Genomic DNA, 576716 nt, shown 5'->3' on the forward strand with positions numbered 1-576716 from the left:
TGCTGGCGGTACACCTGAACTCTCTAAAATCACTGCAGCTCTGCAGAAAATCAATCCATAGTGTCCACTGACCCTAACTCCTGAACATTGGGTTCTCTGACGAGGTGTGCTGCCCTCAGACCTCCGCTGTGCACTGCTGACACTGCTGTACAATGAGGCAATGCCACATTTAACCTTCACTCTTCACAAATTGAATGAGTATTTCTGGTTATCATCATTTCATTTAAGTAGACAGCCCAAGTTCTCTGAATTCTAGCATTCAGGGAAGGTGCCTTTCTACGATGAATGCCGAACAGTAAGTTAACTCGTCCCTATTCCAAGCCTAATGCATTATAATGGGCCTCTTTATAATGTTTGAATGTTACGGTTGGGGTTGGCTTTTGGACCCCTTATATACTCAGTAGCACTGCATCATATATTTGTAAATTTAGAGTTGCCCTGAAGATATTGAGTGGGAAAACTGATTAAAAAGTTTCACAGTCCAGCTCCCCAAATGACTTAAACTGATTGGCCATATGACTTGTTTCTATGCAAATATCTGAATTTGCTTTCCTCAGTTTGAGAAATTAAAGTAAGATGAATCCTTCGTTCAAAATATGAGCCTTTGTTTGGTAATGAAATTGTTATACACTGGATTAGAACATGTTAAAATGAGCAATGCTTTTGCCATGGTAACACCTAAGCCTCTTGAACTGCCTAACTCTACATAAAAGGCCTCAGACTGAAATGATTTGTTTTATGTACATCTTCTTCCATTTTATCTTGGTAAGTATAACAGATTTGAGCTATCAATCATATCTATTTTGTTACGTGGAAAGTGAGAAGTTCTCGATTTAAAAAAAAAAAAATGCTCAAACATTGCAATCTCTAAAGTTAATTTTAAGTACCGGTAGAGTAATTGGAAAGGTTGTTCTGTTGCAATAGTTTATGTGTGTCTGTGTAGTAAAATAATCAGTTTAAAGATAGAAAGATCTCTCAAAAATTAGCCGTCAAATTTAGAAATTTTAGGAACTGTTTTACTGTGACCTTTAAAAAAACAATAATTTGATGGCTTTGAGCGATACCTTGACTTCACATCTCCATGCTTACAATGTCAGGGAATTAGAAGATTAAAAAAGTTGAAAGCTTGTAGTTTTGAAAAATTATATATGACATTGTCAAAGATGTTGAGTGTGTGTGAGCAAACGCTCTAACACACAATGCACCGCAGTCACATACATGTTTGGTTATGTGCTCAGAAGTCAGGCACATATATTTGTACATAGAAACAAACTCAAATTGAGTAAACTTTGTAAGGTAAACATAGTCACTTGCATTTGGGAATGCACAAACTCCCTTCTAATATACACACTGTCCCTCCACAACCAAATCCGCTCTGGCTTGTTTGGACAACCCACTGCTTTCCAGTAAGTCCTAAATAAGCTAATCCCAGAACATCGACAAATGCAATTTTCAGCTTAGTATAAAACACATGCAAACGGAAGACAACTTATCTGTTTCCTCAATGTGAGACTGTGGGAGCAACTGAAAATGTGCTTTATGGTGCTGCAGGTATACAACAAGCTCTGATGCTGTTTTTAAATGTGGATAAAAAAATTCAATGGGTTACTTTCACTAATAATTTAAACCCTGCATAAAATTGAGAGTAAATAATGCTTATTTTCAATCAGATGCCTGGCTGCAACATGCCTCAAAGTAGTAGAGACAAGAATAACAAAAGATGGGGTAAGTTGTGTGCTGTTAAAAGAATTATGAAGAAAAAAAAAACAACGTCTCACAATTCATAAAGTTATTGAGCAAAAGATCAAAACATAGACTCAGAATCAAGTTTCTTGCTTTAAAAGTGTTTATTCATAAAAACACTATAGTAAGTGTCATGAATGTGACTAACTGGAGCTTGGCAGTCAATAATCTCATAGCGTGTGGAGGCAGCAGGGAGGTATTTATGGAAGTAGTTACTGAATTGCAGCTGACATCAGATGCACACGTAGCAGGGATTGTTTCTGCAATTGAAACACTTGAAAAGGAGAGGGAAGCAGGGATAGAAAATTGCCTAGGATGAGGCAGGAACCATAACAGAAAGACTGATACATTTTGCAGCTGTTAAAGAAAGATGTTTCTCAAATTTTCCAAAAATGTTGGCATCGACATGTATTTCATGAAACCATAAAAGAAATTGTGAGGGTTCAGAGAATACGCGGTACACAGGGACAGGAGCGAAAACCAATATTAAATGAATGTGTTCCTCAGGTCCTGAAGCAACAAAAAAACTGAAAACAAATTGTTTGGAATATCATTTTGTTGGTTCAGCAACACTTTTGAAAGCCTTTGTAAGTGAGATAAAACTCAATTATGGAAAAAAACAAAAACATAAACAATATTCTGTCTCCGGACTGGAGTTTATTCAGGTTGTTTTTAGATTTTTTTTTTTTTTTTAGAAATCTTAGAGACTGTGTGCTTCAGACTACAGGGGAGAGTGACCAACCAGCTCGTTATCAGCACAGAATTCAAAAGCCAGTATATGTGATGGTAATGAGTGCAAATCAGTGAATAGGACATGAATACAAATGTGTGAACGCACAAGTTAATGTTGTTGGCTATGGAGAAACATATGCTGCCCTCAGGTGATATCTTTTTGAGGTAAGGCTCTGTGTGTGTAAATTTGACCTATTGTACTCATTTCATGATGAATCACCTGATGCATAAAGAAAGAAAAAAATACAAATATAGCTGCAAGCAGCGATGTGGGGGTCCTAGAAGAATGGCACAATAGGCAAGGCTTGGGCTGCTCAGGAAGGGGTCGTGAGTCCATGCACTAAGTTTGGCATTGATACATCAATGCATCGCAGAGATACGGCCAAATGTCCTGTTCGCGCGTCGGCGTAGAGTTTGATTGGCTGCCGCGGTTAAACGGAAGTGAAATAAAAGAATCCACATGATATCTCATGTGCGGTCTGAAGATTCTATGTGCCAAGTCCCGTGGAGATTGGACAATCTCAGTGGCCTTAAATGCTTTTTTAAGGTTTTCGATTAAATTCAAAATGGCGCAGATGACGTCATGAGGTGCGTTGACCTCGTCTTCATCCAGAGATTCCAACGGTACGTCATTTGTGACATTTGGACCAAGGGGTCCAAAGATATGATCAAAAATGCATTTTTGCTACTTATAGCGCCACCTATAGGCCAAACGTCACCAAACTTCTTGGGCCTCTTACCGTAGTGGTCATGAGTCTGTGTTAGAAGACTGACGTCATAAGATGATAAGGTTGCCAAGATATGGCCTCACTTCCGGTTTGGCGGCGTCAACCTCGAGTTTGATTGGCGTTTACAGAAAATCGGAAGCCTAATTAAAAATTGCACACGATAACTTTTGTGCGGCTTGGTCTTACGAGTCTATGTGCCAAGTTTCGTGAAAATTGGACAATCTCTGTGACCTGAAATGCTTTTTTAAGCTTTTTAATAAAATTCAAAATGGCGGAAAATCTAGGCATACGCAAATTGACGTCATTGGACTCGTCATGATCCAAGGATTCTAACGATGCCTCATTTGTGAAATTTGGACCATGTAGTCCAAAGTTATTAGGCTGAATGCACTTTGAACTTTGGCGTGTTGGTGGCGCTAGAGAGTAGACTCTTGGGCCATGAAAATTCTTGAGTTTGTGATTGGCACTTGGCTAATTACGTGTGCCAAATTTCACAACTTTTTACCATAGATGGGGCTGCCATAGACTTCAATTGCAGCGGATACGGATCAATAATAATAAGAAAAGCTACTATTTCAATGGGTTCCTGCAGCTTCGCTGCTAGGACCCCCAATAAAGGAGGTCCAAAGTGTTGACCAGCTGAGATCTTTATCAAGCAAAATTGTAAAAACTTTTTTTTCTTTTAAAACTACACCAAATGGTCTTGTCAATTCCCAAAACACAAACTGTGTTCAAAAAGTGGAAATAGCCCACAAGCCTGAGTTTAAACGTGTTCAACCTGCTTTCACAAATTCAAATTACAACTAAGATCACGGCAAGTTTGGTAGAGAGGGGCTGCGACGTGAATATAAAAGAAATAAACCAGTTTTAAGCAGACAGTGTCCCAAAATGACAGTAACAGAGAGCTAAATGATGCTATCAAATCATTTCTGTTCACTAAAGCCAATTTTACACATGGGCGTTGGAGACTTTTAGGAGAAAGCATGGACAATTTGGTCTGGATTGTTTTTGCATTTGCTTCCTCCCAGCCAGGAGGCTTTCTGCTGGACACAGCACAGGATTCTTCATATATGTACTAAGGAGTGAGAGAAAAGGCAGATGTAGGTGAGCATAAAGGAGAATAAAGAAGCAGCTCTCTCCAGCACACACTCACAGGCAGTTTGTGCTTCTAAAAATGTAAAACTTCTTGTTGTGACGATACTAACCACCACACCACCATCCCGCCCCTCAAAATAAACAGCTATGATCAATGTGTTAATTGGATCACCACCTTATCAAACTTCTTGACACAGTGTGGTGTCTCTCCAAAATCTGGTGCAATTTTTTTTTTCATTTTCATTCCTATAGAAATGAATGGACTTAATAGATGTGTTTGTAAAAATGAGCTGTTAATCCAATCATTTTATGGATTTTTGTTTGACTAATGTATTAATTATGACAAGTAAATAAATACATTTATTTTTAAATACATTTGTTTTCAAGTTGCTATGGAATCAAGAGCCTTTCCCAAGATACAGTCTTTGTAGGGCAGCTCTGGCCGGATGTCATCATTGGTTAATTACCTAAATTGCTCTCAAATGGGTGGCATCGGTCTTGTCTTTGTCACATTTCTTCTTGTGAAGAAAATCAAGGTGAATGCAGGAGTAGAATGTAAAATCTGAACATAAATCAAGCTGAGTATGCTGGTCGTACTGATATCAGACAACACAGGGAGGATAAATGAACTCCAGCAGTTAATGTTCAAGTTCAAAGATAATTTAGAATGTAGCAAAAGACAATTTCTTCTCTACTGTCTTCTAGGCTACAGCACATTGGAGGATTTAATTTTGCATTGCTTCCATCCTGCAATCGGCATTTCATTCCCAAACAAAAACTGAAGAAAATCACATTTCATTTGGACTCCCTGTTTACTACACTCTGTGGCTGAAAAAAAAAAAGAAATTCACCCAGGAGAACAAGTACATACCAAGGTATGAGCTTCAATATCTGCCCAGATTATATCTATGTGTGTCTGAAAACCTGTGCGCCTGTGCTCCAGTTCTGGTAAACATTAATCATTAGCTTCACTGTATGGTGTCCTCACTGATCAAATTCCCCCGACAGGTGGGACTGCAAATTCCACAAATAAAATACATGTGTCCATGTGAGGGCAAAAACACTCACACACATTCAAACACGCACACACACACACACACACACACACACACACACACACAGTGGAACTCACAGAATCCTAAAGTCTTACAAGAAATTCAATCTGTAACACAGCTTTCCCTCGCTGCCACCTTTGGTCCGAGTTTGTCTGCAGATGTGTTTTTCTTACTGTCAATAATTTGCAACAAGAAAAGAACAAAAACTAGAGTTGATGTTTCTTTTCCTGAGAAAATGGCTTTGTGCTTTTTGCATATATTGGGTAAGAAAACTGTGTACACTGGGAAAACAAATGTCAGTGGAAAATATAAAGTTGATTAATTGAGTGTAGGGGGTCATATACAGACTCCTCAGAAAGTATTCACATCCCATTGACTATATTTCATCTGCTTTTCTCTTTTTCCCAGTCGATATGGAGAGCAAGGATGTGGTTTATACTTATGATACACTTAAACCTGTTTATTGAAAAGTGTAGGTTAAAGTTTGTCTCCAACAGTAGATCTTTGTGTGTGAAGCTCAATTCAATTCAGTTTTATCTGTATGTCACAAGTGTAATCTCAAGGATCCTTGACCCTTAATTGAATTATGTAACTGTCTTATGGCGTGCAGCCTTCAACCTGCGGGATCCGAGATGAAGATGATGGAGGATCATACATATCACGTAAGACAAGAATAGGCAACAGTTCATGAATTGATTCCATCAAAAATAAGATATAGAAAAATATTAGGATGCAAAGAAGCTAATTTTGGATGGCAAAGTCTTGAAAAACAGGAAAGAACACTTGTGTGGTTTTTCACCTATGGAAATCTTCAGATTGATGCCAGAGCTGCTTCTTTTCTCTTTGACTGATAATTTAGCTGTATACATGTAATTTGTGGCTAAATTGTGGGTGGATGGCATTTGAGATGATGTGCTATCTCCAAATTGACAGGTAGATGTTGCAACTGTTGCACACTGTTCTTTTAAAGCAACACTAGAGGAGGTTGTAACTTTAAAACTTTATGAATAAATGATTGATTATGGCAAACGTTTTGGTTTTGTGTAGTTCCTGTTGTGAAAAGGAGGACGTCAATTAATTACAGAAGATCAGTAACCTCAAATATCATTAAAAAAATCTTATCCAACGAACAACATAATTAAACGAAAATTGTAGTCCTTCCTACTTTACCTACACACCCACTTCAGAATTTCTGTCTGTACAGTTTTAGTCCAAAGTTCACAAAAAGAATGAAAAATTCTGATTAATCTGAACACAGAACTATTTCCCACTTTAACACAGTCTACTTTATATGACTTTTTTTTCCTGTCTTGTGTTTCCCCCTGCTTACATTTTGTGATAAGCTCGTATTAAAAATAACAAAAAAGATATTCAATTCAAGTCATGAAATATTAGATTTTTTGTTTTTGAAACTGTATTGTCATGTAGAGAGATGCATGAAATTACTCCTCCACATTGAACCCATTCAGGTCGGCGCCTGTTGAACACCCACACACACAGGGTCACACACTCATAGGGCCATATTCACTGGAGTGGTGGGGAGCCATTCACAGGGGAGCAGATGTTGGGGGGGTACGGTGCCTTGCTCAAGGGCACCTCGGTTGTGGCAAGGAGGTGGTCTGACACCCCTCCAGCTGTCCGTTCACCAATCAATCGAACCGCTAACCTTCAAGTTATTGGACGACCCACTCTCACCACTCTCACCACGGCCTGCCATAGCATTTCAGCATCGGATTTGTTCTTTTGTATTGTGAATAAAAACAATTCAAATCATTGCATTCTGTTTTTGTATTTACAATTTACACAGCATTCCCAACTTGTTTAGAACTGTGGTTGCATAATGATACATGCATTTGCAAAAGCATAAGAAAAATAAGAGAATACTTCAATACTTCAAAACATCTCTTCCACTTTCACACTCACCACCCACATCTTTAGAGGTGGAGAACATGCTGCACTAGTTTCCTATTGCCTTGTCACAAGTCAAAGCTACTCTGTGTGCAAAAGACACAGTATAACTGTGCATTATTGAAGATATGCCCAAAACAATGTACATTTTCCTAATGAATCTAATGTTAAAAGACTTAGACTACCAAGCTTGAAGACCAGCCAATACCAAATAATAAGAAAAAAAACGATGTGGCAGATCTCTACCAAGAAAAATCATATCAACCACAAGTGTGTTGTAAATGTATTTTAATATGTAAATCTACTTATCAATTATGGATGGTGCTGATTGATCAAGTGAGTCATGGCAAAAAGATACTGTAGCATATACAATTTAGGTAACCCCAAACTAAATTAACTTAATGGAGGGAAGCAGTTTTATTGTTTTAGGTTGCAGCTGTGCTTTTCATGATGTGTGGTCTGTTGAGCGATAAATGTAAGTGAGCTGTTTTTATGTAAGAGTTTAGTCATTAATGAGATCAGATTTTCCATTTGTTGTAATCATAGAAAGTATAGAAAGCATGGCTGTAAACACGATGATGTCACCCACTGCTATGTGGACTTCTGTTATGAAATCTCAAATTGAGTTCTTTGTCATTGCCATCTCAGTCCAGCACAATATTCCGCCAGGGTTCAGGAATTGTTTTGCGTTTTCATACAGGAGGTATTTGTTTGAGACAGATGTATTCTGTGTCCAACTCCTTCAAATATATAGTCTATCAAGGCTTCACCCACAGGCCTTGTATATCTCAGACACTGTGTCATCTTTTCTTTCCAATTTCATTTTATTTTATTTGTTATCCATAACAATTACTGTAGCTATACACTTTCCATTCTTGGATTAATGATGTAGAATTGAAATAAGCTGAATTGAATCCCAGATCAGAACTCATCACATTCTGAGAGGCTCTATTACAAACCAACTATTTTTGAGGGAAATGTTCGAGCAAGAGTTATCAAAAGACTGTGTATGTGCAGCAGCCATTTTTCATTGGACTCTTTCTTACAATTCCGTAATTTGGACAACCTGCAGCTGTGTGGGTAAGGTGTTTCCAGCCCAACACCGGTCCTCTACTCTCGGTGCGTTGAACAATGTGTACTGCTCTTAGTGTGTTAACATTACATTATTGGCATGTTCCTGACAAAGATGTAGGCCTCCAAGTACAAATATATAATAACATTGATATATACAAAATGGTTAAAGACAGTAATTTAAAGTTTTCATGTATTACTATTAGTTACTCTAGGTACTTCGGCTTGGTAAATTACTGTTGATAAGAAAGCATTGTTAACTACCATCAGTTGCTAATTTACAGCTACACTGCTAAACAGTTTTCCTCTAAGATGGAGTAACTATCTATATATAGAGAGAGCTAGAGGGATTTTAGTTTGACTGGAGGAATAGGTTTCACTATGTTTGCGTATACTTTATGAAACTGCACACCTGCAAACAATACTAGGAAGAGCAAAGATGCCATGAAAGCCAAACATAAAAAAAAATTAAGTCTTTTTCTTTTTCTCAACATTTTTTTTACTCAACATGTAAGCAGTTTGATTCTGTTTTCATTGTGCAACAAAGAATAAATATCTGTGTGTTTGTGTGAGCACACAGAACATGCAGAGTCTGTGAGTCACTCCAGGGGTGGAATTACATATGTATTTGTGAGGTTCTGTAAGTGTTAAACCACAAAAAACACATTGAGCTAAGGTGCATCTGAAATTAGTTGTATGTGTGTGTGTGTACAAGCATGTATTTGCATGGGTGTGATTCATCATGCATCTTGGAAATGCTCAAGTGCATTTGTGGCCTGGCCTTTACCCAGAATTAGTTAAACAGAAATAGCTACAAGAGCAATAACATCCCCAGCTAAGCGGCAAGGGATTCAATCCCCAAGTCATTTTACAAAAGCGTGGTGTGATTGAGTCAGTCTGCCCATTGAATTCAGTATTTAATTTCCTCAAGGTCTCAAGAGCCGTGTCTCCGTTTCCAATTTATCTTCCTCATGAGATCAGGATGGGAAACTAAATGAAGGGTTTTTGCTTTCTTTTCTTTCCTTTTTTACTCCATGGTTTTCTTTTATTGTAAAACGCTGAATGCTCGGTGTTGGATAGGAGAGGACAGGTTAATGAGTGTTCTTACTGTAGCAACACTCCCCATTATCACAATTTCTCTCTCCCCTTTTCCTTTACTGCATTTATCAACTTAAATATTTGTTTTATTCTCTTCTGGTATTTCAGCTTCAGCTCATGACGTTTCTTTCATTTTTTTTAAGTTTGCACGCAATAAAAAATAAGTGGGTAAAATCAAATGTCAGATGAGTAATGCTTCTCTTGTCAGCTGTTAATGATAGCAAAAATGGTAAAGAATAGCAATATCTTGGAAATGCATCAAAATAGCATGGCGCTCACTGCCCATTTTGCATGTAATTTCTATTCATTTAAAGCTTTTTGTGTGCCATTTTACTGCATTAAATGACATTTGAAGTAAATAGGGTTTAACAGAAGTCATTCTGAATCTGGACAAACTAAAGACTATAAAGTAAGTGCATCCAACTTGTTAAAGTCATGGCACATTATGGCTTTCTAATTTTGAAGTTTGGCATGAAAAAACTATATTTTATAAATAGGTGTTGGACTCAGTCATATTATTTAATTTTTAAAGTTTTTCTTGAATAGCCCGAGTATATTTCCACAGTTGTGTCATAAAAAAAAGCAAATTAAAAAGACAATAGATGAATCATGCTCTGTCTAAAATTGTTAAAAAAATATCTGATTCAGGAGTGCCACAAAAATCATATCTCCATCATCAGTAGCCTCCAGTTCTTCACAGCTTCAGTTGCATACCTGTTATCATTGAAACCACCAATATCAAAGACTAACCCGGTTGCAGCTGTTGTCTTAGAGTGGCACATTTTAATAACATTACACCATCAGGTACATTTATATTCCACAGGGTTGTCTTTATCGTGGTTCGCTAGCAACCCGATCTACTTTTAAAAAAAATAAAAAAACATTAAAGAAATAAATATATTTCAAATAATTTTCCTACTTTCTTTAACATATTCTTCCCAAGATGCAAGACAAGGACGAATAACGTCATGAGTATTAAGGGAGCCCAAAGAAAAGATTGTTGACAAAGTTGTCAAAGCAGAGGTCCGTTTCACGTAGCAGGTTTAGTGAAAACTCTGAGTTGGTTAACCCTGAAATGAGGGAAACCCTGAGTTTTCCGTTTCACAAAGGGAGGTAACTCAACCCCGAGAAAGAGGGGTAACTCTAGCCTGTTTCACAAAGAGAGGTAACTTAACCTCTCGGTCAGTTACCGGAGTAACAGACTCTCTGAACCTAACCTGGTCGGGACCAGGTTTTATTCAAGAAACCTTGAGTTTCTCTCTGTCTCCGCCCTCTTTCAGCCACACACGCCATTTGATTTCCTCATTCATTCAGTCAGCAGAGCGAGTTCTTCTACTTCTATAAGTCAATTAGGCACAGTAGGAGGCGACTTTTTTCACGAACATGGCATGTCCTTTTGACAACGATCCCGTGGATGAAGGTGCAGCATTATTGCGCAGAGAAATAAATCACGCATAGATTTTTGCATTTACAGACAATTATCTTTTTGAGCGGCACCATCAGAATGTGTTGGGACAAAAGAAAAAAAGACATAAAAGACAAATAAATATTTGTATGAATAGGCTTAAAAAAGACATATTATATAGGCCTATCATATTTTATAAAGGCACTCGTGTCTTGGGGGTGGATTCCCTCAGCCACTGGCCTCCCGTTAGAGGTGGCGGTGCTGGGCACCACCCGTTTTACGGGCATCTGCCTTCTTTCTGTTGGCTCAATAGAAGTCTGTGTTAGTTTAAATAGGCTTAATTATTTAACAGAACATGATATAGATGATGACTCTAAATTGTCCTTCGGAGTGACTGTGAGTGTGTATGGTTGTTTGTCTCGTTTGTCTCTATGTGGCCCTGTGATGGACTGGCGACCTGTCCTGGGTGTACCCCGCCTCTTGCCCATTGACCGCTGGGATAGGCTCCAGCCCCCCCGCGACCCGACTGACGGATTCAGCGGTATAGATAATGGATGGATGGATAATATAGATGAGAAGACATAGTTTCTGTGTGTGAAAACAACATTATGTTGGGAATAAAATAACTGCACAGTCAAATAGCCACTTAATATTTACATTACAGTGTAAAACATGATCAAAATGAGCCTCCATGACGATGTCTCACCTGTTTGAACAATGTTTTTATATTTCATCTTAAACTGCCAAGTGCGCTTCTCCCCCGCGAGATTGCACCTAAATGAAATAAATGAATGGGCTACCATTCAAGCAGTTTCCCTGTAATATTATTGGGATTGCAAAGGACTACATTTAAACTTACACTTTTGCTGCTACAGCGGTGTTGCACTTATTTCTAAAAACGTATTGAAACTCGCCGTATGAGCGCATTAATATTTCCAATTCGAGGTTGGTGAAAAACGTAGCCCCTCCTCTTCCCCGTTGCCAAGGTGACTCGTCGAATCGGGGCTCCATTGATGCTGGCTTTTTAAAGTTGTGGTGCACGCGTAAAACTCAAGGTGAACCTACTCAGAGTTGATTAACCTCACTCAAATCAGCGTTTCTGGAACCGAAAACTCAGAGTTTTCTATCTCAGAGTAGATCAACTCAGAGATCAGGAATAGACTCAGAGTTGGTTGAACCTGCTTTGTGAAACGGACCCCAGGTCGACTAGACATATGGATTTGGAAGAGAGGCATTTTTTATCTGTGATGTTTTATCATCACAGTTGACCAAACCACTAAAGCTGAAGCTGAGATATCCAAAAATAACACAGTCAGTACATTTACATGACACTAGAAAGTGCCTGGGCACTCTGTGGATGCTCCAAAGTTCCATCTTTTAAAAACAGTAAAATACAAGTGTATGTTAATACAGCTGAGGCCCCAGTAAAGCTGCTTTCTTTCAAATATTTGTCTGTATTTGCCAGACAATTCATCTAAAATTGCGACTGACAGGCAGCTCATTAAGTCTAACGTGTCAACTTGTCGTGACTCAAAGCATTCCCAAACTGTTGCTCTTCTCTTCTAAAATCCTGACCTTTTAGATGAAACAAAATATATATTTTCTAGCAAAATCACCATTCAAGTATCCTAGGAAAATTTAGAGCTCCTTATGCCAAACAGCCACAATTATGAACAACATGGGTGTCAGACACCTTTTGCTGACTAATCATTAATGCGTTAAGAAATGTAACAAAAATGCAGTGCAGAAATTGGCAATTGAATAGGAAATATTAAATAATACTTTTAAATAAACATTGACTGTTCAATAGATGGCCACAGGCAGGAATGACTTCCTGTGGCGCTCTGTGGTGCAGCGTGGTGTAATCAGTCTCTGGCTGAAGGTGCTTCTGTGGCTGACCAACACATTGTGAAGAGGATGTGCAGGATTATCCAGCATGGATTTTATCCTGGACAGCATCCTTCTGTCTGAGGCTATGTACACACGTAGCCGGGTATTTTTAAAACTGAATGTTTCCCCCCCTCCGTTTATAAAATAATCTGTATCCACATTACCTCGTTTTCGAAAAAACACCTTCCACACATAACCGAACATCTGCGTTTTCACCTGTCTTGACAACCCAAATGCATTTGCTGTTTAGCGCAATCTGTCCTGCAACTTTTTTGAGCACACTGACAGGTGATCGCATGACAGTGGACTGCCCCTCGATATGAGGACGTAATAATTCCGACAGCGAGAGGACTGAGGACCGGGACATGCGAAATTGTCACGCCATTCCTCTGGGAGTACGACTTGGGCGTGTAAAATCAAGGCAGTAAACAGCGCCTGCACAATAATAACCACTACAATTCTCAAGGCATCCATGCTTCTTCAGTAAACAAAGGTCGCACTTTAGACTTTAAAGCAGATTTGTTGTCACTGGGGCCTTACTCCTTCTCAAATCCACCACCAGTTCCTTGGTCTTTGCCACATTGAGCTGCAGATGGTTCTGCTCACACCAAGTGACAAAGTTGTCCACCACACCCCTGTACTCCGTCTCATCACCATTACTGATGCATCCAACTACTGCAGAGTCGTCAGAAAACTTCTGAAGGTGGCAGGTCTCTGTGCAGTAGCTGAAGTCTGTGGTGTACAGGGTGAAGAGGAAGGGAGAGAGGACGGTCCCCTGCGGGGCCCCGGTGCTGCAGATCACCTTGTCTGACCCGCAGTGCTGCAGGCGCACGTACTGTGGTCTGCCAGTCAGGTAATCCACAATCCAGGACACAATGGGGGCATCCACCTGCATCGCCGTCAGTTTCTCACCCAGCAGAGCCGGCCTGATGGTGTTGAATGCACTGGAGAAATCTACGAACGTGACTCTCACAGTGCTCGCCGGCTTGTCCAGGTGAGCGTAGACACGGTTGAGCAGGTAGATGATGGCGTCCTCTACTCCTAGTCGGGGCTGGTATGCGAACTGGAGGGGGTCCAGAAGTGGTCTGACCATGGGCCGGAGCTGTTCCAGGATGAGTCTCTCCAGGGTCTTCATGATGTGTGACGTCAGTGCCACGGGTCTGTAGTCCTTATGGCCGCTGGGGCGCGGCACCTTCGGCACAGGAACGACGTTTTCCACATCACGGGGACCCTGTGAAGACTCAGGCTGCGGCTACACGAAAACGTTTTTCACTGTAAACGATACTTTTTCTTATAGTTTCGCTGTCGCGGCCACACGGAGCCGGCGTTCCCACTACCCCAAAACGATAGTTTTTGAAAACGGGTTCCAGAGTGGGAAAGTTTGAAAACGGCCTCGTTTCGTTTCCATTGTTACAGCTAAAACGTTTTTGCGTCAGTCACACGTTGACGCTGTGAGCCAATTTTAACACTTCTCTATTGTCTCACAGCGTGGTGTGACACAGTGGCGTGTGTACTGCATCGTTTCATCGTTTTCATCCGTTTTCGTCTGGACAGCAGCGCGTTTCCGTGTGGTCGCAAGAATTTTCGTACCCGTTTTCAAAAAAAACCTCGTTTCGTTTCCGTGTAGCCGTAGCCTCAGGCTCAGGCTAAAGATGTTGTGGAGGACTCCACATAGCTGGGGGGCACAGACTTTGAGCACCCGGGGGCTCACACCATCCGGGCCTGCAGACTTGCCTGAGTGGAGTCTGCTCAGCTGTCTCCTGACATGTTCAGGGGTGAAAGTCAGTGTAGAGGTGACAGGAGGGGGAGGGGTGGAGGTGTTATGCCGGAGAGTGCAGTCAGCCTGGGAGCCGGGGGAGGAGGTGTGAGGGGGGCCATCACAGGAAGATGAAGGGCTGCTGGACGGGGGAGGGAGAGAGTGAGGGGTGGGTGCTGGCTGCAGGTGACCAAGGTTCACAGAGTCGAATCTGTTGAAAAACAGATTCATCTCATTTGCCATGTCCACACTGCCATCAACTCCTCTGTTGCTGGATGGTCTGAAACCAGTGATGGTCTTCATTCCACTCCAGACCTCTCTCATGTTGTTCTGCTGGAGTTTATACTCCAGCTTCCTCCTGTACTTATCCTTGGCCTCTCTAATCTTCACTCTCAGCTCCCTCTGGATCGTTCGCACCTCCTCTCTGTTGCCAGCTCTGAAAGCCCTCTTCTTCTTATTGAGAATGTACTTTATGTCCTTTGTCACCCACGGCTTGTTATTTGGATAACAAAGGACAGTCTTTGGTGGGACGATGGTGTCAACGCAGAAGTTAATGTAATCAGAGACACACTCTGTGAGCCCATCAACATCCTCCCCATGCGGCTCACAGAGCGTCTGCCAGTTTGTGGCTTCAAAGCAGCCCTGCAGGGTCTCATTGGCCTCCTCAGACCATCTCCTGACAGTCTTGGTGGTTGCAGGCTGGCTCTTAACCACAGGCACATAGCAGGGGTCGAGGTGAATCAGGTTGTGATCTGACCTTCCAAGTGGGGGGAGAGGAGAGGAGCTGTATGCATCCTTAACATTAGCATACAGCAGGTCGATGGTTCTCTCCTCTCTGGTGGGACAGTTCACATACTGTGTGAATGTGGGGAGTGTTGTGTCCATGGTGATGTGGTTGAAATCACCAGAGATAGCAATGAATGCACTCGGGTGTTGAGTCTGTAGCCGGGCTATGGCTGAGTGGATGGAGTCACTTGCCGACGTCGGGTTTGCAGAGGGGGGGACATAAACAGCCACCATGATGACCTGTGTGAACTCCCTGGGCAGATAATATGGTTGTAGTCTAACAGCACAAAGTTCAATATTCGGGTCACAGAGACGCTCCTTGATGGTGATGTGAGCGGGGTTGCACCATCGCTTGTTCACGAGAACGGCGAGCCCCCCACCTTTGCTCTTTCTGCTCCTGGTGCGATCTCTGTCAGCCCGAACGGTGTTAAAGCCCTCTATGGAAACGTTGTCATCGGGAATATCCTGGTGCAGCCATGTCTCCGTGAAACACATTAAACTGCATTCCTGGTACTCCCTCTGACTCCGGGCCAGCGCTGTCAGCTCGTCCATCTTATTCTCCAGGGACCGCACATTTCCCATAATAAGCGAGGGGACACGGCTTAAATCGCTTTTCTGTGATTCTCCGTAGTCTCAACCCGTCCCTTTTCCTGCGTTTCTTCTTTCCTCCTCTGCACCCCCGATGTGTTCTCCTCCGTAGCTCCGCTGGGATATCAGCTGGTCTTTCCGCTAGGTCAGCCGGCCTCAGGTCGATCAGCTGTTCTCCGGAGTAAACAATGCGACTCGATTCGCTGTGATACCGGAGTGAAGAAGTATCACAGCGAACAGAACAGCAAAAACTTGCACTATCCTCATGTTCAGAGTTTGAGGTTTAAGTTAAATAAATAGTGTAAAATAAAAGTTTAAAAAGACACGAAAAGTAGCAAAAGTGGTAAAATACGCGAAAGTAAACGGGAGCGACTGCAACAGGCTGCACACGAGTTGACGCATGCGCACTAATATATATTGAGTAACAATATATATTACTTATGGAAATATTGGCGTGTGTTTATTTATTTTTTCAAAGGGACACAATTTCTTAGTGTTAAAGGCCTTTACCATTTAAAGCATGTTTTACAGGACAAAGGGCAGCACACAGATAAACAAACATTTTTGTCTTTATTGAGGATGGTGTTCTGTGTGCCCCTGGTCGATGGTATTGACCAATTGCCTGATGACTGCTAATGAACTAAAGATGAAAACAAATCACTATTCAGTCACCAGAGGGTGTACTTACGATGAATCACAAACACTTTTACATAGCCAGCAAAATTGATTCGAACTCCTTGGGATACACCTTAAAGTCATTACCAATCCATACACAAGCACAGATAATTGGTATTCAGTTGTAATTGGTAGCGACTTTGTTACAAGCGCCACAGAGCCAATTATAACTATATTAAAACCTATGCACAGAGGTACAAACAAACCTTGCTTGGTGAGTAAGTGAATAAGATGAAGCTTTTTAATAACACTTTCATTGTTCTGCTGCTTTGGCACCTGAGAGAAAAGAATACAATGTCACAAAAAAGCGAACACCCTTTGGGCTGTTTGGATCAGAGGCAATCCCAATTTTTTCTTTCTTATGATCATCAAGATAGACAAATCATTCATATGGAGATAAGAAAGTTGGCACAATTTATACTGCAACCACTGGGGTGAGTCATTGGGCAAGCCCAATACTTTTGTATTTTGAAAGACAAAAGTACTAGTCCAGTGACAAAATGGATGGATAATTAGCTTTTCTACACCTACATGGATTTTCGTTGTAGAGGTCTGTGGTTTCAACAAGCTACATTAGAATATTGCAACAATCAAGGAAAATGAAAAAGAAGACCCAAGGTGCTTCCCATGAGCAGTGCTGCATCATTTCTTTTCCACCAGCTGGGAAACAGCAAGTGCTCGCTGGTGCTGTATGCAAATAAGAGAAAAAAATGTGAACATAATAAAATAAAGTTGGTTTTACTCGGCACAGTTATGAATATGTATACTAAAGTTTGTAATTTATGTGGCTGAGGGTACAAAACTTTAACACGACTGTGAAAATGGCCAGTGCTTTTTTTGATGATTGTGTGACTGTAATTTAGATTCTTTAGTGGAAAGATGTCTTAATTGTTTAACACAGTCTGGATAAAGCAGAGAATGTTGAAGAATTTATGAAAGGAATTAATGACAGAGGTTCATGTGGCTTTTGAATGATGAGCTCGGGCTTAAAAATACTAAAAAAGTCTTTGGAATGGGAAGGTGTGTGGTGTGGGGCATATGGCAACGTATCCAGCTGTTGATCAGGTGTGACTTTGAAATTTTGCCAGTTGATAATCTAAAATGCCAACTAGAAGACAGAAAAAATGGCTGAAAAGCCTTCAAAAACACAAACATTTACCACCTTTTAAATCTTTTCAAAAGCACTGCCAAGCAGTTAGCCGTCCAAGTCTTACACAAGTCCTGACTCAAAGAAGATATGTGTAAAATTCAATAGTTTTAACTTGAACAGCTACAAGGTTGTTAAGGTTTGAGTTGCTTTTAGATAACAAAAAGATGTATTTTCTGTGCTCTGTTCCGGGGAGCTTTTAGTATAGCTTCCTGAGCAGAATTCCTCCCTCATTTTCCAAATTGAGAGCACACTGACTGAAAAGAGAAAAAAAAAGTCTTTTCACAGGCACTAAAATGTTAACATAAAACAGGGATTGATGTTTCAGTTAGTGCTTTGTCAGTGTGTGGCTCCTTTAAATGCCCATGTGTTATGTTTATTTGAGAACATGATTATCGTTTTACACAGTCCATGAGATCATGCAGTTACTTTCTATTTTACACCAGCTCAAAGACAGAAATGAGGAATTTGGAATTTGAAACGCTTAATAAAACTGCTACCAATACAGGAACGCTTATGCTGAAACTTAGCAACCTTCTCTTTGTTACATAACTCCAGCCAAGGTGAGTGTGGGACAGGCTCATCCTGTGCAGGAGCTGAAGGGAACCACATTGAGGCTTTGATAACACTCCAAGGATTTGTGTGCATGCATCAAAAAACTAAACTGAAATAAAGATAAAAGAACAGCAAAAAAAAAATAATCAGCCATGTATGAAATGTATAATTGGCTAATGTGTCTGCACAAAGCAGAGAGAAGGTAAGTGGGTAATATGACTTTGAAAACAGTAGGAACATCATAAGTGCTACCCAGGGCAGCTTGTTTGTAATTGCTTCCTTTGACTTTAAAGACATGGGCAAGGAGCAGAAACTAATCAGCTTAAGGTGTTTAGATATGGTTGTAACCTGGTCAATTTGATTTCAGAGCAGAGATTGGAAAGGTTTTTAATTGGCTAATTGGCCTGTCCTAGTCCATGTGAAGTGCAGTATGACCATATTTTAAGACACAAGTGCTCAAACTGTCAAAGTGTGAGATGAAATTTTAAGCAGATTATTTAAAAAAAAAAACACTAAGAGCAACTGTATTATTGCTAAAAAAAAACTTCCCTCGCACAGAAAAATATTCTAAGCATATCTTAGCACAGTTTGGGTTGAACCTTCCATTTATACAGTCAATGGTCTATTATCACAAAAGTTAACATGCTGTTATGATGTCAAACTAATTAAATCTAAATTGTAATAATTAATATTTCCTTTGCAGTGACATATTGTTCAGTCTGTTCATCTTTACAGTGTTGAAATATACTGATTTGCTTGAGTATGACATAGACTACAAACAAATAGATTGACAACATACAGGCAGATGGTTTCTCTGTGCAGTTAAAATAGATTCATTTTGCAGAGTGGTTATATTCTAGGAGACATTTTTGCACTAATAACATAATAGGATCCATTTCATGAGGGAAAAATTGAGGAACTGATGAGGTATAGCATAATCAAACACATAGTCACTCCTGAATAGGCCTAGCTTCTCCCAAATTCTCCAGCACTGCCATAATTTTGAATTATTTTTGAATTGAATTGAATTGAATAGAGCTACCCATGAGGTGTCGCATCTTAAAAAATTATAACACAGAGGAACATTTTGTTCCACCATGCGGTACCTAAAGTGCCTAGAGAGTGTGTGTTTGCAACAAAACACACCAAACCAGAGTACCTCTACATTCATTAAACACAGTTTGAAAAACCTCCTGCAAAGAACCATGAAACGTTTGAGTTAGTAGCATCTTGGCTCTTAAATTCTACACTGTACTCCACTACAGGGAGTGCTAAAGCCTTATGGGCATGATATCCCGTAGGCTATGTATCAGCCTGATATCTGTGTTTATGTTTTGAAGTGTTTCTATTTTATTACTTCAGATAAGTTAATATGGGGATTTATTTTGTTTGATCGAAGCAAGGGGAAGGGAAGCACCGGCTTGTAAGGGGTAAGCCTCCTTCAAAGGAAAGTGCTCTGAGCAAACGTTTAACGCTCATTTTCAAGAGCTGTGTTTGTACATACAGTATATGATCAAATTTTCCAGTTTCAGTTCATCAAACAGATGTTAATGGTTGTCATAGTGCACCCACAGAGGTGCTTTCTCTTCTTCTTACGATTTATCTCTCAGGACTGTTTGGGTGTTCTTAACTGAGATCTCTCTAATATTACTGTCAGTTCTTTTCAACGTGTTGTCCAACATCATTTACTCTGGAGACATATTGTCAACACGTTTGAAAATGGCACAAGGGAAAATTTTTCAGAGAAATACATTACAGCACTTTTTCAAATTAATTGTAACACTTTGAAAAAGGGTCATTCGCATATTGATAAAATATACTTTCAAATGCATGTGTAGAGAAAACACATTTACATTGTCCAGAATGAATAATAATAAAATGATGATCGTTCAACTCTGACTGAACTTTTCACATGACTGACTCATTTCCATTGAACTATGTTGCTCTAACAAAAAAAAAAGTATGCAAAGTAGAAAGAAACAAGGCAGTTTTACTTTATCAGCCGCTAACGTTATTAGGAAAACTGTGTCAGTGTTGATTTCTAAGGATGCACCAAATGTGAAAATCAGGGCCAATATCTATATTAAAAACAATTATTAAAACAATAGCCAATACCAATTGTTTTTGTCATTTATTTTCCCTTTGATGCTAGGGAAACAATTCAACTATTTCAGCCCTTCATCCCACTTTATCTTTGAACGAGTACAGATTCATCCATACAAAATGTGTCAAAAATCATAACTTTTGAAATGATTTAATCAGTAGGCTACATAAAATATTTGTATTTTGATGTATTTTCTGACCAAATGATGCTTCACTTTGTTTCAGGGATGGTTGTGGGATTTTTTAAATACCTTGTTCCTGTCTCAAACCACTCGATACATTTTACTTCCGGTCACTCCTGGTAGGTTGCAGCTCTTGAACATGGTTTTACTTTTATTAGTCTTTTTCCTTCCGTGTGTAACCCCATGAGTGCAGAGGTTGTTACTCTCTATACTTTTGTGGGCAATTCAGAGCATGTGAACGGAGCGGAGCGCAGAGCAATTCCCGCTCCCCGCTCAGGAGGATGTTCGCTCATTCGCTCCCCCGCTCAAAGTTGCGCCAGGACGCTCCGCTCAAAACTCGCTCCGCGCTCACCTTAATTTTCCTGCTGCTCAGGCGAAATCGCTCCACACTCGCTCAAATTTTCAGGAGAAGGCATTTTCTGACATTTTTACTTCATGTAATTATGACAGGGCCCTGGGACACACGGCGTTTGATTTAATGATGTGACCGGTGTATTGTCTTATTTAACTGGCTGTTAAATTATCGCCACTCTGACGTACAAAAAATAAGGTTTAGAAAATGTTGGGCGCCAGGTAGAAAACTACCACGTCAGGATGAAGCCCACCAGATTACTCAGCTTAAATATGCATCACACGACACAGCAAAGAGAGAGCCCAGGCTGGGCTAGGCAGGAGGAGGGAGAGGCGTGCGTGCGTGTGTGTGTGTGTGGCCGCGAGAGCATCAGCAGAAACGGAAGCAAAGCAGAGGAAACGAGGGTCACGGTTAGAACTAGCACCTGAGCCGTCAGCTTAATTCAGACAATCAGAAAGGGGAATATGTCTTCACGGTACCTGACCTGTTCCGAGCGTTCCCGTGTCCCAAAACTCCAGACGAAATACACAATCCACGCTTGATAGCGTTTGTAGGCCCTACAGTTCGGGCGTTTCCCTGTTTATTATCCGCACTCTCTCTGCAACTAATGCTAGCTCCGCCACACATAGAACACACCGTTGCGCCCTCGACTTGAATTGCTCACTTCCTCATTTACTACGGGTGACAAGGCCCGCGTGGCTGCTTGTCCCCAGCTGTGAACGTAACATCTCGCTCCATTCATGTTGCCCCGCGTTTCCTATTTAATTATTAATTTATTACACTAGACTACATTAAATCAAAAATGTTATTTTACAAATTTTATAATCCAACATCGGAGCGAACTGGAGCGGAGCGAAATCCTCGCTCCGGCTTTTGAACTGAAAACCGCTCTCCGCTCTCAGGCTAGGCGTCCACTATTCCGGCACGTCAACGTAACTCGCCGGATTGGATGCCTAGTGTCGCCGTGTTGCTGCTGCAGTGGGCGTGTACAGAGGGGCTTGTACACGAAGTTGTAGATAGAACATACGGGCTCCGGGGGAAAGTAAATAACTTGTGATTTTAACCAACCGAAGTTTCTCCCTCTAAAAAATTTGAGTTTTGGAGGGAAATTAATGTGTATAAATCGTCAGCAATGGAAAATTATTTCGTATTTCACCATGGCTGTGGATCTGCGAGCGAGGAGAGCTGCTGCTGCTGCTGAGCCGACACAGGAGATCACATGATCTACAGTCATTGGATAACGCACTACGGCTGCCGTGGCAAATTTGCATAAACTTCAAGCGAGCCCAACTTTTTGACGTGCCGCAAGTCCCCCGCTCGCCGTGCCGGAATCCCAGCATGCTTTGCGAGCACGGCGACAACGATCGGCCGGATTTCATTGAAAATGAATTGAATGCGTTGGATACGGCTTGACGTGCCGGAATAGTGGACGCCTAGCGTCACCATATTTCACCGCTCCGCTCCGTTCACAAGCTCTGGTGGGTATATACTAAATTGAAACCTTAGTGTTTTGTGTCTTTTATTTGAGATCAGCATGAAGTAAAGTTCATATGTTCACATAGCAGATGCTTACACCACTAATGTATTGACTTTTATAATCTTTTTCCATCGGTCCATATTCACTATACCCACTTTATTCAATTCAGGGTTGTTGGGGGTGGGAGCCTTTCTCAACTGCCACTGGGCGAGAGGCGGGTCACACTCTAGCCGAGTCGCCAGTCTATCACAGGGCCACACAGAGACAAACAAGACAAACAACCAAATAAGCAATAATTCATCCATCCATCCATTTTCTATACCCACTTAATCCAGTTCAGGGTTGTGCGGAGCTGGAGCCTATCCCAGGTGCCATTAGGTGAGAGGCGGGGTACACCCCGGACAAGTCCCCAGTCCATCACAGGGCCGCACAAAGACAAACGAGACAAACAATTATGTGCGCTATAATTTTGCTCCATATTTCTCGAAACTTCAAAGAAGCAAACCCAGTTCATGAATGTAGATGTGTGCATGTGTATGTATTTGTGTGTCCATGAAAGCAAAGGAGAGAAAGAAATTGTTTAATCCTTTTCACTTTGCTACAGAGTGTCATTGACTATCATTGACAACAGAGCAAACACCCCGAGGCCAGCACACTCTTCCCCTAGTGGCTGGTGTACACAATGACAGTGACAACAATAGCAACAACATCAAGCTGCTCTGACTCTGAGAGCTTAACAAGAACAGTTTCCGGGGGGCATTTCTGCTGCCAAAGTCACCCCTGCTGTCTACGTGTATGTGGGTGTGTGTGTGACTGTGTGGAGAGATAGAAAGACATGAATTAACACAAAAGCAGAAAACCAACACATTCTACATTACTAGATGCATCAATCAGTTTCTTTATTTGTATCATTACATATTATTTTATGACTTTCTCAAGTAATTCTCTTATTTTCATTTTCATTCAGCCATTAAGTCAGCAGTGTATTACTTGACTAATGTACTAAATAGTAAGAAAATGATTGAATTATGCAGCTTTCATCTAATAGCAGTATGTGGCATCCTGTCAGGTGTCTCTGAGTTGGTTTGCGATGGCTTGGGTTACAGATAAATGGACATATATAGTTGGATATGTAGTTCGTGTAAATTTAAGTTAACAAATGCAACACAAAGCAGTCGAGTGAGGATTGCATGCAAGAGTTTCTACCTCATTCTAAATGGACATCAGTACATCATCAAATGGTCCACAGTACATTTATGCTAGCCTGATAAACCAGCCTAAATGGATTGGATGTCTAATTTAGTCTGGCACCGATCAATGGATACAACGGAACATTGTTGATGAGCACAACCCGTTGTCTTTCAAACCGCGTCTGTGCCTATAGGCCAACGCTCTGACCAATCAGCGCAACTGACTGTGACGTAGTAAGCGCGACAGAAAGCTTTGGTGGGAGGGGACTCTTCCAAAACTGATGCCAAGCACAGATTCTATAATAGGACAGATACGCCACTCACGGTGCATTTCCGGTTTCCAACGAGGCGATTTTGGTTGCAGTTCCACCCTCTTTCCACGTGGGGCGCCCAATTTTGGAGACCAGAATGAATGGAGTCCTATGGAGCTATACGCCCTTTCGTGCCCTTATCTCAAGATATAATTTTTTCTCTAGTAATTCGAATGTTGTTTTCGAAAGAGGGTGTTTAGAAAATACCCATGGCTGAGTTTTAGATTTTTAGAGCCACTCATTTGCTTAAAAAAAGGATTTGAAGTGTATATGACGTCATACATAGCTGGTCGACCAGCTGTCATTAGCACAATGCTAGCGCGTTGTGGACAACAAGAAGCCAACCAGTAAGAAATCAAAGGGATATATGTACTCGTTCAGTTGATTTTTTACTTGAAACCCATGTTGAGCTCTCAGAAACTACATTCAAATCTGAGCGCTCTTGAGGAGACTTAGGTGAAACTGACCATTTGTAGCATCTAGCTCCATTGGGCCCCATTCATTCTGGTCTCCACCGACGCTCCCAGTGGAATTCTGGTGGAACTGCAGCCAAAAAGCCGGTACAATGGGGCTTAATAGAGAGTGGCAAGGCTGTTCGTTATAATGGCTGTGTGCCAAGGCTGAATCAAACGAGCACTGTTCCATTGCCGCCGCCATCTTTCTTGTTGTGCTTTCGCTTGTCTATGTTCGCTTCCACTGCCCAACGTCGCACTGCTCTGTCGTCACTCCCTCAGAACCCTCTGGCCCGCCCGCGTTGATTCAAAACACATCTCTGCGTTGTGATTGGTTTAGTTGCCATCTGCCAGATTCAGGGCAGTATTTTCAAAATGACAAGTGGATCGAGGCCAGACCCAACCGCAGGCAAAACATTTTGCCGTCCAGCAGTTGGCGCTGGTTTTCCAGGCTACATTTATGCACGTGATTGTGCACATAAGCATGACGGAATAGGCTCACCTTTACAAAACCTTTTCAAAGCAAAATAAACTTGGCCTTCATCAGCAGGTCAAGCTGTGAGATAAAAGGTGGTTTTATTTGGAAGAATGCTTATACCCCTGAGTGCTTTTTAAACTACTGTTATGAAAAACAGAAAATAAATATTTGAAATATCAAAGTCAGTAACTCGTGAATGTTTCACATGTAAAAATAGATTCCAGTCATCTGAGTGAAATCAGTTAAATCAGTGTGACAAAGTGGGTGAGACCATTTGTCTCATTTATTAATAGGATCTTTAGTTCACCATACTTGTTTGCTTTCAATCATTTTACTATCAGTAATCAGCACTTTACAGACACAGACTATCCCGGGTTTGTTTGTGTTTTGTATTATGTTTGGTTATATTTCATAGTTCAACATCTTTGGTTTAAATAAACACTCACAAGTATTGTTAAATTCAATTATAATTTATTGATTTATGTTTCCTTAGAATCAGTTAAATATACATTTAAGTGTGCTACTCACCATACCCACCATGTGCTCCGAGACAAAGGGAGGAAGTGCTGCAATATTTCTGCTTTTATATTCTGTGAAACATGATTGGGGGAGGTCATTGGACTAGTCCAAATCAGAAAGGTGAGACACATTAGGTTAAGATATTATTTAGGTTTATTTGGTATTTACTTTGGTATGGTTAACATGTAGATGAAGAAGTAAAACAGGTATGAGTGTTTTTACTGTAATGTGTATGAATTGTGACGTGGAAAACTGAAATGGTGAAGTTAAAAGCCAGTGGATTCACCTCCTCTGTTGGTACAACCAAGGAGGCAGTGCCCAGTGAGGTGAGGCTATTTAAGCAATGGCTTTTAGTCTGTCGAGGAGGAGAGGGAGTGCAACTATTGTGCTGATCAGGTGTAGCAATGTACATTTGATTTAATTTCTTTTTTTTTTTTGTTTTGTTTAGTTCTAAGTTGAGTTTTATTTAGTTCAACTAAGATAACTGTTCAGTTATATTTCTTGTTGTAAATATTTTTGCTACACGTGAAGCAGGCACCTGTAAATAAACACCTTGGGGTGATTTTTGGACAAACTGCCGTGATTCTGCCTCCTACTTATGCCGCTCTGGTCAGCTTCCCAACAATCAGATTATCTCTATCCACATTGACAGTTAAATGGCTCTTTAGTTGCCCATCCTCTGTCTTTCCATCAGTTCTGCCTGGTAGGTTTTTTAGAAATGTGGTTGACTGAAAAAGAGACAAACAAAGATTCTTGGTGATATATGCCCTACTGGAAAATATGTGGAGCACGAACAAGAATAAAATAACATTTGCAAAGAGTAATTGTGACTGGTGGTGAGGCTGATCACTGCAACAGCTCATATTGGTCTTCTTGTAACTCTTCTTCCAGACACAAGGGTCAAAGAGGTTTCCTGTCTGTCTCTGTCAAAATGCTAAGAGGAGACTATGACTCATAACATCCATAGTATTTCAAAGACGATCAAGTTTTATGTTATTTTGCAAAGGATTGTTAAATGTGCTCATGATCTCATATGTTTGGATGTGTCCTGCATGTAGGATTTAGTCACAATCCAAACCATGAAAGGGCATTCCTCTCCCTTAACACAACTCTATGTGTGTATTTCTGTTCACGTGTCTGTGAACTGACAGTTTAAATGTTAATCTGAGCTGCTGCCACTACAATAACTTCATGCTAAGACAGAGTACTCATCATACTCATCTTGTATGTGGAGTTAATGCAGAAAATGACACATTTTGCTTTGTTCATATCAAAGTCTTATGTCCTTACCGATGTGCTCTCACTGCAAAACATGACATGACACAAATTTACATTTAGTAATTCAGCAGATGTTTTTATAAAGAGTGACTTACAGGTGAGTAAAAATGACAGTGAATTATATAAAAAAAAAGAAAAACATGCCTCTACAAAGTCTCATAGTTACCTTTAATGCATTTTATACAGAGACAACAGAAAGAAAACAGACTTAATAACACATCAAACAAACCTTTGATGTTATCAGCTTGTGGGAAAAAGTTGAAAAAAATACATGACACAAAAACCTGTAACAGACAGTTGTCAAAGTACAACAGTTGTGAACCGCTAAGTTTGTGCTTTTGAGGAAGCGGTTTCTTAGAAACCTTCTCAAAAAATGTGTTCAATAAGATAAAAAGTTGTGAAGAGGGCACCCTGCCTCTCCCCTAACAGACCCAACCTCAACAGTTTATTTGGCTTTAGCTGAGATATATCTCTGACATTGGTGTAATGTAACTTTTTGCAACTTTTCTTCCACTCATCTCAGTTTGGATCATTTCTGGACATTGACAGGGCCTCTCTCAAGCCAATTGTACACCTAAAAAAAACGTCTCTCTTGCCATTCAGCCCATTGTCTGACATGTTTAGCCACCTGACAAAAGAAACAATAATAAATTATATATAATAATATATACGAATGAGAGCTTTTTACCGGATATTCACCTGTATGAATGCACTGTACACTTTAGAACATGTGTGCAGTAAGTGGGCCCATTTCAGTCTAGTTGAACGTAGTCAAGCCAATGAATATAAAAAGTCATTTTCAATGCTGACTGGCTGCATTTGGACTGATTTCCCTCTGACTTCACGCTCCCTTTTGGGAGGTTGAGCAAGAGAGTACACTGTGTCGCTTAAATGATCTGTGACTCTGGTGTCTGCGCATGCACCTTCCTGGACAGAGTCATAGATGGAAGCTAAAGCTTGAAGATGGGAATAATTCACATAAGTACTATCTTGGTCAATATCAGTGTTGGCTGCAGAGAAGTGGACTGTTAGGTCAGGTACAGTTTGGCTATGCGTGTGCTGGTCTTCAAGTCTGTTATCCTCATGTTCAGGACCCTTGAAATAGTAAACAATGAGAAAAAAGATACGCTGTGTAAAGTACATAATACAGTCATGTCCATAAAAAACATTTAAAAGTAAAGTGTGAACAGTGTCTCTTTGATGAAGCTGAAACCAAGATTTCTGCCATGAAACTTAACTATGTTTGAAATGTCATGAAGACATCTGTGTGGTTCAGCAGTCTCGCTGCAGATCAATTACTCAAAGCAGCTGTGTAAAAGAAAAAAAGGCCAAGCATGAAAGTAAAAAACAAACTTACAACATGTGCACTGTCATGTGAAGAAACAGCTGGACAACTGGACGCCATTTCTGAAAACATATAGAAGGACAAGATTTGTTAATTCTGTACGTCTGCAGGCACTTCTCAGATGCAGCAACCTACTGTAAGTGTAGATAGATAAATACTTTATTCATCCCAATTTGGGAAATTGTTTTGTTGCAGCAGCATACAGTAAAAGATATGAAAACAATTAAAGTAAAAATAAGCAAATAGAATAGAATAAAATAAATATAAAATAAATAGTTTAAGGTATTTTTTCTACAGCTAAACATGGTAGTGGGTCACTTTTGACCCGCAAGACAACAGGAGGGTTAACCCATCCAGGTTGGCACCTGTTGACACACACATGCACAGGGTCACACACTCAGAGACAGATGCCAACCTTGAGCAGTTATGGTGAAGAAAGACTTACTTGGGCGTCTCTTCAAAGTCCTCATGAACATCAAGATGACTATCAGTGAGGTTATGACAATGGAACCCACAACCAGATATGGCACGTATCCTGTCCGAATGAAAGAGAAAGGAAAAGAAGTGTAAAAGTGAAGCACTATGCATCATATTTACTGTTGCAGATCCTCTAATGAACTACAAGTAGTTCTACTAGAGAAAATAAAGACACAAATCAAGTTTTGATTTAAACACAAAGGGACTGGAAATGCATGTGTGTCTAAAAGAAATAAACGATCCGAGGCTATGTAGGCTACTATTCCATCTCATCTTTTTTCTTTTGCTGTACTATAAGTCTGAAGGGATTCTGTTTTATTCGGTATAATTATTAAAATGTATCTTTCAGCCATAACATTTACTAACATAATCACTATAAAGATAATGAGCAAATGTGTGCACATCTTACCAGCTCCTTGCTGTGTCGGTGCAGCAGGCGTCGTATAAAGGGTGTTGTACCACACGTACAATTCAGTTGTGATATCCAGCCTTGAAGACGTGGTGCTTGTAACTGGAACACCATATGTCACTGTAGATCCAACTGGGACTGTTGCAACAATTGTCTTGGGGCCTCCTGATTACAGATCAATATAAAGTACATTATTTACTCACTGGGATATTATTATTCCTTAACAAAGGAATGACAGTCTGTTGAAATGAAAATGAAGAGCAAGAACTTACCATCAATAACTTTAAGATCCACCTCTTCAAATGAATCCCAAAAATATCTTTCAACCCCACAATAATATTTTTTGGAGTCTGACAGTTTCAGATCAGCGAAAGTCACTAATAAAATATCACCATGGTTAGTTATCTGTATTCTGTCCTTACGTTCAGTCCTTTGAAACGCTGCTTTGACGATAATGTGTTTAACATTATTGCATGGTGTGTTACAAAGATACTTAACGTTTGTTGTTACACTCATCGAAGCATCAAAGTTTGAACACTCAACCTTTACAGTTTCACCAACACGGCCCCTTATTATTTGGGTCTTCGCCTCCACCATGCTCAGAGCTACAAGCAAAATTAAAAGAAACATTTTTGATTCAATTAGATTCCTTCCAGAATTTATTTACTTGATTAATTACACTGGAAAATCTTTATTCAAAAGGTAAACCAGGTGATCAAAGAATCACAGAGCAAAACAAAGAAAGAAAGTTGCACAGTACATAAAAGCTACATAGTTTAAAATGGGTGTAAATACGGTAAATTAAGAGAATAATGACTCACCGAGGAAAAGATTAGTCCACACATATATTTTGATCATGTTCAAATGAGAAGGAAATGTCACAAATTAAAAGAGCAGCAGCTGTTAGTTGGTTTTGGCGAGTCTTTGACTTCCTCTTCCTTTCTCTCTCGAACATTTATAAATAGACACTCCTCGTTTTCGCAGAAACACGAGCTGAAAACATAAACCACACAAGTAAACCAAGATAAAAAAGGTATTATTATTTCAACTGATTGCAAGGTGAAGTGGTGCTGATAGTTGTGCATCAGTATGAGAAGCCTATCCCAGCTGTAAAATGCTAACTAAATATCCAATCTGTAATTTCTCTGTAACACTATGTGGTTTGTTTTATAATAAAGATTCTGATATTACAGGATGTGACTGTGATGGACCAGGTTTCGATCCTCCACTGACAGAGTGATTGGTAGACAAAGGACCCACAGTCTGCAGGAAAATGCTGTCATGTTTTTTATATGTGCTGTCATGTTTTTTATATGTTAAAGCAAGAAAATAATGACATTAAAGAAGCAGGTCATGGTTACAGAGGCAAACAATGAAAAACAGTAATGGTGAAAGAGAAAGAAAAACTGAGTAGGACAAGACTTTTATGGGCAAATTGTCACAGGAAACGTTGTGGTTTGTATGTGCTTAGCATGTGTGATGGAAGTTTTTCTTAACTTCCTATTACATCTGCTGAGAAATTAAATAGAGACCTTTCTATTTTTCTGTCGGACGGCCACGTGTTTATTTTATTCTGCAAAAGAGGTCAGTCAACACCACTCAACGGTTATTAAGACTAAGATCAGATTTATTGGTCATGCATACATGTATACACACAAAATTTGTCCTCCGTTTTTAACCCTTGTGTCGTCTAAACATTCAGTTTACTCCCCTTGTCCTACGGGTCAAAAATGACCCGCCCTATCATTCCCCAAAATAAAGCAACTTAATTGAATTTTAAATCCAAAATCTATTTTGTATGATGAAACCACCTGTTATTTAGCTATTCAACTCAATTCAATACATTTTTTATCATGTATTTTTTGTTACACAATACAAAAAGACAATCACCAGTTTTCAGGATTACACTTTTTTTTTTTTTTAACCACAAACCAACCATCAGTTGGACCAACAGTTTTCTTTTACATAATAAAGGTTTATTATTGCTATTATATAAATGTGAAGTAATTACTTCTGAATGAATTATATTGAAAGGGAAAAAAAAACAGTGAACCTTTTGCTGGTGTTTAAATGTTTTTATAATTCACGGGTCAAAAATGACCCACAAGACAATCTTTGTACCCTAGTGGTGTACAGCCCACATGGAAAGATAAACAAAAATAAAGTATGACTTTTTCTAATGATGGGGTCCCTTTAGGAAAAGTCATAAAATTTCAAGTTGGAAAAAGATAGTTTAAGGTATTTTTTCTACAGCTAAACAACATGGTAGTGGGTCACTTTTGACCCGCAAGACAACAGGAGGGCTAACCCATCCAGGTTGGCACCTGTTGACACACACATGCACAGGGTCACACACTCAGAGACAGATGCCAACCTTGAGCAGTTATGGTGAAGAAAGACTCAGGACAAAGGGAAACAAAACACTTTATACCTGAGAAAGGGGCGGGTTGGGGGCTTGGGGTGTGTCTCACTTCTCTGAAACACAATTAGTGTGTCTCGGCACATGGTACACGAGGCAAATGGTGATGTGGATTAGAAAGCCTGCTGTGGGGGTTTCTAAAGCATTTCTAAGAGTCAGAATTTACCATAACACATGCTTCACAGTTCGGTTGTGAAAACCACTCAATTTATTGACTTTATGACCATTACAAATGCGACAAGTAAGTTTATTAGATATTAAGTTTATATATTTTTTTGGTTTCATCTAATTTAATAATCTTTTATTCTTTATTTTTGAATGTTCTAAACAAAGAATCCCTAACACCTCACATTGCTTCCCTCTGAGTAAAATCCTCAGTTCCTTCTGTTTCTTTCAATACAATATTCTCAAAGTGCCACATGTGAAACAGGACTTTAAATATAACTTAGGCCAATATTTTGAATTTATTTTGATTATGTAAAGACAAATATGCCCACATTCCACAATATAAACTGTATATAATGGTTTTCTGAACATCTTCAAAGAGCACTATTTGAGCTAGTTCCCATAAAGAAAGAATTCCATATGTTGCCACATCTATGTAATGACAATAAGGACTAGAAAGCTGCAAGCAGCTGTATGCGGGACCGAGATGTGCGCACGTTGGGGCATGCGCTGGACGTCGTAGTCGCGCAGCTCTGCCCACACGCACGATACCCTCTGCGTACGTACGAGCACATAATAACCCCAATACGGAGGGGTTTTTGAAAATGTCTAGTGGGCGCCACTGAGCCATTTTGCTCCACCTACACATGATACCCTTTACATACGTACGAGGTTGTCAGGGTGGACGTGTGTGCCAAGTTTCATGACTTTGCGATGACGATAAGGCTTTCAAATCACAAACGCCATCACATGATTTTCACCGCCTGGCCACGCCCACACCGTTCAGAGTTTGGAAAGGTTTCTCGATGATTTTTTCCCCCCCATGTCTTAAGAGTAATCTAGCCAAGTTTGAAGTTTGTAGCATTAAATCTGTAGGACGAGTTCGATCATATGCAAGGCGTGGAATCGGTCAAAAATGGCACGAAAACTCACTTTATATTATTAAACTCACTTTAATAATATATGAATGAGATCCGTTTTACCAGAAATTCACCTGTATGAATGCACTGTACACTTTAGAACATGTGTGCAGTAAGTGGGCCCATTTCAGTCTAGTTGAACGTAGTCAAGCCAATGAATATAAAAAGTTATTTTAAATGCTGACTGGCTGCATTTGGACTGATTTCCCTCTGACTTCACGCTCCTTTTTGGGAGGTTGAGCAAGAGAGCACACTGTGTTGCTTAAATGATCTGTGACTCTGGTGTCTGCGCATGCACCTTCCTGGACAAAGTCATAGATGGAAGCTAAAGCTGGAAGATGGGAATAATTCACATAAGTACTATCTTGGTCAATATCAGTGTTGGCTGCAGAGAAGTGGACCGCTAGGTCAGGTACAGTTTGGCTATGCGTGTGCTGGTCTTCAAAATCGTTATCCTCATGTTCAGGACCCTTGAAATAGTAAACAATGAGAAAAAAGATACGCTGTGTAAAGTACATAATACAGTCATGTCCATAAAAAACATTTAAAAGTAAAGTGTGAACAGTGTCTCTTTGATGAAGCTGAAACCAAGATTTCTGCCATGAAACTTAACTATGTTTGAAATGTCATGAAGACATCTGTGTGGTTCAGCAGTCTCGCTGCAGATCAATTACTCAGAAACACGAGCTGAAAACATAAACCACACAAGTAAACCAAGATAAAAAATGTATTATTATTTCAACTGATTGCAAGGTGAAGTGGTGCTGATAGTTGTGCATCAGTATGAGAAGCCTATCCCAGCTGTAAAATGCCAACTAAATATCCAATCTGTAATTTCTCTGTAACACTATGTGGTTTGTTTTATAATAAAGATTCTGATATTACAGGATGTGACTGTGATGGACCAGGTTTCGATCCTCCACTGACAGAGTGATTGGGAGACAAAGGACCCACAGTCTGCAGGAAAATGCTGTCATGTTTTTTATATGTTAAAGCAAGAAAATAATGACATTAAAGAAGCAGGTCATGGTTACAGAGGCAAACAATGAAAAACAGTAATGGTGAAAGAGAAAGAAAAACTGAGTAGGACAGGACTATTATGGGCAAACTGTCACAGGAAACGTTGTTGTTTGTATGTACTTAGCATGCTTCACAGTTCAGTTGTGAGAACCACTCAATTTATTGACTTTATGACCATTAGAGATGTGACAAGTAAGTCTATTAGATATTAAGTTTATATTTTTTGTGTTTCATCTAATTTATTCATATGTTATTATTTTTTTTTGAATATTCTAAACAAAGAATCCCTAACACCTCACAAAGCTTCCTTCAGAGTAAATCCTCAGTTCCTTCTGTTTCTTTCAATACAATATTCTCAAAGTGCCACATGTGAAACAGGTCTTTAAATATAATTTAAGGCCAATATTTTGAATTTATTTTTTAATATGTTAAGACAAATATGTCCACAGTCCACAATTTAAACTGTATATCAGGGATTTCCGAACATCATCAAAGAGCACTATTTGAGCTATGTTCCCATAAAGAAAGGATTCCACATGTTCCCACATCTATGTAATGACAATAAGAATTAATATCTCACATCCCAACACACTCAAGGCTTTACTTAATGCAGTCAGTGTTACTTTCTGCTTGTGGTAATGGTAGAGTCATAATACTTACACTGATATAGTCTTTGCAAAAATGAATTGGTAAACATAATATAAAGACTGAACAATAAAAACAATGACATGTGCAGTCTTATTGAGATCAATCGATGGATGCAGCTTAGTATTGACTTCAGTTACTAATTCAATTTTCCAACTCAAGTGTATAAAAAAAACACTCCAAGAGGTTTTAGATTCTAACCTTTTGTTTCTATCAGAGAGAAAATTCATGGAATCCTTTCCACTATTGTCACTGATGTGCCATCAAGTACAGCAGCTTTAGAACCTGGTTTGAAATTAGACTCGTTTTTGTCCAGCCCATCTCTCTGAGCTAACAACAATAACTTTATCTAAACCATCAACATGTATTTTAGACCCAATCCTAACCTGACTGTTTAAGGAAATTTTCCCCTCGGGTCAACAAATTTTAAATTGGCTTTGTATGTATCAATTGGATGAATATCAGAGTCACATGATCACTTTCTGGGCTGGACAGATCATCGGGAAGACTCAGCTGACATACCCTTTGGATAAACACCACTCGTGTTAATTATTTTCTGTCTATATGTGCCATGAAACAAATAAATCTAACCATTGTATTCTTTTCAAGTAACACTGAACTTGCTCTGTGACATTTTGAGGCTAGTTTGGACTCAGTGCCATCAGTAAACATGTCAAAATGGATAAAACCACACGTAAGGGGAACCCTGAAATTTCATCCATGAAAAAGACAGGCCTTTCAGTAAGATGATGCAAAAATTACTGAACTTTGCTGCAGGGTTCGCACCAGCTAAGAGTGGACAAAAATAAATGCATGTATTATAAACTAAAAAAGAAAGCTCATACTACCTGTGTGAACATGGGATTTATTATCTCAGAAAAATGATCTAAAACAAAACTGTGATCGACATAAATCTTAGCAAACCTAACCTTAAGCTGGTCTTAGTATAAAGCTCTGAATGGTCTAGGACCAAAACACATCAGTGACCTCCTGACCCAGTATGAACCTTCCAGACCCCTCAGGTCATCTGGATCCGGTCGTTTATCAGTTCCCAGAGTCAAAACCAGACATGGAGAAGCTGCATTCAGCTTCTATGCTCCACATGTCTGGAGCAAACTCCCAGAAAGCCTCAGATCAGCTGAAACACTCAGTGTGTTTAAGTCCAGATTGAAGACACACCTATTTTCAGCTGCATTTGAATAAAGCTCCAAATCTGAAGCTTGAGTTTCAAAACTTAATCACATTTTAACTACGGATTTTATCTGATTCAACTCCCGGCTGTGGCCTTTCTGTGTGGAGTTTACATGTTCTCCCCGTTTATGCGTGGGTTCTCTCCGGGTACTCCGGCTTCCTCTCACTGTCCAAAAAACCATGCATGTTAGGTTAACTGGTGTCTCTAAAATTGTCCTTAGGAGTGAGTGTATGGTTGTTTGTCTGGTTTGTCTCTGTGTGGTCCTGTGATGGACTGGCTTCCTGTCCAGAGTGTACTCCGCCTCTCGCCCGATGACCGCTGGGATAGGCTCTAGCCCCTCCCGCGACCCGACCGACGGATTCAGCAGGTATAGAAAATGGATGGATGTTTTAATGTATCTCTAAAGCACTTTGAATCATCTTGCTGTTGAATTGTGCTATACAAATAAACTTGCCTTGCCTGAGTATGCAAATACATAAAGTCTCAAGTGTTGTATTTTCCCCTCTAACCTTTGAGCCACTGAAGCTCCTATTGATGTGTTACAAAATTAATAATTTCTTTTGTTACGTGACAACAATATGCCTCTAAATAGAGTCAAAGCGTTTTTACATTTCCATTGAAAATATATTTGGTAAATTATTTTAACAACATCTCATTGAAAGGTCTAGAGGGCATGTTTGGTATGTAAAGCTCCACTGAGCTTGTTGGTATTAGACCGCTGAAAACAGTTTAACACTGTCAACAGATGAAAGAAAACTGCACTGCGATACTTGTGTGTGCTTCAAGTGCAGCTTTTTCTTGAATTATATCAGTGGAGCAACCGCTTCTGCAAATTTTCCACAAATAATTTATGAAGTCGGTAACAAACAAATGAAACACCTCCCAAAAAAGCACAGGGTGACTTGGCCTCAAAACCTACCTGATCCCAATTAGGGCTGGGTATCACCAGGTACCTCACGATACGATATTGTCACGATATTTTGCCCACGATAACGATAATATCACGATACAGCGATTCTGCGATAATCGATATGTTGTAAGTAATTTCATCCATGATACATCACGATAGGACAGGACAGAATGGCACTTTCATTAAAAACATGAATTTAATGTACATTTTGATTACACATTATATCCAATTTACATTTTGCAACCTATCAAATATTGAACTTGCCTATGCCTTAATGCAAGAACGGAGCAGCATAGATATTATATTAAACATATATATTTAAATATAATATTAAACAAGGCTCGAGAGTGTGACCAATTTTGTCGCACATGCGACCTATTTTCTCTATGGTGCAACTAAAAATAATCGCACTGGTGCGACCAGTGCAAAAAGTTAGTCTAGAGCCCTGTTAAAATCATGAGCCTATTTCAAACTATCATTCATTCACAATCACAACATTATTAAAATGTAATCTAATCTATATGATGTAAAAAACAAAACAGATACACGCATAGATTTGAATACAAAAATGTTATCAGCAACAATACAACGTTAGATTAGAACAAATAACCTGCCTCAGGTACGGAGGCACAGATCGCAGGCTGCTGCTCCAGAAACCTGTCTTGCATCTCTGTGGCAGTTCAAGCATTCTTTGGTTTCTCTTCAGTGCATCAGCGGCTGTGGTGCTTCTTTGGAAGAACGTGGAAATCCTCCGGACCCTCGCAATGAGTCGAGCAACAGCTGTCACTTTCAGGGCATGCTGTGAAGCGAGGTTAAGTACATGTGCAAAACACCGAATGTGTTTGTATCCAGTCAGCCCAACAGCAACACTCATATTAGATGGGTTGTCAGTGACCACTACTGGATCTTTCCCTGTAAGCTTCCACTCCACCGTAGCCTTCTGTATGACTTCTGCTATGTTAGCACCAGTGTGAGACTCTGACATCACTCGAGTTTGGAGAACGTAGGACTGCAGTTCCCATTCATGAATAAAATGAGCAGTGATTGTCACAAAAGACTCTGTGGCCCTGGAAGTCCACGCGTCGCACGTAAGTGCCACTCTCTCAGCAGAGTGAAGTGCATTTTCCACTTTTGCTTTCGTCTCTGCAAAAACGCAGGAATTAGCTTTTTCAGTGAAGTATTTTCCACAGGGTATGTCATATCTTGGTTCCAGTGTATGTAGCAATCGTATGAAGCCTTCATTTTCGATTACACTATATGGTCGAAGATCTTTACAAATAAAGCAAGCAATGGACTTAGTAATACTCGCAGCCCTGGGGGCTACAGAATGAAGCTTTGCTTTCAATACAGTATCGATTGTGGGCTGGCTTACAGAAGCGTTAGCATTAGCGTCGTTAGCCGTCCAAGGACCAGGTGGCTATGCATGTTCATTGTGTTGCCCGTGTACTTGACCTTCGCGATACAATTCTTGCAGATTGCGAAGTCTTAATCAAGTGTTGTTCCATTCTCAGTATTGTAAAAGCCGAAGTGGGCCCAGACTTTAGATTTAAAATTTGACGGTGCATCTCACATGTTTTTCTCTGTTTGCTAACACTCCTTGCGCCACTCTGTAATTTTCTTTTTCCATTTTCTCCTTCTTCTTTTCTACCTCAGTCAACTTCACCCACTCTCATTCATGCTAAGCGCCATCATGTGGAGGCTTGAAGTAGTGATAATGTAAATCAAAATTGTGGCAGGGTTTTGTGAGAGAATCTATTTAGAGCGGCAGTATGTTTTTTGTTTAAATATCGATATTTGGCGCCAGTATATCGATAACGTCCCGCAAGACGAAATATTGCGATATATCTTAGTATCGATATTTTGGCACACCCCTAATCCCAATATGAGCAAGCATCAGATGATGACACCAGCAGCTCGCTGCCCCAAGTCCATACCCTAATGAGTCAGAGTTGTTTTAGCAGAACACAGGACAGCAACATATTATAAATTGTCAGTTTTAATCTTGTGACTGATCAGATTACGACTGCGTAATGGATGATTGATTGAATCCACTGTCAACACGAACAGAAATTGATAAAAGTTTAATGTTTTAGACTGTGGAATTTCATATTTGCTAAAAAACAAACAAAATAAAATAGATATATGCGAATCAGCAAAATATAAAAAATTAAATGAAATTTGGCATTATCAGTGACATCCGTGAAGTAAATTTACCAGTGGATATTTGTATTTCTATTGGAGGTTAAAGAAACATAAAAACTGTAAAATGATAAATAATTAGCACAAAGGTTGCAGAGGTTATCTTTAAAAACAATATTGTTTTATTTCATCTTGTATTTTATTGGTATTGTTATATACATGGCATATTTTGTGCTTTTTTATTATCAAGAATAAACCAGAAGGGAACACATCAGAAAATTAAACTTTAAACCAGGATTGTTTTTTTTTCTTCAAGTGGATATACTGAAAGACCAATAAAACAAGGAAAAGGAGAAGGGTTGTTGGGAGGGGGGACAGAAAATTAAATACATTTGTAGGTAGGTAAATTGATCATAGATAATTCAGAGACACTTGCAGATGGTCCACTGAGGGTAGTGTGAATCTTCAGACTATTATGTGCTTTTACCAACAGTAGCAAAGGCACCTGTGTTTCGCTTTATTTGAATAAAATAAAAATAAAAGAAAGAACGCCTAGTGTCTTATATTAGTAGAGTCCATACACATTCAACCAAAATCCATCCACAGTTTCTTCCAAGGGGATTTGTGCCCAACAAAAATGCTGATTTCCTATTATTTTCAGCAACTGCAGATGTTGGGTGCAAGGATAGCCATTCACACGGAATCCCGTGATTAGAATAATGTTTTGGAGCTTCTTACTTTACATGTTGGGCTTCAGGGTATTTGGAAAGGTTTGGTGTAAGAATGCTGGACAGATAGCCTGACATTTAAGTATAGGATGGTAAGACAAGAATAAAGAATGAGGATATAACAAAAAGGATATGGAAACATCAAGATATGGCATTTGGTTAGTGATGGGTATAAGATGAAAGATGAGATAAGACAACAAGATCATACTTAACTGTTGGAAATAGTGAGGGAAGAAAACCAAAGAGAGTTAAGATGTAAATTTACAGTTGGCATTAACAGTATCATATGTAATTAGAGACACGTAAAGAAATACCAAAAATGAGAGACCCCAAAGAGCAAAGACTGTTTGAAATAGGAGAGCAAAAGTTTAGCAAAAAGAGACAAAGGTCTTTCAAATATATGAAAATGGTAAGTCTTCAAGAAACTGAAGGAAACTTAGGATTACGATTTATAAAGTCTTTTATCTCGACTGAATTAGGTCTGATGTCTGGCTGCCGCTCGATGGGAAAAACAGACAAATAGCACAAATTTATGTGTCTACTTTCGCAGCCTCCTGAACCTGAATTTAATACAGGTTTTATAGCTCACATTCCTCTTTATTTTCTTTTCCATCCATCCATCCATTATCTTCCGCTGGTCCGGGGATCGGGTCGCGGGGGCAGCAGCTTGAGCAAAGAGACCCAGACGTCCCTGTCCCCGGCCACTTCCTCCAGCTCTTCTGGGGGGACCCCGAGGCGTTCCCAGGCCAGCCGAGAGACATAGTCTCTCCAACGTGTCCTGGGTCTTCCCCGGGGCCTCCTCCCAGTGGGACGGGCCCGGAACACCTCACCGGGGAGGCGTCCAGGAGGCATTCTCACCAGATGCCCGAGCCACCTCATCTGACTCCTCTCGATGCGGAGGAGCAGCGGTTCTACTCCGAGCCCCTCCCGGATGACCGAGCTTCTCACCCTATCTCTAAGGGAGAGCCCAGACACCCTGCGGAGGAAACTCATTTCGGCCGCTTGTATTCGCGATCTCGTTCTTTCGGTCACTACCCACAGCTCGTGACCATAGGTGAGGGTAGGAACATAGATTGACCGGTAAATCGAGAGCTTCGCCTTCTGGCTCAGCTCCTTCTTCACCACGACGGGCCGGTGCAGAGCCCGCATCACTGCAGACGCCGCACCAATCCGTCTGTCAATCTCCTGTTCCATTCGTCCCTCACTCGTGAACAAGACCCCGAGATACTTGAACTCCTCCACTTGGGGAAGGATCTCATTCCCGACCCGAAGAGAGCATTCCACCCTTTTCCGGCTGAAGACCATGGTCTCAGATTTGGAGGTGCTGATTCTCATCCCAGCCGCTTCACACTCGGCTGCGAACCGCTCCAGTGAGAGCTGAAGGTCACGGCCTGACGACGCCAACAGAACCAAATCGTCCGCAAAAAGCAGAGACCCGATTCTGAGGTCGCCAAACCGGACCCCCTCAACGCCCTGGCTGCGCCTAGAAATTCTGTCCATAAAAATTATGAACAGAATCGGTGACAAAGGGCAGCCCTGACGGAGTCCAACCCTCACAGGAAACATGTCCGACTTACTGCCGGCAATGCGGACCAAACTCTGACACCGGTCATACAGAGACCGAACAGCCCATATCAAGGAGTCCGGCACTCCATACTCCCGGAGCACCCCCCACAAGAGTCCCCGAGGGACACGGTCGAACGCCTTCTCCAAGTCCACAAAACACATGTAGACCGGTTGGGCGAACTCCCATGCACCCTCCAGGATCCTGCGGAGGGTATAGAGCTGGTCCACTGTTCCACGGCCAGGACGAAAACCACACTGCACCTCCTGAATCCGAGATTCGACTATCCGGCGGATCCTCCTCTCCAGTACCCCCGAAAAGACCTTACCAGGGAGGCTGAGGAGTGTGATCCCCCTATAGTTGGAACACACCCTCCGGTCCCCCTTTTTAAAGAGGGGGACCACCACCCCGATCTGCCAGTCCAGAGGCACTGCCCCCGATGTCCACGCGATGCTGCAGAGGCGTGTCAACCAAGACAGCCCCACAACATCCAGAGCCTTGAGGAACTCAGGACGGACCTCATCCACCCCCGGGGCCCTGCCACCGAGGAGTTTTTTGACCACCTCGGCAACCTCAGCCCCAGAAATGGGAGGTCCCACGTCCGAGCTCCCCAACTCTGCTTCCTCATCGGAAGGCGTGTCGGTAGGATTGAGGAGGCCCTCGAAGTACTCCCCCCACCGACTCACGACGTCCCTAGTTGAAGTCAGCAGAGCCCCGCCCTCACCATACATGGTGTTGACGATGCACCGCTTCCCCCCCCTGAGCCGCCGGATGGTGGACCAGAATCTCCTCGAGGCCGTCCGGAAATCGTTCTCCATGGCCTCCCCGAACTCCTCCCAAGCCCGAGTTTTTGCCTCAGCAACCGCCGAGGCTGCGTTCCGCTTGGCCTGTCGGTACCCATCAGCTGCTTCCAGAGTCCCACTGGCCAAAAAGGCCCGATAGGACTCCTTCTTCAGCTTGACGGCCTCCCTCACCACTGGGGTCCACCAGCGGGTTCGGGGATTGCCGCCACGACAGGCACCGACCACCTTGTGGCCACAGCTCCGGTCGGCCGCCTCAACAATGGAGGCACGGAACATGGCCCATTCGGGCTCAATGTCCCCCACCTCCCCCGGGACATGGTTGAAGCTCTGCCGGAGGTGGGAGTTGAAACTCCTCCTTACAGGGGATTCCGCCAGCCGTTCCCAGCAGACCCTCACAATACGTTTGGGCCTGCCAGGTCTGACCGGCTTCCTCCCCCACCAGCGGAGCCAACTCACCACCAGGTGGTGATCAGTTGACAGCTCCGCCCCTCTCTTCACCCGAGTGTCCAGGACATACGGCCGCAAGTCCGATGATACGACTACAAAGTCGATCATCGAGCTGCGGCCTAGGGTGTCCTGGTGCCAAGTGCACATATGGACACCCTTATGCCTGAACATGGTGTTCGTTATGGACAATCCGTGACGAGCACAGAAGTCCAACAACAAAACACCACTCTGATTCAGATCGGGGGGGCCGTTCCTCCCAATCACGCCCCTCCAGGTCTCACTGTCATTGCCCACGTGAGCATTGAAATCCCCCAGCAGGACGAGGGAGTCTCCCGGAGGAGCACTCTCTAGTGCCTCCTCCAGGGACTCCAAAAAGTGTGGGTACTCTGAACTGCCGTTCGGTGCATAAGCACAAACAACAGTTAGGACCCGTCCCCCCACCCTAAGGCGGAGGGAGGCTACCCTCTCGTCTACCGGGGTAAACCCCAATGTACAGGCGCACAGCTGGGGGGCGATAAGTATGCCCACACCTGCTTTACGCCTCTCACCGCGGGCAACTCCAGAGTGGAAGAGAGTCCAACCCCTCTCGAGGAGGCTGGTTCCGGAGCCCAAGCCATGCGTCGAGGTGAGTCCGACTATATCTAGCCGGAACCGCTCAGCCTCGCGCACCAGCTCAGGCTCCTTCCCCAGCAGAGAGGTGACGTTCCACGTCCCAAGAGCCAGCTTCAGTAGCCGAGGATCAGACCGCCAAGGTCCCTGCCTTCGGCTGCCGCCCAGCTCACATTGCACCCGACCCCCATGGCCCCTCCCACGGGTGGTGAGCCCGTAGGAAGTTATTTTTTTTTATTTTTTTTTTTTTATTTTCTTTTATTTGATCTAATTTATTAGCAAAGAAAAGCATCATATTCCCTGATAATGATGCTTGAAATTTTTGGAAATTGCAAACAGAGAGTGAGAACGGAGAACACTGTGCAGCAAGATAACTGTTTTCTGTATAGTTTTCTTTTTCAAACTTCATTAGTGAAAAAAATGTATAGGAATAGTGACCTTTTCAGTCCAGTGAAAACAGGTGCATAGACAGAAGAAAATGACTGGAGCAGGGAGGAAAGATATAAAATATGAAAATACAATTGAGTATATAACCTCTGAAGAAATAAGAACAGAAAAAATGTAAGTGAAAGGTGTGAGATGAAGGAAAGAAATGGAAAAAGAAGAGCTGTGAAAAATTTGAAAACATACATGATGGGAAAAAGCTGGTGAATACAAGGATGAAGCCCATTTATTTGCATTTTTTATCTTATGAAAGTGGGGTTGAAGGACATTGTAACTATCAGGTGCAGACAAATGCAGAAGGGTTGCATGACAGTGTATAGGTTGAAAGGCTGGAGGGCAAGAGGGAGAGGAAGGCCTTTCTGGTATAAATTGGTCCGTTAGGTAGCCTTAGCTTCCCACAAGACAAAACAATTGTCTGATTTACTTATTAGCTACCCATCGGGCTAAGCCAATGTCCTCCCCGATGTCTGTTATCCAACTCATAGGTTCACTAGGAGTTAAGTCCATGCTCCTGGTGGACGTTACAGTCTATGATAATATCTGTTTGTCCTAACAAAATACAAGAGCATGTTTTCCAGGAAAACTTGGTCATACTGTGAACACACAAAGCAACCCCCAAGAGCAATCCTTGTGGCTTTCAGACACCATTGTGACAGCAAATAAAAAGGGGAAAAACAACCAACTTAGGGCCTCAGACTTCGACTCCACATTTATGTCTATGAGGGGTCTCGTTATCAAACCGCCTTTTGCGTCTCGTCAAGTCATCTATCTTCCACTGGCATTGGCCACTGACCAATCCTTATTCATTTGGTTGGTGAGCTGGCAATAGCCTCACAGGCTCCAGTCCATGTTGATTCAGTCCTTTAGTTGGCATTAGTTTCATACCAAGCCACTGTCCATGTTAGTTTGGTCTGTTGGCAACTATTAGCTTCCTGCCAAGCTGTTATCCATGTTATTTGATTACTGAATGTACATAGACTTCCTGCCATGCTTCAGTCCATGTTGATTGGGCCTGTTAGCTTGCATCAGCTTTCATCCAAGCCATAATCCATGTCGATTCGGTCCACTGGCTAGCATTAGCTTTAAACTCGATAGTCCATATGTCCTGTGTGTTAGTCTGCCTCCCATCTTCAGCTCCAGAGACAAAAATTACTGGTGGTTTGGCAAGTAGAGCCTTTCTCAGCTGGGGACAGGTAGAGCTTGCCGTTAGCGCAGGCACACAGCTCATACACAGTCTGTTTGGTGTAGGTAGTCCCTGCAGGTGCCCCTTCCAGTGGGTCTACAGCACTACCGAGGGGAATGTTGCCAAGCTTGATAGTGTTGGCATCTAGAAAAATCTGTGAACACAAAATACAGATGATTAAAATATTTCACTCAACATCCATATCATATGGCTATTAATACATAAAAGCTCATGTTACAGCTGTAGGGATTGAGCTCACATGGATTGTCCTGGCGCTTAAAATAACGCACAAACAAACAGACGAGGGTAAAGCTATGTTTAAAGAAAGTGGAAATGAGAAAAAAACTGGTTCTTGATACAGGGGGAGTATCAAGTATATTGCTGTGGGGAATGACAGTTGTCCCTGGTGGACTTGGGTTGTCATCAAGAAAGATCTATGGAGTCAGAAAGGGAATTTTTATTTAGAACGAGTCTGTTTTGATGAAGAGGGGGAGTGGGAGTGAAGGAGGCAGAGGGCAAACTAAGTGAAGAGGAAAAGAGGGGAATCAGTGGGACTAAAGGGAGGATGCAAAGGGAACTATAAAAGACACAAGAGAAAACATGCAGCATGAAAAATTACAAAGGTGACAACAACAAATTGTACACATTTTAATTGACTTTGTTCTTGTTTTGAGATTAATATATTTATTTTAGAAATACAGTCAATTGGATGAGATCGTTTTACATGTCTACATAAAATTCAATTTATTTATTAGATAATCGCGCCACTAATAAGTATTACAAGTACCATTGATGATAAATTTTATAACGATTCAGCTTGGGTTATTAAAGCTGATGTCAAACCTAAAACTTAGAAAATGGTTTAACAGATGATCATATTAACTTTGAGCAAGGCCAGTGAATTTGACAGATCATGCACCCAGACAGCTTTCTAACAAAGTGTGAAGTCAGACAATGTCACAGATTACTCACACAGGAGGCTAAGCCCACAGTAACATCTCAAGATGGACAGTTTGGATATATTTCAGCAGTAATTGTCCACAAAAACAGTATGAGTGGGATTTAAATTCTTATTTAATCTTAAATTGATGGTCAATGATGAGGTAAACCGGTGATATTACAAAGTAGTTTATTCACATTCATGGACAATCTTTGGCTAAATAAAAAGATCAGTGAGCTCAATAACTGAAGAACCAAGAAAAAAAAAATCGAATTTGGATATAAGGGGAAATTACTTGTTTTGGGTGCAGCTCATGTCAAGCTACTTATTAGCAATGTTATCCACTCAATTATACACTTCCAAATAATTCTGCTCATGTTTTCTTATGTTTCTTTCTTTTGCTCTGTTTCTCACCCACCCAAAGGTTTGAAGGAAATCTCAGCAGACATCTGCATGCCCATTATTCATGTTCTTCGATTTAGAAATGAGGAGAGCGGAAGTGAAAATGTGAGAGGAAAGTAGCTTTGAGAGCAAAAAGGCAGGAAGGAGAGAGGGAGAGGAAGATCAGAGGGAAGGATGAGAGCGCAGATGATAGAGAGGAAATGTCATATCAAGTGCTTGACAGAAAACGGTCAGCATACAGAGAGGGAGATAAGATGAATCTAAGTAAAAGGGAGGGAGAGGAATGAGTGGTTCAGATAATCCAACAGTTAGGAATCAATTAGTGTAGCTAATGATTTCGCATTGGCTGACAGGACAAATCTCCTTCAGTATAAAGACCACACACAAACGCACATTTACGTTCATGTTGCCTTTTTTTTTTTTTTTTTAAATATTTTTTGGGGCTTTTTATGCCTTTAATGGATAGACAGTTGGAGAGAGAGACAGGAAGCAGGGGGCAGAGAGATGGGGAAGACATGCAGCAAAGGGCCGTCCGGTGCGGGACCCGAACCGGGGCCAGCTGCAGCGAGGACCGCAGCCTCCGCACATGGGGCGGCCGCTCAACCCACCACGCCACCGACCACCCCACGTTCATGTTGCCTTTAAATAGGTTTTAGCTAAAAGCAGTAGTTCTGTTGGACAATACCACAAAGAATAATAGAGAAGTAACCAGACCCCTTTAAAACAGATTGATGTAACAGTAAAGATGGTGATTCCTCCAATTCTACCTCTGCCACTATTAGAACTGCTGCAACTTTGTCTATCTATCTATCTATCTATCTATCTATCTATCTATCTATCTATCTATCTATCTATCTATCTATCTATCTATCTATCTATCTATCTATCTATCTATCTATCGATCTATCTAAAACTAAGATGTTTTTTGTCAATATGATGCTCTAACTCCTCTCTATGTGGAGTTTGCATGTTCTCTCTGTTCATACTTGGGTTCATTCCAGTACTCCAGTTTATTCCCACAATCGAAAAACATACAACATGACCCTCGGAGTGATTGTGAATTTTTATGGTTGTTTGTCTCTGTGTTGGCCCTGTGATGGACTGGCGTACCCCACATTTTGCCTAATGGCAGCTGGGATAGGCTCCCACACCCACCAAAACCCTGATTTGAATTTAGTGGGTTTAGAAAATTGATGTATGGAAGGACGAGGCATTTAGACAGCTAATTAACATGTGGGCCAGCCCCTAGTAAAATAAGCTTTAACTGATAATAAAAATCTTAATCTGCCAAGTTTTTATGGGAGGGTGATGGTACTTTGCCTTGCATTTTTTGCATATGATTCATATTTTATCTTATTGTTATGGTATTAGAAGGATTGAATGCCTTCATTTTCCTCTACCCCTCACACATTCCCTCATTCATTAATTTGTTTAAAATAAAAAAAATAAAAAATTCTAAGTCAGTAAATCTAGCTGACAGTGAGAGTGTGATCCAATGATCATTCCTCCATGAATGATCACATATTAATCCAATGTGTGCGTGTGTGAGAGAGAGAAGGCTGAAGGATGAATTGAAGCATCACATGAAGCTAACATTTGTGTGGTGAATATCTGTTGTGAGATTTTTCCTGTGGTACTTAGGCCCTGCTCAGACCCAACATTACTAGAGTCCTGGGTGATTTGATAATACATGGACGGTGCTCATTCTGCTGAACGCATATGTGTTGTGGACCACATAGAGGGACTGCCTACTTATTTGATGTGACTCCACTCAAGCATCTGAGTTTCCACTTGTTTTCTCACTCTTCAAGTTACAGGAAAAAAAAAAGAGGGCAGCATCCAAAGTAAAATTTCCAGAAAAGAAATCTCTTGTGTATATTTCTGCAGCAACTGTGAACAAAGCAGCTATGAGAACAGGGTCAAACCAACTTCTGTACTCCACCTCACAACCCATGTTTGAAAGACTGTGACTGTAATCAGACACAAAGCCTTAGACCATTAAACTTTTAGGCTTCAGTTTCCTGTTACAAAATCTGTATTGGTCCTTTTATCTTACAGTAAAAGTCATATCACCAAATTACGGTCCATTCCAGGCCTAGCGGGAACTTTGTTTCATGATTAAATGACAAATGGAAGCAAATTATTCTCTTCTAATACTGCAGAGCAGAGTCACGGGAACGTTTTGTATGTGAAAAATAAAGCAATGATATTTACATTAATTTTACAGATGAGACAGGCAACTGTAATCATGGTAACTGTATATTAAACTGACATTAAACCAACTGAAAATACATGAAAATGCCATGTTGAAATCAACACTGGCAAACAGAAATACCGGAATGATTTTGGAATCTTTCTTGATAAATGTGTACAGTGTTTGTATTCAACTGCATGAAGTGTTTGTTTCACTGCCTACATGTCTCAGAAAATCTTCAACAGATGATGTAATAGAAAGGTATCAATATAACAGTCCTGTTTCAGCACAAGATTCAGAAAAAAAGGTAAAGACAAATGGGCAAAGCAGTTTCTTTGTCTACATTTGTGTCATTAGGCTGCCATGCCACTGACTTTAAAGACATGTCATGACAACAACAACAAGAAGGCACTTTAAGAGCTGGGGAAAAGCGCAGGTTTGTACATTTCCCTAAGTACAGAGCAAAGAAAAATACCACAGTACATCTCAAAATGTGAGGGTATGTCTTTAACAGGTCCCTGGTGCTCATCTGTCATCTTCTCTTTCGCTTTCCTAAAAGCTGCATATCTTCATTCGTCTTACAAGGGAAAAACTCACTCATAGTTGGCTACATAACCCAAATCTGATTCGAAGAGCCTGCTGCAATAGGAACAGATACCTAAAATTCACTTGAGCATGACAATGGGATTGATAAAATGACAAGATGAATTTTTGTTTTTCCTTTTTTTGGAGAAAAACAAAAAGGCAGGACGAGGGCACTGATTATGGGAAGAGAGGGTGAAACTGAGTTTAGAAGCAGGATGTAGCAATCAATATAAAGGAGATAAGAGGAGAGTGGATGGAAGTGGAAATAGGAATGTGTGGTTTTTATAACAATAATGACAATACAGGTTGGAGGCGGTTGGACAGACAGATGAGTGGATGGAAAGAGGGAGAAAGAGAGGTGAAAGTAATTTCTTGAAGCTTAAGATCGGATTAGCACATTAGACATTCATCTCAAATGTCTGTAAGCACTAGGTTGGCTTGTTGTTTGCTGTGTACATGGGATTCTGAGCTTGTGACTGTGTTTTTGAAATCAAGGCTCTGTTCTGAAAGAACAAAACTTTATTTTTGATATAATCAAAAGGCTTGCACTGTAACTGCATGGGTGAGTGTTGTTTATATATGAGCCATATTCTATCATTATACGGTTTATTGTGTTTTTCTACATCTTTCATCTCTACTTTATGAGCCAAGGAAAAAGAAGAAAAGACTTCTGTTGTTTTGGTTTTCTAAAGGATCTACTTTTTTGGTGATGCAGGGAGCAGTAATATACCAGTGAACTGTGCACTGAGGCTTCTGCCTCCACTGCACAACAGTCTATTAACTATAACTATTACTATTATTATATTTATATTATATTATATTATATCGTATTATCATAATAGGATCAACCATCACTTTTTTGTGAGGGTCCTGACAAGAATGTACAAGAAAGGTGCCGCTATGCAAGTTCAGCAGCTTGCACCAATAAGTGACAAGAAAAACAAATGTTTTTTTAAAAAAGAAGGAAATTGTATTTAGCCTATGTGTTACAAGATAAATCAGAATCAAAACCAGCCATCAACACTATGGCTGTGCACATCCTTGATGAAGTTAGATAGACTGTATGTTCTGTGTAGACCTTTAAAGGAACCAATCCTGACTTCTTCAGTGGGGCTGTGAAAAAACTTTTTTTTTCTTGCAAGTTATAGGAGAAGTTAGCACAAAATAGGTGTGGAACCAGGTTTAAGTATTTTCCCCAGGTTGCTAAGATGATAGACCTGACATGTTCCATTTATGACTGGGATGGCATGAAACTGCACTATGTAAGCTTTCTTGTTTTGTCCGGAGATTTTAAACTAATGCAGAAGTGGACTCATTTTACTTGGAAATGCTGCTGTGTCCCATCAAAAAAACTAGAAAGGACAAAGGCCTGGAGTGCTCATTTTTCAGAAAAGCTGCTTCATAAATTTGACCTATAAATGTATGAAAAGTGCTTTATAAATAAAGTTTGATTGATTGATTGATAAAAAGCATGGCTTTGCCATTAAAAAATATATATACAATGCTGTTCTAACCAGTTATCTGAGAGACACTACAAGAATGAGTAAGCATTTCCCATTAATGCATTTCTTTTGACGTGTTTTATTTTTAAGACCCTGGCACATAGAGCCGTCCACCAAAAAGAACTGCTCCACTCATAATGTAATAACCAATAAAATAATGATCATGGCTCTCACTCACTGGGTGCAAGAATCACAGGTTTTTTTATATAAGAGGCAGCAACCGCCTGTTCAATTTCTGCAACATGTTATTGTATAGTAGTATATTCTTTTGGGGTTTTTTTTTGGGGGGGGGCTCTCCATCAGGGCAGATACCCCTCTCTCCTTGATCTCACATTTGACCCACAAAAATAGCTGTATTTTCAACAAACGTTATCATGAAAATTGAGACACCACAAGCTTGAGAGGGAATGTCTCTCCATCCCTGCTGCAGCTGCAGCAGCTGGCTACGCCCGCAACTTCCCCAAGAAAGAGCACCCTATGTCTCTCAAGCCCTGAGTTCTGAACAGATACTGTCTCTTCCATTGGTAGACAGTTGACCCTCGTAGCCCTGCAGTGTATCACTGAAAATTGTCAGAGGCTTTAGCCTCTTTAACATATTGGTTGTGTCTAACAAGCAAAAGAAAAGATGTCCTTAACCCTCTGCTTTTCCCCATCGTAATTCACACCTCAAACAGAGGGGTCTCAGCCTCGCATCATTGTGTCCTTTCACACATCAAGCCTTGTTGCTAAATAAACTGAGTCATTGTTGGTTAGGGTGAAGAGTTCTGCAATGTCAGCTTGATGTGGTTAAGCACACACGAGGCAGGCTTTTTGCATCAGTTACTACCTCCTTTGCTAGTGATCAACTTTGACCCCCCGTTCTGCCACTGGACTTTCACACCTGATATGATGCTTCACAAAGATCACATCAATCCCAGCTTGAAAGACATATGTGAAAGAGACTTTTGAGGAAGTATTTAGAGGTTAGGATGTGAAAGACCCCACATTAGAATATCCCCATTCACTGAATAAGGAAGAAGTTAAAGTGTCACAAAAAGTGTCACAAACTTTAAAGTAAACAGCTTTATAGAACACAGTTATGTTTTCAGGGGGGTTAAAAACTGCTAGAGCGTGATTTTAATTAATTTTAATTGAAAAAATATAGACTCAAGTCCAGTCAACCTCATGTATGATAATGTTATCTTCTGATCCATACCCTTGCATTACACATCAAATACAATACTGCTCCCTGTGTACACTCCAGATGAACTGGGCACAACGCATTTGACAGAAATCTCTGTAGCGCCTCTGGGTTCAATGAAAAAAAACACAACCTTTGGTGTGTTTAAAACCTTTATTCTTCCATGAATAAGGCACATTAGAAAAGTGGATTAACAGAACGAGCAATTATAATTAGTTTTCTTAAAATTGTCTTTTTAAAAAATCATTAGAAGCAGTCCACCGGTACTATAATAAATTGGTATAAAATTATTAGAGGTACGCCAACCTTATTTCTAAAGCATCAATCAAAACTGTAACAATATAGAATAAATTTATGACTGAATAAAATTTAAGCACTTAATCAAATTCAATTCAGTTTTATTCATATTGTGCCAAATCATAACAAATGTCATCTCAAGGCACTTCAAAGACACCGCCCAAGTCAAGCCAATAACAATCCAATTCATCGTGATACCGTCTTAATTAAATCCTTTCAAATTCATCAAAGTCCAAATGAGTCAAATTCATATAAAGCCAATTCAAAGTTGCCTAGCTAAGGAAACCAACAAATTCCACCAAAACATCACTCCTGTCCCAAGCATGCGATGGTGAAAAGAGAAAACTCCCTTTTAACAGGAAGTAACCTCTGGCAGAACTAGAGTCAGGAAAGGCGGACAGCTGCCTTCACTGATATCTGCTGAGAAAAAGGAATACAAGTTAATGACAACAGTAATGTCACATGTAGATTGGAAGTAAAAGAGAGCAGAATGAGGAATCCTCACAGAATGAGGAATCCTGTGAGCTAGTAGTCCAAGCCTAAAGCTAACTATGAGATGTATCAGGTCCACCTGAGCCAACTGTTTTATTTTCAGATTATCAATCAGACTTTATGAAGCCATAGGGTAAGAAAAAAAATTGATGTATCAAAGAAATGACAGATTCTATTAAAAATCCTGAAAGTAAACTTTTGTTTTAATGTGTGTCAACCTTCAGTTTACAGCAATAATCTAATTCAGTTGCTGCTTTTGGAAAAATGACATTTACAAATATATGCTGTAGGCAGGCAAAATTGTAGAGACTATTACTATTATTATATTTATATTATATTATATTATATTATATTATATTATATTATATCGTATTATCATAATAGGATCAACCATCACTTTTTTGTGAGGGTCCTGACAAACAGTGCATATACATATGCAATTCAAAAGCAAAACAAAAATCAACAACTGAATTTTGTTTCCTGATAACGATCAGCTAGTTTAATCTTGCGATTCATTCCTAAACAGTTAATTGGAGGAAAACTACAATGGATAGTTCATAATAGGAAATTATTTTGCTTTTGTTTTTCTTATAAGAATGTGTCCCATTGCATTTGCATAAATGCACAAGGCTGTGTGTTTGTGCCTGAAAATATGCATAAAGAACAGGTTTTTATGTCTGAACCAATCTCTCTCCAACAGCAGTTTGGCAACCACACGCCTCTGGCACCAAGGAGAGGGGAAACATGTGGGGAGTGGCAATTATGGAGGGTCAAAACATTTTTCATGGATGATTTCCTTTGGCACGGTCAAGAAACGCAAAAGAGGGAAATGGGTGAATTGTGAGAAAGGATGTGAGGACAGTGGTGAAAGGCTAAAATTTTCTTCGATTGAAAGGTGGAATGAGGTGGAAGGAGGAAGACCAAAAAAAAACATATGAACAATTTTTAAAGCGTGTGGTAGGTGAGGAGAAAGAACAACACTGAGTGTGCTGATGATTTGTTTCAAAGGAAAGTATGAAAGTGTCCTAGAGCAGTGGTTCTCAAATGGGGGTACGCGTACCCCTTGGGGTACTTGGGGGCACTCCAGGAGGTACTTGAGATTTTGAAAAATATATTTAAAAAATAGCATCAATTCAAAAGTCATTATAAATATCAATTAATATAAGTTCATGTATGTTCAGGTATGTTTACAAACACAGCTGGCAGCGGGGCAGGTACCCAAATGGCGGCGTTCTACTGGCTACTAGAGCGCGCTACGTAACAGTGACGCGACTGATAACCATGAATCACGGCATTTGCCTTTTACATGATTGACGAAATAAATCACTGTCGCCTTGACAACACAAACAATGGAGTCCTGGTTAAAGTGCTGCTGAGAACACAGAGGGACAGGTGACAAAGAAGGTAAAGGAACACAGGCTCCCCCAAAACTTTTTATATATTTTCATTTGCAAACAGTTGAGGAGAATGCAGTTTATTTGCAGTTGCAAAGTTTAATAAAAAGACAGTGTTGACACAGTGTTCTACGTCTTTTTTTTTCAACAAAAAATGCTTTGCGCTGGTTAGGGGGTACTTGGCTGAAAAAATATTTTACAAGTGGTACATCACTGAAAAAAGGTTGAGAATCCCTGTCCTAGAGGACACAAGGAAGAGAAAAAAAGAAAGTTAAGAGGACAAGAGCGGATTACAATCAAGTATGAGAGTGTAAGAGGGTGCAGAAATCCACTCTTAAACAAAATATATAGTTTTTCAAAAATGCTTTTTCAAATAATTTTAGTCATGTCTCATTGACAAAATTTAACCTTAAGCGCTTTTTACAAATGGTAAATGCCAGAGGTGTGAACTTAAATCACATGGTCACAAGTCAGACTTTGTCACAACGTTGATGACTTAATTAAAGAAGATTAAAGATTAAAGAAGACTCAACAAGGAGTTTAAGATTTGGACTGACTTGTTACTTCACTTGGACTTGAGTTTCATAACTGAAAAATATTTGATACCCTTTGCTAGAGATCCTGGGCCACCATCCTGAGGATATAAATAAATCAATCAGTTAAATATCTGATGCAGATGAGGGAGTAGAAATTAATGGATCAGGGACCCATCTGTGAATGTCTTTGGCAAATTAGGGAGAGGATCAACTTCTTGAAATTGATAGGGGACTGAAACATTTGTTTGAAACATCTCTGCTAGCATACTGGATCAAACCCTACCCTAAAAATTAGGGTCTCCCTGACAGAAAAATAACTTCCAATTTAAGCAACATACCTGCTTATTTGGGAATTTCTGCAATGAATAAAACTAAACTGCCTAATCGAATGGCTATACCCAACATGTGACAAGTGTCAATGTCTTCCATGATGGGGCAGTCCAGTTGGAGGGAAACATGCTAAGTGCTTCACCTTTATATAGTGAACTGCAATGTTTCCATTCAGGAAGGAAAATATTGGCTGTTTGTATGAAAACAACTTAAAGGGACACTGTGTAATATATTAAGTCATTTATTAGCTCAAATCAACATATTCATTCATAAATTAGTCCTCATTGGTGTAAAATTATCTCTGTCAAAAATCTCACTTATCCTCCTGAGTGAAGAATAACTTGTCTGTATCTACATAGAGCGGGCAAGCTCTATGGAGGCTGCCATGTCCTTCCGGTCTATGAAAAACGACGAAGTGCCGAGAGGGACATAAAGCACTTCGAATCGCGTTTTCCCCAACGCCAGGCCTGCGAGCGGAAATTACGTCATTTTGACGTCACGTTTGCACGCAGGTATAAGCAGAGCCAGTCTACGCCATTAGACATTCTCTGGTATAAACCAGCCTGAACGGCCTGCACTTTTGTTCGCAATGGAAGACCATAGTTATGCCACGCCACAGGAGAAGGGATCCTCGTAGCCAAAAAAGCGAAAAAGAGAATCTTCACACATACCGCCTGTCGTAGTTCAACAAGTTGCAACGCACATTTGAAAACGCGAGGCGCTAGAGAGCAAATTCATTCGACTTTGCAAAATAAAATTGCACCACTAGATGGGGGAAGAAATTACACAGTGTCCCTTTAAATGTTAAGGTGATATATCACTTCAAACTGTTTATTCAGATATATAGTTGTGTTAGTTACCTTTTATTAATTGTCATATGGAGCTGCTTTAAGCTTTTTGCTCAGGTCTTAATAGGTTAAAGGTAGGGTAGGAGATCCTGGATTTTGAGTCCAGCGAAGCTGCATTTTGAAAATAAACAGGTAAAAAGTCCCAACCCTTTTCTTCACTTTCCCCCCGAAGGCACGCCTCTAGAGTACATGAACGCGCTCGAGCACGAAGGTGCACGAGCGCTGTTCTGACAGCAAGCATCGGTCGTTGCCGTATTTAGTATTTAGTATATGATAACTATAGGTTTAATAATGCTAGGTGCTAGCCAAGCTAGCTCTAGTTTAGCTTCCTGCCAAGCTTCTGGACGAGTAATTCGTTCACGGAGCAGGGTATGCGCACAGGGGGAAGGAGGGGGAGGGAGGAGCAGATTGCATTTTGATAGATGGCATCAGTATCCAATCATTGTGAACGGTCCGTTCACAATGATTGGATAGTGTTTTTCCTAGATTGTACGTTCTAGAGGCCACTAAAACTTTTCATATTTGTGTCAAAACTTTTAATTAATTAGTTGCAATGGGGGTGTGAAGAGTATTTCAAGCAATATGTAAAAAAATGTTCCAGAAAAAGAACCCCTACCCCGCCTTCAAGAGAGAAACAATGAAAACAGAAAGTTTCTTACAGATTTGAGAGGACACAGTTGTAGACACTGTCCTCGTATGAGATTATTTAAATACAAGACTGAACTATATATTGAATAAGACCAAATTCAGTCTTTTGTTACTGCCGAGTTCTTTATAGCTAGGAATGTGCAAAATCAGCACTATTTTTTCTAATCACATTTTTCACATTGATTTAATAGAGTTGTTGAAATAAATTAGAACAAAAAAAATCAATGATGATAATATGCTATTTATATATTAAAACTGTGTTTAAATTACATTCAATTTGTTGAAAACCTCATTATGACTTTTCAAGGACGTGAAACTTAAACTTTCTTACCTTGTGTTTGCAGTTTATCACTGTAGAATAATGTAGAAATAATACTTAAGATTGCACCAATACGGCGCATACAGAAATGCTAAGAGTAAAATTATCTTTGTGAAAAATATCTGAAGTTTCACAGTGAAATATAAGTCTCTTAAATAAAAAATCGCAGAGAAGTTTGTTAGATGTTTGTAAGTTGACAGATGTGAGTGTTTCTGATCTCCACAGCCACCGCTCACCAGAGAAAGCGAACAAACATATTTCCCAATGTCAAAACCCCAAGTCTTTAAGTGAGAGGTTGGAGGAGTGAAGGGAGAGAGGTATGATGGAGGTTGAAAGGACAGTAATTTTCAGTGCACACAAGCACATGGTATTTTGTCCACACAAATACACACAGTTCAACCTTTTTGCCTATCTAGCCTTAGCTAACCTCGTCTCCCATTCTTCGTTTCTTGTCCTCTCTTACTGCCCCCATACTCACACATGGAACACACACGTACACACTTCAGGAACACGAAAAGGTGGGTGGTTGCGAAGCTATCTGAGTGTATTACACACATCATTAGGTTTGTTGAATGGACAGACACTAGAATGGGAGCCGACAATGGACTAAATGACAGAGGCTGAAGAGAGACTGAGAATGTAACATCCGGCGTGTAGTGTACGCATACGGTGTGGACACATGTAGGCACAGACAAACACACTCATAAAAACATGCAGGAAGGCTAGAAAAGAGATTAACAGTTATACAAATACAGTAGAACAATAATTAGGGGGAGGGGGATGGGTTCAGGGTCGAGCACAGAAAAGGAAAAAAAAAGACCAACCAGATCAACAATTATGGTGTTAATGCCATGTTTAAAAGTCCAAATCCAGTGTAGTGTTTAGTCTTCTTTATTTAAGAGAGAACAATAAAAAAAAAAAAAAAAAACAACGTACAAAACTAAGCTTCACTAAGGACAAAAAGTCAAAGTGGATGAACGTGAGCTCTGTGTTTCTCTCATTTTCCTGCTGGTTATGTTTTAAATCAGCAGTTGCATCTGCTGCACAATATGCCTTATTGAGTGACATTCACAATCACAGTTTGCAGCTGAATTTTTAAAGTGTTTGCATCTATTTTGATTAACATTGCTGGGTTTTTCTATTAAAGATAACTGACAAATATAGATCTCACCCAAAACAGAGTACAAATCCCATTTATACTGTCCTTCCTAAAAATTGGTTGGCATTTGGAATAACTTGTTGGTGCTGAAAGGAGTTTGCACAAACACTAATGGTTGTTTAAAACAGCATTACAAAATGATTCCAGTTTTATCAATACATTCATATACTGGGGCAAACAAGACAAACTCTCTCCCTGCTATGTTGCCCTCTACACAAAAACAACACGGCTACGTCATGGCTCTGGAACATCAAACCAGTGCGGTAGAACCGGCATAGAACTGACTCTAGCACCAGCCCTGAACCAGCACAGGAACCTTTTGACTTTGGTCAAAAAGGGGTAATAGAAAGTGACAGTGCAGTGACAGAATAACAAAGATGAGATAAAATCTACAAATCTCACACACATCTGGAGACTGATGCAGAGTTACATCACAAACACATACATCTCGCACTATTGCCTGAAGTGAAGGCTAATACATTTTCTGACATAATTCACTGCTTTTGGAAAGTATCCACATCTACAAGCCATTGGAGAGCGTTTGCTAATCTGTTATCTCTTGTTTATGAGCACATGCATCGAGATAAAGTCTTAAAAAGTGGAGCTGGGGGATGAAAAAAAGTTTTGGAGGTAAACAAAACGGCCCTGGAGACTATGAGAGAAGGGCGGCTGCTGATGTGTGGTCTGAGTTAACACTAAAGAAGTGTGTGTGTGTGTGTGTGTGTGTGTGTGTGTGTGTGTGTGTGTGTGTGTGTGTGTGTGCATGCCTGATAAATATATTGGTGCTTTTGTGTGTCTGTGTTTTTAGATAGTTAAGCTTGGTTTGTATGCAGGTTAGTTCATGCGTCCGGAGGCATATGGTGCTGGATACAGTGTTTGTGTGGGTGATTTTGATTACTTACATTTTGCAGTGAGTTCCTAATACTAAATGTGAATTTATATATCAGCATCAGCAAGTAGGACAGGGAGTTACCCCCTGCCAGCATTCTAATTTACTTATGATTTTGCCTTACCCACAGGTAAAACAGCAAGCAGTGAGGAAAAAAAACACGGTCCCAGTATACCAGCCTATAACACCTCCAGGCTATGAACTCTTAATAAACCCTGGCATTGTGTCAACAAACAACAAAACTCCATTGTAACCCAACTTTGTGAAAAGTTTATGTACTTAACCTGATTTCTCTTCACTGAAGTCAGTAGCATTGTGAGGTAAGCACGTATTAGATTATTTAAACGTGCCATAGCTTCAAAAGGGATATTCAGGCCTTAAGTGTGTCCTTTCTACGTATGGGAACCATTTAATTTGGCAGTAACACCTTGTCAAACACTAAGGATGAAAAAACTGGATAAATAAAAAATATATATATATATATATATAATATAAGACATATAATACATATATTATATACATATAATAAGACTCTTTCTTCCTTCTCCCTGTGTGCTACTGTCTCCCGACAGGGATGATTTAGAAAAAAATATATATTTTTTTCTTTTTTACAAAGGACAAAACCTATTCAATTGCTTTATCTCTTGGTTAGCTGGACTGAGTGAACTGTAAAGAGGCTATCAACCTAGAGAAACATGAATGGTAGAGATATGCTTGTATTTTTGTTCTTACGAACAAGTTAAAAAAATAGGGACCTAAACTAGAAGAATGGAAACCACCCAGAGAGTGAATGAATGTAGAGTAGAGATAAAGGCTGATGTAGAGAAAGAAAATAGGAATAGATGATAATAAAAAAAAGAGTTAGGAGTACAGCGGGAATCTTGAGAGGACCTGTCAACTCTTGTTGGCTTTGATTTTAATGGAAGCCAGTGCTACCCTACCTCTAACCCATTTGGCCCTAATTTCACCGCTGCTTTCCAAACTTTTTAAACTTTAATGGCCCCTTCTTAAGTGCCAGCTGCTGACAACATTGATTTGGCTTTAAGCCTTGCTGTCCTGCGTGCCTTTATTTTCTCCTGCAAAATCGACAGAAACATCTATTTTCTGCCATCCTTCTCCACCTCCCTCTCATCCGATCCTCCTTCTATCCTGCCCTCATCTGCTTGTCTCTGTTCAATTGATGGCGTCAGCGGTCAAGGACAGCGCCTATGAAAATTGACGAAAAGGAATGTTATTTGGATAAAGTGTTTTTTGGCCAGAAGAATGTATATTGCATATTTTGCTCTCCCTTAAAACAGACTGGGTTGGCACTCAGACAAGTGAACCATGGCAATGTTTTTTGCATGGATTAATGCAATGGTATCTGGTGCTGAATGTGCAAGACAGAGGGAAAATAAGGTATCGTGGCTTGGAATAATACTGTGTCTTGACCTCTCAGGTCTCTTATGCTAAATGTTCAAATTGTTGAACTTGTAAAGATCACAAGATTCTAAAGATACTAAATGAAACAGCATCCCATCATGACTTTTTTTCTTTGAATATCCAGCTAAAGATCATTCAGAGATTCTGGGAAGCAGGGAAAGGACATAGAATTATGAATAAAGTGATTGTTAAATGCCATGGATCATTAAAAAGAAAAAAATCATATACGTGGGATGGATTGATGTAGATGTGAGTGTGTCACTGGATTTTATGGGATTCTATTTGAACACATTTTCTCTGTTTTAAAATGGACCATTTATGATATGGACACCATGCTAAACATTACATCATTGACCATTACCATGGTAAAATTACTTAGACATATGGTATGATTTTTACATTGCCTCGCTTCAGTTTCTTTACCCGAGCCAAGAGAGACCAGGATGCACCTTGGCAGAATAAGTGTTAATATTCACAACATTGTCATAGTGTCAAAAGTATGCAACATCAAAAGAACCTGCTTGTGATTATTTGAAATGCATGTCACATACTAAATTTACCACAACATGCTTTTAACAAAATAGAATCAGTAGCAAACTGTGTTGTCTTAAAGAAGAAAGTAACAAACCATCTTTTACCAGTTGTGAACATCTTAAGAGGCTACGTATATAGAATTAACAATTTACCTCCTGGCTACAGTACTTTTGTAGACTTCTCTTTTGTTCTTTTGTACTCTTAGGGTATGTCTTTATATGCTTGGCACATCTAGTGACTGGAGTTGTTGCCCATTCTCCAGGATGAAACTCCTCCAGCACCTTCAAATTGGATGGGTTGAGCTGGAGAAGGGCATCATTTAATTAATAGATTCTCTACAGACTCTCCTTTGGTTTAAGGTATTTTCTTTGTCAAGCCGTACAGAGGCATACACATGTCCCCTCTTAGTCTCACTCCAGCAGCAATTAATCCTCTGAATACTTGTCCGTGTCCCTTAAAATTGCCCATTTTGATGTTTCTGCCATGTAAAGAGCTCTCGTTGCCTTAAAATGGCTGAGGAAATGACCATATCTTTTTTATCATAAAATGAGTGAATGGGGATCTGTGAATATGTTAATGTGGCCCTGCCCATTTGTCCGCCCACCAGCAGATGACATCAAAAAAAGAAAAAGATTCTCCTTATTTCTATGACAAAATAATCAGTCTGGTGTGCAGTCATGTTCTGCCCTCAACCCCCTTACTGAAATAAGATTATATAATAATGTCAGTAATCTTTTCAATGTTGGTCTTGTTCATTTCTGTATTTGGTTCATTTGGGTTTTTCTGAATACATTTGCTCATGCTGATAAGACTTTTCTGGCATTTATGAAGCTGTACCTCAGTGAACAGAGGATTTTCTTTCTGTGCTGGGCTGATGAGTGCTGCAGTAAAGGGTGCAGAGGTTGAGAGGCAGTGCACCATAAATCCTTAATTTTCTCATGCCTTTCATGGTATCAAGCCTTGCTAAAGGCCCACACCACAACCCTTGTTACACTGTGCTTCATGCTAATGTTCTTTATCAAATGGGAGACGTCTATTTATGCAGAGATGACAGAGAGAGGAAGACAGAAACACAGAGAGATAATGGATGAACAAAGACCAAGGAGACAAAAGCGCATGAAAACAGAGGGAGAGAAAGGAGGAGATGATAGAAAGAGGTAAAAATTATAATTCCCCTCCCCTCCTTGTGAAGTGACATCCACATTGATGTATAACCCTGGCAGTGGAAAGTTAATTAGATTAGCTGGGTTACATAGAGATGAAGGACTGAGAGGCTGAGAAGGCAAGAAGGCAGAAGGAGGACAAGAAGAAGATGTAGAAGAAGAAAGCTGCACAAAACAGTTAAAGAGAGTAGGAGCAGGAATGAGATAAAGGGAATTGGAGTTAATTTGTATAGATTTAGTTGACTAGACTATCAGCCACATTCACATTACACTTTTTTTCTCTTGTTTTACACAAACTTATACACCGATGAACACATAAGGAGCAATGTAGGCTTTCACATCTTGCCCAATGATGCCTCAATTCATGGACCAAGGAAGCTGGGGATCAAAATACTGTCCTTTCAAATGACAAACACCCTCCCAGTGTCCATCTGTCGCAGCCAGGAACAGACGGACTTCAAGCCCACATTTCTGAAAGTCAGACCAAATATCTGTTACTTTGAAACACATCTGATCAGACGACATGATGGTAGGGACGCTGCCCTACCTACCAGCTGCTCTTCTACACATTACCCAACAGAAAACTAAATGAAAAGAAAAAGCAAACAAACAACAAAAACAACAAGACATCATCGGGTGGGTCGTCGGACCATGGAAACATTGCTCTGAAGTATTAAATAAATGACATGATAATATTCAATTACTTTAGAACAGCTGCATTATACTTAAGTTGCTTTAACTCAATTAATGACTGTTTATTATATAGCAGTGAGTGTATTTATTCAAGGTCTCTAAATGGTTGACACTTGGTCATGCCCCTGTACAAAATATTACTTTTTAAAAATATTGTTATTAAATACTGTTATCAGGGCAGCATGTGGTGTGGTGCTTAGCACTGCCGCCTCACAGCAAGTCTCGGCTTGGGCCTTTCTGTGTGGAGTTTGCAGGTTCTCCCTGTGTGTGCATGGCTTCTCTCTGGGAACGCCGGCTTCCTCTCACCACCCAGGGAAAAAAAATGACTGTGTGAGCGTGGATGGTTGTTTGTTTCGTTTGTCACCCCCTCCCGTGACCCTGAGTTAGATTAAGCAGGTATAGAAAACGGATGTATGGATGGAAATATTGTTATCAACTGTAGTAGAACTTAAAGACTCGACTCTGTCTTTCAGCCAAAAGGTCCACACTAACGTCATCTACACGCACGAAAACTTACTATCCATCTATCCAGCTGAAAAAAATTTAAATAGATAAATGAATACATAAATAGAAACATTTTATGTGTTTAGCATCTGTTACCAAGTCCCAGTTACATGAAGAGTGATTCTGAATGTTTGATAGAAAAATGTGATGTTACCTTTTTAAAAAAAACGAAGAGCAAGTATTTATTTCAAATGTTTAGAAAACAGATATCAAGTTATGTAGGTGTATTTTACTAATTTTACCAGGAAAGTTAGAGGGGTTTTGTGATTCCCAGCTAAAAGAAATTTATTGACCGAATGAAAGTTTATCAGGATTTTAAATATGGCATACACCGGAATACATTTGGGCATAACTGTAGTTCCCTACTGCAACACTGTGTATGGAAATGTGAGAGTGTATTTGTGACTATGTGCGTGTGTGACTGACAATGACAGTGAGTGCAGCTTGAAGAGGGGGGGGGGGGGGGGGGGGGGGGGGGGTCATTCTTCTGTTAATTACTAAGTTAATGACACACCATGCTCCAGTGGACAAGCAATATGGCAGGTTGACATACACATACATGCACACACTTACAAACACCCAAAGAGATAATGGCAAAGTCTGGTTTGGTGCTCACAAAATGTGGCAGGCTGCTATGCAAAGAGCTTGACAGTGAGATAATGGGCTAACAATGACACACACATACCAACAAACGCACCAACAACTGACAAGGAACCTCATCAAACCAGCTTTAATGAAGTCACTTCTCTCAAATAGAAAAGAGGAAAAAAATAGTGATGAGAGGAGGAGGGGAGAAAAGGGGGACAAGGTCGCCTGGATTGATGACGCTCATTAGCCTAATAAGGTACTTTAATGAAGCTGGCCCAACACTATAGAGTGCCACAGAGTCTAAAGCCCTCACGCACAGTGACACAAACACCCCACTGTATTTTCATATCAACACTACTGTTTTCCCCCCAGTGTAATTCTCTCCCCTATACCCACTTAAAACCCAGCACACAAAAAAAGATAGCAATCATCAAGTCCACTCTGGAAATTTCCCACAAACAGCACAAGTAGAAACACATACAGTAAATAAACACACACTGACCTCTCCGTCTGAGGACTGCAGGAGGAGATCTTCCCTACAAGACGCTGTGAAGTCTCCCACTCCAGCATTGACTTCCACCCCTCTGGGAGCCTCCAGAGTCAGGGTCCGAGTTGGGGACTCCAACCTGAGAACCATCAAAAAAACATCGTAGTCACGCTAAAAGCAGCGCTGGAACACACCTGCACAAACAGGTATCATGAACAGTAGTTTTAGGTCTAAATCATTTTCTGTCTCAATACCTGCAGCTGCTACTGTGATCAAAACTCATAGATTCAACTTCAAAAGCTCTGAACACCATAACCTTTTGTGCCAAAAACTTTGTGAAACATCTGGCACAAGAAGTAAAATTCAAAATGCTAGATTCAAGACTCTATTTTTTTTTGTTATCATTATCCACTGAAATTCAAGATGCAAATCCATGTCCCGCTGATGTAGAAAGGGGAGTGTGTTTTTGTCTTATTTTTTCTACAGTCAGCAATTATTTCTTTGGCTTTGTGGACGTGGAGTCACTGGCTTGGTGACATGTTCAGAGCGCTCTTGAGAGCTTGTTGGTGTAGAATTTTGTGCTATGGTGACCACTGTATCAGACTTTTTATGAAGACAGTTCAAAATGCATGCAATGCAATTCATGCTAAACTTAAGTTGAAACCAGTCTTTAAACAGAAGCAAGTCATTGTTGGTTCCATTTGTAATGCTTTGTCTTACACCGAATCTAGAGATAAGTATTATATGTTAGTCTACTAATGCTGTATTACTTCATGTGACCACTCTTGTCCCAGTAATAGCAGATTTCAATTAACCCTGTTGACAAAAGCAGTTAACTGTGGTTAGAGAAAACTGTTCCAAAGTGTGCCTTGCTGAATTTTGAGTAAACAGATGTTAGTAAATCATCAATTGTTAGTAAATCAATCATTTTAATTTCACTTTGAAACCCATGACACAGCTATGAAGCGCTCAGGCCATGGTTGGTGTCTCTGTCCCTGGAGCACAAAGGGTCACTGGCTTAGTCCGTGACTCAGAGTTGAAAACAAAATGGGATGATTAAACAGCTTGGTGGTGTTAGATAAGCACAGTGCTTCGCTCAAGGGCGTGCTGCGAAATGAAATGAAATAAAGCCCCAATTCAGCAAAGCAGACAGAATTACAATTTTTGAAGTGGTTATAACACTCAAAACAATGATCAAATAATATAATGCATACGTTGAGGGCACTTTTCCAAACACACTTTGCCCAGAGAAGAAGAGGGGAGAAAAAAATTCAAGCTAGAGGGTATATCAACTAAAGTCCTGACATGAGTTTAGTCTGTGGCCAAAGAAACATAGAGAGATATGGACGAGCACCAAAGGCAATTTGGCTCAGAGTGACAGCACACAGCTTCCTCTTTTAATGTCCCTCACTAGACTAGAGTCCACCCATACTAAGGGAAGCATTCTACATTTTAGGATTTATTCATTAAGAGCTAGATAGCAAACAAAAAAAAAAAAAAAAATCAGGATGTGCTGCTCAAGGACAAAAATTCTTCATTGGGAGAAGTACTTTATGTTAGTTCTAGAAATTCTTTTTATAGATAATTGAGACAATTCTACTACTGCTAAATGCAAACTCACTGGACTTTAGACACTTCTCTTATCATGTGACAGAGCAATGAAGTAACTGGCATTGACACAATGTCCCTTCATTGAAAAAAACTCTTAAAGCAGACTGGTTTGCATGAGAATTAAGTCATTTCCCCTCCGTTAGCCATTGTTGTTTTAGTGACAATGGTGGAGTCTTTTTAATTCTTTTTAATTTAAATGGATCGTTTCTCTGTGTGTTTTAATGTTATCAAGCTGTTACTTGTAATTTGGGCTCTCAGAGTGGGATTTAATTAATTCGGTTATCCATTTGGTTGTACCTTTTATTAATGTAACCCATTTAAAAGTGACTTTAATCTATCAGCAGCCTGCAATAGTCGTCTCCCAGATTTAACTGTGTTTATTCTGGGTTTAAAGTAGAGGTGCTGGAGGTGTAAAGGAGTTCTGAGGCGGATTAAAGGTGATGGAAGGTTTGCTGCTGTGCAGTGCTGAGCATCCAAGTGATATAATAAGTGTTCCAAGCAGACACTTCACTTCGCCTCTGACTTATTGATCTGTAAAAACAGTTCATGTTGCTGCAGTTAGAGGTTAAGAACGTAAGAAACAAAAATGGGGACAAGCAGTCAAGCAAATAGACCTTCAGACATGTAGATGGTGATATATGATGCATTTCTGCATATGCATAAGGAGACAGAGAGTGAGCGGGAGACAGAAAGAAGAGAGAGAGCGTACTGTCCTCGTCAACAGCAGAGATGTGAGGATCTCTGGTTTGACAGCTGAGGCAATTTAAGTGGAGCTGCTGCACACTTAAACCAGTTCTGATGGACAAGCACACACATACTTCTGAACTATCTATCAATCTATGTCTATTGCTCCCTCTCTCTCTGTCAGCATCACACTTCATGTTTGCTTTCACCAATTGAACTCACTTCTCTTGTTTGTTTTTCCTGAAAAAAAAAAAGCCATATACTTTCTTTCAGTTGTTCCAAATTTGAAATGACCTATATAGAAACATGGAATCACTGCAAACTATCAGGTGGAAGACACACATCTCCTGCAACAGAACTTTTTTGTCTTCAAACAGGGCTGTAACAATATGTATGTTCGTCCTGAATTTGATGTTTTTGATTAAATTGTATGCAGCTGTAGGCCGAATGCGCAGTTAAAAAACTGTCTACTGTGATGTGGGATCAAACCTAACGAATCTGTGTGTGGTGAAAGGGAAACGTGGCTCATATATAACTCAGTAGAAGACTTATCCAAACTTGTTCACACACAGGCACATCAAGTTTCTGGTCAGGCCTCTGCAAGGTTGTGTTTTTTCATGGTGTAGATAGCAGGAGTCTGCAGCTGAGCTGTTATCTTTTCAATTCAATATTATTAGGGAAAATGTCTCCTCTCCCCCTGTGTCTCTGATTCTTACATCATCCTTTCATCCTTCCCCACTCTTCGCTCTCGCATGCCAACAATCCATAGCACTCCCTCTCGCTCATAGATCCGTTTTGACCTTCAGTTGCAACAAGGCCACTTCATACAACATCCATATTTGTCCACACTGACAAGATAAGCAAGATGGCAATACATCAACATGAAATGGTTTTTATCTTAATATATGTCTGCCTAAAACACAGAGGGAGAGGGTGCATTGGTAAGGGTGGTGGTGGGTAAGAAGGATATTTAGAAATATATTTTCATGTTAACAATTTATGATGTTTTCTGTTCCATTCAGCTGAGAAACTCTCAGGGTTAATTTGAATTTTTTTTTAATTGAAAAGCTCTCTAGATTTTATAACTATGTTTGTGCAAATGGTGCACAGAAGGCCTCAAGCATGGACACGATCTTGCTCAACTTCAAAAAATATATATATCCATTTTTGGACATAAATATTGACAAGATTAAATTTCTATAGAGATCAGTGATTCCTTTTTTTTAAGTTTAGTCTTTGCTCTCTGCTAAAAAAACTAGATGTGAAAAAAATAAATAATTTTTTTTAAAGTTCAGCTGAAAGTTGAGAGGAAAATGTTCAAGTTTGGGTTTTTTAGTATGATTTATATTTCCTAGATGACTTGGCTGACATTCATCCTGCCCTTTTCCTTTTCGGCAGTGTTGAAGGCCCCACCACCTTATCGCCTTCCTGCCATTTAGGACGCTAACTTTTAACCTTTTCCCACTAAATGCTCCATCATCTGCCTCAGTGCTCCAGTTTCCATCAGGCAATGCCGTCCAATAAACCCTTAAAAAAGTTTTAAATATTAAAAGGTGGTGCTACGTGATGCATTGAGTCAAGTCTCAAGACAGGACAAGTCGCAATCTTTGACTTCTGGAGAGGTGAATCGAGACAAAATGTAGAAAGGCGGCATTTCTAAAACCTTTTGACTTCTGCAGCGTGACTGTGTCTGGATGAGTGAGGGTGATGCAGCCTGTTTAAATCTTCCCATGAATCCAATAGGTATGGGGAAAAAAGAGGAAAAAAAGCCTTGGGCTGTTTTAAAAAGTTATATATATAAAAGAAAAACTCTCTGAGTTACTGAGGGGGGACCAGAGAAAGTTAAGGTACATTAGAAATTTATCTTTGTAGAAAAAATGTGTCAGAGTCTGTCTTTGTGTGAGAAAAAATGTAAATTAATACGGAACAGAAAGTTCTGTGGAAAAATATCATGTTTTGTGAATGTGAATATGTGTCAATGAACACAAATATATTATAAATCATAATATTTTTAGCTTTAGCTGTTACTGTTTCAGCTGTCACATATTGTCTTCATAAGGAGACACTTCTTTCAATTGTCCTTAAAAAAAGGAATGAATAATAAGACAATAAAAAAGGGAAACACAAAATACAGGGATTCAGAATGCGTGTTTCCTACATTTAATAATTGACCGGCTCTCTGAAATATTAGACTAACAATATAGACTACTGATCAAAATGTAAATAAAATGAAGCATAAAATCAAATCTGTGATTAATTATTCTACAGCTTATATTTGCTCCTGTGCTCGATTAATTGACCTATACTCCCAGATTTTCTGTTATTTGCACATTCATGTTAAAGATCACCGACAGTGTGTCTGAAAAAGCATAGCATCACATTCTGTTGGACTCTCTGTTAGCTCCATAGTTATGCTAGGTTATATCATGCATTTAAACAAGATATACTACAATAATAAATGTCCAGATGCTTGGTCAGGAACCCACTATGTCAGTTTGGAATGTAGAGGGTATCCCCATCCCCCATCCTGTAGTAGGCAACAGGAGTAGAATGAATGTAATGAAGATAAAGACTAAGTAAAGTAAAAATACTCCTTGCATAACTGATACTAAAGGGGTGTCCTGTGTGTTAAAACTAACATTTCCCTAATCTGTAGCTCAACTATGGACTGCTGGTTGGCTACCAATCTCTGTTTTAGGCACAAACATTTCAGCAGTCACATGTTGAACAGCCCAAGATGTTAAAGACCTGTAACCACAGAAGGTAAGGGCCGTGTCCGGTTAATAACACAACTGAGAACTTGGGTCACAATTCTTCCATCAGATATCGGCTGCACAAATTCTGGACTTCTCTTTCAGTCCATTTCTTTGTGTTTTGTTTAGGTTTTTACTGGCTAACATGAACATTAACTACTGTTCATATAGCCAGTATTTCACCATTGTGTGTTTTCGAAAGAGCATGGTACTAATGGTACATTAATTAATTAATGATTATTTTTAATGGGTTTTTAATTTTTAATTTCTTTTTAATGATTTTATTGCCTTCTTGTGATTTTATGTAGCTGTAAAGCACTTTGAATTACCTTGTGTACGAATTGTGCTCTATAAATAAAATTGCCTTGCCTTACATTCAGTGACAAATGGGATATCAGAAAATCTAACTTCTGACGAGTATAGAGATTTAAGACCCTTCATTAGATTAAAGAGCTTTATACCAATAAAGATAAGTAGCCAGGTGAGGTAGAAATAAGGAACTATGGCTCTAACACAAGACTTTCAGTCAGGAGCTGGTAGTTCGAGTCCTGTTTGAAAGTCTTTCTGTTGTCATTCTTTCTTTATTATTATTATGATCTCATGTACACACCAGCAAAGAAAAGAAAAGGTTCATAGTCAGGGCTAAAAGACACTTTTACACCATTAACCACCTTATCACAGTCTTTTTGTAAGGAAACTCTTCTGGTAAAAGGGATCAGCTTCTGTATTTGTTTCCCAAAACATAACCACAGCTCACCGTTTAGTGACTTATTAGAATACGCTCAAGACCATGGTACTGCTTCATCAACTTGTTCCCAGAGGTTTGAGTGTTTGCACGCTTGGCTTTTCATGACATTCAACATCCGATGCCTCCATCCATCTTTACACAACACATTGGCAGACGAATCCAGAGGTAAGTCATGAAAATGATTTTCTGAAACTCTGGCTTTCCTCCTTGCTGTGAAATGTAGCCGAGGAAATGGCTAATGGCAAAGTGCACAAGGAGAAAAAATGTCAAGTAATTTCATGCCTTTGTGCCTTCGATGGAGTTCCAAGCTGATAATTTAGTCAGTAGCGAAAGACTAGCTTCACTCTTCCAAACTTCAGCCATTCCATTGTTCACTGACTTGTTTTTGTGAGGAAATAATTTCAGAAAAAAGAAATTTACATAAAAAGATAAAAGATATAAAGGACATTGCGGGGTTGGTAGAATCGCCAGGTGAGAGGAAAGAAAAGAAAAGATGAATGTAATGTGAATTCAGCAACATCATGTCTGGTCCAGTGATTCATTTTACTGCATCTTTGGTCACAAAATTACACTTTTATACTTCTGTTCATATTCTTGATATATATCTTGAAATCCCAGCATTTCTAACTCAAAATTGTCTCCTTGTTTTTTTCTCTCTTAACAGTCTTTTGAAACACATTGGGCCTCATGCAAGAAATTTTTCGTATTTTTATACGAAATATAATAGCTTAAAAAAAAAAAAACGTCTTGCCATGGGCAGGCGCTCGATGACTGCAACTAAAGCCGTGCAATCAGTTCTTGCCTCATCATGATGGCACTTTGATGGGGTGGTCCATGAGGGGGGTCTTTTGGCACCACACCTTCTGGTGTGCCTGGGCTGGTTCAGGTTGTAGGAGACCCTCATTCATGGCAATATTGTGCAAATCTGGCGTGCCTTCTCTGGGCTATAGAGCAGTTTGTTTTACTTGTTGGACAGTGGTGTATGGGAATTTGATGTACCATGGGTGATAAACTGATGAGAGCTTTGATGACCAAGGGGAGCGCACGACTCACAGAGGACTGGGACACACCCGATCAGTCCCCAATCTCCCTCTGAAAGGTTCCAGTGGCCAAAAATCCAAGGGTGGTGAGGACCTGGACGTGTGGTGGAATTGGGTTTGATCGGCGTGTTTCTCTGGAGTTGTGGCTCTAGCAAGCTGCATATTTACAGCAGCACAGTCCTTGGCAGTCTTAAGCCGGAGTTACAGTGGACGTGTCGCTCACGGCGGTGGCGGACCGTGACGTCAAAATGACGTTTCAGGCATGGCGCTTGCCTTGAAAAGACGGTGCATCGCATTTTCGCGCACCAGTCGATTTTTGTAACTTGACTGCGCCGAGAACGACGAACCGGATGGACAAATTTAAGACAGGCTCAGTCAGGAGGTGCGTTTGTACAGCACCTGTACGAAACTGCAGTGAAACAGCACAGGGACCACGTAAACTCCCAAAACTGGTGGACAGAGATTGGCAGAACTTTGGGGAAAGAGGGAGAGTTCTGTAAGAATGTGTGGAAGAAGCTACAGGACAGATACGTGAAGGCAAAGAAGAGGGCAGAGACTCGAAGACCTTCATATATTACCGGCACGAAATCGTGACGTCATCAACACCGCTCGCGCTAGCAGACGCGGCAACCATGCTAGAGCCTTTAATCGCGATGTCAGCCATTCGTCTGTCTCCGCAAGGATATCTACACGGTCTCTTCAAGAGCCTGACGCGCTAAGGCATCCAAAAGTAGCATGTTAGCCGCTGGTTACGCTTCCCATCAGGCATGGACTGGCTATAGGGCTTACCGGGCAATGCCCGGTGGGCCGACGCATATTTTTGGGCCGGGGCCATCCTAATTTTATTTTGAAAAATATATTATTATTATTTTATCGACCGTGACAGTAATTGCAACACAAAATGCGGCCATTGCAGTGTTTCCCGCAGGAAATTGCTTAGTCAAGGTGGTGAGTCGTTGGCCCGGGGGGGGTTACTTGGAACGGGGGGGGGGGGCTGTTAGAGCAATAACGAAGCTGTTTATGAGCTGTAACACTTTTTTATTTTTTATTTACATTATTAACTATTTACATTAACAACCAGTAGGTGTCGCAATTCAATGTTATCAATGCTGTCTTTTAATGTCTGAGCCTGGGAAAGCATTATTACTTCGGTTTAAAAAAAAAAAAAAAATATATATATATATATATTTTTTTTTTTTTTTCGAACGTTGGCAAGGCGGCAGTGCGAGTGTGCTAACGGTAGGCGTCCACTATTCCGGCACGTCAAGCCGTATCCAACGCATTCAATTCATTTTCAATGAAATCTGGCCGATCGTTGTCGCCGTGCTCGCAAAGCATGCTGGGATTCCGGCACGCGAGCGGCGGACCTGCGGCACGTCAAAAAGTTGGGCTCGGCCGAACTTTATGCAAATTTGCCACGACAGACTGAGTGCGTTATCCAATGAAAGTAGATCATGTGATCTCCTGTGTCGCAGCAGCAGCAGCAGCACAGCAGCTCTCCTCGCTCGCAGATCCACAGCCATGGTGAAATACGAAATAATGTTCCATTGCTGACGATTTATACACATTCATTTCCCTCCAAAACTCAAATTTTTAGAGGGAGAAACTTCGGTTGGTTAAAATCACAAGTTATTTACTTTCCCCCGGAGCCCGTATGTTCTATCTACAACTTCGTATACAAGCCCCTCTGTACACGCCCACTGCAGTAGCAACACGGCGAGACTAGGCATCCAATCCGGCGAGTTAAGTTGATGTGCCGGAATACTGGACGGCTACCGTAAAGCCTGGTTTATAGTCGGTAACGCAAGACGCAAAGCAAGACGCAAGAAGAAACGCAAGCCCTTGCGCGGTTGCAAGCCCCCCATTGCGAGCTTGCGTGTGTCACCTCAATTTTCTAAACTTCACGCAAGAAAAGACGCAAGCCTACTACTTGAAAACGACATACTCATCGATCAGACAGCATGCAGAGCGTTTACACACAGTGCACTTCACTCCTGCCCGAGCCGAAATCAGCCAGCCTGAAAAGCTGATTTCCCTTAAGCTATAAACTCTGTAAATATATAACTTTAGCAACATTTGAAACATTTTCAGGCGAGAAAGTAGTCGTTTAGACCCCCAAGGTGTTGAAAATCTGACAAAATACCGGCTATTTACAAGAAGAAGAAGCATGAATCACTCGAAGAGGTCCTGGCGGTGAATTTCCTTTCATCATAGTAGGCTTGTCATTGAAAAAACCCGCTACTCCACCTACTCTCCTGGCAGTGAATCGCCATGCAGCACACGCAAGCGCCGGCAAAGCTAAATGAAGTATAAACGTCTCGAGCCATTAACATACGCGCAAGAAGAAAGCGCAAGGGCAGTTAAAAGAAGTATAACTCAGCCTTAAGGCGGCCGCCTTGACTATGATGCGCTGCGGGAAACACTGCATTGGTAGAATTTCTCGAAGGACAATCGGCTAGTCCAATTAAATCTCTCAGCACCTCTTTGGCCCGCCCCTCCCCTCACCGTTGACCCAGGTCATCAATCCTACCATTTGAGCTGAACGGACTAGGAGAGAACAGTCAAAAACCGAAATGGATAAACAACAGAAACGAAAGGGTGGTGCACAGAAGCTGCGAGATTAAAGGCTAACAAGCCTACAAGCAGCCAAATGTGCGAAGCTTACTGACACGTTTGCAAGTGCTTCCACCACGACCACAGCACCGGGTGCAGGGCCATCAAGTGCAGGGCCAGGGCCGTCAACATCATCAGCAGTAGAACAGTGTAGGCCAAACACAGACGAAGAAGCTATCGAGGTGGATTCAGAGGTGGAGGAGGAGGAGGAGGAGGAGACAGACGTGACCCAGGGACAGATTGAGGAGGTCAGAATAGCCAGCCCGGTAAGAAGTAGGCTAATGTTAGGCGAAATGTTAGCAGAATGACGACATGTTTTTTTAATGGGACTGAGGGCTCTCCGTGTGCGTGGAGACTTAAATTAGGTATTTATATATAAACGACTGGTAGGCTACATCTTCACTACATCAGTATGGGGGGAATTGATCATGCTGAAATTATTACTTATTTTATCCAGTCAGGCTGCAACACGAATAAAAAGCCTAGCCTGTTTTTTGCACAACCTTGTTGGTTAGGAGGTGGTCACCGACTGTGGTGTGTGTGTGTGTGTGTGTGTGTGTGTGTGTGTGTCTGCGCGTGCACGTTTCTGTCACAGAGATCATTCAGTCTTTATTTTCAATTTCAACTAATGCTATGAGTAGATTTACTTTATTTGAAGGTGTAAAAGTGACATGCGCCTGTCATTAGCATTACAGTACTTAAACCATCATTAATGTAGGCAAGGCTATAACGTATCTAGTGCCATTCGATTTTGTAGGCTTATGTAAAGTTGACTGGTGTGCAGATATTGCAAATACCCAATGACATCAGTCATAGATATTAAGTGTGTCATTAATGTTTATGACACTCTCATGTAGACACCAAAGTGTTCAGTGTTATTTTAGCTTGTTATAACTATATTGTTTGCAGGTGTTACAGGTTACAGTTGCCCATGTAATATTAGTGAAATGGATTGATAGGTAACCGGAGAAATACGAAATTAATATTCCTGCCTCGGTCATTTTCAACCCTCAGCTACATCAAACACAGACTGAGGAGTTGCCTTTCTGCCAGCAAACTGGAAGCTTTTAGGTTGATGGCCACCGAGAAAGATGTTCTTGTGTCCTTTGATACTGACACAGTGATTGACAGAGTGGCAGAGAAGAGGGATTTAATGAAAAAACTGCTTTTGTAAGGTGAGGAGATTTATTTAAATGAATACATTTGTGTTAGGATTTAATTGCATTTTTATTACTTGTGTGATCGCCTGGGCCATTTTTTGGTCCCAGTCCAGCCCTGCTTCCCATTGACCTTGTTATATACAGATTCAAATTAACCTTCAATTTAAGTCAAACTGAATAATGTCAGCATCATTATGGGGTATAATGTATATATTTATTTATGTTTGCTTCAAAGTAATTAAATATACAATCCATTAGTCAAGCAAACTTGATTGGAATAACAGCGAACTATTTTACGAAACTCCTACGACAGGTCTGGATCACTCGTAAATTCTAGTCGTACCTGAAAGAAAACGTAAAATACGAAAAGATTGGTGAATGCGCAAATTTTCTTAAATCACTCGTACGGACGATTTAAGAACAAATCTGTGCGTACGAACGGTTCTTGCATGAGGCCCAATATTCATTGATTTTTAAATCCGAAGATATTCAACTTCTAAAGGGTCAACAGAAAATACTGCAAATGCTTTTTAAAAAGACAATCAGAAAGTAAGTTTACTCTGAGAAACTCTTTCACAGAAAGAAGTGATAAGAAAAAAGTTGCTGAATTGTCGAACTTGTCTGACAGCTCATTGCAGAGTTTCCAGAGAGCAGCCACTCGTATGCTTCAAAAAACAAGAAGAAGAGACTGAAGTGGGCCAATGACTATTTATGGTCAACAACAAACAAACAAGAAGGCAAACAGACAACCACAGAAACGTATATCAACAAGATGTATGTGTATTTGTTTGTATTTGCTAGGCTTCTAATTTCACACATAAAATCAAAACCACAACAGGATAGTATTTGCTTTATCAGCAATGTGTCTGCATTCCACACAACAGGGCCTGACAGGAAACAGATCCAACTAGAGGAACAGTCGTGACTCTCAAAGAAAAAGAAAAGATTATGGTGCATTCAGTCCCATCTGTGGTTCATTCAATCTGCCCGGTCTTCTGAGGGCGGTTCGGCAGTGGATAGAAAACTGAAAGATAAATCAACTGTTTCCCAAGTGCAACATGTCATTGACATTTGAATGAAAGAAAAATAAGCTTGGCATACAATTGGATGATAGTAACCAGATTTAAAAAAATAAAAAAATAAAAATACGCTGTCATCTTCTAAGCTGTTGCTTCTCATCACAAACACCCATTGCATTTCATCACCACCAACGATTGCATCAATTTATTTTAGTAGTAGTAGTTTAGCTTAGTTCACAGTCTAAGGATAATAGTATATATAGTTTCATACAGAGCACAACGTGTGACCCAACATTTTTTAATAGTGGTGGCTGTGAAACAGTTATCAAACTGTTACAATTGCTTCTGTAACAATCAACCATGTTGGAAGACTCAAGGCTTGGAGAGACAGAGTAATACAACGCCCTCTTAAAGAACCCATCATGCCCAATTAATTGTTTAAGTATGTTTATATCATCTGTCTCCCATAATAAGACACCTTAACACCAAAAGCTGGCACACACATTTAAAAAAAAGTAGTTTTGAAGTTATTATTCATTATTTTGCAGTTCATATTTACCTAAGAAAATTATAAAGATTGTGAATGACTTGTCCTGAACTACAGGACGCGTACTAATTTTGGGCCTTCTAGAATATTGAATTTCAGTATAACTGATATGTAAGTAAGTAAGTAAATTCTATTTAAAATGGCCCTTTACAAGAACATACATAAAAGTGCTTCACATAAATAAAATATCAAAGAAAAAAAAAAAGCATACCACACAATATAAAAAACAGCTTAATGAAAGCCAATTTAAATAGATGTGTTTTATTAAGTTTTTTAAAAATATCCACATTGCTCACACATCCTAAGTCCAATTGAAGAGTTTGAATGTTTAGGAGCAGCAACCTCAAAAGCACAGCCTCCTTTAGTTCTAGGCCTGCATCGAGGAACAACCAACAAACCCTGATCAGAAGACCTCAGAGTCCTCTTGTTTTAATATAGCAGCAGTAGATCTTTAACATATGAAGGGGTTTGATTATGCAAGGCTCTGAATGTGAGAACAAGAACTTTGAACTGGATTCTGAACCAGACTGGGAGCCGATGTAAAGAAATCAGAACTAGCGTAATATGAGACTTTTTGGATATTTTGTGAGCAGCCAGGCAGCTGGTTCAGAGAAGGACTGCTCAAACAGAACAGAATGAGATAAAACATGGAAAATTATTTCCATCTCCACTGGAAATACGACAGACCTGATTTTGGCAATATTTCTAAGCTGATAAAAACATAATTGAACTACACTACATTTATTTAATTTTGATCAAGGCTCAAATACTGACTCATAAAAACAGCAAGATTGCGTAAAGTAGGTTTGACTAAAGAAGACAGAAAATCCAGACTCTCTCTCACCTTTGGGCTAAAACCAGATGGAGCAGAAATAATCACCAGTATTATCTGTAAAAATCTAGAAATATAACGAGGCTTAAAAGAAACATATAATTGAATCTCATCTGCGTAATGATGGTAGGATACACCTTTAAATGTACTTAATATATGACACAAATGAAGCAAGTATAGGGCAAATAGCACCGGGTCCAAAGTTTCAGACGTGAAATTACTAACATTTATTGAGAAAGACCAGTCAGAAAGATATAAAGAGAGACACTTAAGAGTAGTTCTTCATATATATACACCTGCTGCCTGAGCCTATCAACCAACAGAATATGATCTATAGAATCAAATGCAGAACTGTGGTGAAGAAGCACCGGTACAAAGCAATCTCTGCCTGCATCAAAAGGTCATTAGTAACTCTGAGAAGAGCTGTTTCAGTTGAATGCAGATTAAGGAAACATATTATACTCTGCTGTTTATAAGTTTATATAAGCTGTTTAGTAACCACTCTTTTCTAAAATATTTGCCATAAAAGGTTATTTGGTGATGGGCCTGTCCTTCAATGACAAGGGGGGATCTGGATTGGGTTTCTTGAGATGGGTTGAACAGCAGCATGCTGAAAAAAGCAGGGACACAACCAGATGTCAAATGGTTCATTTTATTGAAAGAACATGAGGACCAATAGTGTCAAAGAATCGTGTCTTCTTCCTTTTAGTGTCTTCCTTTAAATAATGATGTCAAGAGAACTTGGATTCAGAGCTTTTAGCTTTTTATACTTGGAAATTTAAAATCTGAAGTAGCAGCCAGCACTTAGTCTTCTACAGCTAAAGTGACCACAGCCACCCTCTGCATTAATGACATAACTGAGTTGCAGTCTTTCTCTTCAATGTGCCTTGCAACTGTTATCTTTTTTCTTTCTTTCTTTCTTTTTTTTTTTTCAAAAGATTGGATGGAACTTTAATCATCTTAGCTGGGAAGCTGCAGCACAGAGTAAGATATAGATAAGTACAGAAAAAAATACACAGTAATGAGAATGATTTGATAAGTAATTGCCACAGCATAAGACACTGGGATCAAAACAACTGATATAAAACTAGTAGATAGATGTTTTCACCGATAGATTTACAGGTTAAAAGTGTATCAGCAAGTAAGTGCCCGGAGCTATTCACATTACTGGTTATATAGATGGAAGAACATATGTTGGGAAATTAGACTATGAATGTTACTCTGCTCGCAAAAAAACTGATGAAATGCTGCTGGGAATAGCACCTTGACCCCACTGTTCCACTGTAATCTTCTGCAATCACTGTTTTGACCATACACAGCGCTTATAAAGGAACAAAGCATTGCAGCAATAAGAGTGCACTAAAGTCTGCATTGTGCATAGGGTGATAATGTAAATCATGAATGAAATAAATCATCAATGGGAAAAATAAAGTAATGAATAACATATCAAATCATCAAATCAAATTTATTTGCATAGCACATTTCATGTACAAAACAATTCAAAGTGCTTCACATAAAATAAAAGCATTGCAGCAGGAAGTGTAAGAAGCATTAAAAATACATAAAAGAATATAAAGAGAAACAAATAAAATAATATAAATGAATTTAAAAACAAGCAACAGTCCAGATAAATTAAAAGATATTGTGCAGATTTCATGCATAGACACATGAGAAAAGAAATGTTTTTAACCTGGATTTAAAAATGTCTACATTTGGTGAAAGTTTAATCTCCACTGGCAGTTTGTTCCACTTGTTTGCAGCATAACAGCTAAATGCTGCTTCTCCATGTTTAGTCTGGACTCTGGACTGGACCAGCTGACCTGAGTCCTTGGATCTAAGAGCTCTGCTGGGTTTATATTCTCTGAACATATCACAGATGTATTTTGGGCCTAAACCATTCTGGGATTTGTAAACCATCAGCAGGCTTTTAAAATCTATTCTGTGACTGACTGGAAGCCAGTGTAAAGATTTTAAAACTGGTGTGATGTGTTCAGATCTCTTAGTCCGGGTTAAAACTCTAGCAGCAGCGTTCTGGGTGAGCTGCAGATGTTTGATGCTCTTTTTGGGAAGTCCAGTTAAAAGAGCATTACAGTAATCGGGTCTACTGGAAATGAATGCATGGATGAGTCTTTTTGGGAGAGGAAACCTTTAATTCTGTTGATGTTTCTGAGGTGGTAAAAAGCTGCCTTGGTGACAGCTTTGATGTGGCTGCTGAAAGTCAGATCTGAGTCTATCAACACTCCGAGGTCACGAACTTGGTCAGTGATTGTAAGGTCCCGAGTCTCAAGATATTTACCAACGCTGACCCTCTTCTCTTTGCTACCAAACAGAATGATCTCAGTTTTATTTTCATTTAATTGCAGAAAATTCTCTCTCATCCAGGTGTTTACTTCTTCCAGACACTGACACAGTAGTCTGCTGGGCTGCAGTCGTCCGGTGACAGAGACACATAAAGTTGTGTATCGTCTGCATAACTGTGATAATTGATGTTAAAGTTCTGCAATATCTGACCCAAAGGGAGCATATACAAGTTAAACAGAAGAGGTCCAAGAATTGACCCCTGGGGGACTCCACAAGTCATGGCCACTCGCTCAGATTCATAGCTGCCAATTGTAACAAAATAACTCCGGCCTTCTAAGTAGGACCTGAACCAGTTAAGGACCGCTCCAGAAAGTCCAACATAGAGGATATAATGAGTGGGGTCCAGGTCCAGGACTTTGATGAGAAAAGTTTTCTCCCTTAATATTTTTTTACAACTGATATTATAAGTAAAAAACAATTTGAGGACAGTTTGATAGCTTCTCCTTGCTTTTTGGCATTTGTTGCACCTCATATTCTGTGACTGTAAAAATAATAACCTCCATTTGGGCTTAAATCAAGTTTTATTTTGTTTAAGGGCAGCTGGGTAAAGGCAAATGTTTGAAAAGTAAAGACAAACATTTGTCAAACAGCCTACATCTGTAAAAAAAAAAAAAAAGAAGAAAAACAAAACAAGTTCTAGGGAGTTCTGACTGACTAATGGTTCATTCAGAGCTTAAACTATAACAGATGTTAATAGAGAGGTGGCAATGCCTTTAGACTGAATACAGATATAAAAGATAGAAAGATACAATGTTAAGTGAAGGACTGAATGGTGGAAAAAACAACAATGGGCTGAGAGAAAAATCCATGATTTCTGAATCATCTTAAGATAATTAAGGAGAGAAAGTAAACAAAAAAAAATCAATTTAGACATAAAAGTTCATCTTGCGTACAAAAAGTGGAGACATGAAAGAAAAAAATACTTGATGAGTGAGACCATAGGGAAAGAGAAAGTGCTTTAAAAGGTGAGAAACAAAAGCCTGAATAGAGACAACGATCATAAGATTAACAACTGTGCTTCTTTTCATTTCTCTGCCTCATTGCCTGCCCTCCTACAGTCATCCTATCAGTGGTTCTCTCATCCCACCTCCCTGCGTCTTACCTCCTGGGTGGATTCTTGCTGTGCCCACTTCTCTCTCCCAGCTGACAAAATGCAAACAGAGACGTCCTGGTGTTGAAAATACAACACCTTCCCGTCCCTGCTGTTTCTTTCAAATGTGGCTGTGTTTACCATGTTCACAAGAAGAGTCCCTATGAACACTATGGTCTTGCAGTATCAACAGCCTCGTACGTTTTGAAAGCAGGGGCTCAGACGTCACGTACAGAGAAGAGCAACAGTTCTATTTCAAGGAAGCATTTATATGCCTTTCTTCCTCTTTTACATTTCTTTTTCAAACTTTCTTCACTAACTGCAACATTTCATTTAATTTCTCTTAAAAGAGACATATTATGAAGAAAAAAGCTTGACACCATGCATTTTTATGTCTGCAGTGACTATCAATTCAAAAACTCTGGAAAAACTCACTTTGTTTGGGCCCGCCCAGTGGGCCAGTAGGATTTGCAGGGTAATGTTACATCACAGTACCAGCTCAGAATGATCAGAGTAAAAATGTCCAGCTTCCTCACATCATGCTGCATTTACTGTACTGTGGAAGTAGAAAGTCAGAACTGTTTGCTATTGATTATTTTTAAATAATAAACACCAAATCCTCATCAGCAGTAATAGTTAATAATGTACTGTACATGTACTTTCTCCAGTGTTTCATTTCAACATACTTATAAGCAAAACAAATTTATGAGCAGAAACTAAATAAATAAACAAAACAAAATTGAAAACCTGTTAGAGATGGAATAATACTGCCATAGGAATGAATTGAATGGTGAATGAATGAATGGTTGATACTCATTTAAAAACATATGTAGAAATGGTGCACAAATCATACTTATAACGATGAGAATCTGAATTAAAGGTCAGGTTCTAATGAGCAATAAAACCCTAAGCAATAAAACTAAATAAAAACTTCCCCATTTGTTTGAGTAGATATCATCATTTGTCTCCGTTGAGTTTTCTCCCTCTGTAGCCTCATCAAAATAAAAATGTCCTTTAACATAAAAACTCAAAAAATACTTTTTGAGGATTTTCTCTACTCATCAGTCACTGAATATCTTCAACTTAAAAGCCTGAAAATGGAAGAAAAAATGTGCAGCATTCTAAACTGAATCGATAAAACGTGATTGCAGTAATACTGTTTGGACAAAAAAGTCTTGCCCCAGCTGTTTAAGGCCCATTGGTACTCAGTAACTACAGTTCATTCCCATAAAACTGCAATTAAAAAGCAGCAGTTTCTCCAAGGAACAATAGGATGACTTAATTATTACCCAAAGTTCTAGTACAACTTTTTTTTCTCCTTTTTTTTTTTTTTTTTTTTTATTTACTGATAACAGTCTCTGGAACTTAATAAAAACTTTAGTAGCTAACCTTACTCCCATATCAGGATGATTAACTTTACACAGTCCCTGAGGCAGATCATTGTCATTTATTTTTAATGCATTCTACGGTGTTTTTTACAAGAGCTTCAATTCCTTGAATTCCCACCACAAATCATTTTTTAAATATTGCTATACAGCTACTCAACCTTTTGTTTTCATCAGAGCATGTGAGTGTATGCACTTGACTTTGTGTGGTTATACGTGAGTGAGTTTGATGTTTTATTTATCTACTGTGATTCCACTTCCAAGCCAAAAACAGCCTCTGGCAGGGCCGGGGTGGGCCATTTTCTCAGTCCGGGAATTTAATTCAAATTCAGGCCACTCTGATATGGAGTGCATTCTCCTTCAGACTGCACCTGATCCTCTGAGGCTACAGAAAATGTTCATTAAGAGTTGTCTATGTTGCTGGAAAACATGACACACTTTATTTATTCTTTCATTCACTGATTCATTTATTTATTTAATTGTGGTTGTGTTAAATGATTTGTATGATTTAGTCTACCACCCTACCACCTTATGGTTTTCTTCTCTATGCCAATATTTTACATCACAAATGTCTATCTTGACTAACTACAGTATCTTCCTCTACCTGGCCCTTTAGTAGTCGTGCCCTCCTTGGGATCATCAGTAGCACTGGAAGTGGTCTGCTGATCTGATGCTAGAAAACAATCGATAACAATAAAAAAAAATATATATTTTATAGTGAGTTAATAACCACAGTGTGCGCGCCTCTATGGAAATGCACGATATGACGGCGAGACGAAATAAGCGTGACAGCACATTTGAAACTGTTTGTCAAAATATGGAAAACTGGAATGTAAAGCAAGTGTTCGGTTCGTTTACACACAGCAAGCACAGGACGTAAACATGTCTGCATCTGCATCCGTGTTCAGTCCGAAATGGATAGAAATCAACAAGAAAACAGATTCTTCCTTTCACATCAAAGCGTCGTGCCCGCGCGGTGTCCGGATAAGTGCTCATTGTAACTTGAAACTAGAACAGTCTATTCCCTGCACGGGCGTGAGCGGGCTCAGCTCACATTATAATAAATAGGAGGGGAAGGCTTGAACATGAAACATGATGCTGATTCCCGCGGATAGAACGCGCGTGCAGACTCTCCAGTAATTAAAAAAAGGCAACTAAACACCCCAACGTGCTCGCGCTGCCCCTGCCCCTGCGCACGCGAACCATGTACAATATTTGCATACAGCTCTTCTAAATAATTATATTTATTTTAATTGCATGTTTGAGATGCATTTAATAACAAATATTAAACAACAAATGTGATCGCCCCTATTTAATATTGCGTTAGTAACCACATGTGCGCGCCTGTGGGAATGCAGGCTGATGAGGAGATAAAGCGTGATAAAGCGTTAAGCAATTGTTCATCAGAACTGGAATGTAAAGAAAGTGTTCAGTTCTTCTTTGAATATAGGAATACACTTCTAAATCATATAAATTGTGAGATTTTACATATTTAACAACATGGTAGAACCTATTTAATCTGCTGTGATGCAGCAGGCGGCTGCGTTCCAATGGTGAATTTATGCAGACTACAGTTGAATTGATATTAATGCAAGAATAAGATAAGTGACAAAAATTAGTTACAACTATTTTCCCCATGGGCCAAGCAGCCCAGGTCGATGGTTTGGGCCGGGATAGGTCCCGGAGAATACCATTGCCAAACCGGCATTGGCCTCTGGCCATTATAATAGTCTTTTTCTACAGAGGTAAATTTGGCTCTGTTGGAAAGCCTGATATTAACAGTCTTCTATCTTTGCAGTCAACTCACACAAACACACACTCATACACTTCCACACATACGCAACTTCCCAAAAATAACAGATGTGTGGCAATATGGCAGGACTGTTTAATATTTAATTGTTCTTGTTGCTTACACATATTACGCCTGGAGATGACTACATCATGAACCAATGATAAACAGCAGGTAATGAATTAAAATAAACAGTAATCAGCAAAGAGAAACATTGACTGAACAGCAACGTATGCAGCTTACTGAGGCAAAGAAAGGGGAGTCTATAAATTAATATTGCAGATCACCCAATATTAACAGTAAAGACAAACAAGACAAACAACCACACACACGCTCACACTCACTCCTAAGGACAATTTTTTGAGTTTTTTTGGACAGTGGGAGGAAGCCGGAGTACCCGGAGAGAACCCACGCATACACGGGGAGAACATGCAAACTCCAAACAGAAAGGCCCCAGCCGGGTAACAGTATATTTAAAAAACATAATAGAACATTGATTACAGCTAATGTAAAGCCAATTTGGTAGAGTGTATGCCAGGTTATTTTCTGTGGTTGGAATTCGTGGAAGTTCTCTTACTTCATATGAAAACTATGGACAAAAAATAAGATTTACTTGCCATACTAAAATGCCTCTCACAGTGAGTTAGTAAGTGCAGGCAGACAAAGATTTAAAGAACTGTGTGTAACTGCTAATAGACATTAAAATAATAAGGAGAGCTTTAAAGGCAGAATCAATCCTGACCATGGCAGTAGGTAATTAATAAAAGGGCAATTCATTTCTTATTTGTTGATTTTAACCATGGCCCAAAAGAAGAGGAAAAACTATCTAATGCATGGATGACAATTAGACATTAAAGACATACTTATCATGTTCTGATTGAAGTGAATGCATGGTACTATAAGATGGAACTCCAAAAACACAAGCTACTTTATTTTTAACATATTTTAATTTCATCTTTATTAAGCAAACTAGCTAATATGTGATGTGTTCAGTGGTCAGGACTTTGGTCCTTTTGATGTGATGGGCATATTCCCTGAATGAGAAAGACAGCAATGTTGGCAGCGATGACCATTTATTTCAATTCTGGGCTTCAAAGTGGCTCCAGTGCCAACAAATGAATAGTGGGCACCTTTCTATGTCCATTTTGATAAACTTTCTCTTGCGGAAATGAACAAGGAATAAGAAATTTGACCATTACACCAGGAAATTCATTATCGCATCAGATTGTCTCACTGACATTTGTAACACTTATTTCCAGAGTCATTATCAGGACAAGAAGTACTGCTTCCGTTTATACAACCAGACTATGTAACACACAAAAAAACACACTGAAGTTCTTATACATTATGGATTGTTCCCATAACCAAGCTTGCTTGTTATTTGGCATGCTTTTCCTTACTCTCTTTGTTCTCAATGATTTCCCTCTGTGTCTAATCAATAAGAGACGAAACAGAGCAGGGCAGGGTTGAATGTCCTTGTTGTACCAGAGAAAAGGAAAGCGTATCCAAAATCCAATCACAGGACAGCAAATTCTGAGTTCATGTGCTTTTTTTAGGGGCTTAAAGGTTTTGATTCACCTTATGGGTGACAAAGTTTAGCGTTTGATAGTTGTCTATATATTGACTTAAAACTGGTCTACATTATCCAACAATGGGGCTCACAACAGGTCAGCACTTCTGCAATAGAATAGACTTCAAAGGAATTTGATCAAGATAAAGACAACTCCCTGTAGTCACCAAGGTCAAAGACATGAAAAGAATGAACAGAGAAAAGAGACAAAACATGAAAACAAAGTTTTTCTTTCTGCCACACTTTAAACTGATCCTTGCACAGTGTGAAGACGACCCCCTTAAGCATTGAAACAAAAGTCAGCATCTGAGACTGTGGCTGAATCAGAATTTCAATGATTATCCAATTATTTTCACCCAAAACTTTTTCATCTAAAAAAAAGAAAAAAGAATCAAAACAAAGCAAACAAACAATAAAAAATATGCCAGAGGCAGACGATTACTTTAGTTTTTTTTGGAGCTAATTAGGTCATGTACTTTGCCATCTCACATCATGTATCTCCTTCTGCATTTCTCACAGAAAAACCTTGAGAAACGTATAATCTGGTCTGCGCCACCATTAAAAAAATTGCATGATAAGTGGGCCTAATTCAGATCACGCTGCTGTTTCTACCAGAGGACTGTAACCTCAATTATAAGAGAGACGCAGAGTGAATATCTCTAATGTGAAAGTTCAAGACAGCGTGGATTATTTCTTCAACCTCTGACTTTGAGCTATTGAGCCAAGTTATCACAATAATGTGTGGGTTATGTGGTGGGAATTGACTGTTTATTGCTCTTCTTTTCACAATGTACAAATTTTTTGCTTATTCAAATGTGATTTCTATATCCATATTTGCCACAAAAATGAGAAAACTAAGTAATTTAATTTATTTCCTGACCTCAACGTAATCTTGAGTTGTAAGGAAACTAATTTGTGGGCGAGTTAACTGTTGGGAGCATGTTTGAGTGAGGGGAGCAAAATAAAGACCATGGGGTGAATTATTTCCATATTCCCTACTCGAGGGACGTATAAAAATTTACAGACTATAATTGGGTTAACCTGGAAAAACACCAAGAACCCGGGGCCCTTATAGTCTTGTTAGAACTTTCCTGTGGATAAATATGTATCAGAACTTTTGGTGGAAAAAGGAATGACGATATTAAATCTGTACATTTAGTAGATACAGCAATAATATAATATACACTTTTGCTTCCTGCTTCTGAAGAGTGCAGACGTGTCTCTGCTTCCTCCTGCTGCTTATCGCTTTATTTGCTTTTAAATCATTTTACTTCTTTCCACAAGTCTTGGATATCATTTTATTATCTTCTTTTAAGTGAACCAAGACTTTTTTAATAATTTTTATTCTTTTTTACAACTTATCTGACGAGTCAGCGACTACAATCCTTTCAACATGACCCGTGAAAGCTGTCGGATATATCAACAAGAAATTTGTATTTGAAATTTGGACTTCATGAAACGCTCCCAATGGAATCCAGTGGTAAGAACTCTACATTTACTTCCAAAGGAAAGGGTGGAGAAAAAACTGCTACTTACAACTAAAAGCTAAATGATACTGTGTCTTTTCCAAGACTCTGTAAAGACACTTATAATGGACTTGGTACTAAGCCAAAGAAACTTCAAACTGTTGGTATCAACGGAGGATATGTAACATCACCTGGAATAAAGTTAACAAAAAGATTTTTACCACTGTCAGAGCCAAATGTGACTGAGTGTAACAGATAGAGAGACGGTACAGATGGACAGAAAAACAGTGCCATGTGTCAAGGTCAAAGATACTCGTGCTTGGAGACGGAGCCATATCTAATACTTGCAGCTATCCAAGTGCCACTGCCTCTGACGTCACAAAACTACTACCTGAGCTACTGGCAAAACATCAAGGGGTGAAACAGCTGATGGTGCAGCAGACATCAGAGAGAATCAGTCTGAAATCTTAAAAAAAAAAAAACGGCTGCTTCAGTTGAACACATGGCTGTCCAAAGTGTGTGAGTCCAGAGGACTGCATTTCATTGAGAACTTTAATCTTCACTGGCAAAGAGATGATCTGTTTCAAGTAAAAGGCCCACACCTGAACAGAGGTGGAGTGAGACGACTGACAGATAATCTCCTCCACGCTCTGAGGCATCAGAATGCCAGGGCCAGGATAAGGGCCAGGACCGGGTCCTGTGCTGCCGCCGAGAGAGAAGAGGAGCGAGAGAAGAGCTCCTGCCTCGCCAATCAAGGACCCAGCAAAGGATTCAACCACTGCAGCCACAGCAGCACCTCCAGCATCCCGAACACAGGATTCAGCAGCTCCTCCATCGCCCTCACCACAGGCGTGGGACCCACCAGCTGCATCTACACCCTCCAGAGATGTTTCACTGTCGTTCTCTTCTCCACCGTCACCCATGAGATTTTCTGATCACCTTGAAAGCTTGGTGAAATCAGGGATTAAAATGGTTCCTCTCACGCCAAACATGGCAAGATTAAGAATTATATCCTCAAAGAAGCATCGAGCCCCTCTCCCTCCTCAGCCTACTCTACCGACCAAAGCCCCCCCCAGCTCGGCCCCCACCATCGGTGCCCACAGCTGTTATTTTCAACAGCGTCAATGCTGTTGTCTAGGACACTAAGGGTGTCTGTGTTGGTAAACACCATCTCAACCAGAGGTCCAAGGATGGAGTGAAGCAGCCGACAACACGGGAACAACATGGGAAGCCAGACAGCCTCTCCCCGCGGAGACAACACGGGAAGCCGGACAGCCTCTCCCATTCTCTGGCGAAATTGCTACATCTTCAATGTTAAATTGACGATAAAACAGTTATTCACAAAACACAAGATATGCCCAATACTGCATTTACTTTCATAACTACAACATGTTGTCCTGTAGCTTAATGAAGTGATTTGTTCTGAAATCGCCGCCGTTCACTGAGGAAATCATGTTATGAAGCCGCCACTAACAGCCAGGCTTCCGAGCCGAGGGCTGCCCGGCTTCGAGGAGGGGGCGGGAGAGTCAAGTTTTTTTCTACAATTCTAGGTCATCATTGGCTAAATCGACAAAAACTCATCACTTCTGAGGCTGCTCGGCGTCTCTGGGGGTAGATTAGACGTGGGCGTGTCAATATGAGGGGCTGTGTCGTGATGATTGGAGTAAGTGTTTGTCCATCATGAGAGATTCTGTGGCAGCCGAATTTTTAAGCGGGGAGAAGCACGCTGGAACTTCAGTCCCAAAGCGGATACGAAAGAGACTTGTTTGTCTGTGAAAGTGCTGTCGGAGTTTCACTCATTTCCCATCGTTTCCATTTCCATCCTCACACACATACACTTTTGTAAATATCACACTGTAAATAAGAAACACATCCTTGTTGTTTAGAAGTTTTGTCAATCATATTCCTGTTGTGCATTTGTTTGTCGTGTTAGCTAGTAGTTTTGTCACAATGGCGGCTATGCTCGCAACTAAGCAGTTAGCAACACCAAATGTAGTTGACATGCTTTTAGCCAAGCGTAATATGGGCTTCCCCTGTTTTAAAAGTCTTCACTGGAGTGAAGAAAGGGACAATCAGACTGTCCAATCAGAGAAATCTTATTCATATCCCTTGCAAGAACACAGCGTCCAGTTCAACTGTAGCTAATCTCAAACTTATCTTTAAGTAACAAATCATTCTTAATTAATAGTTTATTTCCTCTCACAATCTTTATTTTATGTTTTTAACTGTGACATGGTTCGACAAAAACATAGCTAATGCAGTCCTGATTGAGTCTAGTCCACCTCACTTCAATTTTGTGTCTGAAACACGAGAAAACCAGAGGGGTGGGGGTGTTTGTGCCATGTTCAGGGACAATGTCATTCAAAATGGAGATAAAACAATCTCCCATACTTTATATCACCATTTACAAACCACCACAGAATTGTTTTATTGATGATTTTACCAAATTACTTTCAATTGTGTGCACTGCTTTTGACTGTTTAGTCATAACAGGGGACTTGAATGTGCACTTGGATGTCGCCCATAACAAGCAAGCTAAAGAACTCACTGCTGTCCTTGAGATGTTTGGTCTAACTCAGAATGTGACTGAGCCCACCCACAGCAGAGGGCACACTCTAGATGTGCTAATTTCAAAGGATGTTGTTATTTCATGTGGATGTCGTTGATGTTGCTTTATCTGATCATTTTTGTGTCTGTTACACCCAAACCAGCAGCTGGGTCTGCAGTTGTTCGGGGAAGACTCATAAATGACAGAACATTGACACAGTTTATGCAAATGATTAGGTTTGAGAACACCCCGTGTTCTAATGTTGATGATCTGTTGAACTCTTGCACATAAAGTCTCTTAAATGTTTTGAATACCATTGGTCCTGTCCAGGGGCCTCATGTACAAAGGGTGCGTAAGCACAAAATGGTGGCGTACGCACATTTTCACGTCAACGATCAGATGTATCAAGAGTGAAATGACCGTGGAAATGTGCGGTGCCTCATGCCAACTTCAGGGCTGGCGTACGCACTTTTCTACAGCTGTTGATTCTTAGGCGACACCTAAGGTGATGTTGGGAAACTGTTATAATAAATAAATGTGAAAACAATTAGTCCTCAGACAGTGATGTGCACATTTGAGATACATGAACAATTAATACTGATAAACAATTAACACACCCATGTGTCTGCAATTACACGAGTGGATATAAAAGCATGCGCAAAGTGGTGCAATGCATACTATTAAAAATAATGGGTGCTTTAGCAGTATTAGAAGACTTTGCAAATGGTGCAATTCGAAGAGAGCGTGTGTTCACTAGACAGAGAGGATTTGCTGGCACATGATGGCGACTCATTAGCCGTTTTGAGGGAAATCCTCCAAGAACTGTGCGCAGGGCTGCGGCCGGCGTTGGAGCGCAACACAGCGAGGAGCCATGCGCTGCCTGTGCTCACAGGTGATGTGCACACTGGGGTTCCTATAGCAACCGGGGATTTTCAGAGGGAGCTGGCCAACCGATTGGGACTGTGCCAGTCTACCCTGACCCGAGCCATGTGTGGGACAGAATTATCCACATCTCAGCCACGTATATCAAATTCCCACAATGGAGTTGAGCAGGCCAACATTAAAGCTCAATTTGAAGCGAGAGCCGGTTTTGTAATCGGAGCTATCGACTGCAGACGCATTGCTATAAAAGCGCAATCACATGATGAATTTGTATGTTAACAGGAAACATTTTCATTCAATCAATGCACAGATCATATGTGATGCGTAAATGCAATTAACCATAATTGTGGCGAGGTGGCCTGGTTCAACGCACAATTCATACATTCTGAGTAACAGCATCGTTGGGAACAGACTACAGGCTGGCACTGTGCGTGATGGCTGGCTTCTTGGTGAGTAACTTTATTGTGTAATTGTCCTAATATTATTCCCTGTGACGTGCATTGAGTATGTGCGCCCCCAATTTCTATCCCGTCTTCACAGCATCACAGTCGGTGGTTAAAGTTAGTTTCTTGCCGTTTTTTGCTGGTTAAACTTCAGCTTAAGATCTTTCTAACAAGCCCCTGATCGTCTCTGTGGGCCCCCAGAAAGAGCAGTGTCACCCAAAGTTGCCCCGACTGTTTTGGCCACACTGCGGCGGTGGGCAGCCAGTTTTTGCTTCGCATCCACCTTAATGTCGGACCACTTCTTCTTCACCTTTGCTTGTGTGCACTTCTCAGACCCCACAGCATTGACAGCCTTGCACAGGCTCTCCCACCCACTCCTCTTGCGTTTGCTGCTTATACTGGAGGACAGGTGACAAAGAACACATTTTTGCAGGCCTCCACTTCAGAAAGTAGCACCGACATCTCGCTTTCTGTGAAGTTCTTCTTTTTTCCCATCTTATTCATTCTTTTTTCTTTATTTTTTAATCTTACACAGAGGGGAATCGCAGGTTCAGGGCTCATTTAAATATGATTTGCAAATTTAAGTAGGGGCGTGGACAGGGAGGAGTCGGGTGCTCCGACATGTGCGCTCAATTCCACGTTGATTGGGATGTACAAACGAAATGTGCTTGGATTGATGCGTGCGCACAGATTCATACATCCGAGGTTGGAGGGCATTTGGGTTTGAGCGTACGACCATGTTTCAGTAGGAAATCCACGCAAGTCTTTGTACATGAGGCCCCAGGTTAGGATGATTAAAAGTAGGCAAAGGGCGCCATGGAGAAAAGAAGAGTCGGTCAGGGCACAGAAAAGGGAGTGCCGAGTCAATGCTCCAGGTCCATTATTTGATTTTTACAAAGAAAAGCTATGTGTGTTACACCAGACTTTGCATACAACAAGGGAGAGTTATTTTTCTGAAATCATCAAAAACTGCAGTAACAACTCTCGTGTCCTGTTTGCTACAGTAAACAGATTAACAAACCCTCCAGTTTCACTACCTTTAGAACTCACTTCTACATCTAAGTGTGATGAGTTTGCAATATTCTTTCATGACAAAGTTCAAGGCATTAAAAATGCAATAATTTCCACAACACAAATAACTACTCTGCAGCCAGCTAGACACCTAGAGCTGACACATTTCACACCTGTTACTGACAAAACAGTCGAAGAGACCATCTGCAGTCTGAGTTCATCGACATGCTGCCTTGATGAGATACCCACTAGATTCCTAAAGTCTGTGCTGAGCAGTTTGTTACCACAACTCTCTCATCTAATTAACATCTCACTCCAGACTGGAACATTTCCAAAGGCCTTAAAAACTGCTGTCATTAAGCCCCTTCTAAAGAAGAGCATTCTTTATGCCACAGTACTGAACAACTACCGGCCCATATCAAACCTGCCATTCTTCGGCAAAGTCCTAGAAAAAGTTGTATACCAACAGCTTAGTGACTTTCTCCTGTCTAACAATGCTTTTGATACTTTCCAATCAGGCTTTAGGCCCCACTACAGCACTGGCCAGCTAATACGCAGCTATAATATGTCCTACCACAACTATGCAGATGACATCTACTTGTCACTGATGGCAGGAGAACATGGGCCTGTAGATACATTGTTTCACTGCATCGAACAGATCAATGTGTGGATGCAAAACAATTTAGAAATAATAAAGTTAGAAATCTAGGGATAATATTGGACTCAGACCTGAACTTTAACACATTATTATCACATTAAATCAATAACATCAGCAGCTTTTTACCATCTAAAAAACATTGCCAGAATCAAAGGAATGGTGTCTAAACCAGACTTAGAGAGACTGATCCATGCGTTTGTCTCCAGTAGGTTAGACTACTGTAACGGCCTGCTCACTGGGCTCTCTAAACGGGCTATAAGACAGCTGCAGTACATCCAGAATGCTGCTGCTCGACTCGAGCTAGAACCAGGAAATACGACCATATTAGTCCAGTGCTCAGATCTCTGCACTGGCTTCCTGTTGCTCAGAGAATAGACTTTAAAACAGCTCTGCTTGTGTACAAGTCTCTTCATGGTCTAGCGCCAAAGTACATCTCTGACATGTTAGAGCCATATGAACCAACTCGGGCTCTGAGAATCTCAGGGAGGGGTCTCCTGCTGGTGCCCAGAGTCAGGACGAAACAAGGTGAGGCTGCGTTTCAATTTTAGGTTCCTAAAAAATCTGGAACAGTCTTCCAGAAAATATGAGACAGGCCTCAACTGTGACAATTTTAAATCCAGGCTGAAAATAGTTCTATTTAGCTGAGCATATGACTCTTCGCTTTTAATTTAATTAATGAATGATTATTTTTTGGTTTTTGGAATGATTTTATTTTCCTTCTTGTGATTTTATGTAGCTGTAAAGCACTTTGAATTCCCTTGTGTACAAATTGTGCTCTACAAATAAACTTGCCTTGCCTTGCCTTACATAGATATAAAGACTGAAAAGAACACAGATCCGTCTAAATGCTCAAATCTATAATAGGTTGCTCTTGATTTTGTTTCTTCTCTATGTGTGTGTTTGGGACCAAGAACCAACATAAATATTCTTATGTTGTTGAAATTTAATCAGAAGATATTTTACAAGTAGAATGTGAAATATTTAACTACAACAAAACACATAAAAAATACAATACATTACAACCCCCCCCAAAAAAATAAAAAAAAGTAAAAGTAAAACTAAACCTATAAAACACTAAAATACTTTCCCTAAGACTTTTATTTTTTCATTTATTTTTTTGCCCAGTCTAATGTCAGTCTATTCTTATTAGACCTTGCTTATGGGGATTTATTAACTTATAATTTGTTGTGTGGAAACCAGTGTGTCTGTTTCCTTTGTTTTTACCTTTACCCAGTACGGTATCTGAGGAACTTGCTGTCCAAGCCCTGTTTTACAATTGCTTGCACCCTATCCTACATAACCTCTGTAAGCCATTCAAATAAAATCCTTTCCCATGCTCTGAGTCCCAAAGGGCTGTGGGCTTCTCTGCAGTCCACTTTAACTTTCTTAGAGGGAGGGATAGGTAGATATATCAGACTAGAGTGACAGATTGGGAGAAAGGGCACAGAGCCCAAATCCCCTCTCTTATGCCCTTGTCTGGCTGAGGACTAACCCTCTCCAAGGACACTTGACTCCTTGGGCTTGGCTGGAGGCAAAAAAGGGCACATGGGGAGGGATAAGAGGATGAAAGGGTGGATAAAAACAAGGCAATATTGACTGAAGAAGGTTCTTCCTCTCTGTTGTGTAGCCAATCAGATGATGCTGAAGACATGTGAAGTATCTCAGTGTTATACCATCAGAATGCTGATTTTGCTATGTTTTTTGATGAGTTAAAGGTTGGTTGATTTTTTCCCCTCAGTAAAAGTAATGCTCTGATATGCAAATAGTTGTGCAATGTGTGCAGGACTTGGTACAAATATCTTAGGTGTTTGTGTTATAGATTACTTTTGGCATCACTAGCTTAATTAAAAAAAACAAACAAAAAAAACTCAAACTCAAACATCAGAAAATCCAAGGAGAAATATGTCTTTTCTTTTTAACGGACAACTGTTGTGGACAATATTTCATTTGGAAATAAAGTGACAAAATACCTGTGTGACTGTAGGGTAAAAACTGTAAGAAACGAAGAGAGTAATTCCAAAGTATGAGGTGAGAGAAGCTAGAAATTAAAATTTACTCAACATTGCTTCTTTTTCATGTCTTATTGAAAGGAGTTGAAGTCCAGTAGAGAGCTGTCATTTTAGGTTTCTTTTCACAGTGGTCATACAAACACAAACACACACACACACACAGAGTTGGCAAAACTCTTTCTAATCAGTAGCTTTTTAATATTTAAAAGACAGACAAAACATGTTAATTGTCTGTTTATGGCTCGATTTGTCTTTGATTTGGTTAACATGCATCATTTTTTGATGGGGGTTTTGATCAGGACATATTCAGGACAACAATAGTAACTCAAAAACAAAAAGGGTCCTCATTCACAGCTGGCTCCGTGTGTAGAGTTTTAACAATCCTGTCTGAAATAAGTAGAGACCACTTTGCAGTGTTCTGCAATCATGTCTCATAATAACAAATCAAGACTCACCATTCAGCAAAGTTGCATATAAAAAAGCAATTTTTTCCAAAAAAGGATAACCGAGAGATCAGCTGCTACGTTTTTAATGGTTATTTTATTTAAAACTTTCTCAATTGAAACCCAATGAGTGGGTTTCTGAAGAGTGACATTTCTATAAAGACAAATAAATCGGTGATAAAATAAATTCTGATACTGTTCTCCAAATTTGTTCAATAAAAACTTTCATATTATGCTTAAGTCCTCTAGATATTTGATGAAATTATAAATATAGATATTCAACAACTAGCATATTGATAGGGTAATCAACTAGAGTGCCTCATTTACTCATTTTACCTACTTATATTGGCAGTGGTCAAATTGGCAGTAGAAAATTTAATCAAGATTGAAAATGACTGCAAAATTATTTTCATATGTCTGATGCAGTATATTGTTGCGGCCTTTGTTGTTGAAATGCTGGCGGAGCTACGCATTGTACTGATAATGAAAAGCAGTTTTGTTATCGCAATACCTCTCTGCTTGCATTGAAAAAAAAAAAAAACTTAATATTTAGAAATTCCCACATTATAATGTGCTACTATCAGTATCTATAGCATATATCCATCATTTTCCATCTGTTTGTTGTCAGCGTAATTGTCAACTGGCGCTTCTATTTTCCATGCTATGTTTCATAAATTATTTTATAAGATATTGAGGCAAGCTTTTTAAAGAGATGCCAGGCACAGCACTTTTCCAAAAGTAAATGGACTGTACTTGTATAGCACTTTTCTAGTCTAGCTGACCACTCAAAGCACTTCTAACACTACATGTCACATTCACACTCATACAGTACATCTTAAGTCTGTACATAACTACGTGCTTTCTAACCATTCATACGCACATTCATACACCGATGGATGCATCGGTAGGCAACGTGGGGTTCAGTGTCTTGCCCAAGGATGCTTCGACATGTAGCCCGGGGAAGCCAGAGTCGAACCACCGACCTTCCGATTGGTGGGCGACTGCTCTTCCTGACTGCATGTGCGTTGCAGCTGCTTCCAACATGCTTGAAGTCATTTTGAAGAAGGTAGTAGAGTGTGAACATGGATTAGATCGATGATAACACTTGAGGCTTTGAAAATGCACCGCATAGATTTTGTAGAATGGCAGGCAGGCTGCTGAGCATTTTGTTTCTTTACAAAATGTATCTTAACTTCATTCTATCTATGTGATTGTAATTCCTCGAACTTAAGTCCACTAACAGCTATTTATTAGTTTAAAAGATATAACTATGGGGTTGAACTTAAACATTCAACAAATTTGTCCGTCATCTTTTCTGAATAAACTGAAAACATCTTTTCTGAAATGTCACTTAGGGATAATGAGATGCATTCAAAAGTAACAATTTGTAGAAGTTGTATACCCAATAAGTTTAGGTAGAGTATCTTTATTGACAACAATTTCTTGACCTGTACTTTATGCGTATCACTTATCTTCATACGTTTTCTCTTTTTGCTCCCTCCCATTCCACTGTTAAACTTTAGGATAGATCATTAGCTTTAAATGGATTTCAGTCCGCTCATTACATGTCCCATTTACCTTCATTGCAAAATGCTCATCTTTTCGTAATTAGACTGATAAAGAGGGGGGAGAAGGGGATGGAAAGAAGGATTGTACACGTGGGGAGACCTAAACAGAAGGATCATGAAAGACAGGAAAGTAAATGTAAAATAATAAGAAAGGTTGTCAACAGAGATACATAAATAAATAATGCAAATAAGAACCCCACAGCTCCGAAAAAAAAGATAGTCAAAAAGTACAGAGCCTCCACTTTCTTTTTGTCAAGAAACCACGTCAACAAGTGTAATGTAAAATATCTTTTTGAACGAATAAACCTCAATTAAAAACTTAATTATAATAGATATATCATTCAGTTCATCTATTCATTCAGCTAATTGCAAAATAGAGTGTTTGAAGCATGTAATCACCTTTTCTATCGACATATGTTTTTCTAGTTTTTATTAACACACCACTGAATGTAATGAATACAGGGTAACTGAGGGTAATGTCTGTGTGTACTGGTTGCACTTTATGCAAGAGGGAAAAACTGTTTTTTGTGACGGGAGGTTCTGGTCCGAATGGACCGAAGCCTCCTGCCCGAGGGGAGCGGTGCAAATAGTCCATGCGCAGTGTGAGAAGGGTCAGCTGTGATCCGACCTGCTCGCCCCATAATCCTGGAGAGGTGCACGTGATCACCGGAGCGAGACACAGACTGCAGCGAGCACGCAGCGAGCTCATAGCTCACTGCAGTCTGGGTCTGTCCCTGTCGGAACTGACCATGAGCTGCTCGGAACGGAGCTTTGTGAAACTGTAGTCCGTGAAATGCGCAGCGCAAAGGAAAAGTTGGCGGTTGGGGATGCTGTTAAAAATAAATAAAAGCCATTGATCGCGATCATTGCTTTCTGGGGGAAGAATATGTAACGATCGTAGTCCGCTTTCACAGCCTTGGAAGGCTCACCTGTTCCTGTTTCTCGCCGAAGGGGCGTGTCTGAAACGGAGTGGCTGTGGACTTGGGGGGGGGGGGGGGGGGGGGGGGGGGGGGCGATTTCTGATAAAGTGACGTCACTTTTTCACAAAAACGGATAGGGGGATATATATTAAAAAGGGGAGTACTTGAAACAGAGGTTCTGACACTTGCTGGCACTTCGTGTGTACTCCCCATAGCGTGGAGACTCACTAAACTAACACCAAAAACGGGAATAAGAGGATTTTGATTCTCTATCTCCTTTAATTCAATCCCATCAGATGTCCAATCCAATTAATTCAATTAAATTCAAATGGAATAACCCATAGTGAGTCTACTTAATATATTATAGCAAAAAGGAAGCAAAACAAATAATACAGTCAAAGTTCTACCACACAAGTTTCTAATAATGGAAACCTGTTTCCATGTTGTGTTGCTTCTGCTACTTCTGTGTTTATAGCACAAGTAGCTAGTTATCCTCTTTCTTCCCCATAGGCATTCACCACAGGGTTTATATCCTTGCTTATCTGCTCTGACCCGTTCATTAACCCAGTGTTCCTACTCCAATATCTTTCCACCCCCATCTAGGCACACAGCTACTTTCATCACTTCTTGGTCTCCATCAAATAAATCCAGCTTGTTTTCCTTTGATCCCTGATCATAAAGGTTGTTCCAATTCTTCTATAACAAATTTTGATTTGCTTTTAGTTATTCTCACATTTTTCTTGGTACCTCTACCTCATACCTCTAAGTTCAGTAAATTCAATATTACCCCATTTCTGAGTTTTTGTCTGAAAGATTTCTCTTGTATAAATGGATAAAAAAAATGAAAAATCATTTTAAAAAATCATTTGTAGAAATAGAAATATAGAAATATAAAACTTAGGATTTGTCAATAACAATATATGGGCATAGGATCGCCGAGCCCAGGAGGAACAATTAAGTCTTTCAGAATTATATTGAACCTGATTACTTACAAATGCAAGAATTGAGGTGGTGTAAAAAAAAAAGAAAAAAAGAAACAATTTAAAATGCTCTGGTTCACGCAATACTAACCTTGATAAATAACCACTTGTGGATGCTGAAATTCAAATTTAAGAGTGCAATAAACTAAAAAGAATAGTTGCTTCAAGTGGAACTCTTTTGAGACACCAGTGAATGTTTTAGTGCTTTCTGATTAAATGTATGATTGCTTAGGAATTACTAATACTAAGCAAACACACATTTGAAAATTCACTATGAATAGGGCATGTCACATGGTTCCATCGGCCTTCTAAAAAATGATCTGTGAAAATTCACAGCAACTGTTCAAGGGCCGTTCATGAAAAGCACAACAATCATGCAACTTCTTTCTTTTTTATAGCTTGTCTCATATTTTGATCCAATACTTAAAAAGTCTTTAGACTCATCTCAAAAGAAAATAGCTGTGGTTAGTTTGTTCAGCCAGAATGATTTTGTATTTTGCTGCATCTCACTATGCATTAATACCGCTGCAACATAGACTTTCTGCAGTAACAGGCTTCATTTAATCAGGTCTGCCATACACTAGCTTCCTTTCTCTGGAAGTGTTTCAGTTTCTGTTCTTTCTCTTTAGACAGTCCTCATCATCACACTCTACCTCAGCCCTTCTTGTTTAGTATCAAATCTCAGTGTCAATCCTTTCTGAATGCTCTATCCAGTCTATGTCCTCAGGCTATTCTATCTATAACATCTCTTCAGCCATCTCTAGCACTTGGGTTTCCTCCACCCCTCAACACTGCTTCAGCTTCTGTACTTTCTCTCTGGACCCATCTCCTTCTCTTCTCTTAATCTGTTCATTCTCCATTTGAAGCAAGGTCAACTTTCTTTCATGCAGGGTCCAAACGAGACTGAATTAAACCAGATCCAGCTGCATTGTGTTTCAGCAGCATGCCCTTTGCTCTGTTAAATACTTGCACCCAAATATGCGTACATTTTTGTCAGAACCACAGATGAGTTCATGAGCAGAAGAATTAGACAGAGAAATTTGTCGATTTTCAAGTGTTAAAACATCTTTCACAATCTCATGATTGGATACTTTATCATTAAACCATCTCACTGTAATCACTGGCATCATAGAACTTTAAAAACTCTAAAACAAACTCTAACTCTAAAAGAGGTTTCCTTGTAGAGGAGCTGGAATATCACGAGATTTGTGGAAGCAAAATCCTAAAAATTAATCATATGGACTCCAAGCTAGGGCTGCACAGTGGTGTGGTGGTTAGCACCGTCGCCTCACAGCAACAGAGTTCCAGGTTCAACTCCCAGCTAGAGCCTTTCTGTGTGGAATTTGCATGTTCTCCCCGTGTATGCGTGGGTTCTCTCCAGGTACTCTGGCTTTCTCCCACCATCCAAAAACATGCATGTTAGGTTAATTGGTGTCTCTGAAATTGTCTTTAGGAGTGAGTGTGTGGTTGTTTGTCTCTGTGTGGCCCTGTGATGGACTGGCGACCTGACCAGGGTGTACCCCGCCTCCCTCATTGACCGCTGGGATAGGCCCCAGCCACCCCGTGACCCGACCGACGGATTCAGTGGGTATAGAAAATGGATGGATGGATGGACTCCAAGCTATACCCATATGGTGAAAACACAAAGGTTTGACCAATTTGTGTCCCGCTACAGGTGGGCTTTATTTCATGATTAATTATTGACTGACTTCGTTTGTACCATTTTATTATTCTGAAATTTGCTTGTGACAATAATAGACAGATGCTTCATCTAATAACTGAATAATTTCTCGAAAGTGCCTGCCCTTTTCCAAATGGTTTTCAAGGAGGACTTCCCAGATGGTTCTATGCAACAAACCATCTGTTATATCAGCTGATATGAGAGGATCAGCAGTTAAAAGAGAGATGTAATACCACAAAAGTGATCCAGATAGGCAATAAACAGAGAGGAGGTTTGTGTGTAGAAGATGGGTGACTTGAACATTTAGTTAGTTTAAATACATTAGGTTGCCCAACTAATTGTGATTTGTGAATTTTTGTAGACAAAATCCTTTTTAAGGAAACACTCCTAGCGCTAAATATGGGTAGATTGTTTGACTTTATGTGGTTCTGAGAGACAATGCTATATACAGGACAAACTGAAATGCTATCACTAATGAGACTTTTTAGGGTAAGAACTTTGTCAAGAACAAACTTTGTATGGCTCCTAAACAACCCAAAAACACAACACGTGAGTGGATGAACACAATGATGAAGAAAATCAGTGTACATCTCTTAAAGGGACACTCCACCCATTTGCATTAGGCTTTGCATTGTTAGAAACCCAGTCATACTTTTCAATGGTCATGCAACACTCTCTCACATCCCCCTGAGACGGGAGAAATCCGTATTCACCTCTTTACACGTCCTCCTACAATGACGCAAAAATCGTCATTTTGCGTCATTGTAGGAGGAAGTGGAAGAGGGGTGGATTTCTGTAGAAACTACAAGCGCTAGTTCCCACCCTTCAACACCGCCCATAGGGGGGTTGGACCTAATGCGCTAACAGACCTATCACAGATCAGTGCCAGTGCTTTTGAGAGCTGCAGCTAACATGGTTGAAGGTACCGAATACTCAGACAGATGCAATACGGAGGACTGGGATTTAGAAGAAGATATGGCTCGAGCTGGGGCGAATTGGTGGTGCCTGTGCTCTAACTGTGCGCCAATGGACACAGAACAAGAGTCTGTCTGCTGCCGAGAATTCCAGCGGTGCCAATTTTTTCTTCTGGACGAAATCGGAGGATGACACGGACGTGTGTGTTGTTGATCACCCGAGTTTCGCACCCCATATGGAGACTTACTTTAGAATACCTAAAGTCAACTGGAAACGACAGCCAAAGCCTACAGGGCCAAATGGACGTCTTCCTGTAAAGTAATTTTTTTTTTTTTGTTACTATGTCAAGGAATACTCTTGCCAACACGCTAACGTGGCATGTTCATTGCACAAATATAGCTACTGTTACCTCAGATGACAAAACGACAGAATTGTGATCATAGCCTACCTATAATTACTATAAATTATGAAGCATTACAAGTATACATTGCATTATAAGTTTGTTGCAAATCAGTTACCTCCTTCCAAGTTTATGATGCTATTCTAAACTTTGTTGAAGGGAGACAGGAGAGAAGGAGTGACATTTTGTTTTTTAATTCACAAAATAAGAATTGTCATGAACATAAAGACACAAACAACAGTATCCACACGATTAAAAAAAGGTATTGACCCTATGATTGAGTATACAGTAAGGTGCTCGATGGAAGTGCAAACAGGTAAGGCAGTGCAAGGATAAGGTCAAAAGACCATATAAGACAAAGACATTTAGGACATATAAGACATGGTAATATTACAAAATGTATCACGAGGAATGGGTTAAGGTACAGCTGACGTCTGGCGCTGTCTGGGATTCAATGTTTTCTGATGATGAGGACAACTCTGCAGCAGACGTCGACGGCGTTTTAGTCTGAAATGTCATACGTTCAATAACGTTAAAAACATTTGAATAACGTCAGACTAACACAGTAAAACATGGTGGATTTACATCGCTAATAACGAACTTATTTAGATCTACATAGCAAAGTGTCTAACGTTACATTGCTAACTTTGCTGACGAGTGGAGTTAGCGAGGCAGACACACTAGAACAGCAAGCGACCAAAACATACAAGATATTTACTTTGTAAACAGCCAAATCATATGAGATGTGCTGCTTTACAGCAGACGACTATATCAGTGTGTGTTCTCAGTAGCCGCTAGAGTCGAGCTAGAAAAAAAGCCTTACCTCCAGGCAAATGCGTTTAGCATTGCTAGCAGTTCCAAAAGTTCCTGGCTTTTTGCACAAGTCCAACTCTTTGGGTAATCTATGAAAACTTACTCCGTGTATTTTCCTTGTGCTGGCTGAACATCCCGGTACCATGCAAGTGCACACCATTTCGATACACAAACGAGGAGTAATTCACTAATGATTTCGCAAACTCTTCACTAGAAATTGTGTGACATGATTTCCAGGTAGCGTAGTCGGTGCTACTCTCGGGGGAGTGGCCTGAGGATCTCGAGCATTGCAATGCACTATGGGGATTGTTGTCTTTAATCCAAAAGCACAAAAAAGTCATTTTCTGCCTTTTCTCGATCAAGAAGGCACCAAATTAGAAATTTATGCTACTATTCTACTACATATATGGCCCACTTTCAATACATATTCATGTCTCCACTGGTGGAATGTTCCTTTAATAGAAGCCAATAACTCAATTAAGTTTGAAAACCTAACATTCTATCAAACATTTAATTTAAATAATTTCTCACACAATAATAACTGACTGACTGAAAAAAAAAATTAAGACAAACTATACAATGCATGGGCTGCACGGTGGTGTGGTGGTTAGCACCGTCGCCTCACAGCAAGAAGGTTCCAGGTTCAACACCCAGCTGGGGCCTTTCTGTGTGGAGTTTGCATGTTCTCCCCGTGTATGCGTGGGTTCTCTCCGGGTACTCCGGCTTCCTCCCACTGTCCAAAAAATCATGCATGTTAGGTTGATTGGCATCTCTAAATTGTCCTTCGGAGTGACTGTGAGTGTGTATGGTTGTTTGTCTCGTTTGTCTCTATGTGGCCCTGCGATGGACTGGCGGCCTGTCCAGGGTGTACCCCGCCTCTCGCCCATTGACTGCTGGGATAGGCTCCAGCCCGCCCGCGACCCGATCGACGGATTCAGCGGTATAGATAATGGATGGATGGATGGATATACAATGCATTTTTGTAAAGAGAACTGCCTCCACAGCTGTTTGTGAACTATTGCGCTATCATAAAAATGGTTGATGTTTTCTCTTTCCACATAGCATGTTACACAAAGTTATGATTGGGTTGTTGGGAGGCAATGGGATGAGGGAAATTATGCAAAATTATCATAATAATAATGATGATAATTACAATGACATCAAATCAATTATTTTTCTAAATGTAATCATGTTTTTATTTAAACTTTAATGCTTCTAGTTTTGCTTTGTTTCAACTCCAAATCCAAATCGGATCTATCAGGTCAAAAATGTGAACAATAGATAACATGCCCATATTTATACCCACTGGAAACTGTCTTCTGCCCAAATACATCCCAATAGAGCGCTTGTTTATGTCAGCCAAAGCACCCTATAAGAGCTTATAGATGCTCATTAAACATGCACTCTCTAATAGCCATGAAAGCAACTATTTGTGAATTGTAAAAGTGGCATCCATGAAAATGACAGTAGCATTGTAATAAGAATGTATTTTCTCTATAACCATGATCTTTTCTTACCATAACCAACTAATGTTCTTGCCTTATCATCTCTATTTCCCTCTTGCTTCTTGTGGGCTCGATACTTTATGGGCTATATTTAAGGATATGAACCAACTACCTATATGATTATATCAATTAGATAACAATACATACACGGAATATATACACTATCCAGTATACATACATAATAATGTGTAACATATGTAATTCTGTACATTACAAAATTATGTAATGTTCTCACCAAATTCTTATTTGTGGTGTCATTGTGGAATTATTTACAACAATAATTCCACAGTTAATCAATAGAAACTGAAAAAATACCAAGAAGAGGAATCTTTCAGTGGAATACGCCTAATGTGCCAGATTCCCATCTACATCCACGCTAGGAAAATTATTTGGTGTACTTACTTTAGGTCCTGGAAAGGTTCTGCCCTTACATGTGACGTCTCTACAGAATGGCTGAACACCACTCCTTCATTTCCTGTGGAGAAGGAAAAAGCTAATTAAAGGAAGAAAAGAGAGCATTAAAAACTAGCGTGAAACGCATCACATTCTTATAAGACACTTAAAAGGGCTTGAAACAGACCTTCAGAGTGTCATATAAAGTGTTCACGTTTTGTATTTACAGTGAAAACATGGAAGCCATGTAGTGTTGATGTTAGTATGAACACATGGAATATAGGGGAGGCAAATAGGCCTTTTTCACCTTTGGTTTTCTTTTTTGTTGCGTTTGTAGTATACGTAAGTTTTGACTTGGTATTCTAAATATTCAATCAAGGTCACAAACAGTATTCAGAGTGGTTAAACATATTTATTATTCATGTTGCTAATGTATCTTCATAAAAGCTGTCTCCTGGACTGCATTATCTTTCTCACCAAAATAAATGTCCCTACTAATCTTAAAAAACTGGCTCCGATATGATGTGTTTGACTACCCACAACCAGCAGCCGCCTCTGAAGCTGTAAACAGATGCTTGGCTCTGTCTCGTGCTGTGACTTTAGAGGATATGTTGAAAGCTCAACACCACAAAACATTTATTACTGTATGAGGGAGTGTAACTCATCGTCAAGCCCACAGATAACAAGACTACTGTCTGAATTGTTGTTTAAAACTAAAGCATCAACTGACAAGTTTGAGTCCAATAGATTTAAGCAGGTCCTTGAAAGCTCCCAGTTTTGTAAAAAAAAAAAAAGGATGAATATGTTAGTCAAGCAGCTGGGGCCTTTCTGTGTGGAGTTTGCATGTTCTCCCCGTGTATGCGTGGGTTCTCTCCGGGTACCCCGGCTTCCTCCCACTGTCCAAAAAAAAGAAAAATCATGCATGTTAGGTTGATTGGCATCTCTAAATTGTCCTTAGGAGTGAGTGTGAGCGTGTATGGTTGTTTGTCTCGTTTGTCTCTATGTGGCCCTGCGATGGACTGGCGGCCTGTCCAGGGTGTACCCTGCCTCTCGCCCATTGACTGCTGGGATAGGCTCCAGCCCACCCGCGACCCGATCGACGGATTCAGCGGTATAGATAATGGATGGATGGATGGATGTTAGTCAAGGCTCGGCCTTGTTGCATGTTGCATTGCTTATTTGCAGCCCTGCACAATGCTGCTTGTCTCTCTAACAACTATATGGCATCCTTTTCCAGCTTACTTTTGGGTTTCGTCGCCACTCTGTTTACAACTGTTGTTTGCATGAAATCTTTATGAGCTTGTCATCCTCTGTTTGTTGACATCTGTCCTAGTACACAATGCCCCTGGAGTTTTCAAAGCAGAGCCAACGCACTGAATTTTTTTGCTTTCCGTCAAAAATTCTGTGGTCATGCCATTCATTTTAAATCTTAAAAGTATCATTCTGCAGATGTGTAATATAAACAGTAGCACAGCAAGAAAACAGCAGACATCAGTGCATGACTGTGCTCAAATTTTCATTTGTTTTTACTGCCCACACTCTCTTCTTTCATCTCCAGCACACGCTAAATGATAGAAACAATCACCTCTAGACCTACACCTCTTTGCCCTCATTTATTCAGAGTGCCTCTGATGGACAAATCTCCGAAATTGCCTTGAGCTCTTTGTGAGTACATCTGTGTGCATTTTGTAAAAGTTCACCTTGAATGTTGAATTTGTTTGGTTCGTATGAATACATATTTCTTTTAAAGTTGTGAACCATAACAGAACTCAAGACTTGTTTGAACAAAATAAGTTAAAAGTTAAGGCCATCTAAGCCTCCACTTAATTCTCTCACTTTCACTCAGTGACTTAGAGAATTAATATATCAGATCAGAAAATCATTCTATTCTTTTCATATACTTACTTTTTGTTTATTTTTCTTATTAAGATTTCTTTTTCTTATTAATATTTTCTATTTATTTTACCTGTTCCTCACATAACCTTGAAACTCAAAAGAGATTGTAGAAGCCTTTCAGACTAGTAAGAGATATTCATGTTTTGTTGTATTTGTCTAAATTGATTTTTTTTTTCTTCCTTATCAATCTACAAACAAAATTCAGCAGTGAGAAAGCAATGGTTTTGGATTTTGTTTTACAAATGAAAGACTAAAATACCACAACGAGGTACTCAAAGTATTCTAAACTTTTGTGATGCCAATTATGTTCTGGTGCATCCTACATCCCACAGTGGTCCTTGAGATGGCTCTACAACTTAATTTGAGTCCATCTGTCCCTAAATAAATTTGTATGGCATGACCAGGCAGACTCATGTGTATTAGAGTGAAAGCAAAGCTTTGAGGCTGAGAAAGTTGTTCACTGAACAGTGTGACAGGATTGTGTTAACGCACAGATTTGCGGAAGGATAGAAGAAAACTCTCAGCAATGCAAGTCCCCAAGAGCAGTCTTCATCATTCTGAGATGGAAGAATTTTTTTACGACTAACAGTTTTCTTAGATCTGCCTGTGCAGACATCCTGAGCAATTGTGAATAAAGGTCCTCGGTCAGACAAGGTATCTAAGAACCCAACAGCCTCTATGTGATTGAATTCCAGCATTCCTTTGTGGATATGAGAGAAATATAACAATTGGTGAACTACTGCATCAATCAGGCCTTTATGCCAGTGTTCAAATAAAAGCAATATCTCACTAAGTGCCACACAAGAAACATCCTTCCTCAGAGTGATGCAGAAAAACTAGTGCATGCATTTGTTACTTCAAGGTTGGACTCCTGTTTTTCTTTATTATTACGCTATCCCAATAATTATCTTAAAAGCTCCCCAAAATCTGCAGACAGAGTCCAGATGAGAAGCAGCAGGAGAGATCATATTTCATCAGTTTTGGCTTCTCTTCATTGGCTCTCCGTTAAATCAACAATAGAATTTACTCCCACTTCTCCTCATATAAACAGCTCCATTGTACCTTAAAGACCTCATAGTTTGGTATTTTCCAAATGGAGTTCTTTGCTCTCATACTGCAGGCCTATTTGTGGCTCCTAGAGTTTTTGAAAGTAGAATGGGAAGTAGAGCCCTCAGTTATCAGGCCCCTCTCTTGTGAAACCAACTGCCAATGTGGGTTCTGCTCATAATATATATTACAATGATATTTGATATACATATATATATAAAATATTTTCAATAATATGAAATGCTGCAATCTATTTCCTTAGCTCATCAAGGAAACAGATTATTATAACATTATATTATATGTATGTGAGCTGTAATAGAGTCCTAAGTGAAGAGAAATAACATGTAAATAAATGGAATCTCCTTTGGTTTTGATTGTTAATAAATCAATTAAAATCTCAAAACAAACTATTCTTACTATGTATTGTAAAGTATTGCTATCATGTAAAGATGATTCTTAAACATGAATTGAGGTTCAAAATATTTTTTAGATGCATTGTAAATGAACTTGTAGAGTATGTGAAATAAATAACGTGCATTTATGGCTTTACCACAACACATATGCTTAGATGTGTTGTTAATTTATCTATTTATATTTTTTATCAAAACAAAATGATTACATAGCAAAGGTTAGAAAATCATTTTTGGTGTCTATTACAAAAAAATGCTATAATAGCTATTATAAAGTAGTTATTGTCATAAAGCTAAAAATGTTATCACTGCTTGACATTTAAAGAGAAAAAAAGGTACCTGTGACTTTAAGTTTCTCAGTACCGATGCTGATCTCTTCTTCATCTGCAGAGAATAGAACTGTCTCACCATCAGCACTCCTCACTTCAAACCTCTGACACTGAGCCTCCACCATTTCTGAACCTGAAACAATAGAGAGAAAGAGAGGGGTTCACAGAGTTATAATTCATTGGTAACATCATTCACAGCACATAAAAGTTACCATCTACATGTCCTTTTATCCAAAGCCTTTCACAGACTCATTGATGATTGAATATTTAGCTTTAAACACCACAGAGGGATTTGAACTCTGAACCAGGGCATCTACGTTTTGTCATGCTGTGACACCAGAGCCATAACAGTGCAGATATTAGGAGCTGTGTATAAGAATATAGTCCAAAAACTAACCCAATCCAAGCTGCTATGACAAATAGTAATTGTAATCAAATTACAACTCAATTTGTGAAAATCATACGATTTACTCATAATTTACATTATATGTGCTGACGGAAAATTGTGTCCAAGTGTTGTGCACGTACCCAGATTGATGGTGTTTAAACCTAAGAGGTGAAATGTCATTAACTGAGTTAAATTCCTTGTGCTCGGCTAATTTTTGTCTTGCAACTATACCATATCTCCTTTAATTTAATTGCTTTTCTTTCAGGGACAAAAATGTTTTTTTTTAAATATGTAGGATGTGAGGACACAACTTTGGAAGGTGCTTAAAACAATAGTATAGACCAACTAAAATATATTATATTCAACGAAAAAGAAGAAAAACAAAGTCATGCATCTGCAAAACAAACAACAGAATGTTTTAGTTTAGTTTCTTGACTGAAAGCATTTTGACCTTGGAAATACAGCGCAGCTCAAGATATTTGTTTTCTTATCAGTGACTGAAGAAGGTCTTGTATCTGCCTTCTTAAACTCAACACAAACCAACCATGAAGCTTTGTGTTCCATGTTGCCCTCAGTTTGATCCAAAACACTTCAGGTAGCTCTTTGCACCATTGTAAATAGTTCTCTCTCTTGGGAGCCACTGATTTAGAGCAAAATTCCTTCAGCATTAGCTGTCAAATGTTAGTAAGTGCTGAAACAGACAAAACACTGACATTGTTAAGAGAGTTGGAAAGTCTTTTTATATTGTTTTGCTGTTCATTTTTTAAAAGAAAAAAGTTACCAGCACTCCGTGAAAAGTTGACAAAGTTAGCTGCACTGATAAATGAACCACCACAGTGGTCAAAACTGCAGTTCGAGCTGTTTCTCTCATTTTGTAATTTGAACAGTGATGTGCTGCTATTTCATCCCTGTTGAACTTAAAAAGAAAAGTCTTTCTTTTGGTCTCCCTATTTCCTTCCCTCACTGTTTGGGTTCTCAAGCGATAACAAGTGTCATTTAACAAGCCAAAGAGCCTTGTCAGTCACTGCAAACTTTATTAGCAGAGATCAGTGTTAGAATAAACTCCTTTTTTCTCATGTCTCTCATTCTGTCTCATTCTGCCCAACTCTATATCCTTTCGCCCCTCATTCCTACTCACTGTGAAAAAAAGTGGAGATTTGTGATGTTAAAAGCTGTTACTAATATATGTGAAGACAAATAAATTGCAGTTTGACAGTTAGAGGTGTGAGAAATGTTTATAAAAATAAGGGAAAATAGAGGGTTTAAGTTTTAGAAGGAAATCAGGAGACATAGTGAAGCTGGATTAAATTTGAGTAAATTCCTGTATCCGATTTTTGGCTAATGCTGTTTACTTCTTCACCTCTTGTCCTATAATACGCTTGTTTTGCGGATTTGCAACATGTGTGAAGGTCGGCATATATATGAAGATGTGTATTTTATTCATGTACATTTCTCAACATATCTGCTCAATCACTAAGGTGTTCTGAAAGTGCAGAAGATAGGCAACTAAACTAATAGGAAAAACACAGTGAAACCTTGTTCTGCTTTTAGTTTAAAAAAAAGTATTGACCAAAGTGTTAAGAATGTCGAGTGAAGGTGAAAGTTCACATTACATTACGCTCACATAACAGATAATTTTATCCAAAGAGATAACAATGTAGCAGTCACAGTGCCGTGTGGATTAAGAGTTTTTCAAACTTTGACAAAACCAACATTCCTGTGGTGGATGTTTACGTATGTGGATATAAACCAGATCTTCATTTTCTTTCCACAAAGGAAAAAGAGACAGAAACTGCCTAATTTACGTTCACTTCCTGCCCTCTTAAAAGCTTTTGGGGAGTCGAACTCGCAACAGACGCTGCAATAAAATTTGGGATAGACTCTAACGAACAAAGAACTCACTCTTTGAAAAGTGGGACACTTACTATCTTATCTAGACCATAACTCGAAAGTTGACACTTTAACACCCCTTTTCACCAGCAAACCGACCAGATGGCTACATACGAACTGAGAAGACTTCACTAAGGCTCACTTTTAGTCGAATCTTAAAACTATATTAAATGTGTTTGATAACCGTGTACAATTTCTTTCAGGTTTCCAGCTTGATCACAAGACGCATATAGAGACAATTTGTACGATTCTGGCTTAAATATTGACAAATAACTGATTTTGGTGGAAAATGCCCAACCTGCCTGATGGAACCACATTGCCCCCTAGTGGTCTGCAGTGTTGATTAGTTGAACATTTAAATCCCAGAGGACTCAGTAAAATGGACAATGTATATGCAACTAGTAACTTTTAACGATGTCCCTTCGGTATCTATTTGTTATTTGTTTGGTATCCCCATTGTTAACACAGATATTGAACATTGTGTGACTCACTATTCATATGTCACGATTTCATAGATATTCATCTGAATTTTGAAAGTCATAATTGTCTTTATCATGTGTGTTATTTTGATGTCTTTATATTACAAGTCTATGTTATATCTTTAATCTGCATATCTTAACAAGATGTGGTGTTTTCAGAATCACTGAGACAAATGTTCTATGAGATGGGAGTAATGGAGAAATAAGAGTTTTCTTTGTCTAAATCCAGAAATCCCCATATAGCACAGATCACCTTACACAGACATGCACACAGTTCAAGCATGTCATTGGCTGAAAAAGTAGTGTAAGCCCCGCCTCCGAGAGTCAAAACCCGGAACCCGCGGAAAACACGCTCTCTAGTGCTCTCTGGCGCTCTTGTGCTCTCTCTAGTTCTCTCGTTTGCTGGCTCGCTTGAGGCGTCTGCTCTCTTGCTTCTTGCCTCTTGTTCCAGAAGGGTTCCAACCCAGAGTTTCAGAAGGAGATTTGAGCAGAGAACAGCTGCTCAGAGACTTTTAGAGATGGTTTAAGCAGAAGAGAAGAGCTCGCCGGAGTTTGGGAGTTTTCCCATAATCTCAGGAGAGAACGGAAGGACGTGTGGATAACGATGCAGCGGACGACCGGAGGAGACCCTCCAGAACCCAGTGAGACCCCGGAGACGAGAAAGAAAGACCCGAACAAAGAAACAGATTGAAATACTCTGAAGATGCACGTTTTACGTGTTTTTGTTCGTCCCTCGCCATCCACGTCCTTCTACGTCGCACGTCCTAACCTCCGCTGTTTCACGCCATCATCACCTTTTCCTACCAAGAAAGCCAACTCCAAGCAACCTTTTATTAATTTTCTGTGAACTTAAGTTCACTTCATCAGAGAAGCAACGGACCCACTGACACTAAGAAGATTCGACCATCTAACCCCAGCCCTCGGCACCATCGTTTCGGTTTCCCGGTGAAAGAAGCAACTGAGAAGTCCGCTAAAGTCAGCCACCACAGCCAGGAAGGCCCAGAGAGCGGAAGAGAAATCCCCTCGGACCCGCGTGGCCGCTACCATGGTCCGAACCGACTGAACAGAACTTCAGGACAGTAAGACCGACCCGTTTTCACCTTAAAGTGGGTTTGATGGATGTCTCGAGGCTTTCACAGAATGATAAATTAATCCGAAATGTCAGTATTTAGATTCAAATAGTCAGCCAACCCAAACTATTTGAATAAATCCAGTAACTCTCCATTCCCATATTTTATTTTATATTCACTAAGTGTTTTATATAATCACCCATATTCAATGCATCTCCTGTTTGTTTAAAGGTTCATGTCTAAGATCATATCATTGTAATAAACAGCTCATATATCTATATATATGTTATAATCACAGATTGTGTCGTATGCTTTCTTTACGTAATGTCTGTCCAACCAAACGAGAACTTCACGAAAGTAGCGAGATATGAGACTGAATATTAATTGAATATTAATTGAATGATTAATTTAACACCAGGATCGTAAGATTTCGAACAGTTTTCCTACCTGACTGTGACTTAAATTAAGTCAAAACCTAGGTAGGTGGTGCCCTGAATTCGAGGTAAGGTTTATTTGAGACTGTAAGAACATCTCATAAATCCTTATATTTAATAGGTATATAAATACCCGGTAACGCCACATATTTTTGGTGCCCCGTGCGAGGCGTTTTACGGTAGACTGACTTACGTGAAGGAAAGCATAAACATGATATTGGCTGGTTCATTATCTGTGTGTGAGCAATGCAAGCAGTGGCTGTGTCTGTCTTTATAAACTTAGAATGACTAAAAGCACTTTATCAGAGTAATCGTGGACGCATGATAACTCTCCAAATCCGTGGGTGCGCAATATTAATTGCACACCGCAGAAGAGCAGCCAGCTGTCCCGCTGTCTCCTCCCAGAATAAAGATTGCATGCACAGCGCAAGAAGGCTGAATTTAAAGGCCTGGCCGTAGTTGCGAGTTTCCAACACGGTTGATTTGATTTTTATGAGTATCACAAATTCAGCCGCGAGTCCCGGTGAATTTAGTCAACTCAGAGCCTCCTCAAACACAGGAGTTTTGATCCGCTGTAATCTTGCAGCCGGACATAAAAAAAAAAAGCATCAAGGTGCTATATAGAAACCCCATGAAGTGGGGGAGCGAGTTTAAACGTTGTTTAACGGAGCGTTGTGACGCCTAAAATAAAGTAATACAGATTACTTATTGAAAGTTAAAGCTGCTGAGCTTAACTCAATGAATCAGAGCCGTCGCTCCTGATAAAATAAATGAATAAAATAAATAAATAAAATACACACGGTCACAAAACGTGATCGCATGAATGACTTAAACAGTCAATTGTTTTTGTATTATTAAATAAACGACCGGAACGCCGTGTCTGTTGAACCCAGTTGAAAGAAAAAACTGAGGGTGTGTTTATTTTTAAAATGCTTACAAGCCCTAACTAAAATAATATACGGCAGTAGTGGACAGACCAATTTTGCTGCAGAAAAATTGAGTTGGTGACTCTATTCGTTGTTATTATCAAAGTTGGTGACTTTTAGAAGCATTCTGAACTGAGACCGCCGTGTCTCAAGCATTGTGAATGTTGCAAAGCTGTGTTTAAAAGTTTGTGAGCAAACTGCAACATCGCTTGTGCACTGTCTGTGAGAGAAGTTAACCCTCTCGTTCCCCAGGGGAAATGAGGCGAATTCACTGAATCCTTGAAGGACTATTGGTGGGCGGTGCTAGAAATCGTCACCAGTGACGTCACTCCTTCCTCCCTTCTCTCAAACCCGCCCACTTGAAGCTTTTTGACATGTGAGCCGCTCAGGATCACATTAAATAGGATCACATTAAATAGGATCACAAAGGAAGCTGATCATTTTGCTTGGTACTAACGAATACCAGCTATATTTGAATATTCTTTAATGCATTTGAATCAATTGTTTGACATAAACAATACCAACTTTGTTATTTGGAAACATTAATTGAAGCTAATTTATCTCAAATGTGTCTTTCACCAAATCAGATTACCTTAACAGGAACTGATTATAAGACACTAAGGCTTAAAGAAAACAACAGCCAAGAGCTTGTATGTTCCCTTTTGTGTTAGCATTAATGTTTTCCCTCTTTTTACCATAACGGTTAATGATAAGCTTCTAAATTAAATGCATTTCTTCCAGTTTTGAGTAAAATAACACAGTCGTGTTTATTTTAACATCCTTCCTTATTTGTTTCTCAAGTAAACAAATTCAAAAGGAAGAAATTAATTTCAGGAGAACAATCCTTATTCCCAACTACCTTCACATTAACCCAACTATTTTCCCTTGTTCCAAACTCAAACTTATTTTCAGAAAGAACCCTTTCTGAGACAAGTGAAAACAAGATGATGGACTTAACAAAAAAGTTGATACTGGGTTATGCCTTAAAGAAAAGATGCATTAAAACACCTGAAACAGAGCCAATCAGTTTAAAGCCATCGGCTGAGACAAAAGCTAAAAAGCCCAAAGAAGAATCTCTGACCAAAATGTTAAGTAGTCTAGCTGTGGTGTTCGTTAAACATGCACACCAAGTGATGGAACAAGCCGCTGACAAACTTAAAACTCGGTCACAGAAAAAGCCACAGTTACAGGAGGAAACCAAATTCCTCCAACACCAACTTAAAGCCACTGAGAGGGCATCCAGCCAAGCTAATGCCCAAGTAACAGAGTTAACAACACAGGTTGAAAACTCAAACCAACGAATTATTCAACTCAATGAAAACAACAAAAAGCTTGAACAGCTACTTCAAAACTGCCAACAAGAGTTGATTTCAACCCAAGTCCAACTGAAGAAGGTGGACCAAGCACAAAAACAGTCCCAGCAATCTCTACATGTGGTTCTGCAGAAAATGCAGGATTTAACAGTCAAAGTGCCAACTGATGACAAGCATCTTAATGTTGAGCAGGAACAAATGCAGCTGTTGACAGAACAGCTAAGCAAAGCTAAGGATGAGCAAACCGCCGCTCATCCACAGCAGGAACACCTATCAGATAAACCAGAAGGTGTTGAGATAGACCTACGTCAGTCTTTGGAGACTGGACATGAACAGGAAACACATGGTTTCCCCCAGGAAGACAGAGGGAACCCTTTTCCTGAAGTGAAAACAGCCTACAAGAGCTCAATTATTTCACCCCCGTCTTCAACGACAACAAATTCTTTCAGATCTGAAAAGATCGTTTATGATCCAGGTAAACCGGATCAATCATTTCCCACTCTAAAACCTCAAGTTCCACAAGCTCCTTCTGACGAAGAGCTTGACAAAATTGCTCGCCATGTGCCCAGATTCGAACCGACTCTTGGGACGCCACATGACACCCGAGCATATTTGGACGACATTGATTTCTTCCTGCGAAGGTTTCCAAACGCATCAGTTAACAACAAATTCTACTTGATTAAGGTTACATCTAGCCGCGAAGTCAGTAGATTCATTGAACGTCAACCCGATTACATCCGGAACGACTATACACTCCTCTGCCAAACACTCGAACGCGAGTTTTCAGATGAGCTGACCCCATCTGGCTTAACCGCTGCCATGATGGTTAAACAGGGACAGAATGAGCTGCCTCAGCAGTATTATTACCGCCTCCTCAAAGCTTATTTTGGTTTCAGCAACAAGGTAGGAATGGAAGAAGACATGAGTTTCAAAACTCTTTTCCTTCAAAACCTCCATCCAACTACCAGCTATCACTTAGGAGTTATAGCTAACCCTCACACTGCTACCATTCAGCAGCTACGTGAATGGGCCAGTCTAGGTTTCCAAAAACATAGACAAGCTAAACAGCCAGAACCCATCACCACACAGACCCAGAACCCTGGTTCTTGGTCCCCAGAGTTAGAAGTGGGACAAAGTGGCAGACCTCCAGCAGCGGTCCCCCACTGGCCACATTCTCAACGGCCTAAGAAAGGCTCCAAACACAACTATTCCAAATCCTCATGGCCCAGCCATGAACCAACTCATTGCCACAGTGAAAACCACAGTGTTCATTCGAACCCGCAAAAAGACATGTCTTTTCAAAATCGACATGACCAGCAGTCTGCTCAAAACCGCAACTGCAATTATAGACTTCGGTCTCGCTATAAACCATCACACACTGCATGGTCACAACCATCACCAGATCAGAAAACAACTGAGATGAGCAGAGTCATCGACAAGGACCACATCAAATCTCAGCAATGGTCTAGTGAAATAAGTGCCATCAGTCAAGATGATATTGATAGCCTGAAAAGTCTGCTACTAAAAGAAAAGAAAAGGTTCAGAACCCAACCGTGCTAACAGAGACTTAGAAATGCTAGCCTGTTCCTGGAGGTAGGACCATACACTCCAACAAACATTCTAGTAACCCCGAATACCAAACCTTTAACCATAGCTAACTCTTAAAGGAAGCAAAGAAGCTTACCCTCAAAATATCACTTACCTAATCACGATAAAACTACTCCGTAGTATCATGATGCCTCAAGATTGAATCCAGGACACCTCAGTGTTCAAAACTTCAATTTTCAAGTCTATCATCATCTGGTGACACACTCAACTTACCTTATTTCACCCATGTGACATCTACAAATGGGGGAAACTGGTCTATAACTGAATTAAAAGCCAAATTAGCAGTGAAACACTGACAACAGCTTTCACCATGGATCCTTTTAGTTAGAATATCACTCGTTGCTACTGTACAGTGAAGCCCTGTCCAGGACCGCCGCCGCGACAAATATGTTACACATTACTGTTCGTATAAAGTCCTGCGAATATGCTCACACTCAGGTAGTAAACGTGCTCATTTCCTAACTATTAAGAAATACCACATCCTAGATCATGACTCTAACATGAGCAAAATTCTCCCCTAACATTGATTTTTTTTTCCAAAAGAAATCTGCATGCTTTTACTAGGATTTTCCATTTGAAATTATATAGGCTTAGAAACCTTTACTTATGAACATTATCTTTAGCTATTAGACATTTACTACGTAGGTTAAGTAAGCTTAACAAGATTACGTTTATAGCCATTGTACGTTTATAGCCATTGTTGTGTCAGAATTGTATTAGGCTGTCTCGAGACACCCACCATAACCCTCTTGAGAGTCCTAGCAACCACCAGACTCGGACACACTGGACTTCTTCACCTGCGATTCGGATCAGCCACGAGTTCAGATCCGATTCGAATGGGGGAATGTAGCAGTCACAGTGCCGTGTGGATTAAGAGTTTTTCAAACTTTGACAAAACCAACATTCCTGTGGTGGATGTTTACGTATGTGGATATAAACCAGATCTTCATTTTCTTTCCACAAAGGAAAAAGAGACAGAAACTGCTTAATTTACGTTCACTTCCTGCCCTCTTAAAAGCTTTTGGGGAGTCGAACTCGCAACAGACGCTGCAATAAAATTTGGGATAGACTCTAACGAACAAAGAACTCACTCTTTGAAAAGTGGGACACTTACTATCTTATCTAGACCATAACTCGAAAGTTGACACTTTAACACCCCTTTTCACCAGCAAACCGACCAGATGGCTACATACGAACTGAGAAGACTTCACTAAGGCTCACTTTTAGTCGAATCTTAAAACTATATTAAATGTGTTTGATAACCGTGTACAATTTCTTTCAGGTTTCCAGCTTGATCACAAGACGCATATAGAGACAATTTGTACGATTCTGGCTTAAATATTGACAAATAACTGATTTTGGTGGAAAATGCCCAACCTGCCTGATGGAACCACATTGCCCCCTAGTGGTCTGCAGTGTTGATTAGTTGAACATTTAAATCCCAGAGGACTCAGTAAAATGGACAATGTATATGCAACTAGTAACTTTTAACGATGTCCCTTCGGTATCTATTTGTTATTTGTTTGGTATCCCCATTGTTAACACAGAAATTGAACATTGTGTGACTCACTATTCATATGTCACGATTTCATAGATATTCATCTGAATTTTGAAAGTCATAATTGTCTTTATCATGTGTGTTATTTTGATGTCTTTATATTACAAGTCTATGTTATATCTTTAATCTGCATATCTTAACAAGATGTGGTGTTTTCAGAATCACTGAGACAAATGTTCTATGAGATGGGAGTAATGGAGAAATAAGAGTTTTCTTTGTCTAAATCCAGAAATCCCCATATAGCACAGATCACCTTACACAGACATGCACACAGTTCAAGCATGTCATTGGCTGAAAAAGTAGTGTAAGCCCCGCCTCCGAGAGTCAAAACCCGGAACCCGCGGAAAACACGCTCTCTAGTGCTCTCTGGCGCTCTTGTGCTCTCTCTAGTTCTCTCGTTTGCTGGCTCGCTTGAGGCGTCTGCTCTCTTGCTTCTTGCCTCTTGTTCCAGAAGGGTTCCAACCCAGAGTTTCAGAAGGAGATTTGAGCAGAGAACAGCTGCTCAGAGACTTTTAGAGATGGTTTAAGCAGAAGAGAAGAGCTCGCCGGAGTTTGGGAGTTTTCCCATAATCTCAGGAGAGAACGGAAGGACGTGTGGATAACGATGCAGCGGACGACCGGAGGAGACCCTCCAGAACCCAGTGAGACCCCGGAGACGAGAAAGAAAGACCCGAACAAAGAAACAGATTGAAATACTCTGAAGATGCACGTTTTACGTGTTTTTGTTCGTCCCTCGCCATCCACGTCCTTCTACGTCGCACGTCCTAACCTCCGCTGTTTCACGCCATCATCACCTTTTCCTACCAAGAAAGCCAACTCCAAGCAACCTTTTATTAATTTTCTGTGAACTTAAGTTCACTTCATCAGAGAAGCAACGGACCCACTGACACTAAGAAGATTCGACCATCTAACCCCAGCCCTCGGCACCATCGTTTCGGTTTCCCGGTGAAAGAAGCAACTGAGAAGTCCGCTAAAGTCAGCCACCACAGCCAGGAAGGCCCAGAGAGCGGAAGAGAAATCCCCTTGGACCCGCGTGGCCGCTACCATGGTCCGAACCGACTGAACAGAACTTCAGCACAGTAAGACCGACCCGTTTTCACCTTAAAGTGGGTTTGATGGATGTCTCGAGGCTTTCACAGAATGATAAATTAATCCGAAATGTCAGTATTTAGATTCAAATAGTCAGCCAACCCAAACTATTTGAATAAATCCAGTAACTCTCCATTCCCATATTTTATTTTATATTCACTAAGTGTTTTATATAATCACCCATATTCAATGCATCTCCTGTTTGTTTAAAGGTTCATGTCTAAGATCATATCATTGTAATAAACAGCTCATATATCTATATATATGTTATAATCACAGATTGTGTCGTATGCTTTCTTTACGTAATGTCTGTCCAACCAAACGAGAACTTCACGAAAGTAGCGAGATATGAGACTGAATATTAATTGAATATTAATTGAATGATTAATTTAACACCAGGATCGTAAGATTTCGAACAGTTTTCCTACCTGACTGTGACTTAAATTAAGTCAAAACCTAGGTAGGTGGTGCCCTGAATTCGAGGTAAGGTTTATTTGAGACTGTAAGAACATCTCATAAATCCTTATATTTAATAGGTATATAAATACCCGGTAACGCTACAACAAGTAAGGACCACAAATGGGAGGTAATTTGGGTTCAGCATTTTGCTCAAGGATATTTCAGCATGTTGAGTGGTAAGTTGAGGATTAAACAAGCAACCACTCTGCATCCTGAGCTACAGCCATCCTTATTATTATTGTTATACCTTTCAATAGGAGAGGGGCATCCAAAAGTCCTGGCTTGATGTTGCCAGAGTCTAGAATTGACACCAAAAGACTTAAATACAGCTGAGCATCAACACTTCCTGACCAATCTGGCTGAGCTTCAACAGCTTCCCCATTAAGAAAGTAGAAAAAAAAGAAAGTTGTTCCACACCTGTAGGATCATCCCCAAGAAGACTTGAGGTTTCCTGTGCTACCAATGCTACCAAGCGAAGGGTCAGAATACTTGTTTAAATTTACCTGTGTGCATTTCAGCAGGCTAACAAATTCTGGCAAGCAGTTTTTTACTTTATCATTGTGAAGTATTTTGTATCGACTCATTAAAAATATATATATTTTCAGATAGGTCTGAAACAACAAAATGTGGCAAACTTTAAACTAATTTAAGGTGCATCTAGAGAAACAGAACAAATGCTTTTAACAAATGGGCAATATCAGACATTTCTTTAAGTATTAATATCAGATGGAGGCGAATGCCGCAAAGCTTAGATTAGATTTCCAGCATGGAGTGGATTGGAGAAAAAGTTAAAGAAATAGCGAGAAGTAATCATATTAGGGGAGTAATCACATGACCTGGAAGAACATCGCCAGGGGAGTCTAGACAGTTGCGATGATGTTGGTGATAGGCTGAAAAGCTGTCTGAAAAAGTGATGGATGAGATGTGATGCAAGACTTATGACTGGACCAAAGTGACATGCACTGAAATGACAGCTGACAGCCGCTAAGAAGGGAACATTTTTTTGACAGCTACATGCTTCTGGCTACCACAGGAAACTGATTGAGCTTGAATCTGCAAAAGGAAGACAGGAAGAGACAGACTACATATATAAAAAAAGGGAATAAGCATGCTGTTAATCATGAGTGAAAGACATGTATAAAAACATTTGGTCTTTAAGTAAACCCAGGGATAAAAAGAGGTAAATATATAAATTTAAAACTCTTTGGGATCATGCCAGCAGCAACAACATTAGGAAAAGGAAGGCAGAAGAGAACTGCAGAGTGATCGCTGGTGGAAAAAGCTGAGCACTTTTCCTGACAGCAGTACAGAGTAGCATTGGAAAATGAAGCAGTGGGTGTGCTAAATTTAAACTTTTTTGGTTTTAGTTTAGTTTTAATTGATGTGTCAGAAATCATCTAAACTGTGAAATGCAAGAGAGCCGTTTGAAAGCTGTGCTTTTAATACAATGTTTAATATGTCAGTTGTTATTTATCAAAATTGACAGCTGTACAGACAATGAAGTTTAAAAGGCGTGAAATGACCCTCTGGGGACTCCCATTCTGTAATCATTTTCAAAGTGATCCAATTTCTTTCAAGATAGCGACAGGGATATTTAAATATGTATTGCATGCTGCTGTAGTGCAATATATAAATAGTTATAAATAGAAGTGCTTTTGGACAATTAATTGGCTCCTGGAATTGTCTCTTCCACTGATCACACTTAAGTAATTCTGCTGCCACCAATAACAGCAGGAGTCCTCGTTAAGTAGACATAATAACTGATAGACTGATTTAAATAATCACTTCCTGAAAGGATTTCCTCTGCATTCACAAGTGCCTCCCTCCGCAGGATCCTCCAGCAATAATGATGCTTCAGGAATACCTCACTGATGAGGTGAGGTGCTGGAGGATGGAATGACGTGAAAACAATATCACAGAAGCCTACAGCTCAGTGCATATGAGTGAGGGTCCGAATCATATCTGAATATTTGACATGAGCCTCAGTCTGCTGATGTAGTTCCTTGCTACATTTCAGTGCAACAGGGGCAAACTTGGTTATATCATGACTAAATGCCACAGTATGAATCAAGCTCCACAAGTCTATATGACTAGATGTGAAATTAAAATAAAATATGTGTCTGTTATATCGGATTTTATCTCAGTGCACAACACAAATATCTGCAAAGGCATGTTTCCCTTGAAGCAGTTTCAAAATCAAATATGTCCGTGAATGTGAATGAATGTGAAATCTCAAAGGACTGGAGGGCACCCAGACAGCCCACACGATGCAGACAGCATTTTGAACAAACTTTCAGTTAGTCACCATTTACTTATTGAATTAGTTGATAAATGCATTGAAACCTGATGCACTCTCTACCAATGGGCACAGACATGCTCATATATGTTGCATCAGGTCTTACTGGGCTAGGCTGTGTAATTTGAAGGGTGTTTATTTAAAGCTGCAGAGATCAAGAGTTTTCTACTAATGGTGGGCTAGAAGAACACATGTGAAACAGTTTGCTGCAACGATAAACCTGCTAAATGTCTTCATCTGACTGCAGTTGTCTGCAGTGCTTCAGGGCTTTACAGTTGGATTTGAGGAACACAACATCAATGGTCTCACCATCTTACTGTATCTCATCAATGTCAGTTCAAAGGAAGGCTATTTTTTCTTAGCACAGAGTGGCAGACAAAGTGAGCAACTAGATGGTATATACAGGATGAATATGTGAAATTTATACCTCTTCACAAGAGATCTAAAAAGAGCTGCTTCAAGGATAGAGACTATTGAATTTAAGTAGCTAGAAACATATCTTAGAATAAAATTTTATGGTGTGCGCTGGCTTTAAAGTAAATGTGTTATTCTTTATCATGTTTTACAAGTTCATACTCAGAAGTGCAAGAAATGATGGTGGTGTTATATAAAGAATGTATGTTACCCCTTACCTGATCTTTTTTAAACTTAAGCACATACTTTAAGCTGCTTTTATTACCTAAACGCAACTAGGAAATGGAAAAAGTCTCACTTAGTAAAGTGTGGTATTATTAGTACTATTTATAACCTGGAAGTTTAAAAGGAGCTGTTGGAACTTGCTTTGGTGTACTATAACTTATATCAGGCCTGTCTGAAGGAGAACTAAACAAAACTTACAATTCCGTTAGAATTCTAAGTTAAACAGGATTTCCAATTTATATTCTGCAATTAACGAATTGCCTATTAAAGAGGTGCCAGTGTAACTTTTACGACTGCATATTAAAGCATAATAAAAGTGATATGGGTATGCTCTCGTGGAGTTTAATTCAAGGCTTTAAATTAAGGCTTCTAGCAATGAGGGGACATGATGGAAGAAGACACTGTAAAAGGATTGAGGGGTAAGTACAATGAAGAGTGTGGCTAAACCAAGTAAACACTTCATGCATGGTTGATTTTTCCCAAACAGTGCAAGATGAATTTTTAATTAAAATCAGCTTCAGTGCATTTTGTCATTATGCCTCCCTACACCTTCAGTTCTCTTGCCCTCACTATCTTTCACTTACGTTCCTGGAGATTAGAGATCATGGGAGTTGCTTAAACAGTATGGGACATTCGTGTAAACATTTCTCCTCCAGATGTGTCTTTGGTCGCATCTACAGCCATGCATATTTGCATATGTGAATACTAATGCACTCTTGAGCTATGAAACACATCTAAATTTAGGTTGGTCTTGTCCTTTGGCTATGTAGAGAAAGTCAACCATTTTCTGTCTCATTTAACCCTCTACACCCCATAGCGGCCGTTGCCGGCCGTTCTTTATTCTCCCATAGCGGCCGCCGCCGGCCGGCATGAAAATACACGTCTTACTACGGGAAAATGATGTTGCTGAACTGTAACTACACACTTCACTAGTTCACAACAGCTTAATGAACAGATTGTTGTATTAAAATATATATGTTTGTATTCAATTATTTCGAGATATTGTCATGTTTTTGAGGGATTTCTCTTGGCCGCAGTTGAGACTGATATGAGAGCGGAGGTTCTGCGTTTGGGCGCAGCTTCACTAGCCGGCTAATTGTGCTATCTACTGTAGTTATGTTTGATATTGGTTCGCAGTGTGCCAAGTATTACTTTGTAGCTACCAGCTTTGTTCATTATTACTCGATTACCTCAGCCACTCAATTCAAGAAAATCAAGATCAAGAAAATGACAGCTCCGAAAAGACCGCGGATGTTTACCTGGCAATTTGCACCGGTTCGCAATTGTCCAACTCGGATTTCAGTGACACTAACGTAAGTTGTAAATGTGATTTAGATAGATATACAACCTAAATTTGAGACGTAGTGGCCAACCTTGTCACCTACAGCCGTTTTGATTAGCCATGCTAACTCCAGCTGATTTATCGTTAGTTATTTGCGAGCTTGCCGGTCAGTGTCCTTCAACAGAGCATACACCAGACTACACCTGCACCAGACTACACCTAAACTAAGAGATAATAAAGCAAAGATGATGATGATCATTACCTTATCTGTTGGTTACCATTGAAGATCCCAAAATAGTAGTAATAGTTGAAGTAATTTCCAAATCCAAGTCCTTCCTTATTTAGCGATGTAATCCAGTGACAGTGCTAGCAAGAGCGCTGAAACGCTGAACTCCGGAGAGGAAATGTCAAACGAAGCTGTAGATTTTTTTAAAAAAAGTCTAACTCCTTGTTTGCTACTGGTAATCTAACTACCTGCCTGGTATAAGTAGCCTACACATGTTTCCCGGTTTATGTAAGGCGCCTATCAACAAACATTTCAAGTGATGTCGTGCCTGATTATAATGCGAGAATTTCAAACCGAACCTGCTGTCACCATCATTCGTCCACCAAGTGATAGCCCCAGCATTTAGGTTGCCAGAGTTAGACTATGATCAACTCGATCTTATAAATGTAATTGTGCAAACGTATTTGAAATACTTAATACATTTTGTGGAAAATTGTATGTGGTAGTCTTGTCATGGTACTGTAGTGAAGTTCTGAAGTGGGCCCAAACTTTTTTTCTCTGAGGAAGGTTACCAAACAGCTGCCCCTATTTCTCTGCATTATAGCCTATCGTCTATAATAATAATAACAATAATAACAATAATAACTTAGTTTTATATAACGCTTTTCAAGATACCCAAGGTCGCTTTACATTACATGTAGGCATGTGTGTAAATGTGTGTGTGTGTGTGTGTGTATGGCAGGGGGTGAGGGGGGGAAATTACACTGAATATCAATAAAAACAAATTTCATTACATTCACTTTACTCTCATTTTATTATTACTGAGGTCGTTCAGAATCACCTGAGATGTTGATATGTTATGCAAAATAATACTTAAATATGCCTACAGTACTATAACTATCCATTTCAAGTTAAAAAGAGGAGTGAATATTTGTTCAGTCTCAAAATATCCTTTTTGATACAGTTCAATGGTCGTCTATGAATACATGAATGAATAATTCCTAATGGATCACATATCATTTGAAAGAGCCATTTCCAATCTTTAAATAGAAAGAAACTTACAATGAACACTTGTCATTAGTTTTCAAGTTATTCTTGGTTATTTGAAATGTTTCTCAAATTGCCCATTTCTTTCGGAATTCTCAGGAATCTGGGGCATTGTTGTAAAATTCTGTTGGGGTCTAGAGGGTTTTAAGTCACTCTGCAGTTTTCCTTAGGTTAAAATTCTGGCAATATGCTAAATGCAGCATTAAGGCTTTTAACTAAAAAATGAGGTCATGTAAGTCAAACTTTAGTGCCCATGTGCTGTTTAAATACAGATTTTATGAATACCTTTTTTTCTGAAAGCATCTCATTCTTGGCTGGGTTTTGCTGTTTTCTAAATTACTTTTCATTTATTATGTATTGGAGTACAACATGGTGTCTCCGGCCTTGGTCCATTCCAGATTAAATGTTTCAGTCAGAGCGTGGATAAAAGTTACTTTCTACAGCTGGGGTCACATCAGCTGACCCAAAAGGATTTCTCTAAAATATGAGGTTCACAGAAAACACATGATTATTTTTAATATGCTCGCTGTGGTTTTCACAGTAAAAAATCTAACTTTTTCCTACTTGGATCTTGTGTTTTTTGTATGATTTTTAGGTCCAATGTGTGAATACAGTATGTCAAAATGAAAAAAATAATAATACTGTAAAGTCACACATGTGAAGTGACAAAATAACACCAAACAAGGCAAGGAAAACAGCTTTTAAGGCTAAATATAAAGGTGAAATCAAAAGTAGCCAAAAACAGCCAATTATACCCTTGACCCCAGAGAGTTCAAATGTGTGCTGACAGTCTTTGTCAGGTATTTATATTAATAGCTGTCACACATGGCTATTAAAGTCATTACAACAGGGAGCAGCTGATTAACATTGGAAAAGCAGAAATAATTCGACAACTGAAGCCAGAAATCCCACTGGAATTGAAAAGGAGGCGTCGTGGATGCAGAGCAGGAGCAAAGAGGAGAGAAAGAAAGAAGAAGTTCAAACCATCTCTGCCATCCGTCATCATGGGCAATGTAAGATCGTTAGCTAACAAGTTGGATGAACTTCTAGCCTTGACAAGGACTCAGCAAGAATATCGGGAATGTAGCATAATGTGTTTTACTGAGACATGGCTGCAGGATCATATCCCCGACTCCAGCGTCTCTCTGCCGGGCTTCCTGACTACGAGCAGATCGAGATTTAAAGAGTAGCAGGAAAAGGAAAGGGGGTGGATTGGCAGTGCTTGTCAACAACAGATGGTGTCACCCAGGACATGTTACTGTGAAGAGTCGTCTCTGCAGTCCTGACATTGAACTATTGGCAGTAAGTTTTCGTCCATATTATTTGCCAAGAGAGTTCACCAGTGTTGTTTTGGTGGCTGTTTACATTCCACCCTCAGCTGTTGCCGACACTGCATGTGATGTAATCAGTTCCGTTGTTGCTAAGATACAGACACAACACCCCAATTCTTTTGTGGCAATATCTGGTGATTTTAATCATGCCTCACTCTCTGCTACACTGCCAACTTTTCAACAGTTTGTCAGCTGCTCTACCAGAGAAAACAAGACATTGGATTTGTTTTACACAAATGTCAAGGATTCATACATTTCCAAATTAAGACCTCCCCTGGGTAAATCAGATCACAACCTTGTTTTTCTCTGTTCAGCATATAAACCCCTTGTCCAGAGACTACCTGTCACAAAAAGGACTGTTAGAAAGTGGTCACAGGAAGCTGAAGAAGCCTTACAGGGTTGTTTTGATGCAACCGATTGGATTTCTCTTTGTAAGCCACATGGAGAGGATATTAATGCCATGACTGAGTGTGTGACTGACTATATAAACTTCTGTGTGGACAACACCATCCCCACCAGAACAGTGAGATGCTTCCCTAATAACAAACCCTGGATCACCAGTGAGCTAAAGGAACTATTGAACAAGAAAAAAAGAGCCTTTAGGGAGCGAGACAGGGAGTTACTGAGGAGTATACAGAAGCAGCTCAAAGTCAAGATCAGAGAGAGCAAGGAGGTGTATAGAAAGAAGCTTGAGAGTAAACTGCAGAGGAACAATATCAGAGATGTGTGGTCAGGAATGAAGAAGATCACAGGCCTCAAACAGAGGGAGGAGCGGATGGATGGAAGTCTGGACAGAGCAAATGAGCTGAACACATTCTTCAACAGGTTCAGTTCAGGAACAAGCTCACCATCCTCCCCTCCTGTTCCCAGCCAAAGAGACATCCCACCCTCCTCTGACCCACAGCTTTCCTGTAACATCTCCACCTCCACCTCAGTCATGGATTCTTTTGCTTCCACTAGTTTGTCTTCAACCCAATCAGGAGATGCTGCTGTCCCCTTTGCCTCCCCCTCCCACTTTTCTGTTTCTTGAAGTCAGGTGAAGAGGCAGTTGGAGAGACTGAACCGGAACAAGGCTGCAGGTCCAGATGGTGTCAGCCCCCGAGTCCTGAAGGCCTGTGCAGAGCAGCTCTGTAGGATTCTGCAACACCTTTTCAACCTTAGCTTGACCCAAGAGAAGGTACCACTGTTATGGAAGACATCCTGTCTGGTTCCGGTACCAAAGAAAACTCACCCTTCAGACATCAATGACTACAGACCTGTTGCCCTGACATCCCACATCATGAAGGTCCTGGAGAGACTCCTGTTGACCCACCTGTGTAAGCAAACCAGCACATATCAGGACCCCCTGCAGTTTGCTTATCGACATGGAGTTGGAGTTGAAGACGCTATCATACACCTGCTTCAACAAACCCACTGTCATCTGGACAAAGCAGGCAGCACTGTGAGGATCATGTTCTTTGATTTTTCCAGTGCATTTAACACAATTCAGCCTGATCTGCTTCATCTGAAACTCCAGAAGACTCAGGTGGAGGCCTCAACAATCACCTGGATTAATGACTACCTGACAAACAGACCACAGTTTGTCAGACTGAAGAATTGTGTGTCTAACCAGGTGATCAGCAGCACAGGAGCACCACAGGTGGACTGTACTCTCACCATTCCTTTTCACTCTGTACACTTCAGACTTCCAGTACAAGTCAGACTCCTGTCATCTACAGAAATATTCAGATGACTCTGCAGTTGTCGGGTGTATCAGAGATGGACAAGAAGCTGAGTACAGAGAGCTGGTGGACTGCTTTGTGGCATGGTGTGGGAACAATCATCTCATCTTGAATGTTAACAAAACAATGGAGATGATTGTAGATTTCAGGAGAAACAGGGTCAGATCAAACCCTGTTTCCATCATGGGAGAAGAAGTGGAGGTGGTTGAGGAATATAAATACCTTGGTGTTCATGTGGACAACAGACTGGACTGGAGACACAACAGTGAAGCCATCTACAAGAAAGGACGAGCAGACTGTACTTCTTGAGGAAGCTAAGGTCCTTCAAGGTTTGCAACAAGATGTTGCAGATCTTCTACAAGTCTGTTGTTGAGAGCGTCATTTCCTCTTGCATCATCTGTTGGGGCAGCAGCATCAGAACCAGGGACCTAAAAAGACTCAACAACCTGACAAGGAAGGCTGGTTCTGTTCTGGGGACGACTGTGGAACCTCTGGAGACAATAATGCAAAGAAGGATTTTGCATAAAATCAAGAGAATTATGGACAACCCTGAACATCCTCTCCATGAGACTGTTATTGGAAAACAGAGTCTCTTCAGTCAAAGGCTTCTTCAGTTTGGATGCAAAACGGACCGCTACAGGAAATCTTTCCTGCCCACAGCCATCAGCATCTATAATAACTCCTTGATTTAATTGAGTTACATCAACATTTAATTTCCCTCTGGGATAAATAAAGTGTTTTTGAATTTGAATTGAATGTATAAAATATAGTGTTTAAAAAAATCAAATTCTATTATTATCGAGAAAAACGACGTCTCCCCACAGTGGGTAACAGGGTGGTGCACTCACAATCACAGTGGGGGCTCTCACAACAGCTCTTCAAACCTATTTAACACAAAGTCTTTTTAAAAACTAAATTGTTTCCTGACATAGAATCCATTATGTAAGTTTAAAGAGTACACATTTTTGCTATTTGCTTAAGTTTCACCTTGGCAATGTTCCTGTGCTCATCCAACTTATACGTGTTCATACAAATAAACTATCCTTCTTGTTGACCACAAGAATAGTAGTTGGAAACCACTGTATGTGTGTATATCTATGTGTTGTATTTGATAGAATAATGAATAAGCTATTATAAACGCAGTCTAAGAGATAGATAGAGATCCTTGAATTGTATAGTTATATAGTCATGGGGAAAAAAAAGGAAAAGAAAATGAGCTCTACCTCATCTTGGCTCACTTTCCTCACCATGACCAGAGGTTAATAATGCTGCTGAGTTACTCAGCTCTTAATTGAGTTCATGTCTGCATAGCATGTCTTCCATCCACCATACTTGTTTGATCTAACCTGCCTCATCCATGGCTGACTGATACCCTCTGAAAGGTGGTCACCAGCCGCTGAGAGGGGCAGTTCAATCCTACTAAAACTGAAGAACAAAAAAAAACTCTTCCTCTTTTTTTCCCCCTAATCAAACAAGTTGAATACTACATAATCCAAGTAGTGGATGTGCACCAAGTAAACAGTATGTGACACCTGTTGAAGAAGCATTTTATGTACATGCTGGTGTTTGTCATGCATCTCTCTGGGACCCATTTTATACACCAGCTAATAGCTGACTAGCTATACTGCAGTCCTGTCTTTTGTAACTTTGGTCCCATCTGATTGAATGTTACTGCTCTTCAGCTTACTATTGGATCACATTTTCACTTTAGGACACTTGGAAAATGCCAGAATATATCTGCTTTTTGCTCCATTAAAATGGAAAGGAATTTCACCTAATCTTTATCTAATTGTACATTCTCTCTTTAAAACATTTGCTGAAATTTATTTGTTTTCCTTCTGTCTTTTCTTAAATTCTCTGGACTTACTAGAGTTATTAATATTTAAGCTAAAGTTTAAACTAAATGCATGTTATGCCTTGGTTCTGCATTAACTGGATGGTGTTCCAAGTCAACCAGTGTAACACTTTTCAAGAAGAAGAGAAGGGAGCAAAGAAAAAACACCTTTTTTTTTTTTTTTTACCCTTTAGAGTAAAGAGCAGACAGCATGTCCATGATGCAATCATGGGAAACAACAGGGTCACAACATCAGTTGAAGTGTTTCTACCAGTCAAAGAGACAGGAGGGCCCCATCTTGGCAACATATCTTTTGCCCCCGAAAGCATTTTAATCCTAAAATAAACAGATGAGGATAAATAAGGAACAACATGTAAAAGAAAAAGCACGGGGGGAATACAGGGGGAAGTGGGAGAAACATTTTAATTCAACTTTTGAGGTTGCCACAGGTGGCATTTTGAGATTAGTGCACTTAGGGACAGAAATGATTTTATTTAGCGTTGATTACAGTCATTAATATAATAAGGGAGGAGAGAAAGAGACAGAGTGAGAGATAAATGAGTGCCATTTGTTATCCACATTAATCAACACCATCTCTGGTGTCAGTGTTGTGGGATGTAAGAAAGATGAAATGCTGGAATGGCTGATGAAGACACACAAATGTGGTGCTATATATATATATATATATATATATATATATATATATTCTTTATGGTTATATTTTTTTATTTTCTAATTTTACCATCACAGTGAATACTGTCATGTGCTTGCATACTACTTTTGATTTATCATGTGTATGTAAAAACCAGATATGGTCTGGGAACTACTTTAACACACATACAAGAAGAGAGAGCATTGATTTTTTTTCCTTTGCAGGGTTTGGCAAAAACAACAGCTTGCATCAGACGAATAACTTTGATATTTGCTGTGGCTGATGAAGACACACAAATCAGGGATTACAGCTCAGTTTCCAGAATAAAATGTTACCTTTCTGAAAACCATGGACAGGTGTCCACTAAGTGTTTCTGAACAAAGGGAGACCGGTTTCACTGCACTTATGAAATACTGACAGTTAAACAATGACGTACAAGGCCATAAAAGGCTGAAACTGGAATAAACAAAGATGTTTTTACCTATTCATATTATTGAGGATTTTTTTGTTACAAAGTGCTTTTGTTTAAACTTGCATTTTAATTTGTTTGTTTGGCTTATTGTTATTTTTTTACTTCCATGTTTTAGACAAATTTTTTCATGTTAACCCTTTAGGCGCCAGGTTTTTTTTTTAAAAAGACTAGATTTTGACATCTAAATTTCAAAAGGCTGTGGCTTCTAAATGGTTAGAGATAGAGACAAAGTGTAAATGAGAAACATATTGGGAATGACCTGAATTTCATGTAGGTTGTAAATTTTCCTATCTAATTTGCATATTATGACGTCATATGGTGGCGGCCATTTTGGAATTCGATAATTCTCAGGAAATAAATGATATTGTTGGTAGTGTTGAACTTTTTTCATCATATCCACCCCTCCATCCATCTGTTATGTTATCCACATATCAAATGGACAAGCAAACAGTGAATTGTAAGCCAAATGTTGCAAATTATAACCATTATTATACCACAAAACTCATATAAACAGTAGGCATTTTTCAGAAGCAGAGGCCTTATCTGTGCCCATCTATCCAGATTACAGTTTGTAGTTCTTTAGAGTGTGGAACCTCTCATGGCAAGGCACAGCACACAGACAGTTGGCACAATATTGAGAATCACCCTAAGTGTATGTGGGGAATAATTTACTAATCTTATTTGCATACTTTGACACCAGATAGTGGCGGCCAACTTTCAAGATTGATATTTTGAATGGATGTTGAAATTGTTTAGACAGATTATTCCCTGTCCCTTTGTTATGCTAACCACACAACAAATGGACAGGAAAACAGTATAATAAAACTAAGAATTGCACATTTTGACTACTGCTGTGCCGTATAGTAGCAAACACATGTAAACACCAAGTTGGTAGTGAACACAAAGCAGGTTATTTGACTACAGAGGCCTAATGTGCGCTTATCTATCCAGATGACACTGCTTGTAGTTTTTCAGAGTGTGGAACCTCTCATTGCATGGCACAGCACACAGACCAACCCCACACTGATTGCACCTGTGTTTTGTCTTATGGCGGCCTTTAGGGCGGGTACGATCAGAGCAAACTACACAGTCTGGGCGATCGTCAGTTTCACGGAGAAAGTGTCGTTCTGTAAGCCTCAATGGCATTTCTCCCCCCTCTGCTGAAGGCCTTCCCCTTGTTTTAGTTTCTTTCTTGGAGAAGCCCTCCAGTAGAGCAGTGATAATGCCCTGCACAAAGACCTTCAGTGGCTTGTGTGGGCCAGCAGTAGAGCTGCAGTAGATAATTTGGGCATTTACCATGGTTATGCTCAGAATGGCGTTGAAAATGCGATTGTACCATTTCTTAGCATGATGTGGAAAGAGGTACGTTTTCATCCGCCGATCGGCAGTGTCTACTCCCCCCATGAACGCATTATACTTATCCACACACACAGGTCTGTTGATGTCTCTGAACCCACTGGCAGTATGTTTGGACCTGATCCGTTTCCACACACAGGAGTTCACATGAAGGGTTGACAACATGGTGAGATGCTTCGTGTCATGCCATGCACAAGCCAACATTTTGCCATGCCTCATAAACACCGGGTCATCTCCTTTGTGCAAGGGCAGTGCTGCTTTTGTCAAGGCCTTTGGCATACCTCGTCTTGTGCTACTGACTGTCCCACACAAACCAGTATCATTTTGTGCTAACTCATTGGCTACAGCTGGTGACGTATAGTAGCTGTCCATATACACCTCATGCCCTTTCCCGGTGTATTTGGCCATCAGCTCACGAACTAGGACATGGGTGGCACCTAGGGCAGCAACCTCATCATCACCACTGTGCCCAGTGTACATTGACCACTCCAGAACATAGCCAGATTTGGCATCGCTCAGAACAAATGCCTTGTAACCATATTTGTCCGGCTTGTTTGGATTGTAAAGCTTCAGGGTGGACTTTCCCTTGAAAGCTATGGTCATTTCATCCAATGACAGTTCTTTGCGTGGACCAAACACAGCTGAGAAAAGTGTGATAATGAGGTCAATTATTGGACGCACTTTGAACAGCCTATCATAGCCTGGCTGGCCCCTCTCAACATACTCCTCGTTGTTAGAGAAATGGAGGAAAGACAGGATAATTTCGAATCGGTTCCTCGACATTACTTTCCCAAACCCAGGTGTATAGCACGGCCAAAATTCTGCCCAATAGTCCTCTATTTCTGACTTTTCCACCAGCCCCATGCACAAATGCAGTGACAGGAAGGCTTTCATTTCAGACACAGTAACATCATACCAATCATGAAACCGTGAGCTTGGCTTTAGCTGTTGAGCCCAGATACTGATGTGCATACCTATTTGTCTCCATTGTGATCCAGTGTGACTCCAGAAATTGTCCGTAAGAAAGAGGGACAGAAAATCGAGAGGTTGTGATTCAGTCTGAATTTCTCTATCACCACGATAGCCAATTGCCTCATCAAAGGGTTTTATCCATTCCTGTAAAACTTCCTCATCTCTCAAAAAGACCCAGTCACCATTACCGTCACCATCTCCAGCCCTGTTTAGCCTCCCCCTGCTGCCTCTACCACGTACACCTCTCCCACGGGCACTCCGGCCACGTTCATTCCTCTCACCCCCTCTCCCATTTAGCAACGCTTCATCTTCGCTACTTTCCGCCCTATTCAGACCACCCCTGCGGCCAATCCGACACCCACCAGCCCTTCTACGGACACTACGCCCCCGTTTACCCCTGCTTGTGTTGGGCAAAGATTTGGAAAATGTAGTGTTTTGTGCTTTGGAGATACTGGTGCGTTGCACAGCCGCAGCATTGCCGCGCAGTAAAGCACCACCATGGCTAGCACGGTAGAAAGAATTGACACTCACGCTGGTCCCAGCGCTACTCTCACCTTCACTATTTCCACCATTCCCACCAGCCCCCCTACGAATACCAACACTCCTAGTAGCCTTTCCACTAACTTTGTTAGGCAAAGGGTCGTGTGCTAGTACATTTTCCTCGCTTTGCCCAGCATCGCCATTGCCATGCAAAGACGCACCATGCTTAGCGAGCTCACTAGTTGACCGACCGTCATCTCCAAAAGAAAGATCACATCACTATAAGTAAACTTTTTCCCAGTCATCTTTTATTTATTTTGTCTCTAACTCTTGTAATCCAGCAATACCGCTTCAGCAATCAAGATCCGTGGCACACTTTCTCCGGTTTTTTTTCCTACAACGTGGAAGGGACTTCCTCGAACATTTTACATTACAGTGTGACGTATTCCGAGCCAAAGTATAAGTTCGGGATGTCTGCCAACTAGTGGACGGGAGTATACGGCAAATTTGACACTCTGCTTGGCTCTATCGTCTGTTAAAGTCAACACCGCTTCTTGTCGCAATATTGCGACTTTGGCGCTTAAAGGGTTAAAAAAAGTCAAATTTTTTTAGGTGTAGGGCATGGATACCTGGTGAAACTGGTAAAAGCATTATACAATGAAACAGTAGTCAAAGGTATAGACTAGCTGGTGAACACACCAAAGCATTTGGAATTTTAAGAGTGAGCTATCGTTTCAGAAGATGGTAGAGACCAGAATCAGCCTTAAAGGAAAGAGTTAAATTCATCAGGTGGTCAGAAAAATGACCCCAGATTAATAGTAATGGTGCTCTGTTGCTGCTGTGCAACCGCTTGCAAAGATCTTTGCCTGTCAACTTTTGTTGATACAGTATGTTAATACTTTCTAAACAACTTTTCAAAATGGACCAACATGCCATTGTTGTTGTGAGCCTCTCTGACTCTCTGACTCTTAAAACCAAGTACTTTTCTTGTTTTACTTGTATATTCCATGCTATAATAACAACATAAAAATGCAGAAATAAAAGACAGCCTCAAAAAGTTTCATTATCACATACAGTACATACAATAATATAGAAAATATTTCCTTGTTGAAAAGTTGAGACTCAGTTATCAGATCTTTATGGCTATTTTAGTGACTTGCATGCCTCTGTGAACATAATTACATTAATATCCTGAGTCACTTCAAAGTGAAGCAGCACAAGACAATAATCTTGCATTCAAATATGACTTAGTGAGCCTTAACTGAGACATTTTATTAACTGACCTTTTTACATCAGCAGTAAATATCTGGTTGCCATCTTAGTGTACTTGCTTACAGGCAGCGTAATGGTCACATAACAGGTTATTTCTATGTTTAGTTTTTGTTTCTTAAACACAACACAAATGTCTCATAAAACTTAGGACAGAACGTGAATGTTTATGGCACCTTTCCCTGAGTGTGAAACTTGCAAGTGAAAAGATTTGTAAATGTTAACGTATTCTGCTGTTTGGACTTCTTGAAAATCCAAAAGAAAACAGAGCCAGCATGTCAGTAAACATTACATGGCAATCGTGCCTTAAGGAGTGTCGTGGTGATTTAAAAATTTGAATGCCAATGTAAAGGGGAGCTTGAACATTCCACCCTGGTATCTAAAATGCAAATGGGTATAAATATTGAGTTTAGAAATAAGCTCAGAGGAATATTGCATCATCTGTCTGACTTTGTGGCAGATTATGTGTAATTTTAGACACATGGGCAACTCTGCTCTATTTTGGTCACCCAGCTGCATATTTCTGAAGTTTATATCTGATATTTACAGCTTTATTCAATATTTAATTAAAAAACCTTCATTATAATTTTATCGTTGGATTGTATATCTCCTATTCAAGATATGCTTTATCAGGGAAACATATTACAGATGAGATGTAGCGACAAAGCATGAACTATGTGAGCCTTATGTTATAAAGCCATCCAACAATGCACCACCACAAACTCTAACATACAGATTACTAGAACTCTGACTTAGAGCCACTTAGACAATGTCTGGAGAAAGAAAAAAGCTTGAAGATTTCCAGTTATGTCATATTTGTGTCCAAGGGCTTAACCTTCTATTGTCATTGCATTAGAACAGATTGAGACAACGGAAAGAGATATAATCAAGAGTCCGAGAGATATCATTAGATCAACACTAGTGACGGACACTTGTTTAACAGTTGAAAGTGATTTTATCATTAAACACCTTTATCAAATTGCAAAAAATGCTCTTCCTTAATGTAATCACAAGTTCTCAACCTTTGAAAGACATACTTTGTTAACGATGCCTGTGGGGGAACTGTCTGGGCGGAGGAGAGTGATATCATACTAATACTACCATACATCTGTCATTTTATTAGTGTCCAACCACAAGCAAACAACATGATGCCGGTAGCTCATTGGTGCAGAAGAATGACTTTGCAGGGTCCATTTAATCTCCTCCTTAGAGCAACGTATGCCTACACATATGAGCAAGTGATAAAAACAGCATTTGCCATAATATGGGGCAAACCATATGTAGACAATTAGCTATATGCAATTAAAGTGCCATGATAAGGATCAATGACAACAATCCCAGCAAATCCATGCCTTTATTGAGTCCTCGATGGCCCCCTAAGAGCATTCAAGTCTGTTAATGCACAGCTCCATGTATTTTTAAGTGCCTCATAACCATTGATTTGATGTTCAAGCTGCAACATAAAATGTGGAAGATATGTCTGAACTTTGCCAGTTGGATGAGGGAGAGACATGTAGAATCATACAACGTAGTATCGCTGTGTTTCTCTTTAAGCTAAACCAGATCTAATATCATCTTAAAATATGATCACAGTTAAATATGACAGTTATGTACATCATTTGTTTCTCAGAGGGGGATTTGAAGAAATGTAGATTTATAATTACACTGTGTGTAATGGAAAAAATTTAATTTGGCTTCGCAAGTTCTCACACGAACACTAATCAGAAAGCAATTTTAGCTGACATTCAGCTGTTTAACTGCAACGGCAACGCCATGTTTGTGTGAGTGAAGGAAAACAAATTATGTATAAATCTCCCATATTTTCACATTTCTACATCCATAAACCCAGGAATGAAGAATCTTAAGTACAGCAGATGAACAAATTTGACTTTATATTGGAAAATCTGTCCCACTTAAAAGCAGCCACTGTTAACAATAGCTATTCTTTGTGGACTTTGCGTTTCAGTCCCTTAATCTCGTTTCTGTGATAAAACACTTTTTCTTTTTTTTTTTTTCTTAAGCTAAATCAGCCAAATGCCAGAGGGATGAGATGGGTGATTCTACCTAGATAAAGGACAACATAATTACTGGAAGGAGGTAAAGATAATGAAGTGATAAATGTTGGCCTGAGTTTAGGAGAAGGTAAGAAAATCAGCAGACAATGTAATTGTTTAACATAAAATGAGGTCACAGGAAAGTGAGTAAAAGATTGCAACAGTATACAACCTCAAATCGGAGTAAGTTGAGATGGTACGAAAAAAAGTTCCATTTTCTTTGACTTTCACTTCATTGCAGACAATTGGAACCCAGCATATTTTTTATTTTGTCTCTTTATATTTATTTAATATTTTAATATATATCCAACTTTGAATTTCAGGCTTGCAACACAAAAATGAGCTTAATAATAAGCTGCTATGACTGTGTAACATTGCAGTTCCTTTTAACACACTTAAAGGCATTCTGGCATTGACAATGCAAGAGATGGAAGTTGCACTATCCAGATGATCTTTTATCATCTGTGTGCTCACACACTAACGATAGACGATAGAATATCTTCAACAATAACACAAGATGACAACTTGAATAAAACACTTCCCAAAATTGAATCAATTGTTGAAAGCATACAGAAAATAGTAGCATCTTCTTATTTGTAGCTGAGTGTTTGCTGGTTAAAAGTGTCATGACCCATCAGCTGTTGCAGATTATTGTCGCAGCTTCACTGAAGCTTTAGCTTGCCGTTTCATGCTCCCTTCAGGTCACTGTTGCTCTGCCTATAACTGGCAGTTAGTGGCAGAACATATAGCTCTGTATCAAAGAGTGGAAAGCAATATACAGGCAAGTATTTAAGATCTGTTAAGCTTGAATCCTGTTAAATTCAAGCTCCTAAATTCATGATTCAGAAAGGCGTAAGATTTAATCAATCTTGAGATGACTTAAAGATTTTTTTAAAAAGACATTTAAGCAAGAGAGTTCCATGAGAAATAAGGTTTGTGATTAAAATCCAAACATTTGTGGGGGCAATACCAATACCAGTGTCTTTTCATCCTCTTTGGGCTAATTTGTTTCTGTGCAACAAATCTATACAAATAATCTACATTAGCACAATTGTGTTCTTTTCTTGATTCTTTGTTTTCTTGGTTCTTTTACGGATTAAATACAAAGTAAATCACATCTCCACTCCTTTTACACAGCATACTGTTTTCAGGCGGAGAAAACCATTTAGATACCAATTCACCGCCTTTAATGCTGAAACATCATCACCTAGGCGGGTGAAAGGGTATGGCTTAAAAACTCCAACTTCACTCATCATCTTTATGGTCGGCCATTCAGAAGACAAAGATGACAGGTTCTCACTCATTTTAACGAGCTGACAGCAACACAGAGGAAGAGAGGGGACGAGGGCATGAAAGAAGGAGGGCAATAAAACTGAGATGAGAGGCCCAAGGCCAACGCATGCACTCAGAACTTTTCTCTCAAAGATGAGCCCTCAGTAGGACACGAGGTGACGGTGAAGAAGTTGTGAGTGTTTTCTGCAGCGTCTGTTATATACTTAAAATTCAGCCGATGGCAGAGTGTGAGCTGTACCAATATGTGGAATTTTCATCATGACTGTATAGAACGAAAGGATGCAAATCAGACCCATGATCTGTTTACAGCTGATATTTTAGTGGTGTTTTCATAGCAAGTGATGCTAAATGCTAATTAGATTTGTCTCTTTTCTGATCTTTAAGATGTTATCCAGACAGTGGTCTGTTCTTCTCCTGTGGCTTTAACACAGCTCTGAGTCAGACTTTACTTTCTGTTCTCCCCTGCAGCTCGAAACAGAATTTATCTTAATATCCGATGTTAAAAGGTGTCAGCGCTCCAGTGTCCTGCTGTTCTGTGTCAATGCACTAATTCACACGTTTGTGGACTTTTCACCTTTCCGTATCACTTATCATGATGATCCTGTGTCTCTTGTTCAAGCTGAAGAAAGTTGTTACTCTGTTGAGTTTCATTAATGAATACTAATGAGGGGCTTACTGAGGTGGAACTTTTCTGCCTCCGACATGGCAAGTGTCTGGTGAGGAGAAACAACTGCCTTTTTCAAAGAGTTTTTCTGTGAGAATAGTGAAGGTTAGAGAGAACATCTGATTTTATTTGACATGTTTGCATTCATTCTGAGTCAGCACAGATGGAAGAGGGAGAGATAAAAGGAACATGAGAGTTCTAATGTCTTACAGATGAATCTCCTCTAAATGTCATGATCCGTGTGGTTTTGATGTTTTTCGATGTTTGTCTTTCCATTCGTTTGGGTTCTGTCACTTCCTCACTCGTTTCCTCAGCCTCTCTTCAGTACAGTCATCAGCTCCACTCCCTTCACCTGTGCTCACTTATCCTCAGCTGTACTCATGTACCAATCACCCTCTTCTGTATTTAAACTCTCTTTAGATCCTCAGCGTTACTCTCTCTCGTGCTGCGCCCGGTTCCTTGTTTCTGTTTTGGTCAGTCTTCTAGTTATTCAGAGTTTTGATTTTGTTTTCCATGTTTTAGTTTTATGTATTTCCAGCCTTTGTTTAAAATAAATAGTTTAGTTTCATTTTTGCCTCCTGGCTTACGGTCAGTGTCTGCACCTGGGTCCTCCTTCCATGCCACCACCCACACGTGACACGAAAGGAGACATCCCGTCCCATTTCATTTAGTTTCATTCATTCCTGTGTGATAACAGTCACTGAGGTTTTCAGCGTGTTTATTTTGTTACTGGTTGCACCTAACGGAGCTCTCACTTCCGTGCTTCATTCTCTCAGGAACCTTAACTCATAGCTGTGGTAGCTATGCTGGTCTGTGACAACGTAAGCGTGTAACAGAAAACAAGAATTTGTGAGTAGTTTCTTTTTCTGGGCGAGTACAAGTTCAAATGTTTGTCGCCAGTGTTTGGCTCAGTTAAATGCAAGTATATATCTGACCAAACATGTCAGGTCACACACTCTTTATGTCATGCTGTTGCAGTATAACAAGCTTTGGTAGCTGTAAGCGGTCTGGCCATCAACTTTCAGAACGGAATGATACTGCTGAATGCAAGATAGGCATGCAGGCACACAATCATTCAGACACACACAAGAATTGAAGTACTTTTCTTGGTGAGGGAAGCAGCTTCGGGGAGTTTTAACAGCAGGAGGTGAGCTGTCAGGGATTTCAAAAGTTCAGTGTCAGAGAGTGAGTGTGTGAGTAAAGACTCTAGATGTGCCTGGCTAGCCTATAGGAAATGAATTCTGCATTCAAAGACCTTTGATAGAGCCCTCGACCAGAAAATACAATTTATGTCACCTGTAGTACAAAGTCTATGCAAGAAGGCTTTTTCTGTTGGCAAAAACAAAACCACAAATGGGTTGCTCATTTTGTGATTCTGGTCAAAAGATTTCAATTAATGTGTATTTTTCAATCAATTTCTCCATTCTTTCTGCATCCTAAACATGCAAGTGTTTTTCCGACTACATCATTAGAGGCTTAAAAATACAAAAAAACCTGCAAACATTCCTGATCTTGTTTTGTTTGTTTTTTGATGTTTTATATCAGTGTGGCCGTTTCTGGCAGGATTTTGTCCCAAAAAATATAGGCCATTCACAAAACCAAAGGCTTTCATTGTCCCAGAAAAGCAAGAAAGATATTCCTTTTATGTCAGAAAACTGTTCTGTCTACCTGGGATCTGTGCTCGATCATTTTTGCACGCTGGAGTCTTGTCAGAGCTCATAACACACAATAAGAAATTAATAATGAAATATAAGTAATAATTGATTAAATTTATTTTGAAGTAAATGCAGATATAACTGAGTTGAAGCAACTCATTTTTGGGGAAAAACATGTACATTTTTAAACTTGATAGCCCAGTTCTTCCTTCCCTCCCTCCTTCTGAAACCAAAACCTTCAGATTAAGGGATACGTATCAACATGGCAGTAGAACAGGCGATCTATCTAATCAAAAGAAAATCGTTCCAGCCTTATATGTTTTGAGGAATCACTTTTTCAAAATCAGAGCAAAATTTACATTAGAATAACAAATGCCATCGGATGAACAACATGCAAATGCACTAAGAACCTGAAACACAATAGTGTAAAAAAGTAAAGTGAAGAAAAGATTCATTTCAGAGGACTCTTATTTTAAAGCTGCTCAAATGAAAAGGTTAATGTCACAGAGCATGACGTTTCAAATAAAGCTTCAATCAAAAATAAGTCTGCTGTTGACAGACTTCAGGTTCTATATCTTTGGAGCTTTAAACCACTTCCAAAAGACTATATAGATTAATACTGTAATCAAGCAGGAACGACACAGAAAATGCATTTTCCTTTTTCTATATGTCAACTCACTGGCTTCAGCTGTCTCCATGTCATGATGTCCCTGTTGGGAACTTGTCAGACCTACTGCAAGTGGGAGCCACCAACACAGAAAATTTCATATGGATGATCCTGATCACAACAGTGTGACTGATCAGTCCACCCACTGGAACCACAGGGAGAGGTACTCTCGCTAATCTGATGAACCACATGATTTAGCATAAAACCATGTGCTAAGTCCTCCACAGAAATATTCAATGACGCATTAAATAGAAAGCTGGTGTGTAAAAGGAAACAGCCATCGTTGACTCATACCTAAAATCTGTTCACAGTACAGGACTTTGATCGGTCTTAACTTTTTTGTTTTGGTCACAAATGTAAAGCTTGGAGCCCAGCATGATGGATTCATGGATTTGATCTCACAAATCTTGCTGGAATCCTACTGCATCACAGGGTAAAGTATCTCATACATGCTCTGGAGGTCTAGTGGTGTTTTGAGAATCCTCTGAATTCACCTTCTATACATAAAAGCATTCATTGGGCTGTCCTGTGCACACATCCAAATCGCTTTGCTTTCTTCCCAGACAGCAGATCATGACGAGATTGAATTACTGACTCAACCTTCAACCCGGACTCATTATTCACCAACATTATCTGTGCTGCCATCTGATCACTCTTTTGGCTTGTTCTTAATAACAACTTCAGCAGCAAACTTCCCTCCAGCATAACCTTTTTCACTTGGTAACAGCTCAGCATTAACATTTGTTGACTCATTCTTGTCAGACGAGCGTTCTATTTCTTCACTTCTGAAAACATTCATACTGTCCTCCAGTATGTGCTTTGCTTCATCGCCTTGTTGTTGAAAGGTGCTGAACAAATTAAATTTCCCCCGTACCTCTATTTCCAAAGATGTCAAAGATTCAAAGGAACACGTTGGACTTTAACTTACACAGATTATTTGCTACAATATGTGTACTTTTTGTATCATAATACTATATTACTATAATTATTGCCATTTGAGTTTATTTCAGTGAATATGTCTGGACATATTTTGAACCTTTAATTGTGATCACGTGATCTTTTAAAAAAAAGAAATGAAACCTCTTATTTTATCAGCTGAACAATGATAACACAGTAATAACTTGGAAATCCTGAATACTGATACTTTGTATGGAATTTTTTACAATGCATTCACTTATTTTACACGACTAATTCCAATGTGCAAATTTGAATACATATGATAAAAACAACATTCCATTCATAATTCTAAAAGGTTTATTTAGCCCTCTAAAATAACTCATCCAAAAAAACATCACATGTCTTTTCAGTGACGTCTTCTGTCGGACACTGAGCTCTCAGTAATCCAATAAGAGCTTGGAAAACATGATTTAGTGAAGAAAACAACAGGGCTGTCAGCCTCACTGAGATACACTAATGAAAATAGATTGCATTTAGCTTGGTAATCATAAAGAGGGGAAATGCATTTAAGAATTTAAGTACAAAGAAAGCCATATATCTAAATGTCTCAGAAATGATTTGGTTTGGAGGTTGTTTCAAAAGTATACTATATAAGTGCTATTGCTTCCATAGTATGTGAGGGCATTTCCTTGTATGGTGCACGTGCCTTACCGACAATTAGCTGACCAGTCAGCTGACCCTGATCATTCCGAGCATTGACAGTCACGTTTCTGTCTGACTGGAGAATCAGTGGACTGTCCTATGAAGAGAGAGAAAAAAGGGAGGAAAGGGAGAAATGTTAATACAAAATGACAAATTGTTTACTTTTACTGTTACAAACAAACAATGGACTGTAAAATTGCCTTGTACTTTCTATCAACGCATGCATTTATGTGCTCCAGGCTCCATAAAGGGACAACAAAGCAACTGTAAGATTACATAGTTTCCCAAAAGCATAGATGCCATTATGACAATTTCCTTAATGTTTATATTTTATTGTTTCAAAATAACAAAAAAGTGAAAGGGCACCAGGCGCAAACCCTGCATGGTCAGTACTCCCTTTGGCAAGGATCATAACTTGTAAATGTTATTAATAGCCAGCTAGAAGTCTTTTAATTCTTGCTAAGATTGTTTAAGATTCTCATGGTTTTGCATGAACTGAACTCGAGCAGATTTTTGTTGTATGGATTTTCCTGATGACTCTTTTGGTTGGGTCATATCAGAGCAGATGCAGCTGTGGTCTTTGGCAATCATAGTGTAGTTTCATCTGTCTCTGAAGTAGTCCTATAACCATACATATCTTACAATTTGCTATCGCAAAATTCCTTGCACGGTTCTTGCATTTTCTTCACTCTAAAATTATACAAACCAAAAATATCCACCGAACTTGTTTAAAATATCTACATGTTTTATCTCAAACTTTAGGCATTTTAGAGATAAGGTTCTGCACAAATATTTAACCAGAGGCAAACTTTTTCATACAACTGTGCAGTTAGTTCTCTGCTGTCTTCTCTTTTAACTGCATACTATCGTCAATTCAGTCAATACTCCATTAACTCGAAAACCAAGACTTTCTTAACAGTCACTGTCACAGTTCATGCTTTTATTCTGTGAACCCAACATACTTTGCGGCCAATTTGCATAATCTATTCAAAACAGGATTCTGCCTGAGAGTGTGTTTTCTTGTGTGAAATTGTGTGTTTGTGTGTATCTGTATCACAGAAAGGCAATCATTCTCAACCTAAATGAGCTAAATGCAACTGTGACCCTGACCTCCGCTCTCCTCTTTAAAGTCTGATTGAGCCTCACACTGCCGACATTAGTTTACATTCATTGGATATGTGTTGCAATGAATGCAAACTCGGTCTCTGTCATTTTTATTAGGGACCAAAGTCAATTTAACAAGCCACTCCGTCTGTCCCTCTCACAGCCACCTTCCCTGTAGTCTGTCTCTTTGTTTTGACTGTATATGTCACTCTAGTTATCACTTCTCCTCTTCTTTTTCATCATCGCTTTGAGCTTATATAATTTTCTCTTTATGCTTCTCGTCTTCTTCTCCCTTCTTCCTCTTAAATTACTTATTTGTTTTGTCTGCATGAAATGAACGGCTCACAGGTGACCCAATTTCTCTGTTGATTTCCCCAAATTAATATCTTGCCGCATTCCCGTCTGAATTCTAAATTAGAATTGTGTTAAAATTGGAAAGTCGTTGATCCGTTGAAATGGAGAAATCCTTTTCCACCCCTTCTCCATCCACTTCACTTGCCCTCTCTCCTCCTCTGTGAAGCTATTTGTTATGGATGGATATTTTCCAGTCTGCTTATGCAAGTGGAGACAAAATTTCAAATATGTCACACCTGTCTGTGCTCTATTTAGGAGCATCCGGTAGACTCCTGGGACAGTGGCCACAAACAAGCACATTCCAAGCGTGATGGACAAGTACACACACATACAAATACAAACAAAATAGATATTCACACACACACACACATATGGGAAGAAAAACAAACACAGACGCAAGACAAACAGGGCGTTAACATTTCTAGATGCATAAAACTCCCTCTAAAGTCTTAAATAGCGCTCAGGTTCAGGTTCACATGCAATCTCGCCGCTGTGTTCCAACACACAGACACACACCATTCACTCACTGAGAGCCAGGTGTAAAAATGATCAAACATCAAATGAGTGTGCCACACAGTTTATTGTGCAAACCTTCTCCCTTCTGTTTCCTAATGCATGTTTGCAGGATTAATCATTTTCAACGGGGCGTGTGATAGGCTTTTCTGTATTGTTTTTCCATTTTGTTTAAAGCAACGGGTGCTTTGTAAAGTATGACAGATGTAATGTGCTTCGAATCCTTCCAGCTCAATGGCCAGTGTGCATGAGCAAGCATGATCCCATTCACTTAATGCAGGACTCGCATCTATTAGCACGACTATAGATGCAAAGTCATATTTGATTAAGCAATAATATGCAAATGCATTGAAATAAGAGTTCTAAATAATTGTTGCAAATTAAACACTTGGTATATAATTGTTAATTGAAGCCAAACAGTGCTATCGGAAACAATAATGGCTTGTCCATCTTGATGAGAAAGTTGTCCAGTTTATTTTAAGCCTATAAACAGTAATCATAGATTCCAAATAAATAGCTCCTGGTTGCCACTTTAAATTAAAATAACTTGTTGTGTTCAGTCATGCTGGAACACAATACTTAAAAGAAATCCATCCTGCACATGGATCATTTTAACTGTGCAGTCATCACCATAACTGTGGAAAACAAAGTGATAGATTTGATGATGCACACTACTCCTATAGCGTGTATTTAGTCCAGGACTTGTTCACACAACCTAGAAAATGTGCAATAGACACTACTGTTATTATTAAAATCCCACTATTGCTATTCATAAATACCTTTGTTAAGTTTTTACTTCTATTAAAAAAAATTAATTGACGCTTAAAGAAAACACCACCATACAAGGATCAAAAGCTCATAGTCACAGTGTAGAAAAATTCAACAGCGTAGTGATACACTGATAAGCGTTTGACTTGAAACCATGAACGCCCTGAGTTTGTGTGGGATTCATGTTCCCAGATGCTCTGGTTTCCTCCCACAGCCTGTAGACCTGTGAAAAGAAACTGGTCTGGGTTCAGTTTCTGTAAGGTCAGCTGGATCTTTTGAGCCATCAGTAAGACACCTGGCATTGATCAGTTTTGATATCCCTAAATTATGGATGTCATGAGTACACAACACAAATCTACGTCACAAAAAAAGCCTCAACAAAAACGAGTTTTGTTTTAACAGGAAATCTATCGTGAAGAAACAGGGCAGAGGTTGAAAAGGACATATCCTAAATATACATTTTAGACTAACAAATATACTTTTCTCATACGTTTGTCCTTGCAGAAAATGTATGTTACGCATGCCTCTGTGTCATGGTGTGTTTAATGTACTTTTTGGTTCTTTTAGGTTAGTTTTCGAATTAAAGGTCATGGGAGCAGCCCAGATCCGATGGCCCACTGGTTTTCAGACTGCTCTCACTTTCGTTTGTTTTGGCTGGGGATGCCCTCTCCCTTATGGGTTTTGGTTTGTCAAGTATTTATTTGTATTGAACTTCTTTTGAATGGTTTTATGGTGGTCTTACATGTTAAGGTTCCTCTGAGCCTTTGTTTATTTTCGGGACCATAGCAATGTGTTTGTTGGCAAATTTCATTTTATTCCACACGAGCAACATTAGAATGTCTCTAAAATTAAATGGAACTTTTCTCTCCACAAAAGTACTTTCCCTAGCTTTTGTGATGATGATTTTGGTAATTAATACAATCATTGCAAAGAAACAGTTTGGTATGTTCTGTGAGAACATTTTATTCATAAATCTTTTTTTTTCTTTGTTTAAGGTGGTAACCTGATCCAGATTTCTCTTTGTTTGGAAAATGTCCTTTTTAATCAAAATTCTAAAGTAAAGTTTAATCGCTTGAAAAACTAATTTGACAATTTTAGAATATTGGTGCAACTCCGTGAGACGTAGATTTGGTAATGAGAGCATTCTTGCTATGCCTGTGTGCCATGCATATCACTAAATCAGGCACTGGCCTTGCCCCTGTGTAGGATTTAGTAGTGTAAACCACAAAATTATTTGTGCACCATGTGCTTGGCAGTACAATATAATTATGAAAATTTAAGAACATGTGCACATAGTCCATATACGATTAGTCTTTTCCATCCATCATTTTCCCTGTGGCTCTTATGTTTGCTTTCTTTCATAAATATACCATCATCATGCAAAATGCACTGACAAATAATAAAAATCGCACACACGCATCATGGTCCCTCAAGTGAGCTGACACAACATACACTACTGCACCATTAATTTAGTTAATAGTTTAATTTCGCTTTGATAATAAATACTGGCACAGGGCTTCCAGCCTGAGGTAGCCAATGTAATTAGTCAGGTAATAATACGCTGCAGACTGGTAGCTCATCATTCCAGCCTCAAGTCAGCAGTACAGATGGGTCCTAAAAACAGCTCTCAGCTCTCCTGTTTCATTGGGTGTGTCACAGTTTGACCAGAAGTCTGACAATTTTGGCCAAGAGTCAACGGTCACATGTGATGCAATTGATTTTTTTTTCCTTTTTAAAAATCGTTAATCACTGTAATAACAACTTTCTGCTTTCTGCTGCTGTCTGTCTCACTCAGACAGCTGCATACATTTTCCTAATTCATCATTGCCATCAGCATAATAACAGCTTTTAACTCTACTGACTGTATCTGAGTGATTGGCTTTTTTCATCAGCTGACTGTCTAAATGGCTGTGGACATGTGCCGAAAAAGAGATACTTAAAGCTGTCAGTTTGATAAAAAAATCTTTCAGTTCCTCATTTCTATGAAAAATTTAGCAGTTGAAGACAAGCATAAAACAAAGAAAGACAGAAAATAATCACTACTAGAGGATGTTTGAGAAAGGATTAAAATCAAATTTAGGAAAGCATACATCGGTGCAATACAGTGCTTCTGTCTGTGAAAATTTCTAAGGAAATACCACGGAGAAAAGTGTTGAATGAGTTAGCAAGTAAAGGATTTGAAAAAGGCAGAAAAAGTTGTTTCAGTTTATTGGTATTGTCAACTACATTGTATACTGTGCAGGCTAAAACAGAATACCAATCAAACAGTGTGTGATGTGCCTTTGGGGCTCCTCCATTTCACTTTCAACTTTAATTTAGCTAATTAGCAAGGACTGTTAAATAAGTGATGTGTTTGTTGGTGTATGCTGCTAATTTGTTGTTTTCAATCCCCACAGCCATATAACAACTGAAAATAAACCATGTTGCCCGAGAGAGTACTCTCTGGGTAGTTGGATTTAATATGTTTAAGAGTCTTTATGTGCAGTCAAGGGCCTAATCATATATTTAACACGTGATAAGTGTCCTTTACAAGCCCTGAGACAACAGATTTTGAGATGAACTAATTTAATTAAAATCTCAAGGTGACAGCTAGAATGAGACTGAAGCAGCGAAGTCGTGTCAGATGAGTGTGTGCCTATTTCTGTGTATAGCATTGCTCATTTTGAAAGAGGTCAGGTCGCTTCCTGAAATGCTGCAATTAAACTGTCAGGTTTGGTGAGGATGGTGAAAGGTAGGACACGGACTTCAAAAAGGAAAACTTGGTTTATTTAACAAAAAACAAAGTACAAACAAAAGGCGCGGCTAAGCCGGATTCAGAAAACGTGACTGTGGAAAACAAACAAAAACACTTGGCATGGCATAGACTAAATAGGTACTTAACTTGGGAAACGCAGGTAGCACAGGTAAGTAGACATATAGGGAAGACAAGCAAAGATCCGACCAAGTGACATGGGAGACTGGAAACTAAATAGAGGGCTGGGAGTGATTGGAGAGTGAATGCAGCTGAGGGGAAAAACACAGGTGGAGTGAGTGAAACTAATGAACTGAATGAAGGGAAACTAAAACATGGCAAAACTAAAAACTAAACATGGACTACAAAACCAAGACATGACCAACACCAAAACCAAAAACATGGGGAGAAACCCCATGGGCGTGACATAAACCTGTGTCAGAAATATAATTTAATGACAGCACTGCCTCATCTTATAGCGGAGCAAGTGCATATGTCACATGGATTTTCCTCTTTTTTTTTTGGACATTTTAGGAAGGGCAACAAATTGAAACTCTCTGAAATATTGCATATCAATAAAGGTGACACTCTCACACAAATTAGAATTGAGTTTGGCATGGAAATTTTAAGCTTCTCCGAATAATTTTAAATGAACAATTCAACTGAAACAAAAACAACATCATGGATTTCAAATGACTGCCATTTTTATCCAAGATATATATATCTTAAACTCTCTCCATATTTCATCACAGTATCTGCAGGTAATATCCTGATCCTGCCCGCTCAATGCCAAGGTTTTAAAAGGATCAACTATAACGTTTTTATTCAATCATACCTAGCGTTTTTGTATTCATCTGTTGCTTTGTGATGCAGGTATTTAGCAAGACACTGAAAAATATTTAAATAGCTGTTCTAATAGTGTTTTGGAGGATTGAAGAACCCACTTTGTTAGTGCTAATGCCAGAACAACATAATAAGATAAATTTGTACTAGAGTGTTTTAAAGGCGTATCACAGGTATACATATAAAGAAAAAGAGAGCTGGAAGGGTTGAGTCTGTGTGTTTGGAGTCAAAAGAAGCGACAAGGAAAAGTGTGTTACACAAAGGGCGACAGAAAGCGGTAGAGGTAGGAAGGGAACTCAAAGCCTAAGGGTTGCTGAGTGATGAATCAGTCAACCATCAATCATAAGAGGAGAAAGGGGGAAAAAAGAAGAGGAGAGATAGAGATTAAGGCCAGGTAAACCACAGAGTTTTGTTTAAGAGACAGATCCATAAACTGAAGCTGCCACGTCAGCCATCCACTTCATGCTTCTTCATCATAATGTACAGAGAAGTGCATCAGGGACCAGTAAACTTTGTCACACCGAGCAAGAAAAAATACCAGTACTCGTAAGCCATTTTCACACCAGAGATGTTCAGGAGTGTGTGAGAAATTTGATCCAGTCTTTTTCCACAGTTGCTGTTCAGACAAGCACTTCACAGCAGGAGGCTCTCTGCAGGAGATGGGCTCTCCTGGGGACAAAGTGGACGGGTGTCCAGAGCACACAGAAGCAGAACGTGATGTAGATATTACGTTGTGTAAATCGCTGTGTTTTCTTTACAGCACATTGAAAATATAGCACAGGAGGCTCCTTTTTTTGTGTTGATATGAGTGCTGCATGTTTCTATCCACAATAGCTGGGATGGAATGGGAAGCAGCATACACACATGCTCACTTTTTCAGCCACCTAAAAATGCTCCATATTTGCTGACACGTTCACACATCGTCTCTTCCACTGATGTCTCATAGATATTAAAAAGGAGACTGCTGGAAAATCTCCACAACAGTTCCAGAGCACATGTTGCAGACATTTGCATTGTCACGTGCCACTGCACCGGAGCATCTCTAAAATATGTCCGGCTCATACTCCAGCACATGCGTGGAAGTGGCTCCTGAGATTTAAGTTAAATGAGCAACTTGTACATGTAAATTAATAATTGCTATAAATGCTTTTACACAACCATATAGGAATAAATATAGAAATGTATACAGAACATATGCACTTTGTTTTATGTTTAACGAGTACTTGTCCTGAGTCAGTGATGTCATAGCTGCCTGATACATGAGGTGGCCACATCCAGATTATTTGATTTGTCTTGTTCTGCCCTGAATCTGAATGATTTCTGAAACATAATACATTGATGTATGACATTAGATTTTTGATTCAGTCTTGTGATAAATCGCTTGGAGTTTCTTCCTAATTATTTTCAGTTTTTCAAACAAAGCCTAGGACCTAAGACTTGACACTAAATTCATCAGATTTTTCACATAACATTTTAGCTTTGGAATCCATCGCCATATAATGATCTTAAAAATGAGCACACAGTTATTTGTCCAGTGCTAAGGACAAAAAGCTTCTTCAAATACTGTGAATGTGGGCTGAGTGATCTGATCTTAATCTGTCCTCAAGCATCCTAAATGGGTTTAGATCTTTATTTTGATCAGATAACCCTGGAAACATGTTAATGTGAGGTGTAAACAGAGTCCATGTGTTGTATTTGGAATGAGTATGTGCTGTATCTAAAGAGAGCTTTGGAATGAAATGGTTAAATGCTTATAAAACCCAGACTGTGCTCTTTATCATGGACAACTTGTCTTTTTTATTCCTTTGAAGACAATATGTAGTACACATTGTTCTGCAGAGCACATGTGCTCACAGTCAAGGTCATAACACTTCAACATCACTGCATGTGCAAATAGGTCATTCGGTAAGAAGTGTGAAAAAACAGAATTGTAATCCTCATTTTAACACAGTGATGTCAGCATGGACAAATACATCCCAGCCATATTTTTCTATAAAAACAAAATTTCCCTCAAGTCCTGTGTGCTGTGGCATATTTGAGATGAGCAAAAGAGACAAGATAAGTAGAGAAGACCAAGGTGGAGAGCCAAGCATAACAGATAAAGCTGCAATGCTCCATTTGGTGTAAAATACTCCCCCGTGGTTCAAATACTTGAGAAGAAGAATAAGTTAACTCTGGAGAAGTTTGTGTGTGAGTGTATAAGATCTGGAAGGACACTGGCCTTTGTCTTGGACAATATGCGTATGTCATTTATGCACATCTTGTGTGATTTGACCTTGTTCACTTGGACATCTCTAAATGTATATGTACTTGTGCATGTTATTTGTTTAAGTGTATTTATGACTGCCCACATGAACAGGTCTTGCAACTAATAGATTATTGATCGTGGTTAGCCTCTGTGACCTGTTGTAGCACACACACAATTTACTGACTTTCACTCTCCTGGAACTTTTCATCCAAAAACAACTCAAGACAACTACTATCCAAGCAGATTCTTGTCTTGTGTTTAGTGCGTTTTTACTTATTTACTCATCACTCTTAACATGACTGAAGCTTTAACAGTTATTATCGGCTGGGCTGCAAGGGCTACAGAAAAGTGGATTTCAAATAGCAATCTTTGGAATGATACTGTAATTCAAAATCTATTTACCACTTGATGCAGTTTGTTATACCTACCATGCTGTGGCACCCCCCTCTCTTCTTGTACTCTCCTTGCTGTTCCAACCAATTCTATAGGGGTTTATAAGAGATCCTTTTTCATTGCTGAGGAACCCATGGGTATGAGTGTGTGTGTTAGTGTGTGTGTATCAAGCTTTTTTCTTTCTTAACAGCTATACAGACTTTTCTGATTAACCTTGTCACTTCTACAAAGTCAGGACAATCCATCCCATCAAAGCAACACAGATCAGATACTGTAGCTATTACAGATACCAGAAATAAATAACACTTACATTACTAGCTGCTCCTGGCTAAAGGCTGCAGGTTCCACTGCTAATCTAGATCAGTTATTATTGCAGGAAAGTATATGACACAAAAATGTAGCTGTTCATCCATTGCCTTGAAGTTTAAAGCTACATCAAAGAAACAGTACAATTGCAGATATTTGGTTATTACACTGGTGACAAAGATATGGCTTTGAACCCATGTCATTTTTTTTCTACCAGTTGCTGATGCACAACGGAAACAGTGTTTGGAATTTTGAGTGGCTTAATATACCGACATGAATCAAGTCTAATTATTCTTCCCCTCCCCCCTCACTTGTATCTTACTTGCATGTTTTATTCCCTGGTCAAAATAGCATAATAAATTATGCCGGGCCTTTTTTTTCACTTCCTCCCCAAAGTAGTAAATTTGGAAAAGATGGCAGCTTCAAAATGGATGCTCTGATTCCCTTTAGGCTTAACAATTGTAGATATGGTCATATTCTTATTTCCAATAAAGACCTAATCCAGTTAAACAGAACAAGGGAAATACAGTTTGATGTCCTGTGTGCTCAGAAACACTTTGCGTGAAAGTTAGCTACTTTCCTCCAAACTCACGAAACGCCAAGCATTTTTAACCATGCACATTCCAGACTAATTGTATCACTCTTTACATAACAACAAACAATAGGGGAAACAATTTATTTCATACTTAATTTTGAACATCATTTAGAGGGACAACCTTTGTGCCTGCATTTGGTTTCCCAATGGAGGCTTTAATCAAGGCTACTCTGGGCTCATTTGGCTCATTTTCTCACAGTTTTGTATGTCTTTCGGTTTGTTAGTGTCTCTTTGCTGGGACAAGGATTTCCTGATGTTGGCCTCTCCGCAGAGCTTTCAACCATGTGATGAAATCCCCAGTTGAGTAGCTACCTTCATAATTACTGTGAACGGTTTACAAGGATGGAACATGAGAGACATGAAGTTAATTCCCTTGATTGCAAAACACCGCTTAAAATGGGACATGGGGATGGTTTACAATGATGAGAGGAGATTCTGAGAGCAACAAGGGGGGACTGGTGCGAGGGATGAGAGATGATGGAGATTAAAAAAAAAGGACAGGATCTGATTTCAAGACATGGAGCCAAATAAAACCGCCTGGGTCATTCATTATCTTGAATGTGAAGTATATATTTTATCATTATGTAGCAGAAAAAGGTAGACCCCAATGAATTTCTGTCATCAAACAACAGCAACCAAGAGACCAGTGAGATACAGACTCAGACATCATTCACCCATGATGAGGGTTTTGAGTGTGAAGATTTGAAAGAGATTAAAATTATACACAGGTCCTTTGGCTGCATTTGTATATAGTGAAGCAAACAAACAAATATATGGAATAAAAGCAAAAACAGTGGTATCTAAGACAGTGACAGAAGACATGGGATGGATCTCAAGAGACTTATGGGACACGAGAGGGATGAGAATTGGCTAGAAAGTTATGTGTCTTGGATATGATTTCAAGTTAAAAGAAAGAAAAAAAATATGGTATTTGACTGAGAGGCGCTTCATTAGAAATTTGACTGAATAAATATAGACTTACACTACTGTTTTCACAAAAAAAAATGCTAAAGATAAAAGTTGGAGCAAGTGTGGAGCACCTTGGCCCATTTGAGTCTAGCTGAGCGTATAGATGCAGGACTTATTCAACACCAGACCTCATTATCTGGGTGTGTTTGTTTAGCTGTGAAAAATTTGATTTTGTATGAGTTCAGGCTATAGCTAATATGTTAACATACATTTTAAAAGTCTTGTTTTGGTCTGACTAACACAAAAATCTCTTTTGCTTTTCTTTTGTCACGTAAACATGCTGAGAAACAGGAAATGTTGAATGTTGTCCAGATGTAAATAATCTCTGTTGCCTCAGTTGAGCCTAAGACGTTAGACCTTCCTAATCATGGAGGGATATGATATTCCACTTCATTCAGCAATCCATACATGTTCTCCAGATATTAACGTAGAGATGGATACTGAAATGATGGATTTAGTGGAACACATTAGTGTGTGTGTGTGTGTGTGTATTAGTATTTGTCTCTTTCTCTGATACAAAGTGACACTTCTTTCATCTTTTCATTTTTCTGTCATCGCATTTTCCTTTGTTGCCTTTCATTGATTTCTACTTTAGGTGCCCTTTCTTCAAATGAATTTGAAATTTCATCCACCCAGGCAACTGAGGAGCTTATTTACATTCTTCTTTTATCTTGCTTTGATCTCCTTTACCTTAATCTTACTTTCTTCTGATATGTTACTCACTTTTTAGCCTTTACTGTCTATGCATCTATAATACCTCTTTGGGAACGGTGCTGTGTTTTTCATTGTATGATAATTGGCAACTCACAAGGCATCTCTGTACAATATTGATTACATATACATAAATATGTATCAGATGACTCAACGATTCTTTGTAAATGCTGACTGTTGGACTGTCAACAGTCAGGTTTCTCTTACTCTGGTAAGTCTTTTCTCTCTTCTTATAAGAAGTGCCAGTTATGCCAGTTATTTTTGGTTCATGGTTTCAGTCTATATTCTGGTGGTTTAATTGTGGTATTTAAGTGTTTTGGTTGCCTTGTGTCATTCTTAACTGATATGTTTGCATCTTGCACTGTTCATGACAAAATGCAACCTTTATTCTCAACAACTCTCCTTTAAGAAATATGATTTTGAGCTATTCTTTTTTACATATCAATTCAATCCTCTTTTCAAGCCTCTTTTGTATAGATATAACTCTGTTTTCAAGGTCTTATATCTCTTGCATACTGAAAAGCCTTATGGGACAGATTTAGAATTGGACGCTGCATGCAGACTCAATTTCTCTTGCATTCACACATATGCACATTGAAGAACCATTAGGGCATTGATAATTAAATGTGATGTCTAAACCAACCACAAGGGAATGTGGTGGGGTTCAATCACATATTAACATGTGCCTTGTCGGCTTTGAAGGGTTGCATTTTAATATCAAGAGCCTCTCTAGCCTCAGATGTCAGAGCAAAAGTTAGAAAATCTGTGTGTTGGTGCATATGGAAGGATTGCTAACATAAGCTACCAGTTTTCAGTTTAATCTTCCATAGGATATTGTCAGTCGGGATGCTGAATTTCCTGAATATCAGCTTAAGAGCCTGATGCTCATAAAAGCTTCCTGTTGCTTTGGTATGATAATTCAGTTTTCTTTTCTCGAGCTGTGCCAAGCTCCAACATCTCAGGGAGAGAAGATCTTCAGTCATTTGTATCTGTCTGGCATTTGAGTACAGCACTGGATTCCCTTAAAGGCAAATCTATTGCCATGTTTACCTGTGGATGCACAGTTATGTCAGCGGGGTGTCCTCAAACTAACATTTTGTCACAGATTTTTTTAAGCACTTCTTCTCTGTTAGGACGAAGTGTGTCTTTAAGCAATCATGTTGCTTAAAACATTCTCTAGTTCCTATTTTTGATTAAGGTTTTGCTGATTGTATTTAAATGAAATAAATAAATGTCCTAACTATGATCTTTATATGCTCACACACGTAATGATTTAAGTTAAGAAGTTAAATGTGTCAAAGGTGCAAAGCGGACTATCCTGTACGTGTAGTGGAGAAGACGATGGGTCACGGTTTAATTGTGTTGTAAAAGCTACAAACGTTAACAGAGTCAGGCTGCAATTTCAAAACTAAAGGGGTGTACTGAAAATTCAGGTGTTTTGCTGAATATTGCCTTTTGGGATTTCACAAGTTTCAGTCTATTAGGCCTGAGCAGTGACAGCTTATCATTTGATCTTTTTTTTCTTGCATTAATCTGAATAAAATACAACTGATCCACTTGTATTAACTTTTTTATCATCGCTCTCTCTCTCTCTCTCTCTCTCACACACACACATACGCACAAATGCGGAGGAGCTGTGCAATATGTAATTAAGGATGATCCACATTGTACCAATGATCTGCACACTGGTTATTTAATCTGTGTGTGTGTCTCGGTGCAAGCACATGCGCCCTTAAATTCATGTGTGTGAGTGTTGAATGTCATAAGGCCAGAGCAGTGTAATGTCACACTCCTGTCCAGTTAATTAATTCAAATGTCCACCTATAATTAATTTCACACAGAAGATAGTGACCGTTCCCGTGGTAACAGACCCTGAATGCATAATACCTTCAGAGTATGTGCTGGGATATTTAAATGCTCAGTGTATTTCGAAAGAAATATAGAATTCAAGGTTGTATAAAGGCAGATATTTATCCGCTAAAGGAGAAGTATTGTAGTATAGCAGTAAAAGTAGAGCTTTTAAATGTGTTAGTTTACTTACAGTTGAGTGATCTGTTAGCTTATTAATATTTTTGGTAGCCAAAAAAAGGTATATGGGGCAATCCTAAACTCTCCGCTAAATTTCAAAAGCCATGTTAAAGACATAAAGTTTGCATTAAAATTTTTAAATGGACTTGCTTCTCCACCTCTATGTGAAACTAAAAATAAAATACAGAATTGCAGTCGATCTACTGGGCCAACCTCATGTGGCAAGTTCTTTTTTGTGAAACATATTTTGCTCAAACTGTTTATGTGACATTTCTACATACTTAAATTTGTTTAAGCGTGATTTTGCATTGTGTTTTATTTCATTTAACATATTTTGATATCCTGTAATGACAGTACATTCTATGTTTGTGTTAAAAAAAACTATAGGTAAATTCCACCTCCTTATACTGTATCTATCTATAGAACTAGGAGGTTAGAAAGAAAGAGATTTGAATGTGTATAGACAAGAGTTTTCATCATAGCAGATTAACTTCCTCTTACTAAACTGTCATCATGCTGTGATTAATGCCATGTGCAGGCCTCCTTCTCATGTCAGAGGAAATATTGTGGATATTTTATTCAACAAGGTGATTACACTGAACAATTCTTTATGGCAGTTCAGTCATTTATCCATCCACCAATGGATCCGCCCCTTTCTTGATTGTCCATTTACCTTGTATTAGCCCATATTTCCCCACTAATGATACCATTCAAATTAAATGTTGGCTAAAAGATGAATTTGTCTGTGTAAAGCTATCTGCTGCCCTGATCACCCACATGTGAGTGGTATTCAAAGTTCAATATACAGCTCTTCATTTTTTAAATGAAGGCCTTACAATGCGTCTTTATGCAAAGATCACAGCTGCCATGTGATAACAGAGACCATGAATGTTTCAGAAGGAGATAACAAGCATACAGCTAACTTTAGCTTTTGGTAATAAAGTCTAAAATACAACAGCACTCAAGAAGAAACTCAGCCAACTTTGACTGACCCTGAGAGCCTATAGTCCACTAAATCAAATGTTAACTAGAGTGCTGGCACACAGCTTATGGCCTCTTTCTCAGTGGTTACTACAGTTCTATGCCAGCATAGCAGCATTTATGGATGTGAAAAGATATGCTGTCTTGAGCCAAGAGTAGTTACGAGGATGGGAGAGAACAGGTGTTGCTCTTTCAAAATTAGTTTATTAAAGTCAGCATATATTGTCATGGACATCAGTGTGGGGTGCTGTACTAAATGAAAGTGAAATAATAAAAATTCCATCCTTTTTTCTGTAAGTCTGGCTTAAAGCAATACGCTGAAAAACATAAAGTGAAGGAAACTTAATAAGTAAGTGAAGAACTGAGTAATACAACATGCATGTTTGTGTGTGTGTGTGTGTGTGTGTTTCTGTGATTGTGAAAAAAACTACCTGCTAAAGTAAAACCTATCACCTCCACTTACAAATAGACCCGATTTGATATATGACACATCAATTTAAACATTAACTGATGTTCAAGGACAGCCTTGAATAACATATCAACAAGGATTTTATTAATTTGGGGGAATGAGGTCCCTGTGCAAAAGTAGCAAAAAAGAAAAGTGATTGCAAACCTGGACTGCCTTCAATCATCTCAGGTGTATATACACTATACTTTTAGATACACATGGTTTAGAACATCTAATAATAATACATATCATTGTTATTATCATTATTGCTTCATGATGGTTGGGTACCGGGTACATGGTTTTTGGACATCACCAAGCTTTGCTTTAAGCAGCATACTTTCCATAGAGTGAGTTGCTAAACTAACACTGTGGAAAAACAACCCTTAGCTAGCGATCAACTTTAACCTTGAGGTGGCTTTAACAACATTTTATTATATATTATTTATTTGAAATTCATTTCATTTTTTATTGAGGTCCTAATTGCCGATAAAACTAATTCCCAACACTGAAGGTATCTCATTTTTTAGAACTCAGAAAACAAAACAAAAAAACTGTTTTACATCTATCATACACTGTATCATTAGTAAAATACAAAAAAATATTTATTGAATCTTCAAGATTGCATATTGTAAAGTGATATCTTTTTCCACCGTGCATGATTTTGCATTCCTCTTTGGATGGTATAGCTGCACATTTTTGTGGAAGGGGTTTAGTTTTGTGCCTACATGTTGCACAGGCAGAGGCACTACTTGGCCTAATAAGGAAGGCGGAAGAGTATTGTGATGGAGTTCAGGTCAAGCTATATCCCTTTTAATGACAGCGTTATTTTTACATTTTTGAATTTAATATGATGCGACATTATGTGCCCTTTTTCCCCAGTCAAGTTTTGTGATGAGAGGATTTGTTGTGGCTTTTAGATGATGTGACCTCTGAGACAGCAGCTTGAGGGAGAGATGGGATGATCTTTAAGAACAAGGGATTAATATTCCTATTCATTTTGTCTCGTTTCCTATCTCCTCTCAAGGGCCAATGTGACTTTCATTCTTCTGACATTCTGAAAAATGCTGTTAAATGTTAATGGAGACTATTTTTACATGGGTCGTGACCACACCTGGCACACACTTACATGCCAGACACCCACCAACCAGACACGCAGGAATTTAGACATCTAGCCATAAAATAAGGACCGACAAATATGAAGAAAAACTTACACACACATAGCCATCCTTTCCAGGCCACAGCACAAAACTAACCTTTCACCTTTGACTGGTAATTTACAAAGATGATGTAATCCCAAGGTCTACCTTTAAAGAAAAAGGACTTAATATAAAAACAATATCATTATTTTTAATAATATATTCTAGTCTGAAGGGCTGGCAAAGGTACCAGAGAATGAAGGCTGTTATGAATTCACAGCTCAAGGGAGAGAGAAAAAAGAAAAGATTGACAGCAAGAAAAGTTAACTGGATGCAGTCTGTGTGAGGCTGCTGCATTTGGAAAAGAGAAATCTTTCTCATCCAACCTCCTTTGAACAAGGGGCACAACCAAGCACAAGTTAACCTGATCAGGAGCACTTGACAGCACAGAGGTGAGAAAAGCCCTCCAAAAATGTAGAAAAATGCATATCAAATGATTCACACTTTGACTTGACCCTACTAAGCTTTGCAAACCTTACTTAGTGAAATCTTTAGTTCTTCCCTCTTAGTCTAAGTTTAATTTTACCTCCAGTTGCCGCATTGACTTCATATTTGATCTAACAAGCGCTCTGCATGTGTCTGCACGCAGCTGTTATCATCTGAGCGTTTTCACAGCCTGTTGGCTGGAGAAATTCTCATGTAGAGCACATCACTTGCTGCAGAGAGCCTGCTGTTTAAATCAAATGCACTTTACATTTGTTGTACAAGGAGATGTCACAAAGAGAGTGTGTTCTTTAATAGCAGACTGGTGCAGCTGCCTTTTTTGAGCAATAGGAGATAGATATAATTCATTTTTGTAAAGAAAATGCAGTTCAGATTGTTCTCATGAACGTTGAGAAAATAAGCTGGATGTGAACATGTATTAACCATTACAATTCACTGTGACTTTAGGATACAACCAGTTAGATCAGTTATGAATTAAACACCTTAACTTTTGATAGATGATGTTGTAAGGTCTTTCAAAAAATAAATTCCCCGATGCAAGTATGATGATTCACCACACATCTAATAATCCTTACCGTAGCTGCACCTGAATCACTCTTATTTACATGGCATATCACATCGATTGAGGGTGACATCTAAATTGAATAAAACGCGCCTCACAGTTGGATGTCCTCTTGACATTATGTTCAAATTATAGGATTTTTTTTTCTTGTTCATGAAAGGCATCACCTTGACAAGGCAGGATTATATAAAGACAGAGTGCCCTGAACATAAAAACATGCCACTCTTTATCCTTGATGCAACAACAAATAAAACAAAATAAAAATGTATTATTCTACAAAGAAACCACTATTAAGAGCCTTTGGTGACATGCAATTAAAATCACATAAGCTTAACATTTTCACTCAGGAATACGTTATTACAAACTAGACAGACAGAGTTGAAAGCCAAATAAAGAAATAAATAATCTTATTCTGTCCAGAAAGTTAGAAGCATGAGTCTTCCTTAAAAATATGCTATGAAAGTTTGATTGGTATTTCAAATTTTGTGAACCCTTCAGTTTATATTGATGCGAGTTTTATTAGTAGATTAAGTAAGATCAATCAAACAAACAAGGGAAAGTATAATAATTTATCATTACAGTGAGCGGCATATAGGCAGTGCAAATATAGGAGTGTCTGCTGATAAGATTTGGAAGTGGGTATGCTCTGTGATGGCTGAAACATATGTGGGTATGCTCCATAAACCAGCATACATACTACACTACACCACTGCTTATTGGGTAGCCATTACATGGGATTTGTGGGCTTCAGAGACTTGCATACAGTATTTACTGCATCGAAGGGGGTCAGACTCTTGTATTGAAAAGATGCAGCTTTTTATTTGAAATAGAACTATTTCAAATAAAAAGCTCTCCATGAAAGGGAATTCAAACTGATTTGACTGCTCTGTACTTATTAATGAAAAAGCTGATGTGTGTATTTATATCATAGAATCCAATCCAGTTCATTAAGAGGCATCACAATGCATCTTTAGAGGCCCGTCAAGATTCACAGCTCTACAAACTATGACACTTCTTCCACGGTTCAGCCAAATATAATGCCCCGAATCTATACTAAGTTGTGTTTGGGTCTCATCTCTCCACAAAGCATTTATCTTACAACAGATTTTTCCCTCACACCTCAGCCATGCATGATATTGTTGTTCAGTGTTCTCCTGATGGTGGTAATAAGTAACTCTGGTTTCTTTTCTGAACCCTTTTTTTATGGTTAGCTTCATGGGGAAGATACAGATTCATCCATCTGTATTCATTTCTGTAACTGTGGATTAATTGAAACTCTTTTTGAACTTCTCCAGAATTGGTTCTTTATCTACTTTTAGTGTAAAAATCTGTCACTATTTTAGGTAATGCTTATTGCAGGAATATTGAAAAGTGTGTCACAAATTTTAAGGCACCACTGTACACTTACCAGAGTGCAACTGTTTCCCAGCAGTCCAGGAATTAGGACCAGTATAGGTGTGCATCTGTTTAGTTACATTAAAGTCAGACTGTTTACAGTCCTGCAAAGTCAAAATGAATAGGGTCTGCCAAGACAGGAAGAGCCTAATGTTCCATTAGAACTCTCTGCTATTAAATTACAGCTCCAGAGCTGGAGAAGTTTCAGCGAGCTCAGGTCCCCAGAGGAGAAGCACCGAGAAATGAGAGACAGAGGGAGTAATAAATCTAAAACTGACAAACAGCAAATATAAAGTTATGGCATCCGCCTTCTTTCACTCACCCCCATATTTTTCAGTCTTCTTTGAAAATGAAAAGCAAGATATTGATGGGACAAATTCTGTAACTGTTGTTTCTTTTCTTTTCTTTTTTTGTTTGTTTTTTAGTTTCATAGGTCAACACTGTTAATCAATCACCTACATCCTTTACAATTTTTCATCCGCTGACTCCACCCACTATTCCTTTCAAAGGTGCCATATGATGGAACAATAATCTTTTTTTCTGTTCTTGGGAGTCACCAGAAAGTGTAAGACTCCCTTAAAACATAAGCCTGTTTTTTTTTTTGTTCCCTTTTGTTTGAAAGTTTCAGATTTAAAGAGCCAAATCGGATTTTCATTCCAAAAGTAAGTCACCACTTAAGTTCCCTCGACCTCCCCTGCTAAGCCTCAACCTCTGAGTCTCACCCGCTCACATCCTCCTTGCTACACTGATGAAGCCAGCTTCTGGTGGAAATGTTTTGTTGTCAGCTGTACTGAGGAGCAGGCATCTTACAGCCACCACCAGCCTCAGAGGATATAAGAGCACAGAGAAGAAACTCTATTTAAGGGTTCTATTCTAGCAAGAGCTAGCTAAAGACTGTGTGTATGCAGCAACCACTTTTTACTTTTTGACTGTTTTAGCAACTTGATTCAGTCCAACGCTGGATTGAAGAAAATGTGCTCCAAAGATGGATTAGTTCCAGCTCTCAGTGTGTGAACTTAATACAAGGGAAATTACAAGTATCTGATAAATAATTCGTCAAGGTTTCATCAATTCGACAATTTCTTTTATTCACCAGTAGCGAATGATAACGGCTTAGATAATGAGGTTATCATAAACCAACTTTCAAGAAGGTTTTGCTGAAACTTTCTAAAAGAATAACATTATTGTTTTGACATTACTTTATCATTTTTATGCTTTTCTAGCTAAAAAAAACATCTCAATAAGAACTCAGAAGATAGTGTGAGATTGTTGAAAAGGGCATAATATGACACTTTTAAATTTCAAATTCCTTATCTTTTAACACACTGTGACATACTATAAACAAGTACCATATCTCTTGTGTGCGTAAGGTATCACTTTTATTTTTTGTCTCTTCAGGAAGTGAAGCTTATATCTAAGCTCTCTGCAACACATAACTTTGCTTGTCTTCAGGGAGTTAGTATCCCTACAGGACAAATAGAGCACGATAGACCAAATGCAACATAGAGAGAAGGCTAGGGTGAGAGAGGAAGAAATGTCATAGACAGGGGGTATAGGGAGAAAAGACCTGATAAAAGACAAAAGAGTTACATAAAAAGAAAATTCAAATCAAAAGATAGGCAGACAGCAAGGGAGCGGAATAATTGAAGTTGTCTTTGTGCCTCCTGTGGTGGTGATAGGTCGTCACAGGGTCCCTGCGGGGACAATTACAGGGCCTAGTAGCAATAGTCAGTGTTTGTGTGTGTGTAGGCGGACGCCTGCCGTCTTGCATGTGTCACCAAGGAAAGGCCTTTTGTGGGAGAGGAAGGCACAAGATGGGATACAGGAGGAGCAGAAATGAAAATCTACCAGTCCACCATGAAATACTTCACAAAACCGTATGCTCCTAAAACAAATCTGCTTCTGACTTGCTAGTCATCCAGCTTCCAAAAAAAAGCATACATATGCAGTCTATACACTGTGAATATCCCTTCCTAATACAGGCTCCATAATAAAAACCAAAACATAATAAAAAGTCAAGCTGAAAAATGCCACAGGCAGCTTTTGAAGGTCATATCATACCTGCCCACCAGGTGTCACTGAATTACCCTCCTCTTTAAATTACCCAACATTATCTGGAAGCACCTCTCTTCACAGTTCACTTGCAAATCTGCCTGATAAAGATGTTGGAACCCCCAAAATAACATGTTTATGTTGAAATTACAACAATACATTTATGTTGAAATGACTGTGGGAGGAAGTATGGTAACATGTCATCGTGAATTTATAAGTCCATAATGCCACCAATTATTTAAATTGTTGCCTTACCTTGACCCCAAACCATACACCTATTATCTACTGACATATTCAAGATGGCATTATGAGTGAAGCAGGTGGAGGCCCACTTTGTTCCAGAAGCTGACAAGTAAGCTGATAAATGTTCCATGCCTTATTTCAACATGTGGTTGATTTGAAAACACATGAAAACAACCTTTGCAGGATATCTCAGAATCAAGGCCGGCGTATTAAATATGTGAAAAACATTCATAATTCTGAAAAACAAAAATGCTCAAATTGTTGTACATATTGGGATGAAAAGCCTACATTTGACTAGTTTGACTACGTCTCTCTCATTGCTTTTGTTAATCATTTTTCCCATGCATGTATATACACTTTTTCATTTATCTGTTTATTTTTTTCACCTGTTTGTGTTCTACCCTCTTTCTCTTCATAATTACCATCCTCTTGCCTACACACTAACTTATCCAACCCGCATTACCATTCCAATTTCTCAGTGCCACCGTTGTTGTTTGTTGGTGGTTTATATGCAGTGTTTTGTATTTAGTTCTCACTGGGAGTCACACTGTTCCATTTACCTTACTCATAACGCACTGCTTGGGAATGGCTCCAATTATGCTAAATGTGCATGTTTGTGAGTATGTGATGTTTCTGAGTAAGGCATAATACAACTGTGCGGGAAGGGATGTCATTTTCGTACTCTTACTATATACTAATATTTGTTTTCTCAAAACTCAAGAGCTCCTTTTGAGGGGATTATCAAAATGCACCTTCAGTCCTGCCACCAGGGACACCAACTTCCATCATGCCAAAGATAATAATGTCATACAGCATAGTGTGATCATTTCCATCATACATGTGACACACATGCACATTTGTTTGGCAGTTAGGTATGATGATTAAAATAACAGTAATGATAATATAATAATCATTCTCAAATTGATTATTACATACAGATTTCCTACTGTGCATAATATCACAGACAGCTTAATATCTATATGCAAGTTGCTGGGGTTGAATGCGCCCGTCTTTACTTGCACTTTAATTCTCGTATATTTCTGTATTTCTTTACTGGCCAGTAAAATTGTGTAAGGGCTGTTTAGTTTTAGCTGATGATATATAGCTCAGATATAAAGCCCAGCATTGACTCTAATACGCTCTTTTTACACAACACTCACCATAGATCCATTCTGAAACAAGGGTGCACCCGTTAATACAAGGGGATTGAATAGTTCCCCACTGCGAGAAGCAGTGTGTTTACCTTCATGCAGGCTATGCATGAAGTTTTATTTTGTTTGGATTTTTTTTTTCTACAAGAATGCAGTAATCAACCTTCCACAGGTGGACTGAGAGTGAGCTGACAGCTGCCACGCAGGAATGGGAAATCTGTGAAACACCTCTCTTTGTCTGCAAGTTGGTGCTGTTAGATTCAGAGACACCATGTGAGTCCATCCACCAAAGGATAAAGCTATCAATTATTCAATAATAAGTTTAATTACCAATGCTTCAAGCCTTTTGGGGGGACTCAATTTCAACATGCATTTATTGTCAAGTTTGGGATGCTACATTTAACTTTTTCATCCACTGCAGTTTTTTTTCCTCCAGTCTCACTTAATTTCTCAATACGTATATATATTCATTTCTTAAGAGTTGGGATAGTAAAGTTTTTATCGTGCAAATAAATGTTAAGTGATGAGATACGTCAGTAACCACATTGAAATTTCTCTAGAACAGAGATACTCATAGCGCGGCTCGCGAGCCACATGCTGCTCCTCAAACTTTAATTGGTGGCTCGCACTCGCATAGTAGCTTAAAACAATACGGTAACAATAACAATAATTTTTTTCAAATAACATACAGCGAATACTGCACAGTATTAAGTATTTTTATTAAGTATTAATTAAGGCTAAATGGTGTTTCCTAAAGGGGGCACTGTTAAACCTGGCAACGCAGCCCGCTTAAACCACCGTCACACTTGACCGCAGTGCACGCTAGCTCCTTTAGCCAGCGAGATGCAGGCACAATGGATCGATTTTTAATTAAAAAAGGCCAAAAACCATGCCCATCTTGAATGTCTCACTATGATTACAACAACAAACTACAAATACAACAATGAAGAAAGTCAAGGACATGCATGCCAGCTTCCGCTCATCCCAGTATTAAGGTAATTGTGGTCTTAATTGAAAATGTATTGGCTGTGTTGTTTCTTTTTTTGTGGGATGTTTTATATGTAGAAATGCATATTTGCAAAAGGGGACATAGTATGTTGTCGTAAAAGCGTCTCTTCCCTTGATTTTGCTCTGCCAATGTGGCTCTTAAAATAGTGAGTATCGCTGCTCTAGAAGAAAAAAAGTATTGTACTGGTGTTGCAATTAAAACATTTCAGCACTACACAACATATCACTTCCATCACTCATTTATTGTCAAACCACTTAATGTGAGAACCAGTAATAAAAACTTTTGCTAGAAATGGTGCACTACATTATGAGATATGAATTCACGTGATGCATATTTCATGAGACAACTCAGAAAAGTTGCTGATATATAACTGAAATTTGTAAACACAACTTCCATGTGCATGAGGGCTGGACAGTGCCTTTGTTTTTCGTGAAGTCTCTTTAATGCTACAGAGAAGAGACACTTGATGTGTCAGCTGTACCAGGAGGACAGATGTTTCAAAAGGTTTCAGTTTTCCTAGATAGGAGACGGATATTGACCTCTCAAAGGTACTGGGCTGAGTTGACAATATCTATACTTCAACACTCAGCCTTCAGTGTCCTGAAACAAAGGTCTCACTTGTTTCCCATGTGTAAGCCAGCACCTGCCTTCCAAATCACCTCTGACTGACAAATGGCAGAAATGAGTTTCCCGCTGCTTCACTTGGCTCACATCTCCAGATTGCACTAAAAAAAAAAAAATTTTTTTTTTTAAAAATCACAAAGGGACAAGCTGACAAGTGCTGTTAACATCACTTTGCTTTCACTAACATCTGTGTCCCACTTCACTTCTGTTGCCTCAGAGACATTCTGAGTGACAAATAACGGCAAGGGTCCAAAGCCTCCTCACACTTGTGTTTTTCTGCTTGCTTCACTGCCGTTGCCCCGCTCATTCTTGTTGAAGAAAATCAAATAAATCTCCAGTGTTACGTCCAAACGGTAGATGAGGGAAATAGGGATGTTGGAGAATTTTTAATGTTTGAGTAGTGTTGTTAGAAGGTGAGAATCCTGCATTAAAGACCATGATATTCATAGCTGTAATAAACTATAGAAATCGCTTAATGGAAACAAAACTCCAAGAAAAAAAATTCAAACAAAACCTGATTCCAGGGACACACACATCTTTGGGAATTCCTTTCAGCTTGGCACTTTTGGTAATTATTTCATGTACTTTAATATTTGCCATATTTGTTGTCTAAAAAGCAAGTATGAAATGCATCATTCATGTGATCACTTTTTACAGTTTATTTAAGCTTAATTTAATTAATCTTATTTTTATTTCATGATTTCCATCAACCTTTTCTAATGCACAGTTCAGGATGTACAGAAAAGTAAATGATGATAAACATAATGGAAAGACACAAAGTGAGACTATGTCATGGGATTGTTCATGCTGCTCCTGTAGTTATTAATATGAATCAACGTCATATTTTCGAAATTCAAACGCATTTGAATCAGTTAGATTTTTTTCTTTTTTTTCCCTTTGTGCAACCTGATTTTTTTTCCTGTTCTGCCTTTCTTGCCTACCGTTTTTATTCATTTCTTCATGGTTTTATGCATCTCTTCTAAAATAAAAAAAACAGTGTAGAAGTGGGTCTGTCAATTTGTGAAACTTCATTTCTGACACTATCATGAATTCATTATTTCATTTTGCTTTATTTTGTTTGGTGGCGTGATATAAGGGATACTTTAGATGTAATGTAATCTATTTTGCAACAAATTGCTTTGACCTTAATGAGAATGAATTATAACCTTTGTGACAACGTCAACAAAAACTGTGAATAAAATTCAGTTTTTAGTTCTGAGGGCCAAAAATCCCATTTGTAATAAAGTAAGTCCCACTGACTTATTAGATGTTTTCCAAGGAAGATCAATACACAAAGAGAGAGTTAGCTTACATACCATGATGAAAACAATCAAACCTGAAAAATCCAACAGCCCATTGCAGGATCAGTTTCTAACCACTGACACATAACCATATTCACATTGCGAACTTAAGTACATATTGGCACGTGTTCTTACCCTCCGTGACTGGATCTCTTTGACATATAAAGGCAATAAGAATTCTGACACGCCCTCCAGTCTTACTCCTTCCTTGGTCACCCGCAGAGTCCCCATACCATCCTAAAAAAAAAAAATAGATAAATAAAAAAAAAAAAGTAAAAGACAGAGAGAGATAAATAGAGTGATTATTCATAGAATAATGTCAAGTTGAGTGAAAATGATCTTCATCTGTTTTTCAAATGAAGGCTTTTCGGATATCCACAGGATAGGATAATTAATTGTAATTTTCTTTGTAATTTATTGCACCCAGAAACATTCAAGACAACAATGACAGAATGAAACTGCCAAGGTACACAACATTCACAGGGCCAGTTTTTTTCCTACATTGTTTTAAAATGGATTAAAAGAAGAAATAGATTTTAGTCCCACATCTCCTTTTTTTCCCGCTTTTGTCACAGTATCGATTTAAAATTCTGGGTGTAATAAATTAACATATTGATACGTATATATTTCTCTAATCTATTTGGATATTGGACACCTGGATAAAATGACCAAATGTAAAAAACTTAAATGAGGATTTATACCATGGGTCATTTATTGACTCAAAATGTATTGATTCGGATAAATAAACAAATGAATAAATAGATAAATAGATTCTATCTAACACCTTCTATCCAAATTGTAGGAAGAAAATAAACAAAAAGGTGATTGAATGGATTTACTGAGGGCAGAGTTACGTAAGTTCTGTGTTTGTAAACAAAGATCTTACAAAATAAGATCCTGACAATACAGAACAAAAACCCATGAAATGCTTTTAAGGTAGGCAAAAGGTTTCAAGTGTTTTGGTTTCTTAGCTGGACTGAAACTGAATGACATCAGATGAATAAAGATTCAAAGATTCAAAGATTGAAACCAATTGAATTAAGCGTATATATCTACATATACAATTCAGAACAATTATGCTTGTTTACAGTTGTTCAGGAAATTGACCATGTTTAGTGCATTTGAATGATACAATGAGCATGTAAGTCAGTACTTTAGAGACTCACACATTTTATGTTCTCAAGTTTGACAATCTAAGATATGTTCAGACCGTTTAAAGATCCCAAGACACCAAGTGCTTATTAAACATTGATGGGTATTGTAATATTGATGTAAGATGGGAATATCATGTATTCATACAGGACCACGTCATCCACTGTCAGATCCTATTTCATAGAATAGATTTTTTTTAAATGATTTACCAGAAATACATTTTTAATGTCAGCATCAGGTTATTATCATCATACAAGAACTGAACAACAGAAAAAGGACAACTGCAAGGTGAATGAAAAGTGATGTTTGAGATATAAATTCGACTAATTTGCTAATCAGCAACTAAATATCCCAAATCATAGCTCACCTGCCAATGCTTCAGCTTTATAATGTTTACAAAAGAGTTATCTTTGTCAAAACAGCAATATCCTGAAACCTTAGAGAACCATTTAGCTTAAAATGCAGACAGAAACCCGAGTAAGACATTCAGGCTTGACAAAACGACAGATAAAAGAAAATTCTGTTGAGGCAATCCATTGAGTTACACAGGCAAGTTAACATAGGTTAGTTTAGGGCGACTGTGACCAGTTGAAAGATTTGTGGTTTGATTCTGGGCTTTACCTGGACCATATGTCAGTGTCCTTGGTGTCCTTGGGCTTGTCGAAACTGCCACATGGCTTTCAATGTCACATCAATATGTGTAAAGGTGCTTTGGATGCTAAACCACACTTTGACTAGTCAACTAGATTAGAAAAGCACCAAAGAAGTACAGTCCATTTACCATCTGTTGGAAAGATATGTGGTTAGCTGTATCGCCTCTTTTAACACAGGTCATTTCATGGCAATTCAAATTGAGAGTAATCCAATCCATTATCATTATCAAGTCTGGTACAGAAGTCACTCATGGATTAAAACCATGTCATAGATCTACATATGGATCCAGATTCCATCTTCTGATGTTGTAATGCTAGTTGCAGCCTTAAGCAGATTTGGGTATTGGAATCAGAATAAAGCCCAAGAAACATGGATGGTACATCTCCAATTAAAATCTGACTTAAATCTGGTGAATTTGAAAGATTTCATTGGTTCACATTTGTGTAGATTTTGATCATTTACCAAGGATGCATAAAAATGTTTTTTTGATACAGAATCATGTCAAGGACCTAAAATTGAAAGGGTCAAATGGTGCAGACTCAAACTGAATAATTCAATGGCCTTATGCCAGTTATAGGGTAAATCAGCTATAACATGAAAATGATTATGAGACTTCTGCAGCGATGCAAAGTTAAGCTCCATTGCGTCGACTGAGCATAAATTAAAGCGTAGGTGTTATTGTTTTCAAAATGTGAGTCTGAGTACATTTGTGTAACCATGGCAAAACGTGGTCCTAAAGATGGCAACAGTCGCAGGAATAAGTCTTTGCATTACACTGGCTTGGTTGCCCTTTAGTGCAAATTTTAAGGTGTAGGATTGTACAATGAATCTCACTAGAAGTTAATCAACATTTCAATCAGATGCCATGGAATCTTTGCCAGATTTCCAGTAGCAGGTGTTGTCACCATGGCAACCCTGAGAGCGAAGGAGAAGCTTTAGAATTCAACACAGGGTATTTTGATGGGTGTGTAAGGAATGATGCTGCAAAGGCATTTATTTTTGGTCAGCCAGCTACAGATAAAAAAAGAGGGATTTTTTTGATGTTGGTAGCCTGTGCATATGTGTGATTATGACAAAATGTAACAGTGCAGCAATAACTAATGAGTATGAGTTGGAACATGGCCCCAATGAAATACGGACTCAAGTTAACCTTTATTGTCTGTAAATCATGTTGTAGTCAGCATCTGGTCCAGTCTTATAAAAGCATAGAGAAAAATATGTACCTAACCACAATAAAAGAATACTATTAATAAAATCTGCAATAACTTTAAGCATTGTAAAGTTATAAATGCATACATGTACTGTAGGTTGTGTCCTTCATATCACATGAACATTTGCAGTATACTGGTTTGATCTGTGTGATAAAAATGGCTTTGTGCCGCTTTGTGATCACTTCTGAAGCATTTTACAGATTCCACATGAGTGGATGCTCAAAAGATTGTTGGATCAGACTAACATGGTAAGATTAAATTCCTTTCAAACAGCCTTGTAGGGCATTTTGATAGTGGAGGCTCTTACAGAGCAAAGAGGCAGCTACTGTACCATGTCAAATCGGTGCTTAGGAGAGTGACAGAGGAGAGAGCGTAGAGGTGTAGCAGCTGCTCTGATCATGGGCTTTGTCAGAGTTCTGTTAGACTTCTGGAGACTCTAGTAGGCTTCATGGAAAAAAACAAAAAAAAACATTAAACTCAGGTGGACACAGATTTTAGATATACAGCTGACAAAACATAAGACTAAATCATAAAAAAGAATGAGTTGGACAGTTACCATTAAGAAAAACACAACATAAATAAAGAAATAAAATATTTTTTTATGGCACAATCACAAGAAAAATGTGGGACGTGTAAAAATATGTAATTATAACAAATGTAGTATTTAGTATCAGTGCTATCTTTTTTTGTTTATTTTAGATTGTTGAAAAAATACAACTGAAAACAAAGATGCCATGGTGGTTCGAATAATTTTCCCTCCGGTAAACCTTTTCAGGTTCAAAAAGTTGACACAGGTTTTGCATAGTGCTTTTTCATCACTGAAACCAAAAACTGTTTGTATTAAATCTAAATGCTTTCAGCTGGAATATGTGTTGCTCAATGAAAGCCAATTAGTCATGCTTCCCTAGTTTCCAGCTTTGTTTTCATGATCACAAATATTGATGAAACTGTCCATGAGGACGGTAATTCTGTGCGGAGTGCTGCAGCTAATTATCATTAATTGTTCAATGCAACAAACCAACAGAGCCTTTCAAAGTGAAATAGTGAAAGAGACAATGAGACAGTGGGGGAGGAGAAAATGGGAGAATAGTACATTGTGAAACCCAGAAGTGGCGATGGGAAATAGTTGCTCACCCACACTGATAACACCAGGGAGGTGGCTGAGGGTGTTCGTGACAAAAAAACTCCAATGGCAAAGACAAAGCCATAAGGAACTAATCTGTCTTCAACAAGGTAAACAAGAACGAGAGACCCTTGATTCTCAACATGGCAGTCTGGATCACATCAAGAGGCAACTAAAGAATAGCAGAAATCCGCAAAAAAATCCCATGCTCTCCAAGGAGTGTGAAACCACCTGCCTCACAGATTAGTTGCATGTGTTCTTATTTATATTCTCAAAATGATTTTATTTCAATCTAAGATCTGGTGATATAGTACAACTTAAAGCTTCAATTGATTGTTGAAGATAAATATTACTTATTTTCTTATATCAATGCAGGTCTTTGTATTTTTTACTCCTGGCTCGACACATACAGATCTTAGTCAGGCTCCCTTGGCTACACTATGTAATAGTCAGGTTAGCCTTGGAGTGTCATTTTTTAACATGAAGAAGAGTCTAATTGACCTTAAACAATTGCTTGAAACAGATGACATGGGACTATAGCCAAATGCTACCACATAATGAAGGGAGACCTTGTTTCATAAGGGAGAAGTTTTGCCCTCTAACATATGGTTACCATTATGAAAGTGTGTCATTCAACACAAACCACAGCTTTCCTAAACTGGAGCCTGCAGTTAAGCCTAAGTAAATGGCAAATGAAAAAAAAAAAAAAGTAAAACTGGATGTTACTTCTGAGTGATTGACTCAGTTCCCCTGGTGAGAAGCACTGTGTTTCATTTCTCTACCCCCAAACTCCTTCCAAAACTTCCAAACTGTTTCTGGTTTCTCAACAAGCAAGATACGGAGGCAGGTCAGTGTCCTGTATACTGAAAAATGATGCTAAAGTACATCAAAAGGACACTAATGTCTGCAGTCGAGGCAACATTAACAAGTATTACAAATTGGAATTAGGGTTAGGATGAGTGAGTGACAATTTCTCCAATCTATGTTGTCTATTTCAGGATATTGGTAACCAAAGGGGGAGCAGAGACACTCAAGGCCTCACTGATTTGAACAACTTCCTCTAACGTTTTTGTAAGGGATCTAAGCTGCTCCCAGGTCAACTGGGAGTATTTATCCCTGAGGCCTCTGCTATACTGACTATATACTGTAAGCTTTTCTGGAGGCTCCTTTATCACGTACCAGAAACTCCTTAACTGGCTGGAGCAAAGGGGTCTACGCTAAAGTCAGATTTTTAAACTTCTTAACTGATGTCGATGAGTAAACTCATTTCAGCAGCTTGCATTCATTATTCATTTGGTCATTACCTAAAGTTTATGGCCTTTGAAGAGGGTAAGGATGCAGGACAAGACAATTAAGAGCTTTGGCTTATGGTGTATTTTCCTTTGCCCACAGTGTTACAGTACAGTGACAGCATTACTAGTGGATCACACTCAACAGTCTGTATCATGGTCCACTTTAGTTGTGAATAAACCCGACTTCCCCTTGTCCTCCTGAGATGGATTCTTCCCTGTTACCTGAGGGCCTCACAATTGGAGGGGCTGATCTGCATTCCAGCTGCCTCACACTCAGTCAGTAACTGCTGAAGTGAACACGGAGGCCTACAATGGTGCCAGGAGAAAAAATATCGTCTCCAAGAAGGATGGACGTGTCCTGTTCCAATGCAAAAAATGCTTTTCAGCTATACCTTGAATTATTTTTACTGTGAGCTAAATTTGCTTATATAAAATTGGTGCCACAATGGTGACTGATTAGGATCCACTATATCAAAAATCTTTGATTTGACCTTTATCAGATCTCACAGTAATGACAATTTCTTAGTAAAATGTTTAAGGAAAAAAATCCTAAACTTCTGAAGTGGTATCTATTGCGTGTGTCCACTAGCACGCCGTACCTGCAACCGGGGCGATTTTCCATATCACCTCAGCTCTGGTTCCAAGCGGGCCAAAGCGTTACTAAAACGTGACGTCAGCCGACTGCCTTCCACTGATTGGGCGATGAGTGTCGTCACTGGAAGCGTCATAACGCGGATAATAAAAGCTAGCGTTAGCAACCGTTAGCTTACCTCCAAACGTCGTCTTTTTGAAGCTCGTAACAAAACTCTCCGGTACTTTTCAATACTGTTTTGTCTGGCGGCCAGGAGTCTTCTCTGGCTCTCTTCTCTTGCCTTCTGTGCGACAAAAAGCCACAGGGTGAGCAGCAACACGCGCAGCCGTGTTACGACGACCCCGTCCACGTCGAGGAGGCACGAAGTATACTCTTTATAATGGAAACACAACCAAACCGAGCCGTGGTGAGCCAGTGGAAAAGCACCATATGTGTTACATGCATACACTTACACTTTGGGAGCATGGCACAGCAAAAAAGTGTGCCGGATCATACAAGGTTTTCGTTGCATGTATATTCATTACACTGGCTATAGAGTTTAGTATGGAGCTTACTCAGTAAGCAAGAAAGAGATGGGTATACATATAACAGTTATTTTGAACAAAATCACACTCACTACAAAGCCTGCAATGCCTCCCAAGCCCTTTCCTTTCTCCTTCACTTACTTTCTTTGTCTCTCAATTCTGAAAACATGAAGGCGATGATGTTAAAATTAATCAGGTGGTTTTATTCCATCTCACTGCTCCACGGTCCAAGCCTCATTTTGATTGAACACGACAGCACGCACTTCCTCCTTCTCCGTATCTCACACACTGCTCATCTTTTTGTCTCACTTTTAATCTACTGTGCGTCACTGGAATGAATGGTACATTAACAATGTTCCTAAAGCCCAGAAAACAATTGGAATCTTTCAACAACCACAAAAAGAAAGTCTCTCCATTCATTCACTTATCTGTGTCTTTTTTTGTTTTGTTTAGCCCACTCTGTCCTTTAATATGTTTGTCAGGGCTTTTATTTCAGTCTGTCTATTTCATTAAATTATTTTTGGAAAAAAAAGGTCAGATGATGAAATCCCACTAATAATGTGTGTTCTTCTGGAGTTCAGAAAGAAGTGTTTATGAGCTTTTTGATTGTTCATAGTTAATGTTGTAAAATGACCAAAGTCCAGTACAGCCACCTTGACCTACATTTTTTTAAGATCATTTCAAAGAGGCCCAGATATATGTTCTAAAAAAAAGTCTATTCATTTGGTGCTCCCAGCCATATTATTATAATTATTTTTGCCTTAGTATTCGGATATGTATTTTACTTGCTCAAATTCTTCTTTGAAAGCTTTGCTCTCTACTTTAAGCATTAAAATCACTCATAATGACCCTCCATTACCCATCAGGCAGCCTAAGTAAAAAAGAGTATGAACATGTTCACTGCAGTGAAGGCAAAAAGAGTGATTTCAGAAACTCGGAAACTGTCCAACAATCCCAAGCCTCACTTATTATTTCATTTGAACTGATATAGCCTTAACTGACATGATTATGAGTGAAAATCCATTAATCTTACCATAGGTTCTGTTTTTATACCACCATCACTCAGAGATGCTAACCGTACACTTTAGAATGATCATACTGTATTTATTTTTATATTTGCCAAAATAAAATCTTGAATCCTCTGTGGAAAAATATGAAAAAAAAATCTAACTGCAAGGGCACGTGGAGCATCCTGTAGTCTCATAATCTTTACACAAAGGTTACTTATCTCAAGAAAGAGAGAGAATCAAAATATACCTTTGAAGGACAAAGCATCTTGTTTACATTTTAGTAGAAATTGCTTGGGGAAAGATGACCTGGCAGAACATAATGTTACAAGTCTCTCTTGATATGCTGTGTCACTTCTCCACCAAGTACCAACATTGAAATACACAAAATACAGCAAAATACACCTGATGCTTTCTGGGTATCTTTTAAGATGACCATGGTCTACAAATATTGAAAGCAACACTAACACATTAACACAGACAGTATCATGATCATTCAGGTACAGCTACAGTCTTACAACCAAAATTATAGATGGCTGTGTGTAATGAACTCCTAACTGCTTACATTGCAGACTATGTGACTGTGCTCACACTAAAACTACTGACTTAAGTGCAATAGTGAGACCTGTGAGGGCAAGTATACATAATTAGAGTTACTCCCACATATGCAAACTGTTAATTAAATACCATTTTTGCACCAATTGTTTAAATGCATTTCCATCCATTAAAACAAGCCTATTAAATCCTTTCCCATAGCCATTAGTAGCGTGTTTAACCTTGGGGCTACAAGTTAACAGTCCAGCATACCTCTGCTTCCCAGGGAGCGCTAACATTAGGGATGACATTAAACTGTATCCAACAGACTAGGTTTCTAATAATCACAGATCTCTGAGATAATTAGGCTTCTATTATATTTGACTGAACCATAGATGACAGCCCCACAGAGTGTGACAGAGAATAAGCTGCAAGCTGTCTTGGTGATAAGTAAAAATGATCTATTTGTTCACAAGTTGCCACTGTCTGTTTAAGAGGCACCATGTAAGATGTCATGGTTGGTTGATGTGTTTTGTAAAGTAAATGTGAGCCATGCTCATGCTTCTAGCATCAACCACAGCCCCCTTAGTGACAATTAAAATATGCACCTGGGTGTTGTGTTCATATCAGTGCCGTGCCAAACTGGAACCGATAAAAACTTGTGTCTACTCTACAGCCATTGGATGTGGGACTGAATGCTGATTAAACATTTTCCTATTGTACTCAAGAGAGCCAGCTGTTAGCGGGTGTAAATGTAAAAGTGTATAAAGGGTGATAGCCAACATTTACCAGCACAAATTTTCTTGACGTTGCATTTGCTGTGTTTTGGAATAATGGATATGGTTTTACTTTTAAGTAAGTAAGTAAGTAAGTAAGTAAACTTTATTTATATAGGACCTTTCACAGATAAAGATCACAAAGTGCTTTACAATCAAATACATAAAAACAATTAGAAGAAAACGCCACCAATAAAACAAATTAATAATTATAAAGTCATAAAAGACGAAAGAGACCATACCAAGATAAAAAAAATAATATATATATATATATATATATATATAAGTGGAGACATAGGTAAGTTACTGTCTAACTAAAAGCTTGCTGATCTAAAAAAGTTTTCAGCTGCTTCTTAAAAGAGTCCACAGATTCAGAGCACCTTAGTGAAAGCGGCAAGGCATTCCAGAGTTTGGGGGCCACTGCCTGAAAGGAACGGTCGCCTCGAGTGTGGAAGTGTGTGTGAGGAACAACCCACAGCCTCTGACCTGCTGATCTCAGTGTACGGGCAGATGTATGGTGATAAATCAGATCAGAGATATATGCAGGGGCTTAACCATGTAGGGCTCTAAAAGTAAGGACCAGTATTTTAAAATGGATTCTAAAATGGACTGGCAGCCAATGCAGGGATGCTAAAACTGGGCTGATGTGAGCTCTTTTCTTAGTACGAGTTAAAAGCCGTGCAGCTGCATTCTGTACAGACTGGAGACGATCCAGGTTTTTCTTATTAAAACAGATAAAAAGGCTGTTACAGTAGTCTAATCGAGAGGCGATAAAAGCATGGATAATCATCTCAAGTTCAGCCTTCGAGACCAGTGACCTTAATTTGGCAATGTTCCTTAGGTGAAAGAAGCAGTTTCTGGTCAGTTCTTCAGAGTGCTGCTCGAGAGACAATGCCGAGTCTAAATGAACACCCAGATTCCTAAGACTAGGCTTAACAGACCAGCCTAGATCCATATAAATGAACTGCTTGATCTCAGGGATTTTGTGATCTGGTGCAATGATTAATTTTTTGGTCTTATTGGAGTTGAGTTTTAAATAATTGTTGTTCAACCATTGGTTGATGTTTGTCAAGCAGTCCATCAAAGAAGTCAGTTTGTGCAGCTCAGTAATTTTAAACGTACAGTACAGATGGATATCATCTGCATATAGATGGTAGAACACGTTTCTGTGTTGCTTAATTATGTTACCTATACAGAAGGAAGAGCACAGGCCCCAATACCAAGCCCTGGGGCACCCCACATGACAGTTCAGCAGAATCAGACATAATCTGATTGACACAAACACTGAATGTTCTGGCTGACAGGTAAGATGAGAACCACTGTAAAACTGAACCAGAAATTCCAACCATGTCGTGAAGTCTGTCGATTAAAATATTATGATCGACAGTATCAAAAGTAGATGATAGATCTAATAAAACCAAGACAGTGTATTCCCCTCAATCAGCTGCCAGCATAATATCATTGGCAACTCTTAAAAGTGCAGTTTCAGTAGAATGACTTTTGCGAAAGTCTGATTGAAATTTGTGAAAGATCTCATAGTCTTCTAGGTAGTGTGTGATTTGTTCTGCTACCACTTTTTCTGAGATCTTTGAAGATTTTTTTAGTTACAGAAAAGTCAAAAATGCCATGTAAACCATACCCACTACAAATTTACCATAGCTTAATCACCTCAAGGCAGCATCCAGATGAGACGTCCTGTCACACCAATTCTAAAAAAAGTAGGCTTGTGTGTCTGTGAGTTCAGTGTGTGCAAGGTCAAAAGAATGTGCGTGTTTGTGGATGCCCTCTTCAATATAGTAGTTGTAGAGATAATGATGGATTCTCTCATCATGGTGAGGTTAACTGCCAAACCATCACATCAGGTGAAAGCATGCCGTATGCAAGGTTATGCACACAGAACAGCCACACCAATCAAAATATAAAGCACGGATATGTTTATCACTATGACTTTTAGGTGTTCACACATGCATACTCATGCACACAGACACACAGCAGGCCTGTGTGTCCCAGTGGTGATGGATAGTATTTTGCAGGCACTCTAATATTCAGGACTGTTGTAATTTTTCACATAACCTTTTATGTCAGCCAGCAAGCCAAGAGAGAAAGAGTGAGAAATAGAGAAAAATAGAAAGTGTGAGTGGTGTCATATTTGTCAAAGTAAATAAATATATAAATAATAATCCATAGGGGGAAATGGCTAAAGAGGTGCACAGTTTAGGAAACTCTAAAAGTGCGTTCATGGTCTTTCACCTTTTTGACAAGTCTAAGACAGCAAAGGTGGGTCTTTTTATAGAATAGACTCAGGCCTGGGGGTGAGGCTCTGCGGGGAGTGCCGGGTGATCGAACCTTTTCTCAAGGGGCCTAGCCAAGCTACAAGGGACCACCTTTCTGTGGACCCACCAACTGCAGGAGATGCTGTAAGGGTCAAGTGTGTAGTATATTGGGCTACAGTTAAAGGCAAGGGCCTTTGCAGTCAGATCCCTGGTTGCAGAAACTAGGGTCATGGAATACACAGTCTACCGCTAAATAGAAAAAAAGACAAGCTAGCATAGAACCAAGCCCAGTTAGCTTTAGCATACCAAAGCAGTAGAAGATTTAGCAACTTGTCAGCCTCTGTATGATGGTTACTAGCCTCTCCATGCTAATGCCCAGCTGTGTTACCGTTCTATTCAGTGGGTCACCACCTTAGAAATGGTTATGGTTAGCTAATGCACTCAGGGACAGTAGGGGATCTAATAAGCAGATGCTTTAGATGCATGAATTACCACCCAGGCTGAATGAGTTATCATCCCCTCATTTCCAAACATGGGCCACTTAGTAGGCTAAGCAGTGTCTGTTATCATTGGTAGGATCAGTTGCCTCCTATGGCAGGAATATAGCTTCCTGCTACGGGTATATCGCCTTTACGTTTCTTAAATTTGTCTATTTTACTGCACCATAACACTAAAGGGTTTGAAAGATTCAGATAAAACAGAGATTATCTGTTGTTTGGACAACTCTAAAAATTCTTGGAAAAAAAAACATGCAGCAAATTTAATTTAAAGTAAAAGCTGTATACCATACATTTCTCAAAGTCTCCAAGCAGTGTGATAATAGAAGAGCATACCAGGTAGAAACTACCTTGGGAGGACACCAGAGTCACTGTGCCTACTGTGCATTAGATACTAGCTATGGTTGTTGAACTGATAAAGAAACAGGTTTACCTCCATGTACAGTTCCTTTATTTGCTGATCATCCATATAATGATATTCAGGACTGGCACTTATTATAAGAATTTTATTTAAGACACAGAAACTGGAAACTAAACACTGAGGGAGTGATTGGTGAGTGAGTGCAGCTGTGGGGAAAAACACAGGCGACGTGAGTGAAGGTGATGGCAGGGCAAAAGAAACATGGCAAAAACAGGAACTTGTACTTAACAAAACTAAGTCTACGTGCCCACGACAACGCTCTGAAGCATAAACGCAGATGTCCGTTTTTTTCCTCCACAATTTATCTGCGTTCTCACGAGCGTCTTGGGGTGGATATCTGTCTACCCATGGGAACAGGGAAAACGTATAAAACTCGCAGTTTGCCGATGTAGTATGCACGCCCCGGACGTAGGTGGCAGTAGCAACAATACCTTTGGTATTGTTATATGAGTTATATATTAATAAATATGAGAAATGCCTGTTTTGTGGCTACTTCCTCCGCGTCAGTTGGAAGAAAATGGCGAAGCGCGGCGGCAACAACAGTACGCCTTCAAACTTTGTTTGGACACATGATGAGGTCCAGTTGCTCCTGAACACGACACTGAACTACAAAGCCAGGAAGACAGTGGATAATGTGGATTGGGAGAGTGTCCAAAATAAATATAGTGAGATATGTGAGTCGTTAATGGAGAACTACCCACTTAACGTGTGCAAAAAACGCACTTCTGCGTTTTGAACTGTTCCTACGGCGACGAGAGGTTGGATCGTTTTCAAGATCTCCACTCTGGAGGGCGTTTGCGTTTTCTCCGTTTTGAACTCCTAAAAACGCCGTCGCCGTGTGCAAGATAGGCACATCTGTCGAAATGTTCTACGTTTATCTGTCGTTACCGTTGTCGTGGGCACGTAGCCTAAGACATGACAGAAACTTAAAACATGACCCGACTGTAAAACATGGCAAAACTAAAAACTAAATAGGACCTAAAAACAGAACCAAACTAACAGACATGACACCTGTTATGGCCAGATATTGGGAATATTTTCCCCATGTCAAAACCTTTGCAAGGCTCCTTGTCAGCATGGAGATAGGGTGTCAAAGAGAAGTCTGATCTGTAACAAGGTGTATGTAATTTGCACCCACTCACTTATACCCTTGAAGCCCCTCATATCTTTCTAAAGTCTAACAAAGGTGTCGAATTAAAATGTCACATTTTTTAATAACTTTATAAACTGAAATGTTTGTTTATTTGTGGCTAAATTGAGAGAAGAGATTCATGATGTTTCAGTTGTCCTAGGAGACAGATATGAACATATCAAAAGTACTGGGCTGTGTTGACCACATCTACACATGTACACACAGCCCTCAATGTTCTAAAACAGAGACCTCACCTGTCTTGAACGTTTAAGCCAGCACCTGCCACCCAAATCACCTCTGACTGACAAATGACAACAATGAGTTTCCTGCTGCTTCACTTGCCCAACACAAACCACTCACCCACTCAAATTGCACACAAAATCACAAAGGGACAGGTTGACAAGTGCTGTTAACATCACCTTGCTTTTACGTACAGCTGTGTCCTACTTCACTTCTGGAGCCTTTGAGACATTCTGAGTGACAAAGAACAGCAAAGGTCCAAAGCCTCCTCACACTTGTGTTTATCTGCTTGCTTCACTGCTGTCACCCCGCACATTCTAGTACTAGAAAATAAAATTAGACTGCAATGTTAGGTCCATGGGAACAGAAGAGAAATAGTCCTGAAAGGCCCAGTGGGTAGATGAAGGCTCCTCAGCCTCACCTGGAAAAGTAGTTAAAACAATCATCTAAGATGATGGATGTATGTTCAAGCACCTAAACTCAATTCATGCAAAGGCCACATATGGACTTGTTTCAAGGTCAGTGTCTACGGTTGCAAGAAAAAAAGTCTGAGTAATTGCATTGAGTAATAATTTGTAGTTTATGTTGGAAAAAAATGTTTGCTGCAGAACCATTTGGAATTGAGTGTTGCATTGAAGGAAATCAGATAAGGTTGCCTCCCATACAAGATGAAGTATGGTTACTGTCTGGATATTCTTTTCTCGTGGATGTTTTTTTCTGTCACAATAACTTTTACAGTTAAATCATTATAGAGATGCACAAAGTTCGGCAAAGATCAGAGCAAGAGTACAACATGCATTCTCGAAAGCATGAAAAAAACCCCAAAAAAAACAAAGGAACCTATATCCTGCTTCAAAAGGTCGGCCATGTGTTCACAGCTAAGAAAAAAGAAAATGTGTTAAACAAAACCACTGTATTCCAAATAAACATTGAAGCAGTGGGGCATGTCTCAAGTTTGTAAAAGACTATGCGCATGTTCCATTGAAGGGACTGTTACCCATGGACGGATGAGATAAATGTTTTACTTTCTGCGGAAAAAAAGCACAACACAGTTTAAATGAAAAACAAAAGAAGAAAGAAATAAAATGTGAAACATGGTGGCGGGAGCACAGTAGTTTCACTATTGTTCAAGGAAAGATTTGAGTTAAAAGAGCATTAAGTTCTGCAGTACTTGTGGAGTTTTATTGGCTCCAGCCTGGCACAACATTGATAGGAATATAACACCTGTGTGCATACTCTAATCTTTACCGAGGATACTGTGCATGGGACTACAAGAGTTGGCACAGATCACATGTTTTATACAGACGCACATGCTTGTGATCAGAACATTGTGCATGGAAGCTTTGAAACGGACAGCAATGACTCTTTGAAAAACAAGAGGACATTGAACGATGTTACCTTCTGTTAGATAGCTGGCAGGTCACCATCAGTTCCACTGTGTGGGGCTGACATCTGCAGTCCAATGAAAAAAAATGATAAACTAGCCTAATTATTTTAGATAGTTGTGATTATCAGAAACTGTGGTCCAACACAACCTGTATGATACCGTGTCATGCCATCCCTCTGTAGTTACAGGCTTGTCACCTGGGAGGTAGTGCTAAAGGCTACTGGACCAGTAAGTTGTAACCCTCACAGCACTGGGGATAAACACACGACTAAAAGCAAAAGGAAAAGATTTATTCATTCAGTTTTGTCAGTTGTATCCACGTAAAAAAAAAAAAAAGTTTAAAACATGCTTATTTTGGTGTAAAGAAAAGAGAGATAACTGCTGTTATGATGTCAAAATATATTTTCAATCAATAAATCCCAGAAGTATTGACCTGAAACTATTTGGAAGGAATGGTCCAAATTGAAAACTCACTGTTTACAAGAAACATACAAGAAAAATTAACGGTTGTCGTTACATGACGTTGACTAACTTTGTCTGTTTATTATCATATCATTGAATATTTGTCTTTATATGAGTCGATCTCGATGTCTATCGCAAGTCGCTCATTTAATTTTTGAAAGAATAGAAGCTACATTGTGCTAGCTTGGCGTGAATGTGAGGCTGGCATGACCCATTTCAGGAAATAGTGAATGACATATATGTATTTTTATTTCAGTATCAATGTCTGTTCAATTTCACTGCCTCATCATCAACCCTTTGCTCAGAAATAAACAGTCAGAAACAATTGGAACAATTTTGAAACATGACTATAAAACAAGTTTGATACATTGTGGATCAAATTTCTTAAATACTTTATTGCAACAACCCACTTTGTATGGATGAAAAAAAAATCACGAGAAGACATCAGTACTGTTGGTAATTTGATTAATGTTTTCACAGCTGGGGTCATAGAGTGTGGTAAAAAATTAAAAGATACAAAGTTTATTGTTTTGTATTGATATAGATTTGTATTGACAGTAGTCATGTAATATTTCTACATGTGTCACATGAAGCAAAGTACAGTAACGTAATGGCTGAATTCATAGTGCCTCAAGATCCAAAGGTGTTTATTATGAGAATAAAACAAAAAATCCCAACAGTTATTCAGCCCACAAATTCTTGTGGCTGAATGGCTGCCGTCATTTAGAAAAAAAATGGTAAAGCATTTCCAACGGTTTGAGGGCACCCCATGTCTGAATGGGTTAGCTGGTAAATTGACTGTAAGTGTGGGTGTGAATGATCGTTTGTCTCATTTGTGTCTGAGCAAGATGAATGATTTGAATTTTTTTAATTATTTTCATCTTTATTTTAGAACTTTTTTATTATAAAACTTTTTTATTAAACAGTTTCGTCCTTAAACAGTCATAGTTTCAAGTACTGCTTAGCACTAGATAAGTGTTACAAGAAGCCTTTTCAAACTAAGACAAGTGGGCACCTTTTTTTTTTTTGGTTGCTTTCTGTCTTTTGATGTCTTCACCAAACAAAAAAACAAACAAACTTGGCACTGATTTTTGCTTAGTCTCAACATGTATCTGGAGCATGCTCAGCTTTAGTCAAGAGTGAAAACATCAAGGAGGATTGGTAAGCAGAGGCAGTATCTACTTTTGAATCTGTTGGCATAACATCACTCCATCTCCTCTAACAGCCGTGGAGACTAATAACATTTTCAGCAGAGTTTGCCCAGGAGATGATGCCTCGGGGTCAAAATACTGTAGGCAATGCTAATCGAAAAGTGAAAAACATGACCACAGACCAGCAGAGCTTGTGGTTAGTCAACTTACCGTAGTAAGCTTTTTTGCAACTGAGTGGAACCTTATGGAAGGCAAAGTATGTTAAATGTCTCCAAAAAACTAACTTGCATGGATGAGACAACCCACAGCACATCTGACAACCAAACTCTTATCTCTTATACTCTATGTGGTCATCCTATTATGTATGCAGACACCACCTGTGTACACACACAAAAAAAAAATCCTATCAGAAAATGTCAAAATTTATAAAGAATGCTATTGTTTAAAGTTGCAATAATTTTTCAAAGAGGACCATCGAGTCATTTCAGCACCAACAATCCAGAAGACTCTCCTGACTTCATGGGAATTGTTAAAAATGAAAAAAAAAAAAAGATTTCTGCATTACTTTTAAAGTAACATTATAACATCAACTAGCCTCTAAGTTTAGAGTCACTGTTAGCTCTTCACCTCATGTTGACTTCACATTCCTCTTGCGAACGTGGTTCACATTATGAAATATGTAATTTCATCCATCCATTGCCAGGAGGTGCAAAGATATCTTCTGCTTACAGTCAGACTCTGAGTCAAATCCATTCAGGTCTGTCACTCACTCGCAATGGCAAAGACAGAGTATGGAGATAAAACGTGTTTGTAATTTAACTTTCTGGTCTGGAGTCATGCCTCACATAGTGAGAGGTATTACTAGCTCACAGCCACTGTACTATGCAGGTAAAATGGGGACAGAATATTGTCCTTTTTTGGTCTTTCTTTTAAAATATTGTGTAGTCTTTGCCACAGAAATAAAAAGAGTTTAATGGGCGTTAGAGTGGAAAGACACACATCAAAGTTTCCTTTCTTCAGTTCTGCAATGTAGAAGACAATCTGTTGGTTTTAGTGTTGGGAATGTGATATGATACTGAATTTTTTTTCATTAGCATAGTATCACATGGAAACAAAAGCTGGATTTTGATTATCATTTGCTTCCACATATCCACTTCTTGTTTGCTATGGTTCTGTACAATAGTTTAGAATGGACAAACCAAATACTGGTTCTGTTTGTAATTACCTTTTTTATCAGCCTTTGTCGTTCCTCCTTGACACTTTCAAGGTGAGAGGGAGGCTGGAGAGCCTTTGGTTGTGTCAATAAAATCACAACCAACTGAAATGAAAGTGGAGAAGTGGGAAGTTGAAACTATTTTGTGCTTGCGTTTTACTTTGCTATTAACATCAAATTCTCATCAGCTGGAATATATTTTACTGAACTTAAGAAGGAAATGAGCTTACGATACTCTGCCGGAACTGTGTGTAATGTTTCATAGCCCGACAAGGAAATATGACTTCTGGAGGATGTTCTTTATTTTTTTTTCCATGTCAGAAGTTGAAGAATCTTAAGAATCTGCGGTACAACAGTGTTCTGCCATTTCAAAAACAAACATCAGTTCAAGTTTGCTCATATGATAAGACAATCCTCTAAAAACTTAAACGAAACGCAGAGGATTGAACTGATGGCAAACTACAGATGTGCTGATTGCTCATTTTGCTTTCAGCTCTCACTCATGCTCTAAAACCAAAGGCCTCCAAGGCTTTTTTCAGTCACTGCTTTTGTTGCAAAAGTAGTCCCACCATCGGTAATTTCATTGATTGAAAAGTTAATCTTTTTTCTCTTGCCTTTACTTTATTGTGATGCTGTCCTTTTGTCAAGTTTACTATTATATCTCTTAGCAGACTTTTATTTCATACAGACTGATTTATGGCAGCTTTTATGCAGCTTTATGTTATTTTGATCACCTTTGATATGTTTCGGTTATTTTCTTCATTGATTTTATAAGCCGCTCTCTTGTTTTTTGCTTCATTGTGGTCTGATTTTCATGTTGTGCTTTGATAATTAACACTATTCATTTTTCACAATCTTTTTCATTGCAGTAAATAAACAGTCCTTTTCAACATTGTACTTGCTGTAGAATATGCTGATGATATTTACATTTGTCAATAAATGTTCAGTATTAATGGAATTTATTCTATGGAGTAGGTACCCAATACATACAGCGTGAATGCATAAAACTACAAGTATCTTATGTGCCTTTCATGACTCACAAGTGACTGTTGAGATTTCTTAAACTCCATGCCAACTACTTGGTCACTTGTCTGGTTGGAACAGATATGACCTGAATATCAAGCAGAGTGGAAAATATGACAGACTGCTGACAGATAAATTCTACTACGAGTGTGCGTGTCTGGCCATGTTAAGATCAGGGTGCAATATTTGTGGATCGTGTACTGTTCGTCTTTAGTTAAGGACAGATAAGAGGCTTCTTAAACTGACAAAATTCTGTCCATCCCAGACCAGGCCAAAATACAAAAAATGTTTGTGTCCAGCGTGTTTGACAAATGCACAACCGAACAAACTGAAAGAGTCAAAGACTGACTGGCTCTCTCTGCCCCCCAACCTATGATCCAGAAATAAATGTTTCAGTGTGTCATCGTGACGTATGTCTCTAATACCGAATATGCATCTGGAGGAGAGAGACAGAGTTTGCTAGAGGAGCTAAGTGTGCAAATTCCAAGGTGTGTGCCTTGCAGAAGTAAAAATATGGATAGTTCACACAACATAGGGATGGAGCAAACCTATAAAAGCTTGCACTGCAGCCTTCTAAACCATTTCTCTTGGTGCTCTGTGTGCTCTCTTTCAGTTTTCTGTCAATGAGGTGTTGCCTCCTGTCTTTGACCATGAAAGTGACACAGAGGAGAATATGTCTGAGAGGTAGAGGATGGTGTTGAGGAGGACAATGACCATGAGACATCCTCCTCTGATAGAATGAGACCCTCAGTGTTGACCTCTTGCTGACTCTCAACCACCAGCACACACAGTACCTTACAAAAGTGGAAAGTTATTATGGTCCATCTCCACACTTGAACGACAGGGTAGTGTACTGTTATGTATTGTCATCAAAATGGTTCCAGGCCCCAACAGGTATGCTGTCAGCCGTGTCCAAGACATAAAATCAGCATTTGAGCTCTTCATAACACCATCAATCAAAAAGGATATACTTGAGATGATAAATTTTGAGGGGAGGTGCATGTATGGGGACAGTTGGAAAGGCTTGGAATTGAGCTTACATCGGGTTGCTAATTGTACAAAGTGTACAAATCAAAAGCAACAGCAAGCCTTTGGGTTGCTGACACTGGAAAGGCACTATTTCCAGCCACCATGTCTGTAAACACATTCCATGTTTTCTCCCTTGTCATATGCTTTGATGACTGAGAAACAAGGCAGAGCTGGTAAGAGCGTGACAAACTAACAGCAATATGGGATGTAAGTGAGTTCAGCAATTACCCTTTCTTTACTGCCCAGGGCCCCATGTGATTGGATGAATGTCTGTTGGCATTTTGGTGGCGCTGTCCCTGTCAGAAAATATATGCCGAGCAAACCGGCCAAACAGGGTATCAAAATGTGGGCAGCATGTGATGTACAGTCCAGCTATCCATGGAATATACAGGAACACTGGGAAATCCAGCTGCTTGTAATGAAGAACAGGAAGGTAAAACCTTCAAACTCTCGTCTGCTATTGTCCCAAGAAAGGGACAAAGGTCCTGCTGATGAGCTCCATGCACAGATATGCTGTGCATGGAGAATGGTTTTGGACCACAACGAAACAAAGTGAGGGGTTGATAGCCTGGACAAGGTCACAGCCACATCCAGCTGCCGATGCATGACTGCCCGTTGGCCCCTTGTAATTTTCTTCAACATCAATGATGTGAGCGCCTACAATGCCTTAAACTAATATGGAGTGAAATAAATAAGGACTGGAATGGCAGAAAACTGAGTCAAAGGAGGATTTTCCTGGAGCAGCTGGGTTACACGTTGGTGAAACCGCATATCGAGAGAAGACAGTCCCTTCACAAATGACTCCAAGACCAGCAACACCTGTCGGAAATGCAAGAAATATATCTGCAGGCACGCATTCTCTGCACATCATGTGTATAGAAGTCCAGATGAAAGGCTGGAATGTACCTTCTGGTGGCTTGAAGGAAAAATAATAGAAATAATAATTTTAATAATTATGTAACTTTGTTTTTTACTATCTCACACAAACATATTCGCATAGTTGTTTTAAAGGGCTACTTAGGTAGTCAACAAACAAACATTAAGTCCCTGAGGCAGAAACTTGGGCAACTATTTTAATCAAAATCATTTTCTGGAGGTTTAGATTGCTGGACTGGAAGGAAAAAATGTGTTTTGATTTGAAGGTAACAGGAAGGTTAAGCGATGAAACAAAACATTAAGAGGCTATATATTTTTAAATGAAAATGCAACTTCTTGACATGCATAGTAAAATAACGTGTGATCAGAAAAGCATTGACGGTTCAACATTTATTGATATCAGGTGGTAAATACAACTATCAGCTAAAGTGTTTGTAACAGCATACTGAGCTCTGACAGATGGAGTGCATATGTACGCGTGTGTGTGTGTGTGTGTGTTTGTGTACTTTTCAACAGAAGTGTTTATTGCATGTGAATTATGTATAAGCCTGTATTAGTTAGTGTTTTTTTTTTTTTTTGTGAGTGCATGTGGGTTGTGTGCGTGTGTATGCCTCAAGCCAATCCATCAGCACAGTGTGTGCATGACAGCGTTTAGGCAGATAGGGAAAAGTGCGTTTGAGTTATAGATCACAGTGTTTTTGCTGTTGCCAGGGCAGTGACTTGCTGTGTGCGAAATTTTACATCCAGATTTAAATGTGTGTGTGTGAGTGCATATGCATATCTAAAAAATGGCTTGAATAATCATCTTGCTAAGTGAGACTGTGTGAGTTTGTGTTTGCCTCAGTATCACTTCCCGCAACTCTTGTTTGTATGCTGTCACTCACCGCAGACAGCCATTGGCAAAACAAAACAAGTGGGAGCAATTGAGGGTGCAGAAAAAAAGTGAAAGGAAGGAAGATGAGATGAAAGGAAACAGGGAGATATACACATGGGAGTAAAGAGGAAGAAAAACAGAGAACGGAAGAGGGAGACAGGGAGCTGCAGGGAGACAGAGAGAAGGGCACTAATGGCAGGGTGTACCAGAGCAAAAAACAGGAATAAAGGGAGACGAGGAGTACAGGAAAAGGGGTTTCTCAAGGGTGCACGCTGTACAATATGAAGGATGACTCATGAGTGTTAAAAAGAAACACACGCGCTCACACACAGTCACACAAATGTAGAGTCACCTTGGTGCTGTAAGCTTCTTTCCCCAAGGTCTACATGTCACTTTACAAGTGGTAAGCTTTAGTGTAAAGCTGTCCCAAAAGCTGTTTCAAGTCAGCAGCAACTTAGAAAATAGTGCAACAAACTCAGATTTTAAACAATATGAAGAAAAACTACAGAAAACTACAAGAACAGTTGAAGAGAGCAGTGTCACACTCACAGTTTTATAGACATCTGGATCCACATCAGTGTTTAAGTGCTTCTACAAATTTATTTTTTCACAGTTTTTCTTGATAAGGGGATTTTGACTTCCACTGAATATTAAAACAAGACGACTGAGAAAAAGCAATCACTGTGCTTCATTGCATCTCACAGTGATGCTAGCATTTTTTTTATTGTGACATAAATCTAGGACACCTCTGGAATATACTGCAGGTATTGCTTTCATCCCACCATAAAAGCCTAAATCTGACTGAAATTATCAAAAGGGAGCATCCAATAAACAACAAAAGTTGAAAGGAACAATTCAACTGCTTGGTAACATTATGTTCATGTGCTCTAACTTGGTCACGCACCAACTACTTAAAAATTCATGGACACAAAGTATGTGTGGTCGCAGCCTCCCCAAAGAGGACACCGTATCCCACATTACCAGAAAAAATAAAAACTGAAGAAATGGGTCAAAGAACATGACTAAGGAACTGAGGTCTCCAACATCTCATTCTCACTGAGGATCCATTGGATGTGTTACAACAAGTCTAATCCATTGAGTCCCCACCATGCAATCTACAGGGAACAAAGAATATGACGGCAATGTCCCAGTGCCAGATATTACAAGACAAGAGGTTCTATGTCCATCCCATAATGGATCAGAGGTTTAGGTGAACCTAAACCATGTTAATCAAGTTCAGTACAGTATTGGTAAAGTTGTAGCTATAAATGATTTATATAGCAAAATATGTGTGGACTCATCTCCTCTTGACAAAGGAGGAATATTCCAGCATGATCACAAAACACAACATGGTAGCGAAATAGTTTCTAAAGAAAAACTAAACTATGACCTGGTCAGGTATGTCACCTAAGTAGAAGCCAATACAATATTTCTGGGGTGTTTTCTGTAAAAAGGTACAGTGACACAACCTTTTAGTAGAAAACAGCTGAAAAAAAAAAAATCAATGAGATAAGCAAGGATACATTTCTCAAAATAATTCTGGTATTCTCCACACTGAGAAGTTAATACCTACATAAATAAATAAATATGAAATAAATTTATACATATGCATATATTCGAACACCGGTAATGAAAAACTGTATCATTACCACAACAGTGGCCAAATAAAAGTCAAATTCATAGACCTTTATAGTTCAAATTGCCTCTTATTTTGTTATGCTTCTCTCTGCATGGTAAAGCAAGATGGATTAATATTATCACTTAGCATTTGCCTCATGACAAGTTGGCTGGCTTGATTAAACAAGGCCTCCAACGCTGTTAAAGTGGTCAAATGTTTTTGTGCCATTCAACTTGAAATGCAGCTTAATTTCACAAAAAATCCTTCAACACTGACGGTATCATCACAAGATAAAAGTATTACGGTGACTGTCACTTCTCTTAAATGCAGTAAAGCTAAATCATAGCCAGAATCATCCCTCACTTTCAAATGAACAGAATTGAACTATATCTCATATCATTTTGAAAGTGTCTTTACTTGCTTAAAACAAGCATCAGTTTCCTTATTTATGACAGACGAAACAAAACTGATCTTTTCTGCTCCCCAGGTACTATAGAATGATTAAATCTATTGGAATACATGATTGTGTGAACATAGGAGATTTCTCTCACACAAAACAGTGGCAGAGTGTAATTTCGTTGTTGGAGGCAGTGTGTGGTGTGATCCTGCCCGGTGTCAGTTTTCAGTGACAATGAAACGACACGACAATTACAGCCACCTTTGGAGCAGTAATAAGGAGGGTATTCATAAAGGAGGCAAGAGACATGAGTTTCTCTCTCATGGCTCTCACTGCCTCTCCTTTACACACACAACCTGGCACATAAATGCTGATTGACTGATGGTTGTTATCAGCTTACTATAGGCAGTTGGAAGTTCCATCTGACCCTAAGAGTACTCCGGCTCCATTAATGGAACTGCTTGAATTCTGATGTTCTATATTGTATTGTGAGTGAGGGGATCATCTTAGCATAGTGTCTGTTTTTTATGAAAAACCCGATTCAGGGGAAAGAAAGTACACAGGAATCGATTCTAGCAGAACCTAAATTAAAGGAAATATTCCAAAATTCATAAACAAAAATAGTTTGTGTGAAAAATAAAAAATCTAAAATGTGATTCTGTTATAAAGGATAGATTTTATCACCACCAAAATTCCTAAATACTGTATCGTGCAGTTTTAACAAAAGTGAGTGAGTTTTTTTCACTGTTCATGCAACAACACCTCACCATGTTTCATGAAATTCAATTTGGCAGCTTTTCCTAATCTTGCTAACACAAACAAAGGGCGACTGTCATATTCTTCCACCTTGGTTCTCACCTTGGGTGAAAAACTAAGAAAGCTTTGGCAGAGGTAATCGAACAAAACATCTCTCTGAAAGGCTGTGCAGACAACAGCCAAGTCGGAGAATTACAAAGACAAGTAACTTTTATTATTCACTGGTGGGTTGATGTAGACTCAAGGCTTTTGCAGACCAAGGTTTTTTTTTTTTCATCCAATTTTGTTGCATGCTAAATATGATGTCAAATTACATCAGTCATATTTACATATTGACTCCAAAGCATTTGTCCATCATTAAAGTTTTCATAATATGTTTGATTTTCTGGGCATCAGCCCAAAGCTCAGAGTCACCACATATGCAAACACAACTATCCAAAATGGCATTTGAGAAACTTATTCACTTTGTTTCTTGGGACAAGGCACAACAATCTGACGAAGGATTGTGGCAGATTATTCAAAAAAAGTTGGAACTGGAAAGGACTGGTAGCTACTGATCACATAAAAAAGGATGCACACAGTTTAGACAGTAGTATTAGCTAACTAATAGCTATTTAATTCCCTTGTTTTGTATTATATAATACTTTTGTCAAATGGTGGATTAAAAAATATGATATATGAACACTTATGTTCATTGTTCATATACATATATATGAACAATACAGGCTTGTATTGTATGGGAACTTGAGTTATGGACCACGCTGTAATGATTATTTATTCAGTTCCTTGGTGTCATTTACTCACTCTTTTGGTTTCAATCTGTGTTTTACCTGCAGTTTGGTTTAGATGACCTGAATAGCTTCAGCAATATATCACAGTCAAGTTTTGATCAGCCATACATGTTTCAAAGAGGAGCAATTTCTCATTCAGATACATTGAAAAGCATTCATTTTCATGGAATGTACTTACTATTTTACGTTACTACCTAATAAGTTAACCATTGATCACGTCTAACTTGAAGATTAAAGTGTTGGTTTTGGTTTCTGTGAATGTTACAGTAAATGCACCTAAATTAACTGTTGATGTATACTGTATTTTTCTAACAAATGGGAAACTTGTAAATGATTAAATTACTGTAAACACTGTAAGTGAACAGAAACAAAATAATTCAGTAAATTCTAAAAGAAAATGGTTGCTGCGAGAAAATATGCAGGTTTGCAGGCTAAAGAGAATGTGCTCTCAGACCGAACAGGAAAGGTTTTTTTTTCCCACTTCTGCTGCTGTGACTCCTCTCAGAGGCACATAATACAGATTGATGACGCCACAGTTTATAAAGCTGTTCAGGACTACTGCAGCATAACATTGCTCTTTTTTTCCCCAATTTTATCTGTCACTCCTCACTAGCTACTGATGAATAATTGTGAAAGAAAGTGATACATAGAAGATTCATATTTTAACCTCTCATGAAGCTGCAGAGCATGGAGCCAGTGAAGAGATGCATTTCTTCTTCTTGGTGGGATTTTCTTTGAGGATTAGTGGTTGTTGCGTCTAAAGTAGTTTGTCTAAACAGTATTCTATAATAATTGTCTTCAAATACAAACAACAGGTGTTTGACATATGAATATCAAATATAAGATGTCGGTGAAGCAGATGTTCAGAATACAGAGCCTATACCAGGGGATGCATAATATGACTGATGATTCCTTTGTGATCTTTAGACGAGATATAAGATTTAGAGTGTATGAAACTAAGGGATTATCCATGCTATCTACCAAGTACTTTGTAAGAAACATAAAGCCCGCATTAAGTCATGTGCCATATGCAGTTCACTTGAGTTAATTAAGTTTATTACGTTAGGAACTATCCTGACTTATGTGTACGTTCAAAGGCCTCCAGCTGGGTCTGCCGAAAATCCACTGGAAGTTTGTGTTAATCCCTGTTTGTTTTTCCACAGCCTCGATCAATTCCTCTCGCTGTCACTATACCCCTCTATCTGACAAAAAAGCAAAAAGGACAATAAAGATCATGTCAGGAGAGACTCTCCATTGCTTTTCTCCTTCTTTGTTAGAAATGATAGGAAATAGACAATTGCATGCAAAATTGCTGCCTTTTCTGTCACAGGGCTTTTTTTTTCAAAATAATCTGTAACTGTCGACTCAAAAGGGCTGGTTCCAAAGGTCCTTTCAAGGTGGGGAACATTTGGTATGTCCTCTAATGTATTACTCTTCACCAAAGTTAGGTTGCCGCAGACTATCTTAGGGCCAGATCATTAGGGGCTAACTCAGAGATTTCGCACAGTGAAAATGCTCCGCTGCTTCTGGTTCTTAGCCGTGCTTTTGAAACATATGAAAGTCCTCTGCCGGAGGATATTAACGTGCGTACAGGCTGATCAGAGGCAATAAAATGTCAGATAGATAACCAGGTGAGAGGCCATGAAGGGCCTTAAAAGTAAAAAGTGATATCTTAAAATCAGTTCTAAAAAACACTGTGAGCTTGTACAAGGAGGCTAAAAATGGTTGTCGTGTGCTCATGTCTTTTTATAAGAAGTCTGGCAGCTATTCACTCATTTGCCCCTCAGGGCTTCCATATTATGTGATTAAGGTTCAGTTGCTTAATAAACCACCAAAAATGTATTCAACTTGTATTCAAACAAATGTGATTTCAAGGTAACCACCTAAAGCCGATGAGAAATCCAGTGGAGGGCATTCTATGCATTGTTTTAAATGCTTTGGGTTCTCTTCACTTGTTAACTGGGCTTTGGAGTGTGATCACTGATTGCCTGGATTTACACAGTGGCCCATGTAAGACTACTTTTAGAAATTAGTTTCACACACATGGGGAAACTTAATAATGGTAATAATAAGCTATAAATCAGAGGTAATGCATCTGGGTGGAGCTGTGTGTGTATTGTATGGGTCTGGTTTTATGAACAATACAAAGAAAGAAAAGAGGAAAATGAATACTGAGAGAGTTCAAATCAAATGCTTTGAAATCTCTTCTCTGGATTTGTTCCACTGATACAATACGTGCAATGAGATCAGTTTTATAACTTGCCCACTTATCGTTTCACCTTGTATTGTACAGGCATCTTCATCTTCTCTCTTTCAACTCACCCACCAATTACCATTTCCTCTATTCATTGAAATCATTCTCCGTGTTTTGATTGTCTTTTCTTTGAGTTAACTCTCTTCTTTCTTTCTCAACTTTCCTTCAATCATGAATTCAACACCTTTTTTATAGTCTGGTCTTTTCTCCTTGCCTTTATTGTCCTCTCAAACAGCACCCCATTACCTGTGGCCACCATGAAGAGGACATCTTACAGGGAAACACTCCCATCACCTCCTCCTTCTTATACACATATACACACACACACACACACACACACACACACACACACACACACACACACACACACACACACACACAAAAGACAAGAATGTAGATGGGGATGAACAGCACAGAGAAGAAGATGAAAGACAACAAAAGATTAAGTGTGGAAAAAAAGGGGGTGCATGAGGGTGCTGGAGGGGAAGAGGGAAGATGAGAAAAAAAGGGGAGAGAGGAAGATGAGTGAAATTGGGAAAGGAAATAACAAAGATATGAAGCGAAAGATAAGAGGGTGGAATGCTCCTGGAAGCAAGTGGAGGGATGAAAAATATACATTTAAGAAACAGCAGATAGCAAAGGGCATTTCAACAAATCGAGCATTGAAAAAAGAAGAAATAAATCATAACCACCGCAGATACTTTTGTTTTACACACGGAAAGGGTAAAAGAAAAAAAAAAAAAATCGATGATTCTGTCTTTGCATATGTACAAATTCATGAAACAGCAGTTATTATCCTATGTACTCTAACAGCGCCTTTATTTCTAGTGTATTATGCCACCATGTCATGGAAACCATCGCTGTGCAGAGTGAGCTTAACCACCGTTTTTTTAATCAATCAGTAGCATTCATCTTTACAGCCAAGTTGCCCACTTAACTGTGCCTCTAATTGTGTTTTGTCAGCCAGGGCCACTTGAGAACAAAAAGGCTTTATGAGAGGGGAAATGACCTTTTCAGCGATGTGGACTTCTTCATTACAGTTTTTTTTTTCCTCACTGAGTGCTTCTCCTTCAAAGTGTCGAACCACCACTAAAATAATGAAATATATGATAATGACTTTTACTTTTTGTCAGCTTGAAGGTTCTGCTTGAAGAATGACTGTTTTTGTGTTTTGTGATAATTGTTAACTTGGGGTCGAGTTTCCATTTGTTTGAATTACTGAAATTTCTTTGCCTCGTATGGTGCAGCTGTTGTGACTGTTTGCTCTATACCATAAATTATTGGGGCGCTTGAGGGCATTGTTAATTCAATTTGCACCACTAGTGATCTGAGAATCATTCCAACTGTATGTGATCAGAGAGATCTATTAGTCCTTGAACCTGCAGCTAAATTCATCTTATATTTGGTTGACACTCAAAAATAGATTTAAGGTCTCATCACAAAAGGGTTTTTAAACATAATTTATGGGAAAGCTCCTGCAAACTGGTCCTCATAAATGATGTTCCCTCTAAATTCACAATGCAGTGTTAGTGATGGTGAAGAGACCATTACAAATTGAACCGGTGGGACTGCAAATATAAGTTTATGTCAATCTCAGAGCCATACCATAGAAAACTTTTTCAAATGAATTTCTGTGGCAACCACAGTATTCTATGTACTATCGTCAGACAGAAAATTAAAAACTTTTGGCTTACAAAACATTTGGTTTTCAAATGTTAAAATCAAAATGACACACTTACTGGATTATCAAAAGTCTATCTGAAGATAAAAGCGCATCAAACACTGTTGTAATTTGCAGAAGTACAGTAGGTTTGATATCCTGTGGACAAGTTAAAATGTACATTTAATGGAATTAAGAAAAAGAAACTTACAAGTTAGAAACACATTTTGCAGCACTATGGGGTTCAGTACAGTCACTAAAGATAATTTAACATGTGAACTCAGAAAGTTGGGCATTAAACCTGCAACGTCCATCCATCCATTTTCTATACTCGCTTAATCCGATTTAGTGTAACGAAGGGGCTGGAGCCTATTTCAGCTGCTGGATGGGTTACCAGTCCATCGCAGAGACAACACAGAGACAAACAACCATGCATGCTAACACTCACTCTTATGGCCCTGTCACACTGTTGCGTATGAGAGAAGCGTATGAGTTGCGTATGAAAATTAATAATATAATTTTCATACGCACGAAAAGTCCTTGAAAATAATGAATAACTAGCGTATGAGTAGCATATGAACTGTGCATGCCCAGCGTACGTTTCAACGCGCCTATATCAGCAGCCTTTCCACATTGCTCCATTATTGCAGTAGACGACGCGCTATCAACATCTCTCGAGACATTCATCTCGATCATGCCTCCCAAGAAGCAATCGTCGTTTGTCCGGGCCCTGGGCCGAGGAAAAGGCAAAAAACACAAGAATAATTCTCACCCAAACCTGCTGAAATGCCTGATGCACCTGCGGCTGATGAGTTACATGCTTCTGAGGGATCAAGATCCCCAACTCCTCCTCCTGACCGCTCCCGTGAATCGTCGGTTGCCTCAGATATGTCAGTCGGGCTATAAATACGCTAGCTGTACGGTACACCTTCATGGCAACATATGGCAATTTATGTCCAGCGTTCTCGACCTATCAGTAACGTACCTATATCGTACCTCTAGCGTATGCCTAGTGTATGCTTAGCGTATTAACCATACGCACAAAAGTTTTGAGCATGTTCAAAAATTTATTTCTGCCTCAGCGTATGCCAACGTATGCCAGCATGCTTGAAACGTATACAACCTATGCCCAACGTTCCCCTGGCGTATGTCAGCGTATACCAGCGTATGAGTGATCATTTTCATACGCAACTCATATGTTTCTCTCATACGCAACAGTGTGACAGGGCCTTTTAGGCCCAACTAAGATCCTTTCTTTGGACAGTGGGAGGAAGTCAGAGCATCAGGAGCAATGCGACGCATACATGGGGAGAACTTTCAAATTCCACGCAGAAATCCCCAGCCGAGATTAGAGGACAGAACCTTCTTGCTGTCAGGCGACAGTACTAACCACAACAACATACAACCCTTGAACCTGCACCATTTACAATAAATCTCAGTCCACATGAGAACTCATACAGTGTGCATCCAACTTTTTTGACAGGACTGACAGGTAATCACATAACCTGACCTTCAGGTAATCTCCACACTTAACCTTTGGTGCAGGGGCGCTGCAATGCTATTGAACAAAATTCTCTTGTTGTTCTTCAGCAAAAATGTTCATGTTCTCAGAGTTGTCTCGTCATCTCAAGGTCAGACTGGGTCTGGTTCATAACTAATGATGTTGGCTTAAGGGTTTGTGTCGATGGAGGGTTGTTTACTCCATAACATTTTCTGTGCCTGCGTTTCTCAATTAGCTTGTAATTATACATTTATTATCAAACATGTAAAAGTCCTATTATCAGGGTGCAGCGCTAGCTTGGCTAAGTCTGTCATTGCCATGTAAATAAAGGGGAGAGGGCCACATATTTTTACGTTGCACTAAAGACACAGTCACACAGTCTGACGTTTCAAGCTTCAAACCCCAGTTTTCTTGTCTTAGTAAGTGAAAATCTTCACTCTGAAAGCCTTTTTCTAAATTGTCTGTTTCAGTACCCAAAATATGGGTTTACATGAGAACAATAGACACAGACCCAAAGAAAAATAATCTTATTTGTGTATACAAATTGTGATGTTTTGCAATTTTGGAAAAGCACCCTAAAATGAGTGTGTCACAACTTTTACAACTATCAATTAAATCTCTCCCACAATGTAATCCTAACTACAGCCTCTCTGCTCAGCAGTTTATGTTTTAAAAAATGAATGTGTGAATACTCAGTGGTGAGTGGTGGAGAAAGGGTGATGAATAATCGATAAGGAAATAAGAGTCTTGACTTTCCTCGTGCTCATTTGCTGTAGGAACAAAATGTGCTTTCTTGAAAGCTAGCATGATATGTACTAACTCATGTGATCAAAGTTCTCACTCTACAAATTTGATGATTAAATTCAAATTTCTCATTCCTTAACATCCTTCCATCCAGCTCAGCCTTACTAAATGAAAAAGTAGGGCTGTGTATAGATTACATTACCCCTGAAAGCAAATGTACATGGAAAGCTTTCATGGTTTCTAATACATTTACATACTTGTACATACTGTAGGCAATGAAAGATGTACTTTGACAAACACCACAACTAAGGCTATTTGCCAACTTGACTACGCACATTTTCAATCGATACCCTCAGCCTATCTAAACATCAAAGTGTCTTTCTGTAAAAAGAAAAAAAATTAAAGTAAGTGAAAAAGGATGACAAAATCATAAACTTGCCAGAGAGTCGGACCTTTTTTCAGTGATCATACTAAGTCTCCTTATCGCACTGGAACAAAGGGAGAAATCAAAGGACATCATGTATAAAAAGTCATGCAGAGTGAGACATGAAAGAAATATAAAACTACTGAATCTGCCAGTGCCTAAAGTTGGTCATTCATTTTAAGAATCCCAACATCCAACTTAACTTTCTACCACCACTAACACCGCAGAAATTCAAATGCAGAAATGACTGCCATCAAGCTGAAGTAAGTTAAATCAAAACTTGAACTTTAATGTTTTTCAGCATTTCAGCAGGTGACAGCTGAATATCAGCAGCAAGCCTTTCACATTAGAAATAAACACCTATACCGATTAGAAACAAAAGAAAGGAGGAGAATTCAACATGAAATAATGAAAGACAAATTATTGAATGTTGAAATACATAATAAGTCAATTTTGCACAACATGTTTTTCACAATATTTTCCTTTGCTTGCACTGAGCCTTTGAAACTTTGTGATTCACACCAAGCTATGTTCAACCCAGTCAGTAGAATTATTTAGACGTGTGATGTGTGTATTGCTAGAGAATCTTTAATAAATATATAGACATAGATATTTTCATAATCTTGGAGGTTTGCCCTGGGTAAAACCATGCAAATGATGTGGTGTTTATAACGAAATAGACAGAACAACATTTTGTTATCGTGTTTTTTTGTTAGCCAATTATAGTTGCAGCCCTACACCTGATTTCATACTGCATTTATTTTCATATACATTTTATAGTTTGCCTGCAACTTCGTATTATATTACAAATCATTGCTTAGTATGTTGAGGTCTTGTATTTCTCTTATTTGTTAAGTTTCATATCCCATAATTGGCTAATTCCTGATTATAACCTAGTATATTCTTATTTTCTGCTGCAACTATCTGGTTTCCCACAAGACATTGTAGTCGTCTTGTGTTCTCTTTGTGTGTGTCTCCTTGTTTTTCTATGTTCATAAGGATCCAAAAACAAGGAGCCTATGTTGTCTGGATAAATCTTAAGTCATTTATAAGTCATTGTAATAGTAATGGTAATTGCGTTTACAGTAATTCTTCTATTTAAATACCACAAATTTTCCAGAAGACCTACAATTAATCATTTTTACAATGAGACACTGTGTGCTATGCATTATGGGTGAATTCTGAGATATGTAGGACAGTGACTTAATTATGTGAATAATGGGCCACCATGACAACGGTTTCTTTGCTAGTTGGTGATGTCTTGTCATTGTGACTATGTTAGGAGAAACACATCTAAATGCTAATAAACTTACCTTACTGATGTTGACTAGTATAAAGAGGGCTGGAAGTGTTAATTAAAATACAATCTTCACACCTGGCTTCATCGTTCAGACATTCTTGCCAAATTATTTCAGGTTTCTGGATAAAAACATGTTTTGCAATAACAACAAATAATTGTAAACTTGATGTGCCACTGTCCTTTTCATCTGCTATGATTATTTGTAAAAATGTTGACGGATATATAAATATGCAGCCAAGCTGGGAACAAGCCACAGAGCTGGACGTTTTTTTTCAAGCATTAGCTCTAACCTGACCAATTAAATTTATATGCACGAGTACTAACTATGTAAAAATAATATTAATTGTTGATTATTTCAGAGGATACATAATAATATATGGTTAGACAATTAATAGAATATAGTAGTAATTAAATTATACAAATTTTTGCAACTAATGAATAATGATTATTCCTGTGTTTTTTATGCTAATATGAATACAATATTATTGTTCTCATTATTATTATTGTTTTGTTTTGGTTGTGCTTATACAACTTAATTTGGCAAAATGGTGATGAAGGACATATTTAAGATATCTTGTGTTCAGGCAGGCACGTTATCATGGTAAATGAATAGTTTTCCTTTGTCTTACAATATCAGTTTTTTCAATCCATCAGTTTCAGTATTTCTGTGATATGCTTCTTTTGACAGTTTATAGCTTGCAATCAAATGATGAATATGTGTGCTATTTATTACGTGCTGTGAATTCCTTAATGCTTGATTTTCTTTAGAAATAGTTTAATAATAAGTACTTGTGTTGTTGTGCTCAGACCAGTTACTCAGTACTGTTTTAATTCATCAAAATCCAGATTTGGGGGTTACTGGGAAACACTGTAGTGGTATTGCAGAACAGTTGTTCTGCTTTAAGTCCTAATTAGTATTAAGTATTAATACTATAAAACACATTTACAGTCTTTTTCTACAAGACACAAGTACAGTATTGCACTGCAACACATATTTACAACTGTGCAAACAGTATGCACTGTAAAGTTTGCTTACAGTAGCATTGTGTTACCGTGGTTTATTGTAATAATGAAACTACAGGCAGCAATTTTCCATGAAATTTACTGTAAAAAGGTAACAACTGCAACATAGAAAAAAAATATATATATATATAAAAGTATAGGTCACTCTCACAGGTAACTGATATAAATCTTTAAGGCTCGCATTGTACCTGTGCCCTGGACTTTTAACAGGTTACTCGGATACCAATAGGATAGGTGTTTTCTCCTATCTGAAAAAACACACTTTACCCATATCATTGTTTCGATATTTGATAGAATACCAGCCATGATTAACGAGCCTAAATCTGCTGGCTCATGCCAACAATAAATGTAACATCTCCATCGGAGTGTGGAGACTTTGGGCTTATGGAGCTGTACAGACAGGCAGCAGGTTTGTTGTTTGTGAGTTTTTGTGTGCACGGCCCTTATTTATCATTGTTTGACATATTGCCAGTGGAAATAATAGGAGTAAAGTGCTGACTGATTCAGATTTAGGTGTCACATATACACCCAGTCTCTTCTTCATTGTCTTACACACAAAAAAGACCCCTGGGTCCATGCATAAAAAAACACATCAAAGTGATTTAATGTTAAAGATCTGGCCTCTTACAGAGTTTAAACTGAAAATGTTGCTGACCCTCTAAACGACATCTTTGTTCTGTGAAGTGAGATTTAAAGTGGCAATCAAGGCAAGTCACTTTCCTTTTTTTCAGCATATCTGGTGCTGTGCTTTCATTCCTGTAATGGTTTGGGGCCTGTTTTTTCTGGCCAAGAGTGTAAGTGTATTGCTGTTACTTGTAGTTAAAATTTGAGTTTGAGGGCTAGGCTTCTACAATATATTTGTTCAGGCAATGTGACAATCAGTGGCCCTATAATCTTGTTGATTTCAATTTAATTTTCATTGCTCAGAGGAGATTTAAACTTACAGGTGACCTTGATGCTACCTTCAGTCAGTTTAGGGGTCTGCATATTTTTGTCTGTTATATTAAGACTTAATGTAGCATGTAAGTACCTGTACTCATGTTTACAGGCTGCCACAGCTTTTAATGACTTGAGATCACATAACTTAAAGGTTAAATAGATTTCTAGTTGATTAAAGATGTTAAATATTTTGATTCAAATTGTTTTGGAATCTGCTTTGTTAGCATTTGTTCATTACCCTCTATACAGCCTGTTACCACTGTATGCATTCACCAAATATGTAATTTGTCACCCACATGTTTCCAGAAGACACTGCAGAACTCTTTATCCCTGTGCATTTTTGGATTGATTGCCTGTCTGTATTTTGTCTCACTTTTGTAAAGTGTGGAGTGGATGTATCTTCTCCCCACCAAAGTTTTTGATCCATAATATTTTTTTCATTGTGTTTGCGCAATGCATTGTAATGGGATGGTAAGAGGGCAGCCCGGTCTCAAACTATTGCAGGGAGGATAATAATAACAGCCACATAGAGTCAAAGTTATTCTAAAAAGTTACAGATGAGCTTAGTTATTAAAACTGTCAAACAAAATCCATTATATAAACCAGGTTAATCAAGTGGCAATGGAAAATTCCCTTTTCCCAATGCTTAAGCTGTAGGAAAAAAATAAAATAAATCATTGACAGCTCTCAATATGACATCTAATGATTTGTTATCTGAACAAGAAAAGTTATTTTCAAAACTCACATGGCAACTTTGTATAAATTCAAAGCTATTGCCTGATTTAGTCAAATCTGTTTTCACCTCCAAACTTAAGCCACATCCAGTATAATGAAATAGTGGACATTCATTTGTGATGGTTAGGGTAGGGGTAAGGGGCTAGGGGATGCATTGTGTCAAGGAGAATCTCCAGGGGGATATAAAAACAATAGAATGTGTGTGTGTGTATGTGCTCTTGTGCTGGTTACCCAGCAAAGTTAAGGACTTTGAATTGCCTTGTGTACGAATTGTGCTCTACAAGTAAATGTGCCTTGCCTTACCCTATAAAGAACTTTTCTTATATTTATAAGCACTGATCTTGTCAAAACTGGTCATCCTTATGGGGGCCAAAGGCAAGGTAGAACATCATTTTTGTGTTTAGTTTAGGCTGTACACATTCAATGGAAGTCTTTAAAATGGTAACATGGATAACTATATGAGGTTTGCACTTTTGTGTGTGTGTGTGTCTGTGTTTGCGAAACAGGAGATACAGAGTATTTCATGCTGGACTTCCCCATTACCTGAGGTCAGCACAGTTAGTGACAAAGTAAGAAAAATTGTGTGTAGGCACGTGTGTCTGTATGAGCGATAAACCACACAGTGCAGGTGTGAAAAGCCATAATGATGTGGCTGGTCTACACAAAGAGCTGAGTGCAGCAAGTTTGGGAGCTCAAAGCGGCACATTTTTTACTTCATGCCCATATAAATACACACTGTGGTACAGCAATAAACAAAAACACAGACTGAGAAAACAGCAACCATGAAAACTGTTATGTTCTTTTACCGCAGAGAATGACTTATGGTGGAATTTACAATGCAGTTAAAAATCCTTTATTGATAGTTATAATACACTTGGGAGCATTTACATTTTGGGGGCTAGGGTGGGATGAGGGTGTGGCATTGCCCATTAACCTCTAATTAGTCACAGATCTCATATGGAGCACACGGTAATGTATGCCTAGAATACAATTAAACTTTAATTATACAATTAATAACTCTACATGTTACAACTTATCAATGTGGAATGATGCATTTAATGAAAGGTTTAAAGACTGCTAACAAATAGATTTCAAGACTCCTTTTAATAATGTTTTTTTTTCCTAGTTTCTTCTTTTTGGATGTGCTTAGGACATTTTGGGTAGCATTCTTTGGGCACTGCATGTGTAGCCACCAGCCAGAGTGTCAGAACAATTGGACAATCAAAACTTGCCAATCATGTCAAATCCGTTCTCTTCTCCCTCCACTTTACCATAAATTTGTCACTGACCTGGCAAGGCTGAGTCACGCAACAAATAAGCTCACAAGAACTTTCGTGTTAAATGACTCTATCCAACACCTTCCTCAAAGGTGCTCTACAGGATGTGGGCATGTTTATTTTATAAACTGTAAAGAAGAAGTGGACGTAGCCTTCTTGAAATCTCCCATTGTATTTTAAGCTGCCATTCTAAAGACTTGACTCTGGTATTTGCCCATGGCTATACTGATCTTCTTAGAGGCAGAACTGACCATTTGTAGAAAAGGGGGTGTAACTGGAGAGTGGTAATGTAACCTGATTGGGAAATGATATGTGTCTTTAGTTTTCTTAGGAACTAATTCATGCAGTCAACTCGTGCTGTAAAACAAACGGTCAATGAGTTCAACTTTGTGCCACAGAGGGAGACACAACTCTTGCTTAGGTGATACAGTGACCTAAAAGCCTGCAACAGCTACTCTGGTACGCAAACCTAAACCTACATGAGCCTTTTCCAAGTCCACAAAACACCTATAGAGTGAATGGTCAAACTCCCATGACCCCCTCAGTAATTTCACAAGGGAGGAGATCTGGTCCTCTGTTTCACGACCTGGGCAAAAGCTACACCACTCCCAAGTCCAAGGTTTTGAGGATCTGTCTAGATTTTATCTTCTCCATGCAAATTCCAGCAAGACAAGAGTGCAAACAAATGCTTCTGTATTGGGACATGTATATCATCCATCTCAATCAAGTAGTTAGAGCAAGTGCAGCAATGAAGCCTAATGTAATAACATTATAAGAATTTAGTTATAGTAATGCATAAACAGTACACAGTAATGTGCACAGTAATTCATCCCATTTGACAATTAGACACACAACTTAACTACAACTGATAATGAGCTCCAAATGTTTGTTACCTGCGTCCTAGAAACAAACAATAAGTATTGGTACTGGCCCTAGAAAAAAAAAAAGGCATATTGGTCAATGCAATCCCTAATGAAGACTGTTACACTCAAAAAGCCACACTTCAAACTACACACTATGTCTATCTCTGGCAGCCCATCATCCACTCATTTCCAGTCCACGAGGCAGTGAAACAGACACCTCTCTAACTCCCTAAGGACCCCATAGGCAGAGGACAGAAGGGAGTAGCTGAGAGTGGATGATGGAACACTATTTAATCCACACACACACTTGCTGCTTTCTTTCACTCTCCCTCCCTCCTTTTTTCCTATCTGTCCTTTTCCATGCATCACTCAACTATCTCTCCTGCTCACCTTTCTCACTCTAATCTCAGTTTCCTCACTTCTCTCATCCCAACCGATGATCTCTCAGTATAGTTTATGTGTAAAGAAATGTAAAGCTACACCAGGCAAGGTTTCAGCAAAAAGGATAGTGCATTATTAGTAGAAGGAGCTTGAGGCAATGGGTGAAAAACGTCCTTAAAAAAATACCTTTAAAGGTAATGGAAGCACTTATTTCAGTTTGCTTTCCCTACTGACTAACAAAGTGTGCTTACAGCCATAACCATGTCTTTCAAAACTTTGTACCACAGCAAAAGTCATACGCATAAATGTACTGTTCTAAATCCTATCAGAAATCACGGTGCTCATAAAAGTTCAGTCCATATTCAACATTCAAAAAGAGTCATTATTCAGTTAGCATTTTTCTATTCACATTCTTAAGGATTCTCAGAAATCCCTTTTGGAGACAATGACCTGTGGTCATGACAATTACCTTTGTCTCTACATCCCCTTTTATGAGCTCCTCATCATCTGGATTCGTTTTTTCCTTTTATATTCCCCATCTCTTTTGTCTCAATCGTTTTATGCTGCAACAGTCTCATTGGTAATTGATGTCGGTTATTTTTATAGATCCCTCAGTTGTTGTTTAATCACCTTTTAAAGCACCCTGTAACTCAGATTTAAAAAGTATAACAAAAGTAAAGTTTTATTTTATGCCCTCACTTATTAGCAGCGGATAAGTACCTTGAAATTTGAAAAAAAAAAACACATAAGTTTTTAGAAGCCAGTGAAATTTTACCAGCATCACTTGTGTGTGACAATCCGGATGCACACAACACCACTGACAGTTTTATTGCTATTTATCTATTATGTACCATTACTTTATTGCTGTTACAGATTAAGACTGCACAAAGCGACAGCACAAAGTTAGACACAGGAATCTCTATACCCTGGAGTTTAGATTGCTCTATAAACACAAATGCTGCTATTTCAACACAGCCAGTGAGCGAAGTTTGACACCTATTTGGTAATAGAGCTGGAATGCAATTCAGAGTGGCGATAATTTGCTTTTGCTTTATGATTTCAGTGCGCAACAAATGCCTTTTAAAAATTGTCATTATGGCACCGTGCGATGATTTACACTGCAAATCATGTTTGGAACAGACAAAACATTGTAAACTGAGCAGGTGTTGAGATGAAAAACACACATTGCACACTCGAACCCACTCACACACAGACACGGTAGTCAAGTCCAGACCAGGAATTAGGCAGACTGAGTGGTGAGTGACAACTGAAATTGAATTTCTCTGCAGAGAGGGCCCAAAGGACTCGGGTGAAGACACACACACAAAAGCACAAATGTGGGTTTGGGTGCACACAAGTGTGAAAAAGGCATGCACAGTGAAACATACAGAAAGATCAGTATAAACAGTTGCTGAATAATTGCTGGTGTGCGCACAACCACCTACACAAAGACAATCTCAGCTTTTCTTCCTTCTTGTTCTAACTCTCTCGCAATCACACACACAATCACTTCTATCCTTCATTGCCCACAAGTCTCTGCTCTCCAATTTACTGCCAAAGCTGTCTCTTCAAAAGCAATAGCAATGAGAATCTCATCTAGCAACTCCAAACTAAACAAAAAAGTTTGAGAAAGCCTTTCATTATACTGCAGAAAGTTAGATGTGATTTGAATGGTGTTGATGGAAATGACAGTCGTGGAACTGGATTTGAAGTGATTAAAAGGGGAAGTTCTGCATTTGTGTTTATGTGTTTGAATGCAGTGGCCGACGTTTTAAAGAAGAAAAAACAGTTTTATGTAGGATCACCACACCTTAAAGATGTAATAACTAGTAATAATAGATGTAATAACATAAACTGCAAGTTCACAGAAACTACAAAATGTCCAATGGATGTTCCACAAAAAAACCTCTAGATACTTTGCCCATTGCAATCTTATCGCGTTACACATAGGTTTATCTCATAATATGTAATGTAACTCCATTACCAAAGTTTATAATTTTAGAATTAAAGAAAAAATTATAAATGAAGATAATGAGAAATGTATCCACACAAATCCAGCGACACTATGACAGCTGTGGCCGCAGGGGAATTGTGGCATTGAATTAACTCCTGTCTTTCATAAAGGTCCAGACCTTAAAAGAAGCATCGGTACTACACTTCATAGCATTTGAAGAATTTGAATGGCTAAATGGAGCTTTTAATGGCTGCCAGTAAGATACTTACAGGTCATTTCTTTCAGGTAAAAAGGTTACAAAACCAAAATGGACAAATTGGCCCTCGGATGCTAAAATTAGATAAATGAGATCAGCTGTCTCTCCTTGTGTTATTGCTTGTGTGTGTGAAGTTGGTATGATCTGCAGCTTTTGATAGGACATCATCCACACCGGAGTTTTATCAAGCTGATAAACTTGCAGTTCATCTACTGTGGTTTCTCCTCTACTAATTGCCAGATTATTGTTAATGCCACTGTGGTAACGCAGCAACAGCCAACTCTTTGAGCTCTGCCTTACCTGACTGACCTTGTTCTCCCTGTCTGCTGAAAAACCTGCCTCTGCTTATCTTTCAACACTGCCTGTCTTCACTCTGTATTCCCAGTAAATCTATCATTCCACCTGCAACCTTTTTGCTCAATCTATCAAAGTTACCCGGAGTAACTTGAGTAACTTTTGCACATCTGCAACAGGTCCTTTTAAATCTTCCAGCTGAATCTGAGTTCTGTTTTGAGCCCTCTTTTCCAGTTCTCAACATTTCCTTCCATTCATTAACTATTTCTGTTGGATCCAGACTGTAACATTACACTGTATCTATTTTGCATTTGTTTACCTCTTCAGATCACAATCATACACTCTGTATATAAGCCTAAAGTGACTGGGAAAGAGGATCTTGGATAGCTTTCAGTTTTGTGAACAAGACTCAGAACTAGCTACTGGCAGCAAATTGTTACAAAACCAATTTAACTCATTCAGATTTAGGGGACAAGTACATGACCCATGCTTTCAATCCATTATATTCTGCGTTATCCTTATCCTGCGTTTTACCCTCTGTCTGGCAATGAATTTTGCAGATATTCGACTAGAGATCCTACACTTTTTCATTGTACCATACTGTGCTATACGAAGACAGTAAGAGCATGATATATTAACCTTAACCTTTAACTTTATCCAGCTTTTATTGCTAGCAATACACTGCTCTCGGGGCTGTCACACCATCACTGTATCTCAAGGTGAATCACAAACTCACCATATGACCTGAGCTATAAAGAACAGCATCCAGTAATGCATATAAAGTCCATATCGGGTTCAAAATAGATATTTTTTTCTGGGTGCACATACTGGTCATTCAAATCTACTGTAAATATTTTTAATTCAAACGTCCATTCATGTGCTTTTTGTTCATGTATCATATGTTACTGTTTCCGTTTTTGATTTTTTTTTAAGTTACTCAAAACTATTGAAGGGGATTTTCTTATTGTAAATACTGTATGTGTTGTGAAAATACTTGTATTCTTGGACTGCTGTAATACTATTGTTAAATCTGGGTGGGAAGTGTGATCTTTACGTTAGGAAATTTACCAATTTATAACAATTATTTATACCAAAAACAGGCCCACAATGCTTTTGCTTAAATAACAGTATTCTCTATCTGGGCTATGAATGAAAGGTAAGTGCGTGTGAATGAATATTTTCAGTAATTCTCATGTTTATGCATCAGACTCCAGACTATATATGTCAGCTCAATATCCACTGACTTTGCCTCCACGGAGCAGTGAAATAGAAAGCTTACTGAGCCTCTAGAGACCCAAAGAGCAGAGGACAGGAGGGAGAAGTTGAGTGTGAATGTTCAAACACAACATCTACACCAGATATAGACAGAAAACCGCTCAACCATTTCAAACTCTTATTTTCCACTTTAATCACTCTCTTTCTCCACTCTGTTCCTCTTTCCCACAGGCTTCTGTCTTGTCTTTCCCAATCTTTCTCTTAGTGTTTTTAATTCAGAATACTATGTTGAGAATACTGATAAATTTTTTGCTCTGCCAAGGGTAGTGTACGAGCCAAACGTTTGGGCATGCCCACCCTTTTTGAACGACTAGGTTTAAAGATAATGGTTAAAGGGATAGTTCGCCTCTTTTGACATGAAGCTGTATGACATCCCATATTAGCAATATCATTCATGAACATTTTCTTACCCCCCGCTGCATCCTGTGAGCAGAGTTCCAGCCTCGTTTTGGCGTTGACGAAGGTAGTCCGGCTAGTTGGCTGGGGCTTAAAAAATAAAGCACCTTGCTTCTCAAAACAATATGCGTTCAAAAGAGTAATACATTTGCATCACAAAATCCTCCCTCCAGAAAAATTCAGACCTCACATCGCTTGGCGCTATTTCTCTCTACCTTTGTATCACTACGGGCTGTGTAAACTGTGCAGACCGAAGAGCAGACCGAGCACTCCCCTGCTTCCGAGCAGCAAACACCGTAACAGGTGCAGCTATCGCTAGGTGGCTGAACTTAATGATATTAAGGGAGGCAAAAATAGCGCCAAGCGATGTGAGGTCTGACTTTTTCTAGATGAACGATTTTGTGATGCAAATGTATTACTCTTTTGAACGCATATTGTTTTGAGAAGCAAGACGCTTTATTTTTTAAGCCCCAGCCAACTAGTCGGACTACCTTCGTCAACGCCAAAACTCAGCTGGAACTCGGCTAACAGGACACAGCAGGGGGTGAGTCAATGTTCATAAATGATATTGCTAATATGGGATGTCATACAGCCTCATGTCAAAAGAGGCAAACTATCCCTTTAAGTGTGTGAAAACTTTCAAACACTGAGCTGAATTTTAGGCTGTATGGCTGAGGATATCCATCAAATTTAGGAGTGGATCAGTACTAGGGATGGGAATCGAGAACCTGCTCCCCAGTATTCCGTGGAATTGTTAATCCGCCTGCCTAACGATCCCGTTTATAGGTTCTGCTAACGTCACTCTGTCACTCTTGCCTGCATTCAAAACTTGAGAGCCCATTAACGTAAAACTTCCAGGTCCTGTTGATTGTAATAATGTTAGCGACATACTGTATGAATAAATTCCATCTGATATTAACATTTAATTGACGAAGACAGCAAGAGTGAGGCAGGCTTAGAGGCAGGCTCAAGCATATCTGTAGCTACCCCTTTCATCAAGGCAGGGAAAAGTAAAATGACAGAGGTGAAAACAGATAGAATGTTGGTGAATACTTGAAATTAAAGTGTTACTGCAACCAAAGCCATTTGTACAACATATAACTGGATGAGAATCGATAAGAGAACCGATAAGGAACCAAATTGATCAGCGATATCGATAATGGAACCGGAAATGCTAAATTCCTAACAATTCCCATCCCTAATCAGTACCATTTTGGTTAAAAAGTTCACACAAGAACACAATCCTTGCCATGGTCAAGGTAGTATTCTCTTCTTGTTTGGTTATATATAAAAGCCAAAAACTTTACTCAACTGGTCTTAAGCTAGATTAAAAATGTGGCTTGCTTGGCCAAGAGGACGGTTTTAGATGTGGTTTTCATTGTATTGTTGAACTTTTTCCAAGAACTGGGCTGCATTTAAAATTAAGCGTTGTATAGCTGAAGTAGCAAAAGCATATTCTAGAGAAAATTCGAGTCTTTGTTTTCCAGTGTAATCCATTCACTCACCTTTCAACTTTGAGCATTTCTGAGAAATTCATGGAATGTTCTTTTATTGGCAGATTTTTTTTCCTGTTATTGTTTCATATATTACACTCATTCAACTGCAATAGATTGAATAAAAACCTACGGTGCAGTTAAACATTTAATCTTTATTTCCCTCTCAACTTTTCTGCCCTTTAGCCTCTCCTGGTCTCTCATATGTCTGTTTTTCACACAGTACTACATGACATGAAATATCTTCCTCTCTTATGCATAGAAATGGCTCGCTTTCCTCAGGCGTATACCTTAACCATCCAACCCCCACCCTTCACTTCCATTATCTCCATATTACATAGTGAAGTTGAATATAGATATTATGTCAAGATGCTTTACCAGAGGTTTACAGGGTTCAAAATCTTCCTCATTTGCATTCATACTATTACGGTATATTCTCTTTAACTCCAGGCCAGTGCAACAAGTTGTGGTGGATGTATGGATGATATGATGTAATAAACAAAAGCATACAGCAATGGGCTTTGCTAACATTAATATAAGTGTAAAAATTCAAAATCCAGTGTAAGAAACAGTTTTTTGAATGACTTTTTTGTTTGACTGATTAACCTGTTACATGGCTACCCTTAATCATCTGTCTTAAAATGATTATCATTATTGATTAAACACTAGTAATGTGGGGTGTGCTCGCTCTATTTTCCTATTGCTACTTTATTTCGCTACACTCTGGACACTTTGGGCTGCAACTTTATGGCACTATGCAGGGTGTGAGGGCAACAAAACGCCAACTAATGTTAAAAAATAGAAGCAGCACAGAAGTGCAAAAAAGCTAATGAAAAATACTTCATGTATCCCAAAGGGCAACTGTTTTGTTGCATCAACTTTTTAAATTTGAAACAATCATCATAAGCTTTCATTATGAATTGTTATTGCTGATGCCTGGAAGGACGTCCTGTGTCTCTCCATGTTACAGCAGAACTGATGAAGCCTAGCACACATCACATTCTGTTGTTTTCACTCAGCGTTATGAAGAGGAGGAGCAGTGTTAAACTTCATGTTAATTAACTTATGCAGTACTCTTCATTTTACTGTCAGGTATAGGGGCTCCAGCACAGTCCCCAGCACACAGCCTGTCTTCTTTATTAGTTTGTTAAGTTTCCTTAAATCACTGGCTCTGATGCTGCTGCATCAACAGATGGCTGCAAAGATTGCAATCTCAACCACACAAATGTAGAAAACATGCAACATTTTGGAGCAGACACCAAATGACCTTAGCTTCCTCAAGAAGCAAATAAAAAAATTAAGCTAAGTTCCTTGAAAAGACATCTGAGGTTAGCTCCAATAATGAGTCAATCCCTGCAGAACACTTGATTTAATAAATATTTGACTTCACTGGAGAAATCAACAAGCCTGTAACCTCATTCAATTATGGTTTTGATCTAGTCCCTTTATGATCATGATAGAGAGTGAATCTTAAATTACATGACTTACAATTGGCTTGTTTTAGCGGGTACCAATGTTAAAAAAGAATATTTAAAATACAAAGCCATTGGTATGAAATCTGTATGACACCTGACAGACAAGGCAGAACAAGTTTATCTGTAACTGCAATGTGCAATCAAAACTTAATATTTATCAAGAAACCAGAAGACATTAATGATTTGACTTTAAACTAATCAACTTGACATTTCTTATCACATGCATTCTTGTTACACACGCACTAATTTTAACAGCACTCACATGTTTCAATCACAGACAACTTTTTAAACCATTTCTACCAGCTTTTTCCCCACAAACCCAAGTAACACACACACGGACGACTCTTACCGGAGTGAAGTTCATGACTTTGAGGATCCAGATGGTCAGCGCCAGATTGACAATCATAGTGACAAGAAGCAGGAGGATGAAGAAGTATAAACATCTCTTCCTCCACCCATAGATGCCCACTGCTGGGTAAACCTGTGCACCACACACCGATGCCGCTCGCTGGTGGAGGGGATTGGGCTGGGCTGCAAGGATATACTGTTCCTGTGTCATCTGAAAGGAACAGAAAAATAAAAACAATTTGAATGACTAATTTACATGAATTTACATTCACATGATATTTTCCATAATTCTGAAATATATCCTGTATGCTATTGATCTATTTCTAATATTGAGGCTTAAATCACAACTTATTTTAATATGTAAATATGAAATACGAGTCATAGCCTGTGTTATTTGGCAAAACGGTCATCATGCACGTTCACCTTAAAACAACTTAATAACTGTTTTCCAAATAAAACACGCCTCAGGTTTAATATACTGATGTTCCAAACTAATCTCAGTTATCAGTGAATAATGTTATTACTTGGATGTGATTATAGGTTACTGTTGCTTGGCTTGCGTACACTCTCATACTGTATAGACTTAGATGGAATCACGAAGACGACTTTTTGCTGTTGGACAGTTATATAAAAGTTATATAAAGTTCTATATTTACATAAAAGGACAGTAGTGTTTGTTTTTTTTCACTGCTTTTTTTCCCCCCATGACGAAGGAACACAGGTCAGAAGACCAAGGTCTGGGAGTCAGATTTTACTCCTGCTATCAACTGATTAAAAATGGCAAATAAAGAGGCCTATCATGCAATTCAACAACTGCAACTGTTGTAAAATATTATACTGAAAACAAGGACTTCTACACGGACGCATCAAAATATCCTTAAACTGTACCGCATGCACGCAGACAAAGATATAACAGAAAGAGCAGAGGGTGAACTTTAGAGTTTTTGGTCATGGTGGAGAGATGGATGAAAAAGGTGAGAAGCGAAAACAATGTAGAAAATGAGAGTGTGACTCAGAGCAATTGAGAGTTTTGGGAGTGAGATAGCAGGGGAGAGAAACAGAAAGACCAAAGCGTGATAAAAATGAGATTAAGGTGGAGCCGTTAAGTGGAAAGATAGCACAACTTTGAGTACAGAGAGATAGGAAAGAAGGATGGAGAAAGGGAGAAAGGGCAGATAAGGCAGTTGAGGAGGACAGAGTCCATTAGTTGTAGTGCAGCTGGTGGAGTCATTCGTGGCAAGAGATATGGAGACTGGCTGCAAGGCACTGCTATCTCTGTCCATCTGAATCTAACTCTTTCACTCTCTTTACCTTGCTCTGTGTACCTCAAAGTTTCCCTCCTGCCTCCCAGTATTCTTCCTAATTCACTTCCTATCTTACTTTGGCACTTCTCTCTCTTTATCGGTCTCTGTCTTTCTCTCTATTTCTCTCTCTAACATGCACACACACACACACACACACACACACACACACACACACACACACACACACATTATGTCTTTATTTGCTGAGATTGCATGACCTAAGCACCTCACCTACTGTTGATTCTTCTTTCCTCCTGCAATGTTTTTCTCCATATTGTGTCACATGATGATACCAGCAAACATTGATGGGAAACAAAAATGCTGAGTCTCACAGTGCCTGCAGGAATGAAAAAAGGAAATGCATACTTGGCCTGTTTTTTTTCTAGCTTTTTTTAAGGGAGAGTCTGAATCATATATCAAGCTATTATCTCAGTTTCAGTCTCCAGGGGTTTCTAGCTTCCTGTTTCTTATACACAAAGTGCAAAGGCTTAGTCTAATACACACATAAACGTTCTAAAAGTCTCAGTTGTATAACCGCAAGTTCATCAAGAACCAGGATCAGACTCCTGTAGGTCGAAACGTGATCTTACATCCACAAATGTTGCTACTAGTCATCCAGTGTGAGGGAATTTGCATTATTCATTTGGCAGTTTTCAGATTGGCTGGAGGTGTGGCCCCCACTTCACCCCAAACCATTAAAAATAGGTGTTCATGAATAATGCAAGTATTATTTAAATAGCTTTCAAAACAGTCTGGTGGGGCACAGACAAGAATTTGTAATGTAGGGAAAGAGATAGGAAGCTCTTATAACCTTTACTGGATTAAATGACACAGATCAACTAGATTTAGTATTTGTAAGGAAAAAGTTTGCAAAAAAATATCTCCAGTACTAGATCTCTAACTTTTGAGTTTTGAGAGTTTTGAGATTGTAGTTCAAGGATAAACTCGATTCATCCATATTCCCATCCTTTTTTTTTTTTTTTTAACCAAGTTCAACCTGTCCAGGGAGGAGAGTAAGCTGGTGCCTATCTCAACCATCTCTGGACAAAAGACGGGATATACTAGACAAAAATGTAGCAATGAAAGCCAAAAATCCATATGTTAAAATTCTCTCAGCCTTTCATTTAACTCTAACTATACCAGTCTGAAGGACTTTACAAACTTGTTGTGTTTCAAGAGTGAAACTTTTCTTCCCTTATACACCAGGAGCCAATTCTCACCTGAATTAACTAAGATACCGGGTGACTGAGCTACGATAAGACGAAGGTAAACACATCAAATCAAGGCGGAAATGCACACTAGATTCATTGAAGGCCTAATCAACCGGAAATTATGCAGAGGAGCGTGGGATATATGTTTGGCTGCATTAACAATGAAGCATGAATCCAATCAGTATATCCCATGTGCAGTAATTATTAAAACTTAAAAAGAGCAGCGCAGCTGTTAAAATGGACATAAATATCAGATTGAATCAAGAAAATGAGTAGATGCGGTATGCACTGCAACCTGTTTCTGGGCAAAGGATAGATAAAGCTACTTTAAATGTGCATGTAAAACGAGACTTTTGATTTTTTGATCCAAATGTAATCCAACTAATTCATATGTGAGCACAATCTGGATCTGGGACACATACTAATCCCAGGTGGAAAGAGGGCCTAATGCTTGTCAAGTAGGCTAATGGAATAATGGAGTTTTGCCTATTCACAGTTAACGTACACTTCGACAGTAATCTCAAATCGGTTTATTTGTTTTAATGTCTTAGGGGTATCTGATCACTCTGTGCAGATACAAAGCAAATTAATCAATAGCAGAGCTGTTAAATATAGGGCACTTGAATGGGCTGCTGATCATTTTGTCTTTGTATTCAGAGCCCACACTCAATCAATAGCAGAGTTTGTGTCGCTATGCTTATATGTTTGCAGTGTTTGTACTGGAGTTTACTGTGGTGACCCAGAATGCTCATCATTTTCCTGCATGCATCAACAGAGGACATCAATAGGTGCACACACATATGTTTGTGGGTGTGTGTATATCATTTTTTTGCATTGGTGTTTTTAAAGGGCAACTATGTGAACTGGTCAAAAAACCAATGATACCAAAGCTGCAGGTTTGCAGAGGTTTTTCTATTTGCAGTTTTCTCTCTGTACCTGTGTGGGTTTCCTCCAGGTGCCTCAGATTTCACAGTTCAGTTCATATGTATGTTGTGGGTGTGCAGCGCTGTCTGACAGGTGACCTGTCTGTAATGTGCCCTGCATCTTGCCCCAGCTGAGACCCTCCACTGACTGAAATGGCTAGCATGAATAATAAAGATGCTGGATGGATGGAAAAACTTCACATGTATACTTTGAATTAATTGTTAATACGTGTTATGTCACCATCAATTTAATTTAGAATGAACAATTATGGAGTTCCAAAGGTTCCCACATTCTTTCACACAATTTTTTTCTCCTGCTTTCTTGACTCTTACTTCATTTGTCTTCTTTTCTTCCCTTTGTTTTTAACCAATCCATTTTCCTCCCTCCTTTCATCTGTCCTACACCCATCCTTCCCTACCTCTCTTCCAGTGCATTTCTTGGATTGAACTGACAACAGAGTCATCAATCAATCCCATGGTGCACCACAGCCTGGAGGCCCTGCGCAGCATGACCTAACTGTATTAACATCATAATGCCTTGACAGCCATAAAAACAAGGCCTACTAGAACCACATTGCTATGGATACCAGCATATAAGCTTTATAGCTCTAGTCATTTCTATAATTTCAAGGAGTCTACTGAAAGAAAAGTACTGAACTAAAAATAAGGGTGGATAATTAAAAAGAGGTCTGAACAGATGGACTTTAGTCTCTACATTATTTTTCTATTGTGTTAGTGTTGGCTTTACTGAGATCAATGATTTAATTTTTCCATTCCTAACTCTATTTCCAACTTTCTTTTTACATTCGTGAGTCAGTTTTTCTGTGGTACACCCAAAGTTAGTATTTATTTATCTATTTATTCATTTTAGATTTTTTTTCTCTCTCTGAATTTCCCTTTCAGCAGATCTAAGTCATCAAACAACACAGGTGATTTAATAGTCCAACGATTTTCATTAGATTTAATATCTTAGACTAGAATTTTGGCTTAAAGCCTACCGTCAAAGAGATCAATCGAACTCATCCAAGCAATTGCATAGTGGGTGTATCTTTGTTTCAGAATAACAGTTGTGTCTTGATTAAAGACATTTCTTACATTTTCTGTCTTTATTTTCTCTGCTTTATTTTCTTTGTGAAAAACGTTTTTTAATCATATTTCAGGAAATCCCATATCTATATATACCTTGATTCAGTCGTATTTATGGAGACAGTCTGGCCAAGTATATGTTTAGCTACAAATAAAATCCCAAATAAAAAAGCAGCAACGCTGAAAGATGGCAGATTTGCTTACGCATGTTTGGCAACTAACTGAGGGTTTACAAGCCAAATACTTACACATATAATAAACTCTTGGTGTTTTCGTGCATGTATATTTGTTTTTCTTATGTTGGTGTGAGTGAGTTTGAGCCAGAGTGATAAAACACTAAGCCATCTGAATTGGAAGTGCCCTCTGTTGGCTGTAGGTTGTTGGTTTAGACAGCCTGCCATTCCTCTATGTCACTGTGGGCATTCAGGTGTTCAGCTAGTGGATGGATCACACAAATGCTTGCACACACACACACAAACATGCTCACAAAAACATTACAATGAACTCAGGCACACATGCATGACAAACAAACAAGAAAAAAAGGCCACACAAATATGTGCATGGACAGACAATCACAACTCACAGTGTGCTTCATGCCCCAGCAAACACACAGGGACTCATAAATACTGAGTTTGCACTTAAACATTTGCAGAAACACACACAAACAGGGCTCCTGTGCAGGGAGATGTTCACTTTTTGAGTATATTTAAATGATTCTGCTGCAGGTCTGTTCTCTAAATAGAGAAGACAACTCTTGCTCTCTCTCTCACACCCCCACATACACAAACTAATAGAAAACAAAAGACGGGACAAAGTCATCTCAGGGAGGGGGTTGCTTTGAAATGTAGGGATTGTAAAAAGCGCCACATGTTGTGTTTTGGCTGAATAGTTTAGTATGGTGGCCTGAGATCCATTCAATATAACACATTTCTCCATTTTAGAATCCTATAAAAAAAACGTTCAGCATAACCAAAATAAGATAAGATAAATGTGCACGTAATGTGAAACAATGAGATAAATGTGCACATAAATGGGTAAATAATAGTATGACACTTCTAATAGGCAACAACAACTCAGATAAAGTTGAAGCTCATTCACTTTTGAAGGTGAGTAAGCTCAGACCCATGATCCAAAAATAATATCTTTATAGGCTATTTAAACAAGTAGACTCTTGTTTTTAGTATAGTCTCTTTCATCAATCTGTTTTCCTGATTATTTGATGTTTGTGTTTGTTAAAAGTATCCACTGGTGCAAAAGGGACTGCCTTACTATCATATCTATTTATAGATGCTCCAGAAAAGTTGTTCTCATTTGTCTCTGTCTAGATTCATCTCCAACCACTGATGTCTTCCGTTTGTTCTGGACCCACGAGACTAATTAGTGGATGATGGAAATGGAGAGAGAAAATTATGGAAGCAAGCAAGAGTGAGATGCAGTGGAAAAGTGGGGGGAATAGCAGGTTAGGAAAATGAAAAACAGAAATCCTCTCCTGGTGTTTCTCTATCTGGTCAATAGGGAAGTTTCTTCAATTTGGAGCAGGTGTCACCTAATGCTATTATCCAATCACATGCAGCTTCAAAGGATATTTGGCTTAGTGGGTAGATGAGGGATGAGCAGGCTTGGTGGCTTGAAATAGTTTTAAAATTGATGGCCTTTTTTGCCACTCTCCCCACAGAGATCACAGAGAAAAGACAAGCAAGTAAAACATTAGGTACACATTAAAGACATGTTCTATCGTCAATTTTACTTTTATACGAAACAGGAATAAGAAAAGCATATAAATTCAAGCCAATATAACTGAGTTTTAATTTTGTTCTGAACTAAAGTTTATTTTAGTTATGTCAGATGTTTACATGTTTCAGCAGATCTTTATGGACCTAGTGTAATAAAATCAGACCCACTAACCTATCATTTTATTAATTAAGATCACCTCCATTTGGATTTTTTTTTCAAACAACATATGGTAACTTCATCTGCCTGACTGTGAAATCAATAAAATCCCAACACATAATGCTTTGGAGTTTGGCTTATCCTATCAATGCCCCAGAATCTGCTATCACCAATCTACAGATCATAAGGAATTATTTTTTTCTAAAATGAGAAGAAATTAAAGGAAACTGATATCTGCATGAGGCAACAGTGCCTTGACAAGCGGTAGCAATGAATTCTATGGTCAACAAATTCTCTCTTGTGAATTGGTGGCTGGGAAAGACATTCAAGACCTATTCATCATGAGACCTTATTTAACCTATTGTTGAACAATCATAAGAACATTGATCATTTATAATCTCTTTTAATGTCTTTAATCATTTTAGATTATACTGTCAGTGTAAATCATTTAACTTATTTTGATAGATCTATCAAGTAATAGCCTTGTTTAACAGCCATAAGAATAAAATCTGTATGTCTTGGTGTAGCGTGTTACTTCAGCACCATGGACAGCTCCATAATTTTACACAGTGGTGGGCAGCAAACAGCTTAGAGAAATGTTGAAAAATTATCTATTGCTTGAGACTGAATGTGAGAGATATGCCCAATGTAATTTCTAACTGTGTAATAATTTAGAAGTTGAATCCCCTATCGTCTTCTTTAGTTAAGTATGTTAGTTTATGTGTTATGTATGGGCCTTTTTTAGTAAGTATGGTGCGCAGTGCACCCCTTTCTTTTGGATTCTCTTTCAGCACCATACTCTTTCAGAATTGCTTATGTCTTCACTTTCCCTCCCTTTCTGTCTCTCTGGCAAGCAGACTCCCACTGAGTCTGCGTCTGTCAATCAAAATACAGACACTGTTAAACATCGCCAACACCAATAACAGAGCTGAGCTTGTTTTTGCTCCTCATGAAGACATAGACTGAAAGAATCATGGAAAGAGTTTGCTGGCGATGCAGTCTTCTTTTTCACTTCTTCCAAAATCACAACAAAAGCTGATACAAGATTGTTTTGTTTTCTGGTGAGTCGACTGGTCCCAGATCAAATCACACAGCAAGAGAAGACTCTTCCATGCTGCAAAATCCAGGGTAACTTTCCTGAAATGCATATTTTAGTTTCATGCAATTTTTAGTTGAATAAAAAGTTAGCATACTATTTGCTTCATTAAAAATCAGAAGTGAACATCTTCTCATATGTGTATATGATCAGTCATTATGAGAAGCAATTTAATTAGGCCTAATAGCCTAATAGTACTCCGAATAGTAATCCTGAATAGAAATTAAATTGTTGCGATAGTGTTTAACAAAAGGAAAAAAAAGAAAAAGAAAAATAAATAAAGGCAAGGTAAATCATTAATTTCTTCTTAAAAGAGTCTCAGAGAGTCCTTGTAAAATGATATTGCAATGGTGTGGCATGACCTTCTGTGCTGGTTGTTATTGTAGAAGAGGAGAAGAACTGTCCATCTGAAAATACTGTTATTTCATCAGTATATTTGGCATTGGGTCTATAGTCTTCTCTATTATGTTTAGCAGCTTGCATTACATTCTTCTCTCTTGAATCAGCTTTGATGACTCCAGAACAGCCCCCAGCACAGAGCCTGCCTTTTTTAATCAGTTTGTGCAGTTTCTTTGAGTCACTGGTTCTGATGCAGATTGCACTCCTCATCACAGACCATATGCATACATCTCGCTGCAAAAACTGAGGGACCTTAGCCTCATTATCACTGCAACTGTGACTGATTTACTTCAGTGACACTCCTGAATATGACAGGTTACACAAGAATCTGAAATTTTAAAGAAAGATGGGGTTCAAGGTCTTTCCCAACATTTCAAAATGAGGACAGCGGAAGCTGAGGAGCTAGGAACCATTGACCCTGAACAACACAGCCCTCATTGTGTTCAAATTAGTGTGATGGAGGGCAAAAAAAGCACTGCATAATGATACAGTATGAATGTGCTATATGTGTTTGTGAATAAAGGCTATTGTGTAAAATGCTTTACGGTCAAGGAAAAAACAAGAAAAACACAATATAAATATTCACCACTTAACATGCTTGAATGTTAGTGCAGTCCACCTCTTCTCTTTTTATTTGTCAGACATGTAACCCTCTTTGAAGTTTCTTGATCATCCCCCAAACACAAGCCTTTTCATCTCAGCTATACAACCAGTTCACAGCCACAAAAACATGTCAACTCACATCTTTTGCTGTCAAGAGCAGTCTCCTCTCGTAGGTTTATTCTTAAACATTAGGTGCTCAAAAGAAGTCTTCAATGTGCTCTATCATTGTAGAAAGAAAGCATCTGAATTGCTGAGAGTGTTTTTAAAAGGGACACCGTACCTCCGAACAGATCTGGAACACAATGTCAAACAGAGAGGACTAAAATGAGTGTGAGGACAGAAGTTTAAACTAAACTGAGCAGGTTTTTTTTTATGAGTGTGTGTGTGTAAGCGGGGGTTACAGAACAGATACATGTTGTGACTTTGAGAAAGGGACAATAAAATATCTGGTTCTCCTTCCCGCTGTGTTATTTCTCAGAAAGGGTATAACAACATTGTAGCCCACACTCTGTGTGTGTGTGTATGTGTGTATGTGTGTGTGTTGATATGTATTTCTGAGTACATATGAGATAGTGACACCCAGGAGAGGCTAATACAGGGAGGAATCACATGAAGGCGAGAAAGACAATTTCCAAGGGCAGTCACACTGTGAAGGATGTGATGGACGCCTGCTGTAAGTGCATAACATGCCTGCATATGTGTGTGTGTGTATGACAGAGAGATAGAGAGAGGGTAAATCTTTCCTTATGACAGAATGAGCACAGAGACTTTATGACCCTGCTTAGTGAGCTGGCCTCCTCTATCATCTCCGGCCTGACCCCACCTTCAGTACAAATTAATGCACGCAACACTTTTGCCTAATTTATTTTTGTCTCTCTGCTGGCTCTTTGGGTATGTGTCAGTTCCTCTCTATCTTTTGTTCCGGCACAACATTTACTTTCAAAATATTCTCTCTATGAAAAAGCATTCGCTGCACCTTAAAATTGGGAAGTTGAAACTCTTGCTTTTACTTTTATATTAACAGCCATCTTTTTTTCAGTATTTTTTAGTTTACTTCAGTTAGAACTGAGCTAATTATGCACCATCAGTACTTTGTTTAATGTTTTTTTTAATTTTTTTCTCCTCGTCGGAAGGGAAGAAATCTTGAAATGAATTTCTCCATCTGTTGCCAAATGCACCATCTGTGAAAAAAACAGCATCCTGTAATTACAAAACCAAACACCAGTTCAAAGGAAGTATAAGGAACGGGAATAGTTCTAAACACTGAGATTTGTCATGACTGCACCTTCCACCATTTAAAACACAAACATTAGTTCAAAGTAGCACTTCCAACATCTAAACATATTTTTTGTTGTGGTTTTAGCCAAGGCTTTATGGATAAGAATATCTAATAGAGGAATTACAAGGTGATTTTTAAAAATTGATTATAAACCTGCACGCCCCTTTCAACCCACTTATATGTGGTGCTGTGTTTTAACATCCTTGGCCAGTTCAACACAGGACTTGTGACAAGTTTGCGCCTAAAAGAGTAATTGCAACTGTTTCTGGACAAACTGCAAAACAAGGAAATTATTATTTGAGAATAAAGGTTGGCAATCAAGTATTTCTTTATAATATTCTTTTTGATGTGTGGAGGTGGAAGCTTGGTTTGCTATGCATGCTAGTATTTGCTCTCAGGCAAGGAGCTGTATACTCTTTCATATGGTAATGATGGGCCTCGACAGTTACTGAGTGCAATTTGTGTCCAATTTACATTGGTGTGGTAGCTCAGGTTGGAGTGGGCTAAAGTTGTTCATTCCACATCCTAAAAGAGTTGCCATGAAAAGAGCTGTATTAAAAGCACAGGTTGCAATGTCTTCCTGTTGTATTTTGACGAAAGCCTATTACAGGCATTTCATTAAAGGAAAAGTTTTTTTTTTTTAAACCTTAAAACTGTTATTGTGAGTAGATGAACGTATTTTATGCCAGAAATAAGGTCCAGGTTTAAAAAAAAAAAAAAAAAAACTTCCCCTTTAAGACCTCAGGATATTGTCAATTTATGTCTCAAGCTCAAATTCATAAAACTGTATAAGACTGAACACAGGACGTGTTATGTGCTAAAAAGGAAGAAAGACACTTTCTCTGACCCAGCTTTTACATTCTCTACATTTTCTACTATTACTGAATTACACTCTCTCCGCATTTCTTTTTGCTCATTTCTGTTGCCATTATTCACTGTACTTTCATTTCCCTCTGACCTCTATCCTAATTGAGTTGTGTGTTGTCAGCCCAGCAGCCATACTCGTAACCCCCTTTCGTGGTTCTGACCAAAGAGTATGCGTGAATGATATATGTGATGTATGTCCAGCAGTCTCTCATGCCCAAGTTGCTCAATGGAGCACTCATATATCAACCTCTGAGCCTTGCACCGTATAATGGAATGAGGAGTGACTGGCTGACAAAGTGGGTATGAAGGAGAGTAAGAGAAAAGTGTCAGGAGATAAGGAAATTACTGACGGAAAGACAGGCAACTGACTGTGTGCCTCATATCACGACTTTGTCTCTTTCATTTCTTTATCATTCTTTCTGCCATTGTAACCACACAGATTCAGTCCTAAAAGCATTTCTGAAAGGCCTCTGCTACTCTTACCACTTGTTATCCTTGCTATATCTTCAGCAACTCCCTGAGATGTTGTTCTTCTTTTATTTTTAAAGGCTAAATGCTATCGGTATTTTTTTTTTAATCATTGTCTCTAATTCATATTCACTATTTTCAGATTTTGTTTACCATTCAAATCTGTAGAAATACCAGCATCATCTGTGAAGTACAATTGATTACAGAATAAATACATACACGCACATATATATATATTCATATATAATTATATATATAATCAACACAGTTGCAACATATGCATTGCAGTCGCCAGCATTCCAATCAAAATGAGAAGTCAGTCAATCTTTAAACTAAAATGACATTTTGATAAGTGCATTCATATTCATCCAAACACAAAGTGCACCATAGACATGTATTATATAATACAATCTCGGACCACGACTCTTTTTTTTTTCTTTTAAATTTTTTTTTTTTTCTGTATTGATAGATGTACAGCTTTCATGCGTTGCAATTTTGTGAGTCAGCATGGTAGTAAGAGCTGAGTCGTGGGTTTAAAAGCTGATGTGGAACTATTGCCAGATGGATGGAAAAAAAATTAGCAAAAACAGAGCTCAGGAGAAGCAAAGTCTGTATAGAATCCAATGCACCGACAAGTGTACCAACCACCCATCCATCCATCCATTCTCCATACTCACTTTATCCTGATCAGTATTATGGGTGAGGAGCTGGGGCCTACTGCAGCCATCATTGAGTGATAAGCTTGGACAGGTTGCCACTTCATCCCAAGGCTAACATAGAAGCAGAAAGTCATGAATGCTTACACTCATACCTACACAGAGAATCACCAGTTAACCTACGGGACTATGAGAGGACTTGAGGGCACAGGTAAAACTCATGCAGGCAAAGAGAGAATGTAAAAACGACACTTTCATTATAAAATATTGTCATAGTCATAAATTACATAGAAATAAGTTCTATCATTAAATTAAGCAAGAAAATGTTCAAATAAATGCTCCAATTACAATTGACCCTCTGGAGTACTTTTCTTACACTGTTTATGCCAAACTGGCATGGCTTATTCGAGAGCAATTGGCTCAAGACATTACTGCATGAGTTGAACTTCCAACTGGGATATAAATCAAAACTCTAGAAAAACTAAAAGGCTATATATAAAACTGGATTTAACTGAGCCAGACTGAAAGTTTGTAAGATGCACATCAACTTTACAGCTAGCAGTTTATTATCAACAATATCATACTGCCAAGCTTTTTTTACTTTTCAAAATTTTTACATATATTTTTTTAAGGAAGTCTAACATATATATTACTTTTGCATATCTTGATATACGGTACATCTTCAAAATCTGGGCATTGAGTAAAAAAAAAATTATAGTTGCAGTTGTTTTTATCTAATACAGGTATTTCTGAATTATACTTCTGCTCGCTTGAAGTTCTGTAAAAAATCTGATAGTTTTTGACAAAAACTGTCCCTGAACTCATAAGCCTTGCTTCCTGAGGCTGGGAGACACAACTTTAATTAACATGAGCCATTAAGACAATCAAAGAAACTTTATCAATTCAAATATATATCAACTCAGCTGGGGAAGTGGAGATAATTAGATTTCTAAAAGTGGGCAACAGTGCAGCAGTAGATTCAAAAAGCACACCATACTTGCAGGCAAACTGAATGGGTAGAAAATATCTATATGAACTTCTTTTGGTGAGAGATAAGTAATCAGCATACATCCCTAGATTGTGCATGGAAACTAGATTATATGAATGAGAAGAAAATTTACTTCATCATATAACTTCCTGCCATAACTATTGGCCAGGCTGAATTGTATTGATAGAATATGGTATTATTTGAAATTACAATTTACTTAGATTGAAGTGTGATGACTTCATATTTTTTTATGTGAACACCGTTTATGTTTTCAACAATGACATTACTGTGTGTTATATGGAGCATGCAGTAATGATAGTAGGCTATACCATCCACTTATTCCAAAGCGCATTGTGTAAAAACCAGTAAGCAAACAGCACAAAAAGAACACTAATATCATACTTTAGCATAGGGTTGTAAGTTTGGTCTTAGCTTTGGTAGGGACACTCCCCTCCCCACATACAGGGAAAAGATAAATAAATAGTCACTGAATTATGCTGAACAAGAAAATACTCGATCAATTGAAGCCCTGACAGTCCAGCTGCTGCTTCCACAACCTGCACAACATCTGCACTGGATCTCTGAGTTTCCTGAATGGAATTTCAAAATAACGCATCAATGAATAAAATGTAGACCTTATATGATCACTATATGAATTACACTTTTCAAACTTATTAGAAAAAACGTTTGAATATTACAGGAATAGCCAAGATTTAGGCTTTATGGAACCAACTGTGTTTATAATCATTACACCTTTATAACACTTTTCAATAGAAGAATGCGTGTTTACGTTTGCCTAGAAGGCTAGCATAGTGTGGGTAGTTAGCTACTACTCTCTGGGTGGTGAAATAACTTTTGATGTCTCCTGAACGAAACAAAATATTAATGTGAGGATTTACTTTCATGATTTTGTGGCCAATCTGTTATTTTACCGTCAATCCAACGCTTAACAGCAACTCTGACTGCCACACAGCGCATCTCTCCGTCGGAAGCGGTGACGAGAGGGGCTTTATACCTTCACGTGCTGACCCTTCAGCCAATCAAATGGCAGCATATCTAACCTCGTTGCAATGCAGGTTACACTGAACATTGCGAGAAGAGGGCACGTCGGAAAAATAGTTCTCTACAAAAGCTTAATACTACGAATGAGTTTGTGAAAAATATTATATTTAATGCATTATGTAAAAAAAAAAAAATTATATTAGAATATTATCAAAAATATTGGTATGGTCCCTATGCAAACTTAGGCCCTTGCTTTAGCACTATATTTGGAGATAAAACTTAAAGATTTATAAGAATTTCCCAAGTACAGATACTGAGTAGCTAAATCTACTATAGCACCTACTTACACACATGTATTCACACACATACACAAGGAAATGTATTATTTACTAAACATAACAAACATATGCCTCTTCCCTAGCATGCAGCACTGACCTGTGCCAGATGTTACCATGGTGATGTGGTTTATTAATTAGTCTGCCTTTTGATTGGCCTATTAAAGGACAAATCTAATGAGGTACTGTAGATGAGAGAGAGAGAGAAGGATGTGATTTTTCACTGATGCCAATCACCCTTCCCTCAGACAAACATAGATGAGATAAGTTGTGCCTGTGGAGATGAAGAAAAACACACACACACACACACACATGAAGGCACACAGGCAATACCATGAAACCGTTCACGCTGATCATGGCTGATTTGTTTTGTCTGAATGTAAGATCACAGCAGGTGCCCCAGGTTTGTATCTATTACAACAAGATCTGTCTCCATAAGGCCCATAGCTTTTCATTAATTAAGCAATCATGCCTGACTGAGAAAAATAATGATCTTCAGCACTGTGTAACATTTCTGAATAAAGGTGGGTTTTTTGGACTGGGTGAAGTTTTTGGTGGTGCACTGGTGCTGTCTGCACCACTCATGAGTCTGTTATATATTTTCTAGTCTCTAATTTGGCAGAATATGACAATTAAGACAATTAAGCTTCTTTATGTTGAAAAATGAACTGTGGTACCCTCAATGCAAGTTTGGCTGAGGACAGTGTTTTGATTGGTTTAATAATGTGCCACCCTCTGCATGATTCTTACAAATCACTTGTGTCATTGTTCCACATTCAGTTGGGGGAATGTAAATGTTAGCTGAGGTGATTGACAGAGGTTATGAAGTGAGTTGATTTTAAGTAAAAGTTCAGTTTGTTATACAGCTGTATACCAAGCCATACAGCTTGATGGGCCAAATTAATGGGAGTAAAAAGGGAAGCGTCAGCTATGCAAGATGAAAGAGAAGAACTTAGTGTAATTCTACTTCAGCACTGTCAGGGTATAAATTGTGCGAGTGTGGTTGTGTGTGTTTGTGTGACCATGTCAGCCATGTGATCTAAGGTTTTCTGTGTCACTACTCTGCCTCAGCTCTGATAGCAACCCATTCATCATCTCAGCATCTGGTGCCCTTGCAACAACAAACACACATATGCACTCACACACCAATACACACAAACAAACTTAAACCTCATCCACATATAGCTATTTTTTCCTCATTACTATCCTGGAACCATTTATTTTTCCAAACCATCTTTGTTAATCAAGCATTGTTTTTTCTTATTTTTTTTTCTTCAGTTTTCTTGTATCTCTACATTTTCTTTTTTGTACTGTTTTGTTGATTCCACATGTTTATCTTTTCTCCACTCCAATGAATCCCAAATTCCCCTTCTAGCCATCCTTCCCATCTTTCTTGCCAGCTTCTCTCCATCTTATCATCAATAATTTTATGATAGAGCACAACATGTCATACCACACAAATAAATTCACACATGCTGAGATACATGAATATACAAACTCCTAGAAGGAAGACATCCATGCACAAATGGGAAAAAAAAAACAATATTTAAGAGGACAATAAATGCAATTACAATAATAATTAAGTTTTTTATTCATTCATTAATTCGTCATCTTGAGCAAATTGACAGCAGTAACAGAGTATTATCAAATACAGCAGTGTGTGTGGGATCATTTATTTCATCTTGGTGAAATTTCAGTAACTGGGACACGCACTTGTCTTACTTCAAGAACCCTGCTGTGTTTCATTTGTGTTTAAGACAGGAACCCGCAATTCCCAAATTTTTCCTTCTTGCATGCTTGATGCATCTTTTAAAACAAAAAAAAAGTGTGACCTCTTAAAACTGATTTTGCAACCACCGTAGATGTTTGTCAGTTGTGCCTTTCATTTTGCTTTGAAGAACAAAATGTTTATGAGATAAAAAAGCCCCAAAAATGCCTGTGTGCTTAAACATGATGAAACCTAGAGTTGTAAAGGCTGATTGTGATTAAACTGTACCAGTGTGAGATGAGGCTGCACATATGCAGTATTTTTATTTTTATGATAATTAATTTTGGCTCTTACCTAACTTTTAATAAGGTTAACTTGACTTTTTTGGCCCATGGTTACCTACACAGTCACACAGAGGCATCCACAAAGTGAGGAAATGTTTCACATATGAAACTAAAAAATCCAGTGGATATCTTCAACACCATTTCATTTTATGAGGTGGAGGCGCAAGATTATTTGTAAGATGATCGTTTATTTTGAAGTTTTCATTTCCCCTCCCCCCACCCTCTCCCACCTGGCTATAGTGTGTATATTTGTATCTGTAATGACAAACTTGAATGGGAAGATATGTAACTTGCAGCAGTAAAAGGGCTGTGAGTCCTTTTGTTCTGAAAATAAACTAGATAATTGCATCCAGACGGTCACACAATGCTGTTTCAAAACAGTACAAACTGCTATCAGCACTATTATATCAAGTAGAAGAGCTTTCTCAATGTGCAAATTTATAGGTTATCAATGCCTGCAGTCACTGCAGTGAGTCTAAAGATGACTCATATATTCAAGATTAAGTGTACAGTCAGTATTTTCCTTTCATAAGAAATAAAAAAGCAACTTTTTAGCTATATGTCCCATCTGTCATTCACTAGTATAAGAGTTTGAAAAGTATGCCAACGTTCTAAAACACATACAAGTAAAGACGCACACACATACACACTCATTTTATTGAATGTTGAGAAAACATCAGAGAGATCTTTATATTTGACAAACACAAGATGCACACATACAAATGTCACATGATGTGTGTTGCAGTGCAAGTTGGGTTGTCAGGGGTCCACACATTGTTAATTGTAAGAAATTTATTTTATATCGATCCGAAGTTTAACGAAAAAAAAAACCTTCACAAGCACATAGCGCAACACAGGAGAGCCAGCTCTCCTGTGTTGCGGAGAACACTTTCTTGAGAACAGCAATGCACACATTTTGGACAGAGAAGACAGATGGTTAAAGAGAGGAGTCAAAGACGCTGTCTTTGTTCAACTGGACTTAACTTATGTTAAACTTTGAACAGAGGCGCTGGTCTCAGGTATCACCTTGCCAGCACCTACAATCCAGCCTTGACTCTCCTCTCCATGTAGTTTCACAACCTTCTGACCAAAACATGCCTGTTCAGGCAGGTAAAAGACTCACTGGTGAGAATGACGACAACATCACACACAATGGTCAGGTGAGTCTGTGACACACATGTGACCTTAACGACCCACAAAGTTATAAGCCTTTTATTTAATAAAAAACTAAAAAGTGTTGCAAAATTGTATTCTTATCTATACAAAATAAAACATGTTTACTGATGTATTAAAAATGTGCCTTTATACTACAAGTTTTCCAAGAGGTCAAATCACCACATCTGTTTGATAGGTGCTTGAAACAGCAGAGGCATAGAGATAAATTATAGAAAGACTTCCTTGTCCACTGCTGTGTTAAATAGAGATGGATCAGACACTGGAATGTTCAACTGAATTCATTTCAGTTTTATTTATATAGCATCAAATCACATCTAATGTCATCTGAAGGCACTACAAAGACACTGCAAAGACACAATTGTTAGAAGCACTATTGAAAACACCCAATCATTTTACATTTATCTGGCATATTTTGACACTTGCATGGACTTTAAGCCCTTCGCTGCTACAGACAATCCCATCGCTGGCTTAAATTACATTTAGGTCAAGACAAGGGATGTCTCAATGAGATGTCGGATCAGGGTTCCAATTAGTGTGTTTCGATTGATCATTGTTAGGGTCAGTGAGTACATCTCAACTCTTGATCTCTATTGTTTAACATCAGCCAAGACAGCTGTGTTCAATGCCAGATAATTAGCACAAGGCCCATTAGCATATAATTGCTAACAAACTACTGAAGCTATTTCTTAACCACTGTAGGTATATTTATATGACATTTGATAATATACAAACGGCACACATTTCCCTCAACACCTTCTCTGAAGGGACACACTCAAAGAAAAAATTTTGTCTTGTCAAGTTTTACTTTTTGACTTAAAATATGTGTATTTACGCTGATCTCAATTACATTTCTTCTGATTAGATAAAGGTGACAGTAAAGTAAGCAATAATAAAGTAAGTAGCATGCTGTCAAATGGCCAATAATCACCAATTTATTGTCTTACAGGAATTTGCACTGGTGAGATGCTTGTAATTTATTTATTTTTTTATTATCAGTCCCTAAGATTACTGAAGTACTGAATTAATTCTGGAGAGGATCTGTACATGCAAATTCTAAACATTGCAATCATTGTATGAATCCTTATCATCAGTAACCGTCAATGAAACATTTGTAACTGAGGATAAAAATAATTTATGTTTTTTTGCACTGGAAGAGAGAATTTGATAATAATCAACATTAATAAATGCTTCAGTGTGATACACAAAGCATAATTTGATTAAAATGAGTGGTCATTTTTACTCTTCAAATAGTATAAAGAAAACTGGGTTGTGTTGTTACAAAATGCCTCCTTTACAGTGAAAAGCAAAGACAATATCCAGTCCCACTGCCCCACAGCCCTGCTCCACATGAACATTGTTAATAATGAGCCCTGACACTGACCCATTGTCTTGGTGTTAAAAAGAGCTCAAAGCATCCTCTTTCTATCTAAACATGATCTTTTATTACCTATAAACATCTCTTTTGCCAATACAACAATATGCTGGAGGCCAGTGCAAGGCTTTTCAGACTAGATTCAGCATTGTCAGATAACAGTATGGCAGAGAGATGGTCCTACTGCAAGATGGTAGTATTTCTAGCAGTGTAGCAGTAGCAGTCTTACGGTTTAAGCCTGATTTATGGTCATCTACGGAGAGCGACGGAGACCCTCCCGGAGACGCTCTCCGTCGCTTGCGTGCGTCTGCCAAAATTCCTATCTATCCGCCGAGGCGACGGAGACTCGCGGAGACCGCGAGGGTTGTGATTGGTCGGCTAACAATAATTTCCGGAATCACTTTTCCGGTTTAGCTCCTTCCTCTCAGAACAACAACACAGCCATTTTTGAAAGAGTTTACTGTGTGCCGCCGGTCAACATTTGGTCAAAACTATTTTCATTTCAATATCAATAAGCTCCAAATCCAACAAAAGTCTTTCTCTCTCGGTCGCCATCGTTCATGTGAGGAGTGAAACGGAGCCGGAAAGTAAACAATCAGTCACTGACTTTCACGATAGATGTCGCGAGATTAGATCGGCTAGCGTAGCGACGCCTACTGATCGGGAGGTGAATTGCCTTCCGTATCCGGCATCCCGACGGAGAACTTTGAAAGGTTTAGTGACCACGGAGTCGGATTGACGGATAGCGACGGAGAAGCATACCGAGGCCTTTACTTTTTGCTCTTTGATTAATTTGTTTCTTGTTTTATGTTGTAGAGTTTACTACTTTGTGTTTTCAGTCATCTGTACTTTCTGTGCACACCTGGTCTTCAATTCTGATTGCCACACCTGAACATCATTTCTTATCACCTCCCATCTCAGTGCTTGTCAGATCCTCACTGTTACTTTCCTAATGGTTATTCCCTGTTGCGCTTGACATTGTGTGTCAGTTTTCCCCAATTGGTTCATTTTGTATTTAGTTTTGTTTTCATGGGTTAGTTCATGGATTTCCTGCAAGTTAAGTCAACTTCTGCTTCTAGTCTGCTGTCCCACATTTGGGTCCTTATCTCTCCACCCTCCAATCGTAACAGTATAAATGACAACTATTGCTCTGAAAGATGTAAGAATATATAATGTTGGCAGGGAGCGCAATATCAAGGCAGCAATATAGAATGGAGTTCACTTACACATGTAGATACACACAATCATACACTCAAACACAGTAGTCCAGTGTTCCAGCTCATTTCAGCATAACTCCATCTGTCTCACACAGGCTTCACAGCAATAAGAGAAAAAATAAAAAGAGCAATTTCTTGCAACTGTCCCCTGAAACAAACTTTTTTTCTGTATGTGGGAGAGAAAGAGGACATCAGGCCATAATTACAGTAATGACCTCATACCACGTTAGAGGAGGCTTGCAAGGTCCATCAGCTCTTAAAGGGCTCTTAAAGGGCTTTCAAAGTTTTTGTGTGTGTGCACAATTTGGTAGATATTTCTGAGTGCTTTCACCCAAAAAGATTTCAATGAGCCTATTTTCATGTAAGATGAAACAGCAACCTGGTCTTTAAAACAACAGTATTTTGTGTGCAGGGTGTGTCCTCTTTGTTGTTGTGTACATTTGTAAAACCTCACTGCAACTTCCTTCTGACTTATTACTCAACTTCCTTATTTCCTGATGCTTTGTTAAACCTTCATTACCTTCACCCTTTTATTCTGAATACCAAGAGTATCCACAACTCTTTTTCCTCTCCTCTATGCCTCAATATATACTTAATATTTGTCTTTCTTTCCATAATGAGAATCATAACGTGTTATTGATCAAATATGGCTTAGCATCTTTCATATTCATGTGTTTATTTACCCCTTAAATCATTTAAAGGGGCACAGCAATGTTTTATTCAGTTTTAATAGCATAATAGATTAAGAACATGGCAATGTTATCAGTGTCCAGGCAGAATTGTTCTAATCCTCGTACATCCTACTTGGAAAAATAAATTTGGGGGGTAGTTAAAGCTACTTACAGCTAATAAGAATTTGGCATCGCATTAATGAAGGCACAGATAAAATCCACACATTGTTAATTGTAAGAAATTTATTTTATATGGATCTGACCTGAGAGCCAGCTCTTCAGGTCAAGAACACTTTCTTGGGAACAGCAATGCACACATTTTGGACAGAGAAGACAGATGGTTAAAGAGAGGAGTCAAAGACGCTGTCTTTGTTCAACTGGACTTAACTTATGTTAAACTTTGAACAGAGGCGCTGGTCTCAGGTATCACCTTGCCAGCACCTACAATCCAGCCTTGACTCTCCTCTCCATGTAGTTTCACGACCTTCTGACCAAATCATGCCTGTTCAGGCAGGTAAAAGACTCACTGGTGAGAATGACGACAACATCACACACAATGGTCAGTTGAGTGTGTGACACACATGTGACCTTAACGACCCACAAAGTTATAAGCCTTTTATTTAATAAAAAACTAAACAGTGTTGCAAAATTGTATATTGTAAAAAAATTCAAAAAAATTTTGGGGGGTAGTTAAAGCTACTTACAGCTAGAATTTGGCATCGCATTAATAAAGGCACAGATAAAATCCTTAATGGGAGGAGCATAAATAAAGCTTTGTATAACGTGTCCTTCTTCCAGATATGTCCCCATGGGGCATTTAGTCCCAAAAAAAAAAGCGCTGCACATTACCATACTATTCAACCTGGACAGTGCTTTACAGTATGCCAATGTGGGTTATATTTAAGGGTATGAGCACACTACCTATATGATGTTTCAGTTGGCGGACTTTTTAAGGCTCCCCTGCAGTGAAAATTAAGATGGAACGTAACAGCTGTACAATGTACTGTGGTACAGTCTTAATAATGAATCAAAGTTCTGGAACAGTAGGATGTCAAGATAGACCAAGATCAAGATTAAAGATCGTACTTTTTTGTGTGTATTCTTGGTAATATTGCCTTGTGGCTGCAACATATTTGGCAGTTTGATTCCCACCAATGGGAAATGTGTTGGAATAGCATCTGCAGCAACTACAAAACTTGAAACTAAAATGTTCATTCAAAGATTCCTTTTCCCAACTGATTTGTCCTTCCAGTGAGAGCACTGAGCTTTTCACACTCTGTTTTCACTATCTTATTGCAAAAAAAAAACAAAAAGTCTCAAAGTTTCTCTTTAGAAGAGACATTGAGACAGAACAGAAAATAGTAGATGGACAGATGGAGGGCAAAATGAAATAGTGGCTAAAGGGAGAGAGAGGGATAATGATGATGAGACTTCAGCTGGGCAGAATAGAGCTACTGGCTGGATAGAAGTGAAACTGATTGGGCTGAGAGAGTTATGGAGGGTGGAAAGAGGGAGAGAGAAAGAGAAATTGATGGAAGGGATAGGCAACAGATGGGCACTCCCCTGTTACCCTCAGCTGACCACTCATTTTTTATCAAACAGGGATTCTTAGGCACAAAGAGGGACAGAGATGGACAAAGTGAAGGGATGGGAAGCGAGACTCTCCATCCATCTGTCTACACCTCTTTTCCTCCCTATTCTTTTATGTTTATGTGCATTACGGACTCATTAAAACTGTCACCTGCATGTTGAACAGTGTAGTGGCGCTTTTGAGAAATTTTTAAGATGATTGCCTCTGTCTTTGTCAAGGTGTAAGAAAAACATTACTCGTTAATAGACATTTACTCAATTAGTTGAGCTGCTTGAGGCAGCTCACAACACCCTAAGAAAGCATTCACACATTCACAGTGTGTCACTTTGGTTATCTCTGTTGGTACACTTACATGTAGTAGACTGTCCACATCATGAATTTTGTAAAATAGCTAACATTTGAATGTTCGTGTTTCATATAATTCAACGTGGCAATTGCCAAAACTTGCACTTGCCAAAAATGGCAGTCACAACTGTTGACCATACTTTTCATACACAAGTTATCTAGAACAAGTTCAATGATTTAATAAACATCAATAACAGATGAAATGTCACTGCCTGATGAAATGTGGAGAAAGCAAGAAAGTTTGCATGCTTTCATATTGACTTCATGACTGTTGACTACTATGAATAGCCCATCTAGATACTACTGCACTGATTGTCAATGTCAATGCATTTATGCACGCAAAATATCATGTTTTAAGTATAGAGCGTGTGCTTTTAGATACAGCAAATTTCACCTGAGACCTGAAAGTTGGAGAGTCACCGTTTCTTTTCACATCGCATGTACATTTGGAAAGACAAAAAAAGTAGTTCAAATATCCAAAGATTGATTAATTGCCACCTCAGCAATAGATAAATGAAAAATAAATGAATAAATACAGAGATGATTTGATCAAATGTTAGGTTGGAAAATTACAGCTGGACTCAATTACTCAGTTGCGTTGTGATTTCTTTTATCCAGTTTCAACCAGAAAGCAACAGAGACCCTGTACAAACAAACATGTGTATTTTGATAGTTTTGGGCACCGGAACTAAACTTTTTGGAAAACACCTTCCAAAGTGAAGATTTTCACTTGCTCTGACAGCTAAATTTATGTGTGGAGCACAACGCTTCTATAGACCTGGTTGGACATTAAGTAGGTGGGACAGATTTGAGAATGAGATGGTTTTGGCTGTAGAACGATGAGAGAATTTTTCAGTGTCCAGCTTCTTCTGAGCATTGCAGTGCAGGGAACTGTTATGAGATCACTCAACAGTCTTTCAAAAAATGTTATATGCAGTGTACTAGTTAGCTTGTGGATGGAGATCTTTTGGTGCAGGGAGCAGAAGATTTTTGTGTAGAGTATAAGACCCACTTCCCACTGGAAATCTGATGTGTGCATTTGTACCTGTTGCATCTTGGCTGCATGTATGTATTCACACCAATGACCTTTCCATTGTTGAGCTGCTGCAGCACAGCTACTACCTGCTCTGTATGTTTTTTTCTAACAAAACAATTCCTCTGATTATGGCCACAAACAGTCAAAATTTTGTGTAATCCACTGATGTCTTGACTCTAAATAGGGCTGAGCAATTTTATCGATAGTGCGATATATATATCAATATTTTGTTTCCCGATAAAGTATCGATTTTTCAGCCGCGAGTATCGATTTATTTATTTTAATTATTTTTCTATTTTTTTATTTATTCATTTTTATTTATTATTTATTTTTTTAATTTTATTGAAAAGTCAGATGTTACAATTAGTGAAAACACAGAACATGAAGGTAATATAATACAATGCCAGAGGGTCACATTATACAAAACTGTGATAAATTAGTTTATAAAAATGTTGTATAAAGTGCATAGCTCTCACGTTTGTGACATGTTCGTTTGTTTCTGTTTGTTTGGCTGAGTTGTCCTTCCGGTTCAAAGGTTGGACCACCAGTCCAATCAGCGACGATTCATGTCAAATCACACTGTCCCTTTTTTCCCCCAGAAAATTATGTAAGTGTATCGAATCGTATCGAATCATATTGAATCATATCAAATCGTATCGTATCGAATCGTATCGTATCGTATCGTATCGTATTGTTGGCTGAATATCGTGTATCGTATCGTGAGATTAGTGTATCGCTACAGCCCTAACTCTAAAAGTAAAGACATGAAAGCTGCTCAGCTGTTACTTGAAAAAAGTCACTTGCGATTACCAAAATTAACTGAAAATCATTCATTATCATCATCATTTCTCATCATAATATTTCAGCTGTATTTCAAATGTCTTTCAAAAAGGTACATCATATGAAAAATGTGCCACTGTGGATGCTATAATTCTTTAACATGGAAGCTAAAATGAAAATCATGCTGTTCAGCACCAACCCCACGCATGCCAAGATCTCTGTGTGGAGCTGCACTTAGAGTTGTCTGATTGGCGGACGCTCCATATTTGACACCGCTGATGGTGTTTTACCGATCTGACTAGATCTCATAGGATCTCAAGTATCTATGAAATTCAGCCACCTTTCCAAAGTTAAAACTTTAAGAAAACAGGCAAAAAGAGATTAGAAATATTAACATTTTGCCCTTTTGTCTGGAAAAAAAATAAAACGTTGGATGTTTGAAGTCCAATTTCAATGTACTTCAATGTACTATTTTTCGATCCATCAAAAAATACTCAATGTGTTGCAAAGACAGTTTACGTTTCCTGTTTTATACTTGAAACAATTGGTTGTGTCTATTTTGAGATACACTAAGGAATCAAACTTTCTCTGTAGAATATTTCTCAGGTACAGTCACTTCCAGCTGTTCACACAAACACACACTCACCCTCCCCTTTCAGATGTGTGTATTTGGCAGTGGTCCTGGGCGTCTGTCTTTCTGTGGTGAAAATGTGCCAGACTTGACGAGCTCAACCCATCCCAGGGTCAGCAGCATACACCTGTACAATATATCACAAACCCATCTCTATCTCCTTTTCTGTGCTTTATCAGCGCTTGTGCTCCCTTCATCTATCTTGTCCCACCGCTGTCTCCACCTTCCTCCTCTCTGTATCTCTGACTATCTGCTCTACGCCTCTTTCCCTGTCTGCCCCTCTCTCTCTCTGACTCACTCCTCTCATGCTCGTCCCATCTCTGCTCTTTATTCTTGTTGTTTTGTGTAATCATTCCCTTTGGTTTCCTACGTGTTTCTCGCTTCGTGTTGTTTTTCTCACTTCACCTGGAGTGGCTTCCATCCTACCTCTCTTGCTTTACTCCATCTCTCCCTCTCCTTCTCCTTCTGCTCTTCCCTCTTGCCAGCAGAGCCCCAGGGTTAAAACACGCTGGCATCCACTGGTCTCGCAGGTGTGTGTGTGTGTTTGTATATAGTGAAAGGGGTTACTTCATTACACAGTTGACATCTGTAGTTTATGTGTGTGTGTTATTTCTGTGTCTGATTCATTCAAATGTCATTGACCATGTGAGAGATGCCAACAGGCCAGCTGTAAGTTCTCTGCATGCCAGACATGTTGTGTTTGTGTGTGTGTATGTGTGTGCATAAATGAGTGCAGCTATGTCGTCATGCTTTCAAGAGTCAGTCCCCATTTTGTTTTTTATCTCGAACAAGAGTACGCATGAAGATGCTCATTCATGCGCCTGCACCAAAGATTGACTGATTTACAGTCGTGCCGATGGCCGGTTATTTCACTGATCAGCTGTTAGAGTATTAAATCATTGAGAGTTACAATGCACCAGTAAAGGTAAATAAGAATACTGTCATTACTTAGACAGTATCAAAATAATGCAGATTACACATTTTTCATAAAAATACGCACTACCATATGTTCTATGTCCAGGAGGGAAATTTATTTCCAAGCATATGCTCATGCATGTTTTTAAGGGTTTAATGACTTTAAAAATATTTGAATTAAGTTTTCTATACAAAGTCTAACAAGTTTCTGATTTCTTCTTCTTTTCTTTTTTCTTTTGAAGCTTGACATTTTTTTATTTTCAGGATGCATTACTAATAGAACCTATTACTCTCTCGATTTTCAGTGGTCATTTTTTTTCACGTCACATAATTTGAGTGCTTGACACATTGGTTTTTCTAATTACTGTATTTGAAGTTCATCTGGTTAATGTCCCTCCTCCCCACTTCTCCACTGCAAAATTATCACGTACACGAGGATTAAAAAACTATTCAAGCATCATGTGTGACGCACGTGTGTTCTCACTTCCAAAAAGTCGCAAACCAAAACCACCCTGGCATCACAAATCAAAGCAGGAAGTAAATACAGTAAACAGTAAAACGAAGTCTATATAGAAAGGAACGTGTTATATGACACATTTTAATCTCTTCTTCATCAAGTTATTGTGGGGGGAAAAAACCTAAGCAAGCAGTTTATGGCCTAAACCTAACTGAAAAATAGTGGTCTCATGATCCAAAGTCCTGTGAACTTGTTGATTTTTAATAAGCAAATATTTCAGTAGGAACATTTACTGTGGGCGTGCATATTGCTGCAGCTGGCGAATCGCAGCATTAACACCTAAAAACACCCTGTGTGTACATCAGTGATGCCTCAGGCTTTGTTTAAATGGCGGCATTTGATGCCCTAGGTTGAGAACAGGTTGAACAAGCAGTCAGAGTACAGGAAATGTAAACTTGACATGGTAAATCAAGATAGTTTTCTTCTGCTGTGTTTATTGGTGTACCAGTTAAAGCCTCACTGTGTAAGCAATAGTGTGTATTTAATTGTGTACTTTTATTTTTATTGGCCATCACTGGTCGATATGTGCAACATTAACTTAAATAATATTGCACTCTAGCATGCATCTGATATAGAACTGTTTGTTTATCTAATTTTAGGGGTTTTTAATGGTCACTGCTGTCATTCCAGGCGTGACAGTCATAACAAAGCAGACACACTCAATGTCACAGTGGAAATAACAATCCTGAAGCATTCAAAAACACATTAAAGTGCTTAATGAGAACGATGTCTAAACAATATAATACAGCTCTTACACTGTCAGTCAAGCCAGTTCAGACTGACACACACACATATGTACTAAAATGCTCTGGTACACACACACTTTCACACATGCACATCGTGATTAAAGACCAAGGCCATCTGGCGCAGTAAAGGGAGAGAAGGGAAGCACCCTTGTGGATGCTGATGCAAGCCTCAAGACATGTCCTTTATGTCCTCCTCTTCCTTCCTCGGCTCTTTGTTTCCTGTTTGCTCCCTCTCTCTGTGCCTTTCTGCCTTTGTTTGCCCTTCCCTGATTAAACACCACATTAACACCAAATTATCCAGATTTCCTCAAGCTTCGGAGTAAATGTGAGAGATAACCTGTGTACCCAGCAGGTACTGATCTTTCATCCAGCAGCACCAAGCAGATGCTCAGGGAGACTGTTGGTAACAGCTCATGCTGTTGCATTGAGACTGGTTGAAAATATGTGTGAAGCACTCTTTGTGTGAAACAGCCTTTTTACTGAAGTAGTATCCATAGCTGACATGAAACTCTGTTTTTATTCATATTTGACATGAAAATAAGGTGAAATTATTGAAATGAGAGAGTCTGGACAAAATATGCTGAAAAAGTAAAGCTTTTAGATTTCTGACCAGTTACCCCAAGGGTAATGGGTTTATAATCATCATTATTATCATTGGTATTGATTCACACATTTATTACTACAATCTCTGTCAACATTTATTTAATTTGGATTGTTATTATTATTAATCATTTGAAAATCTCTTCCTAATAGCTGTTTGAGTTCCACTGTAAATAGAAAAAAAAATAAAAAATCCCAGTTCAACTAAGGATGTTTTGTGTTGGCTCAGAAAAATCAATGACTGAATGAGCCAAAATATCTTTCCCTCGATTTACTAAAAGCCAGATACTGACATACGTTTTTTGCCAACGATGAAGAAAGGCCAGAAGTTTGTGCCCAGTGTGAGTCCCCAAAGCTAAAACTCAAGGTAAAAACTTTTGGATTCAGTGCTTGTGGGATTTTACAAAAGGTTTTCACAGCTGAATGAGAAAGCGGAACAACCTTGCTGCCTTCTTTAAATGTAGCCAGTTCAGAAAAGCTTATTCCAAAAGTGAATTCATCCTTTATGCTCCACATCACATGTATTCATCCCATGTACCACTACTCACTTGTGATCAAATATAGTTTAGCTTATGTACAACACCGTCATTAAAACAGAGAATGAGTGTAACGCAAGAGTTCAATAAGGAAGAATAGGGTTTATACAACAGCTGTACATATCAGTGTTTTCAAACATGACACCTCGTCATTTAAGTTTCAAGGCACTGAGAAGGTGATTCAACTTAAGCAAGCCACACGCAAAAGATAAGACATTGGTTTGATCGTTCATTCAAAAACTTTATCCCCAAAAGATTTATGCTCCGAGGACCATTATGTGTCTCTTTCAGTTATGATTCATGTAAGAGTAACCATTCACATCATTTTAAATGATTTATGAATTCTACAAGCCAATGTTTTCATCCATTGAATATGTAATCTTTTTAAATGATATTGTACATAGATTGTGATTCATGATGTGTTAAAGCTTTTCATTGTGGTGTCCTGTTTTAAGTGGGTCTGAAGTTGTCAATTCCAATTATCAGAAATCAAACTAACGGGATAGTAATTGTCTCACAACTGTGCACACAGACAGTGGATGAGCTTTGTCTTTTTAAGATGACTGTTGAGCGATGGCCCTTTACTCAACACTCTGATGAAGGCTTGTGAGAGCTGAACATGTTAGTTTTAGGCTACTTATGACTGATAAATGTTGATGCTAAGGAAAACCAGTGAGGGGGTCTTTTTTCCTTGGTTTGTAAACTATATATTTTTTGGGACGGAGAGTGCATTGCTTTAATACAATTAAGAATACTTACAAAACTGTCTTTCTCTTTTGCATTGACATATACTATCAAAAATATCTAAAAATCAAATTTAATTTCATGGAGAGGTTACTGCACAGATATCACATCTATAAGTCTGTCACAATGCGTGTTACATCTTGAATTGTGTGATTAAAAAAAGCCATTACAGGGAACAACCAAAATTGGAGCAGCTCTAAAATGCTTACACTGACTTGAAATTGTGTTTCTTTTCCTACAATCAGTACACAGTATGCTGTATAAAATAAGGATTGTAATGTATATGGATAGATGCATCATTTTCTATTTCCATTTACATAATTGAAGTCCAATGCCTCAATTCATTGTCAAAATATTCTAAAATTTTCTGGAAAAAAAACCAAAAAACATGAATGACAATTATTGATCAATATTTTTTTCATAATATATATTGTATACATAAAATATATATATATGAACCGGTGTTGAAGGCCAGCAGCAAGGCTGGCGGCAGCAAGGATGAGAGGCAGAGAGCTTTTCAGCTTAAATAGACCACCCAGATTGGAGGGGTGTGTTTGAGAAGTGACATGCAGAGTGTGAGACAGATCACGTGGAAGGCAACAGAGCAGCTGGAGTTGCCTCCGTGAACTAGCTCACAGGAGTTGCTCCATAACTAATAGGAATGATTCCCTTTCTTCAGCTGAGACTATATGAAGCTTAATCAGATGAGGTGCATTATATTACGCAGGCCAGGGCATGCATCAGTAAATACATTAGAAAAACAGAAACAAAAGAAGTCTCTTATGTGTTCAGTTTTGTATTTCTATTCATTTAGAAGCAATAGGAAGGAGGAAAAAACTTTATTTTCGATGATTAAAGACCTTTTAGCTAATCTTGTAAATCTATGAATACTGAGAATGGCTGTCAAACCTATGCTTGGAGGCAGTGACATCTTATCATCCTGCCTTATGTTATATTCCTTATATTGAGTGATTTGATGACAGAGACATTTTAGATCAACACATATTCTTTAAGATGGTACTTTTTTTTTATACTCCTTGTTTCAACTTTAATAAAATAACTAAATTTTTTACTGTCACTAAACTTATTTTGTCATTTGTGTTGAGGGAGAACGCAATAGACAAACAAGAAAAATGCCTGCTATGTAGACTGTAAAGATAATTATTTCTCCCACTCATTTAAACCTTCTCTAATAGTATCACTGGGCATTCTCCCCAAACGAAGAAAATAGACCATATAGGAGTTATACCACACTACTGTATGTATGACCAATCTTGGGTACAGTGCTTTTTGATATGCCAACGCCATGCTACTCACTAGGAATGGGATGCTGAACACCTACTTAAATGCAAACCTAGGAACCCTCCATCTGTCCCTGGGGTGAGAGAGGAGGATGTAATTTACATGATTAATTACCAAGCAGTGGCTTGTTGGGGGCTCCCAGAGTTCCTCCCTACAGAATGATGATGTATGTGTGTGAGTTAAGGTTTGCAGGCCCATTTCAGACTTCACACTCAAGTCAGTAATGATCTATTATTAATGATGGTGTTGAATTTTGTGTTCTATGATTTAGAGGACCATTTTCTTTAATCTACACCCACAGTATTCTACCCCCAACACCTCATATAATATTTTCCTTAATTAGCATTCAAGGAAAATATGAAATGTTTCTGCTTTATGATTTAATTTTTGGTTATTAGCCTTTAACACTTGAGATCACTTTTTACCCAGATTTAAATCTGGAAAGGTTTACAAGCTAGATTTTGAGACGGAACGGATACATCCAAGGAAATATGAGTACATTTAATAATATGGATATCATACTTTGTGTGGGTAGATTATGTGATTGATATATTTTAATCTAACCATTATGAAACTGAATATTGACACAGAAGCTTCAAACTTGCCCCTACAGCTGGAAAGCATGGTCTAAAGACATACGAGTGTATATGGCCACATGGTGGCGCTGTAATTACCCCTTCCACACCATAAGTGTGTCGAAATTTGATGCTCATAGTCTAGGGAAAAAGTATCAAGTAAAATTTGAAAAAACAATAATGTTTTGTGCATGCAGTCTATCCGTCATCTTACATCGTTGGGTGCATTGGCTTACTGGATTTTGATTATATCGACAACAATTTCACACGATGCATTGAAGACATATGCTCCACAGGTCAAATACTTGTGATGGTGGGAAAGACAAGAGTACAAAGACCACAAAAAGATGTTTTTTAAGCTATCTGAGCTGCAGGCAATAACTGTGCCATTTCCATTGAGATAAAGGACTTTACAGGCAGAAAAGAACTTGGTCTACAATGAATGAAGAGGTGTAAAGTGCAAAAAAAGAAAAGGGTTAAAGTAACAAGGAAGTCTATTGTGTGTATTTTCAAATATAACTAAATAAAAAATAAAAAAGTTACTTCAAAGGGCATTCATCAACACTGTTGCTGACAAATAATCTTTTGAAGCTCAGGACATTCCTTCACTCAATTTTGAAAAACTTTAGAAATCTGAAAACAGCTTTAAAGCAATAAAAAATATATATTTTAAAAAAAGATCACTATCAGGAAACAGCCCTGCATATTAGCAGCTTAAACAAGGCATAGCCAATGGCACACATTTGTGTGAATAAAATGAGTGTAAATGAGGGGTTCCATGCACGCATAAGACTACTTTAGGTCTCCATATGTGTCTGCCTCCACTCATAAACATGTGTGCATGTTTGTAATGGACTTCACCACAATGTCAGTATTGTGATTAGGCAGCAATCAGAGGTTGACAAGCTTTGGATAACACACATCAACAGATAAGTTCCCTTGAGGGCACACTGCTATATGTATTCATTGAGATGGAATAACATGTTTGCACTGATTCAAATTCAACATAAGTCATGTCTATTCATTAACACTCATGCACATTGGCAGACACTCATAAGCACATTCTGGGAATAAGCCGTCCAGTCTTGTTCTGTCTAGTCCAGTCAGTGCATGTGAAGAGAATGACAGGAAATAGAAGGAAAACATGAACAAATATTTCACAGGAAATCAATTCTAACTGATTCATCCTTTGCGGTCTATTGGGAAAATACCAAGGCAAACCACAGAGATCCATACACAGCTTGAAGCTTTATTGCAGCTGGAATAGTGATAATTTGAGGAAATTAAAAAAAAGTAAAATGAAAGAAAATTTGAAAAAAAAGGGTTGAGAACTGTATAAATTAAGTGACTCGAGCGAATGAAACTTCAAATCACGAATATATTTCTACAGAAATTAGCATCTGATATGGTTTCCAGTGTTCTGATGGAATCGGGAAATCACGTTGCAACGTGGTAAGTGATATGCAGGTTGTCATTGAATTCCCCTTATACTACAACTTTACAAACATTGTGGTTTGAGCTGGAAACATCTCATAATGGCGAAATGTTTCGCTCACTATAGTGCTTTAAAAAGAAAGAAATTCTTTAAGTCGGCCTTACAGTATTATGCATAGAGTGATAACTGATTCAGTTATAAATGGAGTTCATTCCAGCATGTATGGAGCTACAGGCTGTTTAACATAAAACACTTCTCATTACTGAAAGGTCACTCAGCAAATATTCATTCATACCACCTCAGCTATTGTCCATAACTTATGAGAAAAATTAGAAAACAAACCCCCTCCCCCCAAAAAGTAAGATACAGCAGCGTACAACGTGCTGTTGCCCTCCACCTTTAGAGCCTACACCATACCTATTTCCTTTATGAATTACAGTCAGCTGATACTGATATCTAGTCAGCTCTCATTGTCTCACTAGAGTAAAAAGGCACAGAGAGAGAAAGACAATAAACACAGGTCTCAAGTTGCTGTGTGGGAGTGTGTAAGAAAAGATTGAGACCATGCATCATAGAAAATGCAGGTAAGACTGACTTAATGCAGTCCCACAACTACAAAGAGATTTATAGGCAGTCTCTTTCATTTCAGTCTTCATAACAAAATATACAAGCAGGAACACCAAACATAAATGTGCAAAAATGTGGAATCCTAAATCCTGAACAATATAAAAAAAGTGTTATTTAAAGACTGAGTATGAATACAGCAAATATCTAACCTGTTATAATGATACAAATGCATGTTGCAAGTTTTATAAAAAAAATCTGAAATTAAATCCTGGAGACACGAAGTGGAAAAACAGGTGAGCTATAGTGAATCAATGGGTGCATGCAAAACTGTGTGTACGGGTGTGTAATAAAAGCATGTTGAGGGTTTGGTATGGATTCCTCAAGCCCTGCCAAGCATTAGACCTTGTATTTCTGCCAGTGCCTGCTGTCAGCTCCACCTGTGCCGTGAAAAGAAACGTGGAGGGCACACGCAGCTTTGCAGCTGTCTCACCTCAGTACCAATGTTGAGGGAAAGCTAATGCGTGAAGGCTTGAAATCTATTTAAGGCTGAGTTTAGTATTATGTGCAGATGGAGAAAAACAGAAGTCTTAAATCAGAATGTAGTTCAATGGATGTTTGAATGGTAACTTTTGGGAGTTTTGAAGAGAAATGCCCAGTGATGTTTCTCTTAGTGCCTTTCTTTGTCCTCATCTGCCTTAGTTTATTTATCTTTCCCTGTAAGGAACTCAGATATGCAGATAAGTCTGGGTATATGTGAAACTAAAGCAAAATAATGCACAGGTCTGAACATTCCTCAGCGCTATCTCTCCTTATACTGTCTATCTGTCTCATTCCCTGCCTCTCCATTTCCCTTGCATCCACAATAACACTTTACTATTCTCTTCTAAACAGTCCACCCCACTATATCATGTGTGAGAGTGAGCTGCCGCTGCATAAAAACATCAAGAAAAACAATTACTTCAGCCTGGCACTGAATCTTAAAGGGAGTGAAACTTTTTCTCAAGAATCTCTTTTAAAGATTTGAATCCACCAATGAATATATCATAGTCATGTTTTTGTTGTTGTGTTTCTATTACACATGAAACACTGTCTCACGTACTTGCATTTCCTTTTGAAACTAGATGACACATTTAAATAGACAGGGCTTTTGGTATCACTCCGGTATGACACTACCTCCTCAGTCTGACAGGTAATCAATATCCATCTCCTTGGCAAATGCAATTACACACTTACTTTTTGTTTATCCTCATTAGTGTTTCCCCCATAAACTGATTCATTGTGAAAGATAACTTGTAAAAATCCATTAAGCTAAATCCATTTAGCTTCTGAGCTAAATTGAGTATTGTCTTGTTAAACCATGTATACATGAGGCTCTGTTTCAAGTCCAAATACACTGACATCTACAGGTATAGAGTTGTTTTCTACAAAACATATACCTTAGATCCTGTGTAAACCTCCATTAATGCAGTCATGGTATAATCTGATTTAAAATACCTTATTGATGTGCTTTATGAATGAAGTTGGATTGGATTGGATTAATTCACCGTGGGATTTAACTGTGACTGAAGATCCACGTTCACCCATGACAGAAACGTAACATAATGTTCATTTGTGTGGAATCTAATGGAAATGTGTTTCAGTTATCTTAGAAAGAGTATTTTATGTGTACTGGTTCAAAAGACAGCAATGTTTCATTGTGATGATTCCACTTTGGCTTTGTAAGCCAAACCATTGGCTTAAGAGGCAGACATTTGTTTACAGTCACACTTATTGTGTACGGATTTGGGAAACCACTGTAAACTATGAAGTTCATACACAAAAGTGCCCATTGAAAACATTTTAATCAGTTGTTGAAATGTAATTGTGTTCAGTTTTACACAGAGAGAGGGAGACAGACAGAAAGAAGTAATGCACATTTGTTTTTGTGACTGGTTGGATATGTTTGTATGTATGTTAGTTGGAAAGAATCTGGAGCATGCTTGTTGAATAACAGTGCACTTTCCCCAGAGGTGTTGAAGCAAGATGGCTGACTACAGCTGACCTGTTTTGGAGTTCACTAAAGTTTAACATGCCAGCAGAAAGATAAAATCCCATAGGAAGTTAAATGTATAAATATGATCTAGTGTTCATGTTTGGCTACTATGGTTAGGAAAACAAACAAAAAAAACGTATCGGTTCACGTGACCATTTCTGTTCTACTTCTATTTGGCCGGCACTATCAGTACACAGGGATTTACAGCATGAATTAATTCAACCTTTCTGTAAGTGTAGTGCCAAACAAAACACAGGTGAAAAAGGGGACATAGATAGAGAAAAAACTTATGTCAGTGGACAAGAGGAGAGGAAACAGGATGAGTGATGAAAACAAAGATGACAAAAACAGGAATCAAGAGCCAAATACATTTGAATGCAATTTCTGATTTGGTCATTACTTCTGTCTATAGTACATATCCTGTCTCATACAATTAATTATCATACATGACAGATTTGATACATTATACAATAACACTGCAGTAGCAAGTGCAAGTGTGTTAGTTCCAATATTTTCAATTTGTATCTTCAATAAAGATATGCAGTAGCTCCAAAAATTTGATCATGACAGGTTTACATCCGTTAACTATACCAAGGAAAAATAATCCAAATAAATAGATAATTGTAATTGTATTGCTGATAAAGCTAATCAAGCTAACTAATCAGCTTGAAAAAAATGTTTTTGCCATGACAACAGAAATGGAAAAAACTGAAGAATACTGTGCACGGTATTAGTTTAAAGGAATGTTTCCGCACAGCATGGTGGAACTAAATGTGAACTCAGAAACATCTTGGAGATTGATGAGCTTTAGAGTTTTCCTCAAATCATTTCACAGTATGGTGAGCAACCCAGCCAGGAACTTCTGCTGGCTGGGTGCTTGCATCATCAATGCAGTCGAACTGAGCAACTTACTCAAAAGCAACTTTCCAATTTATACTCCAGGCTTGGTAGCCCAACTCCAAACCATTATCAGCATGGTTTTAGGTTATTCTCTCCCAGGAAATGGACACACTTTTGGCCATCTAAAAAATGTATTTAAATGTAAAGAGTGGACACAAAAATAACACCTATAAAGATAGCAGCTTATATTTTGACGCATGCTTCTCTGTGCAGTATGATCCTCACTTTAGACACCATCATTACTGGGTGGGAATCAAAACCAGACCCCCATCACCATGGCAATAGCAAGCTGCTGTGCTAGCATCTAAAGTTGGCCAATATCATCAATGTTCACATTTTACAATGTAGTGTTCGTTTACATTTGATTTCACACAAAATGCTACACATAGTGCTTCTGGGGCATTTTTTTCTCTGAAACATTCATATTTAACTCAAGAGTAAAGGGTATTTCTGTTATATCATTTTCTATAAAAAATACTTGCACTTTTATAATAAGTGCATTCTGCTTTTCTCACTGGAGTAAGTGTATTCCTGTCTCTTAGAATATATGGGATGGTATAAGTAAGGAAATTGCTCCCCAACTTTATATGTTGCGGACATAATTTTGGAACCTTTACCTTTGTGGACTTTAGTCCTCAACTGTGTCTTTGCCACAATGCAGCGTCCAGGCTGTCAAAGGACAACCATTCAAGGCAATGTGTTTCTCAAAAGCTTCCAGTTTTCAAGTGACATTTTTAAATCTGTTAAAAGTTGTAAGTTCTGCTGTTGTTTTTCAGAAATGTATTAAAAGCACAGGATTAAAATTGATCGATCAATTAAAAAACAAATGCATCTGCACAGAGAAAAAAGACTTTTTCCTGTGCTTCTCTCATCAATTAAAACCCATATAATTAAATTGTCCAACTAATTGGAAGCCTTCAACCCCTCTCTTTTATTTATGGTTGTCTCCTCTAATAATAATTCTCTCCTTATCAAAGTGGCCACTGCAGTTAGGCAGTTCACAGGCAGTTCAACTTATCAAAAAAAAGAAAAAAGAAGGCCCTTTTATACACATTTGTAAAACTCTGAAAAGACTGAAACCATCAACAGGCAAGACACATACACACACTCACGTGTTGATGAAGTCAGATGTAATAACTGAGTTCAATTAAGACACATATAAAAGGTAACACATAAAGCACAGCTGTGGGCTTTGCTTCTTTTCACCACACTTAATTGTTTAATAACCGAAATTGCTCTTTAACCAGATTAAGTCTCAACAGTTCATCTGATCAGAGAGAAAAGAAGACGACAGAGAGAGAAAGATCAAGAGAGGATTAATGACAGCTCCACATTGCTAAGTTGCTCTTCATCTCCATTGTTGCTTTCAGGGCAGCATGAAATGCACACGTAACACATAATGGACGTATGCAGGAGCAGACATCCACTCACATACATCTGTCAAAAGACACCATTGAGGATGGTAAGTGAGTCAGCTGCTGCCAAAATGGCTGCCTTTTGTTTACAAATCTCATTATCCTCTTCAGTTCATGGTGGGTGTGATGAGTAATTTCTCCACCAGTGTACAAGTCACACGGCTGGTGTAAAATTCACACTCTAGTAGGATGGATAATAGCTCCTTGTAAATACACACCACTTGTTTATGATGAGGCTATCACTCACAATGGAAAGCAGTATGGGTGCAAGAATCCAACCTGTGAATGCAAAAGCATATGTAGATAGTAGTCATTGAATATGAGCGCCAGCATTTATGTAGTTTTGTGTTAACATCTTGCTGTTATACAAAGTTCTTGCTGAGTCCGAGAAAAAGATACAGAACATATAGCCTACTATTCGAGTATATTCAGTTTCTGAATTCAGTTGCTCCGGAGAGATTAACTAAATCGGCTGTTGTAAGAATGATGTTGTTAGAATACAGCCGCTTGGGTATTTAAAGTATGGATTGTTGATACTCATTTCCCGACATTTCTAGAGGTAGACTGAGGATTTAAACTGGTGGCTTTGTCCTGATTCCATCCATCCATTTATTAGACATTTGTATGCAGATAAAGCACATATTTCAGTGCAGGTGGCACTCTGTGGAGATTGACCTTCTAACACTGACAGTGCTAAAACCTTGCTCTGAGCTATAATTGTTCAGGGAATACAAAATGGGATAAATTCACACTTGTTAATCAGGAATTTGCAAAGTAAACTCATAATTCTACTCACTGGGTGTGGAGTTCTCAGCACACCGATCGAGTGGTAACAAAATTCTTCCATCACCCCGACCCTTTAGATTTGTAGCGTCAGTTTACAGCATGACTATGTATGGGTGGTCCATGACAATGTTCTGTCTAGCACTCTTTGCAGTGAATTTATTCACAAAAACAAATTATTTCGGCAAATCAGAGATGTGTCAAAAACAATAAATGAAGTCTTGTGTCAGTGTGGGTAAAAGTGTAGGTAAAAGAATGACTTCTCTAATGAGTGAAGACGGGGTGTCACAGATTGTGTGGTGTGTCTGGAAACGCAGCCTGTGTAAAGAACAAAGTCAACGTGACAGCTTGTTTATTGGTTCCATCAGCATAAGTTTGAACAATGTCTCCAGTGCAATCAGCTTATCTGTATACTCCATTGATGTTTCACAGTATAATGTGCCACTTTAGGCACAGTAAGTGGTGAAAAAAAAAACTTTTTTTTTTATGAATATGTTCTGATGATGGAATTTCTGTGCGAGTAACAGGTGAGAAAATATCATTGAGGCTTAAAGGACATGTCTTTCTGATAATACCTAAAGGGATTACTAACTGCGAATCCCACTCTGTTGTGAATAGAAAATTGAAGGAACTTCAGAGATGCTAAGACACAAATTATGCATAAGCTTGATCTGTAGGTGGTGTGAGAAATTTAAACAGGTACCTGATTTGATCCTTTCACTTAAATATTAAATTGTATATTTTTATTTTAACTCAGATAGGCAATGACCAGTTCTAATCTCAAGCCTTCCAGCATGCATTTTTAACTTGAACAGGGAGGTTTTACTAAGATGAGAAGTTCTTGAAAAATCTGACTTGGACCTAAACAGTTTGGTCTTTAGAGTATATGATTTTATGTGATCTAAGATATCACTAAAGCGCACAATTTTACCCAAGCTAGCAATGTAGCTCCAGGCATGTCTTTGTCTCTCTGTCAGTCAGCTGGTTCAATCTGTCAGGTGGACTGCCATGAAATCCTGTGATAATATTCATGTTGCCCAGAGGGTGAAAACATCATGACTATGGCGACCATCAGCATACCATCACTGGCAGGTAGCAATATTGTTTCCCTTTGATACTTGGGTTTATCACCACATGACCTGCAAAATTATTGACATTCCTGTCAGCTGCACCTGTTGGCTCCACAATATTGGAAAAAGCAAACGAACGAAAAAATTGTAATGGTAGATTACAAAAAAAAAGAAATGTTTTCTTTTTTTCCAGTAATTATACTTATACAGAACAATTTGAGTAGACTGCACCACTGCAGACCAAGTACCAGTGCTGTCTGCAGATGAAATATATCCATTCAAGTGATATCTTGTTTCTATTGACAAGCAAAAAACTTCCTTTTGTATTGTATTTTGGTGCTGTGCTTGCAGAGTATTTGTTATTCACCACAACCAGTTCACCACTTCTCTAATAGATTAGTCATATATGAATGAAATATTTTTGTATTCTATTCTATTCTATTCTATATAACTTGAGGGGAATTTAAGCTTTAAGATCAAGAGGCAAAAATGTTGTAAAATGTGTCGTAGTTATTTTGCTTAATTTAACATTTAATTTTGTTACTACTGCATGCATACACATTATAATTTTGATGATGAAACACTATAGTGTAAAATGTTAGTGGCAGGCTAATCAAATCAAATTTACTACACTACCACGAGTTGCTGCTTTGACTCACTTAGCAGGCGTCCTCTTATAGGAAGGTTGGTGGTTCAATCCCTGGCTTTCCCAGAAAACACTGAGTTCTACATCGTTCCGAATGCTTTCATCAGTGTGAGATAGTCCTGTACAGACTAACAAAAGGGTCTAGACTAAAAAGCCCTTTAATGTGTGAAATCTTGAATGTGGAATGGCCATCATTTTGGAGATGGCGTCGTAGTCTTTCCACAGGATGGGACACCGAATCTCACGCTGCCATCTCTTGTAAGTCGCTTTGGAAAAATGCATCTGCTTAATAACTGTATTATATTGTCATGAACGTGGCTTTTACGATAAAGAGCTTTAAAAGGACAAAAAAAAGTGCTAGATAAATGCACTGTTTATACTTAAAGTTATATAAGACTCCTATGTCTAGATATTTAAATGAGTAAGTTTTTTTTGTGTGCGTGTGATTTCAGCTCCTTCAATTGAAGTGTTCTACTTGCATCCTCTTGAAGCTGTCCTGGCTAACATTTCGTGCATGACAAAGAGAAAAAAAGGGACACTTTTGTTTTTTTAACACTTTAACACTGCATCACAGTAACGGAACATTACTACTACCATTCAAAAAAGGCACCCGTGAGCAGAGTCAATGTGAGTGACAGCTAATACAACTGATAAAATGTACACGTCTGGCTGTTAAACTGCCAGGGGAAGTAATTAAATGAAGTTGCTGCCATCTAGGCAGTGATGCTGGGATGGAGACATGGGAGGTAAGAGAGGAGGATGAAAGGAAAGTGAGAAACAATATGGAATAGAAAGTAACAACCCTATAGGGCATTAGGATGTATATATGATTTTCAAACACCAATGCACCTCCCAGACTAAAAGCATTTGTGTGTCTTTAAATCTCATTATATATTTTCTTTATACTGCGTGTGTATGAATTAATTTCTTCGTGTGCGTTTGTGTCTGTTGTGTGCGTGTGTTTCCCATTGGTGCCTTCACCATCTCCCGACACTGGGTTGCATTATTGTATTGATTAATTGTCATTGATAACTGATGGCTGCAATGACTTGCTCTCTTGTTCTGTGTAGCGAGTGGAGATCTACTAGAAAATGAAATATGTCTTCGGTAATTGGTTTTAAATGGAAACGCTGACTTGGGTGGTTTGAGAAGTTTACTGCATTAGTGTGGAGGTTATTTTGTGTGTAAGAGTGATTAGTGTGTGGGTGTTTGTGCTTGTTTGTGTTTGCGTGTTTGTGTGTGTGTGTGTGTGTGTGTGTGTGTGTGTGTGTGTGTGCCCTGTATGTCTCATCTTAGGTGGAGTTGAGGCACTCATTAATTGCCTGAGGACTCCATTAGCCAGGCTGATTACCCCTGCATCAAACTGACAGGGTTGAGACTTGCACACACACACACACACGCACACACACATGGTAGCTGTGACAATTTCATGGATGAAATGATATCACACAAAGTTGGTGTTCTGACTGAGAGACAAGTTAAATGTGCTGGAATTCAACCAAAACTCTTCAGAATCAGTCATTGTTAAAAAGAATGATGTAATGGAGACCCGACATTCTCAGAAGCTGCATATTATTCCTCAACTACTTTTTCAATCGTTACTTCTCTCTTACATTTCTGTTCATTTCCTTCCTCCTCCTTACACGTTATTCTCTTTCAGCTGGAACTTCAGAGTGCAATTCCAGTCTGCTGCTGCACCTTCCTCACTTTAAAGTTGTTAAGTTTCTGTTCACCGAAAGAAACTAAAGCAATTGGGGGGGGTCAAAAGGCTGGAAAGATTGTGGCAAATCCTTTGTTAAAGAAACACACACAAGCAGAAGAGGATCGGTGGCAGACAAGTTAGGAAAAGGATGATAGAGAAGGAAGTCATAAATACAAACATTTAATATCAAGAGTACTACCAAAAAGTAATTTTTTTATATCTTATATATAAGAAACTGTTAGCATTTCTTTGAAAAAAACTGAAATCCAAGAAAAAGGAGTAACTGCTCAACTTTCCCGGGTGTCAAATACTACGTATCTGTTTAAGGTACAAGGAACACATGGTATCTCAGAGACACCTGACAGGAGCAGAGTCCAATTCAAGAAAAACAGCTGAAACTTGTCCACCCTTTCTGTCAACATAAAAGGTTGACGAAAAAGTAGCAACAGTGACATCATCACATTTCTGAAAACATCCAAATCAGTCGGACCAAAGTTTTCACACTCTGAAAAAAGACTGGTTCCAGGTATTACTTATTACAAGTTACAAGCCTTTTTCTCTCTCTCTCTATCTCTTCCGATCACATCCAACTGCTAAGCTGTCCATCAGGAAAGCTCCTGCAGCTCTGGAGTTGCTAATCCAGAACTGTGGCATCGTGAGGTCAGGTTGGAATAGGGATATTTTATACTTCTTTTTTTGATCAACTGAATGTCGCTTTCGTGTAATTTTGAAAAGCTACCAGTAATAAAAGTGAATCTTCTTACTTAAAGTGGTGCATGTTTCAGTGATAAGACAAATAAAGCAGTAACAAAGCAGTTACTGATTAACATCATGCCTCCATGGGCTTTTGAATAATTTCTGCAACAGTGACAAATTGAAGAAAATTAAGCACCAGTTACTCCTCCCACTATGCTGTGACAACGCAGCCAATGGAAAACAAATATCCTCAAGAAAATCATTTCACACATGGCAAGCATACAAACAACATGGGAGGCAGGTGCACCATCTTTACAAACGGTTCTCGCTATTTTTATCATCTACCTTTGTCTACCTCTCTGTTTCTGAAAGGAAGACAGAATCGTAGTCCTTGGTAGCTTGACCCCCCTCCCAATGCCCTTTCGTATAAACTCTCACTGAATCTTCTATGGTTGGGAAAAGATGGCCACATACCCTCTTAACTTGTGAGGAACAGACACGAAAAATAAAAAAAATCTGGCACGCAGGAAAATAAATAGATAAACACTATAAAGACCCAATGTCTAGCTCTCACTAAAAGGAAGCTAGTGAGAGCGAGACATCATTAACTGCATACTAATTAGCCATTAGATACAGGCTAAAAAAATGACATCCAATCAGCCTGAAACCGACTGACACCAGCTGTGAGCATGTATGTGACTGTTAACTTCCTCGTATAAGAGTCCTGCAGAGGCAGATAATGAACAAATGCATGAGTGAATGTGGTGGTCTGTATGAGTGTGGGTGGGAGGATAAGAGCGTGTGTAGACTATATATCCATCTACAGCTATCAGTTATGGACAGCCCATCAGGAATCAACATCAGTCAGTTCTGATACAAACCTTCTCTGGCATTGTATTTATTTTCTGTCAAGTTTATCTTTCTATGCCTATCCGTTCCTTTTCTCTCACCACAGGAATGCATCACCTGATAATGACCATTTTATGCTTGGTGGCACTGACCCATAAGACTAAGCTCACCTTTAGAGTTGTTAAGCACAAGCTTAGCCCTGGTTCAGACTAAATAGATTTGGACAGCTATTGCATACATGTGATTTTTTTCTTTTCCTTTTTTGGGCTATACTCTTTGGGTTTCCAGCAGATTCAATATTTAAAAGAAGAAGGTACTTCATTAAAGTGCAAATCTCGGTTTCTATTGAGTAGATCTGAGTCAATATTGTAAGAGCTATTAGCTCTGTAGCCTCTCTGTAGCCTTTTTAACACATAGTGCCCGATTTGAAGTGGTTCAGAATTAACTGGAGAGTTGACTGTTGTTTTTTTTTTTACAGCATTTGAGTGTTTCATAAGTAAGTAATCGCAGTTACTTTAGAGTTAATCAAGAGTTGCCATTTAGAGTGAACTGGAGTTGTCATTCAAAAATAAAGAGATGGCAATGCAAGTGAGAGAGATGAGGAGATGGACAAAACAGAAGCATCTATGAAAACACAAAATGTGGCTTGTTTGTAAAAGCAAACACTAGTTATTTTTAAAGCACCATACATTAACATGAATACCAAATGCTAGACATGAGGTTTTGTTTCTTTGATCAAAAGAAAATTGCGTGATCATAATCCCACATAATTCACCACAAGATTCAACCATGTGGTACCACTCAAGAAAAGCTAATAAAGTTCTCCAGAAAAAAAGGTTTATTTTATAAAACATAATATGTGTTTGAACCTGGTTGTACAGTAATGTAGGAGGTAACATTTTTAAAGAAGAGAGAAGAGGATTTCTCCTTAGGGAAGTTCTCATTGCATAAGGAATGAAGTGAAAATTGAGAAGCACAATTTTACACATATATAAAAGAAAGCTGAGGTAGATGCAGCAAAGAAGGATGTCTACAGCCATTCATAGATTTGTGCTTTGATACATATGCATGAATTACAGTCTAAATCAGACAAGAAGCAAAGCAAATGACTGAACCAACAACATTTAAAACATTACTAACTAAACTGATGGCAGTGAATTTTTTGTTTGCCCTTTAAATCCCTAACTCAGTTCATTTTCCATTGAAATGTATCCACTTCAAGTCCACAGCAACGGATCACAAAGGCTTTCTTCAACTTTCTCTTTGGATATAATTACTCATTACACCACCGTCTTGATTTATTGAGCCTGACCTGACTCAATTTGACATTCCATTGGTAAGAAATCAAATCCACTGCCATAATAACACCTCACTCCGCTCTCACTTACTGAATCCACAAATTAAAACTTGCTCCAACTTCAAATGCAAGTAAAGCAGATAAATATTTCACTGAGGTCTTTTAAGCTATCATACAATGAGCTTGGACTGAGGATTTGTCTCTGTAAGACAAGTCCCTTTCAGTTGTACTGTAACCGGGCGTCAACCACTGCCTGCTGCCACGCTGACAGAACAAGAATGGGGTGAAAAAAAGATGGCTTTCTTATTCAGGGTTCTACTATAGGGAACAAGATTTGATTTCTTTTTGGAACAAGATTGATATGATGAGCAACTCTATCTTGCAAAGTGGCACTTTGTTGAAACTACATTTCTTCCCAACAGATGAGAGCAGAATGAGGCACGGATTTTCTAAACCTTGTAAAGCAAGAGAGACAGAAGTAGAGGTTGGATAGAGTAATTGATGGATGTATACAAGGAAGTGATGGAAAGAGTAAAAAGTCAAGGAAAGGCAGTAAGGAGTGAGGATAAAATAGAACAGATTTAGAGAGAAAGAAAATGCAAATTGAGGTGTTGCCTCAAGGCAAGCCTGCAATTAGTAGGTTAAGCTCCTCAATTCTTCCGTTGCAAGACCTGTCTCTAAACACCACGCGCACACACACACACACCACGTACACACACCTTTCTGTCTGTAATAGCGATACAAACCAAAAGACAGGAACATCAACATGGGCTTGACTCCCTTAGTCTCTCCAGTCATATGCTGTGACTGCTGATGTTGCCAGGTAGGGAGAGTGAAAGAAAAATGGATTAACGTTTTATTAATCCTTAATTGAGTGTGTGTGTGTCTACTTGTTTTTCTATATGCATAAGGTCCAAAGACGCTTATTATGCTAAAACATTAATCCCCTTATAATATGCATACATACTTGTATTGGTGTGATTGTTGAAGCTTGCCATTTTTAATGTGAATATTTTAATGGTCAGGCTTTGATTTTGGAAGTATTGTGCTTACATTAAGACTGTGTGTCAAGTGAAGGGGTTGTGTGAACGTCTGATACACTGTAAGTGTGTCTAGTTCAGCAATATCATATCATGCATTTTCCCAGCATCTGTGAAGCATTTCTGTGAGATTTTTGATTCAGTATTAATGTTTTAGATTATCTTTAATAATTCAAAAGAAAGAACATGAGGCGCTGCTCTCATTAGCGAGATCTAGTGGGGTCCATCGTCCTTGTCCACAGTTGTTCAATAAGCAAGCAGTCTTTTTGGTTGATTTTGCTGTATTTCTTTTTCTCTTTTCTCGTTTGCATGAGAGAGAAGCTCTGTTGATACATTTCTGCATGTGACTTTGAAGTGGGACATTTTAAAACTATTTTGGTTGGATTTATACTTAACACAGAGAATCACTTTTTTGTCACACTGGGTAAAAGTTAAATGACCACACATCAAATGAACTATATATATATATATTAGTATGCATTTTTGAGTGTTACATAGTTAATATTTTTAACTAAAGGACTGATGTAAGCCCACCATGCATGCACGAGGAACACCAGTGCTGTTCAATGTGTGGCAGTGTATGCCCGAATAATCTGAGAAGACGAAAAATCATGAAAAGAGAGTGGTTCCTCCTCGAAGCCCCCCTCTTCAATTCTCTACCCATGCCAAATTCCCTAAATGCTTGTTCCCAAATGTGCCCTCGCTCCTGCTACGTCTCTCCTTCTCTCTATCGGTGCCGTTTCAGGCAGAGGAGAAAATGTTTTGAAATAATTTCACGCTAATTTTCAACAGCTGGTGTCACTCGATTCACAATCAATAAATGGAGAACAAGAAGTCTCCTCTTGATTTTGGCTACTGCTGCCAAGTGTATCACTGAAGAATCGGAATGACAAAGCAGTGAGCCAAAGGGTCAGATGGGGAAGTTTAACTGTGTGGATCCATACTGATGAGGGCCTGTCCTAAGGTGATTTGTTCCAGTTTAACAAGGACAAAGCTGTTTGCCCTTCTGGTTGCAGGAGAGGCAACAGTGAAAGAAACAATCTCGCATCCACAACAACTTGTATTGAGCGGGTGTTTGCATTGGTTATAGACTGGACAGTGCGGGCATGGGTTTAAAATGGCAATAAGCCCTACCATCCCTACGGTGATTTGTAGTTTTGTAGTTATGCTTAACCTCAAAGAAACTGCAATGATCTTTTGTTTTTGGAGATCTTATTTCTATTCCCATTCTATTTTTTCTTCCAAATGGCTTCGGACCAGTTTAGTAACTGGTGCTGGCGTAACTTTCCCTAAGGGACTGTTGCTCATCTTGCATTCTCACAGTTATGAATAGAATGATTTAAATAAGCCCCAAGTCACGACAAGCAAGCAAGCAGTGTTTGCCGGAGAAATAGTCACTTAACCTATTTATTTCACTGGAACCACAAAATTAAGCACAGGTCTTTCACAGGCGACCTTTGGTTTTGCCCAGCCACAAAGGCAAACTTCTAAGATGGGCATTTTTTCAAAATATATTCATTTAGTTTTTTAATATGCATGAGTTAAATAAATGACTGAGTAAAACTGAAATCAGACAGACAGAGAGACATGTAGGTAAATTCCCAGAGATCGTAAGACTAACCAGTGTAGACAGCTGCTAATGGAAACAAGCATACCTTAGAGAGTTTAAAGAGCCCACAGTGTACACTTGAGAAGTGTTAGTAATACTTTATGCCTAGGGACTATTTGTACCTATTTTCAGCATTAACCTGTGGCATTCAGTGTGACCCGTCTTTGGAAGTGGGTATCGTTTTAGAAGGACGCAGTAGTTACATTGTCTATTTATAGAACGTGCATCTATCCAAGCATAAGTATGTCAATGGGAGAATAATACGGCGCAGGACTATCTGCAGAGCATTTTGTGTCTGTAAATGATTATGTGAAGGATACTGAGATAAACAGTTGAAAAGATATACTTTTTAAGAATTTATTTGTGACAAAGAAAACGTTTTGATACGTGTTCTCTTTTAACTACAAAGAAATGCATGTCAGAACAATTTGAATGCATAGTTAAACCTCTACAATTTACCTCTATTGACACAACTGAACAGTGGGTTATGCACAAAAGTATTAAGAATCAGCAGCTGTAAAGTAGATTTCATTATGGATCTACTCTCAAATAAGTTAAAAAAGATTTGATTTTGAATTGCATTCATTTTACTTAGTTTTGCCACTATTGAGGATTTCACTTTGAAAGTTTACAGCACAGAAACACAGTTATGTGCACACATTTCCTCTTATCTTCAGAAGAATTTAACTCTTGGTTAAAAAAAAAGTGTTGGAATGAGGGTTAAACAGTGAATCCTGCGGTTGAAATTCTCTCTTAATTCTGTTGCAACCAAATGGACGTCTCTAGGCAATATACAACTGACAGCGCAATCTAGAAAGCAAAAAAAACATCTCAATTAATTACTCATCCATCTATGTGTCCATCTCCTTTCCTTTCCTTTCTTGTGAGTACCTCAACAAATGTAAAATGGACAACGACTTAAGGGGAAAAGGAGCACCGCCCTGCTTGCCCTCACTGCATTGTTAAACTGATGATAGTGATGCTTTTAGAGGTGTGTAAAAATCTGTGCACATTGATCTGTATGTGTGCTTCAAGTTCTCTTTAGTAGCCATTATGGGAAGACACACACACACACACACACACACACACACACAAACGCAGAGGCAGTAAATGAACACTTTGTGTTAACGGTCACAGTTGAATCATAATGCTAGTTGTTCTGTGGGCTAAAACATAATGGGGTCTATGGGTCAGCTGGCTCAACTGTCCCTCTATCCAGGATACCTGTTTGAATGTGATTTATCCAACTTCTCAACAAAAGTGAGGGAAAGAAAGACAGACAAAAAAGTAGAAGTATAAAGAGTTTTAGTTTACTGTCAGGCTATGTTTTGGTTTAACATTTCAAAAATGGCTTGAATGTGAGACCACACCATCCATAGAAGATCGTAAAAATAAATGTCTCACCTTAGCTAAGTCCAGTTTGAAATATGATTATCCTTTTATCTTATTCAAGAAAGTATAAAACTTCTCCTGGTCTTTATAAGGGATATTCTATATTTTACTCACCTATCTTGTCCATTAGCTAGTTTAGCATTTTATTTTTTTATTTGTATTCATCAGATGTGAATGAGAAAAAAAAGAATGGAAATTGTAAACACTGAATAAACTTTCACTAATGTATGAAAACGTGTATATAGTTGATTAAGGTGACTTTTGTCAGTTTTGAAGGAGATTTAATGCATGGAAAAAACTTTTATACGTTGTTTCTAACCTGACAAAGATTTAAATGACATTTCCCAACAGCTGTTTCCTGTCTCAATCAGCGATAAGCAAGCTTGTGCGACTTCCTAGATATGATGGCCCAGATATTCTAAGATATTCCATGTGATGAAAGTTATTTGTGAGGAGGAGCCCCCTCCTCTCGCCTGGTCTATGTCCATTGCAGTTGTTGTTGCCTTTTCCACCTTGCGATTTGTTTCTGGTTTGATCAGTTTCTTGTTCCTCTGAAATAGAGCTAGTAGCCTACTAGCAACACAGTCAGTATCACCACCCTGTGATTATGCTACACAGCCAAGTTTATTTGCTTTAGACAAACAAACAGAAGCGTAATCTGAGTATGATTTCTTTATGGTTTGCAAAAAAATATGCCAAAAAAATGACATTTCAGATAAAACATGGGAACGGAGTAGGCTCGGACAATGCCATTTATTTATGTTTTATAATTTAAAACATTATATTTGATCACTTTTACCACTTTAATATGCACACGGCTTTCCCTGTCATGATGAACTAATAACTAACAGTGTATTTTCTTGGTGAGAGCTCCTACTTTCTGGGACACAGTCTAAGATTCTCTCCAAAATGCTGGTGCATCTTTGTAAAATTCAATTCACTTTTGAACTTACTTTGAAGAGCTTGTATTCACAATGCTTTTGGTATGTAACTGCATGCCTTGTGATCTTTCCTTCCAAATTATATGTACAATTATGTGAGTGCTAAATATCAATTATATAAATGAGCTATTGAAACTTAATTGATTACAGCTATGCAGCTGTTGCAACGATTGACTTCAATACTTATGTAGTGTAACCAAATCAAATCCCTTGTTATAGAAAATTATATTTTTCTGCTTTGTGTAACAGCCTGTTGTTGTTTTGTCCACCAACTGTAAATGAAACATACCATACAGTCAATAGGTACCATCCATGCTGCATCTGCTGAGACCAACTGCTGCATCTGTCTTTGGTTTTGATTATTTTTTACCCAGACAGACACAGTTCACTGATAGACAGTCACACCGCATTACATCATGTCAACACTTTGATAACAAAGTCATCTTTGTTTTGACAAAACTGTCCTACTGTGTGGCTGTGCCTGCTCAGGAGGGAGAAATGATGATGAGCATGAGTGGTGTGTTTTCCTCTAATAAGCATGGCAGCTTGACAAACAACTCAAAAGGAATCTAGCTTGATTTGCAGCGGTAGCTGTATCCTGTATAACACATTCAATTTTTCTTGATGTTGCCATACCGTCTATCATACGGTTCCACCAAAATTCAGATTTACTTCTCCATGTGTTCTGCTATTTATTGAGAATCAGGAGAAAAATGTGTACAAAATGGCACACCAAACTGCATTTCCCCAGATAAAAAAAGAGAATTCCTTTAAAAGCCCGGCCTTTTATGATGTAGGCACAACTGACACTAAACAAATAAAGGCCAGGCGACTTACCTTACCTGTCATTACAATTTCAGTGCCAAAGACAAAGATGTTCAAGCATTTTTGACATGTTGTTGTACTCGGTTAAGCATTTGTCGGCTTCATATTGTAATTCGAATGGCATTGTCTGATCCATTCTTTATGAACCACTCTGGGTTAGTCTGCTATCGTATGCACGCATATCTTTTACAATCAAAGCCCTGCTAAGAACACTCGGGTTTCTGTCCAGTTAAATTGAAAGGGGATTTGATACAGTGCAGGAAGTATTAAGTGTGAGATAAAAGCTTGTGAGGCTTGTAGTTTGTTTGACTGTTCACATCTTTGTTTTTCCTAATTCAGTGCATATGCATACATACATACACACACACATATATATATATATATATATATACACATGTATGTATATATATATATATATGTACACATATATATATATATATATATATATATATATATATATATATATATACATGTATGTATGTATGTATGTGTGTGTATCTATGTATGTATGTTTGTATATAAATATGTTTTTTGCAGACCCTGTCAGTAATAATGAGGGTTTTAATTGGAGTGAATTAACTTCTGATTTGCATATGAATACACAGGTATACAGAAACAAGGCATAAGTGCTTATGAGCACCATTACAGTCTTAGTTTTTAGGCATAAAGAGAAGGCATTGTAAAATCTAAAAAGACATTATAATAATAAGCAAGATTTATGACAAGTCTTAGTAACTATAATGAGCTTTAGAAATATGGGCCTACCCCGAATACAACCCCGGTACTCTGAGCAGGTGAAGTTAAAAAAAGACCTAAGCTTTTTATTAAGGAAGCGTAGTAGTTACCATCTGCTTGGATACAAGATTGGATGCATGAATAATTGAGGATGGTTTGCAGCATTTGTATGAATTAAGAGGACAAACTAAATTAATTTCCTTCGTCATCATCTGCTAATCACAAACATTTCTAGGAATGGATTTCCTGTCTCGTAATTTTTGGTCTGAATAAGCAGGACAAGAATAATTTATCAACCCTTAGTCACTCTGACAGCGTCACATATTGCTGTTTTCCCAAAACCCTTTTTATGTCAACTGTGAAGGTGCTGGGTAAACATAATGAAACAGTCTGTGTCCACATCTTCATGTGTTGTACCAGAATGACAACATGAAGCTGTGTATTCTACGTTAAAACACAAGTCTTTCCTAACCTGAGGAAAATTTCCACAGCCTTGGTTTGAATAATTCATTCACACCAAAGTCTGATGTATTAAACAGTGCAATGTCTTTTTGTGGAGTTTAACACTTGCATTATACAAAATCTCACTATATTTCCAACTTCTCTTATGTTTAATACTCATTCAGTATTCACTTTGTGCCTCTAGCAAGTTAATAATATATGCTGTCTTTGGTAGCTACTGCTTTAGATTTCATATTTGGATTGATTGATTTTGTAGAAGGCGTGGTTAGGATCATTACGATGGATTTCAGCCGCCGGATTTATCAACAGCGGTCTTACGATGGGATTGGTTTGATACGCATGTTCTGTAAATCTCACTTGAGCCTCTGCGTACGACGAGTTCTCCGCTCATATCTACGATGCTTTCTACGACGGCTTGATAAATGAGGGCCAATGTCTACCATAAAGTGCAATTAAAAATACTAAAATGCCCAAAACAAAACAGTCACAGTTTTATGGATGAAACATCGTGCCCAGTAGTATATTTAGTCCTTTGTCCACCAAAAATGGCTTTATAATGATTGGTCTGCTTTTGTAGTTTAGTTTATGATTCATTTTAGTATGTTAGCATGTCACTGAGAGATTCCACAGCATAGATCTGTGGTTTTACAGATCCGTCTGCACAACTGTCTGTCCTGTTCAAACAGGCAACGCATCCAGATGAACAGATCAATAATTTATCACACCACTGTCATGTCAGGAGTGTGCTATTTTATGAGATTCTAAAGGGACCAGGATGCATAGAAAAGTCACCAGCTGCACTTACTTGTCACTCTTGAAAAATTGATTTTGACATTTCATCATTTTGTTGTCATCTGCATAGTTGAGGGATGTACATTAATGTTTTATCATAGATATTTTTTGACACTCCCCAGACAGTACTTGCTTGTTTCCTTGAGAGTTAGTGATCTGTGCAATGTTTGACACTGTTTACAATATCTTTCATGAGGTATTTATGTTATATTTATATTTCAAATGCACACATTTCTTAATTTATGCAGGTAAACTCTGAGGACAAGAGAGTTAAAAATGGGATTTGCAATGTGTACAAAATCTACCAAAGTTGTAGTTGTAACAGAGCATGCCCTAACTCACCTCCACCATTTATCTTTTGCACCAAAAAAGGAAACAACTAGATTTTGTTCTTATCTTTGTATCTGAAAGGCTGATACACGGGATGTTTAGCAAGGATGGTAATGGTGTGATGCATATCATAATTGAGTGCAGGAAATGACTGAGCAAGAGTCAGCACAATTAACTTTGCCATGCTACATTGCCAGGAGTTTGTTGTTGCCATGTCTCACTACTTCTGATTGGTGTGATTGAAACTACAACATTTTCAATCATATGCACTTCAAATTCAATTCAGTTAATTACAATTAAAAATGAATTAATTAAACACTAAAGGGAAATTATATGAATGCAGCTGAAATCATTGTTAAAATAGTACAATTGTTATGGGCATATAACAGAATAAATATAATAAAACAGCTGCTAAACATTTAGAAAAAGTTAAAGTGTGATAGAGAGAGGTGTGGCAGAAATCTATAGATATCGCCATGGATGGATTTCGGTTTTGTTTTTGAGGCTAGGCCACAACTTAGTTGATCATTTTCAACTCAGAGACGGTAGGTTACACAGATGAACTCCCTCATTAGACAGTGTGGAAAGGAACTTACAGCTCAACAACTGGGGTGCATGACGCTCCTCCTCAGCAACACATTCTGGACCACACCATCTGCTGTAAACAAACACCATAGCCTATATATTCCACTGAATACCAAGGGAAATAATTGTTTAAACTTCCAGGTTTTTCTCCATTTTGTTCCTGCTTTGCATTCTAAATATCACCTCTTTGACTTATCTTGATTTGGGGTATTATAGGCATTACTCAGGCTTTGGCAAGCTCAATTTGCTGCTCTCACACGCAAACAACTTTCCTGTTGCCATGGTTATACATTATAAAAAATTTTAAAAATTTCCAAAAATAAAATAGAGTCCAATAGAGTCAAATATACTGAGTAAAAAATAATTACTAGCAGAAATAATTCCATCTGCACATTAATCTCAAGAAGAATTTATTTATTTATTTATTTATTTATTGAATTCATTCATTTCATTAAAACAATTAAAACAAATAATTTGCACACAACCATTCATATTTGTATGCCCACATAATATGTAAACCCATACATGCGCAACACCCATTTATACGTTGTATGCACACTTAATTTTTGCAATTTAAAAAAAAAAAAACACAAAATATTTGCATGTATATAGTAAAACAAAATGAAAGGAAGCAGAAATAAGATTTAAATCTTATATTATCTGCCCCTTTTTTCAATGTTAGCTCACAACAGAAAGAGAAGTAAATAAAAAAAGTAAAAGGAAAAAACAAAAAAAACAACAAAAAACAAAGACACCGACCATTTCCTCTTGTTGAAACAGAACAATTTTCTCAGTTTTTATCTTGTAGACAAGAGTTGTTCGTCTGCCATAAACATAAATCCACACAGCATTTACACTACCTTTATACTGAGTCATATTTTGTCATTAGTCCAGTCTTTAACAATTTCTTGAACTTATAGAGGGTTTTAACATTTTTAAGATCAGTTTGTAGTTCATTCCAGAGTTTAACTCCTTGTATTGAAACACATTTTTCTTTCAGACTAGTTCTAAATTTGGGTTTCTTGAAAATCTGTGTTCCCTTCAAATTATAACCACTTTCTCTCTTTGAAAATAATTTCTGGATATTTATGGGTAACATGTTGCGATGTGCCTTAAATATTACTAACAGAATCTTATAAACGACTAAATCATTGAACTTCAATGTCTTTAGTTTAGAGAAAAGTGGATAGGATGGGTAACAGCCATGTTTGTTGGTAATAACTCTAATAGCCCTTTTTTGAAGAGTGAAGACAAATTTTGTGGCAGTGCTACTTGACTTTCCCCATACCTCTACACAGTACACCAAATGTGGGACTATCAATGCGTTATACAATAAATATAACGCGTGATCGTTCAAGAAATCCCTGACTTTATAGAGCAATGCAATAGCTTTTGCTATTTTTGAGCGTAAATAATTCAAGTGAGGTTTCCAGGTTAATTTGTCATCTATAGTAACTCCCAAAAAATTTACTTCACTGACTCTGCTGATCTCCACATCATCTATTCTAAATAAAGTATTAGCCAATTTGTGTCTCTTTGTAAATATCATATAATTAGTTTTATCTAAATTTAATGATGATTTATTAAGCTTAAAACAATTTTGTATAAGCACAAATTCTGTTTGCATTTTCTCTAACATTCGTTTTATATCTACATCTTGACAAAAAAAAAGTAGTATCATCAGCAAACAAAACACATTTAAAAAAATCTGACACCTTTGCTAAATCATTGATATATAAGATGAACAACTTCGGCCCAAGTACTGAACCCTGTGGAACCCCACATGTAATTTCACGGGTTGTTGAGCTAACATCATATATTTGTACATACTGTTTTCTTCTTTCTAAGTAACTTGAAACCCACTGTAGTGCTAGCCTTCTTATCCCGTATTTTGCAAGTTTTTTAAGCAAAATACTATGGTCGATCGTATCAAATGCTTTTTTTTCGATCTACATAGATACTAGCACAATAGTTTTTTTGATCAATAGCATTTGTTATCTGTTCAATCGATTCAATAAGAGCCATTGAAGTGGAGTTATTTGCTCTAAATCCATATTGGCTATTAATTAAGATATTATTCTTATCAATAAATTTGTCTAATCTATTCACAAACAGCCTTTCCAGAATTTTTGAGAACTGTGGTAGCAATGATATCGGTCTATAGTTACTGAACTTACATTTATCACCTTTTTGTAAATTGGAATTACCTTTGCTATTTTCATAGTATCTGGGAATATTCCTGATGAAAATGAAAGATTACAAATGTAGGTGAAAGGTTTAATGACATTCGACATGATGTCCTTAACAAAGGACATATCCATGTCTGCATAATCTTTTGAATTTTTATCCGCAGTGTGGTTTACAATTCTCATTATTTCTTCCTCATCGGTTTTTTCAAGAAAGATACTGTTTATGCAACCCCCAATTATTTGTGTCACATCACTATCGACTTCCGGATGATAAGAAAGACACATTGTGTCCAGAGCTACTGCAGCAGGCTGTTTCCAGTGCAGCATCATTTTAAAACAATTGTCAAGAAGAAACTTTTTTAAACAACAATGATAAATGTAATAACTCAGATCATATCATAAATCGACCCTGCGATGGATTGGCAACCAGTCCAGAGTGTAACCCGCCTCTCGCCAAATGGCAACTGGGATATGCTCCAGCCCCAATGTGACAGTGAGTTGGATTAAGAGGGTATAGAAAATGGATGGATGGATATAACAAGTCTTTAAACCAAATGCCTTGCTTTTTTTGATCGTTGAAAAATTAGGTTAAAAGTAAAACAAAAAATGAAAGACTTGCTTCTATACCTGTTGACTAATTGGTAATAGAGAAATATATTAAATTATCTTCTTGAACACTGCTGTAAATACTGTTACTTTAAGCTAATATATATTATGAAAAACAACATATTATGTGCTTCACACATATTCTGTTGTTTAGCAGACCTTTCATATAAAGACTAACTGACCTCAGCAATGAACAGTACTTGGTTTAAAGCTTTCCGGTGAAAGACATGCTGCTATCACCTTTTTAAAGGTTTATGATGTTATCAAGATTACTTAGAGTCAGACTTGTTATCCTGGGGACCAAGCAACTGGAAGACAAGCTTCTTTCATGTAGTCTTGACCAGGGCCGTAACCAGGATTTTTCAAATACCGAGGTCAAATATTGCGATAAATCTTGTTTGACAAAAAAAACATCCTAATATGGTGACTTTTTAAAATACAGTTTGGAAATGTGAATAAACAGAGGTAAATCACAAGCCCATCAAGGAGGTGAATATGTAGGTGAACAAGTTTATTATAACAATGTGATCACAAAAGTAGAGTATTTGAGTGAGTGAGTAAGACTCAGTTCTTCCCCTTTCTTCCTCTACTGACTCTCTCTCTTCAACTCCCTCATTCTCATCCTCTCCTGTGTCATCTGTTTTAAAATATCAGCATCACCATTAATATTATTGTTAAATATTACATCATTATTATTATTATTACTATTGTCACCATCATCACCATGCATGTGCATGACCCACTAAAAGGTCAAATGAATGAGTTGGGCTATTGGTCTAACCGATGTGCAAAATTTTAGACACCATTTGCAATAAAATCCAAATGGTTCATTAGGAAAAATGCAATCATTTTACCTAAGTAACTGGTTGAATCCACCCACTAAATTAACATCGTAGAATGTGCCAAACAGACCACAAGATGTTGGCTGTATTTTAGATGTATATTCTCAATTCAATCCATTCACTCAACACAGAGAAGACATAGGTATCATGCTGGGCCTGACAACTAGCTAAATGCTGGTAAAACTTGGCTTCATAATGCACTATGAGCAGCACAACTAACCTCAAGATTGTGTCATATGAGAGAGTACACGAGGTATTTCATTCTGTTATTTTGCCCCGTGTGTATCATCAATTGTTTTAAGTAAAATGAAAAATATAAGTTTCTGACCCAGTTTCTATTAGTCTGCTTTATTTACATGTCGGAAGCCATATAGCACTGAACAAAACTGTAGCTAGTGAGGCTGAATGACCATTAGCCACAGTTGGCACAAAGCTGTCAAGCCCTGATTAAAAAAAAAAAAAGTTAACTTAACAGCCCAAGCCGTGTCACGATTCCCAATAATTTCATTACAGGTCGCTACTTTTTTTTTGGAAAATCGAATTGAGAGAGAGATTTGTGTGCAGTGTGTTTGTGCCGACTGGAAAACGAAATCCTTACCAAGGGGCTTTGTGACTGTTGCTTGAAATGCTGAGGACAACGATAGCATCCTCCTATTCCTAGCCGCGCTTTGAACGCATATGAACATTATGAACTGTCACTCATTCTCACTGGCGATTGGCGAAATGAACTCACCTCCTTCTCTCTTTCTTTTCCCCTGGCCAGTTGGCTTTCCAAAGCTGAGTTTAGTTTGTTTAGTAGATTTCTTCATCTTGCTTCCATTTCCCAGCTGCGTAATATGATAAACATGTTTCCAATGGCGGGTGGCGTAAAAAAAAAAAAAAAAAGTCGGGTGGCGTTTTTCCGCTCAGTTTTAAAATATAACGTGATGATAAAGGGATTATGTGGACTTTATTTTCAGAAAAACAAATGAGAATGCATGCTGATCTTTCCACCAATCAAAGTCAGAACGATTTTCATCTTATATTAATTTGACATTTCTCTGAATAAAAAAAATAAATTTAAAAATAAATTAAAAAAACCGGGGAAAATACCGAGGTCATGACCTGTGTGTCCTCAATGCTGGTTACGGCACTGGTCTTGACTTATTTTGGGCCTCTACAGCATAAGGCAGTGTTTTAAAAGGAAATGATCATTTAACATATTTCTGTCAAGTTCCTATGGACTGGACAGTTCTTCACTCTATTGTGTTGCTTGTGTGCTGAGTGCATTCCCTGGCACCGGTATCATTGTGCACCGGAAATTAAATTGAGCAAACAGAGTGAAACTAATGGAACAAGGCACCAAAACCAGTGGGATAAAGGGGAAGGTATGAATGGTGTTGAAGCTTCAGTTTGTTATCCAAACTGATCTGCTCAGGCACCTCTAAGGGCTTACTAAAGAAGAATGTGAGAGTCATGACAGTACAGGTTCTGTCTCCTGGTGATTGTTGGATAGACTGCATCTTTGTGTGTCTATCTGCTAGAAAATACAGCATTGAGCTCCGGAAAAAACAGATGAGACAGGTCAGGTGAAACCTAGACTACACCAAGAGAGACAGACAGGCGCTGTCCATGAAGTGTCCTTCAGTAACAAAACTTTCACCTTCAACATTTTCTTGTCTCTTTATCTCAGGATCATTAATAAAACTAATTAGCCTAACTGAAACTTTTATCTGCTATTGCCTTTTAAGCTTGAATTTATGTAGTTTTGTATCACCTCGGTGAGGAATTAAGAAAAAAGCTGAAGTACACATCATAGATATACTTCCACATAAAGTACAGCTCCAGCATACTTAAGTGTTTTGCAATCTGATGATCTGCATGACAAAGCGCATTTAACAGCATAGTGGTTCATCTGAAATGCCCTATCAGGATTTCTTAAGTTCAAATTGTGTATGCCATTCAAAATGTGTCAGTCCCTTTTTTGAATGAAAGGAAACTAAGGCTACGGCTACACGAAAACGAAACGAGGTTTTTTTTGAAAACGGGTTCGAAAATTCTTGCGACCACACGGAAACGCGCTGCTGTCCAGACGAAAACGATGAAACGATGCAGTACACACGCCACTGTGTCACGCCACGCTGTGAGACAATAGAGAAGTGTTAAAATTGGCTCCCAGCGTCAACGTGTGACTGACGCAAAAACGTTTTAGCTGTAACAATGGAAACGAAACGAGGCCGTTTTCAAACTTTCCCACTCTGGAACCCGTTTTCAAAAACTATCGTTTTGGGGTAGTGGGAACGCCGGCTCCGTGTGGCCGCGACAGCGAAACGATAAGAAAAAGTATCGTTTACAGTGAAAAACGTTTTCGTGTAGCCGCAGCCTTAGCCTTGAGCAAACATTCGGGGCTGTAGCCCAGACATGAAAATAATTTTTAACGGGGGTCAGGGTTTTTTTTTTAAAAAACGGGGGTGTTAAAATGAAAATTTAACACAGTTCATGACCAGCTGCTTAACATGTTGAATGCCGAGCTGTGAATGTTGGCATTCATGTTTTGATAAAATGCCGAGATCCATATATCCAAATGCTGACATTGTGTCTTTGTTTGCAGCCGGCATCCCGCCGAGAGATCACGGCACCGATCCTCCCGTGGCGGCAGCTTCCAGCGGTGTTTCGGGCTCGCCGGGACCCAGTTTGTTGGCCTGCTCGGGAGGATCGGTGCCGTGATCTCTCGGCGGGACGCCGGCTGCAGGCGCTCCGCAGCTGGGCCGCGGCTCCGTTTCAGCTGCGGGGCGCCTGTGGCATGGTGTCCTGCCGAGAGATCGCGGCGCCGGTCCTCCCGAGCGGGTCGTCGGGCTGGGTCCTGGTGGGCCTGGGGTGCCGCTGGAGGCGGCCGTCATCCAGACGGAACTCCTGGAGAAGGCGGTGATTTAATTTTTTTATTTTATTTTGTCAGGGACCATGTGCAAAGTACATTAATTACAAAGTAAAGAGATGACCTGCACCAGATTGTAGCTTAGAAGCTAATTTCCATGTGCAGTCCCATCTGCATGTCACAGACAGCGCCTGTCCATCTGTCTCCACGTCACTGTCGTCCAGAATCTCAACGCTGATAGGCTGTCTGGCGCGAATATTTCGCCAAAGTTGGATTTTTTGAACTCGCGCGAATCGCATATTTTCAATCGCGCGGCGGCCACCGCATCACCGCACCGCCTCACCGCTCCTCACCGCGCCTCAGAATCCTGCGGTCTGAGCTGGTTACAAAGTTGCATGATGACAGCAGCGCCGCGGTAGTCTATCACCGCTCAAAGTGTGGTCCCGTGACGGAGCTCTCCTTCTTTTTCTTCTTCTTCGTTCTTCTTCTTCTTATTATTATACATATTTTTCTTTATGTCAGTCCAGAGAGATTCGGGGCTGAAGCCCGGAGATTCGGGGCTGAAGCCCCGAATGACCAGGTCTCTCGACGCGCATGATTAGAACGCACGACAGTAACAGGCTTTGTTTGAAAGTTTACTGGGTTGTCTCACCATGAATAACGTTTCACAAGCATCACGTACTTGAACTTCAAAGAAATCTTCAACAATGTCAATTTAACGTAAGCTGGGTGATGGGTTCTGTTCACCAGCTGTGTGATTAAAGATCTTAGACCTTGTACTCACCCCCATAAAGTATCCAGGGCAATTACAGGAAGTTATCATTTCACACCTATACAGTGGAAAGTGGCAAAGGCGTCAAGCAGACTTTTTGGGACCCCCTCCAGCTTTTCATTACAGACTCTCTAGTCCCTAATGGCTACCCTGGGAGCATTTCACAGCGGCATGCAAAAGTATAAGAGTTGGGACAACTTAGTTTCTCCACTTGACTCACAGAAAATCTCTGGAACAAATGATTAAGTAGCACTGGATTGTTTGAAAGGCATATAATCATGGGTATTTAAAAAGTAAAGTTATTGTAAAGCAAACATATACAGTACTAGTCAAAGATTTATATAAAAGTGTGCAGTCCTGCCATGTTCGGTGTATGTCAACAGAACACAATAGTTTTTGCTTACTGCCATATTTCTTCCAAAGAAGCTATAAAGCAGGATTGCTAAAATGCCTGCTGGAGTAAGATTTGATATACATTGTGTAGATAGAGTAGAACATTATTGGTTTGTGTTTAAGTCTAGGTATGTTTTCATATGTAGCTGAACATGAGGACATCCATTACTTAATACAAGGACATTTTTTTTTGTATTTGAGAGTTAAAAGTACAAGAACAACATCAGTGGCAAGTAATCTATGTGTGACCGCTAGTAAGCGTTATGGACCGTGAAGAGCTATACGGATGTGAAGAAGCTTCTGTAATTTAACTGCAGGTCCACATAATGATGGCAGGGTCCAGTGAGAGGAAGATGCCATCCTGAAACAACAATGGCTATCTCTGAGTTTAGCTAAGGCTTTCATTGGGATGTATTTACTTGTAACATGGTAGAGGAGATGATGATTATGTAATACAGTTGGTATCAATGCCAAAGTTAAAAAATGCAAACAGGCAAAACAAAGCATGAAGAAACAAATTGTCCACATGCAGTCACACATTATTTTATAGTTATCTTTCAGTGTTTAATGAGTGCATAGTTGAGACAAGAGGAAATTTCATTATTTGTGCTATACTACTGTAATCAGAACTACAGGAGGAATAGCTTCACCCTGTCACAAACATGCATACACACGCATGCACACAAATATACTGCGTTACAAAATATACAGAAGCAGAAAAGCACATAGTTACACAATTAAAATCCTATCAAACACCCACGCTGCACAGCGATACCGTTGCAGGTTCACTACACCACCAGGCTGATGCGAGAACACTCAAAGCTATGTACCCTCTTTCTTTCTGGCATCTGGATTAAAATTTGATTCTGTGTGTGTGTGTGTCTGTCTTCTAACCAGTGTAGCCCCATAAACCTCTCAGTGTCTCAGTGGGTGTATTCTAACACCAGATGTGCTTCCTTCATTCATATTCCATCAACCATTCAGTCCCTCCTCCGTGAACTCTGGGATATTAGGAGCTAATTTTTTTCCCTCTCTAAATTTTTTCTCTTCATAACAGCATCCACTGATAATTTAATAAGGAACAGGGAGAAGGTTAAGTATTATTTCTAAACACATTTTGGCCTAGATAACAAGGACCTACATGTTGTTATATGTTGTGTTTTGTTGTTCTATTTATTTATTTTTTTACACCGGCAACGACGTAATCTCACTCATATACACTTAATCATTCACAACAGTACAGATATTTTTATTTCTTTTACTACTCCACTGTGTTAACATTGTCTCTATAAATGATTTCCAACTTCAAATTACATCAAGTTTAATGCATATTAAACTTAATTACTTCAAGAGGTTTATCTGTAAAATAAGGGAATTATATGAAGGCATCCACTTACAATCTCATCTTCTGTGCCTGATTTTTACTGACATGAATAGATTTTAGGTAACTGACATAAGACTTAATGAATAGATAAACATTAGGTTACAAGGATTTGGAGTGCATTCAAGCATGCACTTGATAAAAAAGACATGAATGCTCCCAGGATAAGTTGCCTGCCGGTCACATCTCACACAAAAAGACAGAAAATCCTTCACACTATGAGTCACACCTGTGGGCAATTCATTTCCTTTAGTCCACTCAACTTGCATGTGTTCAGACCACGTGAAGGATCTGGACCCATAAACATGAAATGAATTTAGAATTTACAAAACAAACAGGCCTTACTTGTTGAGGGAAGTGAGCCGCAAGAGCCAAAGGATATTCTTAGAAAATCCAAATATGAAGCCATCAGTGCCTGCAACTAGGTTAGCAATAAAACAGACAGTAACATTTGCTCAAGTTCACAAGCAGCAGCTTTTCCTGTTTAATTTGTATCACATTGCAAATATAAACCGCGAACAGATGACTGCCGTAACATGCAAATAAGAGTTGCGTCTCTGAGTTACTGACCTGCAAGGACATAAGATACTGTACATTACCCACGGATGGGCTGATGCTGAACCATACAGCATATAGAAGCACAGATGATGACGAAAAATGCCTCTCTCTCGACAGTTTTTTCTTCACGCCTCACTGCTATCATCCCTTTTCTGGTCTTTTAAACACCAGTGATGTCATGAGCCAAGTAGTCATTGCAGCAGAGAGAGGTTTGAAGCTGTACAGCTGGTCCCAGTGCCTGCTCCCACTTCTCTAGTTAAACATTTAAAGCACACAATAGCCCATTTACAACAGAAACTAAGGAATATGGTAATATATTTTGGTCATTATTTGACATCTCAGTCTGCTTATGTGTCCATATATGTGAGTCGATGCAAGTATATTTGAGTTCTGTTTTCACTGTCTGCACTTGAGCTTTGAGTATGCTTAATATCTCTGGTATGGTAACCTGAAAATCCCATATGGATTATTACTGTCAACTGGACATCTTTATGTGTCTAGAGGGGAACAGAAAAGCCAGTCCAAAAGTTTGTGGAACACATGAACACACAAAAAATGATAATAATACAACGTTTGTATCAGTAAAGAAAGACAAACGTTCATCTGCACACTATAATACCAAAATGCCCTGTCAGTTGCCATTACAAACCCAACAAATGCAAACAGGCACAGTGGGGGACAACTGTCTGCTGGACAGTTACCAAAAGACAGTTTCATAGCTGGGTGCGCTCATAAGTGAGTTTGCACATAAACACAAGAAAAAGAAACAACAGAATTGAAATATGTTTGTCTCCCTCTCTTTCAAACACACACACACACACACACACAAGCAAATACACCATATGTGATCAGTCCCTAACCAGCTCTTAAGTAGTCGTGTTTTTCTAGGAACACAATCCATTAGTTTCCAGAGAAACGCAGCTCAAGTGTGTAAAAATGTGTGAGTATGTGTGTGTTGTAAGACAGGAGAGGCAGGAAAGAGCATTAGCACTGTGTTACAGCGATAATGGCGGTGTGTTAAAGCCATAACGGTGTCTCGGTTGCATAGCCATCCATGCTATGTGCCAGCTACTGTTGGAAACTGTTTGGTTCAGGGACAAAGGGAGAGGCCATTACTAAATCCCATTTGTAAAATATGGACAAGAAGTAGCGCAGTAGAAAAGAGGAAAATACCCCTAGGCTCAATTTATTGTTTCAGGGACTTTCAGAAATTGGTGAAAAATAAGTTGGCACTTTAAAGACAGTCAAGGGAAATACACAGACATAAAACAAAATATATTTAAGAATGTGCCTTGTGGCTTTGGATTAAAATGTTTATGTAAGTTTCGAATTGGTTTGCGAGGATTAAAGGCTTGAAGGTGCAACAGCTCAGTGTGACGATATGGAAAATGTAATGACGTGTGGATTCTGCTTTTGGTGCAAATCTTTGTTGGCACTATAGTTTTTGCACACTGAGAGATATCTAAGATCCACTAAATGAACCTAGTGGGGACAATATTATTCCCCCAATAGACCAGCTGGCTTCTCCCATCAGGTTGTCAAAGAAGCAGCAAATGGCTTCGATTCCACTGATTTGATAATCAGCTCAAAAAATTCCTCCTTAGGCAATGCTAACAAGAAAAGGTCAAACATTTCACATGCACTTTAATCTAAGGAAAGCAAATAGCAAGTTCTAATGTTCTTGTTAAGGTAACATCAGGCCACTCAAACCATATCTTTTCCTTTATCTTTTTTTTCCCCTTTACCTTAGCCTAACCAAACACAATCCACCTAAATGTAGCTAAACAGTGACTGAAAAAAGAAAAAAAAATCTCCAAACCAAACAAGCAAACAAAAGTTCAACTGTGCAAGAACTACACCAGCGTCTATTGAACCTTTGTAGCAGTTCACTTTAAACAAAGAATTTTGTGTTGGCTAAGACAAGAAATGATGTGTCCCACATGAGCAGACAATATGTGCTCATTTTAACCAAACCACTGGCTGAATTTAATTTACACTGTTTCCATGGTGCTTGCATGAGATTTGAACACATATTGTACCACCTCCAGGTAAAGTGTTGCAAAGAGCTTGTGCTCATTTCACGTACTTCACATCAGGATGCCAACAAACATATTGGGCCTGTCTTTTCATTTTTTTCTGTAACATTGTCTTTCACAGAAGACTTTTTTTGTAGCGGCAAGCGAACTGCAATCAAATTTTCTTACAAAGTAACTTCTTTATAGCTAATAGGTAAACATAGCTAGTTGGATACAGAGCTACAGAGAACTATATTTTTCTTTTAAAGTCAATCGGATTGTATCCACGATAGTCTGTTTCAGTTTGACAGGTTTCTGATTTATTTGTCATTCACTCTCACACATGCATAATGAGTGTTGATTAGCATCATGTCATGTCTTTTTTAAAAAGCCATCAGTGTTAGATCCCTCATCCTTTGTGAGTGCAAATTTTTCAAACTATTCATCTGCCAACAGACTTTAGCTGGTTTGCTTGCACATATGTATATATATGTATATACATATGTCACGTATGTCACATATAACTGACAAAAAAATAGTCAAGTAATCAAGGCACTTTACAACTCAAGAGGTTCTTGTCATTTGAAATATTCAGTTGTGATGATGAAGAAAAATGAGCCGTTTGGAATTCCAATAATGCATTTGGTTGTCACAACTGTTTACTGCTATCTTCCTATCATTACTTTAGTATTCACTAAAGTTCATACTCACTGTTCACCTAAAATAGTCAAACATCTAATTAGCTTTGAGTTTTTGATACGGGGTGTGATGGAGTGTGTGTCTGTGCCAATCCTTTGGATCTCTAATCTCTTTGATAACTTATGGAAGTGAAGGACAGTTTGTCATACTTTTTTTTTTTTCGTTTCCTCTTTGATTATTTTCAAGGTTCACTGTAACTTCCCTCTTTTTTTGTCTGACGGTTCTAATGTAACAGGTTTAATAAGCTGAAACATAATTAAATAATGTGTGTGTGGGTGTGTGTGTTCATTTAAAATCAAATTAGAATGCAGAAATCTAATAAACCCATATTTGATTCACAATAGAGCATAGGACACGTATCAAATATGAATTGTATGATAACAATACATCCTTTAAAGTTAGGACAGAGTAATATTCTTCTTTTATCAACAGTTCGTAAACATCCATGAACTGAGAAGACAAGCTGCTGGACCTTTGGAAGAGGAACATTGGTCCATTCCAACAGTACTGGGTCTTCTTTGTAGTAATTTGCATTTCATGATGCTACAAATGTTTTCAACACAAGGTCTGAACTGCAGGCAGGCCAGTCCAGCAGCCACACTCTTCAACTACAAAGCCATGCTGTTGTAATTGATACAGTACGCAGTTGAGCATTGTCTCTCTGAAATATGCAAGTTGTTCCCTGAAAAGATTCAATCTGGATAGGTGCTCTAAAACCTGTATTGATGGTGTCTGTCCAGATATTCAAGTTGTCAGTTAGATAGGCCCCAATACCATCAGAGATGCAGGTTTTTGAATCGAGTGCTGATGAGGGTCCCTCTCCTCTTCACTTCAAAGGATGAGGCATCTGTGATTTCTAAAACAAATTCAATGCTCAATGAGCTTTGGCTCAGAGAAGACATTAGCATTAATTCCATTAAATTTAAACAGTTTTAGATGTGGATTGTGTTTACATAGAACTTCTTCTTGGCTTGACTTTTTCCCATCTTTACGTCTGAGTGACTCTGCCTTTCTACAATGCTCTTTTTATACCCAATAATGTTACTGTATTGTCACTTATTGTATTATCTAATTTGGTGAAACATGTTCATTCAGCAGTTGTTTTTTCAGTACCACTTTTCCAGCTTTTTGTTCCCAACTTTTTTGAGATGTGCTGCTTCCATCAAATTAAAGATGAGCAAATATTTTTCATGAAATGGGAAAATGTCTTACTTTCAACATCTGACATATTTTTTATTGTGAATATCATTGTTGATTTATGAGATTTGCACATAATTGAATGCAATCTATATTTACATTTTACACTGTGTCCCAACTTTTTCTTTTAAATTTGTGTAGTAATACTTTTTTTACTTACTGAAAATCTTCATTGTTATTTGTATGTGTATAATAATCAAACCAATGTTCCAGTACAACATGAAGCCAAACATGTCTGAAATGAAAAGGTGCTAATTAAACTTGAATGCATATAAATCTGTTTTTGTAAGATTATCATAAAAGCTTCTTATGATGGAAAAGTGTTCCATTATGTTGTGTTGATAAGGTGCTTTTTGTGTTTCTCAGATTATCATAAACTGTAATATTGGATTTAAAGGCACAATAGAAACATTTTATCTTTATCCTTCGAATTTTGAGGCAGCAACCCATAGCTTTCAAAGTCATTTTCAAATTTATCGGTGGCACTCGTTATTTTGGAGCTTTGATCCCAATACTGTGTTAAGGTAATGATGCCTTAGTTGTGCCTGCATTTGTGCACTCCATACATCTCTGCCAAACTTGAGACTTTTCAGTTTAAGGATTCAGTACCATAACCACACTTTGTCGCAGTGGCACTCAAGCATTTTTATGTCATCATAGTGTAATGACAGTGTGAGAAATATTTTAAAGTAAATTCTTAATTGCTTTTAGATGTTATTTTTCTTCAAAAAGTTGTGAAAAGAAAGCCTCTAGACCCACCATAAGGGTCAACATGCACAAAGAGTTTATGGATAAGTCCAGAATTGTAGAAGTTTGGATTTAACATCCTCACTGCAGCAAAATGTAGCTGGGTGGCCCAGTGATTAAAGAGAATCTCTTTAAAGGATACATGTTCAAAGTCTTGAGTGCCAACCCCTCTCTGTAGTGTCTCTTAACATTCTTTGTGTTGCATCAGATACACTGGACACATGGGAACTCAAATGTTCTGATCATTAGATAACCATGATCTCAAGCCTTTTTATAATGGGAAACAAATTTCACACAGAAATGCAAAATTGTCATTAAAAATATGAAAATAAAACCACAACTAAAATGCAAGGAACCCTATGATACTGCTATTTATGTATTTCAGTCTATTTTCAAACTTTGTTACAGAATGTATAAATATAAGTATAAATTGCTAACTGTTAAACTGTCTCCAATAAGTGCTCTGAAAAGTTGATTTCAATTATGAATTTGAAAGCTGAAATTCTAAATTAGCTTATGAGGTGAGAGATATATATGGCCATATGCTTCATAGAGGTTTTAATCAAATTCTATATCCGCTTTAGCTTATATGTTGTTTTCTGGGTTCTACATGTATTTCTCAGATGATAAAATCTTAGTATTAATATGCAGTTTGTGGGCTAGTGTGGGCTAATGCCTAGTGACTCATAGTTGAGAGATGATAGGAGAGTAGGCAGAGAGGGTGAATGACATGGACTTCGACCTGTGCTGATGCAACAAAGACTTTTCAACTACTCAGTAAATGATCCATGGAGGGATCTGCTGGCAGAAAAGCAATGTGATGTTTATTACGGTGTTTTGTTGAAGATTCATGCAAAAAATAATCATTGTTGTGTTTTAGCATTTTAGATCCAAAGAAAACCCTCCCCTGTCATGTTGTACTACCATGTTACTACATGAAACTAGGTAGAAGGTGGTGTGGATGACATTCAGCTGGTTGCAAAAGGGATGAATATGTATTTTGATATTTTCTATAGTTTCTTTTTTTCTTTGCATTTTGTTAAAGACATCGTAAAGGCAGAGAATGCCAATAAGAATATAATTTTCTACTCATCCTGTGTAATACAGTGCTTCATTCTTTGTACGTTCAACATGTATTTTTTGGGAAGAACCAATACATGTTGATACAAAAGTAGAATGCAGCAGCATTAAATATCATAATCCAATACTGATTTTGCTTTAAGCCTATGATTAAACAGACCGCACCATTATGTAGATCAAATCAAATCGAATCAAATTTAATTGTATAGCGCATTTCATGTACAAAACAATTCAAAGTGTTTCACATAAAATAAAAGCATTGCAGCAATAAAAACAAGCAACAGTCCAGATAAATTAAAAGATATCATGCAGCTTCCATGCATAGACACATGAGAAAATAAATGTTTTTAACCTGGATTTAAAAATGTCTCCATTTGGTGAAAGTTTAATCTCCACTGGCAGTTTGTTCCACTTGTTTGCAGCATAACAGCTAAATGCTGCTTCTCCATGTTTAGTCTGGACTCTGGACTGGACCAGCTGACCTGAGTCCTTGGATCTAAGAGCTCTGCTGGGTTTATATTCTCTGAACATATCACAGATGTATTTTGGGCCTAAACCGTTCTGGGATTTGTAAACCATCAGCAGGCTTTTAAAATCTATTCTGTGACTGACTGGAAGCCAGTGTAAAGATTTTAAAACGGGTGTGATGTGTTCAGATCTCTTAGTCCGAGTTAAAACTCTAGCAGCAGCGTTCTGGGTGAGCTGCAGATGTTTAATGCTCTTTTTGGGAAGTCCAGTTAAAAGAGCATTACAGTAATCGAGTCTACTGGAAATGAATGCATGGATGAGTCTTTTTGGGAGAGGAAACCTTTAATTCTGTTGATATTTCTGAGGTGGTAAAAAGCTGCCTTGGTGACAGCTTTGATGTGGCTGCTGAAAGTCAGATCTGAGTCTATCAACACTCCGAAGTTACAAACTTGTTCAGTGATTGTAAGGTCCCAAGTCTCAAGATATTTACCAACGCTGACCCTCTTCTCTTTGCTACCAAACAGAATGATCTCAGTTTTGTCTTCATTTAATTGTAGAAAATTATCTCTCATCCAGGTGTTTATTTCCTCCAGACACTGACACAGTACGTCTGCTGGGCTGCAGTCGTGACAGAGACACATAAAGTTGTGTATCGTCTGCATAACTGTGAGAATTGATGTTAAAGTTCTGCAATATCTGACCCAAAGGGAGCATATACAAGTTAAACAGAAGAGGTCCAAGAATTGACCCCTGGGGGACTCCACAAGTCATGGCCACTCGCTCAGATTTATAGCTACCAATTGTAACAAAATAACTCCGGCCTTCTAAGTAAGACCTGAACCAGTTAAGGACCGCTCCAGAAGGAAACTTTTTTTTTTTTTTTGTAATTTAAAAAAATGTAGAACAGTGATAACAATTTGATCCTGCTTTACTTGGCATTTAAGCAACAGTTCTTGCCTGTTTAGCTTCTTCTTTTTAACTGTAAGAGTAAGCTCTCATACTGTTGAATAACTATGAAAACAATTCCAGACTTCACAAAAAAAAAAAAAAAAAAAAAAAAAAACCCTGCTTGGACTCATTAAAGAATGATGCATGCAGGTAATTTATAAAGCACATGGGATAGGTTCCGTAGCAATAGTCCAACAGTCCAATCCACTGCAGATAAAACGTAAACACACCCAAGCAATCACGGTGAATAAATCATTTTGCTCTAACAAAGGAAAGTCAATAAATCTACAGTGGTAACATGTGAAGTTCATGTCTATTATTGTATGAGGTGGACTGAGATGGAAGGCTCGATGGATGATTAAATCTTGCAAAGAAGATTATGTTTTCTCCCAAGTGGCATGTATCATGTCAGTGCTTGACTTCAGTTGCCACTGAGCTGCAAAAGAGTGTAGGAAGCAGACACTTACTTAAATGTCTTCCTTTGTTAATCATCATCCATTCATTCCCACTTTTGTTTTCTATTTTTAAAGTCATGATTACACATTTTCTTTTTAAATGTAATTTACACATATCAACTGGCTTAGTGAAGTATAAGCAGACAGATAGCTAAAAACTGAATGTGACAACCCAAGTGATAACATTTACTATAATCGATATAACCCAAGTGAGATCAGGGAAAACACGACAACTAGTAAGGGAGTGTCACAAACTGTACATTATGATATATTTTACCCACAACCACATTGTCTTTCAGTGTTTTAGTTCCAAAAATGTCTACGCAAGAACTGCTTTACTTTGTGAATTTATGTGGCTGTGTGTGTGAGCACGCTGCAGTGATGCAGCCCAAATGATAGCTGAATACATTGTGGATTCCTTCCTGTGAACATGCTGAATACACCCAAACACAGAAAAAGGGATGGAGAGTGTGCATTCAGATTTATTTAGCTGAACAGCTGGAACTGCAAAAGTTCAATCATTCCTAAGTTTATTCACTTATGCAACAGCCCCATACACTGAACTTCAGCTTTCTTCAAACATGGTTCAGTGGGGAAACCTACAAACTGTAGGCCTCTGAGTTTGCATTGGGACAATATGCTGTTCTTACCTAGGTTTGTTTCTTGTGTGAATTGCAATAAATGCGCTCTTTTGTGATTGTGTCTATGTATGTGTGTTTGTGTGTCTTTGAGGTGAATAATAACTTTTTTCTTATTACCCTGGATACGGCATGGTGCTTCCAAGCTTCGCTCACTGGAGTTCAATTACTGGGTTCCCTCTGGCTCGCCTTTTATCAGTGAATAAGTATCTCCTCGATAAGTTGTGTGTGTGTGTGTGTGTGTGTGCGTGCGTGTCTGTGTGTGTGGTCAAAGGCGCTTTGTGGCAAAAGAAAGTGCAACAACATGCTGTGATGTTTCGACACTCAGCATGTCTAAAAACAGCCAGGCATGAATGCCTACCAACAAATAGGTTTGTGGCGAGGTTTGCTGAACTCTAGAGGCACGTTTATGAGCGTAAAAGCACAAATATCCACGTACATGTACAAAATCCAGGTGAACAAATCAGTTTTTTATCTTCTTTTTCTCAGTTGGTAAAAAAAGATTAAGAAATATATACAAGAGTAATTGCAATAAGTTCAACCTCAAATCTACTATAAATACCTGCAAAAATATATATATATTTTGTCTTGGTTGTTTTTTCCCATTGTGAAGGTGGAATGTTGATATACTCTGAAATAAAAAAAAATCTGTTTAACTAGGCCATCTGCTAGGAAGAAGTAATTGGAAGAGCCAGCAGTACAAAAGACAGAAAAAAAAATCACACTCAGAGGCTCTTGGTGACATTTATAGTTCCATTTGTCTGAGTATTAAGAGTTTGAAGCCATCTTCACCTAAGTGAAGTATTTGTCTTGTAAAGTAGCAGCAAGATGTAACATTTCAAAGGATTCACTCTATGAATGACATTTACTGCAATGTATGTGATCTAAGTAAATGTCAAGCAATTGAGGAAAGCCAAACTTTTCTATTTATCTTTTACTTCAAATGCACTTGACGTAGCATAGTCAAATTTAAAAATGACTCGCTGATTGGAAATACAAACAATGAAGGAGGTTTTGAATCATCCAGTGTCTAACACTAGTGTTCCCTGAGCAATGAGAAATCACACCTTTGGTCATATGCTTCAGCAATTACTAACAACTTTAAATCAAACTATAATGAGGATGTGAATATTGAGCAGGAGTTACAATGTTGAAATGAAATACTGATCCACATTTTTCAATGAACAATGAACACCAGGGTCTTTGATGGAAAAAAACAAAGAAAAAAACAGTACAAACACTGCTAACAGCTTATACAACTCACAATGACCAAAGTTCATTGTATCCATGGAAGTATATAACACTGATCATTACCCAAGTATTAAGCATGTGGTTTGCCTGTCAGGATAAGATATTTAATAAAGTATGAGACAACAAAGCAGTCAGATAAGGGGGTGATAACAGTTAACAGCCCAGTATAAAATGCAACAACTAATGCAAGATCTGAAGTCTTGTGTTTGTGCTGGTTTAATGAGCAATGCAGCGGTTTCTGGGGAAGTTTGATAAATTCCTTGGATCCTACATGCTTCCAGTGTATGGTAAAGGTATGAGTTACTGGTGCTAACTATAATAAGAACATTATTGGATTGATTTCAAAGGAAAATATAGATTTTTTCTTCTTTAATGAGAAGCCACCATTGTGGAGGAACTTGTAAGAACAGAAAAAAAATGTGATCAATAATGGTTGAGACAATCATGTAGATCAATAATAATTTTTCTTTGAGTGCACATGTTCAATATAGTGTTTTCTCATAATCTAAAATCTAATATGTGGGTTTTTCTTGGGAACATGCATGTCATAGATTTTGTGGGAGTTTCCACTCCCAACACAGTGCTCTAACTTTGTGCTCTAGCATGTGCTCGGCAAGCAAATCATGCTACTATCAACATACAACATGAAACGTGCACAATTACATCATAGAGAATACTAAAAGAAAAATCGGGGGGTAGAATCTGGCAGATGGGGGAAGAACTGGTAGAACTGCAGAGAAGGGTAGATGACAGAGCAGAAGAAAGGAGGTTAAAGAAAGACAAATGAGAACAGATTTCTAAGAAAAGAACTGTTCTAATTCATGTCAGTCAGGCTGCTCTGCATCATCCTGTATTCACTAGTTCATGATTTACCACTGCCTTAGACAAATGTGTGTCTTTGTGTGTGTGTGTTCTTGTATTTAGAAGCATGTACATTTTATATTGTGTTTTTCTGAGAAAATGGTGCAAAGGATTGGATAAGAATACAGATAACGACAGGTAGATGGGATTGTAAATCACTCTCGCAGCGCACACAAACACACACAGGTACCTTACAATTTGACCTTGACTTCTGCAGCATCCCTCCACCTCTCATGAACATGTTGTGTATTACTCTCTCCCTTCTCCCACTGTTTTAAAAAGGGTGCTTATCTACTTTACAGTACATAACAGAGAACATTTAAGAGTGTAAAAGAGAGAAAGGGATGGAGTGATAACAAAAGATGATGAGATATACACTAAGAGAGAGAGGAATGAGAGGTGTAGAGACAGAGAATTGAAAACGAGAAGGGTCTGAATAATAGATAATATATCCAAATAATAGATAAAAAGACAAGCAAAAGTGAGGTGCTTCTGCATTTGTTCATTATTTTTCTTGTTTGAGAGGATAGACACACATGACAATCTAATCTAATCAATGTATAGGTGTGTGGTATGTCTGAGCTGTTGTTTTCTGGTAACAGAATCATCAACAACTCTGTTCTACCTTCAGTCTGACATGTCCTCCCTGAATCTGTCATTTAATTTTTTTTCATTAGGACCAAAGGGAAACAAATGGACTAATGAGTAATTTAACTGTTGAAGTAATACTAAAATCACATATCTGCAATTAAAAAACAGTGGGCCTCATGCAAGAACATTTTCGTATTTTTATTCTAAATTTCTCTCACTTTTTTCGTAAGGAGGTCTCGTACGAACACGCCACGTCAGATTCAACAAATGCTCTTAACTTCGGAAAAAGTGTGTAAATGATCTGCGTAAATGATGAATCCTACCTGTGCATATCTAAGTTCACGTGCACGAGGATAGTAGATTTGCATACTCCACGCCCAAAATTATACCATATAAGGGTACACTTCCTCGCTCCTGTGCCAGGAAGTGTTGAGTCATGAGAATGGCATCAAGTTGCAAAAAGAACAACTTTAGGGGCTCTGAGTTTGAAGTTCTGCTTTCAGAGATCCAAAAAGGAAAATCTGTCATTTTTAGCAGTGTCAGCAGTGGAATTACAGGACCTGCTAAACCAAAGAAATGGGAAGCAATTAGGAGTGCTGTTAATACCATGTCACCGAAATAAAAAAGAAATGGTTTGATATAAAAATGGCTTAAAAAAAAAACGTCTCGTCATGGGCAGACAATCGATGACTGCAACTAAAGCCGTGCAATCAGTTGTTGCCTCATCATGATGGCTCTTTGATGGGGTGGTCCATGAGGGGGGTCTTCTGGCACCACACCTTCTGGTCTGCCTGGGCTGGTTCAGGTGGAGACCCTCGTTCATGGCAATATTGTGCCATGAACGAGATATTGAGACACACCCACCTGGCCTTCAGCTCAGTGCGCTCCACGACAGGGGCACGGGGGCTTTGATGCGTATATGTGTCTCGTGCTCCAATTATGATTGGCAGTCGAGCCACAGCATCAAAGTCACTCTTAATTTGTACTTGTTGGACAGCAGTATATGGGAATTTTATGTACCATGGGTGATAAACTGATGAGAGTTTTGATGACCAAGGGGAGCGCACGAGTCACAGAGGACTGGGACACACCCGGTCAGTCTCCATTCTCCAATCTCCCTCTGAAAGGTTCCAGTGGCCAAAAATCCAAGGGTGGTGAGGACCTGGATGGTGGTGGAATTGGGTTTGATCGGCGTTGGTGTTTTTCTCTGGAGTCGTGGCTCTAGCAAGCTGCATATTTGCAGCAGCACAGTCCTTAGCAATCTAAATCGCGATTTCAGCCGATCGTCTGTGTCCACACGGTCTCTTCAAGAGCCTGACGCGCTAAGGCATCCAAAAGTAGCAAGTCAGCCGCTGGTTACGCTTCCCATTGAACTTGTTATATACAGAGTCAAATGAACCTTCAATTAGTGCGTAATTTAAGTCAAACAGAATAATGTCAGCATAATTATGGGTTATAATGTATATTCATTTATGTTTTCTTCAAAGGAATTAAATACACAATCCATTAGTCAAGCAAACTTGATTTGAATTACAGCGGACTATTTTACAAAACTCCTATGACAGGTCTGGATCACTCGTAAATTCCTTTCGTACCTGAAAGAAAACGTAAAATACGAAAAGATTGGTGAATGCGCAAATTCTCTTAAATCACTCGTACGGACGATTTAAGAACAAATCTGTGCATACTAACGGTTCTTGCATGAGGCCCATTGTGCTTACTTTCTCTACTTTCACAACCAAAACAAAGTGACCAAGTAGTCTGGTTGACTGGGAATCAAGTTCCACTTTTTCAACTGGCACTAGATCAATGTAATCATCTAATCAATGTAAAAAGGCCTAGCAGCATTTATCTAAACTAGTTATGTTTTGATCTAAAATTTAAGGAAATTTAAAGCAAACACCTGAAATGTCGCTCCACAAAAAAGTGCATCAGGCACATTTTTATTAACTGTTGGGAAGCAAATAAACCAGGCTGCAAAGTGTTGTCAGGTGGTGGCGTTACATTAGGTTACATGGCTGTAAGAAACAGACAATGGGTATCTAACTGAAAACAAGACTCAAAGGAACAACACCAATCACTTCACGAAGCAAGTCGCCCAATAGCCGTGTCCCAGCATATCACGTTGTGAAGGGATACGTTTCACACCAAAGCCAGATATTTTCCTAACCCTTACCAAGTGACTAACCAAACCATTCCTGCAACCTTAACTGCCTACACCTAACCTAATCTCATTAGAGTCTTTTTTTTTTCTTTTTTTAAAGTAAATGTCCAAGCTGACAGTTGGAGGTTGACTTTGTGGTGTGCTCAAGTGGTATTTTATTTCCTGTGATGCTGGCTATGTGGGGAAACACCACAGGAGTTCTCTCATCGTCGCTGGTTCTGCACCTCAATTTCTTGTATAGGAGCCTGTATAGGAGCCAGGCTTTTGGATATTCTCTTATATTACAGTTTATATTACAGATGATATATTACAGTGATTTTCTTGGTTATGTAAGATATATATATGTATATATATGTGCCTGCCAATTATATTTTGATTTTAGTTTATTTTACTTTAGTTGTTTAGAAAGGCAACAACAATTTTTTTTACAATATGTACAGCTTGTGTCCTCCCAGTGTCCTCCCAATGGCATCATCGACAACCCCTGCCTTCTTACACTCTGCTCTATTAATCACTGCTACTCTGGTCCCAGAGCCCTCTTGTTTTATCCAACCCAGAAGACAGGACATTAGTGTGAAGTAAAATGTAAAAGTCAATGTGTCCTTGAGAAAAACACAGAAGCATCATGCAGGATTCTCCCCCATACTTTAAAATATATTTTTATTGTTGTTAGTGGAAGGAAGGACATTTGTGTCACTTTCTCTGAATGTCTATTCTGCTCCTAAGATAGATATTCGGATAGGTGTCGACAGGCACTGCTGTGTTTACTCCGTGGCATTTAAGAGTATTAATTATGGGAAATATAAACTGACTTCGCCTGAGCATGAAACGACCATCAAATGTATTTGACTTGTGCTTGCTCTGTTGTATATCTGTATGTGTGCATATGTATGTGTCTAACCACCTCCTACACTAGCTCTATTATTGAAAGCATTATCTATTGTGACTCATTCTAACGCCAACTCCAGTACACTGAATCATACAAATCACACTCCCCGAGTAGAAGTTGTCTCACACTTCTAAATATTAACATCTTACTTTGACATTGCGCACTAGTCTCTGGGCTGAATGTGCAGTTGTTTTTTCTCAAATAAAGTGGGAGTAATTCATCAAAAAATCAACAGTCCCATGGCTAAGGTAAACTGGGGCTGCTCATAGATATACTGATATCTGTGGAGTTTAGCAGTCTCTTGACCAATTTAGTCGTGTTTTTTTCTCAAAATACAATTGTGCAGCTCATTTGGACTTCAATAAGCTCTTGGCTAAAGTTTCCTTATGATTATTTTCTTAACTGAAATGACTAATTCATTAAGATTAAATAGCCCCTTAGTGAGGACGAACTGTCTTTTCTTGGAGACAATTGGTAATGATTTATGACAACTCTGCTACAGCCAAATAGTCTTCAGTGCATTGAAAATATAATTACCATTTTTATGATTTAAGGCGATTTTTAAAGTGGATTAATCTTATAAAAACAAGATATATATTTGTATTATTAGGATGTTTTGTTTTTTACAGAAAACAATGCACTCACACTTCTGTTGAGCTTCCCTGCAATGGCAGCACTGTTTTGCAGGTGGACAAGGCAAAAATGATTAAGCTTTACAAACGGTAGTCATATGTTTCCGACGTGGCCATGAGATTATTGAGATTCATTCTCAACAATTGCTACAGTATGTCTATAGGACAGCCTCCAAAGGAGCAACAGCTCTGTTCATCTGAGGCGTGGTAAAATGTAGCATTTAACAGACATGCCAGAAATCTTTATTTTTGAGGTATTTCATTTTGTGGTCTGTTTTTAAAGCCTTAGACCACTCAACTTTTAAGGGTGGTTAAACAGTTCTTAGCTCACTTCTATGTGAACAGTTCAGGATTATCATTGTTGTAGTGATTGGACCATTTGATTTTAACACAGTGAGATGAGTATAGTATGTCAACAAATTACTTTCTTTTGTTGTTTTTGTTTTGTTTTTTTCTTTTGGAGAGTGAATTTTCACTGTTGACTTCTATCTAAAAACACAACTCAACTATCAAAATGACAAAGATCAATGGTTTAAGGAAGCAAATAGGCATTACCATACCTAAAAAAAAAAGGAATGCTCTGTTTATTAATTTTCTGTTAAATGTTTTACTAATTGTTTCAAGGTGAACATTTTGATATCAACTACATAGACAATTCTATGTGCAACTAAAATGCATACTCACAACCTGTGTGTTGCTGACTCTTGGAGATTAGAGGAGAATAATAATCCAATTATCCTGTTGTCTTTCCCCATGTCTTCTATTTCACTTGACAAGAGCTGAATGGAAGTGTTAGTGTGTGTGAGTGCTGTGACAGGGAAAAGGGAAAGCATATGGGGTGGATCAGTGTTTCTTTTCTAAAAAGGTTTCTTCAACCAAGGGTTTGCAGTGTCAACAATCCAAAAGCAGAATGACTGTAATGAGTTTTATAAGCAACATTTATAAGCAACATTTTACAAAAACTAACAGAACGAACTTTTAGCCACTGACAATGTTAACCATAACAGCAAGAAATGGATAAATAACATATAAAATCCAATACAGTAAACACCTATTTGCTTAACTTGCAAGTTTATTAATTACACAAAATAATGGAAGGACTGAGTTTCCAGTCCTGGCTGGGATTTGCTGCGATCGGTTTGACATATTTAGTGTCCATGAATTAGAAACTACTAGATGTGCTGGACATGTATAACAAATAAAGTCTGACATTTTTCTCTCACCAGAAAAACTTTAGCATTTGTGACCACGGTTACCCAAGTCTCTTCTCAATAAACTTAAAAATAGTTTAGAAATAACACTTCTGAAATACAGTGGAGGAGAATTTAGCTGATGGCACACATTGGGAAAACAAAGTCAGAGTCTAAACAAGTTCAATTGCATACAAATTCAATTCAATTCATTTTTATTTATATAGCGCCAAATACAACAAATGTCATCTCAAGGCACTTAGATAATAAAGTCCAATTCAAGCCAATTGGAATTCAATTAATTGTAATCATAATTATTCATAAAATAATCCAATTCGTTCATATAGAGCCAATTCAAAAACAATTTCCTAGCTAAGGAAACCAACAGATTGCACTGAAAACTTTTGCATACAAATGCAGGCTACCTCGTGACTGACAAGTCACTATTATGTGGGCAAGCTCAGTATCTTTAGGTTCTCAATCAAACACCCTTAAAATCAAGATAATGTCTGAAACATCACACTTAAGGGTCTATGCATAATATTATGTGCATTTTTTTTTATATGCAGTGGAGACACTATCATAATTATAGTGGTTCTCTGTTATCTGGCTAATTAGTGCGTCAACTCAGCCACAAACTTCAGCATTAGCTAAATTGCTAGCTCTACAGACATGTGTGACCACATACTAACAGCCTCACTTTACATTTTTCATCAACACAAATACCGCACCACAGCAAACAGAGACACGTAAGCATCAACCTTTTTCCTACATGTTTATGACTGCTTAGCAACCACACCTTTAAGTAAATTTCATGAAAGAGTGATAGGATCCATTTACAGTGGTGACACAGCCAAGAAGGTTTGGATAGAAAATCTATAATGCTTTTGCCCCTGGTGTAAAAAGCTGAAAGTATACACCTTGCCAAATTACAGCAACTGAATCCCATACAAACATGACATGTGCAAAAACACAATGTTTTACGTTTTGACACAAATATCTCAAGTTCCTCAACTTGCAGTTGGGTTTACTTTGCTTTCATGAGTGCATGCATGTTTGGCCTAGGAGCTAATGGTTTAATGGTTGTGGATGAATGTATACGGGCCATAATGTCCATTAGAGTCAATGAAAAATCAATACTTGTCATATGATATACTTTTCATAGAATGTTGGCTCTAAAAGCTTTAAAATATCCCACACTCTCACCTCTTAGGTCCAGTCCTTCCCTCTCTAACCTTCATGTCTCACCCTCAGTCTTTCCAATTTGCCATAAATCATGTCTATGTCTTATTCTCCCTCTCTCGTGGTCTCTGTGTTGTCTCTTTATTTTTGCAGTTGTATAGTCAATTGTTAATGACCCTCGTCCCGCCCTTCATAAAACAATCCCAATCGTTTTTCCTACAGCCTTCCCTCTCTTTTTTTCTTCCATCATCAAGGTATTTATCTCTGTTCACTACTTGGTATGTCCACCAGCAAAACATCATCAATAGGCCTTTAAAATATATGGATGGGGCACAGGCATTAATGGCAGCTAAATTGCCTCATTTTGCAAACTCTCTCTCTCTCTCTCCCTCACACACACACACACACACACACACACACACACACACACACACATATCCAGGCACAAAACAATTACCCCGGAAGGTGCAGGTGGTGATGGCCCAATACTTGACACTTGAAGCTAAGTGTTGACCTATTGCCCCCAAGCGTATAGCTGTTTCTTAATGACTTTTCCTTTCTTTGCAATTTCTCTGCTTCCCCCACCTTTTTCTCTCAATCCATCACTTCTTTCTCCTTCCTTCTCTTTGTGTCTCTTGTGCTGTCTGCTGTCATCAGTTCTGACACTATCTCCTCTTCTCTTAGTTTTTATTTCCATCCACACAGCAGTATTTCTCTTTTTGCAAACACCTGCAAAAAACCAAAGCAATTATCAAATGTCACCAGATTTCTTTCTCTGAAAGTCCATACATATACTGCAGATTTACTGGCTACGCACAAGGCTACACACTGTGAGGCAAAATGCAGCCATCCACAAATCCACATATAAACTGCCTGTCAGGTCAAATTTGCACGCATACTTTGGAGATACTTAAAGTTATCTTCTCTGCTTCACCAGAGTTAGTTGGAGTTTCGTGAAGTGCAGTGTATGCTGGTCAGCTGGTCTGGATAGTTTTCCTGGAGTGCAATACTTATTTCCCTAACATTCATGTAACCGTACTGGGGTTTGAAACCTTTACAAAACGTTGCCCCTTCATCATATGAAACCAATTTTCAATTGCTTAAACTAAACTCTTGCGTCTTTTATGTTATCTTATGTTTTGATTTTTTTTTATTATTATTTTACTTTAGTGTTGATATATATACAGTATATATATATTATATCAATTGCATATTGATTCTGAATCACATGTAAGTGGTGACCAACAGAACTGATGAGAAAATAAATTTATAATTAAATAATGCAATGAAGAACATTACTATCTCGTAATACCTGTGCCTTTATTATGACACTATACGGTTTGGCCATGTGAAAAAATATACCCGTTACAAGTCATCTCATGAAGCTAGGCTGATCCAAAACAGCCTTGTTTGTTTCTTCCGGCTTCTCCTCATCTGTTTGAATGGCTGGTAATAGTGATTACTCATGTTTTGATTTCAATATATGAGGGAGAAAATGTATAGTGTTTTGAAAAATTGGTTATAGTTTTCCAAGCTTCAAAGTTACCACAATGCTTGAGCGATAAAAGCTGAGCTTAAAAGGGAAAAAAGAAAATTAAATGGGATAGAACCAGATTCACTGTTTGAACTGTGTAAAACCATGTGTTTACTTTATGCATCATACTGTAGATTGAGTCTATTCTAGAAAAAAAACACCTGGTGGGTAGCAATCCCTACCTCTGAGACAGACAGCAAACATGCATCTGCTTACTAAACATTAGGCCGCTGGGGCAGACATGCTGTGGTTGTCAAGGTAACTCATTCGTATGGAATGTTTGATATCAGTTACCATTATTTCAAATTACAGATATTTTCAGTTACTCTTGTAATAGATGACTGGTAAATTGACAGTACCAAAAGGCAAAATTTGTTGCGTGTGTATAGATATACGTATAATATGTGTGTATAAATTAGAGTAACTGTTTACAGCACATACAAATGATTCATTTCAGAGTGCATCTTTGGATGAGGTTATGCCAACATTTAAGAGATCTGCATTTTTGTGACATTTGAACTCCAGGTGTCAAAGGACTCAACTACAGTTTGGATGAACTGTTGCTCTGCAGACTTTCCGTTTCCTTCCTAAATACAGTACAGACAGCAGAAAAACTGGGCCAGGGCTACAGGGGCTGAGCAGATGGACAGTCAAGGCACAAACTCTACTTTCCTAAAGTCGCTCTTCTTTATAAGCATAGATTTTAAATGAGTGCTAATGATAAGGAATTAAACTAAAAATGAATAACTTGCAGACCGAAGACTTATTTGGCAAACAGACAGTGAATAGAAAATAAAAAAAGTTTTTATTTGCATATTTCTACAAGGCGCTGCGTTATATATAATTAGACCTAGAGATGTGATGACTGCCAGACTGCTTTAGAGGAAGAGAATGCAGGGAGGAGAGGTAGTACTGTGATGTTTGGAAAGCAATTATCAACAAACAGCGGTTTCCCTTGAGACAACCTAAAGACCAGCATAGATGGTTGTGTGTTTCTGTATTCATTTGTGCAGGTCTGAAACAGTTTCTCAACAGGGCAGAGGAGACAGTTTAAGTTTCAAGCTTCTTATGCTGACCTGTTTTAAAGATTAAGTCAGGGAAGAGAAGAGCTGAAATCAGTTTTAATGAATCGAGGCTGTCAAGTTTCAGAAAGTCAACAAATTCCTTTAAAAGATCGAAACAAAAACTGAACAACTAACTTCTTTTTTTATCAGTCTTGCACGTGTTCTGGGGCAATTCTAGCTTCTCTTCCATGTTTCTTTCTATTTTGTTACGTTCAGGGCATTTTTGGTCAACTTTGTGCAGTAAGCAGGGTTGTGTGGAGGTGTGGATGGGTTTACGTGTAATTCGGAATCAAATCGCTGTAAACCATTTGGTGATTTCCAAATTTTGTTATTGTCTTACTGCTTTGTTCTGTGATTAACTTTAGGCATTCTCAAATTCTAAATTTCCCTAATTTTTACACAATCTGTTTCTTTTTGAGGATGTTATTTACAGGGGTAGTTCAGACTACAACATTTTGGGTTTTGGTTGGATCATTGCATTAATCTAATTTCATGTGTTTCTCTCGCTTGGTATTTTCTGGCTTGATTGGCACTAACAATTTCTTTCTGAGGCTGTTAGAAATCATTTTGTGTGTGGTGACAATCTGACTTTAACTCATTTTTAATAGAACAAAACATCCAATCACATCATTTCATTTATCTCAGTGGTTTGCATACTTTTGTCACTCCCAGATTTAAAGAATTAGATTATTTTACTTAAATGGAAAACTCTTTAAATCCTTTGGTTGAGTTCTCTTGGTGATATTTTAGATCACCTTTTATTCAGAAAGACAAATAATTATAATGGGCTCACAAACTTTCACGCACCCCAGTATCATCAGGTAATGTTTCTTGGCCTTTGTCATCATTTTGTTAGTATTGCTGTACACTAAGCTTTCTTATGGAATTAAATGAGCAATAATAAAAATACATACACAAAAAGTATTCCTATACAGCAACATTACAGCTAAAGCTATGGATTTTTATGGTGATAAACTTTTTTAACTTGAGCCAATATCCATAAAAAAGCACCTTAGTTGGAAAAACCTAACTTTGCAGTTACATTTCATTGAGAATGGTACAATGTCATGATGTTTACACAAAGTTTGACGGCTTTATTGACAATCTGTAGTTGTGAGCAGAGGACACAGAGTACCAAACAAAGTCAGCTATATTGGCCAAATAAAATATGTTTATGAGCTCTATAAACTGACTTGAAAATAAAGCTGGGAGATGATGGAGAAGCTTTTCTTTCTGAATACAAAGTCAACTCTTTGTGTGTATGAGAAACAGGAGGTGGTTTTATTTTTTTGTGCATTAGAACATTAAGTGCAACTGTGTGTGTTAAAGATTATGTCTTTGATTATATGTGTGTGGTGGTGTGACACAGTAAATCAAATAAAAAGAGAGCCCTGTGTGTGCATCTGTGTATCCATGTGTCAAGATAAGCATAAACGCAAGCAATAAAGTCCATCCCCGCAACTACTTCGTTGTTTACTGCAACTTTAATTAATGGGGGGGTGGAGGGATCCCTGAATGGAAGCAAGAGACATTTAGGGAAATTGGTGACATAAATACATCAAAAGAATAGAAATAACTTACAAAAACAAATTTGCAAGACACAAGGGAAAACTGATTCTAGCACAGAATTTCACTGGAATTTAAATTATGAAAATATTGTAAATTGTCCTTTACAAGTAAACTGTAAATGTCTAGTGTTTTTATAGATGAAAGGCAGTGAATTTGTTGCTTGTCCAAGAACACTGAATCCCACATTGTACCTGAAGTGCTCATCAGTATGTGTCTGTGTGTGAAAGATAAAAAAGCACGGAAGGTATAGAATAATAAGCAGAGCATGACTAGGTGGACTGAGGAAAAACATTGTGCCAACTTTAGAACTCAGCCAAAGTTAAAAGTTGCAACATAAGTTATGACAATGAGGAATTTAGATATGTTGCCTGAACTTATCAAAGTTCTATTGCCTAAACCTAACCAAACAACAACTAATAAATATTTTGCAATAATAGAGTTGCAAGCCTTAAACTTGAGTCTCATTATTGGAAGAACCGCAGCTCATTCCTCCATCACCTGTCCGAATGCCAGTGTTGTTGGTCATTGAAAGCATTAACAAGGCAAGCTCTACATAATCAGAGTGGTCGAAAAAAATTAAGCTGAATGGATACCCAGTGCATTCAAATGTGACTACATGTGGCGCCTGTCCAAGCGTCGTATAGTCAGTTGCAGTAACTAATCAAGTGATAGATTTATTTTCAGTGAGTGTTTAAGTTCCATTGAAGTTGCCCGCCTCTCTATGTGTCAACTTCATGATTTTAACAGGCTCATTGATAAATTTGCATGTGAGAGGCCAGACAGAGGAACTCAGCTGTCTTCACAGTTGGATTTTTTTGTCTTGACGTTACTCTTTTTGTCTGTTGACTTGTCAAGTCCTTTTTTTTTAACGCTTAATAAACTCTTGAAGTCCTAATGTTTGCTTATTTGTAAGTCTTTCGTGCATGGAAAACAGAATACTGGCTTCAGGGAAGACATTAACACGATTAATCAACGATTAATCAGAATGAAGGCAGTCTGTCAATTCGTCGTGTCTTTAAACATGGTATATGTATATCTGTAAACCAATGAAGAAACAGTGCTGACAGGATTTACAAATGCAACTGTAAACATTGTAGAGGTGTTTCGAAGACATGTGGATCAGGGTCTCTCGATGTTAAGCCTCAAGTCCTGACAGTTTTTCACATATGTGTTGGAAATGTGCATGTGCTCTGTGTTAATTGCAATGGAAGGACAATTTTATCCACGTAGATTTAAACAGACACATGAGTGGGTTAAAAGACTCGCTGATGAGGGGCAAGAAAGAGAAGGAATACAGATCCACTCAAAAGTGCGGCTTTTTGTCACAAAATGTGTGTGAGAGGTGTGGGCAGGGTTTGGTTATCATTAAGTTAATAATAGCTCATGTGTCTTTGTTTGAATATCTGTCTGGCAACAGGCACGATAGCCAGGTTGGAATAAATTACTATCACCCACATGAATTCATTTATACATAAATCAAGTAAGAACTGTTGGTGGTTGCTAGGAGGAAAAGCTATTTGTAATTTAAATGCTCAGACTAAAGCAATTGATTTGTTATTATTTCTGCTTTTTTTCTGTGCATGTTACCAACAGAACAGCACACAAACAAAAGACTGCCTATTATGCTGTTATTTATTTTCACATCTGACTGTAGCTACTTAGAAGTTATCCGCCCATTAAACTGGTATAATCAGCTTTTGTCACTTGTAGATTTTTCCAGACATAAAATGTGTGCTGAATGTTTAGTGTCAAAAATTGAATGAAGCCTGCGAATCAAGATGATACTCAAACCTATCCGGTGACTAAAAACAGAATGTGTAAAACAAAGGTAGAGCAAAAGAAAAACAAAAGCAATATGAAATTCCCAAAATGACAGGCAGTCTCCTGAGTGAAAATCTGAACTTAATAAAGTTGTGTTGTTGACGGAAACAAACCAAAAAGCATGTGAAAAATATCAAACTAAAATAATAATAATCTGCGTTACATTGATGCACTCTTCTGCCCTCAGCGCTTCGGTTTACTAATACTTTGTACATATATTTTATATTATTTTATATTGTATTATTTTATTTTATTATTAGATTTTTTGTTTTATTGCACCAAACAGACCAGGCCAAATTCCTTGTGATGTGAAAATTACTTGGCAATAAAATCTTTTCTGATTCTGATTCTAAATCAGAACTCTAAATAGTGGTTTATCAAGTCATACATGGGGTGAACAGTCGACAACAGTCGCGTTGTGTTACACACACAGCACAACTCCACACACTGACTTTCTGTGCTTGTATGTGACAGCTGCCCATTTGACACCTTTTCAGTTAAAGAATGGCAGCTCTTGGTCACATTTATGGCAGCTTTTTAATAAGGTGATAGCTAATGTGCTGGGTGCATGACAAAGCTCTTACATATCTGTTTCTCCTTTGTTTGTTTCTCCTTCTCATATCTAAAGAATTGATAAAGCTAACCTGTTGCTGAAAAGCTTTGATTAAATATTTGTGCAGTATGTGTCATGGAGTTATTCCAGTCTGTGTTTGGAGTCAAAGTACCTGCGTGTACCTGTATATTTGTACTTTTGAATGGAACCACTGTGATAGCTTTTTCAGAAATAACATCAAAACAACTGCAGAGACTGCATAACTACAGGAAGGTTATTGTAAAAATAGAAAAAAAGGTTCTGGATCCACACGCAGCTCAGGATCAACTCCAAATTTAATCACTTCTGAGTTAGTTCATGTCTCATACCTGGTAGCACTTCTCAACGATCAATAAATCTTGAGTGATTCTACTTACTGACAAATAAACAATTAAAAACATTATTTAATATTCCTCTTTGAATAAAAGTTTTAGCTGAGGCATTCAAATTGCTTCCATTGACGCGGTCAGCAGCTAAACCGCAATGAGATTTATGCAAAAAAAAACAAAAAAAAAAAACTCCTGAGTCTTTTGGAGTTATTGTATCTGAACGAAATGAGCCCCCAGAGTTGTTACAAAGTCATAATTTGGAGGTGGGCCCAAACTAGAGACACAAACAAGAAAAAAAGCCAGTTGTCAAGTCATGGAATGCAAGTTTGCCACATCTGATATGATCTCCCGTTATTTTTTGATTAATGCTCACAGATAAAAGTGTGATGATAAAGCATAATTGCAGTAAAGTTGTTAGTGCTACTGCTGGTGCAAACATTTCTGTAAACTCAGTGGCATTTCCTGGCTTGCCTGTAACACAGATGTTTATATGCTGTCATATTTGGCTTCATTTAGGAAGCCCCACACGTTGGTAACAATCTCTCCTTCCGCCTTCCATTTGTTTATCCATCTGTCATTGATTTGAGCTCTGTGTGTTTCTTTGGGACTCCACTCTGTGTTCTCCTGTGTCCGGATCTTATGTAATTTTTCAAAGGATCAGACAAATGTCCCAGAGGTAATGTTGCAATGATTTTTTTTTTAATTATTTCAAAATTATACATCAATCACCTATTTCTGTAAAGCAGATGTCTGTTTGGAAGCATTGCTGTTGTATAATGACGGTAGACACACTGGTCTCAGCCTCACCATGACTACCCAGAAACAGACAGAGTAACATTCTAAATTAATATACCTATATACATATTTATACACATGTATATCTAAATCTATATTAAGAATCAATATCAAAAGTCAGTAAATCTTTATTGTTCACCCGGAAAGGACATTTTTTTGTTTCATCAAACACAGAACAACAACATAAGGAATAGACAAGCAATTAGGAATAGATCCAAACTGAATGTTAAGGCATTAAAAGAGTTCATGTGAATTCCTGTGGTGTAAACTCCCCCACAATCTATTGTGAATACTTAGAGACTTCTAAATACTTTAAGGAGTTTAAAGGCTCCAACTGGCAGAAGAAAGGATGGAAGCTAATGTTCATCTAGTGTTTCATCCTTTTAATGAAAATGTTGGTGTTTGTGTTCCTTTTAGGACTACAGGCTAGATTTGTACACAAAGACTTGTGCAGAGACCACCGAGGTAAACTTTGGAAACTATCCAATTTGGCTACCATACACTGTTTTAAACCGGCCCGCCTTCAGGAAAAGCTTGATAACAATGGACCTCCCAGAAAATGTTAAGCCATGTCAAGTGGGTTGGGCCAATTGCATATAATCAAGGCTAGATCTGTGATACTGAGAGACGAAGAGCATTTCTGAATGTTCAAAAACTGATGTGCATTTGACAAAAATGCTTGTGCCTCTACAGGTCTATGTGTATCAGCTTGTTTCTGATTTGTCTTCTGGAGAGACTCAGATTGTTACCAAACAGTAAACCCACACATCCACATGCAGAGATTATGAGAAACTTATTTACCCACTCACACACACACACACACACACACACACACACACACACACACATCCTACAATGTTGCCTGGAGTCCTCCAATTATAGCAGATGGTTTTTACTCCACCTGTCCTTCCCTTACTCATTGTTTCTCTCTTACACACTCCCCCAATGTCTTTCCTGCCTTTCTCACTCTGTTTTCTTTAGTTTGCCCATCTGTTGCTGTGTGCTCACCCAAGAAATCTTTCTTTTTTATGTACTCTCTTCTCTTTCACTTCCAAGCCCCTATTTCCTCCAAATATTACTCTATGTTGCTGTTTTCTCTCTTTCTCCTGCATATGATTTGTGCTTTGGGGACTCAGTGTGTTTCCTGTGGGAGGTTACTTGAGTTGACAAGGCCACTAGCAGTGCCATGCCATGCCACCTTGATGCTGTGCCAGTGCGTGTATTATGTGTGTGCCCTCTGGACTATGCAAACATGAGAGGTGTGTGTGTGTGTGTGTGTGTGTGTGTGTGTGTGTGTGTGTGTGTGTGTGTGTGTGTGTGTGTGTGTGTGTGTGTGTGTGTGTGTGTGTGCGTGTGTGTGTGTACTCAGTTTGACAGGGTTGGCAGCAGGCCCTTGGCACCTTATGTATATGCTAGCTTTGTGTATGTGGCTTAGCCTTTTACAGTGTATTATCTATCTATCTATCTATCTATCTATCTTAGTTTATTTTCTTATTTAGTAATCTTCTCCTAACTTCTAGCAATTTCATCATTCTCATGGTGAAAAAATTCTACAATTGTTCCAAATGCCTAAAAGATTGAAGCACAGCGGCAGAAAATATTGGAAAATGAAGTGTTAAATGCTGGAGCTCGCGCCTGGACTTCTGTACTGTCAAACTGCATTTTTTCTGCTCTCCCATTCTGTCTCGTCACGCTTTCCTAAAATATAACACAAGGAGTGAACCAACCAAAATGGCTCTGAGCTATGAAAAAAAAACTCTCTGAGGCTTCCTCTTTTCCTCTGCCACTTTATTCCCTATCTGCCTCCCACCCCCCTACCCCGCTTTTTCATCTCTTCTTCTTTAAAACTCTCCTCTTTCAGTCTACCCACCTTTTTCTTTTCTCCCTGTATCTTTGCCTCCTCCTTTCCTTCCCACCTGGCATCTTTTCTCCCTATCTTCCCTATTCATCCTCCCTCTGAATCATTAATGCCTGCCATGTCATGATGTGTGTGGATGTGAGCTGCGTTCAGAATGATTATTCCTTCTTACTATGTTCCTTTGATCTCCAACTTGCAGCTGCATACAGCCTGCACACTCTCAACTTTTGACTCAGTTTACCATCAGATTTTCCCTAAAAGCCTCAAGTTAACCCTAAAATGGCATAAACAGGTAAGCAATTGGTGCCGTTGCATAGATATTCTAACTGTTTCTATCTTGCTCTTTTCACTTTAAGAATCATATTGCAGGTATTCTGTGCAAAAACTTAACCCTAACCTTCACTTCATTTTTCAGTTCTTGTGTGTATCTTTAATCCTTGCCATAGCTGAACCATTTTTAGTTTTATACTGCAGCACATTATGCAAAAGATAGCCCACATTCTCTGAACTAACTTCTCAAATCAGACAGTATCTCCTCTCTCACTCCTGGTTGCAGCAATGCAAAGTATTTGGTCGTCTACAATACATTTATACGCAACACTGCACTAAAATATTCTACACTGGATCTCAATATACCAGCAAACTTAAACAATTTACAAAGACTACTTTACAAAAGCAGTTATGCTGCTAGCCTCTTTAATTGATTATAGTGGAAGTTTTGTGTTGCTGCAGTTTAGTGTAGCTACAGCTTTACTTATTGCTTTACTTATCAAAATGACCAGTGTTACAGCAGTTAGATAAGAATATCTGCAGCTAGTTAATGTTAATTATTAATGTGCTCATCAGGCTGCTGACTGAACAAACTGAAAAGATTAATTGCTGTGTTTTTCGACAGTGTAGACACTCTTTTCTTGATCAGCTGACAAGCAGCACATGAAGTCCTTATGAAACTTCTTAGAAATTCTGACCATCTTCATTCGTAAAACTCAGCCCAAAGTTTAACAGTCACTAATCAGGAGCTAAAGTAACATTGTCTAGATGAAGTAGTTTCTGACAAATCAACTAGGAAATTCTGTAAACTATTGTTTTTTTTTAGTACGTCGTGAAAATCTGTATTATTCAATAACAGTACATTTCCAGGTTGTTGCAGCAGGTTGTGCAGATTAATTGGGTTGACCTATGTAATGGCGATGTTGATTATTTGAAAAGTTACAATGATAAACTACAGGATTTTCCATCGGAAACAGTTGGTCAGGAATTTAAAATGAATTTGGATGATGAATGATGACTTCTAAACTTGATTTATTAAGAGCCTTTAATAAGCACGTAAAACAGGAAGTGCAGTAAAATGGTAATTGGACTGTATTTACATAGTGCCTTTCTAGTCTAGTAGACTAGGAGACTTCAGGAAACACTACCCAGATCTGCCCTCTTAGGACATCACCTGTTTCATCCTAGCTTCTTACGCACTTATTTGTTTCCTAAATTGTCTTTGTTTCCTAAATTGTCTTTGTTTCCTAAATTGTCTTTGTTTTCTAAATTGTCTTCCCATTTGTCTAGGTACCTAACTTACCGCACTTACTCTACCACTAGTTATGCTCTTAGCTGTTTGTTTTTTGGATGGAAATGCACATGATTTGTTGTGACCTGAAGTTCTTTTGCCTACCGATGTGGAACGCACTTGTTGTAAGTTGCTTTGGATAAAAGCGTCTGCAAAATGACCGTATTGTAATGTAATGTGGACCACTCAAAGCACTTTTACACCACAAGGCACATTCACCCACTCACACATATAGTCACAAAGCACATCTTCAGCTTTATATTGTTAGATGCTACACAATGCTTTTTTTGTCTGAACGTGAGGTTGAGTGTCTGGCCCAAGGACATTTAGACATCTGTTCCAGGGAAGCAAGGAGTTGAACTACTGACTTTCAGATTGGCAGACGACTGCTCTTCTCTGGATATTCAGATTTGACAGGGAAAAAAAAGAAATACAAACTTACACTGAAAAGGGTATACAAATGCAGAAAATGAACAATCAGCCGTTCATCCATTTCAAGTCAAACAATCATAATTTCTGTTTTTTTTTTTTTTATCCTGTTCTCTCTGTTTAAGCTGCTGAGCTAGTGAGGCTACATGGGCGATTTAAAGCAGTTCCTTCACCTGTATGATGTGCACATTCTGTAGTGTTTGACAGGTGGCTCCTTAATAAACAATATCCATGCAACAGTAATGTTAAGATTGCTAATAGGTCACGGCAGGAATGTTCATCTTCAAATCTGCTGTTGCACACATGAACATATGCACACACTTGAAGTTCCACAACGTGCAGGGTCAGGTTGAGCTGCAGTCTTACATAAGACATAAAAACATCTAAAAGAAACCTCTGCATCGTTCTGCCTTGAGTGGCTGGAGAAGATAGAGGAAAAGAAATCAGAATTAAGGAGTAAAGAAAAGGGCATGTTTGAAGCTGAGGGACTAAGAATGGGGCAGAAATGACATTGTGGTCATTCAAGCAAATATATAAAATGGTAAGATGAGGAGTTAAAATCAAACATTATAACATAGTTATATTTTAATAGGATACTAATTCTTGATATAGATGGTAAAAAAAAAAAATTACTGACAGAAAAAGATGTTCAATGAAATTATTAGTGGTTTTTCAGTAATGTCACCCAATTTTTTTTATTAACTAGCCTTGCCTGCAAAACCCCGAACATTCACCTTTCTTAGCCCCAGAAATAGAAAGCTAAGGTGGGTCATTTTGTGTCCGCAATAGCCTTCACTCTACACTTTAGTGCTCTACTGTTGACAGCTTTCCACATTAGGTAAATATCCCACCATCTGCAAATACAACGTGAAATGCAACATTGGTGAGAGTCATGAATAAAACAGAGAACCAGGGTGGGGGTAAAGGAAGGAGTAAGGGTGGACGAAGATGAGAAATGGGGCTAACTGGAAAAATAAAAATAAAACAGAGACAAAGGCTGGGGATGAGTCGTTAGTGTGGAAAAACTTTTGGTACAAAGAGTAACAGAGGGAAGTTAATGAGAAAGGTGTATGGAAAACTTAAAAGACAGAAGAAGAAGGAGAGGAAAGAGCTTTTAAAAGGTCTTTAGTCTTTGGTTGATTAGTCTTTGGTTTTCACTACTGAAGGGGGTTGGTACTGATCACCTTATTATTTTAGATAAGTCCCTTATTTTACATATTCATTTTGGGTGCACCCTATGGGCTGCTGTTTTAAGTTCTGCAGCTTAAAAGTTGATTTTTGGCCCATGGAAAAGTTGTGCTCAGTGACTTTTATAGTCTTTCCAGTGTATTTTGTTCAGATTTCAGCTGGGTGTTGGCTTAATGAGTTACTTCATGAGAAAAAATATGGAAAAAAATGCCTTAACAATAGTAATAACATTTTAGGGCACTTTTTCTTAGTGTGTGTTGAATGAATATGAGTTTTCCTCTGACTGACATCCAATGAAGCTGCTCTTTTATGAGCTGGTATTAGAGTCTACTTTACCTTGAAACTTCCTATAACATTTTATATGCCATCACTTGTTTGACTCATGACAGCAGCTTACAAAAAATCTTGTTTCCATGTTCTCTCTAGCTTTTGGATACACTTAATTTCCTCAGATTGTGTCTCTACACAACCTCCACATATTCTCCTCCATGCCCCTCCAATAAGCACCACACACACTTAAATCACTTGTTGGGCTCTGTTTTACATAATGACAACACTTTGCGTTGTGTCCTCTTTTTTTTCTCCATATCTCTCTATGAAGATGATAAATATTTTCAAAATTAGTGCCACCGTCAAGTTAACATCATCCTTTTTAAAAAGGCGGCCTCTCGTAGTGTTTTGTAAACGGCTTCCACTGAAACCCTTATTTACACTCCAACCATTCTGTAGCAGCACAGCTGGTTTGTTGTCCCTTAGGCTTTTTATCATGAAACCCTACCTTTTTCATTATTATTGATATTCATTTTTTTTTCACTCCTGGTTCCCTTTTGAGATTATCACAGATGACAACCAATTATTAAATTAGGAGAGTCAAACGATTTTTAATGATAACAAATTACATGACTATGTACTGTACGTAATCATGGTTGCAAATGTATGTTATGTTGTAATCTCTGCATGCTAACAGAAGGGATTAGATTTCCATATTTATTAGCAAGTTTAATTAGATTGGCCATTTCCCGTGTTCAGTGCCCCCAGCATAATCTTATTGTTAACTTGTCATATACTGATATTTGGTGAAGAGCCCTTTGCATCTTTTTTTCAGCCCTTCCATCACTTTGAGATGCATGGGGAAAGTTAGTTATCCCTCTGCAAGTGTAACCACCGGCTCCACCAATAGCAAACAGCAACAGGAAAATGTCATTCACTGATGGATTATCAACAATCTACACAGACCATCTGAAAAGGTCAGAGGGATGAGGGCTGATAGACTCTGACCTCCCGAATATGGGACTAATATTTGACTTTCAATTTTAACATCGCTATTTTTCACTTTCATTTTTTTTCTGTCTTGATTTTGACTTTCTATGCTCTATTGATGTACTTTAATGTTATGCATTAAAAAAAAAACATAGTTATGATTCCAAAATATATTGATTAGGTCTCAAAATACATAATAAAATACATCTGATAGAAAAAAGCTTTGCCAGTATTTTTCTTGTTTCCATAACAACATGTCCAAAACCCGTTACGGTGCCAGCTTAGGAAACCCTGCATGTGAAAAAGTGACACTTTGGGAGTACCCCTTTATGTTCAACACCAATAAAAGGGACTCCTGACCTAGAGTCGGTATGTGACAAGTTGAGTGCAAGAATGGGCTGTTTTAACTGAAGTAGAAATGAAGATGTGGTTTCTGCAAGGTTACACAGCTTTCACTCTCACCTTACCAAGATTGCTGTACTTAATAGTAACAGGTATTGTACCTGGAGCCTTGCTCTTAGTTTGCTGGAGCTTGACCATGACCATAGTCTGTTGCATATTACCATGATTAAGTGCTGGTTTTTGATCTGGCATGCTCAGCTGGCAAGCAATATTATATATACTTTAGTGATAGCTAAACTCACAGATGGTGTCGAGAGTTGTTGTTTTTTTCTGTCTAATAAGTGTGTTGACTGGCAAACAGTGCTGCAATATGCATAGTCACAGAGTTTTCATCATGAATCTAATTATAACCCTCTGTTGCCTTACTGGCAATATCTTTTCCCAGGGTGTTAAAGTGAGATTGCATTAATGTATTATTAACTCATTAAAGCTGACAGCCCAAATCTAAATCCCACATATGCCAGCACATATTGTGAAACGTATATGTGTCCCTGAGTATAGCTTTGAAAGATGTAAGGAAGGTACAGATAATCTGTTAGGTTCATTATTTTCCCAAAAACTCATCAATTTGTTCAATCTATTAAAATTTCACCAAACACTGAACTAATACTTAAAAAGGAGCAAACTTTTGCACCGTCTCCATTTAGATGTTACTTGCAGATGCTACTGTGTGCCTACCTACTGCCAACTCATTCTTACCTCATGTTACTCATCCGCACTTTAAGCGCATATCACAGTTCAAGTCTACCAACTCAATTGCACAATTATTGTGACTCTTTTTCATTGTCTGTCCTTGCTCACTCACAAAGGCCAATTTATGGTTTTAACTCTATCACCAAGAATTAACTTCCCTTTTCACTCTTGTTGCCTTTCTTTTGCCCGAAGCTTTCACTATTTTCTTTCATATCAGAGCTCTCTTATGATCTGATTGTTGTGCATTCATGTGACAGGTTACTATTCTCACAGAGTTGTGTCTAGTCAACTGTACAATATGCGAGATAATGGCCAGGTTTGAATCTTTCAAAGGGAATTAACTTCTCTTCTTTAACCCTTCTCATTTATTTATTGACTCCGTGACCTTGATGTTTCTTCTTAACACTCACATACAAATAAAAAGACATTGCCAGTCACTTGACAGAAAATGAATACCAGAAAGCCTCATAATGAGTCCTAAAGATCCACCAAGGATCATTAAGAGTAGAGTTACATAAGAGACATTTTTCCACTACATTTATGTCACTGGAGGCAGATGTCTTGTGCACCATTTGGCGATCTGGTGATTACATGGGTTTATAAAAGAATAATCCTATAGGAATACACATATGTAGAAAAGAGACATTATCTCCTAAATAATGAGTGATAATTGTAAAACTTTAGCTTTTTGTGACATATCAACAACTAAATAGAATCAGGTTTATAATTATGTAACCCATAAGTTATTAAAAAAAGAGAGAGAGGTAAAATACATAAAATGTTGGTCGTGTTTATTACAGATTATAAAACAAATATCCAGGTTCCTTATAGCATCTATAAAGAGAAACTTCACTCTTATAATTTACAACTGAGGAATGCAAGAAAGTCATACTTCTCTGACATCATCACCAAAAATAGTCATAATGCTCGGGCCTTATTTGCTACAGTTGACAGGCTAACAAACCCTCCTGTGTTCGTAGCAACTGAACTTCATTCCACCATGGCCTGCAATGACTTTGCTAAATTCTTTCAAAATCCAAAATATTAGACAAGCAGTTGGTACATCAGCAGCAGGTTCAGCATACATACCGTGTCCACCAAAAACCCGTTTAAACACCATCACAGTTTCAACCCATTAACAGCAAAGACCTGGAGAACATCTTAGGTCAGCTGAACTCTTCTTCTTGCTGTTTAGACATCCTGCCAACAGCTTTTTTAAAAAGAGTCTCAAAGATGTTGGAGTCAGACCTGTTACTAATAGTTAACTTGTCTTTAATGTCGGGTGTGTTTCCAGAACCACTAAAAACAGCTGTAATCAAACCTCTGCTGAAAAAGGACAATCTTGACAAGACACAAATGAACAACTACAGGCCCATCTCAAATCTCCCATTTTTAAGGAAGATCATTGAAAAAGTGGTTTTTCAACAGCTTAATAACTTTTTAACACAAAAATAACTGCTATGATACCTTCCAGTCGGGTTTTAGACAGCACCACAGCACTGACACTGCTCTGACCAAAGTGTTTAATGACATATGTCTGAATACAGACGGTGGAAAAATGTCAGTCTTAGGCTTTGTTCGAAACCGCCTACTTCTCCTACTATTCCTACTAGTCATACTTTTTTAAGTTCCCGGATGTACACTAGATGCATACTAGATTCGCCGAAATGTTGAGTATTCATCATGAGGTTACTTGTCACACTCAAACTACCCAAGATGCAACGTAACGTGACGTCGCCCATCGCCATTTGAACGGTCAAATTCCATTAACGGGACGAGAGCAGTCAAAACGGCATAACCGGAAGTGCGTTGCTCACTGCGGCTAGCTTTAGCGCCGAATTCGTGGGAACAAAATTGTAAATAGCCGGTATTTTGTCAGATTTTCAACACCTTGGGGGTCTAAACGACTACTTTCTCGCGTGAAAATGTTTCAAATGTTGCTAAAGTTATATATTTACAGAGTTTATAGCTTAAGCGAAATCAGCTTTTCAGGCCAGCTGATTTCGGCTCGGGCAGGAGTGAAGTGCACTATGTGTAAACGCTCTGCATGCTGTCTGATCGATGAGTATGCCGTTTGCAAGTATGTAGTATGTAGTAGGCGGTTTCGAACATAGCCTTAGTTTTACTAGATCTCAGTGCTGCATTTGATACAGTTGACCACAATATATTACTCAAACGACTGGAGAACTGGGCGGGTCTTTTCCGGAACTGTACTAAACTGGTTCAAAACATACTTAGAGAACAGGACGTACTTTGTGTCAATAAGTAACTTTACATCTGAGCATACAAGTATCACATGTGGAGTTCCCCAAGGTTCCATCCTGGGACCTCTTCTGTTTAACATCTACATGCTCCCACTGGCACGGATTATAAAAAACAACAAAATAAACTACCATAACTATGCAGATGAAACGCAGATATATATTACAATGTCACCAGGAGACCGAGGCCCTGTACAGGCTCTTGGTAAATGCATTAAGGAGATTAATGACTGGATGTGCCACAACTTTCTCCAGCTAAACAAAAACAAAACTGAGGTAATTGTCTTAGGAGCCAAAGAGAAACGATTACAGGTCACCACAGAACTTCAATCTATACACCTAGAAACTACCAACTGGGCCAGAAATCTGGGTGTAGTGATGGACTCAGGCCTAAATTTGGAAAAACACATTAAGGCAATAACAAAGTCAGCCTCAAGCCTTATCACCTTAAGAATATATCAAGGTTAAAAGATCTGATGTCTCAGCAGGACCTGGAAAAACTTCATCTTCATCATGCATTCATCTTTAGTAGGCTTGATTACTGTAACAGCATTTTTACAGGTCTACCTAAAAAGTCAGTTAGACAACTGCAGCTTATTCAGAACTCTGCTGCTCGAGTCCTCGCTAAGACCAAAAAAGTGGAGCACATCAGTCCAGCTCTGAGGTCTTTACACTGACTGCCCGTCCATCAGAGGATAGACTTTAATGTTCTGATGCAAAGCTCTGAATGGTCTAGGACCAAAATACATCAGTGACCTCCTGACCCAGTATGAACCTTCCAGACCCCTCAGGTCATCTGGATCCGGTCTTTTGTCAGTTCCCAGAGTCAGAACCAGACATGGAGGAGCTGCATTCAGCTTCTATGCTCCACATGTCTGGAACCAACTCCCAGAAAGCTTCAGATCAGCTGAAACACTCAGTGTATTTAAGTCCAGGTTGAAGACACACCTATTTTCAGCTGCATTTGAAGAAAACTCCAAATCTGAAGCTTGAGTTTCAAAACATAATCACATTTTAACCACTGATTTTATCTGATTTTATCTATTGTTCTTATTTCTTTCTTGCCTTGCCTTGCCTTACAGCACCTAACTTTAGCCTTTACATAGACATATACCAAATGTGATGTCGTACTTTTATTCAGCTATTGTGGAACAAAGGGAACAGAAGTTTGTTTTATTGGTGATGTTTTCTTATAATTGTTTTTATGTATTTGATTGTGAAGCACTTTGCCTACCTGCCATTATGACACTTTACTGTTCCTGTTTGCAGTACAAATGCAAACAGGAAAAAAAGGCTTTGGAGGTATGCATTATCCTCTTATAGTGCTCCTAGAACTCTTTCTTCTAAAGTACCTGTGGTGTTTGCAGGCACTTTTAAGATTTTAAGAGGTAAGTAAGATTAAGTGACACTCAGTACTTTGAAGAATTAAACAAGACCATTTCTCACATGCACTGCTTTCCATTACTCTGGCGGCAAGTGTTGGTGTAATGTGTGAATTACCACCCTGGAGCTTTAACATTTTATCATGACAGTCTGACTAGATCAGATCTGGTTAACACATACGTAACAATTTCCACACTTCGCAGGCCTGAGCTCCTTAACACACATTACATCACATTAACAGACAGACACATACAGCAGCGGGGAAATGATTGAACTTTTGGTCAGCAGTTCAGATGTCTTCAACATAACAAATGATTAAACAAATAAAGAAATAAACAAAGCTATGACTATGTGAAGGTTTACTCACCTGAAGTAAATTTAATGTTTTCTCAAGATGAGAAATTCATATCCATGTTAACACCTGCTCAGCAAGTTTAAACATGTACAAAAGGGTTATTTTCAGCTACTTCCATTCATTAATATTCAAATTCAGTGTGATACGAACTGTTATGAGAAAAATCTGACTCTGTAAAGACTATTATATTTGACCTGACTTGATGTTCTCTCAAATTTATCATCAGTGGCATATAGCACAAGCACACCATGACTCTTCGCATTACTTTCACAGGCACGTCTGAATGAAGCTTGAGGAACATTTACTGAAGTGACCAAGTCCGAATGACTGAATGCCATCACTTTAACCGGCTGATGTGTGTTATGGGCAAATGGGATGACGTTATTATACATTTGGCAGTACATTTTGTGTCTGGAGATGTTTTCTCTGCAGCTCATTATTCGAGGCTTCATACCTGCAGCTCTTAAACCTCAAAACCTCAAAGGTGTCCCACCCTTTGTATATACATTTTTTCCTAATCGGTGCAGTCATCCATATCAGGTATGGGATTATTTGTTCTATTTCCCACTTTTTTTTTGCATGTTTTAGCGCTAATCTCAAGCGTCAACTGTTTGAGCAAGGTTGTATGATGTCATTTTGTGACTGTCCTGATAATATGGAACATGCCATGAGTGAAAAGCATGGACATTCAACCAGACTGTTCTTGATAATTACGGCATTGCAAATTGAAGGTAAATTCCGGAAATTTTTCACATGATGATACATAACTCTGTGCTGCCTGTGTCAAATAATCTCCTCATTCATCATCCATCAGTCTTTCCTCCTGTATAAGAGAACTGTCTCAGCTAGAAAGGGATCATCAGGAGGTAAATAGTTGTGCAGCTTTAGCGAAAGATTTTTGGCTTAGCTGCCGCCCGGCAAGAAAGGATCCTTTTTGTGTGCAGTTCATTGCAGTCAGCACTGAGAAACTTTTCATAAACTCACCCATATGGTCAGCTTGAGAAAACTGTGCTCAAATCAAAATAAAGTGAACTGTTAAGTCACCTTCGAAAGTACTTCTAACAGAAGTCAAGTGCATAATATGGAAAGTAGTGAGTGTGTGTATCTTGACATCTCTTGCTGTGTCAGGGGCCCCTGCTCTGATCCCCTTCTTCCTCCTTCGAGGGAGCAAGGGAAGGATCACGCCTTCTTCAAAGTTTCCCTTTCATCTACAGCCCATCACACTGTCCTCAGAGGTAGGAGAGGGGGAGTGGCACAAGCAGACAGTACTGGCTCTTTCTACTTTCCTCTTCTTCTCATCCACCATTCATCTGCATGTTTATGGGGCATTGTATTATTTAGTTTTCAGTGCTTTCTCCATGGGCAGCATAGTGGTGAGGTGGTTAGCACCATTGCCTTGAAGCAAGAGGGTTTCTGGTTTGAATCCTGAGGCTTTCCTGTGTGGAGTTGGCATGTTCTTGCTGTGCATGCCTGTTTTTCTCTGTGGGTACTACGGCTTTCTCCCACAGTCCAAAAACACGCATGTCAGGTTAATCGGTGAGTCTAAATTGACCCTAGGAGTGAGTGTCAGCGTGTATGGTTGTTTGCCTCGTTTGTCTCTGTCTCTGTCTCTGTGTGGAGCAGTGATGCTGTACCCTGCCTCTCGCCAAATGATACCTGGGATAGACTCCAGTCAACCTGTGACCCAAAACTGGATTAAGCAGGTATAGAAAATGGACGGGTAGATGGATGTTTTCTCCTCGCATTAATCTCCTACAGTGCATGAACTTTGCTCTCCATCTTCTCTGTCTAATAGTCACCCATGGCTGACTTTGCATGAAACCCATAAACTTGAAGAAAACAGTCTAATTGCCTGCTGTATATGCTATATATACTTATCTACAAAATGATTAGTTGTATTGATTATTATATTCAAGAGCCTCGTAGCATTGTTCCCAGCATTAATTACTTTTGATTCTTTGGGCAAGCAGCAGTGTTTAGCAACAACATCTTTTTATTCACTTAATTTTTAATAACAACTTGTCTCTGGAGTATTATTTTGCATCCAAACACAATTACCCTATGTTTTTATGAATCCACGATTCAGATGAAATTTCAAAGAAAGCGATGCTGGAGACAAATTGTTCCAACATGTCACAAGAAACACTGCAAAGTATGGATAGCAGGCTATTCTCTAGAGCCTCCTCCCTTGACGGCTGAGCTGTATGCTTCCAGTCCCCCCCACCCTCAACACATCATCCTTCCATCCTTGTTTCCCTTGCTTGCCACCCCTTGGGGCTGAATAAATGTGCTGCGTTTGGCTCCCAGGAGTTTGTAAAATGTTGTTCCAACAGACCGCAGGGATGGTTAACGTGCAACTCTGGGATTTACACACTGCATGACCCCTTTACCACACAGACTCACATGGCTGTGAGATGGTGCCAGTCTCCTTGCTCTCCAAAGGGATTTGACTGGGATTAGTGTGTAAAAGCCAACATCCAGTTTATAATGGTTTATGCCTTTTTATGGCTATTCTGTTCTCACTGTCTTGATGTGAGAGAGTGTGCCCTTGTCCTTTTGTGTCACTTTTTATTTTGGCCACCAGTCAAAGAAGGTACTTTGTTATCTGCAAGCTGCCTTTCATGTCATGGAAATCTCATTCAGATCTCACGTTCTACTTTAATAATGTTGTTTCCACTTTCTTTGACTGACTGTTTATGGTTCTCAAGGAGTACTTTTTTTTATTTCTTGGATGTATATCTATTTTAAACTGTTAAAAGACAAGAGTTGAAATGAGATAAATGCAACAGCTTAGTATATATTGCAATACATCTAAAACTGAACTATTTGGCAACTAGTTATCCTTTGGTCATGAATAATGACTATTCAGTCAGAGCTGACACATATCTGAAGATCACTCCAGGCAATTTTCAGCAAATTATATCCATTCTTCAAGGTGAATCAATTCAATAAAAATAGTAAAAGAAAAACAACATTACTGAGAATATTTAATCACACCACAAATGTCTTGTAGATATGAAAATGATCAATCTGAATATAAGCACAATTTGTTGAACATGCAAAACAGAAATGAAAAATAGGAAATAGGCAAACCTGTTTTAGAATATTTTAGTCCTAGATGTCATTAATATATCTCCTAAATATCACCTGTTTCCTTTACAATAGATACCTCAACATTTTACATTCATAATCGTCATAATTGAGAACACATATTAGCTTATCATTGTGCCTTTTTAAACATCGTTTTAAGGCGGAGATTTATCCACCTTCATTGTGATTTGGTGTCATGTGTGAAGGTACATAAGTGGAAAGGGTTGATCCACCACTGATAGTCCTCTGAGCTGAGAGGGAAGAGAGTCATAAAGTTACAATGGTCTATGTGTTTAGGGGAAACTGGCATCACAGAACACATTGCTCTAACCAGTGAAGCTGTTATCACTCAACTGACTCTGCCTCTGCTTAGCGTAAGCACACACCGATGCAGCGCTGATTCGGCTGTTTGGTAAGCGTGAATTCTACATGAGGGTTAACACGGGTGTCGCCTTCGTACTAAAGGTGCAACCAAGAGTAAAAATGCCTGCTGATCAGATTGCTCATATTTGTAGCTCTTTAACTTGTACTTTATCAGACAACTAATTTTGATATAGTTAGCTACACTTGGGCCGTGCAATTCTAATTTACATATGGAGATAATGATAGTACACTGACCTATGACACTGTCACTGACAGTGATGGGCAGTAACGCGTTAGAACAAGTAATGTGTTACTGTAGTTCGATTACTTTTTCAAGTAACGAGTAAAGTGAGGGATTACAATTAGATTACTGTTACTTTCCCGCAAACAGGCTGCGTTACTGATTTTGTTTGTGAGAGTGTCTCATGACAATCATGTATGAGCGGTGCGACGTCAGTGCGTGTGTAGCTCAGCGAGACATAACATGGAGCGCAGAAGAGAGCAGGACCATGCAGCGTTTAATGTTTGGAAAGTTTGTTATATTTCCACTGTAGACTGAATCATTCCGACGCATAGTAGAAAAAATACTGACCAAAAGTGGTGTCAAGCTACCGCAGAGAAAGTCATTTGGAGGATACCTTGAGAGAGAAAACGACATAATGGTTATTATGCTTATTAATAAGCTATTATTTCAGTTCTATATGATGGAATATGCAGAAAGAATAGAATTAGGCTGAAAGGTCTATTGCTTTATTGCGGACTCAGATTGTGCATCATCTTTTTGAAAAGTAGTCAGTAAAAGTAAGTAATTACTTTTGAAAATAAGTAATCAGTAAAATAACTGGATTACTTTCTTGGAGAAGTAATCAGTAACTAATTACTATTTCCAAGTAACTTGGCCAACACTGGTCACTGATATAATTCTTATTAGTTTCAGAAATCTGATGTGTGATGGCCTCTCCATCCTCATTCACATGAGTGCTGTGTTGAGGGAGGCTCAGTCTGGAATCAAAAAATGTAGAAAACAAACAGGACACTCTGTCCTTAAATTCTATCATGCATTTTGGCCCTTTTGAACAAGCAGTTTGTCCTATAATCTTCATTGTGGATGTTAGGAATAGAGTAAAATACTTTGTTTGTGTATCAATGGTTACTACTGAATAGAGCTATTTAAAATCTTATAATGTCATCTATCCTCCAAAGCTGGTGGTTTCGTGAAGCAATTTACACATTAAACTATTCATCCAGAACCTTACATATTGAAAGGTACTTGAGTGTTTTTTTTTTTTTTTAACTGCTTCCTTTATCAGGTTCATTCTTTCAGCCCAACATTTAATAGGTTTTTATGCCATTAAGTGTTTGATGATAACACTTTTAAATGCTATGCTACTTATTCTACATGGCCACAAAAATCCCAAACAAATATTCTCTTCATTAATTGGAAGTAAACTGAAACCTCATCATAAAAAAACATGACTTTCAAGTTTATTTTGAATGAATCCCAGTTGAGTCATTTCTCGGTAATTCTATCTTGCCAAAAGGTTTCTGCATCAGTCAAATATGAAAACTTATTATCTGCTGTTTGCAAAAAAAACAAAGAACTGCATCTGGAGTCTGAGTGTAAATGATATCAGATGTTGTTTCTCTTATGAACTGTTGAGACCCAACCAAGCCAAAAAACTTTGTGAAAACACACATGGTGATTGATGAAAAATTCAAGTACAGATAGTATAATCTAACCGATCTGCCATTTTAGAGACCCCAAGATTTCTGTGGCTGAAAAACAAATCTCATTAATGTATTGGAGCACCTTTAAATGTAAAAAGACTGCCTAACCCACCAATTTACCCTCACACAAGCACAAGTTATTTTCATTCCCAGTATGATGTCTCGCTAAGGTGCATCATGTCTGTCTGCCTCTTTCATCGTTTGGGATTGTGCTTTCCACAGGTAAGCAAAAGCCAAGGGCTGCGCTTTAAATTCATTATCAGCTGTCTTAAAGATGAGAAGCCAATCTGTCTGAGAGGTGTCTAGAAGGCTGTGTAACACCGTCATAACAGAGTGAGCTGTAGTGAAATGCCAATACACTCCCTGGAGTGTGCTGTGTGTGTCTGTGTATTAGTGTGTTTACGAGTACGAGCAACAGACAACAGTGAGAGTATGAGAGCCAGAACTTATTGTGCGACAGTCCGTTTGAGTTGTGTGATGAGTTTTTAATGGCAATGTTATAGCTTTGGCAATGTCAAGAAAAGCAATATTTTGGCTGATAATAAACAATAAAACTGAACAAATTGAGATGGCGAAGCACAAGATTACAACAGTTGTACTTCATGTCATAAACAGCGCGCACACTGTGCTAATAAAGTCCACCCTGTACACATTTTGCTCTTCAGGTGCAACACGTTCAGTTTGAAACAGAATCATATACTGTTTATTGTAAGTATACATTGTTGATTCACCATGTCTTAGTGTTAACTGTATTAGGTTTACATTAGTGTTGAAAGACCTGTTCCTTTATACAATAACTCATTGAAATATAACTAGAACTTCAGTGTATGTGGCTGTTTTCAACTGTCAAACAGCTATCAGTCTTATGCAAGCTTTTTCTGCATGAATTTAGCATTGAAACAGGACACAGGTGCTCACACATGATATCGGTAAATAATATAGTGCTGTTTTCAGACAGTCTATATCTTCCGTGTACTTCTTTCTGTCGTGTTATCACACAAACTGCGATAAAGCACAAAACCTACCATTAGAATTTTTTTTCTGGTTTAACTTTGAAAGAGTTTATGGATATACAGAAGGTCCAGTTTTGTTTAGGAAGTCTCCTCACTGAGTTAAATGACCCAGCTGTGTCTAAAAGTACCTGAAAGATAGCCATGATAAGAGCCAGTCGAATGCTCTAAATTCTAAGAAAATGAGCTTCATGCTTTTTTTTGTTATCTCCTTTAGCAGACGAAGCAGTGAACTATACTTTTTGGAAGAAAAATAGATGATTCTGTCACAGAATTCCTTAGCGATTACAACACTTACAATGACGCTCAATTGCTTGGATGCAGTTGTACCAACTGGGATTCATATAAATAAGTAAGAAGGGGGGTTGTGAGCAGCCAGTGACATCTTTCACTTTAGTTGCTTTTTCTTTCTTTTTTGAATGACCAACTTTAATTATAAACTATATTTAATTCATTTTATCCTTCCATACTAAGTTTTATTAAATAAAGCCTCTGTGAAACAAAGTGATAAAAAGGTATTAGCCAAAGTACTTAATGCGCTTTTTGTGGAATATTTTGAATTTTGAACAGCTGGAGATTTACTATTGTAGACCCACAGCTCAGGATAAGTGTGGGCGGATTCTTGCAGCATTGTGGTCATCTTTTCTTAATCCCTTATGAATTAAGACCACCCTTGTTTAACCTTTTGACATTTTCAAACAACCTCAAGGAAAAGTGCTTAGGAGAACTTAATAGGAGATTATTCTTTCGACTATAGAGTAATGGTACTAACTTGCCAAGACCCAAACATGGGTACAACCCCCCTCAAAGTAAAAAATATATATGTTGTATTGTAGCATTAACATTTAAGATTAGTATGATATGTAAACGTTTGTTTTTAAAAGTATATCATGTTTTAATCTTTAGATTTCAAAATCGAAGCTACGTGAGCCATACTATCTCTTGAAAAGTGCTCATTTTATGATCAAAGAAAATCCAGCTATATGCAGTCCCTACTATAGTTCTACCATGCTCTTTTTGTCACACCAATTTAGGGCAAGGCTTGATGGGAATGAATGTTTTTTCACATAAAACACGATTCCAGTAAAATGAAAATAATACCTCTATACTTCAGACAGTATGGATTAATCTAAAAGGAACGGGGAGAATTAGGTGTATTGAATATATGCAACATAAACAAAGCAGAGAGAAATTAAATGTCAGAAATTAGGCTGATTTGGCAGTGCCAAATCAGCCTAAGAATATTACTGGGCATGTATTGTTGTAATGTTTTAAATACTTGAACGCAGTTTTTCTAGAGAATATAATTGTTTTGTATATGGGATTATTCTCCATCGACTCTTTTGGGCTTTCACATGCGCGAGCCTACAACCACCCGGTGAGTTACATGCTGTTTATAAAGTTGTTTTGTAACGTCCCCATGCCAGTAATGTGAGAACCATGCATATGGTTTTGATGGTAAGGCTTGTGACTTTATTGTCGGATGGGTTATAAAGTGGTGTGACGTTTCAGCAGTGTGCAAGTTGTTGTTTTACGTGGAAGGGTTAGCGCTTGCCCCTTAGCCACCACGTATTAGCCTCGCATGACATGCTGTGCGGACAGCGCGATCTCCACACAGGGAGCGCAGATTTGCACCTCTCTGTGTCCTACTATCATTATTTGACAACCTCTAGCAATGGAAACACGCTTCAAATGCCCCGGAGTTCCCCTTTAAAGAAACCATCAAATTCTGCCATTAGATATTGAATTAGTTATTCTCTCGAAAAAGTTTCAAGGTTTCATAAGCTAGATTCACTCCTTCCAATGCCTTTAAATATTTCTCCTCAAAGAAACTTACTATTATTTAAGTAATATTGCCAAAGTGAAGGCATCCTCTGAATAATACATAAAACTTCTATGATTAGCTAAAAAGAATTGCAAAGAATAGTGCGTTGTTTAGGATTTTTTTATGCTGTCTTCCAGTTTCCGTTGTTTGGTACTACCAGACAACAACTCAGTGCTGAAGAGTTCTGTCCTGTTGTGCAGACGGATTTGGTACGTCCGAGATGGCAGCTGGACATGATCCCATCTGTGCCTTTGAGTGCTTTGTTTACCCAGATGAGACCTAGCAGGGGGCCCTTTCATTCAACTAAGCACCAGATTAGTTGTAAACCAACTTACAATGTCTAAATCCACCAGTTTTGGTGAAAATGCTTTGAACTTTGTGACATAGACTGACACCAGGAAAGGTGGTTCAAAAGCCCGTTGTTTCACTGATTTCTGTGATACTTTGGATTGCTTATTCATTCTTTCAATCATCATTAATTTTATCTTGTTGGAAATCTAGTCCTTCCGTCCTGTTAACAGTTTACCTCTGCTTTCTCTCTCTCATATATTTTACCGCAGCCATCAATCCCTCTGCATGCAGTGATTCATTAGTCTTTCAGCAGGGTAAAAGGGAGAGAAAGGGAGTGAGAGGGAGCGAGACACAGCAGGCAAAATGACAACTGGCTGACAAAATGACACTCACAAGGGACAAAGAGAAAGGGGATTGAGACAAGTAAAGAATGACAGGCATGGTGTAATAAGAGACTGACAGGGCATGGAGGGAGGGGAAGAATATCGAGGAAACAATGAAGCACAGGGCAAAAGAGGGAGAAAGGTGAAGAATAAATAAAGAGAGAGAGCTTTGTAACCTAAAAAGTGTTTTATTTTTCTGTTTGAAACAAACAACATTATGGAACTGTAATAACACCATAAAAACAGCCTTTCACAGCATGATAGCTGATTGTGTCATACTGTGAGTGTGTGTTCTCAGCGTATTTGTTTCTGCAACTAATTAGGCCTATGTCTAGCTAAGCGAATGTGTTTGTTGGTATTTCAGTCTTCTAGCACTTTCATGGCCTTTCACTGAACACACACATTCGGCATCATTCAAATAGTGTTTTGGAAGATAGAGGATTTGCAGGGTTGTGTCTTTCTTGTGTGTCCATTCACATAGTTTATCTTGAGTTAGAAGAAGGCGCAAGCTGTCCAGAGACATGAGGCATTCTGAAACTGTCTATGTAAAGGAAATGCGGTGGTCTGTTTACCGAAATTGAAAGAGATAATCTAGAATTATTTAAACTGTCATTGTGTGTTTCATTATGTCTTTTTCTGAAATCTAATTAAGGATGCATGACTATGCCCAGCAAAGAGATGTGTACTCTAAAATTAGAATGTAGACGCCTCTAATGAGATCAGACTGATTCATTTTGCCAATAGCAGTACCATGAAAGACTGGTATGAGGGCCAGTAAAAGACGACATATTTCAGCTGATGCATGTGGACCTGATTAGATTGAGAACTTATTTTATACCCCATTGTGTTCCATTTAATTCCATTGGACGGACCTTTTATAAAATGACATGATCCATGACTTGCAGCAGTGAGGCATGTGTTTCTGGAAGTTAATGAGCTGCTAAAATCCACACTGGTGTCTGCAGTGTGGGATTAGTTAAAATTGGAAAATTAGATCAGTCCAAACAGCCACCTGCAGTATATGCAGTGCCAAGACTGATCAGATGACATTAACACCTGGAATTTCTTACAAAGTCTTTTTGGAGATTTTAACTTTTGGATATCAAAATGTGAACAAAGAAATGGGTAATTTGTTAATGTTGATGTAACACTACATTGTAGTGCATGATGCAAGTAGCTCCAGTTTTTTCAGTCTGATTTGCTCAGCTGGTTGTTAAAGAAAACTATCATTTTCCCTCAGCAGCTTCTCTCTTTAGGAAATGGTTGCCGTACCTCCGAGGTATTACCATTACCTTGTGCAAAATGTCTCTCACAATTGTGTGGACTAACATGAACTCCCTTCGTTACATTACACAACACTGTTACATGCTCAGCTGAGTCGAGTTTTGGTTAGAGCTTGAGTTGGCCATCAACTGGACCATCATTCTTTTCCCAGTATACATGCGCTGGGGAGCCAAATTATTGACTGAAGTATGTCCGATGATGCTGCACTTTGAACTGTATGAGAAAACGTCCGACATAAGTCATTATGTCGTTTCATTCTGCCTCTTCTAGCGTTCTCTGTTGGAGATCTTAGGGCATATGTACAATCGAATGCACTTGCTTGAATGGTGGTTTTGTCTGACAAGGCTGATGTTGTAAAATCAGGATTTTTTTCAGGAGCGACAGTCTGGTAATGCTTAATGTGACCTCAAAGTGATAAGTAGTCTTAATGGGCAGATTTTTAATGACCATATTCAATGCATTTAGCATTCTGATTGAAAAGAGAAAAACAAGTGAATGAGAGTTGCTTCACTGGATAATCAGTTGTATGAATATATACCTAAGCTTAACTGTTTTGTAAAGTTTTAGCTTTGGAGTATGTGTGAAGAGTTACTCTTATATTAAAATTGAATCCTAACTCATTGTTATTTAGCAATTGCTTAAGAGTAGGGAAAGCAAAGGGGTATTCACATTTGTAACTGCAAAAAACATTTTAAGATGCCAGCCAACTGACGTCTGCATAGCATCACTCAAGTAGTCACCCATACAGTGAATGCCTGTTGATCATCAATACATTTAGAAATTTGTCAATCTATGAAGATCAGTATGGGCTAAACTATGAATCTATAATCTATGAAATGACTCTCCATCTTGAACAGTACAGATACAACTATTGCTACTATTACTACTTATACTAATACCAATACTAACACTAATAATATCGATAATAATAATAACAATCCTCATCATCATCGCTTGTATTCAGTGCTTGACTCAACACAGATGATGTCCTTCTTTCAAAATGACCCAATGCATCATTTGTTCATTCAAGGAGAAACATTGGACAAAGTTCAAAGAACATGACAAAAGGGTTTTCGTAAAATGTTGCGTTATCAATCAAACACAACACAGAAGTGTAAAGATGACTGCCATATGTAGGCTTAAAACATATATCCCACAGCTGAAGGCATATGGCACCTCCCATTCATTCCTTAAAAGGACTTTGCGGCTTGCTAAGGGAGATTGATGTTGAGAATAATGTTTGCTTTGTCAGAATGTAAAAATGCTCATGGTTGGATATTTCAATTGGAGGATTCTTTGCTTTGTTTACACATTTTTCAGCCTAAACCCATTTCACCTTTGTTATGCCTAATTGTTCCTAATAAGGAAACTGTCTTTTTTTCAGCTTTGTTTGCAGAGAGCTAGAGGTCAATGTGGTCAGTGTCATTCCAAGACGGCACCCTTTTGCTGGCAGCCATTCAATGTCATTATTGAGGACATGGAGGAGGAAGGTTATATACATCCACATGGGGACTTGCAGCAGGCTTTTTTTTTTTTTTAAGAGAATCAATTTCTGAATCCCTAAACTGAGAAGGAAGTTCAGTGTGTTTTTCTAAATGTTTCACATTATATCGGAGCACTTGGATTACATAAAGAAATCACAAGTACCATTCTCTAAGCCTGATTATCAAGTACCACCATGGTACACCAGAAACATTCTCTTATATGCGTTTTATACTAATGTTGTCCAACTAGTATAACATCTCCATATGAATTACTGGAATAATTAAGAATTCTTTGCAAAGGTCTGTGTCGTGCTACATTTAGTGAATTTGAAAGCGGCAGTTTTACATTGGAGCTGCTCCTTTTCAGAAACTATTGAGATAAGAAAAGCATTTTTGTGGTGAGTCACCTGAATTATCTTGAATTTCAATGAGATTCAGCGTACAAGGTTAGACAATTTGATAATATGGTAGAATAACGCGGATATTGATAATGCACACACCCACCCACACAAATATTTGCAGGGCAACCACACGAACGGCAGAGAACTTACTACACACTCCTGAATCCACCCCCTTTATTAATGCAGAGTGTGTGGCGAAGAAGGGAATATATACTTTACTTTCTTTCACTCCAAGGTGGAGAGGACGCACCTTTTCATACCCCGCTTAGCTTTTGTATATGTACACATACGGACCAACATACAAACACACTTGGGAAGCCACTCTCAAGACTTGAAATTAAGTGAGTGGAGAATATAGAAAGAGATCCTGTAATGTCAGGTTTCTTTGCTGAGAAGATAGAAGAAAGTGGGAAGATCAAACAAGCAGTGAAACGTGATATAGGAAATGTCACCCGCACAGACAGACACACACACACACACACACACACACACACACACACACAAAACAAAACCTAAGCATGGACAGACATATGAACACCTGCAAAAAAGGATGATTTTGGAATGTCTGCAGGTCCACTTGAGAGCAAATATGTGTCAGCTAATCCATGTTTGTGCACACACTTGCAAATGTGTATCCATGCAAAGTTTAATGTCAGGCATGTTGTCTTTGTAGTAATTAATCAGCAAACTCTCAAAGCAGCTAAATAGGATAGCGCCAGCAGTTCATAGGACTACTGGGATCCGAAACAAGGTCACAACAATATAAAAATGAATTCTTTGATTAACCAGTAAAAACACTGCACTAAAGAAAAACAGTTAGACTACATAACCCAATCTTACGTAGAAATATACATACAAATATTTTCACTGGCATATTTTATTTCAGAGCAGGGGTCAATATAAAAAGACACTATAAAGAAAGTCAATACGTTCTAATGTAGTGACTGTTTGCTCTTGAAGAATGATTTTGACGTATAGGAAACTAGCACTCAACCTTGAGAATTCACTTACCAATTACTTACAGGATGAGGCACATAAAAGGAGAGATGGGTTGCTAACACCAAAGAAAGGACACATGTGGTTTCAAATACTTACAAGCCAAATGCAATGGGTTATAGCCAATATTTCATTAGAAGTTCCAATGAAATGGTTAGTGTATAATTGCTTCCTTAAATGAATGTGTTTACTGTATAAACAGAAGCTAGGATGGTGACCTCCCTACTGAAAAGCGCCGTCTTAACTGGTATCTGAGCTCCATAGTCCTGAGAAGGTACAATTCACCAACCAGAATCAACTTTGCTGTTGTTGTACAAAGTATACTTCTCAAAATGATAATGTCTGACATTTTGCACAGATAAAAATGCAGCTCTTGCAGATATGTAATATAAGCCTGTCTCATTTCTACATTGTCACGTGCCAACATTGTCTCAAAATCGAATGGCGTCAGATTGAAACAAGTGGGTACCTTTTACAGCATTATTTTACAATAGTTACGGTTCAGGCTTTTTTCACAGTTATTCTTCTTACTTTCTTATTTGGAATTTGTCTGATTCATCAGACCGACGCTGCTATTTGTCAATGAAGCATTTGATCCTTGTGTTAAAGATTAGCTATTGCATTACTGCACCAGTATCGAAGGACACCTTGTGTGGATCTCAAACACCCTTTTGTAACCATACAAGAAGTAAATCTCCAACTAAAAATGTTCTAACTGTTCACGGCTTGCTTTAAGTGAAAAATTCAGTTGAGGTGTCTGTGTAATTGTTCAGAAATGAGGATCTAAATTAAATCTGTGGGTGAAAAAGTGACACAGAAGTCTCTGAGGAAAAGCCCTTTATGTGTTGTCTTTTACATTTAAAAGTGTACAATTTGTACCCTCTGTGATTTTTAGTAGATGCTTCAAAGGAACTTTGCAATATTTTCTAGGGTTAGATTTGGATTGCACTTATTTACAAAACATCTGAAAACTAGACAAACTAGAGTGCAGTCACATTTTCAGCACACACTTTCATTATATACATTATACATAGTATACATGGTATCTGTTGTCACATACTTTGCTTTTCAAACCACCTGGGGAAAATTACTTTCTTTTTTTATTTAGTGTTTTGCTGTGTGTACTTGTAAATGCAGCACACATCTCATTTAGTGAGCTTAACCCGCCCATCATGTGACTGAATCTTACCCTGAGGCTTCGTTTAATGAATGTCACCCACCTACTTCATTTGATGAATGAATCACATCTGCTTTGTTTGTTGAATGTACCTCTCCTCCTTTGTTAGGTACATTTCTAGATCTAGACATGTCATAACCATGCAACTTCCATGATGTAATCACCAAATCACACACAGCTTTCCATTATAAAGGGCCTTTGTTGGGAACAGGTAGGCGGTTGGGGCACTTGACTCTCTTGACTTGCTTTGAACATGAACATATGTTAAAGTTATTTTGTATCGTGAAGGAGCACATACATCCTTAAGCAGGAGCCCTGCAGTTACTCAAGGTCACATGCACAACCAGACACAATTACAGCTTCATACTCATACTCCTTGTGGCATGTGTCTGTGGGCATATGTATGCGGACAAAGTGGATATTCAGCAGAGTTGTTTTCAGTTCTGAGAGGAGGGAGGAAGATGGCGAGTACTAAACAGTTCTATCTTTACATGAAAAGGATTTTTATCAAAATGATGTAGTGTTAGTAATAATTAAAAGATCAGTTATGCCATATCTTTTTTTTTTATTGGCATCAAACCTCAGTGAGATTTTCAGATTTCTACCTTGAGACAGGCAAACCATTTAATTTAATTTAAATTAAATAAAAAAAGTTCTATTGCTGGCTGAATTCCTTCTCTACTCAAAGTCCCTGCAAGCTAGAGTGTAGTGTGTAACAAAATTTCAGGAAAAAAACTAATGTTTTCCATGGTTTCTGAGCAAAGTGTGGCGAAACAAATAAAATTTGATTCACCTCCACTGGATTGATTTAGTCGCAGAAAATTCCAGAAAAACATCGGAAAATATAGACATGTACCAAGGTGGCATACAATTGGATGTTAGGTAAGCATAAAGCAATGAGTTAAATTACAGAAAACAACCTTAAGGATACTTATAAAAAAAAAGAGGAGGAGTCAGACATCACAAATGTGATCAAAATGGCCTTCTCTCGACTCATGCTAATCCATGTCCTTTAAAATTAGAATCAGCAAAGTATGATAAACGATCATTCCGTTGCAGTTGAGTCACTGCGGCTTGAAAAGGTCGCCCCGATCTCTTTTCAGGTGCAAGAATGTTCTGCTCATATCTTGATTGTGAATTCTTTATTATCCGTCATTTAAATACTGACGTACTCACTGTCCTGTGTAGCTTCTGTGCCACATATGCAGAGTTTACTGTGTTAGGTCTAGTCTGCTTTGGTCTTTGACTAAAAAGACTAAAATGAAAGTTGTGCAATCAGTTAGGTCATTTGTTCAGATCATGAGATAGCTGTCCTGACCTTTTCTTTTGGATCGATACGCACTTTCACGTGGCACGAAAAAAATGTGAATCATTGTGTTGGACCAACTAAAACTTGACTTTTAAGATTAATCTGACTGTTATTGTAAAAGCTTCTCCGCTACTGCCCAGACGATCCAGATAAATGTTTTATCATTTTGCATCTTTTTGTAAAAACAGTCAAATGTAAGTATGCATTGATAGAGTTACTTTATTCACACATTTTTCAGTTTAATTTGTCAGACAGCAAAAAAAACAAATTGTGGCTGGAAAGTAGCCTATTAACACTGTGTGGCACCTTGCATGTCGCTCTGCTCTGATAAAATCTTGAATGAAGACGATGATTTTGCAGTGAATTTGGCTAAGAATGGTGATATTCCATAGAGAGAGTTAGTCGCAGCAAAATGTCTTCTATGTTTTCTCACACTGTCCACATAATTCAGTTAATAACTCACTTCTGCCCTGGTGCATGTACACAGTAGAAGCATGGTGCTTAAATGGTCCCATTGCGCTGTAAACTACTGTACCGTTTCTCAAGAATCCATGTGCCAATACCGGGGCTTGAACATTGTCTCTACTGGTAATTTGGACACAAGAGGATGGTAAAAAGCTAGCTGAGATTTAAAAATGTCATAATATTCCCTTTTAAGAGTCATTAATTTTAAGGCGTTTAGTGATTTGTTTAAGATTTTAAAAAAGAGTGTTTTCACCTTTACTTCCTGAGAGGTAACTGTTGGTTTTGAGGATTTGTTGAAGCAAGAAAGGGATAAGTTCAGTTTATAGCATAGTATTGACTGATGAGTATTGTGCATTTATTGTGAAATCTTTTACGTTAGCAAGTAAAATTTCTGTGTGATCTCTGTGGTGTCATGTTGCTATTTCTGTCCCTTTTTATTACATCGTATCTTTATTTCTGTCATTGGAAAGGTCCATGTTAATAAATACTCTGATGGAGGCCAAAATTGAAATATGGACATAGCTGTAGTGCCATTACATCACATCTGGCATCCTCTACTACCAGCCATTCATCATTTGACATTGACAAGGCAAGGGTAAGAGGGAGAGGCTGGAGAAAGCAGAAAGAGTTTTTAGCTTTGTTTTATTAATTGTTGAGGCTGGTGACTAAAAGGATTGCAGTGGTTGAAAAAAAAAATAAAAAAAAAAGAAATAACCGAGATGTGTGATGAGGGGGATTTATTTAAATGTACACTGGCAGGCTTGGCCTGTGGCAAGGACTTCTGGTAAGGGGCAAGAAAATGGATGGGGAATGGAGAGGTGAATAAAATTAAAGGAAAATTTAGAAGAAGACGAGGGGACCGTTGTGGCGAAAGATGCAGAGGTAACAAGGAGAGAGGCGAGGCTGATAGTGAGACAGTAAAAAAAATCAAATAATCAATAAATAAAAGAGAGCATGGATTTAGGAGAGGAAAATGTAAGAGGATCAATGAGGGAACAGGTAGGGGGATGGGAGAATGTGCTGGCAAGATAAACAGTGATAGAAAAATGAGCAGATAAAGCATTTGGGAGACAAGACAGAGAGTAAGAATGAGAGAGATATAAGCATTGATGAATCAAAATCAGTTTTTGAACACACGGGTTAACTCCAAAGCATTACTTTTTGATGTGCAGGGTCTGTTGAGGTTGCAATGTAACTCTCGGACGGGTTGTCATGGAAACATGGAAAAAGTAAGCAAAGCTTTATGCCAAGATAATGTGTTTTATTGTCTTGGCTATTTTAAAGCTGAGCCATGATGTTGTCATAACCTTACCCAAAAACCTTGAATGCGCAATGAAGAATCACAGCAGTTTAGAAAAGACGTGAAATTAAAAACGGGAAGCTTTGACTCAAACACAAGTATCTTGCTTGGTAGTCGAGTACCCATTCCCCTCCTCACCTCAGAGCTTCTTACACGGTCCATGTTGTCATCGCCATTTACATTTAATGCACATAGTGCTGCAGAAAGAAAAGGGACTTTTGTGTAACACCCTGAAAAGAGAATACATCACTTATCAAGAGTCAGTGTGTCTTTCTTTCCTGTCGATGGCTCAACAGTGTCAAATGGAAAATAAGAAAATTATAAGAACTAAAACATAAGGGGAAAATAGACGACAAGTCTGGCTTTGATTTACCTCCAACAGTGTGAAAACAGGCCTCATGTGTCCAGACATTACATCTCAATCTAGTAGAAAAAGGGATTATCATGATCATCATTAATAAGCAAAATGCCAGGAACACTAAGACTCCTTCTATCTAATAAATCCTCCCTGATCCACACAGGAGCGTAATTAATATGGACGGCAGGGGGTAAGAGGTTCGTGTCGACTGAGCATGAGTTAATAACAAGGTAGTGAAGGAGGTCTGAAACCCTCCCTTCTCCAATGTGTGCCTTTTCTATTCTGAGAGATTGAAATGTTACATGGCACTGAGTAAACAGTAAGACCCAGTGGAATTCATTGGCTGTCCAAAGTACCTCCAAAAGGAAAAGAAATGGGTGTTGATTGGAATATTTTGATTTAAGGGATGATTTCTAGATCTTGGTCTTGAGTGACAAAAGAGTTTCATCTTCCACAACCAGGGGAACTGTAACTGTTTCCTTCACAGCTGACTGGGATGAACCAGAGCATGGAAAAGGGCCATCTCAAAATGTTAATTGCACAAGACCAAAGGGAAAAAAAATAATGGCACAGCTTGCAAATTATTCCTCTTGGCAACCTTGATGGAAGAATAATTGTATTTTGTGCAAGGGTGTGCATATGTTTGAGTTTAACTTGTGTATGCCCAAGTGCATAAGAACCAGAAATAAGTAATGTGTTTTAACTGATATTTGATGCAGTTTAATAAACAATTATTTTTCTTCTACATTGTTTCGGCTTTTAATTACAATGGGAATAAAAAAACAAAGTTGCCAGCAGTTAATTAAAAATGGATTGTCGTCAATGTGAAAAATGTTACTACAGTATATTCATAATGAACCTAGAACAATGTGGAATTTGGAAAAAATAGGTAGATATGTTGAGCCATTATATTTTAAAAATGTAAAATATAAAAACACGTGTCTTTTCATTCAATTCAATTCAATTCATTTTTATTTATATAGCGCCAAATACAACAAATGTCATCTCAAGGCACTTAGATAGTAAGTCCAATTCAAGCCAATTGGAATTCAATTAATTAATAATAATCATAATTCATCAAATAATCCAATTCGTTCATATATGTATATATATGTATATATATAGTCATGCAACGGCAAGTATGTTTCTGATATATTAGTGTCCATTTCCTTTTCCTTAACACTCGGTCTACCAGAATTCTGCAACTACTAGAATGACCATAGCAGTCATAATGACTGCTATGGTCATTATTTGTATATAATTTGGATTATCATTAATAAATTGGTGGAATAAGTAAAAAACACAACAGGACACTAAATGAAAACTATACTGTTTGAGCTTCTTCCAGACACCAAGAGACATCCCTCTCTGAACCTGCTCCTCTGTCGGATTCTTCCTCATCAAGGCTCTGAAGTTTAGCTAAAGCCTCCATAACTGTCATATCTTTATACTTGTCATTTTTGTTTCTCTAGGGGTTTAGAGTGAAGTTACAACTAGGTTTTAGACTCACAAAGCATACAAAACAAAGAGACAATAGAGCAGAGGTCCGTTTCACGAAGCAGGTTTTGTGAAAACTCTGAGTTGATTAACCCTGAAATGAGGGAAACTCTGAGTTTTCTGTTTCACAAAGGGAGGTAACTCAACCCCGAGAAAGAGGGGTAACTCTAGCCTGTTTCACAAAGAGAGGTAACTTAAAGCAATACAATGTAACTTCTCCAAAAGCCCATTATGGAGCTCCCCCTACAGGCTTGGAGGTAATGTACGGTTACGACACTGTCGTAAATACAACACCCTTACAACAGGAATACAACAGGAAAATAGTTTTCCTCAGTTATAACAAACTAGCGAGTCACTTTCCGAACACAGTGAAACATCAAGCAAGTACAACACAGCACAAAGCATGGCAGCAAATAAGCTACTTACTAATCCAGCAGAAAGGTGGCTAGCTCTGAATCAAACTTGTATCCAAATGTTTCTTTCAGCAGTAGCGATTCTAGAGATTTATACATGGGGTGGCAGAGGGGTGGCAGGCATATATTGTAGGGTGGCAATTTTTTTAGGAAGCCCATCTTACTTTGTACTTTATATGAACCCATATACAACAGTTTTTTCAACACCCAAGTGTGATAACTTCAATATTTGGTCTACATACATGAGCATTCCACTTTTTAGTACATTAAAACAGTGTTTCCCTTGGGATTATTGTAGCAGTAGAAATGTTGCTCATCCCAAGCAGGCCTTCTGGTGGGCATTGAATTAACAATGTTCAACAAATTGTTGAACATTGTTAATTCAATCGAATCAATCTGAGGCACTCTGAAAGCAAAATCAAGCCATAGGAATGATTTAGAAATTTGAGGACTTCCCAGCACTTTACAAAATTCCAGCATTATCCTACAAGTAAAGCCCTCCCTCAAAGGCCTGCCTGCCAAAGTATTTTGTGAGTGTATGTGTACAGAACAACAACAATATATAAACATATTAAATTGGGGATTATTTTAAAGGACTTATGAAACGAATTTTAATTGTTGGAATTTCACAGTTTTTGCTGCTGATTCTAAAGGTTCCAAGCCTTGCGATTAAAATGAGATATTGTCTGGATAATAATTTATCCGGGAAGTCATGTTAAAACGGGCTCAAAAGGAGCCACATTTTGTCTTTTTGTGCGAATTCATTTTTTTATGCGTGACGTCATAGGGTTGACACAGAAGTTCTAGTAGTCTAACTGTAATGGCGGCGTCTATGGCTAAGACATCAAAGCACGGTGGAAAATATTGTGTTGCTGGAGGGCCAAATGGTGTTAGTTGCAAAAATAGCAGCTTCACTGAAGGCATCTCTCTGCACATGTTTCCCAAACTAAAAAATACTGGAACTGAGGCTGACAAGGAGAAGGCAAAGACAAGAGCACGGTGGATCGTATCACTGCCTGCTGCCGCCTGCCGATAGCTGCACCTGTTACGGTGTTTGCTGCTCGGAAGCAGGGGACTGCTCGCTCTGCACTTCGGTCTGCACACATATCCAGCTATAATATGGCGACGTTGTGAGTGGCTGGCCGTCTACCTCTGCAAGCTTTTTTTGTGTTTTGTCATGTTTTTATCGTTTTCATCACCACTGATGCATGATCGCCTGAGTCTCTTGAAAATCAGAGATTCTGTGGACATAATATCGATCACGTCAACGATGAGACAAAGCCACCGCCACCTGTTTTGGCGTCTGTACCCTCTTACCTATGGCATCTACCTGGTCGGTTGCCACGCAACAGCCGTCGCAGAAGACGTGGAAAGAGAGGTGAGTAATATGCCGGGTGAAAGCCCACCTGGCTTTGCCCTCCACCAACAACGCTCGCCATCTGCTGTCTGGTCTCTCCGGTGATTGCGCCGGCTACGACATCTGAGGCTCCGTGGATCAGTCCTACCGATGGCTGCTGCCGGTCGTGCCGAGGCCGGGTGCCCATCTCCCTGCCGTGAGGATCCGCAGATGGGGCCGCGCACTGGAGGATCTCCGACCCGTTAATCCACGCCATTGTTTATTAAGCTTACATTAAAACCATGTTATTATCACATACGTTTTTTTTAAGTGGCTGGATTTCAAAGTGCCCCTTCGTTAGGTTTCAACGTGTCAAAGACAGCGCAGCAGAATGCCATATCTGCGAAACCGGCATGTTCAAATCTTTTCCAGTTTACCACAGCAAACATACACTATTGTGTCATTTGATTGATAACATCTTAATAATAATCAGCGTGTAGTAGGAGCGATGGCTGTTTTGTGCCCGTCGATCCTGTGCCAAAAATGGTAACTTTCATTTCCATTACCCATACGGGAGGTGCAGAGAGCCTCTACAATATAGATACTAAATCGATTTGTGTGGCTTAAATTCAACGAAAGTTTTTCCACATAATGTTAGAGGTGTGTTCTTTCGACCTGCTGATGTTTGTATCAGAATTTTGTTTCCTTTATGAGATATAAGTCCATCAAATGTATGTTTTCACAGCCAGCCATACTAGCAAATAAGGGAGTCAACCCTATGACGTCACGGTCATGTGGCCAATTTCGCACCAAAGGCCACATAATTCACACTTTTAAATGGCCGTTTTAACAAGTTATGCCCGGAAAATTTAGTTCAAGTTGGATTGATGGTTTTAGAAAAAGACAAAAATTTCATTTGAATGATAGATGAACATTCGTTTCAGTTCATCTTTAAAGGCTTAGACAGGCTGGATATAGATAGTTAGATACTGTAGCTGGCTAGTTAGATATAGGCCTACACAATTTAGTAACTAAATGTGTATTGATACTTTAAATAAGTCTTTGATACGTTTTGCTTTATTTTATAACAGCATTTAACCAAAAGAAATAAAATGCAGATGATGGCGCGTTCAGCCTACCTCCATATGTCTTTTACAGTCATTAAGCATACAGTGCACCTCGCCATGGTGTCATCATTCTTCACCTTCACTAGACATGGATATACTTTACTAGGCCTATATTCTGCTGTAAAATGAGTCTTATATTTTCATTTTTTACTCGAGGATTCACCCTCTGCCATTTGGCAGGATGCACAGTTTTGAGTGGTAACTTAGGTAACTGTCAGAGAGTAAATCGAAGCCCTCCTACACTGAACGTTATTGGCTTATTTTGCTGACTAAACCGCCCTCTGACAAGCAGTCGCCCTGAACGCTCGTTGAACAGAGCATCGCTTCGGACAGATACGCACAGGTTTCACAAGCAACCGCTCCCCACACCCCTCTCTCTCTCATGCCTGCGCAGTCGAAACGCGCATGGTGCACAAGTTATTTTATTGCCTGCACGCTCTCACTCGCATTGAACAAAAAAAAAACACTCCCTCGCATAGTATAAAATGGCTCGCGGGCATCCGTGATTAACTATCAATATCAGGGAGACTCCCGGAACTTCCGGGAGACTTGGGATGTCTGAACCATATTACACTTTGATGCATGTTACAGGCTCCATCTGACAGCTTGTGTCTGCACTGACTCCACGTCAAGGCATAGAGATGCTGCGATATGGATGCAACCATTCGTGATGGGTGGGGGTGGGGTGGGGATCGTTGTCCTTTTGACAACGATCCCGTGGATGAAGGTGCAGCATTATTGCGCAGAGAATTAAATATTCATCGGGAGATGTTTATCAGACCCGTACACATAGATGTTTTTGCATTTACAGACAATTATCTTTTTCAGCGGCACCATCAAAATTTTGGTGGGACAAAAGAAAAAAAATAAATATTTGTATGAATAGGCTTTAAAAAGATATATATATAGGCCTATTATATTTTATAAAGGCACTTGTGTCTTGGGGGTGGACTCCCTCAGCCACTGCCCTTCAGTAAGAGGTGTCGGTGCTGGACACCACCCGTTTTACGGGCCTTCTGCCTTCTTTCTGTTGGCTCAGTAGAAGTCTGTGTTAGTTTAAATAGGCTTAATTATTTAACAGAACATGATATAGATGAGAAGACATAGTTTATGTGTGTGAAAACAGCATTATGTTGGGGATAAAATAACTGCACAGTCAAATAGCCACTTAATATTTACTTTACAGGTACCTCCATGCCGATCTCTCACCTGTTTAAACAATGTTTTTATATTTCATCTTAAAGGAGAACTCCGGTATTTTCAACATTAAGCCTCTTTTCTGAGTCGTCTGCAATGTTTTAGAACCCCCCTCACCGCTTTTTTGATGTTTACTGCTGTCTCTAGGTAATAATTCCAAAGAGTCAACAAATGTGAATATATCTGTCTTTTCTTCTAATTCTATGTGATTTTACCAACAAACAGTTATCATCATAAATGAATCTAAGGCCCCCCCCCCCCCTCCCTGTCGTTTGTATCAGCTGATGTGACTGAGAGCATGGCACATCCAGGTAGACAACCTTGAACAGTCACGAACCAATCTGATATATGCAGCTGCACAGAACTGACAAGATGGAGACGCGATCTCGTTGACATTTTAATCACTTGTGGTTTTTATTTCCTTGAAAACTTTAATTTCACAGAAGACATCAGACTCTGAGTGACAACTGAATGGGAGCCAGTCATATCTTCATTCCAAGCCCTCATATTCCCAGCTCTGTAGTCTTAATTTCACAGATTACTGATGCTAAATGGAAAGAAAATGAAGAAAAACTTACAGAAACATTTTTTTTCTCTAAGCGTTGACAGTGCAAACTTTGCGATTTCAGTACAGTATGATGTTCCTTCACATACTGTAAGTACTGTGCCAGCTCAGCGTCGCCTATTGAGTTATATATTTTCAAACGCCATGGGCACAAGCTCGGTACAACAGCACAGTATTTAGTGAGGGATATAAGTGCTGCCTCTATGAGCATCTGACAGTTTTTATCTTTAAACACGCATGGATATAGAGTGTCAAGCTTTGTGCTTAATAATCATAAATATCCACTGAAATGCTCAAGGGTTTACTACAACTAAATGGAACAGGAGGAACAAGAAGTAAACAAGACTTTAAACAACAGAACATGACCAAATGCAACCCATATTGTGTTAACAACTTAAGCAAATCTTGTTTCTTCATAAAATAATTCCCAAATAAAGTGACTATTGAAAACAATATTCTACACAATGTAATAGGTATCACTTATATCATGTGAAACATTTATGGTTATAGTAAAATGATTTGCAGAAGAAGCAGATAAAAATATATATATATATACATTTTCTATCAAACAATATCAGAAGGTAAAAGGAAAGGTCAGATAGAGTTTGTGAGATAAAAATTGGTTTGCAGTCTACTGTGGTGGGTACTGGAGAAGATCCCAAACATGCATGTCTTGGAACTATTGGTATTGAACCGGCCCATCACAGTAATCTTTTCTCTCCCAAAGAGCCAATCTTGGGTCACACAGGACTATTTGCTTCTTTATCACTAGTGAGAGAAGTCGTAATGTTTCATCACAATACCCCAGACTCTATTGCCAATAACCTGCACCCACACTCACCTCTACAAACCCACCAGGCTCGCTGAGAGCCTTGATTAAAATTTCCTCCATGTTTCTGCCTCACTTGGTGGCATGCTGAATGATGTGCTTCCACACACAAATGGAGCTGCCTCACAGAGACACAAACAAAAAACACACAAACATACACCGACACACACGAGACAGAAATCTTTATGTGAGTCAAATTCCTCATTTGCATGAGAAAATAGGAAAATACCTTCAATAAAAATGCCTTCCCTGTTGTCCACTGAGCTGTACAGAGACTGCGGAAATCAGCTTCTTTTTTCAAAGACCAACTGGAAAGATGACTTTTGTCCTCTTCATGTTTGGATGAGTTTAAAAAAGCATCATGGTAGACTAGAAAAGCATGGCCATGAAATGGGGAAAAAAGGAAAATGTGCTAATGGGCCACCAAAATTACTTTGGGAAGCAAGGAAAATGATGATTGTGAGTTAAGTGAAGATTTAAGATTGAATTACCTTTACGAGAGAGGAAAGCTTGGACTCTGCTCTTGTTGTTTTAGTCAAGAGTTATGACAAAAAAGAGAAAAGGGCTTGGAGATTCCATGTGCAACGATTGAAGGAAAGAAAAATTAACTAAAAAATATATATCACCAGTTAGCTGTCGGCTAGGAATCAGGGCCACATAAATCCCAGAGGAGAAAAAGGTCAAAAAGGTGTAAACACTGAGCTCATGTAAACTGTGTTAACCGAGCAATGGGGAAAAATCAACCAGAAATGCTGAGAAAAAAAGGAAAGACATAAATATAGAATGTAAGCAAATGACTCCAAATTACATTTCAGCCTGGTCTCATGTTAAAACATGAAACATACAGTATATACACCAGAAGTCCTTGTATTTGTATTGATGGACACAAATTGTGCTTTTTTTTTCAGACTAAGGAAGAAATGTTCAGCTGTTGGATTTTTTTTTTGTGTGTTTCTTGCCTGCACCTGCTTGTCTATTTATGATATCATGAATGGATCTAATGTAGTAGATATTGATGTTTTCAGGGCATCTATCTATAAGGGAAGCCATTGTGTTTTTCCAAAACTTAACCGTATAGTTTAGGCATCGTAACTTAACCAAACAGCAACTGGAAGGAAAGCAAAGTTTAAGGTGAAAATAAGCGAAGAACAGAGACAAACTCAGGTCTCCAGTATGAGACTACCACCTAAACACTTGAAGCTTAAATGCTTAAGAAATGCACACGCATATAACACAATCCATGTGACTTGTTTGTTTGAATTAAAATGCAAGACTTTTTTTAATTTGTATTAGATACATTAAAACCAACCTATAACTGAGCTACAACAATGTTGGCTTATTGAGTTGAACTAATAATGACCCGATTTTATATAAAACATTGTAAATTTTTTATCTTTCTAAATATATATATATATCTTTTGTGCATATGTACCTTCTAGAGCAGAGCTGGCTATTGGAAGTTTCCATGAGCAATTGCTTTCCCCAATGATGAGACACAGCAGGGGTGTCTGCTAACGCCACTTGCTGTTGGCTCCGTTGGTACAAGTATCCTCAGATATTGAACACGTCCTTTTTGGTTAAACTTCATAAAAGAAATCTCAGTCGCATAATCTTCAGACTACTTAAAGTGTCTGTCACTAAAACACACTGATAATCTTCTTTTTTAAAATTTTTATTTCTTATTTATATTGTTGTTGTTTTTATTCATATTGTTTTATTCAAAGTGTTTTTAATTTTTTTTTATTGCTGCTAGAACCCGATACAAGTTTTTATTTTTATTTTTTTTTGGGGGGCGGGGGCATTTTCTAGCCCAGTCATACAGAAATATAAATAAATAAACAGCTAACGTAAAGAAATAAAAGCAAGATTTGTCCTTTTGAGTCTTTATTGTGAACTGCTCTATATTGAGTCATGGAGAAACGTGCGGGTGGCTCAGCTGGTAATTTTCCAACTGGAATGTCAGCGGTTCAATCCTCGGCGTGTCCACATGTTCTTAAGTAAGACATTAAAGCCCACATTTCTGTCAATATGTATGTCCGTGTGTTATCAAAAAGAAAAACTCTATATACAGTATATATTAAGAAGAGCTGTATGAGTGTCTTTGTGAATGGGTGAATGAGTGACACACGGAAGGCTCTTTGAAGAACCTTGATAAGATTTTAAAAGGCGCTATATTCTGGACCTTTTATGACGCATTCTTGACCGAGACTGTGTTGGAAATTTCTTTGAGACATTCTTTTGCTTTGGTATTTTTTTCATTCATTAAATAAGGAATTCATTTACTTATTTATGTTGCTTCTGATTTGGTTGCTGCACCTTTCACTGTGACTACACGAGATGATCTGCTTCACACATAAAGCAGATTATCAGACCAGCAGAACTCAGGGTACAAGATTTTATCAATGACTTTTCTCACCTTTGCAAACCCCTTTGATTATGAGCAAATCTCTTTAAGGGTTGAAGAGGTATAAGGATGCAAAAAGATGAGATTCTATTGCTTGCATTTTTCATGAAATTTCTCAGTAGGCATGCGGGTTAAGTATCGCTTAAGGTTTTCCTCCCACTTGTATTTAGTGCATCCCATCTGCACTTAGTTCTGTATTTTACCAAAACGTCAAGAAGTTATATGATACGTGACAGCTGGCTGAGGTTAGCGTTACATCTCTGTGGTTGTATTTTATGTCAGATTTGAAAATGAACGGAGCCTCAGTAAAGGATGTATCAGCAGATCAGGCACAAAGCTGGATGAAAATGGAGGAAAAAGAATTATTGGCTGAAGAGTTACAGATGAGCTTTCATGTTCTATTTCTCTGTGTATGTCACAATCCCTCTATATGTCAGTGCTTACCTTCTCATTGAGAACGTTTGATTTTAAAGTAGTTGCAGTAGCCCCATGTTGCGTTCATCTTGTGCTACAGTAAACAGATTTCATCCATTCTCAGAACATGTGCAGTTTCAGCTCGTGTCAGCTGAAACTGATAATATAATATTTAATATAATATCATAATTAAGTCAATAAAAAGTGGGGGAAAAAACTTGAAACGCTGTTACAGTGTTTCATAAACCAACTGAAGCTATATTGTAATATTCCAAACAGCTAAAGGAAGAGCAGTTAGCCAGATAATATTCACTGCAGTAGATCTAATGCCTCATCATGAGGCAACTCATAACATGCAGATACAGAGGCTGCAATCATTAGATAACATTTCTATTAATGGATTTCCTCTGCTTCTCCTTCACCCTCTTTGCCTCTGTCTGTTGCAACTAAGGGATGGAGTCAAACTCCCTCATCCTTCTGCCCCTTCACTCATTTTTTTTAGTCTCTCTGATTATAACTATTCAAGTCAAAACCACAAATTCTGCATGCCTCTGATCATTTTTTAAGGAATGTCTGTCTTTCAAACGCAACTACACGCAGGAATTCAGCAATGCTGTTTAGTTAAGCTTCAGAATCTAGTGTAAATGTTTAGAGTTCTGCATTAAAAACTGTGCTTCTGCTCTTTAATAAACACAGTGTAGGCCTAAATTAAAGTTTATACTTAAAAAGCAGTATTTGGAAGGTTTGGGATTCAGATAAGTTGCAAAATTTGCCAAAAAAGATTTTACAGTTCAAATAAATTCAAAGCATGATCGTGCATAACTTTGAAAATCCTGCTCAGTCTCTACAGAGCACAATTGTGTCCATCTGCTGAAATCCAATGACTTTTGTGCCTATCTCACTATTTACATAGAGAAATACCTGAAAAACCACATGAAAAGATGCTCTAAAATCTGATTGAGACTGGATTTTTAAATATGTATCTCATTCCAGATAGTGTCTTTCATGTGCATCACTTGTAATGTGGCCTGGTTTTATGAAAAGGGTATTAGTGACACTGTCTGTCATATAGTTTTGTGGATTTATTATGTAGGATTTTATATAAATAACCTATTTTGTGTCTTTATGTTTAAATTTAAATAAATGTACTGTAAAGGGGTGAATCTCTTCTCTGTACTCTTACCCTAAACATAGTCATATGGTGTATCATGTAAATTCAATAAAAAGCATGGATACGAAACTTAAAATATATATAAATCAATGACAAAATGTGCAAGAAAAAGCATGCTGTTTTAGCACAATGCCACAAGAATGCAATGGGATATTCAGCAATGATATGAAACCCAGAGCAGTGGCAGTGCTGTCTATTATGGAGGACAATAAATGGAACACCAGACTGGGAAATACAACATCTGCTTGCTGACGTTGTATTTTGGTAAGAAAAGAATGTATAGGCAACGCTGGAAGGAACCCTATAACTAGCACAGCTCCGTAATTATTCTCACCTAGATATTACTAAAGCAAGCCATACAATTGGCTTGGTGGTGTCTTGATACACAAACCCTACAGAGGTTACTTGCCAGCAGCAGTTCAGATAGACTGTCCAAGAGATCTGATTTAAGAATTAGTTTCATATGATTCACTTCAAAATCCATAGTCCTATTCCATGGAGGTTTTTATGACCTTTTGTCTCAACCCATGTTCTTTTCATATTCATTTTTGGTTTTGAGATTTCTTTCAACTGGTTTTATTCTGTAGTAAAATGTTCCTGTTTTAAATCATCTATTAAACCTATATGTCCTTGTTTCAGGACAAGTTTTTATATTTTTTCATTTGATTTTTTTCTAAAGCCTCTGTGGACAAGATTTAGTAGCAAACATATTTCACTGTAACGCATTGGTTCATTTGAGAAGCACTGCTTTTGTGCTGAACTTCCTCAAGGTTAGTAGAATAAATGTTTGATTACATGAATCTGCAACAGCATTGAAAACCAGAAATACTTAGTCAATGAGGTTTCCCTCAGTAAAGTGCAGAAGCACAAGTAGAAAGTACCTTAAGATGCAATACCACCAAATGGCCACTAGGTTCTGGCTCCATGATATCTCTGGCTCACAAACGAGACTATATTTATAAAATGTCTCATGAAAGAATTGTTTTTCCCACGAGTCATCATGGGCTTGTTAGCTGATCAGTATACTTTCGGCTCAACTAAAAATTAGACTTTTATCTCAGCATTTTTTTTATCATGGCAACTGCCAATTACTAAACTCGAAGCTTCAAAATAGCATCATCCTTCATTTCTATAGTCTGGGTGATTATGTAACATGCTTATATCAAAACAAGTAACATTTCAGTTGATGGATACACAAGGAAAAAAAAGTCAACATGTTCTATCTGAGTGGATGTGTTGAAAATAAAGAAGTACAGTACTTGGAGAATTGAATGATGTAAAACAGAAATTATCTGAGCCAGAGAAGCAGCTCCACTACTTTTCATTTCTCTTTTCATTGCTCCATCCATTTTTTTTTACCATCCAGCAAGCATTTAAGCACATGCACATAGACCAAAACCAGAGTATGAGATAAGTTTACCTTAAAACAAGCTGCCATTAGTTTATCTCACGACACGCACAAACACACATGCACTGTGAGTCACAGATTACTGCCTTACTGAGGCGTATAAGAGTACATCTCTATCCTCCCACCCAGCTAGTTGGCATACCGTTGCACATCACAACAGCCCGTGTCAAAACCACAGAAAGGCCTCGAGCTGCCTTATAGCACAAGAATTCCTGTAAGTGTGCGTGTGTGTGCGTGTGCTCGCTGCTTGCTGATGCTTTAACTGTGTCACTACTGGCACAGCAGCTATCAGTGCTCAATCTCAGCGTGCAGTTGAGCTTTTTGTGTGAAGGATGATAACTGTGTTAAACTGAGTGCTGAGTTTAGAGGCCCCCTTTCTGGGGATCCTGCCATCAAACATCAGTTGATGTTAATAAATTTCACAAACAGAAAAGGACACCTGAGTAAAAAATAGTCGTTCTCTCTTGTGTTGTATTTCTTTTAAGGACACATCTGACATATCTGTTGGCAAACCATGGGAAGAAAGAGAGCAGTGTGCAAAGCTTAGTTTAACACAGGGTTTGAACATGAAATGTATCACTCGAGTTTCACTTTTTCTGCCAAGCCCGTCCTGCCCCCTTAAAGGACATTTTTGTCCTATCTTACAGTGTCGGTTGTGCACGTGATTACATCACGAGCATCAAATCGTCATGTGACAGGAGTGGAAATGGGACTGGTGGTACAATGGGAACTTTAGAGAACTATAAAGGGAAATCTAGCAATTGTACATTTTTTAGGCTTATTTTGAAACTGCAACATACTGTGCCATGGATCAACATAAATACATCCCAATCTGTCATGAGATTGCATTCCTAGTTGCCTTCTGAAGTCCATGGACATGCAAGTTAGATTAATTGATGAGTCTTACTTGGCTTTTGAATGTTAGTGTGCATGATTAACTTACTCAGTGTTGGCCCTGTGATGGACTGCAACCTGTTCATCAGTCCCCTCTGGCCCTGAACAGGATAAAGTGGATTTAGCAAAAGGGTTGATGGGTAGATGGGCTTGGCTAGAGTGAGATTTGGGTTCAGGGTAACCAAAACATTAAGTGGGAGAATGGACGGGGAAAGGGTCAGAAACATATGGTTTTGGCTATAATTTGATATTGTGGAATCAGGATGGTTTGTGTGTGTGTGTCTTTATCCAGATCCAACCATATGTTTTGGCAATAATCCACTCTGATAAAATGTCCTTGTACTAAACACTAAGCCAGTTACAGCTGCCTGCGGGGTGCTGATCTTGACTCTTGACCTTCACGCTGAGGTGTGCAAATGAAAACACAATATGTGTATTAATTTTCCTGTAGGGATTTCTGTGGGAAGACTTTCATCACTCTAATGGCATTTGTGCAGAGTAAACATTAACCTAAAATATTAAACCATTCGTGATTTCCACTGGTCAATCAGGTAAAAAATAAAGTAATAAAGACACAAAAAGAATGCGCATGATATTGCTGCGGTTCACAGGTGTTGCAGCTTTACTGCTGCCAGAGTTTAACAATCAGAGAGCTGATCTGAAACATACAAATTTCTGTTGCCAATAAAGTGAATAGTTACAAAATGCTCAAGGTTATTTTATAGCCAAAGCACATTCCATCTCACTTCAGTTTAAGATGAAAGCATGCGGTACGTTTTTGAGTTTGTCATATTCCTTTAAGTGACATTTTGGACTAAATTCATACCATATAAAAGATCTAGGAGCATTTCTAAAAGGTCAAATGTACTATGCAAGTGGGATAAACTCTTTCACTGGCTCAGGAGTTGCAAATGTATCATGAAAAAATGATACTGCAGAATTCTGACAAAATACAAGAAATCTGTTTAAACCTAAGCCTTCAAAACATTTTATGATGAAGGAAAAGTTAGCTAATTATTGCCCATTACAATAGCTGTTACTGAGGTAAAAAACTTTGACAAATGCCACTAAACTCATCCTTTCCATGAATCTACTTCAGATGGTAAAATATGATTGGATTGAACTCACTTAAAAAAGGTGATTTTATTGAAGATATAAAGTGTTTTGATTCAAAGTAAAACACATAAAATGGAACGTTTCAAATGTTCCTTTTTTGAGGGGTCAAGATCAAAACAGTCTCGTGTTTGGGACAATATGGTAATCAGTAAATTCCCATCCTGATTGGCTGGAATGTCTCAGTTAAAACCGACATCATAATGACAAAATGAATTGGCAGGATTCCTCAATGATTTTGAAATATATCCTTAGATATAGAAAAATTTGAATGTAGTATAACCTTCCAGCTCTCCCTGCTGCGAGCCCATCTACGACACAGCTTCCATGTTGTCAGTGATTAGTGCTTTCCATGTTTGTTGCCAGCAAAGACGGCTGGTTACTAAGAAGTCCAGCCGAGGGAAACATCTGGAGCTGGGTTTCCAGGACGACATGGGAGTGCAGATCAGGACTTTGGTAGCAGTGGCATTGACACAGACAGGCATTCACAGACCTCAGAAGGAAGTGTGTGTTTGACCAATACAAGGATGTTTTGAGAAATTCAGCACAATGTGATACCACTTTAAGGAATAATGCCTTCCTTTCCTTTTACCACAGTGGTCCAGTCACTGTTAGTAAGTAATAGGACATAAAGTGAAGGCCTGAAAGCCAGCATGTAGAAACACAGTCATTAAAACATAGCTGTTGGTAGCAAAGTGGTACTCAGCCCATGACATGGGCAGTGTCCCTGGGGTGTGTTTGAGGAGGAAACAGAAATAAAGGGAAGCAAAGGAAGAGATGATGGAGAATAATAGCAAACTTCGACTGCAATCTAGAACTCTGAATTCATTGCCCACCATTTACAACCACACCAACTTCAGGCGCCATATTAACATCTGAATTTGATTCAGGGAAGCTATAGCTCAGGCCCCCTTCTGGTAAGGCTTGACACATTGATTTTCATTTTCCGCTTAAGAAACCAATATGTACGTTTTCTGAAAGGCAAACCGGGAGGACTTTTACAGCTTTACCGTCAAATTCCACTACAGCCAGTGAGCAAATACTTACTGTGAGACTCCTCACTCCTTAAAGGCTGTCACTCTGCCCATTCCACCGTGTCAGGAGGAAGCCTCCAAACTCAAGTGATGGCAGACTGAAATTTGAGAGTTGACAGACTTTCTTCCTCATGTAGGCCATTTAATAAGTGTGAAATTGGGTAGCAAAAACCTCCGCAAAAACTGAATGGTTCTCCAATGTAGTGCCTTGTTTTTTTACAAGAAAACAAGATAAAAATACGATAAAGATCTGGTGTGGAGTCCCTGTCTTGATAAGATTGAGGTTTTATTTTTCTTTTCTAAAAACTAGTAATATTGTAATAATGCAATATTGTTTTGTCCAACATATATTACAAAATCTATCAATAGCTTTTTTTTTATAAATCACACACAGACCATGGAATGAAGTGCAGCAGAAAACTTAAAGGCCCACAGAAAGGTGATTTTTTTGCACAAAACTGAAATAGCAGATCGATTCCTTATATACCATGGAATTTTTTTTTGATTTTAAAATAATTTTAGGCCCCTGGATAGTCCTGATTAGGCCCAATAAACTATCACCACATTTGACTCGAATTTGGCAAACTGGAACGACAGGTGCGTGACGTCACGAGTGCCAGCTGCTGGAACAATCACCAGTAGTTCTAGTAGCGAAGCCAGCAGTTTGCCAGACCTGGACAGCTTCTTCACAGTAAATTTCGATGTGTGCCACGGGACGTCGCTTGGAAATATAAAACGTTGGGTTCAGTGCAGTTTTTATTGCGAGTAGATGTACGAAGTGTGTGTGTTGCCCTCAGCACCAGCAGCTCACACCACCGGGGATAGAGGAAGCAGAGAGACCCGCGGTCGGACAGGAATCCACCTGGCGGAGAGCGAACACACTCTCCGCCAGGTGGAGAGTGGAAATCAGCCGGCAGAGCGATCATGTCCACGTCGGGGCTCTTGATGATCGCTCTGCCGGCTGATTTCAGGGCAACCATCCCGCGGTGTGTCCGCTCTCCGCCAGGTGGATTCCCCCTGAGTGTCCGCAGCTGAACACGGCGGGATGGCTCCGGCTGATTTCACCAGAGAGGAGGCAGGCGGACAGGGAGGCACAGACACAAGTTCCGACCGCAGGTCTCTCTTCTTCCTCTGTCCCCGCAACATTTGAAACTTTTCAGGTGAGAAAGTAGTCGTTTAGATCCCCAACGTGTTGAAAACCTGACAAAATACCGACTGTTTACCATTTTGTTCCGACGAATTCGGCGCTGCTAAAGCTAGCCGCAGTGAGTAACACACTTCCGGTTATTTTGACAAAATAAAATACCCGTTGCCTTTTATCATAGGTAAAGCCATTACGTGCTGTTGTTTTGAAAACAGGAAGTGAACCTACCCTCGTTGTAGCTAGCTTGAAACTGCCGTTTTGACAGGAAATGACGGTATGCCGGGTTGCCGCCGTCCTGCAGTGCTTCTTTGATTTCTTTGCTTGCTTTTGATTTCTTTGCTTGCTTTTGATTTCTTTGATTGAGCCCGAAAGTCGCTAAGTCGCTAGATTATTTTTTTTTGTCGCCAGAGATGGCCAAAAGTCGCTAAATTGGCAACACTGCGGCAGCCAGGAAAAACCATGGCACTTGTGACGTCGCACGGAAGCCCCGCCCCCAGTCTGGAATTCCAGGAAGGTTTCCTAGCGGCAAATTCAAAATCGCAAATTTCATGCGTTTATGAAATGTTTTGGTGTAGAGTCCAATGATCATTATTGTTCCTCTGTGTATGTATTATCATTATGTATTGGGTGTAGTGTCAGCTTTCTGTAGGCCTTTAAGGCTGATTTATGGTCGCCTACGGAGAGCGACGGAGACCCTCCCGGAGACGCTCTCCGCCGCTTCTGTGCGTCGGCCAAAATTCCTATTTATCCGTCGAGGAGACAGAGACTCGCGGAGACCGCAAGGGTTGTGATTGGTCGGCTAACAACATCATTTCCGGAATCACTTTTCCGGTTTAGCGCCGTCCTCTCAGAACAACAACACCGCCATTTTTGAAAGAGTTTACTGTGTGGCCGGTCAACATTTGGTCAAAATTATTTGCATTTCAAAATTAATAAGGTCCAACTCCAACAACAGACTTTCTCTCTCGGTCGCCATCGTTCATGTGAGGAGTGGAACGGAGCCGGAAGGTAAACAATCAATGAACGACTTTCACGATAGACGTCGTGAGATTGGGTCGTCTTAGCGATGTCTGCTGATCGGGAGGTGAATTGCCTTGCGTATCCGACAGCCCGACGGAGAACTTCAAAAGGACGGAGAGCTGACGGATAGCGACGGAGAAGCATACTGAGGCCTTAAATTACATTTGTTGGATGTCCACAAACTATTTGCATTCCTGCAGAAATAACAGTAGAATAATTCAAAGGTAAACACCTTTAAACAACGACGGAAAGAGAAACTTAGTACGGAGAAAATTCTCTTCAAACAATGAAATTCAACCAACCATGATGTGTTTAGTTGTAGCTATGGCAACAAGTGTACGTGTAACCAAGGCAACAAGTAAAACAATGTCCGTGATGGTGAAGGCCCCTTTGTCACATACCTAGGCTTTCCAACCACCTCACATTTTTAATATCTAATATTTTTGTCATTGCTGCAGTATCACACTAATCCTACAGGGCTATGTACCATCTGATTAATGTAAGACCTATTAGGGACACTCTAAACAGATTGACAAATTAGAGACGATTGTTTTCTTAAAAGGGGCCCATAATGGAAATCTTTGTTCTCAAAACATCTTCGGTTTACCCAAATAAACTGACCACCTGTGATATATCTGAATTTCTTAAGCCAGACACAAAAAGGAGCCCCTGAGGACAACTCTCTCAACACAGGATATAACCAATTCTGTTACTGTTCATTAGACAACAGGTCACTCAGAGAGTAGGCCCAGAGGGGTGGCATGTATGGGATGTGAGAGAGGAGAAGAAAATGATAGTGAGGTGGGGGGGGGATTAGTTAGCTTATGTGTCTTAAAACAGGTGTCTGAGGAGATGAGGTCATCTCCCAAGTTGCAAAGCAAGAGAAGGGAGGGGAACAGGAATCCATTATGCCATTCAGTAAGCTTTACTCTCTTCTCTGCTATCTCTCGGACTCTTCCCCTGACGCACGCACATACACACATACACACACCAACTGACACACTCCAACATTGTAACTTTCCCTGAGGATTCAGTAGACCAATTCTCCGTATTGATTTTGATAGAGACGTGAGCAGCTGCTAAGAAAGACTCACTTTGGACCAAGTGGACCTAAGCTTTAACACAGGCAGACATGCAGAGCTCGCTCCGTGTCGTTGTGTCAGGGTAAATACAAAAGAGGAGAAATCAGAGGCTTCTTACCCGTGTGTGCGTGACAGCACATTTGTGTGTGTTCGTGGGTTTGTAATTTCTCTCCTGACACACAGCGACAATTGTATTAAAGTAGAAGGGGAACCCAACAGTGTCTCTGTGTTAAGTGAAGTCAGTGCCATTTAAACAGGCAGATGTGACATTTGATACAGGGTGGAGGGGGGCACAAGTAGGCAAACAGACACACACTTGTAAGCTTCCCTCAACACAGACTGCAGACAGGAGTATTTGCACATTTACAAATGTGACATTTATATGAGAGCTAGGAATGAATGGGAACAGTTATAAACTACAAGGGAAATATTATTCGACAAAGGAAACATACAAATGATTCCCTCACAATGCAAAGGTTTGGTTTTTTTTTTTTTAGATCAAAGTACTTATTTGGAGATATTTCTTAAAAGCATAACTTTAAACAGATAACGACAGATGCAAAGTCATCCATCAATTTCTACAGCTGTAACGTGCTCAGACATGTGAAGTGTCTAACTAATGGCCTGGTAAATGATGCAAATGTAGGGTATGTTCACTGGTTTCCATGATATACACCTAAATTTGCAGCTGAAGTTAAACTCCTCCATGTGTAAAATTGAGCATTTCCAGGAAGGGCAAACATTCACAGATTGTGAAAAGTTGTGGTAGACTTAATGCGTGAAAATTCAAGGGAAATTAATTCTGAAGATGGTAAACTAAAGACAGTGAAACGATTAGGCAAAAATGCGAAAGAAATTTTTTAAAACTGCTTCTTTTGGGGTCACAAATATGTATGCAGTTCACTCAGGCAACGCAGTTGCCTTTTTACCTTGTTGTTGTTGTTACACAAAACCATCCAAAACAGGATATATATAGGATATATTTTTAATATTGAGAAACTTAAAAATGCAATCTGCTATCCCGATGACTCCGGACACTATGCGAGATTTACTCCAGCATGCTCATAGAAATGATCCTTGTGGGATTCTCTGGAATAAACTGAGCAGGCTTAACACAGACTGCTCTGAAGAGATGGGGAAAGCTGTGGCTCAGGAAGTAAAGCAGTCGACTGCCAGTCATAAGGTCAGTGTTTTGATGCCTGACTTCCTCATTCCACATGTCTAAGCATCCATGGGCAGGACACTGAACCCTACATTGCCAGTGACACGTTCAGTATTTATCCCTAGTATACGACTAAGAAATGCTGTGTGAATGACTAAATGTTGCTTTTAGTTTAAAATGCTTTGTGCACAACAAGAATAAAATGTCATAAGTGTAGTCCGTTCACTATTTGCAAACACAACCCGAGAGCTTGAGATTTTCTCTTCTCTTTCCTTTCCTTAGCAGTAAAGTCAGAAATGCACTCAGGTAGAGGCCTTATTACAACACATCAAACCAATTTAATAAGATTAAGATTAAGATCCGATTTATTGGTCATGCATACATACGAAATTTGTCCTCCGCTTTTAACCCATCCAGGTAGGCACCTGTTGACACACACATGCATATGCACAGGGTCACACACTCAGAGACAGATGCCAACCTGGAGCGGTGGGCAGCCATTCAGCGCCCGGGGAGCATGGGGGGTATGGTGCCTTGCTCAAGGGCACCTCAGCCGTGACAAGGAGATGGACTGACATCCCTCCAGCTATCAGTTCCACCAATCTGTAATCTTTGTAAAATCTTTGTAAAATAAAGATAATGACCAAGAAAACAAAATGGCTAATGCAGGAGGCAGAAATAGGCGAGTGAATGGTAAATGGACTGTATTTATGTTGTGCTTTTCTACTCTTATTCAAGTCTAACACATATGTTGCCCCTATCTCTTCTAAGATTTTCTCTATTCTGTTTTTTTTTCAGACAAAAATATCAGTTTACAGTCAGTTCCAACCAATGAAAAGACAAAAAAAGTTCCAACTAAGATACGACTTACTAACATGACTTTGATAAGATTTGTAGTTAGTTATACATTTTAAGTACGTATCACAACGTATGGTGGCACAGAGAAGTCAGGTGTTACAATGAGTTCTGGTGAGAGAAAGCCAAGCTATTGAGCCAGCTGGCCAAAAAGCAAAGTCTGACTTCATATTTTGAAAAGGTGCCAAAGATTCAACTATCTTTTACAACAAGTAACTTAAGCCAAGCCAAGCCAAACAAATGTATCAAACAGAGCACATTTGCTTCATGGGCACAGTAATGTAATTAACTGAGTCTAAACCTTGTAACTATAGGATTTGGGGAAATACGTATTGAGTTTGTGGCCATTTTAATATTACTGAGAATATAATTAAAATACATGAATGGACATTAGCTTTATAGACATCAATGCAGTAATGAACATGGAGTGATTTACTTAAATAGAAGCTCAAATTAGTAGCAGATAAAAAAGTATATTTGTACCGTTATTGAAACCCTTAAAACTCTGGTGATTTTATGTGGTTCTTTAAAGTGGTTTAATAACTTTTAAGAGCCCACTCAGCTTTTCCCATTTGCTGCTCTGTCATCTCCTGCAAAATGTAGGACTGTTTTTACTACCGATCACCGCTCTAACAGCAGTACAGGAAGCAGTGTAGTTGTACCAGCCAGGCAAACTCAACAAAGAGCAGCGATATCAGGCAACTGTTGAACATGGAAAGCAAGTGTCAGTATAGCATAATGTTAAAGACAATGTTTGAACTACTGTACAGCTAACAGGAGCTGAAAATCCTTTGCCATTTCACAGAGACTAATAAAAACACTAAGGTTTGGTAAAAGCTATGTTGGCTTAAAACGGTACAGAAACGAAATAAGAATAGTATAAAATCAGTGTTTATTTGTGAGCAGACAAGGATATTTTGTGGATTAGAGGTTGCAAAATTTTAATTTAGATTAGAAGGGCACTTTGCGTACACAGTTCAACAGTAATGGCTTATCTTGCAATATTGAAAGAAAGTGATCCAAATATGCACTACTGCTCACATCTCCATGTTGCAAAAGCCTGGTAGTTTTTCCCCATACATTTTGACAGGGTAACAGCATTGTCTGGAGCATTGCCTTGGTGAAGAAACAGTGGCAATCCCATCAGCGGTATTTATTCCATCGCCCATTCTCATTTTAGTTTTTTGGAGTATTCTGTGAAAGTGAAAAGTGTGTTACAGTACTTTCACAATCAGAAACAGAGAGTTATTACCTGAGGTAGAACTGCATTTTAAGATATACAGAGCAAAATGTTTATTTATTATCACAGTATGTTATTAAAATATTGACAGCAAAGACATGCATGTTAGGTTAACAGGTAACCCTAACTCGGCTGTAGATGGGAGTGTGTGTAGTTGACCTGACCTCAAACAGAATAAAGCAGCAATGGAGCAGCAAAGTGCATGGATGTACTACAACCAAAAAATAGACAGGTGTTGCTTTACCCTTCAACTGTTGTTTTCCAACAACAGTTGTCTCTAAATGTATGTGCATGTCAAAGCTAATTCAATATACACAAAACTAAGGGTGGAACTTTGCCAGAATAAGAAAAAAACTACTTGTGGCCTCAAGTTGGATGAACCTCAGACGGAGTTTTCCATCATCGCTGAGGAAAAGAAAAAGACCTCAAAACACACAATCATTTCCCGCTGGTATATCACGTTTCAACTTAGCACCTTGAAACAAGCGAGTAAGTGTAAGCTGACAAGAGAGGACAGTCATTCATTTTCTGAGACACCCTGCAATGATCATGACAGCCAATGAATGTCCGGATTCCCCTCTGGGACAACCAATCATACACTCCACCCTGGGTCTCAAAGGGGGCAATGGGCCTCTAAAGAGCCAGGTATCAATAAAGTCGCAAGGCGGCCTGAGGGTGAGTGATCGTAGTGGTGATTAATGAGATGGCCCTTTAATGTGTTACTGACAGACTATTGGCTGAGCGTCAGAGAGGAACTCACCAATCACTGTGCAGGTTTGTGGGTACTTAGTCTCATTTGTGGCCCTGATAAGACAGGGGTCAGAGAGATAGTGACAGTGATTAAAAACAAAACTCAGACCGTTTGAAAATACTCAAACAGTAGTTGAGTTTAAGCTCTGAGTTCTGCACCAAATATAACAAAAAAAATGAGCAAATACGATTCCAATGCACACAAGGTGATGAAAGACTGAGGTGTCACATCTAGATCATGTTTCTCTGCAGTTTCTCTGCAGAGACATGCGTGCTTATAGTATGAGAATGCATCTTCATTTCTTGGCTTACATTGATCTCACACTTTCCTAATTTCTTGTGAAAAGTTCATACAGTCTGTATGAACAGAACCTCTGTATGAATCTGTGAACAGTTGCTGTGTTGATTGTACATACAGTGTGTGTCCGTTACTGTAATGCTTTCATGTGTATGTGTGTGTTTGTGCTCCCAGTTTAGCTGGCCGTTGTCTTTTATTCCATTTGAAGCTGTTTACGCTGCCTGGTTAAAGTTTGATGAGACCTCTAAATGAACACAGAAAGGAATTTGGAGAGAGACGCATTGCGGAAAATACATCAAGTCTGTCTGTGTGTTTGTGTGTCTGTGCATGTGTGTCCACCATGATGTCACGTTTTGCTCCAACTTTAAAACAAGCTAAACACAGGTTGCTCATTGCTGTGGAAGAAGTTCTCATGTGGCATATGTGTGGATATGGGCATGAGCAATTATGTTTTGGGGCATTTCGTCTATGAACCCAGCATAGGTACAGTATAGAAGTGTGTTTGTGTGTGTTTTTGTATGTCGATGGAGGAAATGAGAGTGTGAGATTGGCATGTAATTATCAGACTGTCAGCTCAGTGATACTCTACAGGGTCATTCATCCTCTGTCTGTCATCACTCCACACCCTCTTGCAGCTATTCTGAGAGTTCTGTGTGTGTGTGTGTGTGTGTGTGTGTGTGTGTGTGTACGCTCGAGCATGTGTTTGTGAACGTAAGAGAGATACATTCCTCTACTCTACAATTCCAATGAGGGACGAGAGGAGAAAAAAAAACAAAAAACATCATTGGTGAAGTCAATCATTACTTCAAAGCTTCCAATGTGCTCGTGTAAAAAAAATGGTCTTTTAACTCACATTAGAAAGTAAACTCGGCAAAGTCTGTGAAGTCACAACACACTGAATAGGAAATGATGTAATATTCTTTATCAAATATGATGCGGCATGAAAATAACATATCAGTTGCAGTTCGAGAAAAACAATTTTCTCTCTTAGAAATACGTGAAATCGTAGAATTACTTAACTTGTATATTAACTTAATTGGACTTCAACTGAAAGTTTACACTCACCAGCCATGGGACGTTCCAGTCAGCATCCATCTATTTAAGTAAGATTTTGTCCTTGAATTCAGGAAAGTTTATCATGTTTTTATTTTAGGTCTTCTGGCTAAGACCATCCCCCATAAATCGTAAAACTAAAGTGGATGAAACTGGATGTAACCCAAAGCTCCATACATTTTAAACAAATGAGAAAAAAAAAAAACATCTGCCAGAATGAATTCTACCTTATTAGTATTTCCAAGCAGTGCATCGACTTCCAAAAACTTCCATTACTTCGACTCTCTTCCTAAAAGCAATCATTGCAAATACAATCAGGTCAAAAGGACACAGAGTCACATCTATTGGTAATCAGTGTTAGTTATTTGGTTATTACAATTGCTGTAATTGCATTCTCAAAGAACAACTCTAGGGAGATATGCTATACCTTTCTCTGCCTGGCATTATCTGGAAATCTATTTGGAAAATGTATCCTCACTCTCTATTTTTTTCTTGTCTAAGTTGCACTTTCCAGTGAATACTATAAAATAAAACAAAAATCAACATTTATACAGTCATCAAAGATGACTACCACAGTGAATCTTTCATTCCGCCAGATTGAAAAATGTCATATATTGATTTTAGATGGATTCTAGAGGTCTTATAGGATCTTAGTATTAAGTTTCTGTGCAGCACAATCAGGAGCACGCATCATCAACTCCACCGTCTACAATTGATTATTGTATTGTTATTGATATAAAAACTGCAAAAAGATCATAAAGCTGCAATAATAAATTACATTGATGAAGAGACAGCGTATGTAATCTGCTTTTCTGCTGCAGAGAGAGATGTGTAATGAGTAAATGATAAATGAGTATTTACATGAAAAATGTTGAGAAAGATGAACATATTTGTTGATCTGCCAAATAAGAGATGGCATCATCAGCCATCATGATAAATAAACACTTAACAATGAGTAAAGAAGCTTTTGACATTAAAACATTTACAAGTAAAATTAAGGAGTGATTTAGTTTCTAGAATACAAACGCGAGCAGAAGTGTAAACGTTGCAGGATAATAATTAATTCGATCAAAAACTCATTCACAAAAAAATGCTAGCTGGTCTGTATAGTCAAGCATGAATGAAAGGCTGTCAGCTTTCTTTCATTTAAATCATCATTTTTGAGCTGGTGTGTTAGCTGGTGTTTCAAATGTAGTCAGACGAAGCAAAATTGTTGTCATGCTCAATGAACAGTGAAGCAAAACTAAGCAGAAATATAGCAAATGTTGAGTTAGCTGACTCTTCTCTTATGTGTATTATTCAAGAGTTCTTGGACCTACAGTGTAAAATGATATTTGATGTCGAGAGCTAACTAAGAAAAAAATATATATATTCCTCCCGAGTCCGAAATCACACTTGTTTCAAATAAAACTCTTTAAAAGTCTCAGCAAGATAAGAAGTCTGATTGGGGCTGAAAGGATCTGAGTAAAGGACAATGAAACTTAAAAAGAAGGCAAAAACATCAAACATATTATGAGAGAGAAAAGAACGAGGTGACGACATGGCAGCCAAACACCACATATCCCAGTCCACTGGTCGACTCAAAGCTGTCCTAAGCAGGAGAAAAAAATAGATATCCGAGGAAAGCACTCGTTGTTAAGCTTGGGAAATGTTTCTTCCGTTACAGTAGTAAAGGATATGAGGATGTTCACTGAGGCTGCTCGTTCAACTTTTGTAAATCACTCCCGCTCGGAGTTCAGGCATGAGGAGGATGTAAACACCTCAGACAAACAGCTTCTGCTCACGAGGAAAGGGAGTGATCATTTTGGAGGATAATCTTCATATTTTTATGAGAATTCCCCTCACATAACCACAGTGTTTAATAAAGCATGGGTGTGCACAGTCATGTGCCTTCTGTATTTTTCTGTCTTTTGTCCTTTTAGCCTTAAAAGGCAGGCATGTTTTTTCATGTTTTTAGGACCAATGAGTAAATATCCTGCTTTTGCTACAGTCAAAGCTTTCATTTGTGAGTTTTATAGATTATCCAGATCCGGCAGCCTTAGAGATATGTTAATTCACAATTATTCTGCTATTTCTCACAACCTTTAATGCCATCTTCTCCTTTAACAACATAATCACTGTGTTTAAAATTGCGCTTTGACACTTTAATTGTTGCGAGCAAAATGTGATAATACAAATAACAGCTTACAAACACCCTGAGAAGAGTTTCTTTTCTCAGTATTTTTCATGAACGAGTAAAATCATTTCAAAGCATGAACATAAGAACATAAGCTAATACACTGCACGAAAAGAGGGATTTGTGTCACTGTGGACGGCAGTGAACTTCCGCGAATTTGCCTAATTTTCGGACGCACCTGGGCGCTTGCAGGCAGACAAACTTTAAGTTTGTTGAGCGAGAAAATCGTCGGAAACGAACCCGACTCGCGGCGGGCTCTCACAGCGGGGTGCTAATGGCTCAGCGATTAGCACCCCGCTGTGAGAGTACCTGGACCTCTCACTGGCCTCGCTGGTATTGGACAAAAAAGGCACGTGATTACATAAAAAAGCTCCTGTAAAGCTGACCGCCCATTGGCCAATAAGGTTAATATATGCATACTTTATATGGGCATGTCATTCAGCAATTATGATTAATAATTGTGATTATGATTACTAATATTCCTGGGATGTTTGTGTACTTCATATATTCACGTCATTCTTATAAGCTGCACTATGACGCAGGCATGAATGACGTGAATCTATTGAGAATGAAAAAGGAAACTTTTTTTTTTAAAGCGCTTTTATTGCCACACCACACAATGTACATAGCTTACATTGTAATAAGAACCATGTTGATAATAAAGAATTGAAAACTATACACACACACTGCTGTAGCCTACAATATACACAATAAGCCTAAACGCCGCCGTTTGGAATCCGCATTCTTCGCATTACTCCGGTCCCTGCAGGGTCTGCGGGAGTTGTCAGACGTCCTCATCCTGGATCAGAAGCTGGCTTCTGGGAGCTGTTGGAATAACCAATAAATAATCAAAACATAGTCTATCCATGCACAGCATATTGACAACTTGTCTATAAAGTAACGAAAGTCATATTGACAGCGTATATGTTCTTACTCTCTTTCACTCTTCTGTGGTGAGACTGTGAGTATTTCGGGTTGGCTTCAAGACGCGCCTGTAGCACAGCACACAGGTCCGTCACGCAGCTAAAACAAACAAACAAGAGGAATGAATAAAATGACCAGTGCTTAAAAGTATCAGTGCCAGAGCCGTGGTAAAAGTCAGCGCCGCTCACCCTCTATAGTGTCCCCGTCTACCTCTCTGAAGTTCGGACTGTTTGACACTGCCTCCTTCAAGCGACTCGTTACATCCATATTGTGAGGTGACAGTAGCCTGTAAAAACAAAAGGCCTATGGTTAATAAAAAAAAACTGCATTAACGTAACATCGGGTCCAACTCAACTAGATATTAGAACATTCACTTATTCTTACCCTTGACCTGGATTATAATGCCACGGTGAGTTATGCAGGCGGCGAACTGCTTCCTATAAATTGAAAACACGAAATTCATTTTTTTAAATAAAGCAACTCACACTGGTTTTCACGTGATGGACACAATTAAGTTGAGTTTAGCCTCAAGCCACAGTCAATAACCTACTCTTACCGCGATTTTCGGATTCTGTATCCGCCTTCTCTTGGGGGTGCGCTCTTCAACTTCTCTGGAATGTAACTCCAGTCCGTTCTCGACGGCCATCTTGCCTCCAACCTAGCGAATCTCTGGTCCCTCCAGAACCCTCTCCACGACCGTATCCACAGTGCTGGCCACCATACGAGACATTCCAATCATAGCATTCAACAGGACTTTCATTTTATCTGCCTGTAAGCAAGTGAGAAAGTAAGTTTAATATACAGCACATTTAAAATCAGCGAGAACTGTCCCAAGTGCTGTACAGTGTCAACAAGACTAAAATTAAACAATCAAATGGTCATGTGCAAGTAGAAAAAAACACACAAACCTGTAGACCCGCAGAGAGTTGCTGGGGAGTTGAAAGCTAGTCGTCTTCCAGCCATTGTATTCCGCAAACCAGGGCAGTTTTCACAGCACGGGACTCTGTCTGCCTTTCTGTCTGCCTTTCTGCCGCCAGATCTGCTCCTTAAACTTTTTGTTTACACTGCACGACACAATGTTTCTCATACGTGATTGAACGAGAGCTTATGCGAGCCGTTAAGCTCCACCAATCATATGCGTATACGTCATTACACGGAATACTCGCGAGACAACCTCCCGTCCTTTTGCTATTTAATGTTGTCTGACCACAGCTGGCAATTTGCACTGTTTTGACACAAAAATGGACTCTGCAAGGACAAAGAAAAGACCTCGGCGATATTGTGACCATTGTGACACTGAATTAAGCCATACACAATAAAACACTGAGCGCACTACTGCACATTATGTATACAGGCCAGATTTCTATATTTTTATTTCTATTTTATTTAAGAAACCTTTTAGAATATTGCTGTTGCATGCTTATTTTATCTTTATCTTATCTTTATTATTATACATTTGGACATCCAGTGCGGGCAACAAAGAAAATAATTTCATTGTTCAGGGAAACACGTTTCTAACTGCACACATGACAATAAACCTTTGAATCCTTGAATCCTTGAATTTTGCCCACAAAAAGCGGTATTACAAGAGGTGTTTGGGAGAAAAAAAACAGATATGCATCACCTGTCACCAGCAGACAGCGTGCACCTCTTCTTTTTCAAGACAACACAGCAACAAACTTGGCTGGAGTTGGAGGTGATAGTGATGAACGTGTAGAAACAGGCCTGCCCACCCCCCACCTCACCTCACCCCACCCCACTTGAAAATGACTGTGGCAGCTCCTGACCTGATCACTGGCATTTACATATTAAAGGCTCTCCTAAGTAGGGGAGGGGAGGGGGGCATGGGGGAGCAGTTGCCAGGTCAATTTGCGACAATTTGGGCCAAGTTTTCACTTTTACCACCGCAAATGCAGGGGCTCAACGTATGCGGACATGTAAGGGGCCGCATACATCCACAAATCCCTCTTTTCATGCAGTGATATTCATTCTCTACTGAGCCATTAACAAGAAAAACCTTTGGTAGGAACATGTTAGCTTAGTGGAGTATACTAATTATCTTCTAGAGTGCTGTGTATGCCAAAATGATGGCAATCAATACCGAGTAAAAAAAAAAAAAAAAGAAAGAAAGGCTTTGGCAGAGATAACTGTAGCTGCAAAGCAATAGAGTGCAAACCCACTGCGTATTACTCCCGTCTCTTTAGAGGACACCACCTTGCCTTGCATTATTTTTATGGAGACTTCCCCTAACCATAACAGCCACTTGGCTGACCCCAACTCCAAAGCTAATCCCAGGCCTGACTCAAACTTCTTCCAAATCTCTAACTTGAAAAGGATTTACATCTCAGAGTACAGTATGATCATGTAAACAGATTGATGCCCCTACATCGTACATGCAAAAAATTGTGATTTGCAGACCCGAGTGAAAGGATGTTTATGGTTAATGTGTCAGAGTAGCAGTGACTCGTTCTTCCATTATAAACCATCCCTATCATCAGCATCAATAGGCCACACGGTGATTTATCTCTGCTTGCATCCATTTTAAATAATGCTGGGAAATGATGGCAGGTAAGGGTACAGATGACAGAGGATGAGAAATGTGATTAAAATAAACAGATGAAGAAGGAAAGACGAAAATGAAGGTCAGACAATGTGGAAAAAAATGGTCTTGCTCCTTTCCTTGTAGTTTTTCATATAATCCTCTGTGTTATCCTTCCTCTCCTCGCCTGTATCTCTTCTCCCTGTCAATTAAACACTACTGCTGCAGTTGCTCTATCTCGTTTTGCGCTCTCCTCCCCGCACCCCCTGCCCCCCTTTTTCTCTCCGTATCCTCTCTTCTATTCTCCTCATGTCCCTCTCCTCTCCCCTCGATCCACCTCTCTTCGACTCTCCTTTCCTCACTGCCTCTCCTCTCTGTCTCATCTAATCTCCTTCCATTGCTCCTCTCCTTCTCCCTTCACCTCTCAGTGCAATTAATGACAAGCTTGGCAGGGAGGTTTATGCCTGACTTCAGGGTGTTTTTAGTGAAATTAACTTTCTGTACTGGCAGATCACATTGCTCATCTTAATGAATTTACCACATTGTATGTCAGCGCCTGAAATAATCAACAGGAAAACACATTTCTTTGAAGTGGGATGCTGCAGCTCAGGTTTGCAAATCAGAACATGCAATTTTCCAAAATAACTCAGATTAAAGAAATGTTTATTTCAAAAATGTTTTGTATCGTTCTAAACAGCACTACTTGTGTTGTTATGTTGTTATGTTGGGTGTTAATTTACACTTACCATCCTCTAAGGCTTGAAGCCCAACCATACGTCAACAGTCAACTGGAATGACTGATTAGAAACAGCTTGAGGAACATGACAAAATGCCCAAGGCGTCGACCCAGCCTTCAAATTCTTCACCTCCCAATCCAAACTGAAACAAGCTCAATCCATGCAGGCTCTACCCACAACCCACAGGATTCAAAGGAGATGCTGCAAGTATCATGGTGCCAGACATCACAGAGCACCCCGAGAGGAGTGAACTGGAGTTGTTCTGATTGCAGGAGGGAGACCCACCAAGTATTAGCTTATGGTTTTTAGCTTTCTCTCTCTTTTTTTTTTAAATAGTCTCTGACCATGTGAGAGTCACTGATGTGTGATGCTTGAGTCAAATCTGACTATCAAGGGCAGGGCTCTACCTAGTTTCAAATACGAAACTTAGTTTCTTATCAAAAGCTGTCATCGACCCATTTGTTTTAACAATGAGGAGAGGAAGCTCTGCTGCTTAAGAAAGCATTCAATGTATCAAGTATGTTTGCCCAAAATGTTCAAAATGTTGTTTCACATTGAGGTCGCAGAAATTGTGAGACGGTCATATTTTTAATTAATTTGCCTTAACGCCATGTTCCTTCCTTATGAGTGTTTTGAACATGTTGAACATGTCATTACTTTTGCAACATTTTAATGTAATGCAAAACATAACCATTATTATTTGCAAGCAACATTTTGGCACGTAACATTAAAAATAAAGGGCGTTTATCATTTCTTTTAGCAAATGTGACACCTGTGGTCATGGAGTTGAAATGTAGGCATGTTATGATTGTGAAAGGCAGACATAAGGATATGATGACGTTGTGGTCCAGAGGGTGTGGTCATTTTTTACCATTTTTGAGCCTTTCTCTTGACCAGTGCACTGTGGAACATTGTTGTTTTTTTTTTTTACTTTCTGGTGTGAGACTGCCATGGAAATGGAGTAGTGATGGCATATCCTCCAACTTCATAACAACTTTTAGCATGTCATTTAGAAACATTCAGCAGTGCATACAGGCAAAATGACTAAATCTGCTCTAGTATAGACTTAAGGGATTTACAGTCAGTGTGGAACAAATCTATTCCAGTCTCTTCCTTCACCGACCCCCCCAGTGTCATCCCCTCGTCCCTTTTCTTTGCCCCTGCATCATTTGTTCTCCACTCAGCAAAAAGGGCAAAATCCTGGCCGGCCTTTGTTGTGTTTGGCCAGTTCTGGTTTCCTGCTCGCCGAGTGAAAACTGGAGAGGGTACCGCCACTCTTTTCACCCTTTTCGAGCTATGAGCTTCGCCAGTCTAACTCTGTCTTTCTTCGCTTCCCACTTTCCTCCCGTCTCGCTGTTATTCAGCAGCCTTCTCATCCAGGCTGTATAATCAATAGAAGAGTTCTTACTGGAGATCTTATTGATGCACTGAGGCTCACTCTGCTCATCAATAGGACCAATGATCACTGGGGGAGAGGGAGACAGAGTGAGAGAAACAGAGAAGATACTTTCTAGAATCGTAAGGTTTTTATTTATCCTTTGTTTTTTCAGTACACCCTTGGTTTTGAAAAATGCAGCTTTATTTGCCTGATCGGATAATTATACTTCTACCATGTCTGGCTGAAAGTTTCTAATTGCCTAATAAAAACAGAGGATGGAATTTGTTTACTCAAGAAGTGGAAGTCGAGTGGAAATGTGATATCCAAATAGCCTCATACCATCTAGTAACTCACACAAACTAAAGAAAAGGGAATGCAAGAAGTAGATTGCTAATTCTATCATTGATGCTCGTCTCTTCCTTGCCAATGCTGATGAATGAGCCTTAAAGGAACTGTTGTTTCAGTTGATCACTTGGTCAATACTCAAAGTATAGGAACCAAATGAACCTATCAATAAAAACAAGATACAATGGCCATAGCTAAACTGGTTCACAAATACTTGTTTTCTGATGCTGCCCGTATTAAGAAAAACAATCTTTGTTACCATATCTACCTAACGTGGCTACATCCACACATGCCTGCATTATTCTCTGCAACAGATCACCCACAGCCTCAACAAGCTTCCACAGTAACACTTTTCCTTGTTAAAGTAAAAAACGAAATAATGTCCCTTCCAAATAAGATGCTTCACTCCAGTTGGATCTGTTAAGCAAGCCGCATGTTTAGGCTTACTTACTTCATAGTATAACAGGCAAATGAAAAATGTGTATGTGAACATGAAGACTAGTTACAAAGCAACATTGGACATTTCTTATTAAAAACTTATCAGTTGTCAAATTCCTACCAATTTATTGCACTTGCTCTAATACTAGTACAAGTACAATCTTAAAAAAAATATTTCATTTAATGCTTATGCTTCTTACTTGAATGTTGAATCACACAGGGCAAAGAAAGAGATCACCAAAAATTTGCATTTGAAAAAATAAGAATTTCGTCTGGAGCAGCAAAGGATCATGATCGGCAGGTAACATGAGTGACAAACATGAGATTTCAAAAATATTGCACTAAACTTCTGCTGATGGACTTGTTAGAAGCCAGGTTTCAATTGCATTCATAAGATGTGAAAAAGCAAAGATGAATGAGAACTGTTAAGACTGATAAACGCTTCCAATAATGTGCAAAAAGGTTTATATGCTGGTTTGAAGGGGTTTGTTTTGTCAACTTCAAGAAGAATTTATGCAAATCAGGGGGCGTGGAAACACTTTCTATTCATGTCTTACCTGACAAAGATCAAAATCACAAGACCTACCAGCTGTCCACGTCTGAGCTTAAAAACAATGAACTCGTGACCTGACCAGCATCTTCCCAGATATGATGCGATATCAGATGTTTCCAGAAATTGAAGTAATTCTTGAAAAGGAGCTTTCTCCATATCCCTCTTGTGGATGTACACCAGTGTTGATGATTTTTTTCCTCTTTATGGTTTTACTCTTGAACAACTACTTCTACTACTGAATTACTACTATGAGTACTTCAAATCAGGTCATGGGAAAGTATCTGATGGGAATCTGTATTAATGTACTGAACTGGTTATAGTTAGTCCGTACACAAACATCTACGGACTAACTATAATTAAAAGATATATGAATATAAAGATAAATTACAGCGACGTGTTTTTAGCCCTTTTCCTTGAGCTTGAAGAGAAGTGCAATCAAAATCTCCTGCTGAAATGTGTGATCAAGTTCTGCAAGTCAGAGTTAAAACGGAAGCATATACACTGCATGTGTGCAAGCAAGAGAAAGTTTAACCAAGAGCCCCATTCCAAGAAAACATATAGAAAACCTGCATCAATGCTCAGAGCCCAAGAGCTGATTGCCACATCAAATACACAAACATGCTCAAACACTCTGGATCCATATACAGTGTAAGCAAGCTGTCACCAGTAGACTGTAAGTAATCTGCTGAAGCTGAAACCAAACAATAGTTGCATAGTTTTTTGTGTGTGTTTTGTATTACTGAGTAGCCTGTAGAGGCCGAGGCATTTGCCCAGTCCACTGCTCTTTCTTCCAGTCTGGCAGGCAGACAAGGAGAAGTGAAAGAGATAAGTTAAAAGGAAAAGTTCCTGGAGTCAGCGTATGGGCAGGATGTGGTCTGATTAGGATAGACACAGACTGATTACTATTTGGACTCAGCTTCTCTGTCTCCGGTCAATTCAATCAATCTGAAATACAAATAAATTGCAGCATAGGTAGGAAATGATACATAGTCAACTTTCATACCGTGATATACAGAGTATGACAAGACGGGCAAATGTTGACAATGAAGTCAAGTATTAATCCCATCACCCTGATAAAAGGTATTTGATTGCTTTTTGACAATCTGTTTGATACTAGAGTGAATCAACAACCAGACACCTGTTACACTAATAACATTTAGGGTATGGACAAATCATTGACCAATGAATTTTCTTTGGAAGCCATTCGATGTCACGGGACTTGTTTGTCCTTTAAATTTCTTTTAAATAAGACTTTTCTGTGTGCGACAAAAAGCTTGTGACGGATGTGACACTGCATGACTACAATATACAATTACATTCTAAAATCTTTCTCCTAATTACTTTGCGTGTGTGCCGTTAGCCAGCAGTCGAGGTTGTGATTCGGACATTTACATATTTCACTGGCATTTGCTGAACGGTGAGTAATTTAAACTAATGAGGCAACTGGGTTGAGCTCAATGGAAGGAACCACATGAGGGCATGTTCCAGGTTGCTTACTGAGTCACGTAAAAAGGATCGGGCCCAAAAAATAGACTTCTTTTGTGGCCCTGACAGCATGATTCTGAATTCATGCTAATTTTAACTGAGATGTGAATTCTTCACAAGGTAGTTTCGAGTTGCATTTATTTATCTATTTATTTCTTAAAATGGGAATTTGAGCTGAATCAGACAGAATAAGGAATTTCTTTATTTGCCTTTGGGAGTATTTTTGCGACAGGGTAGTTTATGGAAGGAAGATTATACTTTACACAATGAAAACAGGACCATGACTCCAAAGAAAGTTTATTAGTATAACAAGTGTATCCAGCTGCTGGATTGCATACGCATTTGGGAATGTACAGTGAATAAGCATACAGTGCTCAGTAGTGTGTCATGATGAGGATAAATGTACATCATTTTTTGGGGGTTGGAAGTTTTTTCTACGGTATGATTCGTGTTGACAGAAAAGGAGAGAGTGGTGTGAATTCATCAGCTAAACTGTAGAAAAAATCAGTATGAGTTAGTGAGCCCACGGTGCTGTGTGATCAGTGACGGGTGAAAGTCTATAATCTGCAATCTCACAGAAAAACATACACGCTTATGTAAACACAGACACACCATTTTAGAAGCATTACCATATGTGAATATTCAAGCGCACATGCAAACAATATCAAAGCAAAGACGTGCAAACACATCTGGCCCCATAACTCTAAAAACCTAACCATTTTAACAGCACACACACATTCCAAATACATTACCAGCCCACAACTACCTACAGACACACGTTTGATCGCATACTGAAACTATGCAGTCTGAAAATCTAAATTCACACATAAACACACATTGAGAAGAGCCCAGTTCTTAAGTTCCCACTCCAGTGTTGCCACACATCTTTTTCAATATTTCACATCCTCCTAGAGCAGATCAATTCTGTGGTTCCACGTCTTTCATCTTTTAGACAAAAGCCAAGTCACGGTGAAAGAAAGTGGTCCAAGGAGTAGTTGGTGAAAACAAGGTAAAATGGAAAATGACATTCCTCTCTTCATTCAGCTAGTTTTTTTGGGGTTTTTTTTGTCAGTGTTATTTTCTCGCTCACTTACCCTTCTACAACAGTTTTGTGTGCAGGCCAGGTACATGTGTGGGGAAGAACCAAGGGATTAAACATGACAAATATTTCAAGCTGAGCTGATCCATTGGACTCGTCAATGAAATTCATTTGGAAGTGCTTTGTTTGTTTCGTATGAAGCAAGAAAGATTTGAAGCAAGAAAGATTCAGTATTTGAATATCAAACTTGAAAAAGATAAAGATGTTTGCTTTCCTCCGTTGTTGTGGGTGCAGGGCCTTGATCCTATTTTAAGTGGGAGAGGATGAGAAGGACTGTAGTCCGGGCACGAATGTAGGAGGAATGTAGAGGTGAATAATGGAATTGAATGGACGAAAGCAGCATCACGAACAGGAAAAAAAATGAAACCTTCGATGACGCATGCCGCTATCAAGTGACTACTTCCTTCCAGTATGGAGAGAATTTGTTTAAGCGAAATATGGGTTCACTTTATCATTTGAAGCCATATCCTTCTTCATTATCCCTCAAATAGCACTCCGCAGACTACATTGAACCCATTTTCACAAACAAATTGATGCTTTTGTCATCAGATGCTTATAATCAGTTTGACAATGAAAAAAAAGACAAAAAAAAGGAGTGATTGAGCCGTTGCCTGTGCTCCGTTTCCTCTAACAAAACAACCTGCAACAAAAGCATGCTGACATGCAGTTTGCACAGTTAATTAAAAAAGAAGGCATTTCGTGATGAATGTACTCACTACCTCATGAACTATCTCCGAAGGAGTCTGAATTAATGTGTCCTCCAAAGCAGCTCCTTAAAGCTGAAGACCTTAGTCAGCAGCTGAGTTCCACTGTTCCCCTGTGTCCCCTTTTACACCAGACTCAGCTGTCTTAAACAGGTGAAGGCCAGAGAGGATGCTGCATCTGCCATGTCAACATACAATCCCTAAAGAATGCCAATTTTGGACCACAGCTTGATGAAAGTTTGAGCGAGGTGGTTCACTGCTTTAAAAGGAATGATATCTTTCCCGGCTTTAAATGTAAAACAGATGTCCTAGTGAAAGATATGATCGCAAGTTTATCTGAGTTTATCTAAATACGCTCCAACCTATCAAGGCACCCTACATGTATTTCTTAAAAATTAGACTCTCCGAAAGGGATGTCCTGTAGAAATGCTGCAAACGTGAAGTTTTCCAGATTTTGCGGCTTTTAAAGAAAAACACCCTTCGTTTAAAAGGTGCTGTATGTTGAAAGCTACGTTTAAAACATAAAAAAATTAAACTACAGCTATCACTCGACATGGGGTTGACATCCACTTTGTACAACTAGATGGGACAAACACTCTCAGCTTTATTTACCGTGGCTTAACTCATCCGTGAGTTTTGTATTGTATATTTCATATAAGAGCTTGTATTTTCTGTTTTGGTCTATACAAAGGATAGAGCCGAGGTGGATATATGTTTTGTGTGTTTCCAGTAGTACTTTTTTGTTTGTATATCTGTCATCAAGATCACACAAAAGCTTGTGGACCAGTTTTTTTTTTTTTTTTATTGATAAATGGTGGAGAAGTGGAACATGAGTTAAGAACCTATTAAAAGTCGGGGTACATTTTTCTTGATCTCTATCTTTCTAAAAGAAAAGACAAGATGCCTTGCCCTGGTGACGCACCACGCTCTCTGAGCATCCCCACCGTTTTTTATTTTTGCTGTTGTTTAAAAAAACAAAATTACGAACAAGAATAAATATATGCTGAAAACATATGCTGAAAATATTTGAAAAATATTTCCCTTTAAGTTGCTTTTTATTCATCTTGTATGACAGGAGCACTAATGAATTCTGAAAACATTGCTTGAGGCTTATTGTAATTAAAAAGCATACTTACAGAAATGAGAGGTAGAAGCTCTGTCCCATCGGAACAGAGGGAGACGGAGTGAGAGAATGAGGAGAAAAAGGGAGATGAAAGCCAATATGGATGAGAGGGTGGCCCTTGAGATGCCAAATTTCAGACTTGATGATTATGGTCTCATGTGACACACACACACACACACACACACACACAAATATAAATACACACAGTGTCAAGGTGTACGAATGTGTCCTTGTTTGCGTGCGGTTGTCCAGATGACGCCATGACCAGCAGACAAAGAAAAAAAGGGGAGGGGCTGATGGAGCAAGAATGCCCAAGGCTAATCTTTGAATCTTTCTTTAACAAGGAAGGAATGAAAAAAAGAATACGGGATGCGGAAGCTTAAAGGGCCCTGCATGAGACTATGTGCATGTGAAAGTGCCAGCTTACGTGCATGCACCAGTCATCAATGATTTGGAACGTCGTGTCTTATTTCAACAATCGCCTTGATCAAACAACTCATCTTTTCCTCAAAAGAGGTTTGCAGCACAGACGAGAGTCAGGGGAGAATAAGGTCAAGAATAACAAAGGGCAAAATGTTTGATGTTTTCAACGACATAAAGCTACAAGGGTGGAAATGCTGTAAAAACAAAGCATACTTAAGTGACTGTCTTTTGTTTTGCAATCGTCACAGAATTCGCTGATTGGTCACATTAGTTTAGACTGTGTTCTTAATGAAACACCCACATCTATTAAGGAAGAGTTTGCTCTCACGTTAACTGTTAAATAGAACATTACATCATTCTAGCACTAGCTTCTATCATAAAGTGTGAATTTTATCTCCATTTTATTTCAATTCTATCAAATGAATGCATTGACTGTTTTCCCAAAAATCTTTGACCTTTTTTTGCTAGTTTGACCCTTTGAACTCATGGAGGTGCCTTTGACTTATTCTTAACTTTTTCTGATTAGGTTTACAGGTTGACTGCTGACATTTTATGCTAAAGGTATTGGTCTGAACTGTTTTCATTCCCTAATGTAAGAGTGTTTATATCTCAGATTCACCAAATTTTCTTTTCTTCTTTTCTTTTTTGGTGTTATGAGAAAAACAACCTTCCTAAAAACGAAAGGCTGGATATTTATCTTATAATGACGAAGCTCTTTTAATTGTGTAAGCACTGTTGTGTTCGTAAATAACAGTAAAATATTAGTATCTAAAGAAATAACTATTAATCTTCCGGAGTTGACATTTTAACTTGAAAAATATCTCTTATATTATAAGTGTTTTTAGATTTTATTTTCAAATATTCAAAAGGGGAACTTATTTATATAAAGATCTGCCATAGCATCAACAATTGTTATCTACGTTCACCAGAACAAAATAATTATATAGCACAGCATTTTCTTTCATCTGTTTTTGAGCTGTTAAGTTTTATGTATATTTTTATAAATAGTCTTATTATTTTTTTCATTTTATTTCATTCATTTAACAGGATTAATGCTGATTCATGCTAGTTTAGGGGTTGATTTTATGTTTTGTTTGCTTATTCTTTTTGTGTCCACACATCATGCTGCGCAGCATGTGTAAATACAAATTAATGAAAATAAAAGAGCCTGCTTTGACAGCAATTAACTGTTGTTAAGAACAAATACGTCTGAAAGTGAAAAGCTAATTAAAGGAAGGAAGAAGAAAATCCTGCAGTTGCGTATAGAAGAGAATTAAGCAGAGAGTTATCACATGCTAATGTCATTTCAATACTGTGGACACAAGTCCTCTGAACTAAATAAACAAATGGATTGTTTGTAATTACCCGCATGAAGCATGAGAATATTTGTCATTCCTCATCATATAAGAATTTGAATGACTGTTTGATTAATCTGCCTTGTGTTGTCAACGTTTAATTAAAGAAAGAAAGAAAAAACTTCCTGCGAGGAAAAGAAATGTGAACTGTCCACTGCGTTCAGGTCATAGTCTAAACTTCTGACTGTCATGGTCTTCAGCTTTTCGTCTTGTTTCTTGTGTCTCTGTTTTAGTCTTGAGTTTGTCTTGTGGACTTTTGTGTTTTGGTTATACTTCCCGTTGTCATTTCTCACCAGTTCCTTTGATCTGATTGCCACAACTGCATACTGATTGTCATTATCCCCCTCGGTATATTTAGTATCGCATTTCCTTTATTCGGTGCCATTCCACGTCTTTTTTTCCAACTTTAGTTTTTGTTTCTACCAAGCCATTGTTTGTATTTTCTATTTATCTTTACAGTGCTTCGAGCTACTCGGATGTATTTAGTTCTGTTGAAAAAAAACAAAAAGTTATTTATTTTCCTTATCTGCATGCCTCCTGCCAAGGTAATTCACACGGCTGCAACAGGTGTTTTCAAAGGTAAATATAGACAGTTTTAATCATTTGAAGCAATGGTCACATCCTTTGGTCAAAACTAGTTACACTGTCCAAACACATTATATGTGAGACAGATGTGTGGTTTGTTCACACAGAATCCATTTGATAAGTCAATTTTCCAAAATCCATGAACTCTTGTCTCAGTCATACTTAACCACCGAAAATCACTCCATTTAAATGACTCAACTGCACAAACTGTACAAATGTAAGTTTTACATATAGTTATGAGATATCTCCATGTTTATATTGCAATTTTATTTTTTCTTAATTTAATTTATATGCAACAAAATAGAAAAATAGGTTGCAAAATGCTGCATTTGTGATTACTTCGTGTTACATGTTGTCAAACTAAGTGGAAACAAAGGGATATTCTGTGATACATTTGTGATTTGAATAATAATATTCTCCAAAGATAAAAGTCAATCATTTATCTTCCCAGTTGCTGAGATCTGAGGTATTGTGGAGATTTGAGTGATTTTTAGAGATGATATTGAATATTTATCCAAAATATGTGTTCTAAACCCCATCTGGGCGGTTTTGAAAACGTGGTTTTGGTACTGAGCTCTGTTTGATTGCTGTTGAAGTGAACTGTAATGAAGAGATATTGATAGAAAAGAACGTAAAGGCAGCCTCTGCTAAACAATCATGCCGGTGACATTATAGAAGTGAATGCTGAGGGGACAGATTGAGAAAAAAGTTAAATACATCTTTTTGCCAGAGGACAGCGATGAAAAATTAGAAATACCTAGAAATAGACTCCTGCCTCTGAGAGAGAAAGTGGGTGTGAGCAGGAAAGAGGGAGACAGGCCATCTCAGTAGGATGTGAACGAGAGATGGAGGTGACAGGAGGTGATGAAGACAGTGATTTAGAGTGAGAAAAATAAATTCACCAAATGGCGAGTGGCCATGGGGGAGGAATATTGGGAAGGAAGCTAGCACCAAAGACAGATAAGTAAAGGAAGGGGGGGGGGGGTGATTTACAGACTGAGAGGTGGATTTGAAAATTCTTAGAACAGAGAAAAAGAAGGGAGAGAACATGAAAGCGTAACAACAAATGCAGGATGCAGAAAGGAAAAGATGGCGGTGGAAAGCATAAAGGTGTGATGAGGCAGAAGAAAAGTGAGACAGACAGAGAACAATTGTGCACTGCCAACATATTGATCTCTACAGCGACCACCCCCCTTTTCCTTCCAAGGATCCCAGCATGGATTACTGTGACAGGCCTCAAAACACACAGGTTACTGCTCACTCAAACCCTACACCACACAGTGACACACATGTATACATAGAAAGTTGACAGGAAATATGTTAGATACACTTGTTTGGGGAGTCCAGTCCAAACAAGACGCACACACACACACATTCACACACACACTCGAACTGATTTCTAGGGGCAGTGTGGGACACCATTCTTTGTGTTCATTGATCCAGAGCAAGAAAAGTCAGTCCACTCAAACTGTGAAAGAAGCTTGGCTTGCACACACACACACATATATATATATATCACACACACACATTCTTGGCCCTCCAGTCACATCTTTGTATGTTCGTGTGCTGTGAGCAGGGTGGGGGTGGGAAGACAAATGGATGACAGGCAGGCAGAAAGGTGGTGGAATGAACGAGAGGGCCAGCAGGTAGAGGGGGCTGGGGTGCAAAGACAGACACAAGGATGAACTAGAAGGGAATAGGAATAATAAAGTCCACAAAGGATGGAGGGAGTGCTCTCTGAGAAATGGAGAGCTGGAATGGGCAGAATAGTAAATGAGAGAATGGAGCAAGAGAGGAGCACTCGCTGACATATTTATAGGATAAGACAAAATCGTCTGTCATGTCTAAATGCATGCTAGATTAAAGTGGGACCTTCTGTGCGTGTGTGTGTGTATGTGTGTGTGTGTACAGTCGAACAGCAATCCCTACTCAAGGCCAAACCTATATAGATCATATCCCAATCATCATATTATTGCCTTCAGCTGAAGTTAGAAGAGAGAGAGAGAGATATGAATTCAACAGTTTAACTGCCTCACACGCGCAGGCACAAGCACACACACTACTTACGTTTAATCTTTTTATCAGCTGTCTTATTTGTATCCTCCTGCACTTTCTTCTTTTTTATTGACGACTGTAAATCTAAACTTTTGAGTCCTTTTAGGAAGTTGAACTAAAATTCAACCCTTTGCAAAACTCACAGTAATGAAAAATAATAAAAAAATAAAATAAAGAATACAAATAAAATTATAAAAGCAGGAGGAAGCACATAGTGGTCGACAAATGGGATGATTTTTATCTTTGCACCGGTTGTGTTAAAAAGGAATTTCATTAACTAACAATAAAGAATATAGGATGCAGACGAAGGCAATTTCCCAGGAATTCACACGACATGAAGCATCTTTACTGAACAACTAGCAGTAAAAAAAAAACATACATATTTGCCATATTTATAATTGTCTGAATTAAAAAAAAAGCTATTTTACAGTTTCTCAGCAATTTATATGGGGTTTGTGATACATTTGTGGTCTTCATCCTGTTGCATTTTCTCACATTTATGTTTTAAATAAATTTGCTTTGAAAACAGGAGGAGACATTATGTAATGTCTGTGCATGCCCTCTGGAACAGCATGTAGAAACACTTTCAGATGTCACAAGCCCTTTTCACACATGAAATACAGAACATCTGTAGTCTCATCAATCTGTTAAAGTGATGGTAAAGTACAATTGTCAAGTGAAGCATCATCGTGGCATATGATATAACAGTCTTCGCAAAGCCACTGTTTTCTCCCAACAACATGACATAATCATCTTAACATCAGCATGTCGAGTGTGCAGTGGTCATGTAGAACATAGCTGAGATAGACGGGACTGTTACATAAGTGTTATACTTGTAAGGGGTTAAGTGCAATGCAGGAACAGAGTAGTTACTGAAACTAAAGAAAAACGTGATGTTTATTTTGGTTGAGGACAGTTTCTGCACGCTGTTTGTCAGCTAAGAGGCAGCAGCGCCACAGAAGACTGTCAGTCCTAAAGAAGCAGGATTCTCAGAGTAACATGTTGTGTGGCCTCAATAATTCAAACCACGCTATCAAACTGCATTGTTTTGAGGAGGAGCCGATGAAAATATTTATACATAATCAAACAGAAAGCCGAAGCTGCAGCTGAAATAGACATAAACTATTTCTCTCTTGTCCATTTTTGCACATATGATGTGAGAAAAAGTGCTGCACCTATAACGCAGCTGTTATTTATTTAGTAATGTCATCTGTCAGATTCCTCTGAATAACTGATCACATATCAAATGAATCCGCCACTGCTGTATATGACTGCTGCAGTTCGCACTTGCATCACTTTGAAGAGTGTTATGGAAAACAGCCGTAGTAATTCACTCATGACAAAAAAAACACTCTCAGTTGCCACCTGATTAATGGAAAGCAGTGCATGTGTGAAATGAGCTTTATAGAATGGCACGATTTCTCTGTGCCCTCCGAAACTGTTACATTTCCATCCATCCATCCATTTTCTATACCCGCTTAATCCGTCTGTCGGGTCGCGGGGGGAGCCAGAGCCTATCCCAGCGGTCATTGGGCGAGAGGCGGGGTACACATCACAGGGCCACACAGAGACAAACAACCACTCTCACTCTTAAGGACAATTTTAGAGACACCAGTTAACCTAACATGCATGTTTTTGGACAGTGGGAGGAAGCCAGAGTACCCAGAGAGACACCACACATACACGGGGAGAACATGCAAACTCCACACAGAAAGGCCCCAGCCTGGAGTTGAACCTGGAACCCTCTTGCTGTGAGGTGACGGTGCTAACCACCACACCACCGTGCAGCCCTGTTACAATTCAGTTAAGAAAAATAAAAAACATTAAATATATTCTATGCCCAGAAAAGGTTATAGAGGTGGTCCAGAAAAACTTGGTTATGTTGAGGAAAACATCATATTTCAGTTAAATAATTGAATTAAAGTTATCTTTATTCCCGATACTGAAGCATGTTCTTCTGTTGACCCTATGATTCCCTCACATTTTCCCTCTCTGGGTTTTGCTCTTTAATATCATCACCTGACTTCCTCCTCTGCTGCTACCATAAACATTATGGCTATAAGAAGCTTTTATCACTTGAACATAAAAAATATTTGTCATTTTGGGGCTCTTCCTCAAATAACTGATGCTGTTAATCTTCTTGGCACTCTAAAGTAATCAGGCATATGGCCCCAGAGGGTGACACACAACAGTGGTGGATAGCATATCAAAACATCCAGGCATGTTGCTGCTGTTTAGGCTCACACAGCAGCGGTGTCTTAATACGGCTTGACATGCTTCAACACACCAGGGTATGCCATCAGTCGAGATCAAACAAGAACTGGCGTGCTCAGGGTGGTATGGCTGTAAGGAAGGATGTGTCGTATCTGTGTCCTGACATCAGTGTAGTTCAGTTATTAAGGAAAGCAGCAGATGTATTTGTGGTTCATCTCAGCTACTTTACTGGCACTCTTTCTGTCTGAACGATCAGAAAAACTGAGAAAAACAATTTACTTCCTTTTTTTGTTGCTTCTTCTTCCCAATGATGAACTGTTTACTCTCCTGAAAAAGAATACATGCCTCTATTACGAGTCATCCCTTAGATAGCATTGATTGACAGAGGCTCCAGGGAATTAGAGTTTTACGCTTTCTGTGGGTAATGTCACCCAACACATTTACAAGAGTGAAATCGGCTATTTATATCATGAACCATGAAATATAAATTTGTAATTTCAACATCTTCTGAGAAAACCAGCTAACAACTGTGCGGTATGAGGTTGGCTGGATCACTGGACTTTTGTCCTAGAGACCTGGGTTCAACTCTGGTGTGACACGTTTGGTTTTCATCTTTGACATCGTGGTTGGAGTCTGTTGTGAGTTACGTCAGTTTTTAAGCTCCACAAATGTCAGTTGGAATTATTGACTTATTATAAAATACATCCTTTCAAAAGCTTTTATGTTCCCCATAAAACATCTTTTGTGCCAAAGTGGGGAAACTGGCTGATTGGGCTAAGAAACACAGAGATTTTCTGTACCCAAAATTAGAATAGAAACTTTTTACTGACACAACTGGACCAAATAAGACTTAGAGCTTAATAAATTGGCCGAGTCATAAACAGTTAGCTTCCTCTTCTCCTTTCTGTCAGTGAGGAAGCAACTTGGCATTGGGACTACAGCTTAAAAGATATTATATAAGTCATAGAGTGTGGAAGTGGCATTGGAAAATAAAAGTAAGTCAATATAGCATCAATGGATTAGGCAAAAAGAAATGGGTGACATGTTTTGTGCCCTTTTGGTTTCAGCCTACAGATGGAATGTTCCTTTTTGCTTTTTAGTGTATCTAACAGTCAAACACGATGTTTATGGCATTGTGTTGTTCACATCATGTTTACTGGTCAGTACTTATCAATATGTAACCCAGAGTTGGCCTGCAAAGGAAATCATGCCAAGAGGCACCAAAAGACTACAGCTGGTCCTGCCAAACCTTCTTGTCTTTCTCTCTCACCTCCTGTAGTGAGACCAACTGTCTCATAGCAACAGGATGACACTGTTCCTTACTGTCTGACCACTTGCACGAACAGAGACACAGGGCATTATGTTTGCATGCATGCAGCTCCTGAAGTCTTAATCTAACCTTTAGCATGACTACTACTTCCTTAAGACTAACTCCTAAACAGAAAAAAAACAAAAACATGTCATGTCCTTAAAATTAAATGATTATGTGTGGAGAGCTTCCCTCTTTGTCACAATGTGAAAAATAAGTTCTCTGAATGCCCACCACATGAGTAATGCACACACACGCAAACATGTGTTTGCATCCACTACTGAATTAATGTCTTACATACATTTTGTGTAAACTTACCTAAACCATGACCAATACTTACCTTTTTACTTTGTGAGGCAGCAGGATTCTCAGTGATGGCAGTGGTAGCAGCTTCTTAAGAATTTAGTGTAAATGCTGCTGCAGTATATTTCATTTGAAAATGAGAAAGTGTTTCTCCTTCAAAAGAGAGGCAATACAAGACAATAACATATTTTCTTTGTGTAAAAGATGCCTTCATTCCTCTACCGACTGTCATACATAAAACCTTCTTGGTGTTTAGCAGAATGAGCTTGATGTAGTTTCATGTGTGCTTTGTGTGTGCTATTGGCTTAAAAAAAAGACAAATGAATTCACTCAGCTAGAATCACTGGGTAGTGAGGCTCTTTACTTTGATTTTCTATCCTCTTCACACACCTCATCAGCACTGTTCTGTTCCAGACCTTGGCCCCTGAGTGGCGAGTAAAACTTGCCGCTATGATCAATGCTCCTTTGTGACAGCCAAAGTTGAAATAAATAAATAGAAAGAAGCCTTTTTATGCTTGTTCAAAGAAGCCACTTTCTTTCTTGTGGCATTACTTTCAAATGGAAGAAAAACGGTGAAGACACCCTCTTTACGTGAAATCAAATAAGGCTGTTTCCGTGATAGAAGTGGTGCAGGGATGCATCACGCATGTATATCTAAAGACATACACTGTAAATGCAAATTTGCAAATCATTGGATTTTATTTTTATTTACGTTTTATACATCATCACAAGTCTTTTGGAATTTTAGCTGTATTTGAAACTGACAGTGAAAGAAATAAAAGGGGAAATTAGTGCAGAAAAGTGATGGCAGTAAAATTTCTTTACTTACTTGAGATTACTAACTTTTAGTATGAATTATTTCTGTTTCATGAAATCCAAAAATGTTTTCTGTATTAGTTATTGTTTCCCTGAACTCATGTTTAAAAAGTTTGTTTCTGGTTAGTTTCCATACTATGTGACACTGTTTCAAAAAAAGAGCTGACCCAAGCAGACCATGCCCACACTGACAGATAAATTCCCCATTGAAAATCAGGCCAATAGCCCATTTTTTCACTAGAGGCTGATAGAGAATTGTCATCATTAGCCTGATTTGGATTGTAACAAGGATAATATGGAAACTGATAGCGTGAAATCCATAAGCTCCTTCCCACGCTAGTGTCTGGGTGATAGCAGTAACTGGAAATAAATAAAATAGGGGAAATATATAGAGAAATATATGTCATCAAATGCAAGTGTACTGTCATCCTGTTCAAACGCAGCTCGCTGTTTATACTACGGCTTTTCTGTCTTTTGAATTCTCCGGTTCAGTTCACCACAACATGTTCTGTTAAAGTGCCACTATACCTAAAGCACTGTCTTGAATTGTAATGTCCAAGTATAAATTTCCTCAAGTGGTACTTGTTCACTGATGAGAAGAAAAATGACGTGGTTATGGTTAAAATGACTGTGTGGCAAAGAGGGGCTACAGTGGTAGCGTCATACAAAGTGACTGCTTGGGCAGATTTTGATATGAGAATACCTGCAGCAAAAATTTGTTTGCGGTTTGCAAACAAATAAGGAATAATGAAAAAAAAGAAAAAAAAAAACTCAACTCATACTCAACGAACAAATAACTGACATCAAACCATTCAGATACAGGTAGGTTATCTTCCCTCAAATTCAAAAACACACATACACATAGTTTCACACTGTCACACACAGCTACACACTGTATGGACAAATGCACAAAAGGCATCAAAAGGAGGTCCAGGGACAAGATCAAGAGAATTTCTACATTAAAATGAAATAGCATCCCAACACAATATCAAAATAAGTCTCTTTCATGTCAAGAAGAAAAGGGAATAAGTTATTTTTGCCACAACACACTTTTCATTTTTTTTAAATGAAAGGCACACAAGTTGTCCATCTCCTTTTATGGCACCAACAATATGTAAAGCTGTTTCAAAGCAAACAAGTGCAGAAGTAATGCGCTTGAGCCGCCACACATGGATCAGGCTTCTTGTATCTTAACAAACACTTCTCAATAAACAGCTGAATGAATTCTTGAACTGCTTTTTTTTTATGTCACACTTTACAGATGTATTGAGGAAATGTTTCTAACCATAGATCTTTACACACACACATTCTGCACTCTATGAAGTTGCTACGTTGTGGGTTATTGTTCTGAATTAGACCCCTACATCATCACTCATGTCCGAAATATATGAAAGAAAACACAATATAACAAGACTAAGCAGTCATGCCAGTGCTTTGTGCAGCTGCAATTACAGGCACAGGAGTGGCCTTTAGCTTATGGCCCGACTAAAAATGCTGACGTTAAGTAGAGAAAGTGTTTACCGCCTGTTTTATGTGCTGGCTTGCTAATATGTTCCAATTAGCACCAAACACAAGGTACAGATGGGGACCAGCAGTTTTTGTTTTTTGGGGTTTTTTTTCTGGCAAACACTGCGTGCTTAAAATCGAACTTAATCTAACGATGATGCTACAGGAGGAGTCAAGCATCCTCCAAAGGTATTTCAACTCAGGGAATGAGGGACATGAATGTTAGTCGAAAATGTCAATCCATTTGAAAGTTTAGACATTTGCAGGCCTGGTTCCCCAGAAAAATGTATAATAGGTTTGTTAATTGTAAGATGGTGAAATAGGTGTGTCTGTTTGGCAGCTTTAATGTAAAACGGCAACTCTGGTGATGCATTAGTATCAAAATGTGTAAGCCATAAACGTCTAAAAAAATGTTTAGCTGTCAAATCATGAATTTGTAACATATAGATCAAACTTTGTACATTTAATATCAATATCAAACCACAGACCCAGGTAAGATAGCAGTGGGAAAAAAATGAGCTGAACACATCGTGCGGAACGAGTCTCAAACTGTTAAGCCTGTACTCAAACTTGAGCGCCTCCTGTCATCCACTTCTTTCTCCTTAGAAGAGTCCAATAAACATTAGACAGATGTGAGAATTAGTTATCATATTAAAACAAATATGTAGTCAGGCAGTCAAAAGACATGCCTATGAAGGAAATGAACATGCTGAAAACTTCAAACTGAAGCCACATTTCTGTAGATTAGGAGAAACAAAGTATTTCCCATCCGTCATGAGATTGGGTTGAGTGTTTTAGTAAATAAAAAAATAAATAAAAAACTTTTTATGTAATGTCAGGTGGGTACTAGGCTCTACTCTTTGGACAACATTATGCTGAATGAATGCTAACTGTTAATGGTCAAACTAGCATTTTTGTATTTTTGAGTGGCAAGAAGAAATCACCACAGTGTCATTTAGATATATGTCACTGCCATGTATTAAATCCTAATCATAGGTTATTTGATATGCCTTGTTATCTAATTTAATTTGCATGTGAAATGTAATTAGTTAACTATGAAAATATATAAATTAATAAATATAATTCCATCAAGGTGTTAAGTATGCAATCTCAGACCACCAGTTCAAGGGTGTCGGATCTGTTGCCCAGAGTGTATCCCTGCTGTGTTCCCTTTTGTGGTAAAATCTCACCTACCGGGAAAAAGGCTCAATCTGAATTTTTCCAGCCACAAAAGAACTCCTGCATGATCTGTTCCTATCTTTCATCACCCTTTCCCTCATCTACAGTCAGGCAAGTGTTGTGTATGTACTTTGTGTTTCTGCCTTCAAGAGATCATTTAAGAAGGAATCTGCCACTTCCCCAACCTACAGGCAGCATAATTCTTGCAAAAATAAACTTTGAAGACATTGAAAATCCACCCGCTGCAGCATCAATTTGACTAATCATATTCCAAAAAGACCAAATAGAAAAAAAATGCATTTTGGTCACAGTAATAAGTATGGTTTAAGACACTTGCTTATGCTACCTGTCAGTTTACAATGTCTCGGTCAATTTACCTGATAAAATCAGCCTTCTGTCTGGCACGCAGCCCAGGATGTTTTTGCAAACCTCCATCGTTTAGGTCAGAATGATTAAAGCTGCCAATTTTGTGGCAGCTTAATAGTTTTGCAAGTTTTACCCTTTTTTTATTTTCACTGTTGTGGACCTCTACTCTATTGTGGTCATTGTGACCTTTACTTTCTTACTGCCTTAGACACCTAGGAACTCAACTCTGACTTTCTACAAGCATTCTACAAGCTGTTCTGTACGCCGAGCTTATCTATTTCACCCTTTCTTTTGCTGTTTTCTTGCTTCCTCTCTCCTCCTCTCTCTGCCCTCTCTCTGTTGCTGCATTATCATCACTCTCCATCTATGGCTCTCTGAGGCGAAACACAGTTCTCTGTCCTCCTCTTCATCACTCCATCTCTATCTATCCTTCACTCTCTCACCTCTGAATTACGGGGACTTGCAGTGACAGGAACCTTGCCTCATTCTGGTCCATTTCTCTAACACAATCACTCTGCCTCTGTGAGGATTTTTTTTCCTCTTCTTGTCCTCCTTTAGTCTGACAGTTCATATCTTCACTTCCTTTACCCCTGTGCCACCGGTTTTACTCAGAAATCATTTGCAGTCTTGTTGATTACCCTGTATTCCTAAGCAGATATAAATTCATCTAAAATGCTTTAATCACAGGTTTGTTTATCCACATAAAGTTCCGAGTCTCTGTACAGACTACATTGATAAATATCAATATTCATGTTGTGTGGTAGCACAGTGGTTAGTACCGTTGCCTCACAGCATGAAGGTTCAAAACTGCTGATTGGCTGAGGCTTTTGTCTTTGGTTTTTGCAAATCCTCCTTGTGCTTGTTTGGGTTTTCTCCAGGAGCAAGACGCGATTCTAGTTCAGCCATAAGTGTGAACAGTTGTCCGCTGGGAGTAAGCAAAGGGTGGGGCGTCCTATGACACTCAAGAAGACACGGTGAGTGGATTTAATATATTCCAAATGAACTAATATAGGAAAGCACCAGACTTAACAATGCTGCATGTGTGAGCCATTTTGAACATGTTCTTCATCACTTTTATGGGATGTGACTTACCTACGCAAGAAAAAGAAAATCCAGTTATAATTAGTTTAGTTGAGGCATGTTTTCATGTCAGTGGAGAATGTAATCCGGCTCAATTGAAGGCGAAGTGTGACATATAAAGCATATTAATGTGTGCAAGAAGAGGCGAAAAGTATTTTTGTTTCACTCTGTTTCGGCAGTCTGACTCACATTCTTTGTGAAGGAAATGACTGTCTCTCCTGGGCAGACTGTGACAGGGTGATGCACAGATAGCCGGTTTATACTCAGTGATTCACAGAGCTGTAGTTGTTCTTACTATAGTCCTTTGCATTACCAATATAACGGCATCAATACAAAGAGATATTACACTAATGTGCACTTAAAATCAAGTCGACGGATATGTCTGTGCAGTCACAACAGCAGGTTATGTACGGAGATCCTTAGGCAGAAGCTCTGATGACATTTACATCACATGTACCCCACCATGCTCTCACCTCCTAAAGGATTTACTAGAGTGAGTTTGATTTCTGTGCTATTTATAAAGATCTAACGCAACAGTTTTCTTAATTTCATTCCCTGTGTTTTAATGCCCCCAACAACTAATTTTTTTTCCTTTTGTCTCCTTCTCATTTTGACTCAACATCCCTAGGGCCCTTGTCATGTCCCTGAAATCTGATACCCAGTCACCTCAGTGGTGTATAGCTCCCCTCATCCTCCTCCACCTTGCTCTGTTGTTCCGCTCCATCCATCCCTCTATTTCTCTTCTTTTCCTCCTCTTCTCCTTGCCACTCTTGCTTCATTTGCCTCATGATGAGATGACTCCGCTCTGTCCTTGAGTGGGCGAGAATCCCCTCTGACAAAAAGGGTTTGTTTGTGCGTGAGGGATTCCGGCATGTGTGTAATGACTGCATGTCCCTGCGTGGAGTTGTATGTGTGCACACATGTGCGAGTGTGTTCAGTATGTGTGTGGCCTAGGATGCCCTGTAGAAGTGACAGACTTTAGAATTGTGCTGTCACAGCAGGTGAAGAGATGATTTACTTGTCAGGGGGTTGAGGGACAGGATGGCAGATACAGCTAACAGATAAATGTACTCTGCTGCTAGTGGAATACTGTAAACGATGCTTGCAGATACTGCTGGGACATATATAGAGTGCAGCTTAAAAGGACTTGTGGTGCAGAGTGAGTTGAGCCTTCATTGTCTGCCTGCAACATTCATTTTTGTTTCCAATCATTATTCATATTACTCTGCAGCTGTCTCAAAATGATTTCTAACTGTCCCTCACTTTTCAACCTGTGGGGGTAAACTTTTGTATGATTCTGTGGTAACGCATGACAACGTAAAACAAAGCCGACGTGTCATTTGTCATCAAATATATACATTTGGTCTGTGTTTTTAGCATGGGGATCATCCCATAAACATTGATAATTGTATGGTATTCAATATGTTCCTTCATTTCATTTTATGTTGTATGCTGGATGAGAGCATTTAATGTGAGGCATGCTCCCTCAAGTCACCATGCTCACACTAAAAACATTGGAACAAAAATGACATTGAACTTGTTGGAGAAGCTGAGAAACATGGTCCAACAGATAAGAATGAGACTCAAAACAAGTGGAAATTGTGTAAAACTACTCAAGATCTGTTTGGTTAAAATCACCAGATAGAACAAAATTCCACCCAGTTTTGACATGAGATGGTTGTGTTATCATACAGTTTCTTTTGAACATTTTAGGCAAACACTGTCCAACCACCCTGCCGCATTTGAGCACCAAATATCACTGATGCAAATGCAGAGTCCTTCCTCATATCACTAGACTCTCAGGTTGTTTCAGCATCAAACACATCAGACCATCGATATGTTGGAGCCAGGTCTCCACACAGATGTCGTGCGAACATTCTATGAGTCTGATTTCATCCATTCTATTCTCCTGACAAACATCTGACAGCAGTAGGCTGGATAGAGAAATAGCCAAGCTGATAGCTCAATTGGCTCTCTTCTTCTCTCCATTCTGGCTAATTGGAGAAGACTGGGAGCAGAGGTCATGTGATGGTCTGCTGCACTTAATTCAGTCCCTGTGTCACCTTTTCCAATGCTGATGCATGTACCTCTGTCTTAATGGTGTACATTATATGCAATGCATGATTAAGTAATGCAGTAAAAAGGATAGCAACACATTTATTTATAGCAAATAAAAAATAAAATGAAGGAACTACTGGCTGTTGTATCTACATGTACCACTGTTGCCATGGAATGTTACTTATGCACCAACACATATTTATGGAATGGCAGAGCAACATTATCTTGGGATTTTGGTGACCATTGCTCTTAAAAATTAAGATCCTCCAGAGGCTAGTAATGATGAAAATTTTATTTTTGTGCCGTGAAAGCAGAGCTTAAGAATATTCAAGCTGGCTCAGATGACATGACACCAACAAGACACCATTCAAATAACAGCTCCCATGGCAAATTGTAAATGAAATAAACACCCAAACATTACATTTGAAGGTAGGTCAGATCTGTCCTGAAAAAATCTCTTTGGAGAAAAGGAAACCCATCATGACTTTCTGAAAGCCAGTGCATGCGCTTTGGTTTGTAAAGAGACAGAACTGCTTCAGCTAAAGAAATAACACAAAAAAATTACGACAGCTACATAATCTATCGATTCACTGAGAGGCGTTCACAGTCAGCACATATGACTGGAAGCAAGTTGCTATGCCAACTATTCTGGGTTAGGTGGAGTCATTCCATAAAATGCTGAAGTGGGCTTCATTTAAGGCAGTAACAGAACTAAAATGAGATATGTTAAGTTATGATAAGAATGCTAAGAAAAAAACAAAACTTTATTTTTTTAAATTACATTAACTTTGTGACAGAATTCATATTTTTGTGTCTGCCTCTCTTAAGCATACGATCTGAGGTATGCTGGAAATGTATGAAAAACTGAAAAAGCACTGAATGTTCTATAGCTACATCTATTTAAATTCTTGCATTGATCATTTACAATGCAAACACTTGTGGCTCAAAATTCTCCCATCTTGATATTTCCTTCCAATTTGATCTTGAGTAAAGTATATGTCATGAGTGCAAGCCGTCTATGCTTTGGGAGGTAACAGACAGGACAGGATGGCTTCTGAAAAGTTGAATATTAGCGTGTCATTCCAGTGTCACTTTTAAAGTCTCCGGAAATAATATCCGGGATGGGGCACATCACAGCTGGTATACTGCAGGGAAATTACATACTACTGGGATGTAAAGGTAAAGGTAAAGGTTTTACCACATGTGGGACAACACATCTATCTGCTTAAAATGTATTGAACATTTACTGTGTTTACATGAGTGTATTATTAGAGAAAAGGTGTAAAAAAGTAGAACAGTTTCTTATCTATTCTTATAAGTGCCTAAAAATATGTTGGTTTAGTATTTGGACAGTCTAATGTAATAACTTAAATCTAAATGCATAAAGCTAAAAAAAAAAACATCCACTTGCATTTATAATATAATATATTTGTTGCAACAGCTCGAGAGTCTAATCTACAGCCACAATAAAGAGGCAGTGATTTGTGCAATGGACAAAAACACAGGTGATCATTAGCCTGTCATAGCTGGATCAGGGAATAATTACCAGGTCCTTATTACCTTGTCATAATGCATAATTCAATTTTGAATAAAAATGGTGTTGACAAAGCGAGTCATATTGCAATAATCTCCGAGTGATGATGCCAATTTGTGGGGGAGAATTAAATGAATGAGGCCAGTAACGAATGTGAGTCCTGTTTTGGCCCCACTGTGCAAAACAGTCTCTTAAATTGTCATTGCTGGACAGAAGGGTATCACCCACAGCAATAGACATGATGATGGATATAACCATTCCTTCAGGGTGGGATACAGCTCACATTGAAATCTAATTTATTAATGATGGACAGGCTTGTCGCAGGGACAGACATTTAGACTGCAGATGAAATCATTTTAATCTTAAGGTGAGAAGACATCTATCAGCATTTGTCATTGGTATATACTTCTGAATGGGCTAATGTAGCAGGAAGAGGAAAATGCACATGTCAGGGAAGCCCAGCAGTACAAATGCATATCCTTTGTCTGCAGCTTTAAGGGAGTTTTAGGAGTGCAGAAAACTACCTGGGTTATACACATAGCAGGCTAGCTGACAAAAGCATTTGTGTGTCAATGGCAGAATCAGAGCAATTAGTCACAACAAGACCAAACAATCAAGTAATTTGACACATCAAGGATAAGTTTTACCAAAAACCTTGTGGTGGAGTACTGATTGTTCTAAATTTAGCATAGATATGATATATCAGTATTAGGCCATAGATACTGGATGCTGTTGCCGTATTTCCTATTTGTAGTGTCCATAAATTATACCATTTAGAGTTACTGTATGTTAACAATTCACACACGTACATTGTGTTAAGTGATGCTTGAGTTTTTTACACATCAGCTACATGCATGTGTCAATCAGTTTGTCCCCGTCTTTACTTCATACTAAAACGAATAACGTATCATTTGATGGACTGACAATAAAGTTTGTACAGACACAGTTGACCATGCGATCTTATTACAGAGGTTAGAAGACTGGGTGGGAATCTCTGGTAGTGCTTTAAACTGGTTCAAGTCCTATCTCGAGGACAGGAAGTACTTCACTGAAATTGGTAACTGTGTCTCAGACCAAATGGCAGACTTAGAAGGACTGATCCATGCGTTTGTCTCCAGCAGGTTAGACTGCTGTAATGGCCTGCTCACTGGGCTCTCTAAACGGGCTATAAGACAGCTGCAGTACATCCAGAACGCTGCTGCTCGAGTCCTGACTAGAACCAGGAAATACGACCATATTAGTCCAGTGCTCAGGTCTCTGCACTGGCTTCCTGTCGCTCAGAGAATAGACTTTAAAACAGCTCTGCACGTGTACAAGTCTCTTCATGGTCAAGCGCCAAAGTACATCTCTGACATGTTAGAGCCATATGAACCAACTCGGGCTCTGAGGACCTCAGGGAGGGGTCTCCTGCTGGTGCCCAGAGTCAGGACTAAACAAGGTGAGCCTGCGTTTCAGTTTTATTTTCCTAAAATCTGGAACAGTCTTCAAGAAGATGTGAGACAGGCCTCAACTGTGACAATGTTTAAATCCAGGCAGGAAAACAGTTCTGTTTAGCTGTGCATATGACAACTGAAAGTATTTTATCTACACTCTTCGCTTTTAATTCAATTAATTAATGATTATTTTTTTATGTTTTTTGGAATGATTTTATTTGCCTTCTTGTGATTTTAGCTGTAAAGCACTTTGAATTTAGCCTAGAAATCTAGAATTTGCTCCGGGGCTAGTCTAGTCACTTGTGGTCGTTTTGCGAGGCTGCAAATCAAAACTTAATCGGGCCAATCAAATCGTGAGGAGCTGGGTCGGAGGCCGGGCTACCTAGTGACGACAGAGGTGCGACGTTTCAGTGTGCAGTTCCAGAGAGAGGTAAACAATGGCTGCGCCCAGCGAACAGTCTTTCGATTTGGCTTTGGCAGCGACTAGATATGCAGTTTTCTTTGCGAGACAAACAGATAACTGCACTTAAGTTTTTTTGGTTTTTTTTAAAGGACGTTTTCGGAGTTTTGCCCACCGGGTACGGTAAAAGTTTAATATACCAGCTTGCTCCGTTGGTCCGTCGTGCTGGCTACGTAATCCTTCTTCATCGCTCTGATTGGTTGTTGCGCCATCCTATTGCGTGGCGTTGAGTTGAGTTTTCCCCAGCATTCTATCATCGAAGTTTAGGTTGGGGCTGGTTATCACTGTCGCCTGACAGAAATAAGGTTCCTGGTTCAAATCTCGGCTGTGATTTTTCTGTGTGGAATTTGCATGTTATCCCCATGCATGGGTTCTCTCAGGGTATTCCGTCTTTCTCCCACCACACTTCTGTTGATTTAGAGAAATTTACATACCTCCGAGTGTCATCCTGAAATAATGCATTTATCTTTTTTCATTGAAAGAAAAACAAACTGGATTAAAACATACACCTCTAAGTAATAGCAGCACTTATGTTATTCCTTAAAACTACTAAGGAACATTGGTCTTGGTAAGCTTCAGTCAACGCAGGATACATAAAAAGAAAATAAAAATTACCAGATGTAATGTTGCTTGCCTATGCTCATCTGTTTCCGGTGCTGGCTCACTGTTGCAAGCACAGTGACAGATAATATTTTACTCTCAAGTTTTTATTCATTCAGCTTTTCTGAGTTGCAGTACTACGTTGTGATTTACAGGGGTAAGATGGCTCTGGTTGTACATCAAAATCTTGCCTACTGTAGCTACCACATTTCTTCATGCCAAGCTGAAATGACAGATTTGGGTAACTTGTTTATTCAAGCAACAATAAATATACCTGCCGCAGATATTTCAGTGAGATGATGAGAGGAAATGGCTCCTTCTCTCCAAATGTGTAAAATGGATTATCGTATTTGTAGTTATTAGAAGATAAGATAAGATAAACTTTATTGATCCCACAGTGGGGAACGTTTAGTGTTACGGCAGCTCAAGAGAAAGGGGTATTGGGGTAGTTTGGATTTTAAATGATATATACAATATAATTGTACAAAACAAAAGATGCAATACAAAAATGATGCAAAAGATGACATTTCGACATGAAATTGGAACAGATTATTGCATGTATGTATAGTTACAGTGCAGCATTATACAGTCTGATTGACGATGGATGATGCTCTCAGCTGGGAGATACACCTATGGAAGGTATGTTGCTACGAGTCCACATACGTATAACACATGGACTGCCTGAACTTTCTGACAGGAGTGAAAGCCAAAGAAGAACTCAGTGCAGATAAGAAGACGAACAATGTATCATCATGTAGGAAATGGAGAACACTCTGCACCACTGGGTGCATTATGTGGGCTCTAATGCTTCTGCAACAATATACAGAGTAACGAGATTACTAGTTTAATTACTGTATATACTGTACATGGAGACATACTCATACATTGAGTCTGTGGAGCCACACATTTTTTCACTCCTACTTTCACATCATACACATACAAACATCAAAATGACTGCAGTGCAAGAGGGAAGATGTAGTTGCAGGAGCAGAACATCAAGTGGACAAAGTATTCCCTCATGTCAGGGTTGGCAAACATCGGAACTCAAAGTCACACACAACAGGCAGAAACACACATCGACACTGTTTGCCACGCACCCCAAGGCTTACAGGTTGAGTGGCAAGTAGTAAGGTGAAGCATCAGTCATTGTTAAGACTGATCGCTCGTTGGGGAGTTTCAGGTTCCATGGCGATTGATGTGTGTTTACGTGATTACTGTCATGAGTGGTGATCAGGGGCCAAAGCACAGAGTAAATACAGCTGAGGCAAATGCATTTGTATTCACTGCTGTAACTTTCCACAAACACCAAGGGTTATATGTTAATGTATACACACATTTCTCCCTGTAAGTTTTTATTAGCAGTAAGTGATGGTCTGCAGGGCTGCAGAAGTGTGTCCTTGTATGTGTGTGCAATTATTATAACTGTACAGTGTTGTGGACCCTAGAGTCTCCCATGGGCTAAGTTCAACTCCATCATGTTTTCTCTCAGCTCACAAAGCACCCCTGCATTCCACTCAGTCTTTACTTCCCCAGGTAACCGCTCTGAAGCACTGTGTGTGCACACCTTCCCTTGTCAAGAATTTCTTTCCTGTGGGTTTGAAAAATACTTCTGTCAGTATTTGTCACTCAGAGTATAGTCCATGTGTCCCTGAAATATTCCCGATGCTTGAGTAAATTCTACTTGAATGTGGTCAGTGTTCTCCATGTAATTTCATGCAGAGTGTGCTTAGCTTGCAACACGATTTGCTTGCAGAGCACACAGCTTAACTGGCAGCATTTATTAGGTTCTGTGAAAACACTTGCTTGGTAGTGCCAGTATCCCTATTTAGTAAGCAGCTCAATAACCTTGACTTTGACCCCCAAAATCTGTCAAGTTATATTAATAATGGCAATTGATAACATGTACGTTGTCATTCTTAATGCTTTATAAATAAAGTCTGATTTGATTTGATTTGATTCTTCATGAGTTTTTTTTTTTCTTTCTTTACAGCATCACAATCACCTATGCAGTTATGATAGATAGATAAACAAATTTATTAATCCCTTTGGGAGGTTTCCTCAGGGAAATTGAAATGCTTAAAGGACAAGACCGTTTTTTTTACATCGGGCCCTTGATTTCACATTATAACATGATGTTCTACTCACCCCTGCTTGTTGTTGGTAATTTGGAGCTGTTCCGAAGATATTTGAGAGGCGTCTGGCTGCTCTCTTGAGATATTCGGCCATGAAACGGTTTCCTATGGGCAACGTTATACAGGCACAAACTATGCTGTTTATAATTTATTAATTACTGTACACTAGCACTGATAACGTGGAGGTGCGTCGCTTACTTAAAAAAATCCGGGTTACTGTAATTTTGAATTTTAGCCGAATGAATAAATAGGCAGCAGGTCTGTGGGCTGTCTGTGGTAGTAGCACGACGATGACGTCAGTAACACCCACTTTACGACAAAAATTCAAAATTACAGTAACCCGGATTTTTTTAAGTAAGCGACACACCTCCACGTTATCAGTGCTAGTGTACAGTAATTAATAAATTATAAACAGCATAGTTTGTGCCTGTGTAACGTTGCCCATAGGAAACCGTTTCATGGCCGAATATCTCAAGAGAGCAGCCAGACGCCTCTCGAATATCTTCGGAACAGCTCCAAATGACCAACAACAAGCAGGGGTGAGTAGAACATCATGTTATAATGTGAAATCAAGGGCCCAATGTCAAAAAAACGGTCTTGTCCTTTAACCTGCCTGTACTCAAATTATTTTTACAGCACTGTTTTGGGAAAAGTTAACTGTACCAAGCCTCAGGAACTATGTCCTGAGGTGTGCCATCCATAAATGCATTTTATTCATATGTGGATCTGGATTTCTGGATCATATGAGATCAGGATCCAAAACGACCAGTTGGCCTCTCTTTTAAACCATCCATTTTCTATACTGCTGAATCCGTCGGTCGGGTTGCGGGGGGGCTGGAGCCTATCCCAGCGGTCAATGGGCGAGAGGCAGGGTTCTTTTAAACCAACAAAAGTTAAATAAACAATAAACATGCAACACTATCTTCAAAGCCTATGTTAGCTTTTTTTTGAAGAGGGCTCAACTTTCCATCTGTGGGAGCTGTGAGAAACGCAGACTGATGTCACCATGAAGGTATAAAACAGCCATAAAAGTGAAGCCATTTCGGAATTACATCAAAGTGCAATACCACTGATGACCACCAGGAAACTTTTCTAGCTTTAATGGACAGCCATTCAGAAAGCTTCAGCTTATATCATGAAAGTGATTGACACAAGACATTGCGTTTACAGCTCATTTAATTCCTTTTCATCAGTATGCTTGTGATATATGTACACATCGATCAGCCATAACATTATGACCACAGAATGTGCTCTCCTCATCCTGCCAAAAGAGCTCTGACCAGTCAAGGTATGGTCAAAGAACACCTGAAGGTGTCCTGGAATGTCTTGTACAAGGACCTTAGCAGAGGATCCTTTGGGCCCTGTGGGTTGTGGGAAAGGGGTCTTCATGCATTGGGTTGCTGTCAGATGCCATCAGATTAGTATCTGGAGACTTTAGAGGACAGGGGAACACCTCAGACTCGCTTTTTAGCTCTTCCTAAGCTGTTTTTGCAAGGCTCAGTGCTGTCCCTCTGTGCTGCTCGTTAGAGAAGTGTTGTTGCTGTACTGTATGACTGTGAGGGGTGATTGGTCTGCAGAAATGTTTAGGTAGGCATCAGAGTGAAACCCATGTGAGTCCCAGCAGGATCCAGGTTTTCCCAGCAGAACATTGCATCACATCAAGAAGAGAAGTGTTGCTCACTTTACTTGTCGGTAGTTTTATTGTCATGGCTGATCTGCGTATGTACTCCAATGGTAGTGACTGACATTCTCTTCAGGGAAAAATGAGTGGTATGCCAATTCTTTTGTCTGATATTTTGTAATCAATTATGAGTGGAGAAGGAAAAATATGTCCTGCTGTTTTTCAGGGTTGACTTGTTTTTCCTTTTTTAGTTTTTTTCATAATGGTTTAAAATGTTTTGCATTTAGCATTAGGTTGAATGTTTACAGTATACTCAGTTAGCAGTGTTGGTCTCTAGTGTTTTGTTGAGAAGCAAAAGCATACGGCATGCCGGTTATTATCATAATTAAAGTGAATTATGAATGCATCCTGCTAGCCAAGGTAGTGCTACTGTAAACTGATAACTTAGATCTCCTACCTCTCATAAAATTTGGTTATAAATCCAAGATGACCACAACCAAATGTCTAAACCATTGCACAAGAGTCTTGAGCTACCCCTCATTTCTTTGTATTTTGCTTTGATATTCGCTGCTTTTCAATACATTTTGAGTCCGGTCTTTGTATCTGAACATTTTCAGAGCCCTGTGCTTTTTTTGTTCCTTATGCCACTTAACACTGACCATGAACAATTCAAACATAAAAAAGGCTCCTAAAAAAAGGGACGAACCATCATTGTGTTTACATGTATCAGAAAACTTAGCAAAGAACCAATTATTCCTGGCAATGTATAGAAAATCACTGGCTCCTGACGTTTTGCACAGTACTCTATATGTATTCTTTAAATTCAGCTGTATACAATACAACTAGTTAAGTTTACCTTCAGCCACCTCATTAAGTGGAGTGGTGGGGAGCTCGTATGTAGACGAAAAGGCACGCTCACACAACTGCAAGCAATGTGAAGGTGAGAAGGTTCAGCAGAGTGAATTACTTTACTCTGCAGCTCAGCAAACATAACAAAACTGCCCTCACAAACATGAATATGTATGCACACACAGGGACACATATACATACACAGAGTCTAAATACTGGAATTTAACCTTTAAAAGGCCAACGGTAGCCCCTTGGCTATTAAACCTTTAAACACTGCTACTTAAGATGAGCACACAAAAATGCCCTCATAAATACAGGGAAGAAGCAGTCCAAAGTAGACTTATTATTTTTAGTTTTTTTCCATTGAACACTAACAGACACAAACACATACACATACATACTTAAAAACACACTTTATAATGGAGGCGGACCATCTACAAGAACAGGTAATTAACTGTAAAACTGACAACTGGACTTGGTAAATTACATTAAGTACAGTATTCCCATGCACCAAGGTGCGTGCAAGTGTGTGTTTACGTGAGTATGTTTGTGATAAAGTAAATGATAAGCATGCAGTTGTGTAAGAAGAATAGAAATTCTAGAGGTAAGTGGAATTATAGCCAAATATTTTGAAACAGTTGAATTTTTTTTTCTTTCACCATTTTCTTTGCTTACTACAGAAAGCAAAAGGGGAGACAAACTTTTATTTGTAAATCAGACCTGTCTATGTCTAGTATTCTGGACAAGGATGCATTGTTTGTGATAGGCAATATTCTAATAAGAATAACTAGGATGTTGCTTTCATTGTGCATTCAAAGAGCATACTCCAGTATTTCAGAAGAGACAAGATCAAGACAAGATTTCAACAGTGAATACCAGCTAATTAGTAAAGCATTTCCACTGTTACAGTTGCAGGTGATTTCCAGTATTAATATTATTGTGTTGATTGAAATGAAAACATTGTAGTAAATTATACATTTGCCAACACTCGTCATCACATTAGTCATGAATGGTGTCTTGTCAGTCAATGTCAAATCAGTCAGTAATTTGTCAATATCTTAGTTCAATGTTTTGAAATAAGTTACCTTGAATTTTCAGATTGTCGAGTCCCAGCATTATTTCTCAATTAATTGTAGAGACATTGGCCATGCATCAATGTGTCAGCAATGTGTAGTCCCAACCCACATGTTGAGAAACTGCCATGTAGTCAAATTCACATGCAGCCATCAATACTTTCATTTGGCAAACAGGGAAGGCTTGGTTATTAATTCAGTGCTGCACTCAGTTGTCTTAATGCATCACAGCATATCAGTTATGGGTTCAAAAATTAAATGAGCATGCATGCAAATGTTTGGGAAATCTACACTATAATAAGAATCATACCTATTTGTCTCAAAGTGAGGCACCCACTTTTCAAATTGTGCAGCTGTCACTCTGACGGCTTCAACAAACATGACTCCCAGTGCAATATGATGTATTTCACCCTGGAGCACATTAAATTATCACTACGCATGTGTTTTTTATACTTGTGCCATAGATTAGCTGAACTGATGATACACAGATGAGGAATCGCCCCTGCTTGAAGGTTAGAGAAGCAGGCATGGGGGCAGGTTGGCTTAAATGAATGAGTAATGTTCTCCCATCCCTCAGCACCTACTGTTGAAGTGCCCTTGGAAAAGCCATTGAACCCCAAACTGCAAAGATCCGGCTGCTATGTGGCCAGAAATGCAAAACTGTTACTGCACTGGTTGGTTACCAAATGTAGTTGAGGACGAGAAAACAGTCACCCTGCAAATGCAGGTACCATATATTGTACCATTGTGCCAGGCCGTTTGGCAGGTAACTTACCTTCATTTGAAAGTTCTCATTTATCTTGGAAAACTAGCTGGGCTGGAAATTGGTGGAAGGATTTAATAAACAAGTCTAGACCGGAAACTATAAGCTAGCCAACTATGATTTAGAGGCCTTACTGTAATTTTAAGTCTTTTCATTGGCTGGAATCATAATTCAAGTGCCTTGTTGTTTGCCATATGTTTGGCTGCCACAATGACTCATCAATGCAATTTTTCACATCTTAAATTATAAGAATATGGTGACATAGGATTCAGTTGATTTGACCCTGCCTAGTTATAGTATAGCTTTTGTATTCTCTTGCATTTTGAAAGTTAATCTACTCTTTGCTTTTGTAATGTATGCTCCAGTTACAAGTCAAAAGCCTCCGATCTAGAGGGTCAAATTCAATCTGACCGCCTTTATTATACTGCATACAATTTATGGTGCAGCTATTACTGCAGATCAATAGCACTTAAGCTGCTCCATTGATATTGAAACCTGCACTGATTTACAAGCACTTCTTTTGGTAAAATCCAAACAAACACACATGAAGGAACAAACAAATATATACCACAGTTTGTCCAGTGTCTTTCAAAGGTTGGTCCTCGTATGGTTTTCATTATTGGGATTGTTCTTTGAGACCCACACTTGCACATTCTCAAGCATAAGACACCCACTTATATAACTGAAAAAAGGCTTTTTATTAGATTGGACTGAGTATATATTTAATTATATTTTCATTTTCAAGGTCTGAAAGGCCAGCTGGACAGCAACCTGTACACATACGTTCACTCATATACACACACACATGCACGCAGACAAAGTTGGCTTTATTGGAAATTTTGTTTTGTTTTTTTAACTAGTAGGTTGTGAATTATTGGTTTTCACCAAGATAGATAAACATGTTTGTATACACACACACACACAACCAAAACAAAAAAAAACAATCAAACACACACACACTCCTGACCCTCACTGCAAATAGAGAACACAAAGTGTGTGTGTACTGTAGAGTGTCTACAACTGATGCACTCAAACCTCCTGGATTGTCAGCGCTTTCAAGGATGTGACACCAGCTCTTTAGAGAACAACCAGCAGATGGATGAAGAGATAGACTAGCGGCTGAGAGTCGAAATCCTGTTAACCAAATGGTCAGAGGGATGCAATGCAATAATAAGGAAGGGTAGAGATTTGATTGGAGACCACAAAGGGCTGTCATTGGGTTGGGGGCCGGGGGTAAGACGTAAGAAGTGTTGCTGTTTTATGTTTCTAGAAATCAGGGACTTATTTCATCTCAGCATTTCTAGTTGAAGGAGCACAGAGTCTCTCACATCCAAACACATTGTGATGTTTGGTAAGGGACAAGCACTATTTTGAACTTTCATCTTGGACTATCATCCTCTCCTAGATGTAAACCACCTCTCACCCAATGTCATCTGGGAATCTGGGATAGGTTCCAGCCTGCCATGAACCTGAGTTAGATAAACTGGGCATAGAGAATGGATGAATATGTTGTTGGTAAGATGCACATTGTCTATTATTGAAACAAGTCAAGAGACATAAAATAGACTAAAGCAACACCAGACAAGTTTGTGAACCTTAAACCAATGTACTTCGGACTCATTTTGAAGTACATTTACTTTTAGAATACACATTCCAGGTCCAGGTTACCATCCCCACACTGTGCTGCTTTGCTTTATGGTTACTTGACATTCTCAAAGGCTTCTTTGTGAGCTCGTCAACATGACGAGAAATTCCTGTGTAAGGCTATACATTCAGAGGGCTCCCACTGAGATTTTTATTTTTTTTTACATTGGTGTTACATTAGGAAAAGTGTTACTTTAACAGGGATAAAAAACAAAACATTAGATTAACATTACAGAAATACATTTTATTTAGTGAATAAAACATTTGCAACTAATTGCCAATGAACCGTGATGTTAATGCTTTTGGAGGCTACTGGTTATTTTCAAAGGTAAATATAAAATTCAGTGGCTACAGATAATGACAGGTAAATAACAGATAATTATCTATACATGTATGCACAGGATGGATGCTTTTCACCTTGGTTTTCATGGCCAAATATTTCATATTTATTTATCCTTTTATGTTTAATCTGAATTTAACAAGACTGAGATTTAGAACATTCATCTGCATGTAAAATGTACGTGATCTTTTTTTTCATAGTGGCCTTCACAGTTATTTCCTGGCACACACCTTCCTTTTTGTAGCAAAGTAAGAATAATAAGATTTTTCAGAAAAAGTCAAATTCTAGTTTAAAAATCCTTTAGAAAAAAGGGTGAGATTACATCAGAATGAACTTTGTTACAGTAGTACAGAAATCATGCTACTTTTTAAGGACTTGGACATTTGTTCTTTTAATGTAACCATGCAGCCACCAATGATTATAATGCAGCCTGTTTGAAACAAGTCAGAAATGTTTCTGTTTGTTGCAGCAGGTAGTTGTTTTTTGTTTTGTTTTTTAACTGATGTCATTTTCATTACTGCGGCTATTCTGACTACATTATGGGGGAATTCTGAGTTTCTAAGTTTGAAGTTATTGTCTCTAGGTTACGGCTCTAAAATGGCTTTTTTTTCTGTGTGGTTATACTTTCTGATACAGATTATCAATGCACAGTATGTGGCGAGCAGGTTGTATCAGACATAAAAATGTTACGAAATAAACAAATATGGCTAAATATTCCGCACTGGCCACAGTTCTGCAGGTCAGCTTCACTGGCTAACATTGGATTTTCATTCATTCTTAAAACAGAAATTTTCAATTTTCATCTTTTGAATCTGCAACCAGCCAGTGAAGTAAAACTCAATTTTGAGCTCAGTTTCAGCGCACCATCAAGGTCCTGTTCCAAGAAATGTGATCACATAAAATGCAACTTGAAATGTCAAACCACCGGGGAAACTCTTTGATTTGCTCATTTATTCCACCACTGGTTAAGAGCAGCACATAGAAAAGAGACATTTCTACCCACAATTCCTGCTCATGTTACTTGCACTATTGAAAAGTCAGTGTGACAAACTTGCAGTACACATGTGGTACAGTGACCTTTCCTATCTGTTTGACTCATGTCACTCAAAAAGGCCACATGTGATCCAGACTATTATGAAGTTAAAGGAAGTGCAGTTTTGCAGAGGGATGCTGCTTTTATTTTGCCCCTCAAAAGTGTATCCATAACATTTTTGGACGGCTTCAAGTGACAACATAGTCGCAAGAGATGTGTAAGCAGCAACCCAGATTTCCCACCGTTCACATGGACTCTCAGAAAACTAACTCATATTGACACAGCCTGCACACATACGGACACGAGCACACCCAGGTAGAATATGTAATTCTTCGGATGGCATTTTGGAAACGTGGACTTTTAAACCGGTAATAGTCATTGATGTGGCGTTAAGAATTGAAATGAACTCCACAGACGTGGGAGACAGGTGATAGATGCAATGACAGGTAAACATCGTCCTGTTGCCCCCCTTTCTGAGAGACCATGTGCACAGTGGATGCTGCACCGTCAGGGAAGATCAGTCCCGTTGATGTAGTGTCCCACTAACGCCCACAACAAGTCTCCGTGAAAGCGAGGCACAGTGAATTTTGCCACACACAGACATACACAGTCCATTCCATTCCCTTAACCGACTGTCTGTGCCTAAAGCCTACATGTGCACGTGAGACAGACAAGAAACGTACGGCTGAAGAGGTTGCCTCATGACGTTAAGGACCGAGTTTCCCTCTCAGCATCCAAAAGATCCTCGGCCACACAGTCAGCCACCCGTCATTACCCAGCCAGCCTACCAGCTTCACCCTTCACCTTCCATCAGTCATTCACTTGCGGATTAATCCAACCAACCACCCGAGACACAAGTCACTCATCATCCCCAGTCACCCAACGTGCCACCCATCCAGAGGGGTACTGCAACTCACTCTGCCAGAGTAAGTGCGCGTCTCCCGCCTGTGAGCGCCTTACCTTGAGCGCTTCTATATCCAAAGACGTCGACCGGTCCATGACTGATATTGAAGGGCTGCAAATCAAACAGAAGTCCCACAGGCGGAGAGGATGAGAGGGGAATTAGATTAGAAACGGAACCCCAAAAAAGTTAGGAGCTCTCTAGAGTCCCAAACTCTGCTGCAGCGTCCCCTGGGTTGCTGTGAGAATTGGGTTATTAATATTCCAGTAGGGCGACGGATTTTCTCAGTTTCAAGCCTCCCGGTGGGTAGCTTGGTAAAATCAGGACTCCACACCATTGAAGCCCCCCACCCCACCCCACCCCACAACCTCCAGCTCCCGGTCTGTCCGTGCAGGGAACGGAGAGAATAGAAAATGGGAAGAAAGAGAGCACGATTACCCGTGCGTAATGTTTCAAAGCTGCAGCTTTTTGCGCACTTGACGTTCCGGTTAGGTGTTTTGGTGTTGTTACATCTGAGTGAGAAATACTCCCGCCTCTGGTGGAATGAAGCCGAGATTTAGACTCTCTTTCACTGCGGGTCAGCGGATAGATGCCGTTGTGTCCCGTTGAATCCCGGCAAATCTGAGTGTGATGTTGTGTCTGCTCTCGCAGTGGTATGGCAACTGGAGAGAAGAGGTCCGGATCAGAGAGATGATTTTCAGCCTAGGCTGGGCGACTTCCATGCGGCAAACCGCCAGAGATGTCAGCTCCCCCCGAAAGAAAAGGAGAAGAGAGAGAGAGAGAGAGAGAGAGAGAGAGAGAGAGAGAGAGAGAGAGAGATGCTGGAAGAAACGCCGGAGAGAGGAGACAGGGAGAGCAGCTGGAGTTGAGACGGGAGAGGAGAAGGAAGGAGGGTTGCTGTATATTATTTGAATGACTGACGTACCAGTGTTCGTGTAAGCTGTGTGTGTGTGTGCGCGTGTGTGCGTGTGTGTGTGTGTGTGTGTGTGCTCGTGTGTTTTTTGACAGGGAGGGGGTGCGCTCTAATCAAGTAGATGAATCGACAATGCTGCTTTGCCACTGAAGTCAGCAGATAGATTTAAATGCAGGGGCTGTTGGGAGAGGGATTTTGCTGAAAGTCGGGGGTTGCTGTACTGCGTGTGCGAACGCGCGCACTTGAGAGAAAGAGAGATGCTTTCATAAACACGTTTTAGAGGCAGTAAAGTGGCACAGTTTGCCTCCGTGAATATTAGAGCTGCGATCTTGTTCCAGTATCTTGGATCAGAAAAAAAGATGAGCAGATTAATCATATTTATCAATCAACAAAACTTTTCTTTTATCCTTTCGTCTTTGTCATGACGCAAACTGTCCTAATCCTTCTCCTGCATAATAGTGTCGCCGCCTGCCGACCACCTGGGCTTTTCATTTTCTGTAACACATCTTTTGAATGTGTGTGGAGTGTATTGTTTTAAAAAATGGAGGGGAGACAAATTGACAAAAAAACGAGACCAAAAGAGATAAATAGGGGAGGAGGTGTAAGAAAAGAGTGGAAGGAAAATAATGATATTAAATACGATATGATGTGATATGATTTGATCCCTTTGGTGACAAAGCGGGTAAAAATGTATCGCGTGATGTTTTAATTATATTTTCAATATTAACATATACACATTTGTAAATTTCACCTATATAAGACTGGAGGTCCAAGGCAACTCCTCAATATTCCAAAGTATGCAAGAGCCGTGTGTGTGGCCATCTGTCAAACAGCTATAAGTATAAGTTAGTATTGTATCCTGAGCCTTAGAATTGAAATAGGGCATGCATTCATTCAATATTTTTATACATTCTTTTAATTCATTGAAGAACATTCAAGAAAGGCTGTAAACCAACACAGAATGGTTGTGATCTCCGATGTGCTTGTTGGTTTTAATCACTGGAATTACAGAGTTTTTTTGTTTGTGAACACAGTTGCTGCATACACACATGTGTCACATTCTGCCTCCTCTTCCTCCTTACCAAGGCTCTCTCCCCCTTTCCCTCTCCCCTTCCCCTGTCTCTTTGTTTATTTACAGATGTGGTTCTGGTGTGAGGGCGTTGGTTTCCAGCTCCATTTACCCCTGCTGTATTTGCTGCTGGTAGGTTGTATATTCAAGTTATTCAGTTAGTCACATGACAGGCAGTACACTCTGATTTATTCACCATGTCATATGTTTTGCCTAACCTATTTTTCTGTCACTCTCAACCAGCCAGCTGCTTTGGCTCATTCTAGATTCCCCTTACCAGTGTCTTGAAATCATTGGCTTTTTTTGATTTAGAGGGACTGGAAACCTCTGTTCCAGAGGGCTGTACTGCCCCATGGCAATGTTCCAAACATAGATGTTGATCAAAAGTTAGTAGTTTAACTGCCAGATTGAATCAAAAATACAATGTTGATGATATATTTTTTCATTATTTAGTCTGTGAAATATTTGACCAGAGCTCAGTGTTGTATTAACAAAATCTCAATGTAGATCCTCAGCTGAAGAAGCAGCCTACGATGAACATCCAAACTTCTTGATCCACCAAAGAAGCTTTGCCCTTACAGTAAAATAATGTAGACATTGCAACTTTACCATGGAAACCGTGCTTTCAGTTGGTGGATCAGAGTGGGTAATATATGTTTTTATGTCTTATCCCGATAGCCTACTGCTGATATCTGATTAAACACACATAAGGAAACAGACTAATGAAGGCCTCTATTTCAGAGAATACGTCATCAAAAAAAGCTTTATGGGCAGCTTTCATGATATCAACATGTATTAACTTACTAAATTGTGCAATTAAGGATTTTCTGGCAGCAGTCCCCTATTGTCTTAATTGCAGCAAGTGTTCTTTCTTTGATAATATTTGTATTTTTTACACATCTCATTAATAAAACTTGTTTTTTATATGATTGAAGTATTAACTAATTGGCGTAATTTGTGCAGAAGAAACAGATGACGCATGAAACCCCAAGTTTTTGTGAGCGTGCACAGAGCCTGAATAGAAAAGCCTGGGTTAACTGAGAAAGTATATGATTGTCGTTGTAGTATTTGTTTCTAGGTTTTGTCCAACCTGGTAACAATAAGAAAGTCTGGCTGTGCTGAACTTGCTTCGTAGTACAACCCTTCAGATATTGGCTTTAGCATTATCTTCAACACAAATCTGATCAAATGGAAGTTAAAATTCTGCCATTCAAAGGAAAATGTATGAAAAACCCATACTTGGCCTTCTCCATGTCTTCTCCATGTCCCAGCAAATTCTAGATGAACTGATGCAAAATGGGAAACTGTGCTCTAACTTGACAGATTTAAATTTTAGGATCTTATCATGAATGATGGACACTGTATCCTCTAGACTGGTGAGCAGAGGATCCACCCAGCTGGTTATCAGTACAGAGTTCAAAAACCCAAACACAGAATGGTTTGCAGTTGTTTTACTGCACACGGCTGGGTGACTTGCTTACAATATTATACATATTATGCTGTATCAAACTTTTTAGGGTATGGATTGAGGGATTTTTCAACAAAAGTTTCTCCTCACTTTGGTGGACAAATCCAAACTCAGAAACATACTGTAAGTACATTTTCAGACTACATTTGGCCAGTTTAAATCAAAGTGGACCTGCACTTTAAAACATTTTCAGTATTTAAGAGACTATTTCAAGCCCCCATAATTCACAATATTGTAATGATGGAAAGGTTTGAAGTGCAGCAGGCTTGTGTTCAATTGAATGGATTTTTCTATGAGAGTAATGCGTACACATGTGTGCAGCCTGGATATTTCATGAACACCTACTCTTAAGCAAAAACACACAGACTCTTTATCGTTTTTTCTCTCTCAAACACACATACACTAAGAGCCATAGACCCCATGAATGGCACACTAGAGAACACAGGAACACTTGTTGAGGGAGCGGGTCAGTGATAACGAACATCACTTTAATGAATGCCTCTCATTATCTGCTCCTCCTTCTCTGTTTGTCTGAATCTTTTCTTCCTCTACTCTCTCGACGTATGCTGCTTTTTAAACGTCTCTACATCCTCCTTGCATGTCTCCCTTTGCCTACAGTTCTAGTCTGTATCTTATCCACCACCACAGATTGTCTTTTAGTGTTTCACTCCCTCAGTACTTCGTCACCTGCACTCTTCCCCCGTTTCCTGCTCCTCTGTCACTTAGGAACAACCCCCCAACTACAAACATCGGTGCCCCTCTTTCTTTCTATAAACTTTGTGCTGTCAGGCAATTAATCATTTTTCTTATGGCTTCTTATTTTTAATAATAATGAGTGTCTGACCTCAGATATGGGCACCCGGTACAGAACTTGCTGGAAATGACATCATCCACCTCTCCTCTCCTTTTTCTCTGCCTGCGGTCAAAATAAATAGTTTTCTCAACCTTCGATACGGTTAATAGAGTTAGCCACTGAGCTAAATTTTCATTACAAATTTGTATTCTAGATTTTCCCATAAAATGTCCTATTATGTATCTTTCAGAGTGGCACATGCTCTTTTTCACATTTTACCCTTTTGGCACTGTGAAGCTCCCTTGAGTTCTTACTATCAGTAGACTGCACCAAGGTCCATCAAAGAATGTCAAGTGGAAGCATACCTTCCCCGCCATAAGGAACCATTTCGTGTCCTGCTTTTTTCCATCTTTCCCTGTCCCTCTGCACACTCTATTTAAAATGTTCCTCTGGGTTGCGATCAGATGGTAGCTTTATTCTTTCGCTTAAATGCAAGGCACAGCTGTTTGCTTTACTTGCTGCAGAGTAAGGCAAAAGCTCATGGGAGGGTCACATTATTTTTTGCTGCCACACTGCACAAAGTTTGACAGCAACTCACTTTTCTGAAGTACCCTGGGCAACAGATGAGTTGTGTAACACCATTACCTTATAAACACTCTCATATATATTTTTTTTAAATATTTTTTGGGGCTTTTTATGCCTTTAATGGATAGGGCAGTTGGAGAGAGACAGGGGGAAGACATGCAGCAAAGGGCCGTCCGGTGCGGGACTCGAACTGGGACTGGCTGCAGCGAGGACTGTAGCCTCTGTACATGGGGCAGCTGCTTAACCCACTACGCCACTGACCGCCCCAACACTCTCATATTTGATTTTCTTGATAGGCCTTTTATTAACCGCCTTGAAAATAACATTTTTCTATTTTATTGACTGCTTTGCGATTCACTTTGACTTGAAGTAGAATGTGTTGTATTCCACTCATGGCATAAGTTCTTCTCTTCTTTCATTGCCATTCTTACCTACTCATCCACCAAATAGGTATGTTACTTCATCAAAAACACTGTTAGGTTTGCACATCTTCTCTTCTGAAAAACACACAAACCAGAGTTACATCTTAAAATGGACACCCACGTGCATTCAACCATGCTGTGTCTTCATTTATTGACAGCAAAATGCTAGAAGTATTTGCTTGAGGCAATATGTAGTGCAGCTTATGTATCCATAAAAACTTGAGAAATTTTAGCTCTACACAATAGCCGTGTATTTTAAGTCCATGGGATTCATTTTTTCAACCAACCCTATAGAGTCTGGGAATGCTTCCACGATTGAGCAGAGGGAATGAGCTGTAGTTTAACAGGACTGCAACATGTCCTGACTGTTTCATGGTGCATTGCTTTTAATATTCCAACATGGACTTCATTTCATTAGTACGGTATGTGCGCGCGCGTGTGTGTGTGTGTTTTGGGGCGATACATGAGAGAAAGAGAGACAGAAAGAGACACAGAACGATGGAATGTATACACAGAATGGACAAGTAGACATCCTTATTTCAAACATTGTTAAATAAATTGTTAATATTTGTGTTGGTGGCATGCTTTACTTCATTTAGCATGCAATTTCAATTCGCTCTAAACACACTTCTATCATTAGAAGTTAGTATTTAGAGCATTTCATACCTGCTCGTTAGGTTTAGCAAGAATAAAATAAGTTCACTTTCAAAGCTGTTTACCTCCTATGCCATCAAACTGTCAGTGGAACACCTGAATAATGAATGCAGGTAAACTGGATTAACCACTTCCTTCACCTTTCCTCTGGATAGGAAAATTACATCAAGAAAATTCAAGGGATGTTTTCAGTGTAATACAATTGATATAATTAATTTATTGATTTCTTTATTCGTTTGTTTATTCATTTATTTGTGGAAACTTGTTAAGGTAATGGGGCTCTACTGTCGTGCAGTGTTTTATTGGGTTGCTAAAAACTGATTTGTTAATAGCACCTGCCTGCATACAGTATGTCAACTGCAGTGTCTAAAGTAGGCCATGCATTCACTACAGCTCCATGAAGTTTCATGTTTTCACAGAAATTATATTTATTGCAAGACTAATGCACTGCATTACATTAGTCAGAAAGTGCTCAGGTGTAATTTCATCAGTGGACAGGGAGACATGCTTCCCCTAGCGATTTCACATAAATCCTTTCCCCCTTCAATTAACTTTATCAAGTGGCCGCAGCAGTTTCACGATCAGACACAAAAGAGAGACTGCAGTGAGACCAACTCTGCAGACTGAGGTCCTGACATCATATTCTTTCATATTTTTGAGAAATGGCAGGTGAAGATCGCATGCCATCTGACTGTTTTAGAGTGTTCTGTTAAATAAACACTTTCACAGTTGAGAAATGACCAGACGGAATATATATATATATATATATACATATATATATATGTATATATTTGAATTACAGTCATATTTATTTTATTGTGACTGGCAGCAGTAGATAGATAGATAGACGGCTTTATTCATCCCTTTGGGAGGTTCCCTCAGGGAAATTACACAGCATAAAACAGAATTCAAGCAAGCATCTTCCTTGTGATCAGCTACACGCTTCACAGAAAATGTCAGTCCAAAGTGTCAGAGTTCAAAATACAAGTAATTATGACAAAATTCAATAATCATTAAAGACAAAGCTTTTTGGCAATGCCTCCCCAATGTTGAAATAACAATAGAACTAGAAATGTATTCTGACCAACTCGAAAACTACAAAACCCATAAACCTCCGAATTCAAATCCCTTAACGCTGATTGGTGGATTTGTAATCCAATCTCTGGGCAGAGACGTGTCTCGCAGCTAGAGCATCCTTCCGTCATGGCGTCTGTTTTGGCTAAATCCCATGTTAACCTGCAAATCTTTTGTGTTTTATTCCTTCTGGTGCTATGTCTGCCACCCGGAGGAGGACAAAAGAAGAAAGAGGTAACACTTCAATAGTCAAAGTGTATTGTTACATGGATATTACCGTCTTCTTTGTCAAAGGTGGTGCGCAGGTTGAATCTACCGGTGCTTTTAATCTAGAGATTATTAATATGTCCGAGATAAGATTTGGTTAATTAGTCATTTTGGAGCCATAACTAGCTATAGTATGGTGTAAATGAAAGTGATAATACATAAAGAAAAGTCTGGTGTACGTTTCGTTGAGGACGTTGTCTTGACAGGACCAGCTAGCTTCGCCTTAGAGCAAACGCATTATAAGCAAGCTAATGCAGTGAATTTAGACCGGGCTGATGGAGCATACAGTAAAAAGCCAACTTGGTCAGGAAGCAGCACTAAACCACTCTCTGTATTAACGCTGATGCTTTGTGGTACGTTGAGTTTTTCCTCGCTACACCCTGAACACTTCCGCTGTTTCGCAAGCATGGACTTTATTTTGGAGATCGTGAGTGAGGAAGTGTTGTGCTTTACTTTTGCGGAGCTTAACAAAATGAGGAAGCAGCTGAGTATGAAACTCCCATTAACTATACAAGAAAGCGACACGCCCCCTGCATTTAGGTCACTTGTGCACCGGATCTGTTGTGTAGCGCTGCTACTCGTCCTTGGTTTTGCTGTGCCATGTTGTTATTTTGATAAGTGATTCACAGAAAAGGGGAAGTGAGGAGCACATCATGGTTTATTTGCTCTGGTTGGTCACTGTGTTCATAGGGATGCTCGATTTCCAAGATAGCCATCAGCTGTGTATTTATGTCATGTTGGCTATACTGATGATACTATCTTTTATAATAGCAATAACGCATATATGTGTTTTTGTTAGGATTACTTGTAGCTCTCTAACATTAAGAGGGGAGCAAAAAAATTTATATTAAGGCACTAAAAGCAAATCTGTAGCCATCCCAGTTAAAGCACAGTTTGATCTCAATTTTCACTACTCCTCTGTCTTTTTAAAAATTATTCTGGGGACCCATCAATGGTCTGGTGACTTTGCATCTGGATACCTCTCCTGAATGGTCACTGCCAGAGGTGGTGGCTGAAATGGTCATCGCATTGGCTGTGCAGAAAAGCAGAAATAGGAGTCGGCATCTGAGCTGGCTCTTGATATATGAGCTGTGGTACTCAGACTGAATAGAAAAGAGTGAGGAAAAAGCGAGGCACACATAAACACTCTAAGTATTGCATCCGTTTTTGTGTCATTAATAGTAAGGTTTGCAGTAAAAGAACTTTGCAGCATTTTTAGTCAACCAGTGCATTACCTCTTCATACTGGGCTGAGGACCGAGCCTCTGGTTTTATCAGACGCTGTTTGGCACCTGCAAGGTAACAGAAAAGTGGACCTCACATTCAAAAAGGTTTCTGTGAGACACTGTGATATTGTTGACAATGTGGCATTTCAAATCCTCTCTCTGAGCTGGAGTTGAGATAGTCACTAATAAATGAGTCACTCGCTGCAACAATGCTATGTAATTTTATTTACCACCATTCTTACTCGCATACTTTTACTGTTTGAGCAAAAAGAGCTGATAAGACAACTGAATACTGGGAACATAAAGGACTTTTTTTCATGGCTGCAGCGGTACCCTTTTATAAAAGAAATATGTACTCATTCAAACAAAATGAATGAGTTATTGTGTTACAGCTTACATTATTATATATATATTTACTTTAGATGCACAGACTTTAGAAAATATTATCTTTATTCTATAACTGGGGCCATCAGAGCAACTTTAAAGATATGTTAGTTTTTAAGATTGCCATTATGTATTTCATGAAACATCAGGAGAGAGAATGGAGAGTTACTGCGACATCCTCGTCATTCTAACAGCAGCCTTGGGGTGGGGACAGTTTTGAGGAGGGCGTCATCTCCCTTTCTTCTTGTCGCTGTTAAGCACTCTCACTCTTGCGTTGCCGTTTGTTAGTTCAGTTTTTTCAAAAGTACATTCAGAACCTCCTGTGAGAGTACACAACCGATTTCTTAATGAGCACAAGAAAAGGGGCACACACTGTATGTGCCATTTTTGGTGAAAACTGCCTTTTCACCAAAAAGAAAATAAGAAAAGTGGCACACACGGTGTTTGTGTCTGTAATGTTAGAGAGAAATGAGCAGTCTTTTTTGTGCGTTCCTCTCAGTGGGGCCCAAAATTTGTTGGTAAACTAGTTTGGTGGCTTGGCCTCAAACTAAACACGAAACAATTCAGTTAGAATTGGGGGAAAAAAAATGAATTTGTTCTGTTGAATGCAGTACTAAATTTTGTGCTGGTGCTTTCAATAGGGGCTTCTTTTACTCGCAGCCCCACTGCCACTAGAGGCACTGCCACGACTGCTAATTTGTGGAAAAAGTTTGTTCAGAGCCCTGTTGTTATGGACTGGGGACTTAGTCAGAGGGCTCTTGTAAGTCTATTGATTTACCATCGTATTGCCTTTCTTTTGGGGTGACTTTGCATATGAATTAAAAACTAATTGAACAGATTAATTGTGGAGGGAGTAAAAGAATGAAGTATGGAAAAACATGACAGGTGAATAAGTATTTGAATGAGCAAAGAACTGAGCGTGTCAACAAAAGGATGATCAAAAAGCTGACTGAGCGGAGGATTAAATGATGAACAAATAGACAGATTAACCGCTGATTGAATAGCATATGAATAAATGAGCAATTGTATGAATAATTGAGAATGACATATTTGCCCTTTTCGGTTATGTGTTTTCTGAGTTACACGCAACCATGTGACCCATTATGAAAGTCAGTCTGTAATGAAAAAATAGGAAACGTGTATGTTAATAAACCACAGGAGCCTGTTACGGCCTCCAAGTAATAATTAAATGCAGTGTTGACATTGCAGGTTCATTTTGGCAGTCGCATTGCTTGCTCAGGTCCCAGGTTCCACAACACATCTGTTAAAGCGACTGCATCTGGGGCGATCCTCGCCTAAGATATTTTTAGTTATGGATGCAGTTTTGGTCTTTCTTGCCTTTTCAGCTGCACCGACGCTAGAGAATAATCAGCTTGGCACTTTGATCATGTGTTGGACTCTATACAGCAAACATAGTGTTCATTATAGTTTAGAACTGAGAATTTAAAGTTTGGAGTATTAGAGAATAAGTTGGAACTGAAACAAAAAGAAACAGTTACAGAGAGACAGACTGAGGAGGTGGGAGACTGATTAGCAATTACAAACTATAGCATACAAGTTTTCTGTAAGGTATTCAGAATGATACACTGTCCTGTTACACAGATGCTTTGCGGCTTTTTTGGACATTATGCTAATGTGATTTCATCAGTGCCATACTTTTTTCTTAAGTACACAGAGGAGCTGCACATCAAAGCCACAGTCTCCTGTTGAAGCTACAGATGGTGCAGTTTTGGTCATCTTCTAAGTTCACTGCAAGCCACACCAAGCAATAGGCTACGACGTCATGTTTTACGAGCTGAAAGACGGCATTGTTTACTGCGGTGTGTTCATTAGTTTGCTGGTTACAATCAAAGAGAGCACCGCAGTTCTATAAAGTTTGTCATATTTTCTCTGGGACTGCTGAAAATTAAAGTGTGTAGCTGTCTTTTGTCACTGACTAATTCAGGGACACCTCCTTCTTACCTATTGATTGACACAGGATCATTTCACACACCAAGCTAAAATGTGTCCAGCTAGTTATTCATTTGTTTCTCTGATATTCAAGCACAGCTCTATGAAATATTAAACTATATTTTTTTGCCTACCGGTATTTACATTTGGTATGTGCTGTCTGGAAAATCTGATGTTGAATATGGACCAAATAGTGGAAATGGGGAAACTGCACATATATAACACACACACAAAATCTCACAGCCAGCCAGCTATATTGAAGGGTTATAATGTGAGAAATGTACTCTCACAGTTGCCTGCCTGGGGCCACGACAGAGGAGGTGGAGGAGACAGAGGGAGATCTTATTTTGCTGGAAATGGACAAAATGGTGATGCAGCACTTTGTATTCATCTCACCAGTTTCTTCTCTCCATTGCTGCCCTTTCGTTTGGCGGTGGCCGGTGTACGCTTTGACTTGAACAATAGGGGATGAATAACACTTAATGCTAAGTGAAGATATTCTTAAACATTTTGAAATTTGAATGTCTGTTAAATAAACATCCTAAAGTTTGCCATTTAAATTACTTTGAGGAATCGTTACTAATCATGTTGAGAATGATAGAAGGTAGATGGCATACCAGCCATTATGGCCCTCATGCTTTCTTCTTTTTGACTGATAAAAAAGAGAGAGAGGACACAAGAGCTGCAGTGCCCTTCTAGATAAAGGGATGCTCATTTGAATAAGTAAAACATTTTCTTTGTACAAAAACACAAAATTTATAAACAATACTGTTATGAAGTCTTAATGCACACAGAGGCCCAATAAAATACTGTGGTAGGCCCCTAAGGGCATAACCAAGGCCATCTGCAGACTGGGGCCCATGAAGCAAAACACTGTGTAAGCAGTTTTGACTCATGGGTTTTCTTACCAACCACTTCATCTGAGAATAAACCATCGCTCAGTGACTTTGTACCCGACAATGCATCTTTGTAGAATACCCCCCCCCCCCCTCCAAAAAAAAAAAAACTGATTCCACCAGTATTTCTCTATATTTACAAATATTTATTTTTGACTTATAAATGCATACGTTGTGCTCATCTTAATTAGATAAAACTCACTTAATGAAATAGTGAAAAAAGAAACAGCAAAGGGGAAAACTTGCTTTGCTATGGCCGAGCATCATTGCCGAGGTATCGCTCGCTTTTACTTTGGGACTTCCAACCCATATTTGCTAAAGGTGTTCCTGTACACTATTCCAGCACCTTGGTGATGGTGTTCTTGCCTGCATCGTGCATCCTGCTGCAATGAGCTGGACCGTCTCAGCGGCCTCTTTGAACAGCCTGCATCCGAGGTCTTGTCTCGTGTAGTAGACCCCCGGCATCTACTGTACCTGTGCTCAGTGCCTGTTCTCGTGTTGCCATGAGTACTGCCTCCGTATTGTCCAAAAGCGTTTTCTCGCCACAGATAGCGCTTTTCAATATCAGCCACTTTCCTTAGTCTGTCGGTGGTCCATGCTGTGCATGGGCTTATCCTTCCATAATGGTTCCTTCTTTCCGTCACTGGGTTTCAGCTGCCTGAGGCTTTCGCTTAGCGGCTCATCACTGGGTCCATCTTCCTGATATATGATATCTGTAGCAAGTATGCGTTGGAAGCCCAGATAATGGGCCTCGATATTTGGAAAAAAGTTGTCATTCTGACACATTTTAAGTTTCCACAGTATGCCACCTTTTTTTTTTTCCAAATTCAGTTTTCAAGATTCACCGAACAATTCACCGAACATCTCCAGATAGAAAAAAGATGTTAAGTGTGAAATACAAAATGCAGCCTTTAATTTGCGACTTGATAACCACACTATAAATGAGTGCCCGTTTCCGAGCTGTGAAGTGAACATGGATTTAGTTTCGGTCTGGCTGGTGATTGTGTGCGAAGGCCTGTCTGTAGAAGTTTGTCAGAATCATCTATCCAATTCCAGACGCCACACTGGGTTTGATTTAGGCATCGTGCGGTCCTCGTCTGCATTCGTCTGTTGTGCTCCGCTGTTTGTCACAATCTCACACTGATAACAAAGTTGCCTTTTTCTGCTTTGTTAGCTTGTCTGTTTTTTTTCTCACATCACAGTATTTGTTCATTTATTTGTCAAGAATCCTTTTGTTAAAGGGGTCTTTTCCCAAAGTGTCCCCCCCTTTCACTGTTAGGCTATCTTATGCATGTACCAGAGCTCAGTCTCAAATGATAGTGCATGTGTTTCACGACTGAAGTGAAATTGATATTTTCTCTGATCCCCCTTATACCACTTAAACCCCAGCTGTGGCTAAAAGCTATACTTTGCACGGTGAAATGTTTCGCCGTTCTCCCAGTAAATTCAGGGGGTGATTTGTTTGGATCTCGCTCATTAACCGTGGTTATCTGAATTATTGATGCACTTGTGTCAGGCCCGCTTTCCCATTGACTGATGGCCTGTGTTTCTGTGTCATTTTCCTTCTCTGTTAGTCCTCCCTTTCCTCCTCCTTTTCTCCTCCCCTTTTTATCACATCTATAACTAGTTTTCTGAGTGGCAAAAGGATTTCCATCTCGTGCTCCCCATACCCTAAACCAACCCTTTCCCCTCGTATGTCAGTTTTCCTTTGTTTGTTTTTTTAATGAACAACCGTGTGACATTTAGATAATTATGTGGTGACATGAAATCATTTCTCTCTTTCATGTTCTTGGGGCTTTCCATGTCCCTGCCTCCTAATGCTCCTGTAATCTTCCTGGCATTTCTGTAGCTAATTCCTGGGCTAGTCTTTTTAGATTCGAGAGGTGTAGGGCATTATACTTGTTATAGTAACATTCGTTTCTCAATGCCATTAATCACAGATATAGGCATTTTTCTGACAATTTTTTTTTCTCTTTCATGGAGTCATGTGTTTGCCCATTAATCTCTCAGTTATCGAAGCAGTAATACACCAACTATTCAGCCAGATACGCACAGCTTTCCATTAGTCGGGCGGCAGCTGAACGTGTCATGTTTGCATTTCAGGAACATTATTGTGGGGAAAATCTGACTCGGTCAGACCTCAAAACATACTTTCAACAGCACAAGTCTGAACTCCTTCGGTCACTTTTCCGGACAGACACACTCAGAGGCGGTATGTTAATTTTACACATGCTCATCTGTTCAGAGGAATCGGTCAGATTGCATTACTGGACAATACTTTCCCACCTTTGGGTGTTACTTATGATAATTCAGTGTTTCCCACAGATGTGAAGGTAATGTGTGGTGGTGGGCCGGGGGGGTGGGGGTGGGGGGGGGGTGTAAAAAATTCTTCAAAATAATTCCTTCGTTAATAATTGGTCACACAGAACTTTATTGTATTAACCCATAAGAACCCAGACCCATTTCTACTTAAATTAAAATTAAGGGGGTTATAACAGACTAAATAGACCACATAGAACCAATTTCAGAATTTTTTTCCAAAATACCACCCCCCACTGTCAGAGATCTGTAATGTGACAGGTGCGGCTTATCTGCAGATTTTCACATCTTCATTGTAAACAAATGAATAACATAGCTAATTACACTGGTCGGACTGTTCAGCTGTTTCAGACTGATACCTCCGGTTCAGGCTGGTCCTCATCCTCAACACGCACGTCTCTCTTTCAATCGCGGAAAATATTTTTTAATACTCATCTGGATTGAAGCAGCAAACATTCAGTGTAAGAGTTTAAAAAAAAATACTTTATTTGATTCACAGCTGCTAGTGTTTAGACCTCGACAACCCAACTACTTTTTTTTTTTTTTTACGGCAAACTTGCGACTAGTTAACTTTATAAAGAAGGCGTAATCGCTCAGTGGCGCGGGAACTGGGGGTGCGGGAGGTGCGGCAGCACCCCCTGGTGGCGGAGCTTCGAAACTGACATGAAAATAAAGCTACGGCTATTTATTTATTTATTTATTTCAAACTGTTGTTTTCCGCTCTGCTGATATTATATATTGTGTTCATGAAGTGAGATGGCAATATCTTAGCTCTTAAAATAATAAATAAATATTTAAATAAATAAAATTTGTTGTGTGGCCAATCAGATTTTCTTTTGTCCTGACGTGATTGAGATTCCTCGAAACAAAACCCGCGAGCCCGCTGAGTAGAACGTTTCAATAAGAGTAGAAAACATGTTGCAGAAGAGATTTTCGTCTTTTTTTCAAAGCCTCCCCAATCCCAAACTTTTGAAGATCAGTAATCCACAGCCCAACGCATCGGACGAAGAAGGTAGCTGCCGCTGATACTGATGTGATCCCTGTTAGCACTGCTGCCAGCCCTTCGCAGGATACTGAGGAGAGTATAGCACCGCCGAGTGCTTTGTGTTTAATTGCTATTTTCAGTGCCGTAGGTAGTGCTGACAAGAGCGAGTCATGAGTTGCTACCATTGATTCTGATTGCTACAGAAATGATTGTGTTGTGTGTACCAACTCTTTGGTGGATTCTGAAGGAGTGAGTCAGATGGGATTTGCCATGCCCTAAAATTGATTAGAATGCAGGAAATTGCATCTAAAAAAAATAAATTTTCTGGGGTAGGGCCCCCATACCCCCCGTTCAAAAGTTCGCCACCCACCAACAGCACCCCCTGCCGAAAATGTGTTCCCGTGCCTCTGTAATCGCTTGTTTGCTATGGGTCGGGACGGGACGGGACAACATTGTATTCAAAATATAAAATATTTTTATAGGACTTTTTAATGTGTGATTTTATAAAGGTGCACGTGATACCAACCTTTCGTGAATTCTTTCGGTTGAGCTAATCTAACGCGACGCTGAAGCTAGCAAGCTTCCACGCTTCCAGGGAAGCACGGAGGGGAGGGGCTGTGTGTGTGTGAGTAGGCTATGCGAGAGAGACGCGAGGGACAGAGAGACGGAGGTAGAGCAGGGAAAGGAAATGCAGCTTAACGAATACGAGTATTTTTTAAATAGCGTTAAAAAAAAAAATAATAATAACGAAACGCAATATGTGGCGGCCGGTGTTTAATCTGTGGCGCACCGCCACGAATTAGTCTATGTGTGGGAAACACTGTAATTAGCTACAGCACCCAGTTGTTTTTCACAGCATCTGTTTAAAAGTTTAAAACTCGAGCTGAAGCTTTCACATTCTGTTTAATTACAGCATATCAATATTTTCAATAAGCTCCATCCACTACTGTTTTAACACAATGATGTGTGTTTGTTGCCTTTTTGTGATAAAACAACATGTTGTGAAATGCGAGAAAACTGACTCGGTGTAGACTTTGGTGAGAAATGTACTTCACATGATTTACTGTCCTTTCTGATGTGAATGGCAAATATCGCGATTCGCGAGCACAACTTGGCAATCTCAATCACTTTCACAGGTAAGTCTGAATGAAGCTATGAGGAACATTAACGGAGAAGCAGCCAGTTACAGTCTAAATGACTTAATGACTGATGAAGCCATTATTGGGGGTCTTGGCATTACACCTTACTGTAGTTGGATACAATGTCTGAGGTATATGTTGAGTCGACAAGGAACAAATCTTGACTTTCACTTTTTTCCAATGATCGAAAAGGTCGAAATATGCTGCTTGTACAATGAAAATAGGTTTATAGTCCAGATGCTCAGCCTTAATTTGAGGTTATATACATTTAGATTGGATGACTAGTTTTTGAACGACAATTCTGAATATATAGACTTCTTTTTAAGTGGCTCAAATTTAAGTATCACCTGTGCTCGAAGATAAAAAATGTACTTCTCCTGTTCCTCAGCCTTGGGTTCGGTTATTTTTTTTTCTCGGGGGTAGCTATGACGTGGACACGGTAGTAGGGGTGGGCGATATGTATCGTTTGCGAAATTATCGTGAATGTTGTTTTGACGATGAGTAATTTTGCAATATCGAGATATAGGCAAAAAAAAAATCGCCAAAAAGTGCGGCACCAGTGGTCCTCTGCTCTTACCACAGCGCCACGCCCTGCTTTGAACGCTCTAATTTTTTCAAAGTAAACGCTCGGACCCCGCGGGACACTCAGCTAAGAGCATCGAGAGGGCGCCGAGAGGCAGGGGCTGGGACAGCGAGAGGCCGGGGCTGGGACAGCGAGAGGCCGGGGCTGGGACAGCGAGAGGCCGGGGCTGGGACAGACGGTAGCTCGCCTCGCGGCGGACCGTCAGCTCGATCCCGAGATCCAACTACGAGCTTTTTAACTGCAGCAACTTTAAGATACGCTATTGGAGCTGGAATTACCGCGGCTGCTGGCACCAGACTTGCCCTTCAATTGATCCTCGTTAAAGGATTTAAAGTGTCCTGTATTGTTATTTTTCGTCACTACCTCCCCGAGTCGGGAGTGGGTAATTTGCGCGCCTGCTGCCTTCCTTGGATGTGGTAGCCGTTTCTCAGGCTTCTTCTCCCTCCGGAGAGGGAGCCTGAGAAACGACTCGAGGTTATCAGTCACCAAAGCGGCCGGGGCACCCCGAGAGGCACCCCGCATGGGTTTTGGGTCTAATAAATGCACGCATCCCCGAAGGTCAGCGCTCGTTTTGCATGTATTAGCTCTAGAATTGCCACAGTTATCCAAGTAACGGTAGAGCGATCAAAGGAACCACAACTGATTTAAAGGGATACAAGGTAGTTTAGCGGCAGTATAGCGATCTCTATTGGTCAAACTGAAATTCTACACTGTCGTAAAAATGCCCACCTGTACACACCCACTAACTAAACATCGTGGCGAATGCTGCCGTTGTGTTATTTAGTCAGTACAGTTAGGTCATCTGATTCACAAGTGTAGACTGCCCACGTAAGATACTATAATCAGAGATTTTCTGTAGAGAGAACTCAAGATAATATGCTATAATCCTGTTGCTGGAGGAAGTGGCCGGGGACAGGGACGTCTGGGTTTCTCTGCTCAGGCTGCTGTCCCCGCGACCCGATCCCCGGACAAGCGGCAGATAATGGATGTATGGATGGACTGTTGCTGATCTTGAATGGGATTCTTCCCTCATCATGGTGTATTCGTGGAGTGATTCCTTTGTATTAGCAGACACTTACAAAAGTTACATCTGAGACAGATGTGCGCAGGCACTACCAACATACACGCAATAAACGCAGACTAGCTCTACACTATTCCGATTACAATCACAAATGAATCAATTTTCATTTGTAGATAACAATTCTTGTTGGGATCAAAACGCTATTCTTATTCTAATCAGGTCAGCCCGTGCATTTCTGAAGCTAGGCTACGTCTCGAACTCAGGAGGAATTAGAGCACCGTCATCACCTGTCTCTTCACGATCTAAAACGCAGATCACTATGGTAGATGAACAAGATCATGCTTGGAGAAATTTCACAAAGATGGGAACTGCCAACATCGAACGTTTCATATTCAGTCTGTGAAAGGCAGAATATGAAACGCTTGGTGTTGGCTCTTCAACGCAAGCGAACACATAGCCTTCAACTACAGCTAGCATACAGTACCTAGCTAAGTGCCGTAAACACAAACGACTCTTCTCGCGCATCACGACACTTCAGAAGCGGGTCGCTCCTGCCGAAGTTACATATGGGATTTTCAGCATACAGACCCCTGTTGGGAGCGAGACAGGCTTCATTCGCTTACCATTGACTTGTTTAACCTTTGGTAAACTCCTGAAGGCTATAATTTTAGGTGAAAATGCTACCTAGTGCCCCTTTAATGAGCCATTCGCAGTTTCACTGTAGCCTACCGGCCGTGTGTGCTCAGACTTGCATGCTTGTGTTCATTTTATTGTGATCTTAACGCAGGTTTTAATTTTTTTTTTTAAATATCGTCAAAATATCTTTATCGTGAAAATCCTAAAAAATATCGAGATATTTTTTTTTGCCCATATTGCCCACCCTTACACGGTAGGCAAAGTGGTGCAGTGGTTAGCGCTAGTCTTTTTCTGGCTTAATAGCTTTTTTAGTTAACTTTTTTTTTAGTATGACTGCAAGCATACATGGTTGTCTGTCTCTTTGTAAGACCTGTCAGGGACTGACTGATCCATTTGAAGATATAAAAACTAAGTCACCTAGGACAAAAAAAATCAGGAATTCAGCAAAACTAGTGCTGATAGTAGGACCTTTTTCATACCAGACAGACTTTGTAGCAGCTAATGTACCTGTTCTTTCAGTCATCCCTGTGCTTCTTCCTCAGTCGTTATCTTAACATGGCAATGTCGTCATGGAAGTCATCTCTCCTTTCCCTCCACCCTCATCATCTTTGTTGTCTCTGTCAACCGTCCTCTCATTCCATCTTTCATTCTCTTTATTCCTCAACCCCCCCACATCCATGCTTCTCTTCCTTCTGTGTACACTCCCCCCACTCCCGCCAGTCACAGGCCTTGCTATATAAACAATGTGAGGTGGCATATTATCACACTGCGTGTGGGTCTGTGCTTGCAAATGTGTGTTTTTCTGGCTTGTGGCTGATAAGGTGTCACGCTCTTATCCTCGCAGACAGACCTGTGTCCCAATAACTGTTCAAAGGCTACGTACACATTCACTTCGAGATGCATTCAAATACGAGCTGTGAATCTCTGCTTGCCTCGCGATTCGATTATGAAACGATGCGATACATTTAAAGATGTATCTGTGTTTTCTTTTATGATGAAAGTGTCAGAGGATGGGACTCCTTTGAGATGAAATGCATAATCTGCCTTTTTGTTTTTTCTTTTTATGTTGATTTTTATTAAAACTCCAAGAATATGATTTACCTTTGGTATTGATAAAGTATTTAATTCAGTCTCAGTGTGTCTTATCTTTGAGTTATTCTCTTCATATATTTATTCATAGATATAAGCAGTCTGAATTGCCTTTTTATTTTGTTCTTTCAAAAATCAGACTACTTTCTTGATTATGAGAAGCTGCATCTATTCAGCACCAGTGTCTGAGTGACCCACCTCTGCGCTGTGCACATGTTACATCAGAGTCAGTTGCCTCTGAAGTCCACAAATACCTATTTATACCTGGACATTAATTTGGCTACAGAGTGCAGGTAGAATCCTTTCTCTCGGGAACAGTTTACTAACATCTCTACTCCAAAACTGCAATCGATTGCTAAATCTGGCACAATTTCTTTTCCTCTTTGGTGTTTTACAACAGTTGAATGCAACCTCACAGTGCATGCGACTTTATAGTTCCGCTGAGGCCAGAAAGTTATCTTTTATAAATTATATGCTATAATTTTGTGCAAGCTTTAAATTTTTGATCATGTTCCGTCTCTCTACATCATTGCAGAATCGTTCACATGAGCATCAAGACGCACCTTTAAATCGCTTTTTTTTTTTCCTCATTCCTGAAAGCAATACTATGTAACATTTCTACCTTAAAATAATAGCTTGAAAAAAATTGTGCGGCTAGAATGAGTTTTAATATTACGATTGGCCTGTCTCCTATGCCCTTCGGGGGTCTGAGTTGGACAAACTGCGCTATTTAACTTTGCTGGAGCGGCCCGGGAGCTGAGCGGAAGTACTTAGACTTGCTTTCTGGCACACCTACCGCAAAAACAAAAAGACCCCTCTCACGCTCCCAGGTACATTTGATTACTCTTACCTTCTCGGTCGACATAGCTTGCACCTTCTGACTCCTCGCCGGTTCGTCAACAAACGTGAAAGTGAAAGTGAAAGGGTGTTGTATTTACGACAGTGTAACCGTACATTACCTCCAAGCCTGTAGGGGGAGCTCCAGAGTGGGCTTTTTGAGAAATTACATTGTATTGCTTTAAGTACACATGGTTTGTTACATGGCGTGCCTTTTCCTAATGCTGGGGACCTGTGGCTGTCAGAGATATAAGATTATTCTTTAATTTTATTATCAAACTCTTTCTGCTTCACTGGTAGAAAGCTCAAATGGTGTCTGTACCCATTGTGAATGTGTACGGAATAGAAACGGCCATAGTCTCTTATCATAAGAAGGTGCGCACATATGAGAAACGGACTGAGGCAAATTTCTGTTTTTGTTTTGCCTTATTTGACTTGAGGGCTGCAGGCTGTTCTCACGACCACAGTTCTTGTTAGGTAAAACTTAGGAAAATCAAACAGTTCATGAATTATTGAATTATGTTAACCTAGCCTTTTCAAAGCATTTATTTGTCCAGGGAATGTCAAGAAATCACCATATATCCCTCTGGCACTTCTGCTGCTTATCATTTTCTCAGTCACACCTGGGAGTCTTTGGAGCAATATTATACATGCAGCTGGAGGAAGATGTGGTGGGTGTGGTTGGGGGTCAGGCGTTGACTTCAGTGATTATTAGGATTCATGTGAAAGTGAGACTGCGGAGAGGAAAAAGATAGAAAACTGCTTATTTCCCTCTACCCAGATGCAATGTGATTTATTAGGAACTGCAGCGCTGTCAAAGCTTGCAACTCCAACTTTTAGGTTATTTATGGCCCAAAAATAAGTTATTAGCCACACACACACACACACACACACACACACACACACACACGCTGACACGCAGAATAATACCTTAATATAATGTGATGAACTGACACAGTTTAGCATAAAGCTGTTGTCAGGATAAATGCTAAATGCCATTAAGTGTCAGACTTGGTCCCTTCCACCCTTTTTCAAATTTTTCCTTTTTATGGCTTTTCCACTTTTCACCCCCTTTTCTTTTTTTTTTTGTCTTTGCTGTTTAAATTCTTTTGAAAAGTATCAAATTGTGACTTTAGCTATCTACGGTATCTACGGTTTTCACAGCTATTATCCAAGATTACAGTCCAATTTCATACAATATTTGATCAACATTGGGATGATATGGGAGCAGGAAACTTGTGGTCCACAAAGGTGCCGCTGGGATGCAGAAGAGGCTTCTGAAAGCTTGTCTTTAAAAAGGAGAGTATGGCAGAAATCATTGCTCTCTGACGGACGGCTCATATCGAATGAAGAGTTTGATTTGTGTTGATTGTTGCAGCCCTTGAATCACCTAAGCAACTGGTGGGCACTCCCCTTCCCAGCTGTTCAGATTATTGACCAGCCAATTAGTCTCTCCAGCTGAGCTCTGAGCACGGTCTAGTGCAGTTAGCTTACCATCTCGCTCATGAGACTGACACCACCACTTTGCAGTTGGCTGTAAGACAGCTGTAGCTTACTGGGCTATGAGAAGGACACCTAGATTGCTTTAAATTTTGAATTCAGAGAAAGTGAAGAGAGAGTAAAGCTTTATTAAATGCATCCATTCAAGGCTTTGGAAAAAGGTTCTGGACAGCAAGTTTTATCTAGTGGCATTAAGAACAGAAATCCTAACAAAAGCGATGCTAAATTTCAGTGACAGCTCTGACTAAAGCAGTAGTCAGCTTTTCCTTCTTTAGATTCGATTTTGCAAGTAATTACTTATTAGAAATAACTTTTCAGCCTGGGTTTTTTTTCTATTTGCACCCATCACATTGTCCTTGCTGACCTGGTGACCTTAGTCACAGTTCTGTTTTTAATGATGTGTGAGCAATCAGTGTTTACCTTACATCCTGAAGCTTGTTATACTTTCTCCTTTTGGGGGAAAGAAAAACTTGGTTCTCTGAGACATTGTGCTAATGATCAGTTAAAATAAATAAATGTAAATGATCATCAACTAGATTATGTCACAAAAAAGTACAGGTAGACTTTGAAATAAAGGTAAGTAGCCTAAATACAAACAGAAAATATAAAGTGAGAGTATGAATGCTGCCAAAAAGCAGCTTTTTTTTGGATGCTCATACTTCCACAAATTAATATTCTCATAGTTGAAATGAAATCTAGCTGGAGTAAATTTCTATTTTAATGTAACCCAAGCTACTAAGATGTGGTTAACGACACTAACTCAGGTATCCCTGTGATATTTTTGTTTTCAGAAGTGCTCTCGAACCTGCTGCATCTGAAAGTGAAACGGGTCTGTTGGGACTGACTAAAACTGCTTAGCTAAGGAAATGCAAATAACAAATTCGAATAGCTTATGAGGCCAATTTAGGAGCACATTATCCTCTCAGTTATTAAGTGCTAATACTAGCGTTTGCCTGCAAAGGCTAATGGGGTAGCATACTAGGCCAATTACACTTGTGTGTCAAATATGATTCTCTGTTTATCATGCTCTTGACCCCGAGTACAACGATGAAAAAATAAAAACGGCTGAAATATTGGCATTGTCTGCATGTTGAAGAAGTAGTTAGAGGACACAGAGAGAAGAGCAAATGGCATCTTTAGAGGTACTAAAGGTCACACGCTACACTTGGGGAAGCAGAGAAGAGATAGACAACTGACCTGGTTGTCAGACAGACTTGCAACTTCATGACCTTTAGTATGCCCACACTTCTCACTTGCACATTTTTCTTGTCTTTTGCCCAAAAGTTGGTTCCTTTGTCTCTCTCCTGTAAAAGTCTGACTCACCAGATTTCCGTTGGTATGAGCCTGTCAGCCAATTGCTCATTTCAAGCAACCCTCTCCCTCCACAATCTGAGTGTAAATGTTATCAAATTTTCCTTAGCTGCAGAAATAAAGAGCCACAGAGCTTGAATTTATGTGCTGAAGATGGCAAATTATGATGGCATGATTTAGCTGGCGTTGCTGTTCATTTTTCAGAGATCCACAGAAACTATATCTCCATTTGTAGTCGTTACGGTGACGCTTTTTGCAGACTTCCCACCAAGGTCCTCTTGAGATGGGTGTGTCTGGCTTTATTTTCACCCTTTACTCCAGAATCATGAGGTGGTGTAGGCAAACCATTCTCCATTTCTCACACAGTGCTGTAGAGATGAATCTCATCGAGTGAAACTACACCATTCCCTTTCAAACATCAACACTTTTCCATGGATCTGTTGCCACATAAATGTTTCACCTTTACATGTTTTTTACTCTTGGAAAAAAAGTGACCAGGTGTGTTTGTTAGATAGGCCCAAAAATAAATATTTCTCCGATCATCACACATGCTTTTATTTGACATGTTGTAGTAAGGAAACCCTGACATTATTCATCATATTCGACTCGATGCGATCCTTAGCTTCATAGTATCCAATTCAACATGAATGGTACATTTTGTGTGTTGTCTGAGTGAAGCTAAAGCCTCGTTTCCACTATGCAGTCCGGTACGGGTCGATTCAGAACGGTTCGCTTATTTCAGTGTTTCCACTACCACCAAAGCGTACCGGTCCCATGGAACCCGTTACCGTTTTTGTAACCCTTCTGCTTGGGGTACCTAGCACACAGGACCAGTTCCAGGCTCTGCTGGAAAATGTTTTCCAGCTGATTGCCGCAAAAATGGCAGAGAGTGGTTTCAACCGTACCGCGAGCCAGTGTCGCATTAAGCTGAAGAAGCTTGGAGCTGGTTCGAAATTATGGATGTTATTTGTTATTTGCTGTAATTTGCTCTTTACGCTTCGGCACGCACTCCGCCCACCCCTGAGGGTCCCCTTTGTACAGTGGGAACGCAAAGCTGACCCCAAAGCGACCTGACCCGTACCGTACCCATACGAAGTGACCCGAACCGTACTGCTTAGTGGAAACGAGGCCCAAGAGGGACATTAACATAACTATGCCTGCATGATAGAATGATAGTCATTTAAACAGACTCATGAAACCATCAGTCAGCGCAGTTACATGCACAGCTGTGTCAATCTACAGTTACAACTCAAATTGACAATTAAATTCAACCACCATCCTTGACCCACAGGAGTAGAATCCAGATATTGACCGAAGTGTGTTCAACACTATGATGCTGTTGACTGTGTGAGTAAATGTGTGAGACATTCTACAGCTTCTAATGTCCTCTGTAGGAGATCCTCATTATTAATAGTGTAGCCGAATTCACTGCAAAGACGTAATCTGCAACTTACTTAAATGATGATTTTGTCAGATGAAGTTGTAGTTATAAAATCAGGATTCATTAGAGCAGAGCGACAGTCTGGAAATGCTGCAATGTCTGCAATTTGGCTTTGATCTAGGCTCAGTTTGATATTTAGATATTTTTGTCACTTTTGCCTTAATCCATCCCTCAACCCCCTTAAATTACCAAATATTTATGATGCCCCTTCTGTGTTCAACTTGTCCGTCTTTGTCTCTGGTGCACTTTTAGAGGGTCAGATGGTAATGACATCCTTTAAGCACGCCAAAACCTTTTAAACACAGCTAATCACCTTTGTAGCCCTGCGTGCAGAGTAAATCCGACTCTAACATACTCTGAGTACATTTCTTTTTTCCAAGCAAAAAGTATTTAGAAGGATATGACTGTTGAAGAAGTTTTGGCCCTGTTTTTCTTCATTTTTCTGTTCTTTGCTTAATCAAACATTGAGACCACCCCCAGCTGAAATAACCGAGTGAGCACATTCAAAAACATATTTTTTTCCTGCTTTGAATGTAATTTGATCATTTGATCACAAAGCACATAAATGTTTGAAACAGCCACAATGAAAGTGTGAGTACTCCAAAGCTTATGGATCATTTTGTATGGAGCTGTAAATTGATGAAAGTTTTTTATTTTATTTTTTTCTTTCCTTTAGCCCATTTTAGAGAATCAAGAGGAGTATTCTAAACTAAAGATAATAAGGCACAGAAAGACTTATTACGGTGGTACGTTCCGTACTTCGTGATAAAGTAGCTAACTGCTAGAGAGATGAAGAGATATGAGAGAATGACTCTTCGCTGTTGCCAAGGGCTCTATTTATTTGTTGTTCATTTGTATTATTCCCTGTGGTTTCCAGACTCGTTTTAGAATATTATTTCTTTATTGCCATTAATGCCCTGGAGTTGCTTTAGATATTTTTATTTCCATATCTAGGTTTAGACTGACTCAAGGTGTATAAGCGTCCTCGGAGCTCGCCTAGTTTTCTTCTTTCCTTTTTATAATAATGGAGGAAAAAAGTGATCATTTGTAGGCTATATCCAGTTCAGTCTTTATAATCCTTTAAACCATGTAAGACCTTCACTAAGGGCCTTTTTTTCTTTTTATTTCCAACCCAGGCGCACAGGTTAGCAGTCCAACAAAAAGTTAACAATGCATAAGCTCTATAGAAGACGCTATTCGTTGATGAATACTGATAGGTTGAAAGTTTGTTCAGGCTGGCTCGAGACAGGATGGGCAATGATAACGTGATTACAAAGAGGACGAATTGCTCAAAGCCATAAATAGCAAAGAAATGCACACAAGAGCTGTGCTGGACAATCTTCATTTTCTTCACCACACACTCCACCACAAAGCAGACCTTTGTCCACTTTGGCTTTTTTCGCAACAGAAGCAAAGCTAAAAGACCAACAGCAGCTCTAACACAACTAAGAGCAGGTCACAGCTCAGATTGAATGACATATTTATAACGCATTTGTTATGAGACTGTCCCCAAGTGGCAGCAAAATATTATACATAAAGATCTGTGTTTCAGGGACACCAATGGGGATATATTTTCAGCCCTTAACAGCTTTCACCAGACTAGCATGTGTCTGGCTCCCCATTGCTAATTAGCATAAGCAACACCAAACAAATGGCTAATTAACATATCATTACATATATTAATCTTTGCAGAAGGGAAAACACGTTGCGTTTGAAACTCCTACAACTGATTTTGACATGGATGTTTTGTTGTTACAGCAGTTAGCAGCTATCCTCATTTGCAAAGTTTGGCTGCAGCGGATAATTCTTTAGCATTGACATTACTTTGTGCACAGTAGCCAAATCACAGGACTTTCAGTGTCTAGTAATTCAAATGAACTTAAGGAAATCACTCTAAAACCTTTAGAAAAGAAGAAAAAGTTGAACGACTCTTGAACGACAATTTTCATGACTGATCCATATCTGCCTGATGTGACATTATTCCCCTTGCTTTTTCAAATACCAATGTTGTTATCGACATTTGGTTCGGTTACCTAATGTATGAGATTTTCTTTTTGTTCATTTATTCATGTATTTATCTTTAACATTATTATTGAAAAATGATATTACTCACACAGCTGCCATGTGAGCATTTGTTGTGACATTGTTTTGTTGTGTATTTATCACTTTTTTTTTTTTAAATATTTTTATTGGGAGGTAAGGCACATTGGAATAGAAATCAATGTTACATTTACATTGAGCATTGTATAACCACTGTCAGTTTGAGCAAACATATTGATACAGTCAAAATAATGTGCATCTTGATGAGTTAAAAAAAAAAAGCATACAGTCTACCTCCTCTAGTGTTTTTGTTTTTTTTCCACAACAATTCCAGAACAATACACAATTGTGGGGGGCTACTTAACTAACAGTTAAGGACATCTATAAATAGCAATTGAATAAGTGTAATATGTACATGTGTGTGTAAGCTGCCCGGTATAAATAAAAAGGAGGACAAAAGACAGAAAAGGAAAAAGAGAGGAAAGAGAAGGAGAGAGTGAGTGGGGGTCCATCAATCAGGGGGCAGAGATTGAAGAGAATGAAAACAAGTTAAAAAACTTTCACTGAATATCTGATCTTCTCTTGCTTTAGAAAAGACATAGTATCGTTGAGCCACTGAGAGCTGGAGGGAGCTTTAGTTGACTTCCAGTGAAGAAGAAGATGGCGTCTAGCTATTAATGAAGTGAAGGCTATGATATCTAGCTGCTTGGAAGTAAACCGGTTGTGGTCTTTCGGGAGCTCAAATATAGCGACATGGGGAGAAACCTTTATGATTTATCACTTTTTAAACCCATTTGCAATTTCTTTTTAAAGACAAAAAATATAAAAAGTCGTGCTGATGCGGTACTGAAATGATGATAATTTGAACACTCTCCAAATATAAGGGCAGACTATTTTGTCCAAGTAGAGGTCTCAGCAGATCTAAATGCAGATAACAAAAACAAGATCCTTCTGCAACTGCTTCAGGACATGTATTAAACACATAACTGTAAATATACATATAAATATAGCCAAAAAGTACAAAGTTATTTTGAAATTAGAGTAGAATTCAAAGCCAAAATGGATGCAATTTCAAAACTGGATTACATTAGGGTCAATAGTTTTCTCTGAAAGGGTGTATGATAGTATATATCCTCCCAAGGAGACAGTTAGATAATAAGTTTAAAAGTTAAGTTGATTAAACTTGCATTAAAAGAAGCGCAAAAGACTTTGTCAGGTGCCTTATGGAGAGGAAATGACAGGAGATTTAAAATGTCACGCCTGGGAGGTTTAGATTGAACCTGTAATCTGTGAGCAAGACAAATTTTATATACTCTATAAGCATCACAGAGAGACACAACCTCTAGCACTAATGGAGAAAAGATATGAAATAGAATAACTGGAGAATGAATGATGGCAGGACGCATGAACAAAGGCAGGAGAAAAATGCATTTATTTCAAATAATTGTTATTTGACAGATAAGCTGACAAATCCCCACCCACAGCCCCTCTCATGACAAGTCATGATATTTCTGGGAATCACAGATTATGTGCTGACAAATGTGGACTGTGAACATGAAAGCTTGTTGGTTTGATTCACTGCAGGTGAAAGACGGAAATTATACTGTACCACTGACAGCCAGTGGACCCACAGACCTGGTTTCACTGTGTCAGTAAGTGTTGGTCCGTGGTGGCATATCACCGCATGAACCCTTCATTCTCTATTTTTATGGCAACAGAAACACGTTCACATAAGTTCAACTCCAGTGGCTTATGTTTTGTGTGTGTGTGTGTGTGTGTGTGTGTGTGTGTGTGTGTGTGTGTGTGTGTGTGTGTGCGTGTGTGTGTGTTGCAGAGAGGTCTTCTTGAAATCAAACGAGCAAAATGTTAGAGGTTAGCAGTTTCATCAGTTTGGCAGATATTTTACAGACAACTATTCTCAACACATGCTGTGTTTGTTTATGTCCACAGTTTTGTTGGGGCAAATTTTTTCAATGCCTGTTTGGCTGCATACTATAAACCAGTATTTCTGAAAGATGTTATTCAGTATATTTTACAGTGTAAATCAGCTCATATAGTCTTGCAACTTCTTTCGTTTCGTGGTTGCCTAGAAACCTTTTGTATAAATAGTAAAACATAAGTGTATACGGCCACAGTCAAATAACAAATAAAGCTGCTCCAATTCACTTTTTTTCTTCTTCTTTTGTCTCATGACTTAACATGTCAGAGATAGTTGCTGAAAAACCAGCCATGAAGAAACTACATGTCAACTTCCTGGAGCTTAAAACAGTTCCAGACTGTCCCTCTGCTCTTATAAAATCCTGATTTTTATAACCACACCATCAGCTCAGAAAATGGCTGTTCAAGTAACTTCGTTAGTATAAAAGAAAACCTCTGTTCAGGGAATTCGGCTAAATTTACATGTATGATAATCTTCGCGAGAGAAAGTTAGAGGTGGCAAAATAATTTGAACGTTTTCTTCTACCAGCCACAGTATTGTGGCATCATACATACTTTGTTTAATAACTCTATTCTCCGTCTGTGCAAAGGAGAGTAATCCAATGAATTGGAAAAGTCATTATCTCTAGTTAACAGTGCATATAAAAGTGTGTAGTGATGTAGTGATGGAGCAGGTAAACACTTGAATTCTGACATCTCCAAATGGTTGATTGTATATCACCTATTAAGAATTCATTAAAAGTCCATATCTAAAAAAAACACAAGCTTGCATTGAAGTTGTTATTGAAAGAACTTGGTTACTTATTCTAATGCTTACTTGTCCCCAGCCATAAATATTCAGTCATCCATTTTTAAAAATATATTTCCTTTCCTCTCCTGTGTTTGCTTGCCCTGTAACCTTGTCCTCAGCCCCTCTACTTATTGCTTTATCTGTAAAGGAGCAGAAAAACCTGCCACCGAACGCATAAACCTCACACTATTGCTCAGCCACCATCTTATAACAAAGCCATAACTTTGTTCTAGTGGAAAATCACAAAAATGAACCCTTCAGTAATTACCCACGGTTTAACACAAAACTAAAGGTCTCCAAGTTAAAAGGGTTAGGTTAGGAACTAGTTGTTTTTTGTTTGTGTGTATTTATATCGATATATCTTTCTGAAGACAGTGTGTGGAGTTGTCTATGCTTGGGTTTGAGTCGGAGCAAGAGTGAGACACAGCGAGAGAGAAGTCTTTGTTCTTTGTTATATGAAGCCAATTTCCAGTAATCCTTCCTTCAATCAGGGGAATTGTAGGGAACTGTATAGGAGGATGATGGCCAAAGCCAAAGCCCATTCACTTACAATAGACCCTGCTTAAGACCGCCCAGAGCAAGGGATTGCTCATAGAACAAATACTGTTAGCTTTTCATGTGAATGGCTCGCAGATCAAATCCCTGGCTGGCTGTCCACATCCATTACAACAAGGTAACCCATTTTACCGTTTCGACACTAATGGCTCCGTATAGGGACGTTACGGTTCAGCATACAAATGCAGACTTGCAGGAAAGACTTTCAATGTTATTTCAGTTAAGTTTTATAAACTTAGCGGGCGGGGGTGGGGCAACACGAACCTTCCCTCATAGACAGTCCATCATCACCTGCCAGCAATATTTGTAAATTCTCATATGACTATAGAGTATTTAAATAGCTCATTGTATTAATTGGTGTTCGGTTTGTTTTAAATACCTTTTTATGTATCCAGTAGTGTTTATCTGATTTATCTTATTTGGTATATATCATATTGAATCAATGAAACTTTGTACTTTGAACACATATTGCTCCACATAGGGTGTTGCATGCACAGTCTTATGCAATGGACTCTTAAATTAGGCAACTAGGCTAATATAAGTTATTTAAAGGCCAGTGCCAGGTACTGTATATAGTAAAAAGGGGAAGCTGGTGGCTTACATTTGAGGTTGATATATTGCTGCTCCTTTTTTTTATAATCTTAGACAGAATATAACAAGATAATAACATAAGCCACAGCATCACTTAACTTAGAATGACATCATTACTATTTTAAGACTGTGTTGTCTTCATAGTCTGATTTTATTTATCTAAATATACTGTATCTAAAAACCTGTCAACTGAATAAATGTCCAAAAATGATCAAAACATAACAATCTTATGTAATTTGCCTCAGTGGTAGACTGTGGGCTCACCAGCATTAAAAAGCCTAACAATTAGAGATAGTGTGCTGTATAATTGATTATGTAGATAATCATTTGCGGCATAATGATTCGCCACAGTTTTGATATGTATTTGCTGGGTGCGATGTTAGATGTTGCAAATGAGCCGTAAGCTGTCACAGACTCTATCAGCACCAGTGTAAAACTGACCATTTTCAACATTTTTTCATTGTTATATAATCTCACATTTTATCGTTTCAGATGATGCGTTAGACGTATCTTGTGTATTGAATAATGTGCTCTGTTTCATTTTATTATGATCAAAAAATGCAGCCTCCTTCATCTGTCCTGCAACAATTCTTAGCTCCATCAGGGTTAAAAGCATTTTTATGTCTAAAATTGTTTCTGTGTGTTTTTAACCAGTAAGACCAGGTTAAAAACTTAATACACCTCTTTCTTCTCCATGCAGAAAAATCATCTCTCGTCAATTGTTTCATCATAAACAAAACAATGAAACGATCATGATGGATTATTAATATGCAGACTTAGCCTGTAGCTTGCACTGGTGTCACAGGTCGGTTGGTTTTGGGTGAAAACTTTATAACACAGCATTGCAAGTTCGTAGGAGTCAGGCTGAAGAGAATATGAGACAGCTTGCAAATTAAATCATTTATGATTTTAAAAAACTATGTTTTCAGCAGACTAGGATCTGGTGGGCTGGAGCCTATTGCAGCTGCCACCGGGTTAGAGGCAGAGTACACTCTGGACAGGTCACCATTCCATCACAGGGCTAATGCAGAGACAGTCATACACACTCACATTCACTCCTAGGCTCATCAAATCATCAAATAAGAATCATCAAATAACATGACATGTATGTTATTGGACTGTGAGAGAAAGCGGGAATACCCAGAGAGAACCCCCGTACACACAGAGAAAGCATGCAAACTTTGGAGGGAGTTAACATTCTGTTTGCCAGTTATACATTAAACACCTTATCATTTTCTCCCAGACAAAATTCCAGTAGCTGAGCAGTTTGGGAGCAGCTATGTAGCAGTCACAGTGCCGTGTGGATTAAGAGTTCTTCAACCTCTGACGATACCAACATTCCTATCGGGGGATGTTTACGTATCTGGATATAAACCAGATCTTCAATTCTTTTCCACCAAGGAAAGAGAGACAGAAACTGCCTAATTTACAACAACCTTCGGCCCTTTGAAAGCTTTTTTTGGGAGTCGAACTAGCAACAGACACTCGCCATAAATTGGAATAAGCTCAAATTAACAAAGAACCCTTCTTTTGGAAAAGTGTCTTATGTGGACCATAAATCGAAGTTGACACTTTAACCCCCTTTTTTCACCAGAGAAGAGACCAGATGGCTAAGCACGAACTGAAAATACTTTACCAGGACTCACTCTTGGTCGAATCCTAAAACTGTATTAAATGTGTTTGCTAACCATATTCATGTTTTTTTCAGGTTTCCAGCTTGATCACAAGACGCATATAGAGACAATTTGTACGATTCTGGCTTAAATATTGACAAAGACATAATCTTGTTGGGAAAAGACAAACTCGCCAATGGAACCACATTGCCCCCTAGTGGTCTGTAGTGTTGAATAGTTGAACACACAGACCCAGTAAACCCGACAGTTATATGCAACAATTTAACTTTTAACGATGTCCCGTCGGTATCTATTTGTTATTGTTTGGTATCTCCATTGTTAACAGAAAATTAACATTGTGTGGTTCGCTATTCATATGTCATGATTTTACAGATATTCATCTGAATTTTGAGACTCATAATCGTCTGTATCATGTTGTGTGTTATTTGATGTCTCTATATCACAAGTCTATGTTATATCTTTAATCTGCATATCTTAACAAGATGTGGTGTTTTCAGAATCACCGAGACAAATGTTCTATGAGATGGGAGTAATGGAGAAATAAGAGTTTCTTTGTTATATTTAGAAGTCTCTTTAAAGACGCTGAACAGATATCTTACATAGAGAAACCCAGGCAGACGTCACCACAGTTCAGGCACATCATTGGCTGAAAGAGTAGTGTAAGCATACGTCATGCCCCGTCTCCGAGAGTCAAAACCCGGAGCCCGCGAATCCGAACCCAGAGTTCAGTTGATCACAGTTGCTCAGAGAGAGTTGATTTGTTCTTCAGTTGTTCAGGTTTTCAGAGAGTTGGAGATGACTTGAGAAGAGAAGAAGAGCTCACCAGAGTTTTGGGAGTTTCCCAAAGTCTCAGGAGAGAGCGGAAAGACGAGAGAAGGAGCGGTGCAGAAGACGACAGAAAGAAGGACCCAAAGAAAGACGAGAAAGAAAGACCCTAACAAAGAAACAGAATGAAATAGTCTGAAGATACACGTTTTCCGTGTTTTTGTTCGTCCATCGTCATCCACGTCCTTTTTACGTCGCACGTTCTAACCTTCGCTGTTGCACGCCATCACAGTTCTTCCTACCAAGAAAGCCAACTCAAGCAACCTTTTATTAATCTTCTGTGAACTTAAGTTCACTTCATCAGAGAAGCAACGGACCAACTCTGACACTCGGAGGATTTGATCGTGCCACAGTGAAGCCCTCGTTCCCGTTTCCCGGTGAAGAGAAGCAACTACAAAGTCCGCTTAAATCAGCCACAACCAGGCCCTAAGAGCGGAACCCGGAAGAAATCCACTCGGGCTGCGTGGCTACTACCTGCTGTGTGCCGATCTGACAAAAGGAACTTCAGCACAGTAAGACCGACCCGTTTTCACCTTAAAGTGGGTTTGATGGATGTCTCGAGGCTTTCACAGAATGACAAATGAATCCAAAATGTCAGTAGTTAGCGTCAAATAGTAAGCCAACCTAAACTATTTGAATCCAGTATCCCTCCATTCCCATATTTTATTTTCTATTCACTAAGTGTTTTATATAATCACCCATATTCAATGCATCTCCTGTTTGTTTAAGGTTCATGTCTAAGATCATATCATTTTAATAAATAGTTCATATATCTATAAATATGTTATAATCACAGATTGTGTCGTATGCTTTCTTTACGTAATGTCTGTCCAACCAAACGAGAACTTTCACGAAAGTAGCGAGATATGAGACTGATTATTAATTGATTAAATAATTTAACATACCAGGATCGTAAGATCTTAACAGTTTTCCTCCCTGGACTGTAACTTAAAACAAGTTAAAACAACATCGAGGTGGTGCCCCGTTTTATTGAGATAAATATCAATTCATAAGTGCATAACGCTACGGCTACCTACCACAGAATGGTCACCACGGAGATGGGTGCTAACATTGTTTCACAGCAATCACGCAGACAAAGGGACAAGGCTGGTAGCACTGCACACACATCTGTGTTCCCCCTTTTTTTGGATAGTGTAATGAAATTATTGGTTTTCCAGTGCCAATCTGGACAAAATGGCAAAGCATCAGTAAGATTGAGCTGCCGGTCACATTACCGGTAAGTATTTGTATTACAGAAATCATACAGATGTTTGCCTTATGCAGCCTTGGCATACAATAATAAAAATCAAACAAAGGCAAAAATTTAATGAAAAAAAATTTTTTTGTATGTTGTATTAATATAATCTTATTTGACCAAATGAAACAAATCAAGAAAAGCTTGTGCTTCAAACCATAGCTTATATTGTAACAAGTAGGCTACTATTTCTTTCCACCTGCTCTGTTCTCAGTTGTTTTTCAGGACCTTTATCATCTCTTGTTCCTTCCTTCAGATAGTTCTTCTGTAGGTTTTCTGCACTTTTGTTTGTGTCTGTGTAAGAAATACAAGTCAGACAGTGCATCATTACTGTCAGTGTGATTGGCATTCAGGACTGGCAGCTCTCCCTTTGGGGCCGCAGGCATGCGAGCTAAGACTAGGTAGATGAATTAAAGACAGAAAAGCAAAGATGTACAGAGAGCACTTTGTGCCTCCTCTGGACATGCACAGGGATCTGTACATTTTTGTGTTGGCGTGCTGTACGACTTTGTGCTATGTCTCTGTGAATCTACTCCCCTCATTATACATGGCTCATTAGAAGTGTTTGTTGTCTAAAACTCCCAAGCAACACAGTGTCGACTGTTGCCTGTCTTCTTACCGTCTTACTTTCTGCCTTATCCTCCTCCACCTTTTAGTTTTTGTTTGCCTCCGTTGATCTTGTCCCCAGGCAGTTTACTGGAGAGATTTAGTGTGCAGTTCTATAGCCAACTCCAAGAGCTGATGTGTTTTGTTGTTGATGTGTGCGAGTGAGGTGCAGTACTAAATTATTTAACTATTGTCTACTTGATCCAATACTTGCTAACTTTTGTGCAGAAACAAGGCTAGGCAGAGTCGGATTGAAAGTTACAGCATATAGTTTAAAACTCCCCCTCAAACCAGTGTTTTTAATTCAATGGTGCATGAGAGTCTCATTCTAGGTAAATGCATATGTTTACTGAAAGCAACCGAGAGGAGGAATTATGAAAAACTTTGTGAAAGTCTGCACACTCAGGTGTCTCAGTTGGGAAAACAACTTGATGATAAATTGCTTGGCAGACAGAAGTTTTTTAATTAAAAATGCATGACAAACGACTCAGATGTAGAACTGTCTAGTTCAAAACCAGAAAAACGCTGTGCAGATTGTGTTGTAAACGAAAGGATGCTTCTTGCTCAGATTTTTTTCCTGTAAAGTTTGATCAGCAGAGGTTGGAAAAACAAGTGTTTCATCAGCAGGCTGCCTGTTTCATCATTCATCAGCCCAGAGCTGAATTCTGGGGAAGTTGATGCTGGCAGGACAAAAAAAGGGCCCTCTTTAGAACTAACACTGGCACAGTTATACAGTAGATTTACAGAGTTTTGAACCATGCACACAAGGACGTTCACACATCTACTAGACTTTTGTATTAAAAGCAGTTCCTCTTTTAAAGTCACTAGCTGGTATATTTTTGTACTCGTTTCCAGCAAGTTGCTCATCTTCAGCATTGTGCCAAACTTTGCTTTGGACATTCAAAACTGAGATTTTTCAGCAAGTCTCCTCTAAGATCCAAAATGTTTGGAACGTGGAATTGAAGAGATGATACCAAAGTCACAGAATTTGATAAGCTTTAATGTGAACTTAATAAGTGTTATATTTATCTGTTGCGGAGTAGGTGACTTTGTTTGAACGATCTGGAAATCTTAATGGAATACATCGTTTTAAATGATCCTCTCTCTGTGTGTTCAGAATCTCCTGTCGGAGAAGGTTGACCAGATGATGGAGTGGTCCTCCCGGCGTTCAGTCATCCGAATGAACGGGGACAAATTCCGTCGTTTTGTCAAGGCTCCGCCCAGGAACTACTCTGTCATCGTCATGTTCACTGCTCTGCAGCCGCAGAGGCAGTGTTCTGTCTGCAGGTATGTACACTAACACTTATAGACGGATTCAAAGCCACTGTAGTTACCACAAACTGCCCAAAATGTAACATTTATTGCTTTGTGAGTCACGTTGACATTTTGATCATAGTTAAATTCCACAGAACATGACAAGACCTACTTACCCACTTCATAACATAAAGAATTAAAATAATTTGGAAGATTTTCCATAAACACAATAGCAAGCTTTGAAATGGACTTTTATTTACAAAATCAGGCTTCGATTTCAGTACAATGGACAGCTCAGCACCAAAATATTTCAGAGCATAGTACTCTGTTAGCCATAGCTGTGGATCTGTCCATGGTTCTGAATGCAAGGTTGGTTTAGCCAATGCAATAAAGTTGCAGTATCAAGCCTCTTATTAGATTGTTATGTTTCAATCCCAGATTGATGGACATACTGCACTCTTTTTGCTCTGATTCAAATGGAACCGACTGAAACTGCAAAATAATAAGTAACTGGTTATAAACTTACAATCTGCTGTACAGTATGATACCTTTCTTTGATATTTCAGGTTTGTTTTGCTGTTGATTTCTGTCTCTCCTCCTTTCTCATATATTTATTTGTTTTTATAGTCATTAAACCTTGGATGTGTGGGTAACTTAAAAGCAGTGGCTGATCTGAGTTTTAAAAATTGCTGACTCAGTTTGGAAAGCATGGTTTAATTATTGTCATTAATTTGTTGTTATTATTCTTATTTTAATTTTTTTGTACATGTGGGCTAAATTTTTGCTCAGGTCTGGAAAGAAAAATTGTCAGAACCGAGCGTCTGGTTTATTGTTGAGGTGTGGATGGAAAAAGATTCAACTTACTCAACATTGTCACGTTGCTTAGACATAAAATAATTACATTTTTTTGCAGTCTAGCCTGTAACAGAGATCTGCTCCATTGTCTCACATTATAGAGTAAACCTGACCAGCAACTTGTGTCTGTGGAGTACAATCCTTATATTTGGCCAAATTGGACACTGAACTAGTTGATGAAAATCAACATTGACCTTGACCATTCCTGACCTGACTTTTCACTCTAATCAGCCATACTGCTGCTTCATCAGTTGCTTGATTAGATAAGTTATTCATCACCCAGCTCTGCACCACAGAGTATCCAGACAGACCAGACTGACACACAGTGTATCCAGACAGACCAGACTGACACACAGTGTATCCAGACAGACCAGACTGACACACAGAGTATCCAGACAGACCAGACTGACACACAGTGTTTTGATACATACTGGTAATACGGCCCATTTTCTCTTTATATTTTGTGCTCTATGATATAAATCCAAAATGTTTTTTTGGTAGAAGCATAATTAAATACTGTATCTCCAAAGCAGCTGATATTCAAGGTTTACAATTGAACTCCCACTATAAATGTTTATTTTATTTTTTCAGATAGGTTGAAATATCAAATAAACTTGTTTTCCATATGTTCAGATGTCACCAGTGTATCTATCCTATTTGATTGTCAGATGCATCCACTCATAGCAACTTTTTGTTTCTTGTGTGTTCGAAAGATAATGTTAATATACTTCATTTACTTTAATCATATGAAAAAAGAAATATTCAGCCCTTTAATTGTGCGCATTGTTGAAGTATCTTTTTCACAAGTTAGAGCTTTGAGTATTCTTCTATAAGTACGTTTCTGTCATGGTGTGTTAAGGGAGGACCCAGGTGCAGACACGGACGAGAGCCAAAAAGTGAAGTTAAAGGATTTATTTACAAATATAAAGAAAAAGCGCAGCAAAGGCTGGAATACTGAAAAAACTAAACTGAACATAAAACTAAGAAAATAACAAAACAGACTGAAATACTTGCGGAGGACTGAACGAGGGAAACCATGGACCAGGGGCGTAGGAACAGGAAACACAGAAAGACAACACTAGACTAGACTAGGAATTCAGAAGTATAGGACTAGGATCTAGCGAGTACTGGTGGAACAAGAAAGACATATATACTGGGGAGGTGATTACTGGAGCAGGAACTGGTGGCTGATTAGTAACGGGTTGCAGGTGAGAGTGAATGAGAACAGAGGGCAGGAGACAGACTGAGGAGAGAGAGGGAGAGAGATGGCAGAACACAGGGGGCAAGGGAGAGCACACTAACTTGAAAATTAAACACAAAGAATACACAAGGATAAATTAAACAACTAAATACCAGGAGAACAGAACCAAAATGAAACAAAGACTGATCCAACACAGAAAACACAAAGAGCACTGAACAAAAATAGAACCAATAACTAAAGCCTCGTTTATAGTCGGTAACGCAAGACGCAACGCAAGACGCAAGCAGCAACGCAAGCCCTTGCGCGGTTGCAAGCCCCCCCTTGCGTGCTTGCGTGTGTCACCTAAATTTTCTAAACTTCACGCAAGACGCAAGCGCAAGCCACTGGCTGTGGTCGAAATGATGATTTCCCTTAAGCTATAGGCTAAACTCTGTAAATATATAACTTTAGCAACATTTGAAACATTTTCAGGCGAGAAAGTAGTCGTTTAGACCCCCAAGGTGTTGAAAATCTGACAAAATACCGGCTATTTACAAGAAGAAGAAGAAGCATGAATCTATGGAAGAGAGACTTGCTGAAGAGGTCCTGGCGGTGAATTTCCTTTCATCGTAGTAGGCTTGTCATTGAAAAAACCCGCTACTCCACCTACTGTCCTGGCGGTGAATCGCCACGCAGCACACGCAACCGCCGACAAAGCAAAATGAAGTATAAACGTCTCGAGCCATTAACATACGCGCAAGACGCAAGCGCAAGGGCAGTTAAAAGAAGTATAACTCAGCCTTGAGTCCAAAAACATGACCAAAAAACCCAGATCCTGACAGTTTTAAGCTTTGCACCTCTGGTTCACCCCATTCTTTTGGGTGCATTCTTCTAGCTGCCATTGTGGGAGAAGGATGTCATGACATCCTCATGACATCTGGCCTAGTTACATCCTGTGCCTGTTGACTGGTTCATATGAATATTGTTGATAGTTAGAATGAGCGTGTTTATGATAAACTGCGAAAGCTAGGCGCCTCCAGAGAGGGCCACGTACACTTTTTATGATAAAACGGTATAAAAGGGTGGCACAAGATGAGCTCGTCGGACATTTTGTACATTCTGTATGCATATTTGCTGTGACAGTTTGTTCAATAAACTCCCCAATGGACTGCTGACCGACAGCGTACTCGTCTCTACTTTCTCCACAACACCATCCAGTTGTGATGCTGGCTGCAGCGAATGTTTTGTGTACTTTATTAGAAGAGAACTTCTGAATTCGAAAAATAGTACAACAAAGTGTATATAATTAGAAGGGGACTGGGAAAAAAGCATTTTTTAAATTTTTTTTTTATGTTCTGCTAGTTCATACATTCACATTTTAAGTTATTCTTGTATTTCTTCTAAAAACTTTAAAAATGACTCATTCAGTTTCCAGCTACATGCTTTGTTTGCTTTATTACACACACATCAGACAAAAAACATACAAATTATAGGCAACGCTGCTGTCTCTCAAACTAAATCTTTGTAACGAACTGTTACATGTTGTGTTAAATCAGCCTTGTCTTATATTATTTATGAATATTTTATGCTTATATTCAAAGATGAACACAAAAAATAGACTTTTTGGCCATATGATTTGTTCCACACCACCCAGTAGACGGCTACTTTATAGGTTCTAATAGCACATTATGGGTTAATTTCCTAAATTTGGCCAGTTTCCTCTCTGTGTCCTCAGAATGTGTGGAATATAATATCTTTTGATGATAGAAAATACGATGAGAAACTTTCCTCAGTTGTCATATTATGAATAAACAGTGAACAACTAAGACATGTCATTAGTGGATTTCAGTGACAGCTAAGTGTTATATACTTTTAAGAAAGATGGACACTTCAAAGAGAATAACCTAACATTAGCTGCAAATTTTACAATGAGACATCACCACATATTACAAATCCTGACAGATGACTTCTCACTTAAAGCCATCGTAAGAGATGGCTGACTTAAGACAAAGGAAAGAGACATTAAACTAAGGGGTAATACAGTAGTTAAAGAAGGCTGTTCTTATAATTTTACACCTACAGTCAGCTCAGAGACAGAGCTGCAGATCACATCAATAACTTTTGTTCTGTTTTGTGTTCTATTGTTGTTTTATAGACAGGCGAATGAGGAGTATCAGGTCCTGGCAAACTCCTGGCGTTATTCATCTGCATTTTCCAACAAGCTCTTCTTCACGGTTGTAGACTACGACGAGGGAGCCGATGTCTTCCAACAGGTACGCAGTTTATTTGTCATAGTTTTTACTTCTTTTTACCCCAACACAATACAGGTTTAAATGTATATTTATTTAAAGGGACACTATGTAATTTCTTCCCCCATCTAGTGGTGCAATTTTATTTTGCAAAGTTGAATGAATTTGCTCTCTAGCGCCTCACGTTTTCAAATGTGCGCTGCAACTTCTTGAACTACGGCAAGCGGAATGTGTCAAGATTCAAGAAGCTATAGCTTCAGACTCAAGGTCCATACAAACAAAAAGAAATCAAGACACACAGTACAAAGGATTACATAACACACATACAACAACACTATGAATACAGATGACAGATAACATGTCAGATAACATAACATCTCCTTTGGTGTGCAAGCAATGCAATTAGTCATATTCCGGGAGTTACCGGAAGTGACGTCGACGCAGCGTTAGCATTAGCCTGCGTTAGCAATAGCCTGCGTTAGCAATAGGAGCATTAGCAGCAGTAAATAAACTCCCGGTAAACTTACAAACTTTCTAATGCCTCGTTTTGTGAGTTAAGAGCCTATGTGTACTACGGCAGAAGTTTGGTAACAATCAATGCATTATTAGTGGGATCATTTACGAGATAAAATCTATTTAGCATTTTTTTTTTTTTTTTAAACTTTATTAGTAAATCAACAAAATAACAGTTTACAAATGTGAGCATAACGCCAAAAAGAAGATATCCAGGGGGAGCATAGGAATAATAATAAAAAGAAGAAGGTGATGCACTTACAAAAAGAAAGCTAATGAACACAAAGACATATGTGCCAAGGAATAAAATCTATTTAGCATTAGCGGCTGTAAGCCATTTGGCGGAAATGACGTCACAATGACGTCATTTCTGCTTGTAGGCCTGGTGGGGAAATCGCGATTCGAAGTGCTTTATGTCCCTCTCGGCACTTCGTCATTTTTCATAGACCGGAAGGACATGGCAGCCTCCATAGAGCTTACCCGCTCTATGTAGATACAGACAAGTTATTCTTCACTCAGGAGGATAAGTGAGATTTTTGACAGAGATCATTTTACACCAATGAGGACTAATTTATGAATGAATATGTTGATTTGAGCTAATAAATGACTTAATTTATTACATAGTGTCCCTTTAAGAAATGGGTACATTTACAGAGTGTTTTCGTCACTACATTCTAATTCTGATGCTAAAAAATGCTGTTTTATAAGTTTCCATATTCAAAATAATCAAATACTTTTTTTTTGTCATCAACAGTCTAAAAACGTTAAGTTCTCTACCTCATAAGACAGAATAGAAAAGACAAATGTGTACATGTTAATGCCACAATAGCGATTTGTTTGTCGATGCATGCTTTTTAAAAACATATTTTTAGTCATCATTAAATCAGACTTTTAAATGGAAAATACATTTAATGGAGTGGATTCTGGATGCTGATATCTGACATTAAAATGGCTAAAAGTAGGGAATGAATGCAATGAACGTGTTTTATGTTGGGAGTACATGTGGTGAAGCCTTAATGACCTACTGTTGATTTTCATTTCGATGCTAAAGCAGTTGTCACTCTTGCCGCCAAGACTTTTTACAACTGTGGAACACCCCACCTACACACACACACACACACACACACAAACAAAAAGAACTCACGTATTAGAACACCGACATCAAAGTACGATTCATTTTCGAGATATTTTTGTAACTACAGAAATTGTATTTTTTTTTTTTTTTTTTTTTTTTTTTGGTAGTTTTTCTGTGGGGGGTCCTTTGCTTTTTATGACTGTCCTCTATATTTCTTCTTCATGTAAATAGTTTCCAATGAAATTGAAATCATGCATATATGCAGGCTGGATGTTTTTGTATATGTATTCCTTACGTATATTTATTTACATATTCATATGCAATTTGTGTGCACATATGTCCTACTCATAATTCACCTTGATCCTTTAAAATGTGAGTAATTTGCATTGTAATGTTCGACACTCATACTTTCCTCCTTTTCATGTACGGGGCATTTTTCTTGCAGTGTCTGGGGAAAAAGAGGGAAAGTAAACAGTTAACTTTACTGTTAGCTATTGATAGGAAACATGCTGTGAACTGTAGAAAGAAAAGGAAGAGAATGGAGAAAGAGATGAAGCTGCCTTTCTCCACCACAGCAAGGAGTGTGAAGTCACTGAGTTTGCCCTGATCCAGGCTGTTGGTTGGGAACTGCAGTGGCTGTTGCCTGTCTCAGTGCACACAGTCTTCCTTGTGCCTTGCTTGCCGTTTTGCACTCAGGCATCAAAAGACAAAGTGCCCCACGGATAGATGACTTCAAGCACAGGTCATAAAACTAAACTGCTGTGCAATTCAAAAAGTACTAAACACGCTGTGAAGTTTGAGGAAGCTTCTCTGTGGCTGATTCCTGTCATTGAAACAATGAAATTCTGATGCATCCATTGTCACGCAGATGAATATGAGTGAATGTAGTTCCCAAAATGCCCTGTGATGTTTCCAGCTCTTCTACAAGAGCTCACTCACTCACTCACTCACATTATTGGCTCATTCACAGCCACAACACACTAAGTGGTAGAAGTTAATGGGATGGAACAAGATTACAGTGGCATTGTAAAACTGATGTGCAAAAATGGCCCCATACAGGTACAATTTAATAAAGTTCACAGTGCTGTGTGATACATTTACATTTCTTGTTTAAGATTTACGCTATAAACATGCTCCAATAAAAATGCTACAGTATGATAGTTTAGAAACATTTTTGAATTGGGAACATTATGGTAATATGCCTTATATTGTACTGTAAGTGGGCATGTCCATATGTTGTTTATCACTTAATGTTTTTTTATATACCTCTAGCCTGTAAAATATTACGTACAAAAGGGATATTCATATCTCAAGGGAGGATAAATAGACTTAATTTTGAATTTGCTGTTCTATCATTTGTCTTTTCAGATGCAATTTGACCAAATGTGCACAGCACATTTAAACGTTGGCTACCTCTTTCGAGGAACTAAATCATTTCCTCAGACTGCGGTTGTCTAGTTCCCCCCCTGTTGTCTAAAGTACTAGAAAAATATGACAAATTAGCCTGCTAAATAGCTGGTGGATGGCTGAGGAATGGTTTAGTGCTGCAGGACACAGACAGGGAAGACTCGGTGATAAACTGAAAGTGTGTATCAGGTGCAGCCACACAAATCTAAAATGTAATATCTACCTGCAGCGCTGTGCTCAGGTGTGAGTGTTTTATTTGTTCTTTAGAATTTAACCACTGTGAAACGATCGTGAAATATTGCCTTGTTTCTCTGATCCGCTGCTTTGTCCTCACTGTCGTTGCCCCCCTCATTAAGTCGCCAGCATACTTGACCAGAGTCTTTAGAATAAGTATGAATGGCTGAGATTTAATGTTGTATTTACAAATAGTTGCCACAATTCCTGCAATAAAGTTGAGAATTTATGAGCTATGGTGAAGATTGGTCGTGGGATATCGGAGACATACCCCATGTTTCTGTAGTGGAGAGGGATGATGTCTTTGTGTGTGGCAGGGAAAGCGTGGACAGCTTCTTTTTTTATTCTCCGCATGAACAAAATACTCAAGTTGATATGCATTATTTAGCCGGCAGCAGCACTTTAGTGGTATGAGACATCTGCAAACTGCTACTGATATATAAGCAGAGGGAGCATTTACAGCTTTCCCCTCGGATACTTTCTGCTAGCAAGGATATCTTCACTGATACCGCTGGCTTAGATTTAGTTGTTTGAGTCACTTCAGTGATCGCTCACTCATAAAACTGTTGGAAATCGATTCCTTCTCGCACATGCTTTAAATGTATACAACCATCAACACCGATACCTCATTGGGCATTGAGTGACATGACAAAATTCAAAGTTTAGGCACGAAAAAATAAAATGTTATTCAGTGCTAAATATATTAAGGGGTCAAATATGCCTTATTCAAACAAAAAGTTGTTGAATATGCAAACAAAATCAGAACAAGATTAATATTGATTTGTACAAGCTCTGTCCTAAGTAGATGCATGTAAGGAGGCCAATATTGATGTGTTTTAGCCAAGTTAAATGACTAAGATAAAGAAATATATAAATACCTGTCACTGCGATCAATCTGTTTAGAATATTGGGATCCATGTTTTGATAAGGTAACAACCTTGTGTGTTTTATCGTTTCGTGTCCTCTCTTTCTGTGCAGCTGAACATGAATAGTGCTCCAACCTTCATGCATTTCCCAGCTAAGGGAAAGCCAAAGAGAGCTGATACGTTTGACCTGCAAAGGATTGGCTTCGCCTCAGAGCAACTGGCCAAATGGATTGCTGACCGCACAGATGTCCAGGTGACAAACAACAAAACCACTCGCATATTTACAAAAAAACAACATAAAAAAAATCTTTGGTATAAACGCAGTAAAAAAACATTGATGAGTCTCGTAATATAATAGTGTGAATGGTTTGCTTTCTCTGCGGTTGTTAAACTTTGATCATTTGATAATCATAACAGCCATAAAACAGTAGGTTATAGCTGTAAGTACAGCACACCATGTGAAGGAAAAATGTACTTGATATTCATTTGTCAGTGATTTCATTTTGAATGTAGGGCTAAAATGATAAATGCTCTACAAATCCTTGGACATCCAAGATCATCTGTCTGCTTAGAGATAAAATTGGCATTATCTTTTTCTCCATACCAGAGTTTCATCCTCCAACCATAAAGCCCTAAAGGCAAAACTGTATCAATTTCACAACAAATCGTGTTAACAGGTTTTGCAGAGTACTATTATTAAAGTTTTACAAAGCTTTTGTGTTTCTCAAGGGAGTTGCACAGGGAGCTAAACAAAAGTCAGTATTGCTTGCGGCTGAATACAACAGATTTGGAAATGAAAAAATCTGGAGGTGTGTAGTGAGCTTACCAGACATCTGCTGTCCATTCCTGCTGCAGGCTTGTGGCTTTTGTGGCTTGACATGACAGCAGATGCTAATAGCCAGCCGACGAATTGCCTTAATGGTTAAGTAAGCTCCTGATTTTGGCAACGTAAGACGAATGTATAGAATTCAAACTTGATTATCTGTTGATACCGGAAAGGCTAAGTGCCAGCTTTGACCAGCTGCAGTTTTGTTGTCCCCAAAGAGCGTGTCTAGCTGACATATTCCAATATTCTGCTGGCATCCTGTCGATAAATCTGTATTCAAAAGCCTGCCTTATAGAGAAGGCAAATGGAAGCACTTCAGTGGTAGTTTTTAGAAACCTTTATCATATGAATTGTGAATACTAAAGTACAATAGTAATATAATAATAATTAGGATGTACATAAAAAAAAAAAAAAAAAGAGGTTTTTACATTTGTGTGATTGTGGACCTCAACTGGATTCAAGTCAATAATGATTGATTTTTTTTTTCCACTTGTATGTCCATTATTGATATTAAGAATAATCGAGATGATCTTTGACTGTTGGACTCCAAATATATTAATTATTTTCATTGTCATAGTGGTTGCGTTATCACTTTCCAATTGTGTAACAAAACATAAAAATCCACGCAAATCAGAGGTGACCATCGTGTTGCTGATCTCATTCAGACCTGTTTCAAGTGTGCAATTCAATTAATGTGTAAGTTTTTATTTCGAGTCACATAAATAAAGCTTTACTACCATAATTAGATGCGCATGCAGTTAATGGCACGATTTAGATCAGATTTTATTCCCCCGAATCTTATTTGCAGCAGATGGTAAACAGATTTCCAACGATGCCGTAATCTCTGTGAGCGACACATGCATGTTCTGTTCTCTAGATAAATTTAACCTTGCATCTGTTCATAGTAGACGCAGCATGCAGTGTGTTGGGCTTTTCGGTCACACAGATGCACAAACTCAGAAACAAAAAGATCTTAATTTAGTGACCTGAACTTTGATGACTGAATTCCATTAGATTCCGTTTGGAGCCCATCTCTGTATGGGATACAGCAAAACAGGAACAGCCTGTGCAGTATCTCAAAAAATGTTTTAGGATTTTAAGATGCTTTTGTTTTCAAATTGAAGTGTAATGTATTCATCTCATGCATAATTGACAGGATAAATAAACCAGCATAAAGCAAATAAAAGAAAAAAAGTCATCTCTGTGGGAGGGCGTCTCTCCACAGATTGTGTGCGACAGCGGTCATCCATTTTTCAGTGCGATCAGATCTGTCATCAGAAACCAAAGGGGGGACTCGCAGAATGTTGAATGCATCAATAATAGGAATGCATCTCACCAGAGATGTGTTGTAATCCTGACATAAAGTTTGTTTAAACATGATTGAGTGACATAACTTTTCTCACATGTTTAAGAACTTATCTGGTGAGACTAAATGTTTATTGAAAGGCCTGTGCAACACTTGATTAAAGGATAAGACCGGTTTTTTGACATTGGGCCCTTGATTTCACATTATAACATGATGTTCTACTCACCCCTGCTTGTTGTTGGTCATTTGGAGCTGTTCCGAAGATATTCGCGAGGCGTCTGGCTGCTCTCTTGAGATATTCGGCCATGAAACGGTTTCCTATGGGCAAGCTTATACAGGCACAAACTATGCTGTTTATAATTTATTAATTACTGTACACTAGCACTGATAACGTGGAGGTGCGTCGCTTACTTAAAAAAATCCGGGTTACTAATTTTGAATTTTAGCCGAATGAATAAATAGGCAGCAGGTCTGTGGGCTGTCTGTGGCAGTAGCACGACGAGGACGTCAGTAACACCCACTTTACGACAAAAAAATCAAAATTACAATAACCCGGATTTTTTTAAGTAAGCGACGCACCTCCACGTTATCAGTGCTAATGTACAGTAATTAATAAATTATAAACAGCATAGTTTGTGCCTGTATAAGCTTGCCCATAGGAAACCGTTTCATGGCCGAATATCTCAAGAGAGCAGCCAGACGCCTCTCGAATATCTTCGGAACAGCTCCAAATGACCAACAACAAGCAGGGGTGAGTAGAACATCATGCTATAATGTGAAATCAAGGGCCCAATGTCAAAAAACCGGTCTTATCCTTTAAGAAATAGTAAAATTGACAAAATGATCATGTTAAAACTGGGAACATTTTATTGTTGTATTTTGAATTTGATGCTGCCGGCATGTCTGTTTGAAGTTGTCAAAGGAGTAGATTTGCTATTGTAATGTGTTCCACCCCCCCCTCCTCCTTAAACAACCCATGTAAAACAAGATTTTCTAATCTTGTTTTACATGGGATGTAATCTACTCCAAATGATTTCACTTTTCACTTCATAATGTGCCAAATCTTTCAGTAGGTAACACGTCTGGACTGCAGGTACACTAGTTTAGTGTACAGAGGCCATTTTATTATCGAGCCATTCTGTTATGTGCAGGACGTGGTTTAGTAATGACATGCTGAAACACGTAAAACCCTCCTAAAAGAAGACATTGTCCAGATGGGAGCACACAGTATGTTGCACCGAAACCTGCAGATAATGTTCGCCATGAGCGGTGCCTTCACCGATGTGACATTCCCCGTGCTGTGTGCACTAATGGACTCTAGTGCAATCAAGATGCTACATCTTGAAATGAGCCCCTCTGTGAATTCATCCATTCACTGTATGTGTTGGACATAGATACTTTAATGTGAGGCGTGTCTGTAGTTTGTACTCAAATATTGACAAAAGTATTACGAAGCTCTTTTGTAATCTTGTGATGTAAAGGATGTAAAGTATTTCTTTGTTTATATATTTGAGAGACAATATTTTGTCAATGTTTTTTTAAAACATCCATCTGTTTCTCCTCAAAGCACATCATTCAGAAGGTTTCACATCTTCACTATTGTAATATAAACATATGTCACAGTTTCATTTATATAGTCCATGTTACATATTTCTCTGTGTTTTTTCCTCCTCAGATCCGTGTCTTCCGTCCTCCTAATTACTCGGGGACTATCGCTTTGGCTCTTTTAGTGTCTCTGGTTGGAGGTCTGCTGTATCTGAGGAGAAACAACTTGGAATTCATTTACAACAAGACCGGGTGGGCCATGGCTGCTCTGGTAAGAACACACAAACACATTACCTCACAAACTCATTTGAGCTTTTAAATCTATTATATTCAGAAGATTTAAATTCACTTGGAAAAACCAAATCTATGCTCTGCCAAACTCCTTAATAAGTAAATGACATGAAAAGATACAGCACTTAAAACCTAACGACTCATCTTTATCTCTCCTCATAAGTGGAACTTTTTGCCTTTTTGAACAAAATAAATCTTTAATGAAGTGGATATATGTCACACACTTACTCAGCTAAAATCTTTGTAATATTCCCACGCTTTTGATACTCTTTCAACTTTTTTCTTCTCTCTGTGTCCCCTCCCCCCTCCCCCTCCCTCTCCCGCTCCCCCTCCCTCTCCCTCTCCAACTATCTACTGTAGTGTGTTGTTTTTGCAATGACTTCCGGTCAGATGTGGAATCACATCAGAGGTCCTCCCTACGCCCACAAAAACCCACAGAATGGACAAGTGGTATGAATTCCAATTATTTTTTTTCCTCTCTGCTTGGGGATTAATATATTGTTAATCTGTCTATTTTCTCCTTTTTCCTTAATGCCTTTGTCCTTTTCTTCCATGCTTCAATCCCTTTATGCTCTCTTATTTTCACAAGTATACTGGTATATACTGGTTAAAAAAAACCTGCTGACATCTGCCTTTCCAGTGAAATGTGAAAGTGTTTATTCGGCATCCAGCCTGACGTCAAATGACTGCAGGACCTGCTCAGTAGAACTCTCCGGAGAGCACATCATGTGCACACAGTCATTTTCAGCGATGATGCTGCAGTCGGGGCAACTCAAATGGGCACAGGTCACTTTTTCTTTACAGACTCTCGTCTATGGTCTGTAATAGCTGGCTTTGAAACTGACAGAAGAAACTCTCCAACAGAATTAGACGATGTTGATCGATTTTATCTGACTGCAAGATGGCTAGCTGCTCACTCTCAGTCCTGCTGTGTGGGACTGATGTCTGCAGTCCAGTCACACAATATGAAACTTTCCTACTTTTCTGAAAAAGCCACGTGATATAGTATGTGAACAGTGCTACTACTGCACAGGGCCTCCCTGTTGGCTGCACCTTTATCTGAATTTTAGGACACAAATTCGCAAAATGTCTTTCACAATTTAAGGAAATTTAAGGAAATGTAGAATAATAACAGACCATTTCTTTTATAAGTACTCCTTGTTACCTGATTCCTGCTAGTGCAGGTGTACGAACATGGGACTCACGGGCCACATGCAACGTGCTGCCTGTGGAATACAGTGTAACGCCATTCTTTCATGTTGTCATCGTTACAGTAATGTTCCTTTGTAGTTGGACTGGTTCCGAATATACTGTCACCCCCAGAATAATGAGAATAATAAACACATTATTACTGGCATTGTGGAAGGATTAATGCAACTTGTCTTATCTCACGTTTAAGAAAAAGTTTTATAAAGAAAAGTTTTATATCCACCAGATGTGTTTTCATTCTTAGCCTGAAGGAAAGTGCACTCCATTAAAAACCATTCAACTCCATTAAAACCTGCTAACAGATCAACGTTAGAACAGGGTGTGTACGTGGCGTACGAGTGTTATCAGCGGCATCTATGAGAAGGCATGTCTATCGGTCTATCTCTTTGTCTATCTTTCATTTCTTTAAAGTCTGTCTCTGTATATCCTGCCGTGTCTTGTCTACTTTTGCACGGACACAAATATTCGGTTGTTGTATTTCATGCAGAGACTGAAAACGGTCGGTAAGCCAGGTAGCCAGTAGTTAGCACAGAATGCACAAAGCCACAGTAAAGAGAAATATACATACTGTACTCCTTCTTTGACATTCTATCCCTCCAGTCTCTGCTTTTTTTATGTTTTATTGAGGACTGTCTTCTGCAGTTTGAATGATGTTAGGGGTGAGAGTTATGATCTCTTGAAATGAATTCAAACCCATTCATATTGAAATTGAAGACAAGAGGCACTTTTTAGTGGTGACAACTTCTAAATTCTTGTAACCTTCATGGCTTCCTCCTCTATTTTGCTGGTCTCCGTCCATTGTTTATGCCGGTCCCACTCTTCGTTACTTTATTCTGTTTCTTTTCCCTCCCTCTGTGTGCTCCCCCTTCACAGTCCCTATTTTTCCATCTCTGTCTGTAGTCATGTTATGCAGTAGCCTTCAGAATAATGAAGTACAGCCAGCTAACATTCCTGCTTGCTGGTCTGTTATGATCAAGCTGAGGAGAGCGATGACGGCAGCATTAAGTTCAATTAGTCAAGTATTAAAAGAGCATTTAAGATATAGACATAAATTAATTCAGTAGCTTTAGGTAGCAGTAGCCATAATTATATTATTCAAAATGCATGTGTGAGCAGGTCATACAAGATTTATTACTGAGCATGCAGAAACTGAATTATGCCAAGTAAGTGCAGCGAGGCTGACGAGCCAGTCGTGGATTACTTGAAGAGCAGAAACACTGAAAAAACACCATATCTAAAGGCTGTGACAAGTTCTCAAAAAGGCTTAGAACAGCTTACCAGCTTTGCCAAAATTGAGCAAAACAGTTTGCTAGTGTAGCTAAGAGATTAGTTGTTTTTTTGTTTTTTTTTTCGTGTAAGACAAGTGGTTCTCACAACAAATTAGGATTTAATATAGTTGACATTTAGTAATTGAGTTGTTTGATTGTGTCATTGCTATTAATCAACCACAAAGAAACCTTGTAGATATTCACTTCTGGAAAACTATAACAAGCTTTTTCTGTGGCATACACAATCTAATTCTGTGTATTAAAGGGCAGCGTTCACAGAGATGGGAACATTCCCCTGAAGTAAGCATTCATTAGATCATGGGGATGTCTGTTAACATGTTTAGACATGCAAGTGGTTTTCATCTTATCACATTTGGGGTGATATTTGTGATATTTTCTTCCAGCTAGTGAAGGTGCTTCACGCCTGCCTCATGAAGCTTTCAGAAGTTCACCACTCATTTGAATCCTCTAGATTTTAACTTAGGTTTCTTTTCTGTAAAAAAAAAAAAAAAAGTTAAATTGTAAACCTGCCAAAGGTTGGTTCTATTATCTCATAACATTCAGTAAATCCCTCTAAAAACTAGTTTTCTTGGCTTTACATTCATCATTCCTTTTAAACTACGAGAGCCTTGTTGACATAGTGTTCATGGACACTTTGTCCATTCCTTCACTGTACCACGTTGGCTTGAATATCAAGGCTCGATTGCTACTCTGGAGCCCCTTAGTCAGAGGAGTTGTGTGATAGTTACATATAGACCTCTCTCTCTTCTGAAAGTGAATGGCTTATGTTTGAAAGATGAGATTAAAACGATACCCGTCTTATCCTTCCTGTTCTCCTTCACAGCTTTTTTGTCACTTATTCTCACTTTTTTCTCTAATCCCCTCGTCTCCCCAGACGGTGTGACTCCTTTGAAATGAGCGAGCGAAGCCAGGTGGACTATATTGAAAGGATTTGTCAACTGACAAATGGCAAAACGAAGCAGATGAAACTCTAATGTTTGACTCAGTGTATAGACGAGAAAATATTGCTCATTTATGCTCCCAAAATGGGACATGAACACAGCTGTGCTTTAACAAAGCTGTGCTAAAACTTAGGGGAGCACAGATGAGGATTCAGAATTCTCCAAATACTACAAGGTTGTGTGTTGGGGGGTAAAATAAGACCAGAATAAGGTAAGAGAAATAAGGGATTTTTAGTTTTTCCCCCTAAAAAAGGTGCCGTATCCTACTTCAATATAAACACAAGAAACTTGTGCTAAAGAAAATAAAAAATAAAATAAATAAAATAAAGGACCAGACTCAGTGAATAATTCCCTACACTCCGTATTATATAGATCAATGAGCAGTGCTGACCAACATATCATTGGGGTCATCAGGTGGGAACCTCCTTTCATCAGTGTTTCGTCTAGTTGGGCCCACGACACCTCCAGGAGGCTAGACAATGACCACTGGCGTCCCAGAGTCACCCCCCTAATGCCAGCCAACACTGCCCCTCACACCACAACAACCATAATCTACCCCAGCCTCTCACCAACTGCACACCAGTTACAGCGGGGTGGGGATGCAAACCCTGGTTCGGGTAGGGGAAGAAATAAGAGGTAAGAAAAGCAGGAATGGGATTCAAACCCTGGTTCGGGTAGGGGTAATGAAAATATAGAGGGTGCCAGAGGTGGAGGCAGGACAAGACACACTAGCAGATTCAGCAGACAAACTCACCTAAATAGTCCTATAATCACTAAAATACTAGCAAAAACAAAGCCATACAACTCACTCTCACCAACTGCACACCAGTCACAGCGGGGTGGGGATGCAAACCCTGGTTCCTACTATGAAAATTGTTTAAAGGTTAAGATATGTGTGCCATGAAAGAAAGAAAGAATATTCTAAGGTCATGTGTCTCTCTTTATTTCCACAAAGATCAACCACCTTAATTCTACACTATTGGCTGATGACATTTCCATATTCCCAGCTGATTTCCTATGAATGATTGATTGGCTTTTGGCAGGAGTCGGAAGTGTCCTTTTTCTTTTTTTTTTTTGCATTACTGGTACTTTTCATAATTCATAGCAATGTTGCTGTCCATTTTATTGAGTTTCTGTAATGTATGTTTGACTTTTGGCTTCCAGAGGACATCAGTGCGTTGTGTGAATGCTACTTCATGTTTGATCGATAGCTGTAACATTTCCAAACAGGAGGAGAGAATAGTCGTATGTTAATCTCTGTGTGTTTTCAGCTGAAATGGAGTGAACAGAATAGTTTTGTGATCTGGTGGAGCAGATTTTCATTAATATATAAACATATATAAAACACATGCATGTTTGAAATAAGACGGAAAGAGCGGTAAGATTTAACAGGCCTTTATTGGGTCGGTTTCATCATGATATTTGGTTAAAGCTGCAGTCGGCAGGTTTTCAAAATTGCGAGTCTAAAGTCGGAAAATTCGAACTGATACAACTTTCAGGTCCCTCCCCCAACCTCTAACAAGCTCCGGATCACCCCCCAAACCCCTCCCCCTCTGTAGACGAGGTTGTGCACGTGAGTTCACACCAGTGTGAGCGCACACAAGCTGGGGCAGACTCACGCTCAGCAGAGTGTGCACAAGCTGTGATTGACAGGTAGGATTCCTCCACCCTAACTTGATTGGTTAAAAACAGCCGGGAGCGCTCGATTTTTGCAAGCATGATTACAGGCTTCAGAGGGAGCTACAGATTTCGTTATTTTTACTAAACAGCCTATTTAATATTCTACTTCCAGAATCCCATGACAGTTCAAGCTAATATGACTAAAAAAAAGTTGCCGACCGCAGCTTTAACTATGAGTGGTCACTCATTAGAAGAGATGCTGTATTTTGACTTATTTTGTTGTTGTGTGGACATCAAAAATAGCAATACTCCAAAATCATCTGAAATTAGTGATGATGTTTATAATCCTCAACTTTTTGTAGTTTGTTCTCTATTATATGAATATATGTATACTTATATATTGTGTGTCAACTGGTTTACCTACAGCTAAAATTATTTCTGAATTAAAACATTCTTAATGAAGGCACTTAAATCTCAGTTAAATGGTTGAATTTAATCCGTTAAATAATTTTTTTCACTAGATTGAATTTAGTTATTGTTCTAACATGATTCAGGATCAGACAGATCACATAAGTGAGGAAGAGTAATTATGTAAACTGATATCAATAAAGGAAAACATTTGGAATTCCACAACATGTGTTTCACATATATATTTCTCTGCATTGAGTGACAGTGAAATTGTAGATAATGATATTACAGCGACAAAAGTTGTGTTTTGTCCATTAAAACAAAAAGTAAACAAATGACATCTCAGAATAAATGGGCTTGTCAGCCCTTCTAATTACATCTTCTTCAGACTTTTCAATTATAAAATATTTTCCTCCAACTCTCTCTCCTCCCGCTGATGTTCTATACAGTAACTATTAGTCATCCATCCATCCATCCATCCATCCATCCATCCATCCATTATCTTCCGCTGCTCCGGGGATCGGGTCGCGGGGGCAGCAGCTTGAGCAGAGAAGCCCAGACGTCCCTGTCCCCGGCCACTTCCTCCAGCTCTTCTGGGGGGACCCCGAGGCGTTCCCAGGCCAGCCGAGAAACATAGTCTCTCCAACGTGTCCTGGGTCTTCCCCGGGGCCTCCTCCCAGTGGGACGGGCCCGGAACACCTCACCGGGGAGGTGTCCATGAGGCATTCTCACCAGATGCCCGAGCCACCTCATCTGAGTCCTCTCGATGCGGAGGAGCAGCGGTTTTACTCTGAGCCCCTCCCGGATGACCGAGCTTCTCATCCCATCTCTAAGGGAGAGCCCGGACACCCTGCGGAGGAAACTCATTTCGGCCGCTTGTATTCGCGATCTCGTTCTTTCGGTCACTACCCACAGCTCGTGACCATAGGTGAGGGTGGGAACATAGATTGACCGGTAAATCGAGAGCTTCGCCTTCTGGCTCAGCTCCTTCTTCACCACGACGGGCCGGTGCAGAGCCCGCATCACTGCAGACGCCGCACCGATCCGTCTGTCAATGTCCTGCTCCATTCGTCCCTCACTCGTCCACTTGGGGAAGGATCTCATTCCCGACCCGGAGAGAGCATTCCACCCTTTTCCGGCCGAAGACCATGGTCTCAGATTTGGAGGTGCTGATTCTCATCCCAGCCGCTTCACACTCGGCTGCGAACCGCTCCAGCGAGAGCTGAAGGTCACGGCCTGACGACGCCAACAGAACCACATCGTCCGCAAAAAGCAGAGACCCGATTCTGAGGTCGCCAAAATGGACCCCCTCAACAACCTGGCTGCGCCTAGAAATTCTGTCCATAAAAATTATGAACAGAATCGGTGACAAAGGGCAGCCCTGACGGAGTCCAACCCTCACAGGAAACATGTCCGACTTACTGCCGGCAATGCGGACCAAACTCTGACACCGGTCATACAGAGACTGAACAGCCCATATCAAGTAGTCCGGCACTCCATACTCCCGGAGCACCCCCCACAAGAGTCCCCGAGGGACACGGTCGAACGCCTTCTCCAAGTCCACAAAACACATGTAGACCGGTTGGGCGAACTCCCATGCTCCCTCCAGGATCCCGCAGAGGGTATAGAGCTGGTCCACTGTTCCACGGCCAGGACGAAAACCACACTGCACCTCCTGAATCCGAGATTCGACTATCCGGCGGATCCTCCTCTCCAGTACCCCCGAAAAGACCTTACCAGGGAGGCTGAGGAGTGTGATCCCCCTATAGTTGGAACACACCCTCCGGTCCCCCTTTTTAAAGAGGGGGACCACCACCCCGATCTGCCAGTCCAGAGGCACTGCCCCCGATGTCCACGCGATGCTGCAGAGGCGTGTCAACCAAGACAGCCCCACAACATCCAGAGCCTTGAGGAACTCAGGACAGACCTCATCCACCCCCGGGGCCTTGCCACCGAGGAGTTTTTTGACCACCTCGGCAACCTCAGCCCCAGAAATGGGAGGCCCCACGTCCGAGCTCCCCAACTCTGCTTCCTCATCGGAAGGCGTGTCGGTAGGATTGAGGAGGCCCTCGAAGTAATCCCCCCACCGACTCACGACGTCCCCAGTTGAAGTCAGCAGAGCCCCGCCCTCACCATACACGGTGTTGACGGTGCACCGCTTCCCCCCCCTGAGCCGCCGGATGGTGGACCAGAATCTCCTCGAGGCCGTCCGGAAGTCGTTCTCCATGGCCTCCCCGAACTCCTCCCAAGCTCGAGTTTTTGCCTCAGCAACCGCCGAGGCTGCGTTCCGCTTGGCCTGTCGGTACCCATCAGCTGCTTCCAGAGTCCCACTGGCCAAAAAGGCCCGATAGGACTCCTTCTTCAGCTTGACGGCTTCCCTCACCACTGGGGTCTTCGGGGATTGCCGCCACGACAGGCACCGACCACCTTACGGCCACAGCTCCGGTCGGCCACCTCAACAATGGAGGCACGGAACAAGGCCCATTCGGGCTCAATGTCCCCCACCTCCCCCGGGACATGGTTGAAGCTCTGCCGGAGGTGGGAGTTGAAACTCCTCCTTACAGGGGATTCCGCCAGCCGTTCCCAACAGACCCTCACAATACGTTTGGGCCTGCCAGGTCTGACCGGCTTCCTCCCCCACCAGCGGAGCCAACTCATCACCAGGTGGTGATCAGTTGACAGCTCCGCCCCTCTCTTCACCCGAGTGTCCAGGACATACGGCCGCAAGTCCGACGATACAACCACAAAGTCGATCATCGAGCTGCGGCCTAGGGTGTCCTGGTGCCAAGTGCACATATGGACACCCTTATGCCTGAACATGGTGTTCGTTATGGACAGTCCGTGACGAGCACAGAAGTCCAACAACAAAACACCACTCTGATTCAGATCGGGGGGGCCGTTCCTCCCAATCACGCCCCTCCAGGTCTCACTGTCATTGCCCACGTGAGCATTGAAGTCCCCCAGCAGGACGAGGGAGTCTCCCGGAGGAGCACTCTCCAGTGCCTCCTCCAGGGACTCCAAAAAGGGTGGGTACTCTGAACTGCTGTTCGGTGCATAAGCACAAACAACAGTCAGGACACGTCCCCCCACCCTAAGGCGGAGGGAGGCTACCCTCTCGTCTACCGGGGTGAACCCCAATGTACAGGTGCACAGCCGGGGGGCAATAAGTATGCCCACACCTGCTCTACGCCTCTCACCGCGGGCAACTCCAGAGTGGAAGAGAGTCCAACCCCTCTCGAGGAAGCTGGTTCCGGAGCCCAAGCCATGCGTCGAGGTGAGTCCGACTATATCTAGCCGGAACCGCTCAGCCTCGCGCACCAGCTCAGGCTCCTTCCCCAGCAGAGAGGTGACGTTCCACGTCCCAAGAGCCAGCTTCAGTAGCCGAGGATCAGACCGCCAAGGTCCCCGCCTTCGGCTGCCGCCCAGCTCACACTGCACCCGACCCCCATGGCCCCTCCCACGGGTGGTGAGCCTGTCGGAAGAGGGACCCGTGTCGTTTCTTCGGGCTGTGCCCGACCGAGCCCCACGGGCACAGACCCGGCCACCAGGCGCTCGCCGGCGGGCCCCACCCCTTGGCCTGGTTCCAGGGGGAGGCCCCGGTGACCCGCGTCCGGGCAAGGGAACACGGTGTCCAAAAATATTATTCATCATAGGGGTTTTGTGAGCTGTTCTTTGTCTGGTCCCTCATCTAGGATCTGTTTGCCATGGGTGACCCTACCAGGGGCTTAAAGCCCCAGACAACATAGCTCCCAGACTCATTGGGGCACGCAAACCCCCCCACCACGGTAAGGTGACAGCTCAAGGGGAGGACTATTAGACTATTAGACTATTAGTCATGATAAGTGCAAATTCTTCCTATTGTATACAGTGGAACAAGTGAATTTCCAGGCAGAATTCAGTTAATTATGTCTGAGTCAATCATTTAAATAATCATAAACATTGAGGAATTCCCATAAATTCCAAGAGCAGAGATCAGTTTGTTCACACTTTTCAGTCACTAACCTACCACTGCCCCTCCTTAGTAAGTACTGTAATTTTTTTTTTTTTTTTTTTTTTTTTTTTCTTAAACCCAACCACCACCCCCCCTTATGGGGGACCTATGTTTTCTTTCTTTCTTCTCACTCTTTAATAATTTCTTCCATATTTTCCTTCGTTCCTTTTCTCTTTCTTCATACAATCCTCAAGGCACAGAAATAAGGCAAATTATAACATATATTAGAGGACAATAATTGGATAAAGAAAAAAAGAAAGAGAAAAAAAAATACAAAAAAAAACAATATGTGTCCCCCAACATTTCAAAACCATATATTAACTACCCCCCCCCCCCCCCCCCCCCCCCTCCCCATACACCACCCCAGAAAGGAATTGTAACATATGTTTTGTGTGCTGATGTACCTTGAAATTATACCTTAAACATTTAAGAAATGAAATGAAAATCAAAACAAAACAAAAACCTAATGCCATCCTTCTCCATCTTTAATCTTAAACCACCTGTCTGCATAGATTATTTTACCTGTCTCCCATGCCATTGTACACTCTATTTTACAATAGTGTCTGACATAATTCTTAAAGGCTCTTAAATTTAACTGTTTTAAATCCATCATTTTATTTATAAAAACTTTTCCCAACAAAAGAATGATATTATGTATTGCCTGGCTTTCATTTGCCAAATCGCCCAGGAGTACTGTAGGGAGATCTAAACGCAAGTTGATATCATATTTTAACAGCCAACTTTGTAATTCGAGCCAGAATATAACAACTGAAGGACAGTACCAAAATAAATGTTCTGTGGTCTCTTCTTCTTCTAAACAAAATCGACAGAATGGATTTGCCTCTATACCCCAAATATGCAGCATTTTCTTTGTGTTTAAGTATTTAAAAATTAACTTGTATTGAAAAAAACGTATTTTTATATCCAGTGATGCTTCGTAAAAATTATTGAATATTTCTTTCCATGGAAGAGGACAATCTATCATTTTTTCCCAGCTATCAAAAACTTTACATGGGAACTCCACCAATTTATCCGTTTGTAAATAAAATGTGTATATTTCCTTGTTAATTTTTGTTCGGTTTAGCCATTTGTACTGCTTTATATTTGGTCTGCACACTAAATTATTGTCACAGCTAGTTTTAATTTTTTGTCTCCAACTTAAAGGCAGAGACGCAATTAATTGATTATACTGTTGAATAGTACATACCTCCCCATACATAATTCTTACTTGACTATATGGAAGGATCTCACATTTTTCATTCAAAATGTCTTTAACAAAAATAATTCCTTTACTAAACATGTGCTTAAAAAAGATTACTTGTCCTCCACTTAATATATTTGAATTAAACCATAACATTTGTTGTAATATTTCTTCTGCTTTTTCAGGAGGGTAATACTGGAAATGTAGCCAGCTTTGTAGTGCTTCCGTTAAGAAGGTAGAAGCTTTATAACTAATGCTTACCATCTTATCAAAGTGTGTTGGGCTAATCTGTAAAAATGGGTACAGTTTTTTCTCAAACATTGGATGAATGTTTTCAAGTAACTTGCTTGAGAACCAGTCTGGGTTAAAATAAAATTTTTGTATGAGAGATGCTTTTAATGATTTGTTCATTGACCTCAGGTTCAACAGTTGCATACCACCTACCTCATAATCATTGTAAAGATATGCTCGTCTGATTTTATCTTTTTTGCCATTCCAAATAAACTTAAATATTTGTTTTTCATACTCTTTAAAGAAAACTTCAGGTGGTGAAGGAAGTGCTAACATTAAATAAGTAAATTGAGACACAACTAAAGAATTTATAAGTGTTACCTTACCATAAATAGTTAGATGTTTGCCTTGCCATGGCTGTAAAATAGAACATATCCTACTCAACTTGTTTTTATAATTAATTAAAGATATGTCTCCGATGTTCTGGGGTATGTGGATACCAAGAATATTAACAGCTCCACCTACCCATTCCACTGGAAGATCACAGGGAAGATGGAAATCACTATTCTTCAAATTGCCAAGTCTCAAAATGCGACATTTCTCATAATTGGGTTTAAGCCCTGATATTTTTGAAAATGTATTCAGATCACTAATCAGATTATGGAGCGATGCATTGTCTGGTTCTAGCATAAAACTAGAATCATCTGCATACATACAGACTTTATTATTAATACCATTTAATTCTAAACCCTTTATCTCTCTATTAGATCTTATTTTCATTGCCAAGATTTCAATTGCAATGATAAAAAGATAGGGGGACAGAGGACAGCCTTGTTTGACTCCCCTTCTTATTGCTATTGACTTGGATAAATGTCCATTATTTAGAACTTTACAGACAGAGCCTTCATACATCACTTTGATCCACTCTATTAAGGAGTCTCCAAAGTTGAAGTGGTTTAAACATCTGTTAATAAAGCCCCAACTGATTTTGTCGAAAGCTTTCTCAAAGTCAGCTATGAATATTAGTCCAGCCTTATTTTTATGATCATAGTGTTCAACTATTTCTAATATTTGTCTGATGCTATTTGATATATTCCGTCCTTGTATGAAACCTGTTTGATCATTATGTATTATGGGTGAGAGTACTTTTTTTATTCTTGTTGCAATGCATTTTGCCAGTATTTTTGAGTCATACCCCTGTAAGGTCAGTGGTCTCCAGTTTTTGAGTCGTGTTGGGTCTTTATATTTTCCATTTGAGTCTTGTTTGAGCAACAAAGAGACTACACTTTGTTTTTGTGAATCAGAGAGTGTACCTTTTTCGTAAGAAAAGTTAAAACACTCGAGTAGGTGATTTTTTATCGATTCATAAAAAAGCTGATAAACTTCAATGGGGATACCATCTAGTCCTGGTGTTTTTCCCTTTTTAAATGAAAATATGGCCTCTTTAAGTTCATCCTCAGTGATGGGACCTTCACATGATTGTTTTGATTCTTCATCAATTTGAACTTGTTTTTGAAAAAAAGTGTCATCACATTCATCTGGATGATCTGGTGTAAATATTCCAGCAAAGTAACTCTCAATTTCTTCCATGATTTCTTCTGTTGTAGTTTTCATAGTATTTTTATTATCTATTAATCGATGGATATTCTTCTTGGAAATATTGTTTCGCTGTATGTTCAAAAATAATTTATTACATTTTTCTCCTTTCTCCATCCATTCAGCTCTATTTTTATAATATGTATTATTTGTATTCTCTTGCATTAATTCTTCATATTCTTGTTGTTTCTGTTCCAGTCTATCCAACACATTTTGTGAAGCATTGGCTTTGTTTACAAGTGCTGTTAAAGTTTCAATCTCTTTTTCAATGTTCTGTTCTTTTAATTTATTTTGTTTTTTCCTAAATGATGCCAGTTTTATTGTGTGTCCTCTAAGAACACATTTAAAGGCATCCCATACAATTTGTGGATCTGCTGATCCTACATTATCTAAGAAAAAGTTCTCAATACATATTTTAGTTTTGTCTATAAAGACAGGATCTTCCAGGAGTTTCTGATTAAATTTCCAATAGGATCTACCTCTTGGATGGTCTGCCATATCTAAATGCAAAGAAATTAATTGATGATCTGATCTTATTTTATCTTCTATCATAGCTTTTTTAACTTTTGAAACCAAGGAAAAGGAAATAAGAAAGTAGTCAATACGACTTGCTTGATTTTGTCTTCTCCATGTATAATTCCGTAATTTAGGATGTTTTAATCTCCAAATATCCACAATGTCTTTCCCATTCATTATTGATTTAATTTCTCTATGGCTTTGGGGGTGGTACTCTGATCTTATACTTCTTTTATGGTCGATTTCCCCATTTTGAACCACATTGAAATCTCCAACCATAATATAGTAATCACTCTCAAAAGAATCTTCATTCATTTTGTCATGTAAATTTTCAAAGAAAGTTGGATCGTCTGTATTTGGCCCATATATATTAACTAAACAGATATATTTGTCCTCTATAGCCATTCTCAGGATTAACCATCTTCCATGTGGGTGGGAATCATATCCATGTATGTTAATTGTTGAGTGTTTTTCAAATAATACCATCACCCCCCTTTTATTTTTGGAACCATGCGAAAATATTACTGGTCCATCCCATTCTTCTCTCCAAAGCTGTTCATCCACTGGTTCAGAGTGAGTCTCTTGTAAGCAAATGAAACTATAGTGTTTTCCTCTGAGCCAAGTAAAAATTTGATGACGCTTTTTCTTGTCAGCTAATCCATTTGTATTATAGCTTGCTATTCTATGTTCTCCACTGTGCATTTTCTTGTTTTACTTTCTCATTCTCTACAAGGCAGTTCAACATCATTGTCCATGATATGCCCATCCCCTCCTTCCCCCAATCCCTCCCTCCCCCATTTAAAAAAGATTTTCCCCAAAAAAAAGAAAAAAAAATGAACATAAAACACATGAGGCAGTCTCCACGCACAAAGCTACCCCTGTTTTAGGTCTAAGTATTTTATTACTGTATTTAGTACTGTAATTTTTTCAGACACCAAATCGGGTTTGACTCCAGGTGCAAAGCAGTACAAGATAGTAATGACAAAGTTTTCCCTCAGCCTAGTGAGGATATGAGAGATCACCTCATATCAAGCAATAAAAAACAAAAATCCAAACAAGTCTTAAATGGTTTTAATTGACTCCAGAGTAATTAAACTGAATTCTCCCTGGAGTGCGTAAACACTGAACTGCATAAACAGTGAGTAGATGATGAGATTTTCTAGCATTACACGAATCCCTGAAGTAGACTAATATTTGTGGTTCAGTGAGCCTGCCTGTGGTCCTTCTGCTGCTCTGGAAAAGTCACCCCCACAGATGCTGCCTTTCTGGTTGCTACGACTCTCAGTCATTGATGTGTTGCAACATATTTGTGATTTGATTAACAGTTTGATATGATTTTATTTGAGCTGTCTGTCCAAGAAGGAATGACTGTTTTTGCCAACTACATGTCGTCTTTTCTTGTCTATTTCACTTTCACAGAAATGTACAGAATTAATTTAGATATTTGCCTATTAATGTAGCCATTTGTGACATATTACAGATTCTAGCACCATTTTTTTTTGTATAAACAAAGTCCCTATTTCCAACCGTATTTGACTCATTAGTTAATCTTTCTCTGCACTCTTCCTTCCGCTTTGTTGATTTTCCACTTATCCCTCTGTCTGTCTCAGGGCCTCCTGACCTTTACCAATCAAAACACACACAAAACACAGATTCAGACATGCACCGTACACACAAATAGATAATATAGGATGAAAAGGGATCAAAATGGTTACTTGTAAAGGTTATCTGCCCCACATTTATTAATAGCTGACACTGCAGTGGTTTTTTTTTAAAAATCCCTGGACAAATGAGGGGGAAGGGGCAAATATTGCGCATTGTCCACATACTTTCAGTTATCAGCATTGATGTAGCTTTCAACTGATGCCAAGCATGAAATCCATTTAAAATGACATTTATTGGCACCTCCGCTCCTGTCCTTGTATGTTTTAATTTGAATGTGACACATTGTGGAAATCATTGACGGCTAGTTGTCAAAGTGTGCTTTCAAGCCTTGTGAGATGGCTTTGGCCTTCCTCTGTAAATGCATATTTTACAAATTCATTGAAGCAGGCACCTAATCTGCATCAAAGTCTGAAAGACGGGCTGTTTTATGATGTTCTTATAAATCATTTGATGTTAGTAAATTTGAATGGGTGCATGAACACAAGGACACACATTGCATGGATCACATTTTCTAAACAATGTTGACACATGAATCCCCAATATTTCAATTAGTATAGCAAACTGATGAAAATACGGTTTGCTGTCCTCATTGAAGGCGATAGATGTGAGAGATTTTTTTGTTTTTTGTTTTTAATATGCTTATAAGTTCATTACAAAAATTAACTTCTCATATGAATAGAGTGTTGTTGGGTGAAAATAAGTGTAGGTTTTAATGTAAGATATGTTCCCAAACAAAGAAAACAATTAAATGCTTAACAAATTAATCATTTACTTTATTACAAGAATAACTTGCTTGATGTTTCAAACCTCATTTGCCGACACTGCGATTTAAAAACAAAACCAAACAAACTAATCTATCAGATTAATTGGAGCAGTTGGAGACAATGTAACAGACAGCTCCCCAGCATGAACCTGCCAGTGAAGGTGAGTTATTGGGAATCTGTTTAAGATTGAAAAAATGCTTGTGTAAGCACACTGAAAGTCCATGAGCGACTCTATAATAGTTGAGTGATTTTAAAAAGAAAAAAAAAAAAAAAAGAAAAGAAAATGAAGGATATGTTTTAGTGAACTAACTCTGCAGAGAAAAGTTGGTTGAATTATTTGTATTCTGTTTGTGTCTGTTTATGAACAGTATATAGAGTTACTTAGACTTAGAACTCTGTTTTATCGTTCCATTGCATATTCCAACACCAGTTTGGTTGATGGCACTATGTTATCAGTACAGTTTCCTTTCCCATACTGCGTGCATTATAGGTTAAGCTCCACAGTTTCACACTTTTTTTCACTCCATTCTCTCTCCACAGCAAGCCACTTGATGAGTTTTGTATTGTGACACGTGCGGCCGTGTGTGTGGTAGTGATTATATTTACCGATTTCTCTTGCTGTCGGTATAGCAACAAATCACATATTTATTGTGACCTTACTGAACCTTTCTTTTTTTTTCTTTTTTTTTTCACTCCTTACTGTAATTAAACACCAGTTATGGCCTGTACATTTCTGCTTATTATGTAGCATTATGTTGGTAGCATGTAGAGCTTAAAACACCACCTTACCACCATCTTAAAACGCAACCTGCTGTTCAGCTGTTCTTAAAGATTAGCTTTTAGGACTAAGGACTTGTATTATTGTGGTCTTGTACAAGAACTGTGGAGAGTAGGAAATTGGAATAAGTAGCAGTGAGCTTCAGATGGATTTAATCTGGTGCTTCTCCTTGCTCTTACCCTTGACAATTGGGTCGACATTGTAGTGAAGGTCTACGCAACACCCATGCTAATGAAGACTAGTTCAACTCAAGCATTTATTGTATTGATTAAAGCACCTAAAGATGTAGACTAGATGATGTGTTTGTCCCTGTATTTATTCTAACTTTACTTGATATATTGTATACCAGCTTCAGCTGGTTAGACCTTTTTCTGAGGCGACGTTATCTTACCTTATGATAATGGTAGAGAAGGGGAAAGCAGCCGTCACATTATACTGATGTTTTAGGAGATTTATTTTTTCCAGTTCACGGAATTTAAAAAAAAAAGGCTCCTTCAGACAATGTCTGTGTATTTTCCGCACTAACATTTCAAACGTAGGTTTGTTTACTGGTGTGTAAGTTGATTTATATCTGTAACTTCAGTATGAGAAAGGGAGCGAATTCAAGCTGCTGAATATGTCTTCTGGGTTAGCTCCTAATTCATCTCCGTGTTAGCTCAGCAAGCAGTGGCTGCTTTTACTTCCAGAACACCTCAAGATCCTATTTCCCTAATGAACACACACAGTCACACTTTGGTCAACTGGAAAAATCTTCCTAAACGGCAAACATTCACCTACAGGTTTTCATTAAACATATACTTATGTGGATATACTGAGACGCACATTCTCAGCTGTGCACCCTAATGAATGAAACTCCTGCGTTCTAATCCATCAGATTAATTGGAAGTGCTGGGGCATGGATGGAGGAATGTTTCATCCCCCCAGTGCTGCTCTTGCTTACACCCTCTCTGCAGTTTCTTTTTATGCTGAGGGTCTAACATGCTGAGAGCTGTGTTTTGACAAACCGTGTAATGTTTTTTCTTAAGTTCACATCATGAAACTTACTGAAGATTTATGTAAAATAGAATCACTCATGGTTATTGACATAGTTATCTGTCATCGACATTTGGTCCTTTGAGCCCTTTGGGAGTTATATTGTCACATTGTTTGTAATTTACTTTGTCCTCTCTGCTCTAATAAGACTGAACCGCATTTATCAATCATATTTTTGTGACTGTAAAGCATCTCATGAAAAGACAATTGAGCCGGTCTCATTCTGATTATACACAGACACACATCTGTCACTGCTCTGCTTTTACATACACACTCTGTAGTTATCGGTCAATATAGAAAGACATGTTTACTCTTTGAATTTGAGATAAGTGGAGGTTAGTATGTGGAAAAACCACATCTCAAACGGAGTTACTCTCTTGTTTCAGAAAATTGACGCTCACCATGTCAGATTAAATCAAAGTTGCTGGGAAACTGTTGACATCGTCCACTTGATGTCATTTGATACTTTAAATTTTTTTTCTTTTAATTAAAGCGTTTAATTAAATTCGGTAGATTATTTTGACACTTATTATCAATGTGTATTCTTAGATATAACTGCACGTTCTTGTTGCTTTTGACAAATATATTTTAGGACGAGGCAATGGACTATTTATTATATCATAACGTTTCACAGTGACGCTCGGCCATTAGCATTCAAGTCATTCATTAAATTTAATGTATATTGGCCAAGAGCTTCATGCCTTTAAGGATTTTTTGTCATGAAACTGAAGTGCAAGCTCATTTTGTGCTTATTTTCTGGTTTTCCACAGTTGTCAATGGCCAGTGTTGCATCAGCAAATGTTATAATAAAGAGTTTCACAGAGTTAGTATTATTTAAAAATTACTCAGTTTAATTTGAGAAAAGAGAGAATCCTTGACATTACATTATTGAGTTTTATGTGCCAGATTTTATTATTGTAATAAAGAATGCAAGCAAAAATCCATTTCTGACCCATTTCTAAATTAAACTTAACCAAAACAACCTTTTTCCATTCTGCTCATAGAGGAGCCTCGACTGGTCAGTCTATCAGGACGGCGTCTTGTTTTCTTTTTTCATTTTTTTTTTTTTTTTAAACCCGAGTAATTCAGAATAACAAGTAAGTTTAAGTTCTGTCCATGAACATTAAAAATTCAGTTGCCCATTTCTTTACTGTGGGTAAAACGGATGGTCATGGTAAAGAGACTCTTTCTGGATTACTCTTCCGTGATTTTGTAAAAAGTTTGAAAGGAAAAGGCTTTTATTTTACCTCAAATACACATTTGCATGCAGTAACAAGTTTGTGTTGGAAACAAAGGGATCCGTTTCATTCTTTGTGTCCCTATGTCTGCTTTCAAGTGTGAAAATTCTTCATTTCTCTCCACTGAAGCAAGACAATCTGTCCACCCTTTACTCCACCTCCTTTGTCATCCCCTATTCATTTCCCCATCCTTACACACTGTGCCAGTCGAGTAGAAAACCAGACCCTGAGTATCATGAACTAAGATGCTAATAATCTTCAGAAAGACTTCTTTTTTTTTTTTTATCTTCGGTTTGCTTCATTTCCACATGACCTCTATATTGTTGTTTTTTTTGTCTGTCTCTCTGCTTCCCTGCTTTACTTTCTGACAGATGTCAATCACATAAAGGCTCTAACATCTTATCAGGACTGGAGTCCTAAGCGTTTCCTGTGGAAGACTGCCTGTAGTAAATCTCAGCAGAGCGTGCGCTGAAGCTTTATCATCAATCCCTTCAGAGAACATAGTGGTTTTTATTATATTTATAATATGCAAATGATTCTGTTCATACCTTTTCTTTATATTTTACTTTCACGGCACAGGTAGTTTATTGGTTACGTCTAATGAATTTTTATTAACGTGGTTACACAAGCTATTGTTTTCATTAACTAAATGACTGGTTTAACAAAACATATGCAGGCATCACACTCTTTACCCATAAAAGGTGACAACTCATAGAAGTCTTGACTATTCATGAATTGATATTCTCTGGGATAAAATTGTTTCTGGATGCCAGTCTCCAAATATTTTTTTCATCCTTCAAATAATTATCACCCTATGCAACTTTTGTGTTATCTTAATTTCTTGGAAAATTGTTGTACTTTTTCTGTTTGTTCAACTAAGGTTTTGGTGAATTGTGTACTCTAAAAGATTTGGAAATAGCTTTTATTTGGAAAAAAAAAAAAAATGAAAATAGGAATGTAACCGAGTCTCCTTTAGAAGTTGGGCTTTGAGAAGTTGATACAGTCAGTTTTGTCTGTGTGTGAGGTTCAGGCTGACCACTCCACCCAGCAAGTAAAAAGAGAGAAGGAATACTCAGATGTAATGTTTGTGGTTGTGATAGACACACATAAAAGGATCTTAGAGCCTCCATATTAAACGTTCTGGTTCCCCTGCATCCATTATGATGTCGCGAAAAATGAGACCGAAAATGAAGCTGGTTTCAGTAGTTTGGCTGTGACGAAATCTTATGTCAAGGGCAGTTATGTCCGTTAATCTCAAACTAAAGAGGGATATGTTTCAGCCTGCCTGATCAATTTTTAGACTTCAGTGTTTTTTTTTTGTTTGTTTGTTTTGTTCTTTAGAATGACAAACATTTACTTTTTATTTGACGGGAGTCTCAGGCACCCATGTTGCTGAAATATCGCTCCGGGGAGCCATAATTATTATTATTATTATTATTTTTTTTTTTTTTTTTTCAATAATGGCTTCGGGTTTTCAGTTTAAGGAGGCAACCAAAGGAAAGGTGTGATAATGCTCCTTTTAGGATGTAAGTTCATTTTAAAGCACAGAAATGGGCAAATTGATTTCCACAAACCCATCCACTGCGTGCAGTTAGTTTAAAGTCCTTTTGAAAAAAAGATGAATGAATAGATAACCTCTATTAAGCTATGGCTATGCCAAAGTTCTATCTATGTCTTTTCATGCTGCAGAACTATTATCTGTCTCAAAAGTGGTGGTTGGAGAGCTGGGACACATGTTCCTCTGCTTTTCTTTCTAAATATGATAGATAAGATGTTTGCCAGAAGAGCCACGTGATTCTGTTCTGAGTCTTAACTACAACAAACTTAGTTTCCATCATAATGCACAGTGCATCATTGTTAGTTTTGTTCAGCTTTTATGGGTTAGAGGAAATGCAAAAGGTCTCTAAAAGCTTCCAGAAATACATTTCGACTGCAAACTGTTTGACATTTTACAAATCATCATTTTACACATGAGTGTTTAAATGAAGGAGTTTACTACTTGAAAAGCACTAACGAGTCTCTTTCTCTCCCTTTGTTTTTTCTGACAGAGTTATATTCATGGCAGCAGCCAGGCTCAGTTTGTCGCCGAATCTCACATCATCCTTCTTCTGAGTATCCTTTTATCAGCGTGGTTATTTTTTGTGTTTTGCATATACTAATCATTCAGAGCAGTTTAAGTCTCCACAACGTGTTCAACAGCTCATCCTGGCAAGTCGTTTCTTTATTTTATCGTCTGCTGACACAAAGCAACATGGAATTCACCTTCTATATGTCTGAAACAACATTAGCTTTTGTTTTTATTTTACTTTTGTCTTTTCAACACGAAAGCATTCTCCATTTGTGGGCATCTCCCATAAAGACGCTGCTGCTTGACTGAACAAAAAGCCAATACAAAGACAAAAGATTGTCCTCCTTTAACTTTTCTTCCTTGCCTGATTTGTTCCAAAGTCAACCCCTCATAATAATGTGTGTGTGTGTGTGTGTGTGCGCGTGTGTGTGTGTGCGTGTGTGTGTGTGTGTGTGTGTGTGTGTGTGTGTGTGTAGGTGTGTGTGTGTGTGTTTGCTTCAGGACTTGTTTGGATGGATGGATTTTTCTATGTGTATTTTGTCTACTTCTCTGTCTGCTTGTATACCCATGTGTACTTGTGCTATTGCTTTTGTATGTGTGTGGGTAATGATACCGTTCATTCCTAACTGTTGTGTCTGTCCTCATTGGAAATAACATGTCCAAGGTTGCACCTGCTGCAGTGAATCATTTGTTTGCTCACACTCACACTATTTACTTTTACTTTTTTTTTTTCCCGGCCATCTGATTATATCTAGATAAAAAAAACGTACCTGCTGAAACGCTAAGACTCCGACCTTTGTTGTCGGTGCAGGTGGCGTAAACACATCTTATGAGCCACATCCGGGCAGTTTCTGCATGGATTGATGTTGCCATGTGTAATTTTTCATACTCACTAGTGTAGACGTACTTTTTATTTTTATATGAGTAAAATGTTCTAGTCTTCAGGTGGTAAAAAGTATGGCAAACTGCTAAGATTAACAGTTAATTTCACTGTTCTATTAGATTGTTTTCAGTTGGTGGGATGACAATTGAGTATGAGTGGGTTCTCCGTTTTTAGTTTAGTTCAGTTTGGTTTATTTGTTTATTTCATTCATCGAAAGTTAAAACAAAACAAAACAATTGAAATAACAGGGCTGTATCAGAATCTGATTGTGACAACAAGTTTGTGGAAGTTTATTATGGCATGGACAAAGGATCGGAGGACCTTAGCGAGTTGATGATGCAATTGTCAGGTAAGAAAAAATTACAAATCCATAAATAGTTTAAATAGATTCCACCAGACTGTGGACAAACAGCAGAAATGAAAAGGTACAGTACAGCTAACAACAGTAACAGAAGCATCGTTACCGGTATACACTTTAAGAATCGGTGTTTTCAACCCATCTGTGAGTGTCATCTGAGACTGAGCGCATCCTGATCAACACTCCTGCAGGCTCAGAGACCATTTAAGAAGAGTTCTGGGCCTGTTAAGAATAGGTACAATTCAGTGCTATTGCACATTGTCTTATTACATATCTGAATAGGTCTTTTCTCTTTGACAAAGCACTTATCCAACCAAATTTTTGTGGTTCAGTTTTCATACTTTACATGGCTATAAACTCATGTCGTTTGCCAGACCATCAAGACAACGCTTTTGTTTCTTGATTACAAATTGAAAAAAATTGTACTGTTATGGAAGATTAGATATTAGGGACAATATATGTATTTAACCTGAACCGTCCAAAGTCGATCTACACAATGACCAGTAATCACTTTATAAAAACTAAAAATATAAGCGTAGCTCCTCCACGTGGAGCATTTTGGCACCGAGACACTTTTTTTTCCATCAGGTTTAACATAGAAGCAGGATCATATCACGAAGCTTGGTAGTACACTTGCACCATTTGTTGTAAACATGTACAATCTGTGAAGTTCCACTCCAACAAGGCCAGAATCTTTGACTTCTCAGCTTACAGCTTCTCAGCTTAGTTTTTTTTAATTAGCTTTATAGTCAATGCTGACAAAAGAGCGACAAAAAAATTGGGATCATTTGTGCAAAGCTTGAAAGCCAAAGCTCATTTTGGGCTTTGATGGTTAATTAAGTTGTCTCATCAGTATAGTGCACTGTTTTTGGTCGCAAAAAAAATGGAGACAATCATTGGTGAATTTTGTGTACTGTTACACAATGTATATTATAAGACAGGCCCCGGAGAGTATCTAACTGAAAGAATTTGAAAAAGGTAAGAGGTTTTCTCTGGCTGATGTAATATAATGATATAATTCCCCCTGAAGCTTCTTGAATATAAGTTTTGCAGGCTACACCAAAATATAGCGTGTGTTCATTTTTATATTGAGAAATAGAAAACTTTAGTGTGTGTTATTGTAAGTCCAAAAAAGTGTGTTTGTGTTTATCTGTACCCTGCGCTTTGTTAGTTTATCTCTGCAGAGTTGACATCACTATACTATGTGGGCTTTTGGAAAAATAATTGAATGGGGAATTCATGATGATTTTATCCTACCAAGGGTAAAGCAACCACTTTAGTGCAGTACTGCAGACGTAATTCAGTAGTTTGAATAAAACTTAAGCTAGTTTTTTTTCGTATGAGCCACTCGTCGTCTTTTGAACAAACAAAAAAAAATGGACCCCACCGCTTGGGATCCGACTTTCTCCTTTGTTTTTGTTTTCCTTTTAAATCTTTAGTTAGTGTAATTTCCTTTTTTACTTTGTCTCCTGTCACAGTATGTTGTAAAATGTAATAAAAGGACTCAGTGACAGTCCTCAAAATATAGTTTAATTAACTGCACTCTGGCACAATCTCAACAAAAGATGAAGATTATGTTGTTGAATTTGTGGTAGGGCAGTCACATGAGATTGCTTCATAATGTGAGGTATGACCTGTTATTGACTTCGCACCCTTTACATGCACGGCACACTCTTTATAATGTCTGCAGCTATTCACTTGTGCGTATATATATGTGTGCTTATCAGTAAGTGCATAAGTATGTCCAATGTTCAGGGTGCATTTCCAGCTTCGTTGTCCCTTGCATGTGTCTTGTTTCCTTGACAACCTTGTCCCAGATGCTGCAATTACCATGGGGATGGTTCTGCTCAACGAAGCCGCTACTTCCAAAGGGGATGTTGGCAAGAGGAGGAGTAAGTAGATTATTAATCATTTTCTTTTTTTATCTTTATTTATCTTCTTTTTTTTTTTTTTCATTTTCCTTGACCTTTTTCTTCATTATGAAGCATTCTGTGTGAGGCTGTTGTCATGAGTTTATGTTGCTTGTTGTGTATCAGCTTAGTTTTTACATCCACTAAATATCTTAAATTAAGTGATTCATTTTGTAACAAAGTGTATGCATTAAAATCTGTTGGAGAGGTTAAAATGCTTGAAGCAGAGTCGTGATATAGAGCATTCATTCTCTAGATAAACCATGAAATGGGATGGTTTGAGTAGAGAAAATACAAAACAACCATACAAAGTTAAATACAAGCGATAGCAATAGATTGTTTTTGGCTGCTGTTTGGAGTTTTACATGGAGGGCAATGCAAAAGTTTGGACATTTTAAGAGCTCTTAGATAACGTTTACCAAGAACTAAAGTCCGATTAGCTTGTTAGGACTCTGGATTGTTCGGCTATTGTTGGAAAATGCCACATGATGCAAAGTTGAATATGAAAAAGTGGATGTGTCAAAAACAATGTGTCTTGCTGAGATAATATAGTGGCATCTGAACTGACTCCCTGGGTGCAGCTATGATGGATGATGGACAAAGTGTGACACCGTCAACATCCCATTAGTCCTGATGTGTTACGTACTGTGTGGAACGCAGGACAACTAAGGGGTAAACTTGTGTCAGTTAAGTGAGTCAAGGGCTCCAGACCAACGTTTTCAATGCTTTTTCTTTGAATTGAAAACTTTAGCAGCACCTATTTTTTGTTCCTACCGGTGGTGGGACTGGATCAGGGACGATGGGAGTGGAGGAACAGCTGAATAGCTGCAGAGAAAAAGGTAGCCCTTCTCCTCTGTGTCCTACAGCCCCAACAATGAAGTCTGCTTCCTGAGTGGAGTCACTCAAATAGTGGAAACAGCATGTGAGTGATTCTTTAAAATCCTGTGAGCACATTTCACAGTCTGCTTTTCACTTGGGTGGAGAGGGCTCATAACAGGATCTGCAATGATTTTGAAGTAAACTCTAACTGTGTTCAGTAGGCGGTTTGTGTTCTGCAGATTGATGGATTGGAACCAGCAGAGGAAGGAGAAATAATAATGCACCCATTGTGAAATTCCGGGCCAATAAAAGCTTTCACCTTTATCTTTTTTTAGCCTGTTAAACAACTGCTAGCTCAATTACTTTTCCATTGTTTTCATATTCCAACAGAATTGTCAGTTTTACGGTAAAGTCAGTGCAACACAACTAGAGCGCGCCTGAGAAATATCAGCCGCTGCCGTTGGTTGATGTCATATTATTGGCTGATTGCAGTCAACAAGCAGAGTATCAGCTGATACCGATGTTAGGCTGATACATCGCTCATCCCTGTAGAACCTTATAGAATATCATTATGTGTCCATTGAAGGAGCAGTGACATGTTGTTGAAATGTCCTTGCTTGCTTTAAATTATCTCCGCTTCCTACCTTGGTACTTTCGCTGTTGACATTTCCTGAGAATCTCTTTTCTGTTTGTGCAAAAATTCAATCTTTTACTCAATCAATCGATTTTCAAAAGGTTATCAAGGATCGTGCTGAGGTATTTATAGTCCTCTGCAATCTTCACAAGCTTCCCTTGAATGGAGATGATGAGTGCCTCAGCCAGTTATCTCTCTTTGCTGGAGTAGGTCACAATCATCCCCTTAGTTTTATTAACAGTAAAGTTTTTACACCAATCTACAAACTGTTACAGGGCTAAGCTGTGATTCTATGTGAGACCTGAAAGCAGAGAGATGAGGACTGTGTCATTAGCAGATTTCACCAAGTGACAATTGAGCTGTGTGGACCTGCAGTCATCAGGCAAGGCAAGGCAATTTTATTTATAGAGCACAATTCGCACACAAGGTAATTCAAAGTGCTTTACAGCTACATAAAATCTCAAGAAAGCAATAAAATCATTAAAAAAAAGAATACAAAATAAAAAATTAAGAGTAATTAATTAAGTAATTAAAAAGTGAAGAGTGCAGATAAAATACTTTCAGGTGTCATATGCTCAGCTAAATAGAACTGTTTTCAGCCTGGATTTAAACATTGTCAGAGTTGAGGCCTGTCTCACATCTTCTGGAAGGCTGTTCCAGATGTTAGGAGCATAAAACTGAAACGCAGCCTCACCTTGTTTAGTCCTGACTCTGGGCACCAGCAGGAGACCCCTCCCTGAGGTTCTCAGAGTCCGAGTTGGTTCATATGGCTCTAACATGTCAGAGATGTACTTTGGCGCCTGACCATGAAGAGACTTGTACACAAGCAGAGCTGTTTTAAAGTCTATTCTCTGAGCGACAGGAAGCCAGTGCAGAGACCTGAGCACTGGACTAATATGGTGGTGTTTCCTGGTTCTAGTCAGGACTCGAGCAGCAGCATTCTGGATGTACTGCAGCTGTCTTACAGCCCGTTTAGAGAGCCCAGTGAGCAGGCCGTTACAGCAGTCTAACCTGCTGGAGACAAACGCATGGATCAGTCTCTCTAAGTCTGGTTTAGACACCATTCCTTTGATTCTGGCAATGTTTTTTAGATGGTAAAAAGCTGCTGATGTTACAGATTTAATGTGGCTGTTAAAGTTCAGGTCTGAGTCCAATATTACCCCGAGATTTCTAACTTGATAATTAGGTTTTAGAGAGAGAGTCTCAAGGTGATTGATAACACTTTCTCTTTGTTTCTGTGGGCCACAGACAATGATTTCAGTTTTGTCTAAATTTAGCTGGAGGAAATTGTTTTGCATCCACATACTGATCTGTTCGATGCAGCGACACAATTTATCTACAGGCCCGTGTTCTCCTGCCGTCCGTGACTCGTAGATCTGAGTGTCATCTGCATAGTTGTGGTAGGACACATTATAGCTGCGTATTAGCTGGCCTAGTGGAAGCATGTACAGATTGAACAATACGGGTCCCAGGATTGACCCCTGGGGAACCCCACAGGTCATAGCCATTTGGTCTGAGACACAGTTACCAATTTCAACAAAATATTTCCTGTCCTCCAGATAGGACTTGAACCAGTTTAAAGCACGACCAGAGATTCCCACCCAGTCTTCTTACCTCTGTAATAAGATTGCATGCTCAACTGTGTCAAAGGCAGCACTCAGGTCCAGCAGAACTAAGACTGTGACTCTACTTGCATCTGTGTTCAGGCGGATGTCATTTGTCACCCTGATCAGAGCTGTCTCAGTGCTGTGGTGGGGCCTAAAGCCTGATTGGAAAGTATCAAAAGCATTGTTAGACAGGAGAAAGTCACTAAGCTGTTGGTATACAACTTTTTCTAGGACTTTGCCTAAGAATGGCAGGTTTGAAATGGGCCGGTAGTTGTTCAGTACTGTGGCATCAAGATTGCTCTTCTTTAGAAGAAGCTTAATGACAGCAGTTTTTAAGGCCTTTGGAAATGTTCTAGTCTGGAGTGAGATGTTAATTAGATGAGCGAGTTGTGGTAACAAACTGCTCAGCACAGACTTTAGGAATCTAGTGGGCAACTCATCAAGGCAGCACGTTGATGAACTTAAGCCTGATTCTTACTCGGCGCAACCGCGCAACTGTTCTGGCTCGAGAACCATTAATGACGTCATCGAAAGCGCCAGCCCCTTCACAGTTCCTTCAGCTCATAAGCGCAGTTTGCGCCGAGTATGCGTCACATTTGCAGTTCTCTCCAGACCAGCGGGTGTCACTGTTGAGGAAACAAGCTGAAGAACCGGACGAAGAAAAGCATACGAAGAAAGCATACACAATGCCACCTGTGGTGTCACGTCAGCAGAGGCTGGCACATCTGATGCGGAATGAATTTACTCTGGGTGTAGAACTGTATATGTATCTCAGAGCTAAGCGGCTGCGGCAAAAACAGAAGAGAAGGTGGAATGTTCGTCCTTTGCAACAAGACGAACTTTGTCAAACGTTGTCCCAGTGTAACTTCATAGACGTGTCGTACAGATGTCTGTAGAGGCGCACCCTCTCGGTCACCGCGGTCTCTGCAGTGTTCATTTTTCCTTTCTCTCGGTCAGCTGTTTCCGGTTGAGCTCGCGCGAAGTCAGAAAAAAAGTTGTGTGTGCGCCCTTGCGACGCGCGAGGATTTTTTAGCTTGCGACGGGGGGCGTGGCGGAATTTTGGGTCACGTGACCGTTTGCGCCATTTGCGACCAGCTAGTAAGAATGGGTCAAAGCGAGGTTGCGCCGAGTAAGAATCAGGCTTTAGACTGCAGATGATCTCTTCGACTGTTTTGTCAGTAACAGGTGTGAAATGTGTCAGCTCTAGGTGTCTAGCTGGCTGCAGAGTAGTTATTTGTGTTGTGGAAATTATTGCATTTTTAATGCCTTGAACTTTGTCATTAAAGAATGTTGCAAACTCATTACACTTGGATGTAGAAATGAGTTCTAAAGGCAGTGAAACTGGAGGGTTTATTAATCTGTTTACTGTTTACTTGCGCCATTTCCATTCGGCTCTCCGGCACTCCCTTTTCTGTGCCCTGACCGACTCTTCTTTCCTCCATGGCGCCCTTTGCCTACTTTTAACCATTCTAACCTTGACAGGAGCAATGGTATCCAAAACATTTAAGAGACTTGATGTGTAAGAGTTCAGTGTGAAAGATGAAGCGAATGGGCGACAGAACAAAGCCTTGTGGGGAGCCGGTTGATGTGAAGATGGTGTCAGAGAATGTGTTGCTGACTAACACTGTCTGTGACCTGTTATCCACAGGATGAGCTGGTGGTCTCGGTGAGAGCGGGTGATGAGTTTTTTAGTTAGAACGTGTGGTTGCATGGTATTGAATGCTGAGGAAAAATTTGCAAAGAGTCTGGCTGTGGTGGGTTTTTTTTGTTTGGATGCTTGTTGATTTTTATTTTTATTTTCATCTTCAACCTTCCTGCCGGCCCAGTATGAAGCCATCAGTGAGTCCAAATGAGTCTGATACCTTGGTTATGTGAGATTTTTTTTATTTTTGTTTTTTATTATGAACCTCTTCATGGCCAACCAGAGAGGTTCTTGGAGTGCTTCCACATTTTGGGGACTGTGCTGCAGGTATTGGAGCACAGAGCAGATGCTGGAATCGGACCCAACTACTCTACTACTAAGCTTGGGATCTGCCCATGGATGTTGTCTATCACCAGGAGCTGTTCAGTTTTTTTGAGCGCTCGTCCCACCTCCTGTGTGTTAATGATGAGGACCGAGTCTCCAGGTTTGACTTCAGTTGTTAGCTCTTCTCCCTCTCCGATCTGGTGAAGAAACGATTGATGTTGATGAAGTTGCTGCCTGTAAACTGAAAGGGCTTCTGCTTATTTTTTTTTGAAACGGTATTAACTACCATTGTTTTTTTTACCTCAGAATCAGTGAATACAATTATCTTTTTTTTGGTTGAGGATTTATTTTAGTTCTTTAGATACTTTAGAGTTTATTGTTAGGGAGAATTGGGACCTCCACACAGAAGGAGATGTGAGATGACACCATATCCACCTGCTCATTGTTCTTACATGAAGAGGATATGAGGTTATTCCAGTCAGTGGTTTCGAAACCCCTGCAACCTCTTATGCTGTCAAGTGTCTGCTGCTTGATGTTTCTAATATCTTTCTCTGTCCTCTTCATCACTGGCAAGTAGACAGGTGCAAGAAGCAGGCTGTGTGGTGGTTTGTAGAGCCAACAGGATGGAGAGCGAGAGCTTTTTTGGAATATAGAACTGAACCATACTATTTACTCAGTGTCTTTCCTGGATGGGTGGTACAGGAAATGTATTGATGAAATCCTTCGGGGGATTTAGGTAGGGTGAATGTTAATGTGTTCATTAACATCTATAATGAGGTCAATGCTTCACTTTCACTTTCATTGAGCTACATAGATATTCTTTTGTATGTATAAGTCCGATTCTTTTGAACTCTGAAAAATGTGACCCATGAATGTCGTGAATGGCTCCGCATTTTATGTGAAGCTGATTCAAGCTTCACATAAAATGGGGGGGGGTGGTCCCTTGCAGTATCCCATCGCCATAAACTAGCTACTTAAAGAACAAAGAAATTGTTTTATTTATACCTAAATCACAAATCTTCACTTTTACACTAAATTCTGCTATATTTTAAAATAAATTGTTTTAGGTATGCAAAGTCTTAACAAACAAAAAAACAGACAAATTGAATTAAGAAAAACAAACATAACCCCAAATGTTATGAGTGTTATTGTAAGTGTTTGTGGCAGATTTTGATGCTTGATGACTGATATTGGGGGCTCCCATTTAAAGCACTGTGGCTCAATGTCAGCCATTTTCACAGTCATGATGGATGACAGAGTTCCATTCAGAGCCAACGTGTTCCTGGTCTTGGTTTTATTGAGCCCCACCATGGAAAAAACCCTCTCTGCATCAGCATTTCAGTGCGGCAGAACTAATACCAGTTTGGCAATTGTAGATAGCCTTGGGAACCTGCTCATACCAGTCACCTTTGAAAAAAATTAACCACGGAAGCCTAATTACACTCCTACATATTTTTCATTTTTCATTAAGTTCCTCATGTCAAAGGGTGTGTGCTGAATATTTAGGCCTACTACTCCAACGAACCCTTTAATCGGCAGGTATTGGTCTTTTACAAAGAGTAGGAAAACTATAGTAACCAATAAAAGATTCAAATAAATGAAGATATGACCTGCTGATGATCCTGACGGTTCTCTTCCACCTCCAGCTCGTCTACAACTTCTGCACGCATTCAGAGCATAATAGGTTATGTCCGCTGTGCATTCAAGGAACGCATGCTTGCAGCTGAAAGCTATTTCAGACCTGACCCGGCAACAAGAAATTCTGTTTTCTGATTGGCTGAGAAATTCTATTTTGTGATTTGCCAATGGGTTGCTAAATCAAGACAGCTGTACCAGAGCTATAGTTCTGAGCTGTACGAACGCACGGTAACCTGACATTGACTCGTTTATAGTATAGGCCATTAGAATTTTTGTGCGACGAAGTTGATCATTTCTCAGCGTGAGAAATGGCATGTGTGGCGTGTGAGCGTGTGAACTTGTTGAAATGCGTGTGTTTCACGCTCATTGCGTGAAACTTGAGAGCCCTGTTATTGTTTGCAACTGAACTCGGAAGGGAACTCTGAACTCTGCACTGCCCTCCTGTGGATGCATTACCTAACAACCATGCCAGCATAAAGCACGGGTGGGAGTAGGTGGGCAGTGACGCTTGACCACGCTCAGAACAGATTTACCTTTTTAAGTACGTAATGGTAGAATAAATGACCCTTAAAGGAGCACAGAGAATGCTCATCAGTCAGTAACAGACTGAGGACGAGGCTTAAATGTTGGTGTAATCAGTGGATGTGGGAGCTAAACACTGGTATAAGCAGTCATTTTCATACCGCTAAGTGCATCTTCACAACATTATCGGCTGCTGCAACGGAGATCTGCATCACAACACTTACTCTATCAGTCAGCAAAGGAGTTAATTGTACATGCACATTAATTCACTGAATATAAAATAGAATAGAATAGAATAGAAAGTACTTTATTCATCCCAGCTGGGAAATTACTTTGCAGTTGCAGCATACAGACAAGCTTATAAATAAAATGAAATAGAATATAAAAATGCTATAAAATGTAAAAATGCCGTAAAATATAAATGCGACTTAAAAGCAGTACTAGCAGAGATTCAGTTCGGAATGTATATAAATATGTAGATATGTATATGTAAAATATGTACAGCAAAATGTGCAACAAATGCAGTTGTGCGAAATTGAAATGACCATAATTAGTGCAGAACAATGATTAACTGTTATTATACAGAGTGATGGCATGTGGCAGGAAAGATTTCCTGTATCTGTCCCTTCGACAGCGGAGCTGAAGCAGAGAACTATTATACTATTCATATAAAATCATTGAATGGGATGTGCAAAAGGAGGCTGATGGGAGACTGGGAAAGAGATTGAGACTTGACAAAAAAGATGACAAAAAGTAGAGGAGAGGATCTCAAGACAACAAATATGTTCAGTTGTTTTAATCCATCCATCCATATGGCATACGGCCAAAGCAAATTCTTACTCCTCTGACTCTTAGCTCCTCATAGATAGAAATTCCAGTCCACCTGTCGTCCAAAGAAAAAAGCCACGTAAAAATCTGTCGTTACTCTTCCTAATTTACTGAAAAGCGCTGTCTGTCTTTCATATTCCTCTCTTTAACAATTAAATAAAAGAAAAAGATTAAGAACAGATTGCTGCTTCGAGTTTATTACAAGAGCTTCAGTCACAAACTATAGCAACTTAACGATTTTAGAAGAAAGTTGAAATGCTAAAATATCTCGATTTATTTCTTTTCTATTTGGTGTTCCCTCGTTTGCTTTTAATGACACTCGAACCTTTATAGATGAAATCTATAAAGCCTCTCCTTCTTTGATCTTCTTGCTCTGCTTGCACAGGTTTGGACGCATTTGGACTCATTATCCTCCTGAGTATGAATTGTTCTCCATAAAGATGCAAATCTTTGGGTGTCGTGCGTCTCTCCGGAATAGGCAGACGCCTTTCACAGGTCAGAGTGTAGTTGGTTCAGTGCTGGTGTGTGACTCCAGAGTAGCAAAAAGAAATGCAGACACGGATATTTAATTATGGGCTTGATTTACTGAAGCACCATTCCTATTTGTTTACAGTGTCTTCTTCAGTCTTAATAGCGTGTCATCTTTCTTTTGTGTTTTCAAATTTTGTTCAAATCCAAAAGTCATATATTCATCTTTTTATTTTTATTTTGAAAACATTACTTTTATCTGATCTCAAACTTTTGGAGCCCACTTTATTTTCACATTAGCATGTATGTCGTGCAGGCATCCCATCTCATATACCCTTTAGAGCAATACTATGTAACATTTCTACCTTAAAATAACAGCTTGAAAAAAATGTGCGGCTAGAATGAGTTTTAATATTACGATTGGCCTGTCTGAGTTGGGAAAACTGCGCTATGTAACTTTGCTGGACCGGTCCGGGAGCTGAGCGGAAGTACTTCGACTTGCTTTCTGGCACACCTACCGCAAAAACAAATAGACCCCTCTCACGCTCCCAGGTACATTTGATTACTCTTACCTTCTCGGTCGACATAGCTTGCACCTTCTGACTCCTCGCCGGTTCGTCAACAAACGTGAAAGCGAAAGGGTGTTGTATTTACGACAGTGTAACCGTACATTACCTCCAAGCCTGTAGGAGGAGCTCCAGAGTGGGCTTTTTGAGAAGTTACATTGTATCGCTTTAATCTCTTGACATACACGATTGCACTGCATGCAAAAACTTTAAAGAACCATATGCTTAAAACATAACATTATTAGAAAGTTATTTTACATAAGTATGTCATGGTAGAACAAAACTCCAAACAATGTCGACCCTTCTCCATTTTAAAGGTGGGGTAGGGGATCTTTTTCTGGAACATTTTTTTACATATTGCTTGAAATACTCTTCACACCCCCATTGCAACCAATTAATTAAAAGTTTTGACACAAATATGAAAAGTTTTAGTGGCCTCTAGAACGTACAATCTAGGAAAAACACTATCCAATCATACTGAACGGACCGTTAACAATGATTGGATTCTGATGCCGTCTATCAAACTGCAATCTGTTCCTCCCTCCCCCTCCTTCCCCCTGTGCGCGTACCCTGCTCCGTGAACGAATTACGTGTCCAGAAGCTTGGCAGGAAGCTAAACTAGAGCCAGCTTGGCTAGCACCTAGCATTATTAAACGTATAGTTAGCATATACTAAATACTAAATACGGCAACGATCGATGCTTGCTGTCAGAACAGCGCTCATGCACCTTCGTGCTCGTGCGCGTTCATGTACTCTCGAGGCGTGCCTTCGGGGGGAAAGTGAAGAAAAGGGTTGGGACTTTTTACCTGTGTATTTTCAAAATGCAGCTTCGCTGGACTCAAAATCCAAGATCTCCTACCCTACCTTTAAGACCATGAGGAAGGTGTTTATACGTGTGTGAGTACTTTAAGATTTGGGAGGGATTTGCTTTAAGTGTAGAGTGTTTTCACAGTAATAACATTTAAAGAAATGCAATAAGCATTTTTTGGTCTCTTTTTGGTGTAAAAACAACAGCCTGTGAATGCTTGTATATAGACTGGCTGCTTTTGTATTTTCTGAACCATTTGCTTATCAAAGATGAAAATACAACGAACCATCCTGCGCCAAATCTATTCATACTTGTGCTCCTTATTAGGTCAGCTTAACCTAATATGTATTGGCTTTCTCTTGTTATCACCGGGCTAATATATCATGATTTAAAACTGAGTCAAGTCATTCAGTCAAAAGAGGGATAACCACCTTTGTCAGTGAGGGAAATTATTAGCTTAAACAACTTGTCATTTCGCCAAGGTCATAAATCACTTAGCATATTGGCATGCTTGGTGCGTGTACTTTTGGGAGTGTCATTACCCACGCAGAGACTGCCGTCATAATTGATGAGGTAAGGGAAATACGCCTCTCTATACCTAATGAAGATACTCAGACACTCTGGCACTCACACACTCATACGCGCATACGTCAATGTAGCAACCCATGAAACACAGGGGCAAAAGGGCTCTCTGTGGGGACACACTCTCAAATACACATTAAGTCAATCAGTGTAACAGTTTTGTGTTTCATATACTTGCCAGGACATTTTCTTGAATTGGTTGTAGTATAACATTTATTTGACCCAAAATGTAGCCTTTTAAAGAGGATTTAGTTTGAATAAAGAATGACTAATTTACCCGTGTGTTTGATGCCTTCAAACGTTTGTGCCGTGCACATTTCAGAACACAAGAGTGTCTGTGCTCCATGGATTAGCACTTGAATGTCATCTCACCTGCTGTGCCACACACATGCTCTGTCACAGCACGAGCCCTGAGACTCTTACGTTGAATTGTAAATATTTCTTTATGCTTAGCAAGTGAAAGAATGAAAGGGAAGCAGTTATGGAGCAGCTGGCACTGAGTGATGGTAGCGAATGTCATTTTATACTTGCATGCATTAAAGACCACACACCCAAAGACACGCAGAGAACACACAAACCACCAGCACATACACACAAATTGACACTAAGAATCCATCTTACAGTTTCTCAGCCAAATCTTTTGTTCTGACACGACGACCCCACCCCCTCCTTTTTCTCACACACACCCCTTCTCACACACAGTGTTAGAAGGATATCTGGCTATTTAGTCTCCAGAAGAGGTACTCATCCTAATCCCTGATTAACAATATCAGTCGGTGGTGACAGTTTAATTTAACACAGTGCCTCTCAAGGATTAGAAACTGCACGAGGGTGAGTGTGCATGCACTCATAAACCCACGTATGCCGGCACACCTAATTCCCCTGCAGACTAAAGCTCATGTTTGTATATATTTCACTTTAGAATGGCCACAGAGGAAATACGATCATAATGGCTTCAAACATAATTTTCTGCATCACAGCAGGGTTGATGACAGAGGCAGTATCAGGTACTTTGGAAGGATTGTTTAAATAAAGGTGAATGTTAAAAAGTTAGTTTTTTGTTTGTTTTTTCTTTCCATGACTATGAAAGTCAGCACGAGTGTTGTCTAAGATATTTATAGATCTGTTTTACACTTTAAAAACATAATGGCAGAATATGCCGCCAAATCTGATTTGACCAGTCGGGGGTATGGCCTCATGGATAGGAGTTTGGAATCTTGGGGGTTGCCAAACCATGGACTGGGGCCTCTATGGATTGGGCTTACTCTCGTACGACCAGTCAATGTTTGATTGGATTGGGATCTGGAGAGTTTGGTGGGAAAGTCAATATCTTGAATTGGGAAGCGTGTTCTTTTTCTGCAACAATGGTGGATTTCTAAGCACTATCAGCATGAATGCCAGCATCCATGCTTTCCCAGCAGAACATCCCATTGTAATGTCGCCCTCGTCACCGAGCATATAGACAGACCAAAGAAAGTCATCACCTGGATAGAACTAAGCCAATGCATAAAGAAGAGTCGCCTATAGGAAAAGTACTGCAGTGATTAATAGGTTTGAGAAAAACAAAAAAGCTAAGGAGATTGCTGAAGCTATTGAAATCAGGTCAAAATCTTTCCCATAAAATAATCCCTCTAAAACCTGGGAAGATTGTGGTGAACCATTATCTCCATGGAAGAAATGAATGTTTAACTGATTATCAGTTAGGGAAAGGTCATGTGGTCTGGTCAGTCCAGATATAGCCTGCTCCAGAGTGACGAGCGCATCGGGGAAGAAGAGCAGCGAATTAGGTTTTGCACCCATAATGCCTTGTGCTTACCATACAAGCCTGGTAGGGCTTGCTTTAGTTGGTCAGGTCTAGGTTCAGCTACGTTAAGTGACCAAAAAATGAGGTCAGCTAACTACCTGAATATACTGAATGACCAGGTTATTCCATCAATTTCTTCTTCTTATTTTTTCTTTCCTGATGGCACAGTCATATGCCAGGATCCACCTAGCTGAAATTGTGAAAGAGTGATTGAGGAAGCATTAAGCGTTTTCACACCTGGATTGGCCGCCACAGAGCCCAGATCTTTGGGAAGTGCTGAATGAAATTTTATTCAGCAGTTCCACTCTCCGATCATCAATAAAAAAATAGATATATTTTCAAAACGCATTCACCTCTGGATGGAAATTAAGTACGTGTTCTGGGCTGTGTAGTTTTATGTTTCTGTGTCTATACTACCAACATGAAGAGGAGAGGATGCCTTTAGTGTGTAACATGCGGAAACTCTGAAAGCACATTCAGTTTGAAAAGAGAGCTGGGTCAGTGAATGGAATGTAAATGGAATGAAGTATTCCATAAAGTATTCTCACAGGCTATTGTCTGATAGTTTATGCATGAATAGGAATTTCTTTAGGTCCAATAACATACACACACATATATATATATATATATATATATATTTATGAATTCAAAAGTATCAGACGTAGATGTTGGGAGATGTAAAGGAAAAACGAATAAGAAAAAATTCAAGGTTTTCATTATACCTCAGTCGAGTTTCAACAATGAGTTTCATTAAGAAAGTAAAAGTAAACATTCCACAGGGTGTCATTGTTCATTAGTCAGTAAATTAATGATTTTTTTTTTTTCTTTAAAGGGTGAATAAAAAAGATGATGATACAAATCCTAAAAATGCATCAGTTTAATGCACTCTTGAGACGTCATCTATCAGTGTGGCCTGCCAGTGCAGGTGCTGCTCGCATTCATCCGTACGGTGCGTGCATAAAGGACTAAAATCCATATGTGCTACCACACTGCACAGCAGCAGAGCCCAAGGACTTTAATCACGTGCTTAACCCTGTTATTTAAAATAAATATTCCACTCATTCTGCTAATCAGAAAACCCGACATTTAGTGAGGATTGCCATTCCAAATATGATAGCTAGCCTGGGTAACCTCTCGAGAACATGCGTTGCAGCTAAACTGTGGGTGCTTTTAACATTATTGTTGTTTGAATTACGAAAGCAAATTATCTTTGTATGTGTGTTTTCTTGCAGTCATCTGCCTGGTTGGCCTTGGGCTGGTGGTGTTTTTCTTTAGTTTCCTGCTCTCCATCTTCAGGTCCAAGTACCACGGATATCCCTACAGGTAACTATTAGAACAGATTATTTTATTACAGCTCATTAAACACTCATTCAAACACGATTCATTTGTTTCCCTTTGTTCCCGTCATTTAAAAACAAATGTTTGATTGAAAACACAATATTCAAATAGTTCAAAATCCAGAGATACATTTGCAGCTACAGCTTTAACAGAGAATATTGTTCGGATTTTGTCACTTTGTAGTATGTCTCTCATCTTTTGACATGCATATCATGTGTTTTCACTCCTGCGTTTAAGCTAGAGTTTATTTGGAGTTTTGAATCCATGGATGTTTTCTAAAGGTTGTTATGTTGTGATGTGTGGACACTAATTTCCTTTGGCTTAGTGAGCCAGAACAGCAGCAATTTGGTCCCACGTTTAACTAAAGGTCACAACTTCATAAAAAAGATTTAGTGTTTGACAGAAAATACAAGTCTGCAAAGTCTGGATCCAATTCATTGCCATTTGGGCTGCTGTAGGATATTACAACACAAAACCCATAACTCCCCAATTGCTGAGGCACACCTTTGGAGCTGGGAGAGATTCAGAATGAGGGCACTTCAACAGGGCTGATGATTTATTGTGAAATGGCCTTGAACCTTGTTCTGATCTGTGGCTTAGCACCAAATCATACTATCTCAGTGGGAAAGTCTTTAAAACTCAATGATTGTTCCAAGGGAATTCCATGTAATATGTACTAATTACTCGGAGAAAAATGATCAAATTGAATCATCCAACCATTCATTTGTGTTTTTAGTTGATGTCTAAAAGTGTATCACGTGAAAATGCTTTATGTTTACTGAAATATTTATCACTGCCAAGGTAAGTAGATAAGGACAATGCGAGAGAAGCCTCAAACTTAAGCTTTTCTTACAGGCTGCAGTATTTTAAGTGCGGACTCTTTGCTTGAGTGCATTCTATTCTTCCAATCATTTATCAATTAACCTTCACAAAAACAAGTTTATCTATGAAAGATCAAAGTCGGTACAAAATTGAACCCAAATTTTTGTTGCAATTTGTACAAACAGAATTAAGGTTTGAATCGGGTGTTTCCAAACATTCAGCTCTATATGACATTTAATTGATATTGTCCGCATAGTCTATTATTTGACATTATTTTAGGTAGTTTGCCCTGTCCACGTTGTCATGAACAAATAATACCTGAAGTAAGTCTGTAGAGAACAGCGGCTATTTTCGTACACTATCAGGAAGGGACACATTTAAACATGCTGTCGGCAGTCACTGGTGATTACAGCCCGAGGACACCATCATTTCCAATATACTTTTATGAAAGCATTAACCCAACCTTGCTCTGTGCAGCAAACCACCCAGCTTCTACAAAGTCGACTTTGCTAACTTTTTGAAAAAAGCCCACTCACTTTGAAAGTCACACTTTATCGCAATTATGCGTCAACAAAACAGATCAGCAAGGAAGCGGTTGGTAAATTAAGCTCTTGTTTTAGGCAGACGGGAGAGGAAAATCATTTTTCATAAATAAATAAAAAAGTTTTAAAACTCAGAAATACTCCCGAGTTTTGTTCCGCCAAAGCATCCATGCAAAGCTTGATGAGCTATAAACCTCAGAAAGTAATGTAAGCATAACAAAACCAATCTTGCCAAAGTATCAGAACCACGTGTCTGAACTAGTTTAAAGTCAACACACACACACACACACACACACACACACACACACACACACACACACACACCTTTATTTAACAGCGCCTTGTGAAAGTATTTACCCCCTACTGCATTGTTCCAGTTTTGTTGCTTGACAACTCAGCACTTAAATGGATTTTTGTGATTCATTTGATCAACACACCATGTCTACAACTCTGATGGTGCAAAATATTTTTGATTGAGAATAAAATAAGAAATAAGACCAAAAACAGTTGCCAGTGTGCACCAGCTCCTTCAAGGTGGGTGTGTTCTGCATAGGAAGTCATAATATGGACTCTCAATCAGGCTGAGTTCTTTGATTTGACAAGATATTTAAACAAGTCCTTTAAAGCTCGGTGGTGTTGCTTTAGCAGTACTCTTACATTGTCATTATGAAAGTTGAACCTAATGCAATTTTTCCTTAGTTTAGTTTTCCTTTGACTTTAATCTGAATAAAAAATGGTTGATGGGGCTACCTTCAGATGATTTCCCTGGTGCTGCTGATGAAACTGTAGCAGGTTTAGTATGGTTCTATATTCCTTCTCATTTTAAGGGATTTTATGTTGCTCTGAGGTATATTCAGAGTTTTGGATACATAGATTTCTTATTTTCTAGTCTTACTTTGGACTTTTTGAGCACTTCGTCCCTGACCAGTTTTAAGAGCTTCCTGGTCTTTGCTATGCTGTCTGCCACTCTTTTGCGCAGCAGCATTACAGACTTTGGAGCCTCTCACAGTTACAGTGCAGATGTTCAGACTCTTTGGATTAATACACACATGGTATGGATATTTTTACATACACATATTTTTCTGTGTTTGTGCCTATCGTTCACATGCATACACATCTTTGAGCCCCATGAAAATGAATCATCTTAAAAACGCTGGCCAGTGTGGAGATATTTACCGATTCTGTTTACAGTGTTAATATGTGACAGAATAGGCAGGCTTTTTGCTTGCCATGCTAGATTGTGTGAAGTCCTCTCCTTGGTGGGCATTATAATATGCCTCTGTCTCCCCTTTGATGATATGGCAAATTTGTGTTTGCATATGTAATGTTACTTCCTGGCCACACTGAAGACAACCGGAATCTGCATGAGCTGCAGACGTTACTGCTAACGTTAGCTCAGTGCTGGATTCAGCATTGTGGCAGAATACCAAAAAAAAAAACTTGGTCTGTCTTTGAGTGAGCTGCTTCACCTGTACTTTGAGGCAGTTGTAATGAGTTGACCCATCAGAAAAGTTATGTACACACTGAACTATTATGGAGATGAGCAGAGATCATGTAGAACAGCCAAAACCTTTGCTTTGTCACTAGATGTGCTTTGGAAATTAGTAAGGAAACTACGTACCACTGTATCCTGTTTACAGTTAGCTACCCAAAATGCACTGCTCTCCATCACTTCCTCTCTTTTGTTCGCTGGATAGTCCGTTTGCATTTCCCACTGTAAGCGAACCGTACCAGGCTTCACTTGCAAGCAAAGTGAGACACGCTTTCGCTTGTTTGGTCTGCGCCAGAGTTCGGCTGAGCTTTCACACCTGCCCAATAGAAGCAGACTATCCAAGGAAACAAACTCTGGTCCGTTTAAAGCAGACCAAACAGCTCTGGTGTGAAAGTGCCCTTAGAGTCACGCAAACAATCCTGTGACTCCTGAATGTAATTGGCAGAACCAGGTTCCTTTTTAGGCACAGACAAATAGTCTTACATAATGCGCTACACCTCCGTGCGTTTGTTATTCATTTTCATTAATAGTGTTATTTGATTGGGCTATTATTTTGGATAATTTCCCATTTAAAATGCAAAAAAAAAAGAAAAACACCACAACGGGAGGTGAATCCTTTCATAAGGCACTGCATAAGTGAGGTTAGATGGTGCACTTTACTGCTACTTATTTTGAGTTTGAAGCTGTGCCATTTTAAATTGCTGTTATTTATGTTTGATTATGGCTTCCTGTGTATGATTAAGGTGCATGTTTTGAATTTGAATTGCTTATAACCTCGAAATGTTCTGGGGCGAGTTGGGTGCTCCTCGGTTTTCTTTATAAAAACAAATGTATCATCAGCAGGTATCTGAGCAATTTTGCCTGATTACATGCTTCCACAAACTGTTTGGTTTATTTGAGTATTTTTCTAAATATTTTCCAACAAGATCTACAGCCACGTTTTTCATCAAACTTTGTTGTGTACACAGATGTATTGCCTCAAACTAAAAGGCTGTTGTTGTGCAACCCAAGCCAGAAGCACTTTATTTATATCCTTTTGTTTTTCTTTCTCTCCCTCTGCGTATAATCTTCCTCTTTCTTGCAGCTTCCTTATTAAGTAAAAAAGGCAGCAGGAGGTCAAAGGACTGGGAAGAGACAGTATAGGTGAGGAGAAGAGGAGTCCAGAACAAACTTGAAAAGCTGTCACTGTTGGGTCTGCATGGTGGGCTTTTTTTTTTCCTGTGTGTGTTGCTTTTTATTCTCCATCATCAAATGTTCAAAATGTAATCATTTTTTCTTTGTACACTGGAAAATAAAGGCATTTGGCAGTTTACTCTATCATGGCTTCTTCATCATTCTTGTCAGTGGATGAATATTCTTCGTCATCTCATACACAAAATGGACAAAAACAGTTTTTCCTTTTTAATTCATGTAATAAAGCTTATTCATAAAAAAAAAAAGAAAAAAGAATGGTGCCACAGGTGAAGCAGACTAACTATGTGTAAAAATGAAATTAATCTTTTCCAAAGTGCTTGACACAGTTTGTCATTGTAATGATATATTATTCAAATTGTGGAGAAACCTTCAGAAAGATTTTATTACGGACCTGATAAATTCCGGCACTTTCATTGGATTTTGGTTTTATTCGGTCTCAAGAGGCAACCAGCTTCCATTACCATTTGTCTAAAATGATTCATTGCTGTAACTGTTTCTGAAGTTAAAGCAAAAACAGGCTCAGAGTTTTCACAGTAATTTCCTTGAGCCATGACAGCGGAGGCTCTTATCCCGTCTATATATATATATATATATATATATATAAGAATAGACCTGCATGAAATGGGATGCAAAGCCCAAGGTGTGATTGTCAAACAGAAATCTGTATTGGTGTACCTACTCTTACCCTTTGCTACACTAAACTGACAGTCACCTCCCTCCTACACCGACACTGAACTCCAGTCGCCGATGCAAAAATAGTAGCACATGAGTTTACTATACACCGCTGCGAGTGGGGTTAACATTTCTGACAGGATGTGCGAGGCATAGGTCATTTAGAGAATACATGCATTTCTATTTCTTGCGGACTGCCTGCTGAAACCCTGAGTGGGCTGAGCATTGCAGCCGTGTTATGTAACCTTTGATGCGTGGGCAGACAGAGGAATGGGGCTGAAACATTTTTAAAAAGTTTGGGCAAGCATATTAAAAACATTCCCATTCCTGTCTATTTTTATTTTGAACCACTGAAAGAGTGAATAATTGCAAAGCAAAAATTCACAATGGCTGGTTTAATAACTATGCAAACCCGTCTTGCTAAATTTGAGCAACACCTTTTCTCTATTTGCTGGCAGGAAAATAAGTTCCTTACGTAGAGTAGAAGAATCGCCAGCCTCGGCTAATTGATTGGGTCTTTTTTTTTTTTTTTGTAAGCGTGAACAGTGTCTGTCTCAAGCAAAAGCTTCCTGTGCAGCAATATTCTGGAATGAGACAGTGGAACAATGCTGACCATCAGCACTGAGAGCACAATTTCCCATCTGTTTTCCCCCAGCCGTTGGCCTTTTCCTCCGTAGGATGACAGCAGAGCAAATGTCATGTTCATGGGGGGGGGTAAGTATTTGCAGACGGAGGGAAATCAATGTGGATATTTGACAGAGGACAGTTGTCGAGCAAAATACACAATGACGTGCATGCTCAAAATGAGCTTAAAATGTTTTTATAAGGGATTTAAGTGTTTTTACTGCAAAAGTCTTCAGTAGAGCGTTTTTTTTTTCTCTTGATTTGTTTGAGTTATGCACAACCAACAAATTATTCTAGTCAACACCACAGTAGGTAGCTGCAGGTTTTTCATCTTTTACTGTTGAAGTTTTCCTTTGAATTTCTTTTGTTGATAGGATTTTGGATTTTTAGGGGGTGACCCCGCCATGGCTGCATTTTTAAAGTTTCTTTCAGGGCGGCACCTTGTCCGTACCCCTCCATTGCCTTGCATCTTCTTAGATGACATTTTCTACTCTCTCAAATGCAGAAACCGTCTTCATCAACCTTTGAACGAACGGTACATTCCTGCTCAGTCTTTCTAACTTTCTGTAGTTTTTAGAATTTGAACAACTTTGCAGCCATCAGGTCTGATCTGACTTTGTTTTCTGATCTGTTTTTCTCATCTTCCTTCTGTCTTGGCATACTGCTGTGCCATAAGAAACTCTTCTACGGCATTTTTGTTGAGGGTTTGATGCCACCATGGTGCGGACCAACCTCGTCTTTGATGATCCACAAACGTTTTCTGCAGGCGGTCAGATCACACGCACAGTAATTATCAACAGAGTGCGGCTTCAGCCGTTGCTGTTGTGTTGCATCAGTGTGTGCATGTGGGTTTCAATTTTATGTGTTTATATTTATCAGAATGTGCTTATATGCCCGAGATTATCCACAATTTATTACATTTTTAGAGTAAGGTCTCTCTCAGTTTTGCCCACATTTGGCCTGTATTAGGAACAACCGAACTCAACCCAGTTTCTAAAACTCTTTGTAGAAACTAAAGCTGTGTATGCACACATGCAATAGTGTGCATCAAGATTATTATGTGTTTTGTGCTCTGCCTTCTTTTATAAATCTCAAATTTGCACAAGTTTTTGACCAATTAGGAGAGTGTCCGCCTCCATTGATGGCTAAAAATCGAATGGCAATCGGGTTCATGCAAGTGCATACAGTCTCTTGATGACTGAGATCTGTAATAGAGAAACATACAAACTCACAGCCTTAAATATCTGTCTAAAAGGAAGTGTTTGGACATGTCTGCCTGTGTATGTACACAAAGTTTTAGTCATGAGTCTACGGTTTTGAGCGTCTGGCCCGAGTCTTCCACAGAACAGCTTTAGGAATCATAAGTAATCTAATTTAAGATTAAAATACAACAATTTCTTTGTGTCTAATGATGATGCTGTGTTGACTCCATTAAGCTGTTATTTTCATGTTGTTGTTTTATCTCATTTTTAGGTTAGATTTCACTGTCTTTGTGTGTGAGTGACGATCAAAAAAAATGACCATCTTTATTTCTCTAATTCAACATCTTCATTTCTAGATAACTAATGACATTTAAACAAATATATTCAGAATTTTCTGCAAAAGACTATTTCATTTTCAAACTTTTCTGATTTTCTAACCAAGGTTTGTTTCATAAGCCACAAGAACAACTGCTTTGTTTCCACTTCTGTCTGAGGGTTTGCATTATCTCGGGATATATGACATCTGTCCTTTATGTGCATGAAAACTCATTTATTTCATTGCAATATCTTCGAGGGCCTGTGAACACCCTCTACAACTTCCTACATTAATCAAACCACTGATGAGAAAAGACACTTCAGGATACTCATTCCTGGACTAATAATTCAGCAAAAATATTGTCTTGATTTCCACCTCCAACCCTTCTACCAAGCCCTGCTTGAAGATAAGCCCGGATTCGCCCTGAAACATAATCAAAAAGATTTATAGCAATCACAGCAGCATTACCTGAGGGAGGGGGAGGGCACAGAAAGTGAGAGTCACAGAGTCTGTTCAGGGAATGAAAAAAGCCCAAATGAAATGATATGTTTACAGATATTACTGGATGAGAAGTCATCTTCATGTCATCTATCATCTATTTAGTAAAACGCCTTTTTAAAAAAAAAAAAAGTATCTGCACCTCTTCTCAAAACTTTCTTATTAGGAGTTTTTTCCAGCTGATGTTCTTTTCTCAACAGGCATTCATGTATTTCTTACTTCTTGGATGCTGACCAAACGCTTGCAAATTTACACTCCCATCAGTCTCATTAGTGCTTTGTGTTTAGTGCTAATCAGCAAATCTTTTCATGCTGACATTGACCTCAAATACCGGATGTATGGAGTCACCTCCACAACCTCCTTAATCACTGACTGCCCCAGAGATAGATCCATTTTTATAGCTGCTGGGGTTTTTGTGTGAGCCAAAGGTTAGCAACACAGGAGCACCACAGGGGAACATCCTCTGCTCTTTCATCTTCTTCCTGCTACACCTCAATCTGTCCAGTCAACCTTAGCAGTTTCCAGATGATTCTGCGACCACCTGCCCCTTGATGTGGGCAAGACCAAGACGATCTACTAATCAGATGTTTTTAATGCAATATTCATTTCTCTAATCTGCTGAGAGGGCAGCTTCAGAGCCAGACAAACGGATCTGGAAGCAAAGGAGAAGGTTGCACATACTGCTGAACATCTTGTACTCCATCCACGACCTGCTGGACAAACAGCAGAGCTCTCCACAGGAGGTCATTCCAGTCGCTGCCAAAACTGTGCAAAGACCTGCCTTGGAGTTTTTCAGAGGAAACCTAAATGTCATGTAAGAAAAAAATCAATATGTATATATATCATACATTAATGAGGGAAAAAAAACACATTAGCCAGCTCTTACTCAAAAGGATACTTCTAAAAGGATTGTCAATATGAATAACGCGTGGTCAAAATACAATAAAGGTACAAAAACTGTGAGCTGGTAATATTTTCCATTGTTGTTTTCAGTAGGGTGTCGAAGAATTTCTCAATATTTAAACCTAACAAAGCAATATTTCCCAACCCACCATAACCAACCACAACAGACATCAAAGTTAAACAGTGGTGAACAACATTTGTCCTTGAACTTGGTTCTTCGGTGGGACAGTTTGTGGTATTCCACTAACATCCACCTCATACCTACCGCCTGGTAAGCATTTTGCATTTTGCAATGCTGATCATTGCGTTATCTGATCTTCTGTTGTAAAAAAGGCTTATGGGCTAAGTGGCTAATAATTGCTGATTGCCTGATTCTTTTAAGAGATTTTATTTTTCTGACAGGGCGGGACGTTCTATAAACAGAGTGAATACTTTGACCATGCATTTCCGGTTCCTTCATCTATGACTTGAACACATTATACAGAACAGTCATGAAGGCTCTTGAACCTCTACTTTTTCAATCTGAAACCAGCTTTACTCCTCACTTCCCCATCAAACACCATCAAGAGACAGCAGTCAATTTCCTCAACAAGCCTCAAAGTTTCCCATCACAGAGATCTGAAGAGGTGTTGTCTCTCCCTGCATCTTTTAAGACCACTGCACATCTCCATGGAAACCAGTTCCTATATCTAGCGATGAAGTGCACTTCATAAGAACATTCGAGTTTAAGTATGCCGCAACATTTTTAATAGATGTATGTGCGAAAGATGAGAAAGTTAGAGGAAAAGCAAAGTTGTTGTACAAACAGTCTGACCAAAAAACATTTGCATTTTGTTCTCTGTTAAATTTAGCCAATTATCTTTGCAGTCTGAGACTTGTAGACGTGTAGTTACGATTTAATCTCTGGTGGTAAAGCTATACTTGTTCTGACTAGGATACTGACTGGATTTGTGCAGTCTTAGAGCAGTGGAGCTGTTAATGTCGAATCCCCAAAGAATTCCCAATTCAGACAAACGATATACTTTTTCACAATCATAAAAATGTGAACATTCTTCCAGAAAGTGGCATTTAGTAGAAACTTAATAAGAGAAGTTTCCAAAAGTTGAAATCTAGAGAGCCTCAGGTAGAGTCTGGATGGGTGGCCCCAGCCTGACCACATGCTGCACATACTGGATATGAAAATATCCATATAATTATGAAAACAAAATAGGAAGACATGGGCCGTTTTTAGGCTCAATGGAAAACAATTAGACAGAGCTGAAATCTGCCAGTGCAATTGTTTCAAGAGGGTCTCAAGTCAAATGTTCATGAATACTGCCAATATTTGTGTCCAGGGTACATTTAGTGTTTTCTTTTTTTTTTATGTGCAGGCATTTGTGTTGTTGTTGTTCAACAACTTTGGATATTACGTTATATTCATTTTAATATGCAGAACAGGTTCATGTGCATGTAGTTTTCGCTAAGCATAGTCAGAATCCTTTGCTTAAAGTTCAGTGGGCTAATACATCGACCTCTTATTCGAAAGGCATATAACAACTTCTGAAAGAGTGGGAAATTTTAGGCTGTAAGCTGTTGTTGGGACAATCATACTTTTAAAGTCCTTGAGGTCTTGTGTGTCACTGATCCAATCTGTTGTTTGTTTAGCTTAGTCAGAATGGTTACTTGAAGTATGTTTGATACCACAACACTGTGGACAAAGGCAGCTCAGATTAGTCTGTGCTAACAAACATCAAGCCGGTGTCACAGAATAAGATGAGTGACGACACTGTTGTTGGTTTAAGTGGCTTGTTCCTTGGCGTTAGCTTGACCTTACACATATGGCTTGTTTCACCTGTGTTACAACCTCCCTTGCCCACAAAAGCTGATCAACTTCAATCTCCCAGAGGGCTCAAAGCAGCTGTAACTCACACCAGCTCCAACACATACACGCGCCTCCCTCCATAACTTCAAAGGGAGGAATCAGATTAGTCAGTGGCTGTCCTGCCAGAGAGCAGCAAGCTAATTTTCTTCCCCAAAACAAACTGTCACACATTTCAGACAACGACCAGAAGGATCATCGAAGATCATCACCAACATTAGGTCTTTATAGGGAAGAGCTTTCTTTTTCTGTGCTGTGCAGTGGTTTGGAATCGGGAATACGAGCCCTTCAAAGGATAGCTTTCAAGGAGAGTTTCAATCATTTCATGGAGGCTCTCAGTCTCTGTTGTCATCTTCCCTCGTCTTTTCCCTCTTTCATCGTCACTCTTTATATTTTCCTGTTTCTCCCTAGGAAACAATCTTCCGGATTTGAATGAAATCAAGTGAAAGTTATCCTAAAAATTAGTTTTCATAGCTCGTGTGACCGCCACCACAACCTTCGTCTCCCTCACATACTAGAGTCACTTAGAGCTAGGAAATTGTTCAGTGACACAGAATGAGTCTCAGTTAAATCAGTTTTTGTTTATTGTTATTGTGATTATTACCATTCTGTTTATCAATTCTATAGGTGTAATCAGTGCAGAATTTTGCCCTTGAAATGGGCCAGTAGGCATCTGCTGTGCCTTCTGGTACATATTAATAACCCTGGAACCGACTCATCGCCTGGGCCCACAACAAAATGGAATTCATTAACTTTACAATAGCATTATTAAAGAACGTATTTTAATCCAAAGCCCTGATGTTTTCTTGACCTTAACTCAATAGTTTCGTTTTCTAATCTCCAACAGGAAAAAGTGTCTTCCAAAGTTCATCAAGTAGATGCAAAATTCAAGTAGCAGGTGAAACAGAAATAATTTTAAAAAAGGAAGAGAATATTGATAAAAAAAACAAAACAAGGATTTGTAGAAACTGTTTCTGTATTGTGGTCTTAAACTGGAGGCCCACAGTTGAAAGAGGTGAGTGCAATAGTGCCATCTGTACCTCCTCCTTGCACCCTGATGTAAAAACAGCACTTCAGTTGATTTTGAACGATAACTATACATACAAATTAGATTGTTAACATATCTAGAATATATATATTTTTTGTTCTTATTTGAAAGATATGTAATAGAATAAATAGTTTTCATCACCTCGTGAAACAACACTCAGTTCTCTCAAATTCCATCCATAACTCCTCATAAGTGTCTGCTTGTTTGGGATCAAATGTTTTATCAATTTATTTATGTTGTTTTTTCGTTTTTTTTTTTTTCATTTTTTAATATTATTTTATTTTATTTCAACAATAGCATTTCTGTCCATAAAGTAAGTGCTTTCAGTTCAGTTGAAGTTAATTGAATAAATAATTGCAGAAAGTCAGAAATTTGAGATTAAATACATGCTGGATTAGTTTTACTGCGAGTGAGAGGGGTAATAATTTGCCAAAAGGTCATACTGAGGCAAAGTCATATTGAATTATGTTTTGCTTTACACAGATTAACAGTGTGAAAATGACAATGGGACAAAACATAGTGCACATTTCAGTTGCCCAAAGGCAAAAGCATGAGCAAGGCTGTCAATGCGGCTTCAACATTATTTGCAATTTCAAACCATTTTTAGTATCTTCTCTGTATGCATATTTTTCACTCTTCAGTAACTACTAAATAAGAAGTCTCACTGCTGTCCCCCCTCCTGCTTTCACTGGCCATTCTACCTGTCTACTCCACTATTAGAAAACGTCTCTCAACTCCTTGACACCCTTCCTTCTTCCTGACCTCCTCCTCAGGTTTCCCTGGAGACACTGTCTCATCAACGCCCTGACACCCTGGTATAGAAAACAGCTGTGGTTATGGAGACAGTGCATCTACAGCACAGTTAGATGCTAAACCAAAATAGAGTATGCCAGGGTAGTCGTATCTGTTTTGGCCCAAAGTTACCATGGTTACAGGAAATCCAAGGTAAGTTTAGAATTTTCACTCCACCTCTGTCATTTCTGTTTAATGCTGATGAGGAGGATGCTGCCTGCATGATCTCTCTGCTGCTTGGCACAATCACACAGCCATTATTCCATCACTTCATCACTTCAGAGGACACCATCTTGACCTATAATGATATCCAAATACCTTTCCTGAGCCACATCCTCTTTTTACCTAATCCTAACTGCAGCCCTTCTTCTGAATCTAACATTACGAGAACTTGAATTTTTCTCCAGAGTGGCCTCAAAGTCACCACAAAAGTCAAGTTTTCATTCACAAGGGAATCTAATCTAAAAGGGATCCTTTTAAAAGCCACAAAAAAAGAAACAGGGGTCATACATGTAGCCATGAATAAACTAGACTGCTTAGTGGCGCCAGAGAGTGGCTTTATGGGCTACATTGCCCTTGGCTATTCAGAATATTCAAAGAAATATTTTTAAAGAATATTACAACGGACAATCGTGTTGTGGTTGTGTAAGACATACACGTGTTGCTTTGATACTTTAAGAAAATATTGCTTTTCTACATGTTAAATCTTCTGTTTGTATGTTTGAGACAGACAGGCTGGAAATGTGGCATGGAAGTAAGAAAAGCCTTGGGGTTGGAAAATGTAAACTGGATTCTTATTTATTCATTCAGGGACGGAGAGTGTGTTGTACCTCTGACAAGCAGATCATACACTAAGCGTGCCTATTCTTTTATGCACCTGCATGGATTTCAGATCTGAAAGTGATTAAAAAAAAAAAAAAAGTGTGGTGGTGTCTTTTATAGAAAAGTCACCCGAATTATAATTTTAGACAAGAAGTTGAAACATTCAGTTGCTGTCAGTTTAATGGAAATAAGTGCATGTCTTAAAGGGGCATGTAGTTACAGTGTAACTAAAGGACCTTTTCACCGTGTTAGGAAACTGAAGCACTCAGAGGGAGCCACTTAAACTCTGCACTGAAAGAGTTGAATAATTCACAGGAAACCATAAAAACTGGCCACATCCTAACTTTAATGTCAGCCTTACCCACACTCCAAAAATAAGCGTTAAGGCTGACATTCAACAATTAGCCTTAAGGATATCAGCAATTAAATCAGTCTGCAGTACAGTGTTTGCACGTGCAAGAACTCAAGTTCAATACTATCTTTGATGATAAAGATAAATACGATGTGTCGTTGTGTGTGTGAGTTTGTGAACCTGTACTGTATCCATGTGCGTGTTGATTTAAACTTGATTGCATAAGCAGCTGTTATACACTCTCCATAGAAACACTTTCCATGGCTGTCCTTCAAAATGAATTACCACGATTCAAAAAGTTACAAAGAAACAAAAAGTTGCAGTGGACAAAAAAAAGAACATTCTGCTTAAGACGTGAGAATTTGTCTTTGAGTGACTCAATAACTTTTAGTCGAGCAAGTGTTGAAAGCACACAATGTGAATCTAACAAAGAGAAAAAAAATATTCATTCACCGATGCTATTTTTAATTCACTAAGTCACAGAGGTTGCCATAGTTGCCAAAGAAAATGAAAGCTGGAAACCAGAAACAACAAGAAAAATCACTCGACGTTAAAATAATTCCACAGTAACATGTTCATCCGCCCACATTCAAACACAAGCATTATATACTGTAGACACACCAAGAGTATCCTCGTCTAACTATGAATTTAAATAACATTAAAAATTCATCAATATGATAATCTTAACAGCAGACCACAGAGATATACTTGTAAACACAACATGTGCTGATCCACTCCGCATTGCTCACCCACATAGCCACACTGGTATATAAATACATACATACAGACTCATTATGAAGTGAATACTGCCTCATCTTCTGACTTCATATCATTCTCATTAGTTCAAATATCAGCTCAGTGACCAGAATGGTAATAGGGGATTGGGTAGGGAGGTGAATGTTAGATAAGAATAAAGTGAGAATGAGGACAGAAAGTAAAGGGTGAAGGGGACCTGAGAGAGAGGAGGAAAAAATGGAGCCAGTAGATGATATAGCTCCTATTGTCAGCTTTATTTGTGGTGAAGAATGCCTGAGAAGGACTTGTTTTATTGCTAAATATATTTATCTCAGCAAAGACAGCTGAACTTGATTGAGTTTCTGGTAGATTGTTCACTTCTCAATCAAATAAGTTGGTGGGTGGCCAGAGTTTTTTTGCTTTTATCAACTACTTGGGAGGTCTTGAGTGCCCTTAGCGTTATTGATTCCAGTGAATCCAGATATGAATGAATGTTAACGAGTCCGTGGAGGAGGCTCAACACTGAACTGTAAGTGGTTGATGCGTGGTGTTATAGACCACCACCTCCATTGAATGATAGTTACTCCATTTTGACATAAGTAGCTCTTTCTGTCCTCTTCAAGACCATCAATCTTCGTCTGCAAGAATGAATCTTTTCTACTAGACATGTGAGACAGATTTTTGAGTCCAGACCCAAAGAGCTGGTTCTAAAAGTTTGTTTTGTTCTCTAAAACCATTCAAAATCTGGGCATTTTCTCCTTTGGGGGGTCAAGCTTGTGCCTCAGGGTGTATTCTTGTACAGGAATGAAGCCAGTCTGGGTCTTTGGCTCCTTTTTCTCCACCCTCTGTTCTCGTGGACGCAAGGTGTAAGGCTTTGACATCTCCCAGCTTGTGGTCCAGTGGGTGGTGAGAGCTCAAAGAGTACATTTTTATCTGTGTGAGTGGGTTTCTCTACACTTCTGTTTGAGGCTGCTTTCATCTTCAGTGTACATGACACAGTCAAGAGGTCCAGATTACTTCCCATGGCATCCTACCGGGTCAACTTGATCTTGCTGTCCACTGCACTGATGTGCTCTGTGATGGCCTCCTCTTCCTGTGTTTTGGTATCTTGACCCATATGTTGTCCACATAGCTAAACTAGCAATTGAAAGCAGTTCCAGAGAGCTGACTCTGATTTTTACTTCCACTATATAGTGATTGGTCCCACTGGGTCAGTTATAGTATCCCCATGCTTCTGTCTGTACAAACCTTCCTTATTTTGGAAGTAAATGGTATTAAGGAAGAGGTCATGCAGGGCACATACATGGTCTGGGATGGGGTTTGATTTTGCAGCAGGGCTCTAGACTAACTTTTTACACTGGTTGCACTGGTGCGCCTAACTTTTTTTCTTAGGTGCACCAGAACAAAAGTTAGGTGCACCCAAATTTTCAAACGCATTGCATTTAACACCGCAGTTTTACAGGTTCACTTTATTTATTCATTTATTTATTTTAAAATCGCTCTCCATATATTCAATTCAATTCAAATTCAATTCAAAAATACTTTATTTATCCCAGAGAGAAATTAAATGTTGATGTAGCTCAATTAAATCAAGGAGTTATTATAGATGCTGATGGCTGTGGGCAGGAAAGATTTCCTGTAGCGGTCCGTTTTGCATCCAAACTGAAGAAGCCTTTGACTGAAGAGACTCTGTTTTCCGATAACAGTCTCATGGAGAGGATGTTCAGGGTTGTCCATAATTCTCTTGATTTTATGCAAAATCCTTCTTTGCATTATTGTCTCCAGAGGTTCCACAGTCGTCCCCAGAACAGAACCAGCCTTCCTTATCAGGTTGTTGAGTCTTTTTAGGTCCCTAAATATATATATATATAAATATATATATATATATATATATATATATATATATGTCTATTAACTAGCAATCTGGTCAAAATAAAGTTCTTTATTTGAAGCACAATTCTACAAACTTACTGAACTTAACTTACTAACTACTTACTGAAAAAGTGTTGGTGCTTAAAGTGCTTCACTGGCCTGAAATTTAAACTTAAAACATCTCAAGATAAAGTAAATAAAAAGAAAATCTAAATTAAAATTGCAAGTGTTTTAAGGGCTTCAAACTCAAGTAAAAGCTCAATGTCTTATGGACTATCCTCCATTGCAGTCACATGCCCCTCGGATGGCCAACTCCTGTACTTGGGTTATATATATCAGTGTATTCACCGGTCTTCCTCTCCTCAAGAAACGGCCGTACACAATGACGCATTCCTGATCATGTACTCACTGTTTGCAGTTAGCAGACGTCTTTGTTTTTCAACGTATCTGCGATGACTCCTATAAATTGCGCACACGCGACATCATTGCTGAACATCGGATTTATGTTCAAGCTATTTTTCTTCTGAAGAATTATTTCGGACTTGAACTTAGTGAAGGGAACTTTTGCAATATGGTCGGCAACGTTCAACTTGATTATCATCTCGGCCTCGTCCGATGATGTGTTTGCTGCTGCCTGCCGCTGAAAGGCAGCTGGGAGAGGGGACACTGAGCAGGTAATGTGTTTCATAGATGCGTTGTGCTTTTTCAGCGTTTCAATTCGAACCAGTCACAAATACACTATTGCCACACTTTACAGTAAATGCAGTGTATTATATTATCGGCTTTACTGTGTAGCAGTCACAGTGTGTGGATTAAGAGGCCTTCAGTCTCTGAAGATACCCCAACATTCCTGTGGGGGATGTTTACGTATGTGGATAAAAAACAGACCTTCATTTTCTTTCCACAAAGGAAAGAGAGACAGAAAACTGCCTAATTTACAATAACCTTCGGCCTTTGGAAGTTTTTGGGGAGTCGAACTCGCAACAGACGCTTGCAATAAAAATTGGGATAGACTCTAACGAACAAAGAACCTTTCTGTTGGAGATGTTGGAGGCCTCACTATCTTATCTTCACCATGAATCGAATTGACATGTTAACACCCTCTCCCCCAGAGAAAGAGACCAGATGGCTACATACGAACTGAGAAGACTTCACTAAGGCTCACTTTTAGTCGAATCTTAAAACTATATTAAATGTGTTTGATAACCGTATACAATTTCTTTCAGGTTTCCAGCTTGATCACAAGACGCATATAGAGACAATTTGTACGATTCTGGCTTAAATATTGACAAAGAACTGATCTTGGTTGGAAATGCCCAACCTGCCGGATGGAACCACATTGCCCCCTAGTGGTCTGCAGTGTTGATTAGTTGAACATTTAAATCCCAGAGGACAAATGGACAAGATATATGCAACTATTAACTTCTAACGATGTCCCTTCGGTATCTATTTGGTATTTGTTTGGTATCCCCATTGTTAACACAGAAAATTAACATTGTGTGGTTCACTATTCATATGTCACGATTTTATAGATATCCATCTGAATTTTGAAGTCATAATTGTCTTTATCATGTGTGTTATTTTGATGTCTTTATATTGCAAGTCTATGTTATATCTTTAATCTGCATATCTTAACAAGATGTGGTGTTTTCAGAATCACCGAGACAAATGTTCTATGAGACGGAGTAATGGAGAAATAAGAGTTTTCTTTGTTCTATCCAGAAATCCCCATATAGCACAGATCACCTTACACAGACACCCAGGCAGACATGCACACAGTTCAAGCATATCATTGGCTGAAAAAGTAGTGTAAGCCCCGCCTCCGAGAGTCAAAACCCGGAGCCCGCGAAAAACACTCTCTCTCTAGTTCTCTCGTTTTGCTGGCTCGCTTCAGGCGTCTTGCTCTCTTGTTTCTTGCCTCTTGTTGTTTTCCAGAAGCACGCTCTTGTTTTCAGAGAGCAGAGGGAGAACAGGTCAGAGAAAAACAATGGAGAATTGATCAGATGAGTTGCTCAGAGAGATTTGAAGAGTACGGAAAGATGAGAGTATGAGCCGTGCAGAAGACGACGGAAGGGAGGAAGGAGAAGGACAAAGAAGGACCCAAGGAAAACGAGGAAGACCCGAACAAAGAAACAGATTGAAATACTCTGAAGATGCACGTTTTACGTGTTTTTGTTCGTCCCTCGCCATCCACGTCCTTCTACGTCGCATGTCCTAACCTCCACTGTTTCACGCCATCATCACCTTTTCCTACCAAGAAGCCAACTCCAAGCAACCCTTTTAATAATCTTCTGTGAACTTAAGTTCACTTCATCAGAGAAAGCAGCAACGAACTAACTTTGACATTCGGAGGATCTGACCATCCCACAGCAAAGCCCTCGACACCATCGTTCCCGTTTCCCGGTGGAAAGGAGCAACTGAGAAGTCCGCTAAAAAGTCAGCCACCACAACCATGGCCCAGAGAACGGAAGAGAAGTCCCCTCGGACCCCGCGTGGCCGCTGCAGTGTTCCGAGCTGACTAAGCAGAACTTCAGCACAGTAAGACCGACCCGTTTTCACCTTAAAGTGGGTTTGATGGATGTCTCGAGGCTTTCACAGAATGATAAATTAATCCGAAATGTCAGTATTTAGCGTCAAATAGTCAGCCAACCTAAACTATTTGAATACATCCAGTATCTCCCCATTCCCCATATTTTATTTTCCATTCACTAAGTGTTTTATATAATCACCCATATTCAATGCATCTCCTGTTTGTTTTAAGGGTTCATGTTTTGGTCATATCATTTTAATAAACAGTTCATATATCTATATATATGTTATAATCACAGATTGTGTCGTATGCTTTCTTTACGTAATGTCTGTCCAACCAAACGAGAACTTCACGAAAGTAGCGAGATATGAGACTGATTATTAATTGATTATTAATTTAACATACCAGGATCGTAAGATTTTAACAGTCGTCCTCCCTGGACTGTAACTTAAAGCAAGTTTAAACATCAGCGAGGTGGTGCCCTAATTTCGAGGTTTAAGGATATTAAGACAGTGAGAACGTCTTATAAATCCTTATATTTGATATATATATAATTGCCCCGGTAACGCTACAACTGCATCTTAGCCAGGGAAACTGGTCACGCCACTCTCTTGGAAATGTATACACTTTACCCCTTTTAATTTCAGTTGGTTCTGGCTCGGAGTCGATCGTATGTGGCTCATTATCTGATGCTAGCTCCGGATGCTAGCTCATTATCTGATGCTAGCTCCGGACCGGGACTTGACATAACATGGGAGGTTGATGGCTCCGTGTCAGAGCATTGGTTGTGGTTATTTTCGGACGAATCAGGCCTTAACTTAACGAAAAAGTTGTCAATCGTTCTTTTCATCTTATCACACGCGGCTACATCCACTGTTTATCTGACGAGCCGAGGTTCATCACCTCTCTGTCTGACTAGCAAGCACGTGTTCAAACATGTGCTTGCACTTCAAGAGGGGGTCCCGCCCTTCACTATCTCTGATTGGTTTAGACCACGATATGGGTCTAACGTGTGTCTGTTGTTGAACCACACGGAGACTTTCAGAGTCTTGTAGACTTTTTTTTTTTTTCCCTCGAACGGGTGTTTGCACCGGTGCAACCTGAGATTTTTTTTTGGCGCACCATTGAGAAAATAGGTTGCACTCTAGACTCTAGTGTTTCCCAACCGGGGATACGCGTACCCCTAGTGGTACGCGGAGGTACTGCAGGGGATACGCGGCGCATGGGGAGTTTTTTTTTTTGTTTTTAAACAAAGGAAGTTTATTTTGATTTAGTATTTATATTTCAAGAAAATGTTTTTTATTCTTATGTTGAATTCAACTGAGGTTAAAAAAAGAGAGAGAAAGCCTGAGAATTTTATGTTCAAGTTAAGGATATTAAATAAAATGATTTTCATGTAATAACCACTGTGTTGCTCTACTTTTGGAGAATCATTGCACGCGTTGTATGTGTGAGGGGCAGAGCATGTGAACGGAGCGGAGCGCCGAGCAATTCCCGCTCCCCGCTCAGGAGGATGTTCGCTCATTCGCTCCCCCGCTCAAAGTTGCGCCAGGACGCTCCGCTCAAAACTCGCTCCGCGCTCACCTTAATTTTCCTGCTGCTCAGGCGAAATCGCTCCACGCTCGCTCAAATTTTCAGGAGAAGGCATTTTCTGACATTTTCCTTCATGTAATTATGCCAGGGCCCTGGGACACACGGCGTTTGATTTAATGATGTGACCGGTGTATTGTCTTATTTAACTGGCAGTTAAATTATCGCACTGTTTCCCAGCTGTGAACGTAACACCTCGCTCCATTCATGTTGCCCCGCGTTTCCTATTTAATTATTAATTTATTTTACTAGACTACATTAAAAAATGTCACTTCGCAATCGCATCCCATTGCAAATGAGATCACGTATAATGCATGCATGCGATCCATTTTCAAAAACAGGCTCTTACCACAACGATCACTTTATGTAAACCCACTCTGTATTGTTAAGTATAGTTAGTGTATGTTTTTATGATATTTTATCCCACTTTAACGGAGCACCAAACCCGACAGACACCTCATCTGTGATGCTTTCTCATCACATGTCTTCGCAGGTTAAAGTACGAATCTTTACTCACAGCGACTATGTCGCCACACTCTTCCTCAACATCTTCCTTTTTTACTTGAATTTTGCATTTATACGACCTAGGCCTATCGCCTTCCTTTTCGAAATACTTCACAAACTCCATCTTCTTGGCTTGTTGTTCCATCTTCGAACTGGAGCGGAGCGAAATCCTCGCTCCGGCATTTGAATGAAAACCGCCCTGCGCTCTGACCATTTTCTTCCGCTCCGCTCCACTGCCCGCTCCACGCTCCGCTCCGTTCACATGCTCTGGTGAGGGGTGTAACAAGAAGGCTCAGGGGGTACTCAGGCCAAAAAAGGTTGGGAAACACTGCTCTAGAGCCCTGTGCAGTTATTTATTATTACTTTTTATCACCTCTGGAGTGAGAATGCATGTGAAGAATGAAGAGAAATTATGGGAAACCAGGTTTTAATATGCACCCAGTTTTATATGTTGAACCTTGATGGCGAAATCTTATGTTGCTTAAAGCTGCCGTCGGCAGGTTTTCAAAATTCCGAATCTAAAGTCAGAAAATTCGAACTGATACAACTTTCAGGTCCCTCCCCCAACCTCTACCAAGCTCCAAACCGCCCCCCAAACCCCTCCCCCTCTGTAGACGAGGTTGTGCACGTGAGTTCACACCAGTGTGAGCGCACACAAGCTGGGGCAGACTCACGCTCAGCAGCGTGTGCACAAGCTGTGATTGACAGGTAGGATTCCTCCCCCCTAACTTGATTGGTTAAAAACAGCCGGGAGCGCTCGATTTTTGCAAGCACGATTACAGGCTTTAGAGGGAGCTACAGAATTCGGGGTTTTCCTATTTAATATTCTACTTCCAGAATCCCATGACAGTTCAAGCTAATATGACTAAAAAAAAGTTGCCTACGGCAGCTTTAAGAGCAAAGATGGTAGAAAAAGGGGGGAGATTTTTTTTAAAAACCATGTAAGATGGCTATGTCAATCAAATCGATAGTCAACATAGACATACTTGTAGCTACAATTTTTTTTTTTTTTTCCTGGCAGTCTCAAACATTATCAGGCATGCAAACTTGCCACCTTTCGGCGAAATTCGCCGTTTTGAAATCAAAATGGGTCATTCTTCTGAATCGCGTAGATCCGAGGAGAAAAAAAAAATGGGGGGGGGGGGGGGGGGGTGAGCATGTCAACTAGCGAGTGGAACTGTGAACCTCAAAACTACACTAGACCTATGTGACAACAAATGACTGACAAGAGTGGCGTGTGAGAGAAGCACTATCACCAATCAGAAGTGAGGAGGGCGAACCCCTATTCACCCCCCCCCCCCCCCCGGACCCCACACGGTGGAAATTGCGACAAGGACAGGTAGGGATTAATGTTTACAGTTGTTAACTTCTGAAGCTAAAATGCTACAATTTGACTGATGTCCTGAAATAGTCTTCATAACGAATTGTGTCGTTAGATCAATTAATGTGCTTTTAATAGTGTCTTTGATACAAGTGTCAGCTAAATGTCTTGATAACAGACTTGAAATAGTCAACAATTCCTCGATATTTCACCGCCTCACAGAACGCTGTTTGTGTTAGTGCTACTCGAGGTAACTGTAGAGTGGCTAACTAGCGCCTTCCACACAAGTTCAGGGCTTTGCTAATACTTTTAGCCAACGTCAATGGAGACCTTAATTGTCGCCGGACTTGGCTTTTTAACGAGGTATGCCCCTTCATAATACCCTCCGATAATCACGGAAAGGGAACATTTTGCCCATTTGAGGAGGTCGTTTCATTCGTCGTGAGTTTATCAATGCAGAGTCCGGAGAGCTCTGCCACAGGTCGTATTTGAGAGTGCGACCCCCATCCCCTCGCTGTTCGCCCACACCCCCGTTGATACCCCCGTTGATGATGACAGCCTACAGGTGCACTCGTGTTCATCCAGTATGATGCACCATCAATCGAAGTTAAAAGGGGGCACAATGTAGGATTACGTAGTGCTCGTGGCATGCATGTCTCAAAACTTACACTGTCATGAAAAAATGCCGTTTAACTAAGCTTGCCGCGAGAATGTTTTTCATGTTAGAGTGCCAGCTGTCGATACAAATTTGTCTCTGGCGGTACGTCAAGTGAATTGCTGATATAAGTTTTTCCCGTGGAGCTCGTTTGGCTCGGCATGCCAAACGTTCACTTTCGTGGTTTAATGACAGCGGACCGCGAAAGTGGTCGGGAGAGTCATCGTTCAGGCTATTACTAAGCATAGGCTGTCTTGGGGCAGTAATTAATTAAACGTTTAATCCTACATACTTGTAGTATCCCTTTAAGGACCATGGGACTAAATTTTTCGTTAAATTTAATGTAATTAAATGTATGATACTACAGTTAAATGCTTTTGAAGACCTGTGATGTTATATATCAAACACATAATAGTACAGTAAATGCAATTGATAGGCCTACTGTACCTATAAATTCATCTTTTATGCTGCACAGCTGTTCTCTACTTAATGCAAATGGGACATACTGTATATTTTATAATATATATTTTGTATAATGTACAACTTAATGCGTCTCATGTTTCCGCTTTTCCGCGCGTGCCGTGTGTCCGTGTACCCTTGTCACCTTTTTCACCCCTGACCAGTTTGCATGCCTGATTATCTTCCAAGTGACAGAATGAGATGCTGTGGAGTTTGAAGTCATATAAGCTGAATAGGCAATAGTTTGAATAAACTGAAAAAGTCTCACATATACCAGTCATTGAATAATTTGGTTTTCAGATTAAACTATTTCAGCCTCATACGTGTAAACTGAAAAATATGGAGATCTTTCTTGGAGATGAACGGATAATCCTGATCAGTACTCGATCTAGCTCATGTTCTTTCAAACAGTTTAGAAAACACAAAAAAGATCCTCCCTTATGCCTTTTATTTCTAAACAAATATGAGTGCAGGAATTCTGCTGTGAAGTCTATATGGCATAAATGTGTTTTTGGCGTGACTATGCAGTATCATTTAAACAAAAAAAAATGTATCCCTTGGGGTGATAATGTGGAGCAATAATAACATGGCAAAGAACTACCCACAGTGGCAGAGTGTCTCATTATGGTTCCCAGATTAGCACATTTTCTTTTCATTACATGTGTATCTTCACAAAGAATCTCAGAGGTTTTGGGGAATCACCTTGAAAATGTTTATATTAAGTCTAATAGGCAACAGTGCTTGGCGTTTGAATGAGAAATGGAGTTTTCTGGAATAATCGGGTTCATTAGGTATTCCATCCCTGCAAGTGTACTTGGTGTAACTCTGTTAATTTGGAAGTGAGATGAAAAGTTTTCACACCATCTGTTGGAACGACACCTTTAGTTACTCAGCCTTAAACAGCAGATCAGACGTTACACTTGAAAATCAGCTTTAGCCACTTTTGCGAAAGCAGATTAGAGGAATGTTGCAGCTTTCTGAGATACCTTGAATCAAAATGAGGGTGCCTGGTTGCACAGCTATTTTAGTATCTGACTTTTTCTTCAAGAGACCATGCTCGCCCAACAGACGGGAAAAACACTTTAAATGTCTACATGTCATCTTGCTGTTTGTCATTTTTTGACAAAAATGCTAACTATGGGAGGAGGTATAAACATCCTATATATAAATATCCTTAGATATTGAATAATTTCCATGATCTTTAATAACTTCTAAAACATTTTTTTTGTTTTACTTGGATAAAAATTGGAGAAAGTGATGTAAGCCCAGAGATACATACTGCATCATTGTAAAAGGCAGTTTGTGTACATTTTTAAGATATTCAATTTATAGCATGGAAGTGAAAGTCGAGACAATATCTCATTTCCACAACCATTTCCAAAAGAAAGGCCAGGCTTTGTTGTTCATTACATAGGTATGATACAGAATGGAAAAAAAGTACATATATCTATATATATATTTTATATAAATAAAACTTTTTTCCCTTCTGTACACATATAAATGTGTGTGTGTGTTTATAGTTACCAAGCATACAGACTGCTTGGTAACAACAAGGCTTCATTCCCAGAAATAACTAACAGCTTCACATGTTTGTAGACGTGACATGTTTGATAATACTTACCTTCTTCTGAGCATCCGCTCATAGGGAAAATAATCAGTAAATAAGGATATCTGTAAAAAGTGCAAAAATCTCATTTGCAGGACAAAAGGAAGACAAAGTTTTAATATTAAGATTATTTATTGTTGTGTAGTCACATGAAATTACTCCTCCGCCTTTGACCCATCCAGGTTGGCACAGGGTCACACACTCATGGAGACATATGCCTTATACACTGAAGGTGTGGGCAGCCCTTCACAGCGCCCGGGGAACATGGGGGTACGGTGCCTGGCTCAAGGGCACCTCGGCCATGGCAAGGAGCTGGACTGACACCCCTCCAACTGTCAGTCCACCAATCTTTTTGAGCGGCGAGAGTGGGAATCAAATTGCCAAACGTCCAGTTATTGGACGACCAATACACTCTAACCACTGAGCCCCGGCCGTTTGGGAGAGAGATTTTACATTTTTTTTTCAAGTTTGCATGCTCCCTTTGAACTCGATCACATTTACATGCTACTACTATAAACATTTTTAATGTCACCCCAACATTTCTGGAAACTTTTATGTAAACACAGAGCTGTAAACATCGTGCGCATTAAAATATTATGGTGGTCATTTATAGTTCTCTTTCATTGATTCTGGTGATTTCAGATTCTCTCTTACAGTTATAAGAAGTTTCTTTAATTTATCATCCATTTTTCCAACCCTGCTCCCCACAATGGTCTTTTTTCCCTTTTTCCTCTAACCCATCCCTCTTTCAGCTCCTTTCACCTTTCTCAAGTATTGAAATTTCTTTCTGCCATTTGGTCTTCCTCACCTCTTGTCAAGCCCTATGGCTTGTTGTTGCAAGCTTTCTTTGTTAATATTCTGAGATTTCCTTCAGTTTTGACCTCAGGGCAAGCGTCTGAAAAAATCTCATTTTGACTGGAAGCTACCAATAATGCCTTCAAAAAGGGCCAGTGAAGAAGAAAGAAAAGAAGAACAGCTCAGTTATGCTCAACATAAAATACAAGTAAGATGCGACTAATTGCACATTCATGTAGACACATTCATATGTCACATCTTCAGCCACTTGAGCCAGAGAGTGTGTGAAGAGGGTGAAAAATGATGTCTCTGTAACATCAAAGGCAATACCGTTAGCTCTTTATAGTAAATGCAGTGTGTGGTTGTTGGCACTAAACATAATTTATTAAACAATAAACCAAATGATATATCAGCATATGATTCTTAAGAAAGCTCGAGCATTAAACATGACTGTTTCCTGCTGTTTAGCTTTGGCCGACATGAGGAATGAAGAACAATGGCATCAAACAAGATGTATGTTTCCCTCCTGGTTTCTGTTGTAATTGCCGCCCTCCTAAAAGGTCTCCAATCCTGCATACAAATGCTGACTGGAGGGTGATTGTTTTTCTCCCTGAACACATTGTTTAAATATGTAGCGTCTACCTGTAAAGAAAACCCATTAGTCTACATTGTCATTGAATAATTGCAATAGATTATTGACTTAACAACTTTGCAAATGGGACTGAAAATGTCAAAAAAAATATTGTCTGGATAGTTACAAGAAATTATGACGTGTGTGTTACCTTACTTGAGCATTCAGGGAATCGGGGAGCCAGTCCATTAAAACAAATGAAGCTGTGCTTGATTAAAGATAATTACAAAAGTAAAAAATTAAAGAATGGATTCAAACTGCATGTGTCTTATGATTAACTTCTTGCCACTGGCAATAATCTGCACAAACACTGACCTGTACTGGCCAGAATTTAAAATGACCTGAAGCAAATAAATCTGAGCAGGACAGATTCGATCAATGTTTCTTCTTCTTTGCTTCCCTTTTGTTTAATGGGGCACAGTAAGAGGGGGAAAAAACAACTACTGTGAAATCAGTTGAGAATACGTCTATGCTATAGCTACTGAGCTGTCCAATGATAAGCTGGCACTACTAACTGATGGGCCAGCAGAGGGAAATGAAATGCAGAATGCTCATTTCTTTACCAACCAACATCATCAGCTGGTAACCTCTGAGTTCAAAGTGACCATACAGCCAACTTTCAAATCAGAATCAAAATAATTGCATGATTGCAAATTCCCCCATTTGAAAAGTGGTACAATGACCACTTGGTAACTTGATAATCAATAGTAATGTTCTGTGTGTAAAAAAAAAATGCTTCTGATCATTTTTTGGTCATGTACCAAAGTGTTTCAGCTCCTCATCTACAAAAGAAAAGAAAAAAAATCTATAATCTCTCTATATATCTACAACCAAGGATTGCACAATACTTAATGAGTTCCTAATTTAGTGACTTCAAATGTAAAATTTGAAACGCAACATGTAACTGAAGCTTTAAAAAAACAAAAACAAAGCTGAGTATAAATATATTTTCTTCTAGGTGTAATGAAGTAGAAGTATGAAAAAAAGAATAAAAATGATAGGTTTCTCCAATACTTGTGTGAACCAAATAGTTTTTTTTAGATTATTTATTTATTAGATTATTTCCAGTACTCAGCACAATCTCGTACATGGTTTTCAGTATTTGATGTCATGGCACATGCATGTGCAATACGCCATCAAATCCATGCGGTCACAGTTTGTCAGGTGTGTGGACATGTGTGGGTCCTAGACCTGTCCGCAGCCTTTGACACTGTCTCCCACACTATCCTCCTCACCCGTCTCTCTAAACTCATTGGCCTCACTGGCACAGGACTCTCTTGGTTCTAGTCTTACTTCTCAAGCAGGAAACAATACATCACTCTGAAAGGTTCCAACTCCATCGCTGCAGCAGTTAACCATGGCATCCCCCAGGGGTCTGTCCTGGGTCCCCTTCTTTTCACCATTTACATGCTCCCCCTAGGACAAATTATCCATAACCATGGACTCAGATTTTACTGCTATGCTGATGACACTCAGATGTACATCAGCACAAACCCCTCCTCTCAGGTCCCACCCACGCAACTCAACAACTGCCTGCAGCAAATCAAAGCTTGGTTGACCTCTAACCTCCTCAAACTCAAAAGCAGCAAAACGGAGCTCATGATGGTGGCCCCGGCACCCCTGCTGAAGAAGGTTGGTGATCTGGCCCTGGTCATAGATGGCTGTTCCATCTCTCCATCACCAGTGGTACGGAACCTGGGTGTCATCCTGGATCACTAAATCTGCCTTTTTTCACCTCAGAAACATCTCAAGACTCCGGCCCTCATTATCCGACTCAGTAACAGAGACCCTCATCCACTCATTTATCTCCTCCCGTCTGGACTACTGCAATGGTGTCCTGTCTGGGCTACCCAGTAAGGCCCTTGACAGGTTGCAGTATCTTCAAAACTCAGCTGCCAGGGTGCTAACTCACACCAAGGCCTGGCAGCACATCACCCCCATCCTAAAGCAACTTCACTGGCTCCCAGTCAAAGCATGCGTCACCTATAAAATCCTTCTCTTGACCTACAAATCTCTCCACTCACTTGCACCTAAGTACATCTCTGATCTCCTCCACCCGTACTCCCAGGTGCGGCTTCTGCGCTCCTCAGACAAGGACCTACTTTCCGTTCCTCGCACCAGACTAAAAACATATGGAGATAGGGCCTTCTGTTCAACTGCCCCTACCCTATGGAACAATCTGCCACTTCACATCCGTTCTGCCCCCTCTCTACTACAGTTAAAAAAGAATCTAAAAACACATCTCTTCTCCATGTCCTACTCTTAAACCCACCCCTCCGGCCCTACCCTTTCCCCCTTCTTTTCTCTTGTTAAGCGACCTTGGGTACCGTGAAAGGCGCTATATAAGTCCAAGTTATTATTACCTCCGCCAAGGAGGTTATGTGATCGCCCGAGTTTGTCTGTTGGTTTGTCTGGATGTTCGTCTGTTCGTTCGTCTGTTCGTGCTGCAATCTTGCGACCTGCCACAAGGTGGCGCGACCTCAAGGTGCCAAAGCCAAACAGAGCCAAAGCCAGACAGAAGGCATAGTGCGCGGATTGAATGCATATTGCGCGGATTTGCTGTAATTAGCACAACAAAAGATTGCAACGGCAAGCCAGTGTGCATAACTGCATATATCGTGCCCAAAGCCAGACAGAATGCATAGTGCGCGGATTTACTTGCACGGCAAGCCAGTGTGCATAACTGCATATAGCGTAATAATAACGGCGAACACTGCTTCTCGACAAAACATTATAATAATAATAATATTAATAATAATTAATAACGGCGAACACTGCTGTTCAATAATGAATAGGGAGAAGGGAATGCCTCTTCTGCTGACAGCGCCAAACAACAAGTAGCCCACATCAGGAACGTATGTCCATACATGGCTCGCTATCCACAGGTAGGTTGGCGGTTGGCGGAGGTCTGCACTCTCTGAGTGCATTTCTAGTTATTATTATTGTGCAAACTGTCTGACATTGCATATGCCTAACCCACTGATTATAATACCTGTACAACTCGCTCTACACAGTGTTGGAAGCCAGAATAATATGATGGCAGCAATGTTGAATGTAGGTTCGGGTAGATGGGTACTCAATGAAACAAAAGCGGTTCAATTATCAACCTCTAAACATCACCACGAGGTTGGTATTGTGTATTTTTTTTCTTCGCACAACAGTTGGAGCTGAGGTCGATGAAAGCAGCCGAGAAAGAATCAAATTATAGGCTCTAACACCAACTTCTCCAAACAACTGAATGACACTCTAGAGTTGGGTGAACATTTTTTGGAGCAACAACTTTAAAATTACACAGAATCATCTTTCCCCAGTGTTATTGTGAATTGTTGGGTAGTGCAGCAGTAGGCAAGACAGATATTTGTACCATTCAGCAGCCAAAAGAAAGGAAAAATTGTCACCGGCAATGAAAAAAACAAAATCATCCTATGTTAATTCAACAGCTTTTTAACGAAAAATAAAAGTCTGTGTTTTGTAATGCATATAGACCAATTTTTTGACTGTCAATTATATCTCTTAGTTGAGATGAAAAACAGAACAGAAAGACGAAAAAAAAAAAAGACTCAGTTATAGTGAAGAGGATATTCCTATTAAGTCTATTGTGTGATGGTCAGACATATTGTGGGGAGAGGCAATATGTGTGTCTGCATCTCTGCGTGTGAGTGAGCATTCAGATGGGTATCACTGTAGGGCATGAAGGCCTGGGCCGTTTATTTAAAGAGCCGCTATAAATGTTGAAGCCGTGATAATGGCTGTGGGGCTGAGGGATGACATTTTGACAAACACTGCTTATTACAGAAATGGTTTTATCAATGTGTTTATTGCACCATCCAAGTTGCAGACTGTGTGTGAGCCTGTGTGCGTGTGTGTGTGTGTATGAAGAGCATTTAAGTAGAAATGCATGTGCTGAAGTGTGACAGAGTATCTTAGCCTGTATGTGTATCTTGCCACTAGACCTTTGAATTGCTAGACCTGGGGAGTGAGAGAGACAATAACCACTAAATGTGCTTGTTTTCTCTCATTTATTTTCTGAAGTGGGAAGATTGAGGGGGAGGAGATGGAGAGAGCAATCTAACGGCTAAACACAAAAGACAAAATGAGGGAGGAGAGGAGGAATGGAGGAGGAGGGGATGGCCAAGTGAACCACTGTAACTTTGAGACATCTTGTTTTTTCTCTCTGTCTGCAACTTTTCCCCTCATGGCTTTTGATGCAGAGGGCTTCACACACAGTGCCATACAGATCCCATCCTTTCAGACACGCTTCGACAGACATGCAGCCAGTCATATTCATATTTACATAGCATGGATCAGCCAATGACTGCTAAGTTGACTTAGGTTAGTTTGTTCTGTTAGGTAGAATGTGTTTTTAGTGTTGCAGCAACACTCATGGGTATTATTAACCATTGAATCAATGGTGGCACACAGAGCTGTTCAGTATCTTGAAAAAAGTGTCCAGAGTTCAATGAGAGAGCCCATAATGTAGCTGTACAAAGGCAGTGCTGAGGACTAAAATGCAATACCAGCTTTAAACAGCAACAAAGCTCTGAAATTCATTCCAATATGTATATATATCAGCCTCGAGGAAACAACAGCAGAAAGCAAAAAAAGACTTTTCAATGAAACAATAAGCTGTAGCTTAACTGGGTGACTGAAGAAAGGAAACATGGTAAGTTGTACTCCATCCTATTTCATGCAATGTACACGTACAATAAGATGACTTCCAGGCTACCATTCAGATTCTCTCCTCATTTTTCTTGTAACAAGCAGGCAAGTATGATATACCTTTTTTTTTTCCCCACTTCTGCTTGGTGTTTCCATGACCTTGTCTGACATTAACTTGTCATATGGTGTTTGTAGAACAGACTGTGTCATCACTAAGAAAAACTGAATAGCAGTACCACCACCCACCTCATCAATTTAGCTCGTCATCTTTGTCAGACTGCAAGAAAAATTATGCAACAAATTTTTGGAGTTTAATGGCTCACACTGATAATAAAAGAGGATGTGCAATGCAGATAGAAATCAGAGTGAGACATCAAAGAGAAAGACACTAGACTAAAACCCCCGTCTATTAATCAGCAGAAGCTGAAACATGTAGGCCTCAGTAAAAGCTGAGCCAATTACTTAGTTATTATTTTGTACATTTGTAAAGCTGTGCTAACAAAGTAGTCTTATTAATTTGCATGTTTAGAATTATGCCAGCATAAAAGCTATGAGGTAGTAAAAAGGGTTATTTTTTATATATTATATTATGTTATATTATTGTTAACAGTTTAAACAAGAGTCATCTATCCGATATTAATCTAAACAAAAAAAAAACATAATATTTCACATTATCTCATAGGGAAGACACAATCTGTTCTTGAACATTGTCAGTTTTGTACCCAAACATACCCAAGCTTCAACATTTTCACTGCATAAAAGAAATTAATTTCCCAGAGCTGATTTGAGAGGCACTGATAAGAGATTTATTTATTTTTTGCCAACAGTGAAGCACATCAGAAAACTTAATGTGGAGGTCTTTCTGAGATGTGCTCCTCCTGAACAGTATTCAGGTTGTGTAGTCATAACGTGGCTTTCACTTAGTCCAGAGGCTAGTAAAATTGAGAGTGACTGATAACATTTATGGAGCACAGTCGATAAAAAGATACATTTTCCATTAAGGTTGTGACACTACCCAAAAATGAATAATGAACTGATGGGCCATGAACTTTGGAAGAAGTTTTAAGAACATAAAAAAAAACGGAGGCCAAAACAACTGTTTCTTGAGGTGAAGTCAGGCATACCAGATATATTAGGTTTATTTGGTAAATAAACTGAAGCAAGCCATGGCACAGTGCAATAGTTTTAACATGCTGTGCAAACATTTTAGGAAATGTCGATGTGTAGATTCTCGCTTATCATGTTCTCTTCTCCTCTTATCACTCCTGGGCCCATCTAATTAGTGCCAAACTAATGCTGCTGTATAAGTAGGACTCCGCTCACCCATGGAGTCTCATAGTAAGTTTTATCATTTTTTTCAGCACCATTGAGCCGACCCAGGGTTACATGAAGATGCAATCCAAACAGCCGAAATACACTAAATCTGTGGTGGGTTCTTTCAAATGATCGGGACAACCTAACCTGACTCACGTCATCTGGCTGCGTTCACCAACTACACGCGGGGGCGTTCCCTTTCCTCACACAACCATCTGAGGAGCCCCAAGAGAGTGGGAGTCATATGTGTTTCGTCCGATTAGAAAATAATCAGAGCCAATCATTAATCGCTGGGTGGGACTTTTGATGAATGGCCGCGTTATGGCCGCCCATTCATGCTCCGGAGGGCGGGAGTCAGGTAAGCTCTGAGCTACGTCACGGGTTGAGTCATTGGGAGTGGCTGAAGTGGCGTGTCAGTCAAGATGACGGACAGATTCTTCATCCAATCACATGCACGAGTTTTAGAAAAAATAGCCCCATTTGAAATCATGTCGGTTGTGGGCTCGTCCCCGATGGTATGCGAATACCAGAGGGCGGGAGTCAGGTAAGGGACAACCTACCTCTAAAGAACATTGAACCACTTTATGCAAGTGCACTGTGCAAAAAAAAGATGCTTGAAATTAGTAAATGGGACAAAAATAAAAGAAATTGGTCATTTATTTAGTTGGGAAAACTGTAGAAAATGACAAACGTTTGAATGAGAAAACTACAAAGCACCATTTCCACCACAGGAACCTTTTTCAGGAACCAGGGGTCCTTTCCTCATCCCCTTCATATTGAATGCTAGAGGAAGGGAGAAATTTCAGCCCTAAAAAGGACCCTAGTACTTTTCAGATTACCTTGAACCTTTGGGATGGGCCTTGCAGTGCAAAACATTTGTGATTGATTGAGTATTACAAATATTTTAGTTCCACCTCTCTGTCTCTGTCACCTCAAGTTTAATATCCACAATATCTCATAATCTTTACCACAGGAATAGTTGTTAATGTTTGTAAACACAGCATTAAGAGTCAGGCATTCCTTTTGGGAGCTCCTGAATGAATGAGGACATGGAGCTGAGATTGTGTCACATTGTGATTGCTTTTTAATGTAAAGCACTAAAACATTTTGAGCTACACTTGTTTTGAAAAGTACCTTATGAATAAAGGTGACTTATGTGAAAAAAAAAACAGTAGGCAATAAAATGTTTGTTTCTGGTATTTTCACAGTGGCTATGATCTAAGAAACTAATAAAACCACCCAAACCCCACTGAAATGTGTAACATGGACAGTGGGGTAATATTACAGCAGTAGATGGGGTGCTCTGATCTGTGGAGCAGTGTTGCCTCCAGTGGAAAAATGAGGGTGCAACAGTCATTATAAAAAAGTCAATCTAGAGCGATACAATGTTAATCTCTGATTGTTTCACAGCAGTTAATCTCTAAAGTATACATAAAAAGACATGAAAGTGTGGAACATGGATAGATTTTGAGTTAATATGTCCTGATTTTACTGCACTTTCAGGTTTTACTGTATGCTCAACAGAGTAGTGCTCTGACTCCAGTGGGTACTGTCGTGGTGGAGGAACACACTTCAGCTGACTACATTTTTCTGATTCATCCTAAACTTTAAACCTCGGTGGAAATGCATGGGGTGTCATGTTCTAGCTCCTGGAAATAACGATCTGGGTGATTTACGTTCTGGGTGCATGCTTTCGATCAAAATGCACCCTTAGTATCTCGTGTGATCAACTTTTGTAGCAATGAGAAGAAATAAAAATGTCAAATCAGACAAGATCTAACTTTTAGCCCTTTTTTTTAAGAGATACTTTTCTCCCTTCACATGATCTGAGTGCTGCAGCTCCTTCCACAATATTTCTATTGAATTAAGGTTTAACATGAGCTTCCCAAAACATTGACTTCTATACTTGTTTTGTGGAATACCTTTTAGGCCTGGGGTTATTGTTCTGCAGCATGAATTATTACAGATTCAGTTCATGGACTTATATCCTGAAATTTGTTTCTTTATAATTTCCTTGTATAATTCTGAATCTATTTTTCAATCAGTGAAGGAAAGCCATCCTGTCCCTGAGGCAATAAGTCAAGCTTGAATCATGATGCAACCGCTACCAAGTTCCACAGATGGAATAATGCTCTTCTGCTAGAGTATTATGTTTTCTTTTCTCAGAGAAAAACATTTTTTTTTAAATCAAAAAGTCTTATTTTGGTCTCTGTCTAAAAAAAAAACAGCTTTATTGTTCGTCCCTGTGGGTTTTATTGTGTAGTTTGCTACTCAAACTAGATGAGCAACTGTATTATTAAATAAGAAATTAGAAAAAAATTAGATTTCTCATAGCAATCCTGCATGGCCCACCATTGTCAGTGTTCTCCTGTTAGTGGACTTCTGAACATTAACATTAGCCAATTTGAGAAAGTCCAATAGTTATTGAAGACTATTGCAAGCTTTGCTCTTTGAGTGATAGTCATTAGTTGACCAATCTTTGGGAAGGTCCCACTTGTGCACGATCTGTCTAACTTTGGATTTCGTTTTAACTTACAACCGTATTAAGAAGTATTCACCGTATTTCTTTGTTCGTGCCACCATACATGTCCACAGACATGATGTGAAGCTCAGATATTGATAGATCCTTGTGGAGGGGGCGTGGTGCATCAGCTGCAGGAGAGAGGTGTGGAGAGAGCTCAGAGGGGCAGCACCAGGTGAGTGATTAGTACACCAGCATCCACTTGTCTAATCACTCTTCTCTTTTAAACACAGTGGCGTGCTGGACCTGGGAGAGGGAAAAGCAGAGCCAAACACATGTGGAGTCGGCAGCACAAACCCTGCGAGGAGGTCTGCGAACGACTCCACTCAGCGTGTATTGTCTGTGTAAATAAAAAAGTTGACGTACCATCCTAAAACCTCTGAGTGTACTTGCTGAAAGAACCCACAGTTGTATCAGACTTCCTTAAAAATGTAACAGGACAAACACATACGCATATGTGACTAAAGATCAGCGTTTTTGAAAAATTGCCAAGATGTTTTGGCTTTGACGAAAAGCTGATGAAATCAAGAAATGTATTCAACTTTAGAAACATTACACTCACAGTCAAGCGTGGTGGTTAGACTGTACAACCCCAATCAATAAAAAGTTAAGCACCTTATGTTTAATCTAATAGCAGCAGCATATCTAAAGAAGATGGGACGGATTAGTTTTTTTTTCCCATTGTGTAACATTCCCTCTTCTTTTAGAACAGTCTGTAAATGTCAATCAACTGAGGAGACCAGTTTCTGGACCTTCAGTGGAGGAGTATCACCTTGGCCTTATCTTGTCTGATATAGGCCTGTAGCACATCTTAACAGTCGTTGTTGTACTTTGTTTTTTCATGATATGACAAATGTTTTCAGTTGGTGAAAGATCTGGACTGCAAGCAAGACATTCTCTCTTACAGCAAAGCCACGCTGCCATAATAGATGCAGTATGTGTTTTAGCATTGTCTTGCTGAAATATGCAATGCTTTCTTTTAAATAAAACAAAAAAGTCATCTGAATGGGAGTATATGTCACTCTAAAGCTACACTACTGATTCTCCCTCATACTATCAGAGATGCAGGTATTTGAACTAAATGCTGATAACAAGCTTCTCTTTAGTCCGCAGGACAACTCAAAGCCACTAGCAATTCATTTTTTTCAGCATTACACGGTCAAAATCTTTAATAAAGCTGAAGGGAGGAAATTTGTGTAAAATATCATAATGAGAATATCATTAGAAATATATCATACTGAAGTGTCTGCTACATGCTGCATTAATAATGTTAAATTGAAACAATATTTTGGTGACCGACCCCTTTAAACAATAACATTTAGCACTGGAACTGTGGAAACAAAGTGCAGACAAGGCAATTGATCATTGTCTTTAATAAATACCAGCAAGGTGGGGGAACAGGGAGAGAAAGAAAGAAGTATCGGTTTTGTTTCATGGGTGACTGCAATTCGCCTTTTGTTTCCTGCTCTGAGCCCAGTGAGTTGGAAACACATTTTCACCCAAAGTCTGCAGCTCATCTCTGAGGCTCAGAGGCAAGTAGACATTCACTCACACTTGTGAACACGCTGTAACACACATATAAACTCACTCGACTGACCCAAACACACACCCTCTTCCAGCTCTGTTTCACACAAACACCTTAAGGCCAGTGGTAAACTTCCATTTGCATGGGCATGGCATCTTGATAATCAACTTCTTATCAAAGGTTTATGTGATCGTTAAGGATCGTTAAGGCTCATTAGGGCTTGTTAAGTGCTGATTTATACACTGTGTAACTCTGGTTCTAACGCACTACCTCATATTCATGGCGACATTAGGAGATGGACATTAGCATTAGCATTAACATATCACTCCTGCATTAACAACCCTGTTCATGTGATATATGTGTCTGTGTGTGTTTGTGTGTGTGTGTGTGTGTGTGTATACGCGTATAATCCTCCCTTTTTCCTCAACAGCTTTGTGTCAAATGACAAGCTTGATCTTATCCTGTGATTTGCTGATTACCATAATCATGGATGACATTGTGAAGGTAATCCCACACATATGAACACATCTACTGAGGTCCTATTGCCTCAAGCCACTTGATTGGATTCATGATATCTTAATGTCCTTTTGCCTGAAATTACGCTTTAATCAACTTACAATAGTGTTATGTGTGTTGTTTTCAAGTTCCAGTTTATATTATTTTGAGCACATGTTAGATTTCAGATTAATTAAGACATAATTCGGACAAAGTGACCCAGTCAACACACTTTCTGCTTTAAATTTACAATCACAGTTTAGAGGAAGCGTGTTAGAACAAGAGTATTTTGAAACAAAACAACCCATCTGCTGAGCAGAGAGGCAAAGGAAACCCATGACTGCAAAACGAGCTGCAGGACAATTTGGTTTGCGCAGGTGTGGCGCCGTCTGTTTCACTCTGCATGGATGCACAAACAGGGTCTAAGTAATGTAATAAGTGGAAGAGTCACCAGAAGGAAATCTTGTGACCTCATCACAAAAATCGATGTCTTGAGGGAGCATGCAAATCAGCATCTGAATGAGCCAGACTCATTGTTTGTGTATCAGACTTTTTATATAACCTACATTTGAATCAACCCTTTCCTGATTGCATTTTTGTAATTTTAAGGTCTGCATTGACAAACTGTGATTTCATTTGAACTAAAAAATGCAACATCAGATGAATAAATACATGTTTTATACACAAGCTTTGATGGATGGATGGATGGATGGATGGATGGATGGATGGATGGATGGAAATTCAAGCATCCAGTAGCAAGACAGAATAAAGCAATAAAAATGTTTATACAATTATAAACACTTTAAAGACAATCTAAGAATTTAAAAAACAGATATACAAATATAAAGTGACCAGTGATATAAGACGAAAGTGAAATATAAAGTTACCAGTGAAATTCAGAAGTGCCGTCACTGAGAGCTGTTGTAAAGCCTGATGGCCAGAGGAACAAAAGAGTTTTTGAGTCTGTTGGTGGAGCATGATTGAGATAAGACAAAATGGAAGAAGAAAGAGGCAATTGTTTTCTATCCAACCCTTTACAAATCTACTTAGATGCTCATATATAGATTTACCTTGTGTTCTCAGCTTACATCATTAGTTGTGATTAGAACAAAATGACTGCATGCCACTGCACAAACTCTCTCGATAAAACTGATTTGTTACTCTCTGAGGCAGTGATTGCTTTGAGACATTATGATGCTTCCCAATTCTGAACCAGTGGTCCAGAGACCCCATTGAAATCATTATGCTAATTACAACTGCATATCTTTCCTCAGCTTGAGCGCAAACCTCATCAAGCTATAGATATAGAAGTAAATAAAAAGAATTGAGGAAAGAGTGTAATGAATCTTCTAACCTCATCAGGCACGAGCTCTGACTTCTGACTGAGGATCTGAGGGTTGACCAGAACTTAAAATTGAAAGCTCTAAAGAACAAATCAACACACTTCCAGCTTAAAGTGTGCAAGAGCAAGGGAAACTTTAGAGAAGAATGCCGTCGTTTGAACAGAAGGTAAAAGAGACCCAATCTTATGAGTGTAAATAAGGCTGCAGGACAATTAGCTGACACAGGTGTGGTGTTGTTCCATTTCATGTGTAGCAAGGATGCACAAACAGGGCCTAGAGTCATTAGAAGGAAACCTTCCATGTGACCTCATCACAAAAGTCATTGCCTTGACGGAGTATACAAAGCAGCATCTGGATGAGCCAGACTCATGTAAGATTAAACTTAGCTTTTTTGCCACAATCCTAAAAGGTATGTTGGAGGAGAAAAAGCATTTGATTAAGTAAAGACCTTGCAAACTGTGACACATGGTGGAAAACAACATCCAGTTCTGTGGCTAGTGGAATAGTAAACATGGAGTTAACCGAATATCAGCAAATTTTCAGTGGACAGATGAATGGCGACGGTGTCTTTGACATGAAAGAGACATGCTCAGAACCAAATGATATGGAGAGCTCATGTTTCATTTCCTTGCGAATAAAGCGTCTTTGCCCCCAACCCATTTAGACAGATTTCTAGTCACACCATTTATCAAATCGGGGGCCTTATTTGGACAAAACTGTGCATTACAGTGCTTTCCAGGCATGTTGCTCAGCAGTATGTCACACATTGGGAAGCACTGATTGGTCTATTCAATTGCAACCAGAGGCATTCTTGGCATGTACCCATCAGAAATCGAAAATGAACTGAGAGGTTGCAGACTAATTTTGCCTAAGCACATTTGTCTTTCAATGCCACAAACAGCCAAAAGCAAAAACCATGAAAAACTGCATATGTGTAACTTGTCAACTGATTTTTCTGCAGTTCTTCCTGAACTTTTATGCTCTTTACACTTGTCAGCCACATTAATGGGCTTCATCGTGAAAATAACAATGAAATCACAAAACGGAATTACTAAATATAGATTAACAAGAGAAAAAAAACAGGACTTTTTTTTCTCTTTTAAATCTCTTTTGGGTTTTGACAAAGACTCTGCAAGGCAAACTTAATGCTAACTGATGTGTGTCGCATTGAGGCCTGGCCAATGCACTCAGGGGTGCTCAGCTAATGGCCTTTTAAGCATAATGACCTTAGCCAAGCAGAACACAATGTTTATAAACCTCCCATTTATCACTGCGGTTTATTCAGCCACTCCTAATGGCGGCCTTCTAATGCCATGCTAAATGAGGTGGTTGTTCCTTAAATCTGCTGGTTAAATGGCAGTCACATCTTAGATTAAATGCAAAGTGATGGAGAATTTGTTTTATTAATTTCCCCTGTTTGTTTTTCCTTCCATTCATTCATCAGCAAGACGTCCCTCAGAGAAAGTAAGTTTTAGATGCAGGTGATGACAAGACAAGATGGATCAAAGGGAGGGCAAAACTGTGGGCACACAAGCTGAAATGCAAGAAAAAGCATTTCAGCAGTATGAGCTGAGCATGCCAGCGCACTTGATATCATTAGAGATTAGAAATACACAACGAAGATCAAAAAGTTCCCTCCCAGTCGACTTTTTACGTATTTATTCAAGAGCACACTCTTTGGATTTGGTAGCAAATTTCCTTCTTTCAGGACTCAAAATTTTTAAGAATTTCTCAAATTTCACAGCTCTCAGATATTCCATGCTTCAGTGCAAAGGTACTCTGTTTCAACTCAAAACACGGCCCTCAGGTTCCCTGCTGCTAAATGTCCTGCTCTCCACTTTGAGCCCTTCTCCTTGCACTCAGGCGTCTTCTATGTTACTTTGAAACTACTTCTCATTTTTGGCTGTCAGACTGCTGTAATACAAGCTTTAAAATCCCAGCCGGCAGAGGGACAGGGACTGTATGACTCCAACATTACTGCCATTTTGTAGGTGCACAAGTTTTACTTCACAACATCCTCTCCAAACATTTTTTGGCTAATTGGGATCACCAGATCAAAGATAATTTCATTTTATTTAAATTAATTTCAGTTTTAATTAAAAACTTTACAGACAAAGTTCAGTTCAAGCCCAATTTTGTGCAGTCTAACTCATTATAATCTAACTCAATTAGATTCAATCCAATTAATGATGTTGTTACCTCTATTATCTGCAAGCCAGTGTTTATGCACTGAAAAAGAAATACAAAGATGCATAGACACACTCTGTTGTTGATGAAGTTAAAAAAATCTAGTCACAGATATCATTAGTTCATGCACAGCAAAAATACTAGAAATAAGCACACATATATGAAAGCTCATAGTTCTTTCTGGGTTTGTTAAGTGTGCAGAGGAAAGACATTTTAGCATTTTGCTCCATGGCTTTTTAAGTTGATCAAATTATTTTTTACATGAATCATCAAAAACGAAATTCACTGATATTTGATGCCAAAAATTCGTAGAATCGGATTCGTTTGGGAAAACAGCTAAACAAAAATTAACTAACAAGTTATAGAGGTGAATTGCAGATTAATTTACTAAAACACATAATATACCTGAGTGCAAACTGAACCAGAAAACAGGACATTTGTTCAAGCAGCAGTGAATCTGAGTGCAGATACACAGTTTTGAGGTAAATCAGATCATATCTGCACTAAAGCAGGAACTTTTCAGTGTTTTGTGGTAGAGCAGTAACAGATCAGAGTATGATGACAAAGAATCCTACTTTCACATTAAATAGAAATTTCTTTCTTTACATTTCTTCTACTGTGCAATATCTTCAATGAGCAGCAAACAAGTCAGCCTTCTTTTCTCCTTTTAATAGAGTTTCGAACGAAAAGCAAGACAATCAAATAGGAAAAAGTTATTGTAAGAAACAGAATGAATAAATAGTTGAGGAAGAAGAAGTAGCAAGTCTTATTGGGTGGATAAATCATTGTTTCTCTCACTGCTTTTCGAGAGATTTTTTCACATATAGTTCTTTTATCTGTGTCTATTTGTGAAAACAGAATGACATGAACAGAGGAACAGAAACATGGATAGGGAGTTACATAAGAAATTCCATGACTCCAGTCTGTAATGAGGTGTAAAAGCTCCCTCACTGTGAGGTCTCTCCACCTCGGCCTGTCTGAGCGTTCCAGTCAAACAGCTGCTTTGTGATTTTGCTCTCTTTGCTTGACACAAGTGTTCAGGTAAAAAGGACAAAACCAACTGAAAACTAGAGGAGCTGTACTGTTTCTGTCTTTAAAAACAATTTTCTTTGCAAGATTTGGGACATTGTAATATAACATAATCATTTTTTCCCCACAGCCCTGATGGAGAAGAGGCATCACTAAAAACCCAAGGTAGTTAGCTATCTTTTATCTGATGAAACCAAAGCTGTGCTGTACTAGAGCATGTTCCTCTGCTTATCCTCTGATCTTGAACTGTTGGTGTGCTCTCTCCATAGGTGTGCTAATGATGACGATTTCAGGTCAAGTTTAGGCTGCAGCAACATATGAAGGGAGGAAAAGTACTGCATATCGTTTACTTTGGTGAGGCACCATAGTAAGCTGTATCGACAAAATGTGTATGGCTTTAATTGTTATATCTTGTTGATGTGCATACACTATCATGTATTTGTGAGGTTTATTAAGACCTTGATCTAAACACAGGCTTATATTTGTAATCATTATGTTTAATGGACTTCAGTCAGTCCTGTCAGTTTTGGGCATCATCTCTCAGCCTCTTTACTCCCAACAAAACTGTCTTTGTACTACTTGATGATTAAGCTTTCCAGCCATCTTCATTTCTAATCTATTTGCAATTCAGTTTGTTCAAGAGGGGGAGAAAGTTAAAAAGACGATAAGGAGGCACGGCAGCTTGGAGGATGCTTGTGATTGGGAGATGCAGGTAGATTTAGGAAATAAGCTTGTTGTTCCCCAGGAGATAGCCTCTACAAATCTAAGGCCTGATATAGTCTTGTGGTCTAGGAGTAGAATGAGAGTCTATTTCATAGAGCTGACTGTTATTGGGAAGAATTAGTAGCAGAAGCATATGAAAGGAAAAAGCTTAGATATGTGGAGTTGGGGGCAGAAGCAGAGCAGCGAGGATGGAAGGTTAGAATCTGTCCAGTGGAAGTAGGATGTAGAGGATTTGTTGCAAAGTCTGTTGTCTCATTGTTGAGGGAGCTGGGTGTAAGTGGACAGAGTGTGAGGAAAATAGTGCAGGAGGTTTCAGATAAAGCAGTAAAGTCCAGTCAGTGGATTTGGATTAGAAGATGCAATAGCAGCTGGGGGCCCAGCAGGGGGGGCACTTAGGGTAAACAGACTTTTGAAAAAGCAAAGAAGAAGTTCAAGCTATTTAAGTGGAGGGTTTGGCACATGTGATCCTTTTGAAACCAGACGGCCATTTTGGGTGAGTTGGCTTGGAGTGAGGTGTATGGCTTTGTTTCTGCTGGCATTGTTAGTGATTATAGGATTGTTTAGGTGAGTTTGTCTGCTGAATCTGCTAGTGTGTCTTGTCTTTCCTCCACCTCTGGCACCCTCTATATTTTCATTACCCCTACCCGAACCAAGGTTTTGAATCCCATTCCTGCTTTTCTTACCTCTTTTATTTCTTCCCCTACCCGAACCAGGGTTTGCATCCCCACCCCGCTGTGACTGGTGTGCAGTTGGTGAGAGTGAGTTGTTTGGCTTTGTTTTTGCTGGTATTTTAGTGATTATAGGACTATTTAGGTGAGTTTGTCTGCTGAATCTGCTAGTGTGTCTTGTCCTTCCTCCACCTCTGGCACCCTCTATATTTTCATTACCCCTACCCGAACCAGGGTTTGAATCCCATTCCTGCTTTTCTTACCTCTTTTATTTCTTCCCCTACCCGAACCAGGGTTTGCATCCCCACCCCGCTGTGACTGGTGTGCAGTTGGTGAGTGGCTGGCATTAGGGGGGTGACTCTGGGACGCCAGTGGTCATTGTCTAGCCTCCTGGAGGTGTTGTGGGCCCAACTAGACGAAACACTTATGAAAGGAGGTTCCCACCTGATGACCCCAATGATATGTTGGTCAGCACTGCTCATTGATCTATATAATACGGAGTGTAGGAATTATTCACTGAGTCTGGTCCTTTAATTTATTTTATTTTTATTTTCTTTAGCACAAGTTTCTTGTGTTTATATTGAATCTTTGTTTGCTCTCCTTCCTAATGTTTTCCTGTTCCTACCTTGATCTCTAAATCCTATTTCAAACCTTTTTTCTCTAAATTTTCAGCCTTGTCAAGGGTTTTTGCTTTTGTATGCATCTTTCCGGATTTGTTAACCATATTGAAACTGCCTGACTGTGATTTTAGGTTGTTATATTCTTCATGTGTCCTTAAACTGTTTTCCACCCTCTTTGAACCATCAAATATACACAGAGTGTTCTCATCATCATCTCCTCTATAGCATTATCTCGCATAATGCCGACATTGACTAATGGTTTTCAGCTGCTTAAGCTTTTGACCCTTTTAACAAAGGTTTTCCATTAGTGAGACATCATCTCTTCTACTGAGAATGTGTTGAGAGGACTGAATTTTTTTCCCTCGTTTCCTCCTTAATTTGTTTGGATAAAAGTTTTGTGACAAAGTTTAATTGGTTTCGCTCTAAATGTTATAACCAAAACCATCACTCAGGCAACTTTGTTAAAAGTCAGAAAAATATATGTAAAAGTCAGTTAAATGGTCTGGTAGAAATATTAAAATGATGTGATATTAAAAAGATCATCCTGTTATAAGAAACTATTTGTATTAAAAGGAAGTCTAAGAGCAGTAAAAACTCATGAAAGGGTTTATATGTATAGTTAAATGTATAGAAATTAATGTTTTTGGGAAATAAGGCTTGTTTATGCTTGTACTGAGATACTGAGATATGCACCTTATTCAGTTCTTGCAAACTGTAGGGTACACTGCAGGAGTCTGCAAAAATTCAAATAACAAACGTTCAAAACATTGTTTATGTAATAATTCAACAACTAGATTCATCTCAAATTAATATTTGCTTAATGTAAATACTCTTTGTTTCATATGTCTTAAAATAGGTACCTCAAATAACACTGTCATTCTAATGAAACGATTACTATGAATAATTGTTATTATTGCCTCCTGTCTTCATTCATTTTTGTTAACATGAGTAGTGTTGCACAGGTAAATGTGGGCTGACAGTGCAGACCTAGCTGATATAAGCAAAGCAAAGTGACAAAAGGGGCAATTAAACCTGAATAATGTTACTGTGTCCCTGCTGATTTGTCACCAAAAGCAATATTAAAGTTCTACTGTTGTCTGTCCAATCAGAATCATGCACAGGCTCAACAGGCTAAATGTGGCTAGTGATTATGCTCTTGCCGTGCCACTTAAAAACTGCTCTGTCAACTTCACATTTTAAATCATCAGCTGCCAGTGACTTGTCCCACTCACCTTTCCTCTTTTGTTTTCTGCTGGCCATAATAACTGAAGGCAAAACAATAGATGAATTAAAAAACTCAACCACTGTTTATGTTCAGCAAATAGATTATGGAAGTAGCGTCCTCTGTTGCCAGCTGTCAGCATTCCTTTGCTGAGCCGTGGAGTCAGGCCACTTTGCATAATCTATTTTGAAGGATTTTGGATCTTGCACAGACCCATGCACAGTCCTCCAAAAAACCTAAGTGCATAACCATCAGAGATGACGGCGATACACAAAGGGTGAATGCTGACTAAAAAGATCTGCACTGGACAATCTTAATCATTTGAATTCTTAATTTCACTCCATCGAATAGCAGATCTTTGTCCACTACGACTTCTGTGTTTTCACCAGCAGAGCAAAGCTCAAAAAACAACAGCAGCATCAACACAACCAAAAGCTCAGATTGCTTCACCTATTTCCAACACTGCCCCAGTGGGTGATTTTTGTCAGAAATGCAATGATATGTCTGCACATAATGCAGGTCCACTTCCATACTGGAAGCCTCAAGTTGGGACTTTTATCTAAAATTGCCTTTTCTTATTCAACACATGCTTTGGAGATTCTCACATCTATAGTGGTTTCCTCATTCCATATAATTCTCTCACTTAAGAAATATGAGCTTATCACTACTGAAAGTACTGATGATTTCTCCACATTTGTTTGAGTTGCCTGTATTTTACACTGTACAACTCATTTGCAATGATTTTTCAGCACTGCTTACTTTTCCAGCCTTTTGTTTCCCCTCTCCCACCTTTTCAGAGACATGCTGCTGCCATCAATTTTTGATATGGGTCTATGGTTTTTGATATGTGTTCTATGTTCTATGGTGAATAAAATATTAGTTTATGAGATTTGCAAACCATTGCATTCTGTTCTTATTTACCTTTTACAGAGCATCCCCAACTTTTTTGGAATGAGGGTTGCAGTTATAATAATTTATAACAGTGGCTCTGAGTATCAAGAGGAGTTCAACTCGTAACTTAAAATTTTTCAACATTTTAATGAAGTCATCCACCCATCCATCCATTTTCTCTACCTGCTTAATCCAGTTTTAGGGTCGGGGGTGGGCTGGAGCGTATCATAGCTGTCATTGGGCGAGAGGCAGGGAACACCCTGGACAGGTCCCCAGTCCATCACAGGAAAGCCGATGTTATCGTTCAGGGATTATTTCATCTCATTTCTAAGGGGCACAATGAGTTCCGATTGTTGTCAAAAGTTTCACCGGATATGTAAAAAAGTAATTTGTATTCCTGTAAAATGTGTCACCATGTCAGGATAACTTTAAACCTATGGGTCTGATTGAGCTGCGAAACATCACATCATTAATAAAAAATTTTAAATACAAATGACACTGGGCACTTTGACATTTGAAGGCTGCCACAATACAGATTATTCATTGAAGCAGCCGGCAAATATTGTAGGCATTAGTAACTGCATCATGCATTATTTATCTCATACCTGAGTGACAGTGGTGGCATTTGAAAGCAAATGCGATGCTGCTGTTAACCTCCTTACTTGGTCAGTGTTGCTCAGTTTTTTTACAAATTACATTACAGGTGTCATGGTGCCCTCCTGTAATGAATTGTGTTTTACAGTGATACAGGCCTATGCTGGAAGGAAATTGCTTTTAAAAAAGACTTTCATCAAATACAATTAAGGTCAAACTCCACTGCTTTATTTTCTTATTTTTTGTTTGCATTTTGTGAGTAAATTTTACAACATTTTCGCTTGCAGAGTCACTAACTGTAATGTTATCTTCAGAGATATAATTAGACATAAATATGCACTCTATATCGAGCTATGTTTATGAGAAAAGTCTTCACGAAGTATCATTGAAGGTGGGATGAATATCTGATAGATTGAAGCACAACTACAACTCATTTGTTTGATTGTATTACTTTAATGTTTCTCAGTTTCTTAGCTCAGTAGTAATAGAAGTGATTTTCCTTATCATTCGACAGACTCCCATCTCTACAAATCGATTCAAATCTCTTTTATAGTCACATATAGTAAATATAATTAATTCTCTCCCGCTCACTGCTATTTTGCCTTTTATGTAATAAAATTGTATGTAACTAATGCAGAAAAGATTTTTTTAACGGTCCTGTGTCTGGGACGCTGTTACCCTGAGGAAGAACATCCTTTATCATCTATGCAACTTTGAGAAGTAAAATGGGCTGACTGAGGAAAAGAAAGACTAAGGCTGGTGAATACACAAAAATAACATAACATTGGTATTTTTTTTTTTTATGTTGTGTGGTCTTGTCTCTTGTACTCTTGAGGCTTGTCTCTCATCAAATGCTTGCCGAAAAGTTTCCCAGTCCTCACATGATCATCAGTGATCTATAAGCATTTCATGGCCCCAGTTTCTGCTATGGGCCAGCTGTCCAACCATCCATTCCCACTGTGTCTCATTCATTGTGTTTGAAGCAGATACAGCAAATGCTGTTCTTCCAAAGGGATTGATTACCATTCATCTCTTTGACCACTTGGTTTAGTTTGCATGTGTTGGTATGTACTTTTGTGCGTGGATGCTGTGCATTCCAAAGTGAACTCATCTATACATGTTGACGTGACAGGGGTTATGTCTTGTAAAGATACAGTGTGGTGGAGGCAATGAAATCTAACTAACCTCGACCAGGTAAGCACCCTCCGCCTCAGCCTTCCCAATCCAATAGTTTCCTTTTCCCAAAAAGAATCCCTTGGGTCATTTGTTCATGCAGGCAGAGATCACATGTAACTGCATTTGAAAAATGCATGATCTTCAGTGGCCGTGGGAGCAACGGCATGCGAAGTGTATATATGGCCCACAGTCCAGTTACTACTCTACTACTTTCATTCAGGCTTCTTCTGTTCTGGCACAAAGGATTTACACTGCTCGCTCCCAGATAGCTGTGAAACAAATTTGTCAAAAGTCTTGCCCATTAAACGGGTATAATGTCACGAAATTGGTCACAGCTTCGTTGCGTGTGCACGTGCTTTACAGACTGTTCTTGAGATGACTTGTGTGGTTAACTGGGATCAGTAGATGACCAGTTATCATGGATAACCAAAATTAGGAATCATAAAATGCCACAGAAATTTTCTGGAAAGGTGAAATGTTAGAACATTAATGTCAGCAGAATTTGCTTTGGATTTCTTGTTGACATTTTCCACCAAGTGCCCCCGTAAAATATCCGAAAGACCGGTGGGTGAGACAGTCTGTGATCATAGCTGTGTGATATAAATTTGGTCATCCTCACCATTAATTGCTTATTTACCACCTTGCAATGTTGTACATTTCTACAGTTTCTTGGCATGTGTGTGAACCCTAACCGGTTTGAGCACATGGATCCAGAAGTCTTGTTCCAAGCCTGAGCAAGTGTGTATGCTGGTAAGAGTTTATGCTTCATTGTCTTTTCTGCTGATATACATGTTGCTTTCCACTCCAGACCATTGTGGATATGATTGGATACATGTTAAGATTATATCACCATAAAAACTGTAATCACGATGTCTCAAGTCTATAGAAGTGCTGTAAAGAAAACACAGCAAGTTCCAAATCCCAATTTTTGCATCATGTCCTGCCTCTTTTGTTGTAGACAGGTGATCCCCACCACTCCTTGTATTTCTAGCTGTAAGAGCACATCTCCAAAAGAAAATCTCCTGCTAGGAAGTGCTTGTGGGATCAGCTGCTGCGGAAAACGTCTGGGCCAAATGGACATCACATTCTCACTGGTGAGTGAAAACGACTGAAGATGGTCTCTGGTTTTCACCTGCTACAGGAAGGCTTCTGACTAGAAGGAGGAGACAGTGGCTTGGTTAAGATTGCCAAAATAGGAAGAAAATTGAGTAGTGGTTAGATTTTCTTTATTCATAGCTTTGTTTGAACCTGTTGTCTTATCAAGGCTCTTTGGGTACATATAACTGTTTATAGAGATTAATGTTGGAACACTACTTCAGAATTGAAAAACATATTTGTCTTGTTGGGATGATGTTGTCAATGAAAAAGGGAGATAAGATGAGGAATAAGAATGCCTTGGATACAGTAAAGGGACATCCACTACCTGAGTCATAATTTTGTCATTATAAGAGGCTGCATAAAGGTCAGCACACCTGGAGATGGGATTGTTCACATCACTGTAGACTGCTGTGTTTTAACACCACTGGGAAATGTCAGGTCATTTACTGTGTGTTTTGGTGGCTTATTAAAAAGTAAATTCAGTCAGTAATAATTGGACTTTGGGTATGAGTGTCACGCCAATGGGATTCCTCCCCATGTTTTTAGTTTGGTGTTTTATGTGTTAATCATGTCTTAGTTTTTAAGTCCATGTTTAGTTTTTAGTTTTGCCATGTTTTAGTTTTCCCTCATGCCTTAGTTTTCTAGTCCAGCTCCGGTATTTAGTTTAGCCATGTTTTCCCCACAGTTTCTGTTGCTTTGCCATCACCTTCATTCACTTCACCTGTTTTTCCCCTCAGCTGCACTCATTCACCTATCACTCACTCAGTATTTAGTTTCCAGGTTTCCTCATTGTTTTAGCCAGATCCTATTCGTCAACATCCCTCATGCCATGCCTCGCTAAGTCAAGTATTTATCCATGCCATGTCAAGTCTTTTGTTTTGTCTCAATTATTATTCAACAGTTTAGGTTCAGCCGCGCTTTGTTTTGTCCTTTGTTTTTGAATTAGTAAAAGCCTGTAGTGATGGGATGATGATGATACCTCAAGGAGTGTATTGACACACTACACAAACTGTGTCTGCACTGTAATGATACTGCGCCGGTCACCCAATAGTGCCCCCTGTAGTTGTTAGAAAATCATTGCAGGTAAAGAAATTCCTTGTTTGTGTAAATGCTAAACTGAGTTGGTATGTAAAATATAGCAAATTTGAGTTACAATTCAGAGTTACAATTTGTGACTTATGTACACAATTTTGTTAACTTAACTGTTCAATCATATGAAATAAAATACTTGAGAAAAGAAGTGATTTGTTTATGCATTTTTATTGAGGAGCAACAGTTTTTGAAGTGTCTTTGCTCCAAGGCGATTTCTCCTCTTTGACACCAGTTCCCCCGCCTTAGAAAATACTCTCATCATATGTATCACAGGTGACGTTGCATTCACTTGATAAAGTGAATGCAATGCGCCACCCAAAAAACATTGTATATAATGGAAAAACTAACAGTAAACAGTGCTCAAAGGAGAAAAAGATTTACCTTGTTTGGCGTCAGAAGATCAAAATTATTCCACACTGGGGAAAATGTCCTCGAACGATCCATTATCATGCAACAGCAAAACTCCATCCAACAAACCCACGACATGTTGATGCAGTTTGATTCCTTATAAAAACACACTTTGGTGCGACAAATTCAAACGACACACTTCCTGTATCGGCACGTGATTAGTTCTTAAAGCAATACACGCACCAATACGGGGTTTCACTCTTGGGCTTTCGGCTCAGTGCTGACGCACCAGTGTTGCTCGTCCCATCACTAAAACCCTGTTTGCTTTCTACATCCTCTGAGTCCGCATCCGTGTCCTACCTCATCACCCAAACCCGACAAAAGGATCTGGCCTACCATTGACGCGGCGGACTCCGACCAATTTTGGGACCTGTATGAGGAGTTGTGGTTCTCTCCACCTCGTGGGAGAAACTGCGGGTGGCTGGTGAGCTCCTGAATTTTCTTTTGAAGAGGCGGAGGCTCCGGGGGTGGACTGATGGCCTGGAGGACGCATGGATCCATGCCAGGACTGTGCAGCGCACTGCCTCGCTGGACATTTTCAGATGGGAGTCAGAAGAGGTAGTTGTGCTGTACAGCTCCTCCCCCACCTCTCCTACACCTCAACCCCAGGACCCACAGCCCCAGGACCCCAGAAAGCCCGAGTTAGCCTTAACCACGGAGTCCGGAGACCTAGCCTTCACCACGGAGTCCGGAGACCTAGCCTTAACCACGGAGTCCAGAGACCTAGCCTTAGCCACGGAGTCCGGAGACCTAGCCTGAGCTGGCCCCAGCCACAGAGGCCGTAGAGCCCGAGCTGGCCCCAGAGCCCGAGTTAGCCTCAAAGGTCGAGTTAGATGGAGCCCAAGTCGCCCGTCAGACCGCCTCCGGCCGCCACGTCGCCGGAAGTCTGGCCGCCCGCCAGACCGCCTCCTGCCGCCACGTCGCCGGAAATCTGGCCGCCCGCCATACCGCCTCCGGCCGCCACGTCGCCGGAAGTCTGGCCGCCCGCCACGTCGCCGGAAGTCTGGCCGCCCGCCAGACCGCCTCCTGCCGCCACGTCGCCGGAAATCTGGCCGCCCGCCATACCGCCTTCGGCCGCCACGTCGCCGGAAGTCTGGCCGCCCACCAGACCACCGCCTCCTGCTACTCGAAGCCAACAAAGCAAACATCTGTGGTGGACAGTTGCCATGACTGCAAAAAAATCTTGACGCAACATGGAAAATTTAAACTGGAAACTAAAAGTGATCTATTCATCTATGAGTTGACATGGTGCACAGTGCAGTGACGCGTTCTGTAATATTCTCAGGATCTAACATGCATATAAAACATGCGTAACATTTTTCAGATATACTCATAAAGCCTCACTATGTGTGATCTTTCAGACTGCCCTATCAGATGAAAGAAAAATACTTATGATTCATATTTGTCACCTTGTAATACATTGTAGGTCACACAATGTAAAAATCTTCTCATAACTCAAGGAAATGATGCACATGAGTATTTTGTTGTAATTCGGTGAGAGTGAAAAGAGAAACGAGAACTGTTTTGCCAATTATATTCCAAACGGAAAATTCATCTCTTACAACTGACTTTGTGCTCATCTACGCCCTCGTTTTTTCACCCATGACTCATTTTACCCAAGATGAGGTTTGGAGACTGCAACATAACAGCACAAAACCATAACACAATCAATTGTTAATATATTCATTTGCTGTCTGAGGGCCTGTCGGGTTTCTTTCTCAAAAACAGTATGTTCTTCTAGTGTTTGTCATAAAATTTATATATATATTTTTTAAAAAGCACTTCAGTTTTTAATAAACACTAACTTTCTGACAGAAACTTTAGTTACTTGTTTACCAAGTTGAAATGTTCTACATTTCTGCATTTTCTTGGGATATTACCCAGGGTGACCAGATTTGAATTTGTGAAAAAGACCCTCAGCTACCCACTCAACCCTCAGCAGCGGGAGTTAAGTGGGTAGGTTACTGGGTAGAGAAACGTAGTGTATGCATGTGGTACCATGACCATGTGAACGCATACAAATGTGTCCACAGTCAAGGGTTCTACGGTATGATAATAAGCTTTAAGAACATTGTGTAACTGTGAAAAAAAAAAAGTCTTGCTGTGGCATTGCTTTGTATGTCATGCACTGAGCTTCCCATACATCACGACCAAGACAAAAACATGGGTATATACGAGAAACTCGTGCTGAGGGCAGTCATTGCTGCTCAGCATAGTGCTGACCAATTGAATGTTTTGAAGATAGGAGGTGATCGACCAATGGTGGTCAATGGGGGGGGGGGGGGGGGGGGGTGGGGTGGGGTGGTGGATTGTGGCCCTATACACTCATAATTAAGCACGGTTATCATGTGGGACCTGTGCTATGTGTATTGCATATTCATGCACACACACACACATTCATTAGCCCAGTAGCATGCTCGCTAAGCAGTTGTTGTGCTGTCCTGTTGTTTAAGGTAATCTGTATCCACACTTGTGTAATATGTAATTGCTGCTGCTTGTGCTTTTTTGTTTATTTGTTTGTATGTTTGTTCTCTGCTTGTCTGCCTACAGGTGCTCCTGGTGGCTCTAAGGCTGGATTCCCCACAAAAGCCATGGATTGTCTTCAGTTTTGTTTTTACAGGTGTAGCAGCTGGTTGTCTGATTTTTCATTGTTTTCTGTGATTGATTGATGTTTCTTCCTATTTCTGTTCCTTTTTTTTTCTTTGCTCTCCCTCTTTCCGTGCCCCGGTTCAGCACTATCACATGTTAAGTGTTGTAACAAAAATAAATAAATAAATAAGTAGTTGATGAGCATCAAGGGGAGCTTTACATTCATAAAGCTTCCTTTGGCATAGCAAATGTGTTTGGCAGAAACGGTATTCAGATTACAATTCTGCTGCCATGCTGGAAAGGACAAGGGAAAAAAAAAGACACTGTGCAAGAAGATGGGACATAAAGAGAGAGACCCTGCACAAAACTTGTACTTTGTTTTCACCCCTCCCCTACTCACTTCTATTCATTCTATGCTGTAGGGCTATGAGGAGAGCGAGTGTATAATAATAAGCTTGGGGACTGAAATGCAATGCAAATCTGATGTAACATATCTGAGGCTGAAATCCCAGATGATTTTGAAATTCCAGCCAATTTTTTGGCTCTCAAAAAGAGGACATGTCCAGGTAAAGGACGTCTCGTCGCCCTAAATTACCACCACTACAAAAGCATCCTGTAATCATGAACCACTGCTGTCTTCTGTGGTCATCCAGTATATTTTAGCATTGTAGAGCTTGTAAGTGTGTTCTATTCTTTCCTCAGAATTGACAAAACTATTCATTTGGTCTTTCCTCACATTCCTTTCTATCTCTTGGAAAGATTTGTTTTGGTTTTGTAGCCTAAGGATGTTCTGTTCATTTGCACTGAGAGCTCATTTGACTGCATGCTGTTCTGGAACATCTAGCCATGTGAAAACCTCTCCAGGAACCATGCTGTTATGTACAGAATCTGGGTTGGTGTTGTTTGCTGAGATAAGCACCACCAACGTGCAGACCGTAAAAAAAATGTATATATCAGGGGAAAAAAAACAGAATCTGGATGGCAATTTAGGTTGTTTCAAAACCTGTATGTCTCATTTATCACTGATGATACCTTCATGGAAATACAAGTCACCCCAGTCACATGCATCATTAATAAACTCCCACACCAAGCAGGTCTTTAAACCGTGCACTTGCAACAAGCTGATTATTCCCTCTCCTCCTTAGCCAGGAGGATGCATTATCTATGATTTCATAAAGAGTTTCAAGTTTTGATATTACAGATCACAAGATGGTTTTCAATGTACCCTTAGCACCTCTTAAATAACTCAAATAACATGGATTTTTTTAATGATACAACAAACTGTATTAATTGACAGAGGTTTTTAGCGCTCATTCAGTCAATGAAGTGAATGGTTTCCCTTATCAATAGAGTGCTGCTCCAGGGCCAGGTGTCATAAAACATTGTGTGAATGACATGCCAGGGTATGATTGCTATGTAAATTGCTTTTTATGTGTCATTTTCACATCATGTAGCCATGTTTATGCCCTGACTTTTTTAATTATTTTTTTTGCTTGTATCAAACCCAGAATAAGCATGTAATACTTACAAAGTTTTTGAATTTTATCATCTGACATGGTGCTTTTGTACTATTTCAAGTTGGACACAGTTTTAAATTATTTAAAAATCATTGTGTTCACATTATCTTTATATCTGCAGTGCCTCAGCATTTTCGGTATAAGTTTGAAGCACCTAGAGACTTCATTTAAGTTTATTACAATGTAATTTTCATAAAAAATCCAAAGATACTTGTTTACTCATTCATGTCAACAAGTGGTTACACAGTTGGAACAGACTGTGTTACACAAAGGATGCAGAGCCACACAGTGAAACTCAGTAACCACTGTGGCGTAGACCCCACAGGGGTTTAAAGAACAGGAAACAGGAGGCAATTGATGAGATGTGAAAAAATCATGATTGTTATGACACAAGATGCTATCTGGTATTATAAAAAAAAAGAAAGGAAGTGTAAACTGTGGACAGAATAATCAGTAACAGTAGCAGGAGGTTGTAAACTCAACCAGTATCACACAGCAGCAATCAGTGACATGAAGGATCAGACAGGTGAAAGGCATGTGTGTGTGGTATTTAGTGCAAATCAGTGCATTTATTCAGTCATTATACTCAGTCTACAGTAATACTTCAAATAGAAAAAACACGGCTGATTATCTGCGTGTGTATCAATCCTTTCTAAGGACCAGTTTTACGTTTCAATCCTTAGAATGTGTCATGGCTGTGTGCTTTTAATTCAGGTCTAGTATTTAGTTTTGCCATGTTTCCCACAGTTTCTGTTGCCCTGCCATCACCTTCACTCACAGCACCTGTGTTTTCCCCACAGCTGCACTCACTCACCAATCACTCCCTCAGTATTTAGTTTCCAAGTTTCCCATGCACCATTGCCAGATCCTACCCGTCACCGTCTTTCATGAATCCATGCCATGCCAAGTAACCCCTGTCAAAATCAGGTTTGTTCTTTTGTTTCCATAGTCATAGTCAAGTTTGGTTTTTCTTAGTTTTAGATGTTTTATCCGGCCCAGCCGTGCCTTGTTTGACTTTTTTTTTAAATAAATAAAGTCTTATTTTGGATATCTACATCCGTGTCCTCTTTCCACGCCACGCATAACCACCCAATCTGACAGAATGGGATTTAGACATTTTAGCCACAGCTGACGCTGATAACCGTTCAAAGAGATGTACAAGGAATAAGATTTAGTTTCAGAGCATAGCTTAGCTTAGTTTGTCCTGAGGGTTAAGGTTAGGGTCATGATTTAGAGAATTTATTATGTCCATTAACATCTTCACAAAGATAGAAGTATAAACATGCTGTGATATGTGTGCAATTATTGTTAGAGGAATTACAATTAGTTAGTTTTCCATTGAGCATCATATGCATTGATTGTGGAGGATCTCACAAATACACACACGTGTACACACACACCCACCAGGGAGGTTTCTACACCTGTGAATCAGAGAAAGCATTTGCACCCTGCAGACAAATAAATTGAAGTAGAAAATCATGTTCCCATGTAGTTTGGTGCTCTCAAGCGAGTGGGTCGACATGCCCGTTTGTAGCCTCCCTTCAAATTCTGAGATGGGAAACTTTTCCGAGCAACAGTTACTATGCCTACAAGGCTACCAAAGATTCATCAAAGTCCTGCAGACCCACTGTTATGCAGAACATGAAGACGAATGCAGTACAGAGATCAAATTGAAAAGAGCAACCTAAAGTCAATGATAGATCTACCTGAATCAATGAGAAATAATAATTTCATCCCTGCTGAAAGAAGAAACAGAAAGGAATGCTCTGAACACCCACTGAGTCCAGATACCTCAGGGCAGAACTGGGTGTTCTGTCTACCTGTTTGCATCATGCAATATGTCCTTTGTGGATAAATTACAACTATTTAATTTAGCTTGCTTGGGTGCCTCTATGTGTGCGTGTTGCCAGCTAGTGTGATGGGGAGGAGGGCGAGCCATATGCTAGGCCATATGGGTCTGCAGGGGTTCTGCTCTGTCTGCCTGGGGTAAAGTAAACATGTCTGAAATACACACAAACACACAAGTTTGTAGCAAGCCAAGATGCTTCTGTTGATGACACCATTTGATAAATCCTTCCAACACACAGAGAGGTTGGGAGGGGAGAATTGGCCAGAGGCTAACAATGTACTGGCTTGCAATTACAAATGTGTCTTGCAACAGTGTGCACCACATAAACGCAAATAATCATTGTGCTATATAGACACACAGTTATGCACAATAGCGATACATGCACACAATAATTTGCATTCTCAAATTAAATCAATACAACACAAATAGCTGCATGAGGGGGAAGATTAAATCGTGAGACATTAGTGGAATAGCATAATGTATCATAGAATAAATCAAAGGTAGCATTATTTATATATATATATTACATTCTCTCTTTATTATTTTTCCCTCAGTGTGTTGGCTCAACTAGTCATTTTACCAACAATTAAAACTCAGCACCTGCACTGTTACAAATTAAGACTAGTGGGATACAGTAAATATGGTTCCCAGTAAAACTGTCCAGCTGTCAAATGCAAATCAGTCTCCCCATACTGCTTTGAGGTATCCACCAACGTCTGAGAAAATGTTTAGTTATGAAGCTGTTAAATGTCCTTCTTCAACTGTCCGTGGTGCTCGGTCAGGAAAAAAAAAATGACCACAAAACAGCAGGTTGGATTTTGGCTTCAGTTTTATGTTGAATATAATAGAATAAAACAGATGAGATCTGTGCAAAGTCAACATTGTTTTTGTTGTCTTAAGCTGCCACTATCAAAATTGAAGCTATATGCTATTAGATGCTGAAAAGTTTTGTGAAGATGAGAACTACTATTTTCTTTAAAACTAGTCAGGCATTTGGATTAGCAATGCATTAGGGTCATTCTAGGATTTAAAAAGTACAAAAAAAAAATCTGGGTGGGGCATAGGGGTTGTCATTTGAATGAAAAAAAAATGGAAGTCAGAGATTAATGTATGCATTAATAAAAAATGAATGAGGTTGTAAAAAATTTTTTTGTCTAAAATTCACACAATTCGGGCTGGTGTACATGTGGAGATGTAATAAGGTTGATAGATTATTAAACAATTAGCGGCACAGACAAAAGAAATCTGAATGTTATATATCTAATTATCTTGAAATTAATTTTCACTTTTTTCATAACTATATGACAATTTCATTTCTTTTTAAAAAAGACCATTGTTGACCATTGTTAGCAGATTTCATATTTTTGACCACATAGTTTAGAAAAAAAAGTCTTCCCCTAAAACCATTAGGATAGTTTGGAGGGAGATCTGTGAACTTCCACATTTGATCCCATAGTCGATATGAGAAATGTTTTTTTGTTGTTGTATTAATTCCAATATATTCCAGCAGCGATTCCTCAGTTTTCAATGTATCATATGCTGTACTTGACTCAAACCACAAACACACATCAACAAAATCCTGTATTCAGCCCACCATGCATGTCTTCATATACAGATGTTTTACTCATTTGCTTGTCCTGAGTTTCACCTTTGTGAGGTGAAGTCAAATTTCTACAAGAATCCTGGCTACCCACCAGATTTCTGTCAGGATTTCACAAGCTGCAGATGCCTCTGTGGCTGTTTTATAACAATTTGTGTGGTAGTCTGCCAACTAACATCTGCTTTTTGGCACAGTTTGTGTTACCATCATTTTGGTTCTTTCATCAGTGAGATGTTTTCAGTTTTGGGCTTAGTAATGTCAATTGATTCTTCCATAAGTTTATGCAGCATTCACGACCCTCCAGCATACTGTAACAACTTAAAATATGTTTAACAGTTCAAAATTATGACAGTAATCTGGCATTTAAAGCATACTGGCTTAAATACATACATTTGTGACGTTTGATATCTAAGTCACCCTGCTAAGCCACTAATAATGTCTAAAATTCTCATTGATGTCTAAGAAGCTCTTTTATTAAGACTCACTGCACAGAAACAGCTATTAATAATCAAACCTCTTCACTTCTTTCCATATGATAGTGTACTCTTACCCTGAATGGCATACCTGGATGGGACGATTGATCATAATGGGTGTACAGCATGTTTCCATATTTGTGGCTAGTTTGCATGGACTTTTACATCCACATGGCTTCACAAACAAATCCATCTTTATTAGAGGTGCAACTTGAAAGAGAGGCTCTTTTTTTGCTTTGAAACTTGTGCCGTTGTTTTTAAAGCATATGTGCGGGGGTGTGCACTCCCACGTGCACATTCATCTGTGCCAGTGTATTTGATGCAGATGCTGGTATTGATCTAGTGTGTCAGGCACTTCTAAATGCAACAATGTAACTGATCATTGTTACAGAAAAACATGGAACCAAGAGTTTTCTACAGATTTGACATATGTGTAAATTTAACATGCAGTGCTTTGCTCTGGATTAAAATAATCTGTTCTGCCAAAATTGAGAGAGGCACCATACATACTAGCATGTGTGTTTGCTATAGTGCACTCAGAGAAATGTATCAGATGAAAGATTTTGATATTTTACTTGCCACGTGCCCCACAGTGATGTGCACTCCAACACAATGTTCTCCAAACCTTTTTTCTCCCTGAGCAGGTAATTTATCCAGTCATGTTATCATTTCTCTTCACGTATCTCCACTTCTGTTTGCATGCATGCAGCGTCCACGCTTACATTTTTTCTCTGATTACAGCTCATACTTTCCAATGGGGATATTTCAGAGCAACTTTGATTTGACTGACTCCACTTAAGGACAACACCTCGGCTCATTGTCCTTAAGAGTGAGTGTGAGCGTGTGTGTGGTTGTTTGTCTGGTTTGTCTCTGTGTGGCCCTGTGATGGACTGGCGACCTGTCCAGGTTGTACCCTGCCTCTCGCCCATTGAGCGCTGGGATAGGCTCCAGCCCCCCCTAGACCCGACCGACGGATTCAGCGGGTATAGAAAATGGATGGATGGATGGAGTGCAAGGCCTATATCATTTAGAGCCATAACTCCTTGAGAGATCGGCAAAATTGGTATAAATTTGATGAATACTTGTCAGAGAAAATGTAATGCAAATAAAATGAAATGATCGAGGACCACAGAACATTCAAAGCAAAATCACAGACTTCATCCTTGACAGGAGAGAAAATTTATTCAGATCATATTTGATGCTGATTGCTTTGTAATTAATATGAAAATTCCTTGGAAATCATTACAACTGAATTAAATGGTGTTTAAATGCTATGGTCCTCATGATGTTATGGTAGAAATGTAACAGTTATTTCCAAGATTAGTGCAAAACAAAACAAATTAAAAATGCAGTTAATAAATGAAAGGAAAAAAAGAATTCTTTGAAAAGGCTCTCTTTTGCTCCATGTCAGGTATTTACAGGGTTCTTCACCCCTTCACAAGTCTCCCCTCTTTTCTTGCAGCTTTTGAAGTGGTAAATTAATGCAATTGTGATAGAAATGCATGATGAATCTGCCGCACTTTTGGACCTCAGAGTCTGAAAATGCAGCAGAAAAAGAGGGAGACGGACCAAGAAAAAGTGTCAGAGAATTACAAAAGGAAAAAGAAATGAAAAAGACGAAACTTCATAACTGTGGTGCATTGTCAGCAGAAGGATGCTTGTGATATATCATATTTAGGTGTGAGTGTGTGGTTTGTTGATCGGTTTTCAGGTTTTGTCAGATCTAGTTTGGTTTTAGGACAAAATCAGGGTTAGGGTATTTAATTGTTATAGTTATGTTAAGGTACAAGGAAATGATGTAAGTAAAATTTCTCCTAAAAATAGAAATAAAAATGTGCATGTAAGTCCCAAATCCCAGTCATGAAACATGGGTTACTACCGGGAAGAGTGGGAGATGATGAGGGGAAACAAATGCACCAGGTGATATAATTTATCAGGGTAGATAAGCTACGCTATATGTGTCTGTGGATGTGTGTGTACCTACATCGGTTTGCAAAAGAGAGTACGAGATACAGCATATGTGACTGTCATATGGACAAATACTGTAACATCACTGTAATAATATGTCCTGGCCCTGTATACTTATTAAATGGCACACATACACATGCACACATACACACGGTATGACTATTAGTAAGACTTGTAGTTGATTCAGACGTCACTTCAATGTTGTCTCCATTACACTTTTCCCATGAACAGTTACTTCATCTCCTACTGTTTATTACATCACCACCACCCCCATACTATATTCCCTTCCTACATAAGATTTTCACCACTGAGCCCCTCCCCTCCTCTTTCAGTTTGTCCTTCTAACACATTTTGTCTTGATCTCTTTCCTCTTTTTTCTCTATGTGGAGCTGGAATATTCAACCTTGCCAGTATGTGTTACTAATACTTGGTTGGAAGCCTAATTTAATGTGTACAGTTATTTATTTAATTTTTAATTCAAGAGTTTTTTTTCTGGTACTGGAGCAGCAATTCGGACTATAGGATGCGTTCATTAAACCTCTGTAAGCTGCATTCCAATGCATTTAATGCTCTAGGATTTAAGACCGAATTTTGTATTGTATATCTGATCAGACCACAATTCACACTAAAGAAAATGTCTGTTTCTGTGTAATTTCGAGGCATTCTCCTCTTTTGGCCTCCCACATCTTCCCATATCATCTGCTGCAAATTTTATCCCATCAAATGTACATTATTGGTATCACACTGACCAAACTTCACTTTCTAGTAGGCCAAAAGTTTTTTTTTTTTATCCTAGATTGCTTAGATAGCCTCGTATGAATATCATATTTAAATCTCTACAGATTTCATATTGTGAAAGACTGAATCTAAACTAAAGACACAGTCTTTAGTGACGATTCTTTCGCCTCTCTGCCAGCTCCAGTAGTAGCAATATTTCTTCTATTTCTAGATCGATCAGCTGCATCCCAATCAAAGTGCGCATTCGTCCAGTCGCCATTGTTGTTGAATGACCTCCATAACCGTAACACCCACAATCCTAGCTTGTTTGTGATTGTCCCTCCTGCGTTGTGGCGTGGGATTAACATAGCGCAGACAGTGCTTCAAAAGTAGGCATAAATCAAAAATAACTGCGTCGTGTCTGCGACAAGCTCACTGCGACACACTGCTGCGAAGTATACACGAGCCTTTACAATTTTGGGAAGGTGCACCAGAGTGTCTGCGTAAGTGGGGGGGGGGGCATGTCTGCGTTGACTGCGACACACACGCAGACGACCTGGTTTCCGACCAAAAATCAGCCTTTAGGCCCCGTTTACACGATAGGAAGACGCAGATATTTTCCTGCGGTTTGGCCTCTCATTTACACCAAAACCCCGTTTTTATCACAGAAAATGATTATTTCTAAAACCTCCGGCCAAAGTGGAGATTTCTGATAACGCCAGTTATGTTGCCGTGTCAACTGGGAGAAACGGCGTTTTAGGTTCTTAAACGTCACATTATGCGCCAGAAAATGCTTAACATCATGCGAGCGCCTTATGTTTACAGTTTGTTTGGCTACTGATCAGGATTATCATGGATGATGTTAAAGTTCTACTAATTTTTACGTTTGTGCAAACGATTCTGGCCTTATTGCATTTGCAACAACTGCTCTACATGGAGGAGCAGAGGCGAAGGATTGCACGGAGGTCAGCATTTTTACTGCATCTTTCCCTTCCAAGACGTTGCTCGTGTTATTTGTTGGTGTCGATTCTGAGGATTTTGATTGGCTTGCATGGCTTTATTCCTTTCCCTACACTGCCGCCAATAGGTTTGTCATAGTTATTATGGCACTTGACGGCGTATTTGGTAAAATGTATTAAACTTATTAGTCCAGGGTATTCTTCATTAAGACTGGTCTGGAGACAGCATTGACGTAGATAGAATCATAGTAGATAGAACCTAGAGAATCTTTGATAGATTCTGATTCAGGTTCTAGGTCAGTGGGAGAAAGCATTCCGACAACAGAATAGCCATTGATGCTAGCGGAGCTGCACTATGTTATAAGCTGCAGGTTTCAAAGCATGAGAAAAAAAATCGCGGGTTATAGTATACATTACATTACATTTTACCTTTCATTCTGCCCAGCCAAAGGGATTTAGGAAAAGTTATAAATGATTAAACTACTAGTCATACCCATCCAGTTGTTCCACTAGTCGACTCCATGTTGATCGTCCAAAGCCTCTGTCTTGGACTGCTAGGCCCTGCCATTGCCCTGTGCCTTGCACACTGCCATCTGGTGGATGCTCCGTGAATAGAAGACTGTGCCGCTGTTCACATTCAAATCGGTATGCATTTGTTTGTTTATCTTGCAGCACAGTAGGAGTGTGTCAAAATTACGCTATGGACATGAGAGCAAAAAAATGGATCCACAAATGCAAAAAAATGGATCCACAAATGCAGACTGCCAGACTGCACACACAAAGTCAAGCATATTTATTTTAAAATCTCGAAAATATATTTACAAATGTATGTATATTTATATACATATATACATTTATTTGTGTCACATTTTTATATTTATATTAATTATATATACATTTATAAATTCGTTCATATTTATATTCATTTTTTTTACCCAAAATTTCCCCCATATCACTGACAAATGTTAAAGCAAATATTACAATCCTTGAGTTTGCTTGGTTAATCAAATGGGTTATATAGTTTAATTTGATCTGTTGTTTTGTTTTCATCAAGTCAAATTTGTATGTGAGTAACCTTTATTTACAGAGAATTGATGAATAGAAACAACCCCATAACCTCATATATGCGAAAAAAAGTGAAACAGTATCGCTCCTTTTTTTTTCAACCCCCTCTATCCAGACACAAAAAACAATGCAATGTAATCGATCCAGTTCACTATGTTATATATTATATGATATTTTCATTATGACGAGCATGAATCCATATTATGTCTGCCGAGGTTTTCAGTGTCTGTGTGAAATATCTTGCATGCTTTATGAGAAAAGTTTTATGTGTGGTTTTATGTGTTGATGTGGGTTGGCAAGGGCATCTTTGCTGAGCGAGCCTGAATAAAGGCACTCAAGTGTGAGTAACCCTTTTCAGGGGCGATAATCTGCAGGCCCATAATCATTATTTCTCCACCCTGAAATTTGAGCATAAAGTGACAGAGTCATCTCAAAGACAATTAGAGAGAAAATGAGCCTGTGCTCTGGTCTTTGCATTGTTGTCACTGTGTGTTATTGTATCTCTGTTGTTGTACATGAACCCATATACGAGAATAAGTGTGTGTGAATGGCTCCAAAAGCCAGCAGATTGTTGGTGGCTTTGTACTGTCTTATTATCTATCTTCAGCTTTGAAGAATATAATTCTGTTTGGTCATTTTATTCTATAGCGAGGAAAATCACTGTGCAGATCCCTCTTTCATTACAAAGAAAGGCATACTCCAGCTCCCAGTATCTAGTAGAGGAGTTTAAATGTACTAAAGTTAGAACAGAGCTCCTGTTAGCTGGGACTAAAGATGAGGTAGTTAGTAAGGTGGTTCCAAACCCAACCAAGGGGAGGAAATGGAATCCAACAATGGCAGCTCAGGAGGCAGAAGCAACTCTTAGACATGCAGAGATTGTGGGTAATGTGCAAATAGGCCAGGGAGGCTTGGGGCTTGGCCCAGGCAAACCAGTGTGGAGTAGAGCAGGTCCCAAGGAGAAAAGAAAGCTAGTTGTTGAGCAGGTTTGTAGACAGGAGGAAATGTTAAGGGATACAAAGGCAGTGGCTCAGGCTAAGCAGGTGGTTGAAGTGGCAAGGTGTAGAAAAGAAAAAGCTTAGTTGGAAAGAGCTGTGGAGAATGGATGAAAGGAGTATTAGATTTTGGGAACTCCCCAGAACCTAAAACTCTGGGTAAATGGACCCGTTATGTTCAGGTACTGCAACTCTAAGGCATATTTTGTACTTGTCCAGTAGAACCTTCTCAGTTATGGTTGGTGACCTTTACTCTTCCAGTGCTCCTCTCTCCTGAGGAGTCCCTCAAGGATCTATTCTTGGCCCTATCCTCTTCTCATTGTACATGCTACCACTTGGGTCAATTATAGCCAGGCACAACCTTTCTGTCCACTGTTATGCAGACGATTTACAAATCTATCTACCATTGAAGCCAAATAGTAACAGTGCACAATGTTCTTTATTTAATTGTATTGCTGATATGAAGCAGTGGTTGGCCCCAAATTTTCGTCATTTAAATGATGACAAAACTGAATGCGTTGCGTTTGGGGATACTGTGACGGGTGGCTTTGGCACCTTGTCTTCAAAGCTTAGTTCAACTGTCAGAAATCTGGGAGTGACCTTTGACAGTCATCTTAGGTTGGACAAACAAATTAACAATGTTGTCAGGACTAGTTTTTTCCAGTTATGTCTCCTGGCCAAAGTTAAAATGTTTTAAGTCGTCATGACCTTGAGAAAGCCATCCATGCCCTAATAAGTTCAAAGTTAGACTATTGCAATGCACTTTATGTTGGCGTCTCCCAGTCTTCTCTCAGTCGCCTTCAACTTGTGCAAAACGCTGCTGCCCGTCTTTTAACCAAAACCAAGAGACGTGTGCGCATCACTCCTGTTCTTAACTCCCTTCATTGGCTTCCTGTCCTTTATAGAGTTGATTTTAAACTATAATGTTTGTTTTTAAAGCTATTTGCTTTTAATACCCAGTAGTATGATGACACTTTTATGACACTCTTATTTCATCTTATTCGATTTTGTTGTATTTTATTGCTTTCACTGTTCTTTTATTGTTTTTACTTATTCTTCTCTTTATTTATTACCTACTGTAAAGCACTTTGGTATATCGTAATGATTGTTTGTAAAGGGCTGTATAAATAAAGTACATTTACATTTACCTTTATATTTACATTTATTTCATTTATGTGCAATCCCACGGGGGAGAAGCGCACTTGGCATAAGTTGAAATATAAAAACATTGTTCAAACAAGTGAGACCTCAGCATGGAGGTACCTCATTTTGATCATGTTTTACACTGTAAAGTAAATATTAAGTGGCTATTTCACTGTGCAGTTGTTTTATTCCCAACATAATGCTGTTTTCACACACATAAATGTCTTCTCATCTATGTCATGTTCTGTAATTATGCCTATTTAAACTAACACAGCCTTCTACTCAGCCAACAGAAAGAAGGCAGATGCCCGTAAAACCGGTGGTGGTCCAGCACCGCCACTTCTAACGGGAGGCCAGTGGCTGAGGGAATCCCCGGAGGGAGTCCACCCCCAAGACACGAGTGCCTTTATAAAATATAATGGGCCTATATATATATATCTTTTTTAAGCCTATTCATACAAATATTTATTTGTCTTTTATGTCTTTTTTTCTTTTGTCCCAACATAATTCTGATGGTGCCGCTCAAAAAGATAATTGTCTGTAAATGCTAAAAAATCTATGCGCGGTCTGATAACCATCTCCGACGCTCTGCTGACTGAATGAATGAGGAAATCAAATGGCGTGTGTGGCTGAAAGAGGGCGGAGACAGAAAGAAACTCAAGGTTTCTTGAATAAAACCTGGTCCCGACCAGGTTAGGTTCAGAGAGTCTGTTACCACGGTAACTGACCGAGAGGTTAACTTTCTCGGGTTTGAGTTACCTCCCTTTGTGAAACGGAAAACTCAGAGTTTCCTTCATTTCAGGGTTAATAAACTCTGAGTTTTCACTAAACCTGCTTTGTGAAACGGACCTCTTTGTCACGAACGGTTATATGCGGATCCAAGGGACGCACAGAGCCGAAGTGGGGAAAAAATAAAAGGATTTATTTTAGTCCAAAAATATAACCAAAAGAGACTCTACAAAAAGAGTAGAGCTTAGGCTGGGTGTTGGAGCAGAGGCGAGGGAAGAGCAGAGCAGGCCCAGGCAGTAGTCACAAGGCAGCCGTGCTGAGGAAAAAGAGAATACTATTTAAAATTGACTAAATGGTACTCGAGAATCCATGCGTTACTCAATAAACTTGTACCATAGGTAGGTGAATAATCCAGCATCGGCGCGCACACCAGAAACTCCTTAAGAAGGGTTGTTGATTGCGCCGATCAGGAACAGGTGTGCCTCGTGAAGCTCCAAACAGGCATGTCAGCTCTGCCTCCCACATGCACACCCTCTGCAGGCAAAGGAGAGAAGGGAAAAAGAAACCCAGAAACAAACGAAAAGAAAACAACCAAAACAGGGCAAGAGCCAGAGTCAAAACCAGAGTATGACACTCTGGTCTCCAAGATTAAAGATTTGCAATATATTCTGCTGCCAAACCTATGAAGAGTTTGTTTCTCATTCATAAAGCAATTATAAAGCAAAATGATTTCCTTGTACCTTACCATAACTATTCATAAAGCAATACCTCAAATATTGCCTCTGTCAGAGCATCACAGCACTGATGCCAAACGCGACCTTGTGCACACAGTCTATCAGATACACAGACAAATGACAAAATAGCAGTATTTGATGCCTTGCAATTGAGAATAGTTTGCTTTAGGCATTTTTGTGTGTGTGTATATGCATATACCGTAGATATGTTCCATACCTTGTAAACCAAGGATAACAAAATTAGAATGGTGAAGAGGTAAAAAAAGAATCTGGCCCCTTCACCTCGACATAGACTTTGACAACATATCTACAAATGCAGATATGATCTTCCCAATATGTCTCAAAGAGAACCAAAACAATAACTGGGACAAACTTCAGTTTGCTGGTTGCTGATTGCTTGCACTGTCAGGAGTGAGACCCATGTGTGTGGGCTGGCAAGTTTTGCAATACTGACCCTTTCAAATATGATAAAACAGAAAAAGTTTCACGGTCAAATGGAGGAGGGGCTACTGTTGCGTCAATAGTTTCATCATCATTCAGGGTGTTCCTGTCATTTGAAATCTGAGGTTTTCGCCCATACTCTGACTCTTTAGATTCTCTCACAGAGTCTGGACAGTGTGTCACTTTCGAATGACTCAAACACACTTTTCAGCACTACACCAATGCTGTTGACTTTAATTCTTAAGGTGAAAGAGGTCCATGTTTTAGAAGAGTGATCAAAGATCAACAAACCCCCTTTAGACTCTCTGCCTCTCTCTGGCTGTCCCTGTCTGTCTGAGCCCAGCTCTTTTCTCTGTTGTTGATGAAACTATTATTAAACATTTTTATTAGAACTTCATTCCTTTCTGATGAAGGCTTTTATCAAACTGCCTTTGACATCACCTGGATACACTGAAAATTGACTAGATGTTTCTTTTTGTTTTTTCAGCTGACCTGGCTGCCCAACAATAAGACACGCACAAACACATTATAAACAATGGTAGGGGATGCAACACCTCTTACCTGAGCTGAAGCCAGTAAATTGGGTTCAATTTTCTTGGCACAACGGTATCTGTAATGTTTTTTTTAATAATGTTTAAAAGTCCAGAAGGTTATACGACAAACCAGAAACTTTTGTGATATTTTACAGCCACCTATTATGTAATAAGAGAAGGCAAAAAAAAAAGAACATGCTTGACAGCTGAGTTGGTACATGTTATTATTGAGATTATTTGATTTTGGAGCCACTCAGGACTCAGGAGTCATTGTCATTACCACACAATCATGCTAATAACAACACACTGAGTGAGTGCACATGCACAGGATCCTGCTGACCTGAAGCTGTGGTGCTCACCAGTCACAGCATCTATGTTATGGCGTAATCGCACTTTGGTTTCCTAATTAAACCTTAATTTCCCAAGAACTTCAGTACCTGTCTAATTAAGCAGTAATTAACTCTGTGTTACTATATTAGATCCTTAACAATTGTGAATCACAATCTAAAGATATGAAGATAAAAGTACATGACTTTAAAAATGACTAAAAATGAAAATGACTTATCCAGCAATCCACCCCAGAGAGGGAAGATAATTAAACATTTTAGGCCAAAGGGAAAAATAGATTAAAAATTAGGCTGCGAATGATGAAATCTACTTAAAAAATCACACATACACAAAGTAATTAACTCAATGAGGAGTGAGCTGATGGGAAGGTAAAGAAACAATGGAAGTGGAAAACCAAATGAGTGCTTGTTTCTTCTGTGTGTTTGAGTTATGTATGGCATAGTGTTCTCATTTGGTTTTAATGGGCAGGTGCATCATTTTGTGCCTGCAAATTTAGTTACAAAGTTTGCATTTTTCTTTCCTGGACATAATTCCCTCCAGCCCGTTACTCCCACACATGCAAATCTAGGCCAAAGAAAGCAGCTGTAATGTCATTATAATATGATGAACACTGACTTGTAAATATCACATGAAGTGAAAAATGCTCCTGGGTGTATATTTCTAAGAGTTCACCTCATCCCGAGGTTCCCAGAAGAGATGATACAGGCTAAAAGTTAAACAAAAGTTTACTTATGAGAAATTTGCACACAAAAAAGACCACTTGACTTTTTTCTATAGAATCACAGAAGCTCAGATGTGTTTCAAAACCTCCGCATACTTCCTTTTCTTTCAGGTCCACTTGTCATAAATTTACCTTCACTCTCTATTTCATGGGTAATATAACAAAGTATATTGTTTTGAATACTTTTAAAGCCATCGAAAGTGTGTTCTTTTATTCATGTATTCTCACCTTCAACTCAATCTCAGCGTTTAGATACAAGGTATTTCCAGCGCTTACAGACAGGCCTTACACTTCGAAGTATCTGGTAATTATGGCACTGTAGTTCTAAATTCAAAGATCAACTTTAAACACAGAATTGTTATTGCAAATCAATCCACCCAGACCTGGGATTCTAAATCAGTGACAAAAAAAACAAAGAAAAAAAAGGAAATACTATATCTACAATACTGTAGAAATATTTATTTATATACACATATATATAAATATATTTTGCCACATTTTTGAATATCTGTCTATCTTCTGTGATGAACTGGCGACCTGTCAGTGGTGTATCCCTCCTCTTGCCCAGTGACAGCTGGGATAGACTTCAGCTCCCCTTGCAAACCTGATTTGGATTAAGCAGGTATAGAAATTGGATGGATTGCTCTATCTTGTCTCCTCATTACTGTGATGGATGGATATTTTGGTGTAATTCTGCATGACCATTTGTACTTCTCATGTTGAAGAATCATCAGAATATTCGGAAGAATTTTCCTGGTAACTTTCAATCGACTTCTGTGAGTTTGTATATAGCCTCAGGCGTTAAAGGTTGCATATGTGTTTTGTTCTTCATGTCTTTATTTGATACATGCTTCTTTTCTGCTGTTCAAGAAAAAAGTTCTACTCAATGCATAACTGCATGGGCCTCTGACAAAATTTGCATTTTCTGGAAGCCAAGCATCTGGGCTTTGCGCATACACAGTGCTTCTATTTTTATACTCTGCTTATTATGAGCCTGAGGTCTACACTGGTGTTGCTTTGTCAGAAATTAGAAGCAGGAAAATTGAGGACGTGTGTGTGCCCATATGTGTGTGTGTGTGTGTAAGAAAATAAATGTTTTTGCAGTGTTACTGCTCATCCCTGACTAAATACTAAATGTCCTCTAAGTCAGCAGGGTGTGCAATATAGGTGTGTATCTGTGTGAGTGGGTGTGTATATATATATATATATATATATGGAAAAGACGCTGTTATAACACAAGCTGCTCTATGCAGATTTACTCTGCAGTTTCCATTTTGTGTGTGTGGATGTGTGTGTTTCACTGCGGTCTACTTGACCTCTTCTCCTCCTCGTCCCTAGTCTTTCTGCCTTCAATACCATCAGCATACTTCACGCTGCTTCCGCCTACCCACACACTGTATATATAGGACACAACACACACATACAATAATGGAATGACATGGAAGGGCAGCTTTTCTCTCTGTTGGTCACATCACCCTCAGTGATCCAAGGATAGTTAGACCACCTGCCAACATGAATGCTGACTAACTAATTAACCAGAAACTGAGGGGAAGAGAAAAAAGGAGGAATAAGGACAGGATGAGGAATATGATTTCATAAAAGGAGAGGAAGAGCAGAGGATCGGACTGACGGAGAAGATTGGCGCAAAGAAATGAAGAGCAAATGTGTAGAGATGAGGAACTGGCTCGTAGTCTGTCCTAGTGATCTGCTAGTTAAAATTACAAAGAGGAGGGAGGGAGCCTAAAAAAAGAAACATTTTAGATTTTCTAAAACTGAATCAATGAGGTGAATCAGTCATTCACAAATTTCTGCCGTAGCCTACACTACACTCGGATTTTAGAGCAGAAATCCAACTCCCTTTAGACTAATTTCCAGAAGTCTTTTTTTTTAGAATGAAATAAAACGAGAAGACCGTTTTATACACACACATATATGTATGTATATATATATATATATGTATATATATATATATATATATATATATATATATATACCAGTGGCAGCTGCTGACTTTTAAAACAGGGGAAGCCTGTATTACGCGTTCAGGGTTGTAGTGGCTCGTGCCATCCCAAAGCAGAAGATAGCAAAGTTAAAAAGAATTAGTAATAACATAGCTGTGTCTAGTATGACAAGTATGCCCAGCAAATACACAGAAAGGTATAGACTTTGAAAATTCACACAGCAAGGCCAAAATCAAGTATGATCAAATGTTTTATCGTCAATTTAACATTGAAGATGTAGCAATTTCGCCAGAGAACGGGAGAGGCTGTCCGGCTTCCCGTGTTGTCTCTGAATAGCCGCGGCTGATATATACAGTATATTGTTCAAGATAATAGTGGCATCATGAGATCCATGATTGATTAAAGAATTCTTACTTGAGTTGGGACAAACACACACAAAGGTCTGCAAGAATAAAATGGCAAAGTGATGACATTTTATGTCAAAGGTCAAAGGTCAAGCCCACACAGACAAATACTGTTGTATAAGAGGACACACAAGATGATTCTAGATTTGATCCCTATTTGTCCTGTCTTTCTCTGCACAGCTAAATTGATTATGTGTGTGCGTGTCACCCGACTGATGTCAGGACAGCTGAGTCGTTGCCCATCTTTCGCCGCAGGCTGAAAATCCACCTTCAGGAAACACTACCCTGATCCGCCCTCTTAGGACATCACCTGCTTCGTCCTAGTTCCTTACGCACTTATTTGTTTCCTAAATTGTCTTTGTTTTCTAAATTGTCTTCCCATTTTTCTAGGTACCTAACTTATCGCACTTACTCTAGCACTAGTTATGCTCTTAGCTGTTTGGTTTTGGAAGGAAATGCACTTATGATTTCTTGTGACCTGAAGTTCTTCTGCTTACCGATGTAGAACACACTTATTGTAAGTCGCTTTGGATAAAAGCGTCTGCAAAATGACCGTAGTGTGTCTGAGAAAGAGGGTGGGTACATATATGTGTTGTGTGTGCTTTTCTTGATGGTAACAGATGAGGTGTGGACAGCGACTGCATTAACCTGCCATTTCACAGTCCACAAAGTGCAATAATCTCGGGGCCGAAGAGACACGCACACTCATGCTCTCTCATTTAACATACAGAAAAGGTGTAAAAATGTGCTAGCTTTGACTACACCTGTAATCAGACCACCTTATGGGGCCTCTGAGGCAGTTTGACACACACACGCACACACACACACTATGATCTTTCCCTCTGGATACTGTCATTATATCACATTACATCTAATTTAAGTTATTAAACACTAGATGCCTGATACTCCAGGTTGTCCATTATAAAAGTTAGTTGAACCTTGAAGTTTCAGGTGAGTGTGCATGCATGTGCCCTTTTTGTTTGGCCACAGGCATGGCTAAGATGTTCATTACTTGTCTAACATATTTTGTGCACAGATGCTGCTACTCTCCCAGCTCAAATCTTTGAGTTTTTCCTTTCTTTTTTTTTCCTCTCTAAGTTACATATTCTGCCACTTCCCTCAGGCCTTAAGTTAGCTTAAGTTACTTGTGGTTTCAGTGCCAGTCGTAAGATAAAGACATACATAATGCCATTTTGAGCATTTTTTGTGTTTGTTTGGAATCCTCTTGCACCACCGGTGCTTGAGTAGCTCAGAGAGACTTATATTCTCACAGAAAAAGACTGTGTGTATGAAAGAAAGTAGCTTTGGAAAGAAAGTGAAAAAATCTGTAAGATATAGAGAGAAATTAGAAGGATGAGAGAGATGAAATACGATGTTGGTGATTTTGCAAGGAGCCCTTGCACTAAACATGATGTCAGTCAGCAAAATTTTACATTCTGGGATGTCTTCCAAACCTAACATCCAGTCACTCACAGGGGACACAGTACAAATATAGCACATCAGTTTCCAACATGGTTTTGGCTTTAATAGGTTTTTCTTTTGGCATTGATCAAACATACACATTGAAGTAGTTTTAAAACTTTTCTTTTTTGAGGAGGAGATGTATTTATGACAATCAAAAAAACCCACATGGACTAACAATATGATATGGGTTTCAAATGTGGGAACTGTGGACAGTCTAACGTCCTCAGTGAGGACATCAAGCAGATGCAACCTGCCAACGTTCTTTTTTTTTTAAATTTTAGATGATGCCTAACACCACATAATCCCAATGATTTAAACATGTTACATACTAACTGAATAGAGAACTTTTGGTTAAACTGGTTCACAGGGAAAGATTTCAGAATTACTCCATATTTGTCATTGGTCCAGCAGGAACTACTACATATAATACCATATGATATGAACTATGCAATGTTTTACTCCAGTAGTGCACTTCCATAGGGACATCCTCCCTTGCTGTCCCTGCTTTGGCTCCAGCTCATCCTTGCAGAAGTCGTGCTTTTGTTCCTTTTGTAAAGACACCGAGCTGCAACCGGTTGGCACAAATTACAGACTTTAATTTTCAGTGTAATGATCACAAAATCCCAGAGTTTGGATAACTTACTGAATTGTTTGTGGGACCCAAATACGTGAAACACATCCTTTCTCTTAACAGATTTTCTCAGCAGGGTGTTGCAGATCCATTCAAAGAAACATGACAGATCAAACTTAATATTTTCCAAGCCACCCACACAGCCCTGTGGAAATATGGGCTGTGAAAAACACACATCCCAAATATATCGACTGGACTCTTTCAAGAAAACTGCAAATCCCAGTGGTCTCTGTCAAGAAAAGCATGCTGACTGTGGGGCACATTTCAAATTAAAAACTAGTCAATACAGTCAGATGAGAAAACACTTTTCTGCTTGATAGTAGAATTTTTTTCGAACAGCGCTCCGCAGAAACCAATTCTCAGCATGCTCCGGTTCCCCTGCTGTGCCACACAGCAAACAACCTTTAAAATCCAGAGGAATCATGTTGCAGATCAGACCAAACAACAATAAAGTATAACATGATAAATTGAATTAGAATGAGAACTATAATCTCATGTAGATATCAGATGTATTACTCATTGTGCATTTTCCTAACTAAAATGATGATCAAATATATAAAAAAACAGCTCAAACACTTGATACATTTTACAATCTTCTCATTGTATGTTAATCTTGTGGGACAATGTATATATAATCAACTGTTTATATATCGAACAATAAACTTTCTTGTTTACCTTTCCTCTTCAGCTCAATGTAAGTTGGCATCACTTATTTTCAAAAGGGTCAGTAAAGGACCTCTCACTCAGTGCAGAGCAAGCTGTTTTTTGTTATTTTGGTATGTTTTTCTCTTATTTACTGCCCACTGTGTTTTCCTTATTTTCCAAGGAATGCTCTCCATATTTTCTTTTTCAGTCGACATGGCTTTGAAAAATTAATGATAGTTTTCAAATTTGAGTGACTCTTTGAGTTCTAAGGACGTCCACATCTGTAATGATTTATCTTAACAGTAAAATTGAGGTATAGTATGAAAACATCTAATCAAAATCCAAATGGCATGTGGCCTCTCAGTCCAAAGCAACTCCACTACCATTGAGTAATAGTGCAGTACAGGCTTATTGAATTCAAAATTCAGTCATCAGAGCTGGGATGTCACACTTTCAAATAAGGATTAACTCCAAACTTAACCAGAAACTATTTGTGTGGAGCCAAGAAGCTGTGAAAAGAATTTTAAGCTCTCTAAATCAAAATAATCATCTAAACAGTAAATCTGCTCAAAGCAATCCTATTGAGATCTTTCTGTTGACAAAAGAATATTGCTTCTGTCACAACCAAAATCAAATTTAGTAGTAAAACTCTAGGATTTAAACATACATCAATAAAAGGAGCATAAATATCCCTGCTCTGCTGCTGCTGAACACGACCAGAATCCAGCTACTGCCGGCCAAGAGCCTGTAGCACACTCCCCTGAGATACAGTGATAGAACATATTAAATACAAGTATTGCTGTCTTGTCGTTCTTGGGGGTTGAATGTGTGCTGGGGGGGCTGGAGACTTCTCGGTATGTAGGATCTGATCGATCATTGTGGGGGAGCTACGTTTCTTGCTCAGTTGGCAGCTTTGGTGACTTGCAGGTGGTGCTGTCTTGTCGCGATGGGTGGGGTCACTGGGGGGCCCTGTGGTGATGGTTGCTGGCTCTGGGCCGGATGTCCGGAGTCATGTGTGGGTTATGGTGTGGGGTCTGGGGTGGGGTGTGGGGCGGTGGCGGTGCTCTCCCCTTGTTGGGGGCTTTTGGTTGTTTTTTTTTGCAGGAGTTGTAAGGGGGGACCTCTGGGGTGGGGCAGGTGGGTGCTTTTCTGGATGTGCAGTGGTTTCCTGGAAGCTGTCACTGCGGGCCCAGGACCTGGTGGACATCGAGCAAATGTGTTTGGCATAACATGTTATTTCAGATCACAATTCTGCTTGCCATGATGCTGAACAGGACAAGGTAAAGAAAAAAAAAATCCAATTCAAATAAGGCCAAATAGTTTGTACATGAATGCACATACTGAACACACAGAAGCACAGATAGTATGTTATGTATGAGAGTAAGAATAGATTTGATTAAGAATCATGTACTAAAAACTCTGGAATATAAAACCACGAAAATATGATGCAACATTGAGACAAAATTAAGACCAAAAGCTGACAAAAAGAAACTATTTTAGAATCATTTAAAATGACACCCGTTAGTTTAAAAACGAAGCAGGGAGTCATGTCATGAAAATGGACAAATTATTTTAGTTCTCTGTTTAGCTGTTCAGAAAATTAAATTCTGCAAATCAAAGTAAGAGAACTTTTGTCATTTGTGGCATGTCAGTACTTGTTGAGTAGATTTATTCAGGATTTGTTCTGGATTTGCTGGTTGACCCACATAAACAGCCAAGTGAATCAACTGGAATTAGTGTTCCAACTGACTCTTGGGTAAATGTTAGCTTGAGCATTTCCCACATGAAGACATTTTTCCGCTGTTGTTCTCACATTCCTCTAACGGAACCGTAAAGTTTAAAAAAATTAACATATCATACTTTGATTCACTGTAAACACTAACTGAGGACAGAGTGTTGGTTCTTCCTCCTGGCTTAGGATATTTACTGGTAGGGTAATATGGATATGCAGTGTACATATCTGCCAAACCCCACATTTTTGATTATGTGATGTATGGCGCACTTTTTCAGAAGTCATCTATTTTGAAAGAGAACTGTAACCATGTCCCATCTATTTTTTCCATCAATGAGTCACTACCCATGTTTTCTGTGGTCTGAGTGTGGCATGTCCTCATTTTAATTTCCATCATCTACAAAGCCTATTTAGGATGGCTCTGCTTCCACTTGCTATTTTATCAATCTTTACCAGTCTGTCTGGATGAATGAGCTGAAGCGCACACACACTATGGGATACAAAATACACACGCAGTATGTGTGCATAGTGCCTTATTTTTGGAATTTTTAGTGTGACTCCTGGCTCCCGACCACTGCTACCCTCTGAGCAGTTCATTTAAAGGACAGCAGGAAGTGAAAGTGATAGCACGGCGGGACTGCCGCCACTGCCACTGACGCTGCATGCTACCTGATAGTGAGGTAGGAGGAGAAATTAAGGGCGAGAGAGACAGAGAAAAAATAAGTGTGGGGGAAGTTAGAGCACAAATGAGATGCAAATACAAAGATGTGTTTTTAGGTGTGGGCTTTAAAAGTCGACTGACTAAGACTGTGTTTTAATGCAGCAGAGTTGCTAATGTAAACAGCTTGGCAAAAGGGCACATGTTTTACCAAGCCAGTGAAAATAAACCTGGCCAAACTACTGCTACAATCCCACACCTGGCTGGTTGATGAATTGGAAAATCCATATTGTGCTATCTAATATTGCTGGTTTAGAGCTGCTCTGCAGTTAGAAATCAAGCCAAAGAAATCAAGTCTTCAAGCTCATAGATTTATTATTCAAAATCAACTTTCTGCAATATCTCATATGTACCTGAAATGACATGTTGACTAACTCACCTCAATGTAAATGTTATGCATTGGTTTTTTTCCCAACAGCTACTAAAACACAGCTAAGGAAGAGCTACACATTTTTCGATGAGTAGGTTGTTCACCGATATGATAAACCTCGGCACGAGAGTGTGTGAAGTGTGACACCTTGTAGGTAGAGTACATGTAAGTATAAATGATTTTCTTTTTCTTTTCTTTTTTTTGGCATGTTGTTTAAAACAAAGCCAACAGGGTCTATCTCTTCCTCTTCTGCCAGTCAATCTACCAAGCTTGGATAAAATGTAGTCTGAATTATTTGGACTACATTTGCATTGTCCTTTTTTTAATCTTGTTGACTACTTAAAACCTTTGCAATACAATTCACATTCACACTTATAATCCTGCACAGTTTACCTTTAATCTAAAACACCATGTGCCATGGGTGAACACATTTCTGTACATAGTTTATTTAATGTATCCTCATTTTAGTGTGTTTCCTGTATAAAGCCACACACCAAATCCACCAAATTTTCATTTTTTTATCAATATTTCTTAATCTAATGCATTTCCTGACCATGCTTTTCACAGTAACACGACATGTCTATGTCTATTATGCTCTAAGTACCAAAATGTAACTAGATGATGATGAAGCTTCCCTAGGGTTTTCATTTGCTATTACCATCTGTCCCCAGTTTAGTTTTTGACCTGCATTCCTGCTATATGATTTAAAGTATTCCACTGTTCAAGAGGAGTAAATGTGCTTGATGAATAATAAGAAATAAAATGAAAAATATTTAGATTATATTACATGAAATCTAACACTGTGTGCCTTTTTACACAAAAAGCTAGACCTTTTAACGTTGTACCAGTGGTGGTTTATATCAAGCTAAAACAAAGATTCAAAGTCAATAAATATTACAATTCACATTGAAATGGAGCTTAAGAGAATGTGTGTTTGAGTGGAGAAAGGAAAAAATGGAAAGGGGAGAAGCATGAAGGAAGGTAAAGAAAATACAAAGTGGACGGCGGAAAGCAGGATAAGTTAAGATGGAAAAAAAGGGAAAAATAGAGAGGAAAGACGCATGAGAGAACAAGGAACAGTCTGCCCTCACCTGCCACAACATCTGTGCCCTGTCAAAGATATTTAACTCGTGTTCCATGCATACACATGCACTGTTTTCAAATCTATTTGAAATATATGATCCAGTTAAAAAGGATGCCTTCAAACTCACCAAACATATTACCCCTTCATATCTTTTCTCTCCTGTTTTGTTCCCTCCTTCCTCCCAGTCCTTGCATGTCCCTCTATTCTCAGTGCAACGACCAGTTCTTATTAGCATAAATGGAAAACACTTCCTCCATTTTGCTTTTTCCAGCCCATCAAGAGTACTCTGAAGAACGCTCCTTTTTGTTTTTACCTCAATATATATAAATTATTTCCTTTTTGGATCAACCTTTCTTTCATCCCCTTCTCTATTACTGCATAATTTCTCTTAGCTTGAGGGATTACTTCGATTTACTCTATTCCATTCATTCATGCTCTTGTGTAAAGACAAATCACTGTGCTCTCATAGCTTTATAAAGAATTGCCCATCCTCTATACAGCAAAACACATTATCTGTATGTAAAGCAAATTCTACATATTTACGAATTAAACTACTTTTGCTAATCTCTTTCATCTCCCATGTTTCTCTTCCTGTCATTCCTTGTGTCCCATTTTTCCTCCCATCATCCTTGCTTCTGTCAAATGGAGGAAATCGAGAAAAAATGCGAGGACAATATCCAATAATATCCATCTCACACAGATGGCAAATCGCTGATATCTCTTTCATATGCATGCCTCCACTCTGTAACATGATCAGATTTTTTCCACTCAGCACTGCAGTAGTCCACATTAGATCATCCCTCTTCAATGAAACTCAAATTTTCTCCAAAGTCCACAATGTGCCCATTCAAATCTCTATCACTCCGTTTCACTTTTACTTTGTCTTGTTTTGTCTGACTCCAACAGAGTGGACAGTGAGTTTTATTTTTTTTCTGAGACTGGTCCAGATGATGGCTTGCCATAACATTTCCTAACCTACTTGTCTTGACATACTCTCATACATGATCTCCCCACCTACAAAATAGAAAGGTGTGCTTATTACCGCTGTCTTTCTCTCAATATTCAGGGGAAATTGGCTACAAGAGATCTGATTGAGTCCAAAACCAACAACATTGGCAGCAGGTTATGTGAGGGGTTTTGTAGCACTGACCTTCATAGAGCTTCCTGGCACCTCCACTCATTATATACAAGCAAGTAACTTGAAACCAAAGAGATAGAAACTCAGTTGTTTACATGACAGCAATGAAAACAGAGCTTTTTGAATGCCTTCACCCTGGATGGACTGGATGGAAATCAATGTGGCAACTCTGTGTTAAACAGCTAAAACCGGACTTCAGTGTTTCATCCTTGCACCATGCACCAATTTGCACTTCTGATTTAATCTTGTTCTATGTCTATTTTTTTGTCTATTTTTTTGTAATTGTTGCACTAAAGAGAGTGAGGTGTAACCGGAGTCAAATTCCTCGTGTGTGTCCACATACCTGGCAATAAAAAGCGATTCTGATTCTGATTCTGATTCTGATTATATCCATGCATCCTTTAATCGTCATACACCTTCTGTAGGGTCACACGGGGAGACTGTAGCTCGATGATGGACACAGTTCATAAGACTCTTCCTTTTCTCAACTGAAGAATATTTTTATAGTTTTTCTAATTTTTCTACAGCCTTTATTCATTGTAAATTATATTTTGCAATGTATCACCAACCTCGCTCTTACTGTAATGACTCTCTCCACTCTTGTCCTAACAGTGAGAAATGCAATTGGTTTTCCAATTTGATGTCTCTTCGGTCTTATTCATGCCTCCCTGTCTTATTTTCCTTTCATCCCTCTAGTGATTTCTCTCATGCTTCTTCGTTTCCCTTTACTATTCACACATTTTGAATCTTCCCTCCCATTCCGAGCATTTCTGTGCTTTCTGCGTGTTAGATTTTCTGTAATACTTCCTGGGACTGATGTTTTTCCTTCCCTCTCTGCTAGAATTCACAACAATCTTCTCTCATGGCAGATCTTCCCTTGCTTCTTTTCAGACACCTTTTTTTGTTTCTGTCTTCTTGTTTCTTATATCTACTTCTCAGAGCTTGTTGCTTACTTTATGCTCCTCTTTACTCCCCTACTCCTTTTCCTTTATTCTGGCTGCTTATCTCATCCCTAATTCTTTAAACAATTCCCCGTATTCCTCCTACCCTTTTATCTTTCCCATACAATTTTGTTCTGATGTTTGTTTGTTTGTTTCTTTCTTTCTTTCTTTCTTTCTTTCTTTCAAGTTTACTGTTCCTTGCTTCAGTGTTTACTGTGTTTTCGTTCCCCTCTCCCTTCCTCCTTTTCCATGCTTGGTATTTCTTAGCTTCATTCTTTTCTGTAATTCACTTAACTCCACACCTTCCCTACCCACACACATATATACACACTCTGACTTTTCTTTGCATGCTTAAACTCCACTGGGTCCATTCTCTGGTCTATTGTCTCCGCCTCTTTGCTGTATTATTGCATTCCCATTCTATGCACCAGCTAAACCAAGAATCTACTTCTCTCCAGTTCCTCCCAGCTTCAAATAAGCTTTACATTCCCTGTTTGGGTTTTCTGTGAATTCACTCTGTGCTAAGACTGTCTCTTTACCAGGCTCTATATGACTTTCTCAAATCTCGACTGTATTCTACTCTATGTGTCTGTGTCAACCCTTTCTCTATTTATCTTGTATCCTCTCGTTCCTCAAAAAGCAACTTCCAACCCACACTTAATCTTGGTCTTTTTCTTTTATCAGCACACAGAGAAGGCTATCTTGCATCTCCTCGTGCTGCCTGTGTTTAAAAAAATTCAACCACTCCCTCTGCTCACTTTCCCATGTTTCTCGTGCCTTCCCTCATAACCCTTTCACACCATGTCACTTTCATAAAGAGTCAAGTCATATAATCAAAATGCACATGTCCCGACACATTTATCTGCACATACATAAATCCACCTACTCAAAAAGTTGAGTGTTAAAGCATCTTAGAACACTCAAATATCACAGAACAAAACACTTGACAATACTGCCATCTGCTGGAAGTTTTATAAAAACATCAGTGCTGCGTCTGTTCTCCGGAGTGAAACATGGTTCCTGTATGACAAAAGTCATTATTTACCGTGAAAAAGACCTGTTTAGGAGAAACATTTAGTGGGAAAACAATTTCATAAGGCCCTCCAAAATTGCTTTATGTTTACGTTATCAATACAACTGTTTGTAATATGTTTTAGAGGGAGTTTTGTGGCCACACAGTGACATATTCAAAACTGTCTCTTCTGACGAAGCATGATATGAGCAACATGCTATTGTTAACAACTCCATTCAGCTGAACAGGAACAGTAACGTCATGGGGTTAAAAACACCCCTCAGTTAAACCACAACTGCAACACCGATGCCTATGTGCGCACATTTTGCTTTTCTATTCTGCTCAGTTTTAGTATATATATATATTTTTTTTACACCTATTGTATTTATATGTAATATTCCTCTACCCTAATAAGTGTTTTTACAAACAGTTTGGTCACTGGAAAACTCAGTTTATTGTTGAGGGAACTGGACTGACACAGGCAAAATAGTAAATAAGCAGACAAAACATGACGGTATTTGAATTTGAGAACCACATACATGCTGGAAACACAAATTTATAAACATTTTGATGCAGTGCCAGGTACCATACTCCAGTATACTGCCTCAATGATACTTTCACCCACCTAATGAATGGAAGTCTTATTTTCAGTTTCACTTGGCTCTAGTTTCCATTACATCCTAAAGGAATTGTCAGGCATATTAGCAAGGAGATACTCCCTTATGCTCACAAGCTAGATGACTTTGGCAGCTGCTTGCTGCTTTTGGAAAAAGATGCATATCATAGCAGTAACACCAAGCCAATGCTGGTGCAACAAGTATCTTAAGACACATGGCATCTCAAATCTAAAACACAAGTACAGTAATTGCATTAGTAATATAAACATATAATTCACTGAAGATTTAACATAAACACCCTATGAACCATATGTAGACAAAATGGCTGATATGTTGCAATTTATTTGGCCATATTTGTACATTTCCTGTAAAAACAGGGGATACAGATGCCCAGTCCGCAGTAGTAACATCATATTAATTATTCTTTGGAAATAGCTTTCCAGGAATAGACTGTCTAAAGTTGTTGATGATGTTCTGCCTGGCTTTTACAGCAGCAAGCCTCAGCTGGCCTTGTTGTGATGTCTGTCTCTATTAATAACATTTATCTATGCTACCAAACCAGTGAAAAGCAGCTTGGCTAGATTGAGGTCAAGCAACTGACATGCCCAGTAAAGGATATTCTATCTCTTCATGATTAAACTCTCTCTAGTACATCAGTGACATATATGGGATTATTTGTCCTGCTGAATGATAAAATGGCAACCAAGGAGTTTTGTTACATTTGACTAAAGCTCCTACATACTTTATTTTTACATTTACTCATTTGCAACTTCTTGAAAAAAGAAATAATCCCCTACACTCTTTTATTGATCTTTCTTGGTTGACTTTCCTGGTGAATGTAACAGGACTTTGAAATTTCATCCATTTAAACAGAATCTGTCTGACTGTGGATCTATGAAATATAAACTTTGTTGTTGTAACCTTTACCAACGTAATATCCATCAAAAACTGTTTTCCAGTCTTCAGAAGTATCCTGTTGTCATGTGATCTTCCACAAATATATTTATGGAGAATTAGAGAATATTATAACACTTTTCTGAAGTGCCAGCATTGCATGACACTTTGGTTTTATCGTCTGTCTGCACATCTGCTGTTTGTGGGCTCTAACAGGAAACAGACTTTTTTTATTCTTCACAAGAGGTGTTTCACACATCATGCATCATGCATTTTCAACACTATTGCATTGTGTATATACTCATTTTAGTAATCTGAGTTTGAGTCTAGACTATGATAAATTTTAGGACCATTTCATCCCTATTTTAGGATGCGAGTATTGCTTGGACAACGTGCTTAAGCAGAAACCCCCCGTCTGAATAACGTACACTCACACCCTCAATTGTGGTCATTCACAATATGAATATGCAATGTGTGTGTGGGAAATGTGTGTGAGTGCAAGCTTGTAGATTTGGTGTTCTGTTCAAGATGAGGAAGAGTATATATATATATAGGTCCCAGCCTGTTACATTTATCTTATCTGAGCAGCGCGAAACACATCACCTGAGAGGACACTGGTATGTTGACATTTCAAAACTCAAAAAAATATTATTGCTATTAAAAAGGGGGGGGGGGGGTTGTTAATAAAGATGTTGTATAGTTACACAATGCTAATAAATACTACTATACAATATGTGCACAAATATATGTTAACTGATGTCCAAAACCTTTTGTGTTTGTTTTCAGAATCAGTTTGCAGAACTGCAGAGATGAAGGCTAACATGGTGGTTTTTGCTCTGCTTTGTTTGCTGTTTTGCTGGATGCATACCATAGGCTCCAAGAAGGTGAGTGGGGCATTGTTCGGATGGTGCTACAAAGTATACTCATCACACATTGACAAAAAATAAATTGATTTTTATTTAGAGATGAAGCATGTGAGTCTTACTAAATCCCTCTTGACATTTACATTTACAAGCTGCATCCTCACAGTGCTTCGTTCTTAAATTAAAGAACATCCGTTCTCTTTTGTCTCAGTCACATTTTGATTGGAATACTAATGAAATATTGTCCTACAATTATAATTTTTTGTAAATTATTGTCATCGCTGATGACCCCTGAAATCTACAGTACTTTAACGGTCACAATATTGTTGCTTTGAAAGTCTTCCTGCGCTTTTTTTTTCTTTGGATAGACTTGAAAAGTTATGTTTACTCTGTGATGGGTAAGAAATTAGGATGATTTGAGTGTTTTTTGGGTCTATGGAAAATAATTGATGATTACAACACAAATTAGAAGTATAGTGTCACATTAGCGGCTATGAGTCAGTCCAAACTCCACAAGCATCCAGGAAAAGTATACACAGGGTAGCACAATCTGAAGAGTGACCAGCGAAGCAAGCAAAGCAAGAGAGGCTCCATACCAGTATATTTAATATTACTCAGCTCATGAGCAACAGTATCACACACAAAAAAACGAGGGAAGTAAGTACGCTCAAGAAATAATGTCCCAATTAGTAATATCACCAGTATGTGAAACAAAGTAATCAGTACAGATACTGTATTCTATACTATACATAAGTATAGTGTACCAACTGAAGAACTGCTTGTATCCGACATTAAAGCAAATGTTTTTCTCTCCACTGCAATTTATCTAACAGCTAACTTTTCAGATTAAGATTTTACACAAAACAGTTCTGGGCAGCAAAAACATTTAAAAACTAATTAACAGTTAACAGCATATTCATGCAATGCTGAAAATAATCCAGTTATTCAATAATGTCAGGGGCCACTCTGTGTAAGAGGTCATGTTGATTTGATAAGCGAGAACATTTAGCTAATGATGTTAAAATTCTAAAACTTTGTAAAGGCTGTTTTTTTTTTTTTGTCTGCATGTGAACATATAATGCTGAACTGTCTGAACAGTTCTTCCAAAACTAGGAAACGGTACAAACTGCATTTAGTTCTTGACTTTGTGTCTAAACTTTTTTTGCTCCCCTTCTAGATCATTCGCATCTTCCCTTCTCGAGATGACTCATTCCCACTGAACATGGCAAAAGATTCTGTTGATGACATGTACTCTGGCTGCGGTAAAAAGATGGAAAAGATTGTCAAGGAAAAGTACTTTAAAAATGAACTGAGCAATGAAGTGTTTAGAAGTGCATGGGAAAAAGCAAAGAATTGTGCAAACAGGAACAAAAAAACAAATGAAGACGATAAGGCGCTAACTGATTATCACAAGCATGCAATTTGTGTTTATACATCTGGCTATAGAGGGTTTTATGAGAAATTTAATGAAGCAGTCAGGACCAACAGAACAATCTATGACACCCTCTTTCCATACCACTCCTTACATTTCTGGCTCACAGGGGCTGTACAGATCCTCAAGAAACGGTGTTTCACAACTTACCGCAGAACCAAAGCTGAGTTTATTGGAAAGGTCAAGCAAATTATTCGGTTTGGGTCTTTTACCTCAACGTCTAAATTATCAAATCTGACACAGTTTGGTGAAAAGACCTGCTTTAAAATTCAGACTTGCTCAGGTGCATACTTGAAAGAATACCCACTACTTAGAGATAGAGAGCAAGAGGTGCTCATTCCTCCCTATGAGCAGTTCAAAATAACGAAGAAATGTAAATCTAGAAAAATTCTTGACTGTGAGATGGTCTATGTTCTGAAGAGTGCAGGAAACAAAAGCAATTTAAACTGCCATGTTGCAAAATAAATCAAATTTCAGTGTGCCACTGTCAACTGAAGGAGAAAGTGAAATTTAGCTTTGCTCAGCAAATTATTTGCAAATAATCATTTTCTAACTTCAAGCTTTTAGCATAACAAGGTCACTGCATTCTGCTTACACCCCTGGTTTATAGATGGGTGTTTTCTTGTTTTTATTAACTATTGCTGGCCTAATTTTCCTAACTTTCAACATATCAGTAAAAAACAACACAAGGACGATGTTCTGAGACATATTTGTTTGTGCATCATCAGCATTCTTGTCTGAAAAAATGTTCTTCCCTACATTTGTGTCTGTGTGAGATTACTACATTTTTCCAATTTGTTGAAATGGGCTTTTTTTTCTTCAGTGAAAACAAAAAAAAACATTCACTTGTGATTGATATTATATATTCACTGCTGTATTGGGAATACTGTAAATGCAAAATTTGTGTTTTATTTCAATAAGGTTTAATGGCCTGAATTAGCCTACACTGGGGGTTAATATTGCTGTGGTCATGTATCGTTTATTTTGAAGCATTATTTATGATCACAATCACCTATTGTAATTGTAACTGTGATATGTTTGGACAATAGATCATGATGGCAACAGTATAATGCCTTAGAGGAAGACCTGTATTTAAATTTTGATTAAAATGTTGCCAAGTCTTGACTGATTTAAGGAATTGTGTCACCTTATTTTTTTAACTGGTAACTCTTAGTCACATTGAACTTGACATGTGTACAGAGATAAAAATGTTTATTAAATTTTTTGGCCCATCTGGCTTCAATTAATGAGTCAAACGTGCTCTGAATGGTGCAGAACAGTTTAACAGCCAACAATGTAACATTCAAAGTGACCACACGACTGAATTGACACCCTAATGCAATAGCTCCGTCAGTAATTAAACATTATAGAGCGCACGAAAGAAAGATTTATCGCAGTGCTAAGGCCCAGCTTTCATGGTATTATTATTGTGATGATTACTGTCAATGTAACCCATTGCTTTGAATGGGACTGTACTACATTGGTTATGCAAGATGTACCTGATAAACTAGTAACTATTGTTTAATAAAGATGTAGATGTCCTGGAAATAGACTAAAGAAAAAATGTGAGGCATATCAAGGACCAATTGTTTAAAGAGATGCGGTTTTTTTTTAATGAAAGAATAACAAATGCGACACAGCCATTTACACGGTTTTGGAACTGTGGGTGTGTATATGTTCACTTGAATTTATTGTATGAATAAAACTGTAAGAAAGAGTCCGAGGTGTTATAGAGGGTTGGGTCTAATAAGCAAGAGAAGCACAAAGTGAGTAAAACAATTTCTTGTAAACTGACTTCTGGATATGATGTAACATGTTCAACAACCTGGAACAAATGATCAAAATTGAAAGTATAAGTTTGTGGCTTCACACAGGAAGTCAGGGTCCTTTTACCAGACAAAACCTCCTAACTTCACAGAAATGACAGATGTCCGCAAACAAAGCCACTTCCTCCAGCTCTTCTGGGGGGATTCCGAGGCGTTCCCAGTCCAGCCGAGAAACATAAGCCGCTTTCGGACTGTAGGAAGCTTTGGCAGTTCTAATAACCTTTTAATCCGCGGGGCCGTTTTCTCCCGTGTTCGGACATACAGGAACTCGGGGCTATCTCCCTTAGTTCCTATAACTATTTAGCTCCTTCTCCGAGGTCGGGTCTTTTCATGGTTCTATAGAACACATCTGACGTAGGTGTTTGGTGGTCGGTAGCTACGCCCCATGTCATGCTGTCACGGCTGAAATGTTTCATCATACCACACAGACAGAACCGGCGCGTGTTTAATAAGTTAAACTTACACGTTGTCTCCTTTGTCTGCAGCGCCATGCTCTCCTTCCTTACTTCATGAAATGAAAAAGTATCTCCTGACTCTCTCTGTGAGCTCTTCCAGCCTCGATATTAGACGCCTGATGTGATCGTCCATGATTAATATCACCATCATGCAGACCATGAACACGGTGGCCTCCCCACTCTCCATATTAGCTTCTTTGTGGTGTTTTTTCTTCTCTCCTTACTTTCTGTCAGGGTTGCCAACTCTCACGCATCTGCCGTGACACTCACTCTTTCAGACTTAGTGTCACGCTCTCACACTTAACAAAGAAATCTCACGCTAGATAATTTTTTCTTTCTGTGTTGATTTTTTTCACTCTCGTTCTATAATTTCCGAATGCTTAAACTCATGATTGGACCACAGCAGAGTGTCTAATCCCTCTCTGATTGTTGATTCGCTGGAAACAGCTTGTCATTACGTCAGTGACGTCGGTCTGCCAAGGCGAAATCTGATTGGTAACGCAGCGCTGTCTCACTACAGCAATGTAGTGTTATTCGATTCAAGTGAGCGCGGCCTGTCTGAGGGGAAGGACAGAATTTGCTACTTCACTGAGAAGCCGCGAAATCAGTAAGGTAACACAAGAAATAGGCTTTCACTCGATGATACCCTCTCTTCCATAATGTGCATAAAAATGAACGACCTAGAGCCGTGCTACAAGTATGAGCCCCCGGCTCAGATAGTGAAAGACGCAAAGTCTGCCACAACCCGCTATTCTATACGATGTGATGATTAGATGCACACTGATATCTTCTGGGTTTTTTTGTGCCTGGTGGTGTCTGTCTGTCTGTCTGTCTGTCTGTCTGTCTGTCTGTCTGTCTGTCTGTCTGTCTGTCTGTCTGTCTGGTGGTGTGTGTGTGCCTGGTAGCCTTTTGGAGGGGACTGTACTGTATGAGTTGGAAATTGAAGAGAGACACTTTGGATATGGACATTAAAGGCAAAAAAAAAAGAGACAAAAAAGGCAAAAAGAAAAAAAAAAGACACCAAGAAAAGGCAAAAAGAAAAAATGGATCAGCAACCCTGATGAATGGTTATTTTTTGATGGTTAAAAATCTACATATACCATCTCACCTTTGCCTTGAAATTTGTTGAACCAGCCGAGACTAGTTTCTCTCTGTTAAACAACATTGTCTTTTGAAGGGCAGCTGAGGATGTATGAATGAGATGTGGATTTAGGATTTGCCATGTCTAACTAGTCACCCTAAAATCGACTAGAATGGAAGAAATTGCATTTAAGGAATGCAAAATCTTCTAGAGGAAGGCCCCAGACTCTGCACTATTGCATATTCATAAAATGTATACATGTATCTACATCATATCTACACAGATATATATATATATATATATATATATATATATATATATATACATATATAAATACATATATATATATATATCTGTACTATGGAACAACTTCTGAGATGCGTGTCGTGAACCGACCCGCTGAAATCTCACTCCAAGGTTTTTGGAAAAGTTGGCAACCCTGCTTTCTGTTTTGTTTTGTTTTTGAATGTAGCGCTAAACGGCTAACAGCTAACACGTCACTGACGCAGACGGCTGCACGCGGCGCATCAGGGTAGTCGTCCATTGTTCCGTCACGTCAACTTAACTCGCCGGATTGGATGCCTAGTGTCGGCGTGTTGCCTGCACAGTGGGTGTGTACAGAGGGGCGTGTATACGAAGTTGTAGATAGAACATACGGTAGAATGGCTCCAGGGGAAAGTAAATAACTTGTGATTTTAACCAACCGAAGTTTCTCCCTCTAAAAATTTGAGTTTTGGAGGGAAATTAATGTGTATAAATCGTCAGCAATGGAACATTATTTCATATTCCACCATGGATCTGGATCTGCGAGCGAGGAGAGCTGCTATTGTTCTGCTGCTGCTGCTGCTGCTGATGCGACACAGGAGATCACATGATCTACTGTCATTGGGTAACGCACTACGGCTGCCGTGGCAAATTTGCACAAACTTCGAGCGAGCCCAACTTTTTGACGTGCCGCAGGTCCCCCGCTTGCCGTGCCGGAATCCCAGCATGCCTTGCGAGCACGGCTACAACGATCGGCCGGATTTCATTGAAAATGAACTGAATGTGTTGGATAGGCCTACGGCTTGCGTTGACGGAACAATGGACGACTAGCGTCAGTCCCGACCTGGTCCCGACTCATGTGCGAATGCAGACTGAAACAGAAGGACAGTTATCAGAACAAAATTCGAGTAGGACAGTTCTGATAACTGCGTTCTTAGAACGGCTCTGTCCGAAAGCGGCTATAGTCTTTCCAACGTGTCCTGGGTCTTCCCCAGGGCCTCCTCCCAGTGGGACGGGCCCGGAACACCTCACCAGGGAGGCGTCCAGGAGGCATCCTAACCACATGCCCGAGCCACCTCATCTGACTCCTCTCGATGCGAACACATGGTATTTTTTTTGATTTGTCACATATAGTAAATATGTATGGGCCTGTAACATTAGGTAACGTTTGGTTATAACGCTGGGTTGGGACAACACCAACAATGTAATGCAACTCAGAGTAAAAAAAGAAGGACGAACAGGTGTAGAGTTTGCTTCATTGTTGCTTTGCAAGTAAAAACTGAAGAGCTCTGTTGCATTTGCTTTGTTCTGACGGTAAAGTTGCCAACACGCGGGTTTATAATCATTAAAAGAATACAGTCAAACATTTCTCCTTCCATTGTGTGTAGACTGTAAATCAAAGGAGGTTGAAGCTATGATTGATTCCAATAATAACACATATTTATAAAATCCAAACTTTACATCAGTGCTCTTTATCATACCTAACGGAAAATACACAACATTACAACAGCAGTGTGTTGATATGAGTTGTTATTCATCAGATATCATCTCTGCCTCACAAATGAAGCCATCTCAATTCCATGTCAAACTTTCAAAAAAGGTTCTTATGTAAACAATATTTGGTCAGTTTTTGCAAACTCAAACCAAAGTCTTGAAGTTTGCACATGTACTGATTTCAAACACACTCTGCATTCACATGCTTCAAAAATCCACTGAAGAGGAAGCAGAAAGCACTACACACAAAAAAACAGCTTCAAAGCAAAACCACATCTAAACAAACCAAAGCGTGACGTCAGCTTCCAGTCTCTATTCAGCTTTGATGTGAGGTGATAGACCTTATCTTAGTTCTTCCCTACATAGTTCACAGTCTCCTTGTAACTCAGCATTTCTTCTACCTTTGGTTTGGAATCTTACTTAATAGGACTGCATACCCTGAGCAGTTAATTCTTATTCACTTCACAGGGAACTACCAGGCTGTGAATGCAGCTAGTGTACATGTTACCATCAGCATTGGAAGACCATTTCCACTGTTGTTTGCCAGACAACAAAATGTGAAAGAATTTCCTCTGTAGATACTTTATGTACTTGGTACCAAGTCTATTATTACATGGTACTGAATTACACTGTAGATATGTAAGTTTCTAGGATAATATAAAAAGAAAGTTTAAGTTAATGTACGCCTGCTCTTCTGACAGCACATCATTGTGTTGATTTTACATTTTCTGTACCTGTTTATTATAATTCAGGGTTGTGGGGGCTAGAGCGTAAGTAAACATTTTGCAGATTTGTATTTGAATTAACTGAATTATTCATTTCAAAATATTTTGTTTTTACCCTCACATCTTAAACATAACTGTGGTTCTAATAGTCTGCCATAATACCATTAACAAAAAATAAATAAATTCATTAAATCGCTTGATAAAGCAGTTCTGTTTAGGCTAATATTAAAAAAAAGCACCGTCTGGGATTTATTGTTTTGTAAAAGCAGTGGAAGAACTAGGTTTTTCAAAAGAGCTGCACGGCCTTCCCCACTGATAAAGCCTGAGTGGGTACAGAATAAACCTTTTCAAACTTCATTGGCAGGTAATGCTCGAAATTTGTGATAGGCCTTTGTTTATGCTGTTTCAAGGCACTTAAAGGGGAACTCCGGGGCATTTGAAGCGCAATCCCATTGCTAGAGGTTGTCAAATAATGATAGTAGGACACAGAGAGGTGCAAATCTGCGCTCCCTGTGTGGAGATCGCGCTGTTCGCACAGCGTGTCATGCAAGGCTAATACGTGGTGGCTAAGGGGCAAGTGCTAACCCTTCCATGTAAAACAACAACTTGCACACAGCAGAAACGTCACACCACTTTATAAACCATCCGACAATAATCGCGCATGTGAAAGCCCAAAAGAGTCAATGGACGATACTCCCATTTACAAAGCAATTATCTTCTCTAGAAAAACTACGTTCAAGTATTTAAAACATTACAACAATATTACTGGGCATGTATTGTTGTAATGTTTTAAATACTTGAACGCAGTTTTTCTAGAGAAGATAATTGTTCTGTATATGTGATTATCGTCCATCGACTCTTTTGGGCTTTCACATGCTCGAGCGTACAACTAACCGGTGAGTTACATAATGTTTATAAAGTTGTTTTATAACGTCCCCATGCCAGTAATGTGAGAACCATGCATTTGGTTTTGATGGTAAGGCTTGTGACTTTATTGTCGGATGGTTTATAAAGTGGTGTGACGTTTCTGCTGTGTGCAAGTTGTTGTTTTACGTGGAAGGGTTAGCAGTTGCCCCTTAGCCACCACGTATTAGCCTCGCATGACAGGCTGAGCAAACAGCGCGATCTCCACACAGGGAGCGCAGATTTGCACCTCTCTGTCCTACTATCAGTATTTGACAACCTCTAGCAATGGGATTGCGCTTCAAATGCCCCAGAGTTCCCCTTTAAGTCTTGGACAGATATGTAGTGCTGAATGGGTGCAACACCTTCTCTTAGAAAATTAGAAAACTTTTTGGATCTGAATTAGCTTAAAGGTGAACTTTGCCATCATCACAGGTTTTCCACGTCCTCGGGGCTGAAAATGTTGAAGGTTAACACTCTCGGATTCTTTTGATAAGACTTCATGTTTTGCAGGTCTATTCCACAGGGATTGGAAAACTTCAAACTTACAGTATAACCTATTGTTCTCTAAAATGGCAGAGAAAAGTGAAAACATGGAAGCCTAGCTTTATAAATAATAATACTACACACCGAAACAAAGTTAATCATGTTGACACGTGCTTTTCTTTAATACCGCTCTATAATACTTTTCATAATTCTCCACTTGGGGCTCAGTCTGTCAAACCTCAATCCCTGTTTATTCAAAATGACTGCGTCCATCTACACTACAGGTTTTGCATACCAGCAAATCCCTCTTGGCCACATTTGGTTACAGAACAACAAGAGTTTTTGCCAAAGATGTGATCCAAGCTGGAGCAACTGATGTGCATGTCACAGCAACTTCAACTAACTCTCACTGACAGGCAAGGTTTGTATTGTTGTTTTTAAATACATCTTATTAGCAGGTTAATAACATACAAAAGTGAACATTTAGTAAGTAAATCTAAATGTACAGAAGACGTTAAAATTTGCGTTAAAAAGTGATTTAGATTTATTTTATTTTTTAAAAAACAGGGAAAAACAAACAATCAAAAAATTTATTAAAAAAAAGACTTAACTCAATTTGGGATTAGAAAGGCAATCTTTCTTGTTTAAATTAAATTGAATCCTAACTCAAAGACTGTCCTTTTTCTAATTAAGGTACCAACTCTCTGTCAAAAGATTACATTTGACCCCTAACCATGATCATTTCCTAACCCTCACTAATAAGTCTGGATCTTTAAAGTCCCAACCCTGCGTTATTGGATAAACCTAAACAGGAAGTGACAAGGTTCCATACTAATGTGTTGTGTTTACATGTGAACAAGACAACAAGTAAAATGAACACTACTTGTATGTGCGTCTCCAAGTGATTTTGGTACAGACAGAGAGGCCACTTATTTTAAAGTAAAAGCTTAAATCTGTCATATTTAGGAGCACTCACATGTGACTGTGTGTGGGTTTTTCCTGTGATCAGCTATCACAGTCTTGAAAAGCAGGTGTCCTGCCCACCAACGGGGTCAGCCCCACTTCCTCATAAGATGTGTTTTTTTTTTTTATCTTTCTTTGCTCAGAGGTGCTGTGATATTTAGGCTCAATAATTACTCTTAAACTATGATTCCGAGCTGCAGGACTTTCAGGTTAAGTTTGCAGTTCCATGAGAGGATTCTTTGCTTTCTGGCCACAGCCCAGAGGAATTCCATGATCGCCATGGTTCCCACCTCAGAAGCATCATCGCAGCATCATTTAAAAACAAATATGAACACCATCAGTCCACACAACTTTTTTTCTTCACATTACATGTTCTAGAAAATTCTAACTTCTGCTGAGGACTTGTTGCATCCCAACATGAAGAAAACACTCTCAGAAACCCAGAAAAGTGGAACAACATACTTCCTACAGGAAAAATATCAGGTTTGAGAAAAGTCAAAGTCTGCACTCTTTTCTAAAGTTTCCACTGAGAAGATTTTGAAAAAGTTCATAGTCACTCATATTCAAATGACCAAAAACCTCTGAAATAAACACTTCCCACCTTCAGCTTAAAGGCAAAGTATGCTGAAGTCAGGTTTAAACTTGTTTAAAAAGAAAAAACAGCATCCAAACATTAGCTCTTCTAAAATTGGACTAAGTGTAGAACAGGGTCATTTTTTTAATAAATCAATCTTTTTTATAGTTACACATAGAAATTGGTATGAAGAGTTGAACATTAAATCATATATATTCATTTATACAGCTGATAAAACTGTTCACAGGACAGAAGTCCTCAGCTTCCTGCTGGGACACATAGTCACATGTAAAGGTAATATGTAAATTGTGGAAAAGCAATAACTGTAATGTTATCTTTTTCAATTTGAGATTAGAAAGGCAATCTTTCTTGTTTGAATTAAATTGAATCCTAACTCAAAGACTGTCGTTTATCTAAATATGGTACACACTCTCTGTCAAAAGATTACATTTGAACACTAACCATGATCATTTCCTAACCCTCACTAATAAGTCTGGATTTTTAAAGTCCCAACCCTGCGTTATTGGCTAAACCTAAACAGGAAGTGACAAATTTCCATACTAATGTGTTGTGTTTACATGTGAACAAGACCACAAGTAAAATGAACACTACTTGTATGTGCATCTCTAAGTGATTTTGGTACAGAGAGGCCACTTATTTCAAAGTAAAAGCTTAAATCTGTCATATTTAGGAGCACTTTCACATGTGACTGTGTGTGGGTTTTTCCTGTGATCAGCTATCACAGTCTTGAAAAGCAGGTGTCCTGCCCACCAACGGGGTCAGCCCCACTTCCTCATAAGATGTGTTTTTTTTTTTATCTTTCTTTGCTCAGAGGTGCTGTGATATTCAGGCTCAATAATTACTCTTAAACTATGATTCCGAGCTGCAGGACTTTCAGGTTAAGTTTGCAGTTCCATGAGAGGATTCTTTGCTTTCTGGCCACAGCCCAGAGGAATTCCATGATCGCCATGGTTCCCTCCTCAGAAGCATCATCGCAGCATCATTTAAAAACAAACATAAACACCATCAGTCTACAAAACTATTTTTTCTTCACATTTCACTCAACCAGTTCTAAAAAAATTCTAACTTCTGCTGAGGACTTGTTGCATCCCAACATGAAGAAAACACTCTCAGAAACCCAGAAAAGTGGAACAACATACTTCCTACAGGAAAAATATCAGGTTTGAGAAAAGTCAAAGTCTGCACTCTTTTCTAAAGTTTCCACTGAGAAGATTTTGAAAAAGTTCATAGTCACTCATATTCAAATGACCAAAAACCTCTGAAATAAACACTTCCCACCTTCAGCTTAAAGGCAAAGGATGCTGAAGTCAGGTTTAAACTTGTTTAAAAAGAAAAAACAGCATCCAAACATTAGCTCTTCTCAAATTGGACTAAGTATAGAACAGGGTCATTTTTTTTTATAAATCAATCTTTTCTATAGTTACACATAGAAATTGGTATGAAGAGTTGAACATTAAATCATATATATTCATTTATACAACTGATAAAACTGTTCACAGGACAGAAGTCCTCAGCTTCCTGCTGGGGCACATAGTCACATGTAAAGGTAATATGTAAATTGTGGAAAAGCAATAACTGCAACGTTATCTTTTTCAATTTGGGATTAGAAAGGCAATCTTTCCTGTTTGAATTAAATTGAATCCTAACTCAAAGACTGTCGTTTATCTAAATAAGGTACCAACTCTCTGTCAAAAGATTACATTTGACCCCTAACCATGATCATTTCCTAACCCTCACTAATAAGTCTGGATTTTTAAAGTCCCAACCCTGCGTTATTGGCTAAACCTAAACAGGAAGTGACAAAGTTGAGTTCCATCCTACTGTGTTGTGTTTACATGTGAACAAGACCACAAGTAAAATGAACAATACTTGTATGTGCGTCTCTAAGTGATTTTGGTACAGAGAGGCCACTTATTTTAAAGTAAAAGCTTAAATCTGTCATATTTAGGAGCACTTTCACATGTGACTGTGTGTGGGTTTTTCCTGTGATCAGCTATCAGAGTCTTGAAAAGCAGGTGTCCTGCCCACCAACGGGGTCAGCCCCACTTCCTCATAAGATGTGTTTTTTTTTTTTATCTTTCTTTGCTCAGAAGTCCTGTGATATTCAGGCTCAATAATTACTCTTAAACTATGATTCCGAGCTGCAGGACTTTAAGTTTGCAGTTCCATGAGAGGATTCTTTGCTTTCTGGCCACAGCCCAGAGGAATTCCATGATCGCCATGGTTCCCTCCTCAGAAGCATCATCGCAGCATCATTTAAAAACAAACATAAACACCATCAGTCTACAAAACTATTTTTTCTTCATATTACATGTTCTAGAAAATTCTAACTTCTGCTGAGGACTTGTTGCATCCCAACATGAAGAAAACACTCTCAGAAACCCAGAAAAGTGGAACAACATACTTCCTACAGGAAAAATATCAGGTTTGAGAAAAGTCAAAGTCTGCACTCTTTTCTAAAGTTTCCACTGAGAAGATTTTGAAAAAGTTCATAGTCACTCATATTCAAATGACCAAAAACCTCTGAAATAAACACTTCCCACCTTCAGCTTAAAGGCAAAGTATGCTGAAGTCAGGTTTAAACTTGTTTAAAAAGAAAAAACAGCATCCAAACATTAGCTCTTCTAAAATTGGACTAAGTGTAGAACAGGGTCATGTTTTTATAAATCAATCTTTTTTATAGTTACACATAGAAATTGGTATGAAGAGTTGAACATTAAATCATATATATTCATTTATACAGCTGATAAAACTACTCACAGGACAGAAGTCCTCAGCTTCCTGCTGGGACACATAGTCACATGTAAAGGTAATATGTAAATTGTGGAAAAGCAATAACTGTAATGTTATCTTTTTCAATTTGGGATTAGAAAGGCAATCTTTCTTGTTTGAATTGAATTGAATCCTAACTCAAAGACTGTCGTTTATCTAAATAAGGTACACACTCTCTGTCAAAAGATTACATTTGACCCCTAACCATGATCATTTCCTAACCCTCACTAATAAGTCTGGATTTTTAAAGTCCCAACCCTGCGTTATTGGCTAAACCTAAACAGGAAGTGACAAATTTCCATACTAATGTGTTGTGTTTACATGTGAACAAGACCACAAGTAAAATGAACACTACTTGTATGTGCGTCTCTAAGTGATTTTGGTACAGAGAGGCCACTTATTTCAAAGTAAAAGCTTAAATCTGTCATATTTAGGAGCACTTTCACATGTGACTGTGCGTGGGTTTTTTCTGTGATCAGCTATCACAGTCTTGAAAAGCAGGTGTCCTTTCTACCAACGGGGTCAGCCCCACTTCCTCATAAGATGTGTTTTTTTTTATCTTTCTTGGCTCA

The 576716-nt window shown here is 39.0% G+C and overlaps 4 protein-coding genes across 4 annotated transcripts; 2 read left to right on the forward strand and 2 right to left on the reverse strand.

Moving 5' to 3' along the window:
- Positions 1-26674: 26674 nt before the first annotated feature.
- On the reverse strand, positions 26675-29567 carry LOC142379398 (uncharacterized). The gene is made up of 5 exons (XM_075464550.1): positions 29078-29567; positions 28806-28970; positions 28365-28454; positions 27932-27981; positions 26675-27669 (listed from the first exon to the last, which is right to left on the reverse strand). The coding sequence occupies exons 1-5, from the start codon at positions 29433-29435 to the stop codon at positions 27346-27348; spliced, it is 987 nt and encodes a 328-aa protein (XP_075320665.1). The 5' UTR covers positions 29436-29567; the 3' UTR covers positions 26675-27345.
- Positions 29568-42565: 12998 nt separating this feature from the next.
- On the reverse strand, positions 42566-395542 carry LOC142378896 (zeta-sarcoglycan-like). The gene is made up of 8 exons (XM_075463875.1): positions 395282-395542; positions 211909-212118; positions 166446-166547; positions 141351-141438; positions 106629-106751; positions 102946-103018; positions 63115-63238; positions 42566-44147 (listed from the first exon to the last, which is right to left on the reverse strand). Exons 1-8 carry the CDS (start codon positions 395318-395320, stop codon positions 43941-43943), a joined length of 966 nt encoding a protein of 321 aa, XP_075319990.1. The 5' UTR covers positions 395321-395542; the 3' UTR covers positions 42566-43940.
- A 6756-nt stretch (positions 395543-402298) lies between these two features.
- Positions 402299-485069, forward strand: LOC142378897 (dolichyl-diphosphooligosaccharide--protein glycosyltransferase subunit TUSC3). The gene is made up of 10 exons (XM_075463876.1): positions 402299-402434; positions 431135-431304; positions 435462-435579; positions 439763-439903; positions 443458-443598; positions 443979-444068; positions 464146-464209; positions 467224-467298; positions 480791-480881; positions 484837-485069. The coding sequence occupies exons 1-10, from the start codon at positions 402330-402332 to the stop codon at positions 484850-484852; spliced, it is 1011 nt and encodes a 336-aa protein (XP_075319991.1). The 5' UTR covers positions 402299-402329; the 3' UTR covers positions 484853-485069.
- Positions 485070-562754: 77685 nt separating this feature from the next.
- Positions 562755-565857, forward strand: LOC142379399 (ecto-ADP-ribosyltransferase 4-like). The gene is made up of 3 exons (XM_075464551.1): positions 562755-562902; positions 563072-563169; positions 564326-565857. The coding sequence occupies exons 2-3, from the start codon at positions 563095-563097 to the stop codon at positions 565043-565045; spliced, it is 795 nt and encodes a 264-aa protein (XP_075320666.1). The 5' UTR covers positions 562755-562902; positions 563072-563094; the 3' UTR covers positions 565046-565857.
- The last annotated feature ends 10859 nt before the right edge of the window (positions 565858-576716 follow it).

The sequence above is a fragment of the Odontesthes bonariensis genome, chromosome 4 (genome assembly GCF_027942865.1).
Source record: "Odontesthes bonariensis isolate fOdoBon6 chromosome 4, fOdoBon6.hap1, whole genome shotgun sequence".
Lineage (NCBI taxonomy): Eukaryota > Metazoa > Chordata > Actinopteri > Atheriniformes > Atherinopsidae > Odontesthes > Odontesthes bonariensis.

Bases quoted from the DNA above. Each gene is read 5' to 3' on its own strand.
- LOC142378896 (XM_075463875.1), bottom strand. From the start codon at position 395,320: ATGGACCGGTCGACGTCTTTGGATATAGAAGCGCTCAAG. The intron at 141,439-166,445 runs GTAAGAACACGT...CTCTCTTCATAG, and splicing joins AAGAGATCCAGTCACGGAGG to GACAGTCCACTGATTCTCCA. The intron at 63,239-102,945 runs GTAAGTACACCA...GATGGTTCTCAG, and splicing joins GAACCTTTCCAGGACCTAAA to GTTGGAGTCCCCAACTCGGA.
- LOC142379399 (XM_075464551.1), top strand. From the start codon at position 563,095: ATGAAGGCTAACATGGTGGTTTTTGCTCTGCTTTGTTTGCTGTTTTGC. The intron at 563,170-564,325 runs GTGAGTGGGGCA...CTCCCCTTCTAG, and splicing joins ATACCATAGGCTCCAAGAAG to ATCATTCGCATCTTCCCTTC.
- LOC142379398 (XM_075464550.1), bottom strand. From the start codon at position 29,435: ATGTTTCTTTTAATTTTGCTTGTAGCTCTGAGCATGGTGGAGGCGAAG. The intron at 28,971-29,077 runs GTAAGTTCTTGC...ATCTGTAATCAG, and splicing joins GGATCTTAAAGTTATTGATG to GAGGCCCCAAGACAATTGTT. The intron at 27,982-28,364 runs GTAAGTCTTTCT...ATATGTTTTCAG, and splicing joins GACTTTGAAGAGACGCCCAA to AAATGGCGTCCAGTTGTCCA.
- LOC142378897 (XM_075463876.1), top strand. From the start codon at position 402,330: ATGGCGTCTGTTTTGGCTAAATCCCATGTTAACCTGCAAATCTTTTGT. The intron at 431,305-435,461 runs GTATGTACACTA...GTTGTTTTATAG, and splicing joins AGGCAGTGTTCTGTCTGCAG to ACAGGCGAATGAGGAGTATC. The intron at 464,210-467,223 runs GTATCCTTTTAT...ACCTTGTCCCAG, and splicing joins TCACATCATCCTTCTTCTGA to ATGCTGCAATTACCATGGGG.